Genomic DNA, 498,459 nt, shown 5'->3' on the forward strand with positions numbered 1-498,459 from the left:
TTAGTTTTAATATTTTATTTAACTATTAATTGAGATTCCATTTAGTTATTAAAAAAAATTTTCATATGTATTACAAAATTGCTTTCGAGATTGTAATTAGAGTAGGTCAATAATTGTTTTTCAGTCTTATATTTATTTATCACCCATGTAATTTCGTATTCTTTTATCTCTACGGTATTAAATTGTATAAAAATGATAGTAAGTATCTATTGATAAATAAATGCAGAAATAATTATTAATTAAGGTAATAATATTGAAGATGAAGGAGAAGTAACCGGCATATACGGTCCTAAACACATGATGTAACTTAAAAGGCACAAAAATCAAATTTTATGTGAAATAATTTTATGGTATTTTTCTGACTATATAAAAATTATCCTGAAAATAAGAAACTTATGAATAAATAGTCGATAATATAATCATAACTAAGCAATAAAATACAAAAACGTAGTAAAAGGATGGATCTTTTGTCATTGTAAAAATGTTAATAAAATTTATAATTATAAAACGAAAGAAATTACTTACCTAATAAATAAATAATATATATTACTGTGAATCACAATCTGATTGAATTTTGGTGAAACAGAAGTTAATTATATACAAAGTACAAAAATCAACAAGATTCAACAACTTATGCGGTTCATGTTTTGTAATCAGAATAAATCAGATTTGTATGACATAAAAAATCATGAATTATTACAGAAACATGTGGAAATAAATAATAGAGTTGAGAGACAATATCGCTGAATTTTAATTAATAATTTGAAAAGCAAAAACAATATCTTGACAGAGTGTGACATAAATAAGTCTATTCGTATTCAAAAAGGGTTTTTTTTGTATCTAATTTGATGTAAGAGATGAAAATTCTTTGAATTTGAGTAGAATGAGGTTAGTTTGAGTCACTTTTTGAGGTTAGTTTAGTGATTAAGTTAAAATTTAGATTTTTGGATATCAAATGATATTCCCTAACAGGCAAAGAGCATGCTCTCCTTGCTCTGCACTTGAGAGCAGGATCTAGGCACGTTCTTTGCCTAGATCAGAAACTCGTGTTTTCCAAAAATCACCTAAGCCTAATCATAACAATGAGTCAAACCTTCATTTTAATCAAATTTCAAAGAGTTATCACCCCTTGGGTTATGGTATTGAATGGTCGGAAGACTAAAGCAGATTGATAAACGAAAACAGATGCTACAAAAGTCAATAAAAATTCATAAAAATGAGGAATCAAAAAATTAAAGACGAATTTTAAATAAATTTTTTTGTTTTTTTGTTTTGTTTACGATTAATTCTTAACTGATAATACTTTTTATTATATACCTATTTTTAATACTCCATTCATCGAAAGAAAATATATAATAATTAATAAATTAAGAGAGAAAACTTATTATTGCTTTTAGGAAAAATTGAGTAAATTTGATTTAATTAAAAATAAATGGTAAAAAATTTTCTAATAAAATATTATTATTATTTTTTCATACCCATAAAAACATATATGTACCTATCATATAATAATGTATAGATAAGTTTGTCAAGTTGAACAGTTTTTTTTTAAATATTTTTTTTGTTCTTTTGTTAGCCTTCTTCTTGGTGAAGTCAAAGGAGATTGTGTCATTATGTTGTGCGTTGAATTTTCACCGAACTGTTTTAGTTTTTCATATAAATTTTTCTTTGGGAAATGACCTTACATCAATGTTTTTTCTCATTGTCATATTTTTCTGCGATTTTTTTTTTCTTTTTTTAAATTAAATTTTTTAAAATTTCACATTTTTTGTCATCAAAAGACAGACAAACTTAAATGTTAGGTTGGATTGAAGATAAAAAAAGTTATTAATTTAAAATTGAATACAATCTTTTTTTTCACATTTTTTCTTGTCTTCACGTAATAATTGCTATGTTTTTTATAAGATATATTTCATTTTTTTTATTCATTCTTATCAAAAAATTCATTGTTTTAAGAGTTTAGTTACTTTTTTTTTCTTAATAAAAATTATGTGTGTATTAGACTAGAATTTTTAATTTTTTTCATCAGTAAATGGAAGGATTTTTAACTAGTTGCTTAATGAATATGTCTTTTGGGTTTTTCATAATTATAGTTTTTTTTTTGTTTTCACTTTTTGTTTATTATAAAAAAATTGTAAAATTTAAAAGGGAATGTTTTTCAACTTTTTCTAAAACTGAAATCTACTTTTGGGGGTCGATTGCTTGTTATGTAAGGAATTTTAAATTTTTAGACCCCCTCCCTCCCATCCCCCCACATCAATCCAAAACATGATAGACTTCCATGAGGGGGGGGGGGGTCCCATCGTACCATCTTATGAGAGTAGGAGAGGAGGGGGTGTGAGGTGGGGAATGGCAACTTCCCATCCATAGCGTTACGTAATAACTAAACGATCCCCTCAACCAAAAGTTTTGCAAAATATTTATTTTCCACATTTTTTCCTTGAGGTTTTACATGACTATAAAACTTTTAAAGTCTACAAGTGTTCAATTTTTGCTAAAACGCACGTGGTGTTTAATATTAAAAAATGTGCCTTTTAGCAAATAAAAATTAGTTCATCTCTAAAGACGTCAGAAGATTTCAGTTTTAAAAAAATATTAATTTATCTTGATACAAATAAAATTGTATGTATGCATTTTTGTTATATTTTCGGAATGACTTAATTTCTGAGTTTAAAACGAGAAAAAAAAAAAAAAATATAAAAGATTAAAAGAAAAATTATTATGTGCGACACATTTATTTACATTTGACTCCCATACAGCATCTGTTAGACTATCTCACGGTAGATTTAATCGTACAGTTGTCATAATTGGGTAAGTCAATATAGTGTAAATGCATCTCATTTAACTGCGGTTGGGAAAAAAATTAAAAATTAATCTTTACAATAATAAATTCACAATTAATTTAAAAAAAATTCACAATTTAAAAAAAAATTATTTATTACTTTTTAGCAAAACATAAAAATAAAATTTCATTGATTAATTAGCACTCCAAACAGATTCAGTTCTATAATTAAAAAAAGAGATAATAAGAAAAAAAAGAAAAAAGGATGTTTTTAGCATATTTATATATAAAAATTAAACTGAAGAAGACAATGGGAAGACAATTACAATTGCTTAGAAGTTAATTTACACATTTTTTTAATAATTTGGTTAGAGAGAGTATTTTTGTTAATAAAAGATAAGTTAATATAATTAATAAAATATAGAAATAGAAATACAATTAAAGGTGGAATAAAGGATAATCTGTATGAGAAATTGTAACTTGTTAACTGAGGTAAGCTTTAAGGGGTCTTAAACTAGGGTTAGCAGGTGCGTATTTAGAACCCCTCGCTCCACCCTGTCGGTTGGGTGCCTTTGGAATGGACCCGTCCCTGTCCTTTTGTTGCCAAAATCGAGTCGACACTTAAATCTGCCCATCTTCCATTGAACCTTATGACTGGTTTGTCTGCATAGTACAAATTGGCTAATAAATCAAAAATCAGTCACCAGGCCGACAAAACTCTGACTTAATGTCGGATTCGGTTCAAATCCGACAACATGCAAACTCCCAGACCTCTTAGTTCCCAGAATTTGGATCGATTAACCGAGTGCTATTCAGAGTGCATTATAACCTCAAATATAATTTGCTCTAATTCTTCTAAATTCAAATTATTACAAATTCACATTCTACAGAGCCTTGTACTGTAAAATACAAACTCATTAAAATTTTTCAATTATTCTACATAATTACCCTCAAGGATTCGTGCAAATTTTATTTAAATCTTGATTAAAGGTTAAGCATTTAGAAAAAAAACTGTCAAATCAATCACTTGGTAACGTGGGAAAAGCTTTAAAAATTTACATAATGCCTTTCGAGACATTAAGTCACGAGAAATCATTATAATCTCCAATTTTCATGTCTCGCAGAAAATGTCAAATATATTTTTCTATGAGCTTTGTTAGTGTCATGAACATTAAATGAAATGCACGAAATATTATCAGTAGCTTATAATGATTTGTAAGGATTACAATTTAATTCTTTAAGAAATGGAAGAAATCTGAATTTTTGGTTCGTTAAGCTTCTGATTGAGGATAAAGTAAGGATTTTCGAGATTGAGACTTTGAGGAAATCTTTTTAGTTCCAGTTTTGGTTCTGATATCGGTTACGGTCTTGGTTCCGATATCGGTTCCGGTCTTGGTTCCGATATCGGTTCCGGTCTTGGTTCCGGTCTTGGTTTCGATATCGGTTCTGATATCGGTTCCAGGCTTGGTTCCGATATTGGTCCTGATCTTGATTCCGCTATCGGTTCCGATATCAGTTCCGCTCTTGGTTTCGATATTGATTCTGGTTTCGAAAATTCGTCAAAACCGAGACTTCGGGAAGCCTTAGAAAAAGACAAGTTGCCCTCCCAGAACTGTCTAGACATTATATGACACTGAAGTCCCTCGACTCTTTGTTTATGTTCTAGAGTATACTTTCGAATTAGCTTTTCAAACCCGTTATAGGACATAAAAGTTCAAATTCTTAACCTACAATATTTCTCTACAGATTATCCCCATACATAAAAATAATTATTAATCAATAATTAAAAAGGTTCATATTTTTTTTTTGGTTATTCAGCGAAATGATAATAAAAAGATGATTAGTATTTACCATTGCATAAAAACCTGTAAAACCAATATACTGAAAATAATTAATTAATAAATAAAACATAAATGATTAACAAATGATGTTATTATAATGAAAGAAAATCATAATTTACAATCAGAATAATTTAAATACTTTATTATAGAATCATAAACATAAAATTATACATTTTCATACTTTCTCATCCATGTATGCATTTCAGTTTTATGTTTTTAAATATATGCTTTTTTTTTTGATCCAAAAATAATTTATACCAACGGATAAAAAAATAATGGTTTTTTAATTAATACAAGAAAGAAATATGAAAATTTTTTTTGCTTTTTTTTTAATGGTAGGAATAATGTTGCAATTAGTAAATAATTTATGTAGGATTCTTTTAGAAAAGAAAAAATATAATTAAATAAATAAATAAATGAAAAATATTGCATTATTTAAATAAAAATAAAAAAAAATTCGATTTTGAATGAAAATTAAAAAAAATGTTGGAGAATATACTATTTTTTTAGTTATTTTATCCAACTAATACATTATACTACATCAAATTACATCAAGTGTATTATTATTATTAGTATTTTAATCATAATTATCCTTTTTTTTATATCAAATCTTTCAAAAAAGTACACAAGAAGAAAAAAAGGGGAGTAAAACTATAAAAGCAATAAGCTTTCATTTGCACAAAGCAATTAATCCTTATAAAAAATGAAGAAAAAAAAGAAAAAAATTTGTAATCAAAATAATAAAATCAAGGTGTGATTAAATGTATATTCACGAGTCACACGAGCACAAATAGCCTTTTTTTTATACAAAAAAATGATTGCAATGATATTGTTGTTTATAGCAAGTGTGTTAAGTGCTCGTGGTAACGAATAGTTAAAGTATAAAAATTTATAGTACGGAAAACACACCCCAAAAATATCTATATGTATAAAATTCAGTAGATTGCTTTAATTTTTAAAATTGCCGTGATTTTGGTATCGCACCTTAATTTTTTTCTTTTTATCGTGTGTAGACTTCCTTGTGGTAAATTTGACAAGTTTCCTGTACGGTTATTTGGTTTCTTTTAGTTTCTAATTTTATTCTGAGGTATAAAATGGGTCGATGGATTGAATCATCGATAAGAGGTTTTTTGGTGAGATTTACTTGCACACACTTTGCTTTTATGTTGCCTGTAATGTTTTCTGGACATTTGTCTTAGTGAGGCAAATTTAATTCAAAAAACATCTGGTATAGGCTGAATTTACCACATTTTATGATATAAGGTGCCTTTGTGTCTGGTATTTTAATAATTTAAGTGGCTATCTGAAGTACATATTGAGATTGTAAGTGCTTTATTCTTAGTAAGACCCCTTTATCCATCAGACGGTGAGTATACCCACCTAGATGAGCGTGTTCATGAGTGTAATCAATCAATATAATTGAGTGTTCTCAATTTTGATATCTCCAGTCGAGTCGACCCCAATCGATTTTCATACCAAATTCAAGTTGACTACAAGCTCTGCAATTTTGTGGGCATACTCAAAAGCATGTTACTTGTCTGCTCGGGTTAAGTGCACCTCTTGGGTACTTCAGGGATCCTGGGTACTTCTGGGTTAAGTGGTACCTCTTGGGAGGTACTCCTAGCCCTCTAGGAAGGTATTCTTCGGATCAACATTAAGTATAAACCCTCCAGAACCCACTTAAATGTTTCCAAATTCTTTACGACAATTTTAAAAATTACAACAATCCAAAAATACTAGCAATAAGTAGCAGTATCATAAAAATGAAGAAAAAAAATTTCGTTTAATATTAGACAATAATTATAAGAATAAGATAAATACACACGAGTTTGAAAAGCAATTAAAAAAAATTTTGAAAAAGAAAAACTAAAACTTTTTTTTTTTTGGTAGAACGTTTTTCCTTAACTGCTACTTCTCATTTTTTACTCATATTAAATATTTGTAAATCTTATAAAACATGATTTTTTTTTTATTTTGTTGCGTGTGATTTTTTTTTCTTTCTAAAAAAGAATTTTTTTTTTCTTTTAAAAAGGACATTTAGTAATGGATTTTCTTTGCTATTTTTTTGTTTGAGAGAATCTTCTTTTTTCATGATATTTTTTTTTGTTTATTTATAGATATTATTAATTATTATAGTGGCGTAATGTAATGTGTATATATAATTATAAAGTAGTATGGAAAGAGATTTTTCATTTACAAATAAAGATTTTTTCTCTCCAATTTCTCGTGTTTTTTCTTCTTTTCATATTTAAAAAATTCTTTTTTATTTCAATTTACTTCTGCGAATTGAACTTTATTTTTGGTTTTGTCGAATGAAAATATTCTTAGCTCATATAAGTGTAAAAAATATCTTTTTTTCATATTTTTTTTTCTTCTTTTTTACAAGAAGCGATTGAAGATGTTTTTCTTTGAGTTTTAATTTCATTAAAAAGAGGCTTTTCATGTTTTCTTCATTTTGTCAGGTCATTTAAGACCTGTTTCTTATTTGAATGACAAGTGTTGGACAACATAATTGATTTTGTATGTTTTTGGAAAACTTTTTGGATAAAACATGAATTTGTTTTTAAGTATGGATGTTTATTTTGATAGAGCGGAGGCGGTAAATTGCTCGGAATGCTCTGTATTGCGTGGGATCTTGTCTCAGAATACTGTAATTTAATTTGAGCAGTATTTTTGTACTAGTCTGAGTTGGTAATTTATCTTAATTTATAGAATTTGCTGAATTGATAGCACAATTTGCAGACTAGACTAATTTTAGCATTATTTAACCCAAAATCAATTAAGAATGAGAAATTTAGCAAGATCTTTCATTATTTTACCAACTTTCTAACCAAATTGTTAGAAAATATGCTAAAGTATTGATTCAGGTCTTGTTTGTTTGTCCAAACTACATCATCAAACTTAACTCAGACTACGAAAGCCGCTTAATCGATCAGATATCCGAGACTAAGCCCGTTTGACTCGTGCATGGGCCGGATTAAAAACCGAATCCAAAAATCAGCGTCACACCAACCTTGGACCGAATTTTTGATCAATTAACGGATTTTTAGTATTTCAATAACCCATTTGTTAATGAAATTAACCTCAAAAATTTAAGATAAAAAGAAATTTTCTTCAGATTGTTTTGATAGAAAAAGACAGAGAGAAGTAAATAAATATAAAAGAAAAAATATAAAATAATAAAGCGATTCATCAAAGTGATGGGATATAAAATAATAATAAAACTAATTTAATGATATTAAATAAAAATCAAAAAAAAATTTGATCATAAAAATAACGAAAACTCATAAAATAAGATAAATTTTCATCGCTGATTTTTCTTCTACTAAGGAAGAATTTCATCTTTTTTTTTCCTTCTAAAAATAATAATAAAAAAATGTGAAAAAATAAACCAAAGAAATGAAAATGAAAATAAAAAATTAAAAAAAAAAAATTCATCGGTCTACTGATGTTGTTAGATACAAAAAAAATCATATATATATTTATATAGTGTGGATGAAAATCTATAACTGTTAAATAAAAAAAAAATATTTATGACAGATAATAAATAAACTATTGCAATAGAAGCAGCAAGAAAATTAGCACAAAATATAAATTTGTCATTGAATAATATTTACTGATTCCTCTTGCATGTGTCGCAGATATATCATGTTGTTGAAGTTGCACGAAAAATGATGTTTTTTTTTTGAATCTTTTTCTTTTCATAAATTAAAAAAGAGTTTTGGTTGTTTTATTTTGTGATGATTGAAAAATCATAAGCTTTTAGATTTCGTAGATGAAAATAGCTCGTTCCATCCATCTGTGAATTCTTTTCCCTTATTTAAATTGCACATTAATACTTTAGACTAGATTTCTTTTTTCACTTTTTTGTTATTTGTATGTATGTAATACATTTTCATCACTTAGATCATCTGTTTAATGATGTCGTCTCTTTAAATATTACTTTTTATCATAGGATGTATGCAAGTAAACCATTCCTGTATATTCTGTATTATCAGACACATATAGGGGTTCATTCATGTTTACTCACTGTGTAAAAAATAATGAGTTACGTTTCTTTGTTGTTATTGTGATGTATTTTTTTCATTTTTTTTTTGTTAAGTAAAGTAAATGTGTAAACCAAATCAGGTTGTGACACATGTTCCTTATATATTCTTTTTACATACATATTTAATTATGTACGTAATTGTGAATTTTTGTATAATATGCGTTAGCCTCATATATCACGGCGAAATAAATTAAATTGTAATTTAAACATGAAAAAAAAAAATTATTCTATCCTTATAGCATTCTGCCTTATAGCATATTATGATTGAATAATAAATTATTATGCATTTATCAATAACATTTAATTTTCGGAGATCTTTTTTTGATGTTAAAAATCCTCGAAAACAAAATGAAAGAATTTAAATTTAATTTTTTTATAAAACGAAATGAATTTTTAGTTGCAGTTTTTTTGTATTTCTTTCATTATATGAAATTGAGATCATTTTGTTTCATTCAGTGAGTGTGTGTGTGTATGTGTGTAATAAATTCATATCGAAAAGAATTAGTAATGGAAAAAATTGTCGTGATGCAATAAAAATAGTCAATTAATGAATAAAATTTATTGCATAACGACAAATTTTTGCATCGTATGCTATTTTTTATTAAATAATTTTTAATTTTAATTGGAATGCGCTTCTAAGGTTTTTTTTTATTATTTTTTTTTTTGTTTTCATGCTTTGTCTATCTCTATAACGCAATCATTTAATATCTTGCTCCAACTGACTAAATGTAGAGCATAACATTTAAATAATATTATTATTTATTAATATTATCATAAAATTTTTTATATTTATATGGCTTGCACTGCAAAATGTCATTGGTTTCAGTTTCTTTAGTTTACTTTTTCAACATTTTATTTTTTTTGGGATTTTTAGAGGTTTTTTTCTTTTTCTTTAAAAGAAAAAAAAAACTTGGTTTTCTCAATCTACAGCATCGATTTTAATACCCATTTGGTTATCATCATTAAATTAATAATATCATTAAAATTCATCCTAATCACTTAATGGAATAGTTTAAGTATTTTAAATTTCTTCGTCATTGCAATTTTTTTTTCTCATCATTTTCTTTTAAGTTTTTGTGAAAATTTGAAATAAAAGTTAAGATTGCTAAGGGTGCTTTTTTGGAGGTTATGTTGATTGTGGGTAGACTCGTGTAGGTTTCTAAAACAAACCACAACGTCTACTCCAAAAGAACCCATCGAAAAAAAGAACTGAGAGTAGGAGTGGAGGGGGGTTGTATGAAAAAAGAGTTTTTCAAGATTCACTAGAATTTTTTATATAATAAAATTAAAATTATTATGTAGGTACGGATATTCGATAAATTGTAAATAAATAGTTTTCACTTTTTTTTTTAGTTTGTTTTTTGCCTCATAATAAATACACAAAAAAAAAATTATCATAATTAATTATAAAATAATTCTAAAAAAATTTATAGCATTAAATCTACAATTTTGACTAGACTTTCATTTTTCTTTATCCTTATTTAACATAGCTTTTCATATTCGAATATTTTTTCCTCTTTTGTATACACGAGCACATGGTCGTGCTTATGTAAATTCATCATGTAGATGTTGTCGTAGGGTGGGCTTAAATCAGTTATTTTTTATCCAATTCACTATTGATTCTAGTTTAATATCATCATTCTCTTTTCTAATAATAAGCCATGTAACTCTACATAATTATGATTTTTTAAAAAATTTTATAATATGAGATAGTAAAAATTTTCAATTAGCTCTACCACAAAGTAAAACAGAAAAGGGAGAATTTTAAATAATTTTTTTATGGAATTTGTTGGTGGATTTTTTTTCATACTTTTTTGTTTAATAAAAGGAGAAATATCAAGTATGCATATATATACAATAAGTGAGAGAAGAAAGGAATAAAAAGAAAAACATAAAAAAAATCAATATCATTTTCCACAATCAGTGTCTGGAACGCTTTGAATGCTTAGTTGTTGATTTTTACTTCTAGCTATATATTCATACTGTGTTATTAAAAGGAATCTGGTATGAGCAAATAAATCATAAATGGTTTTTTTTTCATTCTATTCGTGTTACATATAAAATTTTTTGTTTAGATTAAGTTTCTTTCCTTTCCTATTGCATGAAATGAGCGAATAAATCTAACGAAGTAAAAAATAATTTTTCACAAAAAAATTTTTCACGACTTTACGCGGTCGTCACGATTCATAATAAGTTTTCATTCTATATAAACTTGTATTACATTTTGTACAAAACCGGCATTGAATTTTGATTGTGTGTGTTTGGCAAGAAAGCAAGTTGAAAAAGTTTTTTTCAGAGTCTCATGTCTCTATGTAGACTTAAAATTGCTATGTGTATAATATATAATTTTAATTTATTTTTTCATATCTTGTTTTTATTTTTCTGTATATTAAGGGTTGAATGAATTGAATGAAGTCGAGAACAAAGAGAAGAGTGGTGTATAGAAAGGAAAATCAACCCCTAGATGTATAATTTTCAAAAATACAAAAAATTTTTTTTTTCGACTTCTCTTTTGTATTCTTTTTCACTGCTCGACAGGCGCACAAACACTGTGAGACATACGTGAAATATTAGTTATGTATGTGTTGAGTTCCATTGCGAAAAATTGGGTATCTAGGAAAAGGTCAATGATCCTTGTTCCAATCTCTCTGTCTGTTACATTTACAATGCTGCTACACAAAATTCTTACTTTATGCGCCGCTTTATTCTTCCCTTTTTTTCGTTTCTAACCACACACACACACATCCTCTTTCTCTTTCATTCATTCTTACTTATTCCTGTGCACAGCGAGTTGTTTTTATGCTTTTGCATTTTTACTGATTTTAATCATTTTTGTTAGTACAATACATATATGTATCGTACATTACACAATATAAAAACCTGATTTATGCTCTTTTGCCCATGTTAATATTCACTTCCATTCAATTCTGATTAAATTTATATATATTTACTAGCATATATAATTCTTAAAAATGTATGTGATACTGCATATGATACTCTTATAATGATTCTTTTTTTTTTCTTATTTCCTTTCCTCTATTCAATACTTTTGCGTTCCATTTCTCTACGATATATGACAAAAAAATTTTCTCCTTTTTTCATTATCTATGTTAAGCATGATTATGCCTTTTACTACTTCTTTACTATATCTTATCAAAAGAAAAAAATTAAATTAATTTAATATGACTTTAGACGAGATATAAATAAAGGAAATAATGTGGTATGAAGCCAGACAACTGCACATTCATTACATCCATAAAAAGAAGAAATAAGTGAAAAAAATATAAATTATATATATTGTATTAGGCTTCACACAATCTACATAATATAATTTTTTTTTGTCTGTAATTCATCTTTTTTTTTTTTTTTTTTTTTTCATGAAACGATTTTCAATTAAATCGTTCATGTCTCACTCATTAGCATTATAGCTATAACTTATGTGTTATTATCATGCATATATATGCATGTCACACTACAATAGATTCAATCTTCCCTTTTATGTTTATTAGCTTAAACTTTTTTTTTTTAAATATGTAATTTTTTAAAAAATTTCTTTCAATTTTTTATGTGTGAGTGTGAAGAATTCAATTTTGTAACTGACTGTGAAATGAAACAAAAGAAAAATAAGAAAAATAAATCAATTAAAATAATTGTAAATTTGTCAGAGACTATATCAAAATCAAAAGAATAATAAATATATATCCTAGTACCTTTATGCTTTTTTTTCATTCATAAATACTGCTAATTTTACAAACGTTTTACGTTTTAAAATTTGTTGTCTTATTTGATAGACAGCATCTCTACATGTCTCTGTATTTACATATATATTTATGCTTCTAATGCTTTTGTATATTCACTTAAATTTTTTATAAAATTATTATTAATATTAAAATATAGTTTAAAAATTAAATAGAAATTTGAGATTTACTTAGTTTTGTTTGTCTTGAAGCTGACTTGTAACACTCGATTTCCAAGTGTGTATCCATTTAGCGCTCTTATGGCCAACATTGCTTCCTCATAATTTGTCATTGTAACAAAACCGTAGCCTTTGCACTGGCTCGTTGCATTATCTTTAATTATCTTAACATTTGTCACTGCACCGAAGGGCTTTATTTATGGACATTTTTTTTATTTTTTTGATTAGTAAATAGGAAAAATAAAAAAAAAATTAAAAATGAATAAATTAGGAAAAGAAAATTTTCATCCCACAACAAAAAAAACAGGCATGGAAAAATTTATAAATGGCCGCCTGTTATAGCTTCCATTTATAAAATTTTCCACATGCTTCCTTTTTTGAAGGGATGCTAGCGATAGTCAACATAAAGAAGAAAATTAGACATTTTTTTGAGAAAATTATAAGCAAAAATGATAAATTGTGTGAGAAAAATTACCCCAAATAGCTGCCATAATGCATTATCCTCTGTTTCGGGTGCGAGATTATAGACAAAAATGGACCAGCCACCGCCTGTCGCAATAGAACTTGTAATTGTACCATTTGTTGCTGGTAACATTGCCAATGCTGGATCCATAGCCAATGGATCGCCAGCCATCGGTGAAAATCTTGCCAATCCCTTATTTATTGGATGATGAATGGCTCCCAATCGTCTAGTTATTTGTGGATTTAAAAATGCCGGTATTATTGGTGTGGGACTTTGCTTGTTTTGACCCGGTGTATTTGAGAATTTCACCACAATTGGTTCAGTCAGATTTTTGGGTGTAGTGCCATTTAATGCTGAAATTGCTCTCTCGGCTTGCTTTCGTTGGTCATAACGAATAAATCCAATGCCCTTTAACTTATCATTTCCCTCTTGTGTCAATACACGTGATGTAATTATTTCGCCGTACGGTCTGAAAATTTCTTCAAGTTCCTCTTGTGTGATTGTTTTTGGTAAGCCAGAGATGTATAAATTTGCACCCTTAATCGACTCAGAACTGGGTCTTGCAAATGAGACTTTAATGACCTTATTTTGTAAGCGTAAACCATTAAGAACATTAACGGCTTGCTCAGCGTCTTGTGTACGTCGATAGTTAACGAAACCATATCCGAGTGATTGGCCACGTATTGAGTTTGGATTTAAAGGATTTGGTGGGAAGGGTATATTATTTTTGTCGCGTACTAATTTAACACTTTCAACCTCGCCAACACTTGAGAATAGGCTTTTAATTTCCTCCTCGGTCATGGTTTGCGGGAGGTAATTAACAATGAGATTCGTACGATTCTCATTTGTAAGCATACTTTTAGATACCTTAGCATCTCCATTTTGACTACAATTTGAGTCGTCGGTTTGCATTGCTGTGTCTCCTGTCATTGTAACTAACACTTTAAAAATTTTATTATATTTTTTTTTTACTTTTACTTGTGATTCCGTTTACTGAGTAGATGCACTACACTGAGATTTATTGATTTTTTTATTACGCCTTTCTTTCAGAACTTTATGCACGGATGAGAATTTTTTTTATTGTAAAAAATGCGTAAAATGTTACTTTTAAGCGTAATACCGTTTAATTTAATTTTTCACTCACAAAAAAATTTGTTCAGAATTTTTATAATTTTTTTTTTCACTTATTCTTCTCAATTGAATTTTATTGATCAAATAGGAAAAAAGTAAGTAAGTAAGCTTTAGCTTTCTTTACTTGTAAGAGGGCGTGTGTGTGATTGTGTTAGAAAAAATTTTTTTTTATTAGGCAAATTTTTTAATTTTAGTTATTTTGAGCACAATTAACCATATTGCACTGTACTCCAACTTTTATTAATAATTTAAGCAGTTAGCAACACTTTTCACTAATTTTTACTACTAAAATAATAATAAAATCGGTAGAATTAAATAAAGTTGAGTAGCTCAAAATATTGATTTTTCTTTAGAGTTACCGCAATTGAAATGAATATTGCCAGAATGGATTTGCATCATGTTTTAGTTTTTGTAGACTTTTGGTTTATTGTAGAGAAATTCTTTTTTTTGTATATTAGTGACGCAAAAGTAGGGGTTGTTGTCGTCAAAAGCTTTATATGCTGTGTGCTGTGCTGTGATCGAGTTAGAAATTTGATTTTTCCCCTTTTTTTACAATGAAATTATTCATAAAAATCCCTCCTGGCACGTCCTGATACCCTTCTGTAACTCGTAATAAATTCAAAATGAAAGAATATTTTTGTATTTTTGCTGCTTGATCTTTATTATAATAAAATAACAGAATTAATGCATTGAACTTTGCCATATAATATAGATAATATTATATGACTTCATTTTTTTTTGTCATTCACAAGGAAAATATTCGAAAAATTTCTCAATACAACAATCTTATCTCTTGATTGATAATTAAATAGTAATTATTTCATCAAAAATTAATAATTTTTTTTTTCTTTCCAATCTTTGACAACATCAAAAAAGTTTTTTTTTTTTAATTTTCCTTCTATTTATAATAATAAAAGTCATATTTTTTTCCATACATCTTTTCATCATATGATTGACATTAGAAATTTAAAAATTCTTTTTTTTCTAACACAGGGAATAGTTAAAAAGTTTGGGGGTTAAATCTTCTATTGGTTTTTGAGGGACTCAAGACTCAAATTTTTAAAAATTTTTGAATTTTTTTTAAACTTTTTGTAACTTTTGATAACATAAAAATTTTGATAGTTTTGAATTTTTGTAATTTTTCTTCAATTTTTTTGATACAATCTGAGTTGATTTTCTGAGGTCAAGTGAATTTTCAAGTTCTTTACTAGCTGTAGCTGGTTTTAGCAATACACCTGACTAAGGTTTTAACCAGAACCAGAAGTCGACTTGGATTTTGTATGGAGTCGAGTCGACTTAAATTGGACTTTTCTTATTTTTTTTTTTTGGATCCAAGCTTGAAAGTCGATTCAAATTTTGCATAGAAAAGTCGACTCAAATCTACTTGACTCCCTAGCAAAATCATCCAAGTCAACTTCGAGCTCTGGTTAAAATTAGTAAATATAATAAGAAGTACCTTGCACTATCTAGCTTAGTCCTTGATTGTGTTGATCTATCAGAAAAAGTATAATTTCGAATAACCAGATCCTGAGTGGGACTCGAACCCACGTCCTCGATTTCCAAACTCATGCTTCTACCATTGAGCTATCGAGGGGTTCTTTGTCTATATGACAAATTGTCATATATAAATTTCATATTTTCTGTATTCTTCTTATTACTGTACTCTCACATAATTCATGTGATAATGAGATAGGCGTTAATAGACCATTACAGGAATCCCATTCGAACAGCTTGAGTCTTTCACCAAACGATGACTAACTCAACAAATGAATAAATCATTCTTTTCTCAAATTTCAACTCTTCATGCAATTAAATGGAATGTTTACTTATTAATAACATTTAAAATTTCATAATTCTTGAGATTTTTTTTATAAATCTCTATAAATTATCTGAGTCTTGAGTTTATTTGGAAACACAGGAATATTATAATAAATCAAATTACGTCTTCTTTTTCATATTTTTATCTATAAGACGTACTTTCTCCGTTCCTAATGGTAACCAGGTATAATCCATGTTATGAATAGAGGGGGAGTCCCTACATACTAAAGGAATGGATTTTTCATAAATTAGGGGTTAATGTAAATATTGCAAATTTTTTACCCCAAAAATTTTCTCTTTTTTCCTGTCCAAAATTCTAATCAATAGAAGATTTCAACCATCCATATAAAATGTCATGATTTCATTATTCATATTCACACTGCAGCATGAAAATTACAGTTTTTTAAAAAAATCTCTTTAAATAAATTGAATAATTATGTTTCTATTAAAATAAACATTTGTTCATTCCGTTATTATCTACTCGCATCTGTTTTTATATAGTTTTTTAAATAAATTTGCATATTTCGAAAAGCACACATTTTGGACGGTATTGACTAAAATTAAACTTCATTAAAAAATGCCACACTTTTTTTGTTACTATTATTAAACAGCTGGTTTGACATGATATGATATAAATACTTGCATATCAGCCACACTTGCTGACGCATGGTAAATATAATTTAAAAAATGTGTGTGTGACACTTGAGTGAATAGTAACAAGAATGGTCAACATAATCATGTTTGGCTAAGGTTACTAGTGGTATATGCTGCAGTGTGAATATTAATAATTTGATTTAATCTTGGGCCAAATGCATTGAAAATTTGAATTTGTAATTTTTTTGAATAAAATGCAATTTTTAATATTTTTTCAAATTTAAATATTAATATTTTCATGAATTTAAAAAAAAAAAAATTTGAATTTAAATTTTTTAATTTTTCAAAAAATTTTGCAATTTTTAAAAATTTTCAATTAAATGAATTTTTTGTAAAAAAAAAAATTTAAAATTTCGGAAAATATTAAAAATCTTAAAATTTAAAAAGTTAGTTTTTTTTACAAACTTAAAATTTTCAAATATCAAATTTTTAAAAATTTTAGATCTTTAGATTTGAAATTTTAAAAAGTAAATTTCAAATTTTTTTTTAAGTTTAAATTTTTTAAATTTAAATTCTTTTTTAAATTCTTTAAATTTAAATTTTCAAATTCTTGTAAATTTTAATTTTTTAAATTTCATTTTCTAAAAATATTCTTTAAAATTCTAATCTTCAATGCATTTGACCCAAAAAAGAGTTTAAAATTCTTTATAAAATTTGTTTGTGAAAAAAATAAAATTTAAAATTTTTGGCATAGCTTTTTTGTCACTAAAATTTATATATTCTTTGTGTAGACAAAGTAGAGTAAAAGTAGAGAGAAGAATTTAAATTTTAAAATAAAAAGATTGGCATTGACAGATTTTTTTTAAAAAAATTAGGATTTTGTCTACAAAATTGATTTTCTTATATCATTTTCTCATCCATTTCCACCTCATAAAATTATCCATTGCGATAGCATTTGGATTGTTTTCAATAATATTTTATCATATAATGGCACTAAATTTAATTACAATTAATATTACAATAGTAAATTATTGATAAAAATACATATGACCTTCTCATAAAGATATAAAGTTTACTCTCTGTTTTTTTTTTTTTTTTCAATAAGACAAATATCAATAATGTGTAGATAAAATACTATTTAAGATAAAATATTTTTTTTTTCAAATAGAGAAAGAGAAATATATTCGATATTTCATCATAATTCAATTCCAATTACCGGAGAATAAAATTGCATTTTTTTTAAATCTTGTCTTTAGTTCTACTATTTTTTTGTCAATATTCAATATAGTTTCTTCATCATTCGAATAAGGTAGAAAAGTTTCATTTTTTTTTGTTTAAATTTTTATCAATGGTTCATCATATGATGCCTACCTAACTAGAAATCCATTACAAAAATATTCATTGAATCTCAGTTATGTCCTTTCTCAGCACCTCGTCGTCTTCGGCGTGCTAATTCGCTAAGTTGAACAGGTCCAACGCCTATACCCAATGCTTGAGGTGAATTAATAGCCCGAAATGTTGCATTTACAGCTCCTTTTATTTCAGTTATGTCTTTTGATGTAGGTTTTAGCATTGACATATGATGCGCTTGATGGACTGTTACTTGATGATGCATTCTAGCTTCATCGAATGCAAGCGCTTGTCTAACAGTCCATGGATGTCGAAGGATTTGAGCCGCCGTTGGACGCTTCGATGGTACAATGTGCATCATATGTCTGATTAGTTCTTTAGCGTCCATTGATATTGACATCCAACGCTAAAAAATAATGAGAATTATTAAATATGTTTGTTGTCCACTTGAGGGTCATCCATAAGTGACGTCTATTGAAAAGTAGACGTTACTTATTGATGACCCTAAAGTCAATTCTTACGCCATTCTCCAAATCAATTTGTCCACTACCAATTCTCTTTAAAATTGTCTCAGGTTCATCATTAGGTGTACTGGCAAACGGTGTACGTCCACTAAGCGTTATGTATAATAATACACCCAATGACCATATATCACAAAGTTGATCATATCCTTGCCGTTTTAATACTTCAGGAGCAACAAAATTTGCCGTATAACATGGGGTCATTAAAAGTCCATTATCAGCGCGCAATTGCTTTGCAAAGCCTAAATCACAAAGTTTTAAAGACTCGGGCGTGTGATTGATGGAAGCATATAAAAGATTTGATGGCTTTAAATCTCTGTGAAATTTAATATGTTATATAAAAATTAAGGTAAATGTAAATTTATTCCAAATTACCTGTGAACCACGCCATGATCATGCAAGTATGAAAGTGCCGACACAGTACTTTTAAGAACTGCCGCTGACTCTTGTTCACTAAATTGTATAGTTAAAATTCGATCAAGCAATTCGCCGCCTAAAATTACAAAAAAAATGTTGTTAAACAGGAAAACAATAATGATTATCAAATATGTTGGAAATACCTTTTAAATATTCCATAACTAAGTACACAGAACGTGATGAAGGATCCTCAAAGACTCGATATAATGTAACAATATTTGGATGAGTGCCATATCTGAGCAGTATATCAACCTATAAAATATATAATAAAAAGAGAAAGTCTCAAGGGCAATAAATGAAATAATTTGATTATCATACAGTACCTCTTCTCGACAATCGTGTCGTGATTTATCAATTATTTTAACAGCATATTGTTTCTTTGTCGTCTTATGTTCACAAAGTCTACACACCGAAAATGTACCACGGCCAAGCACTTCCTTAAGTTGATACTCATCGGTAATGGAATGTGGTTGTACATTTGGAATTTCATAAGATTGGAATGACGATTGTCGCTCATTATTATTCAATGCAATTGCCTGTCCTGTTTCATCATCCAGCAGACATGGTGCAACAAATGAAAAACCACGAAATATTTCGTGTGCACTCGCTGATACGGGTACACTCGGTGAATCACGTGGATCGCGACTAGTATAATCAGAGTCAAAGTAGAAGGTATCATCAGCTCGTGCAACAGATGGTATGAACGGTGCACGAACTTTCTTAGCTAGCAATGCATCCCAATCAATAGTTGCAAAAAATTCATGACGTTTGATATCTTCAATTCCATTCGGTCCAGCACCAAGACGATTTTGAGGATTTCTCTTAAATAATGCCCGCAAAAGTGATTGGGCTTCAGGCGATAGATTTTCTGGCATACCTAATTTAGTTTTTAAAATTTGATTCATTGTATCCTGACGATTTGTACCATGGAAGGGTAAGTTGCCAGTAAGCATTTCATACTAAAGGAGATATGGACATTAGAAAGGAGTTGTAAGGATGTTGCATATGTGCTTACCATTAAAACACCAAAACTCCACCAATCAGCAGCAAAAGTATGACCTTTTCTATTTACAACTTCAGGTGCCATATATCTGAAGGTTAAACGAATTTTAATTAAAATTTTTAAGCAAACAAGATAAGATAAATCAACATACTCAACAGTGCCACAAAAACTATACGTCTTTGAATCACCAAGAGGAATTTTTGATAATCCAAAATCGGTTAATGCAATATGTCCATCGGCATCAAGTAAAATCTGTGTAAAAATTAATTGTTTAATCAACTGCATATGAGTATAAAAATTGTCAATCTTACATTCTCCGGTTTCAGGTCTCTATAGATTATTCCAAGTGAATGAAGATGATTCATAGCAAGTGCAAGCTCAGCTAAATAAAATTTAACATCTTCCTCAGTAAACATGACTTCCTTGCTTAATCTTGTGAATAAATCACCACCACGTAGGAAGTCAAGTATAAGATAAAGTTTACCAGGTGTTTGAAAGGCATAATGGAGCTTAACAATAAAGGAATGACCAACGGCAATATCAGCTAATATATTTCTCTCATTTGTTGATCTCATCCTATCTTTGACCTTTAATGTTGCCTTTTTTAATACTTTCATTGCATATAATGTACCGGAATCAGGACCAATAACCTTACGTACCAAAAATACTTTACCAAAACTACCTTCACCCAATACTTTAAGCAATTCAAATTGCGACGGTGTCGCCTTTTCATGACCATCTTTAACAAGATCCTTTAATTCAAATATTATATCATCGGATTTCATCTCAACATCATCTGAGTCATCATCATTTCCAGATATTTGTAATTTTTCCATTGTATTATTATTATTATTATTAATATTGATAGTATTTTGTGGATATTTAATGACTGATCCATCGTCAACGACCATCTCTAATTCTTGTAATTGTTGAGACGAACTCTAAAAGTAAAATGTTTGACGATTGACATTGATATAGTAAAAAAGCATCGTTATCATCTGTTTTACAAAAACTTCATGTGTGTTCATTAACATACAGTTAAAAATTTTTTATATATATTTTATATAAATATTGATAAAAAAAAAGAAATCGGAAGACAAAGAGAGAGATAAAAATAGAAACAGAAACAAAAAAAAAAGAGAGAGAAAAAAAGAACATTTTTTGGTGTGGAAAGAGAGAAGAGAATTGAATTAAAAAACACGGATCTGCAAAAACAAATTAAGTTTATTTAAAGTCTACATGCTAATTAATAAACAGAATTCTTTTCAATTACATTTAAAAACTCTTCTGATGTTCATTCAAAGACACAACGAGTGGAAGTGGAGGAAATAAATTTAAAATTTTTTTACATCATAGGGAGGTGCATGACTGGCATGGGGGGGATCGAGAATAAATCTTTTTGACGCATTTTCCACTGAATTTATGGGTGTTGTATTAAAAGTTTGTCTATTTGTAAAATTGATCAACAGTTAATCAATTTAATTGGTAAACTTTTTTTTTGTTTCTCTTTCGGGTACTGAATTGTGTAATTTGTTTGTTTATGGAAGGCAGTGTGGAGTGAACTGTGTGATGAGGTACATTGTAATGTTTTGGAGTGTGTTGATAAATTTTTCATCCCAAAAATGTTCAAAATAGTCCTGTTTTTTACAGTTATCTTATAAAATTGAGAAGTTCAAATCATTCTACATGATTCTTAGAATTAATTACGATAGCATCTAGCATTTAACCACTCTAAAGTCATTGGAAAGGATCCCAAATATCGCACATCAGTTAATCAATCGAAAACCTGATCAAAGGCCAGAGTGACATTGGCTTGGTGTCAGATTCGGATAAAATTCGGCATCATTAGCTCCAGCGTGACATGGCATGATGCCGACTTTGAATTGGGTCTAGCTAGAATCACCTTGACTTACATGGTACCGAATTCAAACCGAATCTGGTTAAAATCAAGCCGATTTGCCGGTTGTCGGATTTAAACCAAGTTTGGCACCAAATCAGAGTCGGTGAGGCTTGGTAAAGAATTTTGGATCCTTTGATCCAATTTGATGATTTGATTTTGAATCAACTGACTTGTGGTATTCGTGGACTGTGAAATATGAAGCCTAATATAAGTTTGAATGAAAATAAGGACCTTAAAGTTGAATTTTGAATAATAAACCTCAAATCTGAAATCTTTGAGAAGACTTTGCCATTTAGAGCATATCCTAAGCTTTCACTCATATTGAAAAGTGCTGCCGATATTCCCGAATGACACAAAAGTCCATTAAATAACAATTTACAAGCCTCATTAAGTTCAAACTCCACTGAGACTCTTTAAGGATTCCATTTGAATTCTTTCGCCGCTTTAGTATCTCACTTGGGATTATATTCAGCAGTGCTTACAACAAGTTAAGCATCCCCTTGTATGCATACACAAAAAAATTATTAATTTCCTCATGAATTTTAATCAAGTCAACTAAAGTTTTCAAGTCCTAAGGGCGGGAAACAAAGCTAATTGAAGAGTTTTTTATATTCTTGTTAATCATAAGAACATCATTGAAGCAATCAAGGATTATTCAGAGCCAAAAATTTCTAAGAAAAAAGTAATCTTGTTGATAAGACTTAAGGATTACAACGACTGCTTAATGAACTTTTGGATATAATCCAATGAAAAAATATTTTTTGAATGATTTTTGTATAAAAAATCAACAAAAATTTTGAAGCACTTTGAACTTCACATAAATTAATAAATTTTACCTTTAAGACAACACTTAATTTCGGACAAAGAAGATTCATTATGTGAATCATGTCGTGAACACTTGATACTGAATTATATCACATGTTATTATCTTAGAGAACCAAGTCAGCAAATATAAAAGTTTCAACCTTTTTGCGATAAAAAAATCCTTATTTGCATATGCAAATATTTGGACAATTTTCAGATGTGTAAACATTATTCGCTCATACTTAACATTCACAGCTTTAAAACATGAACAAGAATTTAGTGAAATTATGAATGAAATCACGGATATACAATTTAGATTCTGTGATTTTTTTGAGAATGTGGCAGTTAAGTCATAAATTTGATTTGAGTAGATTTAGACATGACATTTGAAAAAGTGAGGATTTTTAGGATTTTGAGCAGATATTACATTTGGAATCGGGAATTGATCAACTGCAGAGCTAGCTTGAAGCGACAACTACATCAAGTCATGTATCACAATTGATCTGTACATCCAACGAAGTGAGTATGTAAATAAGCAGATTTAAGTAAATCTGGGATGAGTTTTTTAAGAGGAATATGTTTATTTTTAGATATTGATTTGCATCTCGATCAGTTTTATAGGAATGGGGAATTGTGACAGATTCATGTGAAATTAAATTCAGTTTATTTTTATTGGCAGGAAATTGTTTTCGACAAAATTGACATTATTTAAGAGCTCAATTTAATAATCCTATTAATCAGGATTTTGCACACATTTTGGGAAATTCGCCAGGTTCTGTTTTATTTATTCGGGTTTTCAGAAGCTTGGGTAGTGACAAGTAAATATAGATTGAGACAGAGATCGAGACCGAGACAGAGACTTAGACCGAGACCGAAGCAAAGACCGGGACCAATACTGTAAGCATCAAACAAATTTTCCAGAATGTGGCCGTCTCAAATTCGAGTTTTTCGACATTAGATTATCGAAAAATTTGAACATTTCGAACTCAACTTATTTTTAAAATACAAATTTCCGTTACGGTCAAAAAAATTTGAATATCAACAACAAAAAATATTTTTTTGAAAAAAATTAACGGTCGTTTTTGAGAAAGCCATCGTCTGTCCCTTACTTTCTAAGAATAATAAAATATGTTCTGGAAGCTATGATGCTATGAAGAAGTTCTGTGTGGAAGTAAAAGGTTGATATTCTAAATTTCAAAATTGAACATGTAAACAATTCTCTAGAATCGAAACTTACGTCAATGTTGGATTAAGGAATGCGTCAGGAAAATGAAGAGTAATACAGGGAAAAATAGAAGCTAGAGCAACAAGATTATTTTCAGAATGTAATGTTGATAGAACTGACATGAATGTGTCATGTTATGCCAATTAAAGATTGAAATGAAAGCCTCAGTTTTGTCGGAATAGAAATTTGAAAATTGAATTTCTTGATCCTAGATTGTCAATAGTTAGCAATGGAGTCAGGTGGAAGGCGTTTTGTAGAAACCTAGGCTCCACATCAGAGCATGGTTCAAGTAAGTCAGTGAATAATTGTCAGCAGACATTATGAAATTTAATACTAGTTACCAAGAAGGTATGCGATGTAGTAATGGCCGAAAATCACGTCTTAAATCCGTGTGACTCTGCATTCAGGCCAGATTCTATGAAATCCGATCTCAGCCTAAAGTCAAGTCGCTTTGAAGCTGAATTTTCACTTGTTTCTATGCTTTGTGTTTTCTAGACTATGTATATGTACAAAAAAGATCATTCTGGACGATAGTATGGACAAAAACACAATAATAATAAACCAAAGCACACGCAGTTGTCAGCATAGAATACAGTAGAACTCCAAAATCTTAAGGACAATTCAATCCACAATCTCTCACAATTTCATCAACATTCCCAAATCAATAATATTGAATTAATAATTTCAATACCCAGTTAATCTTAATTCAATATGCAAAAATGAAAAAATCCCCCGATTATCTAAACACGAGAACTGCTTACACAAACAAATGTGTTAACCCGGATTTTCAGATCAAAGTGAATAATTTCAATGGAAAATGCGTTATAATTCAAAAGAATCTTAACGTATGCTTAAAAAAAATTTGTGTATCTACAGCCAAAAAGGAACATGATAGACATTAATTGATGATTATGAGATAGAAAATTTAATTTTTATTTTTTTTATATAAAAATATATAATACACATGCCAAAAAACGGAATAAGAGGAAGATATTCATAAATTATAGGAGGAGATACAGAGTAGAAAGAGCTGCAAGGACTCAATTATTGAATGTCGTCATTTTTTTGATGTCAATAATAAGAAAAAAAAGAATTAAATTAGTTTGAAGATCTAAAGGTTTTCTATGAGTGTTGGATCTAAGACAGAGACAGAGTTAGAGAAGAGAGAGTTACGAGAGAAGTAAAGGATTAACATTTTTTTTTTCAAGTATTACTTCAAAAAAAACTTGATTTTTTTTTATTATTTGCAAAAATGAATAAAATAAAAGAATTATTAAAAAAATGTAGCTAATAATAAAAATATCAATATGTTTATCTCCTTACAAATGAATAGTCATCAGAATCACTGATTGCAAATGCTTGCAAAATGAGAGAAAAGACATAGGCAAAGACAATTAATTTGTTGTAAAAAAAATTAAATAAATATTGTATTGATTTTTTGTTTTATATAAAGACATTAACATAATAATGACTTATTTGTTGTTGTCCTAGCATGGTAATTAATGTATGGGCAATTGCATGGAAATTTTTTTTTTATATAAATTGGGTGGAACTGTCTAATCGGATGTAATTTAACAATCTTTTTTTTTTATATATTTCGCTTATGTAAATAACATTATAAAATCTCAAAAAACAGCTAATTGGATTTTAATTGGATTAAAAAGTTGAAAAAAATTTTTCACATTTTTTTTTTGCATTTTCATCATCATAAATGTCATCATCAGAAGTGAATTTTAAACTTAAGAACAACAAGTTAATTTTTTTTTTGGAGGATGGAGAAAAAGAGAGGAAAAAAAATGATTTTTTTTTTTTTTGTAAAATTATTTCCTACCGCGACTTCTTGTTTTGAGGGCCATATATTTAAATCCTTTCTAGCTAATGGCATTTTACAAACAGTATATTTAATTTTTATTTAATTTTTAATCATATAACACATCTCTAAACCACTTTAAATTGCACAAATTATGACAAGCGATGAATCTTTTCAAATTTTTTTTTTACCACCTCAAATTGAAGAAAACTTTACACTGTTAAAAATTTTATGCTAGATTTTTTTAGAATCTACACTGCAAGAAATTTTTATTGTAATGTTTTTTTGGATTTTTTAACTTCAAATTTAACCAGAAATTCTAATTTTAATGATTATTAGAATTTTAAAAATCATTTAAATTTTTAATATTTTCAACTTTTTAAAATTATTGAATAGATTTTTTAACTTTTTTTTAAATTCCCGCCAAAGGCTATTTGTTGTTTTTATACACAGAGAAAAAACACTCATGGAAATAATTTGAGTGCATTAAAATTTGTTCGTAGGTGTAAAATTCTATGTTTTTATATTTACTACCCCTAGTGTAATGACGTACTGGATTTATATGATTCATGTTAATGATGAATGTTTACACGAATTTATATTTCAATTTTTTACAATTTTTAAATAATTTTAATAGATTTTAATTCATTTTTTCAATTTTTGCTGATTTTTTCTAAATTATTTAAAATTAAAATTCAAAAATCCTCCCTTAAATAGCCGAAAAAAGTCAAAAAATCTTTTTTGTTTACCACAATGTTTACAAAGACGGTGATGGATATGTATGATGAAAATGGATATGTCAGTGAAAAAGAAAAAAAAAAAAAATTTATGAGTGTGTACAGCAAGAAATTGTGAAAAGTTAAAAATGTAAAAAATTTAATTATGTTCAATAAAACGAAATTTCCAGGAAAGCCATCCAAACTAGTGAATAAGAAGCGTGTTAGTGTTTTATCATATGATAATAATTGTGACAAAAGAGTTAATGATCATTGTGAAATTGATTGTGAAAAAAATTTGGCTTCACCAAAACATGAACATGGCTACCAGGTAGGTAAAAATAGAGGGCGCTATTTTGCAGATTTGCGAATTTTTATGATTTTTAACGCATTATCTCGCAATTATACAAAAAATATCATAAATGTTATCAAGCATTATGTTGCCCTGTGTGCATTAATATGAAAATAATCAAAAGATTTACACTTAAATTCATAAAATTAACAAAAGAATTTAGCGTCCGAAGAGAATATATTGCTACGCAATTTTTTTTTTCCTTCTCCCTTTCGAATATTTACATATATGCACTATGCCAATCAATTCTGCTTCTCTCCTTGATAATTTTTTTTTTTTATTTCGCTTTTTTTTTGCATAACAAAAGACGGAAAGTGCAACAACAACAAAACAGTCAACGGAGGAGAGTGAAGAAAAATCAAAACCAGTTATGACAACTGAACAAACAGAAAATCAAGATTTAACATCAACAAAAGATATGGATAATACGGAAAAAATAAAAAACGATTTAAATTGTGATAAATTAGATAAAAAGACGAAAAATTTAAAAAAGCATGTGACCTTTCGACAAACGATTGAAACAAGTGATCAGTGCAAAGTGAAACGCGTTTATAATCCGAATTTTAACGGACCTATTGTTTCTATAATTAAGAAAGAGTCCCTTAAATATCCCATTCTAGTGTATAAAACAAATTGTATAGTAAGACCATCAAAGCTTACGGAAATTGTTAAGAAAAGTGATAATAATATTGATAAATTAAATTCACTCAAATTTGGGCGGGATCATCATGGTAATCATCAGTTGTCAACAAGTCCACAATCACAGCAAGGTGCTGATTGTGGCAAATCGTCAAATGTTATTGTGGCTAGTAAATTTAATTTACCCAAATTGAGTGTTAATTCATCAAGGGTTATTAAACCTAATAAACGATTCCTTTTTGACACGGGTGAGGATGCATCATTGAGTAAGAAGAAGGTCATTAAGCCAAGTCCATGGGGTGAAGGTGGTAATCCAGTGTCATCGTCCTCTCTACTCAAGGATAAAAAGAATTTCGGTAAGAATTTTCATCAAATTTTATGTAATTTAAGTTCTTACGTAAAACTTAAAATTCTATTCTAGGCTTTAATTTTGTTGATGAATTAGAACTAAAATCAACGAAACCAAAAGAGCCATCGAAACTCTCTCCATCAACATTAACAATACCTGCATTGTCAGCACTATCGACAGATAATAAACTTTCGAATAATCTATCAACATCAATTCTTAGAAAGCCTGTATTGCAGCTCTCTACAAATTTTAGTATATTTGGATCACAAGAGAGTGACTCAAATTTAATCAAAAGTCCATTTTCTCTTAAACTTCACTCACCTAATTCCACTTCTAATCTATCATCGACAATTTTTACAAAGTCACTTGTATGTGTTGTATGTAATTCAATAACAACTCGTAAGCAACCGAGAAAATATGGAGCTATATGTTGCGAACTTTGTAAGAAATTTATGTCAAAAATGATTGAACGTGTTAATAAACATACCGTACAAAATTGGCAATGTGATAAAGGAGATGGTGAGTATTTAAATTAAGTTCCCGAGTGGCACAATGCAAGATTTGGACTGTAAAAATAGATCGAAATCAGCAACCAGGACAACATTGTGTCTTACGACGTAGCGTTGCCGTCAGAGCAACATTTTGTCTTACGACGTAGCGTTGCCGTCAGGACAACATTGTGTCTTACGACGTAGCGTTGCCGTCAGAGCAACATTGTGTCTTACGACGTAGCGTTGCCGTCAGGACAACATTGTGTCTTACGACGTTGCGCTGCAGTCAGAACAACATTGTGTCTTACGACGTAGCGTTGCCGTCAGAGCAACGTTGTGTCTTACGACGTAGTGTTGTCGTCAGGGTTACATTGTGTCTTTCGACGTAGCGTTGCCGTCATGGAAACATTGTGTCTTACGACATAGCGTTGCCCTAGTGCATCTATTGTGCTGCTCGGAATCGACACCTCCATTCGATGCTATATTTATTATTTATATGACATTATTTTTAGGTTGTTGCACGATTGAACCAGTTCCAACAAAAACATTAAAAGCATCGAAAGTTGAATCAAATTTAAAAGCATTAAGTAAAGGACGATGTTATGCATGTTGGCTGAAAAAATGCTTAAATTCTTTCCAATTGCCATCACCATTAAAAGCACGCTTGACAAATGTATTACCGAAGAATATCATGGAGCCTTTAAAACCAGTGGTCTTATCAAATAACGATAACTCAAATATATTCTTAAATTCAATCAAATCATTCTCATCATTTAAATTATCATCAAATCCATTGGCTATTAATAATTTTACATTTGGTAGTAAGCCAGACATTAAATCAAATGTTGATAATGTCTTGAAAAATGCATTTGCTAGCGATAAGCCATTGCTGGTTGATATACCGAAAGAGACGACACCTGTAGCTGCAGTATTGTCTGCTAATAGTGAGACAAAGAAATCACCCAGATCACCGAAAGGATCTCCGAAAATATCTCAAAAAACAACAGAAACAGTAACAACAGCTCCAGTGCAGGAAGAACAGCAACCTTCACCATCAACATCAGCATCAATATTACAGAATCAAGTTCTTAATCCAGCAAATGTATCAGTATCAGATAGTCTAAGACAGAAGAGGTTGCTCTTGAAAGGTCCAAGAGTGAAGCATGTATGCAGATCAGCCTCACTTGTCCTTGGACTGCCAATTGCTGTGTTCCCAGGTGGTCCAGAATCTCAAGACGGTATTGAAAATCCCGAGGAACAAGCAATTCTCGAAGATCCAACATTGGATGAAAACTCAGAGAAAGAGAACCTTGCATTTGTTGTTGATCCTTTAAATGACGATAAAAGTAATACAAAAGATGATATTGAGATTGACAGTACAGATAGTAAAGTTGATACAAAGAATGAAATTGATGATAATAAGATTAATTTAAGATCTGATGCATCTATTGATGATATTCAATCAATTAAAAAGATTGATATTTTGGATATATGTAAACCAATAACAAGAAAACTTACACGACCGAATCTCTCATTATCACAAACGCAGAATTTCAATCGAATATCATCAAAATCAATTCCATCATCAAAGCGTTTATTGTTTAATCATCATAATATGAAGACAAGTAATTCACCGCCGATGATATCAATTGATTTTTGGGAGAATTATGATCCAGCCGAAGTTAGCCGTACTGGTTTTGGTTTAATACTCAGTGAAAAGACTCCAATTAAATCTGTATGCTTTTTGTGCGGAAGCTATGGTAAAGATCCACTAATATTTTGTGTCTGTTGCTGTGAACCTTATCACTTTTATTGCGTTGAAGACGAATTCAATGTGAGATTCAAGACAAATGACTTTTTGAATACATCATCAATGCTTGTTAATGAGACAACAGACAGTCTTAACATGACATCAGAATCAGTCGCATTAGTTGATCATAATGGCTATGATATGCCATTAAATAAGAAATTAAATTGGCTGTGTCCAAGATGTACAGTATGTTATACATGTAATATGTCAACAGGTGTAAAAGTAAAATGTTGGAAATGCGAAAAGAATTTTCATACAACATGTTTGGGTACAAGTAAACGATTATTATGTGCAGATCGTCCTTTAATATGTGCAACATGCTTAAAATGTAAATCATGTGGTACAACAAATGTTACAAAATTTATTGGAAATCTTGCAATGTGTAGTAATTGTTTTAGGCTACGACGTAAAGGAAATTATTGTCCATTGTGTCAAAAATGTTATGAAAATAATGATTATGATGTTAAAATGATGGAATGTGGTGATTGTAAGCGATGGGTTCATGCAAAATGTGAGGGTATAACGGATGAACAGTACAACTTACTTAGTGTTCTGCCCGAGCACATTGAGTTCATTTGTAAGAAATGTTGTCCGAATAATCCATCGTCAAACATATGGAGAGAATCTGTTGAGGCTGAATTTAAAACAAGTTTATTGAGTGTTATAAAGCTTTTAAGTAAAAGTCGGCATGCATGTGCTCTTCTGCGAATGAGTCCTCGTAAGAAGAATCCAAATTGCTTTTGTGGTGCATCAAAAGGAAATTTTCGCCGACACAGTAACAGCATTGAACCCACAAATTTTAACTTACTATTTGATGCTTTAAAAACGGACGATTGTGTTGAACCACCAATCGATAATCATGTACAATGTAATTGCTTTGGCAATAATGACAACAATAATATCCATAGTGATCCATTAAAACCCAGTATCAATTTAACTAAGCAAAACATTCACGATAATAAATATCATTCATTACAAGCTTTTAATTATGATATGAATAAAATTCTCAATGATGCTCAATCGGACGATCTTGTGATTGCATATAATGAGATAATAAGTGAAATATTTCCATGGTATCAAAATGAGACAAAAGCATGTACGGATGCACTTGAAGAAACAATGAATGATCATTCAAAAAGTGATTTACTTGATGATTTGATGCTTGAAACTGAGAATAGTGATTATTTTATCATGACAAACTTTAATGTACCGGAGAATTTAATTAAAAATGAAGTGGAAAATATGCAATCAATATTTTTCAATGAAAAGGATGCACGTTCGTGTATGTTATGTAAAAAAGAAGGTGAATGCTCATCGGATGAGGAAGGAAGACTGTTATATTGTGGCCATAATACATGGATACATACAAATTGTGCACTTTGGTCAGCTGAAGTGTATGAGGAAATTGATGGCTCACTACAAAATGTCCATAGTGCAATTTCACGTGGTCGTTTAATAAAATGCAGTAAATGTGGAATTAAAGGTGCAACAGTTGGTTGTAATTATAAAAATTGTGGTGAACAATATCATTTTCAATGTGCAAAATCAGTGTGCGATTTTAGAATAGATAAAAGTGTCTTTTGTCCACAACATATATCAAAGACTGATGATGATAAACAATCTGAAAAGAATTTTCAAGTTAATCGTTCGGTTTATGTTGAATTGGATCGAAGAAAAAAGAAAACTGTTGAGGCAACAAAAGTTCAATTTCTTATTGGATCTTTATGTGTTACAAAATTAGGACGAATTATTCCGATATTAAGTGATGCTGGTGATTATTTGATTCCAGTTGATTTTGAATGTACAAGATTATTTTGGTCATCAAAACAACCGTGGAATATTGTTGAATATAAGATTAAAGTATCAATACAAAGATCAAATTATCATTCATTAATAATGGATAAAGGAATAAATTTTACCGTTGATCATACGAAGAGTCTACAATCAATTCAGAAGAATTTAAAGCAGATTGCACTTTTCCATAATTCAATATCGAAAGATCAAGACACAATGATACAAGAGGAAACGCAAGATGAAGAGCCACAGAACTCAACAAATGACTTGTTGCCGCCAGAAATTAAAGCAGCTATTTTTGAGGACCTTCCTCATGATGTTTTTGATGGAATCTCAATGTTTGATATTTTCCCGAAAGATCCAAGTGATGTTAAAACTCCATTTTTCAATCATGTCTCGGATGAGGATGATGAAAATAGTAAAAGTAATCATATTAATGGTGATGGCGATGTTGACAGTGACCTTAATGGACTACTTAATTCAATCCAGTCAGAATTTTCCAGTGAATATTCGTTTGTTAAACGAGATGATCCAGAACCAAAAAAGCGTAAATTGAGTGCAACTGACAGTAATGATAGTAATAATAATCCGGGCATTAGAAATCAAGATCAAAAAGCTAGTTCAATGATATCGGTACAAAAGTATATAAATCAACAAAATGATTTAAGAAATATTAAAAGTAAGGATTTTATTGATAAAATTCCCCAACTTGATGGATTAAATGATGAGATTCTCATGCAATCTGATGGTCCAGTGGCATGTGAAAAATGTCGATGTACTTATAGAAATCGAACATCTTATGAACGACATTTGGCAACATGTGAAATTATTCAAAATACCAGTGAAAGTGATTCCGAAGCTCAAGATGGTAATCATGTCTACATAGCAAATGCTACATCACAACATCAAACTATAGCTGGATTAGGAGGAGGTAATGTAATTTCAATGATAAATCAACAACAAAATCAATCAATGGCAACATCAATACCGATTGTTATCAATAATCCTCTTACGACGCAAAATGGAATAATCCACAATGGAGTTCAAATACCCAACTTACAAAATTTGCAATTGGCATTATCAAATGACGGTAATCTTTGTCAGAATGTGATAGTTGATCAACAAGGACAACAAATTTATACGCAGCCATTGCAATTAGGACAATTTGGACAAACGGCAACCCTTATGCCTATCAGAAATTTCAATAATCAAGCTAATGTCATCAATAATGGTGGCATACAATACATAAATTCATCACAGCAACAACAACCCACACAGTATATCCAGCTAGCACATGGAAATGGTGGAAATACTCAACAAATCATGACAATTACATCACAAAATAGTTCTGATCAAGAACATAAATCACAAAAGAAGCCACTTTTACTTCCATCACCCGTTAAAGGAAAGTCCAAAACAGTCACAAATGCTCAAATTGTGAAGGCTAATTCAATCACGAACAAGAAAAAACTTGATGGAAAGTCACAGCAACAAATTTCTGTTATGAATTCGAAAAACGTTCAAATTGCAAACTTTCAATCGTCTCGTAGTAATGCATCGCAATCACAAACCACAATTGCACAACCGTCAGCTCAAAATATCATATTTCAACAACCAGCGCAACAAATGGCACCGCAAATTAGTCAATATCCGCTGATATTGAATCAAAATGGACAATTTGTTCAATATATATCAGCTGATAATACACAAAATAACGCACCGATACAATATATATCACAAATTGGATCAAATGGAAAGGAGATAAAGAATGGATCACAAAATTTCATAACGAGTGCTCAGCCAACATCAAATGTTGCAAATCAACAAATTTTCCAAAATTCATTTCAATTGCCTTCAAATAACACTGGTAATCTTGTATTAACACCCAATGGACTTTCAGTACTACCCGTCGTACAACAGTCACCAATTATGGGAACATTAATTCAACAACCGCAAGCATTACAATGTGTTAATGGAGTTGTTTCAGCTGAACAAATGATGCTTGGCTCGACGCCAACAGCTATTGAAATGGATCCATCATCTGGTTGTATGTATTTAACATCACAACCTGTTTATTATGGTTTAGAGACCATTGTACAAAATACAGTAATGAGTTCACAACAGTTTGTATCGACGGCAATGCAGGGTATTTGTCAAAATTCCAGTTTTAGTGCAACTACAACACAAGTTTTTCAAGCCAGTAAAATTGAACCAATTCAAATGGAAATACCAGCTGGATATGTATTATTAAATGCATCTGATGGTACAATACATCAGCCACAAATTATGGACTCATCATGGAATAGCATGGATGATAAAAAACAATCTCTCGACGTTGGTGCTGCATATGGTAATCAAAAATCTCAAAATATTATATTGAAACCTTCCAATCAAAAGACTAAAGTACAATCGAAAGTAAATAAAATTCAACCACAAATCGTGAGTAAAATTGTACCAACAACATCAACATCATCAATGAATGTTACATCAACAAATTCAACAACAACAACAACAACCGTTCTAAAAACAGTTAATACAGATAGTCCACCGAAAATACAACAACAACATCATCAACAACAATCTCAACAGAGTATACAACTCATAAATCACAATGCAACTATTGCTAAGAAGCAAAAAGCGACATACAGAACAATCGGTCCGAAGACACCTCAAGAAGAAATTGTAAAAATCTCAACATCGGCAGCGTTAATTAAGCCGAAATTAAAAGTACAAGCGAAACCTATACAACAAAATATTAGCAACAATTATCAGTCAGTGACTGTAAAGTCAAACACATCAGCTCACATACAATCTGAACCGCATGTTGTTATGGAAACAGAAATTATGGATAAGAACACAATAGATCAGCCATTTAGAACAGTACAGAATAACATCATAACTACAACAAATAACAATAATAATTTAAAAACTAAAATTGAGAATCCATCAACATCAACAGCACAAGCATCAGTTATAAATGTACCTACAAATGTTGTTAATCCACTACAAACTCAAAATAGCATATTCAATAATCTCAGCAGTAAAAATCAAAATTCATCTGTTAAACCGAATTTCCAAAATCGTCCAACAAATCGTGTCCTACCAATGCCAGCAAGTGTAACATCACTAAAAAGTGCAAGTAATATCACAAGTTCAACCAAAAGTGGCAATATTGTTAAAGGAAATAATCAAAATAAAAATTTATCATCTGGTAATATTGGAACTAATAATATGACATCAATACGTAATTCATCGCCTTCAATTGTTGATAATCATAGTGTTGTAAGTAGCAGCAACAACAACAATAACAGTAATATCATATTACAAAATGATAATGAAAATTATTGTGAGAAAATTAAATCAATTGCAATGGAATTGCAAAGTAGCAATAAGGCAGATGAGCTATTTGATGCATTAAGAAGATCAACGATTAATAATGTTATAACAATAACACCAGGTGATCAGCATATGGATAAAATGGATAAAAAAATGAAGATCTCAACACCACCACGTCCAAATATTGAATCATATCCAATTCCATCCACAAGTGCATCAAGTATTATTGATCAACAGAAATGTATAGTTACAAAAACTTCAAGTGTATGTTCCTTAACAAAAACAATTGATTCTGTGGCAACTGGTGCTAATTTGTTAGATGATGAGCCACAAATGTCAGTTACACCAATTGAGTTAATGCCACCGTCAATAACAATTATACCGATAGATCCAATCGATACAATAGAGCAAATTGATGTTCCTATGGAAAAGAGTCTACCGGAAGTGATTGAGGAGGAAGAAGAGGAAAAAGTAAATCTTGAGTCAATGTTTGAAGTACTTCCTGAATTGAAAGCACCAAAAGATGCTATGTCAACATCAGATGAGATCATCTCGACTGAAGATGATTCAGAAGAACTAAAAATCCATGAAAAGACTCCATTCCCAGCATACGATGAGGAAACTACATCCGACCGTCCAAGTACATCATCAGCATGTTCAACATATGCGACAAAAGCGTCACGTGAGAAAACGCCAACAAGTACAACCAACAGCAAGTCATCAGGTCCAAAACTACTGTTTGAGATCCAATCGCAGGATGGCTTTACATATAAATCCACATCCATATCTGAGATATGGGAGAAGTTATTTGAGACTGTTCAATTAGCACGAAAGGCTCATGGTCTTATGCCATTGCCGGAAGGAAGACTTAATGAAATGACAGGTGATCAAATGTTAGGATTAAAGACGAATGCACTTAAGTATTTACTGGAGCAATTGCCAGGTAAGATTAAAGGATATAAATAATCTGTGACTTTATTGACTAAATTTGAATTTCCTTCTAGGTGTCGAAAAATGCACAAAATACTCACCAAAATATCATCGTAGAAACTCATCAGCATCATCAACATCATCGGTATGTCCATAAACACTAAAGCTTAATCTTCAAGGTTTAATATTTATCTCTTCCTTTAGACATCATCATTCTCATCAATGAACGGTAATTGCTCTAGTATGAGTGGATTCTATGGTAGCAGTTCCTTTTCATCAAATGCATCAAATCTGTCTTCCAATTCGTCTGTATCACTAATGTCATTAAGTCAATACATTAATGATGCTGATGAAATATTATATGAAAATATTTATGGTTGTGCTAGATTTGAGCCTTTCAGTACAAGATCAGAATATGACATGTTTAGTTGGCTTGCATCGAGACATCGACTTCCGCCAATGCCAGTTCATTTACAGAGCAATAATGATGAAGTCATCTTGAGGTAAATAAGACCATAAAGTTTTTATTGATGGATATATTTTAATATTGTCAATTAATTATTTATTTAGACGCGGAACTGGAAGTAATCTTCCAATGGCTATGAAATATCGTACATTAAAAGAGACATATAAAAAGAATGTAGGCGTTTATCGATCTCATATTCATGGACGTGGTCTATTTTGTACAAGAGACATTGAAGCTGGTATGTTAAATATTTGATTATTATCTGACTAAGCTTAATACTCTATTATTCTATAGGTGAAATGGTAATTGAATATGCTGGAGAGTTAATAAGATCAACATTGACTGATAAGAGAGAACGGTATTACGATAGTAAAGGAATTGGTTGCTATATGTTTAAAATTGATGAAAATTTGGTTGTTGATGCAACAATGAGCGGAACAGCAGCAAGATTTATTAATCATTCATGTGATGTAAGGACAATTCAATCAATTTACCTTAGAAAATTTACTTAAAATTCTTAATTTTCTTTATAGCCAAACTGCTACTCAAAAGTTGTCGATATATTGGGACAAAAACACATAATAATATTTGCATTAAGACGCATCGTAACAGGAGAAGAACTAACATATGATTACAAGTTCGATATTGAGGATAATAAGATTCCTTGTTGTTGTGGCGCAAAACGCTGCAGAAAATATATGAATTAATTGTTTTCTTTTTATTAAGTGATGGCAGTGATATTCATTTAGACGATATGTGCATATTGATGGATATAACAAAAACAAAACTAATATTATTATTAATTGAGAATAATATGCATAGATACATCATGCGAATGAAGCATTAGATACATACATAAAACGAAAACAACACATTTGGTCAGACTGATATTATTCGATTTAATTATATTATTTTTATTTTCCATAATCTATAATCTATAATTTTTTTTTTTGTGTTTATCTAAGGAATGAAGAAGATACGCTTTTTTGAGTTGTACTCTGGTCAAATACTACAATTTAATGGGAAGTTGGTTTTGATGAGGATTGTGTTTTTAGGCTGTAGATAGGGATATAGTGTTGTTGTAGAGTATTATCCCTAAGAGACAATGAGTATGGTCAATATAAATGAGAATACTAATGAGTATAGTCACCTAAATGAGAGTATTCATGAGTATACTCACCTAAATGAGAGTATTCATGAGTATACTCACCTAAATGAGAGAATTAATGAGTATACTCACTTAAATGAGAGTATTCATGAGTATACTCACCTAAATGAGAGAATTCATGAGTATACTCACCTAAATGAGAGTATTCATGAGTAAACTCACCAAAATGAGAAAATTATTGAGTATACTCACCTAAATGAGAGGATTCATGAGTATACTCACCTAAATGAGAGTATTCATGAGTATACTCACCTAAATGAGAGAATTCATGAGTAAACTCACCTAAATGAGAGGATTCATGAGTATACTCACCAAAATGAGCGTATTCATGAGTAAACTCACCTAAATGAGAGTATTCTTGAGTATACTCACCTAAATGAGCGTCCTAATTAATATACTCGGTTTTATATCATCCTGCATTAGCTGCATGACTATAAAAGAGCATCTATGAACGCAGCCCGGCGTTATAGACCAAAACATTGCAAATCTATGGAAAGATTCAAACACAAACTCATCAAAACCAGCTTTTTGAGGAAGATTTTTCAACAGTTTTTAACAACAACTTTAAGGCTTTCCAAAAAACTTTTGAATAATCTTCCCAAAATTCTTTATCTTCTTTCTAAAATCAAAATAGTATTTTTCACTTTTCACACATATGATTGCTTATAAATCATCACCTCCTTCGTGTATTTTTTACTTACTCTTAAAAATTTATCATTATAATTAATTATGATTTTTTTGTGTTTAATAATTTTTTAAAATTAACTTTTAAGTTCCAAGTCGCTTTCTTATGTGTTTAGTTTGATAAGGCGTTTCTTTTTGCAAAGCATTGAGCAAAGCTCGCAGTAAACATTCTACTATTTAAACAAATGATAACATCCGTGTTACGCGCGGAAGTTTAAAAAACCTTTTCAGCATAAGCTTGATACATAATGAAAAAAAAACAAGTCACATGTTATATGTTTCCCTCTTAATTTATTTCTTAATTGTATCAAATTATTTACTTATTTACTTCAACAATTTTTATTTAAATTTAATTTCTTACTGATTAAAGAAATTGACTATTAATATATTTTTAGGGATTTTTTTTTGTTCTATATGATCAACACATCACATGTAGGAATGTCTGTAGTCAGGATGACTTGTTGGGAATTGAGAAGTATTTGATGGATTTTTAGGTTCATTTGTTGTGATTTTATTATGAATCATTTTTTTATAGTTTCGAGCTAGAAATACCAAAAATTGGGGTCAAAATTTTATTGTTTTTGGGATTGAAAAATTAATTAAATTTTATTTGAAAATAATTTTGAAAAAATTTAAAAGAAAAATTTTAAAACTTTTTACAAATTATTTATTCACCAAAATTTAAAATTTTCAAATTTCACCAAAATTTAAATTTTATTTAATTACATCAAAATTTAAATTTTTTGAATTTCACGAAAATTTAAAATTTCTTAAATTTTACCAAAATTTGAAATTTTTGAATTTAAATTTGATCAAAATTTGAACAAAATTTAAATTATTTAAATTTAAACAAAATTTAAAATTTTCAAATGTCACCAAAATACAAATTTCAAAAATTAATTTAAATTATTTAAACTTAAATATTTTCTAAATCTTTAGATTTGATAATTTTGATAAAAAAATTTAAATTAAATTTCTTAAATGCAAAAAATTATTTTTAACCGGACTTTATATATATTTTTAAAAATTAAATTGTAAAATTAATTTTTTGAAAATTTTATGTAAAAATTTAGTTTTTGATTCAAAAAAAGTTTTTAAAAATTTATTTATTGAAAATGTGATTTTTGAAATTATTTTATTTATATTTTGATTTTTTAAAACTAGATTTTGAAAAATATTTTTTGAAATTTTGATTTATAAAATTAATTTATTGATTTTTTGAATTTTAAAATTCATTTTTTAAAAATTTGTTTTCTAAAATCTCTTTTTTTCATTTTGAATATTCAAATTCATTTTAAATTTGATTTTAATAATTTTTTTTGAGTTTACAAACTTAAAAAAAAAGAATCAAAATTTCAGACTTTTTTAAATTACAAAATAACTATCACAATCTGGTCAAATCTATAAAACTTATTTTTTTTTTTTTCAAAGAAGTTTGAAAAAAGTGAAATTTTTGTAAAAACTTTTGAAATTTTTCATTTTAAAAACAAAAAAAAAATCTTTAAAACTTATCAAAAAATTTGTTGAAAATTTAAACCAAAAATAAATTCAAATACTTACCCACAAATCTCCTGACAACACAAACCTTTACATCACATAACAACTTTAGTTTTTAAACTAACGGCACGCTTAATGAAAAGCATCTAATAATTAATTTAATCAAGTACCTTTTTTGACTTTTTTTAAAATTTTTTTTTATATTTATTTATCACTTTTTATTATTATTCTTTATTGTTTTTTTTTGTGGATTTTTAAAAATTTTTTTTGGTGCGCACGTAAGAAACGAAATAAAAAAAAATGTTTTGCTATGAATGCTATGATATTAGAAGCAAAGGAATCTAATCTTAAGTTTACTATTAGAATGGAAAGATGAAGAAAAATAATAAAAAAAAATGAAAAAACTCTTGTCCTTTAGATCTTGCCATAATAAGTATATATATACATATTTTGTAAAAAATTGTGAAAAAAAATTGTTTTCGTTTTTATTTTTTTTTAAATTTAAAGAAAAAATTATGAAAAATTCACTTTTCGGAATCGTTTACATTATCATCAAATTATCATATAGTAATGACATTATTTTATCCAACTTTTTAAGGAAGAGAATAAAACAAAATAATAAAAAAAAATCTATAAAAAAGTATGAAAACTGATGATTAAAGCTTCTCTCTATATTACAACTTTTTTTGGAATTTAAATAATACAAAAAAAAACAGAATAAAAATGAATATTTCTAGTTAATTGATTTGATGATGACGAAACTTACACTTAAAAAAATTTAATAAAATGTAGATTATTGAATAAAAATACACAGATTTGTTTATTTTATTTTTTTCTATTCTTATCGGGGTGTATAGGACCTCTCTGTTGTTATTTTGCGTCTGTTTGAGTCAAAAATTGATGCTCTTGTCGTTGCTGTAAGATGAAAAGAAATTTATATTTGATTTTTTGATTCTCAATTTTTGAGTTTTTTGAGTTTTCTTAAAAATATGGCGTTAAGTCATGAATCACAGTTGATTTATACGATTAGTTAAGAATGAAAGGAGGCGGCAAAAGTGCCTTGATAGCTCAGTTAGCAAGGTACGGGTCACGAAAAGATTTGTTTTAGATTTAAACTCCTGGGTTCAAATCCTTAAATCCTACTAACGACTCAGCATCAGCCAAGGGATTTTTCAGAAGTTTTAGTACTATAGCTTCTTGAGTGTAGGTTTTTAAGATGGAAATCAAGAACTAGATGACATAAATCGTGAGAAATGTAAGAACGGATCATGAATGGTGTAGTTAGAATGAGAAAGATACAAGGGCTATAAATTCACCATAGAGGTCTTCCTGAGTCTACTAAAATACGTTAGAACTAGTCATCAACTGGACAGTAACTTGCCCTGAAGTAGTTATTCTCAACTCGGGCTTTTACTGGAACGAACTTGAACTTTAGAGCCAACAAGAAACATTGGTCCTTAGATCTAAAATTGGATTTTAATAGACTGCTACACTCATAACAGCTTTGAGTAGATAATGCGCTGTATACTTCAGCTTATATGTACATAACATAAATTTAAAATTTATTGTCAAGAATAAAATCTCCAACTGGACGAAAATACATTTTAGCTAGAAAAAGGCATGCTAATTTCTAGTTAATGACTAGTTCTAATGTTTTTTTTTTTTCAGGTTCATTGTATCTAAAATATCAAGAATCATTGTCGCTTGATTTCAGATAAATAAGTTAAATATGTGTTAACAAATGGATGAGCTATCAAGCTCCACAGATCTAATTTTTTGTGATTTATGGAAAAAATTACAATCAAATCCACGTTTCCGAATATTCTGCTTGAAAAAGTTATCATTCTTTCAAACAGGATTGAGCCAGACTGTTTGGTTAAATTTAAACTATTTGGGCTCGACAACTTTATCATCATCATATAATCACCACCAAAAATAAAAATCCGAACATGCTCGAATATCGGCATATGGTGAAACAAACCGGTCAGAACTGACGTAAATGTTTAAATCTTGTTCTGTGAATTTCCATGCATTTTTAGTATATTTGTTTATGTCACAGAACTATGTGAAACATGCTTTTTAACTTTAGATCTGTGTGCTATGACGCTTTGTGTGCGATATGACGCAGGAGAGATGAGTAAATTCGTGATTTTGGACAGGATTTGGATTGATCGCTCATGAAGATCTTCTAAGGCGCTGTCATGATGACGGCAAAGCTTCAAAATGACGTACAGATGCCCTGTCGACGTCATGGTCAGTAACAGAGTCAGATTGTAATAACTTAGGCTCCAAGTCGGAGCATAGTTTCAGTAAATAAGTAAGTAAGTACCCTGCCGACGTCATGCAAGCTACTTTAGGTTTAATTGTCATTTGGTCTTTAGTCAATGAATGCTATGAGCTGCATTTCTCATCTGATTCAATAAGCAGCGATTAAGTATCAAATCATGAAACTGCCGAGTCACTTCAACTCTCGAATGGACAAAAATATGTCGGAACTAGTCATCAACTTGCCATCAACTAGTTATAACGTCTTTTTGTCTACTCAAAACTCATTTGTGATCCAAAATTAGAACAAAAATCAACAATATAAATCATATTAATACTTACTGGTCGCATCCTCATCATAAGATAATGTTGGCGGGAAAATAAGCTCAACTATTTTATTAGGCATGTTTGGAATGATGATTTTATCCTCGTCAGGTTTATTGTAGTGCTCAATATACACTCCTTGCTTATATACTGGTAATTGATCTCGATTTATTCCTGCTTTCTCATTTACGGAAGTTGGTGACGTTTCTTCTTGATTAAATTTCTTTTTATCATCTCCAAAATTATCATATGCTGGCCTTTGATCTGTATTGGAATTAAAATAATAAATATTAGTATATAATTAGATGGGATTCCCCCAATTCTTATTAAGAATCTTGTTTAATTTTCTGATTAGACTTGATTCTTTTTAGAATCTTTAATTGACATAAAAGACATAATTAAGATGTTAGGAGCCGCTGTTGGGTTTTTTAGTCATTAAATTATTAATTTTATTCAATCTTTTGACATTCTGATGATTTTCTCACGTAGAATTTGCGAATTTAATTGACAAAAAATGACACAAATTGAGTCATAATTTAACAAATCTCTAATTAAGCACGCAGTCGTTCTTAATTCCAGAATCTTACTGTTAATTGAGGTTAAAAGAAAATTTCATTGAAATGCCTGTCCGAACAGCAAAAATCGGTTAACTGATTCAAAATTCTGACATCTCTGACATGGAGCAGAATTCAAATTGAATTCAGCATCAAGTCAAAGTCAAGTCTGATTCTATAATCAATTAGTCTGGGCCGGATGTCTAATTGATTAACTGATTTGTGATATTCCAGAGCCTGTTCTTAAAAGAGAAAGGATACTGGTTTTCTCTGTTTTTCTTCCAATGACGTAAGTAACATTTAGGTCAGCATCATTTAATGCAAGACGTTAACTCTTAAATTATCTTCATCTGATGCTAAGACAGAATTTTATGACGCATACTGAAATTTTCCTCATAGTGCCGTTCGGGTTAGACTCTAGTATTATGGTTAGAATCTATAACTAAGCATAGATTTTGAGGAGTCAATTTCTAGGACAGATTTCTAGTATCCAGCTACAATTTAAAGCTCTATAAGACTCTTTGAACAGCAATTTCGTGTAGACATGACTATTTATATGACGACTTGCTCTAAGAGACAATGAGTATGCTGGCAAGCATACTCTACTTTTAAGAGAATGGTTTGTATATCTACTTATAATAATGACTAAAATTATTTTTACCTGGTTTTTGTGTATTTTCCCCAGATGACGTCATACTAGTGCGATCAAATTTTGATCTGTAAGTTGATGTCTCAATTTCTTCACTTTCGAACTTAATTACTTGATTTTTGTCCACATAAGGAATTTGTTGATTTTGATTGACATTCGGGCTCTGCTGATTCTGGTATACATTTGGACTTTGTTGGTTCTGGTTTAAATTCGAACTTTGTTGGTTCTGATACACACTTGGACTTTGTTGATTCTTATTTACAATAGAAACTTGTTGATTTTGGATTGGTGTTTGATATGGATATGGTGGTGGTGTTTGTTGGTTTTGAGGTCTTGCGATCATTTGTTGTGGCTCACTATTTTGCTTATTATTAAAATAGCTATCTGCATTAAATGTTGAAGCTTGATTTACAGCAGGTTGATTATCAGTAGCACCAAATCGTTGACTTGCTTTATCTGAAGTTGGATATGGATTATGTTGTGGTTGATTAATGTGACCAAATGATGATGATGAAGATGATTGAACTTTAAAAAATGCAACATATGTCTGACTTAATACTGTACAAAAAATGCAGGAAAATGACGTGAATAAATGTGCCTTAAATGCGTAATTAATTGTGCCTACCTCGTCCAATATTCGTAAATTCACCAAAATGAAATAATAAAGCTAGAATAAGAAATTTACGCAACATCTTATTATCAATTGAGCAATACTCTTAAATAAATATACACAAAATAATTCTTATAAGCTCTTCACTTGACAATTGACTCCAAACGAATGAAGAGACACTTTATATATTTTCTGAAAATAATGAACAGAAACTGGTTGTGAGAATTGGCGTCAATATGAATATAAACATGATTTGACCACATGGAAAGAATGGAATTAGTATTGATATGAGAATATTTGTCAATACATGAAGACTAATTTATGTAAATTTTTTGAGCATAATGCTCATCTATTTCTGGAGAGACTTAATAGAATCTAACTCAAAATTGAGAGGATCACCAGAGAGACGATTGAGAATGTTTTGATTTTTAAGGGATATTCCGTATAAATAAAGATTATACAATATGCAATCAAGTTATCAAGCTCTACATTTCTTCTTGTTTACCAGTGTTTACATGTATTGAAGAGTAAACATTCTCAAATCTTTGTGGACGATATGAGTTTTTATGACTTTATTATGTCTTTTGAATAAGTATCAGGTACTTAACTGAAATTTTAATCAGGATCGTGCCTTAACAGGTAAAGAAAGACCATTACGGTACCTAAAAGCGGTCATCTTTTAAATAGCGAAACAGGCGTAGTGTTTAGAGAGTCGACTAATCGACCATACCGACCTGGGTTTAATTTGCCGGTTCAATTAAAGGGAAAACCTAGTAATTCCGGCAGCGAAAAAGCGGCAATGGTCAAGTGGTTAGAGCGTTGGACTACGGTTCTAACGACCCGGGTTTAATCCCAGTGAAAATCTAGTTGAATTCGGGTGCTTTTTCGTTGTTCTAGCAGTACATATGAATATTTGCATCATGCTGGAAAATACGATGTGCTGGAATTTTTCTTCAACGTAAACATTAGTTTTAAGAAATATGATTAAGACCTGCTAATTTTGTGAATGAATCAGTATAAGTTATTCATGATAATTGATTTTAATTCTAATTTTTGTGTATCATATCTTCGAAGATATAAAAGATTTAAATGCTAGGCACAAAAAGATCAACGTTCTTCTTTTGGATATTATGCTGTATTTCTATGAGATGGTCGGCTTTATTAAAGAAACCAACAATTTATACAATTTTCCCCTTTTTTGTTTACTATAATTTCCCATATTTACATAACTTCATAATAAGTATTTTCCTTTATTAGTTGCGTTATTTTATTGGAAAAACCAGAAAATTCCGCATTAGTCATTGAGATTGATGAACTTTCTACTAAGTAGATCAATATTATTTTTAACCAACATTTGAAAAATTGATGTAAAATTGTTTGAAAGGATGTAATTGCCCAGATTGACGAAAATACATTAGAACGAGATCCTGGGGAGAGAAGTTGTTTGAGGACCCTAGCTAGGATGTGGTTCACTTATTAAGGAACACAAAATGTCAACCCCCTCTATGTCATATTGACCCCATCCATGGATTTCAAATCTCGACAATCTCTACTAGCAACCTCCTCCCTCAGCTACCCCCTTCTACCACTTTAAGAGACTTTCAGAACAAAACCAATTCAATTGAAGCTTACTATTGATTAGTAACTAGGCTATTAATGCAATTAGGTGGCATGGATAGTTTGAAAAGAGGCTTAATTATTTTCGGAGATTTTCAGCAATACTTACTTACTTCGCTGGTCGTACAGATCAGTTTGGATCCATGACCTACCACAGGAGTCGCGTGTAGATCTGCCTGGCTCTATCGCTGACTTTCACTCGCCAATATCCGATACTAAGTGCAATACTATCTCTATCGACAGTTTCCTTTTAAGATTTCTACGGACGTCCACGAGCTCTTTTACCCATTTTCAGCTACATACACTATAAATTCACAACTTCACAAAACAAACAATAATTTCCCAAACAATCATAAATAATACGTGTATGTAAACAAGAAACGGAAAGTTCAATGGCAAAATGATAACATGCTTAATGAACTTTTTCAAGGTTTACTATCAACAATCATGCAACATAAAGAGAAGATGCAAATCTAGAAAAGAAGTGTTAAATTGCGAACATTGTGGAAGTTTGTATGTCTTGTTTACATTTGATTGGAAAATTACTATTTGATGCTAACAAGTTCCAAGAATGCATGAAACTTAATATCCTTTTGTGGGAAACATTAATGATCAGATAGGGGCAATTACAAAATGTCCAGCAGTTCTTGAGTCTTAAATTCAAATTTGAGCATCAATCAAATCTATTTTTATACAACTTAAGTTAATCTATGCTCAAACTTTTTGCTACACACACTAAAATTGTGTCACACATGCTTTGTTTTTGTTGCTTCCCATAGGTCATTAATTCTAACTGTCATGACATTGTAGCGTAAGATTCTTGTTTACAAAATTCATAAATACAATAAATTCAGAGGTCAATAATTTTTGAGAGAGAAAATTTCATTCATCAATAAGGCTGTATGTAAACACGTGCATGTGTTTTGGGGATATAGGGGTTTGTGGTAGGTTTTTGGAGATACCGGTGTGTAGTTTGAAGAATTTGGAAAATCTGGGGAAAATCATTGTTGATCTAACAATTGATCTGTAAAAACAGCAAACTAAGTAAGCATACTTTTGAATAATGAATCCCGACCAAGATTCGAACCCTCATACTAAATACAATTTCTGATCACATGTTCCTAACACTGAACTATCGGGGGCTGCTATGACAAAGTATTTACTTGCAAGAATCATGCTCCAACTTGGAGTCAAGGTTATTACAAAAGGATCTGACTCTATGGCTGGCCCCATCGCAAATTCTATGTTTTGACATCTAATTGACATTCCCGCCTTACATCATTTTGCTCATATGACAAGTGGCATATGTATCCCATGCTGCAACATTTCCGAAAATATACCGACGATAGGCCATTACAGGACTAACTACACCATGGCTATTTTTCCACTGCAACATTACAGTAATCCTTTTTGAAGTTTGTGCTGGATCTAATACAGCATTAAGAGCTTTGCAAAGAGCATTGAATAGATAAAGAAGGTTTAGGAAGAAGGTAGGAACAAACGACCTCGAGTAGGGTTTGAGTCCCAACTCGGGCTATGTTGTGGAAAAGTGTCTTTTTAATTCTAGAAACTTCCGAACAGTTTTTACAGAAAATTGGCAATTATAGTCAGCAATCTATGACAAGGCACTTACCTCACGTAAATTTAGCAAGCTTACAACACAATGCAAAATTTCTGAGCCTTTTTTCTTCCACAAACTTCCCGATCAACCTCGAATCCCGCAGAACAATTCTAGAAACCCCCAAAATCCAGCTATTCCTTTCAACTTCTAATTGATGTCTTTATACTTTCTTCTTTATCTTAATGCTTTTTCAAATGGCTAATGTATTCATACACGCGCTTCATTAAATATCTTTTTTTACATTTTGTTGTACCATTCCTTTATGCTCCAGACTAAATAAAAAGGAAACAAAATAATGAAAAGCTTTCAGTTAAGTGCTTTCATTCGAAGGTGAAACATCATGTTGTGGATAATATTTGTGTTATTCTTTGTGCATCCATCGATGCAGCGTCGTCAAACATTTAAGTGCAACGATTATGTTACGGAGACAACAAGCTATCATCGTTCTGGAATTGCCTTTCGTCACGGACCTCATTATGTCTGCTATTTATCGAATGTCATCCAAATGTCCAGTGTCATTCAAATTGTACACGACATAACATCACACTCTTATGTTGATGGCAAGAATGGAATAATTGAGCCAAGAGAAGTCGGTGCCATTGTTGTTAAAAATTCAAATTTGATAATTATTCCATCGCAGCTGTTCCATTCGTTTAAAAGTTTATTGGTCTTTCGGGCGTCGGATGTAAATTTGAGGCAAATATCTCGTGATGACTTTAAAGATGCTGAGCATGTAACAATTCTGCATTTAGACAGGAATCAAATTACAGACCTAGAAGATGGACTGTTCACACATTTGAAGAAGCTACAGCGACTTGACTTGTCAAGGAATCAAATCGGTGCCATAAATGAAGAGACATTCAGAGGATGCAGCAGTGACTTGTATGAAGTTGATTTATCATACAATAGACTTACTGAACTGGATTTCAGCACATTAATTCCATTAGCACACACAAAGAAATTGTCAGTGGAACTAAACTTAAATAACAATGAAATTAAGGAAGTTCGTGAAAGTCATAGCGTGTCGCATTTAACATTTGAGGCACTGCTTCTTAAAAATAATTTAATTGAGTGCTTCACATGTCCGGACATGAAAATTGGTGAATTACATCTGGAAAGTAATCGTCTTCAAGTCATTTCGTTTGATAATTGCTCGGTTGAGTATCTTGTCGCATCACATAATCATCTTCGATGGCTGCACATCCACAATGACCTGAAAGGTTTGGTCGCGTCGCAAAATGACATCAGAAGCTTCGTGATCAGCGGTGAAAATTCTGAAATTTTCCATTTTGACTTGAGTGAGAATGAGAATATTGGACATGTGTTTCCGACGCTTAAAACATTAGGGGAACTGCAGTTCCTGAACATGTCTTATTCCTACATTGGAGTCTTACAGGAAGACACATTCTCAAATATGAAAGACTTGAAGTATTTGTTCCTTAAAGGCTGCGGCATTGAGATCATTCCATTTGAAATATTCGGCAACAGCAAGCATTTAATCACATTGGACATATCCGATAATCAACTTGAAAGTGTTGACTTGCACATGTTCACTGGACTTGATCGATTGAGACTTCTCGACTTATCAGGCAATAAATTAAGAAAACTTGATGGATTTGAGAGAATCAGACTGATTATGCCGGAATTGAGAGAAATAAATATTTCCAATAATCAATTTGAATGTCATGACTTATCAGTCATTATGAAGACATTTGAGGCTATTGGAGTTAATGTTATTAAGAGTCATGATGGGCCAGAAGCTAAGAAGAATGTGAATGGAGTTACTTGCTATTGAGAAGGTTGACAATGGTGGATCTAGAAGCTTCTGGGTTTTTTGAGAATTTTTTGGAATTTTGTAGATTTTAAGCTATTTTAATGATTCATATTATTCATCCTTACTTCCATTTGAATTGAAACTACATAATGTAACTAAAATGAGCACGAGAGCTTGTCGCTGTGGTGAAATATGAAGCCATATACTTATTCCACCTCGGAGTGCGTTCAAAAATTTAATTCCTAATTTTCATGCATTTTAATATTTATTTACATACATTAATTAATTACAGTAAACATTTCATCAATTATCTACCTGAATTTCATTAATAAAATTGTCAATAAGCATTTCCACAATAAATTTGAATAAAAATCATAAAATTGAATAATTTTTATAGTAAACATTGCATTTAACGGTTTTTTAAAATTCAAATTTCTCATTTTTAATTCAGTTGTATTGAAAAACGCGTTAAAGATGAGCGTTTCAACTTTAAAACAGATTTTTGATCAAAAATTAGTCGAAACAGGTAATCTACAGGCAATAAAGTATTATCAATTGATAATATTTTGTGCTATTTGTATATTTTCATTGATAAATGCTAGAAATTGCCTGTTAAAAGGCTTAAAAATGTAAAAACATATTTTGTCTGTTTTTTCTGATTTTTCTTTTCTTTCTGTTTCGTATTTTCTGTGCTTGTTTAGAAACGGCAACAACAACAACAACAACAACAGCTAGTGCAACAACAATATTAACAAACTCGCCGACGAAATCAAAACTTTTAGTTGCAAACGTTCAGCAGAACAGTACACATGAAAAAATCGTGGTTAATAATAGTAATAGCTGTAATAATGCGTCGCGCTTGAAAAATAATCAACAGCCACAAAGTTTTAATAAAAAATCATTTGATAAAGACAGTAATAGAAATTCAGCAGTTAGTTCCGCGCATAATAATAATAAAATTGAGGACAATTGGGTGAGTCATCATCGACCGCATAACAAAATGGTTGCAAAACAGGAAATTGCAATAGAACCAGATGTGCAGGCTGAGAATGAGGAAGATTTTAAATATGGTCCCGGTTTTGTTAGTAAATTAAAGTGCAAATATTTAAGTTTGACACTACGACAAACGTCGGCAAATAAACAACGACCATCTATACTCGATTTGAGACGTTCGACAAGTCTAAATAATTTACTTGATGAAAATGAAGATGATGATGATGATATTGAACAACTTGACGAAGTGACAGACATCAAATTACATGATAAAAATTGCATTAGCAATGATAAAGTATATCATGAGAACTTAAAAAACAACAATCGTAATGGTATAGACAGTCATAAAACAATGACCAATTCATATCCAATACCCGATGCGCCACAACATCAACACATTCGCTCGAGTCGTTCAATCGATAAAAATTTAAATTTAAAACGTGCACGATCAGTTGAAGCAATTTTACGTTACGATCATTCATCCTGGGAGCGTGACATGCAAAAGGATCAATTAATTTACCGTCAAGAGCAACAACAATTTCGTCATAGTATTGATAGTGATAATAGTGACGTTAAAATTAAGTCTCATGATGTTACAATTGAAGATAAAATTAATAATGCACGTGAACGTACATATAACATGCCACCAAAACGTTTAACATCACTTATTGATGATGGGGAAAGGCCTCCCGCTGGCATATGCAAACAAACGATGAGAATTTTTGAGGCTTCCGCACATAAGAAACGTAATTCAGCAACACGACCGATCGGTCAAGAGATTGCAAGTAAAATGGCCATTTTTAAGTGTCAGGAGAAGCCAGCAATAAGTGCGAAAAAACCAAATATTGTACCCCGTACATCTAGTCCGAAGCCAATTAATCATTATAATCAAGTCAGTAACAATACCAGCAGTAGCAGTATCAATAGTAATAACTGTAATAATAGTAATAATCATAATAATGCAATGAATAATAGTGAGAAATATGCTAAATTTACAAAAGAAAAGACAGTGCTGCCGAAACTTGACATAAATATAATCAAGAATAATTTAGAGACAAAATCATCGTCTCCAAATAGTGGTAGTTGGTCACCAGCTGATAATAAGGAATCATATCGTATGCGTAATGATTATTCACCCGTTAATTCCGATTCATCAATATCATCAAGCTCCAATATCATGTCACCATATCGGAACTCAATGTCACCGCCATTTATCAATGAAGGATCATATAAGAAAATATCTGGATCAAATGATCCAACATCACCAATTATATCCTCATTATCAAATAAATTGAGTAATTTACATATGGATGTAACAACGTCAACACCAAAATCATTTAAAAACAATAATCTACTTAAAACCATCGATGATTCAGATATTGATGTGAATGTTGATAAGATTGAGTTGATAAGTGATAACAAAATTAAAAATAATGTGATTGTCGAACTTAAAGGTAGTGAATTGAAAAGTTTAAATGACGATATAAGTTCAGTGACAAAAGTTATAACCAATAATAATAATTTGTCGGGTGTCGTTGCCACTACAGCATCAACAAAAGTGAATTATGAGAAAAATATAACTGAAAATTCTAGTGATGTGGTTAATAATGGTGAATTAAAGACAATTAAGGATAATTTTGTGATTACAAAACCAACAACAAAGCCACCTCCACCACCACCACCAGTACCGGCTCGAAATATTACGGCAATGACAAAAAATAACATAAATAATAATAATAATAATAATAATAATGATAAAAGTTCCTTAAACAGTGATAGTGAGTCATCATCATCATCATTATCATCATCAAATTCAAATACACAAACGACAAAATGGGCAGTTAAGAAGAAGTCATGGTCATCACAAGGCGATGATCAATCATCAAATTCAATTGTATTTAATTTTAGTGATAGAAAAGACGTTCCCGATTATATTGAACATGACGGTCTCATTCTCAGACGTAAGCGTGAATTGCCGAAGGTGAGTTATGTAATATTTAATTGATTTTTTGTACTTTTTTTTGTATGTGTTCCCTTCACAATTGTCTGTTACATTTTTTTTTGTTGTTATCGTGCGGCGATTACGGTAAATCATGGATGCATTGAAATCTCTTACTTCTCATATTACTAATGAATACTGCACACACACTTTTCGTGATTTAATCACATTCATGAAAGACTTTTTTAGCGTATTTTTGAAGATAAGGTAGCTTAATAATACACTTGGTCTGGTTGGTTGGGTGCTGATGAAATCTTCAGTTAATCAGGAATCGTAGGGAGCTCAAATAAGCTTTGTTAGATCAGTTAAGAGACCTAGCCAGAGGTTATTACAACTTAACTATGGATTTAAATAATTTCGATGCGATGATCATGTAGATTTTGATTTTTTGTTGATCTTATGGCTTAAAAGACAATGGTTTTTGTCGTGATGTCCCAATGGACGTTATGTTTTAGCCAATTCTGCACGCTGTATCATGCATGGGTATATCAGTGCAACGTCCTTAGCCACAATTTGTGTGTCGCAAATCACATAAACCGAGATGAAATGACAAGAACTTCGAAAAAGTAGCCAAATTCCAATAGAATTTCTCCGGGATCAAACCCGGGACCTTTGAGGTCGATTTTCCGACTTCTTAACAATTAGAACATTGTTGCACTAAATTTGATAATTAATAGCTACGTTAGGGCATTCTGCAGCTTATGATTGCTTATTGAATGAGTATGCGCCAGACATCTACACTCAATAGATCTGCAGTTTATAGTGGAATCAGAACTAATCCTCCGATGACGCTATTATCAACTTATCGTCTCTAGGCTTCGAATGGAGGATGTGAACCGCGTTTCCACTGCGTATGATTCGAAAAAGAACAAATGGAAAAGTTCCTTTGTCGAGTATCGAACCCATGACCGCTTGGTCGGTACAACAATAATTAGGTAATATAATCAATAATATAATCAAGCTTTTTCAAAAATTTCGAATGAATTCTCATCAATTCCTGATCGCTTTTTCAAAAATGCGCTTAAGTCACTCAGTAAAAACGAGTACATTTTTTTAATTTTTATTTCATACATCGTTAGATGGTTAAAGAAAGAATTTAAGAGAGTAGTGATGAAGAATAAGAAACTGTGCCTTGAAATGGAGAATAAAAAGAAAATTCTTTATTTTTTAATACTTATTCTTACTGCTGCTGCTGTTGCGATTTCCCGTTACGTACATTTCTATAACTTTTATTATTATATATAATATTAATGTATGTATTTGAAGTAATATTACTTAAAAAAAGGCATATTTAATAAGACAATATTGGAAGTAAAAGGAAGACGAGCAGAAATATGAAAATATTCAAATAGATTTCAATACTTTACAATATATCTTATTTAATAGATTCCATTACTTAAATATGTGTACTGTAAATAATATTTTTGTGCCTGATGCAGACCCACACTTAACTTATTTTATGAACCAATTCTTGTTGAATTTGTGCGGTTTGTTTTTGTTCATTTTGAACTGGATAATAAGCCAGTTAATTAAGTGATTGATTGAATTAAATTACTGATTTTCTGGTTGGTTAGGCTATATTTGTTTTTTTTTCTGGGTAGTTAGTGTGATTTATAATTTGATTAACTGGCATTGCTAATGGTCAATGATCTTGATTTGTGGTTTAAACATGTGTTTTAGGGATATGTTGGGTTTCTGTGATAAAATCAATGAATTTCTAGGAATTTTAGTTAAATACTAAATTTATTGGTCTTAAACATCCATAACTGTGATTCATAGCCTTTCTTTGTTGACGTCTGATGCTGCTTCTATCGCTGATTGCCCTTTTACAATCACTAATACCAAATGCTAAACTGGAATTAAACATACACTAGCAATAAAGATGTTTTAGCAAATTTAGTCGCAGAAGATTGCAATTTTGCTACCTGTTTGTCTTTATTTGCCTATTTCTAGATAAATAATCAAGTTTTTATAAGATTTATAGTCCACTTTTTGATACTCTAGCCGTGTTTCTATGAATATGACTTTTGGGATCAAATCCCTTCCAAGAATAAATCTCTATAAATGCAGTCAAATAATTCCGAATTTCTAAATTTGAATTTTTTATGAATAAATTTCCAAGCTTGAAATAGCCTTGACATTTAGGTTGATACCATTGGATTCCGGATTCAGAACTGATGACTTATCTAGATGCCGAACAGCACAAATTCGGTAGCTTACTTACTTACTGGAACCATGCTTCGATAAAGAGCCTGAGTTTCTACAAAACGCCTCCCATCTGACTCTATTGCTGGTCTTATCACAAAGTTTGCACACATTTTACGTCTTTGGATCTAAGTGACATTTTCGGTTACTTACTTCCTTCATTGGCTTAGGCGCACGGTAGGCTTCTATATTTCAAAACCTTCTGCCAGTTCGGGATATTAAGGACTCTTGCGTCCATTTCAACACATGCAATCCAGGAAGACATTTTCGGTTACTCGATCAAAAATCTAGCACCAAGCCTATATGACTCTGACTTGGTGCCTGACTCAATTTGAATTCGGTATCATGCCAGAGCTACTCCAGCTTGTCGCTGGAAATTGAATCGATTAACCAACTTGTGCTATTCGGACTTGAGTCTGGGTAGCATCGTGTGTCTTCCGGATTGAATTATTCAAACTAGAATCAACTTAATAGTTCAATTTTCCTTTAATATTTCATATTGTTTCATACAATAACAAGAATCGATTTTAATTCTTTGAAAGTATTACGAACCTTGGACTTAATACGTAGATGATTGATAAAAAATATGATTAAATTTCCAGATAACTGGTTGACTAAGCGATTGACAAAGTGTCTGACTCACCTGTCTAGCTATTAAAAAATTCTTAATTTGAACTTTTAATTAATTATCATCATAAATTGTGCTAACTATCTTGATAATTTAATAATTGCTCAATTATTTATTTATAAGAAAATAAGTGAGAGTCACAGACGATTCCTTTGAGAAATTGACGACCTTAATAAGTGTCCAATTCTCATGTCGGTAGGTCAGTTACAGCCGCGATTGAATGTCTGCCGAAAATATTCCCATTATTAAAAATATTTTTTGGTACAGGCACATAATATTATACAGCACATAATTCATTCAAATATAGGTCAAACATTTAATTTTTTAAAAATATTTCATCATTTTTCAACCACAGTCAATTACACTGATTGTGTACGGAAATGCGCCTCGTTCACAACATTCATTTACATTCCTAAATGTGCTAATTCTCTTCTTCTTATTCTTCTTTTTTAAATATTCTCGAGCAATAAATAATAAGAAATAGAAAGAAAAGAGCTCTAGTCCAGTAAAATGAACGGTATTTATTAAGTTGAGAGAAATACATGAAGTACATATTGAATAAGAAGCAAGAATATTAAATATTTCATGTCTCGACTGAAAGCGAGAACTTTTTTTTTTTGCTTCTCTCTCTCTGTTCCCCTCCTGAAAAGTTATTTCATACAAGCATGGTCGTCACATGTTGCCAGATTTGCTTCCGTTAGAATTTTTTGTACTTGATATTGCTTGGATGTATTTTGATATGATGTATCAAATGTTTTGGAATGGCTTAGTATGAAGCTGATATGGTAGGACTTCAAAAACGAAGAGTCTCTACAGGAGTCTGGATTCTAGTGATGTCCAGATTTTAATGGATGCGTCTCCACTGGTGGCTGAATTTTAGTGGCGTCTGAAGTTCAATCGATTCTTCTTCTTGGACTTTTAGAATCCGGACTCCCAAAATTCTGTCAACTTTGATCTGAAGCAAAGATTAGAAACTATAGTTATTGCAGTTTAAGACAGCATTGTCCAAACTGTGTGCCGCTGGACCAACTGTATTCCGACGAAATTTCGATCGTGGTTTACTACCAAGATTTAGACAACATTGATCTAAGCAGTAAAGTGCCTTGTTGGTGGAATTAGTACGATACTTGTCTCAAATTTGATGTGGTAACTCGAGTATCGTCGGTTCGAATCCTAGCATTCATAAATTTGTTCTTTTTCGGAAATTTGGATATTTCGATGCTTAATGTACAAAATCAAGCTTAACTTTGAGCTCTGGTCAAAGTTGTATCAAGATACGAGTCAGATACTAGAATTAAAGCGAAAGACAAAGGAAAAAGAGCTTCTAGATTACCTAATAATTAGAATATTGACACAATGGACTTGATAATATTACATTATGTCTAGTGTTATCTAAACTGTGTTTTGTAACACACTAGTGTGCATCTAAAATTCCATAAACCGCGTAACATGTTTAGTTTGGATCATGACTTACTGATAGACTACATGGTGTAGATACACTACATGGTGTGTCATGGCACAAACAAGTTTGAACAATACTGATTCAGTCGCTCAAAATGAGACTGTAAACTTGATCTACCTCACCCAATGAAGGAGGTCTGCTGCATTTAGATGGTGCATATTGAGGATTTTGAAGAGTTCTTGACGTTGGACCTACGGATTATTTGGGATTCGTGACTGATCTTAAATGACGCATACAGTTGGCTCTAACGCTGGCTTCCGTATGCTATCTGTGATATTTTAAAATTTGCAAATTTAGATTTAAAGGCCTTAAATGAGACCTTAAGATTAGGCTTCACATAAATATGAACAATACAGCCCCAAATATTTCAATATCCACTAGACATCATTCTCAATCAATCCCCGATATAAAGTAAAGAATCAAAAAAATCGATATTGATAAGAGCTTAGTATCAGAACTGGAAACAAAAATATACATACATGAATGAATTGAATGTGTTGAACATTAAATGTGTGTATGCTCTTATTGATAACAGCACCATTACATCGCCAAACAACTTTGTTTTTGTTGTTGCTGCTGATGATGATTCAGATCATAATATATGGACGGTCATTAAGTCCTTATTTTTTCTAATTATTGTCGATGCTCTGTTTCTGTTAGAAATGTATTAAAACGGGATCGCATTAAAAATTTATGTCTTTTTTGCTCATTTATTAATAATGCTTAAATATCTGAGAAATTGGGTGATGATTACTCTTTTACCCTCAAAAAACAGAATTGATGATAATAACATGAATTATTAAAAGTCATGAGCATGTATGCTGCATGAAAGTAAATAAAATTCGACACAAAAGAAGTAGGTAACATCGAATTTCACTGTCGCATACTTGCACTATTGTCAATTTTCTCTTTTTAGCGGATTTGTTTTGAAATAAAAATTGAGTTGTTTATGTTTTTTGTTGTTGTAATTTGATGGAGTTTGAAGAGTAGTTAGATAATTTGAGTCTGGATGTTACTTGTATTGATACTGTAGAGAAAGTGAAAATTATGATTCTTTTTTATTGTTGTAAAATTGGGGTCTGGTATTGTGTGGAAAAATGTTTTATTTGTGATATTTATTACAAAGGGCTAATTGGACGGCCATACTAAATATTGACTAAAGCTCCATGTCGAGTAAATTTTAATTTTTCATGCAAATTTGAAGATAAGTTGGAAATTAATTTAAATGAACCTTTAGCTATTTAGATCAATAAGATCCAGAGATGTACTAAGGCGTTTCTCGTTATTTGACCATTAATAATTCACCAGGCCATCGCAGTCAGTAGATCTACAGTTTACAATAATATTAAAATCACTCCAATCAACAAAACAATGAAGTCAAATTAAATGGAGTCAAACGATTGTCGTCCTCAGATGGCGAATTCTAAAAAAATTGCTCTGGAGCTCTGCTGTCGAGTTTCCATGTAGTCAAAATGTTTGATATGTATTACACTAATGTTAGGAGGAATATCTTGGAATATTAGAGTAATTCCTAATTTCTAGCAGTTTAGGACTTTTTCAAAGCAGTTAAAACCCTTAAACATTTCTGTTAATTGGCTTATTTAGCAAGAATGGGTGACTGAGGGTTAAAAACCATTCTATCCTTCTTGAAGAATTCATTGAGGGAATTCATCAATTTCATAGGGTTTCTGAACTCATTTTATTTCAAATTATCAGATTGTTTATAATTTTAGTTTACATTTGTCATAGATAATATTTGACATTCAATATCTTGACAGGTCGAAAACTAAATTTAATGGAAAATTTTCAAAGTTATAAATAAATATAACAATTGATGACTATAGGAGACTGAATCTACTCACTGAAAGGGAATATAAGAAGCTTTATATTCACAAGAATCAAAAATCGTGAATTTCGAAACAATTTTTTTTTATTATTTTTCAAAATTGAATTAAAATTTAATTTTTCACAATCAAAATTACAAAACGCCGGTCGATTTATTTACGATTTGTTTTATTTCTTGAATAATTTCAAAAAATATTTTCTTTTCTATTGACCAACATTTCAATTGAAAACAAAATGATGATTTCCGACGATGATTACTTAACCTTTTCGGTCATGATTAGACTTTATGTTTCCACAAATGTTTCAAAATAGTAAAGGAATTGCAATGAAATATTTTTATTGGTTTAAAGAGCGAAATTCACCTTGAAGCTTTAATTTTGTTTTTATGTCCAACAATTCAGTCGAAAATCCGAAAGATTTTTTTATCAATCACATTAAATTCTTCAAGAATTCTAAATGAATCCAATCAGCACAGCGACTATCTCAACATTAATTTATTCATTCCTTTTTATCCGATCGCAATTTTAAGCGTGTGCGCTTTATAGAAAAGTCATAAAGTAGTAAAAATTGATGATCAATTGCTCCTACTGACTCATAAAATATTGCTTCAAAGCTTCTCTTTTTGCTGCTTGTCGTATCTACATTTTCCATCATTTTCTCATTCATAGTAAATTAGATAATTCAATGCGTTATCAGACCTTAGAAATCTTAAATCGATTTTTTTTGTGTTCATTCGTTCTCTTCGTCTATTTATTGCTATAGAAATTTTTTTTTTGACATTAGCCCTGAAATTGAAACGCGGATGGAAACAACAACAGCGAAAAAAAAATTGTCGAAATAAAATGAAGAAAAACGTTTTCTTTTTATTTCAACTATGGTAGTTTTGTTTGGGATTTTTTACAAAAGAAAGTGATAATGTTGGTGGTTTGTCTGTCTGTACTCTGGTATCCAAATAGTACAAATTGGTTCATCGATCAACAATCTGGATCTAAACTGGCGTGATTCTATCCTAGTGCCATATTTGATTTGATTTAACACCATTTTAGAGTCACCCCGACCTCAGACTTGCAGATTGGCTAATCGATTTGTTCTATTCTGGTTAAGAAACAAAAAAGGCCGTCTTGGCATTGTCAAATTTTTTTTGTCAATTTGACGATTTGCCGTCCAAAACCAAGAGTTCTTGATACTGGCACCAATTCTTCTCGGTCTGACTCTTGACAGTTCTCAAAAAATATCGAGACACGTGAGTAACTTCTCTTGTAGACTCAGTCCTGGAAACGTTCTTGGCCACGATTTTGGTGTCAAGAATTTGTCAAAGCCAAAACTTTGGGAGTCTCAATTTTAGTCTCAGTTTGGATGTTAGTCTCAGTCTCGATTTCGAAGATTTACCAAAAACGAGCCTCCAACAGAAACCTGCTTTGTTGTCTCAATTCCGTTATCGGTCTTGGTTGAGATCTCGAGAATTTCTCGAAACTGAGACTTTGGGAAACTCTAATGTCTTCGGTAGACATTCGGCATTGTGTCATCGTTTAGTTTATCCTCACATCTATCCGTTTTCAATGTCAATTTTAAATTGAGAAACTAGAGTCACTAATAAAGATGGGTTTTTAAGAGTCAGTATGAAGGCTGGCTGGCTAACTTGTGATTCTTCGAAAATTTTCCTAAATGACCTAATAAGAACCTGATATTTCTGTAACATTCCGAAATGTTTTTTTATCAATTTACTTATTTGTTCATACGCATGGTTGTCATGCAAGTAATACATTTTGCTGTCACGTGTCTAAATAATGATGACACGCTAATGTCAATGACATGACAAATCAGATATACACATCAATCAGTTGACAGAACAACACTATTTTGTTATCTTCGCTGGAAAGCAGACAGAGAGCAAATAAAATCGACTTGAATCTGGTCTGAGACCGAATTTCATCGAATCTGGCATGGGGTCATGGTGGTCTGGGACGGATTATTAGCATTTTCCATACAATTGCATTTGAATTACAGACAAAAATGCCATTTCAGTCTAAAATGCGCCTTGATCTTCATCACTTTCAACTATTCACATCCATACTCAGTTTATTTTGAATTTGAATAATCCACGATACAAAACAATGCTCAAGTAATGTTCAAGCATTTTCAATTTTTAACGAGGAAATGCTCGATAAAAAGAAATTATATGCTTCTTTTCATAAAACTTACTGTAAATTTTTTTCTGAATTAAAATGAAGTTCTTTATGTTGATAATGAAGCACTTCTATTATTTTTCGGAGCCGATTTCATACTTTAAGTACTAACTATTTCATGACTTGTGAAAGGGAAACATATCATTATTATCAATTTATAATTTTAAGCTCCAAAATCCAAATAATTTCATATTCTTTGTATTTGTAATTTTTTTGTTTCAGCCAAATGAATCTGGTTTCGTGCTATTGGGTGATCTAACGCTAGATTCATCAACAGATCCAGAAGATCAATATCATATGGTAAACTATTTGATTATTAACTCATAAATTACAGACTAACTAACTAACAATTTGCATGAAAAATGGAATTTTTTGGAACATATTAACAGACATGGAGAAGTCAGTGTGTTTTTTTGAACTGTAACATGTTGTGTACTGTTTTGTGATACTTACATACTTCGTGTGGGTCCTTATGTGTTTTTGGCTTGTTTTTGTTGTTATGAGAATGTTGACCTCAAAATACATAAATGAGGAATTTGAGGCAATTAATTTTCTTTTGAACATGACTTTTGAGAGACATTTTGGGTTTTGGAATTGAGGACTGTGTGTCTGGTGTAGTTTGTTAAGGTAGAGCAGTTTTATTGGAATTGGCAGGAATTTTTTGAATTTTTTTGAGATTTTTGGGATTTTATCGAGATTTTTGGGATTTTATCGAGATTTTATTGAGATTCTTGGGATCGAGACGGAGAACGAGATTGGAATCGCGACTTATAGTTGATTCTTCGAAGTTTCGGTGTCGACAAATCTCAATACCATAAGCTAACGACCAAGGCTCTTCAAATCATGTCCTCGTTCTTGAAATTCCTCAGTATTGACAGAAATTTGTCTGATTCATTCAATTCCTCAACATCAAAAACCCAAACAGTTCACCAAAATTACACAAAAATTCCTAACACTCACAATGACGCATAAAATTCCACCAACATTAGACATTAACATAAATAAAAAGAATTGACAAAACCACAAAAAAGTGTCACAAAACATTCAACAAAGTTCATTTTATTACGAAAAATATTCGCAAAGTATTTTCATTCCTAAAGAATTTTGCAGTAAATTCTTTTGAAATTTGATAAAAGGCAACTCGTATTTGATTACAGTAGAATTCATTTTTATGATAATAAAATGTCATAAACAATAAAAAAGAAGTTATTTTTATAATTTCAGTGAATGACATTAAGTAAGAATGTTTATTCGTCTTCTAAAAATGTCTTTTAAATGCTTTAGTACAGTATTATGTCACATTTTGTTGTATTTGATTTGATTACGATTGAGTGGCATTTGAAATTGAGTTGTTGGTTGTGGTAGTCATGGAAGTAGTTGTAGAATGGAATTTTTGAATATTAGTTGGTATGATTGAGGGATTTAATGAATTTCCACCAGAACTCGTATTTTGGATAGAACTACTCGAATTTTGTGAGAATCCGAGTCGACTCAAGTCGACGTTTCCATATAAAATCCGAGTCGACTTTGAATTCAGATTTCAACTTTTTATGGCTGAGGCTCTCACTATTCTCACATAGAATAGAGAGTAATTTTGAATCCGTCAAAAGCATTAGGCACTGCAATTGCTGATCTGTTGTACGATCACTGTTATTTTAAGACGAGATTCCTACTTCCCACTTAGTAACTAATTAATATTCATTGCTTTTTAAAACATAAATTGCGGTCGCTTTTGCTTTAAATGACAAGTTGCTTTGTAATGCAGCTTAATTAGTTTTTCCTAGACAGAGTAAGAAGTTGACTAAGATTTGGAATGAAGAGTCAGAATTCGATTAAAACTTGGAATGAAAATTTGAACAAAGTTGACTCAACTCTTCAATTCAAGTTGATTCAGATCTTAAAATCAAATCGGATTTTGGTTGGAAAAGTCAATTTGAGTCGAGTCAATTCAATATGAAATTCGAATCGACTAAATTCCAGCTCTAGTGTTTCTAAAATTCCCTGGCTCATTCAATCCAATCATAACAGGCAAAGAGAATGCTTTTAGGTTCAGAAATAACACTACGGTGCCTAAAAGCGGTCTATAAGCGGACTATAAGGGCATTAAGCTTACTTATTCTCTTCCTTCGCTAGTTGGACATACCAATTATGATCCACCACCTTTCATTGGTGTTGCTTAAAGCTAATTCTATCGTTGTCCATCCCTTTGTTAGTTCCTATGCCAAGTTCAATACTGTCTCAATCAACAGACTCTTTTCATAAGCTCTTCCGCCACCTACGAGATCTCTTGCTGTCTATAGCTTCACTATCTATGCTCAATGTCCATCTTACACCCCGACGTCATTACAACCTACCCACCAAAAAAAAAAACCATGTCCAAAAAACACCTGATCAACTCACATTAATTGCTAAAAACACAATTCCATCAATCACTCGATAACATTTATGGGGTTTCGGCAAATATGAATTGAAATATTTTTATACTTTTTTACCAAAACTGTCACGAAATGATAATAATTTACTTGTCGTATATGTCACATTACTACCGTTTCACATGTGTTGTCTGACTTTCGCAACTTGTTGTTTTTTATTTTATCGTGCAAAAATTTGTTTTAAGCTCATGACTAATTTTGTAAATTGTTTTGTGGCACGTGAAAGTTGGAGTTGATGGGTTGAGTTAGAGTGAATGTAAGTGAGTGGATTAGGATGTGTAGTTAGAGGATATAAGCGGATATTAGAGTTTTATCTTGTACAGGCATGGATTTGATTGAATATACTCATGATTATGGTCATTTTAGTGAGTCTGCTCATTGTTTGTAAAGGAATTAGGGCTTAAATCATCCAAAAACTGCAATTCCACTTCCCAAAAGTCTTGACTACATCCCTGAAATCAATATTTGATCGATATGAACAGGAACTAATGAACTCTAATGATAATCTGTATTAGCAACTTTAATAATAAAAATCTATTAATGAAATTTCTTAACCTTGAGACAATTCACAACTCCTGACTTATGAATTAGCAGCAGCTCAACATTCAGGTGGTCGATTTTTGCAACAAAATCTTGCAAAAATATCAAACTAATTATTAATTTTTTTCATATATTGAAATCACAAAATCTGATTATTTTCCTACATTTGTTGCAAGATATAAAAGTCTGACAGCTTGCTACCACAGCAACGACCTTAAACTGCTTTTTATTTATCATATTATTGTCTCTGCATATGTTTCAAAAAAGCCTCCATATTGGAATAAAATCTATAAATATTTATTAATTCCGTCTCACAAGTGCATATCAAATTAAGTAACGATTATTCTTGTTTTTCTACTCAATCTAGGGTCCTGCCTCACCTTGTGATGTCGAATTTGAGAATGCAAATGTCATACCAAACGGCAAATCGAGTATAAGAACGCGCGTTAAGGAAGTAAAGGTAAGACTTTTAGTATCAATATTTCATCAACTTTGTTGTAAGTGATTATGCAGTTTCTTACAAACCATTGTTGGAATTGTTTTTTTTGTGTTTTGTATTTTTTTTGCGTGGTGTAATTTTCTTTTGAAAAATTATGAAGTAATTTTTAACAACTTCTTGTTTATTATTTGCTTAATTAAATAACGAATGAATTAACTTTTTTTCTCTCTGTTTGTGTACACTTCCATGTTGAGCGATGAGTTAGTTTAGCTGTAAATGTGAACTTTTTTGTGGGTCTATAGCCGTGCTAAGGCTTCCCGAGGTCTCAAACTTAACAAAATTTTGAGATTCCAGATTCTGGACTTCCCGGATAATCTCGGTCTCAGTATCGGGATGGGAACCCTTATGTTTTAGTGATAAGCTACGATTAAATCTTGGAAGCCATGTGGTTCATGACATTTCCAAAAAATGTTGGCAGCACACTAGTGAGTCATGACACACTGGGACTTAGGGTTAGACAACAATACGGTCTTGAGAGCGGTATAAAGCTGTTTTTGGAAATATTAAAGGTTCTAAATATTTTCAATTGAATTTGGACGTACATAGGCAGATTCTGTTTATATGTTGTTGAATCTGAGTAATTTATGCACGATTCTATTCAGAAGCATAACTGGGAAGAGAAAATGGGCAAATTGAGGAATGACCCTAAAATAGCCCCTCAAAATACCCCTACTTTTATACAAATCTTCTTTAGGAGGGGGTTCTACACGATATTTTACATAAGAATCTGTACATAATCATTGTAGTCATAAATGATGGCTTATTAAGACCTATTCATGTCCAAGAACGCTTCATATTCGCTCTTGAGAGTCTGTCCCTATTCAAAAAATGCATACAAGTCCACACCCCTGACACCCATGAGTCATGACTAGTATATATAAAAAAATAGAATATAAAACCACACACGAGCAATAAAAATCAACTAAAATGTACAATTTTCTCATTATTTTTTAGTTGTAGTTTATTGAGTATTTGATGCCATGCTCAAATTACTCAATCAGGTCGTCGTGCATTTTTTTTTTTTACAATTTTAAATATTTTTTTTCGTCACACTCCATGAACGAAAATTCTCTGTAAGCTAATTGGAGAAATTTAATGAAACGTAAATAGACTTCCTTATTGGAGGAACTAAAAATCATCAAAATAATGACGTAAAATTGATTGAATACTTCATCAATAACTTTAGACAGATAAAAAAATTCGATATTTTTCACAGAATTTGATAAAGAATTAAGTTCAGTTTAATTCCGGAATCCATTTATCAGCACTATAAACTTGTGTTGATAAACAAAATTCCGCTTTTGTTGCCTTTATTTTTAACATTTTTTTTGATGAGTCAAAAGAGCTTCAAATTTATGGAATTTTAAATTATTTGCATAATTTTGTTCATTTCGGTGACTCAAGGTGAGTTCTTTCTACTTCAGCGATTCTCGTGAGTTTGCTTTATTTGCTGAGAAGTTTTTATATTTGCAATTATGAATCACAGAAGCGCAATATTTTGTGTATTCTTGAGTTTTATTGAAGGAATTAGCATTTCAATCTAGATTTGTTAGGCAAATTTGGTTGTGGTTAATGTCCACGTGAGCGTCAATTAAGTGGTTTGTTGGCTATGAAGCTATATTGTGATACTGAAGATCAGAAGCGTATCCGGAAGGTACACGGCGTAGAAGTAGTTGAAAATCTGGTCTTAGGACGACTCAACTCTGGGATGAGGCTGGAAATCATAGAATTTGCCAGAGTCACACTGGCTTGTACCATATTTTCGGTAATTTCTACGACGTAAATTTGAGATTATTTCGTGATTGATTCACGCTGTCATCCTCAATTCCCTCCAATCTCGACTAATCTCTTCAGTCCATCTAAAGCATCTCTGACTCTAAAATATGCAACATTTCACCTTGATCGTCTAAAATATTGTGCAATATCTCCAATATCATATCCATTGTGCATCTTCATAATATGCAATCACCACAATAGTAAACAACTGAAGTAGACCACCAGACAAATAGACGGATGTAAAACATCCGTTCATCTTACTTTTCATCCAGTCTACTTACGGCCATTGAAAGAAAACCTTAAAGTAACTTATCCGTTTCTTCTTACAATGTTATCCATAATGACTGATGTTGAAATATGCTGCAAAAAATAGTGATTATAAAGTACTGTATAGATACAGGAATCATACATGAATTGCCATACGTTTTAAAATTCTTTAAATTATATCTGTGTACGAAAATAACAAAAACAAACATGCGTGGCGAATCTTTATGTATGCTCGTATCTTTTTACAGTTTTGAATTATTCTTCGAGGTTTTTTTCGTACTTTTTTTTTGTGTGTTTTTAGCAATAAGAATCTGGTTCATGGTCGCAAACTAAAAATTGATGGATTTTACCTGAACCTTTTACTTTTATTGTTGTATTTACCTCACCGGTTAGCTAATATTTGCCAATTTTTTCCCGTGAAGCTACTTCATATTCAGATCATAAAATTTCCAAAGTTAAAAAAGAAAGAAAAAAAAAAGAAATTTTCTTGCGAAAATATTAGTTTGATGAGAAATTGATGAATGGCAAGCTTCTTTTGTTTCTTTTCAAAAAAGGAAAGAAGAGGAACAACATGAAAATCAAACTATGAATTTTTAATGCATTAAAAAAGAATACCACAAATGCCTTATTTGAATTTCATATCAATGAGACGTGCAAAAATCGCAAAAATATTATTTTTTTTATGTACATGCAGACACGGTATGAATAAATTGGGGAAAGGAAAAGAAATATAAAATGTTTTTGGTGATCATATTAGGAGGGGTTTGTTTGGGTGTTGTGTAACGTTTGGTGTCCATTTTATGCCTTTATGGTCTTTCTGAAGTTGATTTATTTAGTGATGGTACTACGGTTAAAGGTAGGTGTACTAGGAATACAAAATTTACTAGGTGTACTAGGTATACTAGGTGTATCAGGTGCACTAGGTGTACCAGGTCCACTAGGTGTATCAGGTGCACTAGGTGTACCAGGTATACTAGGTGACCTGGGTAAACCAGATATACTAGGTGTACTAGGTGTACTAGGTGTATCAGGTGTACCAGGTGTGCTGGGTGTACAAGCGTTCTAGGTATTCCTGGTGTACTGAGTAAACCAAGAGTATCATGTGTTCCTCTACTGTATCGTACCACTAACGAATGGTCTTTCTAGTCTTTCAAGTCTTTCTAGTCTTTCTAGTCTTTCTAGTCTTTCTAGTCTGCCCTTCTTACCTGCTTAATTCGTCGGTCGGTCAAATTAGTTATGAATCATGGACTTTCTCAGTTGGTGCCTTAAACTGGATCTATCGATGGCTGTCCTTTGCCAATTGCCCATGACCAAGTAGAGAGGTACGCCGCTGGTACGGCACAATGGTACTCCTAGTATGACAAAGTGGTATATCTGATCCGCATACCAATGATGTATCTATACCATACCATCCACTTTCTGCCTTTCTTCTTACCTCATATCAGTCCCACAATCTACTTAACATTCCCATAAACCAAACCTCATTCACAAACCATCCCTTTAATGCGGCAAAAAAACATTATTTTTGATTAGAAATCATATATAGGCACGACCTATAATTATACAAACAATTATAATTGCGTTTTTGTGCTCGATTGAGAGAATTTCGATTATTGTGGGAAATATCAAATATGATAGGTATGGTAATAAATTTTTACAGGCTTTGTAATTTAGTTTTATGCGGAAAAAAAATATACAGCAAGTTTGTAATGCGTTGATAAACAAGTGTGACGTAAAATAATTAAAAAATTCATTTATTTAATCAAGTCGTTACATTAGCGAAAATAAAATAAAAAGATCATAAAAAATAAAAGTTGAATCTATAAATCAGGTCAATTTTCTTGGTAGATAAAACACCTATCACTGCTTTGCAGATTGAAAGTAAATTAGAGTCGAAATGGCTATTACATGATGTGATTTATGACGCATTTAGTTAGGGTAGAGAGAATTTGGTGTGAATTATTGATGACTTTTTTGGTGATTCATAATTTTTGATGATAATTTCTTGGATGAAAATTCAGATTTTTCTTGGGTAGTTGATTTTGTGATTTTTAATGGGTTTTTAAAACGATTTTCAACACAATCTTGGATATGGTTTTGAAGATTTGAGAGAATTTTCATGAATGTGTTGATGTTTTAGCTGAATTACAGCATGCATCTCGATGAATGAGTGATAAAGTCCTAAAGACATGCAATTTGTTAATAATGCAAAGCAACATCGGTTCGATTCCTAAAAACTCAATTCCCAAAAAATCAAAAATTTGAAAATGCCAGGTTTTGCTTGCATTTTATGTTATTTAGATGCGTAAACCAGCATTTTCTGATCAAACCATGAAAAAACCCTAAATTTTTTAAATTTAGCAATAGCTAGTCATACTGAGCATCAAGAATCTCATTCTTCACATTACTCAAATGGTTCTTGATGCCGCAATACTGTGTCAATCATCATTTTATCCCCTAAAAATGACTAAACTAACCTCTGATCATGTCAATCAACTTTGAATGATTAAAAATAAGTCCTAAGTTAAGATGATGCCTGATTCGAGAGACACAATTCGTTGAACCGCATTGTTGCCGTAAAATGTGTCGAAATCACCCATTTCGGTACCTTCAGGTCTACTTCCAGTCTTCCATTAATACGACGACGAATTATTGCCTTAGAGAGTACGTTGAGCTGTCTGAATAACTTAAGAATGTTTTGATTTATTCCAAAAGTATCGTGACATAGACCCGATTTATCCAAATGTCATGAATTATCCCCAATAATTCCAAAAAATCATCTAGCCACCCCACTTAAATCCCATTAAAAACTCATAAATTACTATCTCACAATTCAAGATAATCTATATTAAAAATGTAAATGTTCTCTTAAGTGGCGCTAAGTTCCTCTCACTTCCAAGAAAATTACTTTTCTAGACGCCACATCTAAAGCCATTTCAGCCGACTTAATTCCAATGAAATTATATTTCGTGTAAAATAAAGTGTGTAAATGTAACCGACTCACCATAACTAAAATATGCTAAAAATACTGATAATATTCACATACGATGTGAATCGATAATTAAAAAAGATTTCAGGCAGAAGCAATAATGAAAAGAGACTAAATGAGCAAGAAGACAAAGACTCTTAAAGGGTATTACATAACAATCATTACCAAATTTTCCATCAAATGATAATAAAAATTCCTTCACGCCATATTTCATCATTAGTTGGAAAGCATTCATTATGTGAGAGCCATGCCATATTAAAAATAGAGCTGAGTTTGTAGGATTTTCGTTGACCATGAAATGTCATAATAATTTTTTTTTCTTGCTAGTCAGAATTGCTTGCCTTACTAAATTTTGGTGCATCATTCTTAAGGGATGTTGATGGTGTTGTCTGTATTTTGGCTGTTGGTCAGACGGACTGAGAGTTGCACTGATAGCTGCACCAAAATTTAGGCTGACAGACGGGTTGACAGTAAGACTTATAGACGGATTGACCAACAGACTGCTAGACTGGTAGGAGGACTAACAGACGGATTGACAGTTGGACTTACAGACAGACTGACAAACGGACTGACAGACAGACTGATAGTCGGACTGATAGACGGATTGACAATCGGACTGACAGACTGATTGATAGTCGGATTAAGAGACGGATTAACAGTCGGACTGACAGACGGATTAACAGTCGGACTAACAGACGGATTGATAGTCGGACTGACAGACGGATTAACAGTCGGACTAACAGACGGATTGATAGTCGGACTAACAGACGGATTGATAGTCGGAGTGACAGACGGATTAACAGTCGGACTGACAGACGGATTAACAGTCGGACTAACAGACGGATTGATAGTCGGACTGACAGACGGATTAGCAGTCGGACTGACAGACGGATTAATAGTCGGACTGATAGATGAACTGACTGTGAGCCAATCCGCTGGCCTGTTGATTTGCCTGACTGTATGTGCACCAATATATTGGTCTTTTAGTCTGTCAAACAATGATCTCCACCATATTCAAATTACATCCATACAAACTGCGCTCAAAATCATTTAAAACTGTCCATAACTCTACCATCATTATTGTTGGTATAAAAGAAAATGCTATCATCATCACCTCATATCATATCATAATAGCAAATGACTATTTCGGCACTTCATTCCTCTTTCCACGCCAACAAAAAGAAAATCACATTTTTTTCCTTCTGTAGAACTCTCGCCAACATCAACTTCATAATGACAAAAAAAGGCGATTCCTTTTGTAAATCTATCTCTGTCTCGTCCAACCATTCAGGCTGTGGTTAAATTGGCGGGTCATGTTTTGTCTATCTGTCTACGACTCTCTGACTTTATTCTCTTATCTGCTGCTGCTGCTGTTTTTTTTTTTTGTTCTTCTCGCTTACTGGCGTGAAAAATCACCGAAACGTAAATGTCTCGAAGGAAAGAAAGACAGAAAAAAAAGGCACAAAATGTCAATGAGCTCATGATGATGTAACTTTTTGTCGTTACTGTTGTTCTTTTTCTTTTTTTTGTGGTTACGTCTGTTTTGTGGGCTTTTTTTTTGCATTTTATTTTTTTTTTGTTGCTCTCGACAAATAATAAATAACCAAATAGTCTACAAAAGTGACCAAAAATGGGACGCTTTAACTTTATTGGGCTGTGAGATTGTGTGAGTGTAATCTGATTATTTCGGTACCGTGCTATGACATTTAGTAAAATGCTTGTACTGATTTGAAGTTTGACCTTAGATATTTTTAATGTCATTTTGTGTGAATGATTCGATTATGCTTTTTTGGGTTGATGTTTGGGGATATTCAGGCTGATGTTGCAGGCTGATGATTATTTTGAGGTTTTAGGTGCAATGCCACTTTATAATTTAATAATTTGATAGGATTGTGGCTTTTAGTAAACCATTCATTGCGTTCCAGTACAGCATTGCCTAAACTATGTTGCACAACATGCTAGTATGTCGCTGTGACATTGCAGTTGTGTCATGACAACATCAGCGACACACATGATCTTCATTAGATAATATTGACTTTAGTTCTGTTCCTTGTAACATTATATTATGTCGCTGTGACATTGCAGTTGTGTCGTGACAACTTCAGCGACACACATGATCTTCATTAGATAATATTGACTTTAGTTCTGTTCCTTGTAACATTCTATTATGTCGCTGTGACATTGCAGTTGTGTCGCGACAACTTCAGCGCAATACATGATCTTCATTTGATAACATTGACTTTAGTTCTGTTCCTTGTAACATGCCAGTATGTCGCTGTGACATTGCATTTATGTCACGACATCTTCAGCGACACACATGACATTCATTAGTTAATATTGACTTTAGTTCTGTTCCAAAAAAAAAGGAAATCAGCCTATTAAGCACCAATTTCACACAAATCACCTCCTTCATGCCACATTCTCACTGTCAATTTATTAAAGGCGACACTTTTTTGTGTGTATGTTTAACTTAGCAACATTAATAGTCAATGTCTCACCAAATTTATTCAAGAATTAGTTCAAAGACACATTTCGTTACCCCTTAGAAGGTTATTTACAAATGTATCAAAAAAAAAGCAACAAAAGGCTGAGAGAGAAAGTGAAAAAGGAAGAAGACAATGTTTGGTCGAGACAAATAATTTGTTTTTCTTCTTCGTCCCCACCGTCCTTCATCGGGTCTCTCCCCTCACTTTTTTTTATTTTAATAAAACATTCAATATATAAATAAATCCTAAATCAACAAGAAGGCAGCAAGAAAAAAAAGTTGAGTGAAGGAGAGCTTAAAAGAGAGACGAGAAATGAAAAAAAAAAAAGTTTTACTTTAATTTCTGTAATGTTGCTTACCAGACAGTATGCTTTAAAAATGTGGAGGGTTGGTTGGGAATGACGTCTGGTGTTTAGAAATTGGAGCATGTAGGACTTGTTGTTGGTACAGAAATAGTTGAAATTAGCAATTTTTTGAGGTTTGGGATCCAAATTGTAACTTGATGTCAGATGATGGGATTGCCGATGTCCTGACTAATACTCCTCGGTCCTGAGAATCGATATGGACCGAGACTTTAGGAAGGTTTGGTCAAACGCATAACCAGGGTGCATTTTGGAGTCAAAATCTCTCGCAATTTTAGCAAATTCCTCAATTTTCTAATATTTTTCGTAAAGTATAGTCCAAGTTCAGATATTTGTCGTATTCTAAATGCACAAGCCTGTTGTACCTGATGTCTGTTGTACCTGTTGTATCTTAAAGTGTCTGTTAGACCTGTTGAACTCACAAACATTGAGTTGTACTCTTAATTTTGTTCAAGTCTTTAAACCGGCACTTCACTGGCACTTCACATCAATTATGATCCATGGCCTCCCTGACATGACGCCGGAAGCTGGCTCTATCATTGACTTTCATCTGCTAATCTCCAATACCAAATGCAATACTGTTTCCATCGACAGCTTCCTTCCAAGAGTTCTTTGGTCGGCAAATTTTAGAAATCGTTTACATTTTTTTCACTGGGATCGAACCCGGGACCTCTGTGTCGATTTCCCGACTTCCTAACCAACTTGACCATTGCCGTTTTTCCGCTGCTTAGACATCATTTACAAATGAACCCCAAAAAAACAAAAATTCTCATTTTTTTATGCTGAATTTTTCATTTCATTCCCCCATTTTCGCTTGATTCAGCAAGACAGGCAACAAGCAAAATAAAAAAAAAATCAATCAGGTTAAACGACATTTTCATAAAGTTTATGAAGCACTTAGTTAGTTATGTTTGTTGTTGTTTCGTACACAAAACATCGAGCATAGAGAGCGCAAAGAGAAATTGCATAATTGATAAATGGTTCCACTCGAGAGCACTTTTGTTCAAAATCAACACTATATGAACAACGACCATATAATAAGAGTAAAACAGTATTTTTTATTTCTACATTATGACTAGAGCATTCAGAAGAAAAATTTGTTGTTTTTGTTGTAATTTTTTTTTTTTGATAAAAATCTACCGGATGTGGATGACTAAAACGCATTTTTTTCAGCTGGAAATTGGAAGTTTATTTTTTATGGATTAGATTTGTGATAAGGAAAATAAATTTCAAGGTTGATTGATAATTTTATGGGATTTTTCCGGTTATTGATTTATGAGGTTTGACATATTGATAAAGGCAGGGATAACAAAATAATATTTTTTTAGGTTTTTGTGTTGATCTTGATTAGCTTTATTGCAACTAAAGTAATTTGTTGAAGACTGAAATAATTTATTAATAATACTTGCAATATCTACTTTTTGGGGATGTCATATTTAATGAAGGGTATATCTCTAAGGATGTAGCCTAACTACCTGCAAGGACTAGAGCCGGAACTGTTTCAGATTATTGGAAAAATTTAAAACTACTGAAAAAAATTGCAAGAAAAGCAAAACTAGGATTCGTTTTCAAAATATATTGGATTTTGCACACTTGAGCTTGTTTTACTGGTATTATTGAGCAATACTAAAGAATTAAGTTTATTCAGACTATGATTAATGTCAGTTTAAGAGTTCCTACACAACTGACAATTCCAGTCCAGGCTGTGATATTATTGCAAGTTGAATAAATTTCAAATTTGTTACTATGTTGAGGTACGATCGGCTAATAACAGCCAGTTTTAACTAACAAAAAATTCCTAAGAAATTAAAAACTTTTACTTTAGCAATGCTGAACTTTTTTGATTAAAACCCGGAAGGCACAAGTTGAAATGTCAAAATTCTAGAAATTCTAGTTGTTAATTCTCATTTTTGGCTGTTTTGTGCAATCTGCAAAAAATCCTAATTTCTGGTTATAAACCTAAGACTGCGTCAAGATGGAATGATGTTTCGCGGATCTTACTAATTAATAATTATCCTTAATTCTAAGACATGCTTTAAGATGGAACAGATAAAAATATTATGACATAAAACCAGAGATCGAAGTCGCTTAAGTCGCTTAAGCCGCCGTCGACTAAACAATCAACATCTTCGATCTCTGCATAAAAAGTATACTGTTTTCAAATTAACAGTTCTATGATACTTGAGAACCAATGGCATAAAATTAATTATTAGACAATATTTTGTCTGAGAAGTATACCATAAATCTTATAAGAATGTCTAAAACATAGACAATGAAATAAATTAGTCAAAAAGAAGTCTATCCAAGTGCCAATAGCAATTAATTTCAAATTACCACCAATTTCAACACTCACGTAACAAACATCATCCCATGAACAAGTCTAAAACATTAAATTTTCCATAACTCTCCATATTTAACGTCTAAATCTAAATTTTTTCGGTTGAATTTCAATTTTTCTCGTATATTAAAAATAATTATTTATGGAAGTAAATGAGAATTTATGAATGGATATAAAAAAAATAATTCCCATAGACACTAGCATATCATTTGATGATTTTGAATAGTCAATAACTTTAATATGCAGCCAAAAGCAAGTGTTTTTGAACTTTTTTAATAAATGTTTCAACTGAATAAATTTTCCATCCACAGCTGTTTACATGTGTTTGTGTTTAGAAAAGTGTTGAATTCCGTTTGTGCCATTTTTTCGGTTCTCTCAGCATTAATTTTTTTTTGTTTTTCTGCTGTTGTTGCTGTTTTGTTCGCATGAAGCAAGCTTAACACAATACAATGTTGTACAGCAACGGAAAAAAATATTCATTCTTTATTTTTAAGTTGAATAGACGCATTTCGCGCCATACCCGAGCAGCACAGTACAGCGAAGCTCCTTTGAGCTCCGTCCGCTGGAAAAACAGCTCAAAATCAGTCGTCTTGCTGCCGTCAAGGCAACTTGTCATCTCACCGTCAATACAGCGACTAGACGGCGACATATCAGTCCCCCACCAAACACCCTGCACTCCTCGGGACTGTCACCAACTTGACATCACCATTGTTGATAATGCAAGCCATTTAATTGATGACAAAAAGTCGTCAGCTGTGGCATTTTGTGATAATTTTTTATTTTTGTGTGTTAAATGCTAAAATTAATTGAATCATCACCACTTTTTTCGCAATTATTGACTGACAAGTTATGACTTGGAATGTCTAAGTTTAGTCTATTGTCTGTTGATGAATTGATTATTTTTGAAAAATGAAAGTTAATGTGGGTTAGTAATAAAAATTTTGTTAAATGTTGTTATGGCTTTAGGGATATTTTATAATTGAGATAGTTGAGGTGTGAATGAGGTGATGTAATTGAGATGATTTGAATTTGTTGATGGTGATTAATAAGGTGGTTTTGGTTTTTTGGGGGTCTTGAAGTATCGGGATTGATGGGGTTTTTGGGAATTTTTGGAGGTATTGGGAAAGAAAGTAGCTAATTTTGAGGTTTAAGACGTTTAAGACGCAAGAAGTAGCTAATTTTGACGTTTTTGGATATGTCATACATTACTGTCTTCGAGTTCAACCTGATCCTTCTGTTTGAAGTCGATCTTATGTCCATTCACAAACTTGACATTTTATCGTCTGTTCTAGCAGCTTTGTCTCTAGTATGGAGCAACTAGGGATTCAGGAAATCTCGATTTCGATGAAAATTTCAGATCTAGACTGACGCCTAGACTGGAAGTGAAATCTGGACCGAGACCGGGACTGAGAGCAAGACCAGGACCAAAAGTGAGGCTGAAATCAATAGCGAGATTGGCACACGAGATCGGAACACCAAGGAAGTTCTTCTATGACTCAGAAGTCTTAGTCTCGTTCTCGATCACCCATACGGGCAACCGTGGGCTACCCTATCAACACCACAGCCCTATTAAATCTCTCAATTCCAATTTCTTCACTTTAAAGTACTTCAAACAAAGTCAAAACCCAAAATTAAATATTTTTAAAAACCAGTCTGCATTAAAATTTCACAAAAATACCCAAACATACAGAACATCTACACTTCCCAATTAAAATTCCAAACATCTGCTACAACTTTATTTTTTACACGACAAGTGCCATTTCCATACGCTTTAAAATAAAATTTCTCTAACATTTATTTGCGACCTTCAATAAAAATACAGCAACAACAGTAACAATATTAATGAATGAAATGAAATTGTTTCACACTCATGCTGTAAATGGAATAGTCTAGCAGACTGTTCATTGAACCGATTATTTGTTGTCACTTTTACGCCTTTAGAAAATTGACTCTAATTGAATTGTAGGTAGCATGTTGAAATCCTACGAGCGTTTGTTGTCTGAGACATTTTTGTAATAAGAAGTTTAGAAGGAAGTTAAATTGAATTTGTGTGGTCAAGGTGGATGGGATTTGTTGGGGATTTAATGAAAGTTGGTGGATTTTGTGCAGTTTTCAAGAATATTGAGCAATTTCCGTCAAATTTGTAGAATTTTTGAGCAATTTTTGGTCAGATTTTTAAGAATTTTGAGCAATTTTGATCAAATTTACTAAAATTTTGAGCAATTTTGGTCAAATTTGCAGAATTTTTGAGCTATTTTGGTCAAATTTTCAAAAATATTGAGCAATTTTGGTCAAATTTTCAAAAATATTGAGCAATTTTGGTGAAATTTTCAAGAATTTTGAGCAATTTTGGTCAAATTTTCAAGAATATTGAGCAATTTTGGTCAAATTTGCAGAATTTTTGAGCAAATTTGCAAAAATATTGAGCAATTTTTTCAAATTTGCAAACTGAGCAATTTTTGGTCAAAAGCAAAAAATAGCAATTTTAAAAAAAAGTTAAAACCTGAAACAATCTCCAAAAACCAAACACATGAGCAATCCATCCAAATCATCCATCAAACATGATTTCCCAAAGTCAACATATTTCCAATAATTGCCATAAAATTGCAGCAAAATTATCTTTTCACATAGCAAAATTAAAAACATATTTGTACCCAAAAAAACGACTAATCAAAGTCATACATCACGACCTTATAACTCAGCACAGCAGTAGATCTTGATTTAGAAAGTGCCCTCAAAAAAGCACAAAAAAAAGTAAAATAATGAACGGAAATCAAGTGAAAAAAAAATTGTATGGCGATGCTGCAGACAACAAAAAAAAATGTTAAGCTACGTAGCTAGTGTATGAATATTATTAAGAACATAATGCATGAAGAGTTTTTTTTTAATTTTTTCTTCTTAACTCTTTTTTAAGGCTTGATCAGGCAGACATTAAAAAGTAATTTACAAAACACAGCAAATACGTATCTAAATTACTTTACATTAAGAGAGTTAAAAAAACGAGTTAACTGCATGTTATTTTGCTTTCTTCCGAATCGCTTTTCATTAAATAATTAATATGGATTGAATAATGAAGCAGGAAGAATAACGAAATAATAAAAAAAAATTTTTGAACTTTATTCAAAAATTGAAAAAAGAATTCTCATGATTTGGAGTCGTTTGGATGTTTTGGGACACGAGAAACTACTATAGTTATCATAACACTTCTTTATGGTCATCCCGAACAGCACAAGTTGGATTTCCATCAAAATTTGGCATCATTCTGATTGAATCGCGAATGTTGTCAGATATGAACTGAATCGGGAATCAAGTCAGAATCATGTCGGTCTGAGACCGGATTTTTGGTTGAATAATTGAATTTGTGCTATTCGGACATGATTAAAGTTTAGTAGTATCGACCTTGATTAGGTTGGTTTTGGTTAGAGCTCAGAAAAAGTACTATGAGAATTTGCTAGACCTTATGCTCCTTGCGCGTGCTCTAAGCAGATTTCTTGGCTTTATAGAGTTTGTCCTAGTAGAATGAGTGACACAATGCAAAGAATCGTAGTTTACGTCACGGTGGCATAAGGTAGCGATGATCTAGGAGATGATGTGTTGTATGGCTAGAGTATTTGGATACCTTGAATGTAAGATTTTTCAAAAAATCTTATAATTCATACTAAATTTGACAATTCTACTAAAAGACAAAGATCATGCTTTTATGATACTGACAGACTACTACGGCCCTACTCTACCCATCACAACATCACGTAACATCCAATTTCAACCCATTTCCTCAATATTTAACTCAAAAACTCAAAAACTTTTCCTTACAAAAATTTAAAGATTCATAATAAAGTTTCAATTTTACATCCTAATCTTTATCCCAAGATGTTCTACATTTTCTTGACTGAACGCACACACATTTCCAATAATATTATTTTATTTTTTTACTATATAAATTTGTTACTTAAATTTATTTTCAATATAATGATATATTGAAGAAAATAAATCAGAAATTGACAAATAGTTAAGCACACTTGAGTACATTCGTCGAACTGAGCAACGAATGACAACATCTGGCCATTTTCCATTGAGCACCATTTCATGGATATATATCCTCTGATATGAATAGGCAATCATTTGTCAACGCATATTGCATGTAGATAAATTTTATGTAGATTTATATGAAAAAATACATGAAAAAGTGCGAGTGTTCTTGCATGGATTAATATAGATGGGTGTGTATATGTGTATAAATATGGCGATGTGCGGTTCAATGAGAAAAAAACCCCAAAAACTACCATATTTCCATATTTCACGAATTTTAAGACCGTCAAGTCTATAAGTATTTATTGAATGACTTTTTTTATTCGACAAAACGACAAAATAACATTTTTTATGACTTATATCCATCGGCATTCATGGATTGATTACTAAATAGCTGAGATTCTTGGAACTACGCATTTTTACTATAGACTGCCTTAAATTTACCGAAAAAAAGAAGACTTCTAGACTAGATCATTTAATTTTCTTAATGTATCCAATCTGTTTATGTCGAAATTATCCTGTGTTGATCAAGATTGACTGTCTTGACAGCTCAAGGTCTGTGAATGTGAGATTTGTTCTGAAAGTGATAGTAGTTATGAGAAGAGAATTGATTATGGAATAAGGAATGATGAACTTTATGAAACTGGTTTTGAAGGTTGGGAAGTCTATATAAGATAAAAGCTGTCGTTGGTCATATGCAGACTTAGTCTTGATGCTTTGAAAAGAAATGGATACTTGTTTTATTAACTTTACCTCTATTTGGAAATATGCTTGGTTCAAGTTGAATTCATTAAGACTAGCTTAGAATTTAAAACTTAAAGTAGTAGCTGAGGGTACCTAAATTAACGACCGACAATTTTGGACTTAAATTAGATGCTTTAATATTTGTTCTGAAATTTGTCGGATCAATGGCATGTCCAGGGTGGTTGTTGTGTTTGGGGGCTCGACTCGACCCTTATTTGGTCAAAATTCTTCAATTTGCTTGGGTTTTTCGGACAAAAATACCAAAATTCCTATAGTTGATCCCTTTAGATGGAATTCCAGTAGATAGTTGAATTCTAGTCGTAGCTGCACAAACAACTTAGGGCAACTTTGTTGACTCAGTTTGTATTTTATGAATTTATTGATTTATGCGATTACATCCAGATGATGCAATTTAATTTAAAAAATTTAAGTTTCGCACAAAAACCAAGATATTGTCGCTAGAACTATCTTATTAATTTAGAACACACTACCATTCAATCAATGCTGTTAATTCGCTGTCTATTTGACTCATTATTTCAATTCTGAGTCTGTTCTGAGCCCAAAGTCGACCCAGATTTTGTATGAAAAAGTCGAATTGAGTCCACTCGACTAGGCCCGATTTTTTCGATGAAGGTTTTGTACGGTACAGGAATAACACTTTGTCATGTCAAATGCAACATTGTATGGTACAAGTGGTGTACCTTTACGGTCCCTTATTCGATTTAAAGTCGTTTTAGGCTAACATCGAGAACAATTCATTATGTTCCGACATTATGTTGCTTTCTATTAAATAAAAGGATTTCTTATTACTATACGGTCCTGTAAGTTACGATACCGTCCCAGTATCACCAGAGAAATTGGTCCCTTTGTTGAATCAACTTGATGAGCTTGAGTCTAATTAAAACTTTAGATTCAAAATGTTCTTAAATGCCCAAAAGTAGCTTAAAGGACAAATTAATTGCATATCGAGAATTTGAAGGAAAATGAAAGGAAAGGGAGTTGTTCATTAAATTATAAACCTATTATTCAGCTACTAACTATTGTTCAACTTCTATTCATTGAGAACAAATATTGCACATATTAATTTCCATTGTTTCACAATTCAGCATAGATTCTTAATCGTCTCAGTCAATATTCATGAATGATCTGATCTTTCATATTTGCTCTAATTTCCGAGCTTATGAAGATATTCATAACGATCCAACAAACTTTCGATTATTTACAGTATCTGAGTGATTAATCCAAACTAATTAATTAGGTGCAGAATATGGAAAAATTCCAAGCATAAAAATCACCCGCCAGCGATAAAAAATAAAATTCAGACACAATCACTCCAATTGTCCGATAAATCAATTTTCTCATGCTCCAAAATGAGTTCACTGACTAAAAACTGTTATGCGATTAGCAGCAACAAAAAAAATAGTAAATAGTAAATAAACAAGACTAGATTCTATAACCATTGATAAATGACTCATCGCATATTATACAATTTTTCTTTAAAAAAATATGATTCATTACTGTAATGTTGGATGTATGTAAACTTGTACATTATTTACTGTAAATAATGTTTTGCTCTTGTTTACGCTTTTTTTGTGCTGTGGCTTTAAAAATTGTTGTGCATTTTTCAATGCTTTAATGCTTCTTTTTTTTTCATTTTCTTTACAGTTCAAAATTCAATTTGACGATTCACTTACGGCAACATACGAATATCCATCAGAATCATCGCTGGTGATTGATGAGACATTCGGCGATTGCGATGATGAAGTGGATGCAAACTTTTATGGTCGATCAAGCACATCAAAATTATTGACCTCAGTGCCATTGGGTGAGTAAGTTATCTTTGAAACTAGAGAATTTTTTAAAATGGAAATAAATAGGTCTTTTGTGGATAGATGGATTGTAGCTTGGGGGTGATTTTAAATGGCTTTTTTGAAAATGATGTGGTGAAGTCGATGAAGTTGATGGAGTAGTGCCTGAAATGTCAAATTAATAGCTGACCGAGGAATTACAGTCTATTTCACCGGTATTGATTTCGTACTCTTGCACTTACTTTTTGCAACAGTTATGATATCGAAATGGCTTCTTTTGCAGACTAAATGCAACAATGTAGTAGAATGTGTGGTTTAGATTTCACGATAAATTGTAGTTGTGGGCTTGACTGTCGTGGTTTGGTGAATGCTTATTATATTTAATAAGCCGAAATTTTTTCCAACAGTCAGTAAGCATACTCACGTAAATGAGCATGTTCATGAATATATTCAATCAATATAGTTGAGGATGCTTAATTTTGGGAGCATGCTTTTGGTCTGTTTGAGCTCGTACAACACAATGTAGTCGTCAAAGCGTTGCTACGTCTTCGTATTGATGACAAGACGTAAGACTGCCATTTGCGGTTACTTACTGGTAAATATTGACCCATTTTGACTAAAAAATCAAAATTGCCCTAAATAATGCTAATTTCTAGCTACATTACTGCGACATTTGACCTGCGTTCCAGGCAGAGTTGCATAACATGTGTCTGTGACAGTACAGTTTTTGCCTGACAGTACGGTTTTTACCTGTCACAGGCACCTGTTTTGCAACTCTGGTTTCAGGCATGTGGCCACAGTCAAAGTCTTGAGACAGCTCTATAAAACGGCTGAACACGCTGCTCTTTGGCTGTAGTTCGTGTGAAAGCACACGACATAGAAATGGCAGGAACTCCGGTTTGGAGCCAGATTCATTGAAATCTGGCTCAAGTCAGATTCATACCGTCATACGACCAGATTATTTGTCTATCGAAAGGAGCTTGAAGTCTATATCCTTGAATCCGACTTGAGTCGACTCGACTTCTAGTTACGTTCGGTAGACAAATTTTCTGGTCGTATGACGGCATGATATTTGTCTTGAATATACGGCATGATATACTTGATATCAACTTAAGTCGACTCGACTTCGAGCTCTGTTTCTGAGTCAATAAAACCATAAACAAGAACAATATATCTATCAATTCCTAACCCACAAAGATCCAGATCCAAATTTTCACTATCAAATCCAGCTCTTTGTCGGTTATAAAAGAAGTTCTATTTATTTCCAGACATAACAAAAAACATCAAAATTTCCAATTCAACTAACTTCTTTTTTCATCACTTTTATAATTTTAATTTTTTTAGGTTCAACACCATTTGCCAATTACCAACCACAGAAAGCGAGTTCATCGTCCTTTGAGCTGGGCATAACACGTACAACACCGTCACCATCATCAGCATCAGGCTCATCATCATCTGAAGAAAATACATTCATATCGAATCCAGACGATGATGAAGATTACCTTAAACCTGCAACAGATGCTGAAAGTCATCGATGGAGTAGCGAGGGAACACGCGGAACCGACTTATTATTCTAAAAAAAAAAATGACATTAATTAAACTTCATATTGCATTGCATTTAAGAGAGACGTAAATTGTAAGCAAGTTCTTTGTGGCATTTTTTTGTATTCCTGACTATAATTTATTAGTATTTTTTGCTAAATACCTGTTTGTGTGATGAAATGGATTTATTTCCCTTGTTTCCCCTCCAACACGCGTCGATGTTAGAAAGTTTAAGTTTTTTTAAGTTTTTCATCATCATTATTTGATTTTTTATTATTGATAAAATCAACTAAAAAAAATAACAAAACAAAAAGAACATATTTGCGTAATTTTCATCAGCTGGTACCGCTACTGTGTTGTATTGTTGTTGGTGTTGTTGCTGTTGTTGGGGTCTGTTCAGTTGATACGTAACCTAAAAGACAAAGAGCATTTTATATTGATACAGAAAGATGAATTTCTTACTTACTTACTTCGCTGGCCGGATAGATAAGGGCTCAATGCAGTACGTAGGGACTGTCTGAAGAGAGCTCTATTCTTCGAAGCCTTCTGTCAGTTCGGAATACTAAGAATTCTAGCGTCCTTTTTAACACATCCCCTGAAGGAGCATGCTAATGATCATACTTACACAATTAAGCATGCTCTGTTGTATTTGTTGAGTGTACTCATTGTCTATTGGGTTCCAATTCAGAAATACTTAGGTCTTCTTCACGATTGCTTGCCGCCTACTAAGTCTGCAGTTGTTACTTTAAGAACTTGGGCATCACTTGGTCTTCTGTACAAATCACCTGCCCATCTTAAGCCATTAGCACATAGAAAGACCATTATTATACCCAAAAGTGGTCTCTTTGCTTGTGCAGCATAGGTTCCTGTCTTTCGACATCCTCGTCTCTATTCTTTCCCGCTATTGAAATCGGGGTTTCCTATGGAATTCCTACTACACCTGTTAGGTAATGCGCGAAAATTGACTTTTTGATTCCCTAACCCCCCTCCTTGAGAAGGTTTTCATACAAATTGAGGTGTAACAACATTTTGACAACAGGAAAAGGAAGGAGTAGTCTTAGGGCGTCACTTACTTGATTGGTCATACAGATCAATTGCCATCCATGGCCATGGCCTCCCTCAGATGACGTCTAAAGCAGCTCTATCGCTGGCTTCCGTCTGTCTTAAAGCATTGATACATAACAAATGAACAGTCCCCCTTGCCGTTGTTATGTTACTATGCATTGTGAGTAAGGTAAGCGAACGAGACTCACAACTACATAGCAACTACATAGCAGCACGAGCAGCACATCAATAGAAGTAGTAACGGAAATAAACATTATTGAATAGCATTAGAAAATGCAAACAGAAATTACGCAAATTTTTTGTTTTGTTTTTCATTTTTATTATTATTTCTTTTATTATTTTTATGTATAATGTGATTCTTTTGTAATTAAAACATACAAAATATTAAGCATAATTTTCACGTTCCAAGGAGAAAAAAAAAACTTTAAATTTTTTTTAAGTTAATTTTCGTATTTTTAATTAAATTAATGTACACAAGTATGCCCTCTAAGATTTAAATGGTTATAAACGATATTTTTTTTGCTGCTAATTATTAAGGTGTTATGAAATTCATGCCTACATATTATTATTATTGACCAGACAATTTACTGCCGTGTGTGAATGCCGTATTATTGTAACGCTGAATGTAGAACATTTAAAAAAAATTATTTTCGAGAGACATTTTTAACATTCCTTTTTGGGGAGATGAAAATGGTGTAGTGATTGTGACTGTTTTGTGAAGATTCATTTCTTATCAGTCATATGACTATCAATTATATTGCTCAATATCACTTATATATTTATATTGATGTCGCTTATATAGAGTATCATCATCATATTTAGTAACCAGGGTTGTTGTGGTGGAATTAGAGAGGGGTTATTTTGAGGAAGGATTGGTTTTTGAAGAAGTTTAGAATCCTTAACAGGTATGGAGTATGCTTTCATGATACATAAATAGAACTACATACCTAAACGCGGTCTCTTTGTCTGTTAGGGTTTAGAGTTGTACTTGAACTAATGTGATTTAGACGATCTTCGAGCATATTTTGACTTATATTGAATGTTAATCTGTTATCTTCATGTCAACATTCTTTGTCATTTTTGCTTGAATTTTGAATATTTTGGATCGTTCTAGAATGAGCTATAAACGAGTGGACAACTTGACATAATGACCAGTTAATAACTATAATTCCACTCGGAATAGTGATCATAAAAGACACATATTGTAATAGTAGGCATTATACTCAGTAGGACAGAGTAATCAGGTAGCTTGAAAAGAAGTTTAGCAAAAATTCAAAATCCTTTTAATGAAGCTGACTTCATTTATTCAAGGTTCCAGAAATGTACACTGGGTGAAAATCCAGTCCCTGGCTAAAAAGACCTTGGTCCCTTAGGTCAGAGACAAATCTACCTATGGTCGTATTTTTGACAATTTATACGCCGTGTGCTTTTTGGAGTCATATGAAAGCTTAATATCTAGCTTTAGGATCAGCAATTTGTCCAGAGCTTTGTGAAAAATGGTCCGCGATATACTGGTAAATTGTCAAATGCTTTGAAGCAAAACTTTCCGTATAAATTATATTAATTAAATGGTTAATCAGTAAACCGGGCTATAAAAAGTTTGAGAAACAAGAACTGGGACTTTCAGGATTGAAACTAAAAGGGAATTCTTCGAAGTTCCGGTCTCAAAAAATCTTGGGACTGTGACTGAGAAGTCTTAGTCTCAATCTCGAGACTCCCTAGCACTGACGTAGTCAGGAACTTCAGTTCGAGCCTGAATTTCTACAGATAAATTTTTAAATACCCTCAAAATTCACCCTAAGAAAATCCACAGAAAAATGAGCATACGCATAAGCACGACAACCCTGCCTGTCATCATATCAAAATAAGCACTTAAACAATAATCTTTACTGCATCAAAAAAAAAGATACCAAGAAAAAAAGTTATGGTCGCTATATTATATCTCCTTCATAATCACTTTTTATGCAAAGACATTAAAAATTAAGTATTAAGGCATTAATTATCAATAAAATAAAAAAAAAATTATAACAATACTTTTGGATGTGAGCAAAAGGAAGTTAAATATAAGACTGTTGAGATAAAAAAAAAAATAAGAAGCAGTCATCATCATTGCATGATGACTTGACTTGAATTGTAAACGAAATGTCTAAAAAATGGCTTTTTTTTGACATTAATTTTTCTTGTATTTGAGAAGAATATTTCTAAGTATTTTTTAATACACAATTTTGAGTAGATTGTAAGCTTATTGAGGTATTAATAAATCAGTTTATACGATGAAAAAGGAAATGATGAAAAAAAAAAAAAAATTGCAATAAATTATTTTATAAAACGCTTGAAATTTAACCTCTTTTTAATATATTATTAACAAATTATTTGTAGCAGTTGCAGCAATCATAACCACATGATGAGTAATGAGTAATGAGAGGAAGCCCCCAACGTCAGGGGTGGGCAACCTTTATTTTTCTGTAGCACACCTTGGTAGTAAGTAAGCCCAAACTTTCATTTTACAGCGGCACCTTCATTGTACAGCGGTACACCATGATAGTAAGCCTCACACAAGGTATACTCTTTTCATGGCACTTCCAATCATTTTTTACGGGACACTACTGTACCGCGGCATTGGTGGTGGTTCGGGCTGCCCTTAATAAGGTTGCATTTAATCAGGTTGCCCTTAATTGTTGCATGGCACACCTTGATAGTAAACCTTAACCGAATCCACACGATTCATGGCAGTTCCAACCTTTTTTTGTACTTTCCCATATCACACAGGTTGCCCACCACTGCCTCCATCCATTGTTTACACAAGTAAATTATAGAAATTCTAGATTTAATTTCAACACATTTTTGTGATGTTTGCGGGATTCTGCATTGCTCACTTATTACTTTGTACTGTATGATTTACTTCCAGATGGTACTTTTTTGGTGTGTGTTTTGTGGATTAATCTTATGGCTGTAAAATTTAATTTGCGGGATAATCAATCAAATCGATTAAGTTGAGATAATTTGATGAGATATTTCGCGTAAGTATTTTAACGGGCTTTTAAGCATGTCAATTTTGTGGGATTTGAAAGTTTTGTTTGATTAATTTATCTGGTGGATTTTTTACAGATTTTTGATTGAAAAATTGAAGGTAAGTGTGGGTGACCAAGACTGAATGATTAATAGTGGAAGGTATCGTAAGTAACGCCTATAAACGCATATAAACGCGCAGCTATGAACCTTAAGGTCTGCAATGCTAATGTTTATTTTTTTTTTTTTTATCGTAAGTAAAAAGGGTAAAAAGCATATCTGAGGTTCAAACTAAGTACATAATTAATTGCATGGAATGATTTGGAACATCACGATAACTTGATTTAGAAGAAACATCCCTATACTGCACATCATGCTTTGTAGGGCACCGCCAAGTCCTTAAATTAACAAGAAAACGTAAAGTTGTTCTGAAGACATTTTGAATTCCGAATTTCGACTTATTTTTACGACACTTACATGACACTGTGATGCAATTTCATTTTTATGTCAAATTTCATCCAAACAAGTCATCTCAAAGCCCTTATGGCAACCTTATGTCTTCCCATTACCACGGCTACATAACTGTATACTGGAAACAAGATTGCACTACTTTGTTAAGTATCCAGCTTATATATTTGATATTTAAAGCTAGGACCGTTTTCGATTGATGTTTTCAGCACTGTCATCGATTAGAATTGGCTCAATTCTGAGACTAGCTTAGTTTTAATCCTGGAATTTGACAATCCTAGTCGTAATGAATTGAACAACAAGCAATTGTCTCAATATTCATACAATAAGCTAAGTCCTCTGAATGGACAACTAGACATGATGTCTAGCTAAGAAATTAGAAGTTTAGCAATATTACACAACTGTTTTTAATCAATTTGTTGTGATCATATTACGTGCCATTGTATCAATATCAAGCCTCTACTTCTCAATGTTCAGCTCCTATTACTCAAATCTCAATCTATTCTCAAAAAGATATCACAATTTCCTTCCATATTTTTCCATCCACCTCACATACCCATAAAAATGCAATGAATCTCATAAATATTCAATATTTTATTAGAATCCATATGAATGTCATTAACATGCGTTTATGAAATAATTCCGAAAAAGAACATCTTTAATGCGTCCCAAATACAAACAAATCCCGCGTCCTACGTGCGCCCATACTTTCCACACATTTTCTCCGTTAGAAATGTGATCCCTTTTAACAAGCGTCAATGATATTTTAAGACGATCGATCGTAAAAATGCAATTCGGCTTATTAATGTCTAATATTTTCTTCAGAATGATTTAGACGTACAGCACAGCACAGCACACAAACAAAGCGTAGATGGAGGGCGCCGCTAAGTAGACATTAAATTAACCGAAAAAAATTATTATTTATGTATGTTTACAGCAATCGTCCAACACTTTTATGAAGATCAAAATGTAAACATTTTTCTATGCCTACATACTGCAATAACCGGCTTATAAAATCAACAATCTCATCAATTTTGATGTCACAATATCCACAAAAAATTTCATTTTCCCGTTAATTACATTTCTCAGATTTTTTTTCGTTCCTCTCATGTTTTCTTCCTAAATCATCTCGATATGTCTATGTCGATTTAATTCAGTCTTCTGTGGTAGACTGTATTACGAAAGAATAAAAATAAATTGTTAGATGAATGTTTGTCATAAATTTATAGAGATGTAAAGAGAAAGAAAAGCTAGAAAATAGAGTCATTGAGTAAGGAGCTCAATGTTGGATTACAATGAATTGTGGAATGGATGGGATGTTTGTTATTGTCATTTGTTTTTTGGATGAACTCTTTATCCGTCTCTGTTCGTTTCTGTTCGTCATTTTTCGTCTTTATCCGACTATGTTCGTCTATGTCCGACTCTATTCGTCTTTGTCCGAAACTATTCGTTTTTGTCCGACTCTTATCGTCTTTGTCTGACTCAGTTCGTCTTTTTCCGACTCAGTTCGTCTTTTTCCGACTCAGTTCGTCTTTGTCCGACTCTTATCGTCTTTGTCCGACTCTTATCGTCTTTGTCCGACTCAGCTCGTCTTTGTCCGACTCAGCTCGTCTTTGTCCGACTCAGTTCGTCTTTGTCCGACTCTTATCGTCTTTGTCCGACTCTTATCGTCTTTGTCCGACTCAGCTCGTCTTTGTCCGACTCAGTTCGTCTTTGTCCGACTCTTATCGTCTTTGTCCGACTCAGTTCGTCTTTGTCCGACGCAGCTCGTCTTTGTCCGACTCTTATTGTCTTTGTCCGACTCAGCTCGTCTTTGTCCGTCTCAATACGTCTTTTTCCGACTCAGTTCGTCTTTGTCCGACTCTTATCGTCTTTTTCCGACTCAGTTCGTCTTTGTCCGACTCTTATCGTCTTTGTCCGTTTCTGTTCGTCATTGTCCGACTCTATTCCTCTTTGTCCGACTCTTTTCGTCTTTGTCCGACTCTTATCGTGTTTGTCCAACTCTGTTCGTCTTTTTCCTACTTTGTCCGACTCTATCTGACTCAAAACTATTAGTCTTTGTCCGTCTCTGCCTGACTTTGACGATCTTTTTTCATCTCTGTTTGTTTTTGTCAGTCTCTATCCTTCTCTGTTCATCCATCTCTCCAACATTACATCTCATAAGAGACTACGCACATTTAACGTAATCCACGGACATGATTTCTTCTACCTTTCAACAAAAATTTTTCTCATTTAACCTCACAATTAACACTAATCTTAAGTGCATGTCAATTTACAGTCACTGTCCCAAATAATAAACATGATATTTTATTTATGCATTCATATGTTAATTTTTCCCATCAGAATCCAACTTTAATTAACAAAAAAAAACTTGTTTTTTTAACTGAATCCTATTAACATTCTCGTTGATCCACTCAAGTGCAAATATAAGAAGAAGCAAAAAAGGTATCAAATTTTTTAGTTGCGGAATAATAAGAGGTACGAACGATAAAGTTAAAGAGTTTTTGAACTTTGTTAAAGTGTGTTAAAGTATCAAATTATCACAGTGAGAGTTAAACAGTTTTGGGAATTGAATTTTTTGTTGAAAGGCTGAGGGGTTTTGGGATGAGGAAGTGATGAGTTGGGGATATGAGTTCTTGGAATTTGGATTTGGATGGAGTGTGCTGTATCTTATAAATTGTATTGAAAGCCACTTAATAGCTGTGAGAGGATGAATTGGGCGATGTACATTGAGCCGAATGAATTTTCGGACCAAATTCTGCCATTTTTCGGACAATTGTAAACAAGTTGGAAGAAACTGGCCGAAAAATCTTCAAAAATTTGACCTAAATTGGCCAAGTTTTGCTGTTTTTCGGAAAATTGATGACAAATTGGCTGAAACTGACCAAAATCTGAAGGAATTTAGCCGAAAATGACCGAATTTTGCCGCTTTTTTGAAATATTGACCACAAATGGGCTTAAACTGGCCGAAAAATGTCAGATTTCACCAGAAATCAGCCGAATTTGACAGAAAAGTACTAAGTACTATCTCTAGAAATTAACAACTTTTCCTGACTATTTGTTGCCAATCTTTAAGCAACGACAGCATTCGTTCAAAGATTCGATGAAATTCGGCTGAAAAATCGGTCAGTTCCGTAACCCAAAACCCCAAAAAGTCATAAATTTCCCAAACTTGAACAATAACTTCTGTTCCAAACTCTCAAGTCAATTAATACCAATTCACCACAATCATACCCAATGAATCATCAAAATTTCCTCCAACACCATCTTTAACCAGCACCAAAAAAAAAGAGCCGACTCAATAAAAAAACTTTAGCTCATAAAAGTCAAAGCTGTAAATCAACAAAAACGATATACATTTAACAATTGAAGGAATTCCTTTTAACATCCATTAAACACCAATGTTTATTTGTTTAAAAACACACAAATTGGTCATTTCCACTCATCAAGAACCTCAATGGTCGTCGATGTCGTCTTTCTTCTTTCTTTTTTTTACGCTCATTCTAACACAAATTGTCAACCATTTCAAAGTCGTAAAAATCATTTGACGCGAATACAATTCGGTCCAAAAATGACACTTGAGAGCAATTGAGCGAAGATAATGTCGAGGGGCTGTTTAGTTGTTACGGAACGGAATAGAGAACATGGAGTGCTTGAGGTGAATCAAAATCTCAACTCCCGCCCACCTGCCATCCTGTCATCCTGCTTCCCTGCAACTCTGCCACTCTGTACACCCTGCCACCTTGCCACCTTGTCACCCTGTTACTCCGCCACCTTGTCACTTTGTCACCCTGTCATCCTGTGTCCCTGAAACCCTGCCACTCTGCCACCATGTCAACCTGTCACCCTGTCACAATGTCACCCTGCCACCCTGTCACCATATAACCCTTACACCTTGTCACCCTGCCACCCTGCCACTCTGTTATTCAGTCACCCTGCCACATTGCCACCGTGCTGCCCTATCACCTTATCACCCTGTCACCTTGTCACCCTGTAATCTTGTCATTTTGTCACCCTGTCATCCTGTATCCCTGACACCCTGCCACTCTGTCACCTTGTCACCTTGTCACCTTGTCACCTTGTCACCCTGTCACCTTGTCACCTTGTCACCTTGTCACCTTGTCACCTTGTCACCTTGTCACCTTGTCACCTTGTCACCTTGTCACGTCACCTTGTCACCTTGTCACCTTGTCACCTTGTCACCTTGTCACCTTGTCACCTTGTCACCTTGTCACCTTGTCACCTTGTCGACTTGTCACCATTTGTTCACATCGAATTGATTCCCTCTTACCGACCTGAACGTAATAAGTGAATGAATCCCAAGAATTTGACATAAAAAGACCGAAAAAATATTATTGAAAATGACATAAAGACTAATCACATCTTTCACAATAAACTTTATAGGGAATAATTTATATCACTTGCGATAAAAAATTCCTCCGCATCTCATTTTTTGAAGGAAGTGATTGTAATTATATTTGTAAGATGTGAGTATGGCATAAGACTTTTCATTTTCCCCCCAGTTCATGATGCAATTTTACTTATGATCCGAGGATCCATAAATTTTGATGCTGTAGGAGAAGCATGTATGAGCTTAAAAAATTATAACAAAAAAAATGAAGGGAGAAGCAAGTCAAGACGAAGTATGAGAATGGAAAATGCTTCTTATTAAATTTTTAAAAAAAATTCTTTTGCTCATTGCCATCCTTTTACATGTTTTTCAATCTTCTCATGGCAATAATTTTCCTTTCCTCTTTTATTTTATTTTATTTTTTATCATATCATACGAGCATATCGCATCACATACATGTACAAAACTCTTTATTTTTTGGGAAAGCAATATTTTTGGGAAATTTGGGGATTTGAGGCTGCGTTTTGTGTGCCTTGTAGTTTGTTAGATACTAAAGTGTGTCAATCGAGATTCAAAGGCCAATCCTTCATTCTCAGAATTGATCCCTGAAAGATTCCTAAGGGGTCCTCCATTAAAAACTAGTCAAGCTATCGTATTTAATTAGGTCTCATTCTATTGATGATTTTCCTAATAGACATTGATCATACTCACCTAAATAAGCATGCGAATGAGTATACTCAATTAATATATTAGAGCATGTTCAATTTTATGTGCATTTTCATTCCTCTGTTCGGGTCTGACTCCTTAATAGCACAAATTCTCTGTCTTAACATTATGTTTAATGTTTTAAGGGCCCAACCTAATGTGCTGGAGGGTCTACAATTAACAATATGTTGTACCATACCCTTTAGACCTACAGTTTATAGTGAGATCCGAACGACTTGCAAGCTCTGCACATTACAAAGACATGGGTACGTCATAAAACCTGTCAACACGTTAAGCTAACATTATTTTATCACAGCACTGCGCCAAAGAGCATTTGGAGTTCCTAGTCGCCGTTTCCCTTGGGGATTCCAACCAAGGTTTTTGTAACAAACTTGTGTTTCTAGTCTCAGCATTGGGGTATTCTCTGACATTTTTCTTTCAAACTGTATGTCCTATCAAGTCGTACTTCCTCATCGGTCACAATATAATGTTGGATCCAAATTACTCCCCTTATAACATTACTTTCTGCAGTGTACAAGCCCGTACGACGCAAAGCTCTATTTGGCAACCACACATAGTCAAGCTTCAAGGTTTCAATCACTAAATTCACTATTTTAGCTTTGTATTTACAATCAATACAGAAATGTGTGATAACTAGTTGATGGCAAGTAAATGTCCAGATGATGATTGATTCTAACGTATTTATGTCACGGAAATTTGAGCTAGAATTTTAATAGTAATATTACAAGTATGTAATTTGTCACTAAAAAATGCTCCTTGAAACCCCCCACAATCATCCACAAAAAATTCACCAACCAGTTTTCTCATATCGTTGTTATCGTCGTATGTGCCTCGAAGGCATACATATAAGTTGTTAGCACCATATATTCGTTAAGCGATATATTTCGTTAATATGGTTGGAAATTGTTTCTGGGTAATTTCAGTAAAGACAAAACGGCATTAGAGCATTAGAATTAATGTTTCATTCATTCGATATCATCGCATGTTCCTCCTTCCACCCACATTTTACATTTTTACTTACTTACTACTTTCTACTTCTTATTCCCATCTCGATTTTATTTTTTACAACCCAGAATCTTTTGGGAAATTCGAGATGATTTTTTTTATTTCTGGTGAATATTTCTGCACAGACTTACGTACAGGCATCAGATATTATAAAGCGAAATTCAACAGAATTCGGAGGGGCTTAAAAGAGAAGATATGAATTCATGCATCGTATTAATATGTATTTTTGAGGGTTAGTAAAAGGAAATTGAAGTAGAAAGATATTCCATCATTTTGTCCTACATACAGTCTCAACACAAAAGAAAGCTAATATTTCCTTGCCATAATGCAATTCTCTCTTAAATGCAAAGATAAAACCTACATATATTCATATTCTTTCTTCTTTCTCTTTTTGTGTGCATCTAAGGAAATAGGAAAATAGAGAGTTGGGAATATATATGCGATTGAATTTCACATGTTGTGATCTTCTGTGCGGAAACTGAAACGTTCGATTGTGGGGAGAGATGTGAGGAAAATCTGAGGATGATGCAGGGGTGCATTGAGGAACTTGTTCACTCTTTCACAGCCTTTTTTAGAATTTTTTTTCAATTTTCTAAGATTTTTGATGCAAAAGATTAAAAAATCCTATTTTAAATTTTGAGATCCATCAAAATCAATCCCTACCCTAGATACGACCCTGATCTGAATGGTTTTATCTTACACACATCACGGTTTTGACTGTAAATTGGAAATATTTCTCTGGATTTGTGTGAATGCATGTGCTTTAAAATTCATAGAAAATTATAATATAATATGAGCGAATATGAGAATTTCCTTATTTGAGAACATTTGGAAATTACCCAATTTAGTGGGTGGCCAGCTCTAATGACGAAGTTTGTCATTTTTGTCACTCGTCACTTGAGTTGTCAGTCCCTCAACCTAATACTAAAACAATTTTTTTGACCCCCGCTCCATCACCAAAACGCTTTGTAACAAAGTCATGCACCAAAATTTAGAAAACATGTCAGTGAATTCTTCTTGGGTATTCCCTGGTCGCTAAGGAAATCTTGCCGGAGCTGAAGCGAAGTAGTGTTCCCTTATATCGTTAAAGCCTGTCCAAAACACTTAGTTGAATGGTGATTTCCCAAAAATAGACTGTATTAAAGAATAGAGTACAACTTATCCAACCAACATCTAGAAAAGTTTGGCAGCATGGGCCATCCTGGCTTACCAAAGGCTCAAGCCAAGCTCCATCTTGGCACACCCTTGGATGGCAGCTACACAATCAGGCTATGGATGGCAAACCTTACAACTAACCATTTCCGAAATCAACTTGTTCAAAGAAAGCAACTTAAAGCAGCCTCTTGAATACGTCCCTAAACATGATCTTTGTCTGTTCAGTTGTAAGCACGGAAGTGGTTGAATATTCTTTGTTCAAAAAATTATCCTGCATTGCTCAATAATTTTTTGTTCCCTCTGTGGTTACTGATACCTTTTAAAATGCACTGAAATTCTTCTTTATATCCTGAATCATTGAATCTCGCTGAATACATTAAAAATTGAGAAAATTTGAAGGTAAATTCTATTTCCTTTGTAAATCCACAGCCAGCATGATGGGAATGGGAAGTGAATAAACAAGTTTGATGGATTAAATTGTAAAAAAAATCTAAATAATCTCACGATTGACTTCATTACAACGTAAAGCTATAAAATCTCTGAAAATGCTTGTTATTTTAAATATTTACATGACATGAAGTTTCTTTGATGTGCGTCGAGATAAGGAAGACGAAATTCCATCGACGCATTCCGTCATGGGAGAAAAACAAAAGCAAAAAATTGTGTGGATAAGCATAAGATCGAAGGGAAACATGTGTACATGCATAATGATTCCATCTATCATCTTTCCTTACATTGACCGAAAGAATTTGATTTGAAAAGAGAAGCTGAAATCTTTTCATAAGTATGCTTGCCGCTTTGCCATCCTCAGTTAGTCAAATTTTTTTCCATCGTTTATGGAATGGGATGAGAACATTTTTCGTGGTATTATAGATCGAATATTTAACATGTTTTAAATTTCCTAAAGGAAAAATTTTTGTAGCTTGATTTTGTAGTAAAGTTGTTGATTTTTGATCGATTTGTCAATTTTGTTCATTTTTCTTGGAAATTTTTGGTTTTAAGCAAGCTTATAGTCAAATTGAAGTCATATCAGTAAGGTGTCCATATGAAGTTATTGATTAGATCCTTGGCTCCAGTTTGGTAGATTAACTCGAAGGCCATCGGTTCAAATCTTGACACTTCCAAGGGCTCTCGTCACCGGAACCAAGACTTTTCTAGTCTAGATCTTGAGATTTGTGAAAATAAAGACTTCACAAAGTTCCATTGCAATCTCAATCTCGGTCTCGGCCTCGAAAATTCATCAAAATCGAGAATTTGAGAAACCCTAACTTCCAACTGCTTAATGGGCTGAGATTAAGCCAGAATTGAATATCTAGGACCACATTTGATTGAAGAATCCGAAGGAGGAACCCGAAGCGTAGTGTAGAGCTGAGGAACAAGATTTACTATTGCGAATGGAGCATCGATTGAGCCAGAGATTGAACAAACCTAAGAGTATCATGTTATACCACTTGAAAATCGAAACTAGACCCTGAATTCATTCAATATATAAATCAGGAAAATTGCATTTTTTATTTTTTGGATCATCTTCTGAATAGAAATTGAATCATTCTAGGTGACAACGTGAAAAAATATATAATCTCAAGTGAAACAGGCTGCAATTAGTCAACAAACTGCTGTAATTGTCTTAAAAATTATCAAAAATCCAGTCTCAGCTTGACCAGTTTCTAGTTTGAGGACAGATTTCAAAGAATCTGACCTCAGATCAGAATGATGCTGTCCTCCGGCCAAATTTTCAGTCGTATGGTTTCTTCCTGCTATGATAAGGAATTTTTAGATTGACACTAATGTTGAGAAAATTGAAATCTAGTGTCTAAAAATAGCATTAACCAGTCTCAGAAGGGTATCGACAAGATCACCAGAATAGCTTAACCTAAGATCATAAATTCACATAAATTTAATCCAATTCCATGCGCTTTTTATGCCACATATTCAAAATTTTTCACTACCGGTCTTCATCATTTTAATGAAATTCCATAGAAAGTTGTTCCTTTCTTCCTCCACCTCAATAAATACTTCATTCACTTTTTTTTCCTCCTTCTCCGCATTCAGTATCGCAAAATTTTTTTTTGTTCCTCTTCATGATTCCTTAGACTGTTCTTTTTTCTCGCTTCAATATCTAAAACTCAATGTCGTAAAAAATGGTCTTTAATTGAAATTGTGAGGAAGACGAAAAGAATGAAAGAATAAAAAAAATCAATGGAAAAGCAATGAAAGATTTTCCATTCAAAAAAGTATGCGCGCTGGACGGGAGCAATAAAAATCAGATAGAATAATATCTGTCGCTCTTTTTTTATCATCACGAGGATTTTCACTTAAGACGATCATCACAAAAGACTTCTTATTCTTTATATTGTCGACACTCTTTTTTCTGCAAATTCATTTAATTTAATTTATGTACTTGATTTTTATGGCTGTATAGGAGGATATGCTAAAGGTGAGTTTAAATTTGATTCAAAAATTCTCAAATAATCTACAAACTTTATTTTAATTCAATCAATAGCTTTAAGTGTCAATTTTGATGACTTTGTTTGTAGAATCGGAACTATGATGGCTCCAGCTACAGCACCTATTGAAAATTTATGTGCTGATTCCATGTATGATACACATTCAGTTGTTATGATCTTTAGGAATTGTAATACGATTAGTGCAAGTCCTCCACCTATCAGTGCACCGCATGCGAGCTCATAAATGAATCCTTCTGTATGTTTTAGTGCTCTGGATCCAGCTGGGAATGAGATGAGATTGGGTTTTGGATGTTAGAAAGTTAGTAAGTTTAAAATTGAGTTTATTAGGCTTAATATGACTAATAGGGTTAAATCGGCTAATAGATCAAAAATCCAGTCCCAGACTGACATGATTCTGACTAGGTGATGAATATGCTTTGAATCCGGCACAACTTAAGAGTCACGTCGGCTTTGTACCGAGTTTTGGATCGATTAATCAACTCGACTGCGGTCATTTGTGTTGCTCGGTATTGCAGCCATAGCTTATATGGCTCCTGAAGCTTACAGCCTCTTGGCTCAATTAGGAACATTTACTATTACGCATTGCCCGACCCCTTACCAATACCAGGCTTAATATTGTCTTTATCAATCAATATTCAACTTACCAATAAATGCAGCAGTTCCAAACCCACAAGAAACAAAAGTTGAAAAGAAAACTCCTAATGCAGTTCTTCTACAGCTGCAACAGCAATCAATCCCTTCCACACTCCCTCTACATAGATGACGATTATGATAATAACTTTCACATTCATTATTTCGACATGCTGAACATTTCATCTTTATTATTAAAATAATATTATTTTTTATGGCTGCACAAAATTATGATTAATTTATAGACTGCACACTGTTGTAGGTTCTTATCATGTGAAAATGTGAATGTGTTGGGATAGCTTTGATAAAAATTTACAAACAAAAATTGTCATGTGGTGATATGACGTCATGGAATGTTATATCAATGTTATTACTTGATGTTATGATGGTTATTAGGGTTGGATATGGTGTTTAATAGCTGAATGGCACAGTTGCGCTAGTGTAGCGGTCATATGTCATGCCATTTGATCGAGCTACGATCAATACGAAGTATAAAAGCATTTCGCTAACGCTTGCATTGTAACAAGAAGTAAAGCACTGTGTTTGTCAGTCCTAGCAGGCAAAGAGTAAGCCTACAAGTCTCAAAAAGACCACTACGTTACCTTAAAGCAGTCTCTTTGCCTGTAAGGGATTATCTTTAAAACAACTCACATGCCCAACTTCCAGTTAAAGTTAAACAAAGCTTTAACAATGTATTCTTATCAAATCTTCACCATTCTCAAAGCTAGATCTGTTTTCAATGTAAGTCTTTGTCTAGCCGATTCGAGTGTTATGATTGTTCTACTGCTGGGACTAAATAAACTCAAGATCTCTCTTCATTTTCATTCTATTTCTTTTCTAAAGTGGATTTAGTAAAAACACTCTTCGTAATGATACAGCAGGATATATTTCTATCGACATAAAAGATGTTTAAGAAAATGAAATCAATACGTAGTAACAGATTTTCTTCAATATCGATGTAATTTAACTTTAATGAAAATCTATTGGATATATATTTTAAATGAATATTTTTTATTACTTTTTGTTTCATTTGGGAGGTCATTAGGAAGTTAGTTTTGGATCATTTTTTTTGGATTAATCGTCATTTGAATGGGAATTTGATTATTATATTTTTTTGGGTAGTTTGGATAAGAATGTTGAGGAGGCTTCTAATGCTGCGACGTAATCCTATGAAATGAAGGACAATTAACAAGCGGTACAACAGGGGAATCCGCATTCTCGCCGCAAAAATGTGTCGTTATCAGCCGTCAAGTTGTCGTGAGGAGTCCCATAAGTCCCATAAGTCCCAAAAGTCGACCTGTAGACGTTGCAATAATTAAGGTTTCTGAAAAGAGAGCATTTTGGTGATTAAAGAACTATTGGATGTAGACTGTTGATACAGATAGTGTTGCACTTGGGATTGGGAGATAAAGCAAGGGTCAGACACTCCAGTGGTACAGTACTGTACTTACTGTACTTACTGTACTTTTCATACAAGTACAGTAAAAGTAGGTAAACAATACTTAGTACTTTAACAAGTACAGTTTTTAAGTATTATACTGTATACTTACTTTCATATAAGTCTAAATATTTAACTGTACTTACTGTAATTATATGTAAATTTCTAAGGATTATTTTGTTAAATTCTTTGTGAACTATGTGAAATTAATGAATGTTATTGTAATTTTTTACCTAGTTTTCATATAATAACTAAAAATAACTACTCAAATCTGAATTTAATTTATTTCTTCTTATTTTGACCTGAATTTTCTTATTTGAAATGGAAAATCGTTCTGAAAAGCCTGATTTGGCCTCGAATTTTATATTTAGAGTGAAAAATCACTCGGAAAAGCCGAATTTGACTTCGATTTTTTTATTTAGGATGAAAAATCACCCGAAAAAGCCGAATTTGGCTTCGATTTTCATATTTGGGATGAAAAATAACCCGGAAAAGCCGAATTTGGCTTCGATTTTCATATTTAGGATGAAAAATCACCCGAAAAAGCCGAATTTGGCTTCGATTTTCATATTTGGGATGAAAAATAACCCGGAAAAGCCGAATTCGGTCTGGATTTTCATATTTGGGATAAAAAATCACTCGGAAAAGCCGAATTTGGCTTCGATTTTCTTATTTAGGATGAATCGGAAAAGCCGAATTCGGTCTCGATTTTCATATTTGGACTCGGAAAAGCCGAATTTGGCTTCGATCGTCTTATTTGAACCCGAAAAAGCCGAATTTGGCTTCGATTTTATATTTGGGAAAGTCACTTGGAAAAGCCGAATTTGCTTCGATTTTCATATTTGGGATGAAAAATCACCCGAAAAAGCCTTTGGCTTCGATTTTCATATTTGGGATAAAAAATTACTCGGAAAAGCCGAATTTGGTCGATTTTCATACAGGGATTATCGCCCAAAGCCGAATTTGGATTCCATTTTCATATTTCGGTTGAAATACTTCTCAAAAAAATCAAATTTTGTCTCAATTTGATGAATTTAATTTGGAAAATTCTTAAAAATGAAAAAGTACATCAGTTTTCTTATATGTGAAAAACTTTGAAAAACATTATTTTAATTAAATTTCAGTTAAAATTGTGACAATTTTAGAATTATCACTTTTTGACTTAAAAAATGATAATACAAGTATTGTGGTACAATACTTACTGTACTTTTGATACAGTACAGTAAGTATTGTAAGTATTGTACTGTACTTACTGTACTTTCATATAAATTCAACAAGTACAGTAAGTAAAGTACTGTACTTTTGGAGTGTCTGACCCTTGAGATAAAGTCAGCTTCAGGCGACATCTACGTCAGTTCATGGTAACCAATTGGTCAGTACGACCATCATGGTAAGTCAAGTATCTCCAGATTACCTTAAATTGTCAAGTCTTGCCATATAAATGGTTGATTATTCGCAAACAGTAGTTATGTGTTACAATCAGGGTTTCAAAGGAATCAAAAGCTGGATTTAACTCCTGATTTGGAGTTTTCAACAGGATAGAGGGGAAGAGGGTGTGACAACCATTCAGAAGCCATACGGAGTTCAGTGTCTATTAGACCTCTGTTTGAATTCTTCACGGCTCCAGTCAAACCAAAAAATACCAAAATTAATCACCCTCCATGAATGATCCATCGCAAAAATAACGAAAATTTAATGAAATACGAAGAAAAAATTTCAAGCTTCACTTCAATTTGTCGTTAAATAAATATTCGCTTTAAATAATTCATAGACCCCTCTCATCAGACTTTAAAGCCATTCCATTCAATATCGGATATTCCACTCATCAATCTCCTCAAACAAATAAGAAAGCCAACATCTTCTTTAATTTTCAAACAATGGATTTTCATTTTTTTCCATGAAAATCGGTTTTGAGAGATTTCCGAAAAAATTACTGATCTGCGAAAAACATAATAAGATGAAATAGGATAGAATGTAGACAATTTTTTTTTCTGCTATCCGTCGTCGTGGTAGAAGATGGGCCGGAAAATAAATCTATAATCGATACTCATCAGATTTTCACTCTTGTTATTACATCCTGGCTTAGTGTGGCTAGTCGGAAAATTTTTCATTTCGCATTATTCTCGAAAATGGGAAATTATGAATATTTGGTTGATTATCGTAAGGAATGACAATAATGTGACATTATCATGACAAATTCAACTGCATGACTTTCATTTAATCAAATGACTTTAGTGGAGAGGAATATTATGGTCGGTGGATGAGGTTTGTGTAATTTACATTTGGGTATGATTGATAAATTGAGTAGCAAGGATTGATATCTGTAATAGAAGTAATAATATAAAGAAGAGTGATTCAATGAGAATTCGAGATTTGATTCTCAATTTCCTATTTTTAATTACCCTTTATTATTTTAATTATTCTTGGATATGGAACCTAAATTACAATAATATGCTTTCCATCTGACTCTGTTGCTGGCTGTGTCATCTGGTTTGTATAAATTCTCTGTAAGCACATTGAGCTGTCATTCTTTCACCAACGTTTTGCGCCATGTAGCTTTTGGTTCTAGACTATATCCTGATTAATACAATTTTAGACAGCACCAATAGCTGGTATAATGTTATTGCAGATTAGAATCTGCTGTATCGAACTATATATATGTGAATCTGTCAGTACGAGAGTAAAGCTTCTGTATCCGAGTGGCTAGGCAACAGACAGGGCACTCAACTTCTTTGCAAGGACATGGGTTTGATTACTACCAGTCGCTGAACTCTCAATCATTGCATAAAGTTGGGAGACAGATCACTAAGGCTGCTATTATGAGAGGAGTCTATTTACTACACTAGAGCTCAAATTCTCGTACATTGAAGAGCGTAAGCATCAACATTTCAGAAAAAAGCATTTGAAAATGGCAGAATTTGAACCGACCAGTGACTTTTGAGCAAACTAACTTGCCAAAAAATTGCACAAAAAGCACTTAAATGCTTAATAAATATCACACTAGGTATGATTGTGACTGTTCCGAATAGCATTTGTCTATTATGATCCAAAATCTGGCACCTAGTCGGCGTTGAAGATTTAAACCAAATTTGGAATGAAGAAAGAGTTCATAGCCCTGGAGCGGGTCAGATCGATGATAAATTAACCAATTTGTGCTCTTCGGGTATTTGACAAGCTTTGGGAATATTGAGAATAAAGCATCCCAAAATCCAATTCCACATCGACATCATTCACGAACAATCCCACATTAAAGCTTTGCCAGATTTTGCCATAGTTTCAATATTCACTCATGAACATTTTTATAGAAACAATGTGGTACAAAAATAAAAAAAAAAAAATGCCATCATCATAAATAATCTACATATGACACTGCACATAATAATGATAGATTGATCAAGAAAAATTTATAGCTGTGAAAATTGCTGATTTAACAGAATTTTCATTGATGCATCAAGAGGAAAAATGATAGAAAATGAAGAATAATTTTATTTGGAAGTGCTTTTATGGGAAAAATAAAGATCAAACGAGTTCATTGTTGTATGAGCTATAAATTAAGTTGTTGGAATTTAATTGAAAAGCGATTTAAATTTTTAAATTTAATTTTGCAGTTTTTTAAGGTTAATTGAGTGACTGTAATTGCTTTAATTTTAGAGCCTCTTTTTATTTTATTGTCATTTTACGTTACTTTTTTGATGCTGCAATTTCAATCGATTGTTATGGAAAAAAAGTGCAGGCATGACTATAATCAATTGGTTATGCAACGTTAATCATTAATTGGTATCAATTTTATAGTATTGAATTATATGCTATAAGGTAGGTAATAGTCCACAGAATCGAGTGAATTAAGTGGAAATCAGGTTAAAGTCTGTTGAATTTTCACTGAAATCAGTTAGATGATCAATTTTGGATGTGTTAAAATGGGATTCTTGTAATGGTCTATAAAATGTATTTCATTTGGAGGACAGTAATTAGATCCAGTCCAATTAGCTTCTAGTCCACTTATTTTTCAAGTTTCTTAGAAAATTAGTCCGTAATTCATCATGACTTTAGTGAAATCATTACCATTCCAGTATACCCTTTCAGAATATGCAATGTACCAGCCATATATTACTCAAAAATTGAAGGGTTGATCCACCAAACCACAACACACATCTCAGGCATATCCCGGAAAGTGCACGACACAGAAATGTTCAAAAATCCAGTCCCAAACCGACTTGACTCTGGCTTGAGGTTGAATTTCATCGAATCTAGTCTGTAACTAGAGTCATTCTAGCCTGGAGCATGCTTTTCGGTCATTTCTACATCGTGTGCTTTCCAGGATCCACATGAAGTCAATCTAAACAATAAAACTAATCAAAAAAGCTAACAAACAATTAAAATTGTCCTCTAACATACCCCAGTTCATGGCAGAACAATCCATTTTCTGCCGTTACATCAAAACTACTTTCAAAAGCCATTAAAACTTGAAATTTATTCCCGACAATTTTCAATCAACTTCCAGCAAAACTAAAAAACCATCAAAATTTTTATAGTTTTTTTTGTGCCGTCCATTGTTTATGGCTTTAGCAAGCACAAAACACATAAAATAAGGAACTTAAGTAGAAAAAAATTGAAAAAATTTCCACAAAAGAAAATGGCAAAAAAAAAAAAATTTTTTTCCCATCAATAAAAGCACATTAAAAATCAATTAATTTTGCTGTTGTGCCGTTGCTTAATTTATCGATTATTTTTTATTTTTTAGGATCTCCCCCAATTTAAAATTGCATCTACCCTGATCTACCTCTTAATGAAATAAAAAACAATTTTTTTTATATCTCTTGTTGTACGATGTTCACAAATTGTTTCGAGTATGTTGCGGTTGAGTTTATTTTATTATCGTCTGGCACATAAACTTTTGTGTTATTTCTTTCACTTACAAAAAAAGTCATAAAAATTTATTTATTTTTTTCCTCGGTCGCTTCTTGCCTCTTATGTATGCAGATTCGATATTTATGGACACTCTCTTTTGTCTCTCTCATTCATTTTCTGGTTCATTATGTCAAGGTTCAACAACATTTTCTGTTTTTTATGTAGGTATTTCTAATGAAATCATAGAAAATGGGAATTTTCGAGGGGGATGACATGTTGGTGGGAAAATGAGAAATTATATTTGAAGTATGACACATTACTGCTTGTTAAATAATGAATTTTGTATGGCACAAAGCTATTGGTCGGACAATAACATGGCACACAACAGTTGATCGGACAATAAAATGCCAAACAACCGTTGATAAGGCAGTAATATGGCACACAACAGTTGATCAAACAATAATATGGTACACAACAGTTGATTAAACATTAATATGGCACACAACAGTTGATCGAACATTAATATGGCACACAACAGTTAATAGAATCGTAATATGGCACACAACAGTTGATCAAACATTAATATGGCACACAACAGTTGATCGGACATTAATATGGCACACAACAGTTGATCGAACAGCAATATGGCATACAGCAGTTGATATAACAGTAATATGGCACACCACAGTTGATATAACAGTAATATGGCACACCACAGTTGATATAACAGTAATATGGCACACAACAGTTGATCAAACATTAATATGGCACACAACAGTTGATCGAACATTAATATGGCACACAACAGTTGATCGAACAGTAATATGGCACACAACAGTTGATCGAACATTAATATGTCACACAACAGTTGATCGAACATTAATATGGCACACAACAGTTGATCGGACATTAATATGGCACACAACAGTTGATCGGACATTAATATGGCACACAACAGTTTATCGAATCGTAATATGGCACACAACAGTTGATCGAACAGCAATATGGCACACAACAGTTGATCAGACAGTAATGTGGCACACAACAGTTGACCGGAAAATTAATATGGCACACAACTGTCGATCGGACAGTAATATGACACACAACAGTTGATCGAACAGTAATATGGCACACAACAGTTGATCGAACAGCAATATGGCACACAACAGTTAATCAGACAGTAATGTGGCACACAACAGTTGCTCGAACATTAATATGGCACACAACCGTTGCTCAAATAGTATTAAATTTCCACTAATCCATGTTTCCCCCTTTACAAATTAAAGAATAAAACGTGTAAGATATTTTAATCGCTTCTACATAATTTTCCTTCCTCAGAAATTCTCAAAAAATAAAAGAAGAAAAATAAAGAAAAATTCAGAAGAACGACGAGAAGGAAAAAAAAATATTAAATGAATCTGTCAGATAATCTGTGAGGCGATGATGATGAAAAAAAAATTTTCATTTCTCTCATTCTTACATTCTCGTTGATGTAAAATTTCACAAATTCCCCAAGTGACGTGAAAATGAAAGAGATCATGAAGATGTTTAGTCACACACACCGAACCACCCACCAAGTTTATTTTAATTGCTTCGTTAAATTAAAAAGTAAAAAATTTTTTACACATTCATAATTCCGTTTCATATCCAACATCTCATTTGGGAGACATTTGAGAGTAAAATAGGACATAAAATTCCATCTGAAAATGCGTGACGCAACTAAATGTACTCATTTTCCACGCTTTATGCTCAATGTAAATTGTTTTTTTTTGTGCTGCATAAATTTACAAGTGTCAATGACTTCCGTATGATGTGAATGACAAAACTTTTGGAATTAGCTCACGACTTTTGAAAATTGAAGCATTTTTGGCGCTTAATTGAAAGTGTGAAGCTTGCTAATTACTTTTAAGGCGTCATCACGATTCGTAGCTTCAAATTTAACCTAACCAGCCTTGACTTGGGTTGTTTACTTAGGATTGACACTCATGAAATTAATTTAAGCCTTTTTTTGTTTCCTTAATTAAATTTTTTGGAACTGGATGATATAAAAAGGCTGAAATTTTCATTTGACAACATCATTCAGTCAAGTCTTTCCTTAAAGTCAAATTAAATTTTGTAGTAAATTTTCAAAAAACTAAAAAAAAAATGAAATTCATTGCAATCTTTTTCGTAGTTGCTGCAATCTTTGTTGCTGGTAAGAATTTGTGAATTATTAGAAGCTTTAAGGGTTCAGTCATGAAGATGTTGGCCTGTATTTTCTGCATTGCAGATGCACAACCTAGCAGATTTCGACTGGGCCTTAAAGCTCATTTAAGGCTGCAGGTCTGCAATTTTGGACGAATCCTTTGTATGTCTAGAACTCTCCTTTGACCCATAAACCCAGATATTTTGAGTTTCTCAATCTACTAAAGCTTAAGCTACCGAAAATTCATTCAAATTAACCAAAACCTTATCATTTTCCCCAACAGGAAGTAACGGAGGTTCCCCATCAGAACCAAAAGTCTGTGACATAGTTCTCAGAATTGTCTACGAATTTACCGAATTTACATCAACCCTTCTCCGCTTATACATCCAAAATGCACCACGTAGCGATGATGATGACAAAGAACAGAAATTGGAAGTTCTTTGCGACACAGTTGAAGGTAATTCTGAAGTTCCTCATTCTGATAAGGAAAGAATGCAAGAACTTTGCAAGAGAAAGGATGATATTGAAGGAAAGGCTTGGATTGATCAACTTACACGTGCTAATATTTGGGATTGTTTGGTTGAAATCTTCCATACTGGATTACATCAATCCTTCCCATAATTTAAATATTTTTGTGCTTTGAAATTTGAAAGTACCAAAATAAAGTTTTTCTTACATAAATAAATTTGTAGTTTATCTAATTTGACACTAGTGATTAAGATATTAACTTTTCAGCAATTGAAGAAGAAAATCCGTCATTTTCTAACGATTTTTTGCAGTTAACGACAATTTCCGACCTGGTTTCCTTACAAATTCCAGCAAAATTCATTCCAAATTGCTTTGACTCAGAAAATCCAGACTAATTATTTCGTGACAGTCTGAAAAGCTCTTACATAATTCAAGATAAGCCTGGCTCCGATAATACAAATATTAACATGTTGACATTAAATTTTCTATTTAAAGTGCAGTTAAAAATAATTTAAATTTTTTGAATCTTTATTTTAAATTTACTCGAATTGTTAAGGTCATTCGTGATTTTCAATTTGGTTGTTAATTTAACTATGGCTACTGGAATTTAAGTTTTATTACTATTTGCTATAATTTAATTTGTAAATTTATTTAGGCAAACAAAAGTATCCCATAAAAATTACTTAATGGTTGTGATTCATAGGATCGACCGATTTTTGCTGTTTCCAAGCTATTTTATCGACCGTTTTCTGGCGATATTCGCCTTGTTCTGATAAATTACTCCCGGTAAATTGGTTTCATCATGCTTTTACATCCACATTATCTATTCTCTTGTAGAAATCTTTTTTTTAGCTAGTTCTCATATGAAACTTGATCATCTACCTCGACTATTTTAAGCAAATCATCTAACTTTGTTGCTCCAAGTATTCTGAAGATCAGATTTAAGTACATCAGCTTTCCGATTGAAATACAGGAAGTGACAGCCCTGTTCAAATTGGACTGAAAGATGTTGACGACTGAAATTCACATTATATAAATTTTGATTAAATAAAAGCTGTTAAATTTGATTTTTATTATAAAAATTTGATATTTATTTTAAATAAAATCTGCATTGTAATTCATAGTAAATCCTATGAATTTAACTTCGTTGATGGTAAATGATCATGTATATAATTAAATTTTTGATACATTTAATACATTTGGTAGCTCTTGTTCGTATTTCTCTTGCTTAACTTACGAAGTTACCGTCCTGTTCATTAATCCAAAGTGGGCCAAAGCTCTTTTTTTCGTCTTGATCTCGATTTTTAAACATAAACAGTATCTTAACTTCCAAAAAAGTACAAATTTGGAAATGGTTCAATTCGAATCGACGACCTTCAAGTTACCTAACTTAATTTAGCTACTCCCCCAGCAAGGCACTTTGATTTAGGCGCCAGTATTATAATTGATTTGTATGGTCAGTGAAAGTAGTAAGTTAATAAACTCACTTTCCACATCCTAATGTCCTTGTAATGTCACTAAACGTTTCTAATAATGATTTGTCCAACCTGTCAACTTGCCAACGGTTTAAAAAACAAATAAATTAGTTCACGACTGACAAAATTAAACATTTTCTTTTTGACAATAGAATTCAATTTTCTTACTAATTCACTTTCTGTAAATTAGTTTTTACTTTTAACTTAGGCCATTTAACTTTTTGAGGAATCAAGGCTTCGCACGAAATAATTAACTGGTTTTTTGAATTTGGTTAGTATTTCTAATTTACTTCTAAAATTTGAGCATATAAATAGGCTGAACTTTTCAGTCAAAATCATCATTCAGTCAAGTCTTAACAAGCTTAACAAACTTAACTAACATTTCAAGTCAAATTTAATTTGTCAACTAAAATTCTAAAAATGAAATTCATCTCAATCTTCTTTGTCGTTGCTGCAATCTTTGTTGCTGGTAAGAATTGGGAATTATTGGAATTTTTGAATATTTTAAGCTATAAGAGCTGAGCAACATACAGAATTCGAGCTATAGAATCAAATTATTTGAGTTTCTCGAGCTACTAAAGCCTAATCTGCCAAAAATTCATTTAAATTAACCAAACCTTATCATTTTCCATTACAGGAAGTAACGGAGGTTCCCCAGCAGAACCAAAAGTCTGCGACGTAGTTCTCAGAATTGTCTACGAATTTACCGAATTTACATCAACCCTTCTCCGTTTGTATATCCAAAATGCACCACGTAGCGATGACGATGACAAGGATAGAAAATTGGAAGTTCTTTGTGACACAATTGAAGGTAACTCTGAAGTTCCTCATACTGACAAGGAAAGAATGCAAGAACTTTGCAAGAGAAGCGATGATATCGAAGGAAAGGCATGGATTGATCAACTTACACGTGGAAACATCTGGGATTGTTTGGTTGAAATCTTCCATACTGGATTACATCAATCTTTCCCTTAAGTCAATGATCATTCCGTGATCATTCCAGAGGAATAACTTTTTCTAACATTTTGTACTTTTCTACTTCTGAAATAAAGTTTTTCATATTTTCATAAATTTTAGTCTTGTTAATTTTAGATACTTTTTACAGGATGCTATAAATTACCTATAATATTCTGACTTTGACCTTGTTGCATTCATCAGGAATATTGGAATTCAAAGGTGTAACAACCTGGGTACAATGGTCCACAAATACACATTTAGCTAAACCAAAATCCATTCTATCCTATAGAGCAATTAGGGTCTATTTTAATCAACTTAGCATCAGCAACATCTTACTCACTTACTTCGCTGGCCGTACAGATCAACTGTGATCCATAGCCTCCTTCAGATGTCGCCTAAAACTGGTTCTATCGCCGGCTTCCGTATGCCAATTGCCAATACCAAATGCAATGCTGTCTCTATCGACAACTTCCTATCAGCAACATCTACTTCTGATAAATTGATGTCGTATTTACAATTTTAATCTACAACTTTAATCTGCATCGGATATTGATGGGAATTTTGGTTTGTATAAGCTTAAGAAAGTTTCCCTTGCTGAGTCTCGAGACCATGATTCATTTGCATAGTTAAGTTTCGAAACAAGAAGCCATTAAGTTAATCACCAGACGGTATTTTAGTTGGGTCAAACCCTGCTGAATTCACAGCCATTTAGAATCATCCTAGATAATTAAGATTCAGACTAGGGTTTTCAATCCCGGGATCAAAATGTATGTAATCCTAATTCAGACCAATTCTAAGTAAATCTGAAATATTAATTAAATAAATCCAAAAAATCACATAAATTTAACATTTTAATAATTAATTTATTTAACTACAAATTCCTAAAAATTTATGGCTGCAACACTCCATCTTCTGTACCAGTAAAGATTCCAAGGAAACAATGCCAAATATTATCATGAGTAAGTTGATCAGCCAATGATCGTCCTTCAAATCTATGCAGATGATAAACTAAATCGTACAATAACTTTTTGTCTTTCTCTGGAACATCCGGACTTCTTTCCACTGAATGCACCAGACCATCTAATTTATCCTCATTTGTGCCAAAATCACTGCGTGGTAAATTGAGGATGTGAAGTCGGAGAAGATTTGAAGTAAAATCGTTTAATTCGTAAGTAACTTTTGCGACTACATCACATAATTGAGGTTCTGATGGGCTGCCTGCTTTGATTCCTGAAATAGAATTATTAAGAATTGTACATTCCACAAATTTTCAAGTTCTTACCAGCAGCAAAGATAGAAAAAGTTAAAAAATATACTAAAAATAACTTCATTTTTGAGATCCTGATGTGCTTTATCTATTGAGGTTGGTCAAACTATAAATGAATGGGTTTTGGTGACTCAAAAAATATTTTGCTTATCTCTAAACTAAGATTGCTGAAAGTAAATTAAAATTTTAAATTATTTCGTGATGTTCTTCAAATAAGCAATCCTGCATTGAGTTAATTATTTAGGGAATAGCTAAAAATAGTGTCAAGCTATTGATAAGATTGTCTATTTTTAAACTTACATTTCCACAAAAATGAATTTCTTTTTACTTTTATAAACTAATTAATACTTTAAAGTTTTAAACCAATTTTACTAACAATACCTGTCAAGTAAAGTTGTTGCTTAAATTACTATATTTAGCATGATATATTTTAAAATGACACTTGGTAATTTAATGTGGTCAAATACCTTTACAAAGTAGATAGAAACTAATTTCTAGGTTAGATTGCAAAATTTTAAGAATTTTCTTGCCAAAAAGTTTCAATTTACTAGATTCATGACTAGTTCTAGGCACAAATAATCGCATCTAGATGATATGAGTCGTTCTTGTAATCAGACATTCAAAATGGACTATTTGAACCTCCTTCATCTATCCGTACATAAATGTTGAAGCAAGTAAATAGAAACTTCGCTGGCCGTACAGATTAAGTGTGATCCATGGCCTCCCTCAGTCGGTTCCTGAAGGTGGCTGTATCGCTGGCTACCGCATGCCAATTTCCAATTCCAAGTGTGACACTATCTCTATCGACAGCTTCCTCCCAAGAGTTCTTTGGCCTGCCACGCGATCTTTAGTCATCTAAAAATTTGGATTTAAAGACACCTGTTTCATCATGATTAAAGATTGTATGGGCCGGATGAAAGCGAATGAATAGTGTCAATGCTTTGACTTTGAGAGCATTACCGCAGTAAGTAAGCACAAAAACAAAGAAACTTTAATTTTAATTTAAGAAAATACAAAACACTTTATTTTATCAATTCATAAAAAAATACAAAAAACATCAATTCCCTTTAAGGAGCAACAACTTGACCCAAAGATCCAGTAAAGATGCTGACCAAGCAATCCCAGATATTGGCACGTGTGAGTTGATCAGCCATAGATCGTCCACCAACTCCATCTTCCGTACTGATCAATTTTTGGATACAAATTTTATCTTCTGCTGGAACATCAGAACTTCTTTCAATAATATCAACCAAACCGTCTAATTTGCCTGACTTGTCTTCAGCAGTAAAGTCATCACTACGTGGTAAATTGAGAATGTATAGACGGAGAAGATTGGAAGTGAATGAAGTGAATTCATAGCTGACTTGAGCTACAATGTCGCAGACGTTTGGTTCTGATGGAGCGCCGGCGTTACTTCCAGCAATATAGATTGCAGCGATGAAGAAAATGATTGGAAGGAATTTCATTTTTGAAATTTTGATTGAAAATTTGACTTGAAATGTTAAAGATTGAAGGATGTTCACTGAATGATGTTGATGACTTGAAAATTCATGTCTATTTATACATCCAAATTAGTGACAGCAATTATGAGACAAAAGACAATTTTTTCATTAACAATTTCGTGAGGATTCTCAAATTAATTAACAATACCTTACAATTACCGGGCTGTATTGTTAACAGATATGGCTACATTGTTGCAAATTGATTCAGTAATTGATAAATTAAATGAAATTGAAATTGAGCTACTGTTCCAATTCTTACTTTTAAAATTGTGCATTTTCAAACAAATAAGCTTCTGAATATAATTAAGGCATGATCACGAGTAGCTATTAATATTCTTAAACTAACTTTTAGCATAGTAAATACAATATTATATAATATTTTTCTAATTAAGACTCATTATGACAATTGAGAGTCCTTAAAACTGGTTTTAAATACTTCACGAATTAATTAATATAAAATTAAATAAATCGCTTCCAGCAATTTGGATCTATATATAGTCAGACATTTCAAGTCAACAACATCATTCAGTGTCCATCCTTCATTCAAAGTTAATTCCAATTTTCAATCAAAAATGAAATTCCTTCCAATTATTTCCTTCATTGCTGCAATCTTTGTTGCTGGAACTAACGCCGGCGCTCCATCAGAACCAAATGTTTGCGACATTGTAGCTCAAGTCAGCTACGAATTCACATCATTCACATCCAATCTTCTCCGTCTATACATTCTCAATGCACCACGTAGTGATGACTTTACTGATGAAGACAAGTCAGGCAAATTAGACGGTTTGGTCGATATTATTGAAAGAAGTGATGAAGTTCCAGCAGAAGATAAAGCTTGTATCCAAAAATTGTTATATCCTGATGATGATATAGCTGGAAGATCATTGGCTGATCAACTTACACGTGCCAATATTTGGGATTGTTTGGTCAGCATCTTTACTGGATCTTTGGGTCAAGTTGTTGCTCCTTAGATTTTTTGAAGACTTCTTTTGTACTTTTGTTACTGAATTACTGTCATTTTATACAATTTTGTACTGTTTTGTAAAATAAAGGAACTAAGTTTTGGATTTAATTGTCAATTTTATTTGAAATTTGAATTTTTTATAGTTAGGAATCCATTTAAGAATTGAAATTATAAAGTCAGGAAAGTTACAATTTAAATTCAAATAAAAATTGAAAATTTGGAAGCTCTGGAACTGCCTAAGGAGCCAAAACTCCACTCAAAGCCCCAGTGTAAATCCCAACAAAGCAATCCCAGATATTATCATGTGTAAATTGATCAGACCATCCACGTCCCTTGACTCCTCTTTCGAACAATTCACGCAAAGCTTCCTTATCTTCCTCTGGAACATCTTCATGACTTTCAACTGTTTGAATCAAAAGAGCTAATTTCTCTGAACTATTCGTAGCAGAACTAGTGTCATCACTACGATGGAAACTAGAAATGTATACTTTCAAAATATTGGAAGTAAATGCGTTGAATTCGTAAACAATTTGTGCAACTGTATAGCAGACGCCTTGCTCTGATGAAGAGCTACTGAAACCACTTGATGAGGAGCTTACCATACTTTTTGGAGATGAGCTAAGCATGCTACTTGATGATGGACTTTGTGGTGAGGAACTCATCATGGAGCTTGATGAAGAACTCATCATTTTGCTTGATGATGAGCCGATGAAAGTTCCTGTTGAGGAACCAATGAACATTGATGATGGTGATGATATGCCAAAGCTACTTGATGGTGAGCCGCCATTGCTGCCTGTTAGGAGTTGTTTAAAAATCATGAATTGCATTTAAAATGAAACAAATGTGATGGTCTACAAAGCTGGGGTGTAGAGGACCATTTTCCACATGGGAAATAAATTCAAATTGGTGATGTGTCTCCGAACTCCTCCTGCTTTTGGACTACGCTCCTACTTACCAGCAACACAGACTGCAGCAACAACAAAAACAACTGAAATCAATTTCATCTTGGAAACTTGAAGGACGTTGAAAACTTGCTTATTTTTTTGAATATTTAAGCTTGTTAGGATTTAACTGAATGATGATATTGAGTACAATTTGCAGTCTATTTATATGCTTAAGTTCCCAAAAAATCAATTAAATACACAAAATAGAAGCAATTCATATTATAAATTAATTCGTGAAAATCTCAAAATTGAAAATATTTGTAATAACTCAAAGATTAATACAGCGGCATCACAAATATTTGATTTAAAAGATAGCAATTTTCAAAATTCCAAACAGGTTCTCACGAAGTTATTGTCGAGAATTTAAATAGAAACTCATTAATCAAGTTGGAGGAATGAGAAAGCCGAAGTCTGACTCAGAAGCTGATCAAATGACAAGTGCATACCTTCCCGTGGTATCTTCTGTTATCACAAAATGCACTGAATGACGACCGAGCTCTGAATCTGGATATGTTCTTATAAAATAGATTAAAAACCTATCTAAACAGCCCTACCTGAAGGATGGTATCGCGGCATATCTTAGTGATAAGCATCAATCGAAACCATACAAGGTATACGGTTCAAAGGGTTTTCAAAATGTTTCACGGCTCAATTGTGTTCCACGGAACACTGATTGCTAATTGCTGTTTTAAGCAGAGCCATGAACCGGAAGTTTTGTGCAGCATCGACCACAAGCTTACCATCAAGGTGTGTCGGACGCGCGAAAAATATAAAGTCGCTCACCACTGCTTTAACCAAATCATTTTGATGCCCGCCATTTCCAAAACAACTCTTCATCCAAAGTTACTGCATCTCAATTTTAAAATTTCGACATTACATTATGCTGCCAATACTTAAAAAAAGAGGTTTTTATTATTACACGGGCTTTTACACAATTATTAAGCAGGATTTTCATGAATATTTTATGGTTTTGAAAAATTTATGTCAATAATTTTTATACATTCCAACCAAAATAAAAATATGCCAAAAAATTCCGGTATCACGTAATTCCGACGAGAAAAAAGGTCAACAGTAACAACGAGACAAAATCTTAAGCATAACTTAAGGGTCATAAAAAGATTTCGGATGAAATAAAATTATGAATTTTTTGTTCCTGTTTGCAGTTAATTTTTTATTGTCTTCACCGACGATTCTGACCTTGCTTCCTTTAAAGCGATTTAAAGCGTATCTTGAGTCAAAATTTTTATTCTTTTTATTTACATATCACGTAGCGCTGAATAAAAAAATATATAAACGATCTCTGAGAGAAATATAAATTATATTTATGATGTGACCTGCGTGGATATACCTATTTCATTGAGGATTTTTTCTTTATAATTTCTTTCATTTTAGGCAGAGTTGGTGAGATGGATGGGGATTTGGATGTTGTTATGGGATTCTGATGGCTTCCTGTTTTACTTCGATGACAAAGAGTCCTTTAGGTACCATAGTAGTATTTCTGTACTATGAAAGCATGCTCTATGCTTGTTAGATGTCATGTAGGTCATTTGTGATCCATGGCCTCAGATGACGCCTAAATCTAGCCTCTCTGTCAAACTCAATCTTTCCGATTTTCAGTAACAAATCCAAAAGAAATTTGGAATTCTACACAAGCAGATGAAGAAGCACTTTGTGTCTTTGAGAGACGAAAACTGAGAGCAATTTATGAACCTGCAAAAGCAAGTGATGTATACCGATGTTTGCATAATTATGAACTTTATCAGCATTTTCCAGGATGCTGATATTGGCGCTATTCTTCATGTGAATCGCTTGAGATGGGAAGGTCATGTGAACAGAAGACCACAGGATGCTGCAGTATAAAGAGAAACATTTGCAGTCTTTGTGGACGGCAAAATAACGAGAAGAAGACTTAAGCGTTCCTGGATTAGATGTTGATAAGGACGCTAGAGTTCTCAATACCCCCGAACTTTCAGAAGTTATCTAAAGACAAATCCAGCTTTCAACGAATTCTAAATGAAGAAGAAGAAACGCGCAAAACAGGTGTTCAACGCCTTTCAGTCTATCCAACCCAATTACCAATTTCAACTTTTCCATTCCGCGTTCCTGGCTAAGCCAAGCTTCTCAAGCGGTAAGATACTAACTGAGTAGGCTAAGTTTGAGCGTGAAGAACAGTTTTCTTCCGTGAGTTGAATGCTGTATCTCATATTTAATGCTTAAAATACAATTTATATTACAAATTCATTCTCCAATTCTTACAAAGAATACAATAACTCTTCCATTGATAACGACAACACAGTCATTGAGGATATTAAGCAGCAAACACATAAAATAATTAAGCTATAATCCAGAAAATTCATCAAAAAATCACAATACAACCTAATTTCAATAGTAATCTTATTCAATCATCCCCTATTCAATTCCATATTAAAGATTAATGACTTAACATCTTCTCATGCAGTTCATACTAAAATTCTCAATTAATTCAGAATCCTTAAAAAAGTTTTACTGTTCACAACATAAACACTTGACCTATATTCATAGCCGATACACTCAACAACTCTGGCTATCAACAATAATTCATTTCTCTTTAGTCCATAGTCCATGCTATTTGCTGTAATTTGTAGAATAAAAAAAAGTAAAGTTTCTTTCCTTTATATTTGTATTCGATGAGATGCTTACAGAATTTTTTATAAGGATGAAAGTCCAGTTTTCTTGCCTTGTGAAGCATTTTGCACAACTATTAACTAAAAAAATGAACATTAAGCTTTAAAAAGGCTAGTTTATCTCCAATTGACCTAAATTTTGTGCTAGAAACGATTCTCCTCGGTGCACTCACAGCACACAAGCAATTATCGATAAGAATTTTGTCATGTTGTCACCAAAAATTTTTGACAAGAGGTTTAGCATTAAACTACATCAATATTCCATTAAAGGCCTCTCTGGTCTTTAATTCTTAAAGGTTTATTGATGATGTAAAAAAGATTTTTTAATTGAATTATGGATGGAGTTTACATCTGACCGCGTTAAAGTGTTTGGTATAATTTGAGTGTGAAAATATGTCAAGTCATCAAGATTGGAAGTTGTTGGCTTGGTGCAGGATGGAAAAGTTGAATTTTACTATTTTTGGGCTTTAATTGAAAATGAAAAGTTTTGGAAAAATTCTTTGGAAAGTATTCAAATGATGTTTCACGGACGGGGATGGAGTCTTTCTCAAAAATGAAGATACCGTCAGTGGAAGTGATCTGCGGTAGTGATCATCGACAGAAGATTGCCAACTGTGGACAGATTAACCACCAGAAGCCATGATTCATAAGACTTTCGTCAATTATTTCTACATTCATGCAAACTCTAATAGAATTGACTTGGGAAAATTCGACAAAATTTCTCAGAATAGATCAGAGCCAATCCGTACTCAGTGTGAAGCTGGCGTCAAGACAACGACGATGTCTCACATGCTCCGTTTTAATACATTTATGACTTTGACTTATTGACTTAATGGAGTTTTGATTTTTTGTATAAAAAGTCGGTAAAAAGGTGACTTTAAGTCTTTTTGACTAGAAAATACGAATTAGAGTTCTATTTGGAGTCGACTCAAAACCCTCAAATAATTTGGCATGCATCGATAGAATAAAACCAAGCGACCTGTTTCACTAAAGTGGATTATCCTCGAATTTGGATTTGGAAGTTTTTTGGAATTATCTCCAACATTTTAATTCGGGATTCAAATTGACTTAAACCTCCAATCCTGCCGCTAATTCTAACTTGTCAAAAAAAATCAGACTTCTTCGTTATTTGGTTACGTTCTTCTGGTCTCTGCTGTCCATTTGTCTTTGTCTTCATCAATAGGTTGCAGTTTGAACCTTATTCAATCAACTTTAATTACCACAGCGATCTAATGGACCATGCAGTGTTCTGAGTCGACTCTGATATTGTTATGAATAAGTTGGCACGAGTCAACTCGACTCCATATGAAATTCCAGTTTATTACGAACTCTGGTACCACCATACAAAACCATAACTCAATATCCAAACTCACACCCACTACTCACCTCTTAAACTTGATCCTCTAATGATCCAACAAATGATTTTTTTGATTTATTTCATAGCATTAAGATTTGTAAATATTTTTAAAATTTCATTCACATTTTTTTATTGCTTTTATACGATTTTTATTAAGGTCAAATGTTTATTTGACGACATCTTCAAGATGAATGAAATATAAATAAAGATGAATATAAAAATTGAGATGCGAAGAGAAACTCGACAGTGTGCCTGTATATTTTCTTTCTGATCTTTTAATTTTCATTTTGATTTTTTGGGGAGCATAAAAAGAAGGCAAAAACATTAATTTATAGCATTTAAACAAGAAAAATTTGGATTTTTTTGGCGCATTTTTTGTGCCTTGAGAATATGTTCGCAAATTGGTTGATAATTTAAGAAAATGATAGCCATTTAGTATAAAAGATGGATTAGCAAATTTTCGAAAGATTTATGATGTCAGATGAACTTTTTAAAACGCTCATTTGTCTCATAAAAGTCTTAAAAGATTTAGAGGAAATTGGAAATTAAATTATTTTTAATATGTATGGTTGTGGACTGTTTTGATTCGATTTTTAATTCCATTAATCAATTTAATAGGTTAAACTAGAATTTAGAAATGTAACTAGACTAGGATGAATGAAGATTTGAAGAGGTTGGATTTGAATCGAGCTATGCTTATTCGATGTCGACACTGAGACCTTGAAATTCCGGAAAAATTACGTCTTGAGTTCCAAAAACCTTCCGTGAAGAGGATTTCGGGAATACATAATCGAAAAAAGACATCAAAAGGGATTTTTACAACATTTTTCTTTAAAAATAATGCGCTTGTAGGCCCGCATTGATTGGTTTATATTTTTGAATCAAAAAACCCTGACACGGTGAAAACGATTGTATTGCTTACCCTAAGAGGCAAAGAGCATGCTTTCAAGAGCTTGGTCTACTTAAATATACTAGTTAAGCATGCTTGCGAGCGTGTTCTTTCAACATCAACTTGTCCTTTACTAGTACTTTTACCACATTTTTGTCTGCTTGAAATTATTCATTGAGCCCTAAAATTTCTAATAAAACAGTTACTATTTCATTTGGACTGAAATTTGTCCAAAAACGTGTTATTTTTCTTTAATTATCAATATTAATAGAATACTTTTTTTCATCATCCAATCCCGGGATTAATCCCGGGATCCCGGGATCAGTTTTTCAAATCCCGTAATCCCGGGATTGAGATTTTGTCCCGGGATTGAAATCCCTAGCAGAAATAGTGAAAAACCAGGAACTAAACCTATATGGCACTGGGTTCCAGTCCTCCGTGATTTTGGGATCCAGACCTGTGCGATTCTTGGCTCCAGACTTACATGACTTTAGGACCACGCTAGATTCGATTAAATCAAGGCTCAAACAAGAGTCAAGTCAGTCTAAGGTTGGCCTAAGACCATTTTATCCGTCATATCTGCGTCGTTTGCTTTCTTATGCGTTTCCATAACATAATTAATAAACTGTTCAAAAAAATTTTTACAAACTTAATTAAAAATTCATCTATTCAACTAGTCAAAAAGACTTGCACATTCATCAACAGAAGATGCTCTAAAATGAATTAAATAAAAAGTGAAGGAACGAGATTGTTTATTTTAAAAAAAATCTTCTCTAAGATGATTATTTGCACATTTTATGAACGCTTCCATCATCATCATTTAAAAGATGCACTTTTTGAAGTTGAAATCTAATTATAAAATAATAAATAAAATAGACAGAACAGACAGAACAGATGAATGACTAAAGTGTAATAATTGTGATATAATATTTAAAGTCATTTTGACTTCAATCACACCTGACTGACTGTTGATAACTTTAATTTTAAACTTTGCTTTATTTATGATGCGGTCGATAGGCGTTGTAAAGTTGAAAATATAATTATTTCAAACATCGTTAATTAGATAGGATATATATTGTATGGTATGATGCTTGCGTAGAAATAAATGTCAGAATAAATGATGATTATTGGAGATAATAAATCTATTAATAAACATAAATATAGCTGTGCATCTTTAAATCCTACAGTATACAATATAGCATCTGAGATAAAAAAAATGAAAAATTTTCCAGCTTAGTTTATTTTTATGATGTTCAATGAGAGGAAAGTGGGAGTGTGTTCTGTGTTTTGATCGATTTGTCTGGTTTAAGTGCTGGTATATTAATTAAAAAAGTACTATTTTGTGCCATATTAAGTAGAATTGCACTGGATTCAGCCATATTGAATAGAAATGGACTAGATTTAGCCATATTGTGTACAAATGGACTAGATTGTGCCATATTAAGTACAAATGGACTAAATTCAGCCATATTAAATAAAAATGGACTTGATTTAGCCACATTTAGTGCACATGTACGAGGTTCACATGTACATGGACTAGATTCAGTTGTTATGTGTACAACTGGACTAGATTGTACCATATTAAGTTCAAATTAACTGGATTGTGTCATATTAAGTTTAAATGGACTAGATTGTTGCCATATTAAATGTAAATGGACTAGATTCAACCATGTTAATTAAAAATTGACTAGATTGTGCCGTGTTAAGTACAAATGCACTTGATTAAGCCATATTAAGTACAAATGGACTAGATTGTGCCGTATTAAGTATATATGGACCAGATTCAACCATATTAAGTTCAAATGGACTAGATTGTGCCATGTTTAGTACAAATGGACTAGATTCAGCCATATTAAGTACAAATGGACTATATTCTGTCATATTAAGTACAAATGGACTATATTGTGCCATATTGAGTACAAATGGACTAGATTCAGCCATATTAAGTACAAATGGACTATATTCTGTCATATTAAGTACAAATGTACAAATGGACTAGATTGCTGCCATATTAATTATAAATGGACTAGATTTAGCCGTATTGTTTACAAATGGACTAAATTCAGCGATTTTAAGTATAAGTGGACAGAATTTTACCATATTAAGTACAAATAGACTAGATTCTGCCATATTAAAGTGCAAATGCACTAGAATCATCCATGTTAAGTAAAAATGGACTAGATTTTGTCATAATAAATACAAGAAAACTAGATACAACAATATTAAGTGCAAATAGACTATATTGTTGCCATTATAAATTGAAATAGACTAGATTATACCATTTGATGTACAAATGAAATAGATTTAGCCATATTAAGTACAAAGGCATTCAAATCCTAACCTAAATGCGCCTTTAAATAGTTTCCAAGTAACTAAAACCATCCTCAACTTTTATCTATATACTCATCAGTCTAAGTGTGGGAAAAAATATTGAAGAATTGAACAGTAAAACTGCGAATAAAAAATACAAAACACGTTCGTGCAGTGAAAGAAAAGAAAAAAACTTTTTAATCCAAAACTGAACGAGGAAATGAGGGAAGCGAAAAGAAAAAGAAAAACGAAGGGAATGAAAAAAAACTTTATAATTGAATGAAAATGGATGTGATGAACATTAATTTAAATTCAATCAATTAGTGATTTCAAAACAGACGATTTATAAGTAATTTTTCATTAATCCACTGCTGTTTGCCAGAAACTTAGCAAACTTACTAGATAGATTCAATTTCTCTTCATTCATTTTATTTGCTTGCGTATCATGCCAGAAAGATAGATATGAGGAAAAACAGAGAAGAGAAAAAAAATGTAATTTATATTCCTATTAACGAGGTGCCACAAGTCAGATGATTTAATTTTCAAAGTTATCAATTTTGTTAATTTGTTAATGTTTCGTTTCATTTGAATATTTTTGTCATTATGTTTCATTTTCCCCTTTTTTTGGGGTTTTAGGAAGAATTTTTCGATCAGATTCATATTATTTAATGAATTGTAATTAATGACATGTTTATGGGGGGTGGATAGGAGGTTTGGTAATGATGGAAATGGAAGGATGGTATGTCTCTTGGCAATTAAATATGCTTACAAAATTCTAATGAAGCTAGAGCGGAGTAAGAGTTATTTGGATTAGTTTGAAGGAAACTCTCAATCTTCGTATCCATCAGTGCCTTAATTAGCAACCTCTCTGACAAGTACGTTAAGGATCTCAATCCACATATTGTCCAACCGTAAACCCAGAGCATTCTTCATATCCGGATAATACACGACGTAGAAATGACCGAAAAATTAACTCTAGGTAGACTAGATTCTGACCTGAAGATGGATTTCATCGAACCTGGCTTTAAACCAGAGTCATCCTGGCTTGGTGTCGGATTATCGACCATATTTACATCGTATGCCTTCCAGAATAGGAGCGTATTCAAAGAGGGAGGGAATGAAGTGTTAATTATGATTTAAGTAAGGGATCCCGATGTCGAGACTGAGACCGAGACTTCCTTAATAGTCATTGAATTTCGAAACTCTCCAAGAAATCCTAGTCTCGTTCTTGAAGTCTAGAGTTTATCCAGGAAGTCCCGGTCTCGGTTTCACAGTCTGGAGATTATTCAGGAAGTCTCGGTCTTGCGAATTTGTCGAGGCCGAGGCATTGAGAAACCTTAGGGTTAACGTCTCTCCCTCCTCCCTCTTTTGTACAAAACCTTAAATTTGCTAAAAGTTTTCGATGCCCCAAAACATTTTTAACCAACACTCCTTTTTCTAAAATATACCCAATTTCATCCAGTCCCTATTCCCACTCCATCTTGTCACACAATAATTTCTTCATATAATTTCAATTGACTTAATTCGCAAATCAGAAGACAAAATCTTTTGCTTACATGCTCAAATATTTTCACCAGTTTTCAGATTTTTATAGCCGAAATCTTTCATATTTTTCTGTGTGTTTATTTAGCAGATTTATTGGTTTATAGACCTTTTTAATAGTCAGTCTTATGAGCTATTGATGTAGTTAATTTGTTTATATAGATTCGATTACCTCGAAAATGAAATATTTACTCATTGGCTATAAAAATTTGTACGCAAGTTTGTGAATAATATGATGATTAATCAGAATTGAGTATTTTATAGGCTTATCCAAAAATAACTTTATGTATAAGTGGAGTTGAAATGATTAATCAATAAATGAAAATTGAAGTGAGTTGAGTAAGGTAATTGAGGTATTTATAGAAATTTGTTTGTAAGAGTCTAGACACGGCAACGTGGTTTTTGGTAGATCAGATGTTAGATCAGAGTTTTGTAGTGCCTGGAATTCGATATTATTAGGGCTTAAGCTATAGCTTTCTTTAATCTATTGTAACTATTTTGCAAGATTATGAGGCTCTATGTATGAAATGAATCCTTAGCAGGTAAATAGCGTCCTATCAAGAGCAGAGCAGACAAGCTGAAAATCGATGACGAACCAATGACGCCCGCTTGGTAATCATTTATTGCAGTGTTGTCTAAACTTTTTTGAGCTACGGCACATCTTGGCAGCAATCCTCGTAAATTGTGGTACACAGTATGAACAAGACTGACATATTGGAAGCTACTGTTGAGTGTAACCAAGCTACTACCAAGGATAGCAGCTTCCAAATGACTTTCAAGTGATTGCCAAGTGGACAACTTTGTGTTTTAATTAAAATTGTCTGTTTGGTTGCCTTATGGACAGCATTAAAGTGAATGGTAATTAGGATGGGATCTATGGATGTTAACAGCATTGATTGTTACGTTTTCATGTCCTAACCTATGACATTGTGAGCATTTTGGTCTGGATTGCAACTTTATGTCTTGAAAAAAGCTAATAATTATTAATAAAACTCCTTTAATCGGTGCCTTTAAGGCATTTTACAAATCAAAGCAAAGCTGATGCACCTAAATTCATAAATTGCAATCCAATACCTTCAAGTACCTCTTAATTAATTCAAATATCCATCTCATTTAGTCCATATGTGAAATTTGATTTTCTAAAACAGAATCCAGAATCTCAACAGCCTCTTAAGTAGCCATACTAGCTCATTTCTCGTAAAATGTTATAAATCAAATTACGTACCTACTTGAAAATAGCAAATGCCGATCGATAGCTTTATATATGGACAGTTTGACCCTCTTTTTAATCTTAAGTCAGATAAAGTCTCAAACTTTTCAGGGCAAATTATTCTTTTGTTTTATCGGAATCGATTCCAATTAATCGAAGATTAACAACAATAAAAAGTCGAAAAATGGCTCAAGATTGATATCAGTAAGAATACAAAAGTGCTCAATTAATCCAGGATTAATAGACGGTAGCTATAAAAATATGAGTATAAAATAAAAGAATTATGCAAATATTTATCACCAAATACTGAATCAAAGCTGCTAAAGGCATTTATGGGTAAACTTTTATGCTTTTTTATGGGAGTATCGTCTCGATTTTTTTTCCTCTTTTTTTCAATTCTTTTTCTCGTGACTTTTTTCGATTTTCGCAATAGGAGTTCGGTGGGTTGATTGTTAGTGATGTTTCCAAACTAGGCTACGATGTTTCTGTCTCTTTGTGTCTCTCAGTGTCTCTCTGCAACTTTCTGTGTCTCTCAGTGCCTCTCTGAGTCTCTCTGTGACTCTCTGAGTATCTCTGTGTCTCTCTGAGTCTTTTTGAGTCTCTCTGTGACTCTCTGAGTCTCTCTGTGTCTATCTGAGTCTTTCTGAGTCTCTCTGTGACTCTCTGAGTCTCTTTGTGACTCTCTGGGTCTTTCTGTGTCTCTTTGTGTCTCTCTGTGACTCTCTGAGTCTCTTTGTGACTCTCTGAGTATCTCTGTGTCTCTCTGAGTCTTTCTGAGTCTCTCTGTGACTCTCTGAGTCCCTCTGCGACTCTCTGAGTCTCTCTGTTACTCTCTGAGTCTCTCTGTGACTCTCTGAGTCTCTTTGTGACTCTCTGGGTCTTTCTGTGTCTCTTTGTGTCTCTCTGTGACTTTCTGAGACTTTCTGTGACTCTCTGAGTCTCTCTGAGTGTCTCTGTGACTCTTTGAGACTCTCTTTGTTTCTCTGTGACTCTCTGTGTCTCTCTGTGACTCTATGAGTCTCTCTGTCTCTTGTTCTCTCGATCTTAGCGAAGAACATCAAGCAAATATCCAGATTATTGCTTTATAAAAGCCATTCCAAAATGTCAAAATGTACGTCATTTTAAAACAACCCCCAAATTTTTCAGCAGCATAAAAAACACACAGAGAAGCTACACTCCGAGTGGCATGAAATAAAAAATATTGTTTGCTATTTGATTTTCTCTTTGAGCTTCACTCGCTTCTTTTACAAACAAATTTATTGTCAAAATATATTTGCCATTTTCATTTTAAAGAAAAATTTGGCTTTCTCATCTGATAATCTGTGAATTTGTTCAGTTTCTCCCCACACCCTCCACACTCCCGACTTCTGTTTTCTTTTTCTTGTCTTTTTCTGCATTCATATTTATCTTTGAATGAATAAAATCAAAAGTTTTTTTTATGCTTAACAATTCTATGCATTTTGAAATAAGGAATAAAGATGAAGAGATGAAATATTTTTGCTTTCTTAATTTTCTCTTCACTATAAGCGACGATTATGCCTTTATATAAAAAAAAACAGACATGAAAATTTGTCTGCTTTTTCGTGGGGTTGATGCTGTTTTATTTGTAGTTTTTTTATGAATTTTTTGTGAAGTTGGAAGTTATGGCTGTAAAATAATTTTCTGGTGACACAGAATGATGAATTTTTGCATAGACTGAACTGTAATTGTTAATGGTAGTACAATGTTGACTATCTCAAATCTGAGAATATCTTGTGCCTAGATTGAGGCAGTCTCGGGATATCTCGATCTTAATTTTACTCAGAGCTCGAAGTCTAGTCGAGTCGACCCGAGTCGACCAGAAAAAACCGACTCGACTTGAAGTTGACTTCAACCATATCGACTTCGAGCTCTGATTTTACTTAATATTAGGGTTCATCTTAAACTATAGGTCTGCTAGCTGAATATTGACGAAGACCCAAGGACGAACTATGAGGTACAGCCAAAACTGCAGGTCTGCGCATCTAATTTGCAACAAATTTAGGCCTGCGATTCTTGACCGAGCCCTCCTTAATTTACACTTGGTTTGGGACAAACACTGACTCTCGTTTTGATCTTCTATTGGCATAAAGTGATATTTGCACGCCCGTTCTATCAATATTCCAATTATTAGGTGATCTTTAGTAACTCTCGTCTCGTTGTCTCTTGTTACGGTTCAAATTTCTAACTCATTATTTTATTCAAGTTGCTCAAAGTTCCGATTTAGGTTTGATTTTGTACATTAAGCAGTTGAAGTAACTAAACCACAGTTGGCAGAACTTTGGAGTCCAGACTCCGAAAGTCGGGCTCCAAAGTCCGAACTTTGAGACTCTGGGAGTCCGTGGAGTCACATACAAAATTGATTTTTATTCGGTTACGTTAAAAACGTTGAAGCAAGTTAATGTTTAACTAGTGACTAGTTCTAACGGTTGTTTGTCCATTCGGGATCAATTTAGAAATGGTAGGATTCGAACCATGGAACCTTCGAGTAATTAAACCAATTTTGAGCCTTGCACATTGTCTATTCAGCCAACGAGTCGCTTAGCTGACTTGTCATCAATGTTAAATAATCTTAGTGGCTACATAACAGCCTTATGGTTGGATAAATCTATTCAATAAACCACATTTTGCCACAAACAGGATATTTTGAACTTTATTGCCACTCACAATGCCTATATATCTGCATTTCCCTCATTTTCGTGCTCAGGTTTGAAATCCTCCATTTGTGGAGTAACCAAATGACTTAAAATCATCATCCACCTGCATCCACATCTCCACGAACATCAAAAGGTCATCAAAAACCAAGAAAAAAACTTTCAAATCATCAAATTTATGTCCTTAAAATCCACAAACCACAATCATAACTTTGAGATGCCTCATAAGCTCTCTCTAATCACGTGCTAAACTTCCCTATATTCCTAAAAAATTTCTAATAGAATCTAGTGCTTAAAAAGTCTTGCAATAACTTTTCACTTCCTCGAAAAAAAAAACTTCACATCACATTGAAAATTCCTGTATTTGAAGCTTCATAAAAAATTCATTTTTTGCTTTAAATTTTCTATTAAAAAAACTTTACTGTTCAATTCCTCGCCAGCAAATGTTTACATCCACAAGCAGGTCTGAGCAATGAAAAAAAAAAATGTTTCTTTATCACAATAAGTTCTCAAACTTTATCAACTATTTCCATTTATTTTCACTATAATTTCCGTCTCATATATTTTGAAGAAAAGGAAGCAACTTTCCTACTAGATTGCGACGGGTTATTTCAACTAGTTATTGTGACGATAAAGTCTATTTATTCATTTATTTTTTAAATGTTTTTTTCTTCTTTTCTTGCGATTCTCATTTTTTATTTAAAAACTCATTCAACTTTATTTTGTAGTTTTGTCTTGAGTTTTTAGCGCATTTTTGTGAAAGGAAGTGCATTTATGAGAAATTAGATTTATTTATTTGGCTTTTGGGGAAGTTGTTTAAGTAATTTGTACGGTAAGAAGGAAATTGACTGTTGACTTGGGGTAATTGATAGATTTGGAAGAGTGAGGATGACTGGCATTGATTTGTATTGATTCATACTGACTGGTTTAGTCGAGGATTGACTAGAATTATGTTGAATTGACTAGGATTGACCAGTATTAATTAGGATTTACAATAGTTTTGTGAGGATTGTTTAATTATATTTATCCTGGTTGGAGTAGCAATCGGGGTTGCCGATATATTCAAGTCAATACTTTCTGCTGGCTTCTTGCTATAATGCAACAGCAAGTGAAACGCTGATATACTTTGTCCTGCTTGTAGCGCAACCTAATGGCAAGATATCTATGGCACATGGAGAATTTATGGAATTCTAGTTTTAATTTAACGTAGAAATTATTCATGCTGGATGACTGTCATGTCATGTTGATATAAGACAATGTCTTTCAATGTTGGTTCAATGTTCAAAAGACGAGATCGAAGTCGAGACAATCCCGAAATATCTCAATAGATTTTAAGGGTTGACAGTAGGAAGCCCGCGATTGAACTAGCTTTAAGAAACTTTAGAGGAGGCCAGAGCTCGAAGTCGAGACGAGTCGATTTGAGTAATCTGAGAAAAAACCGAATCGACTCGAGTCCACTTGAAATCGACTACATTTGAGTCAACTCGAGTCGACTTCAACCATATCGACTTTGAGCTTTGGAGGAGGCCATAGATCACTATTGACCAGTACAGCCAGTAAAGTAAGTAAGTTAAATTCTTGAGAGTTTGTCATTGCCAAGATATCAACAACAAAAGCACCAAATTGATATTCATCGAAATTCCTAATTGGTACTCTTGATTCTGTTATATTTTGAAATCTTACAACATCCCTAACCAACTCCTCTCAGCAATCAAACCCCCATTCCCCTTAACCACACTAAATAATAACTAAATATAAACAAAATTATCAACAAATTATCTTATTTAATTGTATTTAATTAATTTTTATGCCTCCCATAAATTTCCCCCTCAAAATCACAAAAATGCGCTAAAATCTCCCGCCCCACCACCATCAACCCCAATATTTTTAACTAATTCATTCTCTGAATTCATGAGATCTTGAGTCTGCTAGCGAAAAGTATTCTATGAATGAGACATCTCAAGTAATTTTTTTCATTCAACTAGCATAAATTGAACATTAAATATATATTAAAATGGAATAAACGAGTAGATAAATTATGACGATAAGAAATCCTTTTTAAAGCATGTAGGAAGAAGAAGGAAAATAAAATAAAAAATTTCATTTTATCAACAAATTAATTTTTCAAAAAAATAAAAATAAAATTACATTTTTTTGTGACCAAATCTCTCCAATAAATCTCATAAGGATTTACGTTTTCTTCTCATTCGTAATTTGTTTAGATGTAATTGTGTGCATGGGATTATGGATGTAGAAATGGGATTGTTTGGGGGTGATGTCATGGGATGATTTGATTGAGAAGAAGAGGAACTGAAATGGGAGGATAGGAAAGAAGGAGGATAGGGAGGCAGGAGGGCAAGAAGGCATAAGATCATACCTCCATGTACAGTAGATACTACAATCAATTTTCTTGAACAATGTCGCAAAAATTTTCAAAATTTGAGCAACTGTGAAGTAGTAATCTAGTCAGTGCTTCTAAAACTATGATTCTAGGTCTGATATCCACTAGATCAAAGTGTCTGCCTGGGGTGTATTCAAAATACTACGGGGTCTTGAAGCAAAATGTTGCCATTGATCTGTATGACCTGTGAAGTAAGTAGTCAGGATTTTTGCCACTAAATACTCACAGTATTTGAAGCATTTTGTCCTAAAAGGCGAGAAAGGAGTGAAGCTGAACCAAAGATTGTCCTCCTTTCTCCTGAATGCACTCTGGTGAATGCCTTTAATGCTTTTGACTCAAGTTCTTTCTTAACTAATGTCTAGTCTAATTTTTCACTGTTTCTAGTTATGCAACTCGGTCCGTGTGCGTCAGAGGATACAAATTGTGACTAGGTGCATTGCATTGATACACCCTGGCTCATGTAATTGTCACAGAGTTGGGAATCGATCTTCATTGACAACAACTTAGTTGTAATCGTTGACACTAGGTCACTTCTCTAACGGTCCCAAAGAGAATGCGCACCTTAATGATCGTGCTTATGAGTATACTCAATCGATATAATGGAACATGCTCCTGGTCTGTTCGGAATTACTCAACCAAGCCTAATCTTACAGTCACAACAAATCAGCACATTCAACTTGCTGCTCCAATATTACCATCACTTCATAGATAGACGTCACTTAAGATCGACCCCTCTAAAAACCAAAATGAGAAGGAACGAGATTGAAATAAAAAGGAACCCGAGAGTAAATCTTATTGTTGATGAAATAAATTATTCTCTCTTAAAATATAAATATCTTAAAGTCAAATGGACATAAATTAATTTCCATCCAACACGAAAATGTGTATTCATTCCCCAAAAAACTTGCAGTATAATTTAATGGTGGAAAAATCGATTCCTCAATTTAAGGTTAAAATATATGTATGTAGAATGATCGTTAATTAACATATATTATCCGCAATGGCATAAATAAATTCAATTCAGTATATCGTACGGCCTATACATCTAGTCGGTACCTATGAATTGTCCATAAATTTGCTATATCGAAGTCATAAAATACATCCAAATGAAAAACATTAAAATGTCACTAGAACGTCAAAATAGAGGAATAAAAATGTGGAAATAGAAATTAATATCTTGGTAAAATGTCACACAACATTTTCTACTGCTTCATGTGGCTTAATGAAGGAAAAGAAATCTCGATCGTTAAGCAAATTATTTATGGATAAAAAGAATATAGTTTTCGGTAAATTAGTCGACGATTCATTTCTCACTTTGATAATTACTTTTGACAATGATAATTATATTAATGAAAAATCTTGTAAAAACATCTGGATAATTTACAGCTTGTAAGCGCATATTTTGTCGAGATTTTCATCTGATTTATTGATCTGAGAATATATTTCTAGTTTTCATTCGAGCAAAACTACAAAGCGACAAGATGCTCGATTTGGCAGCAATTTGAAAGGAAATACTGAGTTTGGAGTTCGTTATATATCATGTTATCTCTAACTGTCAATAGTTTCGTCAAAATCAATTTATATATTTTGATCATACATAATTAGTAATGCATTTCGTATCAAGCAGAGCTCGAAGTCGAGTCGAGTCGACTCGAGTAGACTAAAAAAAAAATGAACTCGACTTTAGTCGACTCAAAATCGAGTGTTTTGAAGTCGAGTCAAATCGACTCGAGTCGACTTCAACCATATCGACTTCGAGCTCTGGTATCAAGTATTGATGATGTTTAATCAAGTATTGATGAGCGTCCAAAGAATTCTTAAAAGGAGGATATTGATAGAGGCAATATTGCACTTGTAATTTGACATTTCGAGTAATTCATTGCAGTTGAAACGAGTACACTAGATCACCGAGTTGAAGTTAAGACATTAAATTGTCATGATGACTACGTGATGGCTGATTTTGGGTCATGTTAACGGCCAAAACTAAATTTGTCGAATCTTATCCCGATCGGCACATATTGAAATGTTGCCACCACGGTGACAAGATGTCCGGTTGCTTTCGCCAAGTGGCAGCCACTTGGCTTTAAGTATACTGACTCCTCGTCGCCGTGGGGGCAACATTTCAATATGTGCCGATCGGGTACTGTTCGAGATGCTCTGGAGCTGGCAGATGGGAGCCAGTGAAAGAGTCAATTTTAGGCTCAACTAAGTAAAAATTGAGGATCACATTCAATCGCTTTAACCAGAGCAGTTAGAAAATCATGGACATTTTCAGGACCGTACTATTAAAATTACATATGCAGAGTAGTTTTGTAGCATTAGACCACATTTTTCATGCATTATTTGATCCGTTTTTAAGTCTATCGCTGCATAGAGCTCTAATTTATTTAAATCATCTTCATTCAGCAATTAAAGAGCACATTTTGATGCGATATGATTCGAAATAACAACACCAGGACTTTAATACTGAATTTAGACCTAGAATCTAGGCATTTAATCCATTAAGGGACTTAATTGCACTTAGTTGACTAAGTCTTATGTAAAAGACATTATGGAAGATCCCAAAAGGCAAAGAATCTCTTCACATCGTGCCTAAAACTGATTTCATCTCGTACAATCCCCAAACGATGCCAATTTACCAGTAAATTTTAAAATTCACATCACAAGACTCATCAATTTAGACAAACTATTTCATAACATCTTCAAAAATCTGTATCCCTGCAGTCTCATTCAATCTCAACAATTGATTTTCCTCTTCAAAAAAATAAAATCAGTATTATCCCGCATAAAACATGACATTGACCGACATAGCATCAAATCAGTTTACTGTTCAGTCATCAAAATTGTCACGTTCTGTTGTATTGCATGTTCTCTTTGCCTTTTTTTCGGGATGATTCTTTTATTTTATTTGTCAAATCTAGGACATTCGACATAAATAGGACATTTACTATCAATCCTAAAGACAGTTCAGGCACTGCAGATGGACGTCATAAATTTTTTTCCCTCAATTTTGCTCTAATTATTGGCGGGAAAAAATTATGAATCCTTAAAACTGCATATTTTGCATAATATTATGCTAAATAGGATATCCAATGCAGTTCAGCATCCAAGAAAACTTCTCAAATGAATTAAAATATTTTTGTTTTATAAAAGATTGAATTAAAATAAGTTTGTAGCTGTTCGAGGAGAAAATGACAATGGAAGAAGTAAGAACAATAAAGATTGTCATTGCATTAAATATGAATCTATCAAATTGAAGTTCCTTTTTTGGCGAGAAATGCTGATTATTTTGTATGAAATTTTAATTTACGAGTAATTTGCATATTTTATGTCGATAGTCAATAAATGTTCTATTGTCGTCTATTGATAGGTATCCTTAGATTTAGGTATGTATTGAGAGGCTGACCAATAAGTAGGGCGGCCATCTACTGTATTTCTGCCGGGACACTGCTGTACTTTTCAGCCTTGCTCTTGTGTCCCAACAAAGCCTCAAAATGTCCCGATTTTTCAATAAGTCGAAAGCTTCATACAAATTCAGACCAGCCTATTTCAGAGTTAATTTGCACTCCTTCTCCTTTTTGAGGTTCAAAATTACCTAGCTACTCCCCTGTCCCTTCCTACACCCCTGCATTGAATAAATTTGGACAAAATAAATAATTTTCAATAAAATTCACTCGTGTATCGATTTTTTTTTCCTTTTATTTTCCACTTCCTTCCTGCATTCATTATATTTTGACTAAGCCGCACTTTAAATTGAATGGAAAGACGGAATGTGAAGTGAAGTAAAGGAAGCCTTTGCCAAAAAAAAATGAGTTAAAAAAGCAGCATGCCTTCAATTGTCTTGAACAACCGCTGATAATATATATTTATAAATGTACAGAGTTATTTACAAATGGATGGAAGTAAGTGCCGAGCACATAGAGGGTATTTCTTAGCTGCATACTTTTGGCTTCTCATCAATCTAGGGTTGTCGGTTATTTGGGTTTGTACTTTTGCTGCAAATACCCAATTAGGCCAAAGCAATGCCAAAAAACACAATTCGCATTAGTTACTTACTTGCTTCCTTGGCTGAGGCGCACATTGGGTCCATTACCGCGTTTAGAGAACGTCTGTAGACAGAAAACTTCTGCCAATTTGGACTCCCACCCAGTTGTCCTGGGTTCGAATCTTGCATTTTTCACTTTTTCCCGGAGAGGTTTAGTAGGCACACAGGAAGTCAAGCTAGGAAGTAAAGCTACAAGTCCACCAAACCAAGCCAATAAAATCATAAACTTCCCGGTATTAACTCTCCCCAAAAAAAAGTAAAATTTCCGACTGAATGAGACATTTATTGAGGCTTTTCCTTACTTCCCTTTATTTCAATCCATAGATGGTAGTGGTAGGCATCTACCACTAGCAAAATTTACTAATATAATATGAAAGTATTCACTTATTTCAATTTTGAATGTCGTCGCTGGTATTTGAGAATGCCATACCAAACGGTGGTGCTAATGGCGTGAAAATTGTCCCGAATATATATGGAAATATATAAAGGTGCACAGTCTTTGTCTCTAAATCGAGAGAAAAGGTAATGGGAGAAAAAACAACAACAACTAAAAAAAATATGAAAAATTGGAAGGAAAATGAATGCTGTCGTATTTAAAGGACATTCTACACATAAGTATAATCATATTGAATATCGATTTTTGTGCTAAAACAATTCATTTTTCTCCAAAAAAATAGGAAAATTCCAAATGAGAGAGGAAGAAGGGAAAAAGGAAATCAGAAGGAAGAAAATTGACACTAATTTATGAAAACTATTTTTTCTCGTTTTTGTCTAAACTGAAATAAATCTAGCATAAATATTCGGGCAGTTGTGGTCGATGCGAAGCGCATTTAACATAGTAAAATGTGTGTAAGGTTTAGGAGAGTTTTTATGTGCTGATTGAATGGAATTGTCATTTATTTAATAGGTCTATGGCATTTTGAAGTGGTTTGGAATTGATACTTTGCAATTAAATGGATCAGATGCGATAATAGCCGATCGAATCAGTTTAGAATGGGTCAGGTATGACTGATGCCCAAATGAATCCGTTTAGAACAGTTCAGATGGAATTTAAACCAACGAAATCAGTTCAGACTGAACCAAATGGGATTATAGCCGATTAAATCAGTTCAGAATGGACCTATTGAGTCGATTCAAATTGAGTCAAATGGGATTAAAATTCATTAAATCAGTTCATAATGGATCATATGAGATTATAATCGACTGAATCAGTTCAAAATGGACCAGTTGGAATTAAAAACAGATTGAATCAGTTCAAAATGGACTAAATGGGATTACAACCGATTGAATCCGTTCAGAATGGACCAGATGAGGTGCTAACTGATTAATTTGACTCGTTAAACGGAGTAAATTGAACTGTAACTAAATTGGTAACTTAATTGACTCACAAAATACTGAACTGACTCATCTAACTGCCCAAGATCTAGATTTATCCTCGAATATCAGCAAACTTCTAGACAAACTTAATCCAAACTCACTTAAGTCCACTAAAATCATCTCAAAAAAATCTAAAAATGTTTCAAACCCATCTATCTACATTTTTTGTTGGTCAAGCAATTCAATGCATGAAAATTTTCAAACGGAAAGAAGCGGGAATGCGTGATTGAAAAAATCCAAAAGAAAAAATGAAGCAAAAATTTTTTTTGACATTGGCAAGCAGCACTAACGTGATTTGCATCATTTCGCATCGCAAAATAATTTCAAATGCGAATCAAGTTTTCAAGCCACATGTTTTGTATCCAGTTATCTCATTCTATGTTGTCTATAGCTGCTACTTGCATGCTCCTTCTATTTCTAGAAAAATAATAGAGGAGGCAAAATCAAAAGCATGAAAATGCATTGCAAGAAGATTGCAATCATGAAAATAGGAAAAAAATAAGGCATAAGAGCCTGCAGTTGTATTCTATCATTGTGCTTCATCTTCAATGTGTTTTCATGTTTTCGATTTCACAATCTTGTTTTTTTTTGTATACAACAGATAAATTTTTCTCATTTCATCCTTCTCCTTCCTTCTTTTTTTGTAGGAATTGATGGAAAATAAAGAATATGTACAAGTGTATGGGGAATTGATGAGAATCATCGCTGTGTGCTTTGAATCATACCAAATGACACGGTTTGAGTTCAAAAAGCAAAAAAGTCTTTTTTTATATCTATAGTGTGGAAGAGGAAGAAAGGCATTTTTTTGTGCTTCTTTTTTTATCTGCTTCTTTCCGTTAGCATTTAAATGATTTCACCTTTTTCATTTATCTCCTTTTATGTGACTTCTTTTTGATATATTTGGAGCTTTTGTTGTCGATTTGTCTGGATATTTTATGGGTATTTTCAACATTTGAATTTTAGTTCTGAATAGATTGTAATGTCATGAACATCATATGAATATTTGTCATATTGAGAATCATAGATTGTGTGTAGTACATCCGATTGGCACTTAATTACTTTCTTCACTGGACGTACGATCAATTGTGATTTATGACTTTTAATAGATGTTAACTTTTAATAGGTGTTATAACTAGCCTGAAGCTTGTTCTATCGATGGCTGCCTATTGCCAATTACTGATACTGAATGCAACACTGTCTTTTCCAGCAGTATCTATCAAAAAATTCTTTAGCAGCCCTTTGAATACCACAAGTTAGTTAGTCAATTCAAAATCCGGCATCATATCTTAATCACTCCGCCCTGGTGTCCGATTTAACTATGCTATAGTCATACCGACCTGGTCTAACGGATTTAGGCCTGATCCGACACCATGTCAAAGTCCTGGACAGAATTGCTAAACAGGCACCTGTGACAGACGAAAACCGCACAAATTGTTGATAATTTGTAAGGTTTTTCTTACAAAACCATATAAAATATCAAGAATTTGTACTGGTTTTGCATGTCACAGATGCGTGTCCATCAAGTAGAACGGTGACCTAACGAGTTTAGTGAAACATTATATATGGGTTTTTTGTGCTAATTTGTGAAAACAAGAAAACAACTTTTAAAAATTTTGTGAAGGTTCCTGCACCGAGATATGAGCATTTAAAGATGCAATTTTTGACGTTCTGGAAGTCAAAATGTAACTCGAACATAACAGCACCAAAAAATTTGAAACTTTGCTGTTATTTTGTGCAACCCATACCCAGTAAAATAAGCCAAAAAATTTTTTTCAAAATAGTTCCGCTACAGAGTTATATCCATTTTTCGATTTAAGTGCCGAAAAAGTAGTGAAAAAATCGAAAAATTTTCACACTTTTTAATGTGAAATCTACAAACCTTCTCTAAAATTCTTTAAATTTTGCCTGTTTTTTGTGCAAGAGTTACCTAACAAAATAAACATAAAATAATTTTTGGATGTAGCTTATGTGGTAAGATATAGCCGTTTTCCCGTGCAACCTAAGCTAAAAAAATTCAAAGTTTTTTACAATTTTTGCATGGAAATTACGCAAGACTTTACCAAAATTATTGAAAATTCTCCTGAATATTGTGCATATATTAATTGTTCATAAAAAGTTTAGTAAAATATAATTTTTTAATTATATATAGAAATATAGCCATTTTCCTCTCCAAGATAGTGAAAAAATTAGATTTTTTTTAGATTTTTAGCTCTAACTTCAATAGGAAGTAACAAAAATTTTTGTAACTTTGTCTGATTTATTTGCAAACATTACTTAATAAAACAAAGCAAAAAGATTTTTTGAAAAAAATTTATTTGAAAAATTTTTGCAATTTTTTCATATAGGAAGGTGTAAAAAAGTATTAAAAATCTCTATTTTTCATATTTTTAACTCTCAGAAATGCAAATCTTGATTAAAATTTATGAAACTTTTTTTGTTTCATTTAGTAATGATTGCAAATAAATCAGACAAAGTTACAAAAATTTTTGTTACTTCCTGTTGAAGTTAGAGCTAAAAATCTAAAAAAAAAACTAACTTTTTCACTATCTTGGAGAGAAAAATGGCTATATTTCTATATATAATCAAAAAATTATATTTTACTAAACTTTTTATGAACAATTAATATATGCACAATATTCAGGAGAATTTTCAATAATTTTGGTAAAGTCTTGCGTAATTTCCATGCAAAATTGTAAAAAACTTTGAATTTTTTGAGTTTAGGTTGCACGGGAAAACGGCTATATCTTACCACATAAGCTTCATCCAAAAATTATTTTATGCTTATTTTGTTAGGTAACTCTTGCACAAAAAACAGGCAAAATTTAAAGAATTTTGGTGAAGATTTGTAGATTTCAGATTAAGAAGTGTGAAAATTTTTCGAGTTTTTCACTACTTTTTCGGCACTTAAATCGAAAAATTGATATAACTCTGTAGCGAAACTATTTTGAAAAAATTTTTTTGGCTTATTTTACTGGGTATGTGTTGCACAAAAAAACAGCAAAGTTTCAAATTTTTTGGTGCTGTTATGTTCGAGTTACATTTTGACTTCCAGAACGTCAAAAATTGCATCTTTAAATGCTCATATCTCGGAGCAGGAACCTTCACAAAATTTTTAAAAGTTGTTTTCTTGTTTTCACAAATTAGCACAAAAAACCCATATATAATGTTTCACTAAACTCGTTAGGTCACCGTTCTACTTGATGGACACCACAGATGCCTGTTTTGCAACTCTTGTCCTGGAGTCAAATTATTAATCGATTATCTAATTTCGGGACATCATAGAGCAGTGTCGTTCAAACTGTGTGCTATGGTACATAAGTGAGCCGCAATGAACCGCGAGTCGTTTACTATTTCCACTATGACCAATTTTTAAATCGTTATTCCGGAAAGCAAAATAGAAAAAGAATTATGTAGAATACATAAAAATCTCTCCTCAGAGCTAGTTCTAAAATCAGGCCAGATTCTATGAATTTTGATCGTAGACCAGATTCAACTCAGCATTTAGAATACTTTTCAATCATTTCTACGTCATATGCTATCTGGGATAGTGAATAAGTAATCGTCCAAATTGGGAATCGAACCCAAATCCCAACAAAAGAATAAGTCAGTATTTTTTGCTATGTTATTTGACCTCTTGTATAAAATGGACTAGCAGACTAGTGTAAATAAGACTATCGCTGCAAGCACTCTGAAAGAAATTTGAATCTTTTGTTAGAAGGGGACAAGATATAAAAATGGTCAAAAATCTTGCTAGGTCAGCATGATTATGGAACCAGTCCATATTTGATGAACTCCATTCTTAGGCCACAGGTAAGTCGATCTAGGTTCAGATTTTCGACCATCTGAATAGCGTATGCTTTCTGGATTAGTATGACGCGCTTTACACATGCAATTTACAAACTACATCTTGAGATTTTCCTACATTTTCTTGAGTTTTTCTCAATAATTATGAACCAAGAATTAATACAAGTTCATTCACCCAAAACCTCCAATTTTAACCTATGCACATGAAGAAGAAAAATAATTCCACATAACAAAAATGAAAATGCGCCAAAAGCAACCACATCATGCACAGAATGAATTGCATACAAAACAAATTGAAAAGCACGTATATCTCCTCTATCATATCCAACCACTTTTTTTTCATTTAAGCATTTCTTTTGCTATTATTTATAGATATAGATCAAAAAATAGTCGTGAATTTGTCATCAATTCATATCGACAAGCCTTTAACCGCTTACACAATGGGAAGCATGAAAAAAAGCATGGTAATGCTGCTTGCTTTGTTCCTCACAAAACATAAATGAGTTGAAATTTTTCATTTCTGAATTAAAATGAGGAAAAGTTTTTTTTTATTCAGCATAATTCAATTCATATTATATCCATATCGATTAAACAACACAAACAATTTCTTTTTGCTGTATTTTTTCAACATTCATTGTTTTTATTTTTATTTGAAGATAGTTAAATGTAAAGTATGAAAGGGACTTATTTATTTTTTTCGCTTTTCTGTGTGTATGTAGAGCGAAATTGGGTTGTGCAGTCATAATGTCATATCTATTAAGAATTGGAATTTTTGAGGGGTTGACTCAGCTATCTGAGGGATTTGAGGAGTAGCCAAAATGCCCCTGAAAAGTGAAAATTAAATTCTTGACCCTAATTGACATTTAAACTTGTAAGAGGAAAACTATGGAACTCATTCGTAAAACATCAGACCTACAGTCCTTAATCTGGACTTTTCAGATTGCCATGTCTTGTAGCAACCATCTGGTACCTTCACGAAAAGGACATGAAACTAGAATTGAATCCTGAATTTGCAATAATTTTCGTTTTATTGCTAATTATTCAATATTATGTTTCCTAAACATAGCTTTTGTCCAAATCAGGTCCTGCATATTCTGCATATAGAATCCATTAACCGACTTGTACTATTTATGTAAATCCCAAACATCATCAACAAACAACCCCCAAAAGGTAAAGCAGGATGGATTTTTTGCAAATCACTTTTTTAGGCTAGTCGAAGCAAAAAAAAAAGAAAGAAGCGAAGAGTAATTTCAGGGGTATTGCTTCATATACACAAGAAATTAAGCAACAACGATGATTATAATGTTTCTGACATTTGATGCGATTACTTTTCATATTATATATTATTGTACACAATTAACTTTCAATGATTCTTGATATTTACTTTCCCGTAATAGTAAATGGATATGTTTATATTAAATTAATTATACTAATGCATGCATTTTGATGAGTATTTGAGTTAGTAAGAGATAACATCGCTATGTAAATTTACTTTAGTGTCTGAATGCGATTTTTTGTTAGTCATAAAGGGTGAAATTTGTGTAATTTTTGATTAGATTATTAAATTGATTTGGGCATGCAATGGTTGGATTTGTTGATAATTAGTGGAAATTGAGGTTTTTTGGGTTTAAAGGACTTGTTGTTTTGAGTTACTGGTGTATTTTGAAGCTGGCCTAAGCTTTGATAGCAAATGGACCCAAAAATGCCATAAATGAAGCTTAGAGACATCATAGTATCGACTGTAGGTTGGGACAACGACGAAGCTGTCTCCACATCGGCCTGATGAATGCAATGGTTGGATTTGTTGATAGTTAGGAGAAATTGAGGCTTTTTTGGGTTTGAAGGACTTGTAGTTTTGAGTTGTTGGGCCATTTTGAAGCTGGAATAACCATTAATAGCAAGGAAACCAAAAAAATGCCATAAATGAAGCTTAAAGACATCATAGTATCGAATTTGGTCAGGTCAACGACGAAGCTGTCTCCACATCAGTCTGACGTCGATCTAGTGCTGTATTCTTCCATTTTGTGCTCTTTGAAAGCGTCTTTATTGAAATTTTAATGCTAATCCATCCATGGAAGGCACAAGGAGTAGAAATGGTTCATAGTCCGGCCTCAGGCTAGCTTGACTCTGGCTTCAGGAGAGATTCGATCAAATCCGGCATCTGACAAGAGTTAAGTCATCCTGTGACTTGCTTGTAACTGAATTTTGAACCATTTCTACGCTATTTGCTTTCCTAGCATGAACCACAATAAGATTTCACCATAATTTAATCCAAAAGCACAATTTCCTCACTTCAGAACAAAGCACTATATACAGCATAGTATACAGCTAACTAGAAAAGTATACAGTCAATTTCACAAGTATCTAAAATATATCATATTTCAGTGTAATATCGTTCAATTCATATATCAAGCAGAAGAGCAGTTTAGATTCATTGTATTGGCACTTAATGCTTCAAAATTTTTCTTTCCTCATAAATCACACATCCTTATATCTTGGAAAAAATAGAGAAGAAGAATACACTTCAGAAGTACAACAAAGAAAAGATTCATTCAGATGTTCAAAACACTCAAGCTATTTTTTTTTTATTTAAAGAAAAACATTTTACACTTTATCATAACTCCATATAAAATTCAGCAAGTATGGATGAGAGATGAAATAACAATAATAATAAAAAAAAGAAATATTCAAATTTATAAGAAGAAGAATGGATGTAGTTATGGGGTGGATGATTTTGTGGGTCATAAGCGCATTTCAGAAATCTTACATGTCAAGGAACTCTAATATATTTGGTGACTTTGGTGTGCATCCGAACAGCACATTGCGTGTTTTAGAACAGGATTCCTGCAATGGCCTGTCAACGGTACATCATTGGGAGTGTAAGAGTAAGGGGAATAACGAAGAAGTGTGACTTTTTGCCATATAGTCGAATAGCTCAGTGGTATTAGCATGCAACCGAAAATCGTAGGACGTGTGTTCGAGTCCCACTCGGAATTTAACAGTACCGCTATTTGGCCGAATTAACATGAATTCGAGAAGTTGTAATGACGGCAATATGTCAGCTGTAAGATTTTGGGCCATTTTTACGACAAAATTGATACTCGGGTTTAACTGACTGCTGTTGATAGAAACAATAATTCTTTTGGTAGTGAAGATTGACAAAGCATGGTCAAACAAAGACGCGAGAACCGAGAAATCAACAGCTAGATAACAAGCAAGACGGTCAAACAATGCATGATCAGTTTAATGGACAAAAAGACCAATAATTTGACGTTAAACTAGATAAAAAGGTAAATGGATAGTCAATTAGAAAGATAGAATAGAAAAAATTGTTGAGAGATAAACAGACATGCCTAAAACCCTGAATGGGCAGGTTATTATTCGTATCTAAACAATATAAGACATCCCTCGAAGTAGACATACAACCAATTAATTAAAACTATGTCATTTCATAAACTGTAAGACAAATTTACTGACAAACAGACTTATAGACACATGGAAGACCATATTGATGAACAGACAGCCATACAAACCGAACACATCACTAAATCTCCCAAATTCCCGAAAAATACTTCGCGGAAACCAGATGAAGAAGTAAAAAGAAGAAAAATTGTGTATATCTATAATTAAGTTGTCAGAAAATGAAAAACCTATCAGAAAATTTATGACACAAAAGAATTGTTCAAGTCGGCTTATGAGAAAAGTTACCGCAACTTCTTTTTTCAGCAATTTCACTTGCTTATATTTCATCTCATCTTTTCCTTTTTATCATAAACTTTTTAAAAGATGTTAACTTATCAAAGTTTGAAATGCTTTTCATGCAAATTGCTGCCCTCAAAAAAGCCCCACATTTGCAAGCTGAAGATAGAAAAAAAGTTTATCATGCAGAAATAGATAGAAAAATGCTAGAATTTTGTTTGTTTTTCACTCGAGTGTAGAGCAAACAAGGCAAGCAAGTAAGCAGCAACATCATCAGCGGCAGGAGGATAAGAAAATGAAAATAATATATAAAAAAAATAGGAATGGGAAATCGAGGGATGATGAGCACAGTAGTGATGCAGATGCAAGCAGGCAATGTGCATACAAGACACGTTTAAATGCAGAGGCAACAGCACTTGGGGAAAATGGTTAGCAATCAAGTCTTTCCTGTTTTTAGCATTAATATTGGGGATGTTGAGTTTGTGAGTCTTGAGATGCTGTCAGAATGGGTATCGACTGGCATCAGGCAGTTAGTCGATACAAAATCAGTTACCTGGTCTGTGTGACTGTGGCATGGCGCTGGATCAATCCAGGACAGAATGCTGACAGAATGGGTATCGACTGGCATCAGGCAGTTAGTGTCCCTGAGCCTGGTACCGAATTTTAGACCGATGTTGACTAGTTTGTGCTATTCTGGACATCTGTAAAGATCAGAACATCCAGCGGCTTAAGCTAAGACCAATTCCTGGTGTCTCAACATCTTAGGAGCAGCCTAGAGCTGCCTGGCACTTGAATGAGCTTCTTAAGACAAAACAGAAGCAACAACCATCCAAATATCAACAGATACAACACACAACCCACCCTATAAGACGACATCCCCATTAAAAATGCGTCACATACCAACTTCCATCACAAAATAAAAATCCTTAATCACTTCAACATAACTCACATTGCATTTGCTCATTCGCCTGTTTCTGATTCAAGACGAAGGAGTTAAAAGCAATTATTATAAGCATGCTGAGCTTTATTATGATCGATTTTAATACTTTATCATGTTCTACGTGATTTGTTGCTATTCTCAAGCCACCCACACCACAGTATACCAACTTGTGTTATGTATACTTCATGCATCATACCAGGAATGTCAATATTTGATTTCAATTTATTGGTTCACCTTATTGCTTTCATCTGATGTTGATGAAACCCCCTTTCGTTCAGTCATTTGATGTCTTTGTTGTTGATGTTTGACGTTTTTTGATATTCCTATTCCTGACATCTACTTATTTTTATCCTCAATTCGCGACCATTGATTCTTGTTCTGTAAAACTTTAAGTGCTTTTTTATTGGAGATGAAGCAACAAAGTTTTATGAATTTTTTTTTGCTCTTTGCTGCTTCTTGCCTTTTTTTCTATCGTTGTGTCTATTTGCTTCTATGTTTCTCTGATCAGTGGTGGAGTTTGGATTGCTGTGAGTTAATTTGAGGGGTATGAAAGGAGGACTTGGATATTTAAGGGGGAATTAGGGGGGCATTGAGGGAAGACTTGGATTGCTGAAGGGGGTATTGTGAGAAAGTATTTGGATTGCTGAGATGATGTAGGAGAATTTGCACAGCAAAAGGTGCTTAATGGGAGAATTAAAAAGGATTTGGAAAGCAGGGATGGTTTTGACAGGAAATTAGGAAGGATTTGGACTGCTGAGAGGATTTTTTGGGGAGAATCAGGAAGAATTATACACGAAGACGTCCAAAAAATTCATATAGAGAAGCTGTTGATGCAGACAACACTGCTTTTGCTATTAGAAATTAGTAAGCGGAAGCCAGAGATAGGACAAGTTTCTGGCGACATCTGAGGAAGGCCCTGGTTTAATTCTGATCTTTACGGTCGTTTAAGTAAGTAAAGAAGGGATATTCGGATTGTTTTGAGGGTTTTAGGGGAGAATTAGGGAGTCTGAAGGTGTTGAGGATGTAAAGGGATGTTTTAGGGACTTGGGAAGAGAATGAGGATTTTTGAAGAGATTTAAGAAGTTTGGAGAGTCTATTTGGAAGTATTGTTGGGTTTTGAAGGGCTTTTAAGATAGAAAGACCTCAACATGGGCTACAAAGTGATTTTAGAGACTTTGAAAAGCTAATCAGACGTATCAGGGACTTTTAAAGCCTCAGAGAGTACATAGACCCCATCTTGATTGATTTCCTGCAATTTGACAACATTTCAAAAACTGTCAAATCTTCCCCAAAACCCCCCTAACTCCACCCCTTCATCAATCACATCTTCCACCAGCATGAGCATTAAGTAAGAACAAATTTATTGAGAGGAGGTAGATTCTTTTTATTTTTCAAACGATGCTCATGGCTGAAAGTCTTGCTCCTTGATTCATCAACTTGAATTTTTTTTTCCTATCATTTCCATATTTTTCCTCATTTTATGACTCTCATCACTCTTCCTGACTTTTTTTTTCTTCCTTTTTTATTGCTTGAGTGCTAAGTTTCAAAGCAATCTGTTTGGATGCATAATAAATATGTTGCTCCCTTTCTTTTTAATAATTTTAGAAAAATATGATATTATTTAGTTTGTTGTAGGTGAGAAGTGATGAAAATTTTAATTCCAAAAGGCATGACTTATAAAGAAATAGATTTTTTAGGGAAAATTTGGCTTTAATTCTTTTGCTCTCGTTTTCACTTCCGGGAGAATAAACAAAATTGAAATTGAATATTTTTTTGGAAGTTTTTGGCATTCAAATTTTTAATGATTTTATTTGGAAAATTCGGCTGTGCAATTAGAGTCAGTGGATCAAATTCGGCTGTGCATTCTTTGTATATACAGGTATTGTTGACTAGAAATTTCCAAACAATTTTTAAACAGCAACAGACAAAGCCAGAAACATGTAAATCAAATCCTCCTACTTTTCTGTTATCAACTAGATACTATGTCAAGTTGGACAACTCGGGTTTCCTTATGCTTTCTGAGAGTCTCACAGTCAATACCTAAGTATTTAATATAATAAAATATTAATTTAATATAAATCCGAAAGTATGAACAGAAAGTATGTACAGAATGTATGTACAGAATGAAGTATGTATTAACATGAAATCATACTTACGACATAATCAGTATAAAACTATACAATTTTAACAATTTTCCATCTTAATAAAGATAAAAGCAGGAAAATCCATTCTTAAGTAATCAAAGGATCTTATCATACAATCAATTTATCTCCAATGTAGAACAAAACAATAAAGAGAAAATAGTTGAGTAGGTAAATATTCAAACGAAAAATAAAAAAAGGAATTCCAAAAAAAGAACCTGACAAAACTCCAAACAATTTAAAATATTTTCTTTGTAATTTTTTTTTTTTATTCTCATTTCTTGTGGAAATATCTTCAGATCGACAATACAGAATGTGAAATGAAAATGGAAGAAGAATCCTTTATAGATGATACACGCCATACAATCATCAGACACGTATATTCAAATCATCAAAGGAATTGCTCGAAAATCGAAAAAAGGCTTCCGTTGAAATGCCTTTATGTTATGCTTTATGTTTAATGAAAAATCAACAAAAAAAAAATGTCGACAAAATTAAAGCTTTCGTGAAGGTTACATAATCGCCTATAATGTATTGTTATGTTGTGTGGGATTAAAGGAAGGGATTGAGGAGCAACAACAACAACAACAAAGCAATGAAGAGAAATAAGTAGAAAACTAGAAACATCAAATAAGACAGAGATGGAATGTATACATGCGTGTGTTCTTAGTGAATTTGGGAGAAGATTAGGGGGTGTGCCAATGGATTTGAGTGGTGTTTTAAGCAGTAAAGGTAGTAATTCTGGGTTCAAATTAGTTAAGTACATAACTAGGTGACACAAGGTGACACACTTGGTAACCGTTTTGTTGACATAGGGATCTCAGGGTTTATTAAGACACTGTCATGATCAGAGCTCGAAGTCGATTCGGATTTTGTAAGAAATCGAGTCGACTTGAGTCAACATCGAGTTATGGTCATGATATAATTTATGTTAAAAAGCTGGGATAGCCAATTTGTGTACTTAACTTAAGCTGGGATACCCAAACAGCACAATGAGGTGAATTGCGTTTCTCGTCATAAAAATGGATTAAATTTCAGCCATCACGGAGTCGATGGTAAAACTACCCGTCTAATCGTAAATGTATTAACGCAGCGGTGCTCTGAGAATACGTTGTGCTGTTTGTATAGGTGCTACATTGCTTACTATACTGCATTCTAGCAGTTGATGAGTCTAAAATTTGTAGATCTAATAATGGCTAGTCCTTCAATCTGACTCCATCCTGGTGCTGACTTTACTTAACTTTACTGCTTTACTGGTCCATCTATTAAACTAATTTCTAATTCAAGAAGCTATGCTGTATCTTCTGACACCCGCAAAATGTTACTTCTAGTTTTAAGTAAATAAAGCTTCTTTAAGGAATCCACAGATAAATGGATAATCAGCCATTAAATTTCTAAAACAAAAACAAATTCTGTAGAGCGATAGACTTCAGCATATTCATCTATTCCCCCTATATAAGCCTATTGGCTCACCCATCCCATATAACCTTCACAAAATATGTTTGATTTCAAAACTATCGTAAGAATACATTTGGAATGTTGATAAGAATTCACGCCTTGTACATTTTGTAATAAAGAATATATAGTAAACTCGACAAGCGTCTTTTGCATCTTCTACAACAAACTGTGCTACGTATGTAGTATGTATATATGGTTATTGTATAATAGTGCTACGAGAAGAGCACAAGAGATAAATATAAAGTATGTTGAAAAAGAAACGAAAATGACGAGGTAATGTCAGAAACATCATGAAAACGTGAAGAACGTTTCAAGTTGCTTTCTTTTCTATGCAAAAAAAGGAACAAAAAATGGAAATAAAAATTACATTTCTTCATCTCTTTCCATCAACAACTACCTTCTATCTCAACTTTTGCAGAGATTTTTTTCCTATAGAATATTGAAAAATATTAAACGATATATGGATGTTTATTTTCAAGTTTTGTTCCCTTTCCTCCTCTTTTTTTCGGTACTCACTTGAGAATTTATCATTTCTTATTTTTTGGGTGTTTTTGATGGAAGTTGGGAGGTTAGGGAGTGCAGTTTGAGTGGCTGACTGGAGACTGGTATGCTGGATGGATGATGCGATTGCTTGGCTGGACAGAATTCTGGATTCTTGTGATTGATAGCTTTGCCTACGAAGTATTAACATATGTCAAGTTTTATTCTACACCTCTGCTCATTATCTGTCATAATGAATGTATGGTTTGCTAACTGTTTGGTTTCAATGTCTAGTTGGTTGGTTAAGATTGTTCCGAACAGTAATTTGCAGTCGCTATGGTACTGTTTAGTCGTCGCGTTGACATGGAGTTGCTCTGAATGCATTATAATGGTTGATTTTGACAAATTTTTAAAGGTGTTGAACTATTTATCAGAATGAGGTGATCCGTGTACTTCGCTGAAAAATTGGGTCGAAATCAGCCGTTTCGATGCGTTCGGGGCAATTCCACATCATCCCAGTGATAAAATGTCTGTCCAGTGCCCGTACCAGTGTAGTGAATACGTTATCTTGATCAAGAATAATCGAAAAGTAGTCAATAGATCACTAATCAGTGGTCCATCGTTAATCCTGACTGATTGTTTAATATATTAGCCGAATGACTACCTACTTGATTCATGTTTGCTTTCCTGCTCATCCAATGCTTCTCTGGATCATCACGCGAGTCGTAAGATGCGCTCAGATCACACAACAAAGTACAAAACTCACTTAGAACTTCCGATTTCTTCGTTTTCTTTCCTATCTTTTTTTCGTTCTTGAAAAATCTTTCACTTTTTTTTTCGTTTCGAATCTGAAGAACACATTTATCATTCACGCCAGTGGGATTTTTTTGTGTTTTCGGTCTTCTTACAGTTCCAACGAAAACGTTTGTGAAAGTTTTTCGCATGTCTCAATGAATGTAAAAGTTACGTAAACAAGAAGTTGAATGAGATGCTGACAAAAGACAACTGACAGTTGTAATCTATCAAGTTCTAAGTGCTCGAGACAGAAATTAATTTAATTATTGTATTGGATATTTTTTTTTCTCATTTTGAGGTACGAAATGAAACACTTGGACTGTGACTGGCTTTAATAGGTGAGAATGAGAAAAAGGTGTGATGTAACTAAGTGACCGTTATGACTGACTGTGAAGGAAATTAAAATCAATTTTTTTGTATAATTTTACTTTTGGGGTTTTTTGATTGTTTGATGTAACAAAAAGGAGTGAAAATTAAGGATCATTGCCTTGGGGTGGGTCGCTACACTCTTTTTTTGCATTGTGTACTTTAAGCCTTTTTCATACTTTTTTATGGTTTTCACTTCAGTTCATTTATTTTGATTGCTGAATCAACAGATTTTTTGAATTTAATTTGAATTAATGAATTTTGGTTGAAGTTGATTCAAGCTACTGAAGGCTGGTTCAAGTGGCTTAAAAGTCATTCAAGTTGCTTAGAGCTCGTTCAAATTGCTTAGAGCTCGTTCAAGTTGCTTAGAGCGCATTCAAGTGGCTTACAGCTCGTTCAAGTTGCTTACAGCTCGTTCAAGTTGCTTATAGCTCGTTCAAGTTGCTTACAGCTCGTTCAAGTTGCTTGCAGCTCGTTCAAGTTGCTTGTAGCTCGTTCAAGTTGCTTAGAGCTCTTTCAAGTTGCTTAGAGCTATTTCAAGTTTCTTACAGTTCGTTCAAGTTGATTATACAGCTCGTTCAAGTTGCTTACAGCTCTTTCAAGTGGCTTACAGCTCTTTCAAGTTGTTTACAGCTTGTTCAAGCTGGTCAAAGCTACATTAAGCCATTCTAACATGCTTAAAGCTAGGAACAGCTAGTTCAAGCTCTCTAGCATGCAATGCTACAGCTCTCTAATGTTCAATCTACCTCTTTCTTATGTCCAAAAATTCCAATAATCTCAAAATACCACGTCCATCCCATCTGTATCCTCTATCAATTAATTCAATATCACAAATAGCTAAACAATCCATTAAATCTATCCACATGAATCACGAAAAAGATATCCATTAAAAATGCAAAAAATAAATTTCATAATCTACCCATTGGCACATGTGTCTAAATGTTATTTGAATTTATGGCATGTGATGATTCTTCAACCCCTCTAAGCATTCCCGATTCTCTTTTTTTGTGTGCTTCACTCTACCATTTTTTTATGTTCCTCTACCTTTACGAGAAGGAGAAAAAAGGAGGAAATTGTGTAGCATGTAAAAACTCTTCAGTTTTTCGTTTTGCAGAACAAAAAAAGGAAAGAATTTATTTCATTTTTCTTCTCATGCTCGACTCACAGTTTCATTTATCGTCACGTGCTTTTTATTGATTTTGATATCATCATCATGTTGTCGACGCGATCACCTCACATTTTACATTTTTTTAAACATTTCCGTCATTCTTTGCTTCTTCCTTTATTTCTGTGTCATATACATACACACGAAGCAGCATCAGATACACCACAAATAATGCACTTTTGCTGATGTTCTTGCTCATTTATGGTATGAAATACTTTTCATTATTTTATTGTTATGGAATCGCTTTCGAATTTTATAGCAAACTTCAAATTCACATAAAAAAATATATAGTCCAGTGCTTACACAGCAGCTTGATTTCATGATTCTTTCAAGTAATATTCGTACTTCATTTAACCGTTCGATATGCGGTGATGTACATCTGTGTATATGCTTCATTGGAAAGCAAACTTGATAAAATAAAATAAAAAAAGTTTCACAAATTTTATATCATCATACGGGTATGTTTCTTAAAAGCTTCAATTTCCTTAAAAGCTTCATTTTTAAAATAATGGTTTCTTGGTGGATGTTGGGGTTTTTGGGGTTTGGAATGTCTGGTTGATCATGATTGCTGCTAAAGATAGTTTTAGTTGTTAATATCTATAAAATATAAAGCTTAAAAGCGGTTTGTGGTTGATAATTGGTAAAGGTAACATCGGACAATTGCTGAGAATGAAGTCGTCGAAAGACACTATTGCTGTGGTGTCTAAGAAAATTGGAATCTAGGGATACCGAACAATATATAGGGGATTCTGCCAATACGACAGTAAGTCATCTGTAGCCGTGAGGTTAAGCAATAGTTCGGATATCAAAATCACTCTCCTGTGAGTTCCCAGGTTGTCTAAGATTCTCAATTATTGAAGAATGCTAGAGATATCGAGCAATATATAGGCGATAAGTTATTTAAAGACAGATCCAGCTTTCGACGAATTCTAAATGCGGCAATGGGCCCCCTTCCCGATTCAACCACGTTAGAGTCACTTCGACTTTAGATCAAATTTATAATCGATCAACCGAATTGTGATATTCAAAAAATTGAGGTTACTGTTGACTAACAACCACAAACAGCGCCTTACTAAACATCCAACCAACTACTTCAATGTCACTTCCTTTCCTTTCCTTTCGTCTGCTGTTTATGTATTTATTTATGTACATGCTCACGTATATGAGCTTTTTTTTAATATGTCCGTACTAAATATTTTCTTTTTTGTGTTCGATGACGACGCTATAGACTTAAATGGAGAAGCGAAACGGAAGGACGTTGAAAAAAAAAATTAGGATAGTCAAAATAAAGGAGGTTAGGGGCGAATAAGAAGCACAAAAAAAAAACTTAAATAATGTATTTAAACCCACATTCCTTTTGTCACATCACAGGCCAAATTCCGTAAAATGTATTCATTTCTATCCACATCCACCCTCATTCTTTTGAGGCATAAGAAACTTTACATTACAGTTTAAAAAAAGAAAGAAGGAAGAGCGAGTTTTTTTCTATGTAATGTCGGTAGTTGTAATTCTACTAAACATAGAGAGAAAATAAAATATTAAGGCATATAACTTCATGTTAAAGGCAAATCACAAGCAGAAGAAATTTATGTATTTCGATTTCTGAAACATTGAAACGATGTATTGAATAATCAGTGTTTTTTAGAGAGTTAATGCCGTTTCGTTTGAATGCTGACTTCCGTGTGAAAACCTCTAAGATCCATAGCTTTGTATTTTATGTATTTCTTGGCTATTGATAATTTAAAGAGAGAGAATTCGCCACTGCCTCGATCGAAACTAAACCATTAGTTTATAGTAGGATCTGAACCACTTTTTTGATGGCATTTTTGCCCGTAGTCAACATCGAAAGGCTGTGATTACTTGTAGAGAAGTAGCTAGAAAATGAGGTCAGATTGAGATTTTGAGTTGACCAACAACTTCAAACAATGCTACAGTTCATTTCTTAGATTGTATTCAAGAATGCTGCCTAACTAGAGTCAAACATGGCTTTATCCACAAATACATGAATTCTTAATTGTGAGAGGATTACGGTTAGGGTTTCAAATCCTGGATCAAAATGATCTGAATTCCAGAGTTTCATGCATTTAGGCCCAGAATGGAAACTCCTAATTAGAACTAACGATCTTCAACTATTCTTAAATGTCAAGTGCAACATCTGCCATAAATTTGAGATTAACTGCCCTGAAGGAATTATGACAGAAGACTGTTGATTGACAATATTGTCTATAAAATGAAATTGGCATAGGTTAGTCCTAGAAAATGTCAATGCTGGGACAAAAACACAAGCTGTTTACACTGCTTTTGGTTGGAATTTACAAGGAAAGAAGCAAAAAAGAATGCCAGTCTAACGTGTGAACAGAGAATTTGTTCACTAGCCCTAACAAGTCAAGAGTGTGCTTTCAAGAGCATAGTAAGCTGAGATCAGCGCTCACGATTATCCTCATCTAGTGAATTTAAGGTGAATAAGTTTTTAAGAGCATACTCTTTGCCTATTGGGGTAGATGAGCGAGCCAGTAACAGATTAAGATGGGAAGCCTTTTATTGCAACCTAAACTCTATATAAGAACATGATTTCAGTAAATTAGTAAGTAAGTAATTAAAGTGACAGTGAAAGAGCTTCAGACGACATTTTAGATAAATCATGGATCTGAAAGTACATCAAAATCATTAGACATTAGATATTAGTCATTAGACATTCGTCTTTAACAACATCAAATCCCACCCAGAAGTTCATCCTCTCCCACCATTTCCCAAATTTTTTTGCTAATGTTTGCTTCACTCAGTGTATATAGTAGTGGTGGCATAAAGAAAGCAGCAGTAGCAATGAAATGAAATATAAAAAAAAAATACTGAAAACTGTAGTGCTTTTTTTTGGTGAGTGAGACGGATAGATAGAGGGAATACATAGGGAGCACACAAAAAAAAAAGAAGTAAAGGAAACTGTTACATAAAACTTTTTGGCATCGTTTCAATGAAACATTCTTCTTATTCTTACTATTTTCCAATATTACTCTTTCCATGCTGTTCATTCGGAACAAAACTATAAAGATGGTGGGGCTGGGCTGCCTTACTAAGTATGATGCATAAAGCTCCCAACCAATTGAAATATTAATGAATACATGGAATATTCTATGAAAGCTCAATTTCGACACCATCAGACGATTGCATCAACCCACAAAAATATAACTTATTCCTCTAGATATGCTTAACCATGACTATTATCACAATTGCCCCTTTACCTACATTATTCTGTCTGTATTATTCTCTCACACACTGATCCTCTCTCGATGTAATGAAAATTATGAAAGTTTTTGGTGTGGAAATGAATATTGAGGTGCATTCAACCGCACCGCACTAATAGCAATAACAAGAACAGAACAAAAAAATGAGACGAAACCAAAATTGGATTAAGTTTTTCCAAGTCATATATCTTATTGTAAGACCATTACGCTCATTTTCTCTTATGCCTTTTACTGTTTCTATGCTTGCCACTGGGGGAAATTATATCATCATCATCATCACTATCATTATTATTCTCATATGGATGAAAAGCAGCCCGCCGTAAGCCGTAAAGAGCTCAACTCAGTAAAAGAAGTCAAATGTGAAACGCCTTATCAACTGCCATCGTAGACAAGCAGACAGATTCTGATATGAGGTATCGTTGTGTATATAAACTTACTTATGTATATTATGGATGGAGAAATGAGAACAATATAAAGTTTGTGTATCTAAAATAGACTATGATGTGTGTCTCGCGTGAAGATGAAGACTTGGGAGGAATTAGAAAAATGAGATGGAGAATGGGAAGTGATTCTTGGTGCACTTGATATCTTAGTAATGTTTTTAGGAACACATAAGGATGAACAAGAGCTTGAAGTCGTTTTGAACCGACAAACTTAAAGTTGACTTGAGTTGACTAGACTCAAACCGACTAGACCAAATCGACTCGACTAGACTCAAACAAAGTTGACACAAATCAACGTCAATCTCTAGTGTGGCTCTATGGTTGGCTTTCACTTAATGATAGTTCAAGATGTGCATAGTGTCTTCATCATCAGTAGCTTTCTTTCTTTGAGTTCTCAATCAAGATCACACAAGACCAGTTAACGATTCTAAATACAATTGACAAGTTGTAGTCAATGATAGAGCCAATTTTAACTTAATTATCTAAGGGTCGTTATCCGAGCGGCACAATGCAGTGAATTAGAATTTCCGTCGTAAAAATGGGTCAAAATCAGAGTTGCAAAACAGGTGCCTGAGACAGGCGAAAACTATACAAATTCTTGATAATTAACATGGCTTTTCCTACAAAACCATATAATTTGTACGGTTTTTGCTTGTCACAGGCACCTGTTTTGCAACTGTGGCCGAAATTAGTCGTCATCGTGCTTGCTTTCGTGATGCCGTCATGGCACCGTCATTGAGCCATCATCTTTCTGTCACTGCCCTTATTATGAGTCATGGTGCCGTCACGGTGACGTTATGTTGTCGTTACAATGACGTTATGATATATTTACGGTGTCGTCACTTAGGGCTACTATATGATCGATCCTCTAGGGAGCATGTTGTGCTATTCGGGTTATTGATCCCAATTGATTTGCATGACCAGAGAATCTAGTGAGTACGAATATCAAGAGAATTATGAATGTCTGCATTTAAATATGATAAAAAAGCCTGTCCTTATTTTCTCAGGAGAGCAACCTGGATTGAGAACCTATTTTTGTTCCTAATTCTAACCCTCAAAAGCCCCCCTTTTAAATACGTATTTAATAATACAGCACATTGAACAAAACAATAGAATAAAACACATTAAAAACATTGTGTTCAAAATTGCAACAAAAAAATTGCTCAATTTCTACAACTTTAAAATCTAGTTCATTAACTGCAGTCTGCAAACAACCAAACATTCAAAGACGCACATCCATTAACAAAACACTGCACTGCAAGCAAGTGAAAAATGAAGAAAAAATTTAGGTTACATTAAACGCTTCTTTATATCCACAGCAAGGTATATATATATATACATGCACATATTTAGCGAGTGTCGAGTGTCAAGAAATCATGTAACAGCTCAATGAAAGAATTGCTTTTTTTTTTCAAAAAAATAAACTACATTTTGTAAGAAATAGAAAAAAAGGAATTAAAAAAGAAGCAGAAGTAAAAAAAATTATTTTCCGACATCGCACATAGCTAAGGGAATTTTGCCTTCACTCCGTTGCCTTATTTCATTCAAGCACGGCAACAAACATAAAAAATGGTTGAAGAAAATTTTTTGATGTCTACAATATTTATGTGCTGCTGCTAGCTAAAGCAATTTTAGTCATGGTATGAGGGCGAATGACTGAAAATGTGGACGGGACGGGTGGGAATGAATCTGTCATCGTTTCCATTCCTCTTCCAATTCCTTCGACTACCTTCAGGCACTTTGTTATGCTTTAACACCGTTCGCGCTCTTTGCAACTTGAGTGTAATGTTTACAATGACATATTAAATTAAAGCAAGGATTTTGTCACACTTTTTCGGATGTACTTCAACCTCTCCAAATATTCTCATTTACTCCAATTTTTATCCATTTTTTATTCTGCTTAATTCAACCATTCACAACATTCCATTTAGAATAAAAAAAAAAATTTCCATTTTTTTCTCGTTCCTTACTATTAACAAAATAGCAATTTATTTTTTTGTACTTCATGCTTTGCCTTTATATATATGCCATGCTGTATATATATGCCTTTAAGGTTGAAGCTGAGAATGCATTTAATTAAATTTGCATTTGCACACAAAATATAAATAAATGGGATCTTCTGGTTGAATATCAATGAATGAAATGAGTTTTATATGGTTTTAAGGGGGGACTAGGGGTGGGGATTGGTTGGGGTTATTATATTAAGGGGGGTTGTACTAACTTCACTCAGTCACTTACTTCGATGGCTGTACAAGATCAATTGTGATTCATGGCCTCCTACAGATGATGCCTACAGCTGGTTCTATTGCCGGCTTCCTCCTGCCAATTGCCAATGCCAAATGCAATACTGTCTCTATCGACAGCTGCCTTCCAGCCTCAACTTTATGAACTATATTGCTGTTATATCGACAATAGTCTGTGTAATGATGAAGAAGTTCGGTTTCTGATGGGAATTGAACTCTTGGACTCATGAAATTATGATACAGATGTTCAGTATGCTGCTTAGCCACTCAGCCACAGCGGCCTTACTCTCACACCGGCAGATTCACCTATATATGGCTCGGTACCCAAAAATGGACTCTTATTCAGAATCCTCAAAGCTTTTTGTATCGAAAATCCAAAACTTTCCAGTTTTTCATCCATGTAGAGCTAAGTAGACCCCAATCTCAACCCCCAATGTCCATCCCCTTTCATCAGCACATCCCAAAAATTCCTCATACATAGTATTGTACTTTTTGGTGTTTGCATGCGCTCACACATAAATATTAATTTCTTTTGCAAATGTCTTGTGTGACAAAAATAAATAATAACATTTATTTGTACTTGCTTGTTGTTGCTTCTGCTGCTGTTGTTCCTCATTTTAAGTCCTCATAATTGTTTTTAAGTGAATGAAGTACAATAAGCTTTTATGCATAAATTCTCATTCTTTCCCTCTTGTTCCTGTCGTAAATGCTTGGTAAATTCTTCACACAATTTTATTTTTTTTCTTTCTTCTGTGGGCTATTTATGCTTGCTTCCTAAATAAATATTATCGAAGGTTAATGCTGCATTGCAAAAAATATATAAAATAAATTTTATGGATGGAATTGGAAGGAGGGAATTTTATGATGGAAATGAAATTTAGTAAATATTGGGATAGATTGGGAATTTATGGATTTATTGGAGTAGATTTTGTGACTGTTATCTTATTCTGGTAACACAGTGACACAACATAGTCGATTTGAAGAACACAGGCATCCGGCATGTTTGTAGGAAAATTTAGAAAAAATTTCTTAGTATAGAAGTGGCATGATGACACAATTGTGGTTAAATTGATGAAAACTTTAATGATGAAAACTGGAATTTTCAACTTCAGGCATTATCTGGAAGACTCACGGTTTAGAAATGGCTAAAAATCAGGTCTTAGTCCAGCGTGACTATCAAGCCAAGTTCGTATCGGGCCGGTTTTTATGTGATTTCAATGCTTTGCGCTTTCCGGGTTGATGCATTATATAGCAACTCAACTTAAACTAGTTACTTGCGTGTATTTAACTTCAAAGCATATAACCACAACTTCAACTCAATTCCAGCAATATCTCATACAAATCAGCTTAAAACCAAAGAATCCCGAGCGACACAATGTGGCAATGTACACCATTAATTCATTCAATCTCTGGCAGTACAGATCAAGTGTGATCCATGTTATCCCTCAGTTGACGCCTAAAGCTGAATCTTTTTCTTTTAACATCAGCTTTGAAATCAGCGGTCATGGTGCCATAAGACAACTTCGCGATTCAAAGTAAATATGGTGACGTAGCGTGAGGGCGGACTTTGCAGAATAAACTTCTTCATTTGTCCTTTTTCAAATCATATGCTCATTTTCTTATGGTTACTTAGTAATGCCTTAGTGAACACGTGCTGCTCTTTGGGATTCAAACTTGTCATCAGGACTGTATTCTCTGGCACACTCAAACACTAAATCACCCTAACTAGCAATGAGCGTGCTCTCAACAGCAAAATAAGCTGACAGCAACGCTTATAATCACACTCATCTAGTATATTTAGGTTGAGCAAGCTATTAAGAACATTATTTTTGCCTGTAAGATTCCAACTCAAGCAATAAGACCACGAGATAATACAATGTATCCCCAATGAAGACATCAACTCTTTTACTTGTAATAAAAATTCCAAATTTAAAGTCACTTCCTTTATCTCAATATCATAAAAAATAAAACAGCTATAACAATTAAATCCTTATCATCTGTAGTAAAACTTATTAATGCTGCAATATATAACGAAAAAAAGAAAAAATCCAGCAAAGAACCATTCTCATTGACCCATATTTCCGGAAATATCAATAAACTATTGAGATTTACTGAAAACATTTAAAAAAGAGAAAAAAAATTTTCATTGATAATCCCAGCAACTAGACATACTAAGTACATTACACTTGAGATCAACTAGCATGTGATAAACGAGTACAAGCACATGTGTGTGTGCATAAAGTCATCTATCTACAGCCATCAACACTTTTACAAGCTCATGAAGAGTACTTTTGATAAAAAATGAAGATATAATCGGACCGGATGTGCTATAAATCTGATATAGTGTCGACTAAATGTTGAGTATTAAAATTTATTGCCCGGAATAATCACAAAAAAAAGAGAATTTTTAGTTATGGCCAATCAAAAATATACGAGAAGTCTTAAAAAAAAGTGTTAAAAACTATGATGTAATCACAGCACGATACAATTTTTTTTTTACAACTATTATGTCTGTATGGTACAAAAAAAATATTATATTAACAGCAATATGGATTTAAAGAACTCACTTTATCTCCACTCATCTCCTTTCCTTCGCAGTATGCATCCATCTACATGCTAAAAAAGAAAATTTGCATTTTCATAAACGATTCGTATAGTTCATTTTTGCGAATTTTTGAGACGCATATTGTTTGTGGATAGCTTGTTGTGTCCGTCAGTCCAGTTAGTCTCATCTGTTCGCTCAGTTCTGTCTATTTGGTCAGATCTGTCAATTATGTCAGTTGGATCAGTTCGCTCAGTTCGGCCAGTTGTGCAATTTCGATCAGTTCTGTCAATTCGGCTTGTTCAACAAGTTGTGCTTGTTTGGCTAGTTTGACATTTTGGCTAGTTTTATCAATTCGACCAGTTTTGTCAGTTCGATCAATTCGATTGGTTCTTTTTGTTCGGCCAGTTCTGTCAGTTCGATCAGTTCTGTCAATTCGGCTTATTCAACCGGTCAGTTCGGTCAGTTCTCTCAGTTCAAGTTCAACTAGTTCTACCAATTCTGCTAGTACGACCAGTTCGGCCAGTTTGATTAGTTCTGCAAGGTTTGTCAGCTCTCTCTTCAACCAATTCAATCGGTGCTAGCTATTAGTTAAGTTCTGTCAGTTCGATCAATTCTGTCAGGTCGGCTAGTTCGACCAGATTTCCTACTTCGACCAGTTCTTTTATTTCGATTAGTTCTGTCAATTCGGTCAGTTCTGTAGGTTTCATCAGTTCTCTTAGTTTGGATAGTTCTGTTAATTCGTTCAGTTCGGTAAGTTTTGACATTTTAGCTAGTTTTATCAATTCGGCCAGTTTTGCCAGTTCGCCCGGTTACGTCAATTTGATCAATTTGACAGTTCGGCCAGTTTGATCAGTTTTCACTTTTGAATATTCGGCCAGTTCGGTCAATTCGGTTAGGTTGACCAGTTCAGTCAGTTCTTTCAAGTTCTGCCAGCTCTGTAAGTTTTATCAGTTCTGCATTTATGCATATGTTTACACAGGAACAATGCGCTTTAATCCCTCACGTGAGACAACATCAACACTTATGTATATTCGTATGATAGAAGTCGACGTAAGGATAAGACATAGAAAAGGAAAAAAGCTGAAACAAAACAAAAGACTTTATGGAAGCACATGACAAGAAATAGGGTATTTATGGTGAAAGCAATTGCATAATGCCAGAAAATTATCCTTTAGTGCTATGATATTTTTCAAGTGCTTTTTAGTGTGCTCTTATATATACTACTATATTCCTTCTATCCTCTTTAGTAGACAATAAAACTATAACTGCAGTTTATCGTTTTGCAACGACAACGATGGCAAAAGTCATTATAATGCACATGAGGGGAGGAAGTCGAACAAAAAAATATTTTTCATGGTCAAGTAGAAGTTCGATTTTTTTTTGTGTTATTATTCGCGCCAAACTTTTTTTTCCTTCTATTCAATATTTTTTGTGTAGTTTTCTTGGTATTTTTTTGTGTTTGGGGGGAGTAAATATGTTATTGTTCATGGTTTGTCAGTTTATTTGCTTGTTCGTGAGAATGTCTTTCCTTTGTCTTTCTTGTTTTAATTTTACACGAATGAGTTTTTTGAGTTGGAAGTTCTCATTTAAGGAATGAAGTTAAGGGAATATGAGTCTTTACATGAAGCTAACGATTGTCTGTCATATAGGAATCTGATAAAAAGGGGCATTTTTAGAATTCGATCTTAAAAATGATAAACTTTAACTATTCAGATCTGAAAGATCCAGAGCTTTGCATTATATTCGTTTTAGTCCTAATAACAATTTAATGAGTAAAGAAAACGCGAATCCAACGGACTTAAACCTCGACCTACAGTTTATAGTGGGATCCAAAACATTCTTTTGTTGACATTGCTGCTTGAAGCATGCAATAGCAGGGCTTTGAGTCCATGTCGAGTCTCGAACTCATGATCTCATGAATCCCAGAGAGCCCAAGATTTGATTAAGCCAGCTGGGTCAGTGTGCAATAATGGAGTCCCGAGCAACGAAATCACTATGCAACCTAACCCACTTCGACTCGCCGGAGAATTCAAGTTTGATGCTGTAAAATCACTGATTTGTTCTCGTCTAACAAGAAAGCATACGTTATCCCAAAAAGCATACGACTTGGAATTTCCAAATTTCATTGAATTTAGCCTGAAGTCAGAGTCACGATTGCTTGGAGTTTAATTTAAAGCCTGTTCTATTCCTTGTTCAATTGGCAGGCGGAAGCCGGCGATAGAACCAGTTATAGGCGACATCTGAGAGAGGCCATGGATCACAGTTGATCTGTACGGCCAGTGAAGTAAGTAAGTAAGTAAGTTCTATTCCTTGTGCTTTCCGGATTTCTGCTTCTTCAATGCCCCAAGAATGACAATTTACCAAAGTGCTAAGCTGTTCTATTAACACGAATTATTCAACCTAATCAGCTAATCGATTTGAGTAATTATTGATTATCTAATTTTGACTTGGAATCGAACTTAAGTCCTTTGGTGTGCAAGAACAACACTCTCTCAATTACACTACTGATACAATTTATTCCTATTTTATCATTTAGATATATTGACTTATTATGACTATCCCTGGACACATCACCAGAATTTTCAACCTTGAATTCCTGAAATGCATAAAAAGCATCTAGCATTGACGTCAGAATTCAAAAAATTTATTAAAACTACATCCACAAATTCGCTTGACATCAAAATTCCATAATTTCTCTAACTTAATGCGTTTCAATACTTTTTTTTTATTATCGACTTTATATCTACCAAAAATTTATGCTTCGCTAGCTTCCTTATGGTCAAAGCCAAGAAGCACATATACCAGTTGTGTACTGTATGACAAAAAGGAGATTCCGTTTCTTTTTATTTCTTTCATTTTCATATTCTTGTTATTATACACATTCATATCTATATGCATATATGAACTAGTTTTATTCTCTTTGCGTAGATTTTTATTGGTGAACAAAAGTTTTTCTGTCTCTATGCATGTGTAGTATACTTATATACTTAATTTTTTTTCTTCTGTTTCATTTTCATGTCCTTCAAAAAAAAAATCTCATTTCTTTTTCTTTTGAGTAGTCTCTGCAATTCACATACATATTTACAATAGATGTTTCTGACTCAATGGCATGAATGTGAAAGCAGATGATGATGAAAAAGTTGGCGAAGTTCATGTTAACTAATAAGTAATAACAATTTTCGGAATGAATTTCATTATGATGAAATGATTGGTAGTAATAAATGGTTTTGGGTCTTGATTGTTAGTTTATTTTTTTTTGTCGAGAGTTTTTGCTTCTCGCAAATTTTTCTCTTTCTTCCTTTTAGTTCTTTTATGATTTGGATATATGATGGGGATATACAGTTGATTAGATGTCATTGGGTCTTATTTTCATTTACTTTAAGATGCCATAAGTTCATCAGAGTTAGAGGGATAGGCTCGAATAACATGAGTCAATTTTCTTCCGCGGAATATTCCGTCGGGTCTATTCACCTCTCCCATTGGAGGGATATACTCGAATAAAATGAATTAATCAATCGATCCAAAATTCAGCACTAGGGCAGCATGACTCTGACTTGTTAGCGTGTTAGATTCTGGGCATTCTAGCAAATGCAAGCTTAAATCCTGCACCATGCTAGAATTACGCCGCTTTAGTGTTTGATTGTGTACTTGTGCTATTCAGGATAACCTTTCAGATGCTTGAATATGTCATTTTATGGTTTAGGACTATATCTAAGGGATGAGTTCACTGAATTTTCAGAGTGATTCCGATCTATGATCAATTCCACAATTATCACATCCTAATAAGCTCGGATCGATCCTAATAAGAGCTTCATTAGATAGCGACTGGAAGAATTAAGACCTAGAAGGCTTAAAATCTGTGCCAAATCTTATATCGCACCTATATGTTGTCATTTACACTATTATCTATGGAATTAAACAGATCTTGTATTAATTTGGTACCAAAATCTTAGATTAAGCTACTCCCAAAGTGTATAGCCGACTATGAAACAGCAAAAAACAAAATTTTGCCGAATTATCAACTTAAACTTCATCTTTAGTCCAAAAAATCATCAAAACATGCGTCTAAAATGCACAACTTTCCCGATCTTGACAAAATAAACTTCATGAATTTTACTAAAATTTTCAAATCATCCTCTCGAATCCCATTCAAATGAACAACAAGCATCTAATCAACACAACAGCATTTCAACTCACAAATTTTAATGGATAAAATTTATTTTTCCCGTTTTGATGATGCTGATAGAGTCGATGAATATTTGATAAACTTGCTGAATTTATTATTGAATAAATAATGGATGCTTCTCGCTTCCATCCAACAAACTAACAGATTTTATTTTATCTATTTTTGGCTTTAATTTTTGAATTTTTTTGATAGGAGGAATGTGTTGTGGACAGGTGGAGGGGCAGGTGATTTTTGGTAATGATGAGGGTTTGGTGGAAAAAAAATTTGGATTGACTTGATGACTAAAAGTTGCTGTATGGGAATTATTTGATGATCAGAAGCGTATTTAAGGTAAACCCTGGCAAATTCAAGAATTTGATTCTAAAATAGGATAGAAGGGGAAGGTGGTTGACCCCTAATCCCCCCTGAATACGTCCCTGCTGTTGATTATAAAGTCAGTTCCTTTACATAACCGGCAATAAATGTTTTTAGATGCTTAATATTTTCTAATTTTTTATGCAACACCTCAGAGAGTTAAGAAACCAAAAGTTATTGCTCATTTGGGACTTTTGAGTATCTTCAAAACATCTTCTTAATTCCTACAATTTTAAGTTATTTCCGTACACATCCACAACAACAAAATCATTCCAAACCAATGACAGAAACCCAAAAAAACAAGCAACACAAATTCATGCTGAAAGAATCAAATTTCCATTGCATAAAAATTGTGTCATGTTTGCAGCATAAAATATTAATACCACTAAAATGTCCATTAAGACTGATCCCCCAATGGAAAAGCCAAAAAATCCACAAAAACCTCACAATTACGACAATCGTCAATAAGAAAAATCGATGGACACCCCACAAAACACATCATATGCTCTCGACAATGCTGAAAATAATTTTTTTTTTCTTCAATTCTCTGCTTATTCAACATGATCGCATTAATATGGATATACACATTCATCCATTTATATTATTATCATTACTACATAACATACTTTTTATTTTCGAAAAAAAAGAGATTACAGAAACATTTTCATAGAAATTTTCGTCTTTTCGATCTCTTTTATTCTGTCAATTCAGGGCGATTTGTATGTATATTAAGCTGGTTAGGAGGGATCATTTGCATGTTAGGGTGTGAAGCTGGTCAGAGAATTGCATATATCTCGGACAAGCCAAAAAAATTGGGTCAAGCGAGTCTCATTTGAGTCGAGCGAGTCTCATTTGAGTCGAGCGAGTCTCATTTGAGTCGAGCGAGTCTCATTTTGGGTCAAGCGAGTCTCATTTGGGTCGAGAGAGTCTCATTTTGGGTCAAGCGAGTCTCATTTTGGATCGAGCGAGTCTCATTTTGGGTCGAGCGAGTCTCATTTAGATCGAGCGAGTCTCATTTAGATCGAGAGAGTCTCATTTTGAGTCGAGCGAGTCTCATTTGGGTCAAGCGAGTCTCTGAGCAGTCTCATTTGGGTCGAACGAGTCTCATTTGGGTCGAACGAGTCTCATTTGGGTCAAGCGAGTCTCATTTGGGTCAAGCGAGTCTCATTTGGGTCGAGCGAGTCTCATTTGGGTCGAGCGAGTCTCAGTTGGGTCGAGTGAGTCTCAGTTGAGTCGAGTGAGTCTCATTTGGGTGGGTCATTTTGAGTCGAGAGTCTCATTTGGGTCGAGAGAGTCTCATTTGGGTCGAGCAAGTCTTTGTGAACAATTCCATCATGTAGAGACAACATTCTCTCCAAAACGTGACATAACATCCAAACAATCCCCAATTGTAACCATACTTGTATTAGTAATTTTCTACCAAAACCAAAAACTTCATTAATAAGTATTATAGATATGTAGATAAAGCCATAATGCCGTTCGGTCTTCTATTTTATTGATTCTTAGAATCAGTTACACATGACCAGACTGTTAATGACTTTTTTTCTTTTCTCTGTTTAGCAACTGACAAACAACAACAACAACAAAAAAAAAAGCGTCCCAACTACCTTCATCATTATTTCTGTGACTTATTAACGAATCTTTTTTATTATTTTCCTTATTTCCTTGCCTTCCCTGTGTGTGATTAATTGATAAAGCTATTTAAGAAAATGACTGAATGAATCGTATACGCCTTGAGGTCAAGTAAATGCTAATATAGGGTAAAATAGAAGAACCAAACTTAAATATCGGTCATCTTGATGTTGTATTTTATTTTAGACTCCTGATTGTGATTATTTTTGGATATAGAAAAATATCCGTGGTGTGAGCGTGTGAGGTGGTCAAGAGCATGTTCTTCTTATTTCCATTTCCATTTTCTTCCGGAAAACAAGAAAACAAATTAGACCCCATTGAGTTCAAAGCTTCCGTTTTTGCGCACTCCTACCGAAAAAAAATAGAAAGTTTGTTAAGAAAAGGCTTTAAGGCTTGTCGAGGGAGAGATTGTGTCTGGGAATGGGATAGAAAAAAAAAATAAAATAGCTTTTCTTAACTTTTCTTTCGTTCAAAGCCACAAACTTTATTTATTAGTCACACAATTGCGTGATAGAATTCGTTATTGGTTGTTTTTTACTCCCTCAAAATATTTTTTTGCCATGTTTTATTAGGGAGGAAGAGAAACCATTAATATAAATCCTAAATCGGTCGGTAGCGTAAGCAATAATAATAATAACACAATAACAATTAAATAATTAAGGAAGACTAGTAATAAGAAGAAATTAGTAAGACGAATAATAAGAATAAAATGAACTCTTTTAAGTTTGGTCGATCGGAAGTGATGTCTATGGGAGTATGTGCACTTCTATGCTAAATTAGATCCTCTCAAGTCGAGCTGAGTTAGATCCTCTCAAGTCGAGCTGAGTTTAATCCTCCCAAGTCGAGCTGAGTTAGATCCTCTCAAGTCGAGCTGAGTTAGATCCTCTCAAGTCGAGCTAAAGTAGATCCTCTCAATTCGAGCTGAATTAGATCCTCTCAAGTCGAGCTGAGTTAGATCCTCTCAAGTCGAGCTGAGTTAGATCCTCTCAAGTCGAGCTGAGTTAGATCCTCTCAGGTCGAGCAGAGCTAGAACCTCTCAAGTCGAGCTGAGCTAGATTCTCTCAAGTCGAGCTTAGTTAGATCCTCTCAAGACGAGCTGAGTTAGATCCTCTCAAGTCGAGCTGAGCTAGATCCTCTCAAGTCGAGCTGAGTTGGATCCTCTCGGGTCGAGCTGAGTTAATACCTCTCAAGTCGAGCTGAGCTAGATTCTCTCAAGTCGAGCTGAGTTAGATCCTCTCAGGTCGAGCAGAGCTAGAACCTCTCAAGTCGAGCTGAGCTAGATTCTCTCAAGTCGAGCTGAGTTAGATCCTCTCAAGTCGAGCTGAGTTGGATCCTCTCGGGTCGAGCTGAGTTAGATCCTCCCCAGTCGGGCTGAGCTAGATCCTCTCAAATCGAGCATAGCTAGATACTCATCTATAGTCGAACTGAACTAGAGCTGTGGATTGACCTGATTTGAATTCTCTCGAATCGAGCTTAGTTGGATTATTTCAAGTTCATCTAAATTACCCATCATCAATGAACAACCCCAACATAATAACAGAGTAAAAAAAAAGATTATGTCTTGAAATATTTCGTCTAATTTATATCGTTAATGCTTGAAAGCACATTTGAGAATTCATTCATCCTTGTTTATTGAATTAGAATGTGTCTACACAATATCTCTCCGAGGGGGTAGCAAATGTGCTATGTTACTGTGGATTTATTGATTTTGTTGGATGAGAATTCCTTATTTTTTGTGAAACTTTGTGATTGCTTGAGGGTTTATGCAACTTTTTTTTGTGTGATTCAGATATATTTTGGGAATATATATCATGTGTGTATTGCAATATTCAATGCTAGTTTATCAGGGAAATGATGTAGATTTGTGGATTTCTTATGGGAATTTGAGAGGAATTTTGAATGAGATTCTTAAAGTGTTCTTTTAAGTTTGCTGAGTTTCAGGAATGGATAGAATGATTTTGCAAGTGAAATTGTGACTAGATGCATTGAATTGATGTATTCTAGGTTATGTAACCGTCCAAACTTGAGAATACAGCTCAAAACTGCCTTAGTCACTTACATAGGTGGCCGTACTGATCAATTCTGATCCATAACATCTGTTAGATGGAACCTGAAGCTGGATAACGGTTGTAAATTGCCAATACCGAATGCAACACAGTCATTAGTGCCGGTCCTGATCAATTTTGATCCATGACTTCTGTTACATGCTGCCTGAAGCTGCTATAACCGCTTGCTAACTGCCAATATCAAGTGCAATTCTGTCATTGGTGACTGCTCTGATCAAATTTGATCCATGACTTCTGCTAAATGGTTTCCTAAAGCTGGCTACCGCTTGCCAATTGCCAATGTCACCTACAATACTGTCAATTGCTCTTTGATCCTCAAACATAAAGTCAAATCCAACAATTCAGCCCAAATCCAACCCTCAATTCCAGTAAACTGTCAATACTAAACATCACAAAGCCTCAACATCCCAACAACAAAAGCTTCAAACCCTCACACACAACAACAAAAGAAAGTACATGAAGTATATGAAAATTCTATAATATTGAATATAAAGCCTACTCATCTCATTTATGCATCATGTTCATTTATGAGAAATTGTTTAGAATTTATAATATATAATCTCACCAGATATATACATGCTTTATGCACAGAAGAAATTAATGACGCATAAAAAATATCACCATAATATTTCAATGAATTTGCTCTCTCTCGAGAGAGAGATTGAAACCCATCCTTTAATAATACCGATATATCAGCAAATATGTGAATTAATCCATAAACATACTTCCAATTCACATCTTACACATTAAAATTTTGTAAAAATATTCTTTCTACGGGGCGAATTTCGTCAGATTAAGGCGAGTGAGAGTGTTGCTTGGGGATATTCGGGAATTAGGTCATGTTTAGGGGAAGGAAGGTGAACTATTCAAAAGCAGGAGCAACAGAAAATTGTATCAGCTTTACAGAGAAGCTAGCATTGAACGATGAAGGTTGATCGACTTCGTTGGGCTGGACATGTTGTTAGGAGACCAGTTGAAGTTCCAATTAATAGAGCCTTTAAATCTGATTTTGAAGAAAGTAAGCGATGAAGCAGGAGCCCAAATAACTCATGGAAAGCTGCTGTTCCTAGAGATATTAATGCACTATTTTACTTCCTTATTTCCTTCGGTGACCGTACAGATCAACTGTAATTCATGAACAACCTCAGATGACGTCTAAAGCTGCCAATCCCAATGCAATATTGTCTCTATCGACAGCTTCCTTTCAAGCAATGCACTTGACATCGGTAATCGGCAATAGAGTCAGCTCTAGAAGCAAACTAAGGGAAGCCATGGATCAGAATTGATCTGTACGGCCAGCGAAGTTGGTAAGCAGAGTTGCAAAACAGATGCCTGTGACAGGCGACAACCGTACAAATTCTTGATAATTTAAATGGTTATTCCAACAAAACCATACAAATTATCAATAACAGGCATCTGTTTTGCAACTCTGTATGGTAAGTAGATTAACAGAGGAATAAGGAGGGGGTTACAATAAGAAAGGGAGTAGACAAGCCATAATATCCTATTTTCACCGTCACATAACTTCCAAACAATCCCTGAGGTGTGTGAATATCCAAAAGAAAACAAGAATCATAAGAATCGCAGGGAGTGTCATTAAAATAAGTAACAATTAGCAGGAAATGCCCAAAAAAAATATACAAAAATATAGCCGGTGAAGGCATCAAGCAAAAGAAATTGTAGGTTTATATTTCGACTAATAAAGTCATTAGGCTATTTTATTCACTGACCCAGAATGCTATAGATATGCTGTCATAATTTTCAAGTGAATCACAACCGGTCGTCATGGGGGAAGGAGCAGGATGAGGATAATATCGACGAGACACAAAGAAAAGGACAGAATTAATTGGCATCATTAAAGTTTATGGATGCTTCGAAAAAATATTCAAAAAAAGAGGAAAATCTGTCGATCATTTGTTGCCAAAGTAATTTACAGCTTAGCACTCTTGATTGCTCTGGGTTGTATGATGAAAATGAAAAATTGGAATAAAAAGGAATTTCTTCTTGTTATTTAACGGATTATGAGAGCTTTTGAGGTTTAGAGGCCTCTATTTTTATTTTGGCTGGTATAGAATTAACATGGAAGTTTTTGGAAATTTTTTGTGGTATTCTGGGATGGATCTCAGATTAGAAGCAATGCGGTATTGACTGTATTTCATGTTTTTGGGGACATTGACTTTGAATCAGACAATTTAGAGCCTTGTTTTAAGAGGTTGGCAAGAGATCGCGCGGTAAGCCAAAGAATTCATTTAAAGAAGCTGTCGATAGAGATAACCAGCTTCAGGAAGCGACTGAGGGAGGACATAGATATCACTTGATCTGTACGGCCAGCGAAGTAAGTAAGTAGAGCCTGGTTTCATACCGTAGACAGAAACCTATCCGGAAACTCGATTATACCAACTTCAAAACATCGCAAGGGAATCAAACAGAAGCAAAAGGGAAAGGAAGAAGAAAGTGACAAGAGGAAGCGAAATTTGGAGGACAGAGTATTGCCCCGACACATATGTCATTGGCTTGACTAAGGTCCAATAGAGCTTTATATGTACGATATGCTGCAAAACATTGGTAAAATAGAGTAACTACGATTCTGATCGTCGATAAAATTTGCTGAGGCAATCATGGGTTCGAAACCTGGCTTTGTAAATTATTCATTCGTTTTTCTTCGTCGTAATACAACGAATTCGCTAATGCTCGGCTATTTCACATTAAAATTTCGTGCCAGATGGTGTCCTGACGTCAATATCACGGCTCTTTTCGGACCATTTATACTGCTTAAAGTGATATTCGCCTCATCATGATATTCAGGCTTTTAGAATCAATCACACTTAAATATCCGAAAAAAATACCACAATCCGGTTAATCCAACAACAATCCGACTTACGGGAGTCGTGACTCTGACTTGATGCAGAATCCGGTTTATATAAGGCATCATGTCACAGTCACGCAGGTTTTGTACGGGATTTTGAACCAATTAGTCGACTTGTGCTACTATTCTGAAATAAGCCAATCTCTCATAAATCCTTTAGATGTCAGATTCAGATTCAGTACAGGACTCAACTTGGCATACAATAATTTTAATAGCTTAACAACCAATTCGAAATGCTACAAAACATTCCAATCAAAACTAACTCAAATTTCACACTTATGTAAAAGCCTCCCATAAATTAAATTCAATTTGCATTGCATGAAGCATAAAAGAACACAAAACCTTGAATATAGTCATTATCAAAACCTCGTTAATTAAGGATTATTAACTTCATCGTTTCAATCATGAAATGTTCCAATTATAAGAAAATGCGCCTCAATTCAACCTCAACATTGACTCTCATTTTAAGCAAAAAAATTTTCGTCTTTATGTTGGAAAGGAAAATGAGGAATGGAATGGTCAGTTATATTACATGCGTTTTGTAAGAGTAAGAAGTAGGCAGAAGGAAAAGAAATAATTGGTTGGCATGAAACCTTCATATTAAAAACTCATTTTGGTCAGTCAATTTCTCATCAGTTTAGCATAGGGTAATAGTTGTTAAGAAGAATGAAGGAAAAAATGAGAAAAAAAAAAGAAAAAAGAAAGAAAAAATTCCTTTTGTCGATGAAACTTATACGGCCTGTTTCACTAAAGTGGATTATCCTCGATTTCGGATTATCCACTTCAGTTTTTTGGAAATATCTCCAACATTTTAAGAGCTTTCAAAGATATCCTATGTGATACTTTTAGAGGACACTTACACCTATATTTTCGTATATTCTAAATTTTGGGTTGTCAATTTTTGACAAATTTATCGCAATGATTCCGATAAATCTACTAGATTTGACTAAAAAATTGAATAATTAATTTATCTTGAGAACCAACAAAATTCAAAATATATAGAATTGTCACGGCTGGATCACATTATTATAAGCTTAAAACAAAAATATTACAACTCTTAAATTTCTTGAGATATTTCCAAAAAACTGAAGTGGATAATCCGAAATCGAGGATAATCCACTTTAGTGAAACAGGCCGATAGTGATGATGGGTGTGATGGGGAGTGTGAGAAAATTTTTGTGTGTGCCTTAACATACCTATATAGTTGTGAACAATACACAATAAATTTAACAAGAGAATGAAAGAAAAGTGGAAAAGGCCTTTCTATATTCAAGGCATAAGGCACGTTCTTTCATTTTTTTGAGCAACTTTGCATTATAGGATGAATATGCAAGGCTGATTATTGTCCGTATGTCTGACTATTGTAATCTTGAATTCCTGGAAATTTCCTCTTGTGAAGTATATGATTTCATAAAAAATTCTGAAAAATCAGATACAATATCTTGTAAAGTATAAGATTTTGAATAAAATTGAGAAACATTTTCTTGTGAAGTATAAGATTTCATCTAAAAAATTTCCAAAATTTAGAAACATTTTCTTGTGAAGTATAAAATTTCATACAAAAATTCTCAAAATTCAGAAACATTTTCTTGTGAAGTATATGATTTCATGCAAAAATTTTCAAAATATAGAAATTTCAAACAAAAATTCTCAAAATTCAGAAACATTTTCTTGTGAAGTATATGATTTCATGCAAAAATTTTCAAAATATAGAAACAATCTCTTGTGAATTATTATATTTCATACAAAAAAATTCTCAAAATTTGAACATTTTCTCTTGTGAAGTATGCAAAAATTATTAAAATTTAGAAACATCTTCTTGTGAAATATAAGATTTATTTCAAAAATTTACTAAAATTCTGAAATATTTTCTTGTGAAGTATAAGAAATCATACAAAAATTTCTCAAATTTAGAAACATCTTTTAGTGAAGTATAAGATTTCATACAAAAATTCCCAAAAATTTAGAAACATTTTCTTGTGAAGTATAAGATTTTGAGCAAAAATTCTTTAACATTTAGAAACATTGTCTTGTGAAGTATAAGATTTCATGCAAAAAAATTCTCAAAATTTGGGACATTTTGTCTTGTGAAGTATGCAAAAATTTTCAAAATTAAGAAACATTTTCTTGTGAAGTATAAAATTTCATATGAAAATGCGCTTTCGTTCCACCTAGCCATCATCACCAGTTACCATTCTCTCTTCTTTTTTGCTATTTCATTTGTAGTCCTCTCTCTTTGTCTCCCATAATTTTTTTTCCTTCCATGCTGCCTTACTCTTGCTCTAGTCTCATACCAAGTACATATTTATATAATTTCTCATAACAAAAATTTATTTATTGCGAAGCTTAAAGGGAAAAAATGTGTGTATATATTGCTCCTAAACGGAAACAATTAATTATTTTATATTATTTGCTAGCTTTTTACTCCCACCCAAAGCTCTATTCCCTCAAGCTCCTCATATTTTTCTCTCTTTCAGTAACTTTGTGTTATTAATATAATATTTGTGAAAAAAAAAAAATTTGTGGATTATTTGGTCTATGGGAAACAAAGAAACATTGAGGAAATAACCAAAAAAACCTCAGCAAAAAAAAAAGTATGAACATACGTATTATTTATGGATAGATAAATTGACGCAATCGATTTAACTGCCTGCACTCTTAGAAATAATTGCTAAAATTTCAGTTTGTAGAATAAATTTCTCTCTTTAGTCTAAAAATTAAATTTTTAATTTTAATACTTAATTTTAAAATTGCTAAACTTACTCTTAGATTCTAAAAGTCTCATTTTTAAAATCCAAGTACCCGATATTTATATAATTTCTAAAACTAATCAAAAATTTTCTCATAAAACTTCACAAGAGCATGCAGAAATCGCTTAAAGGGAAGTATGAGCCAACTTTGTATGAAAAATTGCTCCTAAAAACTTGATATCAAAATATCAACATATGAAGCATGTTTCCATATTCTTTACTCATTCGTGTGAGTTATTACCCCCACCCAAATGGCTACTTTGAAATTTTTGTGCTCTTTCTAACAGAAAATAAAAATCAAAAATCTAAAATTTAATTTTTAATTCTAAAATTTAGTCTTTCAACATTTCACCTAAAACTTTGTGTTAGATTTTAATACTAAAATATTTGAATTTTAAAATTTTAATTTTTAATTTGTAAAACTTTAATTTTAGTTTTTCTATGGGAAACATTTTTAACATTGAGGAAATTTTAAAATTAAAAACCTCAGTTTTTAAATTTTAAAATTTTAGTATGAACATACGTAAAATTTAGTTTTAGGTGCTATGTTATAGACTAAATTTTAGATTTTTTCATACAAATCTAAAATTAAATTTTAGAATTTTTCTAAGAGCCTGTATCTCTTTTCATTGCTATGTTTAGCTTCATATTTTGAGGATTTGTAATGGATAAAAATTAGCAGTTTATTTTTGAAGGTTTCGAATTCAGACATTTATTGGCTTGTGGTAGAATTTTCCATGGTATTGATTTCATTTTGGTGTACTTTTGGTGCTATATTGTGTGTTGATTAGGAAGGATAGTCTATGTGATTTTAGGATTTTCAGGCAGTCAAGTATTAAGTGAGGCAATTTGATGGTCATAAAGTCATATATTCAGGCAGTCATATATTTAGGCAGTCATGTATGTTCACACATTCTAGCAGTCTGAAATTCATACATTCAGGGAGTCATGTATGTCCTTATATTCAAGGAGCCTGGAAGTCAGGCATTTAGATTGTCAAGCAGTCAGGCAGTCAGAGAACTTGCGGTTTAAGGAGTTAGACAGTCATGCAGTCAGGAAACTCGGAGGCTAAAGAGTCAGATGGTCAACGATTAAGGGAGTCAGGGAATCAGGGATTGAGGAATTCAGACAGATTTAGCCAGTTAACCAATCAGCCAGGAAAGCAGTCAGGTAGTTAGACAGTCAGACAGTCATGTATGGTAACACATTTCAACAGCCTGGAAGTCAAGCAATCATCCAGGTAGTCAGGCAATCAAGCAGTTAAACATTTAGGCATTTAGATTGTCAGTCAGTCACTTAGTCATGCAGCCAAGCGCTTGGAAGTCAAGCATTCGGACAGTCAGTCAGTCCGAAAGTCAGGCAGTAAGGCAATTATAAAGTCATAGAGCTAGGTAATCTGGCAATCAAGCAATCAGACAATTAGGCATCCTTTTAGTCAGTCGGACAGTCAGACAGTGAGGCAGCCTGGAAGTCAAGAAATCGGACAGTCAGGCAGTCAAATAGTCAAGCAGTCAAACAGTCAAACAGTCAAGCAATGGGACAGTCAAGCAATCGGACAGTGAAGCAATCGGACAGTCAAGCAGTCAGACAATCATTCAGTCATTCAGACAGGTAGGCAACTCGAAAAACAAGCAGTCGGACAGTCGGACAGATGGTGAGTCAGGCAATCAGACAAACAGTTTGATTGTCAATCCGTCAGACAGGCTGGAAGTCAGGCATGCCTGATTGTATTACATTTAAACAGTCAGACATACTCAGCCAGTCAGGCAATCTCAAACAACTTCACGTAGTCTTACAAAGTCAATAACCCTAAAATATTTCACATTAAATCCCAAATAATAAATTCCTCCCATCTATTTTTAGACATCTTCTCTAAAGTCATGGAAGGTGTAAAGCAGTATCATATTTTTTTGGAACAATAAACCAAAGTGATAACTTTTACCAAAAAAATCCTATTTTAAATATAATAAAAATGTTAGGTGCCATATTTTTCGGTCATAAAAAAGGAAGAAAAACTTTGTCCGTAGTAAAGATTGCAATCTTCAGCACATGATTGTTTAGTGAAGGATTTATTTTTGTTTCTGTACGATAATCATACTCATGACTTTAAAGGTAGGCTTAATCATAAATATGATATTTAGTCGTTTTATGAGTGACAACAAAAGGATGGTTTGGGGTGGGGATGAAAATTCAATTGAGAATGGTTTATAAGGGTACGAAGCTTTTGTTAATGAAGTGGAAGAAATGTTGATGGAAGGGAAAATGTTGTAAGCAACGTTATTGGTTTGACAAAAGGATTTTTACAAGTTTGTTTATTGTGATGGAAATTGAGATGAAATTTGACAAATTTTACAATGGGTTTAAGGCATTAAATTGGATATAATAGTAGATTAATTGTTGAAGATTTGGTTGGCTTATTTTTAAGGCACAGTCTGCCTCAGCAGTTTCTTCAGTCTCTTTCCTGTCTCTATTGTCTCTCTCCAGTCTCTCTCTACTCTCTCTTGACTCTCTCTTCTCTAACTCTCTCCTGTCTCTCTCTTGTCTCTCTCCTGACTCTCTCCTGACACTCTCCTGACTCTCTTCTGTCTCTCTCCAGACTCTCTTCAGACTCTCTTCTGACTCTCTCCTGTCTCTCTCCTGTCACTCTCCTGTCTCTCTCCTGTCTCTCTTTTGACTCTCTTATGTCTCTCTCCAGACTCTCTCCTGTCTCTCTAATGACTCTCCTGTCTCTCTCCTGTCTCTCTCCTGACTCTCTCCTGACTCTCTCCTGACTCTCTCCTGACTCTCTTCTGTCTCTCTCCTGACTCTCTCCTGACTCTCTCCTGACTCTCTCCTGTCTCTCTCCTGTCACTCTCCTGTCTCTCTCCTGTCTCTCTTTTGACTCTCTTATGTCTCTCTCCTGTCTCTCTCTTGTCTCTCTCTTGTCTCTCTTCTGTTTCTTTTGTCTCTCTTGTCTCTCTTGTCTCTCTTGTCTCTCTTGTCTCTCGTGTCTCTCTTGTCTCTCGTGTCTCTCTTTTGTCTCTCCTATCTCTACTTAATCCCTAACCTCCCTGAATTTCAAACAACATGACTTTTACTACCAATTACCAACTTAATCCCTTTCTATAATAAACTAATCCCTTATTAACCCAAATAAATTCCATAAAATATTTTAAAATATCCCCAAAAAAAATTATCCATAACTGCTCACATGCTTCAAACATATCACAAAAGCCCCTAAAGCTCAAAAGCCTTTACCAAATATAATATCTAACAACACTGCAGGTTCCTGAGCGTATAATAATTTTGCAGTTAATTCATACACATTATCATTATTCGATAATAAAAAAAATATATCCATTTTGTTGTGTGTGCCTTTGCATAGCCTCCAAAAAAAATATATATATCATTTACAAATGAAATAGAGAAAAAATGTGCTTAATCACTGAAATTTACAATCGACATTGTTCATCATTTCCCACACCCAAAAGGCATTTCTGGTTCTTTTTGTGTATGCCTATTTCTTTTTCTCGCATTAGTTGGATGGAATGCCTTTTTGAAAATCGAAAAGAAAAGAGACGAGTGAGTGAGATGAAGAGATATTAGGAGGGGGTAGGTGGGGGGTAGGCTCGCTCATTCTTAACACAATGAGCCAAAAATATATTTTTTTGCATGAACATAATTCTCAATAGATAAGGCTAAAGCTAAATCAAGCTCTTGTTATGCCTACATAACTACATATACTCAAAATCGATATTTTAGACTTTTTTTTGGTATTTTCTATATTTTCTATAAATATGTAAATCCATGTGTGTTATAAATGAGTGAGGTTCCTTTACCATATGGAATGGGAAGGTTAACATTTAATATTTCATTGGGGATCGTCTTTGATGTTCTTTTTTTTCGCTCTCCATCTCACTCACTCACACTCACCATTCACATCCTAATTCCTTTTACACTATTCATTCTCATCACTTCAACATTCGTCATTGACGTTCTTCAAACAGAACGATTGTGCCGGAAATATTTCTCATAGAAAATTTTGCTATAGATGCGGGGTTTATTGAGCGAATTGTGTGGTTATGAGCGCTTTGTCGATGGATGACTGGTTGTATTTGGAAAGGATATAAAAAAGAAAAATGATAAAGTCGTGTCCTGAGGCTATGGCGGATTTGGCTTGAATCCGGATTCACTTTAATATGATTAGACACACATTGATGACCATGGAAAGATTTGAAAATATTGAAGTTGTTCTGGAATTCAGGATGCTCAACAAGAATTATTGACCAAAAAATAAGGAAAAATCAAAATTTTGAAATTTCATTACTTTTCAAATCTTGGTTGACAGTTGCATTCAATTTTAATTCTTAACAAATAGAATGGGGGATCCTTACAAAAGCATGCTCTCAAGAGCTAACTCACCATAAGTAGAATTTACTAAATAAGCATGTTACTGAGCGTTGCTCTCAGCTTACTCTGCTATTGAGATCACGTTCTTTGATTCATAGGGGCTATGAAATTGAACAACTTGACTAGACACTAGTAAAAGGAGATGATGTTTTCAAAGCAATCATGAAGGAATAGTAAATTAGAAAAAGTCAGAACTGATATGGATTTTAATGTCTAGATTAATGTCTATTAGTTCATTAATGACATTTGGAAGGAGTGAATCAAGGGAATATTCAGTTTAGAAAGTTAGATGCACTTTTTTCATGAGAACAGGTAAAGATTAGATATAAGGATAGCAGATACGCGAGATAGGAGCTTTTGGAATTGTGTCTTCCGATATCATGGGAGCTGTTTCTTTTGCTTAGGCATCACTTAGACATAGGTATGCCAAGAAATAATTAAATACATCTGTCTATCCATTTCGTCTACCCACCAATTTACATATTTAGACGCAATCTTTGTCTAGATACATACCTAGACCATCTATTCAAAGAGAAAGACGGAAGGTTAAGTGAGGTGTACGTAATGCTTTCGAGAAGGAGGAAGAAAGGAGGTTATGGATATGTGTTATGGAGTACAACTTAAAAAGTTCATGATTTTGTTACAAAGCGATATTAAGAGTCTTAAAAAACTGTTTTTGACGTTCCTTAATTTCCGAACGTTCCGAATTGTTTAGGTGATACCAAGACGCCAGGTTAGAGATCATGTCTACGAGAAACAGTTCACTGATATAGGCTGTTTTCCACTAAAGATCTAAATTATTGTTGGTAAAAGCAAAATGCGTCACATCCACCCTAATCATCCTAGCACTCACCTGTTATTTTCTCCATTCATTTTTATATTTTTTGTTTTAAATTCTCATTTCTTTGCAATATAGCTTTTTATGACGTGCCATGACTGAAATTCCACTTCTCGTAACAAAAAAAAAGAACAGCAATTCTACACTATTATTTTCCATTCCTATATCAAATTGTTCATACATAAAAAATTGTGAGCAGTTCTAGTGAGTGCGCGTTTAATGTAGATCAAGGTATAATTTCACTTTCATTATAATTAAGAATTTAATTAAAAAAAAGAAAAGAAAAAAAAGTATCTACTTCTACTGCCTGCCGCTGTAGCTGAATGTCTCATTTAATTTTACTATTTTATTATTATTTTTTTTTCATTTTCTTGTTCTTGATAGTTAAATTTGATGTGTTTGATGTGAGAAAGTTTATGTGAAGTGAAATTGTAAAAAAAGAACAGAAATAAAAAAAAGGAACTAAAAGCACACAACTGGAAATGAGCAATATTTTCTTCATTTACTTCACTCTGATAGTTGTTTGCATATGTGACATAGAGCAGGGGAAGTAAAAAAAAAGTTTTTTTTTTAGATTTATTCAGGTAAGTGATTATTTTAGAATACTTAAAAGCTCCTCCTTGTGTACATTAGAAGACATACTTTTTATTCCTGCCTTTGTTTGCACACAGAGTTGCTGAGTCTCTTTTTAATTTAAAGGGTTTTGAGATATTTTTAAGAATGTTATGATGCCGTTGGCAAGGCAATGGATTTGATTCTTGGGGTAGATTCTGTTACTTTTTTAATGGGTTACAGTTTTATGACTTTTTGAGAAGATGTGAAGAGAAAGTTTATTTTTTGGGGTAATTTGATGTGAACTTTGGGATGACTTTTGTTGATGTAGGGGGGTTCATTACTTTAAATAATAATGAACTTTATACAAGTAATAGCAATAGAGTTTCTGGGAACAAATTACATAGCAGTACATAACGATTGTAATTTTGTAATAAAGTACAAATATTTGTTCATGATTTCGTTAAGGTGGAGGGTCTAAAAATGCTATTTTGGCATTAAGTAATTTCTATACGTTCCTATAAATCTTGCCCTTTCCCCTATCTCAAAGTAATAAATGAACGACCCCGTAGTAAACTGACGGGATTATCCTTAACTTCTCTATTTATTTATGTAGGTATCAAACACTATTTAATCTAATTAGATATGAATTGATAGTTCCAATAATTTCAAGTAAATATCTGGCTCTTTGTTAGTTAGGGATGGAGTTAATAAAGTGAATCCAGAGTATACAGAAATGAGCATAAAGCTTATAAATAATTTTCAATAATTGATATGTGTTGATAGATTGTAGTTGTAGATCAAGTATCTTGGGAAATGAACTGTAAAAACCTTTAATCAGGCGCGAAATAAAGTGGGACTGGATGGAAGTAAGTGGTCAAAGTCTTTCCAAGATCTCAAAACCCAGGTAGATTCTAGATGGATCCAGGTGGATTCTAGAATTTTCAGCAACATAAGGCTCCATTAACATATTACGTAACATAAGAAACCAAATTTTTGAACCTCCTTCTTCCATTTTGAAGGGTTCCTAGAGTCTCCCGGACATTAATTCTAAAATGGTACAATGTCTGATTCAAAGAACAGCAAATTGATATAATTTTCTACCATTTACTCTAATCTTCTTTTTAAAAATCAGTATTCGAAGTCAACTATCCAAGTCGAACGAAAAAGTAAACTCGATTCCATATAAAATTCAAGTCGACTTTGAGCACTGTTAAAAATTTATAAGAAAAAGCGTTTGAAAATTACATCACGCTAAGGAAGAGAAGAAGGAGGGTGGATCACAATTTTCTTATTGAGTACAATATTTAACAGAAATTTGTTTTTCCTCTTAATTCAAATTAGATTCAATTATCAACAAAACAAACATTGTTCAAAAAATAACAAAAATGTGTCATCTTGACTCAGATCTTCACAAATCTTTAACAACTTTCTTCCTAACCTATAATCTCGCATTCAATATTTCCAAGAAAAAAAAAATTATATCTAAACAATTTACCGACTCCTACACTCCAAATCTATATACAAGCAAATGCTCCAACAACTTCGAAACAAATCACAGATAAACAACATTATTTTTTTTTCTTCTCTAGAGCATGTAGACACGATCTAGACAAAAGAATTATTTTTAGCATCTCCGCAAAAGCCACAAAAGAAAATTTGTGCTAAATATCCCACCTTATCCAAAGTCAATATCTCGACAACAACTCTGCCTTCAAATATTAAACCATAGTTTTGGTGTTTCACATAATATTAGGGAGGACATCTGCTGTATTGTTGCCGGGACGCAGGTCTGATGTAGCAAAAAACTGCTGCTGTGTGGGCTCAAAATGTCCCGATTTTTCAAAAAGTTGAAATGTGCATACAAATTTTGGAATTTTTGACAAATTTTGGAATTTTTGACAAATTTTAGTATTTATGACAAATTTTGGAATTATTGACAAATTTTGGATTTTTTGACAAATTTTGGAATTTCTGCCTTTTTTGGAATTTTTGACAAATTTCGGAATTTTTGACAAATTTTGGAATTTTTGACAAATTTTGGAACTTTTGACAAATTTTGGAATTTTTGACAAATTTTGGAATTTTTGACAAATTTTGGAATTTTTGACAAATTTTGGAATTTTTGACAAATTTTGAAATTTTTGACAAATTTTGGAATTTTTGACAAATTTTGGAATTTTTGACAAATTTTGAACATTTTAGTTTTGAAGGTTCGGATTCAAGCTTAGGGCTGCAATTTTTCGGAATTTCAATTATTTTCTGCACTTTTTTGCAAGTATTTAACGGATTAATCAGTATTAAGACTCAAAATAGTTCAAAAGAGCCCCAATAGTGCCAAACTTAGAAATGTCCCGATTTTTCCTCTGGCCACCCTACATAATATATGCAGATACTTGTGTATAGAATAGATAAATGTGTATATAAGAATTTTTTTTCTAAAGGAAATATGAGAGCAAGGGCATAAAAAAATTTATCTATTAAGAATAAGAAGAAGAAGATACACAAAGGATTATGAAAGATTGATTTTCTTCTTTTCTGTATGTGGTTCTGACGTAATATTAAAAAAAAGATTATAGTATGAACTTTCTAAAAATAAGAGGACGTTCATTCACGCTTAAATTATCTTCTTTTTTTCTCATCTTATTCTTCTTCTTATTTCTTATACTCTATAAACAAATTGATATATACGAAATTTGTATATGAAAAGTTATTCATTTATCATCTTTTTTTTTTATTATTTTTCTTGATTTTTCAAAGAGAAAATTTTCTTCTTTTTCGTCAGTCGCTGACGGATTTTCTCTTTTTTGTTGTTGTCATTTTTACAAAATCACTAATAATATTTGTCATAGCATTAGAAAGATAGAAGACAAATAAGATTTTGATGTAGGGGTTCCGATGTTTTGAGAGTATTATTTGGATTATAGACGATTATAGAAATTAGAGGAATTAGAGAAATCTATAAACTGTAATAATAATATTTAATGGTTTAGGTTTTAGAAAATCCCACCAAAATCTACATCTGGACTTGGTCAAATGACATCAGAAGTCAATCTTTAAAACCGTTGATTTTAAAAGTATTGATAAGAGAAAGCATTTGAACAATTTGAATGAAAATCGTTTGGCCAAAAATATCTGACAAGACAATTTGAGCTAAAAATTCAAATTTCAACGATTCTTGATGGAAAAGGGTCAACATTTGAGTGGACAGCATGATATAATGTCCAGTTAAGGCTTTTATTCCGGAAAGATTGATAAAATTGTCTTTGAGCGACCGATAATTTAGATATTAACTAGACATTAAGTTATTCACTCGGAAAAATTCTTATCATAAAGCCAACGCTACTGCACGTAGTAGTGAGAGCATCGATTAATCGATCCTTATGACACAGGCTGAAATCAATCGAAAATATCGAATACATTTTGAGTTCTTATTCGATTTTCTAGACATATAAGCCAATTCGGCTTATTTGATTCACGACTTCGACGAAATTAAGCTAACTACCCTTACATACCCTAAACAGTCCATCGTGTTTTAATCGCTTTGTCACTTTATTAGTGGCAAGACGCGAAGTGATGCGGCTGATTTTGATCCATTTTTAAGGCAAAAACTGCGTTTTGTAGCATTCATTTTGTTGCTTGGGTATATTACTTTAATAAATTCTTACAGATATGAATCCCCATCATCTTTAAGTTCCAACAAAAAATCAAAACTTCACGATTTCGACAGTCATCACATCAAAATCATCAATTTGTTTGAATACAAATCTACATTTAAATTGTAGCCTCTACAAAGCTAGGTCTTTTAAAATTGTAAAGGTTGGGGCATTCGAAAATTTATGAAAGAGTTTGGGACTTACTTTCAGATACTGAAAAAATCCTATTTCCTAACTTGCGTTCTCCCGTTTCAAAATTAGTGTCAAAAACCCCTAATCTTCTCAGAGCAATAAAAAATGTTTATCATTCCCATTTAATTTGACTTTGAATTAATTTATAGCATTCTCTAAAAAAATCTATTATAAAGAGTTCAAAAAACTAAGAAGCTTGTCAAGAGAATTTAAACAAAAATTAAAACTGTCGCTATGTGGTTTTCAAAGAAAATTTCACCATATTTACATTTAATAGTATCTTAATCAACTTTATGTCTCCTAGGAAATGCCTCGCATCTCAGAAAAACACAGTCTAGGAATTCCCAAAAGAACCAACATTCCGATCATTATTAATCTATGGACACCCTAAATTTAGATATCAAGATAGACTAAAAAAATCATTTGAAGTACTCGAGCGCATATCTAGTATTAAAATTAGATCAATCAAAACGAAATGAAGCGTGTCAAGGAATTCTAGATTTATTGGAAATGAACCTAAAAGAGAGAGAAATTAGATATGAGATGGATAAATTTTGGATGAATTTTATTGAATGTGTAATATTAAAAATCAATAGATTTTTCTCTTTTTATGTCTATAAAGATGTTCGATTTTGTTCCTAACACGAAAATATAAAATTTTGTAAAAATTATTTTAAATAATTTATAATTTAAATCGATTGTGACCTACTTCGCATAAAGGCATAAAGATAATTTTGCCTTATTTAATATTAGAGGTAATCCTACTCAAATCTCACTCAGCTTTAAATATTTCAGATTAATATATCTGCAATACCCGTTTATGTTTCCTGCACAAATCCTGCATTAAGTTTAGGTTTGATAAAATTTATTTTTTATTAGAGAATTTAGAATGCATGGATTCAATTTTTAATCAACTTCTTAGTCTTTTTGTGTTGCATTGCTGTGTATTCTGCATTTATCTGCAGATGTGAAATTAGTGGAGATAGAAATTTATGAATTTTATATTAAAATAGTATGTAAATTAAAGTAATTTAATTGAAAAATCTTGAAATTTGCTTTCAAATTTCTAAATCTGGATTTAAGGATCAAAACATGATCTGTTCAAATGCTGCAAATATGATGAATTCATTGAAGTACAATTTATATGGCACAGAAGCATATGTAGGAGGTTGAACGTTGATCTATAGTTAATAGCTGTGGCGAGCAATCTGGGGACCATATAATAAACTTACTCAACTTGAATACACTGGGCTTTCCTAACCCTATCCTAGGTACCATTTAAATGAAGGAAGATTAGGGTATGTGTGATATTCTATAATAACCCTGACTATCCGTATGAGGAAGAGTAAGATAGGGTAGAATATCTCTGGTAAGCTAGAGCAAGATATCACGGGTAGGCTAAGAAACCAGTCAAAGGAACAGATATACAAAATATACAAAATATAGCAACTATCATATAATATGAACAGTGATTATTGCATAATTCTGCTTGCTCTTATCGATGTATTGGACAAAGACACAAAATTAAGCATTTATCTATCCAAAAACTGAGTTCAAGCAAAGCATAATCACAAAAATTGCTTGAAAATTCACTTAATTTAGGATCTAGAGTCTAGACAAACTTTAGGTGCCATGAAACACAGTTTGGGTAGCACCAGGATTGTTGATAACAGAATCTGGTGTGTTTTGAAAATGGGTCACATGGACTAATGTGTGGATATGTGCGGAAAATGTGTGAATTTTCACATATAACCACACATATCCACACTTGAAATATGTGACAAATGTGTTCACATTCTGTAAAACAGAATATGTTTTAACACTGGGTAGCACTGATCTAGGGCACCTAGTCACACAATGTGAACGCTTCAATTACGATTAATAAGGCTCAAAATAGTTTCATGTAATAGAACCTCGAACAACAGGCCCTAACAGGCAAGGAGACCGCTTTTAGACACCGTGGCGATATTTCTATATAATGAAAGCATGATCTTCGTCTGTTAAAGAGTCTAGACTTTACAGAAAATCCCAAAAATCCATAACTTCTTAATTTTCAATGTATCGTCAACATCAATTTAATTCGCAACACTTTCCTCCCAATTTAATCTACAATTCAATAACAATTTTTAACGTCTCGCAGTCGCACAGCATCACTGACTTGTCTGGAAATTATGTAAACACTCTTCTTCTCTTTCCTGTCTCCTCAAATATGTCATTTGTCATTTGCCATCTAAAAATAAACAACAAAATTTTTCCCGACCTTGAATTCTTATTCTAAGGTTCAAAAGATTAAGCAAACGAGCAACGGAACCGAGAAAGAGAAAAAAAACTTTGTCAATTTAAATTCTGAGTAAAAAATCTCAAAACAAAAATCATGAGAAGTCAATGTAAACATCTAATCTAATTTGTAATGCAAAATGTCGTTGAATGAAGCGTGGAGGAAGAAGAAAATGAGAAAAATTATTCGTCAACACATCTTGTGCAATATCCTGAATTCGTTCATAGGCATTTTCTCAGCATTTTCTTAAAAAATATCCAAGAACAGCGTGAGAAATGTATAAATTCATGACATATGTTTTTTGCCTGATGTCACGAGATTTATTGAAAGGGATTTTAGCTTGATTTTGTAGTCGATCAGTTGGTTTATCTGTCAATCTGCCTGTCAGTCCACCTATTAGGCCGTCTTAAAGTCCGTCTGCTAATTCATCTGTCAGTTCATGTGTCTGTCCATTTGTCAGCTCGTCAGTTAGTCCGACTATAATTTTATCTGTCAATCTGTCAGTCAGTTCATCTGTCATTTCGCTCGTCGTTTCATCTATTAGTCCAATTATTAGCCCGTCTGTCCGTCATTACGTCTGCTAACCCATTTATCAACCCACCTGTCAGTCCATTTGTCAGTCCGACTCCTAGTCCATCTCTTAGTCCGTCTTCTAATCCGTCTACTAGTCTGTCTCTTAATCCGTCTCTAAGTATGTCTTCCAGTCCGTCTCTTAGTCCGTCTCCTAGATCGTCTCTTAATCCGTCTTCTAATCCGTCGCTTAGTCTGTTCTCTTAGTCCGTTTCCTATCTGAGTCTATCTCCTAATTCGTCTCTTAGTCCGTCTCTTAGACCGTTTCTTAGTCCATGCCTTAGTCCGTCTCTTAGACCGTTTCTTAGTCCATGCCTTAGTCCGTCTCTTAGTCCGCCTCTTAGTCCATCTCTTAGTACGTCTTTCAGTCCATCTGTCAATTTCTCTGTAAGTCAATTAATCTCCAAAAATGCGCTTACAACCTCCATACCCTAAAATGCCATTACTTATTTGCGTGTGCCGTCGTCTCACACATTTTCCTCTCACTTAGTCTCAATGTACCTTAAACAGGTAAAAAAACGGTCACCGAAAGGATTTTCGGAAATTGTCTGAGATGAAATAAAAAATATTTTATGCCAAATCAGTGCAGCCATTGAAAGGAACGAAATAGTAGTAAAAAAATGCAAAAAAAAAGAAAATAAAATTAAAAAGGTAAGAAATGAAAAGTAATTTTGCGTTTGAGTACCTGTGAAGGAAAAAGCTGTAACAGCGAGTGAGGAAGAAGGAAAGAAAAATCGTTTAACTGAGGAATAAAATCTCCGTCCGTAAACCTAACATAAATCTTTGTGCGATGATAAGTGTTGTAACATTGGGAAAGGCGAATGAAGGAACAGAAAAACGAGTGAGTTGAGTTGAGTTTGGATATACCCTTGTAAAATGAAATTGCTACAACCAATTCATTTAAAGATAAAATGTTTGTATATGGATATAGATATAGGATATATATCCACCAATTTTCCCATGAGATTATTTTTTATTGTTACGTGCTATTGGACAATATTATTAAATTTTCGACATACGGTTATTAACTTAATTTTGGTTAAACAATGTTGGTCTATTGTAATTCTTGCTGGTTGACTTTCTGGCTGGTTGAGATAAAAGTTAGTCATAAAGACTATTTAGTGTCAATGAACTTGTTAACCCTTACAGCCAAAGAAGATTTTAGGCATCATGGTGGCCTTTCTGTACCAAGAAAGCATGCTTTGTGCCTTCTAGGGTAAGTACTTACTTATTGTAGATGACACCGGCGTTTGACCCCAAACCACCTTCTGTTTAGAATTGAATTCTTTCAATCTATAGACAATGACAGAGTCAGATTAAAGATATTTTGATTGTCATATCGCTTTTTTATCAACACCTTGTAGATTTGCCACAGTAGCTGCAAAATAAACTAGTATTGGGCAACCTGTGTGCCACGGCTAACTAAAGTGTTATCAAGAAATTTTGGAATTTCCATAAATCATATGCCGAGTGTGTTTTTAATCGAGGGTTGCCATCAAGTTGTGCCACGAAAAATAAAAGGTTATACACCACTGAAATAGACATTTAGCATCTCAGATCATTGAAATTCAGAGGTTCGCTAAGGCGATTTGTGGATACCAATTGTTTACCGAGTGATTGTGCATCAGTCCTCAGTCCTCAGGAGGAAGATTTCTTGAATTCTAGGTCTCGACCAATTCTGGACTATCTTGAAATTTTTGATCTCGGTTTCGACATCGGAAACCCATACTCAGTAGACCTACAGTTTGAACTGGAATCAGAACCACTCTTTTGATTGAATTACTGTCTGTAGCCTACTGAAGAAGACTGAGGACCGCATTTCCTCTCAGATTTCCACTACATATGATTCGAAAAAGGACAAGTGAACAATATTCTCCTGACAAGTATAGAATCCATGACTGAAAAGTTGTTCCCAAGTTTACAAAAATATGTTATAACTTGTTAAAGGTAAGTTAATGTCTATTTGATGACTAGTTATAACGGCCATTTGTCCAACTGAGGTTGATGCAATAATTAGGTACCAAAGTACTAAACCATTCCACCACCGAGCCATTTTGTTTCAAAAATCTTAAAGTTTATTCAAATACTACAATTGTAATGCTTTAACATCTTTAACCATTTGCCTGGCATTTGCATTTTCAGTTCCTTCTATCCAACAACAATTTTAAATCTTTCAAACAAAAAAACTAAAATTCTTATTTACTTAAGCTCAAATGTATTTACACCAAGTTAAGAAATTACTGACAATTTTTTTCTCAAGTACAGCAAAAATATTTGTTCATGCATTTCAAGCTCCTTTAAAATGAAACAATAGAGATATCCAAAGAATTCTAAGAGAACGAGAGAAAAATTACATTTAAATCCTCAAAAAAAAAAGAAGAAAAATTCATTCACAGCATTTTCCAATTATTTTCATCTTCCGAATCCTTGCTTAACCCAATTTCCTTTCCCAAAAAAAAAGAACCGGCATAAATGCGTCCATGACGGAAAATGTATGTGTGTGTGTGTGTGTGTGTCATGAGATCAAAGTTTTGGTCAAATCAACCAATTTTCCCGGTCAATTCGACATTAGAATTATTATCAAATTTATTGTGGAAAATTCGCTCCTGCCTGACTCTCTCTCTCTCTCACTCTCTCAAAAAATTGATCCTAAAAAAGGCATTGCTGATGCTGCTGCTGATGAAATTTACTTGATTGTATGAGTGTGTATAGATATGTATCTATCTATCTGTGTATATACAGCACATTGAGGAAGAAAATTCGATTTTTGCAGTAGCAGCATGAAAAAAAAAATGCAGAAGCAGTTATTTTAGGGGGAAAAAAGCCGAGAGAGAATTCCGAGAGAGGAAAAACTGTTTCGTGCTGTGGAAAAATCGCGTCAACTTCGGTATCGTCTAAAAGCACACTCGTGTACAGTGGAAAATGGTATAATGTGTTTTGTGAGAGAGCTTGCAGCATGAGATTTTGTCTCTTTTAAAGAGAAATGTAGATCATACATAACAATAATACTACATCATACAACTTTTCATTAGTAATATAGTTTTCCCGATATTTTTTTTTGCTGTATTTTCGACTGTTAGTTGATGGTTAAACGTCGCGTTGTAAACATCTCTCACAAATGAATAAGAAACTTTTTAATAAATTATTATATTAATAATAATTATTAATGTTATATTTAACCGTTGATTTTAATCACAAAAATAACAAAAAAAAAAAGAATATAAAAAAATTTAAATTATTTTTGTGTATATAAATAATATATAAAATATAAGAGAGAATCCGCGGATGAGCAAACAAAAAAAAAAAAGGGAATAAAAGAAGAAATTTCAAGTTATTTGATGAAATAAAAAGTTAAATAAAATAAATGATAATAAAAGAAAGAAAAAAAAGTTGAAAAATGAAAAGGTGAAAAAATAATGAAAATGAAAATAAAAATTGTGAGATGAGAAGGAAATCAAGTGAATTGTGAAAAAGAAGAATCAAATTTTGATCACTGAACAAGAACAATTTTTAATTTTTTCGAGTGTGAAAATTACAAAAAAAAATAAAAAAAATTAAAAAAGTTTGAAAAAATTATTAAAATTTCTTATCGACTTCAAATCTCTGCTTATCGGTAAAGATTACAATTTTTTTATATATTTCTATTACTCAACCCTTGGATTCAATTCTGTTCAGATTCTAAATATTGGAATTAAAAATAAAGTTGATTGTCACATGACGAATAAGTGTTTAAAAAGTGTCAAAAATTACAAATAAGCAGTCAAAGACTTGTCATGTCAAATATTGTGCTTGTTCGGCACGCAACTGTTATACAAGGACTTGTTCTTCTTAAAATTGACAAAAATAATAATAATTTCTGGTTTTGGATTACACAAAAAAAAAGTATAAAAATTGCTGCAAATTAATCAACAAAAAATCGATAAAAAATTTTTTTTGGTCTACGTGGAAATTTTCAGATTGTCCAAAATAGTGCAAAAAAAGAGAATGAGTTGTGTAAGCAGAGGCTTCACTATAAATAATCGGCAAAAAAAAAATTGCAGAATGAAAAAATTTCTATTTTCGATACTACGGATAGGATTTCTGGATTATTTTTGTTACGATTGATTTTTTTTTTGCTACAGTTTAATATGAAAAAGAAAGAAGAAAAATAAAAAAAAAGTTGAGCGGAAAATAAATTTTCATGAAAATGTTTCATGACATAAACGAAGAAATTGAGGAAAAGATAGTCAAGTGGATGTTTAGTGATGAAAAGTTGCAATAGTTGTGAAATTTTGTTTGTTTTTTTAAAAAATGAGTTTTTTTGGAATTTTTTGTTTGTGAAAATTTTGATGGAAAAAATTGAGAAAGTCGAGAAATTTGAGAAGTTTTGTTACAAAAAATTTGACTTTTGGCCGACTTTAAATTTCAACTTATTTACTTACTTACTGGAACCATGTTCCGATGTAAAGTTTAAGTTACTCCAATTGGCTTTCAATTTGACTCTAATGTTAGCCTTTTATGATAATTTGAAGGATTAAATGATTGAAAATCTAGTCGTAATTTAGGTTTTTGAATGACAAACCTGCTTAATCAACCTTCTTAGTTGTTTCTAATTTAAAACAAAATTTGACATTTTTAAATAATTTTGAATTTAATATTTCAAATTTAAGTTCTTGTTATTCATAGTGCCATCAGCTCATAAGGCTGTCCCTTTTCAATCATTTCATATATAAGTTCTTAAAAGTTGAAAAAGTTTGAAAATTCAAAGATTGAAAATGGAAAAAAATGAAAATTAAAGTCCAAAAATTGTTTAAAATTTCCTATTTGAGTCACTCAATTCAATAAACACAGCTGTTACTTTACGTTATCCTTTCGAAAAGTTCTTAAATTTAGGAATTACTTATTTGTTCTGTTTAATGATGTGGAACTGATCAAATCATTAAATATTATCAATAACTGATAAAAGTTGTCACAAATTGTCAAAAAATTTCAGAAATTATCAAAAATTACCAAAATTAATCAAATTGGGATTTAAGTATTATTTCATCATCCGTCCCGTAAATTATATGAAAAAAGAAAACCATAAAACCCCAATCAAAATATTACAAATTCCATCCTGAATGGACAATAACCGTTAGAATTAACCGACAATAAGACAGAGCTCGAAGTCGACTCGAATTACTATGAACTTGACTAGATTTTTCCATACAAAATTCCAGCAACTAGACATTAACTTGCCTTTGAATTTCCACTCGTGATAAATCAATAAAAAAAAAGAAATTAATGAAATTCAATTCAAAATAAAGCAAATCCCATTTCGAGTAGATATATATCCAATATAACTAGTCATTGACGGGGCATTAACTTGCCTTTAACTAGTCATAACACAATTATCCATTCGATGTAAATCGTAAAGAACCAAAAATCAATAAAATCCCATTCAAAATACCAATTCAAAATACAACAAATTCCACAAAAAAAACTCAAAAAAAATCCTCTCAAAACTTCTTCATTAAATTCTCAAAAATCCCTAAAATCAGCAAAAAAAAAATTCATTACTTTCATCATCTGTTCTGAATTTTTTTTTCGCTCTAAATGAAGCATTATCACCAGAACTGACCTAAAACATCCACTTATCATATTACAAAGTGATTCTAAAGTGTAGTTCTTTTTTTGCTGTGTGAAATATAAAGAAACTTGAACCATAAAAAAAAGTTTATCACTTCATAAATAAATTAATGTTGTGACTCTTTTTTTGTGGTCGTTCATGTTAAAGGCTATTATAGCTGATGCTGGATAGTTAGTAGATCTGAACGGAATTGTGAAATATTGCTTAATATTTCTTCTGTATTATTAGAGATTGAAATCGTCTGGAATTTCGTATTTAGTCGATTTTAAGCTGAAAATGTGAACTTTTCAGATTTTGAAACTAAAAATTAACTTTGAATTTAATTTAAAAATCTAAATTTTTTTAAAAAACTTCAAAAATTTAAAAAAATTCCAAAAAAATTTAAAAAAATTCCAAAATTTTTTTAAAAAATTCCCAAAAAATTGTTAAAATATTCCAAAAAAATTTTAAAAAATTTAGAAAATTCCAAAATTTAAAAAAAAAATTGTTTAAAACAAAAATAATCCAAAAATCATCGATTTTCAAAAAATCAATACGAAATCTCAAAAAAAAAAAAAAAATTGAAAATTCCTCAAAATTTCCCATCCAGTGCCATCAATTTCCACATGTAGCACCATCAATTTCCCCAAAAAAGTCTCAAAACTAATTCTTAACTGAACAACAACAACACAATATTTGACATTCAAATGAATTAAGTTGCTAGTTGTATGACAAGAAGTTGATTAAATATTTATTATTCATGTGAACATTAACCAAGACCTGCCACAAATAAAAAAAGTCATATGGCAGCTCAGCTGTAGTTGAAACAAATAAAAGTATTATTTTGAATTGTGTTGGCATCTAAGCTGAATTAATTTTTGATTCAGTAGACATTGTGTCTTTTAAAGAAAAATTAAGTTTTGTTGGATGTTTTAATTTTTCAATTTTATTAATTAAAATTAAGAATTGTTTAAGAATTGACATAGTTGAAAATTTTCAAATGTTCAAAAAATTGAAAAAATTCAAATTGAAGAAATTGAAAATTTTAAAAATTTTCATTGAAATGAAATTTTGAAATTTTAAGTAAATTAAAAATACTTGAAATAGAAAAGTTTGAACATTTGATTTTGTTAAAAAATTCAAAAATTTGAAATGTTTGATTAAAATGAAAAAATTTGAAAATCTTCGTAAAAGCAAAAAATTTGAATTTTTGTTCAAAAATGAAAAGTTTGAATTTTTTTGCAAAATAAAAATTTTCAAATTTTTCGAAAAAGTGAAAATTTTGAAATTTTTCATTAAAGTGAAAACATTGAAATATTTTTACAAAACTGAAAATAAATGTGAAAAACAGACAAGAAAGCAAGTTAAGAAAAACGAGGTAAAAAAATGCTTTCCAAGAAATTTAAAATTTTGATTTTCACTTTGTTAATATTGAAAATTGAAAAGTTTTTAAAAATTTTAAAAAAATATTTTTCTAAAAAATTTAAAAATTTGAATTTTAAGATTAAATAATGTTGAAATTTTCTACAAATTTTTAAATATTTTTTTATTTCAAAAGTTTTTCAAAGATTTTGAACAATTTTAAAAAGTGAACAATGTTTAAAAAGTTGCTTATAAATCCATATATCTAATTATATTTAAGCTAGTTTCCAACTATTTTCAAAAATTCAAAATCATGAAAATAGAAAACTGTACTAAAGAATTGAATCCAAGGATAACGCACTTAACTATACATTTTTAAGATTTATTTGCATCGAAGGTGATAAAACCCAAACTTATCAAATCTATTACTTTAATATATAAATCCAACTACCATTGAATCACCGCCAACAATGAATAACTAAATACAAAAAAAAGTCACAAATAATTGTAAAAATTTGCGAGCTTTTATGAGGCATAATAATAAAATTACGCAAATTGACCGACGAAGAATAATGAAGCAAATTATATTAATTGCTTGTACAGGCACTTGTCAAATGGATCATGATGGAAATAAAAAAACAAAAAAATTTGGCACCAAATCACAAAATGATAAGCAATTAAATTTATGGCCAAGTTCAAAAGTATGCAAATTTTTTTGTGTGTTTACAATATCCATAAAGTTCAATCACCAGGCATAAAATAATGCAAATTATTTTTCGGGTCCCCCACCAAAACACACATAAATATTTAATAAGAAAAATTATAGCTTTAAAGCCGACTCGTGTTCGGCTATCAAATTTTGCGTGGAAAAATAAACTAATGACTTTGTCCGTAGAAAAGCAGCAGACTAAAGAGAAGAAAGGAACGGAGAGAGAATGAGAATTACTCTAATGAATGAAAATTGATGAGCTCTTTCAGGGAAGGAGTGTTCCATAATATTATAAATTTCAGTTATTTATGCTGTAATTTTTAAGGCAAGAATTTTAGCTTAGCTAATAATTATTAAAGAGATGCAAATCATAGGCTGATTGGATGGCTGGTTTTTATGTCTTTTTAAGTGTAGCTAAGACAATTAAATCGGATTTTTCTTTGTTATAAAAGAAAATTAAAAAAATAAAATAATAATAATAATAACTGGTTGTAGGCTGGTTGATTATATTAATGGAATATTTACTGAATTTTTAGAGTTCGTTCAACACAGCCTTAGATGCCAAAGTCTTAGGTACATCCAAAAACTGCAGATCTACTAACCTAAAACGTAGGAATTACAGTCCGGCGTATCAAAGCCGAACCCTATGAATTTTAAATGAGGTCTTATATTCTATTAGGACGACCTTTTAGCGATTTATTACTCCATTATTGCTTGAAAATTGATTGCAACTTATGATGACAAAAATTAGAGATCTCGGTCGTTAAGATTCCTTTCCGAAATGCAATTGATGTTGAAAAAGCGAAATGTAATGTCTCTTAATTGACATCCGACTGAAGTGTGGAGTCGGATTTGGTAAAATACTGCAATTTAAATACTTAACCGGCAATTGAAAGGTGCTAGGTTCGAATTCCGCTTGGGACGAATCGTTGAATTTCTATTTTCTTCAATAATTTTATAAATCCAGTCAATTTTAATCAGTTTTAGTCAATTTAATAATTGCACACATTGTACCATTAGTATTTATTTGAAACCTTCTGTCCATGATACTGTCTTGATTCTAGAAAAGCACACATCATAAAAATGGCTGAAAATCCAACCTGAGAATCTGACTTGTTTCTGACCTGAGATCGGATTACATCAAATCTTGGCTGAAATTAGAGTCACGCTAGCTTAGAGGAGTATTTTCGGATATTTCCACGCCACGTGCATTCCAATAATGCATACTGTTCTTGTCACAATCATACGAATTGTCGCGTTATTACGAAGCAGGGGTGCCAAGCAATTCCTAAAATTAACCCAAAATTCCTAAAAATAGTTGTAATCTAATTAATACACAATAAAAGGAAATCAAATTATGCAGTAATGCTTCATATACGAATATCACAAGTCGATTAATAGATTCTGATTAGAGTCATGAAAGGATGCCTGGAGCCGTATTTTTGGTTGGTCTTCAAACCAACTGTGTCAATCATTACTATCAATACTAAATAAAGCTATTCTCTACATCAGTGGGGGACAACCTGTGTATCGTCAATTTTTTTTTTTTGGAAATTTCATGAACCGTATGCTTTGTGAGGCTTTGGTCGAGGATTACCACCTAAGGGGCCGTTCAATTATTACATTTGCTTTTTAGGGGGGAGCCTAAACAGTCTAAAAATTAAAGGCGGGCCGCGAAAAATTAAATGTTGCTCACCACTGCTTTAAATCATCAGAGTAAATAAAAATGCGCCTTAATCCCCCAAAACACAAAACTCAAAACTCAAATTTTCCCCCCACTCCAAATTTTTCCAAACAAGAATAAAGAAAAGTCATTAGAAAATGAATTGGCAAAAGAAGTATGTGAAAGTCAAATTAATAATGTGTGTATGAGACTTCTTAAAGCACACAAAAAAAAATGTATTTACTTAAGAGATCTTTTTGCTTTTCTTTTCTCATTTACATTCGCACTCATTCCATTCAATAACCCGTTTTTTTCTTCTGTCATGATAATGATGATGATGATGATGATTTTAATACGTTTATGTAGATATGAAGGGTGAATACCGAGGAAGAAGCAAAAAAAAAAAATTAATTAAAGAAGCTCAGAAAATTAATTTTTTTTTCTTCCTGCCTACTGACTTTGTGTGTTAACATCATGAAAATAAGAAGTCTTTCCCGCCGATTTCAAATTCATATTTATGCATAGCGCATCCGGAACAACGGATATTTCTGTTCTGTGTGTTTTTTGTGGTAAAATTTGAATTTCTTTAGAATTTTTTGTGAATAATCGGATTTGAGAATTTTTCGGTCGGGTATAATTGTGCTGTGTGAAAAATATTGTGGCTTGATATCTTTTTTGTGTGTGGTTTTTATTAGACACAGAGAGAGACACTGCTGTGAATAGACGAAGGACGGGCTCATCTGATAGGTTGTGACCACGACAATTAAAATATTGCAATTTGGGAATTGTTGTGTACGGTTGTTTAGTAAATTTATGATATATTTTGGAAAATTGCATTGTTTTTCGATATTTTTCATGAATATATTGATTCTTGGTGTGCAATAAATTTGAGTTTTTGGAAACCAATATGCAGGAATTGTGTATGAAATTTATGACGAAAATTGCACTTAGGTTATGAGTCATGGGACGTCAAATGAAGGGAATTTGTAAGATTTTAAATGAACCACCCTCAACACACTCTTCCTTTAATTCATTTAATTTTGAAATTAAAAGTTTAAAAATTAAATTTGATTTTAGAAATTTAAATTTGAATTTAGAGATTTAAGTTTGAATTTAAAGAATTAAATTTAAATTTAAAAATTTTAATTTAAAGTTCAATTTTAAAAATTGAAATAAAAACTTAAATTTGAAAAATCTAAATTTAAAATTCAAAATTAAAAAAAGCCTTTTCTCAGACTTTTCTACCTTCATAATTCCCAAAAGCTATTTTTCTATTCCTCTCAATGAAGCACTTTTCTTTGAAAATTAAACGAAGCTCTTTTTCCAAGAAAGAAATTTTCTCACATTAAATTATATTTACTTTTCTTTGAAAATGTTTTCAGGTAGTTAATTCCAAATAATTTTCTCATTAATCGGTATCTATTTTAATCACATTCAAACATTTTAATTATTCAACAATTTATTTTTAATTAAATAATAAGAAAATTTGACTTGTTTATTGATATAAAAATTAATTACAAAAAATACTGAACAATATTTTTGATGATAATTGGAAGTGATTTATTGAAGTTTGTAAGTGTGGACAAGCAGAAGATTGTGATTAATGGAATTTAACGAATTTTCAGCCGTTTTAAGGAATTTTCTGCAATTTTTAAATTTAAAATTTAATTATTAAATTCAGATTTCAATTTTTAAATTCAAATTTAAACTTTTAAATTCAAATTTAAATTTTTAAATGCAAATTTTAATTTTTAAATTCAAATCTTAAATTTAAATTCAAATTTTCAAATCTAATTTCAAACTAATTTTCCATAATTGACACCAATCCACCCCTAAACTGTTCCATATCCTTTCTATTCAACTTTCCATCATAAAAATCATTAATATTTGCATTATGAATTCTAATTCAAATTTCTCTCACTCCCGTGCGTCTACCCAAATTCTCATTAGAATTCCAATTTTCATACAAAGCAAAAATTTTTCCCATCCAAAATACAACAAATTTATGCATAATAATATTATTTAGCGCGCGAATTACAGATATAATACAAAATTAATCTCCTTTCATTTTTCTTTTATTCTTGACTAATTTTTGTAAATGAAAATTCATCATTATCATAAATTTCATCAGTTTTTGTGCCTTTCAATTCTGAAAAATAAAAAAATTTGTCAATCTAAAAATAATTGCTTAATTGTTCTGTTGCAGATACGATGGAATAAAAATATATAAAAGTCATTGAGATAGTAAATGACATAAGGCGACGACAAAAGATGATTTAATAATTCTTTTCAATCCTTTTAAGACATGAGTGATGGAAAAATTGAGGAAATATAAAATATAATAATGCTGAGAGGAGTCGATTGTAAGTTACGACCAATCAGAGTTCCTTAGAGGCGTAGACAGGGAGTTATGACAAAGTTGCTGCATTTACAAGGGCTTATTGAACCATAAGTTTAGAAATCATTCAATGCCCAATGCTTCCCTTTCGATTACTATATCCAAGCGATCTACTCTAAGCAATCTACTCTAAGGGATCTTTCCTAAGGGACCAAAGGGAATCTAAGGGATCTATCCATATAAAATAGGAGGGAAGACGACTTAAGCTATTTTTAAGTAAATGAGTGTGATTGGTGAGATTTCAACTGACTTCTTTAAACAACCTTTGCTAAAGTGCATATAGACATGTTGATGGATGTCGAGAACGTCTGAAACTGGCTGTATCAGTTGAAACGTTTTGCTAGTTAGCCAAGTTCTTAGCTATAATTTGAGGGAAGGTTTTTGAATTATCTTCACAAAAATCTTTGGATAATTAATGACTTTTCCTGTAAAGAGGGGATATTGAACCTCAAAATCTCTCTATAGCTTTGCTCTTGCAGTTTGGAATATTAAGTGCTATAGGGTCTGTGTTTATTCATCCAAACCTTTATCCTAATTGATTTTCTATGTTGATTCCTAATTTTTAGCTCCTTAAAAGACCTCCGAAACGTTCAAAGTCGTAGACACAACTACAAATTCTTTCATTAAACTACATATCTGGAGCTTTATAGGGTAATCGATGAATAATCCGGCCTAGGTCGGCATGACTCTGATTTGATCATGGATTTTGTTTAAATCCGGAACCATTCCAAAGTCACGCAGGCTTGATTTCCGGATTTCGAATCGTTTATCTGACTTGCACTTTTCTGGAATGTTCCATACTAAAGTAAACTTGACCCTACTAAATAATTGACCTTACCAAACATTTTAAAACGATTCCAGCACTAACTCAGAGTCACGACGGCCTGATTCCTGATTTTTGATCGACTAATCGATGTATGCTATTCGAATTCCTTAACAGCTTAGAGAGTAAGAACCTAAAATTCAATTTATTAATTTCACATAATTTCCAAATAACCCCACAACATACAAACGATCCAAGAATAGAAGGCGGAGTGAGATAGAGACACTCAAAGAGTCACTCTCATGTCAAATAATAAAAAACATCATTTTTTGCAAACTGTGGAAAGGATAATAGAAGAAATGTCTCCTAAAGGACGGAGAAGACTTTAGATGAAAAATCTGTTTTTGATTTCTTAAAATCATGAATGATTCCGTCTCCTCCTTCATTGTGCTGTCACTTTTGCTCATGTGTATGTGAACTTTAGTCTCCTCGTTTTTTTTCATTATTTGTTGTTTGTCATTGTTAAACTTTTTTCCACGACGACTTATGAGATGATTGAATAATGGAGACGAAAACTTTTCTTCTCAAATAGTTTGACGTATGGAAATATCTACATATGCTGCATAATTTTTATATTGTATGGTGTGTGTATGGAAATAAATGACTTGATCCATTGAATCAAGTAGTATTGAAACTTACAACATAATAATGGAAGGGAATCAAGAGGAGAGAATGTTTGTGAATGGGATGATTAAGGCGTCCTGTTGACGGATTTTATTAAATTTATTTTGAGATGCTTTATGGATCATTTCATCATTTGATGCAAATTTAGGTAATGAAGTGGAAAGTATGGAATGTTGGGTATCATTAGTGAGTTTAGGACAGAGTTGGCAGTCCACTTTTTTTTGGAGTCTGGACTCCAGTGGAGGCGCCTCCACATTGGAGTCCTGCCAACTCTGGTTTAGGACGTTATAAATTTTAGTCACAGTGAAACAGGAGAGGATACAGGTTTTGTGCAAAATTATTGACATTAGGAATCGAACCTGCATTCTAAGACTTGAACAATAAGTAGCAAATTTCTTACTCCGACAATTTTATGGCTAAGATTTGGTGTATTTCTCACTTTTTGGGATACAATTGTGTTTATGTTGTTACAATTCACAGTCAGACACTATTGCACTTGCCTTGAACAGCACTTCATGTTCGCTAAGGCACTGCTATGTTGAAGTAGTAACAATAAGATGTGAAATGACCCTGACTGCAACGTGACCACTGATTGTAATTGATTTTGACAGATTTTGACCCTCTTTTACGTTGAAAAATACATTTAGCTACATTGTACATGGGTAGGTACTTCCCTGATCGAGTGCAATCCATGACTTTCCCTTGATGCTGCTTAAAGTTAGCTCAATCGCTGACTATCGCTTCTTAAATGCCAATATCAATAACATTTGCGCCCAAGGAGACATAATCTTGAAACTCTTTAAAATTGAAACTTTAACTACTGCCATTTACATGATTTTTTGTCTTAAAGTCTGTCTATTTACTAGAATCATTCAAATATACCTACTCTTTTACTCCTTTACTTCTGCATTCTTCAAAAATTATTTCTCTCTAACATGACAACGACAAACTAAATCACGTTCCACAAAGAGTCACATATATGAGACTACAACATGCTAAAGTATTAATTCAGTAAATAGGACAAAGTGTGTCCTACTATTCCACAATCTTACTCTCCATTTCCTTCCCTTCCCCAAAAAAACTCCATTCAATGCAAGCCAAAAATGCCACAAAAAAAAACGTAACATATAAACAGATATCCATCCATACAAGACATGAAGAGACTGATGAAGGAGAAATTATTGTGTGTTATTATCGAAAGCAAACGAGAAGGAAATAGCACAGTAGAGTCAATGGATATAAAAAAAAATAGTAGAAAGAGATGATGATACAAAAAGTGATAAATTATGATTGAGATGAAAAATGAGGATTTAGAAAATTATGATGATAATAATTGATGAAATAGAATGAAAAATAAAACATCAATAGTTAAAGGAGGGGAGTTGGGGATGTACAACATTACAAGCATCTATTTTTGGTCCTATATATAGTAGTATGAGAATCAGTTTTATGTACATATGACCACAAAAATAAATATAGATGTTGTTAACTTTATTATTATTGTTAATGTTTTACAATTAAAAAATATAGGAATGATTTCAAAAAAAAATTATACACGTTATGGGGACGTTTGGATGTTATGTAACTCTCTTTAATGTGAGACTCCATATCATGTAAGACACCCTTCCATGCGTGACACCCTTCCATGTGGGACGACTCCCTTCCATGTGTGACGACTCCCTTCAATGTGGGACTCGCTCGTCCATGTTGCACACCCTTCCATGTTTTACTACCTTCCATGTTTGATTCCCTTCTATGTGAGACGACTCCTTTCTATTTGGGACGACTCCCTTCCATGTAGGACGACTCCCTTCCATGTGGGACGAATCCCTTCCATGTAGGACTCTCTCTCTCTCTACCATATTACACACCCTTCCATGTTTCACACCTTTCTACATTGAACACCCTTCGATGTTTTACTCCCTTCCATGTTAGACTTCCTTCCATGTAAGACCTCCTTTCATGTGACACCCCTTTCTATGTAGCACTCCTTTCTATATTGTACCCTTTCCATGTGAGACCCCCCCTCTCCTTATTTTTGGTGTATTCAAGATTTTCTTACAACTTAAATCCTAAAAATTGAGATTTTGTTACAGAAAAGGCATCAAATAATCATTCTGTCATGTTACTTAACAACTAAACACCCCCCATAGCCCTACAGTAGGACACAGAACTAAAAAAATTTATTATTCATCTGTCATTATTTTTATAACATGAATATGAATATGAATATGTATAAACTAGCTAAAAGTTTCATTCTCTCAATAAACCATAATTTTTTTTTGGGTTCTACAACACCATAAATTTATCATAATTTTTTATTTTTATTTTTACCGACCCCCCTCCCCCATGTTTTGGGTAGTCGGCACACATACTCACATATTCAGTAAAAAAATAAACTTTAGTTAAAAAATGAATATAATCGTCATCATCATGAAGCAAAACGAGTAAGCATTATGAATAAAGCCAAATATGAAAAAAGGCAGCATAAAGGAGGGAGGTTTTGCTCTCACTCATTCAAGCTATAGCTATCGATTATAGCAAAAATAATAATTTTTCATTTCTCCCTCTGATTTGCATTTTTTCTTTCTATTTTTTTATTCGTTAAAAAAAGAATATTTTTTTCTTGTCATAATTCAATAATCTATTGATGGGAGTTTGGAGAGAGTGAGTGAGATGGAGAGACAATGGTGGAGTAGAGAATGCAGGATGATATATATTTATTATATTATTAGGCTTTTTAGAACTAGGAAAAAATGTATTGAAATTTTTGTATGGTGATTTGGAGGTGTAGAAGATGGATTGAAGGGATAAAGCGCATTTGTGGACTAGAATAATGCCTGAAATGGTTGAAAATTGAGTCAGAATGATTTCACCATCACCATTGATTGTCTGAATGTGCTCTTCAAGCTGTTAAGCATGGCTAGTCCTAACAAACTAGGAGCAAGTTCTGAGCATACTTAATGACAAAAAATGTTCTTTATATGTTAGAAAAGAGCTGCAATAGGGCGTTGATAGGCATAAATTCCACTTTACTACAGTACAGTGTCTCACCTAAGTTGCATAAAGTCAGACATTGGTCACTAACTATTGTAAAAGACTGCATTTTTTGGAAGTTTCTTATAAAACCTAAATTTAACCTTCCTGCAGCTTTGACCCCCTAAGATGTCCCCAATCACAACCCCCAACCAGCATTCCCCACTCTCCGACATCCCCCAAACCCAAACTAAAATCCCAAAACAAATTCATTTTCCAATTCTAGTTCCATCACCCCTGACAAACAGAACAAAAAAACTCACCAACTCAAATAGAACACGTAACACAATTTCACACCTCATGTTGCTTATTGTTGCTATTAAATTGTCGTAATTAATCAAAATTAGATATCGAATAGAGAAATATTCGTGCATTGAAAAAGGAGTATTTGAGCTGCATTAGTCCTTAATGATTTTTTTTATTATAAAAGGCTTTTTTTTATCCGAGGTCTAATCTAATTTATTTTTTGGAATTATAGTATGGTAGATGGGGGAGTTGGGAGAAAGGGGTTTGCTGAGTCGATCATGGGTCGCCAGAAGTATAGATCTTGGCAAATTCCCGAAAGTGAGGCAAAAACTATCCAAAACCAGTCTTCGAGACCACAATCGTTTAATGACGGCTTTGATACACTAAGGATTACTATTGTCGAGACTGAGACTAGCTAGAAGTAGTCTCCGAGACCGGAGTCGGCTTTTGATGACCCAGATGCACTAAAGATTACTGTTTCCGAGACCAAGGCAATCCAGAAGTAGTTTCAGAGTCGCCAATCTCATTCTCGTTCTTTTCCAGGTTATCCAGGGTTACTCGAGTAGAATTGGTCCTAACATCGACAATTCTTAGTGATTCTGGAGCTGTCAAAAGCTTTATTGTATTTTGAAGAAGTCCCAAAATTGCGAAAGTCTAATTTTTTAATAGATCAACCCCTTTTCTATAATAAAATCGTAAATTGTCCCCAAACTGCTAAGTATCACCCTTCTAAACTCTCCAAAAATCAACACTCAATCACAACCCCCTGCAAAATAAATCCACAAAAGCCTTAATATTAGAAATTAGCATCTACTTTTACTAATGATAAAATGACATGATGAGCGTTTTTTTTTTCTTTTTGTTTGCGTGTTTCATCAAATTAACATTTCACGTCTTAAGAGCCACAATCTTTACCAAGCCATGCAATTTGTAAGGAATAAGAATTCTGTCTAGCTTATACAGTAGAAAAAAAGGTTCGTACAAAATAAGCTGCCAAATTGTACGTGCTCTATGAATTTTTAACAAGCTTCTGTCTTTTTCACACATATCCGTACTTATGAAAGCTTTTTATTTTAAACTTTTTTATGCTGAGTATTGTGTGTTTAAAAAAGGGCCAAGGATTTTTAACTGAGTTCAAGGATTGCTTTTTATTTGGATCGGAAGAATGCAAAAAAATTGATTTTCTTTCGCTGTGCGTGGATTGGGATTGGGTTTGGTTTAGACAGAACAACCAGTGTTCGCTAGGGCACCGTCATGTCGTCGTAAGAGGCACAGTTGCTTGGACGGCACTATGAACGGCTGATTTCGGCTCATTTTTAAGGTAAAAAATGCAGTTCGTCGCTATGTACTGATCGGATTGGTTCAAAAAATGAATTTTTGATGCCGGAGGACTTATATTGAGCCTAGATACTCAGTATAGGCTCCAAAAAAGTTCAGCTAGAGTAAATTCCATTCCAGGTTGCCATAAGTTTGGTTTAGAAGCAGATATGACCTAGAACTGGTGTTATTATGCATGACGCTGCCCCTATGCCTCATTTTGGTGCTTCATGCCATCTTTGACTGCAGTCACCATGACCTATATCCTACAACCTCAATTCAAAGCCATCACACTCCAAAACTGCAGTCACAGCCTCCACATGTCGTTCAGAAAAAATTAAAAACTCCTAAAACACAGCATAAAATTTCTAAACTAGCTCCAAATGACAAAGCCAATTACCAAAATGCTCATAAAATTGCATCATCTATGCTCCAAAGCATAAAAAATCATCATTTTCATAAAACAGCCTGCTTACTCACTTGCCACATGAATAGAGCAAATTTTTATCAAAAATAGCAATGAGGCTTAGCTTGAAAAATGTTGAGAACGAAATGAAGAAGGCAAAAAAAATGAAAAATATCGTAAAAATTGATTGGAGACAACGGCTGGAGTTATTTTATACACATGAAAAGATATAGAAATGTCTCCTATTCATAATAGTCTAAATCAGATTCATTCATGCATGCAAAAATATTTTTTTTTAGAAACTCTCGAGACTCATGAGATGGATATGAATAATATATTTATCCCCACTCCCCACCCCCTTACTCTACATTCTTATATTTTTCATATTTATTTCACAAATACATATATGAACCAATCAATTTAATGATATTGCGAATGAATAGCAGATTGAAATTGATAGTTGATAATATTTTTTTTTCGGCCTAATGGAACAACTCTCTGTCTCTTTATCCTTGTGCCTTTTTTTCTTCTTTTGTCTCTTACCCCACGAAACTGGGGTGTAGTTAGGGGAGTTTTTGGAGTCAACCAATTGCTTTTGACTCTCCTCGACTTGATTCGATTTTCCACGACTCTTCTCGCCTCTCATCGACTCTCCTCGACTCTCTTAGTCTCTCTTAGACTCTCCTTGACTCTGTTCGACTCTTCTTGACTCTCCTCGACTCTGTTCGACGCTCCTAGATTCTCTTTGACTCTCCTCGATTCTCTTAGACTCTCCTTGACTCTCCTCGACTCTCCTTGACTCTCTTCGACTCTCTTTGACCCTCCTTGACTCTCCTCGACTCTGTTCGACTCTTCTTGACTCTCCTCGACTCTGTTCGACGCTCCTAGATTCTCTTTGACACTCCTCGATTCTCTTAGACTCTCCTTGACTCTCTTCGACTCTCCTTGACTCTCCTTGAATTTCTTATAATCACCCTCGACCCAATCCTACCATTTTCGATCCTCTTCGACTCTCCTCAACCTATTTTGACTCTCTTCGACTCTTCTTGACCATTTTAGACTCTTCTTGATCCAATTCGGCCCTACTCGACTCTTATCGACTCTCCTAGATGCTCATCGACACTCCTCGAGTCTTCTAGACTCTCCGCGACTCTCTTTGACTCTCTTCGATTCTTTCCGACCGTCATCGACCCTTTCCGACAGTCTTTGATTGTTTCCGTCAGTTCTCAACCCATTTTGACTCTCCTGGACTCTCCACGAACTTTTTCAGTCCCTTCAAACCCTCAAAACATTTTGATTTTGCCCCTGCTCACCACCCAATATTATCAACATTATCCTTTCTGCCATGCCTCTGTAAAATTTGTTCACATATCCATATGAATGGCATAAGAGAGTATGGCGTGGAAGGAAACAGTGAGAGAGCAAAAAAAAAGTGAAATTTATTATCGTGCTTAAGTGAATATTTTTGAAATATTTCATTAAACATACGCGCATCGTTTTCAATGATAATTTCAATGTTATGAGTTATAGACTCTCGTATGTCTACAATTTTTGCTCTTTTCTCCGCCTATATACACATATTTTTTTTTTTTTGAGATCAAGTCAGGTCTACATGGATGGATGGATGGATGGATTTGTATATAGAATGAGAATTTATATAATAAAAAAAATATAATAACAGATGATGAGGATGTAAAAGAGGATATTGAAAAGAGAAAAACACTCGTACGTGAAAGCACATTATGATCAAAGAGAATATGTCTGGTTATTATTTCCATTATCCTCTTTGTGTAGCACGCCATGGATAAAAATGCTGAAAAAAGTCAGAGTTGTGGGTGTGAGGGATGTATTAAGGGGTGAGATGGTGATTTTGAGGGTTTATGGGAGTTTAGTAGAGGAGATGATGATGGATTACAGTCTGTAGGGTAATTTAAAGGTCTATGTGGCAGCTTGGAGGGCTTTGGGAGTCTGTGGGTACCTCTGAAGGTTTCAGACTGTCTTTAAATGTCTATTGGGTTCATAGTTAGTCTATGAGAGTCTGTAGGTGTCTTTCAGGTCCAATTGGAAGTCCATAATGTCTCTATGAGTGTCTATAAATGTCAAAAACTGTCTTTAGCATTCAATCAATGTCTTTAAGTGTCTATTAGATTATATAGTGATATATGGGAGTCCATAGGTGTCTTTAGTGGTCTTTAAGAAGTCATATGAGTCTGCAGTAGTCCATAAGTCTCTATTAATGTCTGTAATGTTCTATAAGTGTCTTTGACGGTTTGTTGGAGTCAATAATAGTCTATGAAGGTCTGTCAGAGTCTAAAGTAGTCTTTGGGGGTCTCTGAGAATCAATTTAGCTTTTTAAGGATCTAAGAGTATTTGTTGTGCGTTTATAGCTGTTTCTAGGTACCCATGGATGTCTGTAAGGATCTATTAGAGTACGTTTGTGTCTAAATGAGTCTTTGCAATTCTATTAGAGGCTCTAACCCCTCTTCATGCCATTTTTTTCTCATTAAACCCTACAAAACCCCTCCCTACACCCCTGACCATTTAGCAAAAAAGCAGCCTTTTGTCGATACGTTATGTCTATAAGGCAATAAAGGTGTGAAGCTTTTTTTTTATTTATCTCATGTATGGTGTTATAAAAGCTCAGATCTATGATGCTGCCTTGTCTGTCGATATGTATATGCCGTATATGATATGATGATACATAAAAGGAATAAAAAAGTAGTAAGCTTTTATACGTGCTTACTACATCAATTTATGTGGTATTTTGTTTATTTATATTCCATTGAACTGTTAAGGAATATTCTTTACTTTTTTTTATATCTGTAGACTAAATAAATAGACATTTGAATTATTTATACAGACATAAAAAATTGACAATAAAATATATATAAAGGCAATGAAAAAAGTGCCCTTAATTTTAAAGAATAAAAAGAAAAAAGGAGATTTTAGTAGGCTAGTGAGCGTAAAATGAAACAGAGGGAAAATATTACGCAAGAAATAATAAAAAAATGTGAGATAAATCTCGGCAGGCCTTGAACTTCCGTGAGTTTGTTATTTTGTTTGTGTGTTTTTTAGTTGTTGGGTGAAAAAGTTGTGGAACAAATGTCAAGATTTGTTGATTTTTGAAGGTTATGTGGTCAAATTTGAAGTTTTTTCAAGCAATAATTCAAGATTCTAGTCAATAGGCAGCATAAAATGTGAGTAATAGAACTATTAAGTACAACAGAACCGGGACAAAGGCCGAAACAGAGACCAAGAGACAGAGACACAGAGACAATGATACAGAGACCAAGACACAGAGACCAAGACTCAAAGACCAAGACACAGAGACAATGATACAGAGACCAAGACACAGAGACCAAGACTCAAAGACCAAGACACAGAGACCAAGACACAGAGACCATGACACAGAGTCCAAGACACAGAGACCAAGACACAGAGACAAAGAAAAAGAAACAGAGGAGAGGAACCAAGAATTCAAAGGAATTCTTTGACAATTCCTGACAATTCTCAGAACTTTGATTGGCAAGCCTTAGCCTCTATCTCGATAACCCATAACAAAACACACGGAAGTCAATCGAAAGTACTCGAAATACATTTTGTACGTGCAAAAAATAAAATAAATCGAAATCATGCAATTTAATCCTTTTTTTGTATCCACCATCGAAGTGAAATAATTCAGTATGTGAGGATGAGGAGTAGAGCATAAAAAATAATATTTACATGCCGGATCGAGCTCTCTCAATGTTTTTTTGTCTGATTCAAGTTGGAAGCAATATAAAATTTATTTATATATCCTGGAATCTGTATAAAAAAAGAAAAAATATCATAAAGAGAGATTAAGCAGCATAAAAAATTTATTTAAATTCTCAGCGAACCTATTTATCTCATTTCTCTTAATGCTTTTCATTTTCTCGACTTTTCTTCGTGATTTTTCTCCTCATTTTCTTCATTTCACTTCAGAATTATGTACTTTATGGGGTTTTATTTTGTGTATTTATGTTGGATAATATGTTTATGGTTGATGTTTCTCTTTACGCAGCCATTCATACCATAAAGATGTTAAGGCGATGCTATATTTATACGCATAAATATGCGCGCTTTTGTGAAAGGAAAATACAGAAAAAGACATAAAGAATTTTTTTCTTTGCCTTTTGCACAACAATTTCTTATTTCTTTAAGTACGTTCATTATTCTTGTTTGCTGTATTGTCTACGGCTGTCTGTGCCATATAAAGATATTAAAATGCTGGAAAACAAATATTGAATCTTAGGATTTGTCTGGATATTTTTATTGTGGAAAAGATACAGGTTAAAGTCTAACATGAAGGCAGTTTAAGGTGAGATTTGGGGTTGAAAATTGCATTAAGTTGGCATGATGCTGTATCAACGACTGATTATTTAAGATTTACCCTGTTAGTGAGGTTAAGAACCCCATAAGAAGTGCATTATACTCTAAATTGAATATTTTGAATGAACTAAGAATTTTAGATAGAATCTTAACCACTGTAATGTAGTGAGCATTGTGTTAATCCTTGTCATATCGACTGCACTTTTTGGTATAATTGAGAGATCTGTCTCTGGTGAGAACCAAATCCACGGACTCACACAAAAATGATTCAGATATCCGGTATGTGACTTAATAACTCGGTCATAGAGGCCTTAATCTTGCATTAACAGATTCCCTTAAATGTGGCTCGATCCTCAAGAATCTACTATTTTCAGACACCACAAATGCGAGCGGCACAAAAAAGTTTCTTTTTTCGGTTGAGATACCTATCAAAAGTCACATTATTGGCCTTTCTGGCAACACGCTCCCAAAAGATAAGGCTCATGCTTATGAATATGCTCACAAAATTGCACATTCTTAATTATATTGATTGAGTATACTCATAATACGCTCATTTAGGTGCCAGTCTGGTTATTCGGGGCTACTAAGCAGTATATATTCGGGTGTGTCATCCGTGGACTATGCAATTACATTTACACATGATAAATTCAATAACCATCCTTAGATACTCCTATTCAGTTAGACCTAAATAGACACTATCAGAAAAAATCTGAAAAATCCCAATATTTTACAATTTTTTACACCTAAATCTGATCCTAACTCATTTAAGTCAACTCAACAAATCCCTATCAAATCCATAATTTCCTATAGCATTCATCAAATTTCCATTAATTTTAACGACACTAAAATCAAAAGGAAAGTGCGCTAATTTCATTTTCCCTGCACATAAAAAAGTTTTTCCAATTTATTCCAATTCTTTGCCTTCTGGTTTTATCAAAAAATATTCTTAAATGTTAAAGTCATAAAAATGAGGCACGAAAAAAAAAAATCAATCTCATTATCAAAAAATATTATAAATGTCCTCACAGTTTGAGGAACGAGAAAATTCTCTTTTATTGTCAACAGTTTTAGTAGAGCAACTAAGGGTGAAGACAGAAAGGAAAAGAAGTTAAAACAAAAGGAGGAAAAAGGAAAAGAAAACTTTCAACATTTTTGAGGAATGAGCAATAATCATTTTTTAGGAACAACAAAAAAAAAGAAAGAAAATATGAAAAATTGTTTCGAAAAGGGAAAAACGACAAGTTTGAATAATTTTCATTTCAGAATAAGCACAAAAAAAGTTTTCTTTTTTTAGAAAATGAGAGGAAATCAGCAATGCTGTTATTTGCTTGTGGGATTGTATGCAAATGAGGTGCAGTTGGGAAGTTATAGTTTTGAACAATTTTGATAATAAATTGTAGACTATAGAGTTTTATGAACATTTAGGACTTCAATTAGTTTCTATTAGAGCTAATTCCATACAATCTATATAATGCGCTGTTTAACGCCTTTTATGATTGTTCAGATTCTCAATTAGACCTTCATTTCAATCTAATTCTGACTGATTAAACGTCAGAACATTTATAGCATTGAAAACCTCAATTCCTTCTCCAGACTTAACATTTGTTCAGTTAAAAACTCGTTATAGTCTCATTTAGATCAATTTATAAGGATCGTCTTCAAATCCTCATCGTGAAGAATCTTAGAGTTCCTTCAAAACTATTAGTTGTCGCTCTTGATCCACTCACAAATCTACACCAGATCTCAACCTTAATTACTAACTTTGTTGACCGTACAGGTCAATTTTATCAATGGCTTCCTTCAGATAACGCCTCAAACTGGTCTTATCGCTGGTTTCCAATTATTAATTTCCAATACCAAATGAAATCCTGTCTCTGTCAACAGCTTCTTTTTAGCAACTTTTTGGGCGTCCTCGTGATGTTTAGCAATCTACTAAGTCAGATTTAAAGATCTTATCAGTTTCACGCTGTTGAAAAGCACATTTGGCCATTGCTTAAGGCCGCTGTAAAATGTTTAAGGCTGGATTTAATGAGAAACTGGAACCAAGTTAACAAATGCAGATTTCAAGCCTTTATTTGACCATTAAAGCTAAAACTGTGTTTCGTCCTTCATAAACAGCCTTCTAGATCCGGCCTGTATTCTTCATTTGGCATTTGATTCTATCCTATTTGGTCTTATATCTAGTAATCCCTTCAATTCAACCACACCTCATTCTTACTAAATGTGAGACATCACATCCGCACACCCCCCACAGATATCTTCGCATTATTAAACAAAATATGTTCTGTCATCTACCTTATTCCTCAAAAAAAATTCCTTTCATTTTAATTTAAAATGTCAAAAATAAATTTTTCGTATGAAAAATTATCTCAAACTATTAGTTTTGTCATTGACTTTTGGTTCCATTATTTTTGTTCAGTAATTTTCTCAATTTATCAATGTGGAAAGAACTATTTTTTGACAAATTGTCTGTCATATGTATGAGTTTCATATTTTTTGTGGGGTTCCTCCAGTCCCCCTTAAAATGTAGAATTTTTCACCTGTAAAAAAACTAAAAACTAAACCTTATTTCTATGTCATAAAGCATATACAAAAATTGAAATATGAATTATTCTGTTTGTGAATTTTAAAATCGATTTTTTTAAATAAAAAAATAATGCTTTCAATATTTTACGATTAAGTATAGCAAGAACGAAGGCAAAAATTGACACAAAAACCGACTTTTTTTTGTTTATAAAAAAGTAAAAATTTTCATATAAGCTTTTTGGAGACAATTTATCTTTGGGAATTTATTAGGCAATTTGACTTTTACGCAGCAAGATACCTCCAATAAAAATAAAAAATGTAAAACAATGGGTTATATTGTTGTGTCCGAAAATATTTTTTGATAGCCGCCGAAATATTAGAATGTAAATTTGTTTTTTCGCGTATGCGTGGGGTTGATCGAGGTTATTGTTCTGAGAAATCAGGCTGTATTGTTTGGAAAGCCTTTAGGAATTGTCGAATGAGTGTATTGTTGTGTTTTATTGTGGCATTGTGATCATAATCAAGGGTTAGACGATTATTGGACACATGATTGGACAATATTTTACGACTTTTATGTGACTAAGTGCTTGGAGGAGGAACAAAGAGGAAGAATTGATCAAAATGATCAATTAATGATCAAAAGTGTTTGAACTGTACCCAAATTGGCTATTGTTATCTTCTGATCAAATACAAGTCTTTGTGATATCCAAAACGCTATGTATATACTGATTGAGAGATTGGATCTTCTGATAGGAATTGATCCATCTTTCTGTGACTAGCTGGCCACAGAAGCCATACTATTTCACTGGATGATACCATTTGTAACGATCTAGACTCTCTAGCAAAGTTCGAAGTCGATATGGATTAAGTCGATTCGAGACGACTCGACTAGACTTCGAGCTCTGCTCTCTAGGATATGCAGTGGAGTGAAATGAATCATAAGATTGCTTCAGTTAACGTATAATAAATTGCAAGGCCTTTATTCACTTTGACTTACATCACTGAGATCAAAACCTTTTGACTATGTGTCTTACTTCACTTTAACATGCCATAGAGACGCTACAAACCTACATATGACTACATAGATATCCAAGACTGCATTCTACTCGAACAACACAGTGATGGACTAGAACCTTTGAATATCTCAAATTATGCAGTAATTGAGATTGTCTTGTTTACTTACTATTCTATACACTGCAGTGGCACAAACGTTCCCCAATACTAGACTCAAGTAAATTGTTTTACAGTGTCTAGCGGCAAACAGATTGCTGGTCATTAGATTGTAGGAGCTTCAAACAATTATCTTTGAGCAACCAATCAAGCTACACATATTCTGTAAACATTTCTCATCTCAAAAAGTTGTGAATCTCTTCATGAACGATACATTTTCAAAAACTATTCGACATCTTTGACATACCTGTCTCTCACACCCACTCGAAAACTACACCCGAATAGCTTCTAGTTCACTTAACTAATCTTCAAAATTTATGTTTCACAAAACATATATCAAACTTCTCTTCTCAAACCAAACAGAAAGAGCTTTTGAACATAAAAAGGATTTTTTTTATTTTATTCCATCTATCTGACTGAGGTACAGCAGATGAGACATGAGATATAACCATTGTCAAGTTCATATAAATATTTCAAAAGCTTTATCGAAAAACTTTTTCCTACACAATCCTTCCTAGAAGTTCTTTTTTAAAAATTGCATTCAATATATTCTGAACTATTGTACAAGTGTGAGCACATCCACAAAAAATATGAAATGATTTAAAAGTAAGAAAAATGTCTTGTTCCATTTATCATCATTATAATATTCATTCTCAATAATAAATAATATTTCAATTGCATTCAATAAGTGCATACATATACAGAATATTAACATCATTTTTTTGTCCTTTTAGCGATGGATATGAATTGTAAAGAGATGCATGGAAAGAAGAGTTATTGCACATTTTTATATTTTATTTCTTTTTTTATCATTTTTTATGTTTTTTTATTTGAGGGAGTCATTGACTAATGATGTGTGGAAGATAATGTGATTTATTGGATTTTTAAGGGGGAAATTTTTGTTGTAATGGTGTAAATACGTTACTGGAACAGTATAGTAGCGCATCTGAGGCATACCTAGAGGTGGATTTGATCAGTCTCTTCAACTTTATCTCCTCAAACGTCTTGTTGGATTTATGAAGTCAATTTCTGTGAAACTCTTGTAAATTCATATGTGTGACAAGATAGTGGCACACCCAGGAGCGTGGCAAAAGATGGATTTGATCAACTTCCTCTCCTATCACCCATTAACACACCCCTGAGTCCACTTTTTATGGTTAAGTTGTAGTTCATTACCTCTCCCTACCTCAATATGCGAAATCAGTATCTGATTGCATCTTGAATAACATTATGACTTAAGAAAATTGTTTAGTTTGCTTGACATCCTTCCCAAAAGTCAAGCACCATATCTGATCGACCCTTTCAAATTTTAGTCGTACACTCAGTATGAGAAATCGAACCTTACTCGCTCCCTGGCTGGCACTATGTCTTGACAAAATTGTTCAAAATGCTCTAACCCACTTCTAATCCCCTCAATCGTCCTCTATCCCTTGAATACGCTCCTGGAACTCTCTCTTGCATGGCAAAGTCGTACACCTGTACCTTACTATACCTCAGAATAAAAAATTCCTCTTTGCTTGCATCATTAGTGACACTATTTCCTTACAAAATAGTTAAAAATACTCTGACCCTCTTTTAGTCCCCTCCATACCCTTACCAAAAACTCACCCATCACACCTGATCGACCCACACTCCATTCCCAAATTTTCATTTTTACAATTCTCTCATTTTATGTATGTGACACAATAATTTCGCTGAATATATTACGTGGGGTGACGTGAAGAAAAAAAAAATATTGTTATGATCCTAGAAATAAATTGTTTTCAACGATGATGAAACATTTTATAAAGTTCGTCAAAGTAATTTTTCATGTGCGACCATTAATCCAAATTTTTTCTTGCTTCTCGTTCGTCTCTTTTTATTTTCACTTGCCTTATTTACTGCTGTATTCGGTTTTGATGCTGCTACTTCCTTTTGTTTTGTGCTGCTTTTAACTCACACACAATAATTTTTTTTGTGTGTTAGACTTTATAAAGTAAAAGTTGAAAAATTGGTTGGAATGTGGTTGCACGTGAGTGAGTTGAGCGCTGTTTTCTCGGGGGGATGAAGGGGTTGTTGCAGGATGATTGGGGAATTATGAAATAAGGGTTGTTTAGAATAGATTGCGAATATGAATCAATTCAGCTGCACACGTTAATGCGGCTATAGTTTAATAAAATGCGGCTAAAACGTAGCAAGTTTCGCTTCTCTTTGCTCCGCATCGCTACGTTACGGTCAGCTTCTCTAAGTTATTCTACGCTAAAATACGCTAAACTACGCTAAGCTACTATAAGCTACTCTTAGCTTGGCTAAGCTACGCTAAGGAACGCTACGCTACGATACGTTACGCTACGATATGTTTTGTTGCGTTGTGTTTCGTTACATTGCGTTGTGTAACGTTGCATTGCATTGTGTTACGTTGCATTGCGTTGTGTTACGTTACATTGCGTTGTGTTATGTGGCTTTGAGATACGTTGCATTATGTTTTGCTACATTGTGTTACGTATCGTAACGTTATGTTGCGCTACGTCACGATAACCTTCGTTTTGCTATGTTACACTACATTATCTTACGATTCATTGGTTGTAGCACACATGAGCATCATTTCCACGTGCAAGATATCTGTGAAACAGCCTTTGTCCTTCAAAGCCTTATGTCAGATTGCATCAGACACTATCTTGAAGTAGAAAATTGCAATAATTGTAATTTTTACGATTTTTCGCACTGTTGTCTGTCCCTTGTCTCTTAACAAAATGACAAATATCCAATTCAATATCCTAATTGACATCAAAAATGACGTCACTAGACAGATCAAGTCATTTATTCCCATTTTCCACCTAAAACAACAGCGTTAATAATAAAATGTTCTCAAAAAGAACCACACACACATGCATACAATACCGCATTGTACCAACCTATCCACCTTACCTTTCCTACCTATCAGCCATATATTATACGAATGCTCTGTGGCTTTGCAATTTTCCTGCTGCTTGTTGGAAAGAATGAAGTAAAAAAAGGTGAAATTCAGGGTGAAAAATGTGAGTTAAGTTAAAGCATCACAGATTATGTGAAAAAAGAAGCAGAAAAAAGAACTGAAATTTAATTCATTCATTCATTCTGGAGCAATCATACATACCGTATATGCTCTACATGTGGCAATCGTATAGGTAATAAGAATTCAAAGCCATGTGGTGGGGGGAATGCTTCCATTATAGTCGATGTATGGCAATGTAATGTAGATTGATTTAATTTTCTTTGATAAGCACAAAAAGGAGCCATAATAGTACATTTAAATCTTTCTTTTATTTGATTTTATACTCAAAATTAGTGTAATATCTGTTTTGAGTTCGTTTTCTTCTTTTTGTGGGGATGTATGGCTTATGTATTGAGAATTATGGCTGTAATATTTGAATATTGATTTCCTATATGGATTGTCATTTATTTTTATATTTCTTTTTTAAGGGTAGAAAGACTATTTGATCTTTTTATTGAATTTTCCGGGCTACTTCCCGACTTTTATTGAGATTTATACGGATGAATGGGTTTGTTTTGAGAGAATTTTATGTGAAATTTTGTTTGGGATTGGGTTGGTGCTGCTGTGCTTGACATGTGCAGGCATATGAGAATTGTTGACAGATGTCTTGAGCAAATTTGATACCTTTGAATTAAGAGGATATTTTTATTTAGGCTATAAAACCTTAAATTTTGGGGGATCGACAATATGAAGGTTTATATCTTAAAGCTCAAGACAAGAATTGACATTGCCAAGAGCAAAATTAACTTTCACAATTTTTCAAGAGTTCCAGACAACCCATCTTACTAGAAAATAAAATTATAGACGTTAAGTCAAGGTTATGTTAGCTTAATGTGAAGATCAGTTCAGTTTGCTAAACGTACAGATCAATTGTGATTCATCAACACTCTCGGATGTCGCCTGAACTTGACTTTATCGTTGACTAATGTAGCAAATTTCTAATACCAAATCCAATACTGTTTCTATCAATAACTTCTGTCCATGAACTCTTTGGCAGCCCTCGTGATCTGTTGCCTTCTACTTTAGTGCCAATTCTACCCTAAATTCAGGTTTTAAAAGCTTATTGAATAATTTTTATTCAATTTAGCCTTTCCTGAAGCCACACGACGTGGAAATATACCCTCTAACCAACTTAACTATAACTTGAGCCAAAATCCGAGCAAAATTCAGTAAAATTCCAGCTTATGTTAATGACACGCTTCATTTTTCATATTTCCAACATCGTGTAACTTCCAGGCTTTTAAACAATTCCGCCCAAATCCTTTTTATCTCATATTTTTAATGATCTACAATTCCAAAATGCAATTATAACTCATCGAATCTTTAAAATTTCCATCATTATCCATAAGAATCTGCAAGAAAATGCATATACGTACAGTAATTTGCTTCATTATTCAGAAAAAAGCTACATTTCTATAATTTTTATTTCCTCATATCTTACTACTTCCTCATTTGATGATCCGAAACATATCGGATTGCAAAACTTTGCATTTTTTTCATGTCTCGATGCATACTGAACTTCGTAGAACCAACGTTTCTGCAAAATTTTAATTGGAATAATTTATAGATTTTATTTTTTTGAGACAGTTGGTACTAATTGTTCCCAAAAAGTTTTTTTTGAAATGAACTAAAGAATCTTTTGTTAAAATATGGGAAATGAATGGATTTGTAAGAAAAGTGGAAATTTACTCGCTCGGCAATTTACTCGGTCAAATGAAGTGAGGGAATGAAGATAGTTTTAAGTTCTTTTGAGGTAGAGTTGTAAGTAGTTTGGCGTTTGTTAGCATATGGAGGAGTTATTAAGATTGAAAAATGTGGATTTAATTGGGGAATATTAAGCCAGGAATAAGAAGTTTCTATTAACAGAAAAAACGAAGATTTACGAGACTTGGGACAAAAGTTTGCTATATTTTGCAATGACCGTGACTTTGAGAGATGGTTCTTTGGGAAACCGGATCGAAAAACAGACCTCGAAGTTGATTCAAATAATAAGGAAAAGTCGACACGACTTCATATGAATTTCGAGTCGACTTCAAGCTCTGTCGAGAGGCAAGAGCGTATTTTGGAGAACCGAATCAATCTTTACACCTTCGGTAGCAAAATTCTTCCAATTTGCTCTTTGTTTTTGGAACAATAATCCAAATAATGTCATTAAAAATTGATGAACTATGACCTTTGAAATTTTTATGGATTTTTGAGGTCAAAGGTTATAAAATGAAGTTTTTTAACTTTGAAGGTAATGTATACAATATTGTTATTAATCTTATTCTTATATTAATACCTTTATCACCTTCGATTGATGCAATTTAAATTCTTAAATATTATAGCTTGTAGTTTAGAACATTAGCGCTAATATATTAATATTTTTGAACCGTTTATGAACACTTATATGATAATATATAAATTTATTGTTACCAAATATGATATTCTACTCAAAATTAGAGTAGTATGGGACGTATTAATGAATAAGTTCCAATAGTGCGTCTTTATTCAATATACATCTGACGGAAATTCTAACAAATTAGAAAATTACTTCAAGAAATCATCGAATTACTCTATAAAGTTGAGAATCTCAAAAGGTCATCAACTTATTTTAAAAAATTAAAAAATTTCACTTAAAAATTCTCAATATGCACAAGTTGGTTTTGATGCACAAGTTGGTTAAACGACCCCTTGCCGGCATGACTCTGATTTGGTGTAGTATTCAGGTTGAATCCAGGATCATTCAAGAGTCCCTTTGTCTTGGAGTATTAACTTCATCCATCTGGTGCCAGATTTTGGATTGATTAATCGACATGAACTGTTTGGGATTCATCAAAACCAAAGTTCGAAGTCAACTAGAATTTTATATGGATTTGAGTCGACTTGAGTCAACTTTTTCATACAAAATTCGAATCGACTTCGAGTTTTGAGTCAAATCTCTCAAACAAAATTACAAAAACTCTGAAAAAATCATAAATACTCTAAAAATAAATTCATCAAATCTCTCAAACATTTGAGCACAAATCCAGCATCCAAAAGACAAATTTAAACAATATTTCCTAATTTCCCTAATGATTAATTCCATAACATGCATAAGTAGAACCGACGAGACTGAAATCTTTCCTGAAATAGAAACTTATGCTACTTGAATCAAGATCAGGAAATTAAAAATCCGGAAAATTCTCCATGTTCACTCAACTAAAGGGATGTCACCAATCATCTGTAAAACATCTTAAGTCTTTTCTTCTATTCGTTTTCATCTCCGAACGTGAGTGCCAACGAATTGACTTATTTATTCCGTTAAGGTTCCCCATTCATGTTTTATCACGAGACTTTGCTGTAAAAGACTTACAATTGTTCTTGTAAATGAAGTAGAAGAATTCCGAGTCAAATAATATTTTTTAGCGCCATGACATTTATTGTATGTTGTACACGTATGCGAGTGAGACCTACTCACTGGCCAACATGAGAATTCATAGATCTTTGCCTCCTTTTAACGTAATCATTGCAATCACAAAGCGAAAGATTTATTTCTTGTTTTCTAATTCATCGACTTGAGACAGAACAAAAAAAAAGAATGAGATTTTTGTGTATGCTACGTATGAGCCGTGTTCCTTTTACTGATGTTATTGTTAGTGCTACTATAAGATGAATCTTATAGCAGTTGGTATGAAAGAGAAGCAAAAAATGGAAAGGAAAATGTATTATCATCCCAGGATGTAGAAATACTTTTCGTCTATTTTTTCTCATTTTGTGAATGATTCCTTCTTCTTTTTTGGTATCTCATTCAATTTTCTGTTATTTTTTTTGTAAGTAGTTTTCTATGATTGCAGGGGGATTGATGGTGTGAAGAAATTGATTTATATTGTTTTGGGAGTCCGGGGTATATATCAGTGTTGTCCAAACTATATACTAAGGCCTACTAGTGTTTCGATCGTGGCTTATCTAAGAAGTGTTCCGTGACCTAACCAAGTTTGGAAAGCAATGGTCTGAACAATCTGGAATACCGCAAAACAGTTTACAGATCAAAAATTCAATTTTATGCAGGCATGATAGTTTTTTGTGCCGGATACGGCACTATATCAGAGTCAAGTTAGCCTGATGTCGTATTTTGGCTCGATAAACCGACTTGTTCGACACTTGAGAAGTGTCCCTGGTCGCCTCTATCTCTGACCATTTCTAGATCTTTAGGTAGATTACATATTGTCTAGTCTAAAGCTAGTTGTTGATGTAACTGAAAAAATATAATTCCGAATAGAGAATCCCAGGTGTAACTCAAATTTTCGTCTTATGATTTCTTGTCGCATAATCCTAATACTGAGCTATTGAAGGTTATTCGACTATATGGCAAAGTGCCATATATAAATTATATTGCTTTCTGTATTTCTCTTACCTCTGTACTTGCAATGATGAACACTAATTAGTTTGGATGCCTAAGCAGTGCCTATCATCTACCTTGACTACTTGTTTAACTCTTAATCAGACTTAAATTAGTCAAGTAATACTTTTAATCTAAAGCTCCTTTAAGCCTTACCTTGAAAATTCTCCAAAATAGTCCATCAACCACCTCCATAATCCCCCTATTCTCATTACAATAGTTTTCACATATTTGTCACAAAAATGCCGCTTATAATTATAATACCTCACATATTTCTCTCTATCTCACTCTCTCTTCCTTTCATTTCTGCCCTCAATTTTTCCGACTGGGGCGAGAAATAAAGCACAGAGAAAAAAGAAACGAAAGAAAAAAGACTTTTCCGTTAACAACGAAAAATAATTTCTATTATGGTTCAACATGATTTATGCTCGGGGTGAAGCACAAAAAAAAAGAGGACGATGGAAAAAAAACTTTAACCTTCTGCATAGTACGGTACTTCAATAAGAAAAAAAAGTATGGTGACTTGAAAATCAATAACAAGATACCGATAAATTTTAGGGAATGAGACAGCACAATTGAAACTGTATATATTCAAATAAAGGTTTAATTAAAATTTTTAAATCTAGATATGCTTAAAAAAATCATAAAAAGAAAGTCCTGCCGAAATTGAAAATGTAATTAATTACAAGTGTCATAGATCTAGAACATGATATTTCGACTATAGTACTTGAAATATGATTCAATTAGTGGTAATTTGCATCACTTTTTTCTTCACTGCCTCTTCTAGCTCTTTACTTCCATTTCTACATTTTCATTTCAATTTAAACCACATTAATAGAGTAATCTCAATTGCGGCACTTTAGTAGCTTTCTGTCTCTTCACCCCACACTCTCTTGCTCTTTATGTATATCTTTTTTTTATGTTTTATGTTTTTTTTCTTTGCTGCTGATACGACTGCTGCTTCTGCTTCCTTGAATAAAATGAGTAAGTGGGGATATTTGAAGGTTTGTGGAATTTGAAGGGAATGAAGCGCAGTTGGTTTATGAAAGGGAGGCTGATTATCTGCATTCTACGCCATGTTGCTTTTGGAGCATCAGGCTGTTGTCGATTGTAACCAAGGGCGATAAAAAAAAGGTTGTGTTTCCATCTCGCTAACGATACTTTCTGTAGATTTTCTTTTTTGAAGCGAGTGACCTCTCCAGTCATACTTTAGCTTGAGTACTTCCCGATTAATGTCTTCCTGACCAGCCATTTGTAGTAATACTTAGTTTGTCAGCGAATCAACTGAATCACTTGTCCTCCAGATACTGAGAATACGCTTGGATTGGTCCTTGCTAAACAAAAGCCAGCAAAAGAGCCAGATATTCAAGTACCAAGAGAGCCTATAGTAAGGTGGCCATCTGCTGTATTTTTGCAGGAACGCTGATGTACTTTTCAGCCTTGCTGCTGTGTACCGACAAAGCCTCAAAATGTCCTCCAATTATTTTTCGCACTTTTTTGCAATTTTCTAACCTAATTTAAACTGTTATTTGTCTTAATATTAAGACTCAAAATAGTCCAAAAGAATCCCAATAGTGCCAAACTTAGAAGTGTCCCGATATTTTGCGAAAATCTTCTGGTCACCCTAGGCTATAGATAACATGAATCTCGAGTTCATGACAGTTGCAATATTTCAAAAGTTTTAAAGTACCAGAGTACTAAGTGTGTTGTTGCACTAAGGTTGACAACTTATCTTATATTGAGTACACAGGCTCCATCGCTGGATAGCATCAATCGGATAATTGATCCAAAAAATTGGCCACAGGACGGTGTTCCTCTGATTTTGTGATGGATTCGCTTTAAGTTCTATACAATGCCAGAGTCACCTCGGTCCGGTGTCGGATTTTTGATTGATTAACAAATTTATGCTATTTGGGTTAGCGACTTTGTTGTACTGGTCAAGTATTTCTTCAAAAATTACTTCCATTTTCAAAATTTAACATAATTTTCAAATCTGTTCTTGATGGTCTTCTTGACTTGCTCATAATGAACTTCCAAAAGATGACATTTTCAACTCCAAAGCTCATTAAAAGCAATAAAAAATTGCATCAATAAATGAGCAAAAGATTCCAAAAACTTTACTGCAACTCTTCAAAATCTTCCCAGTCAATCAAAATGAGCACATCTTAAATCCCTCATAATTCTCCTTTTACTGAAAAAAGAAGTCAACTAAAGAGCGACAGTGCAAAATTTTAGCTTGGCTTGAGTTCACGAAGTGAAACATTGAAAGCCATGAAATAAAAAAAAACACAGAGGAACTGAGCTTTTGGTGTAGTAGACTATACATTGTATATAAAAATGACTGTTCCTTTAACTATTTCACCAAACTACTACCCTTCATCTCCTCGTCTTTTTCCTTTTTTTTATTTCATTTCATAACACATAAATGATAGCGGAAAAAAATGCTGGGGAGGGAAAAAAAAGTTATGCTGTGCAATGTCAGATGGAAAGAAAAAAGTCTTTTTTTTTTTTTGCAATAATCATGATGCTCCAATTTCTCTCCATTCCTCTCTTCCTCCTCAACATTTTTAGTTCCCTTCTTTTTTTTTTGTGTGTGCTCTTTTGAATTCATCCAGCAGTTGAGGAAGAAAAAAAGTGCCACTGTATATATTTTATTTTTTGTGTGGATGTAAGTGGTATATTTATATATGGAGAAAAAAATGGCAGCAGCAGTGTAATAATATGGAAGTGGAGGGAAACAAAAAAAAGCTACACAGTAGACGAAAAGTTGCTTTAGTCAACTGGATGTAGACTTACCATAGGTCGGCATATAAGTTGAAATGGGAATTTGAGAAGCCAAAAAAAGTATTGATGGGTAGGTAGTGAATGATGTCTTCAATGATGTCTGCTAAATTGGGAGATTCTGTAACTTCTGCAATTTATAGCAAGAGCTTGAAGTAGAATTGACTCTAATTGACTCCAATAGTCTTTTTAATAGAAAATCCGGATTGACTTCGAGTTCTGCTAAAGATCCATTGCTCGCCAGACCGAATACCCAATAAATCTATCCCGGAAGGCATTTACTTACTAATTTCGCCGGTCCTACAAACCAATTGTAATTCATGACCTTCCATAGGTGTTGTCTAAAGCTCTGACTCAATAGTTGGCTTCCACTAAAGTACACGCCATAGAAATTACCGAAAATCTCACCCCAGAGCGACTTAGCTTTAGCTTAATGCCGAAATTCATAAAATCTAGTTTAAAGACCAGTCTGGCTCTATAGCTGGCTTCCACTAAGATCCACGGCATAGAAATAATCAAAAATCTGACCGAAGACTGATCTAGCTTAAGCTTGAAGTCAGAATTCATCGAATCTAGTTTAAAGACAGGTCACCAAATAGCACAAATCAGTTAATCAATCAAAAATCTTGTTCCAGTTCGGTGTGGCTCTGACTTGATGCTACATTTGGTTTCAATCTGGCACCTTGCTAGAGTACTTGCACTGCAGACTACTAGAGACTGGCACACTTACCTAATACCCGAATTTGGATCAATTAACTGACTCGCGTTCATACCTATTGGACAAAAATACGCTAGAACTAGACATCAACTGGATATTAACTTCCCATGAACTACTTATAACGTATTTTTGTCCACTAATATTCAAAAACACCAAAATCAATCCACAACCATCTCCAATCAAATACAACAATCTAATCCAATCCAGTCATCAAGTCAATATATGATCCACAACCTTACTTCCCCCACCCCTTCCCTCCAATCAACATCCACCGACAAGAAATGGCAAAGATTGAATAGCTTTAACATTTTGCTAACAATAGTATTGCAATATATGGCTACAACAACGGCAACAATACATGAAATGAAGTGAACTGAAAGAAATGTGTGTAACAAGGAAGAAAGCAAAAAAGGGATGAGCGATGTGCTCATAGACATGGAATAATTTTTCCATTCAATCGTCAAAAATGATTTCTTTTATTTTGTGTGCCTTGATTTCTTACTTTTTGCTTCCAAACACACAAAAGTAGCTGTGGATGTGTATATTATGTGTAGCGGAACCCGGGTGGTGTATGGATTCATTTGGAAGGCATTTTGAGGTTATACTGAGTTCGGAGTCTGTCTTGACTGATTGGATTGCATGTATGCATTTCATAGCGGACCAAAGTGATTCAAGGCTCTATTTGGTTGGCATTTTTAGGTTATATTGAGTACGAAGTCTCTCTGGACTGATTGTGTTGGATGTATACATTTCGAAGCAGGTCCAATCGGTGCAAGGCATCATTTGGAAGGCATTTAGAGGCCATATAGAGTTCTAAGTCAGCAATAAAGCCATATACGACTCCTATGGGATTCCATGAATCACAATTGACCTGTACGATCAGCGAAGTAAGCAAAAACGGAATTCGGAGTTCATCTTGAAAGCTTTGTGTCGTCCGGGACTCCTTTTTATGAACAAATCAAGAAAATTTGGGTATAAAAATTTTCAGCGTCAATGACATTTGTCCCTTTTTTTCCTCTTTCCTTCATCTGCTCATATCATTTTGCCTCTGTGTGTTATCAGGGCAAATGGATAAGAAAATGTTATTTTTTTGGAACAGTTCCTAAATAACTATATAAAAATAGACCCAAATATAAGGATATGATAGCAAAGTTACTAACTAATAATAATTCAATGAACTTTTCTAGTTCCTTTCTTTATTAATAATAACGATAATGGGAAATATTTCATAAAATTACGTATAAAGCTCATTAAAGTTCAATAAAAATATTGTTATTGATGTTACTCAGTAGATTTACTCATTTATCTAACTATCGATAATCATCAATTGACAGTGGTTGATGAAGCACTTGGATGTGTAATGAGATAGAGTTATGAGTTTGAGATGTAATTATCAGGATATTCAACCCAATGTCTTTCCGATTCGATGAGTTTGAATTGGGATTGAATGCTTCCTGTATTGTGGATGTGTTGATTGGGTATTATGGATTAATGGCTGGATGAAAATTGGAATTTTGATCGGGTTATATAGGAAGTGTAAGCTGTGGTTATGGAATTGTGTATTATATTCCTAATTTTGGTTATCAGAATATATAGATCAGCTCGATTTTGCTTACTACTTAACTTGAGCTATCTATTCAACTACTTGATTTGACCTAGCTACTTGAATTCAGTTAGATACTCGATATGAGCTAGTTCCGTGACTTGAACTAGCTACTTTACTGAAACTAGCTATTTGAATTGAGCTAGCTACTCGACTTGATCAAGCTACTTGATTTGAGCGTCCTACTTGACTTGGAATAGCTACTTAACTTGAGTTAACAACTTGATTTAATCACGATTCTTGATTTGAGCTAGATGCTTGACTTGAGATAGTAATTTAACAAACTTGACTTGAGCTACGTACTTGATTTGAGCAACTTACTTGATTTGAACTAGCTACTTGATTTGAGCTAGTTCTTTGACATGAGCTATTTAATTGACTGGAAATACCTAGTTGACTTGAGACATCTACTTGACTTAAACTATTTGGCTATTTAATTTGAGCTACCTACTTGAATTAAGCTTGACATTTGATTTAAGCTGTCTACTTGATTTTAGATAGCAACTTGACTTAAGCAAGCTGCTCGAGTTACTAAGCTCACCCAATCTATGTAGACACAACAATTCTCTGTTGTATACATTCAATAATTCAAACTATAATCATTCAGTTCAAACATCAATTCATCAACCCCAAAGGTTCAAAAGCTCCTCAAAGTCAAAAGTCCATTTAAAAAAAATTTAAAAAAACTAAAACTTTCAATTCCACCAGTCTATAACCTTTGTCAATGCCAATATATACATACATTTAAAGGTGTAGCAACAAACACATTACAACTAATAAATTTTTCACAGACATTTTCCTATTCATTAATGTAAATACGTATTTCCTATTTAAATATTAATTCATTTCAATAAGAAATTCCACGCAATAACCTACATGCCGATAGAATTCCATTATTTAACTCAAAGACAAGCCATCCCGAAGAGCAGCAAAAATTTTAAGCACATATGAAGGGAGGAAGAAGCATGAAAAATTTCATCACATTGTTGTGTGTTATGGCCGTTTTCATAAAATTCAATAAAGAAGCAAAAAAGCATAAAGGAATAGAATAGCGAAGGGAAAAAAGTTTTTTTTTGGGAAAAAAGGGATGCTTCCATCAGTGATTTATTTTCATTCTTTCAATTCTACTTATGTAAGCGTCTTTTTTTACTGCCACTATTGGAATCAATACACATAAATATATATTTGCGAATGTATAACCCAGAGTGTGGCTGTCTCAAAAAACGACCGTTAGTTTTTTTTTTTTCAAAAAAATAAATTTTGACGTTAAAATTCAAATTTTTTTAGACCGTTACTTTAAATTTTCTTCGTAACGTAAACTTTTACTTTAAAATAAGTTGAGTTCGAATTTTTCGACAATCTAATTTCGAAAGTCACACTCTGTTATAACCGTACATACACTAGCGTATTTCGTACCAAAAGCATCTCTCACAGAATAGAATCAAACTTGTTATTTTGTTGTGAATGAGAAGGGGAAAATAAGATAGAAAAAAAAAAATAAATACATTCTTATTTCTCGAGTGATGTATTTAGTTAAATGTGCTTCAGTAGCATCAACAATATCATCATCGTCATCATCAGCATAATTTTTATCGATGAAGGGAAAATACATACATTTCTATCGACTTTGCAACGAACGAGATACTTTTGTTGTGGAATTTATTGGGTTGTATAATTTTCTGCATTTTTTGTGGTTTAGACAGGTTGATGTTGATGTTGATTCAAGGTTGAGTGTTGTGGTGTGTAACTAAAATTTGATTTTGGGGGAAATGTAGCAATTACTGACAGAAGACTCTCAGCTTTGACATTGTTTTGACTAGAAGCATTCTAAGCAATGCGAAGACAAAATTTTAGCTCTGATATTGATAGTTGATCAAATTTTTAGCACAAATGAAGCTCCTTGTACGCTCCTCGACAGACATACGTCATAAAAATGATTGAAAATCCGGTTAAGTCAACGTGACTCTGTTTCCTAACCAAATTCGATAAAATTCGGGATCAGACCAGAGTCAAATTGACCAAGGAGAGTTTTTTGATCATTTCTACGGCATGTGACTTCCAGATTCCGTTTTAGGTCTAAAAAAAGGCTTCCTTTGATGGCGTTTGGGTTTGGTTTTATTTTTGGAACTCTAGAAGTTGTTAATTCCCAATACCAATGCTGTATTTATCAACAATTTCACTTTTATGGTGGGAAATAAAATTTGCCTTAGTTTCCCTTAATCGACAGTCAGTATACTTGCCTAAATGAGCGTGTTATTGAGTATCAATACAATTCAGCATGCTGGATATTGTGAGAAGCTTATCTGTTCATAGTTTTGCTCGGTTTTTGGATGATTAGACTACACTATTATCAATATAATCAAACTTCAAGCCATACTGTATCTTAGATTTAAAAATTCAATGCAATTTTCCAAAAATCTACTTTGAATTACGCTTTTATCTATCAAATTTCAGAACATTCCTTCCAAAATTCCATTCTTCATCATTTTTCCCAAATCAAACTTACCGCGACACCCATCTAGTGCAAAAAATATACATTCATACAGATTCAAGATGAAAGAATTTTTGATTCTCATTTTTTCCCATCTTTTTATTCTGAAAATTGACTACAAAAAAAAAGGGAAACTGTGAAAGCATTTCAGATCATTTTCGATAAGTGCTTCCCAGCGGGACAACAACCTACATATTTTTTTTTTGTTTTGTTTTACTGTCTGCTGTAAGCCTTCCATACCCAATAAATATAATAATATTGCAATACTTTTAGTAATTTAATATACGAATATTTATCATACACTTATGTGCTACCTTTTCCTACCTCAATTATTCAAGTGAAAAAGAATGCTTCTATGTCTCATCGTTTTGCGTTTCCTTTATGATCATTATTTTCTCCAAGCTCAAGTGTCTTTGAGGAAAAGAAACAAAAAAAAAAGGTAAAGATGAGATTTTTTTAGTTCCATGTAAGAATCTTTAGGATATTTGAGTACAAACCCTTTTTTCTTACTCTCACTGGGTATTTAAGTATTATTAGAATCACAGAGACCTGGTTTTTCTCATGTGCCCATCATGTGCTGCTTCTACATTGATTTTTATTCTTCCTTTCCTCTTCCTCAATTCTTACCTTTTTTACTCTGTGCTTCTATTCGACACACTTTCCAGATAACATCCAAGCTGATGTCAATTCTCTCTTTTTTTCATTTTGCATTTCAATGTCAGACTGACACGGTATCGGATTCTATTCGTTTGAATTATGAGGTGGAGAATGTTTTTGGATTTTTTTTGTAGATATGCATGTGAATGTGCTGATCATTGAAGCAGTTAGAGACATGGTAAATGTTTCGATAGTATTGAACTGTCGCAGTTTTTTTAGCTTTTGGCGAGGACTTTTTATCTTGACTGTTAAGTTTTGAAGAGTTTGAAATGTTAGAGGGGATACAGGAAGAGATTGAGGTTATGGAGAGGATAGTGAGGGGTTTTGGACATTTTTCTGGATAGCAAATCCATAAATCGTTCAAAAATGTAGTCCAAGGTCGCCGTTAGTCTGACTTGGCTTGATTCGGTTTGAATCCGGCTTCCTGTGGCATTCAGCCTTTGTTACTAGTTTTGCTTTTTTTAGTCACCATCTCTTGTCTAATTGTGGGAATTTCACTATTATGAGTTACTTACTTACTTACTTCGCTGGTCGTACAGATCAATTGTGATCCATATCCTCCCAGCTTTATGCGAGGCCAGCTTGATTATGAGCACATGATTATGAGCTTGGTCTAATTACTAAATGAACATAATGAGCATTATTCTCTGTTTAATTGCTCTTGATAGCCTGGTAGGGCTAGGTTAATAATATATCTTTTATCGTACGAATCTCGGAAAACAGCTCGATCATAAGTGTTGTTTTTAGCGATATCAGGTACATCTTACATTTGATCATCTTCAGAGTAAGACAAAGGCCTTTTCTAAGCTATATTCATAGCTATATCTGACATTTCTAAGAGTCTACCCCTTAGAGTTTTAGATAATTCAATAATTGCCAATTTATAGGCTTTATCACTGCTTTCACAGCTCCTCAAGTAGTTTTCATAACTAAATGAGCATCATTTTCATAAATTTTAAACCCATAAAGTTTCCCTCAATTAAAAATTCTCCAAAATTTCCACTATTTCATCCTCAATTCTATTTCAAAAAATTTCCATTCCAACCCAAATCACGTTGCTGACCTCCATTCATCTACCCATCTAAACACATCCATACCCCACCATTGTTAAAATAAATCTCGACATAAACAGATTTGAAAATTATCAAATAAAACCTTTTGCTGATTATATCGAGAGCACATATACATATATTTTCTAGGATAAGGGATGACGTGTGTAATTAGTATTACGTTTACCGTTTTAAAATCTCATTCCCAAAATATTACGTATATATATTGAATAAATCCCAGTCACACAGTAAACGCAATCAAAATTAATTAGCTAATTGAACATGAAATTCAATTGCCTTAATTGCCGGCACATAAAAGGCGCTAATTTAACAAGATTGGTTACAATTTTTATTACTTGTTTACCATGAGACACAGAAACGAAAGGGGCCGTTCACTTATTACGTTCGCTTTTTATGGGGGAGGGGGGTCTGAAAATTCTTTTCATCGACATTTTGTAACGGAGGGGGGGAGGTGGGCTGTCTAGAAATTCGTTTTTTTTGCGTAACGTAATAAGTGAACGGCCCCAAATATTCTTAACCTTTTTTTACCGTCTTCGACATTGTTCTTGTATGTATGTTTCTTGTACAATATGAAACCCCATGATACACAAAAGAAGTAAAAATCTTTTTCCATTTTTTTTCTTCCTTCTTCCTTCTTCTTGTACAGCACAATAATAATAAAAATAAAAAAAAATAAGGAAACTGAAAAAAAGCAATGGAATGAATGTGTGTGCACGAATTGAGATATATGACACATTATGGAAAAAATATTTATCTCCAGAGATGGGGATATGTAGGCATAGGAGAAGGAGTAGAAAATTTAATAAAATGCAAATTATCACATTTTTTTTCGGCTTGTTCCATCAACGAATCTGTGTCGGTGTGTATGAAGTACTTGGAAAAAAACTAAACAATTTTTTTTTTAAAGCTGAGCATGTAGATGATGATTATGATGTAGATAAAAAGGCATTTACTATCGTAAAAGCGTATATGAAGTCATACACAATGCTGGAATGGGTGACAGGAGTGGAGTCTGGAGTTTTGTGTTAGTGAGAAAAGTGAGTTTTTGTGATGTGAGGGAATTGTAGTGCGTAAGGATGATTATAGTTCATATCGGCCGATATTTCGGTGTTTTTATGAACCAAGCCCCGTAAGGATAGGCGCTAACTTTTGACAAACTCTTCTTTATGATATTTTAATAATCTACACAATTTCCTATTTTCATACTAGTTTGCAAAAGACTCAATCCGTATAAAAGACGAAAAATACGACACTAGGTCAATGACTCTTGAGTAACTCATGCACAATGCAGTATTTTGTCCTTTCTCTACTCCAGGCTTCATCTCAGTTTTGTGTTAAATAGTTTGGAATTGATGATCGGGACTGCTAGCGTCTGTAAAGTGCTATCCAATCAGTTTTGTTAATAGACTAAGAACTAGAGTTCATTTAGATTATCGTGGTCGCTTCCAGAAAGAAATTTTCGGGGTCAAAACCTCAAGAATAGCACAAATCGAATAAATGGTCACAATCTGGCCCAGGCTGACGTGACTCGATGCTAGACTAGTTTTAAATCCGGCAGCATCCCATAACTACATCGACCTGGTGCTAGAATTCGAATCTAATAGTCAACCTATATTATTTTGACCATTCTATAGCAAAAAAAGCTTTACATGATTGAATAGGTTTCAAGAAACACAGAATGATGCGGAATAGTGTCGTTTAATTGCCAAAATAGTAATGAAGCTTTATAGATAACCCCCTATGCGAATTAATTATGAACCGCTTTCAGTAATAGTTTATTTCTAATTCAAAACGTCCATAGAAACATCAAATGATGCACAAGTTGATACAAAAGTCAATACACATTCCAGGATTACAATCCCCAAAACCCCTCCTGAGCACACTACTGCATGACTATAAATTCTACAATTCCAGAACGACACACTCGCATATATATTTAAAAAAATCCAGGTTACATGCTACTTTAACAGAAAATATTCCTTCATTTGACCATAAAGCTGCCAAAAAGTTGCCTCACGAGGATCATGAACTATACATTGTCGATCGATAAAATCAAAAATTTTATTAGAATTTCCTTATGTATGCCACCTTTATGCTGTCTCTATCTACCTCCCCTTAATATGTGTATATGGAATGTCTCTCGCTCTACATACAACCGTAATATTTATCTGGTCTACGTTGCGTTATATTGTGATGTGAAAATGTGAAGTACTTGCTACGCACATTATCATTATTATTATTATTATTATTATTTGCTTATATATGCTGCTCTCAAACCTCACATTTTCAATAACGTAAACGAAATGTTTCTAATGCTTGCGCTTTTTTTTCTGTTCGTTCCTCTCTTTCCATTCCCTGAGACTAGAATAATCAATGAATGGATTGTGGATAATGGGGTGAGAAACTATTTGAATATGAATATGAATCAAGAGTGGATGGGGATTAATTAAAGGATGGAATCGAATATAGTAAAAGTTTTGAATCAGATTGGAATTGGATAAAAAGTTGCAAAAAGTTTAAATTTGTTCGTGAATTCTTAAAATGAAATTTTTGTATCGTTGGAGTTTTGAAGAAAGTTTGGAAACTTGTTAATGACAAAAAGTGTTTTAACTTTTGAAGCTTTTGTTTTGAAGAAATTTGTGCAAAATTTTAGAGATGGAATCTGAATTATTGATTGGATTTTGAATGGTTGAAACCATGGTTAAGTCAAAGTCAGTCTTCTAAGTTTTACAATATCTCTCTGATGGCATTTGGTATTACTTACTTAATTACTTACTGGTACCATGCTCTGATTTGGATCCTATGTTATTACAAAAGGCACTTGGTATGGGTTTTGGAATTTATTTCTCAAAAAACTCAAAAAAATTGATCAGTTGTGTCCAAATTTTGGAAATTTAGGCCCCAAAAACTCCTCCCTGGATATGCACTTGTCTCCAAAATTTACCTTTGAATTATTATTAAAAGGGTACCAAAGTAGGTCAATTGTGTGGCATAAAAGCAGAATCGATCAGTTTGGTGCTTGTTTTATGTCAATTCCGACTTTACTTCGACTGAATTTTGGTTAAGTGTCAGATTGCGCTTTCTGAGTTAGTCTCCAAAATTCACCTTGGAATTGTTTTCATCCCAAATATTGCAAAATAGTTACTAGGGCTAGAGGCATAGAAAGGAGGCTTTTTGAGTCTTGAGCGTTCTAACATTTGAATTTATATTTTTGAGTCCCGTCATTAAAAGTTTCTGTCTCCATAACTACCGAGGGCAATGCTCCGCTGTTGTGTAAAGGAGAATCCATCAGATTGCCGGATTGTGTGTCCGAACAATAGCTAAAAATTCTATTTTTACTATTGTTTCAATTCTTGTTTAGCTTATTAAGAGTAAAAGCTCATTTTTAGTCCAAATCCTCGAAATCTGTTGGCAAAAGAGATTTTCTGCAGAGTGTGATTGGGGATAGAACTAGATTTAGCACTAAATTTCATAAATCTTCATTAATTCCATCAAAATTTGACTTAATTTTAAAAATTTGAAACTTTATTTCTAATTAAAAATGAATAGCTACCTAATTCACCTTTAGTAAAAGACAGTAAAAGACAGACATAAGAGACACATAAGCCAAAACCAAGCCCAAAACTCCAATTTCCACAGACATCATCACTAAATGCCTCAATTTTAATTTATTTGAATAAAATCTACCTTTCATGAGAATGTATCTATAATTAAACTCAAAAAAGGCTAACCAAACTTCCCATCCCTAAACACTAATTCCAAAAGTTTCAACTTCTGCATCAAGAAGACCACAACAAAAACAATATATAGTTTGTAGCAGTTAAAGCAATAGAATTCAAAAGACAATAAATGAACGTAAAAAACTAAATGAATTAGTGTCCTTACTTTTACATTTATATGTAATATATTTTCGGCATTGCAATTTATTTAAATCACCCAAAAGTACTTTTTTGTTGCGAAAATGTTGTTAGGCCAAAGGGGACTTGTGTATTGAATATTATGTGTGTGGTTTTACTATACATATTGAGAGACATGTCTATATATATATCATTGAGTGTGTGTGCATTTATATGTTCCTCATGCCTGCATATGCTCATGTTGAGTTAAAATGATGCTGCTTGCTACATTACGACTGATGCCACCGCCACCCAAAATAAAAAAAATATAGCATTGCTGATATGTATATTGGTGCCATGTTGCGGAAACATTAGCATAGATCGTTCATAGAATGAAAATGTCTATAATACCATTCATGGTTTATGCTTCAACATTAAAACCCGTAAAATTATGACATTTAATGCAGTGACATCTATCATATATATTGAATTTTCAATTGCCTTTTGAATTATGGAAATAAAAATAAATTTGCTGTGGGTGTGTGGAGGGGGACTTGAATGATTCAAGCGGGAATAATTTTTAATGCAGTAATGCAATTTCATTTCATGAGCAGTTCCTGTATTTGTGTAAATAATTTTCCTTTTTTTTATTAAAAAATAACAACTTACAAATAATATAAAAGTTGGTGCAAATATTCAGATACATAAATTTTGTGTTGTGCACATACATTTGTGTGATGGCATGTACGACTGTATTGTTCTAACATCCCACTCGCTCGTATTTATATTTAAAATTAACAATCGATATTTGAAATACAAAAAAAAAAGAGTTTTTTGTCTTTCTATATTTTGGTGATGAATTGGAATTGGGGGGAATGGAAGGGTTGTGGCGCAGTTCTGTATTGTGGAGTTTTGGGTATGGATGTAACGTCGTGTAACTTTTCTGTCCTGGAAGTTGACTTTTCTGTAAATTTGTTTTAAATTCTAGAAGTTGATGCATTTTCTTGTAACTTAAAAGTTGTGTACCTCTTAAAATTGATAGGCTTCCTAGTGCTGCATCCCCCAAAAATACACTCTCTTAGAAATTGCATACTCTATACAAACTGTAAGCTTTTAACTAATCCTAAATTGCCTTTTTCTCAATTATTTACCAACAAATTCTCAACTCCAACAAATCATTCACAAAACAACAAACTGCACATAAACTTCCTCAATTACGATTGAAAATTGCGCTCAAAAATATATACCATACCAACCGATCGAACAATTGTGCACACACCTCCACTAAACACATTTATTCTTCTCCCTCAATATAAAAAAAAATTTCTTTTTTTTTTATTTTCCTCTTCTGTCTGTATACTCGTACTTCTTACTCATCCTTCCTTCCTGTCTTTTTTTCTCTCTCTTCAAAATTCATGCTGTCCTAAATTTTAAAATGTGCTCTACTTGCTGTTTTTTTTTGTCGACCTCTGCACGAATACATGAAACGACATAAAACTATCACTTTGGTTCTGGCTCGTTCGTTTGCTACTTGATACGTATATAGGATACAGTCATGTACATAAATGTGTGTAGTTTTTTGTGTGAATAATGATATAAGTATTAAAGGGAACAAAATAGATGACTGCAAAAAAAAGCTCTTCATTATATGCATAAGCGCATCTTTAAAGCTCATTAATGAAAGCTTATCATAAAATGATGTTCGAAAAAAATCTTTTTAATATCCGCATATTATTTTTTTTATCTTTGCCTTTTTTTCTCTCTCTCTCTTCATGCTCCTGCATCTGTGTGTCTTTAAATGAGTCCTGTTTGCTGAATGTGAGCGGTTTTAAAAAGCGGCAAAACTGATAAATGATGGGTGAAAAAAAAATTGTGATGAAATTTTCACTTATGAAGTCGAGTTGTTCTTCATAACTTTTCATCATAATCGTGATCTGGGGCAGGGGTGGGGAACCTTTTGTTAATTGGGGCAAAAAATTGATTGGCAGTAACCTGAGCGACATAAATGAAGAAGACTCTTCCATGGAGCATCTAAAGTTCTACAAAACCTCTTTTATTAACACTAAATGGAAGCCTCCTGTTTTTGGTAGCCATATGGACGTCAAACGGAATCAGCTTCCATAAGCCTCTGCCAAAATCGCAAATTTTAATAAGTTTATATAAGCTTTTAATAAGCTTCAAAAGACCAGCCTTATTAGCTAAAGGCACACCTTTCAGGTCTTTAGTTTACAGTTTACAGTTTACAGGATCCAAGTCACTTGCAAGCTCAACACACTACAAAGACCCTGCCCATTACCTGATATACTCTGCAATATACCCAATTAAAAATCGTGTGAGCAAGATAATCCAGATGCTATCCATGTATACCTAGCAATGTAGACACATTATGTGCCAAAGACCTCTTCTCCACAAATCGAGCTTCGTAGCTAGAACAGTGAATTGTAAGAAATGACCTTGGATTGAACCAAGGGCTTTTGGAATGGTTCATAGCATTTATAGCATTTCTTGTCGACATACTAGTATGTCGCGGCTTGCAAGTGTACCGCAGCACACAGGATGCCCACCATCGCACTGATCTAACTTACGAAATGGGATACATCCTCCCATACTCAGCATATTTATTTTATTCTATTATTAAATGAACTTTTTTTCCCTTTTTTCTATATGTATGTATCATCATGCTTTGGATATAGCTTTTACAACATGAATTATATGTATAAGTAATGTTGTATGAAAACCGTTGCTTCAAGTGTTATAATTTTATTCTCTTAATGGCATATGAAGCAATGACGGAATACTAATTTGTGGAAAATGAATTCAATTATACAATCTCAAATGGTTTTCAATTAATTTTCTGTCTCTATCTCTCCTTTTCTGTTCCTCATTTTCATTGGTCGCTATTTTCTATATCACGCTTTATTACATCGTGATAGCCGTTAGCAAATAAAGTATTGTTGTGAGGAAATTGTCCATACATACGAATAGACTTTAATTTTTTTTCTAATCTTCATTTGTATCCCCTCTCCATCCTTTCTCATATCCAACCAGACTTTGGACATCGATTAAGTTTATGTCTATTGCGACATACGACTGGATGATGTTTGTGATTTTATATTATTTTTTTAACTTACTTCCATTTTTATTGCTATAAAAAAGTTTGTTCATCCGTAGCTTGTAACATGGATTGTTAATTGGTCTGATTGTCTCTCTGTTTTATGACTTTATTGCTGGCTGTAGAGCAAAATCAGATGCAAATTGCAATTTAGATTTAAAGCATGTGATGGAATGTGAATTGTAATTTTATTATGTCTTGAGAATGTAAGTACGGATGGGGTTGATGAAACAATTGAGGGATTTGTGAATTTGATAATGCACTTGAGGGTGTCGGACTGAAATGGAATCTATTGAAATGTTGGGGTATTGACCTTTATGAAGGTCTGGAAACTCTGGAATGTATTCATTAGATTTTCTCAAAATTTTTATAAAATGTTACATGCAGAGTAGGCATACTTACTTAATTCGCTGGTCGTACAGATCAATCGTTATCAATGAATTCAAATGGATGTCGCCTGAAGCAGGCTCTATTGCTGACTTCCACCTCCCAATTACCAAAACCAAGTGCAAGACTTTCTCTATCGACAGTTTCCTTTCAAGAGTAAGCAGAGTAGACATGTCAGCAAATATAATCGATGAAATCTCGCTGAATAAGGGCTTCCGCAATTTACCACCTTTTGTCGATGGCCCCATCCGCAGATTGCCAACTTCTAGAGTAGACACCTGGACTTCTGGACATTATGTAACATTTTTAAGATACAGCAGCATGGAAAAAATATCCAATAATGTCCTGGCATTAATGCTGTCAATTTTCACCTCTAGGTTATGGTATACAACAGCTTTCTGTAGCTTTAAGTCCAAAACTAGCAATTATGCAACCAAAACTGCGTTAATGCCACTCAAATCTATCTTCATCCTTACTTTTTCAAATTTGTTTTCATCCATGTTCCCTATTTTCTTCTCCTTCCATAGTCCAACCCTCAAAGTCCCCCCTCACATAGTCCATCCATATCCTCATATCCCCATCCCTTGCCTTTTCCCATCTAAACATTAAATTTATAAATATTAGTCCTATAAACATCAAATTTATGGTTAAATTTCATTTTAAATACACATTTTTTTATATATCATTAGATTTATTGTCAGTAAGATGAAGTTGGGGGAGGTTATAAATTGGAACCAAAAAAGAAAAGAAATCTCCTAAATGTATGTCAAAGGCTGGGCAGTATAGATTTTAGATTACAGCTGGTTTTAATAGCACAGTAACAGCATGAGAAAGGGGAGAGTATAATAGTTTTTAAATTTTCTTATATAATGTTGCAAAAATGGCACTGAGGGTGCCTCTACACTTCTGATATGTTAAACCATTTTTTGAGATATTTAATGGACTTTTTTCTTCCTTAACCGAACATAAAAAAAATTTTCTTTTTTTTTTGTTCCTTATCTTTAGGATGTCTTTTGACCCCCTTCGTCATGCATACATAAAAAAAGATGTCATATGGAATATTTTTTTAATATTGGTCGAATGCAGGGGTGGGCAACCTTTTGTATTCCTTGGCACATTCGACCACCCCAGCTTGGTAAGAAGCCTTGACCTAAACAGGACATGACATACAGTTTATTGCATTTTTGTGTGGCAAATTATTGTGCCGCGTCACACAGGTTGCCCACCCTTGATTCTAATGGTAACTTTACATCCCCTTCTCCATTCCATGATGCAGCATTATAGAAATAAAGTTTCCAGTATTGAAGATACTATCATCATCTCTTTTTCATGCCTCGTACGGAATATTCTATTAACTTTTTACTCTACTCCAGCATTTCCTGTAGCAAATGTCGCTTTGGATAGATTTCGTGATTTGATGTCCTTTTATCATCCGTAAAGTAAACTTCTTCATGCTCTACATTCATGTCCTTTTAAATATCGTCTTGCATGAATTATGATTGAGACACATGCACACATATATATAATCTAAAAATGATTATGGTTAAGTATCTAAAGCTTAGATAGACAAGCTGAGATAAGAAAAGACAACAGTAAATTTTCAAGATCCGATATCTATGAAAAATGCGCAAAAAATTTTACATTATTATGTTTTAAAATCAATATATTTGTGTGCATGAAAGAATATTTATTATAGCTTAACAACATGTATATCTACTATGTTTGGGATATGGATTTGGCATAAGAAGAAGATTTTTTTTTTGTTGGACTTCCATGATGGAGAGAGTGGCTTTGGATTTATAGTTTGAGGTGGATTATGATTGTGAGAATATGGAATGCTTACATACTTACTTACTTACTTACTTGTATCGTTGGACGTTCAGATCAATTGTGATCCATAACTTGCCATAGATGTCTCTGAAAGCAATTTCTATCGCTGGCTACCGTTTTCTCCGATTCCAAGGACAATACTTTCTGTAATATGGTACATAAAAAGTAGATAAGTGACAAAGCAAGGAGGGTACATGCGGGATAAAGACGTCAAGGGCTTTAGTTCAAGGAAACGAGATCAAATTGTAATTACCCATTTGTCCTATTAAAGCACTCATGTGTCCTATTAAAACATGCATTTGACATTGAGATCAATTTGATTTCTTTAAACACAGCAAATTGCTCTTTCAATTTCAGATCAATTTTTAATTTTATATAGAGTCGACCTGACTTGCTTGTTCTTTTTTCAAATCATATGTAGTGGAAGCACGACTCACAGTATTTTTTGACAGTCTACAATTGGAAATGCCATCAAAATGGAGGTTCTGATCTCACTCTATTGAGTACAGAGGTCTGGCATAACTTCGCTTGTTAATCAATTATTAACCTTAAATTACCCTAGTGCAGCTCAACATGTCAATGAACTAAATACCTGATGAATTCTAATAGATCCAATTTGAATTTTGGAATAGAAATCCTTAACTTGGCAAATTCATAACTAGACGGTGAATATTGGTCAATTCTCAGGAATGTTCCATAAAATATGACATTATTCGATCATAGGTCTATTTATTGACTAGACTCTATGTCAAGTTGTCTAGTCGTGAATGGTTCATTTGAATAGCTTTCCCAAAATATAAGATATTACCAGTTAGTGCCAAGTTATTCTCCAATTGATGACAATGTTTAAAGCTGTAACGTATTCTAGTCAACTCAAGTTTCTATTTCTAACAATATCATTTACTACCTCTACCGCATGGCAGTCCAAAACCTTCCTTCCTCAACAAATGTCTTCTTATTTCCACAAATCCGAGAAGCGCAAAAATAAGAATTATCTAACAACATGATCTTCCGCTTTAGAGTGAAAGAAAGCAAGTAAAGAAAAAAAACGAAGCGAGAGATGAAATTTATATACACAATTTTGTATATACATTCATGACACAGTAAAAGAAAAGAAAGGAAAAACATGATATATCGAGAAATTATGAGATTGCTAGAGACGATCTTCAAATGCATGCGGTTATTTTTTACAAGATTTTCTTCTTACTGAATTTCAAATTTATTACCTAAAGTATAAAAGAGAAAAAATTTACATAATTACAAACAAAATGCTCCTCTCTTCTTCTTCATCATCATCATAATCTTCCTATACATTGTCGTGTTTGAATTTTTCTCTCGGTTCCATTTCTTCTTCATTTTTTCATCATTTCGTTTTGAGAATGTGAATTGTGTGAATCGGTATTAAGAAGAGGCATACACACAAAAAATGAAAAGAAAATAGCTCCAAGGTTATTGCAACATCCGGATGAATTGTGAGCGATAACCTTCAGAAACAGCATCAAGCATTAGCAATGTCAGTTAAGACTTTTTTCCTCTCAAGTGTTCCAAGTTTTGTGTTGTCGTAACATGAGTTGAGTTGAATTGAGTTGAGTTGATGCTGGAATGGGGAATGAGATGATTTTGTGGATTTGGGGTTTTTGGGAATTGAATCCAATTTGGGCAGGGTATGCTTAATTATTTGTGTGTGTCTAGTTCTGTAGACTGCTTTTGTCGTCTTGTTGTGTTCCTTAGATGTTATTTCTCAGCATTGACACTTGAATTGACCATTTTAGGCTATTATAGTCCAAAAATGGCTAATTCAGTCATAATTATTAACTTATTTTCAAGGGTCAAACAAGCCATTGTTTCGACCTCCAATTTAATAGCTCTAGGCCGACACCAAGACAGCGTCACGCCGACCTGAATCAGATTTTCGATTGATTAACCGATTTGTGTTATTTAAATCGATTGTGACTCGAGACATCCCACAGATTACGACTGAATCTACCTTAATACTTGGGCTGACACCAAGGCAAAGTCACGCCGGTCTGTAGTCGGACTCATGATCGATTACCCGACATGTTCTATTCAGATCGATTATGATTCAAAACATCCTACAGATTTCCCCAGAAACTACCTCCATCGCCTTCAAACGCTTGCCAATTCTCAACAGACATACAGTCATCAACCAGTCATCAAACAAATTCCCACACAATCAATTTATCACACACCCAAAAAATCAGAAATTTAACCCAAATGATCTCACGAGTTTTCAAAAAAATTTCACAAATTAATTCTTAATTATCTTCTGAATCAAATATCCGGCATGCCGTGATGACGAATCTGTGAATATTGAAACTCCAGATTGATGAAACTCCAACAGATTAAAATTCTCTTTTTTTTTCACTTTTTATGAAGAGCACTTGCGTCAAATTTCACTTCAATCATATGAAAAATAACAGATTAGATCAGTGAAAAAAAAAATTCGGTATAAACAATTTGAATAATGTAAACAATTTGATCAAGTCAAAGCGCTGAGGTCAAGGACTGGACTTTAAAAAAAGAAGAATGCAACTTGATACATCTAAACAATGTTGAGTAATGGATGTAAATTGTTTTGATTTTCGTGGGGTGTGTTGTGTCTAATTTTTGATAGTTTTTTGCTTGTTTTTGAGGAATATTTGGGAATTTCGATGGAAATTTTGAGGAATTTGAGTTAATTTGGTGGAATTTAAGTTAATTTGGTCTGATTTGTCATGTGGGACACTTTGAAGTTGTATTTAGGAGCGAATTCAAGGGTAAATTGACAGAAAAAGCTACTTATCGCAGAACTTTAGCCTTCGTTGGCCGTACAGATCAAGTTTGATCCATGGCTTTCCTCAGTCGACGCTTGAAGCTGGCTTTATCTCAGGCTACAGCTTGCCAACGCAGAATAGTGATGAAAAAATTCCCAGTTCAACTTGCGGACAGAGAATTTGTACAAACTAGATGACAGAGCCAACCACAGAGTCAGATATAAGCCTTCTGATGCACTCTAAGCTCCACAAAGGAACATGGGGTCAGTAAATACTCTCAGAGTGTCTAATTGACCTCAATCCTTATATATCCTGTTCATTCTAGCTTCCGTTCCACAAATATCCCCCTAAAAAGCCTCAAAACCCATCAAAAAGCCTCAAAAACCCCAAAAGCTGACAATGCTTCCACATGTCCCACTTCTTCCTCAAAATTACACGTACATTTCCATTCAGCAGGTAAATCAGATATAGATAAACACAGTAAAGTGCTTTTATTTATTTATCAAATCAAAGGACAAATATGTACGTTTGGCACATACAATACGGAACTAAAAGCGGCACAATTCATTCCTTCTTATTCCTTACTACTTTTATATCTATTTCATTCACAAAACAAGTCAGTCAAACGATAAATGAGTGGCAATAAGAAGTAAGGCCTATATATTTTTTGGCATCAGTTTGTTTAACATTTAATACATAATCGTTTACCCATATAATATGGTGTAAAATGGTAAATGACTTGATATAGACATGACAGACGGAATGGCGAGTAGATGAATGAAGTGAATAAAAGTGTGAGAATGGATAGGAATAAGAGAGATAAAACATAAAAATGCTGGTGACAAGTTAAGAGTGTTAAATTGATTGAATCAAATATGAAAACTATCGTCCCTAATTGCTGTGGGCTGTGTGTGTGTGTGCTTATATATATCTGAACATATGTGTTACATATCAGCACATATAATGTATGTGGATGTAAAGATCAACGAAGCATAAACATATGTGTGATGGCTGTGGATATTGTTAACTTAATATGATGCCTATGTTATGCTGCTCATCTCAATTTTTCCTGTCTGTATCCCAAAAAGAAAGTTATCAAGAATAATAGTTGAATTTAAGCCTGAACAATTTAGCTCGTCATCACTTGATTTTATTGACTAGATTTTATTAGCTCAAGGGCTTTTTTCTTCATTTACCGCCTTCACTTATTTTCCTATCATCGTAACCATTTCAATTTCAAAAACCTTTTCTTTCATGTGTTATGAGCCTTTTTTTGTTAATGATGTCTAGGCATTTTGGATTGTGGGGTTTTTTGGAGCTGTGGAATATTTTGGATTGGAGGAATTTTGGTATGGGAATCATGAGTAAGAATGAGAGCAATTCAAGGCAGTTTAGACTCTAATTTGATAATTTTCTCAATTTTTCCAATTTGTGTTAATCGAGAAGAATTAAATATTTCCAATTTTGCAATGAGTGTCTGAATTTTGGGTCAGTTGAGTACCAAGAAAAGCATTTGGGTAGCTAGAGGTACCTTTTGGTACATAATAGAAGCAGTTTCCTACTAAGGAGAATCAGTTGACGACCAAATGGAATAGCTAACAATCAAAAATAGTAGATGTGTACAAAGAATTGCAGATGAGAAGCAAGTAGAGCATTTGAATCCCAAGAAAAGCAATTGAGTAGTAAAAAGAAGCAGTTTAGTATCAATTGTACAGTTGAAGACTGCGAGGGGCTGTTTATTATGAAGAAAAAACAGTTGGGTATTTGAAGAAGTAGTTGGGAACCAAAAACGAGCAGTTAGATGCAAAAAGGGACAGTTAGGCATCAAGAGAGTGCCAAAAATCAGTTGTGCATGAAAAGGATCTTTTGGGTATAAAAAGGTCATTTAGGCACTAAGAGAGGTAGGTTCTTGCCAAGTGAAGCAGTTGATTATCAAAAGGAGCTGTTGTTTACTAAAGGAAAGCAGTTAGGCAGCAAAAAGGGTTAGCTGGGCACTACGTTTATGAGTGTGATACCAAGAATATCAGTTGGATACTAAACAAGGCAATTGAATCCCAAAAAGGGAACAAGAGAAGCAATAGGAATATCAAGGGATACAGTTAGAGGGTCTAATGAAGAGCTCAAGCTTAAAATCTGACTTTAATCTCAAAATTCTTGATCAGAACCCCTCTTAAGTCCCAACAACCCCAATAAATTCAACTCAAAGTCTAACATCCAACTCTATAATAGACATCACCTCTGAACAACTCCTTCACTTCAACATTTCTTTTTATTCATCCTCCTTTTCTTTTCACATCAAACATTCAGATAAATATGTATATAATAGATGTAATAGCTCATCATCTCTGACAGCACTTAATATATTTTTTTCAGATATCTTCTTCGTCTTCACACTCGTTTCTTTTCATTCTTCTCGCTTCTCATTTCTTTTTTTTACAAAACAGTGTTAATTTTACAATCTTTCTAACACATTTTTGTGCTCTCGTTATTATCGTTATAGCTATTGCTATTCTTATTGTTGTTGATGTAATCGTTACACCTTTGGGGGTTCTAATGTGGATTTTTTTCTACGTAATGAGGATGTTCAGTAATTTCTTGGTAGAGGAAATTTATTGAGGTAGATTACGGACGGTTCAGAGGAAATGCTTAAGCATGGATACCTTTGAAGTAATGAAAAGCTTTGCTTTTGCTTTGCTTTTAGTTCCTTTGGGGTATTTCTTTGGGTTTATGAGGATTTTTTGGTAATTGTGGGAGTAATTATTGAATTATGGAGGTGGAAATTGAAGGATTTGATGTAGAATTGATAGTTAGACTTAACCAGTAATAAGGTTACTTGAGCCTTAAACTGACTGCTCTACTAGCTTCGATTATGCAGCTTAGTAAGTGGATTAAGCTATTAAAACCATTGTAAAGCACAATTTGGCATTAATACTGACATTTTTCAATCAATTTCAATTTGGTTTTTCAGTACTGATCCCAAAATACATGCAGCATCAGAGCTCAACACTAATGCTTCATATAATTCCGTCCTATTCTCAAATTCTCAATTTCCACTTACCAAACCAGCATTTGTTCTGACGTGCTTTAGTCAATTCCAATCTGGAATTTCAGTAATGTTCCCGAAATGCATGCACTACTGGGACTCAGCACCGTTGCTTCATTTAATCCCTTCTCTGTACCGAATACTCAATTCCCACCATATCCATAGGAACCCCTTACCAAATTAGTATTTATTCTGATATTTTTTAGTCAATTCCAACCAGAAATTTCAACAATGATACCAAATTACGTGCAGAACCAGAACTTAACACCAGTACTTCACATATTTCGATACAAGTCCCGAATACCCAATTCCCAACATACCCATAGGAACCCCTAACCAAAATCCATTCCCTTCCAGCAATTCCAACTTACTTTGTATCTCTCATTTCCCCCCTCTCATCCATAACTTTGAGAATTTCTTCATTATTCTCACAAAAAAAGCATGAGATATGAACAATATGGATATATGTCTACATACGCACATTACATGGATTGTAATCGGATGGGAGGTGGAGGTGGAAAAAAAAAATTCTTTACGATTTTCTTCACAATTTAACCGAGAAATTTTTTTGTGTCTTCTTTTTATTTTTCAGCATTTTTTTTTTGTTCATCTCTTCATTTTCACAGGCATTTTTATATTTATCATGGCAATAACAATAAACCAGTGGGGAGCTTTCTTTCCTTTACACAAGAAAAAAAAAATTAATTTTAATTACCTTACAAGAAGAAGTATTAAAATTTATGAGAATGTATTTAATTCTTTTTCAAGTATTTTTAAACTTTTTTTTTCATGCTTTTAGTTTTTTAAATGAATTGGGGATTAAGATGATGAGGCACTTTGACTGTTGAGTTTGATGAGATGATGTTTCTTTTAATGACGGATTTTTGTTGAACGTTGTGCTTTAGATTTACTGCAGTTTATGCAATTTTGGATGAGTTTTAATGTTGGTGTTTAATGGGTTGAGTTGGTGGAATTTTTATGGATTTTTTTAGGGTTTTTTAATCTAAAGTGGATATTAATGGATATTGCATATTGTCAGGCATTTTGTTTAAGTCATGCTTACTTACTGCGTTGGATTAACAGATCAATTGGGATTCATAACTACCCTTATACGTCTCCTAAACAGGCCATATCGCTGACCTTCTTTAGATTTCTCTTAGAGCTATCTTTATCACTGATTTCTGTAAGACGTCTCTTAAAGCTCGGTTTATCGCTGTCCTCAAACAGTCACTGACACCAAATGTAATACTATCGCTATTGACGCTATATCATGAGTTCTAGCTTAAGTTTAAATCATTACAAGCTATTGTGGATGAATCATGGTTGTTAACAACAGTCAGTGTTCTGTCCGGTGGTCATTTGTATACCTAATAGCTCAATATAATGTCGTCAGGGCATCTTCGATCAACATCGCTTCTTGATACGATGACATAACGGTACCCAAGTGAACCTGTTGTGCTGTTCGATTAAATTTGCTACATGATTCGATTGGGTACGGAATTCTTTAGTTTTACATTAAACACTCAAAAATCCAAAACTGCATTACCACCATTAAATTTTCAAAAAGTATAATTGTTGTCTAGTTCCTTTAGACTCCATAATGAATAACAAATCTAGATATGACAATCAGATGACTTTGACCATTGTTTGCTTGTTACATTAACTGTCAGATTTGCACATTCATTTGATGACTTATCAGATCAGTTGTCATCCCTTATTCCTTTTAGATTATGTCACCTGACCTGTTTCTATTGCTGGCTAACGTTTGTCTAGTCCCAATACCAAATGAATCACTGTCTTTATCAACATCCTCGAATTTGAACAACTCTAAACAAATCTAAATCCAATCAAAGACTTAAATAGACAATTCTAGTCTATACTCCTCCAAGCACCCCCTTAACACCCCCAAAAACACCACTAAAACTTTAACATAATTCATTCAACGCTAATCTTTGCCTTATAAACTTTTCACACGCAATCTAAGCCAATTTTCGTTCAACAAAAACTTTTCTAAAGCAATCAATCGAAAATATCTGAAAAGTGTGTCTCTTCTTACACCCCACAAAAATCTGTCAAATTCAAAACCACACAAAACAAAAAACTTGTATCACTTTAAAACTCAAATTCCTCTTCTTGTATCTAATCACGTTCCTGTTACGCTAAATACCGAATAAAAAGAGAATCTCATCCCACATAAAATGATGAAAAAATTTTGTGACTGAACTGAATTACGTGTATGTGTGTAAATTGTGTAAGGTAATGGGGGGGAGGAAGCAAGCAAAATCAAGACATGTATGTTGATGATGCTTTGAAAAACTTTTTTTTTTTGGCTGCGTGTGATGAAAACGTTTTTCTGTTTATGGAACGTCTTTAACAAGTAACACATTTATTTCTGATAATTTTTGGCCTTGTTTGTCTGTCTTAAGTCATGAATGGAAGGGATGATATCCACACCAATGCCACGATTCATCCATTATTTATTTATTGTATATACATATGTATGTGCTGGCGTATCCATATGTATCTGTTTTGTAGATAAAATTACAATTCGTTTTTATTCAATTTACAGCATAAAAAAAATTCAATTTAAACTTCATTCCCTTTTTACACTTCCATTTCACGTCGACATCATCGTCGCCCGACGTCGTCGAGCCGCAAACATTTTTCAAGTGGATCGTTTCCAAGTTTTTTTTCTTTTTTTGTTCTGTTTTCTTCTCTCCTTTGCCTCATTTTTTATGCCGTAGTGATTGTTCAATGTAATCAAGGGTAAATGTTGTGTTTGCTTAATTTGCATTTTTTTCATAATGCTTTTTAAAGTATTATAGGGGATATAGGAAGTGAAAAGTAAAAGGAAGTGATGGAGGCCTCATTTTTTTTTTGAATTTCTGTTTTTTTGCATGTATATCCACACGTATTCTATAACCAATGATAAGAGAAAAAAATATAATAAAATGTGAGGGACGAGTATTAATGTGGTTAAATGCTTGTAAAAAGGTTTATAGAGGCGCATTCTTATTGTAATTTGTAAAAGATTGAACATTTTTATTGATTTCTTCATTTTGGGTTAAAAAGCTTTTTTTTGGATAGGTGTAAAGAAAAGCTTGTGATAAGCACAATGTGGATTTAATTTGTTGCTGAGTGTTGAATAAGGTTTGGGTAGTAATTAAAAGTAATGATGGTCAAGTCTGGTCTAATTTCTTAAGAAATTGTAGATGCAAAGGTATTAGTTCGAGTCAGGAATCGAGAGCTTTTGGGCTTTTATTTTGAATCCTAGTATAGCATTCCATTATTCTGTGGTGTTGATTACAAGCTAGACATTGCCTACCATCTGATTTATCACATAATATCCTGAAAGGAGTGAGATTTCTACGCTCTTAAGCATTCAAGAGATACCGATCGTATTTGGAATTTTTAAGCAATAACAACAGAATTAAAAAGTAGCAAGTGTGAACCAGCAAACGTCTTAGGCTAGAGTGAGGCTGGATTTTGCCTAGTATGACTCGAAGCCAAAGCCATACCTGTTTAATGATACTATTTTTCGACTGTTTTTTTTTTTTTTGCTTTATGGCTATCGGTATCGGATTTGACATATAATCCGCACCAAGCTAGCACTAGTTAGCTCATAACCTCAATTCCTCAACCTCATTTGACTCAATTATATGCTTGTCCGGAAGGCACACGACGTAGAAATGACTAAAAATCCAGTCTCAGGACAGCATGTCTCTGGCAATAATTTGGCGTGTCTCTGGTATGCTTTCTCGATACCGGGACCGGGACCGGGAAATCCCGGGACTGTCCCGTCCCGGTCCCGTCCCGAGTCCCGAAAAACTTCCGGGACTGGTCCCGCGGGACCAAATATTAAAAAAATTCTTATTAATTCCTAACAAAATAAAAAGAATAAAAATAAAAGAATTTTAATTTGTAATCAAAACTTTAAAATCAAAATAAATTAAATAATTTTATCAAAAAGTATGAAAAATATGGAACAGTAAATTCGAATTTTGAATGTTTCTGAGTTAAAAATTTAAAATTTTTTATGATCTTTTGATTTTTGTTCTGAAATGCAAACAAATAATAAAAGCCCAAATCAAACAAACCCTTTTAAATAAACTATCGAGACCTATCGATTTCCAGCTAATTTGAGGTTTTTCAAAAATTCAAAGGTTCAATGATTTTTAAATCGATTACAAAAATTAGAGATTATTTCTCATAACTAACATTTGTTTCTTCATAATCGTATAAACGGTGAATATGATAGTTAAACTCAGAATTCTTTAGTGTTATTCTATTTTAAAATCATTTAAAACTAGTCAGGTTCAAGAATTCTGAAAATTTTAATCCATCTTTTAATTTTTGACAACAGATATTAAGCTTAAAAACACTGAAAAAACATTAAAATATTGCACTTTTTAGTACATATTTTTTTCGGGACAGTCCCGGGATTTCCCGGTCCCGTCCCGATCCCGTCCCGGTCCCGGAAAAGTTTCGGGACCGGGATTTCGGGAAAGCATAGTCTCTGGCCCTAAAGTGGCATGTCTCTGGCCTCAATACAGCGTATCTCTGATCCCAGAACAGCATGACTCATATCCAAGGGTGGCGTGTCCCTGGCATCAAGACAGGGTGTCTCTGGTACCAGGATAGCGTATCACTGGCCTCAGATCAAAATCAAGTTGCTATTTAGCAAATTTCTGTCAAAAATCTTATCCAAATTCCCTGTCGACAACTGACAAAATCTGATCCAAAAACAGCGTGTTTCTGGCACCAGGCTACTGTTAAATTTCTATTTACCGAGTTTCTGTCAAAGTCTTGTCCAAACTCCCTGTCCACAACTGACAGAAACAAAGACAAATCACTCAGACCCCCCAAAACCAAAAGGCTCACCCCTCCACCAAATCAAGCTAAAAAAAAATAAAGAATGTTAAACGAAAAAAGAAGAAGAAAATGAGAACAAGTATGTGTGTGGCTTGCCTATGCCCTGGTTGATGTCTGTTATGTACGTAAGTGCGGAGCAAGTATTTTATGCACGAGTCAGCAAAAAATTTCTTTTCTTTTTCATTGTTTCTCGATATTTGGATTATTGAAAAAAATAGCTGTGGAGACTAAAGGATGATGAAGTGGAAGTGAATTGGAAAGAAGAAGCAAAGAAGGAGATGAGAATGAAAATGAAGAGCCATGGAATCGAGAAGGAAGGAACAAAAAAAAAAAATCGCAAAATAACAAGATTATTTGCAATTCAAGATAGAGAGATAACGGGATATCAATATTGATGGAAATTCTATTGGCAAACATTTGTGATCGTACACACGTCGTCATTTTCTATCTATTTTCTCTCTACTTCCCCTATCCATGTTTGTTATTCCATCCTCTTATACACGTTCTTGGCGCGCGCGTTCCAAAATGATATTTAAACCACAATCAATAGATTAATGTAATGCGTGATTTTTTTTTGGATTCTCTCTACATTTTCAGTCTCAGGCTTTGTTACACAATTGCTCTACGTGTTGCCACATGAATTTGCTTTGTCCAATCGTCCAGAATTAATGACACAACCGACAATGAATGGATATGTAAATGTCTGGAAATCAATTGAGGTGAAATGATTTTGTTACCATCAAAATCAATCGGAAATAAAGTTAATTATAAGCTTGATAAATTTTTAGTTGACTGGATCTTATGGGGAGGATCATAAGTGATGTCTCACTAGGAATTTTGGGGTTTTTTGAGGCAGTTTGACTTCTTGACGTGAAATTTGCACTAAAAAATTGATATTTTCATATAAAAATTCATATTGAGCACTAACTGAAGCTCAGACGTCACTGACAAACTCCCCCATTATCAAATCGACAGAAAAAATATTAATTTTTCCTCTCGATTAAGTAGAAAAATTAATTAAACACCCTAGACGAGATATTTTCTATAGATTTTTATTCAATACATTGGCCTCGGTCAATAACATTGAAATGAAATCATCAACGACCCGGCATGCATGTTTATGCTATTACGAAATAAACCAGAAATGCTCTAGACACAAAAAAAATTGAACGCGTTGCGGCATTTCTCGTTGATGTCATTTTTTCTATGCTCTTCTGTCGCTATTTCAATGCGATGTATTGGATATTGAATAATATCAATGAAATTTTGTGTACCAATATTGTGTATCTATTTTTGAAGCTGAATTTGACATGAAAATGCAGGCGGTCGATTCATCAAAGACATTGCAGTAGAGGATGTGTTTTTATTTTGGGGAAATTAATTTGATTTATTTTTGAGGTTTGGACATTTTTCTGTGTTGAAATGCTGCTTTTGTGTGGACATTGAGGTTGAATTGAAGTAAAATTTGGGTGAATTTTTACGTGCTGTGGCAGATTTTGGGTTGAATTAGAATTTTTGAAGCGATGGTGATGAATTAAATGATTTTTGGTCACTAATGAGTTTTGGTGTGGATAATGTGTTGAATTACCATTAAACTGCATTCTTTAATATGCTTTTTATGGGATATTTTGATGAATTTTAAGATATTCTTAGCTGAAAAGGATGGTTGAGGTAGTTTCATATTTCAAATGAAGATATACGCACTTTATGGACTAATATTATGCATTGATTCTCATTTTATGATTTAATGTTTTACGCATGTCATTTAAGCTGCTGATAATCCGGAATTAGGCTAACTTGACTCTGGTCTGCAAACGACTGATTCGGACTCTAGTCCGAAATTGGCTGACTTGACTCTAGTTTGAAATTTGGTGACTTGTTTCTTGCCTTGAATCCACTGACTTAATTCTGGTCTTGAATCTGCTGAATTGACTCTGACCTGAAGTCGGTTGAGTTAACTCTGACCTTAAATCGACTTACTTGACTTTGGTCTGGAATCGGTTGACTTGTTTCTTGTCTAGAATCAGCTGACTTAATTCTTGTTTGGAATAGGCTATTTCGAGTGTGATCTGAAATCGACTAACTTGACTCCGACCTTTAATCGCCTGATTTAATCTGAATTTTACCAGATTGTAGAGTCACGCTGCACTGCGGTCAGATTTTCGGCCATTTTTATTCCCCAAACATTCCGTTCTTCCGTGAATTCTGTCCTTCGGTGAATTCCGTCCTTCTGTGACTTCTGGATTGCAATGTCTAAAGGATTGCAATGTAGACAGGATTGCCATGTCTAAAAGATTACAATTCCTCTAAGGACTGACGTTTAAAAACTTCATTACTTGACACTTCAACAAAGCTGTCAATAATAATTGCCAACTCTTCCAAGACTCCCCATCAATATCCACACAGAAAATTACACTCTGCTCTCCATTACTTCTTTAAATGATGTATGAACATATGTGGTGTGTGAAATATTTGCACAATTTTTTTTTTCATTCATTCTTCTTTACATTCCTGTCTGTTCAAAATGAGTGTTATGAAATCTATCTCCGGAAGCGCTCTTGAGTCAATTGGATTTTTTTTATAGATCTTCGTCTATAATTTTTTTTGCTTTCTCCACGAACACATTTTTCTCGTCGTAGTTAAATCGATGGCAAAAAAGAAGAAGAGAAAGGAACAGAGTGAGCATAAAGAGTCAGTTAGTCACTCAGTTGTTCAATGGTTAACAATATCATTAGACCGGAAATTTGTAAAATGTAGTTTTTTTGCTTCTTTTGCCTTAACTTGAAAGTTTTTATGGACAGTCACCGAACAGTAAATGGGATATTATTTCAAGTTGTTAAAAAACCGTACCAAAAGATATGGACGGAGTAGATTGTAGCAAGAAGAAATATGAAGAATAAGTTTCAACTTTTTTTGTGCCTTTGGTTTTTTTTACCCTTTTCGTCTCCTTCCTCTGGCTTGATGCTGAAAGAAGTGACATTTTTTCTGAGATTTTGGAATGAAATAAAAACATCAACGATGTTGGAGTTAGCCAATGTTGAGTAGTTTATGTTACACCATATGAACATGAGGAGACTAGAGAGCAAAAAATGGACGAGAAATCATGCCACACGTTTTCTTGTGGAATGAAAGTGATTTTTTGTGTGACTTTTTGATATCTTTGAAGTTTTTGAGGATTTGTTATGTTGGGATTTGTTTGAATTTGGGATAAGGTTAGAGAAATATGGATTTACTTACTCTCTTCGTTGGTCGTAGAGATCAATTGATATCCACGACCTCTTTCAGACGTCATTCAAAGTGGCCCTATTGATGATTTCTGTCTACCAATTACGCCTACATTTATAAAGATGTTCTTCCTTTTTTAGTCCAAAGATTACTCTCAGAATCCTACTCTAAAACACTCAAACTGCATGCTTGTCTTTAATTGTCATATTTAATGACTCTGATCGATTAAGCGCTACAAAGGCTTATAAGGGACTTATACATGAGCAGTTTGAGGTGTCTTAAGACTCAGAGACAGTCGAGTGTCTGGATAAATCTGTCCAATTGACCCTTGAACAGGTAAAAAGACCGCTTTTAGGTATCAAAGTGATATTTCTGTTTTGTAGTGGCATTCTTACCATGAAAACATGCTCTTTACCTATTATGGGACGTTTCAGGCCTGGCTCTGAATCTACAAAACACTATCTTAATCTAAACGTGAATATTGAGGACTAACCATTCCATTTTGCTTTATAGACAAATTCATAGTCCCTCAATTTCCATACCTGCCTACCAAACATTCAAAATTAGCCTACATATTCACTTTTTATTTCAAATTCATGTTAAACTGACCCAAAATCTCCTGCTCTCCCCAATTTCCGATTTATTTATCCATATAGTCTCATAACAGCCTCTTTATCTCCCAAAACGACTCCATTCCAACACCTCATTATGCATAAAATGCACATGAAAAAAAGAGAAGATCTCAAAAGAAATTGAAGCTACAAAATAAAAAGACATTTGTGCTCATGTAGACATGAAAAGTTTACATTGTTGAGTATATAATCTATCTGAAATATTCACCATACAATTTCCGGTTTATCGATGAATGTGAACAATTTTTTTGTATGCGTATGAATGAAAAACTGTATATTTTCTATAGAAATGTAATTTTGAATGGGAGATATAGGCAATGTTGATGTTGAGGATGAATCATTAAGTAAAAATATTATGAATATTATGTGTATATGCTCGGGCACACATATCTGTCCGAAATAACATAACTTCATGTAGTTATGTGTGTCTATTCACTCGATACTCGTTATATTTTTCAAAGAAAGAGCAAATAGGAAGGAAGGAGATGGAAAAAGGACCAAAAAACATTTAAACCTCATACTTATTCAAATATCTACATATCCATCCACAGATTATTCAAGCAAATATTGATTCCTTTAGAGTTGAGCTTGCCTGCGTTTTGGATATGCTGCTGTTGATGGCATGAGAAGATTCTGTCTTTACTTTGCTTGTATGCCTCACTCTTGTGATGTTATTTATATACATCAATTCATAGATTTTAGATCTACTCTAAATGATGCAGCTAAAAATTTCTTCTCTTTTATCTTTCCTTCTCACTCACACATTTCTTTTCCTTCATTTCCTTATTTTTGGAATACAAAACATCAGGGTTGGGAAAGAGTGTTGAGAATTTTGTGCTGGTTTATTGGTAAATTGATGTTGGGATGTCAGTAATGAGTGGAATTTGAGGATATGTTCTTTTTATACTTACTTACTTTCTTATTTCTCTGGTCGTACAAATCAATTGTGATGCATGACCTCCCACCAGAGTCGCCTGAAGCTGGCTTAATCGCTGGCTTCCACTTGTCAATTTCCGATACCAAGTGTATCTTTTATAGGTTGGTATATTACGTGCCCTAGGCTGATATTGAATGCATTGTAAACTAGACAGGGGATTAACCAGGAATGGGGCATGTTTGAAGGAACGGGCTGAATTGAGTCTGAAATTTGTCTAAAATTGAGTCGGTTCTGAGAACCTCATCTTAGATAGGTCGTAATAATCATGAACATTTCGATTTTTACACCTTTAAAACCCCGTTAAATTCGTGCAGCACAACAAACATAGCTGCTGAGGAACCGTTTAGTCTCCGTGCTAACGACAAGACATAAAAGTGCGAAAATGGCACCGTGATTGCTTTTGTAGCTCATTTTTCGAACTAAAAATTCCTTAATCAAGCAAAATCTATTTCTACACAATGCTTCAATGAAATGTTTCTCTAAATATAGCGTCAATCCAGATTCTCGAACTTTCGCTAGCTACATATGCTACCGTCATACCTACATGACTCATATCATCCTTAAATGTACACTACAAAAGTGTTCAACCCTTCATATTCTCACCCATTCAAACACATCCTCATTAATAAACCAATTTAACCACCATTACCCATCTCTGCTCATCCTAACATGCCTATACTCTATACACATTGTCATCATGAATATTGTTGTTGTTGCCGCAACCATCCACTTCTCAATATTATTATTTTTTCTTCACTTCTAAAGATGAATATCAAAAAAATGTGTTCAAAGTTATTGCTTTTTTCTAAGATTTTTTTTTCTTCTTCCGCTGCTGTTCCTCGTGCTTTTTACTGTTCCTTGTTGTCGTGCAGGGTGGCTTGAAGACTGAATTGCGTTATAACACATAGCACATATACAGTAAGTGACAGAATTTTTGGTGTGTTTTGTTCTCCTAAGAAATTTCCTGTTACCGAAAAAATGGCAAATGACTTTCTATGAGTTTTGGGGTAGCTCAAAATGACTTTTTAGAAGCCACAAATAAAATAGGAATAGAAGGGAAAATTTATATACGTGAGACTATTATTGTTCCATATCGATCGAATATCTTTACAAATTTCTTTTTCTTTTCTTCTTTGTTCCTCTTCAAAAAATTTTCCTTCTTTTTTTCGTCGTTGTTGTGCTTTTGCCTTTCCTTACGTGCATTCAATTTCTCTCGTTCCATATACCGAAACCATCCTCCCAAGATCCCCAAATATAGATGAGAATGTACATTTTATCAAATGAATGAAATTTATAAATTCCAATGGGAAATTGAGAATTATTCTATATCTTTCTGTGCTGTTTGCAGTTTTTTCTTTTCTTGTGGAGCTTGTTTTTCTGAGGTGTGCTTTTTTGGAGGTGTTGGGATGGTTGGATTTGATTGATTTGGATGGCTGACTGGATGGGTAATTAGAGGCAATCTGAAGATTGTCGAAATAAAGTGTTCAATTGCTATATTAATTTATTTTGTGAGGACAGCTTAGTGGCTCAAAATCATAAACTAGTTGAATTCTTAATTTGCTCTCGTTAATTAGAAATGTCTTAAATTATGAGACGCAATAGGTCAACTAAGAAGCAATCAACAAGATTTTGTGACTTTGTAGTTAACTCGTGAAATACTGCTAACGTAACTAATTTATAGGCACAATTGTGTGCCATGTTTAAATTAGCCGAGATAAAGCTAAAATTTTGGTCATTTTAGACTTCAAGCTCTAACAAAGAGCTCAAAGATTAGAAAAGGCAATGCTGTTGACTTTGGGAATTGATAACGTATTTCAAAGTATGGGCATAATCCGTCAGATGAGCTCAGAGATATGCACTAAACTTCAGTAATCGTGTACAGAATCTAGTATAATTTTGTCACCTGAAACTGAAGCTTGACCTCATTTAATAAAAGTAGACAGGCAAAGAACGTACCTTCAAGAGAATACGTTAAGAGCAACGCTCACGAACATGCTTATCTAGTATGTATGAGGTGAGTAAGCTCTCGAGTGACAAAAAGGATTATACTGACAAAATTCTGAATTTTTGTCGTAAATTGACAATCTTTAAACTAAATTCTAAGTCAAATATCCTCTAAGCCACCTCAATTTATGTCAATACACCCCCCAAAATGCGCCTAAAACCTCAAAACGCCCCAAAATGCACATCAACCATCAGTTTTTCTACTCTCAACTTACCTTCTGGTTTTCCTTGAAACTTTTCGATATTTCATGGATATACATTTTTTTTCATCCTTTTTAAGAAATCTAAAAAGATTTTTTTTTTCGTTCCTCCTATGCTTAACTTGTTCACTCACACTATGCTTTGCCATTTCTATCGTCGAAGTTAGTCCATGGGGAAAAATTTATTGTAAAGTTATTGTAATAGGTTTTAATAGAACGAGTTTAGTTTTATGACTTTATAGTTTATGTTTGTAAATGTGTACTTTTGATGCTTTTCTACTTTCTTTTGGTATGCATGCATATCCTGTTTTTTTGATAACTTTCCAAAAAAATTCCTAAACTTTAAATGACTTTAGTGGGTTAAAAATGATATTGAAAGAACTTTTTTTTAGGAATAGATTAGAAAATGTGGATGGGAAAGTGTAGTTGGATAGGTAGTTTATGGATGGGATTATTTGAGGATTTTTGGGGGAAGTTTTGGGAGATAATCGAAGTATTTTGTGTGGTGGATGTAATTATGGTGGAATAAAGACATTTTGGAGATGGAAAAGTGATTATAATGAAAGTTTTTCTGAGGGAAATTGGAAAACTGATGAAAGTTTTTGGTCGTGTTAATTGATTTTGTTGATTTTTTGTGGTAGTTGTTTAGGAATTGATGAAGTTGTAAATAACTCGGCTTTGTCAAATTTTGCTCGATTTTGTCTAATTTTGCACAATTGCCGAACTCTTTTCAACTTTTATCAAATTTGATCAATTTATCTCAAAAACTGCTAACATTTTGTCAAAATTTGTTAAATTTCGCCTTAATTTGTGCCAATTTTCTAAGTATTCCTACAATTTTGTCGTATTTTCTCAATTTATTGTGAAATTAACTCAATATTTGCCAAGATTTGTTCAATTTTGTCAAAGTTATCACAAATTTGCTCAATTTTTGTCAAATTTTGACAATTTTTGCTCAGATTTGTCAAAGTTTGTAGAATTTCTGTCAAAATTTGCTCATTTTTTGTCAAAACTTGCACAGATTTGTCAAATTTCATACAATGTTTATCAAAATTTGCTAAATTTCTGCTAGAATTGCTCAGTTTTTGTCAATTTTTGTCAAACTGAAGATTGTTTATCAAAATTTGCTTAGTTTTTCTAATATTTGACAATAAATTGTCTACATTGGTGACAGAATTGAATTAGTTATTGCCAAATTTTGCTCAATTTTATTAAATTTTACCAATTATTATCAAAATTTACTCAATTTTTGTGAAATTTTGCTCAAAAATTGCAAATTTTTCGTCAAATTTGTTAATTTTTTGTCAAAACATGCTTAATTATTTGTCAAAATTTCCTAATTCAATATCAAACCCAACCTAATATTTACTAAAACTCCCTCAGTTCTTTCAAAACAGAATCAAATGTAATAAACTCTATTTTGATTCCATCAGACTTCCTTTATCAATTATCATTTTAATTAATAACATCAAATCCTTTACCATTCCACATTTATTACTCAAGTCATTAAGTTAATAACAAGCCACTTCAAAGTCTGCCTGAAAAAAATATCCAAATACAAAGCACGTCTAGGCGACTAAAAGTTTTTCATTTTGCAACTTTCGGAAATGAATAAAAAAAGAAAAAAAACTTATTTAATGATTCCACTTTAATTCCTTAAATAAGCCTGATGGGTTTTTGCTCATTATTCCAACAAAAAAAAAAGGGAATCGTAAAAGGCTTCCATTTTATACTGCAATATCCAAGTACAATCCCATAACTTTAGTTACAAAAAAAAAGTACTGCAAGACTATTAAAAATTATGTGAATGAAATACACTTAAAAATTAAATTTTCTGCAAGAAATAGTTTCTCATTTATTTCATCGTCTTTTCCCCTCTATTTTGATTGAATTTCCATTGGATATAACAAGACGTAAACTTTAATTTTTTATTTCATCCTCTTCACTCAATGAAAGCACGTTCAATATATCCTGATCATGATTTATATTGACATTTATAATTCAAATTGCATTCATTCCGGTTCATGATGCAAATGTATAAGCATATATCATGTGCTGAAACATTTTGTTTTGCGCATAATAATCCATTCAGTACTGTGTATTGGATTATTGCATTTTTAAACAATTTCTTTTTCTATTTTTATGTTAATAAATTCCTTTTTTTTCTCTCTTTTTTCTTTTTATAGGGGAAGCTATCGGTGCTTTCTGTGTCAGTATGTCTGCTACTTGCATATCATTTGGCATGGAAACAGAGGTTGGTTTGTTTTTACATTTAAAATACTTTTTTGGACAACATGAAATTATTTTATGCATTAAAAGGGTCAGTTTTGGGTTGTCTTAGCCAAAAAGCATTAGTTTGTGCAGATGGATGGACTTTCTTAGATCAAATTGTATTGCTTAGGTCAAGAACTGCATAATAAAATGATTTAAATGAAATGAAATTATTTACCTGACTTGGATAGATGTGAGGATGAGTTTATCTGAGATTTAGACACAAGTTGCTTCGGATATTGAGCCAGGAATTAATTATTGTGTTAAATAATGATAAATTTGATCAAGATTTAAGATTTAAAAGATTTGTATAATTTTAATGGTGATTTCATGGCAGCTGAATGGACAGTAGAAGCAATAGGAATCGTTTGACTAATTAAAACGGTATTAAAACTTATAGGTCATGACTTAGTTCTAGATAACCTTTCTAATTACTCGTGCGATCAAATTTTGACGATTTTACAGTATTCAGAGTCATACTTTAAGGCAATTCAATAGCCACAAGAAGCACACGACATAAAAACGCTGGAAGACAGGATACAGTCGACATGACTCTAGATTTGGGCTGGGTTTTATCGAATCTGGTCTAAGGCCATAGTCAAGCTGTCTTATTGTTGGATTTTCAGTCAATTCTATGTCGTTTGTCTTTTGGAAACTCATGAATTAGAGCTTATATTAGCTTATATTAGAAATTGTGCGGAACTGTGTAATTACGCTCAAAAAATACTGTTGAAAGTATGAGTTTGTGTCTTAAGTTGACTCAGTCGCTAGTAGGGGTTTCAATCCCGGGATCCCGCATCCCGGGATCCCGGGATCCCGAACGTTTTTCCGGTCCCGCAATCCCGGGATTGGAGAAGCTTCAATCCCGGGATTACGGGATTGAGAATTCATTTGATGTTGATACAAAAACTTCAAGTTTAAAGTCAAAATTTTAAAAAATTTAAGAATCACACTTTTGAAAATCATGTCTAATAATATAATTTAATAATTTCATCCACAATTTTTGAAGTTGAAGTTGAATATGGCTTTACAGTATCAAATAACAAAAATTGAAACTTTCTTTAAAAATTCATATTAAATTTGTTAATATTTTGAAAGGCCAGAAATTAAATTTATTTGTATGTAATCTCAGAAATTTAGGCAAATTCTGTGTTGATTATGCTTTCTTGATATCGGGATTTCCCGGGGAATCCCGAAAAATCCCGAGTTCCCGAAAATTCTATTCTCGATCTCAAAAATCTATCGAGATTGGGATTTTGAGAAGGCATGATGTTGATATCTTGATTTCGGCTTTGAAAACATAGATCTTGACAATTTTTTGACATTAACTTGTCTTGCTAACTACTTAAACTACATTTTTGTGTACTAGAAATGATGTTTTTTTAGCCTCAAAATTTCAAATAAAACTATTAGTATTACATTTGCACTGGAATTCAGCTAAAAACTTGATATTTTTTTCATTATCCAATCCCGGGATTAATCCCGGGATCCCGGGATTGAGATTTTCAAATCCCGTAATCCCGGGATTGGGATTTTGTCCCGGGATTGAAACCCCTAGTCGCTAGCTATTGCCTGCCAATTTTCGATTCCACAAGCAATACTTTCACGATCGACAAGTTTCTTTCAGTATTGCACCTGAGTGCTTAAATTACATGCAGTGTAATGTGTCCTTGCTAGCAATATGCACAAACTTGGACATAACTGACAAACCCTACTAAAATCTATAAAGATCTAGAATTAGTAAATGATATGTGATTTCAATACAAAAAGAGAAATTCGATAATGAATCTTCAACTCAATGATTATGGCCTCAGAATCTTAATATTTAAGCAAATAAGTAGCATTGGACATGCAACTAAAACTGTCAAATACACACAGAAATCATTCCGCACGACAGTACACAGCATTACAAATGCTTCTTCTGAATAAATATGTTAAATGTTTCCGCATGCTTCATGCACGTTGCTACATGTACTAAAATACCAAACTATTGTCCCGCCAAGTCAACATTGCATCCCGTACTCATATGAATCATGATCAAACATAAAACATTAAATCAATTCCATTCAAGTGAGCAATTTCCTCAAAAAATTTCAGTTACCAAAACTATATCCACAGATTGGATATATGTAAATATGCTCATTTTATGTCTATATTTTTTATTTCTTTCAATATGCGATGAATAAAGTTCAAACGAATGAAAAAAAGAAAAAAAGCAAATCTTAATCGATTTTTCTACTTCTTTTATTCATTCCCTGATAAACGTAAAGGAAGGGAGACGAGATACACACAACTTGAAGAAATTATAGGGAGCAATAGAAAAAGAGAAGCTTTTTTCGTATTCATGTCAATGGCACATTTTAATTCATTTGCAAAAAAATAAGTGGAACCAACCACAAGGATATATACAAGAGGAGAGGAAGAAAAATAAACTTTGTCGTCGTCCTTCTTTTTTCTTCTTTTCTTTGTATTGAATTTTTGGTCGTTAAAAGCAATAATACAAGGAATATAAGGAATAGGAAAGTTTTTTTTTTATTTTAGTTCCTTTCTTTTTCGTATTTTACGCCAAAAAAATTTTCTTGCTTATTTTGGGGGCTGGATTGTGAATGATGTCTATTATTTGGAGTCAATGCCCTTTTGTGAAGACACATTGCGTTAAAATGGCTGAAAGTTTGGCTCCAGGCTAGCAAGAATCGATGTTCAACTCAGAATCGATGAAATCCTGCTTCAGGGTAAAGTAAAGTCGTCGTAGGGACATACTTTCGGTCCTTTCTTCGTCGTGTGCTCTTAGTGTTATCTTAATTTAAGTTTAAGTGTCTTTACTGTGCTTTTACGTGTTTTTATGAATTTGTCGCTGAGAATTCGGGAACCTTTAGCTATCGCTCTTCTCTTATCATGCAAAGAACATGCTTTCGTGGCACAGACAATACCTAAAAGTGGTTTATTTGACTATTAAGTTCCATTAATCATTAACATTATGTTTGAGGCTGAAACATGCAATTGTAATTCACTAGATAGTGTTGAATATTGCCTAAATCTCCGTAGCTCAACACTAGGGTATTGAAAATGTCCTTAAATTAGAATCGAGGTATTATGGAACGTTTGCTGCTTTAAACGTAAAGGTAGTTGATGATTGACAAGGTTTCCTCTCTTTTTTCACAAGATACAGTATCTAATAGTTTGTCCAAGCTTGCAGGTCTGTAGTTTTAGATGAGCCTTAACTAAAAGTCGGTCTAGATCAAAGGACAACAAATCGCACCATGACGGCACTAGACACAGGCATTTTCCTAGTAAAATAATAACCTATTCACTTGAGGGTTACCATACATATTTTCTTCCCTCTTAAGATCAGTTAATATCATTTCCAGTACCGACATCAAGCATTTCCGGCACTTACAAACTAACATCACTAATGAACATTCCCATAGCACATTCTGTACTCCTTTTATATATTTTTATATCCAAATGTACATTCATTTAACTTCTGGATTGATTGAGGATAAATACGTATGTACATAAAGTTTCAAAACAGAACTTCCCCCCACATCCCCACTCTATCGAGAGTAAAATAATCAATTTCAATAAGTAATGATGATGAGAAATAAGCGGAGACGGAATGAATGAGAGGGTTTTGATGGTTGTAGAAATCTAAAAGGAATTTTTTTTCTATCCTATTCAGGTATATAGCTTTAATTACATTCCAATATCATCACGAAAAAGTGGATTAATATTTAATTTAATTAAATCACCTCATAGTCGATGTAGATACGAGAAGAGAGAAAATTGTGAATGAGATTGGAAGATTAATGGAAGACACTTTATAGTGGATAAAAATTAATCAGGGGCTTAATATCGATTTTTGCTCTCTTTTTTGAATGGTTGAGTGTCACGGCAGGAAAAATTCAACAGCAGAAGACTGAAAAATTTACGCATAGAAAAGAAGTTATCATTGAATCTTTGAAAATTTGTTTACTCTTTGTCTAGACATGCCTTCGTGTCTACTTCAGCTAATAATTCTGATGAAAGATCTTTTACGAGGGAAAGAAAGAGCTGCGACAGTAGCTTGAATAGAGGAAAAATTTCAATGTCATTTAAATATAACAATTTAGGGTAGTAGTCAGCATGTTGTGCTGATGCTTTAAATGAAATGGAACAAATTTTCTGTTGAGACTTTAAAGTTTAATTTAAATTCGAAAATTCCAGATGAAAAAAATGTGTAAATTAGGTTGACATTAGATCTGACATCAGCCTGGTATTATTAGATCCATGTCTCGAACAGCACAATGAAGCGAACTTCATTTTTCATCACAAAAATAGGTCATACTCAGCCATGATGGTATCAAAAGGGCAACTTCATGTCTTATCTGGTAATATGGCAACTTAGCGCTACTCGGACGAGTACTTTGTGCTGACCGGGGTATAAAATTGGTATAGACTGAGCACTAAGCCTGTCAACAATGTGTTAATTCAACAATTTTGGCTTTTTTGTTCCTAAAGTATTCCAATAAGCCATTTAGACTGAGATAAAGCTTCATTAACACCCAAAACCCCAAATTTCGTTGCAAGTCTTTTTTGAGCACTGGACAGCATTACAAGAAGATGATGAATCGCTGTAAGGGAACATTTGAAAATTACCTAACGCGTACGGAAGAGGGAGCAAAATGTTAAGGAGGCAAAGCGTTATGGTGAGGGGAGAGGGTCTGAAAATGCAATTTTTCAGTAAAATCAGAACGATTTCTAAATCAGCGTGTCTCTGATTCGTTAAAATCCCGCTCAGGTTAGATTAAGAATACACCGAGGTCAGACCTTTGACCTTATCATCATCATATGCCTTCTAGATTGAGTTTCATCATTAAAAACCAATAATATCAATGATTATACAGTTATTTGAGTCTTAAGCTTGAAGCCATTAAATTAAGATGCCTTTTCAATGTCAAAAATTCACAAAATTTGAAATCTGAACAAATATTCAACAAAACTCACAAAAATCCCCTCCAACAACCCCAAAAAGTCTGCAGCATTCCTGCACCAAAATTAATAAACATAAAACTACTTAAAACACAATTTTCTTCAACTTCAAAATCTCTCAAGCTTTCAAGTTATATCCATTTTTTTGATGTGAAGCATGAAAAATGTCAGAAAATATTCAATTATACATAAAGAATATTAAATTTGCATCAGAAATTATATAGAAGCAGTGTGATAGTTGATCTAGCATTAAGAACATTTGTTCTTCCTCTCATTCCTGCTTAAAATACATAAAATGAAATTAAACAGGGAACATCGAATAGGAGGGAAGGAACTCACAGCAAAATTTTGTGTATTTTGTGTCTCTTTGATGCCTAAGAGCAGCAGAACAAAAAAAAAACCTTTTAATATAATCACAAAATGTATATTTAATTAATTTCCGTAAAGCGTCATGACGACAAATGAAATGTCAAATAATAATACTTATGATAATATACATCCCAGCTATATATGTACTCTTTGAGCTTTTTTTTTTTTGATGTTTTCCTACAACTAATTCTGAAAATGTAGTTACGTACATCTATACATATATCCTGTTATTATCTCCTTATTGTTTGCTCACATATTCACATCACACAGATATGCCTTCTTCTTTTTTTTTGTGCTGCTTTCCTGAAACACAGCCTGACAGTCAGTGTGAGATGTGAGAACAAAAGCGGAGTAAGATGTGGGGAGTGAAAAAGAGCTTCGTATTTTTGGGGGGTTGGTTTGGATGTTTTGTGATGTTTTTAGGGGGTCTTGCTGAATTTTTGATTGAAATTTGGATAGAAAAGTCAGGGATCGGCTGGAAGCATAAGTATCCATAGAAAGCAAAGAGCATGAATTCCAGAGAAAAGTAATCTGAGAGCAACGCTCACGAGCATGCTCATCTATTATATTTAAGGTGAGCAAGCTGTCGAAACCATACTCATTGCTTGTTCAACACCCTTTTGGTCAATTTCGATCATTTCATAATAAAGTCCACAATCTTAACTGTTATATATCTAGCAGATAAACTTGTAGCCTTAAATGAAGGACAAGTAGAGTGGCCAGATGATTTTTGCAAAATATCGGGACACTTTTGAGATATATCGGGACATTTTTAAGTTTGACACATTTGGGGTTCTTTTGGACTATTTTAAGTCTTAATATTCAAAGTACTACTTAAATTAGGTACGAAACTTGCAAAACAGGCGGACCTTCAAAAAGAAAATGTTCAAAATTTGTCAAAAATTCCAATATTTGTATGGAGTGTTTGATTTGTTGAAAATTCGGGACATTTTGAGGCTTTGTAAGGACACAGCAGCTAGTTAGAAAAGTACATGTGATGCTAATATACAGTATATTGGCAATAATAGGACTCAAACTTAAGATTATTACATCAATTTTGCAATTTTCAATACCTAAGCAGTCCATTTACTGCATTTAAGCGTGTTAAAGCTAATTTACCTCAATTTAAGACAGATCAACCCATCCTCAGCATTTACTTACTTACTTACTGCAACCATGTTACTATGTGAAGCTTAGGTTAAAAAAGAAGGCTGTCCATCTGACTCTGTTGCTGACTCTGTCACCTAGTTGGTTCAAATTCTCTGTCCTCACGTTGAGCTGACATTCTTTCATTATTGTTCAGCGCCAAGTAGCTTTTCAGCATCACACACTCCCCAAACAATCCCCTGCAAAAAAGCGAAGCAGCTGAATTTAAAAAAAAAAAAAAAAAATACTGAAGCATACACATAAGGAAGCAAAAAAAAAAATAACTTTACATAGCTCAACAAAACTCTAATGCGAGAAGAGATTTATAAATTTTTGAAAGCATCATCGCACATGCATACATGATGATGCGGCGTGCCTCCTTCATCTCTATAATACTATTCTTCCCTTTTGTTTTGTTTTTGTTTGAAGCTGCTACCATTAGCATCCAAATCGTGTAAGAAACAAAATACAGCAAAAAACAAATGAAAAAAATATTTTTTATGGTTTAATCATAAAAAGCGAATGCTGTGCTTTTTTTACTCTTCGTATGCCTTATTCCTTTCCTTATTACTTTACTATACAACCGATGCAAGTTGCTAAATAAATATTTGAAAGTGATGTTGAGGGGAAATTAAAATTTAGAAAATAAAATAAGAAGTGGATTCCTTTACGGATTATTTTTTTTTATGTCTCGTGGGGAACGAAAATAATGTGCCCGGGCGGTGCAGTGTTAGGATGATTAATTTTTTTTTTTTTTTGCTGAGGGGTTTTTTGGTTGAAAAAGCTGCTGTGTTTATTGTAGATTGGGGATTAATGATTTTCTTTTGGCTTTGTATGGATTTGATTGGGTTTTTTTTGAGGTTTTTCTAATTTAAATTGTGGTGGCTTGGGATTGGAATTAGAAGTTAAAGTGGAGGAATTAAGAGGAGTGATTGAAGTTTCTTTGAATTTTTCTGAGTCGAAGTGTATTTTTTGAATTATGTTTCGGTCAAATTTGAGTCCTCGAGTCAACAGCTTATTATCTAACTAGTTCTACGTCTAGCTTTGTGGACAAAGATTACTGTCGTGGAATTTGTTGTCGTTCAGATGTTCTTAGTCGTTCTTACTGAAATGACATGAAATAATGATTTTTCTGGGATTCTTGCAATAGCTAATCACAAATTAGATTCTAACTCATGTCTATTAAATGTCAATGAGCTGTTTCTTTCATTTAAGTGCGTTAACTTGCCATTAAAGCTAACAAAAAGACACCCGAATAGCACAAATCGGTTAATCAATGCCTGAGTCTCTTGCCTGGTGTTGGAATTCAGATACAGACAGTTAGCCTTGTGGTATTCGAACCAATTAAGCAGAGCTCGAAATCAACTTAGATTCTGTATGGAACAGCCGACTTGAATTCATATGAAATTCGAGTCTAATATAGTTTTCAACCCCAAGATTAAAATAATCTGAATCAGTGTACCTAATATTCTGCAATTTAAATTACTTCCGATTGAAAACCTTCAAATTCCCTAAAAATTTCCCATCTTCAAGAGTCTTCATAGTCCCACAAAAAATTCTCAAAAACACTCAACAGCTCCCCTAAATTTCATATTATAAGCAATTGCGAGCAACCCCCTTCACAAAAAAAGTCATAAAAAAATTTTGAAATAAACATCTTAAGTCACGTGCAGCTCCAAAAAACTTTTCTTTCCAATATTTTCATTTCCAAAAAAAAAAAAAAAATAAGAAGCAGCAATTCTTTAATAAACAATCTGACACATTTTTTGTCTTAAATTATTTGTTGAGGGGAAAGGCAGCAAAAAAAACTTTTTCCTCAATCTTCATTCATTGCGCATTATACGTGAGAAATTCTTATTTTTCATCTGATTCCAACAGTAATTGCTGTGAATTTAACTATTGATTTTTTTTTTGTTCCTTTTTTCTTTCTCTCTCTTTTTACATAATTTATTGTGAAAGAATGAAATATTACTTCCTTTAAGACTTTCACAAGGATATAAAAGAAAATGGTAGTTTATCATCTTATGTACACTTGAAACGTGGCACTTCTCTCAAGTATGCCATAATGGTGACAATAAAGTCTTTCATACTTAAAATTTTCCTTAAAATGAAAGTCAACAAATAATTTTTTTTTGGACATGTCTAAGCTTACAGTCTACAAAATCTATTCTTATTACTTTTATTGAATTTTTTTCTTTATTTTTATTCGAAAATTTTATTAAGCATTAGAATATTAATAAAACTTTACGTAAGCTTGTTGTAAAAAAAAATTCGGGTATTATCTTTGGAATCTTTGATATTTGTTGATGCTTATGTCGTAAAATTCGGTTACTTTTTGGGATGTTATGATGAGATTTCTTTTTGGGGCTGGGTAGAGGATTGAGTTAATAATTTTACGTGGTTAGTAATCATAACCGTTAAAAGTTATTTGAATGCTTAGATGTAAACTATGAAGTTATCATTATTATTGGTGTGCTTATGACTAGGTTTGGATATAGATTGTTTTCTTGTTACTAAGGTGAAAATAGGAATAAGTAAGACAATTTTCCGAAATCTCTTAAGTCTGAGATCTTATTGATGTATAGTAAATCATAAAAAATCAATTAAGCAATTATAAAAAAAATCTGTTCCTGGCTATAGCAATTTAATGATTGAACGTCGTAAGGAAGTAATTTTCCTTCTGTCAGAAATCTGTTTGCGTTTTGAATGAATATGTTTATTAGCCCTGAAGTGTAGATTTTGTTTCAAATCAAAGCATGCCTCTGCCGATTTCAATTGCATCAACTTTTTGTTCTAGGGTTACATAAAGTCAGCCATTCAATATATGGAGCCCGTGAGGCAAGATGCAGTGAACCGCATTTTTCGCCGTGTAAATAGATTAATATCAGCAAAAAAGATGTCGTCAGAGCAACTTGGTGTCTTACCAAGCATACGGCAATGCAGCGCTCAACATATTGTACATCATTCTTGTTCAGTCTTACTTACTTACTTTGCTGGTCGTACAGATCAACTGTGATCCATGGCGCCTATAACTGGTTCTATCGCCGGTTTCCGCCTGCTAATTGCCAAAACCAAATGCAATGCTGTCTCTACAGCTTACTTCCAAGAGTTTTTCGGTTGTTCATTCAGGATGCTTAAATACCAAAGTATTCAAGTATTAGATTCGAATCTAAATCGATTTTGTTTAAGCAATTACTTGCTTAAAGATGAATCTGGAAGTCTTAACACAGTTGAATTTGATTCAAGTTCATTTAATTCGATTTCATTTATTTGAGTCGACTCGAAATCGATCGCTACAAATCAATTTGATTAGAGTTCACCTGATTTGACTTTTAGCCATGTTTGTAGACAATAAAGCCTTATTAGAGCTCGAGGTCGACTGATGTTTTGGAAAAAATTGAAAAAAAGTCGGCTTGCAATTGGATTTTCAGTAATTATGCCGGATTATTAGCTTTCCTAGCAAAGTATGTTGCTCCTTTACGGATTTGTGCATTTGCCAAATTCTTTGTAATTAAAGCAGCCGAAGTCAAAGCTCAGGCATTCAATAAAATCGCAAAATTTCACAATTTTTTGTCTGAATGTCTAAGCCTAATCCGAAGCTACCTTAATTCACCATTAGAATTCCAAATATCGAATCATCAAACCATCAAAAATTGATCTTAAAATCATCACACCAATTACGAAACCAAACATTCCTTCCGTTGCCTTCTTAACTTCCAACAAAAACACAGTCCTTTATCCATGCATACACTTAACATACACAAAATAATAACAAAACAAATTTACAACAACACCCCATCGAGTATATCAAAGTAAACAGTTTGAACAGCACTGATTTAAAAAGCAAGCATCTCTTGTGTGTGCCTTTACAGACTTGCAAATAATTTTTGTATACATCTACATCTGCTTAAGTTTATATTCGCAAATAGAATCTCATCATACATTCTTGAAATGTTGAAATAAAAGCGGCATATCCAAGAAAAAAAAAACTGAAAAACAATCAAAAACATAAAAAAGAATTATAAAGCAGTAAGGAAGCAGCAAGAGAGCGACTACAATACTATTAACGTATCCAATTTATGTAATGCTGTTCTTAAACTTGAACGAGCAAATAAATAAAAGAGAAATATTTGCCAGTTCTTATTTTTTTGTTCCTCCTTCTGCTGCTGATGCCATCGACTGAAGAAAAAGCTTCAAATTCAGGCTTTTGTTTTGATAAATTTATTGAAGTGCCATCTTGCAAAATGTAAATAAATAAATAAAAAAAATATTTTTTCTTCCACTTTCTCGCTCCCACTCAGTTCCTCGACTGTGCCTGTATATCTGTTTGTTTCGATTTCATCATGCGAAAATTATTTATATCTCTCTTATTGATTGCGTAATATTCAATAAATATTTTCTCTCAGTAAATTTTCTTTTTTCTGTTTCTTCCCAATCATTTTCACATTATATGGTAGTGTACGCACAATCAGCAGTATGGATTGGGGTTGTTTAGGTGTTAGGGGTCTTGTGAGTTTTAAATGTGTAGAAAAAGGAAGTGTTATTCTTGGTGGGGATAGCAAGTAAGAGGGAAATCGATCAAAAATCTGGTAACAAACAGGCATGACTCTGAGCTGATGCATGATTCGGTTTAATTCCGGCACTATTTCAGAGTCACACCAGTCTTTTGTCAAAATTTGCATAAATTAAGACAAGACGATGTTTAGAAACCGAGACTAAAAGGGAATTCTTCCAAATTTCGGTCTCGATTTTGGTCCCGATCTCAGTCTTTGCCACACTCTCGAAAATTCGTAGAAACCGTGACTTCGAGAAACCTTGTGAAAGTGCTGGATAATACCTAAAGTTAGGTTAGTCTTAAGGAAATGCAATTGCTGGATGTAATTTTAAATTTTCACTAAAATTTTTCTGTGGTATAGTCTCGAGCTCCAACTTTTAGCCCAGATTTTTAATTGAATTTAGTGAAATTTTCTGAATTTTGGCTGAAAAGATTTGGTGTTTTAAAAGAATTTTGCTCTATAAAAATTGGATTCAGCCAAGAATTACAAAGATGCTGTGTATTTTATAGTTCGGCCAATGCTACAGGCTTACTTTTTTGTTTTCAGACCTGCAATTTTGTACAGACACTTTTTAAAAATGATTGCAAATGAGTAAATACCCAATTTTCTGGAGCTTTTTATCCAGAATAGTAAAATTCGGTTAATCGATCAATAATCCAGCTTCAGAATGACGTGACTATGATTTAGTGATGAATTTGGCTCAAATCTGTCACCTTGCCTAGTCTATCAGAGCTTATCTGCTGTCATAACCTATCTGATACCGAATTATATATCGATTAGCCAACTTGTACTATTCAAATACATACCATAAACTTAAAGCTACACAACATCCGTACATTCCCCCCAATAAAGGTACAATTCTGAACACCTAGTGAGCTTTATACGAGCGCTATTTCTGGTTGTGAAGAAAAAATTACACACCGTGCACATCAATTTAGAGTGAGTGAAGAAGATTGTAGCATTAAATTTTCAGTTCATGCTGTTTATTTGTGTGTAATTTTCATGTTATGTTTGTGCGTTGAGTTCCTCCTGTCATCTTAAGTTTTTCATTTGTCAACATTTATTATTAAAATGTTACAAGCAAATTGAACACAACAAATGTTTGTTTTCAACTCATCGTTGTCTCTCACTTATACGCTTTACTCACTCGTTCATCATGCATGACAAAAAAAAAACAACAAAAACTTTTCGTCTTCAAAATCATATTTTTTTGGCGCGTTGCTACAAATTGGAAAAATTTCGGTGTGGCTATGGTTGGTAAAATTTATTCTTATGTCTGTTTGTCTAACAAACTAGTTTTGTCGACTAGTTTTTGTCATGACAAAAAGTTCTGTTTGATTTTAATTCTTTACTTTGTTTACTGTTCAAGTGATATGTGTTATGTGACTTGAATTGATTTTTTTTTTTTTTTGCAAACTAGAAAGTTGAGATTTAAATGGTATTAAATTGAGGTTTTTTTTGAATTAAATTAAATTAAATTAAGAGAGTAAAGTTTTAATCGTATTAGATTTTACATGCTAACTTTGGATGAATTAGAATCGAATTAGAGTGGAGAGATGGTACGTGTAAGCTTGTCTAATTTCAAAGTTTTTTGGCATTTTTGGTAACAAGTTTGAGGAACAAAAAGGTCATCTTTAGATTTTGCTAGCACTTATTTCATAGAATCGATCGATATTCGGCCGGATTTTGGTCATTTTTTTGATGGTTTAAGTTGAATTTTGAAGTTGTTCTAATTTAAAATTTGAACAATTGTGATCCATGGTCTCTTTCATTTGGACGACAACTGAAGCTGGCTCTATTGCTTGCTTCCGTCCTTCCAAATTTCAATTAATATGAACCTAAGTGACACAAATGTTTCTTCAGAGCCTTCATTGAGCTTTTAAGGGTCCACCACCGCTCTTTTATCAACACCAAATGGAAATTGTTTCGATTTGAGAGCCATGAGCCTGAAATTCACACTATATACCAGGTACATGGACATAAAATTCAAAATTCAATTTAAACTGCCTCAAGGGTACCCAATTGGCTCGTATCCAAGTGACAGTCACTTGGCAAAAACTATCAAATTTGCCGTGATGGCAACATCGGGGTAGTTCCAGGAGCCAGTCGGCATACTTACTTACTTCCTTGGCTGGGGCGAATAAGGGTCCATTTTCGCGCGTAGGGAATGTCTGAAGACAGCTTTATCCTTCAAAACCTTCTGCCAGTTCGGAATATTAAGGACTCTAGCGTCCTTTTCAACACATCCAATCCAGCAATTCTTCGGAGCCGGTCGACATATTAAGCTGAATTTCGGTCAGATTTTGTTCCAATTTTGAACATAATTTAGCTTTATAGCACTATCTTAGGCACTTTCCAAAGCATCTACATCCATTTAATAATTTTATATCAGAATTTCCAATTTATATAGCAGCAATGCATCACTAACTCTTTCTAAAATGTTCCCCTATCCACTCCTTTCCCTTTAAAAACATCTCCAAAAATAAATCTTCTTAGATAACAAGCTACAATCCTTAAAGTGCTCATAAATTAAACTCTTTTATGCCACGAAAAGCTTTATTGACAATTTGTTAAGACTAACTCACCCCTCCTACCATCAACTGTGCATATTGCATCTGTTATTGCCAAGAATTTGTCATATTTTCATTCCAAAAATAAATTCATCCTCAAGACAGAACATTTTCTTCATTGGATAACATCCAAAATGGCAGCATAACTGCTATACTTATCAGCAGTATACCTTAATGTTCTTACTATTCCTTAAAAATATTGCAGAATGGGAGTAAAAAATTTCTGATTCTTTAAATTGCATGAAAATAAAATGCGCTTTAATCACAAAACCACAATAATTTCCTTACTCATTTTTCTTTCCATAAATTGATTTTAAATATGAGTAAAATAATGACAACGAGATGATGAAGAAGCATAAGATGCTGAAAAAAAAAGTGTGAGACGATTGCTTTTATTATTATATTTATGATGATGTTAATGATGATTGAAAAAGGTAAATGAAATAGACAGAGTCGAGATGATGATGAAAAAGGAGTTGAGATGTGTGTTCAGATATAGACATAAAAATAAGCATCGTCAATCGACAGAGTCATTACTACTGCTTACACTCAAATTACTAATCAATAGACGTATCAAATTGAGCGTATATACATCAATAGCTAACATGAGACTCTCCATCATCACTTTTTTTTCTTCTTCTTCATCGTCACTCACACAATGATTTTTGCTTCTTTCTTCCTTTTTCACATCATTTTCTTTCTCCCTAAGTCTTGATTTGTATTGTACAATTTTTGATGATGTAAAAAAAAAATGCGAGATTCTTTTATCTATCAAGACAAAGTTTAGTAAGTCAGGGTTGGTGTTGTTGATGATGTGATTTGGTAGAGTTTTGGTGTTGGTTAATATTGGAGTTGAATATGAGGATGTCGACATTAAATGAGCTTGGAAACTAAGACATGAAAGGAGAGTTCTACCCCAGGTTGAGAAACTCCGCGGTAGTACCGCGATATTCATTCAAATACCGCAAAATACCGCGGTATTTCATATAAATACCGCCGATACCGCCTAGTTTCTCAGCCTGGGTTCTCCCCTACTGGGCAAAAAAATCACTTTTAGGTACTGTACTAGTCTTAACTTCCATGAAAGCGTGCTTTTTGTCCATAACAGTAAGACAGTCTCTTCTAGAGTGGATAGAAACACTTCCAAACTAGTCAGTAATTGGACATTAACCTGCTATTATCTACTCATGACGTATTTTTGTCCACTTGAGCCGGAAAAGCCCGTGTTTGCTAGACCATCGCCACGTCGTCATGATAACTCGGTAATGATAAGAAAGGCATTTGTCTTGACGACACAATGACGTTGACAATGATTTCGATCAATTCTACATTGAGAAATGCAGTTCATCGCCTTGTATCGGTCGAGTCTGTGCTTGCTTAGGAATCTAATTCATAAGAAACCCAAACATGCTCAGATTTTGCTTGGTTTTCTGTACATTTTAGCTGATAATTTGCCAAATTCAGATAATATTCATAACTTGACGTTATTTCTGTAGTTAAAGCTAGTCATATCTTTGTCACATTCAGGTCAATTTTCGATATAACTATATTCAGGAAAGTAGCTTGAACCGAATCATGAAGAACAGAATTTTGGATCAAAATCCCCACTTTTTGGACAATATTCTTCATTTTTCTGAGATTATTCGAAACAAAATTGCTCAAAAATCCTTTAAAATCAGCAAATTGAAGAATGTTGTTCTTCAAGAGCTTGGTCTACTTAAATATACTGATTAAGCATGCTTGCGAGCATGTCCTTAACTTAATCTGCCTTTGAGAGCATACTCTTTGCTTACTAGGGAAATTGAAGAATGCTGAGGATTTTGACAATAAAAACCCACTATTTGGATATTTCCTTTAGTCTGTTTCAATAATATCCAATATCTGCTTTTTTGCCAAGTCTTTCCAACACTGCATCCATCAAATCCGATAAAAAATTGTGCCTACATACACACACCCATATTTGTACTTGAAAAATCTTGTCATTTTCTCTATTACACACACACGTCTTCTTCCTTTTACGTCATAGACATCTTTTACGATCTCGTTCTTAAAACCAACAAAAAAGAATAAAAAGTAAAATGTATGAGACAAGCATAAAATTGAGTCGAAACTGCAAAAAAAAAAAATATGTGATTTCGTTTGATTCACTAATGAATGTTTGTTGTGCTTCATTGGATATAAATAAAAAAAAAAGCTGTGATATTAAGTAATGAATGTTGACGTGATTTTAGTCATGAATATTCAAAATCAAGAAAACATTTACAGGAGGTAAAAAATGAGCATTTGAATGTTGATTTTGAGGTTATGTTTATGTGAATTTTTTTGATGATTGGACAAAACTTTTAAGTAAAACTACAAATTGCAACCACCAAAAAATACACAAAAAATCTCAATCGGATTACATATTTCCATCTGAAAAATTGTTGTCATTCGAAATTGATTTTAATTAATTCGTATTGAATATAACATAAATTTTAACGGTGAAAAAGTTGTTGTTTGGATGAATTTGGATTTTATGTAAATAAAATAAATAAAACTTTTTCACAATTTCTAACATAAACTGTGAATTTTCAATAAATTTTTGTATATTCTGGATTCATTGCTGGGAGGAATCACATGAATTGTAATTTATTTATTTATTTTTTGATGGATTTACATTCAGAATTATTTTTTAGAGTTATTGAAGTTTGGATTAGGAGAATTGGTGAAAATTGTAGATATTGGGGTGGATTCGCATGCAACTTAGTATCTAACCAATTCCAAGTGTGACACTGTCTCTATCAACAGCTTCTTTCCATGAGTTCTTTGGCCTACCGCGCGATCTCTTGCCATCTAAAGAGTCGAATATCGCGGATACTGCATATAGATCCTTTAACATGATAAGCTATAATTTATATATTTTTAATAGAAACATCCATAAAATCCATTAATGAGCCTGTATGACTCTGGTGCTAATAAAATGCGTTTGGCTTGATTTATTGTATGATAATGGAAGCAAAGTCACGCCGTACTATGGACGCATTCTCATTTTTCCTTTTTCTACGTCATTTGCCATCCTAATTAATTATATCCAGAGCTTGAAGTTGCCTCTAATTTTATATGGAGTCGAGTCCACTTGAGTCGATTTTTCCATATGAAATCCGAATCATATCTTCGATCATAAATTCCAAAAATCAACCCAAAAAGTTCACACACCAAAAAATTACAACCAGCCATATCAATAAAAATTGACTTTCGAAACCCATGAGATATGAGACCTAATACCATAACCATTCCCCCTCCCCAAAAAAAACTACAAAAAATCGAGTAGTGAAAATGTAATTTTCATGTGAATGTAGCCAAAGCCACGCATATAAAAAATTCAATTTAACATACGAAATAAATTATTTACCGATGTATAGCAGTAAAATAAAAAAGAGAGTAGTATGTATTACTGTACTGTGAATTTATGAATATGTCTCTATACAGTTGCATCAACCATGTTGCAATTTGGGAATGTAAAATATATATTTTTTATGCATCATCTACAATGCGTAAAACATGAATTGTAAAATTATAAAATTAAATTCTCTATTCAATCAAGCCTTAACATTTTGTCATGTATTCATAAAGGAGTCTAAAATTCAGTGCAACTATATACTCTCATGAACAGCATAAACAGCATCAACATAATATGATGAGATTTTGATCCATAAAAATGTTAATAGCAGCAGAAAAAATTACTGCACAAGTCAAAATCGGATTTTTATTTATTTTGTCGTCATCGTATGTAATTTTTCCCTTTAGTTTATGATTTTATTTGTATACTTATGAGCCACCCTCATGCCATGCTATCAGGGGTGTAGTTAGGATATTGTCTGTTCATATTACAGCACTTTTACCACGTTACGTTGCAAAATAAACAATATTTCAAGTGTTAGAGGAAGCAAAGATGAGGGACATACTCCCAATGACCCCCCTATCCCCCCTACCTACACCCCCTCCATCCCATATTCATTCAGTTCCCAGATAAGGGTTGATAATATTGATTATTATGAGGAAATAAAATGAACTTTTTTTATGTTTATTCTTTTCTTTACTTTCCATTGCCTAACGAAATTATCATCGATGCTATATAGCATTCCCTGATGTAAATACAGTAATATAAAACTTGTTATTCTGATTGGGGAATGTATGTAGTAATTAGGTTATGGAAAAGCAACACAATTTATGCGCTCGTATGTAGATATTAATTTAAAAAAAAAAAAACACTTGTAAAAATAGATTAATATGTAATTTAATTCAGTTTATTTTGCTATTGACTGATGGGAAATGGAATTAGGAGAGAGGAAATGGCTTACATGAGAGCTTGATTACAGTATCTAATTTTTATTTCTATGGATTTATAAAATTTGTTTGATTAGGAATTGTTGGATATGACATATGCAGCGTGTAAGGAAAGACTAAAGCCCTTTTAATAATTTAAAGGCTTCTGTTGGCTTGGAAAATTCAGGACTAATGAATCCTACACAGTTTACTAATAAAGATGTAACTATGCATCTCAAAGGAAGAAATTACTCAAAAATGTCACTCTTGATCCATTAATAAGAATATTAAGTCATTTTAAGTATTTAAAATGTTTGAAATTTTATAAATTCAACAAAAACTTATAGGTTCGATTCCTAGTCTTGAAAATGAAGTTCGGTTAAAGCAAGATTTTTTTTTTTTTATTTTTTCTTTTTTGGAAATTTTTTAGTTTTTCATTCACGTATAGCTAAGTTGTTCATATAAACTGTGACAAGGTCGGGGAATGGTAAAAGGGGTTTGGTGGTTGAAACTTCCATTTTTGTGGAAAATATCTGAATTAGCTAGGATTTTTGCAAGTTTTTTGAAATAAAATCACAATTAACTTCCTTCTTCAACTCTTCTTTCAATCCACCACTATCAAATCTTTGCTAGCTAGACCCCTGCACTGTGATTTATGGTTTCTCTTAGTTGGCATCTGAATCTGAGTCTACCAATGACTACCTTCTGACAATTACAAAAACCAAATGCTTCACTGTCTCTAAAATGTATTTAATTCATTAAAATTAGCTTTGAGGTTGTTTCCCTAACAGACAAAAAGAACACTTTTAGGTACAGTAGTGGATTTCCTCTATTATGATAAGGTTTCTTATTCTGTTAGGGTTAATTTATTACGTAACGCGAAAAATAAATTTTTTGGCTTCTCATCTCATTCCTTTTGTTATCAAAATCTCCATGAAAGAGGTTTTAATTGGTGGAGACGTATCAAAATTTGGGATTCCTAAGAGCCGTACGTAATAAGTAAGCAGACCCCTTTTCAAGATTTTAATATTTAAATAGAACTAATTTAAATCATCATTAAAATGCACTTCCCCCTAATTTTTAAAAAACAATTCAATTAACTTCAATATTCTTCCAAACGTACTTAATGACCCATCAAAATTGATAATCTTCTTAAAAATTCTTCAATAAAACAGCATTTCCTCTTATCAGAAATCTAAAAAGTCTCAATCACCCACTATCGCTCCCCTACATGCACCCCTTTAGCATTTAAAGAATTTTAAAATTGAAAATTCCCAATTGCGTATTTTTTTATCTTTTTTTATTTTGTATCATTTTTTATCTCCCCAACAATTTTTTTTGTGTTCCTGCGTCACTATGTCAACTCTAGTTTTTGTTTTACCATCGAATTTATACAGCATACACAATTTTTGTTGCCGAATGTACATAAATAAATTTTTATGCAGCACAATATAAAAGTTTTTGGGGAATGCTGTGTGTCTTTATATTCATGGCTGTTGTCTTCTGTGTCTTTTTTCCATTTTGTGCTTGCTGTATCTTCCCGAATAGTTGGAATGAGGAACAGTTTTGGGCAATAAGACGAAATATCTTGATTCATAAATTGAGTATGTATAGTAGGCTCATATACATATGATACATAAAAACTTATAGCAAATAGACATTTCGGTTATTTTAAATGTATACACAGTAGATATTTATGTTGATGAGATCACAAATTGAATTTAGATGTGTATGACTTGATTTTTTTTTAGGTCATTGTTAAATAGCAAATAAAAAGCAAGCAGCAAAAAAAATTGCGACACAATTTTCAGATTTTTCTTTTCTGTGTCTTATATATTTGTAGTCTCTATTGTCTTTCGGGCTCCTTGCATTTTTGCTCGAAACGAAAGAGCAAGTTCTCATGAAAACTAGATCAGAGGATGTGAGGAAATTTGGAGCATGCTTGAATTAAATTCTACCTAATGCATATAAATGTTTCGTATCTGTTTTGCTCCTTTTTTAAGGGAGCATGTATTGCATTAAAAGAATGAAGTGACTTTGTTTTGTCTAATTTTACGATGAATAGATCGAGATCGAGATTGAGACTGAGGTCGAGACAAAGATTGAACCATAGACCGAAACAGATACCGAGGCAGAGATTGCGACACAGATCAAGACTGATCTCGAATGAGACAGAGTCCGAGACTGAGACTGAGACTGAGGACTGAGACTGAGGACTGAGACTGAGGACTGAGACTGAGGACTGAGACTGAGGACTGAGACTGAGGACTGAGACTGAGGACTGAGACTGAGGACTGAGACTGAGGACTGAGACTGAGGACTGAGACTGAGGACTGAGACTGAGGACTGAGACTGAGGACTGAGACTGAGGACTGAGACTGAGGGCTGAGACTGAGGACTGAGACTGAGGACTGAGACTGAGGACTGAGACTGAGGACTGAGACTGAGGACTGAGAATGAGGACTGAGACTGAGATTGAGACCGAGACTGAGACACTGAGACACTGAGACTGAGACTTAGGATGAGTCTGAGACTGAGACAAAGGCAGAGACAGGGACCAAGAGTGAGACTGGAACTGAAACTAAGACAGAAACTGAGGTCAGCACTTCTTAGTCTCAGTCTCGGTCTCGAGAACCCTTGAGTCTCAAACGCATAGCCAGAAGCTCTAACTATACAGTCGATCCGATTCATAGCCCCAAAGCCTAAAAATCCAAAAATGCGCCCAAATCCCCCAGTTACTCCCAACAAATTTCCACAAACTTCAGCCAGAGCAAGCTATACACATAATCTGATCTTATCTATCCATTTTATCTTGTATACATAAAAGAAAAGCCTCCCTTCTCTTTATAATATCCTTAAAACTACTTTTAATTCAACTAAATTCAATTCAATTTAGAATTAATTTTTTTTTCGGGGAAATAAGCATAAAGAGAAGCAAGCGGAAGCAGAGACAGACAAGACACAAAAAAAAGTGCAAACAAAACGGCACATGCCGTAAGTTCTTCTATTCATTTTGATGTTGACGAATAAAAAAAAAATGTATCTGGTGGATATACGTGCTATGACATATGCATGTGATGAAAGAATGAATGAAACAAAAAAAAAGAGATGAGATTTGGAAAACGAGCAGAAATTTTCGTTATGTCATCTAAAATTAAAACTCTTTTTTTTTATAAAATATAATTTTTTTTTGTCTTTTCTTCTCACACAATTCACTCGTCATCAAACAAATAAACGAGAAGGAAAATCGATGATGAGATGCAGTGTTGTTGTATGGTTAGTTAAATGATGACGAATGTAAACTTTGTTTTGTTTGTAGAGCATTGATTCTGAAATTTGATAAATATTCAAGTATGCATCAATGTTTGCCATATTCGACAATCTCGAGATCGACATGTGATTAAAATTGACGCAATCCTGGGATGTCTTGTTCTGAGGTTGTAGATAATTATTTTTGACACACTTGAGCCTATTCATGGGAATATCAGTGTGTCAAGACATAGAGTTTGGACAACATTGAACCATAATGACAAACAAGCCTAGAAATTACACTCGCTCTCAAATTCTCAAAAATCTAGATTAGAGATTGAGATTTGCTCATATTTTAAGCTCTTGAGGCTGGTTTTTGCTACAACTTTGGACACCTTATCATATTATGAGTATGTTACTTAAAAAGTAGTACGCCAATTTTCCGCTCGAGAGTATGGTGTCCTAATAACTGGCGTAAGATCTAGTTCATTGCATGTTACCCTGTATGTTAGGGATCTCCTCATCTGGTTTCAAAGATATGAGTTGGTCAAACCAGAGTGTGGCTTTCACAAAAGCGATCGTTAAATTTTTCCAAAAAATTGTTCGAATTTTTGGACAATCTAAAAACTCGAATTTGAGACGACGACACTCTTGTTCAAATCTTCATAATGATGTCTTTTGAGTTAAAATTTGGATTATTAAGTCACATACTGATTTATAGTTATGAGGGGTAAAGTTTGAGTGTCACAATGGCATCTGTCTGTGCAGCTGAAAATCTAGGCATTTATGAATCTGTACACGATCACATGACTAAGTACTCCAGAAATAAAGACGTTATGAATCCTTGGAAACTGGAAGTTTTTTCGTTTGAATATCTTTTGACTATCTGAGATCTAATCTCAAAGTCACCTCGGATTTTGTATGTACAAGTCGAGGTCGAGACGATTTCATGCGAGTTGAATCTGAGATCTGGGTCGTGTGATTTCAGTTTGCAATTTGTGAAAAATTACCTATTGTCGACACTTTTTTGAAGATTTTTTGCAGCAAATTACAGATGCAATTTACACATTTTATCGTAAAATATCTAGTCGTTAAATCTAAATAACATCACATAGCAAAGAAACAATACCTACCAAAATTCAATGACCTCATTTAACCCATACATCCAATTAATCAACACTGATTTAAAGGTACACAAAAAAATAAGAAAAAATATAAAACAAAAAAATCATGTATATATTGTATTTTTGCCTTTCCTTTCATTTTTAAACGGATAATTTAATTGATATGCTTTGTTTAATGCAATTGTAGAACAGCAACAAAAAAGAAAACTTGTTCGATACTCGAGTCACATCAACTCGTCATGACATGATGAAATAAATTTATTAGGTCTTTTTTCATGCTGAAATAAAAAACTTTTTGTTTGTTTTTTAATTTTTTTAGGTAAAAATTTAATTAAAATAATTTTTTTTCTACGACCATTAGTTGAATAGTTGTTTTGTGCTGTGCATTGCAACGTAGTCATAATCATATTTCATTTTTTTTTTAATTCTGACTTTATGAACATTTTGTAGACTGTGAAAAGAATAATGAAAGGAGCATCCTTGAAATATTTCTTAAAAAAAATTATTACTCTTTTTACTTTATTTTGAATGCAATTTTCAAAAAGAAAATGTAATGAGATTTCCTTATTATCTTGTTCGTGAAGAAAAGTTGGGAACTAATAATTGCAAATCTTGTATTCTGACGAGGAAGTGCTGTCTTTTTGAAGTTATGCAGATACTTTTATTGCAAGTTGATTTTGTAAGGATTGAGGAAAAAGGAATTTTTGTGTGGTTTAAAAGAAGTTTTTGTGGAAGAATTTTCCTTTGAGGAACTGAGGAACTTAAAGTTCTTGGGGAATTAATTATCAAAATTCTCAGAGATTTTTGAATGGATTGTTAACTTATTTTACAGCATTATAAAAGGTTTTCGGTGATATATCTCAATGATTCTGAGTTGGAGCTCTGTATGTCCACTTTGAAGTCACTACGATACACTTGAGATTGATTTTGGTAGACAGCATCTGTTATCACAAGGAAAATGGGTATTCTAAGGAAACTTCCAGAGTCTTAAATGCTCCAACAAATCTTCCAATTTTTGGTTAGACGCGAACGGTGTCCAGACGTAACCATTAGCCTGATTTAGACACATTTTACGCCGATAGAGTAGACTGATGTATTTTGTCGCTTTGTTTTAGCAATAGTCGATGCGATGAGCAAACAGTGGACGACGTAGTACTTACTTACTTACAGGAACCATGCTCCGACTTGAAGCCTAGATTATTACAAAAGGCCTTCCATCTTACTTTGTCACTGACCACATCAAAAAAACTTGTACAGATTCTCAGTTTTGACATCTAATTGACATTTCCGCATTACTGTTTTAAGACAAGTTGCTTTTGGAACACCAGGGCAGGACGACGTAAATACATTGTACCATTCAGGTCGGCTAATTAATCAAATATTCAAGATTGGTAGAACTTGTTCATAAATGAGGGTAAATGCGAGTTAAATTCGGACAAATGCTCTCCGCAATAATCCGGGTTTAGACCTGCGTGACTCTGGTTTCTTGGAAATGGTTTGAATCTGACTTGAGCTATTGAATAGACACCTAGAATATGTGGGTTGCAAGAAAGACCCTAAAATAGCAAATATTCATCCTATTTCGACAAGACATAATGCTTTATAGTTTTCAAGTGCTCCTCAATGTCACCACATGACCGTCAATTGTCCTCCAACAGAACTAATCTACATAACTTCTAATAGTTTTATTAAAATTCAAGTCAATTCTATTCAAAAAATCAAAAATTCCTAACCAATTAATTAAAGAAACGAAATAAAGAATAACTAAAAACTTTTACAGCAATTAATAACTTCAATCTTGTAATGATCATTTCCAAAAAAGCTCAAACGAAGAAGAGTGTAAAAAAGTTTATGTCAACGTATTTTCAATGCGATTCCATTAATTTACAAGTTTTAATTAATTTTTTTTTTTTGCTTTTTCGATTCGTTTGCCAAAAAATATAAATAACAGGCTTTCAAGTTAATTAATGGATATTCTTTCTCTAGCTTCTTCTTCTTCTTTTTTGGATATTGGCTGCTACAAGAATTTCTAAGTAGAAAGCACAAAATTTATTTGGCATTTTCATGCTGCAGCTTAACCCGACGAACAATGAAACTCATGAATGCATTCAATGCTTGTAAAAAATACTAAAATTAACTCTTTTTGCATTAATTTATTGTCTATTGCCTGCATGCTTCACAAGTTGTTGTCTAAAATACAAAATAGAAGACTTAGTTAAGTTAATTTGAGAGATAAAATTGAGATAAAGGAAAATACATTTAATTTGGGCAATGAAGAAGTTTGGATAGCTCAAGTCAACTGATATATCCTTTATTATTTGGAATAGACAAAGAAATCGATAAATTCAATTTGTTTTAGTTTTAGATGGAGATATTCAAGGCTGAAAAGTTTTTTTTGTTTTGTTTCTTTTGAGCAGTTTTTTAGGGAATCAAAAATGTGTTAGATATGAGTTTTGAGAGGGTGTGAGACATAGCAACTAGGGTGAGGGGTAGACATAGAGAGCGTCCGAAATTTTTAGATCTGGATATGATCCAATATGACTTGTATTATGGCAGTTACTCGGTATTAAATCCGGCATCACGCCGGAGTGATTACTCATGCATGGAGTCAGACTTAAACCGAATCTAAGCCAGAGTCAAGTCGGTTAAAGGCTTGATATTCGTTCGATTGAGAATGGATTTACATAAAAGTTAGGAATCTAACTTAATAATCATAAATCTGAATGAGACTCAAGTCATCGTTCAACTATCTCTAGTTCTCATATCAATGAACTTGATTGAAAAGCACATGGCTCTAATGCCAAATCCCCTTATTTACCAAATAGATCAGATGCTCAGATGTCAAAGTGGGCAAGTCTCCGAGAATTGGACACTACTGGAGTCCATTTGGACCATTTAACCATTGAAGTTCATTTTATTCGAGTGGCAACTTTGTCACATGCACCTTAATGCCTTGCCTGCACTAATCGGCTGTCAGGGATCATTCCAACAAAATTTCCAACATGTTTGGTTGACTTGAAAATTGAGAATGCTTGGAGAAAGCCTAGCGAACCTTCAAAATCTAGAGCTCTACGGCTAAAACTTAATTTCAAAGCTTTCAAAAATTCCATAAAGTGTTACGCATTCGTTTAGCCGAGACAAGTTTTTTTAGAATTTCTTCTTTTCTATTAATTTTAACGAAACAACTTTTTTACTATATTAAATCTTATTAAAAATGTCAAATAACAAGCATAAGTTAAAGATTGTTAAGTTAGGATTTTCACGGAAAACTGAAAAAAATTGAAAATTACAACAACAACAATACGCATTCGTTTAGCCGAGCCTCAAATTTTGTTAAATTTTGATGAAATTGCATAATCTAACTAACGTTTTATATTCTTAAACACTAACTATGAATACAACAATGCTTAATCATACTTAATACTATAGCAAAACTACATAGTTATGTTAAAAATTTAAATTTCAAAATGGCGGCAAGAACCTCATGATTTTTCAAGATTTTGGCACGATAACTATATATTTTCTTGAGTTTCTTCAATAAATCTTACTGCATTTTCATTAATCTTTCAGATAATATATAACTTGTTACTATTTATGTAGATTAAAGGCGAAAATTTAGCAAAAACTTTTAGTTACTTGAAGTTTTTGTTCCAAAATTTTTTACTTTATCTTAAATTTTTGTTATTTATCAGCATTATGCAATTAAAACTAGCTTTTTCATATAGTATTTTAACTAATAAATCAACTCCAATAAGTTAATCAATGATGTAATGAGGGATTTTTCAAAAAAAAGTAAAATTCTAGTATCATGGAAGAAAAAAAAAATTTTTATATGAAATTTAATGAGTTTCCTATGAAAAAATTTTTTTTTCTTCCATGATACTAGAATTTTACTTTTTTTTGAAAAATCCCTCATTACATCATTGATTAACTTATTGGAGTTGATTTATTAGTTAAAATACTATATGAAAAAGCTAGTTTTAATTGCATAATGCTGATAAATAACAAAAAATTTAAGATAAAGTAAAAAATTTTGGAACAAAAACTTCAAGTAACTAAAAGTTTTTGCTAAATTTTCGCCTTTAATCTACATAAATAGTAACAAGTTATATATTATCTGAAAGATTAATGAAAATGCAGTAAGATTTATTGAAGAAACTCAAGAAAATATATAGTTATCGTGCCAAAATCTTGAAAAATCATGAGGTTCTTGCCGCCATTTTGAAATTTAAATTTTTAACATAACTATGTAGTTTTGCTATAGTATTAAGTATGATTAAGCATTGTTGTATTCATAGTTAGTGTTTAAGAATATAAAACGTTAGTTAGATTATGCAATTTCATCAAAATTTAACAAAATTTGAGGCTCGGCTAAACGAATGCGTATTGTTGTTGTTGTAATTTTCAATTTTTTTCAGTTTTCCGTGAAAATCCTAACTTAACAATCTTTAACTTATGCTTGTTATTTGACATTTTTAATAAGATTTAATATAGTAAAAAAGTTGTTTCGTTAAAATTAATAGAAAAGAAGAAATTCTAAAAAAACTTGTCTCGGCTAAACGAATGCGTAACACTTTAGCTAATTCCCAAGAATTTTTACATCATAAACAGCTTGTAGAAGTTTAAATCAATATTTCCAGCAATATGCATCATCCAATCGACCTATCCAATACAGTTAAAATTCTTTCCAACTTCCCAGAACTCATAAAATACTTCTAATTATAATATGTGTCTACCACATTATAGTATGCGCCTTACCACACCCCATCCCCAAAACCAATTCCCAAACTCCTACTTCTCAGCATTATTTTTTTCTCCTTCTTTATACTTTCCGCTCAATTTAAGCTAACCTAAAGCGAAAAGAGCAAATGCAGAAGAAGAAGTCATTAATTTTCGTAAGAAATAAAAAAACTTTTCGCATAACTGTATACTTTTTCATATTTTTCCACTTTAAAAAATAAAGCAAATAAGAAGCATTGAAAATATGCTGTGAATAATTTAATGAATCAATTTTTCGTGAGATCGATAATAACACATTTTTAGTGCCTGCTCTTGCTGTCGAAAATTTTGTGTATTGGAATTTGGAATTGGGGGTTGTTTGGCTGGTGTTGGATGTTGGGAATTGGATTTTTGAAGATATTGCGTGATTTTGAGTACCCCAATGGCAGTTTGACCAAAAATCCATCCTCAAGACAGTCTTACTATGGCAATAGACTAGATCTAATGAAATCCGACCTCAAATCAGACTTAAGTCAGTATGTAATCGTATATTAATTCGGAACTGGGGGTTGTTGGCTGGTCGTGGTTGTTGGGAATTGGATTTTTGAGGATATTTCGGGTTTTTGAGTACCCCAATGACAGTTTGCTCTAAAATCCGACCTATGACTATGGCCAGAGACTAGATCCAATAAAATTCGACCTCAAATTAGACTCAAATCAGCCTGTAGTCGTATAATGCCCATTTAAAGCCTTTTCCAAGCTTTGTGCTTTCCAGAATAGCAAATAGACAGTCAATCTTCAAAACTAGACATCACTGACAAATAATCCCCTAAAAATATATCCCTACTTCCACTCATACGAGAGAATTTGAATTCAAATTGTACGAAAAAACGATAAAAATCGAGAAGTAGAGGAAATAAGGCAATATTATGCCACAAAAGTAGCTTAGCATCAACAGGGACGTTTCTCATTCAACCACAAGAAGCAGCAAGCGAGCAAAAAAAAAAACATATTCAGAGTTGATAAATTTTTGTGTGTAGCAATGAAATATGTATGACACTGTTGCAACAACAGCAGTGACTGTCTGAAAATATAATAATATGGAATATGATGTGTACTTTTTGTCATTTGCTTATGCTTTCACGTATTCACAAATTTATGTTCACAAATGTAAATTTCAATGACATGTTGCAGAGATATTACCATCCCATCCCTATCGCACGAGTGACGCTCGTCTCACTCACTCAGTGCCTCATTTTGTGTTTGTCTGAATGATATGTGTTGAGGCAGTCGACCTGCATGTACACATCACTCAACAATTTTTCATGCTCCATAGAATTCATTTCTTTTTCGTGTATTTATAAATATGCTGTATATGTTACCTACATATATCATATACATAAATATGCTGAATTGCTGCGTTCCACAATAAAGTATCAAGATACAAATAATTGATGTTGATGACGATACTTTAATGCAGTAAGATGGAAAATGAGCATTGCCTTAATGCTTTATTCATATTGTAATTACTTACGATGATGTTACATATTCACAGATAACAGTGAACTGCTGCGACTCCTCCTCTTTCCTGCTGCTTCATTTATGGCACTTATTTATTCACACAAACTTCTTTTTTTTTCCTTTCTTTCTTCTTCTTCTCATTCCATTTAGAATTTGAAGAAAATTATTACTTATATAATTCTCTGTAATTTATCTTTGAGGTTGTAATGTGTTACTTGGTTAGGTGGATGTTCATTCTGGGGAATTTAGCTCATTAGTGTTGTTGAGACTAGCTTGCATCTAACTCAATATGACTGTTTGGAGAGCATTAGGAGGATAAACCCGGACAAGGCCTGGTTTAGGACTCAATGCTTACGTACAAGCTTAATTCAGCATTTATCGGACATCAAGTCATGCAAACTGGCCTGAAGTTGTCAATATGTCCCATTTGTGGCCATTTTGGCAAGATTTGGTCGGTTTCTGCTAAGATCATCTTGTAATTTGACAATATCTGATTTATATCTGATCCGTATCGTCTTTAAGTCATAGAATAGATTATGGACGGATCTGCATACCTAACATATCCATGAGAATCTTAATAAACAATCCCTAATGATCCAAAAACTACATAAAACCATTCAAAATCCATAAACCCTCAAAATCCCCAACAAACATCCCTCAAAATTCCCTCCTAAATCTCCATCAATTCCGCCCCGTCATGTATGACGTAACAATCACTCTAGCAATAGACACAAAACCCCCTCGAGTGAAAAGGACTTTAATTTGTAGACGATCAATAACAATTCTCTAATAGTTTTGCGTGGTCACAAGAGATCAATTTTCAGCACTACATCATCATCATTATCGTCATCAACGCTGCATGCATTTACAGTTCATCTTTTCTTTACAATATAATAAAAGAAATTGAGAGAGAGGAATGAATAAATAAGGAATAGAAAAATGTATGAGGAACCAATGGTCTGTTCGATATTTTTCTTTCCATTTGGAAATTTTTCTGTTTTTTCTTGGTTAGTTGGGCGGTTGTGAATGAATGATGTGTAGCTGAGTGATGGGATAAATCGATTTATCGATCTAATTTATGGTTCCAAGCTGTTGTGACTCTTACCTGGTGCATGATTTAAACCGAATTCAGCCTGAGTGCAGCACTAACTCTTAGTCACGTCAACATAGTGCCAGATTCTGGATTGATTTATCGACTGTTACTATTCGCGAAAGGTTTTTCAATTTTGGGGATTTTACTGAATTTTGGGATTTATCTCTTTATTATGTGAATACAATAGGATCCGATTAGTCGACTGACATTTCATGGCAAGTTCCACAAATGTCAAAATTATAACTATTTAGATATACGGTCGACTAATCGTCGAATGCTTCATTTGGGTTCGGATTCTTGTAATCTCTTCTCATAGAGTGGTAGAGGGGTCAGTGCCGCGACTAGTTAGCTCAAGTGCAGCAGCTACATAACTCAAGAGGGAGGTCCTAAACGACCCCCAGATTGCTTCAAACATTTTGATTTTAGCTAAGCTGAATTTTAGCCGCCGCCGATTAAAAAATCAACGGCTTCGTTCTCTGTTCAATATTAGCTTTAACGGCGACTTGAACTACCCCATTTTAAAATTACCTTAAAACCGAAAGAAACCACGAACAAACAGGGTGTGTCAAAACATCCTGCCCTCGGACATCACTTACAATCTCATCCATATTTATGTACATATTTCCACACACACAAAAAAGAGAAAATCACAAACGATGAATCTGCAAAAATTCGATGATTCCACACCATCGAAAAAAGTTCCTTTTCATACTTTTCTTTTTTTGATTGATGTGATATTATTAGGCAAGAAGACGCTTAAATTATGAATTTTATAAGAGTTGAGTTGTTCATCAAACTGAATAGTCTCGGTTCGTCTTTGAAGTTTCTTTCTTCTTCTTATTTTGTGTGCCTTTTTATTGATTTTCAACCGAAACTTTAATCAAAAAAAAATTTTTTTTTCGCCATAATTGCCAGACAAGAAATTTTCTTCCCCTTCTTATATCCTCTATTGTGATAAATTTCAAGACTTTTTTTTATTTAGGCAAGTAAAGCTTGTTGTAATATCTGATGTAAATTTTTATTACATAAAATATTCAAACAGTCTCAACAAACACTGCGAGAATAAGAAAGCAGATTAAACCCCAAAAAAATGTATAAAAAAAAAATTCCCTTTTGTTTATTATGCCAGAAGAAAGCTGATTGTAGATGTATGCATGAATTCTTTTCCGGATTTTAAGTTAAGATATAGTCGCTTAATTCCCATTTTGAAATTTAGTAAGATGAAGCCACTAAACCACAAATTGCACATTTTTTTATTTTGATATTTATTGCAGATGATTTTAATAAATTTTTTTTCCGTTCATGTTGTTAGTAAATTGTGATTTTAGATAAGGAATTGGGGGAAGATTATAGAGTTGGTGTGTGGAGGCTTGGAAGGAAGTTAGTGCTGTGGATGAAAAAATAATTATTTTTGAGGTTTTTTATGGGATTCCGGGGGCTCTAAACCAGTGTTATTCAAACTTTTTGGTGCATCTTGGTACATCTGAGCTGCAACTGCACTCAACATTCGGTTCATTCTATTTCCAAAAAAAAATTTAAGGCACATTAGCATGTCGTGGCTACTAGTTTAGACAAAACTGCGACAAATCAACGTAAATTGACTTTAGGATTCTAAATTCTCAGAGCAAGATACCAAAATTGCACAATTTGGATAATGGCTTGAAAATCCGACCCTGAAGCGGTGTCACTTTGATTTTATGCTAGATTCTCCGCTTGTATTTGCAATTTATTAACTGCCATTGCTCGAAACATTGTTCTATTGAGTCTCAAATTCATGATAGTTGCTTTTATGCGCCATTCATGTACCAGTGCATCAAATACCTCAATTTGTTGAGCATTTGGTTCTACGTCACTAGCTTGTTTGTTCTTTATTAAAACGCAATGTTGTAAGAATTGCTGGAATCCTTTTCTTTTCGAAAATACTCTATGTGATAGGTGAGAATTAGGCATTAATTAAGAATTGAATCTAAATACTATCAAAGAGAGTCATCCGGATATTATTTAATAGGAATGGAATGCACATTCTAATTATAATGAACAAAATATCTAGTAATGAGAAACAAACTCACAATTCTTAAAAGGTTAACCTAGTTATCCAATCCGTTGTCTAGTCACTCAATCACAGGAGCCTTTTTCTCTTACTGACAGATTCTTCTACATGTCTCAACATTCCACTCTACTCTGACTCCAATCTACTCTGACTCCACTTCACTCTGACTCCACATACAGTCAAACAACCTTCAACCAATCATCTCAGCTGCTTTTCATCACTTTAATATTTCAAAACTCTTGCAAACTTGCCTGCAATTTCTTCATCATTTATGAACAATCCATGTTATATACAATAATATAATATTCATAAAAATACAGCAATTTAAAGCTACACACATTTCTGATGTCACAGAGTGTTTCTTTTCACTGAGTGAAAATAATGGGCGGCATTCCCGCTGTCTCGCTGAAGTAAAATGAAAAATTATGAAGCAAAAATATTTTTTCAAAAGAAATCACAGAATGTGATTATTTTTAGAAGTCATTGTCTCACCGAAAAAATCACACTGTATAGATCATTTAAAATGTGATTAAACATCACATCGAATATGTATGTCCTCCCCGGTATTGGGATTTGAGAAAATGAATAAAATAGCAGTCGATGAAGTCAAATAGATTCAATTTTTTTTGTGTCTCTGAACTTTTTTCTACTTCGTCCATCATCATCATGTTGTCATCGTACGGATACACGATTTTTATGTTTTAATGTCAAATATTTACATTCACTCTTGTCTGTCACTGACGTTGGCAGCGTCATACAAGAATATAGAGATATTTAACAGTTCTCACACTTTTTTTAATTCACAAAATGATAGTTTATGTCAGGGGTGCCCATACTGAGTGCTGCGATACTCTAGTGTACTGCTGGAGCCTTTCTGATATACCAGAACCACATCCAGTGTGCGATTTAGGTTGTAGCTGACCAACATAGTGTCTCAATGTACAAAAGTAAGCTGATGAAGCTTTTTGAACATCCTATGATCTTTATACGTGTACGGGTTTGGTTGTGGCTTACCACTGAGACGTGTCGTGAAACACTAGTTTGTTACTGAAGCGTTGTGGACATGCCATGAATTAAATGTCGTGAACTATTTCAGTTGGGGCTTACCATTAAGACGTGTCGTAGGTGCCGTAGCACATTTATGTGCTGCTGAAGCCTTTTGGACATTTTGGGATAGTTTCGGATAGTTTCAGTTGTTTCATGCCACTTAGGTGTGCCACGGCATACTAGTTTGCTTCTGAAGCCTTTTGGAAATGGCATGAACCACATCTTATGTTCCATTTTTGTTGTGGATTACTATTAAGACGCGTCGTAGTACAATAGAGCAATCAGCAGCAGCTGAAGCCTTTTGGACATGCCATACATAGTTTCGGATTTTTCATGGCATTAAGGTGTACCACGGCACACTAGTGCTGCTAGAGTCTTTTGGAAATGCCATGAATTACATCCTATATGCCATTTCAGTTGTAGCATCCAAACAAAGCGTCCTTTGACACACTAGTGCACTGTTGAAGCTTTTTCGAAATGCCAAATGTCAGAATGTCTGCATTTTCACTTGTGGCTCACCAAAAAGTTGACTCGTGTCTCACAAGTTGCCCACAACTGCTCTACATTACTGCACTGTTCTGATCCTTCCCATTTTTATATTCTCTCGCTTTCCTTTCTATTCCACAATTTATGTATTCATCCATGTATATACAGATAGCGGAAATAAATGAATGAAAAAAAGGGACAGACAAAAGAATGGTGAGATGAGTGAAAAACACACAGAAGCTCACAAAACAACAAAAAAATATACGAAGTTCATTATTTATTTAAAGAATTATGTAACGGTCAAAATTAAAATGTTCCACTACTATCCGGGAGGATATCTATGTAAAAAATATACTATAATGGAGGAATTCATTTTTTTTGTGCTTTTTTTCATATCCTTTGCTGATGCTACAATGTGTTGATGTATAGTCTGGATGAAATGAATTAAAGTTTGAGTGATGTTTGTGGGATTATGGTTTTGTAAGGCGCACTCTGGGTGAATGTTGAGGGGAGATTTTGTGCTATATTTTATGGAAATGAGAGGAATTTGGAGTGTCATAATGTTTGGGGAAGTTTGGTAAGATTTGTACAAGTTTAGAGTTGGTTGTGACATTGTAATCTAGAAGTAGGAGTTTTTAGATGAATCTGAATATGTTAAAATATTGTTTACATGGTACTTGATCGGATAATGACCCAACTAGACCAAGTGGGACTCTATAGTCCAAGCAAGTTGTAAGTTACTTGTATACTGTTTGGAAGCATCTCAAAAGACAATTTTTTTTTGTTTTTAATTAGACTATCCACTTGCCCGAATAGCATGAAGAGACAAACTCTGTGTTTCGATGTAAATATTGGCCAAAAACAGCCTTCACGGTGCCATCAAGACATTATTGCATTTGGCCCTTAACAGGGTGTCGTAGCTGTACCCGACTGCGTTGTGCTGGTCGACTTGTTTGCAGAATTAACTATGTAATTTAACTGTTTTTATCCAATTTTACATCAAATAAGCTGAAAAAGTGGTATAAGCAAGATAAAGGGATAGCTTCAAGTCGATTTGATGTCAGTTTGGTACTAAATCCAGCTTTACGCAATGACCTGACACAGAACTGGTACTTGATTGCTGGCATTCATCCCTTTCGGACTCTTCATTCACTAACCTACAATAATCACCAATGTTCACTTCTTTCCACCCAAAATTCCCCCAAACTTCAATCCAATCTCCAATCCTGCATGTCACAATGCCCTCAATCCAATCCCCAGCAATAACATAGATATCAATTCTCATTCTCATTCAGTCTCACTGCAAAACATAGTCACGATACTTGAGAATTTATTTATTGAATTTTTTCTCATCCACATACCGATGTCATGCAACTCAAACCGTATCTCAGACGATGCTGCAACATTCATATTTTGCGGTATTTACAGCACAAAACTTTTTTATCGACAACAACAGAACAGCTTCTTTTTTGTTAAATTCATGCTAAATATTAAAATGTAACTTTATCCGCGTTGTGATGCTGAATTCATTTCGCATTGCCTACCGGCGATTGTTCAATTGCATGGAAGTAGCAATGCTCTTTTATGGTGGAGAAATGAGACAAGATATACTTATGTGAAACGATAAAAACTTGTACTTAAACTCGATGAAAATTTTGTACCCCGATTATAAATTCTCATTTTTGTGTTCCTTCCATGCCTTTCCGGCTCATTCTCATTATTTGATCTGCGCATATCTGTTAATATTGTTTATGATTGCCACGAAAAAAATTTCTGCTGATGATGCTCACTGTAATATATATTTCCACTTGAAATGTGCCCTCATTTAATCCCAACAAGCCGGTGCTTTAGTAAACAGTATTGAGAACTTTTGCTCTGCAGCAACGGCATGAAAGAGATGAGAAAAATAATATTAATCTTTACCTTCTGAAAATGGGATTCAGGAGGTATTTTTTTTTTAGGATATGTTGAATATAAGTTTTGTTGCTACACATATGTTTGTTTATGTCATGCAGATATTTCTAATTTATCTTTCTATCTCTTCCTTACATCGCTTACTTACTTATGGTCTGTGGGATTAATTTTCAGTCTTTTTTTCCTATTTTTCTGTTCGTTTTTTTGGGGTGGGATTAATTTGGAAGTGATGTTGATTTTGATGTTGAACTAGTTCTTGAGCAGCACAATGTGGAGAAGTTCGATTTTAGCCTTGAAATTAGCTGAAATTAGGCTTCATATTACCGTCAGGGGATCAACACCTGAGAGCACATGACTTGGAAATGACAGAAAATCCTGCGACGGATCGTCTTAACTTTGGCATTAGACTGATGGTCTGTAGCCCGAGTCACGCTGGCTAGATGCTCCATTTTCGGCCATTTCTGAAAATTCGGCACCGGACCGACTAGACTCTATCTTGAAATTGGATATGATTAAATCCGGCTTAGAACTAGACTCACGCTAGGAACCCAGAGTCATGAACACGCTAGGAGCCCAATTTTCGGTCATTTTTGCACCGTTTGCTATCTGGAAGCATGCCTTTCCTTTAATTAAACGATTGAGGAACAACTTAGCAGCTACGTTGTGCTAGTTAAGGTTGTCAATTTTAAAATTTTCATGCAAAGCGTCTCTAAAGTGTTGGGGCTGACTTTCAAAAACCATTCAAACAAAGTTTTCAGGCCTTCAGCCAAAAAATGGAGTCAGGATTTCAGTCAAGAGTCTACCATTGATACGGTGACGAAGCGGTGTTCTAGCGAAAACGTCATGATGTTCGAGACATGTTGCTTTACAAGTCTAGATCCAGTGGAGTCCGGACAATAGTGGTATACGGACACTAGTCGAATCCGGACTCCAGTAAAATCGCCCTTTTGGACATTAAGAGTCCGTACTCCCTGTCAACTCTTTTTTATACCTATTTTACCAACACCCCCAAATTTTCGGTTTTAAACACCAAAAAAAAAAAGTTATGCTGCTTGTTGTTATTTGAAATGTTTTTCACGTTCACTGATATGAATAAAATGAGAATTATTCTTCATGAAAAATGTTTTTTTCATTTTATTAGACTTTATGCTTTAAAAACAGTCTATTGTGATACAATAAAATTCCATTTTTTAAAATGAAATTTATTTATACAGCAACAACAACAACAAAAAAAAAGTAGAGAGCTTTTCTACAGGATAAACATTTTAAAAGGGATGACTTGGAAAATATTTTATGGTCTAACCATTCTGTATAAACTAGTTTTTGTGTCTGTATTTTATGAAAATGGGGATGAATTGAATTTGAAATTCACAGGAATTATGGTATTGTGAATTCTTTACGAGTAGTTTAACTTTTGAACGTTAATGTGGATGGAAATTGTTCTCTTTTTTTTCGATTATTAAAATTGGGTAAAGGAGTTGTTGATAAATGATGTTCATTTAAAAGGTAGGATTCTGAAAATTCTAATTGGGTTGTGGATTTTAGGACAGTTCTTTTCTGTAAGGCAGTGGTGGACAACCTTGGTGCCGTGTTCGGTTTCAGTCGAGGCTTGGTGATCTTGAGGTGTGTCTTGGAAAATAAAAGGTTGCTAACAACTGCTGTATGGCATCCGGATAAAATTTTCTAAATAAGATTGATGGGCCGGGTAGCGGATGAATGTGTCAAAATTCTGTAGAATAAATGAGTTAGTTCATAGTCCAGACATAAATGTCCTAATCAGGCAAGGTATCTATGACATCTAGAAAGGCACTAATCTGACAATTCGTTCAAAAAGCACAATGTAATAGCTATGACGTCGCTCAGTTGCCGTGTTGACGGCAAGACTCTGCCTTGACAAATACGTGACGCCTGATTTCGTCCAGTTCACACGATGAACAGTGAAATTTGCCTACAAAGCTCCACAATGCGGCAAATTTCATTTATTGTCACCGTGAAAATGAGTGAAAATCAGTAGTTTCAATACTCTCAGCGTAACTTCACGTCTTGCCATCATCTTGTCAATTTAGCGACGTTGTAGTTACTGCATTGGGCTTCTCGAGAGAATTATCAATTCAGTATCTTAAGAAAGGCTACATCGATGAAGCGATGACCCTAGAAAATACATTGTGCTGTACGGAAAATCATACTCAGCATGTCTAGATCCAGTAAATTATGTAAATTCTCAATAAATCCAGCATTAGCCCTTATATACAAAGAGCATTCCCGTTGCAGCGATAATCCTCATAATCTCACTTTGTCAGTATACTTAAGTATGCAAAGACCATGCTCTTTGTCTATTGGGTAGAGCTAAAAGTCGACTCGAATTTTGTATGAAAATGTTGACGTAAGTTGACTCGACTCCATGCAAATTTCGATTCGACTTCATGCTCTTTGTCTACTACATTAGCCAAGCTTTCAAGTAATTCAAAATTCTTCACGAAAAATTGCATTTAACATTATTTAAAAAATCAAATTCTCAGTTCCATAACTAAAATAATTTCAGTAACATTTCAACTGAATCCTGAATAAATAATATCTTTTGGGATGAAACAAAAGGAAGTTGATGCTTTCCACTAAAAAAAAAGTCTTTTGTAAATAGTTTTTAACCCTCCCCGAAAAATATTTCACAGTAACAAATAACAAAGTTTTTCAACCGTGAACTCGTTCTTCCATACTCTACCGCAATAAGAAATTGTTTTCTCCTTTTGATTTCCTTTCTTTCTGAATTTTCAGAGACAAAGTTATGGAAATAAATTTTTTTGTTGGATTTGATTTATTTTTTTCTTGTGTAAAAATTAGATTTAAAATTGAATTTAAACATTGAATTGAGTTTAATTTGAAATGAGATTGGATTTATTGAATATTATAGATTGAGTTTTGGAGAATATTCAGTAAAAATCAATGAAATTTTGTTGATTATTTTGTCAATATTATGCAGATAAATGAGGTATTCAATGTGTGAATGATGATTTTGATTAAAATATTGTGAGGTTATATAAGAATTTGTCTGTGACTTATTTGGAGAGTGGATGAGGGGTGGGAGTAGGAGAAAGGGTTAATCGCAACAATTAATAGTGGTTTTAATGGCTTTTTGTCCACTCGAGATTGATTTGGCGTAGAGCTCGAAATCGACTCGGATTTTGCATGGATTTGTCGCCTCGCGTCGATTCAACTCCATACAAAATTTTAGTCAACTTTGAGCTTTGGTTTCGTATCAATAGGTACAGGGGCGTACCCTAGATTTTTTTGGAGATAGAATATGCTCCTGAATAGGTTAGCTAAAATTTAGGTGGGAAGTCAAATTGGGTGTATTGATCCCTAAAACTATGAATAGGGTTAATATCCATACCCCTAATCTATACCACAATTCAATTCTATTTAATGGTAGTTACAACTGATCCGCAAGGCATATTGCGAATAGCATGAATTAGTACTATTCCGGTTAATTGATCATTTTGCAAATTCAGGTTTGTCATCATGGAAGGTAGCCAAAAAATTTTTAAAAGGAGGGGTTTGCAATTATTTTAAACTATCGTTTAATCTGACTACGCTACTTTTCGACATTACGCCAGCCATAAATTTATATTACTCGCTTCTGTGCCTTTTGGGTTAACTTTACTATGAAAATTTCGTGAAAATAAGTCAATATAATACCAAAACTCTTACAACATTTATCGATTTTATTCCAATAATTAACATTAATTTGTAGTTACTCAATAATAAAAATTCTAATAAATTTTTCCATTTCCTTATTTACTTCCAGATTTGACTGATTCAGAGTCTCAACGTAAAAGTGAAATAAACATTGAACAGTGCTATCGATTATAAAAAGTGAATGAAGTCATTAAACATAAAAATAGTTTTTTTCTTACTAGAAAAATATTTAAACATTTAAAAAAAAGGAAAAGTTTTTTTCGCTAAGCTTTTTAGATTTAAATTAATTAAAAGCAAAATTTTTAAATTAAATAATATTCAATAAACATTTAAAAAAAGTGAAAAAAAATGACATATAGAACTATAATTTAGATGAGAATGGTTAAGTGCGATTGGAGTTGGTCGCCAGTGATATGTTGTGGATTGCAGTGAGAATAAATTGGTTATCGGTTTGTGCTCCTTTCTAATTTTAATAAATTTTTAATTTTAAAAATATAAAAAAAATTATAAATAATAATCGAGATAACCTTAAAATATTGTTAAGTAGAATCTATTTATCTATCTATATCCTTATATATCTCAAATCTTATCATTATGCTGCATATATACATATTATATTGTTGTTTAATGAACAATAGATAAAATAATAATAATAACACTAATAATAAGGACACGAGGCATCCATTTTTAGTCCAAAAGAGAAAATTACATTTTCTGAGTACGAAAAAAAAATTTTCATTTCCGGTCATTAATTGGAATTAACCTCAATATTTTCTTATATATTCCTTTCATTTTTCTTTTTTTTTTTTTTGCACGCTGATCATTGCCATTTTATACACATATGCACTCATCATTTCCAATTATATAATCTTAGATGAGATGATTATTGTGAAGTAATAAGGAACACAAAGAGACATTATATAAAAATAACTAAAAAAACAACAATAATAAAAATAATACCAGACTAATCACCTGTGCATTTACATTAAGTAAAATTCAGAAAAAAATAAGTCATTATTTACGAATGAAGTGAGTGTGTGCGGTGAAAGAAAGAAAGGGTTGTGGTACATACAAATTACATACAATTAACTATACTTTAATATAAAAAAACATTGAAAAAATCATCTAGTGGGGAGTGAGAGAAAAGAAGAAATAAAAATCAATGCTGGGCTATGGTAATGGATGTATTGGATTTTGATAATCATCGGAGAGGATTCGATTTCAGGTTCGCTTTAAAAAAACAAAAATTATGTCACAAAAAAATCTGTCATAAATGTTCGCAAGACTTGATGTGTATAATTGATGTTGTTTTTACTTTTATTGACGTGTTTTGTGTTTACTAAAACTTCTTTTTTTAACACTTTGTTTGTTTATATATCGTGTGATTTGTGTGTGTGTGTGTGTTCATCCTTCAAATCTATCCTTTCTATCTACAAAATCTAATATCAATATCAAACTCTATTTTCTGGGGGTTGATTGGGTGTTACGTAATGTTATGTTGGGTTGTGAGGTTGTAGGGAAGAATTCACTGTCCTGCAGCGCGGAAGTTAGAAGAGAGGGATTAATTGAGATCAAGACTTAGCTGGGGAAGACTTTGGAAGGTTACAGGGTGTCAAAGTCGAAGCATAATTTCCCAAATTAAGGGTGCTGAGAGAGGCTAGTCTTCTAAATAGCTTGAATGAACAAAAAAACACAGCGTGGAAGTTAGAGGAGGAGATTCTTTGAGATTAGGACAAAGCCAAGCAAACCTTTGATAGGCTTCAATAAGTCAAATTTAAAGAACAATTCCCCTGGCCAAAGGAGCTGACATGGGTTATATTCTGAACTTTACTATAGTTCCCTACATTAAAGCCCTTATAGGATTTGAATCCCATCATTTCTAATTATATGTCAAGTGCTCTTATCTACTGAGCTACTGGGCGTTGCTAAAGAGGGGAACACAATGCTCATTCCGCAGCTCATGTCGTTGAATTGGACCTAGACTCAAAATCCAATAAGTTAGTTACTAGCTCGATTGGCTAGCTAGAATGCTGTTTAGCTAGCTAGAATGACCAAATTGACTTAAATTGACCCAAATTGACTAGCCTTCTACCTATCCAAATTGACTCACCTTGCAAAATTCAACATCCAACGCTACATAACATCCAATCAACTCCCCTTTTCTACTTCCTCACTTTTTGACAATAAATAAATAATTTTCAAATAATTCATATCGGATATGAAAATATCCATAAAATATTCAAATATACTCGACAACTTTCAGTATAGTCAACTATGATTACTAAATCATATATATAATGTCAGGACATAAAAATAGCTTATCAAACTAAAAATGGTCCAATTTTTTCTGAGATTTTTATTGGCACTTCTTTATCGATAGATATCAAAAGTTAATTATTCTCAATCGATTCACATTTTCCTGAATGTTTATTATGGATTTATTATGTATGTTATTGTTGGGATTACTTTGTTGGGGGATTTAGGTGAATTAATGAGGTTTGATTGGTGGATTAGAGTAATACTTTGAGGGAAAATTGATGATAAGGGATATCTAGTAGCTATTGACTGGAACATGCTCTGATGTGGGGACAAGGTTATTATGAAAGTGTTTCCATCTGACTTTACTTACTTACATGCTTACTTTGTTAGCCGAATAGATCAATTGTGATTCATGGCCTTCCTCAGATGTCGCCAGAAACTGTCCTTACCGCTGGCTTCCGCTTGTCTATCTAAATTTTGTTCTAACACAAAATTTCAAGAAATTATCCGATTTTGAACCTAATTGACATTCTCTTAGAACGGTGCTAAGCCATGATATTAATGCTTTGATTGAAAATACTTAGTTATTTTGCTGATAAAACATATAAATTGTTGTTCAAGAGCATGCATGGGTCCAAAGGAACATTTTCATTGGCACTTTTGCTGGCAAATTTCTCTTAGTTCCCAATTTCAAGTCCAAGCTTAAAACCACGGTACACGCTCGAACTCGACTTGAATCGATTCGACTCCATACCAAATTTAGGTCAACTTCGAGCTCTGACTGACATGAAATTCAATCATTTGGATGATATGCCAGTTTGATGAGTTTAGTATCCATGCCCTAACAGACAAAGACACCGCAACAAGGAATCGTAGTGATATTTCTGTACCATGAAAGCTATACCATGCTCTTTGCCTGTTAGAGATAGTTAGACCGACTATCAATTTTCTCTTGACTATACTTGAAGATTACACTCCAACATAATATGCAGCAAAACTCAGAATTATAATTTTTAAAAAATCTCAAAAAACCATTAATAATTTTTTAACTTATCTTGCCAAAAATAAAATTCAATGATTTATCATTCACTCCCCAGGGAGGGTCAATCTCGATAAATGTCATAAAATATTCCCGATTAGCTCAAAAGAATCATCCGACAAATGCCCTACATATATAAAATATATATATATTTCCGTTCACATATCATATCGTTTACAACTGCCAAAAAAAAAAAAAACCGAAAGGGACATAGTAAATCCACATAAAGTGTCGTTTCATTACATCATCCGTAGATAAACACATATATCATGTGAAAATAAGTGCTTTAGGTATATCAGTAGGATTTATCAAAATAAAAATACGACAATATAAGCAATTTCCTTCTTATAGTTTATGTATGTACATAGATAAGGACATTGAGATAATGGATAAACTCTCTACAAATTATCCAACGTATCAAATGTTATTGTTGTTGTTGGTATTTCTTGCCATCCTAAACAAAAACTATTTATAGGCCATTGCAATATTTTATTTTGTAGGTCATTGTGTCGCTTTGTATTTATAATATCTATGAGAATTGAAAATAAACACGAAAACCCCAATTTTCATCCTTGTAGTGTATTCACCTTGCAATAAGTTATACTACTCGACACATAAATATATAGTAAAAAAAATATCGAACAGCTGACAACTTTTACTATATTTCGAATAATTCAAGGGAAATTTAATGAATAAAGCTTTCACATATAGTCGATATAATGTCAAAAAAAAAACAGAGAAAAGAAACGAGTACACATTAGTGATTATTGATGGGAGGTAGCTCAGGTTGTATTAGAGGAGGAAGGAGGAGTGGGATCAAATCAGGTGTGCTTATAGAAAGTTTATGCAAAATGTGAGCATTTTTAGATACTTTTTAGGATGTCAATCTAAGGAAAATCTATTTTTCTTCGATGTTATACCCCTTATTACCCACCTGCATGATCCTCATGTAATTTTGATAAGGGTACCTCAGGCAGCTTCAGGGCTGTAGAGAAGTTGGAGCAGGTAGCATATTTTTGATACATTTTTGCTATTTCTGGACATTTTAAGAAATTTTCTGGATGTAAATCTAAGAAAAACCAATTCTTTTACCATATCACATCCCCTAACTACTTCCCTCACCCTCATGCATTATGAATGAAATTCAAATATTGGACACACTTCATCCCTTAATTTTTCTCTTTCATTTCCAAACTTACTTACAGTTCTATATACACTACCATTATTATTATTAATATATATTTATGATGATTCGATAATTTGATGTGTGTCTTACACGCACATGTACATATATAGTCAATAAATATCTACATATATCTATTTTTATTACATTTTCACTTCCTACAAACTGGAAACTATCTAGCTAAACATGTGCATATTTACAATTGTTATTCGATTGGTGTCGCTGTTGTTGTCATTATTATTAAAATTATTATTATTATTATTGATATTATTTTGATGTTGTTTGTTACATACTACATAGTAGACTCAATTGCTTTTACTGTTGTTGATATACAAAACATTCAGTATATCAAAATTATACTTTCGAATATAAATTATGTCAGTTATTCATGAATATTTGGTAGTGAATGAAAGAATAGAAAAAAACAGGCACAAAATAGAAGCGGAAATGTATTGGAAACTGGGTGTAGACACTCAATTTCTTTAATTTTTTTTAACAGCATTCAGTGGGTTTAAGCAGAATTCAATATAGAATTTGAAAATGACCTGCGTTAGGTCGGTGTTAAGCAGGATTAAATATAGAATCTGCACTAAGTTGTCATGGCACTATCTCTTTGCCATATTTTTGCTTTTATTATTCGGGCTTTTGTATTGTTTAAGACGGGCCATTTATCCTGGTATCATTCGGGTTTAGCATCAGTAGATTCCCTTATTGATGAATGATCCATGAGCGTTGGATTGTCCTTCAAATGTGTACAATTTGGGTTTGGTGCCATCTCACTTAAATGACGCTTAATGATGGCTCAATCGTTAGGTATCGCATGGATAATGATGATTCCAAGCGCAACACTATCTCTATTAAAAGAAGATGAACTCTATTTGTATCCTAGATGATCTCTAAGGATACTGCCTCAAGCACAATCGAATCAAATTCTTAGACAAACCTTTATTCCCGGAGGTTTTCTATTTAACTTATGTTGCATTTTTGTATAGGCTGATTTCGAAAATAGTCAGTTGCGAAGCATACTATCCCCAGTCTCATCGTGTGCCTGTCACCTTTCAGACGAAGTGTTTTGGATAGGCTTTTACTCTATCCTTTGATGCTCTTATCCCGGCAAATTACTTGGTCGCCAGCAGTGTATTAAGCGGTATCAAGGTGATACCACGAGAGGCTATATATTTGACAAAGAGTCAGCTTCTGAGCAAGACTTCCTATTTTCCCCTAATCCTTCATTCTCTAAAGGCATATGTCCAACAAAACAGTGTCTACACCCTCGCTAAAAGAACAAGAATTCCGAAAATAAGAAATGAAGAAAGGACAGAAAATAAATGAATGAATGTTGAGAATGTGAGGCATAAGGAGTAGAAATAAAGTAATATAATAAGGAATACAAGTAATATACAGAATAATAATAGAGAAATAATATTAATAACAAAAAAAGAAAGTAAGAGAGACAGCCGAATTTATGTTTGATATATCACAAAAAGAACTAAAGCATGTAAATATGTGTACTAAATGTATTTTATGAGTATTTCAATGTTGAAGTCATGTTTGATGAAGCAGTCACGTATTACGGGAGGAATTAGTTGTGAAGATTGCCTTTTTTTTTCACTCCCACAACTCTATCTCTTTCTCACTCCCTCACATTATCTCCTACTTAATTTACTCAAATCATACTTAAATCGTCTTGTATACGTGACTGACGCATTGCTTGTGTTTTTAGTATAAATGGTATTTAAGGTCTATATTTTTCCCACAATTTAGCATGTCTCATGTCTCACAATAAATACATTTAATCCTTAACGTCTTGGCTCAATAAAAAAATAGCCAATTTTATTTCATGTCAAATTATGAACAGATTTAATCCGTAACATAATAAAATTGATACAAATGCCTTCAAGTTAGGATAGAAAAGTTACGATTGAGGATGGAAATAAGAATCAATTGCAACCGTCAAAAAGTCAATTGCAAAAAGAAAAATTTCTCTCTTTTTTTTGCTCTATGCTTCCTCTCATCGTGAACCTTTTTTAAGTAGAATTTATTACGGACAAGTTATCAGCAACCCTTAGAAATTCATGCTCTACTGATGTTAATTGTATTTGACTGCAATCGTTAGAGCTTCAGACTTTTGAGGGATGTTTTGGATGTGATGTCAATTATTAAGGATGAGGAATGGCTTCTGATTAGGTTTGAGTGACTTACTGCCATTAGTTTGAAGCGAATGTCCGATAATTTCTCGAAAAGAAGATGGCTAGGGTGTATTCAAGTGTAGGGAGGAAGAGATTGGGTTTGACCATCAACGTGTCACTTTCCTCTTTTGCTTCAACTAGATTGTGATTAGTTTGAAGCGAATGTCGGTTAAATTTTCGAAAATGCGATGGATTGGGTATCTTCAGGGGTTGTTGGGAAAGGAGTGGGCTTCACTACCTACAAACAGCTCCTTTTTTATCCTTTATTTGGTGGAATCCTTCAATTTTTAAGGGTTTTTCATGAAAAAATCTCAAATCTACTTTGACCCGCCAAAAGGATGGAATGAGGTGGCCTTGATTACTAGCTACACCCCTAGTAAATGGTCATACAGCTTCAGGGATGTAAAGCAGGAGTTCAAAGAGAATTAGATTCTATTCAATTAAGAAACCTTGAAAATGTTAGAAATACCCAACAAAATTGACTTTCTTGAGTCCAGACCCTCCAAAATCCCCAAACATCCCATTCATCAACATCCATCACTTTCCAATCAACCCCCATTTCAGTCAAGCTGAATCAAAAAGAAAAACCAGAAAAGTATTTACGACTTGAAAACTTTCTCATTTTTTTTCTTTTTCTCTGATACATCCTGCTGGTCATCTAATCTAAGTTAATTCAATTAGGACATGATTTTACTAGATTTTTATTAGCAACAGGTCGTTTACATCTCTTTTTTTTTTGATTATGAATACGTGCTGGTCGTAATGAAATGATTAATAAAAAAACAAACTTTAATTAGTTAATAGAAATTAATGGAACGTTAATTTGAATGACTTAAATGCTGTGCGAAGGGTGGATATTAATGGCAGTAATTCTAAATTTTTTATGAGTTTAGATACAACAACAATTTTTTGTGAGTCTATTTTGATCTAATTGTTTTAAGTCGACCTTCTTGGGATGTTTTGAAGAAATTAGTAAGGGTTGTAAAGTTGAGAGCATTTTTTGTGAATTGACTAGACTTTTTTGGTTATTTTCTTACAAAACTTAGGCAATCAGCTGAAAATTGTCTCATTTTTTCATTCAAAAGTGGCCAAATTGTACGATTTTTATAGGGTTCGCTCAGATGCGCAGGCCTGCAGTTATTTACATCTATGCATCTATGCGCATCTAATTTTGGCCAAACCCTAAATGTTTACAATTTTCGGTGTATCTGAGCATTGTATTCTGATCTCGATCGACAAGTTTTGGATAAAGGGAGGAGTGGGACTTGACATTTTTTGGAAATTTGCTGGGATTTTGGATTTTTGTCTCATGATACTCAAGGAAACTGTAAGATTATGGCAAAATTTTAAGCGTTTTGTACCCAATCACCTATTTCTCCACCAGACTGCGCTCTTCATGGCACTTGAAATTGGCTCTATCACTGACTATCGTTTGAAAATTGGCAATACAATTTTCCTTTTAAATCCCAATAGAAACCCAACTTTCCGGTGCTTATAAATTTACGTTCGACATGCTTGATGGGATTCTACTTTAGTTTTATATAAGATGCCTAAAGTGCAATAAGCAGCGAAAAAGCGGCAATGGTCGAGTGGTTAGAGCGTCGGACTAAGTTGCAATCCCAATTGCCAACTCATTCCTTAGCAGTTAAAGATCGTACCCACTAGAGCAGAACAAGCTGAAAGCAACGTTGACGAGCATGCTCGTCTAGTGTATATAAATTGAGCAAGCTCTCTTCCTATTAGGGCCTATATTGATTCTATTAAAAGCTTATATTCCGACGGCTCATAAACACTCAATTTTAATATTCCAAACATAACACCTTTATGAATATTTGCTAATCTATAATCAGCATTTATTCTCTGAACATAATGTCCAGTTTATCTATTTATTACCAAAAAAATTCATACAATCTACCAAACACGATCCTATTCAACCCCAAAAAAAAGCCCGTTTTTATATCGCCCGAAAATAATAGTATATGTAGGGATGTCTATTGCATTTGATTTGTGTTCTAATCTGTTTCGATTATCCTTTATGATTTCAACAATTTTCTGTTATTTTTAGTGTTTTTATTTATGTGTGTGTGTGTGTGTCTATGTCAGTTAAATATTTGTGTATATATATTTTTTGTTAAGCCACATTTATTTATAGCTAGAACTTATCCGTGAAAATTATACAAATTTCTATTGTTTTATTTTTATGCCTAAATTTAAATATCATACAATCAGGTATATCCCCTTCCAACATTATCTAACATTATTATGCAAAAATAACGTGAATAACACAAAATAAGAAATGGAAGTATATCTAAAGGTAGGACACAGCAACACACGACGAAAATCAAAGACAAAAGCATTCAAACTTTTTTTTCGACTTAATTGTATGCGTGACCTTTATTATTCTAAGCGACAATCATCAGTGAATGAGTTAATTAAACAGACATTTATACTTTCGGCATGAAATGGAAAGACAGAAAAATGAAGGAAAAAAAAAGGAAACTTTTTTCCATTTTTCTTTATCTCTTTAATCGCTTACGACAAAAAATTTATTTGTGTGCGTTGCGCAAAACTTTCTTTGTCTGTTACTACCATCATCGTTGTCATCAATTCTGTTTTTGATGTTTTTGAATTTTTGGGGACGTTTTGGGTATTATGTAATGGATTAGGTTGTAAGGGAAAGAAGGAATAAGGGTAATGAAAGATGGTCAATGTCAATGAGCTGTCTTAAGCTGAATGCTGCGGTTAATTTTATTTTTGATATCAAAATAGGCTCAAAACAGATGTCCTTAGGTTGTCCTCACGATTTTACGGCACTTAACTATTAATACAACCACAGAATAATGCTATTATTACTATCTGATGTCAATAAGGCTAAAATCACAATTTGTTGTGTCTATGCAATCGCAAATGCATCTAAAATTACAAAATAAATGACATTTGTGCCTCTAACTTAGAGTCACGCCTACCTCTGGCCAGATTAATGATCGAATAATCGACTTGGGCTTTTGGAGTCTCTTACTTGAGCAATTGCGAATCTCAGTTAGATCTGATGAGTTCCAACACAGTTAGAAAGCATTCCAACCCTGTTGTTATCTTTCCATCAGTCACATAACATCCAAACTCCCCCCTATGTCATTTAAAACTCTTCCATTCTTTCTATATTTTTGTCAAAAAGTTGAAGCAGAAAGAGAAGTTGAAATTAGACAGAAAAAAAAAACTTTTTTTTATGAGTTGGCATGTCGCTTTGAGTTTTTTAAAGAAGGATTAATAGACAAAATTGACGCAAAGGCGTGAAGAAAAGAAAATTTTCTTTTTTAAATCGATTTCGAGACACAAATTGAGGAGTTGACTGGTTTGTGACAGATTTTCTTCTCCCATCATTATCATCATCAGCTCTTTTTTCTCTCTGTCGTTCCTATTCATTCCATTGGTATCATTAAAAACTAATTTGTGTCATCTTACTTTTCTCACTTCCAAGACTCTTTTCATCCTCCTTTTTCTGTTCGTTCTTGTGCTATTGCTGTGTCGTAAAAATGAGGGAAAACTAGTTGGGAAGTTTGGATGTGATTTGGGATTTGGTTGGGATGGGGAAGATGGAAGGCGCAGTTTTGGAATTCTAGAGGCTTGCTAGAGGCTATACTATTTGAATTTTGGTTTTATTTTCACATTTTTTCATCTTTTAATGCCAATGTCTCATCCAAAATATTCTTAAGATGTCAAAAATACCAAAAAATTGGTATAAGAACTGTATTGTGTCAGTTTTAATCCGATCAAAATGCAGATTCATTTTAACTTGTGCTTTTCTGAGCTTACTGATGATACTCTGCTATTTACAGCCATAACGACTCGATATTAACCCCGAGACTTGATTGATAATACCTCATAATTAGAGTCAATCAGTATATACTTATCAGTGACTTCTAAGTGGTAACCATGAGGCTGCTAAATAGCTGACATAACTAAGAAGACGTCAGTTAACCAGATCTTAACAAAATTAACAGCTCAGTCAATCTGATCCAATTCTCCACAGCCTCATCACAAAATACAGCACACATAAAATTTCCAGATTCATTCTCAGATGTTGCATAAGTTTAAGGAGTCTTTTCATTCCTTCATTCTCATATTCTCTTATTAAGAATGAACATTTTATTCATAACATTCATTTTAATTGCATTTGTCTCTGTTAAGTCGTGCCATGAAATAAGTAGAACAGGAAATTCTCATCGGAAAATGTCCCAGCGACAGTGAAAAAAAATATTTAAATGAATCTCATAAATCATCCCCAAAAGTAAAAATGCCTCATCAATAATTCCTCTTTATTTTTGTCATTAAATATACTTGATAATTATTTATTAATTAAATAATTTTTTGTGCATGTCCACCCCTCGTGAGCTTTGCTCAATTAAAGACTTACGATTTTGAATGAAAAGCCATTTCCCACACCTCTAGTGCCTTCATGATTAATATAATTTAGGTCATTTGTATTTTCTGTCTTTTTGCCCCTGCTGTCCCTTCTGTCCCTTCTGTCCGTTCTATCCCTTCTGTCCCTTCTGTCCCTTCTGTCCCTTCTGCCCATTCTGTCCATTCTGTCCATTCTGTCCATTCTGTCCATTTTCTCCATTTTGTCTCTTTTGTTCTTCTGTCCCTTCTGTCCCTTCTGTCTCTTCTGTCTCTCCTGTCTCTTCTGTCCCTTCTGTCCCTTCTGTAACTTCTGTCCCTTTTGTCACTTCTGTCCCTTTTGTCCATTTTGTTCCATTCTGTAATTTTGTCCATTCTGTCCATTTTGTCCATTTTGTCTCTTTTGTTCTTCTGTCCCTTCTGTCCCTTCTGTCAATTCTGTCCCTTCTGTCCATTTTGTCCATTCTGTCATTCTGTCCATTTTGTCCATTCTGTCATTCTGTCCATTCTGTCCCTTCTGTCCCTTTTGTCCCTTCTGTCCCTTCTGTCCTTTTGTCCGACATGAAGGCCGACTAATCGTTAAATTGAGACCTTCTCACCATGCTTGTTGGGGAATTATTTTAGTATATTAAATAAAATACATTATATTATCAAAAAATTAACAAGCCACAGAAAATTATTATGAATTTTCACTGATTTTATTTCGGTTCATTTGTTATTGTTGGCTCTGCTATTATTATTAATATTTTTTGGCTTTTTTTTCGGCTCTCACGTTTTTTTTATTCTGTGAATATATATCAGTGCTACTGCTTTATGCCAACTTAATTATATTTATGGCACATTAACATGAAGAATTTAATTACGATTCAGTCAAAAAATATATATTTTATATTTTGTGTAAATGGAGGTACGTCTTTCACAGACGGCTGCTCATTTCAGAATTGTTAATCAACTTGGTTGTAATTCGTCTGTCAGTTTTGTGTTGATTTGTAGTTAAAAATTTTTATTTTATTTTAAGTGAAATTAATCAGATTCATGAAGCGGAAGTGGAGATAATAGAAATAATGAGAATCAGTTTGTGTATTTTTTAATTATGAAGATGTTACGTTCTGACAGATACATTTGTTGGTAATTTTTGAGGGGAGGATAAGAAGAGTTTGATGGAGATTTAATGGAACTATGCTATTAAGTCCGGACTGTCAAAAATAGGATCCCGGATTAAATTTAGTAGCCAAAATTGAGCTGCAATTTCTAAGTTCCTGCATACATCAAAATAATCCTTAAAATTCACTAAAATCAATAATTTAAATTCATGCCCTCAACTCCGTCACTTGACCTGATTTTATGCCATTAAATTAACTTAATTCTCAAAAAAGACAAAAAAGTCTACAGTCAATTCATCCCCCATTGCAGGCACAAAAAAAAACTTGCAACTTTTGCCTTTTTTCATCCTTCTTAAAAATTCAAGTCAAGCCTCCACCCATCAAATGACCAAAAATCTGTTCATCACAGCAATCCATTTGATAGAAAATTTTCGATAATTCCAACCTAGCTATATATCAAACAAGCTGTACCCCCATAAGATTCCATCTAAAATGCTGATAGAGCAGCAACCGAAAAACATCCTAATGAAATTATGGTCATTAAAACTTTTTATCTCTTTTTTGCTAAAGAACCATTTTGCTTGATCTTGTTCCTTTATCCATCCTCAACTCTTATAGATTTAATTTAAAGGTTTGAATTTTAAAGACTTTTTTTTTCACGGTAAATGTCTTCAACTTTACAGTAATTTGTAATGACGATGAGAAATTAATCTGGTAAAATTTTCCACTTAAGACTTTTCGTACCCTATAATGCAGCATAAACGAGAAGAAAGTTATTGAGGCACCAATTGAGAATTAAAAAGTTTGATTGCAATTACGATGAGAAAAACATATTCTTAAGAACTTAAAGCTTTTCGTGAATTCAGCGCACACATAAAAAACTTCTTGTTACAATTTTTCTTTTATTTTATTTTTTTGTTCTCTTGGGGGTTGTTTGGATGTTGTGTGATGCTGGAAATGTTGATGGGAAAATTTTTTAATGCTTCTTTTAAGTTACTTGCTGTTTGCTGGATTCATAAGATACTTATTTACTTCGCTGGTTGTACATATCAAGTGTGATCCATGGCTTCCCTCAGTCGCCTCCTGAAGCTGGCTCTATCGATGGCTACCGTTTGCCAATTTCCAATTCTAATTGTGGAAAATTCGGAAGATACACGGTGTAGAAATTGGTTTAAAATTCTGTTTGAGACTGGCGTGAGTCTAGATTGAGGTTGGATTTCATCGAATCTGACCCTATAGCACAGTCAAGCTTGGCTACCTTCGGATTTTTCTACAATTCTTCTTTAGTGTCTTTTGGAAGAGACGAAAATCGAGTCAATTGAAACTATTGCATTCATAATTGACTATATGGTGTCCTGAAAGTGATTCAGATCAACAAGCGTCTCAAAGTGAAGTATCATTAGCACTGTAGTGCTTAGAACAGCTTTGATAATATTTCGAACCCCTTCTGCTTTTTGGATATTGTTGGTTTTATCAAGGACATAGGCATTCTGTAGAGAATTTGTTGCAACAGATCATGCAGTATAAGATAAGCAGACCCTACATTATATTCTATCCTAGTAAGATCATCAAATGATCATCAACTGCAATCAGTCTCCCTTCAAATTTTCATAATATGCTTCCAGATTACCCAAAGAGTGGTTTAGGCTGTATGTGGTTAGTCCTAGCTCAAATGTTAATCAAGTTACTTAATACTTAAATCAATAGCTTTTAAATTGTACGTCCTTTTTGTTAATACGTATTTGCCTGCTAGGGCAAAGAGTATGCTCTTAAGAACAGAACAAGTTGAAAATAACACTCGCGAGCATGCTCCATTAGTATATTTAAGTACAGTAAGCTCTCAAGAGTATGCTCTTTGCCTGTAAGGTAAAATTCACAGAATCTTCTTAAAAAACCTTAAATTTAGGTGTTGATAGCCCCAAAAAGCTGAAATTGTTTAATTTGAGAATAACCCGGTCCCAGATCGACATGACTCAAATTTGGTGCAAATTTCGGTTTAAATCTGGTACTTTGCTAATGCCACGTCAGCTCAATTCCAAATTTTGTACCGATTACCCGACTCATTCCATTCAAAAGCATCACCTAACATCCCCACATTCCCCTCATGTTTCAAGCTTCGAACGATGAAAAAAAAAAGTTACACGAAAAACTTTTTTTTATTGAGTGAAAATTGTTCTTTAGAAGTAAAACAGACACACAGAAAAAAAAAATATAATAATAAGAGAGAACGAGAAACAGCATGCATGCATAGAATTGATTATGGAAAGGAAATAAAAGAAAATTCGATAATGTGGAACGAATCAATTTTTTTTTGTTAGGAACGAAAATTTTTATATTACTTATAGTGATAATACATTTACTAATACAACCATAAAAAAAAATGTAGAGCTTTTATGTGCGCTGAACATCCACAAAGATTTATATATCGATAAGTCATAAAAGTGTCATAAATATTTTGTCTGTTTTCCGCTTAAATGAAATTGCGAATGTAAGACATTTTTAATGAAAGAAATTCCATCCATATTTTTATTTTATTTTATCTTCACTTCTGTCTCTGTCACTCCCCATACACAAAACTAAGCTCCTAAAAGGCCTTAAAAAGTTATCATTGACATCATATACACAGCATAACGCAGTTTTATTTAGATGATAATTTTAATAGCTTTGCATGGTTTATGAGGAGGATATGGAAGTATGGGGGGTGTGTATTGGGCAGTGGAGCAGTTGGAGGGTAAGCAGCTGATGCTGTGGATCTTATGATACTATCGATTAATCGATGTTAGGTATTAATATCTTTAGTATGACTGAAGTATTAAGGACATGAAGAGTTTAGTCATTCTGAATTTTTACAAGAATTAAATCCATATTACATCCGATTGTGTCCAGCAAAAGAGTAACTTCTTGTTACTTTATGTGCCATGATCAAGCCTTGATGTATCTAAACAGTTATTTAAGGATCAAAATTTCTTCCAATAGATAGTTTTCTAATAATTTGACTGATAATCATCCTCAACTCATTTTTACGTCAAAAAACAATAGAAAACTGAAAAATCTTCTCCAAATGAGGGGAAGGGAGGGAGATGACCCCCAAACTCACACCCCATGCAACTTGAATACGCTTCAGTTACTTAGCAGAAATGTAGCATTTTGAGCCTAAACACACAACTATATTCTGTAAATTGAGGGCGTTATAGGACCCCAAAACCTCCCTTCTCATTGAATAACCCTGGCTCTCTTGACTACACCCCTGTTGCTAAGCTATCATTAGATCTTAAATACGCTTCTATAATTTGTGCATTGAGGGTGTCAGGGAACCCTTCAAACCCCGTCTTATGGAATACCTCATTGAATACCCCATGCTCCATCAAATCCATCCTTGCTACTAAGCCATTATTTGTTCCCAACTATACCAACTACTTCAATATTCTCTCTATATGCACATTAAGAAAACTGAATAAGACACACACAAACAATCTCATAAGCTTAACTATGAGGAACAAAAATAAGCAAAAACTAATTAACTAAAAACTAATTAACTCTTATCCATCTTTTTCTTATTTTTATTTTATTTCATTCATACTTGCCTTCAATATCATCTAATATCATTTATATAAATAACTGAGCTAGTTACGAGCTAACAAGCTTTGGGATGTAAGCACATTCTCGATTGTCTTATGTGTGTGTTTATCCTTTTTGGGATCCCTTGGGATAACTTTTTTATTTTTTAAAGATTTAGTTCTCTCTGTTGTGCTTGATGGATGATGACAAATGAGGTTGATTTAAATGGGGATTTTTAAAAAATAAATTAGATTTTTTTACTGTGGGATGTCGTTGAGAATTTTTAATGAAAATGCTGATTTGAATGAATTGTCTTTTAAGATTCTTTGTTATTAATGAAGAAGATTTAGAGTTGAGGATAGAATTTTTATTAAAATGTTATTGCTGTCCAGACGACTTGGGGTGCTTAGTAGACATCTATAAGACATGAAAGACGATGAGAATTATTTTGGGGGTCTATGAATTTTAGGAAGTTGTCTAAATTCATTTTAATTCACCCGATGATCCATTTAAAGCGGGTATCGAACCAGACTTTTTGATTATCGGTCAGTTGCTCAGAGTATTACTAAGCTCTTGGGATTTTTCTTGGTTTTCTCATTAGAATAGGCAATTTGCCAATATATTTAAATCGGAGATCTAACCAAGTACCTCTGAACTGACATTTAAGAGCTCAGACCACTAAAAGTTCCGTGTCACGAATACACAAACCAAGTTGGTGAGGCTAGATAAAGCACCCAAATCCGAATAGACTTTCTCTGAGATCGAACTCAGATTGATAAGGTCGGTCCCACTACGTAACTGCTGCTTTTTGTTGTCACTGGCTTTGCCATTTGAGTTGACAATTTGCCAATATATCCAATGCGAGAACCAAAATAAATTCTTCTCAATTGCTGGTCGAATATTTGGAGAACTTAGCTATTGGACTTTTCCTTAGTATTGCCACTGAAATTGAAAATTTGCTAATATTAGTGAACCATTCTTAGTGAGTTGAGCACTTCATCAGCAATTAAGGGATAAGTAGATCGATTCCCATTTTGGACAAATCATTGGGTTCATTTGAACAATTCTATATAAATTCATACTATTTAAGGAGCAATAAACTTGCAATAAACATCAAATTATTTCAAAAATGTCCAATTTCCTCTTAATAACTACCCTACCCAAACTACAAACATCTAATCCTCTCAAAAAATTTCTTTTTTTCATCTCAATATTCAAAAGCATCCACTCAAAAGTCATCAAAAAACATAAAATTCCAACTAAGTTTTTCATAAGGATATTCTAAATGTTAGGGAATATTAATATTATTCTATACATAAGAATATTATTCACTCAAAATGATATCCATGAAAATTGGAATGAAGGAGGATAAAAGACGAAGAAAAAAAGGCAAAAAAAAAAATAACAGAAAACAAATAAAAAAAAGCAGCATAAGAAATCTGCATATTGTTTCAGTAGTGATATAATGACATTTATATTTATATTCAAGTGGGTTTAAATATGATGTTGCTGCTCTTTTTCATCGTTTAAGTATTCCTTTTCTGTCATAGAAGATATGTATGTTCCATACATAAGTATTTGTTGAAGGAGATAAAGATATAAAAGGGAAAGGGCAAGATGGGGCACATCTCATAAAATGACATGAAGAAAAAAAGCGTCTTCCACTTGAAGATGAAAAGAAGCATAAAGGAAGAGCAGAGAACAGCAGAAAAAAAAAATATCTAATTTAGACAAAATAATATCATTTATATTCACAGAGACAAGGCGACAAAAATAAATATCACAGAAAATGGCATGAGTAAAAAAAAAAACTTCTTCTGCCTATTGTGGCATATCCATGCGACATGAACATGTAGAATGTTAGAGTGTGCCACTCGGCAGGCATCACATATTATAACGATTCATTCCTCCTCTTTCATCAGCATCATCATCATCAAGTTTAGTCTTTCAGATATTTTTCTATTACTTTGAGATGTTTAGTTAGTGATGTCATGCACTGGAATGGGATATATTGATTAATTGATCAAGAATCTGGTCTGAGGTTATCGTGGCACTGACATGATATCGATTTGAATCCGAATCTGGCTCCACGTCAGCGTGGCTCTAGTATGATGCCGAATTTAATCCAAATTCAGTTTCAGATCAACGTAACTCTGACATGGTGCCAATTTGTAACCGAATATAGCTCCAGGTCAGCGTGACTCTGGCATAATGTCAAATTTTAATCAAATCCGGCTTATGAACAGCGTGACTCTAACATGATAACGATTTGAAACCGAATCTGGCTCCAGATCAGCGTGAATCAAACATAAAACTGAATTTTAATGATATCCGGCTACAGGTCAGCTTGACTCTAGCATGGTACCGAATTTAAACCGAATTTGACTCCAGGTCAGTGTGGCTCTGACATATTGTCGAATCTTAATCGAACTCGGCTCCAGGTCAGCTTGACTCTAGTATGACGCTGAATTTAAACCGAATCCAGCTTCAAGTGAGGGTCACTTCGGCTTAGTTTCAAATTTTCAATAGATTAACCGACTTGATGCTATTTAGGACATTTAGTGACAAGGTTGAGAGAATCAAAAGGTTGTATTCAGGTGAAATCACATGCGATTGAGGAAATTGAGCCCAAAAATCCAATCTGGATGAAATAAACTCTTTAAAGGAGTCTATTGAAAGCAGGGTGAATAGAGACACTTGGTATTGGTAATTTACAGATGGAAACCAGCTTTAGGCTTCATCTGAAAGAAGCCACGGATCACAATTGATCTGTATGTTCAGCAAAGTAAGTGAGTAAGCACTAGAGCTACCTTAAAGCACCATTTAATCAAGACCATGGATCAGAATTGGATCATTAATGGATCTATTCCTCCAGCAATGTAATTAAATTGACTCCAATATTCATATCCACCCATCACTTCCCCACAAACCCCCCACATCAACTTATTTTGATAATATTTGCATTTACTTACTTACACGATGTTTGTCGTGCGCCTCCTTGTTTTCACATTCTTATGATGTGTATCGTCATTCTTCACATTTATTTCTTTTTTTGCTCTTGCCTCTCTCACATCATCATGTCCTATGTCAAGTACAAGAGGAGCAAGAATAAAATTTTTTTATTTCCTTCTTAAATCATTTTTTTTTGCTTCCTTCGTGCTTACTACTTCAAATTGTGCTGCAAGTTGTTACCAGAAACTCGTTTAACCAGAACGAGTACAAATGTTTTGATTTTTCGTCTCTCATGCTTGCCTTTTTCTTCAAATTACGTTCACAAACGTTTATGAAAATGACTTCCATGCGTCGACATTTAAAGCTTCTTTGCTGACTCTTTCTTGGAAAACAATTTTGATTTTGTTGTTTTTATTCTTCTCAAGTTATTTGAATAGGATCATTTAAAGAGTTGATCCGATTGAGTGCTGGGAAAAATAAAATTTTGGATGGGTGTTTAAGGAGACCCGAGTTGTACTTATGTGATGAAATTTTTGAGGGAATTTTGCAAATTCTAGATGTTGTGAGGACAGTTATGAATTTATTGAGAAAATTGGCTTTGAGTGGAGTTGAAAGTGGATTGGAAGTGGAGGTTTTTACTCTGAAATTCACGAAATAGTCATGCATTTGAGTTGTTTTTTGTGAAGACCAATTAAATTCTTGAGATGCCATCTGAAACAGCCGTTTGCTGACTAAACTTTATCAATTTATAAATTAATAAGGATCCTGTTTGCTAGAGTTCAATTTAGGACTAATTTGGGACTAATTACCAATATAGTTACTAGCAATAAGTGAAATACTGTCTTGCAATCTGTGCAATCTCTTCACGAGACTTCGTTCACAAAATGCTAAGGTTAAATATTCTCATGGCATTACTTGGGATACTTTAATACACTTCTTGTGTCTTAATTGTGTCAATAAGATTGCTAAAGAAAAGTACAAGAGGTGAAAAAGTCAGAAAATTGCGTTCCTAGTGCTGCGTTACTTAATATTGATCACAAATTTAACTGAATCCAAGCAACTTCTCCTAACATGCAACGAGCATGTTCTCAGCTAACTCTGCGCTTAAAAGTCCACTTTTTGCTTGCTATGGCTTCTTTTCTACGAACGCAACAAGAATATGAACCCTAATACGTTAAGTCAAATAGCAGCGAAAAAGCAACAGTGGCGTATTAGAGTGTCGGCGATAAGTCAAGCAACTATTGTTGACCCTAATACCACAAGTTGGTATATCTATTCAAAATCTTATACCAGGTCGACGTGACTCTGTCATGGTACCAGAATTAAACCGAATGCACCATCAAGTCATCGATTTGTGCAATTCAGATGAACGCTTCCTTTAACTTCGTCTATGACTTTCATACATATATTGTCATACAATTTCAAAATCTGATCAAATTATAGAGCTCAATGCCCGATTACTCACAACTGTATCTAGATATGACAAAATATTATTAAAATCTCAAAGCATGTCATCTCCATAAGTTTCAATTTCATAGCTAATTTAAACAATACCACATAGCTCCTAATTCATAAATAGTATCAAGAGACTGAACTAATACAAAGGATTAATATAGACAATAGTACAGACTCAAATATAAAAAGATCCATAAAGTATAAAAATTCTCAAGAGTGAATTAAAATACAGACAACTCCTTAAATTTTAAAGTATATAAAGTTTGTACAGCTCGGAATGAATGAATTTATCAAAAAGAAGAAAAAGACACAAAAATTGAATATTTTTGCCTTCTTTAAACACAGAAAAGGAGGATATATGAGAAAATTTCCATTAAATTCTTTTTATATATGAAAGAATTACATGCTACACTTATGCTATTTTATGATTATCCTAATCAATATGTATGTTATTTAAAACTTTTTAGCTTTTAGAACTTTAAAGAAAAGCTCAACAAAAGAGGCACAGAAGAAATATGAGGATAGGAATAATTAAAGCTCATCCGGTTTTTATGGTTTTTTTCTTTAAAGAAATTTTACACCTTCAGGGGATGTAAAATGCTCTCAATGGGGAAGTCGAATGTAAATTATAGGATATTCTTTTTCGGAGAATATCGGATAGAATTTCCAAGAACAACAAAAGATAAACTTTATTTAAATTATGTGTATGGAAGGGAAGAAATCGATAAAATTGAATAAAAAACTTTATTGGGAATTATTTTTGGGGATGTTCAGTTGTAAGGTAACGGGGATGATTGATTTTTGGGAACCAGACCCCTCCGACCACTTCATCTCCTCTCTGAAACAAGACAATTGCTTAAAATGTAAATAAATCTCAATCACACCCCTCCCCCTAATTCTCTAATTTACTTACTGTAACCATGCTCCAATTTGTAGCCTAGACTGATACGAAAGGCCTTCCATCTGACTCTATTGCTGACCGAAACACAAAGCTTGTACAAATTATAGTTTTTGACTTTTGTTCCTTTATTCCATTCGTTCCTGAGGCCATTGATCACAGTTGATCTGTTCGACCAGCGAAGTAAGTAAGTAAGTATTCGTTCATTTCCATCCTACGTCATGGTGCTATAGGAGCACTTCCCTAACAACCATACGTTATTTATGAACAAACCCCCTTTAACTTCATAGATCATTTAAAGTCATGCTGCTTTTGGATCACTTTCCGAACAGCTTTACGTAATATACAATCGACCCCCTTACTTACTGGAACCATGCTCCAACAATCGACCCCCTTTAACTTCATAAATCATTTTAAAGAATATTATTCTAACTAATTTTGACACCATCTTTCTCTCAAATAATATTAGCAAAATTTAAATAAGACTTTGAGTATAATGATTTAATTAAGTCCATAATTGATATTCATTAATGTGCTATGGGCTATTTTAATGCATATTTTATGGTATTTTAAAATAAATGCATCAATTCTGACTCATTTTCAATTCAATCTTTGATATATCATGAATTTTAAATCGATTATTGGGGTAAATATTTTCTTGGAATTTTAATCTGTGAATTACAGATGATTGAGTATGGTAATGGAACTAATTGAGGATGAAATTTAGTAGGATGTGTGGTTTGAAGTTTGAGATAATTGAGGAAATTTGTCAATTTTATAGGTTTTCAAGATTTGCTTACATATGGCTTGATATCATAGATTCTAATCTGCTCAGACATCATATAACGTAAATTGGTGTCTAATTCTTAATGATCTGGTTCTTAAATTGATAATTCCTTAAATTTCCTACACTTATCTAGCTCTCATTTGATTAGAGCTCATTAAGAGACCATTATGTTGTCGTCAGGGCATTCTTACGTCTACTTCTCAACTTGACGAAGTAGCAGCAACCGAGGAACTTACATTACGCTGCTCAGGAATGTCACTACAACTTTAAAGCTTCATTATTCTCCATCAAACTGCAATGATTCGATTTAATGACAATAATCATCTTTGATACGCAAATTCGACTCTACTTTAATCAGATTTCACCTTTATGATGCAGATTACATCAGCATACTCCAGCATCATCGCTCCAAAATAGCCCTACGAACTACAAAACTCCCATCATTCTCCATAACCTCAAAGCTGTAACGACACCAAAAAAATCCTAAATTCACGAATATGCAAATGAATTAAAATCTCCTAAAGTACACAATCTGATGCTTCACTTTACATCCTAAACTATCATTTCACATCCTTTGTAAAATCTCCATACGCATCTCTCTCGTCCATAAAGTCCAACAAAACATCCATTTGCATGCAATCACTAATCTAAATTTAAATAAATGATTTGTTCCTTCCATCGTCGTTATTTATGTTTTTTTGTAAAGTCGTCTCTGTCTGAAATGGACGAAATGTTGATGAGAACCCATCAACGTCGTGCATCTCACGCATAGCATGTACGAGCATGTTTTTGATTTTAGACAATATTTGCCCATAACATCAGATCTATCTCCAAAAATGTATCATGAAATTTCATTTAATTTTTTTTTTCGTAAATTGCTAATAAATTTAGGTCTTTACGTTAAGTACATGCGGCATGTTCAGCAGACACAACGAACCATGAATGGGAAGGAATGAGAAATGGCAAAAGAAAGTTTGTAGTTCTTAACATATCTTTTCATTGTGATCTTTATAAGTCTATAAGACTAAAGTTTAGTAGAACAATTTTCGTTAAAATTCACGTACGTGTGATTAACATAAAGTAGGGCAATGTGTACTCACAGTGAATCCTTAAAAAGTTCGAATGAGCGAAATGGTGGATAGTAATGTTGTGAGGCGAGTTGAGTGGAATTTTTGGGAATGAGGGATATGAATAAGGAAGAAAGTATTATTGATGAGATGATTCCGTGGACTTTTGGGCTTCTATGTTTGAATTAGGGGTGATATTCGGGTTTCTACAGAGGAGTTTGAGGTTATTTCTTGGTATAATACCTAACCTACTCACAGATGTACCCCATCATTACCATAATATGATATATTATATATAGCTAGGCAGTTACTAGGCATAGCTAGAAGCTATAGATCTATTTCAATCAAATGCATGAAAACCTCATAGCCTGTTGTAGCCTATAGGGGTTTGAGGTTCAATTATTTTTAATCTACCTAGTATCAGCTTTTGAGAATCTATAGACCGTATCTCTTACTCCACCACTCTCCCTATCAGCTCTACCCACTCATCAGCTCTACCCACCCATCAGCTCTACCCCATCAATCTCAAAAATACACATCATCTGATACATTTTTTCCTAGAAATCTCATCTCACTCATACGCCTCTCAACAAAAAAGATTGTTCAGCATTAAATTTTATGCGATACAGCAAAGCTAATTTTGAAATGAATATCGATTAGCTTCATAGTCGCGATATTGCATTACTTGAGAAAACACACAAATGTAAATCTAGAAGCAATGGCACAAAAAGTTTATTCTTAGATAGAATAAACTACACACTTCTGATGTTGACGATGATGATGTTGATGATGATGACAACGATAATGGTGTAGGAATATTTGCATGACATAAGATACAGTAAATAAGATTAATGAGAAACTAGACTGAATAGATTGTGATTTATCATTGTTATTATAACTTTAAATAAAAAAAAAAACATTACATATATGCCATCCTCAAACATACAATATGGATATATATGATATTTTATACAGCACTTGAAAAATATGCTCATATCATTTTTTGATTGTCTCTTATCATTGAGACTACATCTTTTATATTCTATACTATAACAACTATTCAATGACATTTTAAAATTTTCATTTCATAAGCAGTTATTGTTATTGTTAATAAATAGGAATTGTTAAATGATTATATCATTTGCTGAAGTGGCGATATAGCGTAATTCTGCTATATTTGTTCAAAATGCTAAGGCACTTTTATGAAATAAGAGGATTTTAAAATATTTGCCCTAGATTTGAAAAGATGGGATGAATAAATTGAATGGGATAATTTGTCATTTTAGTATGACAGATGATTCTAAATATGAGTAAAAAGAGTTTTGCAGAAAGATTTTCATTTACATTTAAGTATGGGGGCTTTATGAAGAATATAATTTGGATCTAAGCTTTAAAGAGAGATGAAATGTGCTTCGAGAGAAGACTTCTGATGTTTGCAATGAGGAATGGTAGATAAATTAAGTACTAGGATTAATCTAAGGACTCTTGAGATCGTTAGACTTAAGAACAAACTAGAATTGCATATTACACTCGATAAGGTACTGTTATGGTGGCTAATGGACGCAAAAAGACGTCAATTTGACTGTTCGACTCTGCAAAATGAGTCTTGTCGTAGGGTACTGCTATGAATTTCTCTAGAACATTACTAAGTCCAGCTCTGAGAGTCAGGGGCGTATTCAGGAATTTTTGAGGATCAAAACTCTTTTTTGGAACAAAATTCTTTAATTTTTGAATTGTTAGTCCTAACCTACACAACGGGAAACCAGCGGGAAAATCCTGCAATTATCCGCGAATTCCCGCAGAATCTTGTGGATTATTTTCGGTGATTAACGAGAGAATTCCCGGGTTATCCCGCGGGTTTTGACGTTGTGTCGTTGAACAACACCCTAATTTGCAATGGATTTTCGTGAAAAAATTCTTAAACTCTTTAAATTTTGGCTGCATCCCTGCTGAGTGTATTATGAAGCTGGGCTGAGCTTACCTAGACTCGCTGTTTGTACAGATCAATTGTACCTCCTTTAGGTTTCTTTTAGAGTTTAAAATACCGTTTTCTTTCGTCTGCTAATTACCGAATCTTTCGGCATGAGATGCTATAGTTCATGTTCCTGGTCTGTTTTCTATTCAAAATCCGAATCTAACATATTTCGATTAATATTCTGTATACATAGTTTCAGCATTTCAAATTCACAACTAGTCATACAAGCCATCGATTAATCACAACCTGTTTCACTCAAAAATGTTGCCCAAAACTCAAATTCCGCCTTGATTTCGTTCATTAAACAGTCAAAGTATCTCTATTACTCTTCATTACAATGTCCTTTCTGACATCAATCACTAATTGCATCAATCTGACGTCCATTGACAGCATTCCACCAAATTAAGTAACACTAAACCAATCAAAGTGATTTTCCACTTCCAAATTCACATCCTAATCAACACATCATTACCCCCATGCAATCCAATCACTCATTAAACTAATAAAAACATCAAGAAGCACACAACAGCAGTGATAAAATTGTTAAAGTATAAAAAAACAAAACGAAGAGAAGCAAAAAAAGTACAAACAAAAAAGCGAGTTAAAGGCTTGATAAAGACGAGAGGAACGTCGCGTAATGGAAAATAATTCATAAATATATAAACAAACATAAATGGATGGGGCAAATATAAATAAAATGAAAACAATAAGACAATAAAAAGTATTTGCTTAAAGGGGGAAATAATGGCTGAAAATATCTTTGTTGGATGAGAATTTTCTCTCATATTTCTCGGTGCAAAGAAAGCTTCCACTATTGAGTGCCTTATAGATTATTTATATGAGACACACAAAGAGAGAGTGAGTGGATGAGGACAAATATGAAATGATTCATTGCCATTGTACTTGTTCGAGACAATAGAATGATGAATTGAAGTTTTTCTTTCTTTTTTTTCGGGGAAATTAGATTATTTTCAGTTTAATTTCATTAATCATGAGAATTTGTCTGAGATGGATATAAATCTATCTTCCTTTTATTTCGAGGGGATGGGGGATTGATGATGCTTAAATGTTTGCTTTAATTATTTTGGAGAATGGAATTTTCAAATTTTTGAATATTTTAAGGTTGGAAGAAGAAATTGGGTTGGTAAGCTTTTAGGTGGGCTTAAATTAAATTGTAAAATCCAAATAATTGAGATTTAAGATTGAGAGTTGTTCAGATAACAATCCAAGGTCTAGCTTTATGCTGGTTACCCAAAACGCAAAGCTTCAAGACGAATTCAGCTAAATCCGACTCAAAACTAGAGTCTCGCAAGCTTATAGACACAATTTTCCATTTTTTTGCGCAGTGTGCATTTCAAACTAGAGATTTTTAAAGAATAGAGTCACACTGGCTTAGGGAAACTCTTTTTTTGACTTTTATCAAGACTTGTGCGTTTCGGACCAGAGATTGTAGATGAAAATAGTCATCCTTGGTTAGGAACACTAGTTTCTAACTTTTTCAAGCTGCGTGTCTTTCGGACTAGAGATTGTAGATGAACAGAATTAACCTGAGTCAGAAGAAATGCAAAATTCGTAAATTATCCACTTCTTTTGTTTCCAATTGGCACATCATGACAATGACGTAGTTAATTGATGACATCAAGACGTCATCATGCCTTTTCTCTGTCATTTGACTTCTTTAATACGTTATGATGAATACAGCTACAACATCATCGTCTTGGTGTGTAGCTCGGGGGTAGATAGACTTGAAAGTGTGGTTATGGTCTTAAATATTGCTAGAGTCTGTGTAAAATTGTCAAAAAATGCAAGACTATGGTCAAAAAATGAAGGACTGCAGTCTTGAATGAACTATAAGAATCATCCAAAAACTACAGGTTAGCGCATCTAAAATGCAAGAAGTTTATGCCTGTTGTTCTTATCTGAATCCTAAATATTTCATTTAAATGCGAATCTTGACTTATTATAAGCTCTACAAAAGACTATGAATGATAAGGCAATTAATCAACTATCATGCACCATTTTCAACCTCCTGAGTTCAAGGCATAGCAAACTCAAAAGTTCAAAGTCATATCATCACACCAGAATCTCACATCAACACATCCTCATCCAAATTAGGTCAAAACAAGTCACTAAAAATGAAATATGCTTCAAATATTTTATTAAAATTCATAAATTTTCTTCATGAGAACCTCCCAAAAGAAAAAAATATATCCAATAAATTACCCAAACGCGACCTTGAATTCAAAACATAAAAGTGATTTATTTCGTCAGTTCCATCAGTTCACATCAACTCAACAATTTATGTTAAAGTCCTTGATAATAGCTATTGCATGCACTCTGTTGAGTCCTTCAAATTGTTGCTTTTTCTAATAAATTTGTCATAAATCAAATAAAATCATGAGCATATCCTTCAAAAAACAATATTCCCAGTCCATCCAATTAGAAAACGTCAATTCACGTACAGTCAGTCAATAAGCGAATGAAAAAGTCTCATTTATTTTTAATTTCTTCTACAACTATACAAAATGCACTAATAGAACCGGATACTTTCATGGATGGACTGAAAATGGAAATAATAATATAAAATTAATGCTCCGAAATGCTGTAATAGTAAAAAATTGCTTGATATTTTTTTCCATTTGAAGCAGAACAGATTAAGATTTGTTTTTTGTTCATTCTGTGCGCGCAACCCCTTGAACAAGTCGAAAGTTTTTTTTTTTCATGAAGAAGTTTTCATGTAATAAGCAGTTAGATGAAAATAGGGGAAAGATAGGGGTGATGTCTAATATTTAGAGAATAAAGGAGGTCTTGATGGACAATTATTTTTTGGATGAAGGACTTTATAAGAGGCAGGTTGCTGGGGTATGGAGAATGTCTAAGTCAGATACCCATTTTCTATGATATTTATCCATATCAGGCTGAAAGCGTACTCTCAATAGTGATGTAAGCCAAAACCAACGCTCACGAGTATGATTATCTAGTATATTTATAAGATGAGCAAGCTCTAGAGAGCAAAAAGTAGAATGTGCGTAAATCTGCTCATATTATCAAATTGAGCAGGTTCAGGATCACAGGTACTCAATTGCATTCGATATTAGACAACATTGATAATTAAACAGACGTCGTTAGCAGCTACCAACAATCAATGTCAGACTGTCGTTGATTTTTGATTCCTGGCTGAGTTTAAAGCAGAGCTGAACTTGACTTCACACAAAATTTGAGTCGAATTTGAGCTCTAACTTAAAGATTAGCTACTGTCGAACCCAAGTAATTTGCATCACTCTTTGTAGAATATTTAAGCTCTATTCCCTTACCCATTGACTACTTACGACTCATTATTATACTGACAGGTTTACCAGCATCAAGTTAAGTTACTGAAGTTCCAATTTCATAGTATTTTCAACAAAAAACTCCAAATTCTTGCCAAATGCCCAATAACACCTCATAGAAGTCTCAAATCTAACTTACTTCCCTTGTTCAACAGATCAATTGTGAGCCTTGAGTTTTCATAGATATTACCTGACCCTGGCTATATCGTTGGCTTCCTCTTGCCAATCTCACTTCCCTTTAACATGATATACATCATTCACAAACAACCCCTTAAAAGAATAAAATGAAAGGAAATAATATTCTACAAAATAGCGCCCAATGTACGGGAAATGTTAAACACAAAAAAGCAAGAAAAGAACAGAGAAAAAGGAATTAGAGACAGCAAGAAAGAAAATTGACAATTTTTTTTTTTTTTGAAATGTCATGTTCGTGATATTTTATTATTTTCCTTCTTATTCAGTCACTTTCTGCTTTCATGATAAATTTAACAGCAAGAATGTGCGATAAAAATAAATGAAATATATAAAATAAAGGGCAATGAGTAAGTGAGACAGGAAGAGATCGCAAAGTCGAGAGTTAATTTTCAATTTCAATTGCAATAAAAATTCTCTTCCGCATCTTTGGATATTGATGATGAAACGGAGCAATTGAGCTTTTATGGGAATTTATTGCGCATTTTTCAGGCTAATTAGCATGGAAAAATGTTGCAGATTTAGTAAGCATTGAGAAATTTGTTTGAAAAAGTTGGAAAAATATTTAAAAATAGGAAGTAAAGTGCCTGATAGCTGTAAATCATCCAAATTACCAAAACAGAACCAAATTTCCAAATCGACACTCAAGATTTCCCACTCAATTCTCAACATTAAGGTAAATTCCATCAACAACAACAAAAAAATCCCAAATTCCCATAAAAAGTCATAGCTTTCATCTTAAAAGCCTACTCATCTCCAATTTCGAAATCTCTTAACTCAATTCATAACAGTCATAATCTTTCTGAAAAGGGTACTCCTATGAGAACAATCTTGTATGATAGACGGACGTTCAGACAAAATGAACATTTAAGCATTCCATAATGACGATGATTTTATCGTGAAAATGCACACATAAACAAAAAGAAGAGAGAAACAAATTGTAATGGATTTGAGAGATGAGCTTATCTCGCTTTTTGGTTGATTGTGAGTTATGTCAGGTGGCACCCACAGTGTTTGTAACTTTTTAAGGTTTTCTGGTTTTTTGGTATTTTTAAAGAGGATTTCTGGTTGTTCGTAAAGTTTTTGAGAATCAAAAATATGTTGCTTAAATAGAGACCCATTGCACTATGGGCCAGAATTAAAAATTCTTTCAAAAATTATTTCTGTTGCTTTTATGATAGTCCCTATATTACTCTATATAATGGTAGTCAAAATAATTTCCAACTCAACAGCATGTAGGAGAAATAGCACTTTGAAGTTAGTATGTCGCCCATTTTCAAGTATCATTCAAATTGATCTCACCGATTACTGTATTGATGAATCTTTTTGAAACTTTTTTTGTTTATTAGTTTAATATAGATACTTAATTTTGAGATATAAAAAATTTTCCCAGGTATCGGAAAATTATGTGAAAAACTTAATTTTTCTTGAAAACCACGTGGTCACAATACTTCCGTTTGTCTAGCTCATTCCTAGTGAAATTTTATATTCTTAATTGTTCTTTATATTAAAGATAATATAATAATCTACAACTTTTGTGAACATATTGTGTAGTTTTGTTCAAGTTCTGATAGTGAAAAAATAGCTTTTTCCCAAAAAAACTTCAATTTTTCGACAAAAATCGCTCTAGCGCTTCAGGGCTATAAATGGTAGTGGAATTTTATTTCAGATTTTGAAAGCTCTCTGTTACTACTATCAAACAAAGCAATAAAATAAGAGTGCGTTCTCTTGGCAAAAGGCACTTTTTTGGCTCTGAAAGTCACATGTCACGCACTCCTCATATAGAAAAAAATTCATAAAAATTTTGGATTCAAATTAAATTTATTAATTATAGTCTAGATTGATAGATCTATTCAAGGCGCATATTTTGAGTATAAATATGTCATGTTTTGGTCCAGTTTTATGGGCAAAATTTTAAAATTTCGATTTTTACTAAAATTTTTGAGAAAAAAATAACTCTTTTTCTCGAACTCAATGAAACTTGTTCAAATTTTTTTTAAAAAGTTGTATTTTTATGTGTTTAACAACTTTTGTTCTGCAAGTTCTCATAAATATTTGATTTTCGGCCTGAAATTTTGAAAAAACTTAAAAAAATCCTATTTTTTGGGTATTTTTTGAACAAATATTACGAAATCTTATCAAATATCAATTTTTAACATGACATTATTGACTAACTTTATATTTTCAAGGATGATCTTTCATTTTCCGATGAGAAACTTATAGGTTTTCATATAAAAATGTTCTAAAAAATGACTTTAAGTAGTTCGAGCAAGGAGATCAAAATATTCAAATTCACTTTTCCATAGCTAAAACTATTCAGATGACTTTGAAACTTTCTGAATTCATTTATTATTGTAATATTGACTAATTTATGGCTAGTTTTGGTATTAATAATAGTTATATGATAGGATTTTAGAGACTGAACAAACGGAAATTTCCAAAAAAATTAAGAAAATATAAATCACGTCTAAATTTAGTTTCCATTATTATTTTGCTTATATTTAGTGTCTGTTATCTGTCTGGTTGGGCAGAGATTGTTGAAAAAGTTTAAATATTTGAACAAAGTCAAGATTTAGTAGTCATACAAAGCTCAAAACGAACTAACAGTTGACCATGCTTTTTAATGCTTTTTGAAGCATTTTTGTGACAACACTTTTATGCAACTGGGTCAAAATTTAGTCAGAAATGATTTTTCAGTCAAAAGTTCGAGAAATTTAGTAATCTTGAGTACATCTAAGAATGCAATATTAAAAAAATTATTTGTTGAATTTTAATTGCTAAAATTACTAAAATCCTATCATATAACTATTATTAATACCAAAACTAGTCATAAATTAGTCAATATTACAATAATAAATGAATTCAGAAAGTTTCAAAGTCATCTGAATAGTTTTAGCTATGGAAAAGTGAATTTGAATATTTTGATCTCCTTGCTCGAACTACTTAAAGTCATTTTTTAGAACATTTTTATATGAAAACCTATAAGTTTCTCATCGGAAAATGAAAGATCATCCTTGAAAATATAAAGTTAGTCAATAATGTCATGTTAAAAATTGATATTTGATAAGATTTCGTAATATTTGTTCAAAAAATACCCAAAAAATAGGATTTTTTTAAGTTTTTTCAAAATTTCAGGCCGAAAATCAAATATTTATGAGAACTTGCAGAACAAAAGTTGTTAAACACATAAAAATACAACTTTTAAAAAAAATTTGAACAAGTTTCATTGAGTTCGAGAAAAAGAGTTATTTTTTTCTCAAAAATTTTAGTAAAAATCGAAATTTTAAAATTTTGCCCATAAAACTGGACCAAAACATGACATATTTATACTCAAAATATGCGCCTTGAATAGATCTATCAATCTAGACTATAATTAATAAATTTAATTTGAATCCAAAATTTTTATGAATTTTTTTCTATATGAGGAGTGCGTGACATGTGACTTTCAGAGCCAAAAAAGTGCCTTTTGCCAAGAGAACGCACTCTTATTTTATTGCTTTGTTTGATAGTAGTAACAGAGAGCTTTCAAAATCTGAAATAAAATTCCACTACCATTTATAGCCCTGAAGCGCTAGAGCGATTTTTGTCGAAAAATTGAAGTTTTTTTGGGAAAAAGCTATTTTTTCACTATCAGAACTTGAACAAAACTACACAATATGTTCACAAAAGTTGTAGATTATTATATTATCTTTAATATAAAGAACAATTAAGAATATAAAATTTCACTAGGAATGAGCTAGACAAACGGAAGTATTGTGACCACGTGGTTTTCAAGAAAAATTAAGTTTTTCACATAATTTTCCGATACCTGGGAAAATTTTTTATATCTCAAAATTAAGTATCTATATTAAACTAATAAACAAAAAAAGTTTCAAAAAGATTCATCAATACAGTAATCGGTGAGATCAATTTGAATGATACTTGAAAATGGGCTACATACTAACTTCAAAGTGCTATTTCTCCTACATGCTGTTGAGTTGGAAATTATTTTGACTACCATTATATAGAGTAATATAGGGACTATCATAAAAGCAACAGAAATAATTTTTGAAAGAATTTTTAATTCTGGCCCATAGTGCATTGGGGTCGAAATTTTTTGACAGACACAAGTTTATTAAGATTTAGATACTATTTTGTCACTGCTAGGCCTGAAATTGGTAACTGTTGTCAATTTTGTGCTACTCTACTATCTCATAAGGTACTTCAGAGCTATATGCCCTAACAAACAATGACCATACTTACCTTAAGGTGCGTTTCTATCTTGATCATCCTCATTGCCTGTTCAGGATGACTGTGCTACGAATCTTTTTGCATTTAGACATTAGATATTTGACGTCATAAGAGAAGCAATCCAACTGGGAATTTTCATTTTTCTCGTTGAAAAGGATAAAAAGTACTTGAGGATTGTCGAAGATACGTTTGTCATGAAATCTCTTGTTGTTCTTTTTTTTTTTCGTGAAGAGTCGTTTTGTTATGACGTAACGTTGGAGGAAGTTGTAATTACTTCTGTCAATATCTACACATATCTGCACTATAATTAGGGTGTAGGCCTTAATTCTTAATTGGGTTCGGTCCGCAGGCTTGTATTTCCTGCATTTTAGATGCTCGAGTCTGCAGCTTTCGTCTGTTCCTTAAAATTCATCCTAAGCTTCAGGCTTTCTTGTTTAACCTTAATTTTTTAAAATCAAAGTCGACTTGGCGCTTTGGAGGTAGTTAAGCAGGACTTTTGCTTCACTTTGTGAAACTTTCCCAAATTATTCAACGACTTGCTTGAAAATTAAACTTAGGTTTTCCTTGAAATTACAGTTTTTGACACTTTTCAATATCTCCGGAAGGCGCACGTCGTTGAAATGTTTGAAAATCCGACTACATGTCATCATGACTCTGGTTGAGGTCAGATTCGATTAAATTCATCCTCAGATCATAGTCAAGTCAACTTGAGTCTGGGTTTTCGGCCAATTCTATGCCTTGTATTTTCTGGAATCCTATATATCTCATTCCATGTTCCCCAAAATACAACAATTTCTCACCACTTCAAAACTGCTCATTTCGTTCCATTGTCAATTTTCAATTGTCGTTATCAACTCATATAGAATCAAAAAGCCAAAAAAAAATCATAGATATATTCAGCATATCAAACACTTATCTAAGTACACTTTAAAACATTTTAAGTACTCAATTGCCTTTTTGTTCCCTCCATGAAGTGCACATACCCAATAACAATCATATTTAATTGAATTTGCGTGCTTCAATTGCCATCAATTGATTTTTTTTTTTATTCCTTTCTTCTCTGTTTGTTTCTTCTTCCCCAACTTACGAATTGCAATTTTTCTTGTACCTTTTTCTTCCGTCTTCCTTAACGTTCCCCATTCATATTGATTTCAATGAGAAACTTTCTTTTTTTGTGTGTTCAAGGACTTTTTTGAACTTTTGGAAGTGAATAAGTGAATGTGAGTATATGGTGGGAAATAAGTGAGCAGCATAAAAAGGAGGGGAAGTGTAAAAAGCACATGAAGCATAAAAATAATGTTTTTAAGCCATCAAGAATTTTTTTTTCTTCTACCATTGAGCAGCAGTGCTGATAAAAGTAAATTAAATGTATGCTTTTATCGACATTTGGTTATTTTTATGTGGACACATTTTTTTATTGAGCATGTATTTGTGACATGAGATTCGTCGTGGGACAGCTTATGGTGGATGTGTTTGGCGGATGGGAAATTAAAATTTAATTATTAAGGACCGCCTCATTAAGAGCCCCCATGTATTGGGTTAGGTCATTGATGGGGAAATTCGAAGATTATTTGGCATTACTGTCCATGGAATTGAGCGCCACAATGCGGCCAAGAGCAGTTTTTGCCATTAAATTGGGTTAAAACTGGCCGCCACCGGTACCGTGGGGGCAATTTCAGGTCTTCCTGTTAAAACAGCGACGTAGCAGTGTCTTAGCAAGTCCTAATTCGGATATTGGTCAAAAATGGTGTTTTTTCATGTCTGAAGCTCAATTAGACAGTCTTTTGAGTGTTTTACTGACCAGTAGATGAAGTACAGCTAGTTAATAATGATCATGACCCCCTGCACTCCTCCCTTATTACTCTTGATCTGAAAAACCTAGTCAATTCAAAATAAAAAGCTTATAAATCCACAACCACCAAGCACATGCTTCCAACTTCCACCACACAAAATTCGCATACCAACATCCCTCCCCCAGCATCCATCTCAAAATGCCCCCAAGCAAAATTCCAATTTAAAAAGCTTCATAAAAACCAATAAATTTAGCAACACCCTCTCCAAAAAAAAATGGGAAGTATCTAGGTTAACATCCCACTCCAAACACTTGCGGTTGTGCAAGAAATTTTCCTTTATTCATCATAAATTAAAGTCGACGATGCAATAATGAGCAGAAGAGGAGCTTTAAAAAGCACTTTCATTATATTTAGAACAATCAACATAAAACAATAAATTCATAAATTAATGTTTACTGATTACGAAAATGTCATTTATTAAATTTATGTTGTGAAAGCAATAAAATTTTTCATCCGATAGCTCACCATCTTCCAACATTTTCATGCTTTTACGTACATTCTGGTCGTGATGCTTTAATGATTTGTCTTTAAATTTTGTCAATTAAATTTTGTGAACAAGAAGTTGGTTGTTTGGAGAATAAAGGAGGTTGGTGGCTGGGGTGTATCTAGAGCGAGGAGCAGGAGGGGGCTGGGGTGTATCCAAGGCGACAAAGGAGAAGGGAGCTGGGGTGTTTCCAGAGTGAGTGGGCTGGGTTATGTTGTTTAGTGTCAAAACCTTCCAATTTTTGCAAATAAAGTCAAAATTTGCTAAGGTTTTTCTAGAAAAAAGTTCCAAACCTAACGCTCAACCTTGTTAAACTTTTAGCTACGCCCTTTAACTCTTACCCTTGTTGTACTTTTGATTATTACTTTTAATCTCTCAACAGTGAGCAAATATATCAGTAGACAGCTGTTTCAACCTTCTCAGAGAAGACTTGCATTCAAAAATGGGATTTTGGTCAATTTTATAAATGAAACTGTACGTCTATCTATAAAATGCATGCATCTGTAATTATAATTTCAGACCATAAGTCTCTATTTCGTTGCTTTTCATCCAGGGAACTATCTTACGTACTTACTTCGCTGAATGTACAGATCTACTGTGATCCATGGCCTCTTTCAAGTGTCGCCTAAAGCTGGCTTTATCGCCGGCTTCCTTCTAGGAGTTCTTCGGTCTACCTACGAGCTACCTCTTTGCGCATCCACAAAGTCAATTTGACCTTACATCAGTGGAGTTTCTACAGGTCTTTTCAAGGCCAATTGGAGCTTGTTTAGGGAACTACCTAAGGTTTCGATGAAATGTATAGGCATTAATCTGTTGTATCCCGAGTTGACAGGTCTCTTTGGTGGCCAATATTCCCAAAATTCACTCCAAATGGAGGCCTACCAACTCTGATTGTCCCTTTCATCTTACTAAGTGTCAAATTAAGAGTTAAGAAAGTAATCACAAAGTATAAGAGGTCCAAAAGACCCAAAAAATTGCTTTAAACACTAACCTAACAACACAGCCATCACCCCAAAACCAAAATCCAATAAAATAAGCTAACTAAGAACAGAATCTTATTGAAAAAGTCGGCAATGACAACAGCAAAGAAGTTTCTCATTTCTTAATAATTTAATAGAATTATGAGTGATGGTTTTGTGACTTATTTACGATCATACCAAGCCATTATTATATAAAATCTATAATGAAATAACATTAAATGAGCATTATCATTTCCTACTCTATCTCTCCATCCTACTTCCTCATCTCCGTTTCGGTCTTTCTTTGGCCGTTTTGAGTAGCAGCTCCTACCCAAGGCTGTACACATCACTAAATATAAAATAACGCACATTTCATCATAAATAATCTTTCATATATGAAATTTGGACAAGACATTTTATGATGATTTTTTTGTTCTGTTTGTGTGTGCGCACTTGTGTAACTGAATTATTGTATATTATGCCAAGCATGCATCATTTTTTTTGAAATGGATGGTCCATCATCATGATTTAGATCTATAAAACGAGAGGATAAACAAGAAATGAATTACAATTTTTTAGATTATCTTTTGTTCCATCCTAAATGAACATTTTTGGTTCCTTACCACATGAATTTTTTGTGTCTTTTGCAACATCATCCTCATCTTCCTTGTTGGAATGATGATTTTCTGTCGGCTCATTATGCTTTACTGAAAAAAGGCTAATTTTTCATTATTGAGGCTATTTAGTCGACTTATTTCTGGATGAATAAGGGATGTAATTTAGTTGCTAATTTTTCTGGATGAAACTGGTGAAATTTGCTGCAGATGTGGAGTAATGAGGATGATATTTGGAAAATTTGGGTTTAATTGGAGCTGTGGCTTGTAAATTATAATCTTTTGGAGATGTAAGGGAATTTATGTTTGGTCATGGAAGTGTTGAAGGCTATTTAGATTGAATGGGGTATTTTGAGGCTTGTTTTGAGGGGATTTGAGGTTATATATGCTCTGGGGGTCTATGTTGACGACTTATTTTGATTTATGCAAGTTTTAAAGCTTCTCTAGGCAAATTAAGGATGTAGTGCTGATCAATATGTTCAAAAATGATCTCAATTGCTGAAAATCAATCAGATTTATCAGTTCCGAACCTCTCGTCCATATAAGCTCCATATTCCATCTGATTATGACCCAATTGACAGCCTTAAGCTGTTCAAAATGCTCAAAATTGATCACAATTCCTCAAAATTCATCAGTTCCGCACTTCTGGTTCATGCAAGCTCTATATTCCATCTGAATATGACCTAATTGACATCTTAAGCCCCAAACTAAACCAACAAACTGCAACAAAACTTCAAATCCTCTTCAATTCCCCAAAAACTTCATCTCAACATCCAAAACTCTCCTCAACTTCCCTCCTCTTCCTCATCATCGTCTCCATTCATTCATGATCTCTTCCTTGCTAATTCAATTCATTTTACTTTATTTAAAAAAATTAAATTTTTTCATCAATGAAAAACCGAGTCCCAATTTATGTTATCACAAACCATCAGCAACAAAAACAGCAAATTTAATGTCGAAAATTAATTAAAGAAGAGAGAGAAAAAAAGAAGGAAATAAAAAGGAGACGTGCTGTAGATGTAGGAAGAGCGTAAAACGAAAAGTATAAGAAAGAAAAAAAATCTTTTCTGTCTGCACGAAAGAAAAAGATTTGTTATCGCCTAACTGACTAAGTTTAGCTGGTCGTTGGTGGTTTGATGCTCAAACAAAACTGAGAAGATGGATGGGGGGACTGAGAAATGGACAAATGGATGGGAGATGAGAACGGAAAAGATAAATTAGCGTCATCATGTAGTGGTTTAAACATAAAATGGCATACGATATGGTTAAAAATTTTCTCATGACTGTAATTCGCTTCTCTATGAATATTGCTGTGATGTACACGCAATTGTTGAGGATTGTGGTCAGTTGGAGATGATTAAAGCGCATTTTGTAAAAGTAAAATTATAGAGAAATTGAAGAAACTGGCGTAATTGATGGAATTAGCTCCAAAATTGACAGATTGACGGAAATGCCGGAATTAGAGGAACTGACAGAATTGACAAAATTGACCATAGTGACAGAATTGACCAGATTAATGCAACTACGAGATTGAAGTCTAATCATAACCTATGGAAATGACAAAATTGATAGAAAAATGACTGAATTGTCAGATTAACGGAACTGAAGAAACTGGCGGAACTGACAGGTACAGCAAAATTGACAGAAATGACGAAATTGATGAAACAGTTGAAACTGACAAATTGATAGACTGACAAAATTGTCGGAATTAATGGATCTGACGGATTTGATGAAATTGACAGAATTCACTGATTGTTGTAACTTACGGACCTTCTGAAACTGACAAAATTGACGAAAATTATGGAAAAATGACAGATCTGGCAGATTGACAGAACTGACGGGAACAGCAAAATTGACAAAATTGATGAATTTTAGGGAATTGACAAATTGATAGACTTGCACAATTGTTGGCATTAGAGAACTTGACAGTATTGATGAAATTGAATAGATCCGGTTGATTAAACTCACGGAACTGATAAAATTGACAAAATGGATGAAGTTATTGTAAAAATGACAGAATTGACGGATTCATGGTCTGATAAATTTGACCAAATTGGTAATAATTGACAGATTTCTTGAAATTGTTAGAATTGACTGAGTGATTTGACTGACTAACCTGATGACATTGACAAATTGGCAAAATTGATGGAAAACTGTTAGAATTGTCTGTCAGGCAATCAGACCAAACTGAAGAAATAGACAAAAATAGACAGACTTGACGAAACTGACGGACTTACAGACCATCCAAAAACCTTGAAACATCCACCAAATCCATTCATCATTTTCAGTTTCACATTCACTCATTACTTATGTTGTGGATGCTTTAGGGGCTAGCAGATACAAGCGTGGATAATAAGCATGCATCTCGTTCTCTTATGAATTATATTTTCGGATATATTAAATCGTATCAAAGTATTACAATATGACAAAATATGACAAACATCTAACTATATAAATTAAATGCAATTTATAATTTTTCATCGTTCCTCATCCACTGCCATGCATCATGATAAAAATAAAGCGAGTAAGATGAAAAATTTGATCCCTTTTTTTGTGAAAAATAATATTTTCTTTCATAACAAGCTTGCTTGCCATGACTCGTCTACATGCTTCCTACTCAATTCTCCTTTTTTAATTTGATTTAAGAAACTTTTTTTGAGGGTAATTATAATGCCTTAATTTTTACGAATTGAGGCGCTTTTCTGGTGGCTTTATTTAGTCATTTTATTATTGTTGGCATTTTCGCGGTAATTTTGGCTGTTCAAATTCAATTTTACCTTCAATTTATTTTTTGGAGGATTAATTAGGATTAAAATTGAATTTCATTAAGACTTTCGTGAGATGTTGAATTGAAATAATATTTTTCATTCGGAACTTGAAGTGAATGAGGATTGTTTTGGTTTGTGAGGTGAAAGTGCGAGAAATGAGGAAGATGAAGTGATTCTTTCGCAGTATTGATTCACCTTAAATTGATGTAAACGCTTAAAAATGATTTAACTTTATAAGATTCAATTATGGATGGTTTAATGAGTATTTAGTTGATTTTGTCAAGACTTGCTCACTTAATGTTGAGGATTTATAACATTTTAAAATACCTGTAACCTTGACTTTTGTAAATGCCATCAGATTTTAAGAGATTAACTGCTTAATTCATAAATGAATGAATTTTCTTATTCTTTGATCTTTGAACTATTAAAATGCATAATATTTGAAAATTTGGTCAAATTAAGTTACAAAATTGCAAAAAAGTGCTAAAAAAATTGAAATTTTGGGAAAAATGTGCAGCAAAAAATACATATATTATATAGAGTTGAGTATGGTTTTCCAAAAACGGGAATTTTTCTGAGAATTCTAGGGAACAGGAACGGGACCCGTTCCCGAAGGTCATTCCCGTTCTCGATCCCGATTCTCGAAATTGCATCGGAACGGGAAATGAATCGACATTTTCATACAAAATCCGAGTCGACTTCGAGATTTGCAGTAATTGTATTTGACTTAGTTACTTAACTGGCGTCCTTCTAGCTTTGAGTCGTATTCTGAAGAGATCTGGCTCTACACTAGCCTATGGACACGTTTTTCCGACTTTTCAATGCAATTTACCTTTTTTGTGCAGTACAGTTTACATAGGATGACCAGAGGATCTTCGCAAAAAATCAGGAGAATTTTGGAAAAAAAAAATCGGGACATTTTGAGGCTTTGTCGGGACACAGCAGCAAGCGAGAAAAGTACAGCAGTGTCCCGGTAAAAATACAGCAGATGGCCGCCCTAAGTTTGCATTGATTTCGCTTCAAAACACTCAAATCAAAGCTCACAATCCTAAACTTTCCTAAGTAGTCCCAATATACTCTATTCATTGATTTCGAACAAACTAAATCATGTAATTCCATCACTAAATTAAACTTCAGGTGTGTTCTAATTTTAACTAAAATTAATAATTATGAAAAACTTCCCACACGACCTTCAAAAAAGGGATCATAAATCTGATTACAAATCACTCCAATAACTAATTTTCTTATTTAATAAACTAATTATTATAAATTTGTATATTACACACAACTTTCCAGTTCAGTGAATCAAATTTATGAAAATTATTCTAACAATCCTTAATTAAATTTAATGAAGAATCCACAAAATTTTCGTACGTAAAATTTTGATATGAAATTAATTGGAAAAAGAAGAAAAAGGAAAAAAAATTAAGTTTTTGTAACCCATTTATGAGGTAACATAATTCTCAGGGGTTAGTTTGATTGTTGGGTAACGTAAACCTGTGTGGACAAAAAAAAGTTAGAAGTAGTCACCAACTAAATATTAACTTACCATCAACTTATAACGTCACTCGGGAACAGAGAGGGAAGAGGATCAGAACGTATTAAGTAAGGGCTTTCGATGGTGAGTTCGAGAATTTTTTGGATAGTCTCAATCAGAGCTGGCAGGACTCCAATGTGGAGGCGCCTCCCAAAAAAAAAATCGAGTCAGATTTCATGAAGTCCGTACTTTTTGGAGTCCGGACTCCCAAAGTCCTGTCAACTCTGGTCTCAATCTCGACAAATTTTCAATTTTTGGGAAAGTCTAATCTTAAAGGGTAAGAGGGGTGCGTTAAAAACCATATTTCACACGTTCAGCTTGGGTTTTCCATATCAAAAATCACAAATCCTCCCTCAATTTTTGCGGTTTGTACCAAAACATTTCTGGTTTCGTCTTTGAAGAAGTATGAGTTTTGTTACGCTTCAAATTGAAATTTTGACTTTCTGAATCAGTTTGGCTATGAGAAAGATTGAAATATAGTTCCAATTTCCCACAGATTGATGCTTTGTACGAAATTGTACACAAAATTGTAAATTTTGTTTAACTTCTTAATTATTAATTAATTTACGTTCATTCCCTACATGAAAGCTTCTAGAACAATGCATTACGTAACACACAAACCACTCCTCAAACCTTCAAACCTCTATTCTTCTCTACCGCATCATCCAAAATAGATTTTTCATTACATTAAGGATCAAAAACATAAAATGATTTAAACATCACAAAATTGCACTCATAAAAGACTTCCTTTAATCTTAAAAAGTAAATAGAATCTAAGCACTCAGTCAGTCAATATGAATACATAATCTCATTATCTTTTCCTCAAAAGTGCCTCAAAAATTCTTCTTTCCTTGCCAATGAAATGAAGAAAAAAGTTAATAAATAAAAAATTAAATTCCATCCACAATAAAGGAAGTTTGCTGAAAAAGTTCTTTTTTGATGGATTCTCGACTAAATTAAAATAATATCAGATATTCATAATGAAAATTGCCAATACACAAAAAAGAAAGTATGAAAAGACTTTTGAAGATGAATGACTAAGCAAATAAGTTTCTCAAGAGACACCCACACACACACATGATATGACACTAATTTTCATACATAATCTAAAGACTTTATGACAGTAAGCACAAAAACCAAGTATAATATTACAAATGTAGCTCATCATATCTCTCACACTCGTCCCCATGAAGTGTTTCTTTGCATAAATATAATTTCTTTCTTTTTTTGTGCCATTTTTTGTGCCTGTGTTTGGATAAAGATGATGATGATGACGGCAACTAAGGCTTTTCATCCATCAAAAAAACACGGTCTTAAATATGTTGCTACACTCACTTTCTAAATTACTATGTGTGATGCGAGAAAGTCTTCATGATCATCAACATTATCATCATGATGTGAATGTGTACACAATGTATATATGCTTGGTGTTTCTTTTGGAGCTTAATATTAAAAAAAATTAATCCAAAGAAGAAAAAAAAGCCAAAATTATGTTGATGGAGAGAGTCGAACCGTGTTGGGGATGGGATTGTTAGGATTTGGGGAAATTAGTGATTATTTCAGGATTAGGAGTGGGAATCTTTAATTAGATTCTAGAAAATGAAGAATATTGTCCAAAATTGAAGAATTTTGAGTCCCAAACCAGGTGCATTGCTTGAGCTCAAGTAGCTATTAAGCAATATCCAGAGATACCACGCCCAAACGGTACAAGCAAGGTTAAGACATTTAATTAAAATTTTCTAATTTTGTAGAACTTGCACCAATATTTTCATACAAATTTAGGAGGTTGTACAATTTTCTGGGCTTTGGGTGCAGCATAATTGTCTAAACACCACTATGTTAAAGCTTATAGCTAGCCTTAAAGCATCAAATGACAAAAGAACAGATTTGTTGCAGGGCTCAGTTTGGAACGAGAAGATTTGTACCAGGGGCATTGCTAGGAAAAGATTCCTTTGGGGAATCAAATCTTCTGGCTACGTCTCTGACTAACCCTTGGTCCTTGTTCAGCTATCAAGTCATACATCACCAAGCTCAATTCTTTCAATGAATGCTTAATGAGCTCTTAAAAATAATCCAAAGTTGGCAAAACTCGATTTTTAATTTCTCTGAGTCGAACTTTGAAGTCAGTTTGTATTTCAATGGAATCAGACACTTGGAGTCCTGACAATTTTGATAGAATCAATATTTAACAGAAATTTGGAGTAAATAAAAGGGGCGTATTTATGGGTGAAGTATTAGTTTAATGGAATATCACTGAGGTCCTTCTCATTCCTCTGCTATAAATATTTTAGCCTAGAGAACTGAAATTCATTGTGAATCCCAAGAATTAAACCCCGAAATGCCCCTTTATAAAATAAATCATCCCCTTTATTGCTGATATTTATGACAGTTTTGTGACAAAATACAAATTTCTGTGAACAATTTAAATATCTTTCCATATTAATGACCTCCCAATCTAAATCAATATCACATCCAGTCAGCTAAGCTTTCTAAATTGCTATTCTAATAGCTCAAACATCAACCCCAAAATTGATATATCAACCTCATAAATCCTCCAGCAAAAAAGCAATAAAATTCCCTTTTTTTACACCATAAACAAACAAAAATGGAAATCAACATAATCATAATTCACCTTAAATCATAGATTCAAATTCCCAATGACAGCTGATTTTATCTATTATTAAATAGAAGTAAATGCCTATGTTGCCTTCAACGAACCTCAAATAACACATTACGGTGCGAACATGAAACGAAAAAAAGAATAAAAAGTCGAGAAATGAGAAATTGTATGTAACAGCAAAAGGCATGTATGATATGTACGTATGATGATGATAAGCGATAAGAAACGAAAGAAAAAAAAAAATTTATTTCCGTGTGTGCAGTATCATAAAACATCCTCTTCCTCTTTATCCTTACATTATATCCTTAATACTGATATTAAATGAATGAATGAAGTGAATGAGTGTTGAGAGCTTTTTTTCGTAGTTTTGTCATTAATGCACAGTTTAAGCTTGAAAAAAAGAACGAATAAATATAAAAATGGAATAAGAGTAAAATTGGTGGGGGGAAAGAGATGGAGAGAGAATTTAGGGCAAATAATGTCGTACGTAGTGAGAAAAAGTCAATTAGAGGGAGGAGACATGAAAGTTTAAAAGGAACCGGAAAAATATATACAAATTATTAAATTATGATGAGAATACATAAGCGAAAACATTAAGGACACTGTAGTCATTTGTACTGAAGCTTAAAGGCAGAATGTTGATGCTAGCAAAAAGCTAAGGTTGTGAAATGTTCTGTGGGGTGGATATGACTGCTGATGTTCTATGTGAAGATTATGAGCTTTGAAGGTTTTTTGAAAAAAGTTTTGGGAAGCTTCATTCAGATATGCAATTTTAAATTAAATCATCTTTAAAATTTGAAGATTTGAAATTTTTGAATTTGAAAATTTGAATTCAAATTTTGAAATTCTGAGAATTTGAATTTTTGAACTTTTGAAATTTTGAGAATCTCAAATTTTGAGATTTCAAATTATTTGAAATTTTAAGAATTCATATTTTTGAAATTTTGAAAATTAAAATTTTCGAAATTTTAAAGAATTCAAATTCTTGAAGTTTTAAGAAATCATATTTTTGAAAATTTAAAAATTCAAATTTTTTGAAATTTTGAGAATTCAAATTTTTGAAATTTTGTGAATTTGAAAGTTTTGAAATTTTGAAATTTTGATAATCCAAATTTTTGAAATTTTGAGAATTCAAATTTTTGAGAATTTTAAGAACTCAATTTTTTGAAATTTTAAGAATTCAAACTTTTTTAAATTTTGAGATTTTAAGTTTTGGAATTTTGAGTTTTTAAAGATTTTGAAATTTTGAGAATTCATATTTTTGAAATTTTGAAGAATTAAATTTCTTGAAATTTTAGAAATTCAAATTTTTGAACTTCTGAGAATTCAAATTTTTGAAATTTTAAGAATTGAATTTCTTAAAATTTTGAGAGTCCAAATTTTAGAAATTTTGAAATTTTGAGAATTCAAATTTTTGAAATTTTGAGAATTCAAATTTTTGAAATTTTGAAAATTCAAATTTTTGAAATTTTAAGAATTCAAATTTTTGAAGGTTTAAAATTTCAAAATGTTGAAATTTTGACAATTCAAATTTCTAAAATTTAAATTTTTAAAACTTTCCAATTTGAAAAGTTTTCATAAATTTGAGTATAATTGCTTCAAAATTTCTTTCGAAATTTTCTAAGTCTCCTCAAAAACTCTCACATAGCTTCAACCAGTCCCCCAATTCTCAACTCACCTTTTGTCTCTCTCAATCCCATCTCTTTCCCCACCATTTCTTATCTTACAATCCCCATTTTCTCCATACATCCAACTCGAATGTGTATTTTTCTCTTACATTCTAGAAATTAAATGAATTTATATGTAAATATGGGGTAGGACGATGCCATACCATATAAAATGATATTGCTGATGATGAGACACTAATATGAATGTTGGAACCGCAGTAAACACAAAAGTTTTGATAAATAAATGAAAAAATTTCATTGTGTGGTTGCAATCTCTCCGTTATAATTTTGTCTGTTGTTGTTATATCCTCAAAGAAGGCTTCCCACAGTTACGATTGACACTTCAAAAATAGACAAGATTGCAAATTTAAAAAAGAATAAGAAATCAGTGTAATGTTAACGTCACATATAAATCTAGAGACCGGAGAGTGTTTTTAAGTGAGTCGAACGAATAAAAAACTATTAAAAAAGAGACAAAATAGCAATGGAATTAAATTGTGAGTAAAAATGGATGATGAACATAATAATCATCATCAACATCAACTAGACTAGCTATACTAAAAGCCACTGCTTACTATAAATGGATCTAATTTAATGATACTTGCAAGAGCTAAAAAGAAACATTAGCAACTGTAAGAAAAAATACAAAAAAAGGGACGATAAGTGAATATATAGGACATAGAGCTGTACATACATACATACAACAACAAAAAGTAAGGTAGAAAGTCGAGAAAAGAACAGAAAAGTAGCTTTTTAGCTCTGTACACACACATATATATAAATTAAACAGCAATAACCCAGCATATCGCTCATTTTGATGATAATAATAATAAATAATTGAAACAGAGAGTCAGTGGTGTTATAATATAATACAGAGCAAGAAAAATCCCAAGGAGATCGTACATTAAGCATAAAAAAGTTGAAATAATAAAATATTAGTAACAGAAACGAGTGAAACTACCTAAAAAGCAACCTCCTCGATAATAATCTTTTGCTGATATAAATGATAAGTGATTATGATCAACGATATAATAGTATTAAATCACTACGGAGTGCCTCGTTAGTAAGTTCCCATTCTTGAATGTGCTACAGTCTATAATAATTCATCGATTAACACGAAATATCGTGTGTGTGAGAGCCTTGGAACTTCTTATTTCTTTCTTTTGGGTTGTCAATATTTATAATCAATTTATCTGACATATCTGAGAGCATCGTCGGATAAGAATCGATTTACGATTTATTGCGAATTGAGATATAACTTATAGAATTATTCAGTTGATGATTATTTATGCAACAATTCAAAGGAACATAAAAGGTAATTTTGAATCTTTTGTAGATCATCAATCGTATTAAAATAGATTAGATTTTTTTGCTTCAAATATTCATTAATTGCTTGTAAAAATGCATGACTCTATATGGGAGAGGAGGCCCCTCTGGAGAGGGGGAAGTGAGGGTATGGGTGGTTGAAGGATCAGTGTTGATGGAAGCAAGGTGTAGCCAGAAATTTTTAAGAGACGGCTAAAAAATCAGGATTTTTAAGAACTGAGTTAGAAAGAAAGTTGGGAAGTTCGAGCCCCAAAAAGCTCTTTCCCTCTAAGTTACGCTCTTGGACAATATTGTAGTCAAGTTTTGGTAGTTGACATCAAGACTAATTTACTGAAGAGGAGAGCATAAATTTCGGATGTTGGGAATAGGGTAGTCGGCTGGTCGAATAATCGGGTTTTGATAATCAACTTTAAGTCTAATTGACTAAGAAGGGTGCAGAAGATTGGTATCAGTGTTGGAAATGGTCGGGCTTTGGCACTCGACTACAAGTCTAATCGAATAAGGAGGTATTAAGAGGGGGACATCAGTGTTGGCAGCAAGATAGTCGAATAGTCGAGGAGTCAGTTAATGGTAGTCGACTTCAAGTCTAACTGTCAAAGGGGAGGAGGACATCAGTGTTGGCTTGAGACTAAATGAGTTTTGATAGTCGACTTCAAGTTTCATTGACTTAAGATGGATGAGTAGGAGGGCATCAGTATTGTTAGAAGGCTATCCGGGTTTTGGTAGTCGACTTCAACTCTAATTGAGTTAAAACTGAACAAATTTGCATTTAAAATTTGCAAAAAATCAGAAATAATTCATTTAAGCATCAAAAACACTAAGAAAATGCTCGGAAATCACGTAAACGATTAAGAGAAGAGAAGGAAGGAAGTCGAGTTGACAATTTTGATATGGAGTACGCATTTTGGTTCATGATCTTGTTGCAAAGCATTACAATGTTGAAAAAGGTTCTAAAAATGCAATTTTTACAGTTCATAGCTTCCGTTTCTTAATCAACTTTGCAACACCTCCCATCTTCCACACCTCTTTTCTTCAACACCTTCCCAAAAATGCTTACCAACACTGCATATTTAATTTTCATTCCTATAATTAAAATTCAACTCAATTAAACTATAATTTAAGCACCGATCAAAATACTTAATTAATTTAACTCTGAAAATAAACATTAATTGTCAAATCAATGAACAAAATTAAGTTCGTGAATAAAGTTACAAAAAAGCCAATTTACATAATTAGTTAGACAGCGCAAAGTCAGGTCGTGCGTTTAACAAAAATCGCAAAAAAAAGGTGAAAAGGTTAGAAATTTTTATTTAAATGAAAAAATTCATTAAAATTCATGAAAAAAAAAACAGTAAACAATTATCAGTGGTTTAATATTGGGTGTGATGGCAATTAATTGTGAAAATTTGTTTGAATATAAATTATGAATTGTGGTTTGAGGTGATTATTGGTGTTTATATGGGGGGATGGGGGAGGGTTTGGTACTTTTTTGATGGATTTTCTTTGGAAAAAATTGAAAATTTCAAAATTTTTGTTGATTTTTCATGAATTCAAAGAGTTTTTGAGTCAATAAAGTTGAAAATCTCGAACATTCAAGTCTACAATCAAGTCATCCTCTCCCATCCATAGCCATCCTCCATCAACAACCCCCCTTCTATCCCAAACCAACCCCCATCCACCACCAAACCCCCTTGGACCCCCCAACTCATAGACATTTAATTTAAAAAATAATAATTCTCACAAATTAACAGGAAAGAAAACTTAATTGTTAATACTTTTTTTTCCCATTCTCCCTTACCATCCACAGTCGCTGGCTTGATAGCACAACTTGTAATTATCAATTTACTCGGTTTTGTTGACGATAAGGAATGAATGTTAAAATGTTTAGCGAATATCATGAAAGTTTTTGTAAAGCAACACTGAATGGATATTAGATATTAATTGAAGGTATTTAATTTAGAAAATTGAATATCATTTTTTATTCTCTATCATTGACACAAAAATGGAATGACCTTAGAGGTTGATTAGTAGTCAGACTGGAAAATTAATAATGTTGAAGAATGTAATTTATTAATTGAAATAGTCTAAATTGGAGGGGCTTAATCATATGATCAAAAATTATATAGTTTTGACTTTTTGGCTTGTAAATGTATAGTTGATACTATTTAATTAGTGTATCTATGGACATTTGTGTGGGTTGTTGTGAATATTAATGAATTTATGTGGAACGCGATATGTTTATGTGAATTTTTCTACATTTATTTGGTCCACTATAGGCATAAATTACTTGGAAAATTAATAATAGTTGAAAATTAGCTAAAAGTCATTAAATCGTAACTGCAATTGGCTTGCAGTAAGAAAATAGCGAATAGTGCTCACTAGTCGAATAGCACAATTTGGTTGCTTGATCCAAAATTTGGCAACAGGACGGCGTTGCTCTTGCATGATGCCGGATATTAACCAAATGCATCACATCAAAGTCACGCAGACCAGGGTCGAATTTTCGATCGATTGACTGATTTGTGTTATTTGGGCTAGTACTAAGGTGTACTCTAATTAAATAGAAAAGTGGTGGGCAACATGTGTGCCGCGGCACTAACTAGTGTGTCTCAAAAAATTATTGGAAATTCCTTCAATGCTTACTCTTAATGTGTGCTGTGGAGAATTAAAATTTGCCCAGCACTGATAAATAGAGAGACTATTTCCATACACAATTCAAGTCGTCTTAGAGACTCTGTTAAAGACTGAACTTAAAGATCATGAAGTTTTTGTGTCAATTTTGAAATTATGTTGTACTTAGCATGTTGTAGTCATATACAAATAATGAAATCATTATTACAGCAAAGTGGGGTTCGCTGGAAAGCTACAAGCATGCATGTTCTGCTTGTATAATTTTTTGGCGAATTCTAAAGTACAGTTTACTAAGAAAGCATCTAAATCTATATAAATTTATAATTCAATACTTACTTATTTACTGGAACCATGTTCCGATGTGAGGATGCTTATTTAATACTTATGAACTAACTTGGATGGGTTGAGCTCACATGAGCATATTGCTGCGAGTAAACTTACTTACTTACTTCGCTTTCCGTACAGATCAACTATGATCCATGACCTCTCTCAGATGTTGCCTATAACTGGTTCTATCGCCGGCTTCCGCCTGTCAATTTCCAATACCAAATGCAATACTGTCTCTATCGACAGCTTCCTTTCAGGAGTTTTGCTGCGAGTATGGAACGTCTAAAGCTGACTCTAACATTCGAATTTCATTTTGTCAGTTTGGGATATAAAGCTAGCTGACATTGAAGTCTTTTACAATATATCTAATTCGTTGATATTATCAATCGTCTTCCCTAACAGACACTAAGCATTCTCATAGTATGTAATATGATGCAATCACACCACCATGTTCACAATTATTTTCTTATCGAAACCTTATGATATTTTAAACAATTTAAAAGAATTTCAAAAAGAAAAATTCTCAAAAAACATTTATTTGGATTCATTCTTCATTCTTGCAATTATTTCCGAAAATAATTCAAAAATTCCATCCCATTCACACAACCTACCACAAAAAGAAGGAAATAAATCAATAAATAACAATAATATACAAATCATGAAAAATTAAATTTATTCATCCAGACATGACTAAAGACAAAAGGAAAAATGTTTTAAGGAAATATAACAATTTCCCTTAAAAAGTCTCCCTCACATAAATAATCCTCATACGCATGCATCCTATTATGAATGTTATGTTATGAAATTAAAAATTACGTAACATATACGACAATGTAAATCATATGGATATGACCTAAAAATTTTATTTACTAAATACAAAAATATTTTAGCCAAAAATGTTGTAATAAATTTATTATTTTATAATAGCGTCACATAATTCAACCATTATTCATTTGATTATTGTTAGGGACGGTTAGGAACAAAATTTTTGGTATTGTTGATATGTTACTAACATTCGTATCATGGCTCATCATTTTAAACCATTTGCATAACAATCAAAGCTTGTATTTTCGAAAAATTGAAGCAAATTTAATTAAAATCATTATTTCAACCATTTTGCAAATGATTATAAGCTGTCATAATGAGAACTACATAGTAGGAACGGCTGGATATACATGTGCCACAGAATTGAATATTTTGTCATTAGTAGAGGTCAAAATCTGTGCAGAATCGAGTCGATTTGAGTTGATTTAAGTCGATTAGAGTTTATTTAAGTCGGGTTGAGTCGATTTGAGTTATTTCGAGTAGATTTGTGTCGACTAAAGTTAATTTGAGTCGATTAGAGTTGAACAGAGTCGGTTCGAGTCAATTAGAGTCCATAAGAGTCAATTATAGTCAATTTGAATCAAATAGAGTTGATTAGAGTCGGGTTGAGTTGTTTTGAGTCAGTACAAGTCGAGTTGAGTCGATTTGAGTCGACTTGAGTCGATTTGAGTACATTAGAGTCTATTGTACTCTATTCTAGCTTTATTTAGGTTCAAAAAGTTGTAAACCACTCGAAATTCAAAATAGCATCACTTTAAAATGCAGACACAGTTAATAAAGCTCATTAAATTGAAGTAAGCTACTCTAAACCTTCAAATGAATAGATTGCAATCACTATAAGTTGCCAAAAATCAGCTAGAGACTAATTAGTTCCTATTTTCATTTTTAATCCTATTTCAACACATAACAGCTACCTGTGTACCAAATATTAGGTCAACTAAACTTTCCTATACTTAGTCCATCACCAAAACAATCCAAATACAGGACAAACCGACTACAATAGCATCCTCTGAACTAATATTCTCAAAACTAGCACCGAAAAAAAATGCACAACTGACAACTATTTTTTTTTTGTTTATTTCACAAAAATGCTGAACGATTCATTGTAGTTGAAACAAAAATGCTATGAGAATGATAGATAGAGATGACAATAGTTGAACAACTGATGCGATTTTTTAAAAAATTGCTTATTTTTTTTTTCGTTTCGCTTATGTGCTGTATATGTGCCTTGTTTTTGTCATTTCATTCGGCTGTCATTTGCAGTCTTATTTATTCGCTTCACTAAAAATCTATGTCGAAACTCAAATATCATTGTTAATGATTACAAATAGATTGTCATACATGAATGAATCAATGCTATATTATCGACTAAGGCAAGGTATGACCCAGATTATGTTTGAATATTGAACTTTCTTATACAACGAAGCGCTTCTTTTTGTTCTACTTCAAATTATCCGTGTGAGAATGCAGTAAGCTGTAAATAATTAGAACTATTTATAACCTTATCGAATGTTCACTTTTCATTTTCATTTTCAGTTTTTTGTTCGAATTGACACATTTTTCTCTGACTTGAGAATGAGTTTGCATGAATGACTTTAGGGGTTTTGAGTTACTGGGGGCTACATGGGAATCATGGGTAAAAGTTAAGTGTTAATTTGAATTATTACTTACTTCCTTGGCTAAAGCGTATGGGGGCCCAGTGCCGCGCTTAAAGAACGTCTGTAGACAGCTCTTTCTTTCGATAACTTCTGCCTAATTTGAATTATTAAAGGTTGCAATTATTTTCTAGTTATCTAGTTGCATTCATTCTTCATGTTGGGTTCAGAGATGAAAGGTTGCCAACCTTACTATCCCTTTCTTCATATAGCGAGGCAGCTACCATTCAGGCAGGATTGTGAGGGTAAGCTTTTAATCTATCCTTTCAAGTACATGTCCCAGTATAGAGTCAACGGTGCATTTAATGAGAAACAGAGCTCGAAGTCGACAAGAATTATGAACGCAACAGTTGATTCAAATCGACTTGACTCCATGTACAGTCGACTTTGAGCTCTGATAAGAAGATATGTCTTCAACATTAAGTACGCTTCGAAGTAAGACTTTGGCCTCCCCAATCTTCAATTAGTATGTAATGACTAAGAACTATGGTTGTCGAATCCTTAAATCAGCAATTCCGAGTTCACTTCCAAAGAGCTTTTCGTCGGTTTCAAATATTATTCCCAGTATCTTGTCTCATTTTGAATGTAAAGACCTATAATTGAGTCTGATTAAGAAGACAACCAAGAATTATAGACCAAAATCGTCTAAAAATCCCCATTTTAAGTCCAAATCATTTTTAAAATTCATTCCTAAAACTAATCGATTCCATTCCAATTCTTCCTACATTATACAAAACCATAAAAGCCTCTACTTCCCAGAACTGCTCATTTTCATTCATAAAAAAATCCATTTAATCCTCACTTAAAAACGTCTCAAGTACAACCCCCAATCTAGAATCCCTACAATATCAAAACATATGAATAGCATCACAAGTGAGCATGAAAAACTTGGCACAGAAACAGTAAAAAAAGGTAGGAAATGATTGAATGAGTGAGTGAATAAAAACAACTGCCATTAAAATGTAAAATTGTACCTCACACAAAAAAAAGGTACTCTGAGATCCGGCATACAGTGGTGAAAACAATGACAACATTGAATGATCGAATGGGGAGACCTGGAAATGTGTTTTATTACAATTGAGAACGACGAGAAGAAAAGGGACACAAACAAAAAAAAGACTAAGGCTTTTCAATTTATATCCTTCCACATATGCCTTTTTTTTATTGCACATCTCTTTTTTTTGTATTTTCGAAATCTCTCATCCAGACACACTCATTTAATCCCATTCTGATTTTCAAATAATGAACACACAGTCGAGCTAAACAACAAAACAAAAAAACAGCAAGCAAACAGAAATTATTATCGTGTAATAAGCGGTGCTGAAATTATTTTTGTGTATGGGATATTGTTTGACAGTGGATTTTATAGTGAATGGGGAAGGACGATAGGTGATTTAATGGTTTTTTGGGGTGACCACAAAGAGTTTGTGTGATAATGTTGATGATTATCTAGTACACTAGTACAATCCCGTCAAGAATGACAAGTAGACACATATATACCCAGCAAAATTGGGTTTCTATCAGGAGTAAAAGGAACGGGGCTTAATAAACTTCAACTTTACCAATATTATCTAAACCTAGAGGGAACTTAGACCAGAATGACAAACATTATTAATGTGATTCTATTCACAATGACACAGTCGCTAAAAAGTTAACAATTATTATAGATTTAGAAATGTAGCATGAAAAAGTGATCAATAACAGTTTGAATGAGCATATTGATGAGTTTCCTAATTAGCACATTAGATCCGATAGGCACGACGTGGCATTAGTGAAAATTGTGACCCTAGGTCGGCGTGGTTTTCTGAATTTAACCAAATCCGGTCCCGCAACTGAGCCACGTCAATCTGAAATAAGATTTTTTACTTTTTGTAAGCCGTGTACCTTCCGGATCAAACATGTTGATTAAGTTTACTCACCAATATGGTTATTTAGACTAGTTTAGTCTTTGTACGTTAGGGGAACAGACGCAACGCCGTTTAATGAGATGCTTGATTTCACGTATCGACTCTTGATGGACTCTATATCTTTATCTTGACTCTAGTCAGCCAGAGCTCGAATGAATACTTTATATGAGCATATTATGAATAGAAGGAGTCATTTGGATTGAGCTATGTATATGTATATTTCAGATTCTCGTAGTCGCGAGACTCGGTATTATACATGACAGACATTGCGTCTGCATGAACCATCTTTTCTCTTTGCAATCCTCTGATATGACTATCCTGTACATCATAAAATATCTAATAGAATCATTTATCCCATTTTCTAAACTATATTGAACTAGCAATGTAATGCTATCTAACATCGAAAAAATATGGACATCCCACTCACAATTGCCAACATATTTGACTTCCCATTGTCTCTCCACTTCTCATCCATGGTGTTGTTATTAATTCATATTGTAAGACAATTTTAAGGTGATAACAATAAACACCAAAAAAAGAAGGGAGCATGAACAAGTTCCTTATTCTTATTATTCCACTTAAGTCTTCTTATTGACATTAAAGGAATATCAAGATTCATCATTGTTATTATATTGTTATGCATAATATATGAAAATCCTTTTGTCATTTTATGCCTTTTGTGTTATCATCATTGTTCGCTAATAATAACAGCAAAATTTTGTAGAATCGATGATTATGTCATATAGAGATAGTCTAAAATGGTAGAGGATGAGAATATAATAGACATATACATGGATATAAGGACATCACATCCGCATATAATCCAAAAATGTTGTTAAAATCTAATTCATTTCATGCACTAAATCTTCATTTATTCCTCTTCCTATTTCCTTCACACTCACTATATGTTAATTCAACCGCATCACATAAAACCAACCATGAAAGCATGTATGTATGAGTATATATACAAACATCAGAACCAGTTTTGTAAAGCAGTAATGAAATTTATTCAGGATGTGAGTTGAATGGGAAGCTTTTTGGGGATTTTAAGATGTAGGATTAGATTTTGAGTCAGGATTAGGTGGGGAAATAGTCTCTTACTTACTTAATTACTGGAACCATGCTCCGACATGCAGTCTCGGTTTTAATGATTCTTTGAGAATTCTTCTTGAAAGTCTGGATATCGCGAATCCCCAAATTAGTTATGAAGATGGACAAACTTAAAGCCAAATTTATAGAACTTTGAATTGAATCTGTTCCAAGTGCTTGCTGAAACTCGAACATATGGACATATTATCAGAACAATAAACAATCAAATGATCCTACAAACGGATCCAAACGTATCTATAGGTAGACTAATTAAGAACAGGACAGATAGTCATACAATCCGATAGAAATACAGGTACACAGGCAGACAAATGATGCAACACATGCTCATTCATGCGAACAAGTTGACAGTTAGATTGATAATTGACAGACGGTCAATCAGACAGATGAAAAAAAGTCAGGCCGAAAATCAGACAGATTTCATAAAAATGACAAGCAAACACGGAAGCATTAAAGTGCACTGACAGACGTCCCAATGGACCGACAAACGTTCCAATGGACCGACAAACGTTCCAATGGACCGACAAACGTCCCACTGGACATTCAAACGTTGCAACGAACTGTCAGACAGTATTGGCAGGACTCCGAAGTGGAGCTGCCTACATTGAAGTTTGTACACAAGTAATACCGCCTTTTTGGACTTTAAGAGTCTGGATTCCCAAAGTCCTGCCAGCATTGCTGTCAGATACATCGGACAGATGGACAGTACAAGGATTGACCATTTACTCTTACTTAATACACAATTTAAAGCATTGGAAAATTGATTTAGTATAAATTCCTGTAATAGACCTAAAAATAAGTCGACAGAAGAGCAGATAGACATATAGACAGTCGATAACACATATATTGAGCATACAGATGGACAATAAGACAAAAAATAGACATCAACAATCCTTTTCCCATTAAAAAATTTGCACCAAAAATATTTTCACTTGAAATTTTTTGAAGCTTTACTTGCTTCTGCTGTTAAATCGCATTATATGTATGAAAAAACGGTTTTGGAATGTATGAGTGAGTGAGTGAGACAGAAGATAGAGTAAGCAAGATGAAAAATAAAATGAATGAATGAAACATTTCATCAACAGCCATGACGGCAGAAATGGAAAGATGAGAATGCATTTTTCATATTTTTTTACTGTTAATTGAATTTCAAGAAAGAAAGAAGCTGAAGGAATAAAAAAAGAGCTTTTCATATTTACATCCGGCATCTAAAAACGCTTTGCTGTTTGATAAGAAGAAAAATAACCTGACACATTCAGTGAGATATAGCATATGATGCATATGTGCTGTAACACACAACATTTATGACTATCTTGGATACATGATGCAAAGCGATTTTGATTTTGAAACATTGCATAATTAAATTCCTTTCGGTGAAATGTATACATAACATCCGGAATGGGAAATATGTGTTAAAATGCATTTGAATTTTAAGATATATACTTGTTAATACATTTATGTGTACATTTATTCCTTGAAAATATCGAATCATGAGAAGTAAAAAAAGCTTTTAAATCCGATTGAGTGTGTAGAAAGGAATTTATTGTGTACAAAAAAATAAGGCTTTCTTTCATGCCTTTTTCCAATGCTGAGTGTCTTTCAACAAGAGTGTTAATTGTATGGAAAGGAATTTTTATGGGCAATTTAAGAGATGTCGATGATGTTGAGTGCTTTGAAGTTTGCAAAAAAATACATTTGGATGGATTTTGAGGAACTATTGTTCATGTTTTTTGGTATTTTGGTATGGGATTGATGCAGATGAATTTACTCTTATGTATTTTAAGGATTTAAGATTACATACTTCAAAAATTTGGAATGATTTTAATGTTGGGAGAGAATTTTATCAGGTTGTGTATGAATGACGTCTGAATTTGAGGAATCTGGACAGTTCCAATCGAGTTTAAACCTGCAAAATGCTTTAAGCAAACATTTTTATCTGGTATCATTTAAATTGGTAATAAATGAGAACATACTGTTTGATACTGACCGAAAAATAGTCACAAGTCCAATTCAAGTCAATACTGATTTCTGGTGCTACAATTGATAAGTCCAACTCTGTAATTTGAGCTCAAACGTGGTCATTTGACGATGCTTCTAAAAATGCTTCTAATCTAAAAAGCATTATTCGGCTACCTATTAGCATGCTTCCTCGGAAGGAGCTCACAATTGCTCATTACCGCGCTGAGAAAACGTCTGAAGCAGGCTCTTTCCTTCAAGAACTTCTACAAATTCGGAATGTTTAGGACTATTACAAATAGTCAGTTAATCGATTCAAAATCTAGAACTATGCAGACATTAATTTGATTTAGAGTATTTGGACCTGACGGTAATTGGTCCAAAATATCGTATTAAGTCAATGTGGCTCTGTCATTTGAACTGAATCCTACACTAAACCAAAGTGTATTACACCGACTATTTGCAGTTCGGATATGATTAATTGACCAAGAAGACCTAAAACCTTGACTGAATCTAGTCTAGATTTAATTGTGCATTTGTGTGGGCACAAAAGTATTGAATCTAAGTATTTGGATAATTTTGGGTACCTGGACAACTCAGCCACTCTCATCAGCTACTGAAACATAATTTCTTCAAATATTCTATCTAATTTCTCACAATTTTCATAAATCCCAAGCTTTTCAACTCCAAAATTCACCAAATAATACAAAATCCATCTTCAATTCAAGCTTTTAGTCTTCTTCATTTCTCGAAGCCTCACCACAAAAGCTCTCTCAAGCATCTCATTTATTTCATTTTATTGCTAAATCTCTTATAAGAAGTAAATTGCATCATTTAAATGATAATTCTACAAAGTAATGACTACTCAAATGAAACCCCATAAATTTTATCAAAGAGATATTTCCTTGAGTATATCTCATTAAAATCTTGTAACAATCAGTCACTAGAACTGTAAAAGATGCTTTTAAAGTAATTATTACATCGAGGATTTTGAGTGGCAGACAAGAATCTCTAAAGATGAAGTATGTATTTATTTTGCACATCCTCATTGTTTCATCCTCGAGGAGCATTTATTGTAAAAAGGAATTGAATTTCTATACCGCAAAAATACTCATAAATTTTTCTGTTATTGGTTGAATGAGTGCTGTAATGTAAATGGGAAAAAGAGAGATGATGCTCAATTACATTCCCTTTTGTTTCTACTCTTTTAATCCTTTTGTTGAGTAATTAAATTGTTAAATGAATTACTTTGATATCTGTGCTTTTTGAGGTCTTATTGTTTGCTGATTAAGAATATTTCAAAGGAATGATAGGTACTGAGTGTAGGCAGGCAAATTATCAATAGCTTAAATAGATTATAGAAGAATGGTATCTAAATGAACTGGAGATGAACAATGAACAATCATAGCTTGATAATTTCAATTCATGAAGCGGTGTCTTCCTCTTTGCGAAGCTTTCATCTATTGTGTCGCTCGGTATTAAATGATGTCAGCAAATATATCAGCGAATGATTAAAAATTGAGTTTAGACCGAACATTCAAGTTTAACCTGAATTTTTCAGGCTATTTAGTTAAAATGCTGATAATCACTGTCGTTTTAAGGTCTTTAGAGTCATTAGTGGTTCTAAGCCAAACCAAATTATTAATCCAGTTCGGAACGTATTCATTAGTATGGGTTAAACCTCCCCCTCACTCCGTACCTTTATTACTTACTTACTTCGCTGGTCGCACATATCAATTTTGTTTCATGACCTTCTTTAGACGTCTCCTAATGCTAGATCTATCGCTGGCTTCCGTCTGCCAGTTACCGATACCAAATTCCGTTCTTTCTCTATTAACAGCTCTCATGGAGAGACCTTCCTCGCGTTCGATTGCTATTAAAATTTCTATTTAACTGGTCAAAATTCACAAATTTTCGAAAAAATTTTCGAGATTGCACATCTTTCGCAGCTCAACAGAACAACCCATCATAGTTCATTACCTGTCTATAGCCCAAATTCTGACATAAGCTCTACCTGTGAGAGGTGCTTGGCGAAAATTGTACAATTTCACTCTGACATTGTACAATGAGTACCTGAGGCTTGAGATACTCAACTCAGTTTTCACCTCTATTCCTTACTCCCTCAAATTGGAAAGTTTATAAACTCAGCAAATTTCCCCCAAAACCCATACTTCCAAAAAGAACTAAAATGAATCTCAAAACTCATCACTAAAAGGTTTATTTCTCGTCATTCATCATTTCATCCTTCCCATTCATTCCTTTACCTTTTGATTCTTTTGAGATTTCATTTTCAACTTAACGTAACGAGCATCAGCAGCAACAAAAAAGTAAGAACTAAGCGAGAAACTAATGAGAATTTGGAGATATCTTTAAAAAGAAAAGTTTCTCATTTTTTTGTGTCTGAATGAACGTGAAACTTTTTGTTGCCCTACCAACGTGTGTGCGTATATGTGTGTGGTATTTAGACGAAGAAAATTTATTTCCAACAATTTTCCGAAAAAAAATAAGATTTTTCCTCTAAGTGAAAAAAGGAAGAGGAAGAAAATGTTAGGATGTTAAAAAATGGCTTCAATGATGTAAAAGAATACGCATAAAATATACATTAAATGCCTTCACTCCTCGTAATCGTGGTTTTTGTGTGTTATGGCTGTGTATGGGAACTGGAAGGGAGACATAGAAGGTAGACTTGGATAACTGCTTAATACGTGTGTATATACCGTACACACAATTTCTTATACTTTTTTTTTGTTGTTCCTTGCCATAAAAAAGTTGGAAAAGTTTTTTTTAAAAAAAATCAGGGCCTATGTGGGAAATGAGAGGAAGACGAAGAAATGAAAAACTTTACTTAACATTAAAAAATTGTGGATATATGTGAGAAAAGCAATGTTCATGGTCGTGGTGGGGGTTAAGGTACAAAAAAGTATAAAAATATCTATTTATATAATAAATGATGGAAACCTGCATATTACCCGTATATCGTTGAAATATTGTTCCTCATTCTTTTTTTTGTGCTGTTCATAAGATTAATATTTTCTTTTTTTTTGTAGTAAAACTTTCCTTTTTGATTGTGATCTCTGGTATTTCTCCTTGCATACCATCAAAAAAATAAAAATATCACACAGGAAATACACAAGGCAAGTAGGGGGGCCTTTAAAAGCACAGAAGAATAAATGTAAAAGAGAGAAAAAAAAACTTTTTATCCTCATTGCTATCATTTTCTCTAAACTAGCAAAGTTTTGAATAAATTCTTCTTTTCCATTTCGCTTTCTGTTCCTTCATTTTAAAAGGTGTTTTGTGGAAAATTGAGCTTTTTTGATATTATTGTGTCTGATTGTTCAGCTGTTGTTAGAATAGGCTTTCTGAAGTCTCGGTTCCAATGAACATCGAGACTGAGACTGGAATTTAATCGAGACTGAGTCCAGGAAAGCCAGGGAATACTTCGAAGACACCTTTTAATACAATAGACATGACTATAAGCTTGTCGACTGCTTCATCCTTACTGCTAAGCAATTAATTCTATTAAAAATTGTCGATTAGACAATGCCGTGTGATCTTCGCACTGTGTTGCTCGGGTCATACAGCGTCGAGTTAACATGTGTCGAATTTTCTGTACTAAGTCCGACTCTACTTAAGCTCTACTGCAAACTGACCAATTGTGTAGATAGCCTTTGTTAGAGTTTAATCTTAAGACTATGGACATTTCCAATGCTGCTCTTTCCACCAATCTAGTCAAAAAGCACGACTTATGCATTGGATGCAGTACTTCTGCTTTTGACACTGAGTGTGTCTTCATAGCTTGAGCTTTATGGCTTCTTTATGACATCCAGCTCAAAAGTTGTGACAAAGTAGATTATAGAGTACATCAGGTCCTTTTTCCCGATCGGCACAAATTGAAATGTTGCCACCACGGCGACGAGTTGGTCGTATACTTAAAGCCAAGCGAAAACAATGAATTAGTGGCAGCCAGCTTTGTATATCAGGTGGCAACTTTTATTGCAATCATGTCTTTGAAATGTTCAGAGCACGACAGTAGCTCGTGTTCCAATAAAAACTGTAGGTCCGAAAAGGTACAGTACTGAATCTCATCTCAAAAGTCAAATCCATTCACTTATTACTTCACAAATCGAATATTAATCTGATTACATAACAAAAACGCTCCAAAACGTTTCCCTTCAGACATGCTTCAACTTCATCGTCTTTCCTTTCATTTACTTACAGCTCAAATAGATGGATACTTACAGCTTACTTTTTGCCAATTCTATTTACTAATATTTTTGTTGTCGTAAGGCTTTCACGCACACCACAATTTCGAGTAGCAAAAGAATGGCTTGTTTTCTACCAAATAACTTTAAAGTTATTGCAATAAGGGAGAAATCATCTCGATTGCTTGACATTTTCATGTATCGATTTTTTCATGCTTGCTGCTGCGATAACAGTCGGAATAAATACATTTATTTATTTTAGGCGTATATTTTTGGTATATGATGTTATTCATATCCCTTTTTCTTCGCATTTATCCACATCTACATAAATCTTGTGCTTAGGAACAAGCATAAGAGACAGAAACTTAAATCAAATTCTGCATGAATTTTAGTTTTTTTTTTCTGTCATCTTTTATATCTTTGTGAAGGTCGTTGTGTTAGTCTCGGAGAACTTATCATGATAAAAGCTTAATAGAATACTATGAATGAGTCAGAATTGCTTGCTAAACGGACAGATATTTAGATACGTCAAAAATAATTTTTTATGAAGAGTTTATTGCTCTAATCGAATGAGTTTTTGTGCTGGATTGTTGTATGACAATGGAAACATAAAAATTATTTTGTTTCATTTTTCTGGGGAGTTGTGAGTAAGTGATGTGTATTATTATTTTATTTATTTACTATTATACTGCACGGAAAGTAAATAAGGTAGAAATAGCCGAAAATCAGGCCTTAAGCCAATTTGACTCTGAATTGCGGCCGAATTTCGTTGAATCTGGGCTGAAGCCACAGTCACACTGACTTGGAGCCATATTCACGTTGATTTGGGTCCATAGTCACGTTGACTTGAGGTCATAGTCACGATGACTTGCAACCACAGTCACGCTAAATAGAATTCGTATTTTAGGACACTTTAGGATACTGTGAGCCTTTCGGGATACATATTAGGGCAGTTTATCCCCTGTCTTGTCCTCAAGTTTATGAATAACTTCAATTTTTCTATTAATACAGCTACAGATTTTACAATAACCCCAAAAAAGTAGATGTCATCTCCAATCAGCCCCAAGGCGTTACATTGGGACAAGATTGCGTCTAGAAAAGCTCCTGCAGTGTTACGTAATTTACAATCATTCCCCTTAATTTCCGCTTCAAGCATGAATATTGATTTATGATAAATTTTCTAATTTTTATATATAAAAATTTTATCGAGCCTAACTATTATCCAATCGAACGTAAAGTTTCTTAACTTATGGTCGAGACAAACTTTGACATTCTTTTTGTGACGCAACATTTGACCCGAAAATCATGTCAAGTGAACAAACTTTTGAGCACATTTATCCATTTACAATTGTATCAATCAAATTAGTAAAAAGGCAAAAGAAGCAACAAAAAAATGTCATCAACAATAACTTTTTTGAGGACGCCTTTTTTTGTGTTGGAAATGCTTCATTTTTTAGTCGTCGTAAACATGTATGTCAGTACAAAACATGAAGGAAACAACTTTGGTTATTTATGTTCAGTTTTGAACTTAATTTTATTTTTTTGAATATATTTTTTTTTTGGGTATAGATATAAGGAACAACTTTTTTGCACAACAAAATTTTCATATTTTATATTTTTGAATTTTAAATTCAATTTAATTACTTGTTTAAATATGAATGCTTAATGGGTTCATGACATGACTGACTCATAGGGGTTGATATATGAATATGTGAAACTATTTTATGTGTGCTGGAATGGTCATGGGGTTGATATTTTGACTGCTGTGCATTGAATACACTGTATACGTTTGTAGTAAAGCATGTTGTGCTGTGGAAGCGATGAACCCGGCATGTGGCTAATAATATGCAGGGTATGAGATGAATTTGGGTCATGGTGACCTTAATTGATCTAAAATTTGGTACCAGGCCGATGTAACTCTTACATGATGCCAGATTTAATCCGAATCTGGCACCAAGTCAGTGTCACGTCGTCTATGTGGCATTTTATTGATCAATCAATCGATTTGTGCTATTTGGGACTGTTATTCACTTCTAATCCATTCAGGACTCCTACCAGAGGACTCATGTGTCCATTTAAGACCTCTAAACCCAAAACCAGTATCAAACTTCCTACAGAAAGCCAGTTCCATTAATATTTCAGCACGCCAACAAAACATAAGAGTCCAAAACAGTCAAAAAGTCAACAATCCTCAATAGACATCACTCACAAATCACCCCAATCTAAAATCATTAAATTGAACAATTCCCCATCCAATTTCCATTCCATCCATTCCATACAATCCCCAAAAAAAATTCTTCAAAAACACCCATGAATATCCAATCTTATTCATGAATTCTCCTCACACCAGCCTTAATCTCTGGAAAATTCATCAATTGATTTGATGGATGGATTTTATCAGCTTGAATAAATTGATTTCAATTGCTTAGCTTCCAAAAAAAGAAATGAAGAAAAGTCTTCTCATTTCCCTTGTTAATCCATTGATTTTCGCGAAAATCGATCAATAATCTTCAGATCTCTGATTTATCAAAATGAAGAACTATAAGCAATTTGAGAGATAATGCATTCGTAATCTATATTATGAGCTTGCATAAAATACAGATAGAAAAATGTTAGTGATAATCTTGTTTATATCATGATTTTGGTGATTCAATGATAATCTCTGCATTTGATTGGATGAAATCAATTCTGACTTAATAGGCGTCTGAGGGCTTTTCAGTAAATGAACTGGCATCGAATTGATGGATGTCTTTGGTGGTTATTCATTTATTTTGTTGATGAATGCTGGTTATTTATTCATTTTTGGACTGTGATGTGATTTGGTGGAAGTTTTGTTGTGAGGATGGCTAGGTAGAACGTGATTTTGTTGATATTGTTAGGTAGGGATGTGGTAGTATTGGCTAGTATTGGCTAGTATTAGTTGATATTCTGAGGTAGGGGTGTGTAAGGAACTAGTAGTAATTAATATAAGCAGGAGTTAAGCCATTAGATGAAAGGATGAAGCTGAAGAGAGTCATTTGTAGTGACAGGTGTCGTTATTGTGATCAAAAGGTTCCAGAATCTTATGAATTGGCCGCAAATTGCCAAGATTCAACTGCTGACTTACAGCATACCAAAATTTAATTTCCAATAGGAAAGCTAAGTGAATAAGTCAGAAAATAAGGCGTCTAGGCGAGAAAGACTCTAAAGTGGACCGAATTTTACCAAATCCAGCTCGAAGCCAGCTTCAAGCCATCCTGGGGTTGGACTTTTCACGACATGTGCCTTTCCGATTCTTTACAGCAATTTTAATTGCAATTTTCAATTTCAAAATAATCTCAAATCTAAACTTTACACCTCTTTAACATCAACTCCACCCTCAACTATCCCCACCTGATCATAAAAATATGTAAATTCCTTCTTCTTTTCTATTCCATTTCTGTATTCATCGTCGTTGTTCATTTTTATTTATTTTTCATCATTTTTACATACATAAGTAGGATTTTTGACGACGAGAACTTCTTTTTTGTATGTTAAAGTTTTGAATATTTTATTTGACAAAAACGAGCAATGATATAAATAGGAAAATTGGTATCATTTGTATGAGGACATGTGAAATTGAAATGTTGAAAGTTGTGCTAATCGGGAATCACTCTTGTGAATTTTAAAGAGCTGCTGAATTTTGATGGATGAGGATTTTGAGAGAGAAGTTTGATGAATTAACATAAATATTGGTCTGGAATTGAGATATAGTTGGGAATTTGTCATATTTTTGCATTTTATTTGGGATTATTGTTCAGTTGTGATGATAGTGATGATGATTTTGATGATTATACGTTGTGGACCAAGCTGTGATCAGTTGATGGTATGTCCTTGAATATATGTGGTATTTGTAAGCCCTACCATGTCCTGGCTAGTTCCAATCGTTCAAATATTGATCGAAAGTGATGAAATGAACCAAATACTCACCAAAAACTCTCAACTTGCATCCCCAAATCTTGCCACGTGCCTGACAATTCCCTCTTAAAAAATTCTCACCCCTTTTAAATTCAAAGCACTTCAAATTTAACACGCGCATATTTCCACAGTAAAAATTTATGAATAAAATATATGAAAAATTTAAAATTAAAATTTACATCCAGTTCACATCAAATAAAATGCCTTCAGGCATCCATTACGCCCAAAAAATTCCACTGCATAAAATACCTGAATAATAAAAAAAAAAACTTAAACAATTTTTGCTTAGGGGAAAGGATTCACAAAAAACTTCAATTGACTTTATCTCATTTAAAGTTATGCTTGACTTTACCTTTCAAGCAGTTTTTAACACTAAAAAATGATAAGATAGTCCCCAAAAAAAATAGAAATGCGAAAGCTTTTTTGTATTTAAATTGTGTGTAACACGAGAAAATAATCTTCGTTGCTTTACATCCAAAATAATAGTAATAATAATAAAAATAACAATAAATGTTAATTGTTAATGATCCAGTCAGTAGAAGAACATTTATAGTTAATTAATTTAAAATGTTTTTTTCATGGGAATTATTTTTTGTGTCAAAGCTGAAGGGAGGTGAATAGGATCATTTTTTGGGGATGTAGTTGGAGTTTTTGTGAAAATATGCGGAATGAAGTCTGTGTATTTGGTTGAGAAAATTCATAAAAATTAAAATTTTTGTGTAAATGCACAGAAAATTGAGAATCTTGCTAAGAATCCATTGACTCAAGTCGGTGTTGAAATATTTCAAGTTGTGCCGGTCTCGGTTTAAATTCGGGACCGTTTCAGAATCTCGCCGACTTGAATTTTAGATTTATTAGCTGATTTGTTACATTCAGGCGAAGAATCCAGTGAAATTTGAATAAAATTTGCTTCGGTACAGGGACCTTATCCAACTTATTGACTGTTTTTCAAAGCCGTTTTATCATTCTGATGACTTTAGGCTATTTTATAGTCATTCCGGAAGGTATATAAGCGGAAAAGTTGTAAAATTCAGCTTCTGGTTGGCTCGAGTCCGGCGTTTAGTCGAATTTTATCAAAATGCTACTCTGGAAAACATATAGAATAGAAAGGATGCAAAATCCAGCCTAAGGTTACCTTATGTCTGGCATATAGTTAGATTTTACCACTCTGTTAGGTAAACTGAATAGAAAGGAAGCAAAATGCAGCTCCTAGCCAACGTGAGTCCAGCCTAAAGTCTGATTTCATCAAATATTTACACACCAAGTAGAAAATCAGTAAAATTCAGGTCCAAGTCAACCTGAGTCTAGTCTAAAGGAGGATTTTACCAAATGGGAAGGCAGTGAAGGTACACAAAGTAGAAAATAAGTAATATCAAGATCCAGGTCAGCTTGAGTCCAGCCTAAAGCCGGATTATTCCAAATCTGACTTCAACCTTGAGTCCTACTGGCCTGCAACTAGATTATTCATATTTTCCTACTCTGTGTTCCTTCTAAGTATGCTCTTTAAAGTGACTAACTCTCAATTCCTTCTAATTCCACCTTAATACACCCCATACCTCTTGTAGACTACAATTAGCCTCACCAAAACATTTCCTACGATTAAAAAATTCACAATGTATTTAAAAAATTCAAATTAACTCTCCAATTCAGCATGGATTACAAACGAAATGGAAAAAAAATCAATTTTATTTCAATTTTTAAAAGCTGTAACAATAATTTTTCTTCAATTTTTTTCGGTGTATGGATCGAATGTGGAACAGAAGCAAAAACGAGGAAAAATAAATCACTTAAAAGCTCGTTAAGTGCTTCAAAAAAAAATCGAGTCAGAGATTTAGCATGACCATGGAATGGTCCTAGTGGCAAACACATATATAGGAGTTGGAATCGTCAATCTCATCATCTATATTACTTAATGACCTCCATATTCACTCGAGCTTGAAAATTTCCACTAAATTATGTAACGATGATATACGAAAAAAAAGAGAGAAAATTTATTTATTTGCTTTTTTTTTATTTTTATTTTTCGCCATGTTACGGAATTTATTATTGTATTGCTTTCTATACTATTTCTTCTTTTAGTTCATGCCATTTTTAGCGTGTTTTGTGAGAAACATAAAATTGGGTCGATTGTTCCTGTGGGTTGACTGATGTGTTGCTGTTTTAGTGATAAATGAGTCAATTTTTTGAGGTAAATAATCGAATGGTGCTGGTGAAGAATGAGCGATGGCATTTTTAGTTGGATATGATTGTTTGCAGTTGTAATGGAAATAAGAGTTGATAAAGTTGGTATCCTAGGTGAAAAGGCTTAGATTCTGTGCTTAAAATTGATTTTTAATTATTCAAGTTTTGTGTCTTCATTACAGGAGGTGATTATGAGGATTTTCTGGTCGTTCAACTGTCACATAAATTGTAATATCTGAAAAAAATATTAAGGAACAGCTAATACTAGGGTTTCCATTTGAATTAGGCTTGATGCGACCATCAAAAATCCATTTTCACTGAAAATTTAGGGCTACCAAGTAATTAAGGCTCAATCACAAACTGCAAGTCTAAAAATATAACGCAGGGGTGCAGATTTGGTTGAATTATTATGTTTTGCCACTTTATTCAGCTCTGGGATACTTAAATACAAGAAATGCAGTCCTATAGATTTCTTCCAAACTCAACTCATAAGGATGTCTCTAAAAATTCTCGGAATATGATCTAAATCATAAGATGGATCAGTAATTCTAGGTCGAAGTCTCAAAATTGAGATCCCGTAATCTTAACTTACAACGTTTCCTTGACTGAGGTGTACTTGGTCTCATTGTCACAAGACGCAAGCTTGATCTACCCTTTGAGAACTTCTGACAGTTTGGTATGTTAAGGACGAAAGCTCAAAGTCGAGTCGAATTTCGTATGGAGCCGAGTCGACTTGAGTCGAATTTTTCATACAAAATCCTAGTCGACTTCAAACACTATTAAGTACTTTAGCATATTGCTCTACACATCTAAAACTTCTCAAAAATTCTCATTAATTCCACAAAATAAGAAATTAAGTTCCTCATCATTCTTACATCCTTCCATAAAAATGCGCTCTATTCCCACCCCCTCTCGAAACTTATTACATTGACTTTTTTGTCCCTCCTTTTTTATTCCCTTTGACTGTTATGGGGTAGTGCTTTTAGCACTTTAGTACTCACTCACATTTCTCTATTGTTAGCTGCTTCTCTCTCATCTATACATAAACATGAAAATGTTATGCTTCTTTTTATGCTCTTTTTCCACTCTATTACAATTCTTTATAGGTCATTCGGTGAAAGGAATGAACAGAAAAAAAAAATCAGCCAAATATTAGCATAATCACTCGAAGAATAGTTTTTTATTTTGTGTGTGCTGCTTTGGCCTCACGTTTCCTTTTGTGTCGTTGCAGTTTCTCTTCATTGCTGTGTCATTGCACAGCACAGCGGAAAGGAGAAAAAAAAAAGTTCACCATTATAATGGCTGGTGAAATAGAATGAATATGAATATAAATACATTCATGCACATTCGTACACACATTTTCATAAAGTTTGTGCAAACAAATGGGCGCATTGTATAAATATGCCACACTAGATTTCTATTTTATATATTTTTTTTGTTGCCATAATAATAAAAAAACTTTTTTTTTTTGGTGTGCTCCCCCACAGCACTAGCAAAAAAAACTGCATGAATGAAAACTTTGCGCAATGAAATTTTTTTTTTGTGTGCCTTTTTTTCCTCAAATTGAACCGTGCTCGCATATTGTAAAGTTAAAAAAAAAAATTAATTTTATTTTATTCTCCCACTCTGTTAACTCAATTGGAATAAGTTTGGAATAAAAATCAGTTTTCTTCATTAATTTGAAATTTCTGCTGCCAACTGTCGACCAAATAAGGTTTTTTTTTATTCGGTTCCATAGTTTAATTTTAAATTAGCATACGAAGTTGATGTGATAAGTGAATGGCGATGGTTTTAAGTTCATTTTTGAGGAAGATTGTGGAATAAAGTTGGAATGAGGATGTGGAAATTGGTGTGGTTTTGTTGGAATTGAGGGGATCTGAGGATGGATGTGGCTGTCTATGCCTGAATTTGGCTGAATCTAGTCTTTGCCGGAATATGGCTGAATCTGGCTGTCATTGTCTGGATATATGGATTGAAAATTGAAAGATTTTGAAGAATTGGCTTTAATGTCACAGAAATACCACTTTGGTACCTAAAAGCGGTCTCTTTGCCTGTTCGGGATTAAAAAATCAAAATTCTTACAAATCAACACAACCCCAGACCTCCCATGCTCAGTATCACACAGTGAAAATACCAAAAAATAATAATATATGTGAGACGTAAAGTGTGCCGCATTATGGTTTAGCCTTGATGCATAACTAAACAGAAATCTAATAGTTTTAATCTATTTATCATTAAAAAAAGTAAAAGTTAACCGAAGGGGAAAAATAAAGCAGTACAAAAGCCATATTTGTTCAAGCTTTCAAATTCTATTTGCTGTTTTGTGTTATTAAGGAGATTAATCGGAACAATAATAAGAAAATAATAAAAAAAACGTGGAGTACGCTCGACTGTAAATACAGAATAGTATGTAAGTACGGTGCGATTGTGAAGCCCTTTTAGGCATTGTGATTTAAATCGTCATCAAGTTTCACATTTTTTATACTCATAAATATTCATATAAATACCAAAAAATACACAAAAAATAGAAGTGAATGGAATATTAATATTAATAATTATTATTCTCGACTGTCGGGAGGGAGGAGGTGGGGCTATGTTGTTCCCTGGAAGTAACCCGTCTTCCACTTTTCATATTCCTTGTTCATTACGCGTATAATTTCTATTTTCACTACTTAATTGTTAATGTGATTTTTTGTTTAACTAAGATTAAGCTTGATAACAAATTTTTTTATTTTCCTCTTAATGCTTTTATCGTTTTTTATGGTAAATTCCATTATTTGATTTCGACTTTCAATTTCACAATTTGAATTGTGTGGGATTGTTTCATTGAATATTTATGGAATTTTTAAGTGCTTGTAATCTTTAAGAATTGATAATTTGTTTTTAATGTAAAGAAAATTTTTGAAATTATGTCAAGAATTATGGTGTTAATTTTTGATGAGATAAAATATATCTGAAGTAGCTGAAGTTGTTGTAATTGGAGGATTTTGCTTAATAGGATGAATTCATTGTATTTCAATTGTGATTCATGGCTGTATTGATCGTAAAACACGAGGTTGCCCTGGCGGCTACATGACTGTTGAATTCTGTCTATTTTTACAACGAAAAATGAAATTTTCTGCATTATGCTATTCGAATAAGAAGCTAAATCATCTAAAACATGCCATTTTACAGTAACAATAAGGTACATGACTTCCTTAAACACTTACTTACCTTAGTTCCTTGACTGGGTCTCACATGGGCCCATTGTCATGAAGAGATAACGTCTGAAACCGGCTAAATCCTTTAAGAAATTCTGAACCCAATCCTTCAAGAACACACAACCGAGAAAGAAACCGATTAACATTATAATACCAAATTCAAAAAACCACAATATCAGTGTCAAAAACAACACAAATGTCTTTTAAATCTCCCAAATAAATCAAAAAAATCTAAATGTAAATCTGACAAAACTGACCATCTTGACCAGATTTAAATAAAACTTGCAATCTGAAAAAACCCAAAAAACACCGAAAAAAAATCAAAAAATTAAGGAATAAAAATTGACCATAATCTGACATTTATTCAACGATACCTACCGTAATATGATATATTACATCCAAAAAATAATAAAAATGACACAAATTTCTACAATCCATATAGACACAATATGATTGACGACGGTCAATCGTCATCTTTTATCATCATCATCATCCTGTAAACTGACATTATGATTAATAATATTGATTCTTAGAAATCCAATTCGTAACCCTTATTTAACGGAAGCATGCATAACCCTTTTTCAACTCAAATCCGATTTTCAATACAAAAGTTCAAAAAAATCGATTTTATTAAAAAAAAAAAATATTCATTCACATTTTCAGGAGAATCCTACACACAAAAGCTCACATGGAGTGAAAAAGAAGTCATTTGTGAAGATTCTTGAATGTTTACCATCATTTATACAATCTTCCTCCCAATGCTTTTAAAGAATTTCTTTTTTTTTCCTTTCGTTTTTCACACTCTAGTTATTTACTTTTGATTTCTTTCCCTTTTTCCGACTCTCCTTTTGTGTGCACTTTAAGGATCTCCTCCTTCTACTTTCCATGATTGAAGTCATTCTTAAAAGGATTAAAGTATAAATATTGTAAAGAACTTTAATTTGAAATCGTACAGGAATTTTTGTTTTGAGGAAGTTTTGGAAGAAATGTCTTGGGATGTGTAAAGGTTGAAAGTGTGCATGTCAGTTTGACCATTGGATTTGTTTGGGATTTGGATTGTTTTTCGACTCTCAGACAGTATTTTTGACTATAAAATTGTTTCGTTGACTGTCAGATTGTCTCTAAACTCGGGGACTGTTTCTTTGACTGCAAGCTCTTCTCTTTGATTGTTAGACTGGCCCGTATGACTCAAAATTCGACTTTATGACTTTCAGTCTGTCTCTCATTGACTATCACAGACTGTCTATGTGACTCTCAGACTGATTGCTTAACTTTAAGTCTGCTTTTTAGTATTCGAGCTGTTTCTTTGACAGTCAGACTATTATTTGACTGTCCGACCGTCTCATTGACTGTCAAGCAGTCTCAAAGATTGTCAGACTATCTTTTGGACTGTCAAGCTATCTCATTGACTGTCAGTCTGTCTATTTAATTATTTAAGACTACCTTTAGGACTACCAGATTGTCTCTTTGACTACTGAACTATTTCATGGAGTGTCAGATTATCCATTTGACTTACAGGCTTGCCTATTAGACTGATTTGTAGCTCATTTTAATATTTTTGTGCTCGAAAAGGACTTGATGTCGATCTGTATTAGTAATTCGAGTATTTATCAATCTTAGATCTAGATTATTGCAGATTTAGGTTACCTGCGCTTTTTACCCAAGTCCTTCTAAACTCCATCCCTACTTCCTCCCTTTATATAAGAACAAAAAAAAAGTAAAATGAATGAAAAACAAAGAAAAAACTTTAAGAAAATCATTAAGTTTTAGACACAAATAGAACTTGACAATGTTTACGAAACTTTTTTAATGATTGTAAATTCAAGGATTTCTTTCTCTAAAAAAATTGGGATAGCTTCCATTTCTTTAAAGTTCTAAATCCCTTTTGTTTTTAATATACAATCATTTGATTTGGAAGTAGGAGAAAGTATCGAAAAAAGACTGAATAGAATTACCATTTTTTTGTGTTCTGTTTTCCAAAATAGAATTGAGAAACAATAAAATTTGAAATCTTGAGCAATGGTATTATGTGTAGGAACAGATGAGATTTCTTATTTTCTTTCGGTGGGGTTCAGAAGGTCTTTAGTTCTTATTTTAACTCAACCTTCTGTGTCTGTTTTTGTTGTTGTGTTTACTAAAGGTTGACTTTTGTTTGTTGCTGCTTTGTCTGACTATATGCTGGATAAATATTGAGGAAGTCATGCATTGTTGGGTAGATTTGAGTTGACTTTTATGGATTGCTGCTTAATTTTTGGTTTGGAATTGAATTTCTTTGATGAAATTGGAGTTAAATGTGTTTTTTCAAAAAATTGGACTAAAAATCTACAATACTTACTTACTTACTTACTTCAATGGCCGTACAGATCAACTATGATCCATGGCTTCCCTCAGATATTGCCTAAAGCTGGTTATATCGCCGGCTTCCGCCTGTTAATTTCCAATACCAAAAAGTCTACAATATCTGACTAAAAATGCATTAAGATTCATGCCATACCTGAGCAGCACATGACGGCGAACCAGATTTGTTGCCTTAAAAATGAATTGAAGTCTGTCGTTGCGTGCCGTCACTCCAACATCGCGATTTATCGCTAAAACAGCGATTTAAAGCTTCCTTAGAGAACACCTTGTGCTGTTTATCATACCCTCCATTAACATGCGTCCAATACCCATCCATCCCCAAGACACACAAAGACTTTAGCAATTTATTTTGGATTTTAATATCAGAACTGAGCACAGTTTGTTGAGAAATCACAATAAAATAAAGAAAAAAAATATAAGAAGAAAACAAGATTACATGAAGGAAAGCAAGGCAGCACACAAGACGAAGATTTGAAATAATAGTTTAAACGAAGGAGCAAGGCAAGAAAAAAAAGGCAAAGCACCAGTAATAAAAGAAAAAAAGGAAAATGAGAAGAAAAGGGCATAGAAAGAAATGTAATAATCCATCAAAGCCTTTTACTGTTTCATTTATGATCGATAAAGATTAAAATATAATACAACGAACGAAATAAGAGATGGAAATAGTACAAAAGATGAAATATAAGACGAAATTTATAAATAAATAAAAATGGAAGATGGTTGATGAGCAGTTTAGATGAGTTGGAGGTTGTTTAGGGATGATGTAGAGGAATACGTGAGTTATCTAAGTAGCTAGAAGTAGTTTGACTTGGACTCAGTTGAAATTGACTTAATTGAAGTTGATGTGAGTTGACTGAATTTAGCTATAGTATCCCGAATTCTCAGTTTTGATGAATTTTCAAGCCCGAGTTCGATACTACATCGAGATTTTGACAAATCTGGATAATGAGTCTAATATTCACCTAGCCTAAGTCAATTGCAGGGTCAATTGTTACTCAAAACGCTTTCTAAAGTCCTCTGAATCATCGTTCAACTGACTCACTTGAGTATGCTCAACCCGGTAAAGAAGTGACTCTTGTTAGTTGGCTGGTAATGACTCTAGTCAAGTTGTATGTATAAGCATGCTAACAAAAATATTTGAGAATTATCCGACCACTCTTTTAATATTTTCGGAGATCAAGCAATTTGTTGGTTAAGGGTTGCTTTAGGGCGGCTATCTGCTGTATTTTTGCCGGGACGCTGCTGTACTTTTCAGTCTTGTTGCTGTGTCCCGACAAAGCCTCAAAATGTTCCGATTTTTCAAGAAGTCGAAAACTTCGTTTCGAATTGTGGCTTAATATCGGACCTTTACCATGAATGTCAAAGACATCTTTTATACTCCTGGAAAGCACATTGTGTAGAAATATCTAAGAATCCAGTTACAGGCCGAATTGATTAGCATGAGGCTACTTACTTACTGGAACCATGCTCCGATGTGAAGCCTAGGTTTCTACATAAGGCCTTCCTTCTGACTCTGTTGCTGGCCTTATCACAAAAGCATGAGGCTAGATACCTTAAATATGGCCCAAATTTCAGAGAATCTGGTCCAAATTTCATAGAATCTGGCCTGTAGCCTGAGTTACGCTGTCCTGAAGCTGGATTTTGAGCTATTTTGATTACATATCCTTATTATCTTTCGAGAGAGATCCCCTACATTACCAGACATAACTATTAAACAGCCCCTCATCAAATAATTTTTCAGTCTTATAAAAGATTTTTAAAAAAATAATAATAATATTGAAGAAGGGCTGAACAAATGGAAACAAAATCGTTAATGTTGCGTATATATTTTTTCTATAAATAAATACAATATGTGTATCAACAATAGAGCATTGTGGACAATGGAGAAGAATTACTGTTATCGTTCCTTAAGTGTTTTATCATTCCACCAAAATGGATCTGCTCATTTCTTCTCCTCCTCACTTATATTCACATTTACTTTTTGTTGTTGCTTCTTTTCTTTCAACTAACATAAATGTCTGAGTCCTGAATAGAGCAAAATATACAGCACATTTTTTTCTGATTTTCTTCCGTTCCACTCGATTCTATTGTTAAAAAAAAAGTTTCAACTCTCATTTCCTTCGTGTAATTTCAAGAGCTTTCAGCTGATTTTTGGTTTAGAAATAAGAAAAATTTGTACAATGACTGGTTATATTGGTCATATTGTTGTGAAAAGCTTTTCCTTTATTTCTTCTTTTTTTATTGTTTCGCAACATTTGGATTACTGGCGTAATTTTTAAATTTAGACAATCTTGAAAGGGGTTTTACTTTTTATTTACATACACATAATAGAGATAGACGACCAAGTCAAGCAAACGTTTTGTTTATACATCCTTGATTTTCTTTGCTTTAGAAATGACCGGATTTTAGAGACATTTCTTTTTATTTTTTTGGGCTTCTTTATGGTATCCTAGTCGTCAGATGGTGAAATTTGAATTTTTTATTGACTGGGAAGAAGTAATAAAAGGAACATCAAAAAATTTTGTGATTAGAAATTAGGAAAAGTTTGAGGGTTTTAGAGATGTTAGGGGATTTGAAGAAGCTTTTTTGGAAATGGGAGCATTTAGACAATTTTAAAGAATTTTAAAGAACGAGGGCCAATTTGGAACCTCTAATTCGGCATCAGGATAGAGTCAGGTCAGTCCGGGGTCGGATTTTTTGGCCATTTATACCTTGGATCTTCTTTAGATTCTATTGATGATTGTTCGAGGCTTCGGCCCTCGGCTTAGTTGTATCTTGTTGTAGTACGTAACATAGCTTTGATCTCTTCTTCATTAGTATTGAGCCGTAGTGAGTTCTGTATAAGATTCAATTGGTAAATGAGACATTGATTGATATTTACGACTCAATATAGTCCCGAGTATACAAAACTTCGTTAGAATTGAACATCAACTAGACATTCAAATACCATTAACTAGTTCTAATTATGCTTTCTCGATACCGGGACCGGGAAATCCCGAGACTCAAAAATCTTCCGATTTAAAAAATATTTCTTACAAAATCTCGAAAAACTTCCGAGACCAGGATTTCGGGAAAGCTTAGTTCTAATGTATCCCTTTTGGGAGGACCTGTCATGCAATCCTAATGACCCAATACCAGAGCTCATAGTGGATTTAGGATGCAAAATTAGACTCAAGTCGACTCGACTCCTTATTGACTCCTTAAAAATTTGAATCGACTTCGAGTTTTGAGCATCAAAATCAAACCATCCCAAAGAGGCAATGACCCGTAATCTCATCAAGGTACCATGTGATGAAGCTGATTGTCTGTTATGTTTTAAGAAATTCGATACTACAAGTTTGAGTCATTCTATATCCCAACAAAAATCTCAATGTCATCCAGTCAAAGCACAACCAAAAACACCATAAACATCTAAAAATTCTCCAAAAAACAGCAAAACCAAATAAATATTTCTTAAAGTTCCAACCAAGTTCCAACAACAAACATTATTCCGATCGATATTTCATCAGAATCTGTTATTTCAACAATTTCTTCCGTACCACGCAATTTTTATCAAGCACACACAAAGCAAAAAAGTGCTGTAAAAGAAAAGTTTTTCCTTAATTTATTTGAATTTACTTGCTTATCAATACATCTCATAAAAAGGAAGAAGAAGGGAGGAAAGAAGGAAGACGGAAAAAAGCTTCAAATCTTTGAATAGAAAAGTGTAAACCAGGAAGAAAGGCAAAAAATGTGACGGAATGTTAAAAAAGTCAATAAAAAATTGACGTAACTCAAAGAAAATGTTGAACATTTTCCTTTACATTTCGCACTTAGTTCAATAGAAAATTAGTTTCGCTACAGTAAATTTTTGCTTTACTTTTGAATGAGTAATGAGTATGGAAAGGCACGAGAAGCCCACATTTTTTTTTACTTCTTCTTACTTCCGTCACCATTTGTTGTTTGTTTGCCGTTGTCGTCAGACGGTTATTTTCTCTGTGTTATTTTTGTAAGCTTTTTTTTTCTTGGCACAGTTTCTTGAATTTGATGGTCGCTAAGATCTGCATTTTGTTGACTTTTCTGTCTGTCTACTGGCTGGAGATGTTGTTGTCATTGTTGGGATTGTTGAATTGCTTTATTTGGTGTCTTCATTTAGGTAGAAATGCTAGGTCCTTAAATTCTATGAAATAATCAATATTCATCACATCCAGAAGACATACGGCATCAAAATGGCTGATAATCCATCTGCAGGATAGAGTGGCTCTAGTTTTGGGCCAGATTCGATGGAAATCGAAGTTTTAATCGCTTCCGCAAGGTACACGGCATCAAAATGAATGATAATCCATTCTCAGACTAATGTGAAACTAGTTCCATCCTAAATTCGATTGAATCCAGCCACAGGAATGAGTCAAGTCGGCCTGGAGTCAGATTGTCGACCATTTCTTGCTTACCTTGCTAATTAACCACTTCCGAGGGGTATTATCAACCCTTAAATCCAACTTTTGACAGCCCCTAACTTGAAACCCCATTCAAACTGCTTCTTTCAGTCCCCATAACCCAAAAAAGCTCTCCCAACCCACCACCTCACATCCATTCTCTACTTCCTCCTTTTTTATATCGCACAACTAAGCAAAAAAAAAAAACTTCCCGGAGCGTTGACAATACCCAAAGTTAACTGCCAAAAATTGACATATCACTCTCATTCCTATGTTACGCGTTTGCTCGCGCGTAATTTGATAAATTAAGTTTGTTTGCATTTATGATTTAGTGTTACTGTTGGTCCTACTCGCTCCATTACATTAATCAAAAAAATTGAAGTTGAATGAGCTTCATGTTTTTCTTTTCACTTTTACTGTTTTTTCTTGCTGTTTTTACTTGTTCTCAGGGTATTTCCCTAAAAAGTTAGCGCAAAAAAAACTTGAAGGCTTATTTGGGCTGTTCTTGATCATGCTTTATTTGTGTTATTTTTATACATAGTTCTTCTAATTCATTTTTAAAGAGGTTGAATGAAATGTGCCTTAATATTTGATGTGTTGGGTTGTTTGGGTTAATTATGATGTAAGTTTGGATAGTTAGTTTGGCTGTTTAGAGAGTATAGCGGCTGTAGAAGGCTGAAATGAGCTTTAATATGAAGTCAAAGAGAAGGAGAATATTGATTCTTGATCATTTAAAGATTATAGAGTTATTTGCAAAAATATGGACCCGAGGAGCACAACATACCCGAGTACCTTGACATAATGTCTACATCAAGTCTAGATAAAAACAAGACCTAAAATTGAGTAATAACATATTTTAAGGAGCATTCAAGAGAGTCGACCATAGATCTAGTTATTAACCAAATAGCACGTCAAATTGTCCACTCGAGATAGTCTCTGAAGAAGCACTTTGTCATAAGAATATGAAGGATGTCTTGACATCATCATAACGTCTGATTTTGAAACATTTGGTCAGCAAAAAATAGGAATTGCCGCAGGATTTTGCTCGTGTACTTGCTTATTTGATTATTTCCTTGATTGAGACACATGTAAGTGCAATGTTAAGCATTGGAAATATCCATGAAATGTCTGAAATTAGCATCATCCTTTAAACAATTCAGATTTTAAAGGATTCTAGCTTCTTAGATGTACTGACAGTTGATATTTATAATATTGTCCATTTACTTACTTACTTACTTAGTTTGCTGGCCATCCTGATCAACTGTGATCCATAGCCTCCTTCAGATGCCGCCTGTAACTGGTTCTATCGCCGGCTTTCGTCTGCCAATTTCGAATACCATTTATTGTCCATTTAAATCGATATTTTAAATATCTTAGATTAGGTTTACTGTCTAATTTCATAGTATAGAACCAAGTTTGCAAGCAAATCAGCCATAAACTGCCAAAAACAATGTCTATTAAATTAATAAATTATCATAACAATTTCATAACTTGACATAAAGTCGACTAATCCCAGAACATCCCACTCAGACATAAAATGCTCTTGATGTTCATCAAATACTCAAATTTCGTTTCTACTACTCGACAAAAAACTGAAAATTGAAAAATCAACCAAAGCTCAAAAATGTCACACTTCATTTTGGCTGCACACCAATCAAACATTATCAAAAGCTCAGATTAAATCACAAAAAAAAACTCATCAAACTTATAAAAACATCAAATTCCATTCCGTTTCAGATCAACCTACCTCAAGCACTTGAATCCTCACAAAAATTAATTCACACAACCCCAAAAACACTTAATCGTTTAATTAAACATTTTATTTGTTATGTAAATTTGAGACTGATGATTTTTTTCGGTACGGAAAAGCTACAAGAGATGCATATAGAAATATTTATGTGTACATCCACTTCTGTAGAGCCCAACTGACAGCAACTGCACGTTTCAATAGTTTTTTTGCATATTTTGATTACCCCCGTAGTGCTTGACCTGAATGTGAGGAAACGAAAAAAAAAAAATTGAGTTGGAACTGAAAATACGAAAATATAAAGCATAATAGCAAAAAAAAACTGAATATTGTAATTATAATTAAGCCATTGCTCTGGGCGGTAATGGTGCAAAAACTTTAGAATGGGTGAAAAATTTCCGCTTTTCTCTGTCTGAGTGCACTTCCGTGTGTTCATAATGAAATAAGGAGGAATAAAAATTACAATGGGAAAAAATGATAGTAATAAAAATATATATTTTTTATATTATATCTGATTCATTATGTTACGGTTATGAAATTGAAATTGTAGAAGAAATTATCCAGACGATGAGATTGTTGTAGTGGTTGAGGTTGTTGGGTTTATTTGCAGTTTTACTGTCTCAAGGTGGAAGGGGGTTGATTACATTGTTTTGTAATTTTTAAAGTCATTTAGAATGGAAATTAAGTTTGTAAGTTTGAATTGGTTGGTGAATTTAGTGCTTTGTTAGATCTTGTAGTGTCCAACCGAGAGCCAAAAATTGAATTGTTTGGTACTTTGGGATTATATAATTGCAAACTTGACATAAAAGTCTCAATTTTAAATGTCACAAGGACTGCAATCTATCACTTAGAAGCTATATTGTTAAGAAAATTTGCTTAAATCATTGCTTGGCGATCCAATACAGAGACTAATGTAAGCTTATAAAACACAAACTGAAGAAATTGCGAAAAATTCAGGCACCAAGCAAAAATGACTCTGTTCTAGGGACATTTTCGGTGAAATCCAAACTCAGACTAGACTTACGCAGTTCCTGGAGTCAGATTTTCTGAATTTCTTACATTTAAGGCTTCTGAAAGGAACACAAATCGGAATCGTAGCTAAAGTCTTCCATGGATTCACAAACGAGTAATAAGCATAAAGTCTATCGAAATAAATTGGAACAATCGTTACAAAATCATTTTACCAATTAAATATTCATAAAATGCACTTAAAACCTTTTACTAAATGCTTGAAAACATATCCTCGATGCTTATTGATGTATTTTGTCTTCCGAACATGTCTCCAAAATATCAAAACGAAAGCTTAAAATTGCATAGCTGTAAATATTATTACTCAACGTATGAATAGGCTATAAATAGCTATCAGAGTGTCGTCAGGGTATCTGTACGCGTAGCCATCAACGTGATCAAGTAGCGGTGTCCTAGTGACATCACTATGTTGCTCAGAAGTGTCCTTAAACTCCAAATTATGATTATACCAACAACTAAGTGACTAGATTTAGTTGGGAGGCAGGTCTAACCTCCTAGAATGTCCTAATAACTTCCTTAATCTTTTCAAAAATATCCTTAAACTACAAGTCAATATTCAACCACACACTAAGCAACTATATTCAATCGTGAGGCAGGTCCAACCCCCTGTAATATCATAATAACTACATCGTTCTGCTCCAAAGTGTCCTTAAAATACTATTCAAGATTCAACCAAAAACTAAGCAACTATATTCAATCGTGAGGCAGGTCTAACCCCCCAAAATCCATAAAACATCAAAACTATTCCCCAAAAATCATTTCCAAGCCTAGTAAAATCATCAAACATAAAAGATTTTCATCCTTTTTTTATGGTTATGATTATTTGCATAAAAATATTGATTTTACGGTGCCATTATATTTATCCCCTCCCTCAATATCCGAAAAAGGAAGCGACCTAAAAGGAGGAAAAATCGATAAATATTGCATGAGAAGAAAAATCTCATTTTGTATAAATAAAAAAAAGCCCCAAAAAAGAAAGAACTGCTTGGGATGAGCAAATTGCGTAAAACAACAAGATAATTAATAAAATAACATAGATGAAATAGCTTTTGTGGAAGCTCTGTTGGCAATAAAGAATAACCATAGAATGTTTGTGTATACACACAAAAAAAGAGAGTGTCTTATGATTATGAAGTTGTTGTTGCAAAAAAATATTGTTATTGATGTCGAACATTCATTCTCTGGCGAAAATTTTTTTTATTTTTGTTTTTCCTACACCACCACTTAACATAAACTTGTCGTTCCTTCACAAAAATTCATACAAAAAGAAAATTTCACTTCATCAGCATTGCATGTGCTTACATGTGGATGAGATGAACAACAGCAAACAAAAAAAAGTATTCTGAAAATTCGTTTGGTGTCATTAGAACACATCTCACACCTGCTTTATGTTGGTTTATGTGTGTGTTTGTGTAGAAGTCACTGTTGTAGTAATCTTATCCATTTTTTAGTCATAAGTGGTTCTTTTGGATGTTATGTAACAAATTTTGGGGTGTTTGAGTAAGTTTTGGAATTTTGGAAGCAGTTTTAGTCATCTGAAAGAAATGGAAATGAAGGAGCCATGTAGAACAGTATAGAGCAGTGTAGAGCAGTTTGGAGCCGTAAGGCTCCATTTTTAATAGCTATGATTGGAAAACTCTAATATATAAAGATCTAGATTAGTTATTGAGAATATATCAAATTTCAAGCCTTAATATAGCTTTTTCATTCAATTCTTGATCATTTTGACTTGGTATAGCGTAATTGTACTTGTATGAAAAAGTAGACTTGAGTTGATTCAACCCGGAAAGCACAAGGCGTTGAATTGACAAAAAATTAACCGAAGACTAGTGTCACTCTAGCTCCAGGCTAGATTAGATGAAATCTGACCTCAAGCTAGGGTCAAGTCGGTCTTAACTGCTTTGCCTTAAAGCTGTCTGAGCTGCTTGTGCTTTCCGGGAAACTTTATGTAAAATTCGATTTAAATTTGAGCTTCGGCTTTAAGGATGACTGATTTTTAAGGTTTTTTTGCACTGATAACTATACATTCTAATGTCAAATTTTGTGTCACATCAAAATCTGTCCATCAAAGGTTCTGGAAACTGAGATCAAACCTTCCCAGACTCGATGTCGAGATTTGTCGCAACTAAGACTTCGGAGAATTTGATTGAAGTCTCGGTTTAGGTCTCAGCCTCAGTCTCGAAAATTCATCAAAACAGTGACTTCAGGAAACCTTACTGACCACTCATAAAGGTCAATATTGCAATTTCTAGATATAGAAGCACTAAATCATTGACTTCCTAAGACATTGACTTCATTTTTGCCAATTAGCTGCTCAGATGATCTGTTTGGTCATTTCAATTAAATAGAGAGCAGCTTCAGTGAAAGCCGACCTCCACAAAGGTCTGGCAACTTTATCTCAATCAATAATCTTAATTGATTTCTTAAAGACTAGTCCAAAAAAATTAAAGAATTCAAAAAATTATAGAATCTTAAGCCATATGATTCGTTACAGATCTATTCTGATGTTACAAATTCAATCTGACATTCCACATCATCCTAATGTTACATAACACACAAACCCACCCAACATACACAACCAAAAAAAAAAAAAAATATGGTATGAAAATATGGTGGACTTTAGTTTATTTCAAAAGAAAATAGCAACAAAAAGATATAAAAAAGCATAAACACTCTTGAAACAAAACCGCAGAAAAGTTAAATTCCCTTTTAGGTATTTTACAAATAACTACACACCAGCAATACTATGTTCATTCTCTCATTTTTGTTCTCTTCTCTGTTGTATAATATTCGAATAAAGTCTCGTATAATGAAAGCAGCACACAGAACAGAAACGAAAGAAATTGTTAAAATATCCGTATAAATGAAACGACTTTCGCGCATTTTCATAAGTTAGCGATGACAATGATGATGATGAAATTTCATTACAACAGTAAGGCATGAAACGATGGGGGTGTTATTGTTTGCGTTTCAGTTATCATCATTTTCAGCTATGAATTGAGTGGAATAGGTTAATATATACGGAACGCGACACTTAATGGTGTTGTTTTTGTTGGGCTGAAATCTGAGTACTTTTTGATAATGTTAATCCTTTAAAATTATTTCCACGATGTCTGTCTCGTCGATGAGGTGTTGGATTCCTTTAAATTGAAATATGACGGAAATATTTGTAAGCTTGATGTTTTGTGGTTTTTGGTTTAGTTAGAATTGAGATTTGGTTGGAGGTATGGGAATGTTATAGTTGAGAATTATTGGAATTTTTGAAGAGTTTGATGAAGATTTTTGGAAATTTTGAATCTATTTAATTGTTATCAAGTGAGAAAGAGCTACAACCTCCATTTAAACCAAGAATGCATTGATATCTAAATCAAATTTAGTAGATATGTTTAGAAAAAGCGACAAGCAGGAAGTTTTCAATAAAATCTTCATTAAAATGCCTGTGAAACATTGTCTTCAATCTGCAAAGACTAGTCTTAATTGCGCAATGCAGCAATATTCATTTTTGGACCGAAGGATTCGAAATCAACCTCTAAAATCCCATATCGGTCGATTGATCAAAATCCAGCTTTAAATCGGAGCGAATCTGACTTGATGAATGATTTGGTTTGAATCTGGCAACATGTTTGAATCACACCTTCATTGGACCTGATTTTGGACCGGTTGACCGACCTGTGCTCTTCGAGAGCCTTAATTTATTCGTCCGGGCATTCTCATCTCTTGCTGTAAATACAGCGATTGACTGTATTGTGCTTCACGAGTAACTTAAAAATGGTCCAAATTAAGTTTTGTCAAAATCAGGAATTTTCCCAAAATTTCCCGTTCCTGAAATTTCACAGGAACGGGAATTCTGGAATCCCTCCTCCAAGTCAGCTCACCAAAAAATCTAGACAATCAGCCAAAAATATCCATCCAACCACACAACTTCCCATAACATCCAGTTCAACATCCAAAACAAGCATCATACTGCCAAGAAGAAGTATTCAAAAGTAGCACGAAGTGAGAAAAAGAAAGAAAAAAAAAACTTTTAAATTTGACTGTGTTACAGCAGAGTGTAGTAATAAAACTTTTGGTTTTTGCTGCCGCTGCTACTAACGCCTTTGGGCAAAGAAAGAAAGCAGAAAAAAATAAATGTATGACTGAGCATGGTGGGGAGCAGGGGTGGAGTTAGGATGGTTTTTTTGGGTTTGGGGATCAGTTGGGGAAAGGTGGTTGGGAACCCTTGCTGTTTGGGGATACCCAACTATTTGGGGAAACCCTAGCAAATTGAAGAATATTTTCAAAAAAAGCAGGAAAGTGGAAGGGAGGAGGGGGTGGTAGGTATGGTGAGAGTAGGGTTGACCTTCTTCAAAGCCCATCCATCCCAGATTACGCTCCTGGAATGAAGAAGATAGGAAGATGTAAAATTATTATTAAAAAATTCTGCACACAGAAATGAGAAGTTTTTTTTTGTGCAAATATATAATGAAACATAAATTATGCATTTTATGGAGATTAAACATGAAGATGTTTAATTGCTAAGCTTTGCTAAAAACGAAGCATATCCCTTCATGCCATGTCCCTTCCTTTTTTTTATCATCTTTTCATCTTCATTCTCAGCTTTATTTTAAGAAAATTTGCCTATAAGCAGTAAAAATGGAGGTGTTTATCATTTAAATTGTAGACTTTGAGCTCCGTTCACGCAGCTTCATTATTCGCGTTACTTTGGGGTCAGCAGAATATAACCTACTTAAAAAATAAAATTGTACAATTTTTCGTTCTCGCCTCGTTTATTTTCTCATCTTTACCACCGTGTTAAACTGGTTTTCTCCCCATAGTATGCAATATAAACTGTTGCGGTTCATTAAAATATCTTTGTGCTCTATTACATAATGTAAGGTAATTTTTTTTTCCATACCTTACTTCTTCCTTTCCATTCACGCTATTTTCTCTCTCTTCATTCTACAATTCCTTTTTTTTATTTTTTTTGTAAAACCATTGAAATGTGTAGGTGTAGTGAGACTTATAACTTTTTTTTTTTCCAAAGGATTCACCTTCTGAGCTTTTAAGCTTTTTTACATTTTTTTTGTGTGCTCTCGTTCTCTTCTTCTTCTTTCCTCTGAATTTAGTATGTAAATTATTGAGTGAACAAATTTAAATTAACATAAAAAATTAAAGTCTGAATAGGATATCTATTGGATGCTGGGTTGGAAAATTAGATGGAATGGTTAAATGGACAGTTGTCTAGAGCTAAAATGTGTCTAGTTGATTGCTTCACTTCAATTTCACTAATTCCTTAGATTGCTGGCTGTAAAAGTCGATTGTGATCCATGGCCTTCCTTAGATAACATCTAAAGCTGGCTTAATCACCGAAATTATGCTTTTTGGGGCTGAATTAGTGACGAAATCAGTTGCATCGACTCAATCGGTGCCGTTCAAGTAATTTTGATGTTTAACCGTCAGCAAGATAACGTTACGGGGCACTGACGGCCAAGGAATGCCAGATTACTTGACAGAATATATTGAGTAACATCGAAGCATACCTAAAAAATCAGGAGCAAGAACTAGTCGAATCAAATCAAATAAAACCTAGCTGTAATATCGGGAACATTATGGAAATTCTTGTCGTATCGACAATACTCTAATACAATGGCTGAGAGATCAGTCTTTGGTGGGAATCGGGCTCACGCTTGAGAACGTGATCACGAACTTACAAATGACCCATACAGATACCAGTCTGTAGCCTAACCTCTCACCAACAGAGGCATTATTGTCATATTGACAGATTCGCCTATTTATGGCTCAATATCCAAGATTGCATTCTGTTCTGGCACGAAAATAGTTAAGTCAAATTTTCTATAATGGGACTCTTTCTAAAAACCCCTTTGTTTCCTCTACAAACTCCTAAACACCATCTCTGATCGTAACTCTATTTATTTTTTTTTCTCTTTCTCTATGAATGAGTTCACTCAAAGTCAACGACCGGAGAGAGCTTCTTGTGAAAAGTTAAATGCTTCTTTCTTTCTTAAAAGAAATCTTTTTTTTTTTGTTTGCTTAACTTGTCATCTCGAGGCTTACTTAATAGGGATTATGCTTTGAAACTTCACGGATTTAAACATCAATATCGATAAAAAAAAGAAAAGAATGTTTAATTCAATTGAGAAGAGATTTAGGTAAATCTTTGTGATTTAAAAAAATTGTTGTATGAATTGATAAAAGTGGATGAATTGAAAGGAATTATAAAGTTTTTGTTTTGATTTTGTTTGGATTGTGGCGGAGGTGAGGAGGGTTGGGTGATATTATTGAATTTTATTGGGAATTGATTCTTGGGTTAAGAGTGCAGTTGGGTGGGAATTTGCACATTTTGGAGCTTTTTTTGGTTGATATGCATTGATGCTAAGCTAGTCATGGAGTTGATGGTGTTCTAGATGATCATAGACAGTTGGTTACTCCGTTTTTGGAGGAATTGCTTAATATAGAAACCTAAATTGTGAAAATTCAATCTGAAAAGCACAAATCATTCAAAAATCATGTCTAGGGTAGCAGTTATCCTGGTTCAGCTTAAATTGAGCTCCAGCCCTGCTATATTTGAACTGTATCGATTCACCAACTTGTCTTATTCCAGTTTATACCCCATAAAAACTACAATCTACACTCCTATATCCACAATTGTAATTCGTGCCATCAAAACTTACAAATCATCTCCAAAAACCCCTCTCACAAGGAAGTCACACACTTCCCAAAGTACACAAAACCAACAAACTTTAGTCTTGATATCGTCAAATTTATTGAATATATTCAAATAAAATATTCGTACGTGCTGTATCAATAATAGCATCGATGTAGCTGAATAAATCTCTTCTAGCTTTTCTATGAAAATTTAGAAAAAAATTTTATAAATCAATATTTGCTGTGATTTTAAGCATGATAACAACGTGAATAGCTGAAGATAAATAAATTTAGATAAAGTTTTAAAGTTATTACATTGAGGAATTGAAAATTTTGGAGTAATTCAATTAATTTGTGGTTTTGAACGTTTAATTTAATTTATATTGACAATTTGACAGGAATGACTGCAGAATAGGGTGTTAACCACCCATCCTTTAGGTGGTTGTGGATGTGATCCATAAATGGAGGAAGTTTGGGGTCTAATTTCAATTTTCTAGGGTATTTTAAGGTTAAGGTCCCTAACCAACACTTTATTATCCCGATATTTGCATATTTTCGAGTATAAACTGTCTTTATTCCTATTCTAGGGAGCTGAAGGTGGATTTTGGGTTCAGATCTTGTTCATATCCTCTTTTTGAATAAAATTCGTCAATTTCTAGAGCTTTTATGGCAACCCCATGTCTAATAATTGGCATTTCATCCAAAACAACACCCCTACCCCTTTTATTTGATACTTCTTAGTGCAACTTTTGTATCCAATTGTTTTGATGACTTTAAACCATATTTTCGTATCACCACTCCTATTTTGCCAAGTTTAAGCTACACCACAGTCCCCAAAACATCAATTTTGGCATGACAATAATGTTTGTTTCCAGTAAAACCAACCAAAATTATTACTGAGAAAAATTAATTAAATTTTTTTTCATCATTTCCATACTTCCATATTTGTTTACGCTCCTCTCATATGCCCATACGAGAAAATTAAAATAAGAAAACAGACCACTTTGACCCAGTTGGTGAAAATTTTTCTGCTACGTCATGAAAATAGACAAGACAATGTTTCTGGCAGTAAAAAAGCTTCTTTTTTGAGGAGGAAATAAAATGAATTATAATTTAATTGACATGAAAAAAAAGTGTAGTTTGCCATAAAAAATACCAAAAAACTTTATTTTCATGTTCAAAAAAACTTAATCTCAACAATTTCACATGTCCTACATACCATAAGAACAACCATAAATCTTACCGATAGCGCTTGTGCTTTAGTTTGCATTATACGCTTATATTATCTTCATACATTCATGTATGTTCGCACTGGGGAGATGTAAGAGTAGAGCAAGAAAAAAAAAATTTGCAAGAAGTAGTTACAAGATAAGAGTGGAAAAATGTAGGAAGTGTGAGTAAAATGTCTACTGAATCTAAGTCGATGGGCGAGTGGCAAGGGAAATGTAAGATGTGGAAATATGTAATGCACAAGAAGTAAAAAAAAGTAGAAATTGGATAACATTAGCAGACAATGAAGTTATCGTCTTATAACTGTGTACTCTCGGGTTTGTGTAGCTGGAATATGTAACAGTAAATGAGAAAAAAACAGAATTTCTTTTTTTTTAAGATGGTGCATGCTCAACATTGTAACAAAATTATAGGATGAAATTGAAATAATTTTTTTTTTTTCATTCTCCTTTTTTGTGCTACTTTCCAAGGAGCAGTTTTATGTTGAGGAGTTTTGCATGTTGAGATGCTGATGGTCTTAGTTTGTCGGTTGGTTCTTCTTTTTAGTGAATCAAAGCATTCTGTAATTTTAAGAGTCTCGTGTTTGCAGGTGTTGCAATTAAGGGTGAATTTGATCAGGCTACCCCATGATGTTACTTTGAACCCAAACCCTACTCTTTACCAACTTACTTCTTATGTAATTATGCTCTTATTTGACTTTGTTGATGGTCCTGTCAACTTACTGACTTACTTACGGCAACCATGCTCATATATGAAGCTTAAGTTACAACAAAACGCTTTTCAAATGACTCTATGGCTGGCTCTGTCAACTAGTTTGTAGAAATTCTCAATTCGCACGTTAAGTTATTCTTTCATCACTGTTCTGTGCCATCTAACTTTTGGAGCTTCAGGACGTCTTTTTTGTTGCGAATGTCAACCAATGGCCTGAAGAAGAGTCATGATTTCTCACAAAACCCACAAATAATACCTTGACTAAGACCCTGATGAGTGATATGTCTTCTTGCTTGACGCAAAATCTCTTAGTTTTCAAGAATTTCACCAAATACCCCAAAAATAGTTGAGCCGACTATAATCGATTTGTCTACATGAAATTCAAAAAAATTCGAATAAATTCTCAGTTAAGACACAGATTTAATACTAAGACTGCTAGATATTGGGCAGATAATTGTGCCAGTGTTAGGTTTAATGCTCTGGAGTCATCAAGACGTCATGATGATTGCATTCATAACACCATCATCATGATGTGTCGCTCTGGGTTGAACATCCTGATGAAACTCTACTTTGAAATTGATCACCGTGTATTTTATTCCAATCGCAGTGCATTAACTAGAAATTGGACGTCATCTCGAAAAAATGGCTTACTGCAAGAATGCCTATCTTCAGTTCCCCCAAAAAAGCTCCTCCAATCACCACACACCCCATACTTTTCATACCATCAATCCCACTTTTGCTTTACTCTGCCGATTACTTCCACTTTTCATGATTCGTAACTAAATGAATAAATTTTTACGATATTTTATGATGACAGCGAAGTTAAAAAAATGTCGGAAGGAATAAGGAATGAAAAAGTAAAATTAAAATTTTAAACGAAATGAACTTTTTTTTTTATATTCACAAAATAAATTTCAATGGACATTTTTTGGAGTTTATTCTTATTGCATTAACATTCCTTTTGGATGAGGCAATCCTAGTAAATGTTATTAAAGCTAAACTTTTATCTACTTACTTTAGGGGAGGAACTCTTTTATTATTGTACATAAATTCACTCTCATCTCTTCAAGCAGTTTAAGTAAACTGACGATTATTAAATTTGTAATTGATAAATAAAATCCCCAACTAAAGGTTGAGTAAGGAATATAGAGCACAAACTATTTGCTAAAAGTACACAGCATAGCACACGAGTCTGTACTAAGGATGAAAATTAATAACAGAGATAAAAACCTTTCAAAACTTTTCTTTTTTGTTGCTTCTTTTATTTTTATCTAAACAAAAGTTTGCTTACTTCCATGCGAGTGTGGGGAAAATAAGAAGACATGATAGATTTTTGTTCTTTTTTTTGGGTTAGAAAAATGAATTTCATGTCAGATGAAAACTTTGGATGAGGTCAAATTAGGCCATACAGTCAATCTGTCATAGGAGAATTGTTGAAAGAATTGATTTAATGATGTTGTAAATGTGAAGTTTGGGATGAATGAGGTGAAGATGTTGTTTGAAATGTTTAGAGAACAAGAGGTGATCGCTAAGTGACTTTAGCTAAATTGAAAGACTAGATTTCGTACAAACTAACACAAAATAAGATTCTTAATCATATAAGGTATCATAAAATTACTGAATTGTACACTCAAGATCAACATACCGTCGATACGGGCTTGTTATGTACTTCTTAATACTTGTTTCTCAAATTGACAACTTACTAGCCTGTTTACTATACACTTTAGTCCAAAAAACCAATACTAAGGTTAATGTGTGTTAGAGATTCCAGAATTCCCGTTCCTGTTCCCGGGAATTCCCGAAATAATTCTCATATTTGGAAACCCTAATGTGTATGATATAAAGTAGTTGAAATTCATTAAAAGATTAAGGATGACATGAATTTTGTATGAAGCTTAATCGACCCAATCAAACTGCTCCATATCCAATTTAAGCCGACTTCTAGGTCTTGATTCTTGTCTATGTGACTCTAGCATTTGACTGGATTTTTCCGAATCCGAGTCAAAACCAGAGTCACGTCAGTCTGGGGAGATTTATCGATTTATTCATGCCAAGTACCTTCAGGATTCATTTCGTTAATTGAGTTAGTGATCTAAGGTAGTTTGTGTCAATTTGCAGGTTGATATTAGTAGTCAGCTCCTGAAATCTTAGTTTTTCTCAAGATTATATGATAAATTCACTCACAATCTAATACCGAACGGCATAATATTGTCGTAAGGTCCTCATTACGTCGCTGATATTCTCTTAAACTGCATAAATCGGTTGATCAACCAAAAATCCAGCCCCAAGTCGGCGTGACTCGGTTTTGGTGTAAGATTTGCTATAAATCCGGCAACATGTCAGAGTCAAACTAGCCTGGTGCCTGATATATATCGATTAACCGACTTGTGCTATTCTGATCGCTCATAATAGCCAATCTGAAGCTCATATCCACAAATTTTAAAATTCCAAAAATAATTCCCACACACGGAAGCTCACAATTCCATTCCAAATTACCCCTTTAACTTCCTTCTTCTTTGTTATTATTTTGTCGGTAGAATAAAGCAAATAATTTTTTATTCCAACCTATCTCATCCCAAATAATACAAACGTACGTACATAAAAACGTAGTGAAATTGATAAAAATACTCATTCATTCAACTTCAAATTCAATAGATTTTCATTTGTGATTCAGATCAAACTTCTTCTGGCTGTGTATATTGTTTTTTTCAAGAATTTCCACATCCTCCTTTATTTTTATTATTATTTCATGTGTGTGTCTCTTCCTTCCTTCCTGTTATTTTTCTTTACAATCATGCTCATATACATTTGTATAAAATGTAAGAATTGAGCTTTAAAAGCACAATAAAATTGTGTACCGGGTTTATAAAGGAACTGAACTCTTGCTGAATGCAAGAAAAAAATCTCATTTCTTCGTTTTGTTTAGCTTTTTTTTCCAGCATTTAATCAATCACCAGTGAACCGCAAATCCATACGCCCTTACCCGCCATCTGATTTCGACGATGAAAAATTGATTTTGAAAGACTTTTGTTCATTCATTTCATTCCATTTTGTTAATTTTACTCGTTTACAAATCTTAGTTCTTCCTATTCTTCTATTTCATGTTTTTTTAGTGAGGAATTTTTTTGGGGATGTAAGTTGAGGAGATGTGGTTGGTTTGTCTGGGTGACTGGGAATCATGGGTAATGATTATGGTATAAAGTGTGGTTTGAAGTGTTTGCAGCCACGTAAAGGCTGTTATAAGTTGGTCGTAAAAACAGTGACACGCAAGGACAGTAAAATCGACACTTATGCAATATTCTGAGCTGTATACTGGAGCAAGTCTCATTTTTTCCGTCAAAATTGATTCTAAACAGTCTTATTACTAGGGTTTTGATTACGGATCTCGAGACTGAGTCGAGACTCCGGAGAATTCATTGATAGTCTCTGTCTCAGTTCCAATTTTGGTCTTGATTTCGGTCTCAGTCTTGGTATCGGTTCCAGTTTTGATTTTCATTCTGATCCCGGCTTCTGTCTCAAAAATTCGTCAAAATAGAAACTTTAAGAAACCTAAGTCTTTATAGAGCCGCTGTGGCACTTCGACAAATTTTGGAAGTATTTTCGCAATTATGTATTGAAGTTCTTGCAGTAATGTTGTGTAATTTGAATAAATTCAAGCTAATCTAGTACCAGGTTGGGTTTATTATGCAACAATAAACAATAAAATGATAGAATTGATCCCAACATAGCTTATTTTGTGACACAGATGTCGACAAAACAATTTAAAATCCAAAACTATGTTGTCGAGCCTCTGGTACGGTGCCACGGTGCCGTTTCAAACCAAATCTGACATAAAGTCATAATCACGACTACCTGGAGCCAATGAAACCTAGAAAATCAAATATTTTGTCCAAAAAATCACAAAAAACACTCCCTAAATGTCAATAAAAAAATGCAAAAATCGAATTCACATTGACATCCATAAAACATCCATAAAATGCACCCCAATTCACTCTACCCAACAAAATTTCCCTACCATTTTCATTCATCTTCCGCATTGTTTCAGGAAAAATTGTTCCGAGAGTAAAGGGGATTAATGCATTACAATAAAAATGAAATAAATACAATGTAGAATGGAAGATGTATGCTGTTGTGAATAGGGATAAGGTTACCAGCAACATAAATTTCCAAAATTAGTGTGAGTGGATGGTCTGTCTATGAGTGGAAAATTATAAAGGTTAGGTTTGGTGATTGAAAAGTTTACTACATAAATTATCACACAATATTACAAGAATGAATAAATTAAGTGAAAAAAAGACTAATGATGAGTTGAGATGAATGAATGAATGAAAATTAGTGGATGCATAAGTAATTGCTCATTCAAAATAAATGAATTGATGATAATTAATGACATATTTAAGGATGGTAATATGTGGATCGTTTTAATTAAGGATTTGTGGAAGAATAATTTGATAATTTTTCTTGAGATTATCGTTGAGGATGTTTCATGTAGTTTGTAATGTTTGTAATACTTGCAATAGATTATTGGAGGGACATTAGTGGGAGTTATTCGGAAGTTACGTAACGTTAATCTATCTTTGTCGTATTTTCTTTAATGATCTCACTTTAGGAGTTATATAAAAGTATGAAATGCTTATTATAGGGCGATTTTAACATCAGAATGACTTATATTGAGCTCAATCATTAATGAGCTGTCTTAACTTGCTTGGTGAAGACGCACGAGGGCTTATTGACGCTCAATCATAAATAATGTACTTCAAAAATGCTAATTTAGTCATTTTTCCCAAATGTCATATATTTTTAAAGCTAAAAACACCTTTGTTTTAACTCAACACCCAGAAGGCACCTTGGATGGTACTCCGGATACCACATAGTACCCAATATGTGGCCTGGGGACAGCATCGTACTAATTTGGTTCCAGGTATTCGCTGAATCTGAATTTTCATCGATGTAACGCCAATTTGGTGGCGGTTCACTTTCACTTTATCCTTTTTTCCTGGGAAAATAGCTAAAATACTTGAAATAAACAAGAAGTTTTCATACAGACTCAACCCCTTAGCTCCTCATCATCCCGTCATCCCGTAATTTCCTCATTTCGCCATCCCGTCATTCCCTCATTCCCTCATTCCCTCATTCCCTCATTCCCTCATTCCCTCATTCCCTCATTCCCTCATTCCCTCATTCCCTCATTCCCTCATTCCCTCATTCCCTCATTCCCTCATTCCCTCATTCCCTCATTCCCTCATTCCCTCATTCCCTCATTCCCTCATTTCCTCATTCCCTCATTCCCTCATTCCCTCATTCCCTCATCCTCTTATCCTCTCATCTCCTCATTTCCTCATCCTCCTAGGAGGACTTCCCATCCAACAACATTAACCATCCCATACGAACAACCCCCCTCTTCCTTATCACATTACAAATTGCACAATCGATGATTGAATGTCACTCAATTTATTCAGATTCAATATTCATCCTACATGCATTATGTATCTCCTATAAGGGAGACTGTTTAATCAAAAATCAAAAAAACTTTTTCTCCATTCCTTCCCATTCAATAAACAAAAAGTAATTCATCTAAAACAATTGCATGGATTACATCTCGTCTGTTATCTAAAAAATGTATTCAGTTGCATGAATTTAATAAAGTTTTTGTTTTTTGACCCTCCCGAAAATACAATATTGTTTGAACGATAAAATTCATCCCGTAGAAAACAAAATTTTCTATTAAGGAGTTTTGGATGTCTTTAATTTAGTTCATTGTGAACATTCCTATAAGTTGGAAGTTAAATTACTTCTGTGGAGTTGAAGTTTTGTTTGAAGAGATTTTTTTGTGAATTTTTGGAGTAAGTTGATTATTTTGTGATTGGAAGTGTGGATAGTTGGTGTAATAAAGTGAGAAAATTGGAAAATTATGGAATTTTGGGGAAGTTTTGAGTGATTTTGGTCTTTTTTGATAGTTATCCGAGTCATATAATGCTGTGATCCGCAATTTTCGTAGGAAAAATGGATTTAAATCAGCGATTAAGGTGCCTTCAGGGGTATTTTGCATCTGACCAGTAAAACGGCAGCTTGAGGTCCAAAAATGACCGGTAATCGGGATTTTACTGTAATGGATATTACCGGTGACGGCCTGTATACCTGAGTATCCGTCAATCGGCTCCTAACGGCCTCCTAGCCGACATTTTGTGCTTTTCGGATTATTCTTGAATTGCGGATTCAGTTCAAAGTCAAAACTAAGAATTCCGGACTTTGAAAATTGTGTATGAGTGAGATATGCTTTATATAATCCCAAAGTAACCGTTTAAGCGCTTTGGGACCACTTGTTGGTACTCTAGGAGTAGAATATACCCTGAAGTAGAATATAACCGGTATAAAACATTAAAAATCGGATATCTTTAATTAAAACTCATCCAAAATAATTGAAACAATCATTTTAAAGTAATGTATATTAAATTACTACCAAGAACGTGTTTCCAGTGCACATTAAGACATTTAATTTAAAAACATTACTATATCCTCATTTCTTAGCACCTTATGATCTTATTCCTATTACTATCCCAAATATAAAACTTTAAATGACTTCATTCTATTAAAAATTAAACTTCACTGCATCTACATCCTTATACAAACTCAATATTCCATCCACATGGCTAAAATAATTCACATTAAATAAAATTTACTCTCACCACATGCAGCTACTTTATAATCTCAATAAAAGTGTCTCTGTATGGAAGCATTTCCCGCGAAAAATGTTCCCTTTCCACAGACTAGCTATAATCTGTAAAACAAAGAACACAGAAACATCAAGTCAAGTCAATTGTATTAATATTTTACTTGAAACTAGTTTCAATAACTGCAATATGACATAAAAATAATAATAATAAAGATAAAACAAAAAGCGGAAACTTTTACTTGATGTTCCTTTTTAAAGGAAAGAGGAAAATTTAAAGAGAAAAGAAAATAATTTTCCACCAGCATTTTCCGGCATGAGGAATTTTTGTGCTGTAAGTAATAAAAGGACGAAAGAGAAATTCACGATAAGGGGTCATTTGGGGATGATGGCTATCAAAAATATATCATTTTGAGAAATCTAGCTCTTGGGTCGCTGGCATGATTCTGACTTGGAGCTGGATTAAATTAAAAACCGGCACCATGTCGACGTTACAATGATTTTGAGTCGGATTTGAGAATTTTGTAGAAATTTGGCATCATTTTAGAGTCAAGCTGGACTGGTTTCTGGATTTTGCTTAGACTAACTGATTTGTGCAATTCAGGTCGATGATTGAGACTTCGAGAAACCTTAATACGGCATCTTAATCTTAATTTGCCTAATATAGCCCCTCTCGCTCCTAAATTTGACACCATGCAAGAGCTTACGCTGACCTATTGCCATTTAAGATCGATGAATCGACTTGTGCCGTTCGGGTGACTGACTGAGACTTCAGAAAACATGAATTCGACAAATGAGTCGTATCTAGCTTCATTTAGCCTCTTTAGCTACTAAATCTGACAATATTGCAGGGTCACACCGGCTTGGTGCCGGAATTTGAATTGAACAACATATTTGAGCTATTCAGGAAGATGACTGAGACTTCAGGAAGCCTAAATCCGAGAAATTATTGCAAATTAGCCCAATATAGCCCCTTTAGCTCTAAATTCGGCCCCATGCTGTAGCCGGATTGATAATTTGCTAGTTTGTGGATCTATTTACTGGCTTATGTTATTGGGTAGATGAGCAAGCCTTTAAAAGGTCTATTTTGAATCCTAGAAGCTCATTAGCTTCATCAGCCCCTCTAACTCCTAAATCCGACATCATGCCAGAGTCAAGTTGGTCTATTACTGATTTTTGGATCGAAAAATCAGCTTAAGCTGTTCGGATAGATGACAAAGACTTCAAGAAGCCAAATTTTGATCCAAGATGCTCAATTGTCTCATCTAGTCTCTCTATCTTCTTAATCCGGGTTCAAAGTATTACAGTAACAACGGTCTGGTGCCAGATTTTGGAGCAATTGACTACTTGTGCTATTCGGGCTGATGACCGAAACTTCAAGAAGCCTTACTTGGACCCTAGAATATCTAAATCTCAAACATCATACCCAAACACCCCCCTTTAGAAAACAAATAATACGAAAAAGTTTAATAGAGAAATGCGCCCAGAGATTTTCTCTTTTTTTGATTGTGTTAAAAAGTTATCAAATGTTAAATAACAACAAGAGATCATCACAAGTACTGAATTGAGTGATCAAAGACGACGCAGTTTTTTTTACAGCACTTAATTTATGAAGGAAATTTAATTAAAAGTACCCAAAATGATAACAATTTCATGTCGAGAGGAATAAAAATCTTCTTATAATCTCCATTTGTAGACTGTATAGGTGTTTATAGAGACAATATTCTAGATTAAGAGATACTCATTGCATGAGCTGAAAAAGGAAGAAACTCGTTAACAATCTAGATTTTAATTTTCTTATGCTTCTTCTTCATCCTAGATGCGGATTATTTCACTTTAAGACATGTTGACCCGGGCGACATAAGATTAGATTTTCTTTTTTAATTGCTCATCCTGTGTGAGTTTTAATGTCCTTTTGATTTCATGGAGCGATACAAATTGCAGTATATGAGGGTATAGATAGGAAGATGTAGCATGTTGTTGGCTGTGGATGTAGAACTTAAAAGTTTTTATGGGGGCTGATTTTAAACTGCTAAGAAGTAATCGAAGTGGATGTTGAGCTTGTCAAATGTGATTCTGATGTAGATGTTGAGTACAGAGTTTAATGATTCTTAGTGGAGTTGACGGACTTTAGAGAAATGGACTTTTGGGACTTTTGGAGTCCGGACTCCAAAGTCCTGCCAATTCTGTTTGAGTATTTAATGATTTTTAGTTAAATTGACGTTGGTTTTGGAGAAATGGACACATAACCTCAAACAGAAGGATTGCAAATGCTTCTGAAATTGAGTGTTAAGGTTTAGTGACATAACAAGACTTCCTGACGGTCAGGGATATTTCCTCAAAAGCCCCACTTCGTCCCAACATTCGTTTTTGTACGATTTATTTCTTAAATAGCCCTAAGGATTGATACTCGATTGGTTTTCGTTGCTCAAGTTTTGATAATCGAGTATTTCACTTAAAAATCATTGAGTTACTCAATTACTGAGTATTGAGTATAACTAATGCTTCAATCCCCATCCCACAAATCCATAACCCATATAAAAACCTAAAAGCTCGCTTCAGTCCAACTAAAACTCATCCAAAGCTCGGTACAGCACCAAAAACGGAAGCATATCGCGAGATAATATTTAAAAATTAAAGCACACTAAATGTTCTATCAAACCATGAACGTAGCTTGAGATGAAAATGTACAAACATAATTTCACATTGTATTGTATGTAGCAACGACTGGCGACCCACTTATTTCTCTTTCTTGCATAGATTAAAATTTTAACAAAAGAAAGAATGAACAAAAAGAAGCAAAAAAAATCTTAAATTCCTTCCTTCTCTTCTCATTCTTGTGCTGTTAATACCATTAGGCAATACTTTGCCATTTTTCAAACTACACTATGCATATATCCGCCATGTTCTTAAACGTAAAAAATTCATTATTTTTCGCTTTTACTTCTTCATACTCTATTCATGTTCGGAAAAAATTGCCAAAAAAACTTTTCTTCCGCATTCTTTGTGTCAGGGGTGCAGATGGGGGTCAGAAAAGTCATTTTAAAAATGACCGACATTAAGTCACAAAGAACTAGAAATGGAAATTGACAAACTATGAATTTGAAATCCTTAAATTGACCACAGATCCACAATAAAATCAAACTACACCCCTGGGTAGTGCTGAACAAAGTTTTCAGTCATGTAACATGCGTATTTTTTTGTTTAATTGACTTAATTTTTCATCCCCAAAAAAAGAAAGAAAAGCAATAAGTATGGAAATTTGAGTTTTTCTCAAAATATGTCATGTTATGGGCACTTTGAGATTTAAATGCATCATTTATTGTGCTTAACGGCTGGTTAGCGTTTCATTTACTCTTGTTACCCATCCATTCATTGACGGATATACCAAAAAAAATCGCCATTGCCTTCCTTTAGTTACGATTTTCATGGGATGATGCTTGTCGTGATTTATTTTCTGGTGAAATGCTCAAATTACCAACATTTTAACATTCATCCTTAAGCTTGGCATTATTTATTGTTCACCATTCTTATGCTTAAAAGAAAATTTTTCGCAATTTACTTGACGCAGCAAACGAGGATGAGTGAGGAGTGGGAGAATTGAAGATAAGGGAAAAAAATATGCGAAATAAGGAACAAGATGGGTGGATGGAGGAAATTTAACGGACTTTAAAAATTCTCATTTATATACATAGTTATGTATAATAAAAATTTCAATCTTTTTTTTTTCTTCCTTGCAATGGATTTTTGGTGTTTATGGGGATATTCACACCGTGGATTGATTGATTTTGAGGGGTTGGGGTGGACTTTTTTTTAATTTTGTGTTATAAAATAGGGGATGTGCATTTCAATTTCACCCTATATCGCGATTTATTGACGTTAGTTAATCAATTTTTAACATTAACGCCATTTAAAATTCAGTGAGTTATCCCGAGGGACTTGCTGCATCTGAAATCAATTTTTGCATCAAATGGGATGTAAAGAGCAATCCCAGTAATCAGGAGTGATAAAAATAAATGAAAGTTATCGAAAATTAGCAAAAATATCAATCAGTTCCATACCTCTGCCAATAACGCTTCCTTTTGTCTACCGTTGATACGGCAAGGCAATCTTGGAAGGCACTTACTTACTTACTTCTTTGGCTGGTGCTTCTTCTACTTGGAAGAAACCTTGGAAGGCACAATGTGCAGAATTAGTTGAAAATTCAGCTCCAAGATAGCGTTGATTCCGGATTTCACTGAATCTAGCTCCAGACTAGCATTCATCCGTGAAAGATTGAAATGAAGCCACACTCACGGCAGCCTAAAAACAGAAATTTCTCCTTTCCTACACCGAGTGTCTGGAATAACGTTTCCTTATGAAATACTACACACTGTGTTGCTCTGTTCTGATTATAATACCTTATTAGACAATAAGCATGCTCTCGGGAGGTTGTTCAGCCTAAATATATTAGTTGGGCTTACTCACAAGCGTTATGCTCAGCTCAATCTGCACTGAAGCGTACACTATTTGCTTGCTAGGGATGAACTTAAGTTAACTTATTCAGTGACATTTTACAACAATTTTGTCATTCAACTCAACCAAATTCCCATCACATTCAATCTCTGATAACTCATATCACTCAGACAGCTCGTCTATATCTCACAACAATCAACCATTCACAAGTCATTTGACTAGATAATTCCAAATATTATGATTTATATCATAAACCACGGTCTGAATATGAAAAAAATCATAATTTAATGATATGATGAGTAGATGCTTCATTGGATATAAATCCTTAAATCTTTAATTACTTTAAAATTGCTTATTGTGCTCTCAGCAGAGCTGAAGTTGTGTACAATCTTAAATTAAATCTTCAAGACAAAAGAAATTGTCGACGTATAAGCATATTGCATTATTTCTCATACATCAATCAGACTCGATGTGAATAAGTGCAATTGAAACTTTTTCATGCTTTTATTTTTTTTACATCTTCTCGTACTTTTTACGACATGCATTATGCTCATAGAATATTAAAATGTTTTTCCATAATGAAAATTTTCACGATTTTTACGAGTTTCGGGAAGTTGATATCAGAGTTGTAAAACAGGCAACTGTGATAGACAAAAACCGTACAAATTCTTGATAATTTGTAAGGTTTTTTTCTTTCAAAGTCATATAAATTATCAAGAATTTGAATGGTTTTTGTCTGCCTGGCTATTTTTTTTTTTTTACAAAACCATATAAATTATCAAGAATTTGTACGGTTTTTGTCTGCCTTAAGTGCCTTTTTTCAACTCTGGTTGATATTAAATTTTTTTGTATTTTTTTGCTACTTGAATTTTAAATTCTTTGTGTCTTATTTCATCTTTAAGTGCTGCTTGTTGTGAATTCTCATCACAAATTTTATTAAGCAGAGATACAAAGTAATATCATGGAAAATTTAAATTTTACATCATGCGGTTTTTGGGGTTATGTATTAAAATTATCATACAAACATCAATCAAATTTGTGGTCCATTTTTGTCCGTCCATTGTATGCTGTATATTCAGATCAGATCTGTTAAGGATTATGTGCTTCGTATACATTATTCGATACTAACGTAATTTGTTTATTTCGAAAATATATTCAGGTCTTGTTTACCTTAAACAATGAGTAACATTCTCATTTCATAAGACTTGATTCCATTCAACGTAACTAATCCTTTAAAACAACTCAAAGAGATTTTCCTCTCTCCATACCATAAGCTTACTCTCGAGACATCCTGCCGGGTAGCAGTCTTTGTTGTTGTTGTATTTTGGGAACGCGTGACAACAAAATACCAAAACACAATAAGTTAAGCAGACAATGAAACTTTCGTTAAAAAACGGAGAACAACAAGATGTGAAATTGTGCTAAGGAAATTGCGGTTTTTTTGTTGCTTCTCAAAATTATTAATAACAATATGCGAAAAAAATGGTTTTTGAAATGAGTTTTAAAGTTTTTTTGTGTATTTCTCTCGTTCCTTCTGTATATCATGATAAAATGCTGCAGTTTTAAATTTATAATGTTCTACCAATCCTTTTTAATACCGAGCGATACAAGGGATGGTTATTATTGAGTTTGAGGGTTAGATATGAGCGTCTGATTCGTTGCTGGAGAGGGATTACTTACGTTCTAGAGATATTAACTTACTTCTATACTGCTGGCCGTATAGAATAATTGCAATCCATTGCGTTCCTCTACTAACGTCTGAAGCTAGCTTTATTACTGGCTTCGGTCTGCTAATTCTCCATATCAATTGCAATGCTGAGACTTAAGAAATTGCTCGAAAATAGTCCCAAAATTTGACATGTTCAATGAGCCACGCCTAATCTGGACCAAAGTCCAGGAACCAATCTCCAGATTTAATCCAGAATTAATCCAAGAACCATAAAGTGTTCATGAGAAACTCTCAAGACGCACGCTTTACAAATGGTCGAAAATCCGATCCAGACCAGCGTGACTCTGGTCTCAATCTAGATTAGATGAAATCCGGTCTCAGACAAGAGTCAAGTTAGCTCAAGGCTGGTTTTTTGGTCATTTCTATGTTTTGTGCATTCCAAAGAAGGGATTATAGAGAAATAATTACAAATTATATTCAAACAACCCTAAAATTGTGAGAATTGACTCATGTGGATCTCAAGTATGATTCAAGTCAATAAGTCGGTCAAAAATCCGGCTTTATGGCAGTGTGACTCTGAATTTGTGCCAGACTCGATATGAATCCATAGTCTAACCGGTTTAGTGTCGGATTTAAACCGAATTCAGAGCTGAATTGACTCAATGCTGATTCTAAATCAAGTTCGACAGAAAGTCAGAGTCACGCCGACATAGGACCAAATTTTCGAACATTTAACCGATCTATGTATGCTATTCTAGTCTATATAACATTAAGTTTCAATCCATTCTATCCCTGATCCTATCAGTTAGTTTCCATCCATTGAATAACATCACATACAGTTAATATATCGTAGATGAATACGACGGGATAGTTTTATTTGCTCCTCTTATATTCCCACATACAGTGCATGTTCATCTCATATGAACAGCATATAGAAAATGGATTTTGATTGTGCTGAAAGTATCTCCTCTTTTTTATCCTGTATGTTATCGAAAAATATAAATTTTGGTTCATCTAAAATTAAAAGGGGTAGAATAGAGAGCGTTTTAAGTACACTAAAAGTCTGACGAACAGATATAAAAAAATTGTTGCAGTTTGTGCAGCATACAGAACAGCATACAATAGTTTTTCAATTTAATTCCTTTTTTACGAGTAATTGTAAGCATTTATGAATGAACAGACAGAGACACATTTGTACTTTTTTGTGTTGCGGTCGTCGTTTGCAATTTTAACTATTTTACCCGAAAAAAAAAATTAATTAAAAATAAGCTTTTCACAACTTTTGTCGTCTCACTTCGTGTCTTCTTCTTGTTTCTCCATTTTATACTCATTCTACCCGCCACTACAAGTACTTCATTTATCTACACCGTAATGTACATTATATTTTCAAGTACGCCATGACTATAATTAGTTTTTTTTTTCTCTCTCGGCTCATTCAGACTACCAAGTACTCTCTATATATCAAATAACATACAGATAGTAAGGCATACAACTAAAAGAAAACTTCATTCATACTTGATGTGGTCATTCGTAGAAATATTCATGAAAAATTTATTTATGATTTGTTGGAGTGGCAGATTTGGGGGTGATGGGAGTGTTGTGGACTTGAGATTCACAAATTGACGTAACAAAAGTACATCCAAAAATTGGCAAAATTCGATGGTATTACGGGTATGGCGCTAGATTAAAATCGAATCCGACATCAAATTAGAGTCCCTCCGTTATAACGCAGCATTTTTTGTCGATTAACTGATTTGGACTTAGTGTTTTCAATCCCGGGATTGATTTATTTGCAATATAAACAATAAATTCCATAAATTTTGATCCAGGGATTGAAAACGAACAAATTTGTGCTATTTGAGAATCAAAAATAACAATAGCAATATTATCGAGTGCCATGGTGGGACATAGCTAGTAACTCACACAACTTTACAGTTATTTTAATCGATTCCTCACTTTCTCGTTCAATATATCGAGCAAGTCCGTATTCGCGAAGGAAGGGCTTTGATAAGGCGTAAAACTATGCTTTCCATTGGATACTTAAAAGCAGAAATGTCTAACTTCCTGTATTTGTCTACTCAGCCAGTCTAAACGGGCCAGTCAGCCAACCAGTCAGTCAAATCTGACCTTTAAGCGCATTACTTTTAAAGGATTGAGTACATTTTAGTTGCAGCATCAACCAGTAATTCAAATTCGGTCTTTAAACGCTTATTTTTAAAGATTGAAGTGCCTTTTAATTGCCTGGAGTTGAATAGAGTTGCCTGAGGTGGCCTGGAGTTGCCTAGAGCTGCCTAGAATTGCCTGAAGTTACCTGGAGTTGTCTGTAGTTGACTCGACTCGATATTAAATTCAAATTGTCTTGCAGCTCTGGTTTTTAGCTTTTTGAAGCACACAATATGCTCTGAATTGTCAGACTTTAGATACCAGTGTATGAATTGAACTTGATAACTTACTTTACTGGTCGTATAAATCGATTTCGATCCATGACCTCTCTTATGCGTCTCCTAATTGTGTATCAGCTAAAATATCCCCAAAAACAAGCTGGATATAGTCGAATGATTGCAAAATACAATAATATACAACATCCTTCCCCATCCCACCTCTGATTCCCGAACCACAGCTTAAAACTCAAGTTCCTTTGTGGATTTAGGTTACTTAACATACCTCAGTTGAATGATTTTGCGAAATTTATCTCAAAAAGGTGGTGGAAAACAGACCCATGAGGATATACATATTTGTAAATAAAATAATTTACACTCACTCATGTGTACAATATGTGCCTGTAAATGTATGCATGAAGATTTTCTATTAACGTTACTTAATTACTTTTTTTTCTTTTCTTGTGTCTTGCTCTATGCTGCTTTAAAGACGACAAAAACAAGAGAAAGAGCAGAAGGCGAACGACCATAAATTCGCACGTTCTGTACACACATATAATATTTATAAAATATTTTCCTTCTTCTTGCTGTTCTAGCGATACTTGTTCTTATTTTAAAGACAATCCAAATAGAAGGTGGAGACATAGACTTGCTCTGAAAAAAAAAGGGATGCAGGATTTGCCATAAGCATTTGAAAATGATCCCCTTTAGAATGAAAATTTATTACGAGGAAGCACCTGAGAATAAACACATAATTAGTATCATACTAGCTGTTGTTGCATTATTTATTATACCCAAATGTGTATGTTCTATGCTTCATTATATCTACTTATGTTCTATCTACATATATACTAAAAATTAAATCTTTAATATGTTCGTTATGATCAGGGTTGAAAGAGCTTTTTTCACAAATTTTTGTGTCGGAAAAAGCATACAAAGAGAGATTAGAAGTTGCTGATTGTTGGAAAGGATTTTAGATGAAAGTTCAGAGATCAAGCTTTAGTTTTAGATGAGCTTTAAGAATTTTTGATGAGTTAGGAAGGCTTTGTATGATTTTTGGGCTTTACTTTATCCATGAGACATATGCTATTACTTTTTAATCCTTATGGCAGAGTCACGACGACCTTAGGTAACGTTTTTCGAATTTCTATGGCATCTGCCTTTCGGGGTACATCAACCTCAAGTGGAACAAGCTGTGATTAGTTGAAAGCATGTCTAGTTATGTCTAGTAATGCTATAAAATGACATATAAATGTAGAATATTTTATACCAAGTCACACAAATGTCAATATACCCTAACAGGATAAGAGCATGCTTTCATGATACAAAAATATCTCTTCGTTGCCTAAAATCAGTCTCTTTGCCTGTTAGGGTTATAACTAGACATCCCAAACAGCATAAAGCATTTGTTAGAGCACCGGTAAGACTGTAAGATGCGAAGTTGTTCTGACGATACAATATTGGCTGCTTCTTGACTGACTAAACGAAGTAGCTTTGAAGGAACAGTTTTGGCAGCTTCTCGCTTCATTGTGTCGCTCGAGCATGCAAACGACTTACTTACTTACTTACTAGAACCATGCTCCGACTTGGAACCTAGGTTGCTACAAAATACTTTCCAAGCTTGTACAAATTCTCAGTTTTGACATCTAACTGACATTCCTTCATTACCGTCCTCTGCCATGTTGCTCTTGGATCACCTGGCCGTCTTTTCCCTTGTGAATTTCAACCAAGGGCAGTATAGCAAGGTTGTGTCTCACCCTCAGCTACAACACATGCAGACGACTTATTTACTTACTTACTGCAACCATGTTCCTATGTTTGTACAAATTCTCTGTCCGCACGTTGAGCTGACATTCTTTCATTACTGTTCTGCGTCAAGTAGCTTTTGGAGCTCCTCGTCGCCTTTTCCCTTGTGGATTCCATCCAAGGGCTGTGTAACAAACCTGTGTTTCTGTCCCAGCAATGACATTTTTCTTCCGAAGCATATGCCCTATCCAGCCATATTACATGCAGACGACTAATCTCAGCCTATTGCAATCAAGATCAAATAAAGACAAATGCATGCTTAAAGGGTATTTCTGTGATAATTGAAAAAAGAAGTTGAAATCAAGAGGTTGCAGCTGTCATCAATTTATAGAACCTTTTAGCCCGGCTTTAAGGTTTGAAACTTGATACTATCTTGAAAATTCTATTAAATTCTAGTCCAATTTAATGAAACTTCTCAAAATATCCCAAAATAACTAAAAAAATAAGTCTGAATCTAACAATAGAATTTGTTCATACCTTGAAACAATATTATTCTTATATTTTCATCTTTCCTGTCTGCAAATCTGTTGAAAGAATGTATTTTTATTGTAACAATAGGTAGCTACATACGGATAACCATTGTATAATAGATAAAATAATAATAGAAAGAAAGAAAAAAAATATTTAAGTAAGATAAAATAAAAGAGTTCATGTATATTGCACATAGCACATAGGGATAGTCTTTATATTCTCAGTAGATAGGAAATATAACAGCATACAAAAATAAAATGAGAGGGTAAAAAAAAAGAATGAATACAAAGCAAGATGAAAATAGAAAAAAGCTTTAATCAATGGGATGCAATTAGCTCTAACTGGAACACACTCAGTAATAATATTGCTTAAAGGAATGGAAGGAAACTGTTTAAGTGGGCTGAATGGGGATGGAAGGATAAGAAGAAATATGAGAAATACGAGATTGTGGTGTGAGAAATGACTAGGGACGAAATGAAATCTTGTTACCAACATAGCACAGCAGTAGGTGCTTCATTTATAGCATACATACATACTATACGTTTAGATAAATGAATGTAGATCAATTAAGTTTATTGCCATCACCAATTGATTGAAGTTTTAGCTACAACAATTAATTAACAGCTTTTGTCTCTTCTTTATAATCATCATTTAGTGCCTTCTTTATCATTTTTCATTTCACATAATCATTAATTCATGAAAATAGAAAATTTTCATTTTCATACGTCTTGCATGCCTATATTTGTTAAAATTAATGATTTTCAATGCCAAATGTACAACATAAAATTATATTCTAGTTTTTATTAAGGATTTGTTATTAAATGACGTACAATTATTTAGAAAATTCTAATAGATAATAGAGTATAGTTTAAGGCAGAACTTGAAGTCGACTTGAATTGGTTGACTAAGGTTGACTTGAATTAGTTGAATAGTTGGCTTTAGTCGACTTAGATTAGTTGAATTGTCGATGAAAGTCAGTCAAAGTCGACCATAGTCGATCATAGTCGACCATAGTCGATCATAGTCGACAATAATCGATCATAGTCGACCATAGTCGATCATAGTCGACAATAGTCGATCATAGTCGACCAAAGTCGATTATAGTCGATCATAGTCCACCATAGTCGACTTGGATTAGTTGATCAATGCATTTTTGAATTGATTGACTAAGGTTGATTCAAATAAGTCGATAAGGTTGACTAAAGCTTGCATGAAACAGTCGATTAAGGTCGTTTTGGATCATTTGACTAAGATCGGCCTGAATTATTCGACTAAGGTCTAGTTGTGCTAGTCTACTAAGGACGACTTGAATTGTTCGACTAATGCCAACTTGAATTAGCTGATTAAGGTCATTATGGACTAATCAACTAAGGTTTACGTGGATTAATCGACTAAGTTTGACCTGAATCATTCGATTAAGGCCAATTTGGATTATCCGACTAAAGTCGACACGTCATAGATCGGCTAAGGACGACTATGATTATTCTACTAAGATTGACTTGGATTATTCAACTAAGGTTGGCTTTGGCTAGTCTACTAAGGCTCAAATCGACTCTTCGACTAAAGTAGACTTAGAATAGTCGACTATGGTCAACTTGGACTATTTGATTAAAGTCGTCTTAGACTAGTCGACTAAGCCCAACATCGACTCTTCGACTAATGTCGACTTGAACTAATCGACTAAGATCAACTTAAATAAATCGACAAAACTCGAATTAACTTCAAATAAACTTCAATTCGACTTCAAGCTCTGGCTTAAAGATATACCAAGGGTGTACTCTAATTCACCCCCCAAAAAACAAACATACTCCAAGAGTAAAGACTTTGAAGAGACTATACTCATTTGTGAACAACTCCTTGCTTAATTAATTTTAATTAACATCATTTATATCTTCTTTCTTTCTATTTTCTTTTCCATATAAATCCAGACCATTAACGAGGAACTACAAATCATCACATTTTTCTGAAAGTGCTTCGCAATATTTTCGCGGGGGTCGCGCCCCGAGGTCACATTATTCTCCATCAACTAATATGGAGTTTTTACGTGGTGTTTATGCGTTTATGCAAGTGAGTAGATCATCGGTGAGTGTCGAATTTTCAATTTACTAATCTACTAACCTATTTTCTATTTTTCTTGAGACATAATAAGCCATCGATTGCAGTAAGATCTTTTTTGACTTTATTAGCGAAAAAGATGTTTTGTATAATAAGCTATGAATTTTGAATATGATATTATTTAGGTTTATCATCTTGATGACTAAATGATTGAAGAGATAGGGGGACTTTTGAGATAAAATAAAGGGATTTAAGAGCTTTAATGTTGAATTTCTGTATTTTTAAAATGCTGTTTTGGATCTGATAGGTGCATGAGAGGCAGAAATGCAGTTAAAGTTAGAGATAACTATGTGGTATTGGTTTTCAAAATGTATGGCTAATCCACAAAGATCTAAGCCAGTGATTGTTACTTGCTCAGTTTCTTTTACAAATCTAGCTTCTTTTCCTTGCAATTTTCCAAGTTTTATTGGAGTTTGTTTGAAAAATTGGCTGGATTTGGCCTTTTTCTGCACGATAACTCCGATTGGACATAAATACGCCATAACTAGGCATTAAATTTCAATTTTCTAGTTACGACGTATCTCTGTCCACTCGAGAATGACGAAAATTTAGAGAATCCTCTTATCGGCATGTTTAAATACGAAATTCTAGCCCAACCTATCATTTAGTCATCAAAATTAATCATTAAACATTAAGTATTTTGGATTATTTTATTTTAATTTAATTTAAAATTTATGCAAAATTTGCACAATCAAAGGTCAAATTTTGAAAACAGGGAATCTTTTATGGGTTTGTTCAAAATTTGATGACCTGCAGTTTTGGACAAACTATAAGTAACAGCCCAAAACAGATTTCAGGAACAGACAAACTGCATTTTAGATGTGGAGGTCTGCATTCAGATTTTTGGCCGAACCCTAGAATTTTTAAGGTTTGACCTTTGAATTGAGATTATTTCAGAGGTTCCAATCGGATTCATGCATCTTGGCAACGAGACCACTTTTAGATACCGTAGTGCTCTTTCAGTATCATGAAAGCATACTCATTGCATGTTATGCTATATGCGTTACTGGAACAGGCTGTGTTACAGTCGACTTTATACATTGCAACAAACTTGACATTTCATGCCAAATTCCGCAAATGTCAAGATTAAATCTACACATATGGTCGACTAATCACAGTCTGTTCCACTTGGGGCCACTTCTTACAAACATCAATAAAAATATAATTAATCCAACTAGAATTCAACCTTTAAATCTATATCTAAGAACATCTCTGCATCCATAATCCACTAAATGTCCATACTTTAGGCCATTCCCACGCCAACACAGCTTTATTTCCTCTTTAAACAGATTTACCTATATCAATTTTTCACCAGAAGTGTAGGAAAAAAATATAAAATTTAATTTATCTCGAAGCAAATCTTTCCGTCAAATTACATTTTTTTTTCTCTTTTTCATGGTTCTTTGATTCAAACAATACCTGTGCATTGTGATGAAAACATGTGATTCTGACAGCAATTGTCAGATAAGAAACAGGCACTTTTACATTCATTTTCTTCAAAATTGTTTCCTTACAAATAAACATGTTGAAAATTAAGGTGAATACGTGGGATTAAAGATTTGTTGTAAAATTGTGGATTTAATTTAAAGGATGTTTACAAGGAAATTGGTGTAGGTTGAATTTTCAACAGATTTCAGCGGATCCGACCCCATAACAGATTCATGCCGGGACAACATACATATTTCAATATCTCTACGTCTTGTGGTTTGCTGTTGATTTTTTAGTATGCAATAGCAACTGAAATATAGCACTTAGAAGAATTTGTAGATGTAGGTAACTATGGTCGTGAATATGGATAGGTTAGAGGTCAATCCTTTATTTTTAAACAAAATTCTATACACAATTTTAGACAAAAATACCAAAAACCCTCAATCTCTTGTTAAATCTTGTTCAAATATTTCTGTATGATTGAGTTGTGATTCGGTCAAGACTCTAAAGATTCATGATTTTACGGTCCTACATGAATTATCGATACGTGGGACTTGGCTTATACCAAAAATTTCCATTAGACATACATACCGATTATTGCGAATGGCCTGTATTAGATAGTGAATGTAGCGATTAGCCATTTCTAGTTACATTGTCACAATTAGTGTGTCGCGCTTAAACAAATCGAGTTAGTAAGACTAGAAACAGCGAAAAAGCACCCGGAATCTAACTAGACTTTTCCATTGATCGAACCCAGGGCGTTAGAGTCTGTAGACCGACACATTAGCAACTACGCCACTGCCCCATTTAAGACCACTAATGCCAAATTTTAAAGACATCAAAGCATGAACTTTGTAAGAATCCAGGCTGAGAAACTAAGTGAAATTGACTAAATTTAGAGATATTGTTAAATGTCATGAAATTAGGCAAAATTTAACGATATTTACATGGAGTTAAAGACATTACAGTCTAATTTCAAAGCCTGAGTTAAAACTGTAAGTAGTACAACCATTAGAAGAGTGGACCAACGTCAACAACTGGTAACGAACTTACCAAATCAACGTTACATCCAATAAATCCCATTGGAACCTCAAAAAATCAATCTGTTGATTAATTGAGTTAATAAAATTTTTATGATTTGTGGTTTTCTTTTTATTTTTATTTCCAAAACATTTATTTTATTATTATCAGCTATAATTTTCTTCATAATTATCATCATAATCCTATTTAGTACAGGTTAAGGATAAAAAAATGTGAAAAGGAAGCTGAATAAATTTTTTTATAATTCAATTTCCTTTTCATTCTCTTCCTTTTATTATTATTATTATCTAATTATAATTTTTAATTAAAAATAAAATTTACAATGAAAATGTGGATGTCTAATAGATTTTTTTCTCTTTTCTTTCCCTTTTTTTTGTGCCTGCCTTCGAACCTCAATTAAATTATCCTCATTATAATTTTGTTCTCTCACTTTTCTGTGCGCCCGTGTCTTTATCCACCATTGCACATCTATAATGAAAATATATAAAAAAAAATGCTTTCATTATCCTCTTACTTCACATGACGATGATGATGATGATGATAATAAAATATAATAATGATGTCATCAACTATGAATGAAGATAAATCATGTGAAAATTGATTCAGCGGTTTTTCGTTTACATACAAATGCAACTGTAATCTTACTCGTAACGTTCTCTATTGCTGTTACAACGCGACAGTACGTAGGAAATCCAATCGATTGTGTTCATACAAGGTAAGTCATTTTTTATTATTTCAAATTTTTCATTGACTTTAATACTCTCGTGTGTGACATAAAAAACAATGTGAGATGATTTGGAGTGGGAAAATTCAAAATTTGAGGCAATTGAAGTGCAATTTGTCAATAGTAATGAGATCTAATGAAATTAAATTCATTTTTTAAGTGTAAAATGTATTAGGGAACGTTTGTAAATTACGTAAGGCTGAAATTAGCACCCCTATCGTATAGGAACTCTGTGAAACAAAATCATTAGTCATCCAACCTTAAACTTTACGTAATTTTCAAACATTCCCTGCTAGATCATAGACCGGGTTTTCAATCTTACTTACTTACTGGAATCATGTTCCGTCTTGGAGTCTAGGTTATTATAAAAGCCCTTCCATCTGACGCTGTTACTGGCCACATCACATAGCTTGTGATCGGCTCTCAAAGCCTCTATATCCTTATACCTAAGAGGCTCTCAAAGCCTCTTAATTAAATGAAAGATTAGGATGAAATCAGATGGCCTCAAAATTCTTCGAAGTATTCCATTTTTTCTTGGTGCACTTATGTATCCTAAGAGGCAAAGATATTCATGTAGACAATAATAGATTATTGTTTATGGATTCTCCCAAAATTCGACTGAATTCAGAATGATTTGGATTGAATCTCGGGTAAATTTCAGTTAAATTTTTGATGGATTCATGAAATTGCATCAAATTTTAAACTTGGAGCATCTGTTAAAAGACCTACAAGCTCTTCTGAAGCATCCTGAATTGCACAAATCGGTTTATTGATCAAAAATCTCATTCTAAGCTAGTTTAACTCTGACTTTGATCAGGATTCTTTTAACTGACTTGTGCATCTTAAGTATGTTCAAAATTTGGTTTAAATATAACAGAAATTTGAATCCAGAGCAACAAACAAATGAACTTGAACAGGACAACGTGATTGTTTGGATATTGTTGAATAAAAGTTTATATTAATAAGACTTAGTGTTGCCCTGACTTCATCATAATATTACAGCTTCCATTTTATAGCCGGGGAAGCAGTTCATCACATGTAGTTTCGAGAAGTCTTCAATTAAATTGAAAAAACGTTCAATTTCTTCAAAACTTCAAAAACTTAACCTTTAACTTCTCAGCAAAACTCAAACTACATATCTGACATGACACACATCTAATATACGTAACAAAACCTCTAATCTTCACAGAACTCCATCAAGAAGAAAATAAAAACGTTTGAAATAAAAGAAAAGAAAAAAGATTTTCCGAAGACACATTTTCCGATTTTTTTCTTTTCAATCTCTTCTCGACAAATCACTTTTTTTTTCATCTAAATCCTATAAGATGGCGTAAGAAACAATCAAGAGGAGAAGAAAATCTCTGCTGTGGGAATGAACAAAAAAAAAATGAAAAACTTTTTTTCTCGTACATAAAACGATTTTCATTTTCATCGTCAAATCGCTTCCAAAAAAAAACTAAGTTTGTACGAGTGAGTGAGATGGAAATACGTACACAAAATCAGATATACATTTTTTTGTGTACGGTGTGGGGGAAAAAAAGACGAAAAAAATTTTCCGTCAGTGTCATAAATTTATGAAATGTTATGAGTTTTTTAGCACCGTAGACAATGTCGTCACGGTAAATCACATTGTGTGGCACACGATCAAACATATTAAGCATTTTTTCATTGCCACTGATGAAATTTTTTCTCATTATCGTAACTCATTTTTGTCTCTTCTTACTATCTCTTATCACATTTCTATTCATTTGTCATTTTTTTATCTTACAGAGACATACCGGAAGATGTTCTTAATACTTATTGTTGGATACATTCCACATATACTGTAGTAGATGCATTTATGAAAAAACAAGGTGCTGAGGTGCCGTTTCCAGGTGTTGACAATTCACTTGCGCGTGGTCAACTAACAATAAAACATACCAAGTATTACCAATGGGTGGCGTTTACGTTATTTTTTCAAGTAAGTCAAGATTTTTTTGTACTAATTTTTTAGGAATTTTTGGCTGGTCATAAGGAGATGAGCTGATGTGATGTTTATCTTATTTCAATGTTTTTTTCTGTAAGTATTATGAAACCCTTTTGTTTTGGGTTACTTGTGTGAAGTTGGACTGACTTTTGGGTCGTGGGAATTTGATACAAATTTGATGATTTTAGATGGAATATGTAAGGTTTTTGGGATTAGTTTGAGGCAGAGCTCGAAGTTAATTTGGATTTTGTATTGAAATGTTGACTAGAGTCGACTCGACTGCATATGCACATAGAGTCAGCATCAAACTCTGGATTGGAGTTTGCCTTGAAATAAATCAAACAAATTAAAGGAAATGTTCAATCGAGATCGAGTACTTACTTACTTACTTACTTACTTCGCTGGTCGTACAGATCAGTTGTGATCCATGACCTCCCAACGACCCTCGACGAGATCGAGTAAGAACGTAAAAAGGCTTGATTAATAAGCTCCTGCTTGTGTAGATTGTTTTGTCAAGTTTAAACACTATTCTAGTTGATTTCTGACTTAAGAGATCAAATTAAATATTTTAGACATTCTCATATGTCATATAGTACCTTTATCTCTTAAAGATATGTCCGAAATTGTACTCTATCTTACCCAGAGCTTGACAAACACAATGACGCATACAGTAGTGTGTTGCGGAGCATAATTTGATATAAAAGAATAAATATTAGGTCCGTCGATGACGAAAGAGCACTGCGATCTACGATCTGTTGTGATTTGATATAATCCACACAAATTCTTAGTCTTAAAGTTGGCAAAAGTCGAAATTTGTCGATTGCTGGCCACCTTCCTCAGTTGACCTCTTCTGCATGCTGCAAACTTCCACAGATTTTCACTTTTGTCTTCAAACTTGAATTCTCTTAGAGATACTTATGATTTTAAGGTTAAGTCTAATTTTGAAACCGAATGAATCGCCAAGGTTTCAATAAACATCTTCACCTTGCCATTAAAACGGACACGAAGCGGTTGTCCTCAAACGACTACATTAAACTGCTTAGCAAATTACTCTAAATCAGAGTTACAAAACAGACACCTGTGATAGGCAAAAACCGTCTAAATTCTTGATAATTTGTGAGATTTTGTAAGAAAAACCATATAAATTTTTAAGAATTTGTACTGTTTTCGCCTGTCGCAGGCACCTATTTTGCAACTCTACTCTAAATCTCCAAACTCTTTCACTAACTTCACACAAGTACAAAAAATCCCAAAAATAAGAAACACGGAAAACATCATCATCTGCTCACTTCTATTGGCCACCTCCATAATATTTTCTATTTTTATCTGACCATGTTCCCTCTGCATGAAATTGATCATTTATTCATTGTGTATGAATATTTGATCTTTTGCAGATGTTCAATTTTTTATGATACAGAAATTAGTATCAATCATCATTGCTATAATACCTATACAGATATATATTTTTTATTAAGATATTTTTTCCTTTCTATTGAATTTTATAAAGTATAAAAAAAATTTGTGTTATTAAACATTTATTTATTGGATAAATATTAAGTGGCTATTTAAGTGAAAAATAAGGCATTCACAGCATCATCCGTATCACAATTTTTTGTTGCTATTATTGGTAAACAATCTTTTATGAAAATTTAAATGATTTTATGGCTGAACTAGGCTATGAAAATTGAAAAATCGTGTATAGTTTCCGGGACATAGACTTTGACAAGTCAAGAGGAATAAATGCTGGATATTATCAATTTATGTGGATACTAGGAGAGATTGGCTCGTTATGTTTGGGAGTTTGGTGACTGAACAGCATAACAGGGCTTGCTGGGGCATTGCTGGGGTACTGCTAGGTCGCTGTATTAACAGTGACACTCCAAGTTGGGCTGACGACACCTTGCAGCACAATGTGTTAACTACGGCACTTCTGGGGACACTGTTAAGTCGTTGTATTAACGGTGAGACCCGTAGTGGCCCTGAAGGCACCTTTTAAGGCACCGTGACGATTGATTTCACTAAATAGCACAATGTGTTCGCTAGGTCACTAATGGGGCATTGTTAGGTCGCTGTATTAATGGTGAGACTCAAAGTTGCACTGACGAAATCTTGCAGGGAACTGTGACGGCTGATTTCACTAAATAGGGCACTGCTGAGGCACTTCCAGTTTGATGTCTTAACGTTGAGACGCGTAGTTGCCCTGACAGCATCATGGCGGCTAATTCAGACCCATTTTAATGCTGAAAAATGCAATTTGTCTCATTTATGCTGCTCCGAGTAGCTTCGTCAATCTCTCCAAATTTCCATTCCATCCAACCACATATCCAGTCCAACAGACTCCAATAATTATATTTATAACAATAATTTAAGCGTCTGTGTTTCTTTTGATTCAATCCAACCAGCCAATTTAATGAATTTATTGTAATTTTTAATGGATATCAAGCAGAGTTTACATCAATAAACTTGTTTACATCAAGACACCACTTAAAAGCCGTAATCTTATAGCATATCTGAAACGGCGAGTAATTTTCAAGAAAAATAAGATTTATTATTTCATTGCAAATTGTTGAAAGAATGAAAAAAAAAGAAAAATAAGTGAGAACAAAACTCAGTTTTTCATGAAAATGAAGGAAAAATTATAATTTTGCTTTTTTTTTGCTCTTTTCCTATTTGATTATTCATCTTACTCTTGTTATTATTTTATGTTCTTGGTTGTAATAATTTATTGCGTACTTACTTATTTATATACTTTAGTACGTATAGCCAATTTTTAAATTAAAACAAAAAATTAATGAGGTTTTGTATTCAGTTTGGGATGATGAATTGGTACTGGGTGGCTATTTGCTGAGATGATGAATATACCCGAGTATAACAAATGATTAGGATGTGGTCAGGGTTCCGTAATGCATTCTGCATTCATATTTTGACGCTAAATGTCTCTTACTGACTGTAATGTCATTAGCATTGTCGGAATCCTTATTATATTGACAATACTCTACATAATAATTAAGATTTCGATATCTACTGGGAATAGAACCCACGTACTTTTAATAAAGTGAGTAAGGCATCCGATCTGTTGCCTAACTACTCAATAACGGATGTATTATTCTTTAATTGGCAGAATGCCCCATAAATGGCTCGAATGAGTCCAACACAGAGCATTGATTAAGCCTGTTTCATTTGTGCTGCTTAATAAAGAACTAATCAGAATATGTGTCTAAATTGAGATCTTATTTGGTCTTCTCACTTCCTAAATTAACCAATTTAGAATTATTTGTAGCCAAACCCTTCAATGCGCCTAATACCCTCCCAATTCTCAAATATTCCCCCAAACTTCTTAAAGAAAAGTGCTTGAAATCATTCTCGTTAGTACAATTATTATTACTCCTATCGTAATGCTGTTGATTCAATTATTAATATTTTCGACTTTGTAACAAATTCACAGAAAAAGTTCAGTAAAATACAACTCATTGCCGTTACATGCAGATTTATCATACATTTGTATACTGCAAAACTTACTAGTTATGAAGATTTAATAAAATATATTTTTGTTGCGGTAGTTGTGGATACAAAATAAGGAAGGAATACAGGAAACAATTAAAAGTTAAAGCAGAAAAAGTCAGTTTTTATGGAAAAGTTTTAATGGAATAGATTATATTTATTTGAGTCATTAGTGAGTGGATGAGAGGCTGGATGCTAGGAAGCATGAGATGGTCAAGCAGTGGTGGAGGAAATAATTAGAAAATTTGGTATGGTCACAATTACCAACCAGAACACTTGATTCATGATTTTGATGCTTGAGCATTGCCATGTTGACGAGACCTTGCTGCTGTGTCCCGATAAAGCCTCAAAATGTCCCGATTTTTCAACAAGTCGAAAATTCCATTCAAATTTTGGAATTTTTAACAAATTTTGAATATTTTTGTTTTGCAGGTTCAAGCCCAGGACTGAAAATATTTTTTTCGAAATTTCAATTCTTTTCTGCACTATTTTGCAAGTTTCTGACCTAATTTAAATACTTCCTTGTGTATTAAGACTAAAAATAGTTCAAACAAACTCCAAAAGTGCCAAACTTAGAAGTGTCCCGATTTTTGCGAAAAGTGTTCCGATATTTTGCGAAAATCCTCTGGTCACCCTAGTGTAGTTTGGCCATCAGATGCAAGCCTATTTTTCCTTCATTTTAGACGCACAGGCATGTAGCTTTTGGCTGAATCTTCTAGTTCATCCAAGGCTGTAGGCCTGCATTTTTGAACGAAATCTAGTCTATACTTAATTACTTACTTCGCTGGTCGTACAGATCAGTTGTGATCCATGACTTCCCACAGGAGTCGCCTGAAGCTGGCTCTATCACTGGCTTACACTTGCCAATTTCCGATACCAAGTGCATTATTATCTCTATCGACAGCTTCCTTCCAAAATCTCTAGTCTATAGTAAATTTCAAACTAATTGAACAATCACCAACCAGATCATCAAATGCTCGAAGCCTCAGAACCTTCAAATCCAAATTTTTAAACAATATCCCTGACATGCATCCAAAAATCTCAAACAATTTCACTCTAAATTTACACTTTTTACCTAGAATCTATCAATCCTCTCATTAAGTATTTACAACAAGAAAAATCATTGAAGAACCAGATAGTTGAGATGTGATTTCAACGCCTCATAAAAACGCTCTCACTCCCTCTTTTTCACTTCTCTTCACAAAAAACATATAAAAACCTAATGATGTTATTAAAAATCATCAGCATCTTTCATCTAAACGGTACGAATGAGTGAGAACAAATTCATCTAAAGGAAAGTGTGATAGGGCGAGTAAAAAATCTGAAAATTTTCTTCATCTTTTTCGCATAAGTCATAAAAATAATATGAAAAATGTTTTTCTTATACTTTTTGGATAATAAGAAGCAAAAAATTTCGGTCAGAACTGTTTTAGATTATTATTGTTATTTCAAGGAAGCAAGTGTGCATAATTTCTTTCGGATATTATATTTCTGTATTTTTGTTATGGGCCATTAAAATTTAGACTAAATGAGGAAAGGATTGAAAATTGATTGAAATCAATAAAAAAAATGGTTTTATGTTCATTGAGGGTATTTTAGAGATTTTTTTACTTAATCTGAATTGAATTTAAAATACATTAAGTTTGAGTCTTAAGTAGCGGATTTAATTTATTACTAATTATTGTGAAAGACTGCATCAGCAATCTGGAGAAAATTGCATGATTTTTAAAATGCTGGTAATTTTTTTAATGAAAATTGAGTTTATGACCTTTGGAACGTAAGGCTAATGCTTCAATACTTTGAGTAAAGATGCCAATTCTTTAATAGATGCACATGCCTAAGAGCACAACATGACAAGTTATTAACTAGACCTAAGATTGTCTAACGACAAATTTAACGGAAGCTTCTAGAGAAAATGTCATTAATCGACCGTTGGTCAAGCTAATAAATAGACATTATGTCAAGTTGTCCACTCGGATTGGGTATTTTCGGAGAATTTTAGCCAAGATCAAAACTTTTCAGTTTTCACTACAAGCCTCGGGATTTGTCGAGTTCGAGATTTCGGAAAATTCACTTGTTGCCTCCATCTTGGTCCCAGATTAAATCTAGGTCTCGAAAGTTCATTAAACCGAGACTTCGTGTAAGAGAGCTGCCAATAGAGCATTGCACTTGGAATCCAGAATTGGCAAGCGATATCCAGCAATAGAGCTTGTTTTCAGCGATACCTATTGAAGGCCATTTATCACAATTGATCTATATGGCCAGCGAGCATTTGAGTTAGAAACTTCAAGAAACCCTTGACAAACCCAACCCAGTATGATATGATCTGGATCCCATTTCGATTTCCCTATAGTTTAAGCAAGCTATCAGACATATCACTTTAGTTACTGGAGGTAACTAAACTGGTGAAAACACGATATAATGTGAGTAAGCTGCTAAATGAGGTATCTGTCATTAATTTTCAATGTCATATGCTACTGACTTCTTAAAATTTAGTCGACTAGATACCCACACACCATAATTGAGTCATTACATTGTCCAATTCCTCAATCATCGCCAACCATCAGCAATTTTCCAAACAAAACTCTTCTCAAACTACAAAACAACCCACAAACTAGAACAAAATCTGCCGTAAATACACAACTAGATCAGTAGAGCATTATATGTCCAAAAAATACTAAATTTCATAACCTCTCGAGCCGATCAAATCAAATCCAATCAATAAAACATATTGACAATAACCAAATATCTCCACTTTATGTATATACTGACCAACACCTCTACACATGCAGAATAAAATAAAAAAATTGTGAAATAGCACAAGGGAAACACAAAACACACCACTGTGCTGTATCATACGTCAACAAAATTTACCTTGAACTATTTTTTTTCGCTCCTATTAAAAGTGAATGAACAAAAAAAAAATAAAAAAAGAAGAAGAAATTTGTGTGTCTGTGCTTACGCCAGCATGCACATCTGAAAATAATATATAGAAATAATATGACTATGAATATGTTTTTTTTTCTCATTCTATGATTTCATTTATATACAGTGGAAAAATGATTTCATTGAAATTTCACTGACTTTTCTTCGGACGTAAAAAAAGCAATTTTTTGAGTCATATTTTTAGAGGAAAAAAATATAAAAATGTGAGATGATTTTGGAGGACGTCAAAGTGATTAAATATGCGTTGAGAGAATGTCATTATAGGATCATAAATTAATGTCTCTGGACCCACGTGAACTGCGACATTTTTTTGGGTGGACCAAAATTAATTCTGACTTAAATGAACCTAAACAAAAAGTTACAAAATTTTGAAATTCTCTCGTCCGTCGATAAATAATGTTATTAGCAATGGTGTCTTGTAAGTAGTAAAATTAAGTGAATAACAAATTTCCGGCTCCCTCCTATAAAATGATGATAATAAATTTTCAAAATGTAAATTAAGAATCTAGTTACTGGCTTTTGAGGGGTTGTGTGGAAGTGATGTGCATTGATAGGAGGAATTTGAAAGGAATTTTTGGGGCTCATTTGCATTTTAGACCACAATAATTAAGGATTGTACTTTTGTGTAGAGTTTTAGGATCTACTAGAAACTAAAATCTTAAGTATTGAGCATAATATGCTTCAGAAATTCAAAAGTATCGACCACCATGCAGTCCTGATCTCCAAAATTCTCTTCAGTTATAAATATCATTCAGTCCAGATCGGTCAGCTCTTTCAAATTACTCTATCCTCCTAAACATTGACTTTCATACGACAATGACCTCAAATCCTCCACAATATCACAAATTATTTACCACAGACTTCCCTAGACATGTAAAATCCTATAAAATACCCATTATCTCTCTAAGCTTCCCAAATACTCGCAAACATTGAACGCTATTTGGCTATATCCTCAAATTCCTCCTAATATCAGCCATCACTTACCCATGACCCTCTTAAAAATCCAAAATTCTCCTAATCATTGCCCTTCATTCAATTATGACCTCAAATCATCCTCAACATCAGCCAAAATTTCCCCATGACCCCCTAGGCATTCCAAATCCTCCGAAACATCGACCACCATTCCACAATGACATCATCTTCACATGACCCCTCTTAGTCATGTCACAACATTAAACAAATCTTTTCAATTTAATTTGATACGGAAATTATGTAAATTTCTCTACATTCGTTCCGTCGTTATCGCTTAATTTCAAACAATCTAAATCAAAGACAATGTGGACATAAGAATTTGCCTCTGTGATATGCACCCAAATTGGCTATTAATTAGGTTTATAACCCAATAGATACAATTTCTGATGATGATCACGTTAATGATGACAAAATAACGTGTATTTTTGGCCTTTATTTTTAGAAACTTTTCTTTTCTTTTCACTCAATAAATATTTTAAACTCTGATTTTTTTTTCTGCTGTCGTTGCCTTTTTCTGACGACAAAAATTCCCGAAATTGAGTTTTCTGATGGAACATGTGATTGAGGAATATTCACATTTTTTGGTGGTTGAGTGTCAAATGAGTCCCGGTGGGAATATTTTGGATTATTAATAGGAAAGTGGAGGCATTGATAGGAAAGTGGAGGTTTTGCGAATTATGTCATTAAGGTTGGGTTTAAGCTTAAATACCCGAGTCTCACAAATGAAGAAGAATCCGCCACTGAGCATTTAAGGTCTAGTAAGTCGCCTTATGGACGTCAAACAGAGGAGGATTCAATTGTCCGCAAAATTGCCCTGATGACACTATGACGACTGATTTTGGATCAATTTTGTGACTAGAAATGGGGTTAATCACAGTTTGCCGTTCGGAAATAATGATCATTCACCCTAACAGGCTCAAGAGCTTGCTAGTCTTAAACATATTAGATGAGCATCCTCGTGAGCGTTGTTATCAGCTTGATCTTCTTTTGAGAGCACTAAAGGACGTAGTTTAAGGATACTGCCTTTCTACAGCTAAATTTCAATTCAGACCTCCTATACTCCTTCATCCTCATCCTATAAAATCCCCAAATTTCCACAAAATCCCCAAATTTCCACAAATCCCCAAATTTCCACAAAATCCCCAAATTTCCACAAAGTCCACAAAGTTCTTAAATTTCCACAAAGTCCCCAAATTTCCACAAAGTCCCCAAATTTCCAAAAATTCTACAAATTTCCACCAAATCCCTCAATTTTCCAACAAACCTTCCAATTCCCATTGACGATTAGACAAAGCCTTTTTACCTCAATTATCCATAACAAAAAGGGATGAGCTAGACATAGACCTAATATTTTTCGGTATCATGTCTATTTATTGCAATATTGAAATGGTGTCGTAGCAGGTGTTTATATCGTTTGTTGAAAAATAGCCTCAATTTTCAATGATTTATAAATAGATTAAAACAAAATACGATAATGCACAACTATATATTTAAAAAAAAAAATTTCGGTTGCCAAGGCAAAGTCGAAAGTATATGTATGGATGATTTACAACACAAAAGGCAGATGTTGCGCATCAACAAACATTAAACGGTAATACGATAGGCCCAAAAGCCGTAAAAAGAGTAAAAGATCAACACAGAAAAAAAAATATATAGGAACATCAAAGTTCAGACATTTACTCAGGAAAACGTCAAGACATTCATCATATTTTATGAGATTACTAGTTTTTTTTATTGTTACGGAATTAATTTTCCCGACAACAAGTTCTTTTCGTCTATTTGATACATTTTATCCTCAATAAGCTGTGCCTCTTCTCATTTTCATTGTAAAACATGCAAATCTCTTCAAAAATGAAACATTTTTTTACGACCTTAATTTTTTTGATGACTTTTTAGTGCACAACAACAAAAATATTTTTTTTGAGCCTCATAAAACGCTCATTGGACATTAAAAAAGTGTCAAATTTATGACGACAAGCAAATAATCTCGGACGTATTTCCTTATTTATTTTATTATTACACAATCATCATAAGGAAGTTCTTCAGATTTTTTAAAGCTCAGCAGCATGTAATAAAATATAAATTTCGCATTATTCACATAAAGAAAAGCGCAGTGAACTCATTAAATATTTAAGAAAAGTATTGAGGAAGTGGGACTGTAAACGAGATAAAAAAAAATTATTTTACTTCATTTTATGAATTTTGTAGTGTTTTTTGAGCTGTTTTTTGTGGAAGAAGCGGATTGAATGGTGGTCAGGATGGTGTTGCTGGGTGTTATAGAGTTCCGAATATCACAAGCCGGTTGATCGATCCAAAATTCAGCACTAGACCGACATGACTCTAGCATGATGCCGGATTTAAATTGAATAACTTACTAAGCCAGCGTCACTCAAGCCTGACTTCAGCATAGTGCCGAATTCAAGCCGAATCAAGCACTACGACGGTGTCACGCCGTTCTGGAGCAGGATTTTGATGGAATAACCGATTAAATGTAGCTAAACATTTACGAAAGTTACAAAAATGGATTTAGATCTCTGATAAAACGGCAACTCCACATAATTTGCAAGAATTCATCAAAAACGGCAAAAAAAAAACATCAAATTTCTATTGTGGTCAATGATCTAAAACCAGAGCTATCAAATTGAATGACCAAAGAGCAATTGTTAGCCAATCTTTGAAAACGAGGGTTTTCTGAATTTCTGAACACTTCTGCTTCAAAATCACTGAAACCCTATGTCAATATCCAAATACTGGACCATGAAGTCGAATTGACTCATATTGTCTGTTCCACAACTGTTAATTTAGTCCTGGAGTCATTTCATCTTAGAAAATCAAGTAGAATCTACATCAATACTAGAAATTCTTATAGTGCTTAAGTACTCAGACATCAAAATCTACACATATTATGTGCATATTATCCTAGCGACAGCTAATCTCAAATAACAAATCGGTTAATCGATCTAAAATAGGCCACCAGACAAGGGATGACTCTACTATGGTACCGGATTCAAACTAAATCCTCCGATATCTTCAGTAATCATTCTGATAACACCCCTTATTGCTTATTAAGAGATCAACATACACTAACTTTGACTTACTTCAAACTTATTCCTCATCATAATAATTTTCACACCTTAATCTGTTCATACTTCCATATCACACCAACTTTAAACCCCTCAAAATACTCCATAACACTAAAAACACATCCTGCTGTCATCAAAGTTCTAAAATAATCCAAAATCACCTATAAAACTTAACATCTCTATGAGAATCTACACGTCGTAATCTTCAATATAAAGCCTCAACCATAAACTTGAAATTAAAATCCAATTAAATTTACAATTTGACAGTATGTCAACAGCAACAAATGCGCGATAACTGGCAATGATTTTACACCAACTTCTCCTCTTCACATCTCATGTGAATATAAAAAAAAAATATTTTTTTTGTCAGAATTTTCATTTGCAACGTGACACATTTTCGACTTCATATAAAACTGTCAGCAATGAATTTTTTGGCAGCAAGCAGCATATGTAGCACAATAAATTATGTAAGAAATTTATATCTATAATATGAAATATATGTAAATAAAATATAAAATTAAGTAAATGTTAGGTATATGAGGTATATTGAATGATTAAGCTCTAAAGTTTCTAGTTTTGTTGTGAAAAAAGTGAATATTTTGTTGCTATGCGATTGATATGAAGCTGTTGTAAAAAAATTAAATCGTTCATAAATCTATATTGGCAATCGTTTAGAATTTTATGAATGTGTTGGTGACCCGATGGACACATATTGTCGATGTGGAGCTTTTGGATGGATGGCATGGGGATGTATGCAATTGTATTGCTCAGATACGACAGCATACAAGTATATGACTGTATATGCTGTCTTTAACTCACGTGATGATGTAGCTTAAATGTCTTTTCTTGCTATGACTTACAATATAGATTAGAATCCTACTTATGCTTAGCAATAAAAGCTTCTGGACTTGCCTATGGATAGTGCTACTCAAATTAAGTCTCACGACACTCTCCTATGTCGTGGCATGGTCTCAGTTGAACTAAATTATCAGTTAAGAACTCAAAAATCCTAGAAACTTGAAGATAAGTTTCAAAACTAATAGAAATGCCGAATGACATCAAAATCCCAAGCTCTGGATATGCCCCAGTTACTCCTATAGGCTGTTACTTTCTAGGGTACCTTCCTTAAATGTAGTTGTACAGATACATGTGTTCCATATATCTAAGAGGCCCTTTCGTTGCCAAGAATCTCTAACCTTAAATTCTGAATTTCTAATTAATTCTGCTACAAAATCACTAAAACCTAGTGTCAATATTCAAATACTGGTCCATGGAGTCAAGTTGACTAAAATTGAATGTTCCATACAAAATACGAGTCGACTTCGAGCTCTCTACTGATCTATTGATCGATACAAACCCCAAAATTAACCCCTAACACCTTCCACCCCCTTTAACTCAATCTATACTTTCCGGGTTCAAAAACATATTTTTTATTTATCCATTCTTTTTTTTTGCAACATGGCTCAATTTTTGTGATTTGATTCCATAATCTAATGACATCTAATAACAAATAATAGCACGTATAACAATTTATTTGAGGCAATACAACATGAAAAATTGACCATTTTTTTTGGTATCAAATAATATCGAACCATTTACAGTAATGACGGTGTAACTTTTATTGTTGCCCAGTCTATCCAATAAAACATCCTATCCATTATTAATTTATTGAAATTCCATTCGATGCGACTCATAAAAAAAAGTTTCATTTCAAAAAAAAACAAGCATGTATATTGACATAATAACGATATCAGCAGTATCATCAGCAGAGAGTAACACAAGTATCATGAAAAACATATTTGTATGCTGCAATATGTATGTATTTTTGGAGCACAAATATAATAATAATGGTAGTGTAATCTAGCATGAATAAACACTAGACTTTAGACACTACGGTAAAATTTTTTGAATTTACTATAAAATAAATGAGCATATAATAAATAAATTATGGGATGGAATGGATTAAGTGACTGATTTTGATGCCTACGACTGAATATCCTTTTGTCCCATCATATTCTGTGTATGTGTGTCTCAACAACAGCAACTCAAGTCTGTCTGTGGATTATAATAATTATTCTAATTTAAATGCAAATTGATTCATGTTCACATACTTTTTGGCTTAGTCTTTTTTATTTTCATTGGCTTTGATATTTTTTGGAGCATGATCTTAAGGAGTGTGAGGGAAAATTGGCTTTTAAATTGTCTATTATTTTTCATTGAGCGATGACAAAAGTCTAGCAATGATTGTGTGTGATGAGAATGTCTTTTGATCGTTTTTGGGGCTCATAAGGGGTTGTATGAAGATTATAGGTTGGTGAAATCGGAGTTTATGATCAACAGGTCTATTTGGTGGCTTAAAGATCAGATGAAGTACTTAAATGTCCTAAAATGTGATATGCTTAAATATTGAAGGACTAGGTTTCAGCTAAGAACACCAGACCTGTATTTTAGATTTGCAGTCCTGAATTTGTTGACTATAACTTTAAGTTCGTCCAAGGCTGCAATATTCACAAATTGGACTAACCTATGAAGCACTAGACGTTGTCAAACCTAAATTTCATTTACGTGAACGTCCAATCTTCAAAACATAATCTTAAGACTCCTTTGAATCATGTCTTGTGGTATAAAGTTGTAGTATCAATAACACAATTGTAGATTGAGACTCAGTGGCATTACCAGGAGGTTTATTGACCTCAAAAACCGCTCTTCAGAGGAAAAATATTCAATTAACTTTAAGAACATTTTCAAAACATCCATAATTGATGTGGTGTAGCTATAAAATCAGATAATTAATCTAGTTCCACAAAATATGACAACTGGCATGAAATGGACGAAAAATAGAATACAATTCTTAGGCTGTCTTGACTCTCCCGTAGAGTCGAGTTTGCTGATTCCAGAGTCAAGTCGGCCTCATGACACTAATTTTCATATTTTAAAGCCATGTGTCTTTCTGATGTAATCTAAATTTCAATTAAATTATCTAAAAACATACTTTAACCCACACCATCCACCAACAATTCATTAAAAACACCCCTCATCCAACCAAAAATGCGCCATATTTCCAACAACATCTACAAACAACCCCAACCATCATACCTTATATAATATCAACAATGAAAAAATTAGAAAAAAAATTGTCATTGTGTAGACAAAAAAAGGAACATCAAAAGCATCCTGCTTCATCCTAGTATGAGTGTCATGATTTACAGTGTCGAGTTACAAATATCAACACATAAATTGCTAATTCACCTCTGGATCACGTCCAAAAGAGGAGCTTAAAACAAGAGATGGAAGAAAAAATTAAAAAATACAACGAAAAATTTTTTTTTGTGCTTCATATTCTGGGAAGATAAAGAAGAAGGAAAAACATCATCGCTCACGGCCCTCACAAAATTTTGTGCATCTGGCAAATTTTTGTCGATAGTTTACAAAAGACGAAAAACTAGAGAAACACAGAAAAAAATCGTTTTAAATTTTTTTTTCTCTTAAAAAACCTTTACAACGTTAAAAAAATTTAAATTAGCGAAAAAAAAGTCATAATGTAAGTCGTGTATTTAAGGCAATGTGTATAAGTCTTCACTTTTCTGTGTTTATATTATTTTTTTTCCTAGGTTAGGGGTTGTGCGGGAGTGATGTACATTGTGATATTGTAGATTCATATTTTCTAACGAATTTTTGCTTATTATGATTGCTGGAGGGAAGCAGTACAGATCAATTGTTTTGCATGACATTCTTTAGACGTTCTCTAGTGGGTGCAGATCAATTGTGATCGATGACCTCACATAGATCCCTAACAGACATAGAGTGTGCTTTTAAACTGCAGAAATACCACTGCGGCACTTAAAAATGATCTCTTTACCTGTCGAGGATGTCCCTTAAAACTAGGGTGGCCAGAGGATTTTCACAAAATATCGGGAAACTTTTGGAAAAAATTGGGACACTTCTAATTTTGGAACTACTGGGACAAAGATACAGCAGATGGCCGCCCTAATTAAAACATAATCACGAAGTTGATTTGAATTTTGTATGGAAAATCGATTCAAGTCGACTTGACTCAATACATCGGCATAAAACTAACTCTACCACTGGTTACCGCTTACCTATTTCCGATTCCAAGTGCAATACAGTCTCGATCGACCATAAGCTTGTTTGTCTTCCCCTCTTTCACGTGATCATTTGCCATTTAATCTGATAGACAGCTAAATGCTTATTTTAAATTCTATCTCTGTCAATTGGGATCAACAACCTCTTTTCAGGAGTAATTTGGGCTCCTTTAGCTACCTACTTATCTACTTGATCTTCCAGACCACCAATTACCGACACAAAATGCCATGATATCCCTATCAACAGCTTCTCTCCATGAGTTTTTGAGTCTTCCTTACATTATATTACCATCAGCAAAATCCTACAGCTACTAATCCCCCCATCAAAACCTCAAACATCATTTCACATCCACCCCATAATCATGAAAACTTTTTTTTGATGAATATTTTTTTCTTCATACATCTCTAATAGCTTGTAACCGTACCACTTTATGAAAACATTGATCGGTAAATTCACGTGATACGAAATATTATTTTAAAAACAAGTGAGGCATTTTGCGTCTGGTTTGACGGCATCATAATTTATCTAAGATTATTTTGCAAATGATGAATTATTTGCGGATAGGAAATGAAATTAAAAATCATTTTTTTATATATACAGAGAGGAGCTCTCTGCTGTTTTATGATCTAAATATTGGAGGTGATGTGGCAAGAAGAAGTTTTTGAGATTTTTCAATTGAAAAAAGTCTACAAATTTTTATGTAAATATATTTGGGGAATTGTGAAATTTGTAATGATGCGTCTAGATTTACATATGTTAATGTATATGATAGTTAGGGTGATTGCTAAGAATTTATTGATAGTTGTGAAATTTAGATTCGTGATCGGATGCTTATTTTGAGATTTTTCATTGGAATATCGATTGATATTCATGAATATTGTTGAGTTTTTGAGGGGGATTAGGTCAATTTTGATGTGAAATTGGACAAGTTTGGGAATATTTTCAATAGATTTTCTTAAAAGTAGCTGATAATTGAGGATAATTTGGTCGCTGAAGGTGAATGCTACCATAATGTGTAACTGTAATGGACAACCTACCCGTAAGACTTAATAAATACATGCAAGAGTCATGTAGGCTTGGTTCCTGATTTAATATTCGTTAACCGACATGTGCTTTTCGGTTTAAGGTACCCTCACCCAGAGTATGAACCCAGGATATCATATAATTATTGGATAAATGTATTATGCGATGTATCAAGCAATACATTTGCCTAGGTTTTGACTTTTATTTGCAAAATTGAAGTATTAGATACACATTGTCATATACTCTGATACATAAATTGTCATTTACCGAATTTTTCGAACAAATCTTGGGATAGTTTTATATTCGAGTAATTTAGCTATATGCCGAATCGCTAAGACTAGTGTGTTTCCTAGCTAATCTGACTGAAAATAGACACATTTAATAATAAATCATCTAATATTCCATTTCCTGGATCTGAAACTCCATGATGTGTAATAATAGCTTAATTTAAACTTGATTGGTCATAAAACAAGCCCACAAATACATCCCATGAATTGAACCATCAGCAATAAAAATCCACATTAATGAATTTCACCATGATCTTCGTCCAAAATTAGCACAAAAATTCCTCCAATACCATATGATCATCATCATCATATCAGCATTACATTCACAATAATCTCCTAAACAGCAAATTCCCCCACAATACAAACTCAATTTCAAAACAAATAAAACCCCACAAAAACCGCAATGACAATTCAAAGCACTTCCATATCGATGGAGGAAAAAGTTGCGGAAAAATGATTATCACATTTGGTGGGTGAAGGAATGGAAGTAACACATACATCGTATAAATGTTATAATAATAAAAAATGAGAGAATCGTGCACACACAGTCAACGATATTCGAATGTCTGTAAGATTATATCTTATGTGTAAAACTGATCATTGAATATTCATATAAAATTATCCACATAAAATAAGTAAGCATGTATATGTGGCTGATAATAAAATTGTAAAATGCATTGTATATTGGACTGAAATGAAGCTTAAAGGGGTTGACAATTGTAAGTGCCTAAAAGAATAATTTTTTATTGCATTGAAGCAATTCATATTCATGAAAATAAAGAATGCACCAACTGTAGATGGGTGGGTGTGGGGGTTAGTCGCATAAAAAAGCTATTTAGAGGGTGAACAATATATATACACAAAAAACAATATTGGAGCCAATTTTTCTGCTTCATATTTATATTTTTTATCAAATCTACACCATTATATCCAGCATAAAGAGAAACTGAGAGAACAACAAGCAACTATCCGTACAATTATACACAATGGAAGCTGAGAGATATAATAAAAAAAATTGTGAATTAGTTGTAGAAAGATCAGGCTGAACAGCAGAGGAAGTTGTATACATGATGGCAAATATTAGCATAATATACATACACACATGTATGAAAATCGACTATACATGTGTTTAATATCAAGCTAACGTATTTTTTCATTCATATAATATTGGAAATATATTCCTTGTATCCCGTACACACAACGACTCGGTTCTTTATTATATCTGAACAGAAAAAGAAAATGTTCATGATGAAAAGAAAAAACTATACAGCAGCAGTAGCAACATTATTTCTGAGCCAGAAAAAAAAAGAAAAATACACAAATACTATATGTCGTTTGAGCGTTGGCCAGTGTTAATTTTGACGTCGTGACGCGAACAACTAGCGTCCGGGGAAACCAGAAACCCGAATTTTTTGTGTTAAAAAAAGTATCTACTTTATTTTGTCTTATAGTAGAGTTTCTGTTGAGTTTTCTCACTGTCTCTGTGTTACGCGAAAGTTACTATATCATGTGTCATAACATAATGAAATTTAAAACCTTAAAAGAAGTTCAGTTTCTAGTCGAAATGTTGATTGTGTAGTGAAAAATTGTATAAAAAAATATTAAAAAAGTAAATTGCATTGTCTTTTTCATGTAGCATGTGCATCAAGTGTGTGTATACCTCCATCGTCATATTTCCATAATACAATGTAAATAGATGTGTATCATAGACACATTAAGTGACATAGACACCATAAATGATCATACGTGACATTCTCATTTATGATCAATTAAAATATGATTTAGTTAATTATGTGTGAAGCTATATATCATCATCTATGTTTAATTAATGCCCTACTGATGATCATCGTATAATGCTAATCAGTTTAATCTGAAATCTCTTTTTTTGAGGGGGGAGAAAATGTGACTTTTTTAATGTGGATTTCTTTTTTTTTTTGTTTTGCGATGAAAGTTTAATGAGCAGAGGATAAATAATGTGAAGATTTTTGGCAATTTTTTTGCGAATTTTCGAGACATTAATTTGAAATCATGAGAAAATTAAGATGAAATTGCAGGAAAATGGTGAAATCTTTTGTGTCACTATGTCCAAGCGTTGATGATCTTAATACAAAAGTTGTAGATTGTTTATCGACGGCGGTAAACAGTTTTGATAATTTTTGAGGAGAAAATGAATTTTTGATAAACAAAATCAACTAAAAATAGTTCATAATTATGGATCATATCGATTTTAATGAAGAATCAGACACAATTGATAAGTAATATAAATTTGATGAAGATTAAAAATTGCGAAATTTTAAAATTTGGTGAAAAAACAATTTTGAATTGAACATTGTAAAAGTTTGGAAAATTTGAATTTTTATTAAAAAAGTTTTAAGTTCTGAATTATTTTTAAATCTTAAATTTTTGAGCATTTAAAAAATTTCAAAATTTTAAAAAAAATTTGAAACATTTCAAAATGTAAATTTCTGTCTGAAAGATTTCAATTTTATTGCAAAAGTTTCAAAAGTTTAAATTTCTATTGAAAAAGATATTAAATTTAAATTTTTTAATTTATTTTAATGAATCAAAATTTGAATTTTTTTGGATTTTCCTTGAACATTAATAGAAAGTTAAAAGTTTGAATAATTGATGAACAATTTAAAGACTCATAAAAATTTCAATTTTTTTCGACAATTCCATTTTTTGATGAAAATTTTAAAAAAGTTTAAGTTTATGTTGGAAAGTTTAAAAATTTTAACTTCTATTAAAAGTCATAAAATTTTAATTTTTCTTAAAATGTTCAATCATAATTCAAAATTTAATTAAGTAAAAGTCAAAAAATTTCAATTTTCCAAAATTTTAAAATTTCAATTTAGATTGAATCGTTAAAAAAAATGTTTTAATTTTTAATGAATAAATTTGAAAATTTTAAATTTAAAGATTTCATTACTTTTATAATATTTTTTGAAAATCTTAGTTTTTAAAGAAATATTCAAGAATTTTAAAGAGTTGAGACTTTTTAAAAATTAAATTTTAAAATATTTTGACATTTTGTCCAAAGACTGTCTAACAACTTAATTCTAATATTTAAATAAGCTCAAATTTAATTCAAGTTTTTTGCACTTAATCCCCAAAAAAGATTGAAAGTCAGTCTTAACTTGTCAAAAAGTTAAAAATCAATGTTATTTTAGCTGCTCGATCTGTTTAAAAATTCTCTTTAATTAAAATTTTAATCTTCATCCTCAAAAATTCAAAATCACAAATTAATGTTTTTTGTCGTTTTTTTGACAGATTTACTCAAAATTCCTTTATAATGCAAAGAAATAAAATTAAAATTAAATTCGCGATTTTCATTCTAATTAACGACATCAACCTGCAATTTGTCTTACCGCTGTGTCTTTTAGCCAGCAATTCATTCAACAATATCTCACTCAAGCTTCATAAAACGTCATTCAAAACAAAAAGAGTCAAAAAATTGAAAATTTTCACATTTCCTCACCCCGCGTCTCATCACATCACATAAATTACAAACAATTAAATCCTCTGAGCAGAACAAAAAAAAAAAATCATGTTATAGTGCAACTGAATATGAACATTTAAATAATTAATGATAATCTGATCATGAAATATTTCAATCATCAAATTGTATTCAATTTTCTTTTCTTGTGCCTGAAAATTGATTTCTTTTGAATTAAAAGAAAAGATTTTTTTTTAAGAATTTTTCTTCACGTTTTTTTTTTCTTTTCTTTTTCTCTTTTTTTTTCAAAAATTAACGATATTCAATTTGTACAAGAGTCTGAGATAAAAATAGATATTTATATCTATAACCATGCGTATTTTTGAAGTTTATATAAAAAAAAAATTACTAATTTTGCTACACTCTACGCTAAGTAGAGAAATCATTCAAAAATATTGTGGATATATGTGTGATACGAGCTGATTTTTTTTTTGTTCAATAATTAATGATGATAAGCAGATTGCCAATATATATATATACTCTTAATAAATCCGCGATAAGTTATTTGAAGCTTAAATTCTCAAAATGTTGAGGAAAAAAAAATGTGGTTTAGTCATGTAGAGATTTAAAAATAATTAAAGAGCATAAATTTGCTCTGTTGAAAATTAAAACAATAAACACACAAGCGTAACTGAGTGAAGAGAAATTGGAAACGTTATGTGAAGCGGGTAGCAGCAAAAAGGCAATGAGTGACGACTGAGATGACACAATAAATTTTCTTTTATTTACGTATGATTGCCATTATTACTGCACACTGTCTTAAGATTAATCCTCTTGTTTGAGGAGGAAATGAAATTTGAGATTTTTTCATTTTGAGATTTTAGTTGCTGTTGGGTTAGGTTAGACAGTATGAGGGGCAACAATGTGACATTAATTGGTTGTTTATGAGGTGTTTACCCTAACAGGCATACAGTCTGTTTTCATAGTACAGAAAAACCACTACGGTACCTAAAAGCGGTATTTTGACTGTTAGGGTTATGTCAGACAAGTCAATGGACCTGAGCTCGGAGTCGACTTGAAATTTGTTTGAAGTAGAGTCAACTTTAATCGACTTTTCCATCTAAATCAAGGTTTCCAGAATTCCCAAGGTTCCTGTTCTCGGGAATATTCCCGTTTTTGGACACCCTACATATAAAATCCAAGTCGACTTCAAGAAGAGCTCTGCTATGGACTATAGTCTTAGTAAGGGTTCGGCTAAGAAGCACTTCTGCGTTTTAGATGAGCAGTCATGTAGTTTTAGACTGTACCTCATAGTTCATCCAATACTGCAGCTCTGAGTTTCTTGTCTGAAGACCTGATGCTCTGGACGAACCCTAGTCTCAATATACCCTAACAGACAATAGACATACTCAACTAAATGAGCATGTTCACGAGTTTAATTGCTCAAATTTGTGAACATACTCACGAACATGTTTCTTGTATGTTTCAAGTGTCAACCCAGTGTCCTAGCTTCGACCAAACAATAGGATAATTTGAATTATTGTTTCTTTTTAAACGCTATTTATTGAGTTGCTCTGTTCATTGGGTGGTTGGTCATGAACAAATCTTGTAATCAAATCAAATCTTGTAATCGATTTTTCGACCACTTCTACTGCTCTAATACTATTAAATCTAGTCTTGGTGTCCGAAATAAATTTTAAAATTTGAGTTTGGTTTCAACCCTTACTCCTTATTTTCTTGGCTGTGGTGCACGAGAGCCTATTGCAACAATTGAAAACGTCTGTAGAAAATTTCCAGTTACAACCCTAGTTAAGCTAATTTGGCAATTGTGAGTGGCAACTTCGAGTTATATTTGTATAAATTTTGACCCCAGACCCGCTCCACGTCATCCCAATTCCGGATTATTCAATTCTGCAACTTCTCAAGTACAAATAGACCGCTTTTGGGTATCGTATAGGTGCTTCTGTATCATGAAAGTATGCTCTATGCTTGTTAGGGTTCAGGGATTAATTTTCAATATCAAAATCCCAAAATCCCTCAATTTAAATGCCAAAACCCACAAAATATCTTAAATTTCACAAAGTTCTCCAACATTACATCTCAAAACACCGCAGAAAAAAGAATTAAAAGCAACAAAATCAGAAAATTTCCTTTTCACAATTTTCCGACACTCTTTCCTTCATTCAATTCATTCCCTCCTCACTTTTCCGCATTGTCTTGATTATGTTTCAGTCATTCTTTATATCTTTCATACCCGTCGATCATTTGTGCTTTCATCTCTCAATTGTTGCTTCTTTGATAACCTTTTTTCTTTTTCACTTTCTTTTGTGTCTGTTGAAAATATTTTCACTTGTACTATTTTAATCTTTTTTTTTATTTTAAATATTTTCATGAAATTTTTAAATGCCTTTTTGAATTACTTGTATACAATTTTTTATTTTATAAATGAAATCCTCTTGATTTAACCTATTTAAAATTAGCAGTGACTTGTCTGTGAAATAAAGAATGTTTTAATAAGAAAAATCAAAGATTTTTTTCTCACAATTCGTAGTAAAAGATGTCATGTGATGTGTTATAAACATATTCAATTTATGCTGTGTGGAATTGTATATGAGGAAATGTAGGTTAAACCGCATTATGGGTAATGAAATCCCTAATATTTTCCTTAATACTTTTGAAAATCTGCAATGCATATATTCAGGGATGTAGTTAGGAATTGTTTGGGGGGGGGGGGGGGGGGGGTAGGGAGGGGGTATGGGGTGGCGTTGGATGGCTGATTTGGTATAAATTAAAAGAATTTTGGGGATTTTTGGGATATTTTTCACGAAAAACCCAAGAAAATTGAAGAATTCTATCCAAAAAAGCTGTCCTTGACCCCCCATCTTGACATCCCTCCATCCATCCTCAATACACCCCTGACCCCTCATCTCCATCCACCCAACCCAACAGCAAAAACACTCACAGCATCCAAAAGCAATCCCAAGCAATTCCCAATTCCTTCATCCTGAATAACCGCAAAATACTATAAAATCCACACAAAAAAAAATTTCGTACGTTTCATGCCTTAAAAATCAGCTTATGTGTAACCTCATAAATTTATTTAGATAAAAGAAGAAGCAAAAGCAAAAAAAATTATTCACGGTCAATTTTAAAATGAAATTGATCATTTTCTTGAATCTTAAATCGTATAAATGTTTGTGCTCTCGATTTTCTTTCTTCTTTTGATTCCTTTGTGAATTGTTTGACGCAATTTTTCAAAAAGCGGGAATTGTGCTGGATGTGCATAGTTATTGATGATAGAATGTCTGGGAGGTTTTTGTGAGTTTATTAAGAATTTATGGAGGAAGATAGTTTCTTAAAGTGTCCTTTATGTAGTTTTATAAGTGGATATGAGGAAACCCGAGCGGTACAGCAAAGAAAACCACACATTTTGCGTTTAAAATGGGTTGAAATCAGTTTTAACGTTACCTTTAGGGCTACTTTGAGTCTTATTGTTAATACTAAGACGTAGTCGTACCATAGACATACCTGAGCAGCACATCGTGGTCGCTAGGACACCGTTGCGTAGCTGTATTAACGACAAGACGGAAAGTTGCCCAGACGGCACCATGACGTTGCATTTTGACCAATTTTTACGGCCATAAATGCGATTTGCAGCATTTAGCCGCTCAATATAGCAATTATCTTGTACTTACTTGCTTACTGTAACCATGGTAATATTTGGAACTAAGGTTACAACTTGGTTACAACAAAATGCTTTCCGTCTGACTTTGTTGCTGGCTCTGTCACCTAATTTGTACAAATCCTCTATCCACACGCTGAGCTGACATTCTTTCATCACTGTTCTGACTCCAAGTAGCTTTTGGAGCTCCTGGTCGCCTTTTCCCTTGTGGATTCCATTCCAAAAATGGTGCAGCAAACTCGTTGTGCAGCTCGGGAAAATACCACAGTACATGCAGTTCTAGTGCCAGCTTCAACAGATGAAGCACTTGAAAAAAATTACAAAAACTTGAAGAATAACTGAAAAAATTACTTAATTACACACATTCATGCATCCTTAGAGATATATGATGATAATTAAGGTTAAAATTAAAACACAACGAGTAACATGCATTCTAGAAAAACAACAATCCAGTACAAGTACACTTGCCTCAAGCTGCAACACATAAAAAATACTCATACAGACAATCTAAATTAAGCATCCTCAAATTCAACCTCAGGAAAAATGCGTTAAAGTCATTGAAAATATACAAATAATCTCTTGCAATGCTCACCTACTTTTTTTTTGCTATCCATTTGAAAAATGGAATGAACGTAATTGAATTTTTTGTATGAATATAGGAAAAAATCTCACTTAAATAAATATTTAAAATGAGAATTTACCACATATATATACATCCACATCTGCAATAATTATCTAAAATAAGTGAAAGAAAGCTAAATGTTCAATATGAGTTATTATCTATTCTATCAACTTGATGGTTTACTTTATTTACTTAAATTTTGAGCCACAAGATCGCTGTCATGTTGTATAAGACAGGCAGAATGAGTAAATTTTTTCTATCTCTTCGTCCGATTGATTGATGTCTTAAATTTGGTGAAATAAAAATTAAAATTCGAGTTGAGTTTATTTTGTCTTGATACATTGAATATTTATGTTATTTTAAGAAAGATTTAGTAATCAGGAAAAAGGCACTTAATCCCATAAATACATTTTTTCGGTGATTTGAAAGAAAATTTTTTCATGACAAAAAGAATTAGCTTGATTGAGGTTGAATCTGAATTGAGGTTGTTGACCTAAATGTCTTGGGCAAGTGCTAGGTGTGTAGATCTCGTGGGTGGCTAGATGTGTCTTGAGTGCCTAGATGACTTGTGTATCTAATTGTCTTGTGATGTCCTGGGCTTGGTTGATATCAAAGCTATTCTATTCCACTGTAGATTTGAGTATACACAATTTAGGGCTTTGTCCAGCCAACCCCATCTTTTTGAACTTAAAACATTGAAAGGCTGGTTTTAAAGATAAACAGTATATTGAGCTATTTAAATCGTTCAAGATTATGAAGAAAGTCGATGCCTAATACAGTAGTAAGAAGCTTAATTTGACCCTTATTGCGCCTTACAAGCATTTGCCCCATAAAAGTATTCTCAATCTGACCCCAACCACATTTTCCCCTCACATGTCTGACCATACAACCATTCAGATCAACAACACTGTCTTTATGTCGAAATAATTTAAAATCTGCTAACTGTATCATCTATGTGTCATTTACCTATTCTTTACACACGCCTTTCTTTTTTAAACTGTAAACATGCATTGCCGCATTTAATTTTATACAAATTATTTTCGATCAAATGAAAATATTTAGTTATACTTTGTGCGTATAATTTGACTTCAGACTTAATGTTGAATATCTTATTTTTAAAAAACATCATGTATTTAAAATTATTCGAGAGTTGTAAAACTTTTTTCACATGTACAGCACAGATGGTTAATTTAGCACGTCATTTTAAAAACTGCAAAGCACACACAAAAAATAATTTGCAGAAAATAAAAAATTTTAATGATCAACAACTTTTTTTTTTCACTTATTTTTAATTAAAATAAAATTATTTTAACATGTAAAACTAAATTCCAACAGATAATTATTGTAGCACTTAGCATAAGCAACAAAACAGGCGTATTAAAAGAAATTATTACAATTTGGGCGTCACTTCAAATGATTTTAATTGAATCAACTGTGGAAAACTTTTTTATATTATTTTTTAAAGTTTCCTCTTAAGGATGATGATTCATTTGGATTATTTTGATGGATTTTATTGATGGAAATAATAATTGGTATATCCTTTCCTGGCTGTTTATAGTCTTGTTTATTGTTGAATTTAATTGACCTGAACAGGATGATGTGGTGATTTTCAATTATTGGTCGTAAAATGGATCAAAATTAGGCATTACATAGCAGTTAGGGCACCTCTAGGTGTTGGCGTCAATGCTGTGACATTTCGACATCCTAGCAGCTACATTGTGCTGCTCTGGGTGATTTACTGTCCATATACGTATTATCTGTCAAATAATTGAGTAAAATTTAGTAAAGTTGACTGTAAGTCAACTGAAATTCATCCTGTTATGTGGCTTAGTGACACATTGGATTAGTCTTTCGGCACTTGACCCCCAAAAACACTCGTTTAATTGATCAAAATCCGATACAAGACTGATTTGAGACCAGTGTGACTCTAGTGTCGGATTTATACCAAAACCGGAACTAATTCAGGCTAATTTTGGCCTGGGATGGATTTTTGATCGATTGACTGATTTGTAGAATCTTTGCATAATTAAAAGAGCCCGCTTTTAGGCATTACAGTGGTAATTCTGTACCATGAAGACATGATCTATGCCTGTTATGTTTGAGTATTCCACAAGAGAACTTAACTTTTTTGAACAATCATCCAAAATGAAGCTTATAGTCTTCGTTGAGAGATACAACCTAAATCACATTATAATCAGTCTAATCCCACGCCATTCACTCCATTCGCTCTACTCTAATCACACAGCCTTGCCCTCTAGTCATACTATAATGATGACTCACATCCATACCAACAATCTTACTCAGAATCAATAATACTTATTATACTATAATCTATTTGTAATATTTACCCAAAAAGAAAATGATCATCTGATTTCGACAGATTTTTTCATGACTAATCCCAAAATGAATCACATCCAAATCCTCCGAAAAAAAATAATAAAATAAAATGAATCTTTCTGCATTCATCACCGTCAATCTCTATCGCATTTAAAAAGCACTTTAAAATTAATCCTCAAATATATAAATTCTCTCTCTTTGTCTGCTGTCTAGACTGCATGCATTGTACTTTAAGTTTTTTAATCACTGACTTCCCATCTAAATTCCGACAAAAATTTCCCTTAGGACTCTTGTTTTGCTCAACAGCCATTCGAAAAAATATAAAAAGTTGTGCATACTCCAAAAGAGGAGTATAAAAAGCTACAAATTAGAAAAGATAGAGGAAATATGAATTATGGAGGTTGGAAAATTGTTATTGCACTCGACAAGCACATGGATGGGGTGGAGTTAGGGGGGTTGTCTGGAGTTTATGATTGAGGGGCACTCATTTGAGCGGTCATTTGGTTTATCAGGCAATGAGCGTCTCTATGCTCAATGAGCGTCCCTAACATACAAGCATATGCTCAATGAGAAATTAACGGTACCTAGTGAGCATACTCATTGGTACAAATAAGATGCTAATTGAGCATAAGGTCACCAAGAATTTGCTCAATAGTTATCATTAGATGCTCATTGAGCATATGCTTAGAAGTAAGGACGTGCTCTTAGAAGCAGAATTAGTTGACATTAACGTTCATAAGCATGCTCAACTGGTTTATTTAAGTAGAGCTTGCGTTCGAGAGGACACTATTTGCCTATTAGGGATGGTTGCCATTTGAGAGTGGCTTCCATTTGTTGTTAATGGCAGAGCTTTGATTCTTAAAGGCTCCGTGGCGTAGCCTTCTTCATTTGTGTTGCTCGGGATAATTGAGATTCTATGGAGAATTTTATGAGTTTTCTGATGTTGCAAATTTCATTTGTTGCCATAAAAATGAACTTAAATCAGCCGTCATGTAGACATTAGGGCACTTTTATGTCTGACCAACATCATGGTGACGTAGCGATGCCCTAGCGACTACATGGTCACTTAATGATGCCTTAGTAACTCCATTGTAACCCTCAGAATTTGACTTAGAGATCCCCAATGATACCCCCCAAAACTCACCCTTACTTTCCCATGATACCCCCTAACTACACCCCAAATCTCCAAACACATGCACATGAAAAGACGAAAATAAAAAAACTAGCGGAAATAATTCTAATTATAGTTTCATACATATAATTCTTGTGAATAATCAGATACACAAAAAGCATTATAACATAATAGTTAGTGTTGGATATATAATAATAATAGCCATTTAGAGAATTAATCTTATGTGAGCTACGAGATTCTTATGAGAATAAACTACATTTTTATATAACTTATTATGTCGCATGATGCGGATAACGATGGAATACATCTTAAAGTGCCATTTTTGTCTAATTATCATTAAAAATAAATAAATAAATTAATGTGTGAGATGCCAACAAAAAAGTGTTAGTGACCCCGGCAATCAGTGAAAAAAGACACTTTTTCTATCTTCATTCATTCCTTCAAACATGCTTTCAACTGTAACTCTCTCAGTGATATAATGAAAACTGCCTTCGACTTCATCAACATAATTAAAACATTTTTAAAACTCTGTGATATAAAATGGCGTATAAAAGCACTTATAATCAGTTAAGTCTATGATTGTTACTATATTTAATTGCTGTTTCGGTTGGGTATATTTGAATATCGAGGATATACAAGCAATTTAGACAACAACAACAATAATGATGATGAGAATGAGATTGCAATTAAATTTGGTACCCAAATGAATGTAAAGGAAGCAATTGATGAAGAAGAAAAGTGTAAAAAAAAACTTCATCGAATTTACGATTTTTAATTAAAAAAAAATATTCTCGCTTTTTTCGAGGCGATACTGAAAAGAAGTTAAAATAATATCAGTTTGTGAATGGATAAAAGATGGAACAATTATGTGGGGGGTTACAAAAAATCAGAAAGAAGCAAAAACGAAAAAGAAATAAAAACGATAATAATATAAAAGTGCTTAAAATTGAGAGCTTTAAATATAAAATTATATAAAATCGTCACTTTATACTGACTTGTGGATTGGCTGCTGGATCAATCATGTTGGATATATTTCGTGGCCTTAAATCTTTAGTGAAAATTAGTCATATACAAATTGACTCACCAGTATTTCGATTGCATTATTCAATTAGTGTTATGGTATTGGTATGTATTGTCTTTTTATTATCCTTCCTATATGCTGTACAATATCCAATGACAGCGAGATTCGAATAAAGAAAATTCAATTTTTCTTATAAAATGCAATATTGATGACAAAATTAAATTTACTTCTATTACTATAAAGATTGCATTCTCGCTGATTGTCACAACCCGACAATATGTTGGAAATCCAATTGATTGTGTACATACAAAAGATATACCCGAGGATGTTCTCAATACATATTGTTGGATTCATAGTACATATGCACTCAAAAGCATGTTCCTCAAGAAAATTGGAAAGGAAGTGCCGTATCCTGGCGTTGGTAACAGTGAAGGGAAAATGGAAGACAGAAAAGTCTATAAATATTATCAATGGGTGTGCTTCGTGTTATTTGGTCAGGTTGGTTTCTTTTTTTATTGAGACAAAAATATAAATAAATAAAAATGATGATAATGAAAAATAAACAAAAAAATAATAATATTTTAATCCTATTTAATCGTGTGAATGGATGTTTAATCCGTTGATATTGCTTTTTTTGACATGTCATTCAGGGTGTGACCATATGCTCGACTGGTATTGAATGATGGTATTCGAATTAAGTGAAATGGATGATTTAAAAATTTTTCTTTATTTTCAAAATATTTTAAAAAATTTAATTTTAAAGAAGATTCAAAAAAGTTTTGAGTTTTTTATTAACTTCTTAAATTTAAATTTTTTAAAACCTAAATTATAATTCAATTTTCTTCCTATTTTAATTTGAAATTCAACAAAAAGAAATTTAAAATGTTAAAAAATTTAATTCTTCAGTTTTGAAAATTTGATAAAATTGAGTTATTCAAATTTCAACAATTTGAGTTCGTCATTTTTTTAAAATTTGAACTTTCTTTAATTCCATTTGAATTTTTAAATTAAAAAAAAATTGAGATTTCCAAATTTCAAAATTTTGATTTTTTTAAATTTCAAAATTTTGAGGTTTTCATATTTAAAAAATTTGAGATTTTCAAATTTCAAAAATTCTTAGTTTTTCAAATTTAAATATTTGAGATTTTTAAATTTCAATATCTTGAATTTTTCAAATATAAAAAATTAGAGTTTTCCAAATTTAGGAAAATTTTAGTTTTCAAATTTCAAAAATTTTGGTTTTTTCAAATTTCAAAAATTTGAGATTTTGAAACTTCAAAAATTTGAGATTTTGAAATTTGGATTTTTCAAATTTAAATTCTGTTCAAGTTTCAAAATTTGAAATTTTCAAATTTAGTAATTTTAATTTTACAAACTTAAAAATTCAAAATTTTTAAAATTTAAAACAACTACTGCAACTTCCCATCCCAAAACAGCATCAAAAATTCCTCGCCCATCAGCATTTTTATTTACATTTTAAAACCTTAATCATCTCAACATTTACTCTTTCACAAATCGAACAACAGACTTCAGCTGTTAAAAAATGCAAATAATTAAAATCCCTCCCAAAAATGGATTAATTAAATAGTCACTTTATTGCGAATTTATCACGAAAAATATTCCATAGATGCATTGAAATATGTGACAGTGCCATGTATGTTGCAGTCGATGTGTAATTAAAAGTACAAAATGTGAAATCAATTTCCCATAAAATTAATGTCATAATGAAAATTTTACCATTGATATAATGGAATTGCATGAGAGTTAGGGATAATTATTAATGCTTGATAAAAAATGAATTGTTATGAACAATTTTTTAATTTATTAAATTTTGTGATTAAAGATAAAAATGTTTTTAGATTAAAAATTGGTATTTGGAACAATTTTTAGTTGGTCAGGATGTGCTTTATGTTTCCTAGAATACTTTATAGAGGATGCTAGTCTATTGATTGTGATTTAATGGTATAATTGAATTTTTGGGAAATTTAACGATTGGTTTTAAAAGATTTTTGCAGTTTTAGTAGCGAAAATTCAGGAATTTGTGCTTTTTTTATTAAAATGGTCAATTAGAGTTCAATGGAGCCAACTATTTGGACGTTTGAAGTCCAGACTGCCCAAAATCCTGTCTATCTTCAATCCTCTCTTTTACTATTTTGTCCTGCCTTAAATCTTCCAAATTTCTTACTCATCATAACAAAATAACCCCAAAAAATCTCATATCACAGACAATATAATCAGCAATAATAAAATAAAGAAATTTGACCTTTAAGTTGTTGAGTTGTTGCTGTGTTTTTATTTTTTCTTGTTGTATCAACTTGTTGTCAAAATTGTATCTATTGCTGTCATAGACAGAGACTAACAGAAAATGTACGAATCATTGAGTTTTCAAAACGAGAGGAAAAGGTCGAAAAAACATAAATGGAAAATGTCATTGGCAATATCGTAATTTTAAACTTTTTTTTTTGCTTGATTTTTCTTACTACGACTTGTGAATTAGATGAAATAAATTTTGGCTTGTGTGGGAAGTCCATTGAAACATTTTTCTTTTGATTCATTCAGTTTTTGTATTGAAATTTTCTTTATTTTTTTTTGGAGAAAGTCATTAGAGTGGGTGAGGATGAAAATTTGAAAATCTTTTGATTGATTTTCTTTGAAATTGAAAGTTTTTTGGTAAAATATTTAAAATTGATGGATGAGACTTTGTTGTGGAATATAAAGGGAAATGAGGGGGTTAGGGAGGTGTTAATATGTGATTGTGATTGGTTGTAATTTTGTAAATCATGAAGCTAGAGCAGTACAATGAAGTTGACAGAGTGCTGTAATGTCACTGTATTGACTTCAAGACATGAGGAAGTCCTGAAGACTTCATAAAGACTGATAAAAGCTCGTTCTTACAGCTAAACACATTTTGTGGCCTCATTCTGCTCAGATAGAGTTCTAAGTACCCTAATATACCAAGTTCTAGATCTGAACTCGCTAAATGTCTCAATTTCAAGCAGACTTGACACTTTGATAGTTATAGGAATAACACAAGCCTGTTAATTGATCAAAAATCCAGCACAAATCCAGTGTGACTGAATTTACATCGAATTCGGATTCATTTAGATGAATATGTTCATGATCTTTAAAGCATTAATGAGCAACTCCATTGTATTTCACTATTTTTCAGTAAAAGAAACCAAATTAATGCAATAATCCAGCCTAAGATCTAATCAGATCACTTTTTATGGAAAACAAATCGCTTGACCAACACAATACATCAATTTTCCTCCTTACGAGTCCACCAAGCCATGAAATATGTGACAAAAATAGTCAATTCTCTACCCAAATTAATAGACGACAAATAGAATGGCATTAAAAGTAATAGAAACATATTGTCGCATAATTATTTTTCTGAGTAGATTTCTATTGTCATTGCCTTTACATAATAGAAAAAGTATTCAATTGTTATTCATTTTTTATACTTTGTTTTGTTCAAAGTAATATCGCAAAAATATATTTTTATTCTGTATATTGAATATCAAAAAAATATATAAAGCTTTCATTTCCATTTGAAAAGAATAATGGAATAATAATAATATCGTTGCGGAAGTTGAGATTGTGATATTCGAGGCAATATTACGATAATCTTAAAATCGATAGTTTTTAGCGCATTTATTCAATAAAATAAGGGATTTCTGTGAGGATTTAATCTGGCTATCATCGGTATTGGTTTGAGCGTAGGATATGCAAGATTAAGGAAGGATTTTTGAATTTATTAAGCATAATTGAAGGTTATTTGATAACAAATTTGTGAAAAATGGATTTTTGGAAGTATTCTGGATCACTTTAACAGGCAACAGCCATGCTTTTATACTATATAAATACCACTACGGTACCTAAAAGCGGTCAATTTGTCTGTTAAAGCCAGTTTAGGCCGAATAGTACAAATCGATTAGACCAACGTGACTCTAACTTGGTGCCGAATTCAGTGCTTGAATGCTTGACTGTTGATTTCAAATTTGGGGTCGACTGATCTATTTGTGTTGTTCAGGAAGGGCAAAGCTTGAAGGAAATATCCAGCAGGCAAGGAGCATTCTCTCAAGAGCAGCTTCAGCTCCGACTTGGAATATAGGCTACTGAAAATGGCTTTCAATCCCTTTATTTTGCTGGTCACAACCTTAAACTTGGATAAATTCACAATTATCACTTACACGAATGACCGGCTTTTATTTGGCATTTATATGATTAGTTGTATGTCTTATAAATGCCAAATAAGCCTTAGGTTAGGAATAAGACAGTTTAAAGGAAAACTAAAGTCGTCGTGACATAAATTTTCGTCCCAAGAACTAATCAAGCAAAAAAGCATCCATTCGTGATGTTTATAGTTCAATTGACTTCATTTAGATTAGCCTGGAGTCTATTGCTTAGTTAAAAAGCAGCTTACAATTTTGTTTAAGCTTTAACAGCTGTTAAAAATTGGAGGATCAACCCAAGCACCTCATTCATAACTGCATCCAATACTTCCTTACTTATCCAACTTCTTAACCATCACCAACTCCTACCTACCTCACTAAACTAATCAAATTCTCATTAAAAGTAAAATTATTCATAATGATAAATTGCATGACTGATTGAAAAACTTAATCATAAAGTAATAATAATAAGCAAGTCTATCCTCGATTCAACATCCATAACGCTGTTGGATGAGACACTCTATGCGGCTTATTGCATATTAATTATAAACATTCTTTACTTCATTTCATTTGTCTTCCACTTGAAGCATAGCTACGCTTTGTGCTGTACAAAATATTCGAAAAAATCTCCCAGTTTTGTTACATCCATGAGCATTGCAATGTAGCGAATTCGAGAAAAATTATTGAATTTTTTTAGTTCCTTTTTTCAAACCATAGCGTGAATAAATGAGCGAAGAACTAAATTGGCATCGGTTCAAAAAAGTTACACATACCATGACGATTTCGATTCTTTTTTTTTTGTTGGACTTGAATATGTGGTAGAGGAAAAAAAAACAATTGGAGGAAATTCCGGAAAAAAAGTCATACATTAATCGATTGTGCACTAATGTTCGTCGATTTCAAAATAGGATTTTTTTTTATGCAATGTCGCAATAATATCCATTTATCAGCAATCTCATGAAATCAAATGTTCCGACATATATTTCACTCTATTGGCTGTTATTCTCTATTGTATGTTGGAATAGTAAAGATTCATTGGAACTAATTTACATGTATAGAAAAAAGAAGAGGAAATAACGAGAGAATTTTTTTGAGATTTACTCGATTCTCTTCTTGATTATTTGTACGATAAACTATTAAGCGGCTCAATAGGCAATCGAGACGCAACGATAAATTAAATCGGGTAATTGGAATCGTCAGTCAATATTTCTGGGATGTGGAATGGGTTAATTATTTTGAAAGGAATTGGGTCACTTAATTATTATATTCTATTTATAGTAAGTATTCTTGAGTGTAAGAGTTCTTGAGACCAAGATGCAGATTGCTTAGTCTCGGTCAAGACTTGTCAAGATTGAAACTTCAAAGAATTCAATTGCTGTCTCGATTTTGGTCTCGAAAATTCCTAGAAACTAAGAAAATAGGAAAAATCCTTTATTATGGAAGAGAGATGAGTCTATAATGAGTTATTTGTGTTGATATAGGGTGTTGCAGAGCTGTAAGTTGATGAAAATTAATCAAATTCTTATAAAATGCGGCGAAATGGCTCAGAAGTTCCAAATGGTTAAACTTCCATTCCAAAGGTCCTGGGCTCAATTTAATATGTCGCCATTGTAATAATGAAACTTGATTCATGAGATACACCCCGTTTTGAGGTCTCCGTCATATATGTTAGTGTCTGGATAATTTTCATGGCGGAATCTTTCTTGCATGAATTTTACCTAAGTACAATGAAGAATACATTATGTTTCAAGACGTACTAGTGTACCCAAAGGGACAATTTGACATAATGACTAACTAATAACTAGACTAACGATCGACTAATGACATTTTTTCGGGAAAGTTCCATTAATTTTGTCATTTATCGATAATCAGAACCCGTTACTTACACCACATTATGTCGAACAATTCAATCGGGGTACTTGCAAGGTGAAAAACTTCAACATATCCTAAAAGACAATGAGCATACTCACCTAAATAAGGGTATTCATGAGGATACTTAATCAATATAATTAAATAATCTCAATTTTGTGAGCACGATCCTTATCTGTTCGAAATAGCACTTGCAGTAGCTCCAGCTCATTCGACTGGGTCCTTTAGACGTTTTGCATATTCTTATGAAATTCAAGTTGCATTCGAACATTGAAAAGCAAGCCATTTTAAGACTCAAATGCAACTCTTATAAGAACATTCACCTTACATGCTAGTAATCAACATTGTTGTTTATGAAGAAGCATTGAAGCCACTTAACTATCTTCACATTACATTAAATACCTCAATTTCCAAGTGTTGTAATAATTTTCACTTTACTGTCTGTAATTTTTGAGGCACTTCTTCAAAATTTTTATTGCAAATAATTCACTGAAGCACATACTATTTTCCACATTTAAACATTCTGAGCAATTAAACAAATGTTCATGACGTGTTTGCATGCAATCGAAGAGCATCCGCAGTTTAATCGTTACTTCTTTTCCTTCCTAAACATTCAATGTAAAAAAATTAAACAAAAAAATTTTTGCCGGGTTTGAATTTCTGACCAAATAAATAGTGGAACAGATGCAAAGAAAAATATTTTCCCAAGACACAGTTATCCCCAATAATTATCCAGACAATGTGGGAGTTAATAAACTAAACATTAATAAAAAAGTTTGCCCTAAATATTAGATGTGGCATTGCATATGACCACGAGAATTTATTACACTCACAATTTTATAATTTACGTATGGCAGCGATATAAAGTGATCATTAAAAATCTTTAAAAAGTCATTAGCCCAACCGTATACCTTGCTTTTGTTATTGAATGAGAAATATACCTCAAAAAAAAGAGACGACGAGGGAGTGCAGCTTTAATGATTGATGAGACATTATTGTTTCGTAATTTAGTGTCGAGAAGGAAGGAGAAATTGAGAGAAATGAGGAAAATTATGTCTGATAACGAAGCAAGAAAGAAGATTTCACAGGTTATTGAGCATTAAACATTTTTACTTTGAACATCTTTTTTTTTAAATTTCTTTTGGCTTTGGGTTATTATTTTCTCTTATTTTCCTCATTTTGTGTACCTTGGGAAGCGTTTAGGAGTGATGACAATTTTCAAGTTAATCAGTCATACTGCCTTAAATGAGATATTGTCATCTATTTAAGGATAGACGCTAAATCTATCCGAGTTGATAAAACTACGTAAAAACTATACATCAACTGCATATAAACATGCATTTAACTAATTATAGTGTATTTTTGTCCACTTGGGATGCTTACTTACTGCAATTATATTCCTATGTAGACCTTAGGTTGCAATATAATGGCTTCATCTGACTCTGTTGCTAGTTTTGTCTCTTAGTTTGTGCCAATGATAATTACAGTTGGTTGTCCGACGCCCTAGCCACTAAGCTGTATGCTCTGTCAATTAGATTGTCTGTCCACACATTTGGCTGACATTATTTGATTTCTGTTCTGCGTATAGCAGCCCTTTGGACCTCCTGATCGCAAATTTCCATGAATATTCCATCCAAGTGCAGTTTACTAATGTGTGTTTATGTCTCTGAACTACACATGCAGCTCCACAACAAACTATTGATGAGAATTCATTAATAATTGGGAAAAACAGCTCATGGAAGTATGCTGATGACAGAGACAGCATTGCATTTAGTAATAGAGTATAGGATTAGTTTCAATTGACATCTGAGGTAGGCCATGGATCACAATTGATCTGTATGATCAGCGATATACCAAAATTTCGACTCCCATCACTTCCAAATAACCCCCACAACTACCTTCTTGTTCATGTAAGAATCTAAGAACATATTTCAAACTCTAACAAGACACTGTCCAATTTGTGTCACACTCTGCTTGTTATAATCCATTATAATGAAATGATAATTATCATCTAATGATGCATTTCTATAACAAACCTAATTTTTGTTGATGCCAACGACACAAGTAGACACAAATACCCATCCATATTGCATTCATTCGATGAAAAATTTTCTCTAAATATTTTCACAATTTTGTGTATAAAAAAAAGATGTTTTCATGTTATAGGATGAAAAAAAAAACATGAAACAGTTCAGCACACATTTTCGAATTTTTAAATGTGTTAGCTTGTTTCATGAATTTGGGGGGATTTCCAACAAAAATAGACTTAAAAAGTGATTCATTATTTTTTGATGGCATGGGAAGATCAATAATGGCATTTTGAATGAATTTCGTTGTCACATTCACACCGTTACATTATGTGAGAAGATTCCCTTTGGGGTTTATCATGAAGTCGCTTTAGGGCTTTGGCATGCGATTGAATTTGATGAGTGTATGATAGTCGCTGCTGGTGTATTTGTGTTGTAGGATGGAAGATTGTGGGGGGATTTGAGTGTGTTTTTGGGGATTAATTAGATGTATTGTTGGATGGAGACTTAGGAGATGTCTGGAGAGGATTTCGAGTGATTTTGGAGGCTGATAGCTCATTTAGGGATCTTATGGCACTTACTTGAACAGCACAAATCAATTATTTGATCAAAATTGCTTGAACCAACTTCACCATTGTCGCTTTATCGCTGCAATCCATAATTAAGTTCAAAAATGCCTAAGATGACTCGAATTTGGTGCTGGATCCACTTTCGGTCACTCTTCAACTCCATCCACATCATTCCTCAATTTCCACATCTCAAAATATCCCCGAATCATTCCAACAAATTTCTCATCCAACAAAATCCACTCCAATCTACCCAAAACCCTATTATTCCTCCCAATTGGTGCGAATACATGTGTAAATTCATCATAATCCATAACAAATTTACACATGACATGAAAATATTCTCAAGAAAATCCTCAACATAAGGAAAAAATCTGCTTCATCATTACAAGTAATGTTATTAAGGAATTTTGCTTCCTTTTTTTGCCGTCTTTTGTTCATCAAACACAAATCATTTATTATAAAGTATTTTGTGATAAGCCTTATTTGATGAAGTTGAAGCTTTAAATCAATAAATGTTTATTGAACGATTTTAAAGTCCTTTTTGTTGATTTTGGGGATTTATTGGATGTAGTTTAGTGATGGATTTTGAGTTTATTGTATTAAGTGAGCTGATTATGGTGTCATTTGGGGTTGGGGTCATTATGCTGATGAAGAAAGGACATCAACTCTATAATTCACTAAAATATCACCCACAACTACATCCAGACCCAAAAAATTCCATCAAAATATCCAAATTAACTCCAATTTGACTTCTATGTCATTGCACAAGCCATAAACCAGCTCTTAATTGAGCCAAACATTCTGATAAAATATTTCAAAGAGCACACAGCATATTATGGACAGATTGTGTATTTAAAAAAGCTGAAAATAATTGGAACAGAAAAAGCTATGATTTTTAAAACAAAAAAATCATGAAATAAAATTCCCATCGAGATAGAAGAATGTCGAATTTGTTTCTGTATTGCTGTAAATTTTTTTTGGGAAATAAACGTTTTAAAACAAAAAATTGAAGAGTAAAGTTATTTTTACAGAAGTTTCCATAAAAATGCCTTTCGTTAAAATTACTGCTAATGATAGAAAGACGGGAACAGAGAGAGTTTTTGTGAAAATTTATGGTTCGGCAGTTCTCAAGAAGAAAAAAAGGAATTTACCCTATATTCATATACGCGTACATGATTTGTTTTCTTCATTTTTCTTTAAAAATAAAAGTTGGGGGTTGTTTATGAGTGATGTGTAGTTTCTATAGAAGACAAAGACTTGGAGTGGTATATAGTCAATCTTTTTGAGCGACGATATGTATCTGAAAAGTTCACGATAAACTGAATTACACGAAAGTCGATTGATCTATCCGAAAACTGGCACCAGGTCGACATGTCTCTAGCATTGTGTCGGATTTAAACAAACTCAAATTAATGCAATTCCCAAGAGTAGAATTAAATCTACTCAAGAGTAGAGCAACGTTCACAAACATGCTATTTCACTCTTAAGGACACTATAGCATCCCCTCATTACTTACTCTGCTAGTCATCCAAATCAATTGTGATTAATGACCAGTTCTAAACGTCGTCTGAAGTTAGCTGTATTGCTGGCTATTGGTTGACAATTCTCTAATAAAAGTGTAAAATTATCTCGATCCACAGCTTCTTTCTATGAGTTCATTAGTCGCCCACTGGATTGCATGCCATCCATGACACATAAACGAACTGTGGCATGTAAGTTAGTTGTCTATGGACCTTGAATTGATTTCAGACTAGATTCTCACAAATCGGCAAAGCGATCAAAAATCAGCCCATTCAGGCGTGACTCTAACCCAGTGATGTTCAAACTTTATTGTGCCACGGCATACCTTTGTCAATAGTCTTGATCAAAAGCGTACGCGACATGCGGTTTATGGCATTTTTAAAAAATATCAAAAGCAGACATTTTAAACAACACAGCTCTAACTTGACACAGCGACCTTGCATCGAATTTAAGATCGATGAACCGAGTTATACTATTTGTTAGAGACGTCGAAAGCTGTTCAAGTGAATTACTATCACTCTCTAATGGATCAATTTAAGCTAATCATCAATCCAGTTCCTTATCTCAAGGCTTATGAAATACAGTTTCATGATATTAAACAGTTCATACTTCTCAGTTTGTCATATTTGATATTTACTACATATCTGGCTTATGTACCACTTGTCAAGAAATGAACAATCTGTTACTAAGGAGACTTAAGTCTCTAATGATCAGAGAATCAGTCTCGATTGACGTCATTCATGACTAAACCCCCAAAAAAGCAATATTCCAACTCTTCGTGCTCCCATTCTGTTTATTTTTTCTTGTATTTTTGTAAACGAACAGGCTGTAAATGTTTTCTAAAAAAACTTTTATGGCAAAAATAAGAATTTTTTTTTAAATGTAATAATAATTACACAATAATTAACACCTAGCTATATATTCTTCCTAATTTTTCATTTTATATTCAAATAAAGTACGAAATTAATTTTTTATGATTCTTATTTTTAGCGTCTGGCGTTGTTATCCCGACATTCTCACTCCTATATGCAAAATAGATATGGAAGCTTTATGTTTATCTTTATGCATACATTTTAATTTTTATTGGGGATTTCTCTAACACCGCAATGTAAACATTAAACTTATCTTAAATTGATGTATGATGTAATATAATTCCACGCTATATTCACAATCGATGTGAGTGGCTGGCTGTGTGGAAAAAAAGAAGTTATTGCTGTATGTCTGGCGTTTCATGGGATGATAAAGGAGCCATTTTTTGCAATAATTTGTGATTTTTTTTTGTTTAAAGTTTGAAGGTAATTTGTTGAGTTTAAGACCTGGCTGTGGATCAGTGGTGGGCAACCTTATGTGTTTCGAGGCACAGCTTAGTGGTTAGCCTCAATTAAAACCGTACAAGGGATACATAAGTGTGCCACATACGAGATACATCAGTGTGCCGTACACGGGATACATCAGTGTGTCGCTCACGGCAAGAATCAATATACCGCACACGACATACATCAGTATGCCTCACATGGCATACATCGGTATGTCGTACACGGGATACATCAGTGTGTCGCACTTGGGATACATCAGTGTGCCGCACTTGGGATACATCAGTGTGTCGCACTTGGGATACATCAGTGTGCCACACACGGGATACATCAGTGTGCCGCATATGGGATACATCAGTGTGTCGCACATGGAATACATCAGTGTGCCACACACGGGATACATCAGTGTGCCATACACAGGATACATCAGTGTGCCACACACGAGATACATCAGTGTGTCTTACACGGGATACATCAATGTACCACACAATGTACAACATACGTCAATGTACCGCATCACACAGCTTGTCCACCACTGCCTTATATTCCTGCATTCTTTACTAAAAATTACGCAACTTTCCTCAAAACCAGCCTTCAAAAATTCCAATCAAGCCTCATAAAAAATCCCCAGGAATAAGAACACAACAATTTATCCTCATCCAACTAATTCTGCTACTGCTATAGCTTCTATAAACTCTAAAATCGAGTAAAACCAATTTATTGACCAGAGCTTTCAATTATGTTATATATATTTTGTACTGTTTATGTAAGCGAGACTTAACACATGTGCCATGTACTTTAATCAATGAATTATATGATGTGTGTATATGGTCATGGCTATGTGGATGGGAAAAAGAGAGGCAAATTTTTCATGTTTCCTGATAATGTTAATTATTTTTTCGGATAGGGCCGCATTTGTTCGCGATTAATTAGAAAATTACAACGATCCATTTTTCGGTGGTGTTGTAAGTTAGACAATAGTTTATTGTTGTTGCTTTACTATTATTACATTAGGTGTTGATATAATTTTAATGACTTGAATAGGTAGACTGTGTGGTGCTATAGCTTATTATGCGGGTATTGTAGACGAGGTATATGAACTTTTACAGAGAAATCTCATTAAAATTATCACAAAAGATGAGAAAATTGTAAAAGAATCCAGAAATGTCGCATAACTTCCTCTTAATTCTATAAATTCTAATTTGAGATAGAAAATGGAAAAGTTTTACCAATCGCCGCAGATTTTTCTCTGGTTCTAAACTATCCTGCGGTTGTGATGCAGCTCACATTGCGGATTATCACTGATTTTAAACTTTATTCATTTTAATTGAACATAAAGAATTTTTCAACTCAATAAATTGATTGAATTGATAGAATTTTATGATTGTTAGGTAGTGGGTGGTGATTATGACTTTCGGGGGAGATTGTTGGAGATAATTGTGTAGTTATTAATCATTTAATTGAGATTTAGGAAGCATAAGGAGTAAGTTATATACAGAAATAGATTTAAATGGGTATTATGATAGAATAAGTTAGCACAAAGTGACAATAAGGCTATAAATGAGACATAGAGACAGATTAGTGCTGACTTGATGCAATTTTGTTTAATCTAATGATATACGATTGACAGATTGTTGCTTGTCTGATTCACATATTGAATCGTATTGAATAGTCGCCACAATGACGACAAGCCGATAGTATACTTGTAAGCTCTAAGTTACAACAAAGTGGCACATAGCGAACAGAAAATTCATTACCTGCTGATCGGGATTGATTTTAAAGACAACTAACATCGTTGTGGTGCGATTTGCTGTTCAAAGAACCACACATATGAGAATTTGTCAATTTGTTAATGTCTTTTAGCACAGGACTTTATCCAGACATTTTAAGGCTTTGTAAAGACACATCAGCTAGTGAAAAAAATGCAGCAATCTCGTCAAAATAACGGCTGATTGTTGCCTTAACTTGTTACAACTCACAAATTCAGTAAAAAGTTTAACCCATCCTTACAAAATTACCATCATAATTCTCATAGTTCATAATTGAAAAATTAACCCAAAAACTATTCATCATAAATTTCCCCATAACTCTAACACTTTATCTTAATATGACCATAATTCTCAAAAGCGACAGCCAAGCAAATTGAAAAATTAAAGAAATAAACAATTCACTGGAACAAGATTTATTGTTAGATTATTATTATTATTTTTAAAGATAAAAATCTTTGTGATAAATAGTCATTTATATGAATATTATTTTATATTTTTTTTTTTGCGATGGCAAAGGCCTGAACAATAAATTAAAGTAAGCGACATAATATATCTTGAAGATATCTTCATAACGCATTTAGTGGAATATTAAAAAATTTAAATAATTTATATTTATATTAGGGGATGGGATTTGGGTTTGGGGGATATTTATGGAATTGGGTAGTTTTGAGGGGGTTTTGGGGTTTTTTGATAGAAAATTCATTTTTGGGGGTCGTTTGACGCTTTAATTTCAATTGCCAACAACTTACAAGTGCTTTTGAATCGACAAACTCGCAGCAATTGCAAAGGATTAAAAAATATTCAAAAAAATTCATTTAAATTGCTGAATTTCCTCTCAAAATGCAAGAATTTTATGAAATTCCATAAAATTCATAAAATACAAACTCAACAAAAATGATTTTTCAGAATTGTGTCATCAAATGACACCAATTTCCACCGAAAATAAGAAAATACGTGGTAAATACCTCACAAAAAATCCACAAAAAAATTCAACGAAATATTAAAATTCAACGAAAAATAAAAAATTCAACATAAAAGAATTTTTATAGATTTAAAATTTTATTTTGATGATATCTAAATGAATTATTAGGAATTTACAATGTTGTCATGGAAGATTGCGCCCTTGAGAATTGAAGAAAAATGAGACAATAATAAAATATAACATGGAAATTTTAGACATCGTAAATTTTAAGGAATTTAAAGTGCTTTGAAGGTGCCAAAGAGACTTTAAAATTATTCCGGCTGTTAAATAGTACAGAATTTTAATGACGTGCATATTTTATGCAAGGAAATTACTTGAGTTTTATAAAGTATTAAAAAGAATATTGTCGAAAATTTTGCAAGTGATTTGGAAATTGGGGTTGGTTTGAAGATGACGTGAATGAAAGTCTGTGTTGCATGAAGGTTGATAGTCAAGATGCTGGAATACTTTAAAGGGAAGGAGAATGGTCTAATGGCCCTGTAATTCCATCTCAGCACTATTAAAGCATGCTCTTTGTATATTAAACCAAATTGCACTGATGATTTACATGATGCAGCCAAGCTAACTTTGCTGATCAAAAGTTCAATTGTGATCCATGGAAGATCTCGCAAACCGACTGTATCGCTGACTAAAGCTTGCAAATCCCAGCGATCGAAGTCACTTAAGTCGGCGGCTTCGATCTCTGAAATGTCCAATATCAAATTCCATACTGAACTTCCTAAATAAGCATAAATTAGTTGATCGACCGAAATCCGAATTAGGTCCATGACTCTGATTTGGTTTCGGGTTTGGTTTAATTTCAGCATTATACCAAAGTCATGTAGGCCTGGTGTCGGATTCCGGATCGATTAGCAATCTTGTGCTATTTAGGCTAGTCTAAGACATAAATCAATTAGTTCTAATGAAAAACTTCCTTTTCCAAGCTAATTTGATACTCCTCAAGATAGGATTAATCAACCTAAGACTCGACCTCCTTGCCTTTCTCTAGTAAAAACTACAAAAGCATCCCTTAACATCATCATCATCCCCAAAAAACCTTATCATACTTTACCCTCATACTTTTTATATTTTATGAGTCACAAAATAATATTTATTCAGTGCATCCGGATTTATGTGTATATTGTTCACACAATCAGCACCCGCCGCACTTAATTCAAGCCCAAATGAGTTCCACTAAAAAGGAGAGACGACATAATGAAATAAACGAAAAATAATACATAAAATGTTTTTAAAAAAAGAAATATTTGTCACATTAAACTATCAGCAAACGGAGCTGAAATATTTATCATCAGAAATTTTTCATTGTTAATATTTTTTCTAGTCGTTTATTTTTAAATTTTTATTTTTTGCATATCTTTAGTCATTTTTCATTTTTTTTCGCTCTTTTTTCTTCTCAAACAAACTCATTCGGATGCGAATGAAACTAAATATCTCTACGTAAGATTAATTCCGCTTTTTTTTTCTTATTCGGCTTGTATTTCATTTTGCTATTCTTGTAAAAATCGCGTGGCGTAAAAATTTGTTGTAGTTTTCATTCTTTAATCTCATTATAAAGTGAATGACAAAGCGGAAATAAATTTCATTTTTACATCTTTCTGTTTCCATTTCATTTTCTGATGTTAGATGTTTTAGATTCAGTTTTGAATGAGTTTTCATCGGACTTAGTTGGGGCGACCTCTGTAAATTGTTTTTTGAAGTTTTGTCCCTTGTGATTGATGTGGATTTTCATTCTGAATTGATTTTCAAAATTTGTTTTAAATTTTATTTTAAAATGTTTACTTTACAAAAATTCTAAATTCAAAATTCTTAAAACTTTAAATTCTAATATTTTTGAAATCTCAAAATTCAAATTTTCTTAAAATTTAAAATTCAAATTTTGCATGAAATTTTTAAATTTAAATTTTTTAAAACTTTCAAAATCAAGTTTGCTAAAATTTTCAAATTCAAATTTTTTCAAAAATTTTCTATTTCAATTTTCCTTAAAATCTCCAAATTCAAATTTTCTTTGAATTTTCAAACTCAAATTTTTTAAGAATTTGACCAAACATGAAATTTTCTAAAATTTGTCAAATAAAATTCTACCTTGAAAGGCTTTTACTCTGTAATTATTCGTAAAATTTTGAAATTCAGTTCTTTTTTAATATTTCAGATTCAAAATTTACTTGAAATTTTCGTGAAATTCAAATTTTCCGAAAGATTTTCAAATTGCCTCATTTTAAAACTCGTCTGATTTCAAAAAATTTTGACTTAAAAAGATTTTCAAATTGAAATTTTTTTTATGTTCTATCAAATTGGCAAACTTTATTTTAAAATCTTGAAATTCAAAACTTTTTCGAAAAATTTCACTTTCAAATTCACTTTTTTGAATTTTCGAAAATTTATTTGCATTTTCCTCAAATTTGTCTTCAAAAAATTGTGATCTATTGCATCATCCTTAACCTCTGAGTCGACTATTTTGACAACAAAAGAAATATAAGAATTGTGACCAGATGAACATGAAAATATCATTTGTCATATCCACCCACATCCTACCTTGAAAGGCTATTACTCTGTAATTGTTCGTGTCTCGTCTTTTTAAATTCTTTTTTAATATTCCTGAACAAATTATACTCTGAGGAATTATTAGCCGTGAAAAATGAAATTTTCATCCGAAAGATCATTTTCCCTGCCTCATTTGACCCTATCGTAAATCAGTCGTCTGATTTCAAAAATTTGACTATAAAAAATATTTCTTGATAATTCTTTTATGTTCTATTAAATTGGCACTTTATTGTCTACCTTGTTAAATTTTGTCGAGACTCACGACTTTAATTCACTTTATTGAATCGGTCATAAATGATCTTTTTACTTTTTATGACTCGGAATTCAATTTAGTTGTTGAATTTTAAGATTGAACCTTGGGATATGCGGGTGAATTATTTGTAGCTTTTTATGAAGGTAGTGTTAAGGAACACTGAGGTAGTGTTGATTAAATGATGCGTCAGATGTTGCATTATTTATGAAATTTGCTGTCAATTTTATGAGTTTGTACATAATTTAGTATTTATTCAAAGGTATTATGTTCTTGAAAGGCATTCGACATGAACAAGTCACGCTATTCTGTAGAGTCCTCAGACAGTGTTACACCATATCTAACGTGGGCCGCATTTGATTTAATCCGACTAAAAATCAGAATCATGTCAACTTGAGAAAACTTTAAACTAGCATGGCTCAAGTATGGGATCGGATTTTGTCGAATCTGACTCGATGCTAGAGTTTTATCGGCCTAGAAATACTCCAAACCAGCGTGATTCTAATATGGACCAAATTATATCAAATCTGTCCAAATTCAGAGTCACAAATGCATGGAGACATCACAGACCAGATTAATTCTAAAAGCCAGTGGCAAGCTAGCCTCAGGACTTGCTTAGGACACTGTTCTACGACTTGTTTATACTTTGTGGCTTTTCATACAACTTAGATGGACTTCATAAATCCATGAATGCCAAATGAATGATAAAATATAGTTAAAACTTATTCTGACAACTGAAACTTGATTTAAAAAAATTGAAATACTTGGAAAAGTTTTAAAAAAAAATTAAAGAAAAACTGCAATTAATCTTAATATTAATAAAACATTCCATCCATATTCACTTGACATATTCATTTTAAAAAATTACCATATGAGAAATCTACGACACATTAAACTAATTGAAAAACATATAGCAAAAATAACAAAGATTTATATTGTATGAATTTATGAATCAAATTAAGTCTAGTAATTTATGAATCAAAAATACATACAAGAAAACATGGAGCATGGTCAAAATGAAATATATTTATTTAGATATAAATTCATGAAATGTGTTTCAAAATTTTCACTTGAACACACTTCATCCGTAACTAACTTAAAATTAACATCTTGAAATGATTTTTAATATTAAATTTATGTAAAATCTAATTTTTTTTTGTCAATTTCCTTGATTTTTACAGAGTATTCTCTTTTACGCACCAAGATGGTTGTGGAAGTCATGGGAGGGTGGAAAAATTCACGCGCTCATGATGGATCTTGACATTGGAATATGTTCGGAGATCGAGAAAAAGCAGAAAAAGAAATTATTATTAGATTATTTATGGGACAACCTTCGGTTTCATAACTGGTAAAATTATTCATTTTTCATAAAAATCATTAATTTTTAATTGATAGTTTAATATTCTAAAATTAAAAAATTTTTTAAAATTTCATATCAAAATCTACTCAAAATTTTAAATAATTAATAATTACCAAAATTTTAATTTTAAAACAAAACATTTTATCAATTATTGAATTTCAAAAATTTTTTAAAATTAAAACCAAATTTATGGATATATACAGGTGGGCGTACAGATATTTTGGATGTGAGCTGCTATCGCTTATAAATGTTATAGGTAAGTTAAATCCATTATATACTTTATTATTATTTTTTCGGACACTATGAAGCATAAAAAAATGCACATAAATAAATTTTATGTCTACATATATGCAGCTTAAGCTCTGCAGTAGTCTGCAAGATATCTAGATTGTGATTTAAATAATGAAATATGCAAATATGGAGTTATGTGTGGGAAAAATGTAGAACATTACATTTTGTGAAGATTCTCACTTATTTTTGGGGTCATATCCTTTATAAATAATAATGTTTATTGTTGATTCATTGAGGTAGTTCAGGACATTTAATGTTTTTGATGATGTTGGGTGATTTATTTGGGTGGAGTCAATGTTGGAATAGGAGAAATTGGTTAATCGATCAAAAATCCTGCCTTAGAGTAGCAAGACACTAACTTTGTATCGAATTTAGCTTTTATTGATCAAAAATCTTACCCAGAATGCCATATTAGCCAAATTAGTGCCATATTCGGTTCTATTCCGCCACTATGCCAAAGTCTTGCTACCCTGATGGCAGATTTAGGACCAATTAACCAACATATGATATTTAAAGGGCTGAAGGGTACGTTAGGGGTTCAAATTGAGTTGTATGAAGAGTAATTCAGCGCTAGAAGGACCTAAAATAATCCAAAAGACTCCAAATGTCCAAAACGACGTCCGGATTCCAATCGAGGCGATCTAATTTATGAATCTTGTTAATTCTGGTTAGAAGAATCCCTAAAATAGACTTGATCGGTCTGAATTTTGAGTACCATTACCCCAACCCCCCTTTATACAAACACGTCCTTAATTCTACAAAATTATTCAAAATCCCCCTCAAAATCTAATTTTTCCCATCTGATTTTCAATTTTTCTATCAAAATCAACATCAAATATCCATAAATTCCCACTAAAACCCCATCCCAACTGCAACTCATGCATTTTTTACTTAGAAATCCCTCAACAAATTATTCACACTTTTATCTCCACAAATTTCCATTTGAATTTTTTATTCCACAATCCAATAAATGCATTAAATCTTCCATTTGATTGAGCACAAAAAAAATATAAATTAAATTTGTAAATGTCCATAAATCATCATATGCAGTTTTTCCTCGTATCCCACATCCTACTACTGCCTTCGTCTATAAATATATTTTTGGCAATTTCACTTGCATTATTCTATAATTAAAATATCAATGTTAATATTAACGTAAATTCAATGTGATGAAATCATGGATATAATAAATGTGATGCTCAATATGTTTGCTCTACTTTTCTATCAATATGACCCTTATGGGGAATTTTTGTGGGGATTTTAAATGGGTTTTGGAAAATTCAATTTTCATAATATTGCGACTTAAAAGTGTTTATTTGCTTTTGTATTAAATCAGTGGTTGACAATCTGTATGTCGTCAAATATTTCTCGAAATGTCATGAATTGTATGCCATGTGGAGTTTGGTCGAGGCTTACCATCAAGTTGCGGCGCGAAATACAAAAGGTTGCCCACCACTGCATTAAACCAATGGGCGGAAGGGTCGGTTAAAGTTTTAATTTTAATTTCTAATGCATAATTCACAATAAATATCGTTCTTAAACGACACAAAGTAGTCATTAGAAACTGCTTTGTCGCTAATTTAATCCTGAGCAACACAAATGAAGAAGGCTCTCCATGAGCTTTTAAAGATCCGCTAAATCTTTTGATAACACAAATGGAAGCCGCAATTTGGTGTTCATATAGGTGCCAAAAATGAACGGTTTCATTTTGTTGTTGACAAAACAGGTTTAGCGGATCCTTAAAAGCATCCATTTGAATCTTGATCATTTGTGTCACTCTTAGTATTAGCAATATATGATGTCATACTGATGAGTTTAATACAAAAATGGTGTAATTTTTATAATTTTTGAATTTTTCGTCGATCGACGAACACAATTCTGGACTCAAAATGAATTAGTTCTTAACAGACAAAGAGCATGCTCTCGATAGCTTACTAATTTATTATTTCTTTACTAGGTATATATAATTGCTAAGCGGAAAGATCGTCTAAAGCAGACTCTATCATTTGAGAGCTTGCTCACCATAATCATACAAGATGAGCATGCTCAAGAGCGATCCTCTCAGCTTACTCTGTTCTTGAAAGCACGCTCTTTGCCTGTTAACTAGTTTTGCATAGAAAATCACTGAAAAAAAAATCACACAAAATCATTACATGAGCCGAAAAAAAAAATCTCCACAAAGCAATATATTTCCTCCGATTGCTCAATAAAATATCTACAGATAATATAATAAGGAGGCACAAAAAAGAAAAAATCTTCTTTGATTCTTTTATTAATCCAATTCTTTCATCTCTTTCTCTTTTTTCGTTTCATTGCCACTCATTCTGCCTTATGTTTCAGGTCAAATGTTCTTAATGAACAAATTCTTCGATGGAGAGTTCATGACATTTGGCCTTGATGTGATAAAACATATGGAAGCGGATCAGGAAGATCGGATGGATCCGATGATATATATATTTCCACGTATGACTAAATGTACATTCTATAAATATGGTGTCAGTGGCGAGGTCAGTTGAGATTTTTTTTTTTACACAAGTTTGACAAATTTTATTTTTAGAAAATTTGTGAAGCACAATTCACAGCTGCTGAATTAAATTAAAAATACTAAACGTGACTTTTCCTTTCTTTTCTTCTTTTTTTTCTCGAATTTCCATATGAAATATTACAATCTAGGTTGAACGACACGATGGTGAGTAACGGAAATTCATAAAAAATCTCATTTTTTTGATTGATTTGCATTGAATCATGATTTTTTATTAATTATTTTACAGCCATATGTATTCTTCCTCTTAATGTGGTAAATATTAAAATTTTGGAACCGACACTTATGACTTTATGTCCATCATAATCATTAATTCTCTCTATTTTCCATCCACAACTTAGGTGAATGAAAAGATCTACATTTTCCTGTGGTTCTGGTTCATTTTGCTAACAATTTTGACATCATTAACTGTAATGTATAGAATAGTCATAATATTTTCGCCTCGCATGAGGGTGTATTTATTAAGATTAAGGTTTAGGTGAGACATAATTTTCATTTTTATCATTTTTATGACATCATCAAATTTCTTGGGGGGCAGACATTTATGATTCTACTTGAATTATTAATTTGTAGTGGATGGTTGGTGGTCGGATGATTAAGATAAGAGCTTGCTGTACTGAAGCTCCTCAACAAATGAGATAAATTGATCTCCAGCGGCACATTATGGACTGTTTTATTGGGAATGTTAGGGATTATTAGGTTTATGTGATTGCTGAAGTGTTAAATTAGAGACAGGACTTAAAATGAGATTTTTTGACATTATTGTAGTATTTTTTATTTCGTGGGATGATGATTTTAATTGAAGTTGACGGTTAAATTATAGACTCGTTTAGACGGGAAAGTCAAATTTTCTTTCTGTTTTGTAGTATGAACTGGATCAGAGGTTTAAGTACTTTTCATTAAAGATGTCCTTTAGCTTCTTAACTGTTAAATTTTGGTAAAAATTTGGATTGAAAATTCATAACTTTGCATGCTAAGTTTGCCGTCAAACTTTAAGTTACCAATATGAGATCGCGTCTTGATTGACTAGTGTACCCGAAAAGCATACGGCGTAGATATGGTCGAAAATCTGGCTTCTGACTTACGTAAATCTTTCTCCTGGTCAGATGCAATGAAATTCTGACTCTGGTGAGAGACAAGTCGGTCTGGAGTCGAATTTTCGGCCATTTCAATGTCGTGCGCTTTCTTGGGTATTGACAAAACAGTTTAATTAACACTGGTGCAAATAGTTAAGGTCATATGAACATCAACCTCATACCAAGCTCAAAAGAAAATGATTTATTTAGAATAAAACTAACACGAATCATACAAATCGATCAAAAATCCGGCTTAAACCGTCATGACCCTGACTTCATCAGATGTCGCTCTGTTGTCGGATTTTGAATCAATTAATCAACTTGTGTTATTTAGAATGCTCAAAATCGACTTAAATTTTACATGAAGTTAAGTCTCCTTCTCCACAAAAAATAAGAATAGACAACGATAATTGGACATTTTTAGGGTCATAGGTACTTTAAAATATATTGATCAAATGTCCATCAAGGGACCATTCACTTATTACGTTCGCTTTTTAAGGGGGAGGAGGGGTCTACGATTTTGTAACAGCCTAAACAAAAAAATTTGTTTTACATGGACATTTTGTAACAAGGGGGGAAGGGGGGTTCTAGGAATTAGTTTTTTTTTGCGTAACGTAATAAGTGAACGGCCCCCAACCTTCAGTAATATAATAACTATCCATTTTTATTGCCTAGTTGATGCATCACCTGAAATTATGAATTACAAAAGTCCTTAAAATATGAATCACATCTCAGTCCACACAATCATGCTGCTCTGAAATTAGATGATACATAAATAATAATATCAACCTCACAAATCATAATATTAAGCACATACTAATGGCTTTCTTCATTATCATTATTTTTCATCCCCAACAGACTAGTACGTCGAGATGCCATAGAAATAATCGTCCGAAGATCGAAGATGGGCGATTGGTTTCTACTCTATATGCTAGGTGAAAATATAGATAGTATTATATTTCGTGATGTAATGGGAGATTTAGCTAACCGATTGAATAATAATCAACATCATCGTGTACCTGGACTCAAAGGGGATATACAAGATGCTTGATATTGGGGGTATTACTAGTTTTCTTTCTAACTATTATTATTATTTTAAATCTATGCTTAAATTTCTATTTTTATTTAATGCTATTTCTATTATTATTTTAATAATTAATCCACACTTTATTATATGATTCTACAAGTTGGTTTTTAATTCACTGTTTTGCAGATAAGTGCGATAAATATGCTACACACAAAAATCATTTATGTATGTTTATATCTTTAACTAAATTATAATGATGAGGAAATAAAAAAATAAAAATCATGAAACAGTCTAATGCAAATAATGATTAAATTTCACTTCTACCCCGAAAAAAAAAATGATGAAATCGCGCAATTCAAATTTATGCAAATAGGAATCAAAGAACGAAAAAGAAAAATCGACACAAAATATATATATAAAATGGAATTATTGTTAAATTGCAATAGATTAATATGTTGTTGATGATTTTGCCGAAAAAAATTTATACATTTTAAAATGAACGAGTTTTGTTAGTTGAAAAAATAATGAATTTTTTAAATAGAGCTAAATTGAGTGATGTGTCCCGTGTTGATGCAGGAATTTTTTGGTGTTGAAGAGATGTTGATATAGTTTGAGGTAATGAATAGCGAAAAAGTGATCGTTTAATGATTAATGAGGCGATGTTGCAAAATAGTGGGAAATGAAGGACAAATCGATCAAATTTGCTACTGATTTGCTTCAAATTTGCAGCTGTAATGTCTAAAAAATTAAATAGTCTTACTTGGAACTTGAAATTCACTCGAATTTAGCATGGAAAAGTCGAATCGAGTCGACTTGATTCCATTTCAAATTCTAGTCAATTTCAATCTCTAGTTTGACTTTAATGAGAAACCTCAACATCACAACGTGTTCTCAAAGGCCCTAAAGTGAACCGTTGCATTATGCCTTTCGGAAAATGTGAAGATTGAAGATTAAAAACACTCAAAAATGGGAAATCTACAAGAAATTATTCAATTTTCTTATAGAATAGCCAAAATCAAATCATAAAGATCACAATTTATCCAATTAATCCTGAAAATACCCAAACCAAGAAGCAAGACTTCTCAAAATTCGAAACATCTTGACTGTATCGACTGATTCTTGACATTAATTTTAAGAGGATGATTTCAATGAGGTTAGATAATTTATGAAGGAGTTTTCAATGACTTCTTGCTGATCAACAATCTAATGACCTTAATTTGGACACTATTCAGAAAATTTTAAAAATATTCTAATTTTCGTTAATTAAAAAATTGCAAAATTTCACAATTTTACAATTTTCATTACGCTAATTGAGAAAATTATAGAACTTTTAAAATTTCCAAATCAATGTCTAAAACTTACTGCTGATAGTTGTGTCTAGTCATCACATAAGTCTTCTAAAGAGCTCCTTCTGTTTTATCATAAGAGGACTGAAATCAGTGATAGATCTTCTCTGGTTTTACTCAAAAATTATGAAAATTTTAGAAGTGATTTAAAGCAAATAAAATGATGGACCAGTTAGACATTAATCATCTTAAGTAAGCCAATGAAGTAAGATTGTTAGCCATTGAAATAAGATTGTCAGTCATTTTGTTCAAATTGACCATATTGAGATACTTAAGAGCTAGATTAAAGCTAGATTTTGATTTATTTAATTAAAATTTCACTTAAAATTGACAAGATTATCTCAATTTTGCAGAATTTTTGTCAGAAATGATTTTATGAATTTTGATGGAACTTCCGTGGAATTGAAATGCTTTGAAAGACATACAATGACAATAAGGTTGTAAAAACATTCATTAAAACGTCTTGATGAATTCAAATGACCGTTATAATGCGGTTTTTCGAAAAATTGTTCATATGACAGTCATTTGACTGCATCAAGACGTCATGTCGAATGCTGTTGCAACATCATCGTCATGATATGTCATTCAGGGAACCTAGAAAGCTCTATGAGCTATGATAATTAGGTAATCTCCAAGTAATCTCAACTAGAGTTCGAATTCAACTCGAATCTTGTATGAAAATGTCTATTCGACTGCATACAAAATTCAAATTGACTTCAAATTTTTAAAAATTCAATTAAATCTTCTTAAAACCCCAAAAATTACTGCACCAACATCAGGACACAGTGGGAAAAACCCAAAAATCTTTTTCTTCCATTTCATTTATTTTATAAGTTCAATAATTTTCAACAAACAAGAAAAACAACAAAAAAAAAATCACAAAAAATATTAAAAATGAAAATAAATAAAATAAAATAAAAAAAAATCAAAAGACTAAAAAGAAACTATTTGATCAGTTTTATTGATATGTGTTTTTTCACAACAACTAAAAACCTATAGTTTAAATATGAAAATAATAATAAAAAAAATTTAAACCAATATGTACACACAAAGGATATTTTAAATAAATTTAATGTTCCCATATCATCCTTTTTCCACTCAAAACAAATCCCCCAGGACATACACAAACATACACACACACGAACCACACATAAACACATGATATTAAACAGCTCACTTTATGCCTTCATAAATGAGACAAAACTTAAAATACAACAACAACTACACATACAACCATAAAACAGCATAAAAAACTAAAACTTTTTTAGCACGCAAATAAAAAAAAAAATGAATTCAAATAATTATAATAAAAACCCATAATATTTATTAATCGGAATGATTATCAAAATAACAGAAAGAATAATGGAAAAAAATTCAATTGCGCGATGAATTTTTTTTATTTTTTGTACAAATATGAGTTTTTATATCCATTTGGAGGGTTGTATGGGAGTGATGTGGGGATATATTTGGATTTTTACATGAGCCTAAAGCGATCTTCTATGCTGTATGTAATTTATGTTAATGCCAAAATATCCGAAAAGCAAATGACTTAGAAATGGACGAAAATCCGGTTCAAGGGCAACTTGTCGCTGCCCTCTGGCTGGATTTTCAGCTTTTTCAATGACGTGTGCCTTCCGAAATAATTCAAAAAGAAACCTTGAAAGGAAAATGACTTAAAAATGCGAATATTGTGGCCTCAAGTTGACATGACTCCGGGGTTCTTGATTAAATTAAATCTGGTTCCAAGCTGAAGTTTTGAAATTCTGGAGCCTCATTTTTCACATTTTATATGCCATGAGGTTTCCGGGTAAGTTCTGAATCTCTAAAAGACTCAAAATACTGATAATCCATAAAATTCACAATTTTTACGGTAACGTCTGATTCAAGGCTCAGGCACTTATCTGAACATTATAAAAAAATTTCAATTTCACAATTTTTCATCAAAAAGTTGTAAATTTGTATAATTTGCAATTTTTTCTCATACAAAAATTGTGAAAATTGAACATTTTCTACAATTTTCAGATGATTGTCTCAGCTTAGGGGTCTGCCTTATCAGCAGACATTCAAACAAATTACTGACATGAAGATCATGCAGCAAGTTGATCCAGAAGGTCTAAAAATCCAACTCTTCTCTATACATCACTCACAAACAACCCTTAACATGTATTTAAATTTGAAAAACAGAAATAACTCTATGTAAACTATTATGCCTACATTAAAAAATCCTCTTATGTTCTCAATTCATTTTTCAGTTCCAAAAAATAATTCTATGGCTTCCTCTATTTCTCATTTTTTGTCTGTTGTTGTGTGTTTAGTTCGATTATATGTTTTATCCCATATTATTGTTATTAAAATTCGATTTATCCGTAGATTCCGCGTTATCACAAAAAAATGATTTTATTTATGCCAAAAATTTAGTTTTTTTGTTTCTGTTGCGAATATAAAAAAAATCGGTTTATGTTCATATATGAATACCGTCCAAAAATTATAAATATATATAAATATATAAATATAAAAAATAATAAAATAAAATAAAATGAAAAATCGAAAAGAATATAAGCACATAATATGTAAATGAGAATTAAGAGATAAACTAAATAATGTATGACATTAAAATTTGCATAATATCAAGAAAAAAAAATACAAAACAAACAAAAAGTTCGTGTTCACGGGACAGTTTTTAAAGTGAGAATTTTTCAATTACAAAAAAAAATGTTTAAAAAAAATTGTTATTAAGAATTATTCTTATTTTTTATTAAAATATACTTTATTTTATGTTTCGGCATCTAGTTGATACCGCTATTATAACGTATGAGTATCAATTTTCCAGTCAATTTTATATTTAGGCCAGTTTCAGGGGCATATTTAATAATACATTTCACCTGCTACCCTCAAAAATATTTTTTATTTCTTTCTTTCCTTCTATCTCTTTCTATATTTAAATGAAAAATGTATGCAAAATCAAGGTGTGATAGCTTTTTGAGAGGACATTTTGGATGAAATTTTGATGAAATGTTGTTTGAAATTCAGAATATTAAGATTTTTGTGCACTTTAAACCTTTATTATTGGAGAATATCGGTCGGATGTACAGCTAAAGTGTACTAGTAACTATAAAATCTTTGGAATTGGTCACCATAACAATGACGTTGTAATTGCATTCATCACAAAGTCTTGATGATATCAAATGAATATCTTTTGACAATTTCCGACAAATGACAATCATTTGATGTCATCAAGACGTCATGATCAATGTATTTACATCGTTATTGTTATGTGATGCATCATATGTAGGCAAACAGCATGCTTAAATGATACATAAATTTCGAAAATCCATTTCGGGACCTCAAAAGCGGTACAATCAACAAAGAAAATTCAATAGTTGATGACTAGGATCATATAAGGTTTGATGCAATTTCTGCAGCAAATAGGGGTTCAGTAGATCACTGATTACACAAATTCTAGAAGTTTAGAGCAAGATTGGAGCCAATATTATATTCTTCACGGCACGTCTTCGTCAGGGCACCGCTATGGCGACTCACTTACGGGAACATGCGAAGTAACCCTGTCAGCACCGTGATAATTGATGGTAATCAATTTTCATGTCAAAAAATCGACAAATCTCAAGACCAATGCCGGAATATCTTATTCTCAGCAATTATAAAACTTAAAAGCAAGCAACGAGAAGACACTATCATCTAAATCTTTCATTTAAAAGAGCATGTTGACTCCATTTGAGCTTTCCGGTTACATAAAAAAAACCGTAGATGTTCAGATAGATGACGGATTCAGAGTAGCGCGTTACATGCGTCACATGGTTAATGATAGCTTTGGAAGTTAAGAAGCCATGGTTATACCTATACCTCCAATTTTTTGTATGACGTGTTGAAGTAGAAGCTCGTAGATTATGCATTTATGCTAGAAATCTCAAAAATCTTGAATTTTAATGTCAAAATTTCATTAAAAATTCATTTAAAATGACCTTTTCAAAAAGTAACGACTAGAGTTTTCAATCCAGGTAATCAAAATGTACTGAATCTTATGACTGTTCTTAAGATTCCATTTAGGAGTTATCCTAAGATTCATTACATTTTGATATCAGGACTGAAAACCTCAGCATCCACACCTTGATCGAAAGAACGACAAAAAAAGGAAAAAAGTTGAATTGAGTGAAAATGAAATAAATTCCAATCCATTTTAAATCTTCCATCAATTATTCACATAACATTACAATTCCTTTTTCCAAGGTTTTAAGTAAAAACACAAACAACAAAATAGCAACAACAAGAACAACAACAACAGCAAAAAATGTGCACCAGATTATTTTTCTGCATAATGTGAGATAAAAAACATGTAAAATAATGAATTTTTCGACATTCTTTTAAAGATAATTGAATAAATAAGAAACAAAAAAACCAAATATCAAGTGCTATACTTCCAAATGCTCCAAAAAAATGATAATGTTAAATATATAAAATGATATAAAAAAAACTTTCGGAAACGATGAAACTGCCAATTAATTTTATTATGATATAAAGTTAAAATTAGAAAAAAAATCATCAATAATAAAAGTAATAAATTACATACGGACATACATTTTTCTATAATATGCTAGGTTGTTACTGTATATTTTTTTATTATTAATGATAAAAGTTTCAATTTTCATTTAAGTTCATTTTTTTGTGTTTCTTAAATGTTAAGTTAAATAAAAATGTATAATTTTTTTCATTTTAAATGAAAAATCTTAGTAAAATAAATTGAACAAAAAAAAATTGAAAAATGGATCTCCTTTAAAACTTTTAGAGTGTACTTTTACAAGAAAATTTAAATATAAATAAAACAAAAAAAAAAAGTGAAAAAAATTTAACTTTAATGATGAGATTTAATTCTTAGAGGATTTAAATGAAGATATTTTAAGATTAAGATTAGAAATAATAATCAACATGCGATTTACATGATACACAATATTGTGCTGGAAAATTGAAGTTTATTGGTGTTTAAATTTGGGTTTTTGATGCTTAATGTTATCGACTATTGACTGATGATATTGCATTGAAACTGTTTAAAGATGTCAAAGCTTTTGATTCTCAGGTCAACCTTTAGTAATACTAACTGAGCTGCAAATTTGAGTTTTACAACAAAATCAACCTCTAATAGCTAAAGAGCATGCTCATGAGTAGCACTATAGTAATCTATAGACTCTCTAAGACTATAGTAATCCTCTAATCAAGGATTAAGTATTCTCACGAATTCTTTGAAGGATTCATTCGAGCTTTCAAAGAAAGATTGTCAAATTGTAATTCAACTTCATACAATCAAGTTCAAGGTAGGACTTAAAATTAAAGTATCCAAAAATTAGAGTACAAAATCGACTTTAAATAGAATGAACTTTATGGCTTACTAAAGACGATACTTCAATCAACGATCTGTTCTAAATTTCATTAAAAATTATGTAAAAAATCCTTTAGTTTTGATGAAACTCTGATCGATCTATTTGATTCTGATGACATCTAGTGCTACTTGGAAATCCATTTATTGGTAAAGTATCGATTGAACAGAACAAACTACGAAATGAGTTCATAACTAGCAATCGAGTAAGACTCAATTTTAACGTAAATGTTTGATAAATATCCAATTAATAAAGTTAAAGGACATCAATCGAACTTGTTATTCTTACTCTAGAGTTGTCATTATATATCCTCTAAAATCTACTAAAGAAAGTTTTCAACAAAGCTCGAAGTCGACTCCAATTTTATATGAAATCGAATCGACTTTTCCATACAAAATTCGAGTCGATTTCAACCTTTGGTAATCAGACAGACAAAGCAGATAAAACAATTTTTAAACACCAATAAATTTCAAATTTCAAGCATTGAATACATATTACAGGACTAACATACTCATGAAATTCATTAAATAACGCGATACATACACTTTTCCACTGTACACAATTACTAATAATTTGGGGGAATTTATGATGAGTTTTAGTGGTGTTTAGCTGAGGTCCTAAGGTTATGGCTCATTGAATGAATGGTTTAAAAATTGTTAAATAATGTAAAGTATTTCAATCAATAATCCACAACCTTAGTCTACCCAAAAAAAAAAAACCAAAAATAGCCACCAAAACCCATCCAAATCCCCCAAATATCCCCAAAATACACAAGATACATAAAAACACTTACCATACATCCCCCACAACAACAAAAAAAAACAATTCGAGAAGCAATAATTAATCGTATTGAGATTAATAATAAGCAAGGATGAAATTAAGAAAGAAATAAAGAAAAAAAATTTCCAATTACAATGCAAAATGTAAGAAATTAAAAAATTTTATCATATAAATTTAGTCAAGAAATTAAAGATAAAAAAGATTAAGATTTACAAAACTGTACATATAGGTTACTGAAGAATCTGATGAAAAACCCAAATACACTATCTTTACAAAAAAACAAAAAAAAATTAGGATGAAAATTATATGAAAATAAATCAAAAAATTGCCCAAAAAACAAAAGAACTCCATTCAGTGTAAATTTTAAGGAATTGCTGAATGGGCGGTGATTTTTAAAAAAACGGAAATAAAAATAAAATTTAGAATTAATTAAATAGAAAAAAAATGATAATAATTATCGTAAATAATGAAAAATTTAAGAATTTAAGGCGAAATAAACAATAAAAAAAATTATAAATATAAATTCTAAGTTTCGGGACATAAACATACGCACGATATTAAACCTCACGGCATTATTTGATTGTGTCTACTACCAGACAACGACATTGGTGACAGTAATAACATGCAGGAATCGACTGCCCATTTAAAACTGCCACACACAAAAGTCATCTAACCTACTAGTCATAATCAACGCATGCCGGCCACATGGGTGCATAGAACGCGAAACTTTAAAAAAAAATGGCGATAAAATTTGCAAAAAATAATTTAATTCCTTCTTCTCTCAATCTTATAATAATTAAATTAGTCATTTCTTTCATCATGTGACATTTTTCATTCTTAAAAAAAGCGAAATCCAAAAAATTTTTAAATTCCATCACGCAATTCCGTACAGCTCTTATTTCTCAGTTCGTGATGATTTATTTCATTAGGATTACAATTTAAATAAATGAATATAAAGACTATGACGATGAAAAATGAAAAAAATCATACAAAAAATGCGCAATGTAAGAAAAATCTAAATAAATTTAAAATGCAATTGATAATAGGAATATGTACTTATCTACTGCCAAAAAACAAGAAATGATGAAAAATAAGATTAAATATTAAAATATTTTCAAATTTAGCAAAAAAAAATCTGAGAGCAAAACTGAAATAAATTGTTATTATAGACAAAAAAATGATGAAAATCTTTATATAACAAAAAATTTTATTGATTAAGGATGACTATCAGAATTATATGGATGGAAATGAGAATTATTTCTGGATGTAGAAATGGCTGACTTATTCGTGGAATTGCAATGACAGTGTAATATTCTATGAAGAGCTAGAGTCGTGTTGGAAATAAGAGAAACTATCAATTTCAAGGCTAGATCTTTGTGGATTATAAGGTTTTGCAATTCTGGGTAAGTTTTGGTCATTTTTACTGTCAGAAAATATGATTTTAAATTTCAGTTAGATATGTCTGGTTTGTTCTTGATGCTTAGCAATTGAGTAACAACACAGTAAACCACGTATCTAGTTTATACTCACTAGCTTATGAACCACATACCTGAATGTTTAAACGACACGCTAGTTTGTCACGGAGCATAGTTTGCGTAACATTAACTTGGAAAACACACGGTGAAGATGTCGAAAATTGTATCCCAGGTCGACTTGACTCTGTCTTCAGGAATGAATTGATAAAATCCTGCCTAAGGCCAAATTCAAGCTGTGCTGGGATCACATTTTCGGCTATTTATACGTCGTGTGCCTTCAGGGTAGAATAATCAATTGGTTTTAAACTAAACCTTGTTGACAAATTGACCTGAAATCACCTATTACAACATTACTGCGGATTACTTCCTTAAAGCGTCCATCCGGGTAAACAAATGGCACTTCGCAGTCTCCAGAGCATCACTACGTGACCATGTTAAAGGCAAGATGTAAAGGTGCTTCTACGTCACTGTAATGGCTGTTTTTTGTTCAATTTTATAACAAAAAATTAAGTTTGCCTCATCATTTTGTTCGGAAGAGCGAAGTTCTTGACTAATTTATTGCAGACTATCACCATTTCAAATTTTGACCGTTATTATTTAAATGAAAAAACGGGGATAAAAACTACGTTTTTAAAAAATAAATGACCGTTGAAATTTTTTAAAAAAAATCAATATTTATTTAAATTATCTATATTAACGGTAAAATATTTTTTCAATTTTCGCAAACAATTTCGAATCCTTCGAAATCAATGTCGAATCCTTCCGAAATGAAATGGCGCTAGTCTGATTTATTGATTTACTTACTGTAACCAACAACCTACTTACAACCTTCAAAAAAAGACTTTCAATATGACAGTATCATCAGGCTGAAATGAAATCCTCAGATATGTGTCATCATTCATGACTTTTGATTGAAAAGTACAATCCCAAAAACATTATATCCAACCATACATCGCTTCCCTCAACTCCAAACTACACAATCTTTAATTAAATTTCACAAAAAAAATCTCAAAATGCAAATTTATCACAAAAAAACCTATTTCACATCTCAAGATGCACGAAAATATTAATTTAATGAATATTTCATGTTAAAGGTGACAACAAATGTATATTATGACAGGTGTTTGTCACTTGTTATACATGTTATGACATGAAAACGTTTTGAGTTTCCACTCAAAATTTTCACAACATCTTTACGGTGTTTGAACTTTCATAATTGTCAATTTTGGTTTCGGTGAGATTACATTCTGTGGTGATTTATTGATGTTAGGATTTTATGATGAATTAAGAGGTCAATGATGCATGTTGAGGTTGATTATTTTGAGATTTTTGATGGGTTTTTGAGATATTTTCAATTTTGAAGACTAAGGAGGGCTGGGACAGTGGTTGAGATCCACAATCGTTGAATGGCCGACCTTTGGTGGGATACAGGGCTAGATCAATCAATAGCTCTTAGTCTGCGTCATGCCAACGTTTACCCAAATGTCCATCAACTGCAAGGAACTCAATTTTGAGATATAAGTTGCCAAACTTGATGATTTCTACCCAAAAAACGAGAAAACCTTCAATATTCAAGAACTTAATTGAACTCACTTGACAAAATCAATAGCGACAAAAGCCTTGCCAGCCATTAACATCAAAATGATCAATTCATCTTGTGTCTATTCATCCTAGCCAACCACACAAAAAAACCACAATTCAATCAATACATTTCAACATCAATGAGAAAAAAAAATCTTAATTTACTTCTCGATACACCTCAATGACGCCTCAGCATTACTTAATCAACAAACAAGATTAATTGCCCCACAACACTTCAAAGTAAAGTGATGGAACCACACCAAGATAAATTGATGTAATGAACCAACAAAAAAAAAATAAGAAATAATTGTAAGCATTTTTTCTAACATACCAGACATATCCAATTTTAATTCTGATAAAGCCCAAAAATAAATATTTAAGATAGCAAAAAAATATAAATTCTCTCATTTTATTTTATTTTTTTCCTTTTTTTGTTGCCATACCTACATAATCAAGCAATTTCCTCTTTTTATACAGCCTGTACTCAATTTTCATTACATTATGTTTTTTTTTTTTGTCATCAAAATTTTTTTTATGTTATGCCTCGATAATTTATTGTTAAAAAGGGAGTAAAAAAGTTCAATTCTTAAACTCATCAGACATGAGAAACAAAATAGGATGCAGTGGTGTAGATAGGGGTGACGGGAAATAATGATTGAAGTTTAGGATAGACAACTTACTTACTCTGTTATCCGTACAGATGTGATCCATGACTTTCAATAGAATAGGGTGTATAAGAAGACGCAAAATTATGACACATCTGTCCAAGATCTTGCATCGGTCTGACTTATTAGACTGTGTAGCATTGAGTGGCAGAAATTTTAGATAATTTTAACATCTTGGATCTGCAAATATAATATTGGATAATGTGAAACTAGGTTTCGTTCAAATTTGAAAGCCTGCAGCCTTAGACGAACTGTTGTACAACCAAAACTATGCAGATCTGCACATCTAAAATGCAGGAAATTCAGACCTATTAATCCTAGCCGTTCTAGGCCTTTTTAGGTCGAAACCCACGTAAATCCCGTTTAGCTGTCTCCACGGGGTATCCAAATGACTATCAAATACAGAAGCACAGGCCTATATTGCATATAGATACATCTACTAACTTTACGTCACTCAAATCAGTAAAATCGTGTCTTGGATGAAGCCTTGCTCATTTCTAAACAATTACTTTGACTCAGATAATGATATTCAATCTTTTCCATACAAATATGCATCAAAGAACTATATCCAAGTCTCCTTGAACCAGTTGTCCTTTTAAAGACATTAAGCGCACTCACGTGATGCGATCCTAGTACCATGTGAGTACCCGAATGTCAAATGGCTAAAATACGGGGCCCAGGACAGCAAGACTCTCGTCTCAGTAAAGATTCGATGAAATCTAACCAAAAGCTAGAGTAAAATTGGCCTTAGACAAAATTTTCAGCTATTACTCTTATAACGAGCAATCAAACAGCAACTTCCCTCCCTACTACACCACTGCATAGCTATAAAAGCCAACCGAAGTTGTTGTAAATGAGAATTTTATCGATTCATGGAATGATAAGCACATCATTATAATAACAGTAACCTTGATCAAACACAACAACCATCCACAACACACAAAATAGACTATTTTTCTTAAAATTGATCTATAAATAAGCTCGCAGAAGCATCAAAATAATGATAGATATAATGATAATGATAGAATGAATTGAAAATCCTCCATTTTTTTGCGTATCCCAGGCCAAACTATAGTTTAAAAAAGAAAAGCTGAATAAACTTGAGAGAGAGAATGAATAAGTCTCAATCAATCAATCATATCATAAGTAACATCAATTTCTTTTGAAATAAATGGATGAATTTTCAAAATAAGAAGCTCTGCTTGCTATTCCATCCTTGTTTTTTGCATATTTATATAGTTTTGCCTGCGTCAATTCATATCCGAAATAGGAACTTTTCTTTGTATATAGACTTACTTCCCATACTTTATTCCTGTATCATTAGAATCTTACTAAGCCATTCAAGAATAATAATAAATTGTAAAGAGCTTCCATTTATGGCTGAATGGGAAAATCGAAATGAAAAATTGCGAAAAATTGAAAGTCATACAAGCCAGGGATTGATGATTTAATACTCGTGAATGGAAGAGCTTTTATATAACAATGAGGAACAGTCTTCCTTTACAGCATGACGACAAGATCCCTGCACTTGAATTATCTGGAACTTATTTCTGGTCATTATTCGATACTACAAATGTTATAGTTTATTGTTATTGCAGATTATCAATTACTATGTTGACAATATGATGTGTTTGGTGTACTTAGATCTTGACAATTTACTTCAGTCTGTACTGAGTTATATAAGAGATGTGTTGGGAGCTTTTTTTAATGAGGACAAATTTAATTTGATTTTGTGTTGATTGTTGAATTGATGTGGTGTCTAATGGGCATGTGATGTGGTTGTATTGTGGATTATTGATCGGTTTGGTTGTTGGCTATGGCATCTTTATTCTGGTGTTCAAGTTGAATTTAATCGATTTAGATTTTCAAGTAGAGTTCAAGTCTTCTTGGAACATTACAATGCGGAATCACAATGGAATTTCTATGTTCAAAGTAAAAATTCGGGACAAAAGTAGCAGTTACGTAGCCGCTTGAGCACTCTAACGTCTTGCCGTCATCGCTGTAACGTAGCAGAGCTCTAGCTACTACATTATGAGGATCAGACATTTGGATATAATTTTTTAAATGAATATTAAACTATATTCGACTTCAAATTGACTAGATTTGAACTAATTAACATGATTAAGCTCAATACATTAGCAAACACTAAGCTATCTATAGTGGAACACAGCTTGACTTGGTTTAAATCTATAATCAACCTTGACTTAATCGAAATTAAGTCGACTTTATTGGATTATAACCAAAAATCGAGTTTTGTATTGTAATGTCGACTTCAAGCTCTGATTATAACAGTATTCCCTATAAGCATAGAATTCTAGAATTTAAGATGCATTAATACAAATTTGTGTAGTTTATTAAAATCAAGCTTAATTTTGCTCAGTCATGAACTTAATTTGGGTCAAGTTTAATGAATTTTAAGTGCATCTAAAGCTTAGATATTAGAACTTAGCATGATCATGGTGTCATTAGAGCATTTTCGCGTTTTCTCATCAATGCGGCAGTAAAGCGGTGTCTGAGCGACAGTAATGAGCAGCTTGAGTTAGAAAATAGCAGACGTTATCCTTATATAGAGTCAGAATATCCTCTGAATGCTACAATAGACCCTCATCTGGCCATTTAAGCTCTCACTAATAGAAGACAATAGCTGAGCTCAAATTTGAATCGAATTTTATATGAAATGGACTCAAAATGAGTCTAGTTTCCCATAAAATAAAGTCAAAATAGTGAAACTAAGCATACATCACACATGAGTTCAAATAGTAATGTCAAGGAACAATAACAGCAATATAACAACAATTCATCATTTCTAAACTGAAACTTTATTCAAAAAATATTGTATTCCATAATATTCTCTGCTAGAGACAGCAACAAAATAGAAATAATTCTCAGTATCCACATCACATCATCCAACATTGTACATCAACAAAAAGCATAATTGGACACCGACTACCCTAATCAAAGCAATATACTTAATATTTTTTGCAATCCTTCTCATTTTCTCTCCAATATACTCATGATCCATCCCTTCTTTATACTTTATTTATTCATTTTAATATCCGCGGAAATTCAAGAACTTTGAAATTGATATTGAATATAAAAAAAAAATAAGAGATGAAGTAATTGTTTGAATTTGAGCCTTAATGAATCTAGAAGAATGAGAATAAAAATATATAAAAAAATAAATAAATTGAATTATATTGAATTGACGATGATAAATTGAATCCAAAAAGTAAAAAGTTCTGAAAAAAGATGAAAGAAATATTTATTTAAATAAAATATAAAAAAAAGAATTATGAGAGAATATTCTATTGATTTTAATTTAAGTCCTTTTTATGATTATTCTGTTTTGGCGGAAACAAATTGCGAATTGCTATATAGGAAAATAATTGAAAAAAAAATATTTAAAAAAAAATTGAAAACCAAAAAAATTGTTGTTGTTGTTAATGATTAATATTTAAATTAATTTATTATACGACCAAAAAAAAAACACAAAAGTGCTATTAGATACCGAATGAAAGCAGAGAAAAAAAAATTAAATACGGTCTAAAAAGCTAAGAAGGAGAAAAATTATTAAACAATAAATTTGCAGATGAAAAAAAATATAAAGTCGCACATTTTGCGTGACGAGAAATGCAACATTAATAATTAAATCATCATGTATATTGTTAAATATACATATGAGCAATGAAATAAGTAAGAGGAATTACTGGTGATGGTGCTCAATGAATGACTGAATAAGGACATCCAACGAACAAAATCAGCATGAATTGCAATTAATCGTAAATATCAAAAATCCCAAAAAAAATACACACAAATCCACACTATTAAATATTTAAACGTGCATGCATTCACTCCACCATACCAACATTTAAGTTACTTCCTGCTAAATTACAATAATGACCTCCCTACCCCCCTATACCCCCAAAAAATCAAATACACACACATGGTGATATGCATATCATTGATATTTCTGGAATTTATTAATTGCAATGCATGACATGAACATGGAAGTCTAATTTAGGTTTTTCAGCGATTGTCCATCTATTATGGTAAAATACTGCCTTACATTAAATTAGAAATAAATATTAATTACTAGACAAAAAAAAAATAATAATAATAATAATAAAAATACCAATTTCTAATTACAATTCCCAAAAAATTAATTTAAAATTAATGAGAAATGAATCAGAAAATAAATCCTAAGCTCTTTACGAAAAAAGAAGAAGGTGAAATAAGTAATCATTGAACAGAGGTGGGATGTTGGTGGATTTTGAGGGTGGTGAGACTTGATTTTGGTCAAATTGGTCAATATTGTGTCTGAATTATAGGAAAATTGACGAAATTTTGGAAATGGTTATTCAAATTTGAATAATATAGGAAACCTTAATGTGCAGCACACACCTACAAAGCTAATCTTAGCAACTAAAACAGTTAATCAAACATTCAACGTACCGACTGGTACAGAAAGTGATTAATCGAGTTTTAGCAAGTTAACAGCATATTTTGATCGATAGTGAAATATCATGAGCAGTCTAAAAATTCCAAAAATCATAGAGAAAGGCACACGACAAAGAAATGATCAAAACGTCGGCTCCAGGAGGGCATGACTCTGAAGTTAGGCAGGATTAGATGAAATCTGACTTAAGTGTAGAGTTAAATACACCTGTTATCGGATTTTTGGCAATTTTTGAACCGTGTTCTTTCCGAGCTTTAGCCGCAAATCTCCAAAATATGTTAGGTTATGATCACAAATTCAAACTCACATCAGAATTTCAAAAAATGAATAAAATCATGATAAATAGCAAAATGAACTCATCAGAACGTTCAAATGAGAGGAAATAGCCTGTATTTCTCTAAAAAGTGTTGATATCAACATTAAGCTATCACTTATGGTAGTCATAACTTTAAGGAAACATAAGCCATCCAGAGCAAACTCAAAATAATAATTCATCATAATTTAAAGCATATAATATCAAGATTGAGGCACTTAACAACCCCAATTGACTATAATCATGCCTAACATCCATAAATCCCCACCAATACCCCATCAAGTCAAAAAAAAAAAACTATCGATAGTAACAAAACTTATAAAAAGCAGTAAAAGAACATTGAGCCATTAAATCCATGGAAGTTCTCGTCTACAAATGAGAATGTCTATTATGAAAAAATGCAAGAAACGAAGAGAAATTCCTTAATTGTATACATAGCTTAGCAATAAATCTTCACAACTAATAAAAATTAAGTTATATCCATTCGTTCCTTGTTGTTCTTTATTTTTATCATTTTTTATTTTCTAATAAGCCAAAACAACAAGAAACATTTTATGTATATAAAAAAGAAATTTATACTTATATACATATAGGATTCTTAAATCGAAAAAAATAGTAAAAAAACGTCAAATTAAAGAGAAAAATTGCCGAAATGAAGATTTAATTGTAGACCGTATGCGGCAAAAATACCAAAATTTTACATTTTTTTTTATTCTTTTCTTATTAAAAACGAACACACACACACACGTCGGATGAACTGAAGCGTTGGAACTTTATGAAAAAAAATCGAGGCAATAAAAAAATGTTTCAATTTAAATTCAGCATGAATATTTTTCATTATCTCTCAGCTACAAGAATTAAAAAGAAAGAATTGTCGAGTTATTTACATTTTTGTTACAATTTTTCGTCGAAATCTTCATTCCTGAATAATTGAAATGAATTATAGTTTCACAATTGTTTAAATTTATATTTTGGATGATAATTCTTTAAGAATGAATGGAAGTTTAAAGAAAATTTTCATCTCAAGGGCGTAATAAAAGGAGTTAAAACGCCCTTACGTCACCTGATTTGTTTTAGTCCTAAGAAGGCACATCGAATTAAAATTTCGTAATTTTCACATTAGAATCTGATCCTTAATTATCATTTAACAACTTAACGAGATATCCAGTTGATGAATCCTGTGCAAAATCTACGGATCCTGCATATGTTGATCGCAATTTCATTTGACTACGTCGAAAATCTTCAAATTTATTTAAACTGCCAAAATAATCCTTTCATAGTGATATGATATAGGTAGAAATTTTCATAATTTAATGGTCAAACATCACAAAATCACCAAACTGATAACAAATTCAGGCATATTCGATTACATTTAATTCCAAGCAATCAAAGTTATAAGTGGTGCTTGAGTCTAGTAGTGATAATTGATTTAAATCCTGGGTTCGTAACTCAGTTTTAAAATGTCACTCAAAAAATGAAAAATCATCTCAAGCAGGGTTGTTACAACATATTCTGTTTTACAGAATGTGTACACATCATCTTCACATATTTCATGTGTTCAGGGAAAAATGTGTTAGAAATTTGATAAAAATATTCACACATTCATCCCAGATATCCACAGTTTAAACTCTTGACATATTTTCAAAACACACCAGATTCTGCTTTTAACAACCCTGATCTCAAGTTATCCTAAGTTCGAAACTCAGTTGACTAGAAAAATTCACATCTATATAAAAATTGTTTAAAATTTGAAACGACACCAAATTTTATTCAATCAAGTATTAAGAACATCATCCTAGGCATGTGATGACCATCCTATTTAAGTACAATCTATGAAATTTATCAATGACAAAAATGCATAAACCATCAATTCAGAGCTTGAAGTTGATTTGAGTTCTGTATGGAGTCGAGTTGACCTGAGTTGAGTCGAGTCGTCTTGAATTGACTTCAATTGACTTATATCATCTTGAATTGACTTAAGTCTACTTTGAGTTGCCTTGAATTGAAATGAGACAACTTGAAATGATTCTAGTCGACATGACTTGACTTGTGTCAACTTCAGTTCACCTAAATTGACTTGAATTAATTTGAGATGACTTCAGTTAATTTAACTCAACTTGAGTCAACATTCCCAAACAAAATCCCTGTCAACTTTAAAGCTCTACCATCAAAATATTAAACAATATCTTCCATCAAACTGAACAAAAAGCCATCGATCTTCCATTCAAAATTTCAAATAAAACTATTTTGTGTTCAAATTTCATGAAGGAATGAAGACAAAAAAAGAAACTAATTTCATGCGCACTTTATATATATTTAGTCCGAGCCACACGTCATGCTTCTCATTACATTCAACACGTAATTATTCAATTTTATTAGTCGAAAAAAAAGAGTTTTTTCTTCAAAAAAAAAGTATTTTAAAAATGAATATATTTAAATGATATTTAACAAAAAAAAAAAATTGTGGCAATTCATTAGCATCAAATACAAAAAAATCTACACTGTAAAAAACCCAAAAAAAAGAACGAGAATTTATTGAGTTCTCCTAAATTTAAATTTATATTAGATGAAAAAAAAAATGAAAATTTAAAAAAAAACTATTAATTATAAATTTATCAGCTTGTTATAAAAAATAATGATGATGATCATTAATTAAATGAATAAAGTGAAATGATAGGATGGATGAACGAAATAATATTAAAATAAACAATCGAGAAAAAAAAACGCTGTTCACGTTATTTTTATTAGTTATTTAATAAATGAAAATCCTATATACATATTGGAAATGAAAAAAAAAATAATATTTTGCATCAAACAGTAATTTAATAAGTAAAAAAAAATGAAAACAAAGTGATTTTCAATATGCAATATTAAAATTTAATTATATTAAAAAAAAAAACAATTAACTCAATTGTGTTATGTACAGTGATCATTATGACAAGTGGACGAAAAAAAATTTAACTCATTTTATTCTCTTAGTTCCATTCATCAGAGGGTCTCTACATTGGTAATTTATATACAACATTATATATTCTATTTAGATGAAAAGTGTTATAGTCTCTAGATTATTCATCATTTCCCAAACCAAAAAAAAAAATGGAAAAATTTAAAAAATGATTAAAATTTATTGAAAAAATTCCTCAACATATTATTAGGTAATGTCCACATGTATCTCTATTGAATAAAGGGAGTCGCTTAGTAATGTTTGAATTTTTTTCTGACTAGATGTTGAGGTTTTTGGAGTTTATCAATGGTATTGGGGGATACTTGGGGGTTCATTAATAATTTAGACTCTAAAGCTTGACGTCGACTTGCATTTTGTAGTTTAAAGTGGACTAAAGTCGATTCTATGTCATATAAAATTTGAGCCGACTTCAAGCTTTGATTATTTCTGAAAAGACTCTATAATGATAATTATGGGATAGAGTTCTTCATAAGATCCAAGTAAATACTCTTCAAAAATGAAGGAAATGTGGATTATCCGTCTTATGTCTAATCACTTGACTAAAAAGGCTTTTGACAATTCTACATTAAGCTTGGTACCTCAGATTCTACTCACATACCAAACTAATGTTCCACAAAATGATGCTCATTATAAAAGAAATATGAATATCACTCATGCAAGGAATTATGCAGATGTTAGCATATATAACGAGAGTAGACAACTGTTTCTAGTATCTAGTAAAAAACTAGAGCTTCAGTCGACACATGACAGCCTTAAAGGATCGTTCTGGGTGAAATTCTAATGAAAAACTCGGGTGAAACTTGGATTCATACCGCACCGGCGTTAAGAGAACGACATATCGCATCTCAATGACATTAAAATTCTAGACATGCAAAAAGTCGTATCCACTCAGAGAAGAGAAAAGAACTAGCAAAATCTGATGTAGGAACTGATTGTGACAATGAAAAGAAATCAAATTCAACAGCTTTACTAACTCCCTAAGATTCACAGTGAATCTAGAAGGAACTAATCATCATACTACTAGTATTAATGGTAAACTTCTCTTGAGAACCTAATTATAAGGTATTCCTTGAAATGTCTAATAGATATTCACACCAAAAGACCAATAAACGTGTTCATTTATTGTATCTGTATTAAAAAAAATGTATTAATGGTTCTAGTGTTGAATTATATAAAAGATGATAAAAGCGATTATGAGGAAAATAGAGCCTAGGTTTGCTGAATGAGTAGAGACGCTTCATAATTGAGTGTTCCTGAATAGTACAAGTCAACTAATCATCATAAGTCATTAATCAATCGAAAACTCGACACAAGGTCGGCGTAACTCGAATTTGACACCGAATTAGGTTTAAATCATCAGAGTCTCGTCTTCTTGGTGACGGATTTTGGATCGATTAATCGATTTGTGCTATTTAGGTTAAAAGGAGGAACTATGACTTCAAATTAAGTCAGAATTATCAAAATATTGATGAAATTCTTCAGCAAAATGCACTGACAACTCATTGCAACTGTAAATTAAGGACAGAACAACTCAAAATGTGAGATAGACACTCGTCAACCCTAAAATAGGAATGCCTACAACAAAACATCCAAAAATATAGCATATCCAATGATAAACCCCAACAACATCCCCATCTTTAAGCATCCCCAACTAAAAAATTTTGTTATTTTAGTTAAGTTTGATGTTTCATATAAAAAATATTAAAATTTTTACAAAAGGGGATTGTCTTAAGAATTCAGGCAAAGAATCCAACATCATTAAGCGATCCACATTCAGAATTACTTTAATTTTTTTCATTACAAAGTTAAAAAAAAAGTTGTAATGAAAAATAAACTAGAATGGATGAAGAGGAAATTAAAAGAAGCCATATTGCATTCTCACAATTTAATTAAGTAAAAAAAATTCTATAAAAAATTTCGTTGAATTCTCGATTAGATATAGCGGGATATAATACAGCATTAAAAGAACTAGGGAATAAAAATTCATGATTATTTCATCAAACAACGTGAGGAAAAAAAGTTTCTTTTCTAACGTATAAAAAATAATTAAAATAAGTAAAAAAAAATAATAATTAAAATAAATTTAAAAAAATAGTCAAAAAAATCAAATTAACTAGTCTTAGATTTTTTAGAGATTAAACTAATATCTTTATAAGAACAAAAAAAAACCAAAAAAAGCAACAATAACTCGAAATCCGCTATGATGGATATGCAGTTTGAGTCGATACCAATATGATTTGATATTAAAATATATATTTAAAAAAATGAACGAATTAAGTAAAATCAATCATCATTAATGATTTTTTCCTGATAAAAAATCGAGATTATTAAAAAAAATAGAAAATTGTTCTCCTGTTTTTAAAAAACTATATTGAAATCACTTAAGGAAAATTTTTCCCGGAAAAATAAGAATTTATTATTATAATTATTATTAAAAAAAAATAATAAATATCGTCACACAGTTTATTCCAGAAAAATGATGAGATGAAAATATACACAACACAAAAAAAAACACAAAAAAAGTCCGAAAGTAATTTAAAAAAAATAAAACTAAACTAAAAAATTGATAATAAAAATTTTATCAGCAAAAGACGTTGTTTAAAAAGTAAAAATAAATAAAAAAAAGGAAAAAAAGAACATGAAAAAATCAATAATTTTAATGAAACAAGATAAATCGATTTATATTATTTAAAAGTGAAGATAAAGAAAAAAAAAAACTAAAAACAATAACGAATTATGACATAATTTAAAGAAATACCATTTGTAAATTATAAAATGAAAAAAAAGTGAAAATAAAAATTTATAAAACCAATTATTGAAATTCAATATTTCTTTTTATTTTTTCATTTGAGTCATTTTATTTCAGGATTTATTATCAAATTTCAGGAAGATTTTGAATTTAATTAAATTTTCAATAGGTTTAAAAATGCGTCGAAACTCTAGCATAATTTGCCAATCCAATCAAACTCACCCATTACCCATTCTCATCCTACCCAGGGGCGTATTCAGGGGGTATTTTAAAATTCTTTAGTTTGCAAGAGTTTTCGTGGAAAAATTCCAAAATTTTCCTTAAATTTTGACAATTTTACAGAAAATTTCAAAATTCCATCCTAAAATTTCAGACTTCTTCCCTAATCCTTATTCCAAACTAGCATTATTTAAAGCCTGTCTTTACTTACTTCCTTTGCATAGGCTCAAGAAGACCCCAATGTCACATTTAGAGTTCGTCGAAATCTGGATGTGATTTTCGATAACTTCTGCCAGTTTCAAATTCTCAGTACTTTACCATCGTTGCTCAAACAGTAATCCAATGAGCATTTGGTATCCCTTTTCTAAAACTCCATATTTTATCTAGAAAGTCAGCAGTTATTAATTTAAATATTGAGCCATTATCTGGTCTTTTATTGACATGATTAGACCATTTTAGGCAGTCAATTTTGCAGCTCCTGAATTAACTCAGAAGTCTTTCTTTAATATTCCAGATTTAGGAAACGTCTAATGGTAGGTAATGGATCGTAATTGATCTGAATGATTTGCTTAATAGTTTGAGAAGATTTCAGTCGATAGGACTGACCAAGTCACAATTCAACATTTTGACAAGTTTACTTTCAAGCTGGTATTCAAGTTAAATGATTATCCAAGACTCAAACCATATGATCGATCAAATATCAAATATTTTGCTCCTATAAGTTATACAACCCCAAATGCATCAACAAAGAGCTTCTAACACTGATATTATCAGACATTTTTGAATATTTTAGTCTCAAACATTCACAGCAAGGAAAATAAAGCTCAATAAATTATCTTTTAAAGCTCATTATAGAAATTATTCATATCCAACTATAATATCCTCTTACATGCAAAAAGCATTCTCACATGGTACATTGATGCCATCACAGTACCTTGAAAGCATACTCTTTGTATATTTTAGATCAAATATCTCTTAAAGCATCAACATTCCATCAACACAACCTATCTACATAACTCATAAAATTAGGATTTTAAACAATTTTTCAAATCACCATCCATTCACAGCGGCATGCAATGCAATAAATCAAAAAAAAAAAAAAATAATGCAACATTTCTCCATCGATCTACAAATTCACCATATCTCCTTGAGGCCTTTCAAGCAAAAATACATAAAAAAAGCCAGCATCATAATAAAAATTAAAAACCAGAAAAAATTGCCATTGGCATGAATTTTAAAAGCAATCTTCAAAAAAGTAAAGATATTTTTACTGTTAGTTCCATTAGTGTTTAGAAAGGAATGGAGATTTTGTCTGAATTTGTGCGATGAGATGTTCTTAGATTGCATGTGGAATGGAAAGAAGATGGAAGAGAAGTAAATACGAAAAAACAAGCATAAAGATGAAATGAGTAAGAGAGAGAGAGAGGTCAAGAGAAGAAACGGGCAATTAAGTTACTGTCTGCATATTTTGCCGCGATTGATCAGCAAATTAATCTCAATAATTTGAAGAACCTAAAGCAACAACAACAACAATGAAAATAACAACGACGATAGCGAAGACCTAAATGAGTATGGATGCTGTGGACTTGAGGGAATATGAAGCGCAGATTCTGAGGCTTTAAAGGAAAGTTCGTCCAAAAATACAAGATGAAGCTTAGACGAACTATAAGGTACAGTTGAGCACTGCAGGCTTGCAGCATTGGACGAACTATAAGGTACAGCTAAGCACGCAGCATTGGACAAACTATGTACAGCCGAGCATTGCAGATTGGACAAACTATAAAGGCCAGCTGAGCACTGCAGGCTTGCAGCATTGGACGAACTATAAGGTACAGCTAAGCACTGCAGGCCTGTAGGACTAGATGAACTATAAGGTACAGCCAAGTACTGCAGGCTTGCAGCATTGAATTAATTATAAGGAATAGCCAAGCATCACAGGCCTGCATCGTTGAACGAACTATGAGGTATGCCTTTAAACTCTACCTTAAAATGCCACACAAAATTGACTTCAAATCAGACACCAAGAACGAACATCACCAAAAACCCCATTTTCATCTTCACATGCTAATCACAAGACATGCCCACAATTACATGATTAATGAACACAATTTTCTTTTCTTTACATTCACATGAAAAAGGTCAGCGCAATGAAGATGTACATGCACGAATATGTTGAATGTGAAAATTGCACTTCTTGTCTTCATGCATTGTATAGCTTTGAATTTGTCGATTTGTTAGAGGATAATGCACTGGAAAGATATTCGCTTGCAGTGACAGTCGAGGAAATAATTTTATATAATGAAAATTGAATTGGAATGTTTTAAAGGGTTTTGTGATGTAGTCAGAGGTTGGAGTTGTGTTGGATTTTGGATGGAGTTGAGTATTTTATGCGGAAGTAATTTGAACTAAGTTTGGGTTGGTCAAAATGATCAAAATTATCAAAATGAGTAGTAATGAAGCGAATCACACTTATGAGCGTATTTAGAAGGGGTTTTGGGGTCATATAATGGGGACGGGGGTCAAACAGACTCCATCTGTACGAGACCACACCAATCATCCTAGACAGTACTGTAGAAACATGGGAAAATGGTGATTTTGAGTGTAAAACACTGAAATTTGACAGAATTCGAACCCAGAACTTCCAGGTGTAAACAGGTCTACACCCTTAACTATCGCGTTACTTACAATTTTGGGTGTAAAATACCAAGATTTGACAAAACTCGAACCCAGAACTTCCAGGTGTTAAAAAGTTCACACCCTTAACTATCACGTTACTTACAATTTTGAGTGTAAAACACTGAAAATTGATAGAATTCGAAACTTCCAGGTGTAAACAGGTCTACACTCTTCCCCCACTACATTACTAACAAACGACTCCTTATTAAAAACACAATATCCATCGTTAATCCAGTAAAAAAATATAGGAATATTTCACATGCATAATTGTGCATAGTTCATGCACTTAAAGTAGTAACGGAATGGATGATATCAACTTGAAAGTATCATAAAATTCCCATAAGATTCAAGCATCGTTGAAAGAAATAAGAGAGAAAGAGATGTGAAAATATGAGAAATAATTTAAATCCGCACATAATGCTTGAAAAATACACAGAAGATCCATTGTTGGATTTTAATTGTAATTTCTTTTTAATAACACTTGTTTTTGTGCCTGAGATAAGATACAGTCAGATATGTAACAATAACAATTTCTCTCATTTATTGCTGTTGCTGCTGCTGTTCATTTGTTTTGAAATATGTTTGTATGTAAAATTTTTCCTCATTCTCTTGTGCCTTTTTTTTTCTATGTACTGTACAATTTTTTATTTTATTTGATCATAAATACACAATATAGTTTGAATAGTAGCAACCTATAAAATCTGCTCTCTCTCTGTTTTTATTGCATGCCATATTTTAATATTATGTTCTGTAAATTTCATAATCCAATATTTGTTAACATTAATAGCTGATTAATGGCACACAGATAACCATTGTCAATGTGAATTTAAGACCAAATTTGTATAGCGATCGAGGTGATTTAATGATTATTGTTGGAGTAATAAGGGGGAGGAAATGAGATCAGGGATTTTTTTGTAGTTTTTGAACTTATATGGTAAGTTGAAATGTAATTTAGGATTAAAAATTGTGGTTTACTTTGTGTTACTTTAAGTTTAAGCTCTAAATTTATGAATGTTACTTTGTGATACTTACTTGCTTACTTTACTAGGCTACAGATCATCTGTGATCCTTGACCTCTATCAGTTGGAGTCTAAAACTGGATATATCGCTGGCAGGCATTTGCCAACTATCGATACCAAATGCTTCACTGTCTCTATTTACAGCATCTCTCGAAGCACAGCATTTCTTGAAGCACAGCATCTCTCATCGTCGAAGAGCTCGAAGTCGACTCGAATTTTATATGGAGCAGAGATCGAAGTCGCTTAAGTCGGCTAAGCTAAGCCGACTTTTTAGCCGGCTAAACTATTTCGCTTAGCTTAGCTGACTTTTTAGCCTACGCCGACTAAAAAATCAACTGCTTTGATCTCTGATATCGACTTGAGTCAACTTTTGCATACAAAATTCGAGTTCACTTCGAGGTTTATTAGAAATAATTGATATGAGCATTCAATGATACTGAATAAGACATCTCTCGTACAGTTAAGAAGCATTCTCAACTTTTTAAATTGAGCATACTCAAAAGCACGCTTATTTAGATGATTACACTCATTCCCGATCGGCACATATTGAAATGTTGCCACCACGGCGACGAGATGGCAGTATACTTAGAACCAAGTGGCAGCCACTTGGCAAATCCGGTTGTTTTCGCCAAGTGGCTGCCACTTAGCCGGTCGGGATTGTATGTTAAGATCTAAAACATGATTGACATTCCTAATAATCAACATCCATTCAATACATCTCACAAACTTAGCAAAGAAAATGCTACAATTCTTACTTCAACAATCGATAGAACGAAAATTTTTTCCTTTGAAAACATCCGTAACAAATTAAATGCAATTAAGCGTTCATCCTCTTCAATTGTGAGACACGAGAAAAGTCTATCTTTTACTATCGAAGACAGACGTTTAACTCTGGGACAATACTCTTTGGAAAATAATATTCAAGGTTATGATATTGATGGTAGATGCACTCTGAGGTATATTTAAAGAAATAGATTTCAAAGTTTATTTTCAAGAAACCTCCGCAGATGTTTAAACCTGGTTAACTTGAATGAATTAAAAATTTTTCTGGATAATAAAGATAAGAATTAGCATAAATTGTGTTAAAAGTCAGAGGAATGTCTCAAAATTTTAATAATTTTGGAATGAGTAAAATTAATTTTGTAGACTAATGATGTTTTACGTGCTCATCATAGCATGCTCAACTGAGCACGCTCATGAGCACACTCTGAATGTGCTCAGGTGAGCACGTTCAACTGAGCATGCTCATGAGCATACTCAAAATCAAAATTTTGATGTGCTCACCTGAGCACATCGTTGAGCATGCTCCTGAGCATATCTTGAGCGTGCTCATGCAAAATAGCATTTTAAATATTAGCATGCTCATCTGAGCATACTCTTGAGCATGCTCCTGAGCATATCTTGAGCATGCTCGTGTATTATGCCACATTTTATTTTAACATGCTCACCTGAGCACATCGTTGAGCATGCTCAAGAGCACACTCTGAGCACAACGAGGAAATGTGATTTATGAAACTTCATACCTGAGCACATCGTTGAGCATCAAGAGCACACTTGAGCACAACGAGGAAATATGATTTATGAAACTTCAGCGTGCTCACCTGAGCACATCGTTGAGCATGCTCAAGTAGCACAACGAGGAAATGTGATTTATGAAATTTCAGCGTTCAGCACATCGTTATGCTCAAAGCAACTGAGCACAACTGGAAAATCTTGGAAAAATCTATGAAAATTATCCACCTGAAAATTGACCAAAAAACTCTTAAAATTAATCAGTAAAAAACATAACATTTATATATGGTTTTTGCCATACATAAATTATTAGGTAAAATACAGCGGTGGCGTAATGGTTAAATCATATAGCAACGAAGCGGTCTCATCGAATCACAGGTAAAAGCGAAATTTTCTAACTTTGGTTTTTTCAGATTATTAATTAAACAGGATTTATTACAATAACATTTTCGAATAGTACTAATATTAAAAAAGTGCCATTCTCTTTCTCTCTCCCCTAAGTGAAATTAATTAATTTTTTTTAAATTTTGCCATTAGTGAGCACGCTCTAGAGCATACTCAGTGAGCATACTCTTGAATGCTCATTGAAAGTATGTTCTGAGCATGCTCAACTTTAACATGACACTTTTCAAAAATGTCTTATGTCACACCCATTCTAGAGCATGCTCAATGTTGAGCACGTTAAAAGCATGCTCTTTTCAAAAGCGTAAAAACTCAGGTTTTGTATGAAAGAGCATGCTCACACTAGCGTGCTCAGCGAAAATATGAATGCTCTTAGCGTGCTCCAACACTCGGGTAGACCATTAATCAATAAGACAATATCATGAGGAGAATATGGTTGTATAGACCATCTTGGGAGGTCCCAAGTAGCAACTAGTTTTCAGTCGTTAAAACGCTATTTACAAGAAGGAATCTTGAAAAACAGAGACATAACAGCATACCCTAACAATGCTTTTTATTTCAAACGGTTTAAAAGCGGGCCTTTTGCCTGTAAACAGCAAGAAAAGACGAGCAAATATGAAAATTTAATTTAAAGCGTTTCAAACTATTTTATTTTTGCGAACTTCCTCTAACTTTTGATGTCTGTAGTACCATAGGAATCTAACATTATTAATCATCTCTCTCAAACAAACAATCTAATCCAATCCAAACAGCTCTCTTATCTGAAAATATACACAAAAAAAACTCAATTAAAAAATTTAATTGCAAATAAATATTAATACCATACCAAATATTTATGTCCATCGACATAAATTTCACAACCATTTCCAAATCCCATTCTGCCTAGAAATAAAAATAAAAAAATTAAGTCCATAAAATCCAGTCCGAATTCACTGAACCAGAAAATAAGTAAACTTTTCACATATATTTCTGTATAGTGAAAAGCTTATTCAAATATATTTTAATATTTTAGTTCTATTATACATGCAAAAGACTTGAACGACCGAAGACAGAATAAACATCCACAAAAATGGTCATGAACAATCTCAAAATTTTAATATTGAAATTAAATTTCCATTTTTTTCCGTTCATTTAAATGAAGCATAATTTTTTTTATTTTTCTCAAGAAGCTTGAACAGCACATGATGATGGCTACATAGCAAAAATATATAATTCTCAGTGAAATTTTTCAAATACTGCAAAACATCCAACATCATTTTTGCATCGCTTTAAACCGGTTTTGTGTGTAATTTTTTGAGCTCATTCTGATCTTTTTTACTTCTCTTTTCTGCTCTGCTCTGCTCCGCTGAGACACAACCGTTGAGAACGCTTAAATTGCAAATTATTTCCAATTCTGATGATGCCAAAGAATGTGCATGTGCTAGATGCTACACATTGAAATGCATTTTTTTTAAAACAAAATCATTGTTCACGTTCATGAAAATTACATGAATAGGAAAAATTATTATCAATCTACGATTCGCGAAATTGGGTTACAATTCATGCCTACATATAATTTGTTATTACATTGAAAAATAGACTAGGGTGGCAAGGAGGATAGTTTTGGTGTTTTAAAGCGCATTTTATAGATATTTGAGCTTGAAAAGACTACGTTTGAAGCTACTGAAGACTACTTGAGCTTTCCCGAACAGCACACGACGTAAAAAGGTTGAATAAAGTGTCCTTTGTCATCTGACGTGGATGGGATTATACAAAAGTCATGTCTATGCCGTATGTTGCTAGACAACTACCCGAATAACAAGCATAAATCGGTTAATCGATCAGAAATCCGATCCTAGTCCAGCGTTACTCTGACATGATTGTAGATTCATTTTAAATTCCTATTCATAACAGATTCACGTCGGCCTGTTGCTGAAATTCGGATTCATTACGCGAATTGTGCTATTAGGAATATCAATAACGACCTTGCCTCAAGGGGGAAACTTGAAGATACATGATAAAGTACACAAACGTCAATTTTATAATTAGGTATATGTTCTTCTAGTTGTAGCTTGTTCCAGTTGGTAAATCCTAGTCACCCGCAAAACCCGTGTGTAGAAATATCCAAAATCCGGCACCAGGTCTGCATGACTTTTGTCAATGGAATTCGGTCTCAGGTTAGAGTTAATTTGGCTTTTTGTCGGATTTTCTGAAATTTCTGCATTTCGAGTCACTCATATGTCAAATCTCTATTTAAAGTTTCTTACTCACAAAATAGAACAAACAATAAAATCATCATTTAGACCAATAAGCCAACATCCAGACATACCGACAAAATTAAATCAAATTTTGCCTTTTCTCATTCTCATAACCACGCTATAATATATGCTGAGATTCTAATTCAGCACAAAAACCATACGCAAGTATGAAAGCAAAAGAAAAACAGCATGAAGATCACTAACACAACAATCAACAGTCAACAATGACGTCACTGTTAAATATCCATTCTCTGTATATCTACTACATCTGCAAGTTCGCGAGAGGTTTTTTTTTCTGTGCTGTTCATAGCTGAGCTTCGCGAGTTAAATTTAGTAGAGTTTTGATATTTGTGTAGTAAAGACGTGATTCCATCTTTCGCGTTACTTATTTTTAGTCAATAATACGCTCTTAAGTATAGGTGGAAAAAAGAGAGAAAAAACAAAAAACGAAGAATTAATAATAAGATATAGACACTATCTGCCTGTTAGTATTACTATTGAGGTTTTATTACACAACGACAAACGAACGTGCATTTTTGTATTACTTTTTTTTATGTTATTTTTGGTTGTTGAATGAAGAGAGGAATGAAAAAAATATATAAAAGGTTATTGTGGAATTGAAAAGAAAGAGTTTCTTTAAAAAAAAAATTATGTAATAAAAGTTATCTTTCATGTGTTCAAAAATAAGAGAGAAAAATTGAAAAAAAGTTGCTAAATTATGAGGCAATAACTTATGAATTTTATTGAATAGTGTTTTTTTTGCATCTGTCAATAATTTAACCAATTTTAATTTATTTCTAGTTAGTTAGACAAAAGGAAATTTAGAAAGAATAAACTTTATAGTGTGAATAATAACTGGAATAACAATAAAAACCAGATTTAATGGAATAAATTGCAAATATCTTGAGAGAATAGAAGCAAGTTTTATAGAAAAAATAAAATCAGTTTCAGACTTGACGGTAAGAAAATATTTATTGTTTTTTATGTATCATATATTTTTACTTCATAAACGACTTGTTGCTATAAGCGCAAGTAATAATGAATTGGATAATTTAGAATGACCTTAGCGCATGTGATTCATTGATTCTGGAAAGTTTTTGTTAATAAATTGAGGCAATTTAGATTTTTTTTTGATATTTAATCACATTTCAATGCTATAAAATGTTCTACTTTAGTTATGACCTCTACCTTGTCTCTTGCAATATCATAATTTGAGAATCATAGAGTTAAAATTTAATTATTTCAATTCTATTTGGCTAAAACTAAATTTAATCAAAATAACCAGACTAAATAATCAAATTATCCCAATTGACTGCCGCTTGGCTCTAGTAAACTGCTATCTCGGCACTGTTGTGGCAACCTATCAGTATATGGCATATCAGGGTAAACAATTAAATTTTATCAAAATGTTGATAAAGACTCTATTAACTGGTTATTAACGACACCAGAAAGACTTTAAGAGTAAGAATGTAGTATTTGTTGAAATCCAGATGACCAGTATTCACTAGTAAGCCTCTATGAAACCATAATGATGTCCTAAGGGGGCTGTATTGGTATTTATACTGGAAAAATGAGATTTACTGCAATATATTGCTTCAATTCCTTATCTATCTAACTGTTCCTTTTTTACTTAGAGCTTTGTTAACTTATAATCAGTTGTAAATATTAACTTCTGTCAGAAAGGGTCTTGCTTCATCTTATATTTACATACTTACTGCAACCATGTTCCTATGTGGAGCTTAGGTTGCAACAAAAGGCTTTCCATCTGACTCTGTTGCTGGCTCTGTCACCTAGTTTGTACAAATTCATCTTATGCTGACCCTTTATCATGAATGAAACGACTCCTTAGCGTTCCTTAATCAAAATCGCACATGAAACACGGTTCAGGAGATTATTAAAAGTTCTGGCGGCTCACTTGGTTGCCCACCACTGGTTCAAAGAGCTTAAAACTTATTTTCGCTTAAAAACTCGTTGCTGCTCTTAAATAATTTAATTAAATGACATTTCAAATTCTTCTGTTCAAATTTTAGCAATTTTTTCTTAATTTTAAAATTCTTCAAATTGTTACCAAGCCTCAAAAATCCAATCTTGCAAAAAAAGCTTCAATTCTCAAACTCCCATGCAACATTTAAAGCAATCTTCAATAATTCCATCACAAAATCCAAATACATATCATCAACCTTACACATTCCCTACACATTTTATTATGTAAATTCAATATTACCTACACTCAAACAAAAAAATCTTTTTATATCGACAAAATGAATCAAATGAAATATTATTTCAAGGAAAATTCGTTCCACGAACATACTTGCAATCATACATCAAAAAAATGCCTGAATATCTACAATATTACATCTCAGCTAAAAAATGGCAAATAAATCTGCAAATAATAAAAATTTTTCAAATTATAAACCAGCATAAGCTTATTTCATAACGATAGACACGTGCAGTCTACGTTCATATGCTCCTTAAGCAGTAGTCTCGACCACTGTTTGATTAATTTATAGACTTTATGCTTGCTAAAAAGCCATTCGCATTTTTTAAACTTCTTTCACTTTTCCATACTCAATCAATTTCCATACACAACATATTTTATAAGTTTAACGACCCAGAATTTAAAACCATTTTTTTTAATCTGTAAAAAGTGTAAAATTTATAATTTTTTGTGGTCAGCAACAGCTATAAGTAATGGTCATTGATTCGTATAATGTGATTGATTCACCGTGAAGTTGTAAATTTATTTCACGATTATTAATTGAATGAAAATTATTTGGAATATGAATTATTAATTAATCTTTTTGAAAGGGGAAATAAGAGCATTGAAGTTACTACGAGGTGGAGATTGGTGGGCATACAAGGGGTGTTTAAATGAGTTGTTGTGTATTTTGTTGAATATGAAGGGAAATTACTGTATTAAACTTAAGATTGAAAGATATGATTGATAATCCCTTAGACTCCATCTCTACTTAACTTTCCCCACTGCCCATTCGCATTTCTCTGATCTGTCTTTAGATAACTTCTGTCAGTTTTTAATTCCCAGCATCGTTGCTTACACAGCAATGAGCTATTTAGTATGCACCTACACGGTATTGGCAAAATAGCATCATTGATTGCTAAAATGGCTAAGCTTGCTCTATTTAGTGAATGACAGGGACACGAAAATGACAAAAACGGCATGAAACGACAAAGAACAACTGGGAATGACTTACAACTAGAGTTCGTCTAAAACTGCAGCTCTGTGGACAAAAAACGAGGTCTGCACACTTAAACTAACTAAAATAAATTGAAAAGAGCAGGCTTGCGCATCTAAATTACAAGATTTATTGCTACAGAAAAAGTGAAAGTGACCGAAAACGGCCGGAAACTACAAAAAACGACAAGAACCGACCAGACTGAGAATGACTGGAAATTTAGGGTAACTAGGATTTGCAGTATTAAACGAAATTTAATGTACAGTTAAAGACTGCAGGTCAGAGCATCTAATTTGCTAGAAACGCATGCCTGCGATTCTTGGTCGAAACCTACTCGAGTGGACAAAAATACGTTATAAATAACTGATGGCAAGTTAATGTTCAGTTGATATCTGAATCTAACGTATTTTTGCCTACTCGGGCTACTGGCAATGATAGGTTGTGACAGAGAATGGCTAGAAATGACAGTAGGTGATAGAAAATGATTCGGAAATGACAGAACATGATAAAAAAGACAGAAAACAATTGACAAATCCAAAAACAGAAGAAAAATACAATTTCAACCAACAGCCTCCCACCATGCGACTGGTCTACACCCCATTCCCACTTCCATCCAAAATTCACAGTTAATTCAATTTTTTGCAAAACACTCCAATTACTCAAATTATTTTTAAAAACTTTCCAAACAAATCTGATCAAATCACAAAAAATTTGTGTATAATTAACTAAAAACAACTTAAATATTACAAATCATTTCACTGCTAGAACGGCAACCCTAGCCATGTTTTAATGAATGAATCAACAAATTGTAAAAACAGAAATTTACGCAAAATGATGTTATAAGGAACGTGTTAATTAAATATAATAGTTCATTAAGAAGTTAGAAGTTGTGAATTTTACTATCGTAGAAGAATTTTGATGGTTTTAAGGCACACACAAGCTAAGGAAAAGAATTTTGTTCATAAATTCCATTTAAACACGTTACAATAAAAAATAAAAATTATAATAATTTCACATAATATTATAGTGGTACAAAAAAAATACATAGTAGTAATTGTGAATTGCTGGTCATGCAACAGATGAACGGTTGAGTGAGTTTGAGGCATAAAAATCAGTTTTTATATATATATTTTGGTTGTAGTGCACAATATAATAAAAATGTGTTGAATGAAAGAGAAAATTATCATAAATTTTCATTTTTTTTATGTCTATGACTAACATAAAGGTTCTTCATAGATTATTTTAATTATATCAATTACAGTCCATATCTCTTGAAATCCATTGCATTCTCTTTTTGAAAATAGGTGCGATAATAATGCCTATATGTGCCTCACTGTAACGGATGCAATCTGTTTTTCATATGGAAATAATCTATTTTATCTAATTAGTTTTTAACAGACCAAACAGTTCAATGTTTATAATGTACGACTATTTCTGTGATTACATTTACCGATACCAACAATAAAAAAGTGCGTATTTACGGGTATTTACAGTGATTTAATGAACTCGATGATGGATTTACATTTTAATGATGAAGTTTTCGTCATTAGTGCAGCTGGGCTGTTGTGTGTTGCATTGTTCTGGGTATCTTAGGTATGATATGATGGCAAATCTCATTTCTGTTCTTATTATGACTTACAGCTATGCTTTGGTCAGCTTACAGCTATTCTAGTCCAATAACTTAATAGTTCTATAATATAGATTTGAACCTAAAATTTACTGTAGTAAATACCGTAGAGGACTTAAAGTCATGATCATTAATAGAGAACTTGCCTTGTCTTTGATTGTTCAATGGGAGACGAACCCACCTGCTCATCAAAATAGACTAAGCGATTTTTACCCATTTTTCAAGTTATTCATTCACAGCCTAATACTAAGAAGAATTTATAAGTGTATATATAGCTAAATACTCAAGATTCAATCTTATTTCAACACAATCAGTTGTCAGTGACATAGTGAAGCTTCTAGACACTCACATATATTCCAATTTGGTGCCTTAAAGTTATAACACCAGGCAAAAGCTCCAATATTCCATCTGATAGCACAAGTCGTTTAAAAGATCCAAAATCCGTCATTTGGCCGGCTGAGAAGTGATTGAATGAAGATAAATGAACGTGATAAATTTGAGTCATATCAACCATGCAGTTTCTATTTTTGCTAAGTCATGGAGTCATGTGAGACCTATTTCACTAGGTGGTGTTGCTGCCTTTGTTCATAAGCTAATTAGATCCAAAATTTGCAAATTCCAGTTCAAAATTAATCAAAATTCACTGGAAACTGCTTTTAATTATAATGAATCGATCAACCAAAATGTGCAATTTTGCCACTTTACTTGCTGCATCCCTTGCAGTTCACAGTCTAATTAGACTCAAATCTAGCGAATTCTAGTTCAAAATTAATCATAATTCACTGAAAATAATTATTATTTACTTGTTAATTACATCAAAAACCCAAACAAAATCATTTCACACAAACAAACCCATTCATACTCAACACACCACAAACACTAGTTTTCTCATTAAACCATAAAAGCCATTTCTCATCAAAATCTCACCGAAAATAGTGCCATCCAAAAAAAGAAGATTCCATTGTTCCGCCGAATTTCTTACTATTTAAAATTCTAATGAACAACAAATCCAAAAAAAATGACTCACAACTTCCACGCGCACACATGTTTTCGTCTTGCCAGTCTACGTGAGTCACATTCAAATATCAAATAATCTAAAATGAATAATGAATAGAATTCCAAGAAGAGAATTAAGTACGTTTACTTATGTCTAATTTAGTTAAATTTCAGGAAATTTTTATGGCAAATTAATTAAGTGTGATTATTAAGGAACAAAGTCTGTAAAGTATCATTGAACGTAATGTCATATGCCATAAATAATTTCCAATAAATTGTGAATTGGAATGTCTCTTGAAATTTATATATAGGAAGATAATAAAAATGGTAATATTTGTTTTGTTCATTTAGCGATCTGTGAATGGAATGGGGGTAGTTCGTGGAGTATGTTGAATATTTAGGGATGGGTGGAATATCTGGGGCTATAATATGGGATGGATCAGATATTCAGGGGTGGGTCAATTTCGGGTAAAAGTCGAGTCTTTTTGTATGGAACATAAATTGGGGATTTCGGGTTTTGCTAAGCAAATCCAACATTTTGTCGGAACAGTAAGTGTCAGGGCATATTCAGGGGACAAGGTGATTTGGGGGTAAACCCTCCATCTCCTCATTTTCAGAGAAATTCTTCAATATTCTATCGTTTTTCGTGAAAACAATCCAAATCCAACATTTTCACATGAAAACCACGATTCTTGATTCAAATCATATTTCAATGAACATCACCCATGCATGACCCCCCAAAAAACAGATTTTTTTTATTTTTGCATCTTGAAATTAACATACTGTCGCCCGCACATTCAATTTTTAAAGCAGGCATATTTAAATATGAATTGATTTGCTAATTATTATGTAACATTCAACAATGCCTTATAAAAATTATCATCTGAGTTTTTCCATTGACAGTTGTCATGAATGTAAATAAGATAATCGGTTGTATCTATGTATGACGAGAATTTTGATGGCTAGCTTCCTGCCCGAGCTTAGCAGGCAATGAGCGTACTCTCAGGAGGAGAGTAAGGTGAGGGTTAAGCTCATGAGCATACTTATTTCTATGGCCATACAGATTAACTTTGATCGATCACCTAAAGCTGGTTCTATCACTGGCTTCTGTCTGCCAATTGCTAATACCTAACGCAATGCTGTCTCTATTGACAGCTTCTTCCAGGAGTTCTATCACCGAATTTTGTCTGTCAATTGCCAATACCAAAAGCAATGCTGTCTCTATCGACAGCTTCCTTCCAGTAGTTCTTAGACTCGTGAACATGCTCATCTAATATATTTGAGGTGAGCAAGATCTAAAGAGCATGTTCTTTGCCTTTGAGGATGAGTTGCACAATGCGAGGAATTACAATTTTTTGAAATTACCTTAAAGATGACCTTTGAAGCACCTCTTAGTCATTTTGAGGTTTTCCCCACAATATGAACCACAATGATGCCCTAACAACTACCTTATGTCACTCGGGCAATAAGCAACAAATCATACAATAATTAAAAAAAAATTCTAGAGTGATTTGTCATGTTTATTTTCCAACATTTATTATGTAATGCTCGGTAATAATTATTTTAAATCTGTCGATTCAACACAGCAAATATGGCATGTCTGCCATCTTTATTACGTTAGATCTGTTAATAACAAAAAACAAGTTCTGCTTTATTGTTTGACATTTTTTATAAATATTTAATCAGAGATATATCTCTCTTTTTTCAATATTTGCCATAAGAATGTAAGCTTAATGTATTGATGAGGAGAATCAGATACGAAATTTACATAATTTTTATTTAAATGTGTGTGCGATGTTTTGCATTTTATTTTTATGAGATGGTCATTAAGTGTTTTTTTAACGGAAATTCTGAGAATTTTTATTGATTTGAGCAGGTGAATGGGGTTCTATATTTAGAGATTTGGTATTATTGGGGGTCATTTGTAGATGATGATCATGTATAAATTAGATTTTTGACTCTAATCTTTACAATTTCATTAAATGTTGCTCATTAGAGGGTCATTAAGGTCCAGAACTCTTCTATATGACTGTTCAAATTCAGAATTAATTCCGAGTGACATTTTGCATCAAATTTCGTTATTTTTCATGAAATAATGACGAAAATAGCCATCATGGTTCCCTAAAGGCGTCTAAACATCGTTTTGAAATTCTGTCATCAACGCAGCGATGCATCGATGTCTTAGCAACATATTGTGACACTCAGGTTGAATGAACACTTGACTGACATTGAGATAATCTGATTTCTGTCAAACTTCTGCTGAAAAAAGCTCTAATGACATCCATAAAACCACAAATAAGCCCAGATAAATTGACAAACATCCAAATGCATTTATGACATTATCATCACATTATGAAATGATCCATCCGTAAAAATAGACTCACAAAAATTGGACACAAATAAATTATAGACCAAAAAAAATTTTTGAATAATTTACACCATTTTTAAAATTATTGCAAAATAGATCAAGCTACAAGGCTCAGCATCACTTCAACAAAAAAAAAAAAAACTTTGCGACGATGTGTTCGATTGTGTGAATTTTTTCCGTTGAAATTTAAAGCACTTGCCATGTGTTCAAGTACTTAAATACACACTTCATGTACAAGTTTGTAATACTACTTCAAAATTACAGGTTGAAGACTTGATTTTATAACTCTTCATTAATTGGCAATTTTCACCTGCTAAAGCCTTCATTGTATTTTAAAAGCATTGCATTTTACATGCTCTGTAGTGAAAGCCCTTGAATTAAAAACTATGACTGCATATTCTTTTATGAATTTGAATTTTCTTAGGAATTCGGGATTCCCGAGAGTTACTTAGATATTCTCTGTATTTATGCAATATTATTGATGATTATCAATTCTAATTCATCAACTCGTGAGTTGTTGGGCGGCCTTAAAGAGCCTGAACATGTTCCTGACTATTACAGTCACTTCTGTTTTTAGTTTCTTTGTTGTTTATCCCTAAAAACAAAGAGACCGATTTTAGGTATCATGTTATTCGCATGTTAGGGTTCTGTTGATCCGTCTCAGTCATTGCTTTAGTTAAAAATTCAAGAATTGCTGCTTCTTACGACATTTACAAATTTTCATCAGAATATCCATCAATACTGTAAATAACAATGTGTTATTTGCAAAGTTCATTTTAACATTTCTCAGAAAATATCTACAACCATTCAAGTTTTGTTACAAACTCTGAATTCAATCAGAACTTTTTAGAATAATAAAAATCGACTGAAAAATGACAAAAGTCTATTTAAATATTGATTATTCAAATTACTGGAATTCCTTGTTGTGATCACAGTCGGCTTTATAGATCGTTGAGTAATATAAAGGCGTAGTATGAATATTATCTAAATGAATGTGAAGTTGGTTGATCGGATTTGCATAGTTGTGGGATAAAATATGAATTTTAGTGGAACTATAGTCGGAAATAAAGCGAAAAGCATGGCAGAGTGCTTTAAGAGTTTTAAAGTGCAACATTTATGAACCTTGATATATTAAATATTAGGAATTTGTTGATGATCATGTTTGACTATCCCGAATAGTACTAATAGTAGTAACCGTACTAATCCGAATAGCACAAATCGTTAATAGATCAAAAACCCAGCTTCAGGTCGGCAAGATTGTGATTTGATGCCGGAATAGGCTTAAATTCGACACCATGTCAGAGCTCGCCGGTTTGGGTATGTGTGCAATTTTAAACAACCAACCGACTTGTACTACTTCCGGTAGCAACTCCGAATCATACAACATCAATCCTTCAATTCTCTTGTTGAATCCTTTGATATAGTTTAAAGTATTCTGGATGGTCAAATTGATAATTTCATATCAATCTAAATTAGTTTTGATCTAATTTGATCCCTAATGGACAAAAATACGTTAATATAGGAA

At 32.9% G+C, this 498,459-nt stretch overlaps 7 protein-coding genes and 2 long non-coding RNA genes across 20 annotated transcripts; 5 read left to right on the forward strand and 4 right to left on the reverse strand.

The window, feature by feature from the left end:
• Positions 1-6,096: 6,096 nt before the first annotated feature.
• LOC139086819 (protein elav-like) lies at positions 6,097-14,538 on the reverse strand. Of its 2 annotated transcripts, none has more exons than XM_070635426.1 (3): positions 13,063-14,538; positions 12,600-12,778; positions 6,097-12,271 (listed from the first exon to the last, which is right to left on the reverse strand). In XM_070635426.1, the coding sequence occupies exons 1-3, from the start codon at positions 13,978-13,980 to the stop codon at positions 12,256-12,258; spliced, it is 1,113 nt and encodes a 370-aa protein (XP_070491527.1). In that variant the 5' UTR covers positions 13,981-14,538; the 3' UTR covers positions 6,097-12,255. The 2 variants fall into 2 exon arrangements, with proteins under 2 accessions (XP_070491527.1, XP_070491526.1); XM_070635425.1 differs by lacking the exon at positions 6,097-12,271 and adding an exon at positions 12,365-12,527.
• A 2,758-nt stretch (positions 14,539-17,296) lies between these two features.
• On the reverse strand, positions 17,297-25,827 carry S6kII (Ribosomal protein S6 kinase II). Of its 3 annotated transcripts, none has more exons than XM_070635429.1 (9): positions 25,645-25,827; positions 20,196-20,825; positions 20,036-20,136; positions 19,897-19,972; positions 19,205-19,840; positions 19,025-19,133; positions 18,840-18,957; positions 18,465-18,780; positions 17,297-18,349 (listed from the first exon to the last, which is right to left on the reverse strand). In XM_070635429.1, exons 1-9 carry the CDS (start codon positions 25,696-25,698, stop codon positions 18,002-18,004), a joined length of 2,388 nt encoding a protein of 795 aa, XP_070491530.1. In that variant the 5' UTR covers positions 25,699-25,827; the 3' UTR covers positions 17,297-18,001. The 3 variants fall into 3 exon arrangements, with proteins under 3 accessions (XP_070491530.1, XP_070491532.1, XP_070491531.1); XM_070635431.1 differs by having other exon boundaries at positions 20,196-20,896; positions 25,645-25,773; XM_070635430.1 differs by lacking the exon at positions 25,645-25,827 and adding an exon at positions 22,621-25,041.
• Positions 21,100-25,495, forward strand: LOC139086824 (uncharacterized). The gene is made up of 3 exons (XR_011544070.1): positions 21,100-21,458; positions 21,535-23,111; positions 23,179-25,495. It is a non-coding gene; the product is annotated as an uncharacterized lncRNA (long non-coding RNA).
• A 641-nt stretch (positions 25,828-26,468) lies between the features above and the next one.
• trx (histone lysine N-methyltransferase trithorax) lies at positions 26,469-38,983 on the forward strand. The gene is made up of 9 exons (XM_070635428.1): positions 26,469-26,670; positions 26,999-27,686; positions 27,752-28,198; positions 28,683-36,053; positions 36,115-36,185; positions 36,245-36,543; positions 36,611-36,744; positions 36,801-36,976; positions 37,040-38,983. The coding sequence occupies exons 1-9, from the start codon at positions 26,506-26,508 to the stop codon at positions 37,211-37,213; spliced, it is 9,525 nt and encodes a 3,174-aa protein (XP_070491529.1). The 5' UTR covers positions 26,469-26,505; the 3' UTR covers positions 37,214-38,983.
• A 1,354-nt stretch (positions 38,984-40,337) lies between these two features.
• On the reverse strand, positions 40,338-44,411 carry LOC139086873 (uncharacterized protein DDB_G0290301-like). Of its 2 annotated transcripts, none has more exons than XM_070635491.1 (4): positions 44,273-44,411; positions 43,660-44,103; positions 42,463-42,708; positions 40,338-40,770 (listed from the first exon to the last, which is right to left on the reverse strand). In XM_070635491.1, the coding sequence occupies exons 1-4, from the start codon at positions 44,337-44,339 to the stop codon at positions 40,697-40,699; spliced, it is 831 nt and encodes a 276-aa protein (XP_070491592.1). In that variant the 5' UTR covers positions 44,340-44,411; the 3' UTR covers positions 40,338-40,696. The 2 variants fall into 2 exon arrangements, with proteins under 2 accessions (XP_070491592.1, XP_070491591.1); XM_070635490.1 differs by having other exon boundaries at positions 43,660-44,205.
• Positions 44,412-47,835: 3,424 nt separating this feature from the next.
• On the forward strand, positions 47,836-49,290 carry LOC139086799 (insulin-like growth factor-binding protein complex acid labile subunit). The gene has a single exon (XM_070635396.1). It carries the CDS (start codon positions 47,836-47,838, stop codon positions 49,288-49,290), a length of 1,455 nt encoding a protein of 484 aa, XP_070491497.1.
• A 442-nt stretch (positions 49,291-49,732) lies between these two features.
• Positions 49,733-82,880, forward strand: bif (protein phosphatase 1-binding protein bifocal). Of its 3 annotated transcripts, none has more exons than XM_070635469.1 (6): positions 49,733-49,795; positions 49,971-52,243; positions 60,810-60,887; positions 63,927-64,019; positions 80,714-80,873; positions 82,201-82,880. In XM_070635469.1, exons 1-6 carry the CDS (start codon positions 49,744-49,746, stop codon positions 82,431-82,433), a joined length of 2,889 nt encoding a protein of 962 aa, XP_070491570.1. In that variant the 5' UTR covers positions 49,733-49,743; the 3' UTR covers positions 82,434-82,880. The 3 variants fall into 3 exon arrangements, with proteins under 3 accessions (XP_070491570.1, XP_070491572.1, XP_070491571.1); XM_070635471.1 differs by having other exon boundaries at positions 80,714-80,877; positions 82,201-82,400; XM_070635470.1 differs by lacking the exon at positions 60,810-60,887.
• Positions 82,881-96,638: 13,758 nt separating this feature from the next.
• On the reverse strand, positions 96,639-97,519 carry LOC139086886 (uncharacterized). The gene is made up of 2 exons (XR_011544079.1): positions 97,290-97,519; positions 96,639-96,905 (listed from the first exon to the last, which is right to left on the reverse strand). It is a non-coding gene; the product is annotated as an uncharacterized lncRNA (long non-coding RNA).
• An 89,223-nt stretch (positions 97,520-186,742) lies between these two features.
• On the forward strand, positions 186,743-459,262 carry shakB (shaking B). Of its 6 annotated transcripts, XM_070635418.1 has the most exons (15): positions 186,743-187,052; positions 255,388-255,455; positions 294,392-294,731; positions 339,516-340,713; positions 402,164-402,317; positions 405,401-405,534; positions 407,314-407,503; positions 453,853-454,019; positions 454,235-454,287; positions 456,663-456,829; positions 456,996-457,011; positions 457,094-457,119; positions 457,206-457,342; positions 458,799-458,999; positions 459,154-459,262. In XM_070635418.1, exons 5-14 carry the CDS (start codon positions 402,267-402,269, stop codon positions 458,989-458,991), a joined length of 1,134 nt encoding a protein of 377 aa, XP_070491519.1. In that variant the 5' UTR covers positions 186,743-187,052; positions 255,388-255,455; positions 294,392-294,731; positions 339,516-340,713; positions 402,164-402,266; the 3' UTR covers positions 458,992-458,999; positions 459,154-459,262. The 6 variants fall into 6 exon arrangements, with proteins under 6 accessions (XP_070491519.1, XP_070491520.1, XP_070491521.1 ...); XM_070635419.1 differs by lacking the exons at positions 186,743-187,052; positions 255,388-255,455; positions 294,392-294,731; positions 339,516-340,713 and adding an exon at positions 342,546-342,671; XM_070635420.1 differs by lacking the exons at positions 186,743-187,052; positions 255,388-255,455; positions 294,392-294,731; ... (2 more) ...; positions 405,401-405,534; positions 407,314-407,503 and adding exons at positions 424,800-425,113; positions 434,750-435,759; positions 435,899-436,153.
• Positions 459,263-498,459: the final 39,197 nt, after the last annotated feature.

The sequence above is a fragment of the Chironomus tepperi genome, unplaced genomic scaffold (assembly GCF_022539635.2).
Source record: "Chironomus tepperi strain 1889 unplaced genomic scaffold, CSIRO-AGI_Ctep_v1 contig_89, whole genome shotgun sequence".
In the NCBI taxonomy this organism is placed as follows: Eukaryota; Metazoa; Arthropoda; class Insecta; order Diptera; family Chironomidae; genus Chironomus; species Chironomus tepperi.

Bases quoted from the DNA above. Each gene is read 5' to 3' on its own strand.
- LOC139086819 (XM_070635425.1), bottom strand. From the start codon at position 13,980: ATGACAGGAGACACAGCAATGCAAACCGACGACTCAAATTGTAGTCAA. The intron at 12,779-13,062 runs GTAATTTTTCTC...CCATAAATAAAG, and splicing joins CATTATGGCAGCTATTTGGG to CCCTTCGGTGCAGTGACAAA. The intron at 12,528-12,599 runs GTAAATCTCAAA...AAAAAATTTAAG, and splicing joins TTCAAGACAAACAAAACTAA to TGAATATACAAAAGCATTAG.
- S6kII (XM_070635429.1), bottom strand. From the start codon at position 25,698: ATGCCATTAGCTAGAAAGGATTTAAATATATGGCCCTCAAAACAAGAA. The intron at 20,137-20,195 runs GTAAGATTGACA...ATTTTTACACAG, and splicing joins GAGACCTGAAACCGGAGAAT to ATTTTACTTGATGCCGATGG. The intron at 18,350-18,464 runs GTAAGAATTGAC...ATTATTTTTTAG, and splicing joins AAATTGATTTGGAGAATGGC to CGTTGGATGTCAATATCAAT.
- trx (XM_070635428.1), top strand. From the start codon at position 26,506: ATGTTCAATAAAACGAAATTTCCAGGAAAGCCATCCAAACTAGTGAAT. The intron at 26,671-26,998 runs GTAGGTAAAAAT...GCATAACAAAAG, and splicing joins AACATGAACATGGCTACCAG to ACGGAAAGTGCAACAACAAC. The intron at 36,054-36,114 runs GTAAGATTAAAG...ATTTCCTTCTAG, and splicing joins TTTACTGGAGCAATTGCCAG to GTGTCGAAAAATGCACAAAA.
- LOC139086873 (XM_070635490.1), bottom strand. From the start codon at position 44,339: ATGTTGCGTAAATTTCTTATTCTAGCTTTATTATTTCATTTTGGTGAA. The intron at 44,206-44,272 runs GTAGGCACAATT...TTTTTTGTACAG, and splicing joins ATTTACGAATATTGGACGAG to TATTAAGTCAGACATATGTT. The intron at 40,771-42,462 runs GTAAGTATTAAT...TTCATCTTACAG, and splicing joins TTATGATGAGGATGCGACCA to CAACGACAAGAGCATCAATT.
- LOC139086799 (XM_070635396.1), top strand. From the start codon at position 47,836: ATGTTGTGGATAATATTTGTGTTATTCTTTGTGCATCCATCGATGCAG.
- bif (XM_070635469.1), top strand. From the start codon at position 49,744: ATGAGCGTTTCAACTTTAAAACAGATTTTTGATCAAAAATTAGTCGAA. The intron at 49,796-49,970 runs GTAATCTACAGG...GTGCTTGTTTAG, and splicing joins TCAAAAATTAGTCGAAACAG to AAACGGCAACAACAACAACA. The intron at 60,888-63,926 runs GTAAACTATTTG...TACTCAATCTAG, and splicing joins CAGAAGATCAATATCATATG to GGTCCTGCCTCACCTTGTGA.
- shakB (XM_070635418.1), top strand. From the start codon at position 402,267: ATGGAGTTTTTACGTGGTGTTTATGCGTTTATGCAAGTGAGTAGATCA. The intron at 402,318-405,400 runs GTGAGTGTCGAA...CTATGAATGAAG, and splicing joins TGCAAGTGAGTAGATCATCG to ATAAATCATGTGAAAATTGA. The intron at 405,535-407,313 runs GTAAGTCATTTT...TTTATCTTACAG, and splicing joins ATCGATTGTGTTCATACAAG to AGACATACCGGAAGATGTTC.